The 424,651-nt window shown below is 35.5% G+C and overlaps 2 protein-coding genes across 4 annotated transcripts; one reads left to right on the top strand and one right to left on the bottom strand.

Moving 5' to 3' along the window:
- Positions 1 to 27,119: 27,119 nt before the first annotated feature.
- Positions 27,120 to 352,585, bottom strand: LOC150110505 (Ig-like and fibronectin type-III domain-containing protein 1). Of its 3 annotated transcripts, none has more exons than XM_090394271.1 (27): positions 352,161 to 352,584; positions 327,357 to 327,547; positions 299,499 to 299,599; positions 276,083 to 276,212; positions 263,052 to 263,162; positions 259,156 to 259,209; positions 253,121 to 253,252; positions 236,959 to 237,114; positions 215,835 to 216,001; positions 195,821 to 195,898; positions 171,110 to 171,381; positions 161,076 to 161,369; positions 132,097 to 132,228; positions 125,436 to 125,628; positions 120,152 to 120,364; positions 115,339 to 115,524; positions 112,994 to 113,156; positions 108,502 to 109,068; positions 97,092 to 97,273; positions 95,366 to 95,516; positions 91,932 to 92,060; positions 82,554 to 82,700; positions 66,440 to 66,591; positions 58,153 to 58,285; positions 42,907 to 42,936; positions 31,489 to 31,667; positions 27,120 to 27,863 (listed from the first exon to the last, which is right to left on the bottom strand). In XM_090394271.1, exons 2-27 carry the CDS (start codon positions 327,451 to 327,453, stop codon positions 27,726 to 27,728), a joined length of 4,287 nt encoding a protein of 1,428 aa, XP_090250397.1. In that variant the 5' UTR covers positions 327,454 to 327,547; positions 352,161 to 352,584; the 3' UTR covers positions 27,120 to 27,725. The 3 variants fall into 3 exon arrangements, with proteins under 3 accessions (XP_090250397.1, XP_090250406.1, XP_090250415.1); XM_090394280.1 differs by having other exon boundaries at positions 276,107 to 276,212; XM_090394289.1 differs by lacking the exon at positions 42,907 to 42,936 and having other exon boundaries at positions 352,161 to 352,585.
- Positions 339,572 to 340,601, top strand: LOC150110506 (E3 SUMO-protein ligase KIAA1586-like). The gene is made up of 2 exons (XM_090400098.1): positions 339,572 to 340,079; positions 340,222 to 340,601. Exons 1-2 carry the CDS (start codon positions 339,572 to 339,574, stop codon positions 340,599 to 340,601), a joined length of 888 nt encoding a protein of 295 aa, XP_090256224.1.
- Positions 352,586 to 424,651: the final 72,066 nt, after the last annotated feature.

Genomic DNA, 424,651 nt, shown 5'->3' with positions numbered 1-424,651 from the left:
AGCTGTCAAGACAATGGTCACTGTTTTTTCCGATGCTGCTGGAATTAATTATCCACCGCGAATTAGTTTCTGAGGACACCACAGTGAATAGTATTATTTAGGAGTAATGCAACGTCTGTACGCCCGCATGATACGTGTCGGGAAAGAACTGTTGCAACAACAATTGGTTGTTGTGCAACAGTTCTTTTCCTAACATCCAACGCGGTGTGACTCAGACACTGAGGGAGGTTCCCGTTCAAGACTTCCACCGAGCCTTCGAACGCCCGTACGAATTAAATGCTGTGACAAGTTGGATGGAGATTATTTGGAATCTGTGTAACTGACAATTCCAAATGTAGATCTTTACACACACACACACACACACACACACACACACACACACACACACACACACACACACACACACACACACACACACACACACACACACACACACACACACACACACATATGTTCAAGATACCAAGCTATTTAGCTTGGTATCTTGAACATTTATTATACCCAAGGTAAAATACTTTACCTTGGGTATAATAATTGATAGTCCAAAGGAAAAGAAGCACACACACACACACACACACACACACACACACACACACACACACACACACACACACACACACACACACACACACACACACACACACACACACACACACATTCAAAGTTCAATTTTTCGAAAGACGAAGAAATTGTTCCAAGAAATATTTCTTCTTTTTTTCATCATGTCCTTAATATAAACATTGTATTGATAGTTAGAAATAAAAGGCAAGAAAAAAAATAAAATATTGACCATCATGTTTTCAGCCAAATTTCATAGAAATTCGTTGGATGAAATTTGGCTCCATAAATAACTGATTTTCCTGAAGAAAAGGCAAAACGAAAGGGGAAAACGTATTTATCATGCACACTTAATAAATATGCATGATATTCAAAATATGCAAAAATCAGCTGTCAAGACAATGGTCACTGTTTTTTCCGATGCTGCTGGAATTAATTATCCACCGCGAATTAGTTTCTGAGGACACCACAGTGAATAGTATTATTTAGGAGTAATGCAACGTCTGTACGCCCGCATGATACGTGTCGGGAAAGAACTGTTGCAACAACAATTGGTTGTTGTGCAACAGTTCTTTTCCTAACATCCAACGCGGTGTGACTCAGACACTGAGGGAGGTTCCCGTTCAAGACTTCCACCGAGCCTTCGAACGCCCGTACGAATTAAATGCTGTGACAAGTTGGATGGAGATTATTTGGAATCTGTGTAACTGACAATTCCAAATGTAGATCTTTACACACACACACACACACACACACACACACACACACACACACACACACACACACACACACACACACACACACACACACACACACACACACATGTTCAAGATACCAAGCTATTTAGCTTGGTATCTTGAACATTTATTATACCCAAGGTAAAATACTTTACCTTGGGTATAATAATTGATAGTCCAAAGGAAAAGAAGCACACACACACACACACACACACACACACACACACACACACACACACACACACACACACACACACACACACACACACACACACACACACACACACACACACACACACACACATTCAAAGTTCAATTTTTCGAAAGACGAAGAAATTGTTCCAAGAAATATTTCTTCTTTTTTTCATCATGTCCTTAATATAAACATTGTATTGATAGTTAGAAATAAAAGGCAAGAAAAAAAATAAAATATTGACCATCATGTTTTCAGCCAAATTTCATAGAAATTCGTTGGATGAAATTTGGCTCCATAAATAACTGATTTTCCTGAAGAAAAGGCAAAACGAAAGGGGAAAACGTATTTATCATGCACACTTAATAAATATGCATGATATTTTATTTTAGTTTCGGGTTTATTTGTATATTCATTTTTCTTACCTTTTATTCAATTTTCTTTTTTTTTCTTTATTTCTTTTTTTAAAATCCTACTTTGAATCATCATCGACTTGTAACCCTGGTATTGTCAATGATTCAACCATTCCCAAATTATAGTGTACGATCGCTGATAATTGTTAATTCTAGGCAATCGAACTTTCAAAACATATCTGCTACAATAACTCTGCTTCGACTATAGTACAGATAATAATGGAGCCATAAAATTCACATTGCTTTATCCTTTATTCAACCCTTTTCAGCTACTTCCCTTTTGAATCACTTGAATTAAAAGCGCCTGCTATTCTGGTAACATAGGTGTTACTACCCAGTGTATTCTTCTAGGAGAGTACTTCCCAAACTTCTGGATGTCAAGGTCCCCTTTGGAAAAATTAAAATATTTCGCTTTCCTTCTCGAAAAAAAATCGTGATATAGACATATATTATTATAATAGTTATTGTATTTATATTCAATACAAAACATACGCAACGAATATTGCAAAAATCAAATGCAAATATTACATTTTTAGCATCTTACATACACATTTGACATGGCACATTATCTCAGATTTTTATATAGATAGATATATTGTTATTGTACATTTGCAGTGCAAGCACGTGAAAAAAATGAAACGTAAAACGATTAGTAATAAAGAAAGAATTAAAAACATAAAAGAAGTTTAACAACAATTTAATGTGACGGATGTGTTTCAGTACTGCTACACCAATATCAGGTGAAATATTTGAATCTGCAATTCTTAGATTTCTGCTTTGAAATGAAACTTATATGAATAAGCATACATTTACTAACATTCAGTAAGCCCGAAATACGCAGGAAGCAAAATTTTGAGCCAACACCAAATTGTGTTTTTTTTTCCCATTAAAATATAAAAAATAACAAAAAAAAAAGAAATAATAAATAATAAAAATTAAATACGTTTCTTTTAAGATAAAAAAAACTCTACTTAGTCTTAAAATATTTTAAATTTGTTTTCATTATTTCACGGCCCCCAAGGGGGCCGCGACCCACAGTTTGGGAAGCGCTATTCTAGGATATGCTTAGAAATATGTATTTATCACCCTAACCATTAGAAAGGTACAAAGAAGTTCGTTTTGATTCCTCTCAGGAGTAATCAAAATGTAATTAGTAAGAACTTGTAAAGGAATGCATACACTTTTCTAACTGATATTGTCATAAGCTAAGTAAACATATCGGTCTATCTTTCTTTCCTTTTTTGTTTTACTTTTTTGAAAAGAAATACGAACTTCAATTAATAGGATTTGTAAACATATATGTTGTATAAATACCAGTCACTATAAATCAATATAATATTCTTGATTCAAGCTGGTTGATTTATTATGAAAACAAAAGCGTATCTAAACGTTCAGCAATAATAGATTCGACACGTAAGCTGTATTCGTCTGTCGAGAATTTAGAATACTTGAGTTGGAATTATTAATTAATACGATTACTTTGGATAATGCTAAAAAGATACACAATATGGCCCTTTAAAAAAAATTGAGGATAACCATTGATACGCTCAGATAAGATGTAGCATTTTCTCTAAGACAGTGGAACAGATCAACCAGATGGATAAAAGAAAATGAGACTAGCACTTCAGTAATATTGCATTATTCTTGGAAGAGATGAATACCACTGTTGGCATTTCTTATTATACATAAAACTGAACTTATTATTCTTTTTTTCCCTCATTTTTGTAAAGCAATTAAAAATAAGCCAATTATTATGTGGCCTTAAATCGAAAGTTGAATTCATTCATCCTGTAGTTAAGGAGAGTGAATTTTTTTCCTACCTAGCCAGGAACATGGTCTTTGGAATTCTTAAAAAAGAGTAATAAAATAAAATAAAATAAGACGTTCATGATGAATTGCATTAAATAAAAGTTGTGGTGTTGTCTGCCAAATAAGCAAGTTTCTTCGTCAGACTGTTTTTTAGTTCGTTGCAAACTGGCTCAAGATAGTAACTGTCTTCAATTATTGTCTTCTTATTCAATTATTGTTTAAATATTTATTTTCTTCAATTTAATCTCCATTAAGGTAAAAATAACTCGTAATTGATTTGATAATTAATAAAATGAGTTGATTTGAAAGTAATTAGGTATAGTTCATTAGACTGTGTGTGCGTGCATGAAGAACTGTGAAGTAAATACTTCCCAGTTCTCCAATTAGACACAAAAGATATTTTACTTATTTGAAATAAAATAAGTAAATTTTGGACATGATCTAGCAGAATTTTAAATTAAGAATTAAGACATATAAAAATCAAATTTCAGACTAACAATGATCGTGAACTTTATATACAATGTATATAAATAAATTCCAGCATTTGGTTTAAAGAATGATTATTCACGATCCTCATTAGAAATTCGTCGAAACAATATGAACATTAAAAAAAATTACAATGCGTATTTGTTAACAAGATAACACAAAAAATTCTCAAGAATTTGAATCGATTTTTCAGGACAGCAGTTAGCACTGTTCATTCTTACTGAGAGCTTCTAAGCTCCTCTAAGATTCTTCCGAAGATCTGAAGAGCTGCATCCCCATCTCCCTAGAGAATTCTTCTTGGGTAATCACAAACGGTTTGCATTCAAGCCTCATTGGGAAATTATAAACGATTATAGGACCTCATCCGCATGTGTTTCCTTAAAACTGTAAAGAATACATGTTCCTAAAAAGATGTCATAATTTTTAATGAAACTTAAGGAAATGATGCGTATTTTAAATGAATAATTAATGAACATAACCATAACTGAAACACGAGGTTTATGCTTACTGTAGAATTGAAAATAATAACTGAGTTCTGAGGATATTGATTTGTTCTGTAATCTTCGATTTTTTTGGCTTGATTTTTATCTCTTGGGGGGAGGGAGGGATTGAAAATAAGCGTTGACATCATGTCGAATCGAAAGAGGATAATGAATTCGCACTTAGACTTTTAGTGATAAAGGAGAAAGATTTTCAGAGAGTGGGTTTGTATCTTCTCTGTAACCTGAAATTTTTTCTAGCAGGCTCTAACGAATGAAAAGTTTTTCGGTACGTTTAATGTGATTTGGCTTCTTTTTCCAATGCCAATGAAAATTAATGTGGGTGCATGCACCTGTGAATTGTTGGCAAATCTAAAAAGTTTAGTATATTATAATGCAATTTCTCGATTTGCGGATTCGAGCATTCTAAACATGAATTAACTATAAAGCACCAACACTTTTGTCACGTGATTAAAAAAAGCTAATGTATAATCTCAACAAAGCAATTATTACATCAACTGTGAATGCATTTATTTTCTTTTGACAATGTATCTTCTGATATTTCTTTTTTAAATTCACAACTACCAAGTAAAGCTTTGGTTTAAATTATTTTAAATTGTCAGATTGCAATCCTAGAAGTAAAGAAGTCAACAGAAAAGACAAAAAGTAGAAGTAAGAAGAGATTACTCAATGTTGACTATTTAGATTTAAAAAATAAACAAACAAAAGAAACGAAGAGCCTGTGTAGCTCAGTGGATGTGGCGTTTGCATACCACGGCACTTGGCCGCACGAAGGAAGACTTGGTTTCGAGCGTAGTCGGCGACTAGAGGAAATTTTGCTAAGCCCTTTTTCGATCGGTTCCCGAGTTAGTCGATCACGGGTAAGCGGGTTTTTCGTCCTGTAAACTCAAGAAAATCGACCGTAGAACCCACATTATTTCAGACATTAAATATATTGTGTTAGGGTTAGGGACCACGAGATGGAGACCGAGTAGGCAGTTCAATCTCCACTGGTACCCAATCAGAGATAGATGGCCCAAGGCTATCACTAATTAAGCGGTACGCAGTGAAGAGAGAACTGCCTACTCGGTCTCCAAAAGTTAGATAGGGCTAAATGGCCTCGCCTACTCCCGTATACGGGAATAAAAAGGCGTTAAAAAAAAAGAAAAGAAAAAGAAACAAAAGAACTAGAAAAAATTTCCTCCATATAGATGAACAGAATCTATTTCGAAATTCTTTCTTGGGAATTTTATATTAGGAATATGTACAAACGTTTTTAACCTATCACAATTTTTGTTTCACTCGGACTATCTGCACAGGGACCAAGGGGAAAATCAATTCAAAATTATATATTCCAGTGCTCTTACTCCATGGAATTTAATATAATCTGGGACATAGGATTTACACAATAAGTTGTTTATGTAGTTTAATACTGGTTTCAAGACCATTTGTAGTAGCAAAATATCCACAAAATAAAATTATATCTGGGGTTCATGAAACAAAAACCGGTATGACGTGTCATAAATGTGCTTTAAGTTCATGAGAGACTGCTCGGAATTTTGCAAAAGTGCCATCATGCGTTAGAGCTCTTTGAATAATGCAAATGTGTTACAGAATTCATGATGATTCTCGCAAAAACAATGGAAATATCGATAATGCAATATTCAACTCAGAACACTTATTTGTATTGTATATAAAAGAGAATGCTACTGAGATGTGTATTTAGCCATATCGGTACTCCTTACTGTAGTGAAGTTACTTTGAATCAAGCTATTTTTTCCCACTATGATTGTTTCACAAAACGAATAGACAATAAATATTTATGGTAACGAACGATGCCATTGCACAAGAATCGTATTACGAAACATAATTTTTTTCCTTATAATTGTCTGCGATCATTTTCTTACTTGTCTAATTATGGTGACCAGTAAAAGGAAGGACATATATGCCGAATTACCCAGAATGCTTGAGATGATGCTAGAATGACAGAGGCAGAAACTGTTCAAGTAATACTTTGTCAGTGTATTTCATGTTTGGGGGAGAGTTTGTAAACAGTTCTTCCTATAAGGAATGTTAAGAACAATGATCACAAGCGTGTACGAAGGTCTTTAAATTGAATTGGCCAGTCCTAATCTTTAAACAACAACTATTTTTGTGTACTTTTTTTTGAGAAAGAGAGCACGCGAAGTTCGCTCTCGCCTGGAACTACGTAGAAGCTTTCCGTTTTTGAGCTGTCCGAAATGGTATATTCGTGGATAATCGCTTTCACTGTTTCAGTATGAGAATTTTATTAGACAAAATAAAAATATCATCTGCTTGATTCTTAATATTACAGTGTATTTTGCATATGTAGAAAAGAATCTGATTTACACAAAAATTCAATAATAGTCTGCGTACATTTTTGAACTTCCGGTTTATAAGCATGAATAATGAATAAACGCAGTTTATTACCCATAAAATCAATCATATCAGGTTTAGATGTTATTTATTTTTATCAATTGCCAGTTTAGTAGAAAGTTCAAACGGCAAATTGGCTGTTTATAAATATTAGGTTCATATGTAGGTCAAATTGAATATAATATTGAATAACCACTAAAGAAAAATTCTCTTTTTACACCAACAAAAACATCACTGAACATGGCTTTTGGATCAATTAGCAGTTGATGAACCTGGGACTTAAAAAAGATGAGAGAGAGAACGGGAGACCAAGCCATTTTTTATAAGATATATATTTGTCGAATAATTACTGAATGCCAGTCACAGGATGAGCTTCCTGTCCCCACTATATTTTTCTAAAGATCTTTATAATTTCGTTATCAATGTTAATAAGCCTTATAAATAATTCTCGATAAATAGCAAATCTGTTGAACCTTTATCAGCATCGGCTACCATAAATCTTCTTGAGAGAAGATTTACAGTAGCCAGATTTCTGTAACCACGTCGTAAATAACTATATTTATGAACTCAGGCAATCATTTAATAAAAAGTAGCAGGTTAAATTTTTTTCTTATGTTAAATTTATACATTTTATTAAATGTTTTAATCCGTTTAAATTCGGAAAGTGGAGAGTTTACACGATTGAAAATATTTCAAACCAATAAAAAAAAAGGATGAATAATTGTTCCACAAAAAGACAAGAACACCCTCGAAAAGATACTGAAAACACAACGTTCTTCTTGCCATGGAGATATAAATCACAGCAGGATTTCACATACAACAGTGCAGATAGATACATATGGAAAAATAGATATACTGACACCACAATCTAGATAGCCTTTCTGCCTTCAGCTACTATCTATTTTATTAAGATTGATGAGACGAACTATTCTGTCCCATGTGATAGCACGTCTCTTATTGTTTTGTATTCAGTGATTTATTGTCAAACCAAGACAGTTAAGAATACGTTTTTCATATGGAAATCTTTTTGTATTTCTCAATATGTGCGATCGATTTTTTCAAGATTCCTCAATTGTTGCGGTAATATGAAACTCTGGAAATTGGCGCAAATCAGTTTTAAAATGCACAAAATTTGTAATGAAATGAGACGCTTATATTTACAAAGCAGAGTCAATGCTCCAGGATTCCCTGAACAGCATGTTTTTAAAATTTAAAAACACTTTAAACAAATCTACTAATTTTGATTGAAAATTACACACACTATTCTTAATAGTAAAAGGCTTCAGGATTTCTTCATAGACAGCTTGATTGGATGACCCCTACTAAGGGTGACATCTGGAATTTCAAAATAATAAATGTACTAACATCTCTTAAGACAATACCCAGAGATTTTAGCATTTAAAGTCTTTTGAAGAATGGCGAACAGCTAATCTCCACCGTTAGCATCTCAATTAGCTGGTCCAAGATTATCAGCTATTTTTATATGCATCTGGGGAGAAGAGTAACAGCAGACAACTGTCCATGTCATTGTTCCTAACCCAATGCTAATATTGTTATTCTTATTCTTATTATTCTTATTATTATTACGGGCAACTCCAAGGAGTCAACAGACTCATCGAGGGAGGCCCTAACATCATGCCAAAAACAACTATTTGACATTCACACAGTATCTATCATACCTCGCCTTGAACTCATTCACAGTCATGGCACCTACAACAGAATCTGTCAGCATATTCCACTCATTCACCAGGTAAACTCTTCAAGTAAAAAAACTAGCTCTAACACCCTTGCTAACCACACTCTTGCCCAGCTTCCATGTATGGGCCCTAGTCCTTCCACCACCAGTCCTATTCTCAAAAATATCTTCTAAATTAATCTTATAGAAACCCTTCAGTAATTTGAATGTCTCAATCATATCACCCCCTCTTCCGCTATCAACCAATTTCTGCAACCCACAAATCTTCAACCTGTTCTCATAAGGTTCATTCCATAGAGCTGCTATCATCTTAGTCACTCGTCTCTGGATCCTCTCCACCTCCCCATCAAGAAGAAACCCTGGCGCTCATATCTGGGCGCAGTAGTCTAGATGGGGTCTTATCCAGGCTCGATACAGAGGAACAATAACCTGTTTGTCTCTGCTTATCTGAAATATTGCCAATTCTATGGTCGATTTTCTTGATTTGCAGGATTCAAAATTTAAGTTTCGGGGGGGGGGGGAGTGAGGAGGGGGGTAATCATACTTGCCTATCACAGAGATAGACTAACTCCGGAACTGGCCGAAAAAAGCCTAGAATAAAGCTTTGTTTTTCTAAGCTTTTTTTCTAAGCTATATAACTTTTGAAGGCTTAGTGGGCAGTTCATTCTCCATCAGTAGCCAATATCTCATCCTACCTAACCCTAACAGGATATGTTATCATCTGAAATAATACAGGTTCTACGATCCATTTTCTTGAGTTTACAGGACGAAAAACCTAAGATATCTGGAGAGAAAAAAACCGCTTGTCCCTGCCAGAGATCGACAAACTCAGGAACCAGTCGAAGAAAGGCTGAGAAAAAGTTCCTATAGTCATCGACTAAACTTGAACTTAAGTCTATCTTCGAGCGGTCTAGTGCAGAACATGCAAACGTCACTTCCGCTGAGTTACACAAACACATACACACATACACACTAAGGCATTTCCACAAAAACACGATTCTATTCTAGTAACTGACTAGATGCAACTGGAATAGAATTGAGAATGTACACTTTACCTAAGCCTTATTTCATTGCATGATTACTGAGTTATTCGATCTCTGATAATTAAGTACAGAGCCGCATTTATACTTTTTGGGACCCTAGGCGCAACATCATAATGAGTCCTCAAAAGAGCAAGTCTATTTCAGTTAATCAAATTCATACGCTTTTTTTTTTTTTAGTTTATTGAAAATAAAAGTCGACATTTCCATAATAACTCATTTTAATAAACTAAAAATAACACAACATTGGTATACATACATTTACATTAAAAAAAAAAAAAAAATATATATATATATAAATCAGTTCAAATTTAAATTAAAATAATAATAATAATAATAACTAAAAGTTTAGACTTATTCCTTTCTGCTCGAGTAACAGTCTGTAAGATAACGAAAATTATTGAGAAAGTGAGAAACGAACACGTCCAGTAGACGCACTAAAATGTCCCTAACAACAGCCAAATACACACAGAAATTTATTTTATTTTATTATTATATTTTCACCTTTCTGATTGCATTACAGATGTTCAAAACATTTTATTCTGATATTGCTTGTGGGATGAAACTATTTTTTAAACATTAATTTCCCCAATATTACACAATTTAATGATTTATACTTATCAGGAAATAATATAAATGGAAAAATATACAAAATTTGCTAATTTATAATAATTACAATTTAATTTCGGTATCGGAATATTAAAAGTTCTCTGGTACAATTACTTTGGAAAAATAACGAATTTAAACCAAAAGAGAGTGCAGATACGTTATCTTGTATTTTTTTTTTGTGTGTGTGTGTGTGTGTTTGTGTGTGTGTGTGTGTGTGTGTGTGTGTGGTGATAATGTGGTGGTGGTGGGGGGGGGGCCATTAAAAGCAAATTCTGTTATGAAAATTTTGGAAAATAAAGTTTCATTTTGACGCATGCACCTACACATTTTTTCGAAAGATGAACTGTAGGGAAAATATCGCTACTTCAAAACTGCTGCATAATATCGAAATTAGCCGAAAATATGTACATAACAGTTGACTTCATAACTGCCGTGTATTTCGATTTGTAGTGAGTGATTAGGGGGAAACCAAGAAAGTTGAAATGCAAAAACCTACAGATTACGTCAGGGATTCCCAACCCTATGCCCGCGGGCACCGTGGCGCCCGTCGACCAATTTGTGTGTGTCTGCCGCTGTTCAACCGTGTGTCGTATAGTTTGAAATAATCACGCAACAATTCATGGCATGCTATATGACGCATGACGAGTATTAAACGCATACAATGTAAAGTAGACGCGCATTCGAAGTTGTTCATTCCAGTTTAAGAACTGGAATATCATCATATTCTCCTAATTATGAAGCACTGGCCAATGAAATGGAATGTCAAAGATCACACTAACTTACATATATATATTTAAATTTTTATACAATGTAAACTTTTAAGTAATAAAACATTTGATTATAATGTAAACTTTGTATGTATTCATTTAACAAACGAATTCAAAAAATTTGCTTGAAAAAATAAATGGTGCCCGTCACCCTATCGGTATTTTAGAATGTGCTCTAGGAAACAAAAATGTTGGGAACCCCTGGATTACGTTATAAAAATTATGCATTACGATATGATTCAAGATTTACGTATGATTCTCTATAAAGCAAAATTTAAAGTGCGAACCTTCATGCAATCTGTGAATAACCTTCGAACTAAGATTATGAATAAAAAAGAAAAACTTAATTTGGAACAGATGGAGGCTGTATTCATTTTTAGATTCAGATTTTCATGAATTTATAAAATAATTGTTCGGGCTTAAAAACGGCCACGCCTACTAGGGATATGGGAACTAAAAGGCGTCAGCTGATTTTTTTTTTTTTTTTTGACAAAATTAATTATCTTCAATCAAGTTCTGGGAGAATTTTAAAATGTATTGGCGAATAAAATAATATTAGCAAAAAAAATTGATAGTGACATTGATTTTCCAAAGTGATACAGATGTGATACAAAGTGATGAAGAGAAGAAAGTATGAAAGGATTTCTTATTTTGCGCTGGCATTAAAAACCATAATTATATGATAAAAACAAGCAGCAAAATGAATATAACTCATAGGTATTTAGTCTGATATCACTTAGATTCCGCTTACCGAGCAAACGGCAAGCAACTGCGTTTCTTGCTGTAGGCAACTGAACGTAGATACTGCATACGCCAGGTAATCTAGTTATGTGTTCTTTTCAGCGTGAAGGATTATTTCCCCTTCTAATGGACATGACGGTCAAACTGCACTTCTTACCCATGTTTTTTCAACAGGTGGACAGAATCTTATTTCTGTCCACCTGAATGGTGGACAGGTTTGCTGGACGTGTATATACGTCCAGCAAAGAAATGGTACGCTTACATACATGAATTTCATGGAATACAGAAGTTCCTGTTAGTTTTATATTCGAAGGAAAGAACAATGTATTTCAAATGAAAGCGGGAGGCCTCACAAATTTTTCAGCGGCCTCTAGTTTTTATATTATGAATTTAATATTTAAAAATAAGTATTTTATTTTGCAACTATAAATACACTGTTTTTTCATTGTTCTTTGTGAGGAGTAAGATTTTAAAATGAAGCCCTCATGGAGAGTGAGGCCCCAGCTTACGTCTCATGCGCCTAATGGTAAATGCGGCCCTGGTTAAGTTTTTTCTCAGAAAAGCGGGTTTGTAACTTTACATCTCGAAAATCGACCGTACAACTCACATTATCACAGAGAATAAGAGTTGTGATTTAGGACCACAAAGCAGCAGAAGATGAAATAATTGTTACTGAGTAAACGCTCAGATATAGAAAGATAAGAAACCAAAGTATTTTATTCTCTGTGTATTACACAATTGCGAGATTGGTGATGCGATTTCCTTAGCTGTCATGGTGTGGTATAGTGAAAGACTCCACGATGAAGTGCAAACTTCCACTATATGAAGACCAACATCTTCAGTGTAGATAATATCCTACATTCATACCGAGTTTGAATAATCTGTTTCATATGCATAAAATAGGAGCGAATAGCAGTCCGATGCGTGCTCTTATGCTTGATGGTTAGCAAAGATTTTATTTTAGGGCATAGCTAAAGGACAACTGATCCCATCCAAGCGACAGAGCACGTTCATTTGCTCCGACGAAAAGCTTTCCCAGACTGTGTGTGATTTTTCAGCAACTATTAGTTATGATCCGGGATGGATTAATGGTGAGTTCTATATCTACCCTTCATTTTAAGAATTTCATCACATAACTCTTTCGCACTGGTTGTATGATTGATAAAATGCATGACTGATAGATGATGTAAATTGGATCCAAGATTGTTTTTGTTTGATGTCTGTTGTAACATGTTTTGACCCGAACATATTTAAAGCTGGAAGAAGTATCTCCGAATATGCCAATGCTCTGTCTTTATTTTTATTTATTTATTTAATTATTTTTTTTTGGTTGTTTGGCACTCAGGATTCACATCATGACTCTAGACATGATTTTCGGAATGGCAATTCCAAAAACTTGGAATGATTGGACAATACAATCTATTTCTATTGCATTCATCATTGCTTCGTTCATAGGTGTCTGGTTAACTATGTCAAGATTAAATTGTACAAGTTGTGAAAAGGTATTTCACTCAGATTAGGTGTCCATAAGAAGAATATAGTTCCTTTGAGGATATAATGGAAAACTCATGAAAAGTATCTCTTCTGCATTCGGGAAGCAGAATGTAGAATGTAAGGTCTGAACACATACCTTACAGCGGATAGGTATCGACAAAAAGTGAATTTGGGAAGTATGTAAGGCCAGTGTCCATTTCTTCCTCGAGAAAAATACATCATCAGATATGTCTTACTCGTTTGTTGCATTTACTTTAAACTCAGTAGATAAAGAAGCATTCCTTTTTTATGGAGGCATCTTGAAGTTTTTCTTTATGTGTTGCTTTTTTGACATGGGTTCTCATTTATCGGGTCATTCTAAGAATTGCTTTAAGAGTGAGATATTAAAATCTCGTGCGATTAACAAGCTTCAAAGAGAAGCAATCATAATTAAGTATGATGAAAGGAAGTTTATTTTTCACTTGGTTAGACTATAATAAATTTAGTTTAATCCTTAATCCAAGTGTAAGCAAACAAAGTTTGCACCTGAAAATATCTTCAGGACTGAGGTAAGGTGGTACAACACCAGGCAACTCGGAGCAAAGGTGGACCAAGATCTCATCACTCCTTGTCTCAGTATCTCCCATAATGCAAAGCACATCTCCTTGCGGACATGTATACTGCTACGCATTACCTCAGTCCTGAAGATACTTTCAGGTGCAAACTTTGTTTGCTTACACTTGGATAAAGGATTAAACTAAATTTATTAAGTATGATGAAATTATTGGTGGGTGGGATCATGTGATAAACATAAGGATTTGCTCATCATTAATTTAACATCATCCTGATATGTATCCCCAAGGAGTGTTCAGGTTACTATGACAGCACTATATGAATAAGTTGACATCACTATTAATCTCCTATCAACAATTTTCCTCCAAATCAATCTATCACTTGTGAGCACTCCAATATTGTCATATCTAACATTTCGTGCTTCTAAGTCACTTCTGACCGAATCAATCCACCTAGACTTTGGTCTAGAACAAGGTCATTAATTTGAATACTTTCGTAATCACCTTCTCATCAAGAGGATTTAATGACCAGGTATTGTGGTGGCAAGCTTTCTCTTTGCATTCTGATACGAGATATTCCTCGGTCTTCATTTATTGTAGATAAATCATCCACTCTACTCCCGACCATATCCTTCCACTTTTGGTATGGTCGGGAGTAGAGTGGATGATCACCCTCAAAGTTGACGCGTTTAGATTTTGTTTTATTTATTTATTTATTTTTTACTTTATTTTATTTTTAGAGCACGATTTATTATCTGCACTTAACTAAGAATATAATCGAGCATAGATCGCGGAACTGTGACAGACAGTTTGGACATGCATACATTTTTTGACATTTAAAGCATTTTATTGGATTTAGGTAAGTCTAAGAAACATTGTGAAAGGAAAACTTGGAGAGTAAATTAGGTTCGGATTAAATTGGGATCGTCATGGTCAGATTTTCACTTTAGGAAAAATATCTGAGAAATCATAGAAATATAATAGTTAAGGGTATTTAAATTTTAAAGATCTGGAAGAGGCATGACAAGGTGCCAAGAGAAAAATTATTCCAAATGCTACAGTTATAAGCATAAATGCAACATTATACCGAGCAATTGTTGACATTATACAACTTACTACTTAAATATAAAGTTCTAAGTCAGCATATAGAATCGATGAAGAGAAGTGGAATTAGGCATGATATGAAAACTAGAGATGTTAATATCATTATGTATTTATTTCATGCAGATGATTTTATACGCTTAAATAAAACCAGTACAAGTCTGTAGGATTCTTTACACTAAATTGAATGACTGCCGTTATAAATGTAGTATGAAAATCAGCAATCATACGACAATCACTATGAAAATAGATAATAACACTGCTAAGATTTGCTGAATTCTAAATGGGAAACCTGTAGAACAAGTAAAACATTTCAGCACTTTAATGAAAATGCAAATTAAATATGGAAACAAACAACAGAATAAGCCAAGATGGTATAGTGGTGAGTCAACAGATTAATTTATATGGAATAAGAGAGAAATTAGTAATAGCACTAATCCAGCGTTATACAAGAATATTTAAACAATATTTAACTTATGGATGTGAGAACTAGATCAGAGACTACAGATATGACTTCTGAACAAAACAAACAAAAAAAAAATTAGGGGAGGAAATAGGTATCATCCATACCAGACATATTAAAAGTGAAACATTATTCAAATTAAGGGGACATTAAATCCCACATTGTTTTAAAACCGAATAAGAAACTCAAAGATTGGAATCAGAGAGTTTCATGCCGAATATAGTAAACTATAAAAGTATCGGCGGTTACTAGCTTGAGCTAATGCAAGTAGTCCTAGTACGTAGTACAATCTCAGGCAACTCGTCGCAAAGGTGGGGAAAGTTCTGATCGCTAATCTTGGTATTTTCCATAATGTAAAAACACATTTCCTAGGAAATGTATGCTGTTATTACATTATGGTGGGAGGTCACTACCCAGACCAGTTTCAGCCTTTTTTTGAGGCTTCATCAGTGAGTAGCTAGACCAAATAGATACCAAAGGGTATAGCGAAAAGAACTTATATACTCTGCTATACAAGTTGTCAAACAGGTGCAACCATTAAGTTACTTAAATATAAAGAGCCAATAGGCTTCATTTCGGCGATATTAAAAGTGAAGATACTAGGAATGAACTTGACATTGTTAGTATTCAGGAATGTGTGAGCAAAGCTAATCTCAGGTGGATCGCTTAAAAAGAAGAAGAAAGGAAAGGTTACCAGGCTAGGTTTTGGTAACCTTCGTAAAAATTATAAGACCAGGACCCAAAGGAAGACCAAAATCCAGGTGGATTGATATATTTGGCGGTGCATAGAAGACTGAAATAAAAGAACTGACAATATTGGAATCCTTACAGAAAATAGATTAATTTGGAAGAAAATTGTTTCAGGAATAATATAAACTTTTCTTGTGGTACTATTGGTATCCTACACATCCCATAAGCGTAATCAGTCATTTAAATATGATGGCAAAGTAGCACCTAATGAGACAGACGAGATATCCTACTTTTATATATGTTGGAAGATTCAGCGTATCAAAAAAATAAGAATGATATACCTGATAGAAATCAGACCATCCTCCTTTCCTGTTTGTCACGATGTGCTTCATATATGTTGTTCTTGATCTTTAAGCTCTGAGCATATCTCCTCATCTGTAACGTGAAATTAGTTCTATTCTGATGTTACTTCTTTAGAATACTTGGGCCTTTTATGGAGTGTGATCCAAAATTGGTATTCCCTTTATGTACGTTGATGACGGTAGATTTTCTGAGTGTTGCTGACATAATGTTTCCTCAAGAGCATGATCCGAATGTATTTTTAAGCATTTTTGGAGATCCTTGTTAATCCTTCGAAACCTTTTCGAATAGAGAATGCCGAGAGTCGCTCACCTGTTGCAGGATGAGAAACAACACTATATTCACATGTGTGCCAGATGTTATCAATTTCTTATTGCTGTCATCAGATGTATCTGTTATATATATACTTGGAACTTAGTGAGGGGCCCAAGAAATCCGAGAATGAAGTATTCAGGCTCAAAGGCGTTATATGAATACCCACTATTCTGTAAGCAATAAATGTGCTCAAATACCAGTTGAAAACGCTATGGTTAGTTTCAATGTTACCAGAAATGTAACAAGCCCACTACACGATTGATTCTGCCTAGCCATCCAGGATTGCCTGGATGCAGGAGAGGACAAAGCCGATCGAGACAGTCAGGATCCTCATTTTCTGGATGTCCATGGTCATACCATATGCCAAACACGGGGATAGGGCATTGAATCCGGGTAATGGTGGTCTGCACGATAGGAGAGTAAAGAAGACTCAGGAGAAATAGAGCAAATAATATAATATAATATTATAATAAAAGTATAGGAGAAGAACGATAAGGAACAAAACTTGATTGAGAGATTCCTTTCATATAGGCAGGGGCGCGCCGGCCATATGTGCAATGTGTGCGATGGGACAGTAAAGGCGCCAAAGAGGAGGAAATGCTTAAAAAAAAAAGTTTTTTTAAAGTGATTTTTTTATTGGAGGGGGGGGGATAGGGGCGCCAACTAAAGTTTTGCACACAGGCGCCGGACACTACTGGCGTGCCCCTGCATATAGGGAGAGGTTTGGGAATAGATGAATGGGAATGGGCTATTCTGAGGGTAGTAGCACAATTTTATTAAGGGAAGGTAGTAATTATTACTTTCATGTTCCCGCAAACCAGTGGCATAGTTGGGGGGGGGGAGAGAAGGTCCGCCCCGGGAGGCACTTTGAACCTTTTTGAACTTTCGCAATTAATTCTAAAATACAGTCTCGAGAACTCAATTCCAAATATTGTAATACTACTGCGAATTTTCCCCACAACTGCTGTAAGTGTTGCTAGTTGTGAGAGAAATTTTTCTAAATAAAATTGATTAAGAATTACCTACATTACTATGAAATAGACTTCGCCAATGTCATCGACGATTTTACTAACAGAAAGGCATGAAAAATAACATTTTAGAATGTTGAAATTAAAGTTTTATTTCAAAAATAAATATAGTGTTTAATTTATTTCCCTATACGTTGTTTTGACTTTTTGTAGTATTTTTGGTGTGTATTGAGAGGGGCGGCAAAAGCTCTAGCTACGCCACTGCCACAATCTGATTATCATATTTTGATTGGGTTTTACATATACGTTAAAATAAACACAACTGTAATGACACTGTTTTTTTTTAAACTAATAAGCTTTAAATTCTGATATGCAACTCGCATCGTCTTCTTTCAGATCAGAAAAACATGGTCTGTGCATTTTCACATTTTCATCTATATTTTAGGTTCAATTCTAGTCACAGAACAGAGGAACTTTTTAATCTTTTATTTGAACATTCCTGAGTTAATCGATCTCCAGCATAGGAACTTGGAAACTTCGATTTTTAACTCCGCATCTCGAGAAAAATCAGACAATGTGACAGCAGTACTCCCTCTCTCTCACCTGCAAAGTTTTGATTTATTGATACCTTGGGATCGCTATCATTAAATATATGAAGGATGGACCTTGGCTGCACAAAGTTATTTAGGACTAAAGGAGTTCTGCCTATTTCCTAGAGAGAAATCAAAGGCATTCAACAGTCAAAGATCTGATCACATAATAAGAGGATGTGATTGTGAATGGAGTGTCACGTCTTCCTACAACTAGATGGAGTTGTCAAAACCTGTGGTGTCTTCCCAACTATGATGTGTGTTCTCCCAACTACGATGTGATCACCTGGGTGTTGACCAGTTATATGAGAACTTCTGCAAGGACAGGATATATATGTTTAGCTACATGGCTGGTGATTATGAAAAGTTTAGGAGACAGCCGTAGCGATATAGCATGGAATGAGGAGCAAGTGATAAAGATATAAATTCTGCTTGAGCACCGATTAAGAACTATTTAAGAGCGACAATGTGCATTTTAAAAATTAAAAAGGCTGTAGAGCATGTGTGCAAAATTCTTGAAGCGATTATGTATGCAGTCTACGTAGAAGAAAGGTCTGTGAAGACTGTAGCCAATAATCATTTGCATGAAGAATAGAAAGAGGGGCTCAGAAAGGTATTTGGATGGCAAGGATAGCAAACTGCAGCATGACCAGAAATTTGCCGGTCAGGCCATGTAAAATCTTGGGAGTTCTTTCACCATGTGGCTAGTTGAAGAAAGAATTCTTATGATAAGATAATGTTAATGGATGTAAATGGTAGACTGGTAACTGCTGCCTAGGATATATATAGTCAAGGTATTCAATGAGCAGTTCGTCATGGTATTTCTTCATCATAATTGTGATATCATGAGAAGTTTGAGTTTAGAATGAATGGAAGAGGATGAACAGATTCTGAACAGGCAGGATATATATGAGAAATTAAACTTCATGTCAGTAAGTCAATGGGATTTGATAATTATTATTATTATTATTATATCACATCCTTAAGGGATTGTTACAGTCAGTTAGCAGCAGTCTGAGAGTAGCCACATATCAACAGTCTTGCAACAGAGCATCTCAAGCATACAGAAAGAGGGTAAAAATAATCCATTTCACAAAAGTGGTAATAAGACTAAAGCTACTTGTCTTCTTATTTTTGACAGATTGGTGAGAACTAAGATACAGAATTGGGATCATAATGTCAGTACTCTCTATAATAGTCATCATAAGTATGATAAATGGAGGTCATGTTTAACCAGTTTACTTATGTACTATAGCATTGAAAAAGAGATGCATTATTATTTTTAATATCAGATCTCAATGGGAAAAAAAGACTCATTGTGGGAGGACTACCCTTTCTAATACAGAAAATCATTCAACCATGATTTAAACCCTTGCACAGTCTCTGCACTCACCACACTTTCAAACAATGCATTCTACTCCCCAACCACTCTCCATGGAAAGAAACTGTTCCTCACTCTCTTCCTTGCACACTTCTTATACAGCTTCTTGGGATGGCTTGTTGTCACACCCTTGTCTCTCAACTTTCTGAAAAATCTCCTCCACATTAATTTTGTAACAACACATCACCAACTTAAATGTTTCAATCATATACTCTTCTGTATCTGTCTTTATATCCACATTCCATAGATCTGAAACTGACTTAGTGAAACTTTTCCAGTCCCTTCTAATATATCCTCTTTACTTTGAAAACTAGGTGATTAAATCTATGCACAGTAGTCCATATTAAACCCAGTGAAGGCCTTATACATGGGAGCTATAACCTCTTTGCTTCTACATGTCAAGGTTCTCCTGATCATTGCCATAATCTGTTGTAAGGTTCTTACAATATTTAGCAAAAGTAACACCTAAACTTCAAGTGTCTGTCTGCCATCACACCATGATCTCTCACTGCTTCTACCTCCTTCAAAATTTCTCAATTTATTGTACACTCTGCACCTGAAACTTGCCTATTACATTTCAAGACTTTGCACTTTGCAATATTAAACTGATAGATCCACTAACTTGCCCACTCACAGTCTATTGGGATCTCCTGTAAAGTCACATCTGCTCAGCTCCTCACAGTTCTCGTCCAAATTTTGCATCATTGGCAAATAACTACATATCTCAGTTAAGCCTAACCCAATAAAGTTAGCATATAAGTTAAACAATACTGGTCCCCAGACATGCCCTGCAGTACTCCACTAGTGATCTTCCACTTTTTAGATACTTCTCTCTCTCTCTCACCCACCCACACACACACACACACACACAAAAAGACAAACCACCAATACTTATCTGACAGCTAATTATCTGTCCAACTCACTAGTTGCTTATTCAATCTCATCTGTTTCAATTTACTTACCAGTTTATCATGGACAATCAATCAAATCCAGTCTGCCAATCTCTACCTGCTATTTCTGACAGAAACCAAAATTTCAGCCTCTCCAAGCATTACTCATTTCAAATTTTCCAAGTACACACATTCTTTGCTCCTTTTAGCCCAAGGATGGCACCTATGCAAATGTTCATTCTGACCACACCGGAGAGCATTTAATTTAGAATCTCCTGACTAAGATCTTCTTTGGCTGAAACCTTTCTGCCTCACTCTGTCAAATTTATATTGCTACCACAATACAACCAACCACTCTGATCTCTCTGACTTCCTCTTCTTCAACATCAGTGGCCTTCATTCCAACTTTCCCAATGACAATGTTATTTTCCTTGGAGATTTTAACATTCACAATAGCAACTGGCTTTCCTTCTTAAAAAACAGAGACTAAACAGGTAGAGACACCAAATCATGTACTATCACAAATGACCCAACACAAATTGTTCACATGCACACCAGAATACCAGATAATCCAAGCCATTCTCCAAACACTCCGGACGTCTTCCTCAATAATGATCCCTCCAAATATATATAGTGGGGTTTGAATCCCTTTTACTTAATTCAGACCATAACCTTGTGCTTATCTCTTCTCCTACTGAGCAACATCAATATAGCAATTCCCAATCAAGAGTTGTCTAGCATTACAAAAATACAAAATGAGATGACCTCCTTGACTTCCTTGTTCCCTTGGATGGATTATTGTCCTTAGCCTTTCAATCTAAGCATGTGCACCAAGTGTATCACTGAAGCAATCATCACTAGTATTGAAGCATATATTCTCAATTATATGCTAAATTCCCATCTATAATTAAGCATTGGCTCTCCAAAAGATGTGCCAAGGCTGTACATATGAAGAACTGAGTATGCTGCTACTAGCTATCATCAAGAACTTGAAATCCCCTCACTGCATACACCAAAATCCAAAACAGCTGCAAGAAAATCAACATATTGAAAATTGATTTACAAAGAGCCAAAAGCAAGAAACTTGTATTGTGCCCAAATGGCAGTCATTTGGTCTCTTTCCAAAGCAATTGGTCACAATGTTTGACCAACACTGCTCCCACCATTACAGCACTGAGATGGTTTTATTGCACTGTTACCCACAGAAATCTTCTAGCATCATACTTCTCCTCAAATGCATGCATAGATGATTTTGGTAAATATCCCCCCAACCATTCTAAATACCGAACACTCAATGACCTCTGTGACATTTCATCAGAAAGTGATAAGAAAAATCCTGTCCAAATTAGATACTAAAAAGTCCCTTGATCCTGAGCATTGCTCCAATTGTCCTGAAGAATTGTTCTCCAGAGTTGACTCTAGTTCTGTGTTGTCTTTTTATGCTTATTCCACTGGTATCTACCCTATGCTCTGGAAACTAACTCATGTACAATCCATTCCTAAGAATGCTGATAAATCCTTACCATCAAACTACTACCCAATCTCTCTCTCTCTCTCTCTCTCTCTCTCTCTCACACCTCTCCAAAGTAATGGAAAAGACCATCAACACCCATCTCCTACATTAACTTGAAGATATTGAACTAATAAACGACTGCCAGTATTAATTCCACCAGTTCCAATCAACAGATCTGCTCACCTTGAGAGAAGTACCACAGAGTACTTATTGAGTGCAGTCACATCCCAAGTGACTGCACTCAATATTTTGACTGGGTCTGGCACAAACTTCCACAACTGACTTGTGAGTTGTCAGTTTTCTCACTGCATGCACTCCGCACATGATAGTGGATAGTTTCCTGTCTTCTAACTATACAACTAATAGTTACTAGGCCAACAATGTTCTGTCCTCTCACTTGCCCTCTTTCTTCTATGCATCAGTGACTTACTCCAGTTCACACCAATCCAATATGATAGCAAATTACATCCTCCTTCTGACTTGAGAAACCTTGCACCACAAAAACCACCACAAGCCACAGCACAAGAACTTGTGCAACCCTAAATTCTGATCTCTAAACCATTCTTCAGTAGGGCTTGGATAACCATGTCAATTTCAATGACTGCAAAACACAGTACTGCCTCATTTCCCACAGAAAGAAAAAAAAAAGAACCACATTCTCCTGGTCTTACAAACACATTATAGCCATTGGCTCCCCAGCATCTATACAAATTAGGATTCCTCTTTTGATCAAGGCATAACTTTATCTCTGAACAGCTGTTAATCCTGTAAAAATCACAAATCCACCCATCCATCATGTAGTACTCCCACATTTAGGGTTGTGCCCCCAAGATTTCCAGAAAAAGTGTGCGATGCAATACAGAAGAGAGCAATCAGGACTGATTAATGATCCATCTCTGAGCAACTCACTCTAACTGCTTTTCCATAGCAGTTTAGTATCTACTGCATGCATTTCTATAAATATTTTCATGGCAAATGTTCATTAGAACTAGCATCAATAATTCTCCCTAACAAATTCATATAAACATGTGCAGCTGCCACCCAAACATCTCTTCATAGTTCAACTCCTAACCCACAAAACAAATTTTTCCTCCTATTTCATTCCTACTGCTGCACTCTGGAACAGCTCCTCTCCTGTGTGTTTCCCAAGAAATACCATAACCAGGCCTTTAAATCTAATGTGAACATGTTCCTCCTTAATCAAATCTCTTCCTATACATGGAAGAGATTTGATTAATTACTAATGTGTTATGGTTAACCAACTAACCTCTAATATATGGGTTTAATATTAAAAAATAAATAAATCTTGATTATTCAATGAAATTTGTCACCTTGTTGTGTACATAAACAAACTGCTAAAACATGATACCCCAACAACCCAGTGCTGACCATCTTAGAGAATACAGCTATTATCAATCTAATTCTGAATTCCTCAACAACTTCTTTAACACACATTGACAACACTACATGCACATAGACTGGCCTATAATTTGTAGCCTCAGTTTTATCCTCTTCCTTTGTGAAGTTGAACAATTTCCCCTACTTTCCACTAAATTGGCACTTTCTCTGTTTCAAGATTCATGTTAAACAGGAATGCACTAGACTAGAGCATTCCTTCCAAAGCTTATATCATCACTTACCCCATATATTTCTTCAGATTCAACTAGTCCCTTTACATCCCAGGCCATTCCATTCCATTCCCATGCTCTTCCAAAACACTCTTTTCATGTTGTGTCTCCCTGTCCTCCTGTTTCTAATTTGTTCATCTGTTCCACTCTCTCAAACTTTGCATTACTTCCTCTAATCTTTTGTTTGCATCACTAATTACACTCACTTCTAGTAATGCAAAACAATGACTGCAAACAATGATGTACGCTTTCTTCCATTAGTAACAGTCCTTCAGCTAACTCACATCAGATCCATTTAAATGCAATACATCACTTTTATATCATTCAATCCATCCCTCAAATGCATCATAAACATTAAAAAAAACTGTACTTCTTTCACCTTGTGAAGTACGGCTAACATACCATCTCTTATTCACCATCTCAATTCATTATTTTCATACCTGAGCAACAATGACAACCTTTTCCAGCAAGCTATTGTTTTTTACTCTCCTCACTAACCTCTTCATATCCATTCTGACATTCTCCTTCGGTTCAACAAAATCATCTGTCTAAATCACAGTTGTTCCCATACACCACACCATTAATAATGGAATCACCATACTTTACCACTCCTAAGCATTCACCTCTTTCTTTCATTCTATGATTTGGCACTTTTTATTAATATTCACTAAATATCTAATATCGCCATGTATATACCTCATCTCTTTTTTTATTCTGCAAAACTTACTCTTCAAAGCTTGCATTCCTTTCACTCCACACTTATTCTATTGCATTTTGGAAGGTAAGCTTTCTTTCATTACCATAATCATGCTCCACTTTTATTCTGTAATTTGTATTCTCTTTTGCTCCTTTGATCTTGTTCACAATTATATTCTCAGCACTCATATTTTGTTGCTGACCTTTCTGTTTAGTACTACTGACAACCTTAGACCACTCCCTACCTTCTATCCTTTATCAAATATTCACTTCTCATTCCCTACTCATATTTACTGACAGCTTACAGTCCATCAATATATTGTTCTAACAATCCAATCTTCTCATTTCACTGGTTCAGTCTCCCCGCAAACACATCCATACCCCTTACCTCATGACAATAAACTGTTCTCCTCAAGAAATTTGTGGTGCTTATCATGTTTGTTTTGTGACACGACAAAGATTGTTCATATTGTCATTTTGTTTTTGTTCAATGTAAGCTACAAATACATGAAAAACCTAACAAACAATCCACGGACACTATGCAATTAGGCTAAAGTATTTAAAATAAATGAAATTTTACAGAAATACAAAAAAAGTATTGCCAATTATTATAAAGCCAAAATAACACTAATCTTTCCTTGAGCTGCTTCCTTTAGATGCCCTGTATGGATGTATTTTATTTTTTGTATTATCACTATAAGTATAAATAATGTAGTATTTAGCAATAAAAGGATGACATTCAGTAAAAAATTAAAATAATTTTAAGTAACTATCAAGCATTTATCTGACCTTCAAAACTGATTATTCAATTAACCAACCTTTGCATGTTGTTGATAGCATATGAAGGACACTATATATAGTATCCTCCATATGATATCAAGGAGGATAGGATACTAGTATTGGCATGCAAGAAGAGATATTGGTCAGAATGTACTATTTTCTAGGTGGAGGGGGGGCAGCACAGACCACCATCATTCCTCAAAGCATTCTATATGTGTAGTCATGGGCCAGTTTGCCTTTTTGGAGGGATAAAAAACCTGAGTTTCCAGAAGAAGAAAAAAAACCCACCTCTGTATGAGACTGGTCATCTTTAGTTGAAAAAAAATCATAAAGGTTCCACATATCATAAATAATCAAAACCAAGTCTCTTTCCAACCAAAGGGCTTTGTTTATACCAACTGAGCTATGGAACTCCTACCTTTGTATGCCACGTGACTTCTGGTATAATACCATGTAACTGTACTTCGGTTATCTGACTACAAGTATTAGGATGGGAAATTGCTCTCCCACTGTGGTTAGATAAATGGTACATTACTCCTGTAGAGTTTTCACAGTAATTCACAATGACCAGATACAGAGCACCATACATTCAGAAAAATATGAATTGAAATAGAAATATGAAAATATGTTACAAATCATATTACTGACTGTATTAGGAGACATATATTTAAACTATTTAGTAATTCAAAAACCTCATATATCAGAATAAAAGCTTCCAGATTTGTAATTGAAGTTTTTGACTCTCAAAAATAAAAATTTCCTGAGGCTAGTTTTTTTTTTTTTTATGTGGCTCCCACCCATGAAAGGTTTATTTATAAACCTCTAGTACATTCGTACCATTGTAGGTTAATGATATATATATATATATATATATATATATATATATATTTGTATTTTTCATTTATTTTTTTTACCTAGTCTGGAAACCCTGCTCTAGAGACCAAACATGGAACTTTTTCAAGCCACTTCAGGCATTCAATATGTGAGGTGGTGGTCTCACACTGGGCAATGAAATTCATCTCCACCTAAAGATGATCACGAATATCCATGTCCATGGCAGGATTCGAACCTGCAGTCTATTAGCTATAGGGTATATACGTTAACTACTCAATCAACCAGGCCAGCAAGTGAAAACTGATATTATACTTTAGGTTTCTGCATTATAAATAGTTCAGAAATGCTATTCTTAAAACAGAGAAATCTTAATGGCTGATTTAATTAGAAATACTTCTGATGGAAGCAGCTGTTCTCCTTTAGAGACCAACAGTCCAATTTGGGAGTAAATAGTTGTTTACAAAATTAAGATTTTAAATAAAATTAAATAATTTTATTTAAAATAAATAATATTTTAAATAAACACATAAAGTGCAGTGAAATTATACTCAGCAATATTCATTTCGAATATAAACCATTCCTGATTTTTAGGCATCTAGACTACAAGATTAAAGTATGACTTCATCTTGTATTCCAGAGAAAAGTTATTACGGTACAAAAGGAAGTAGACTGAATCATAACTGCATCTCTTCGAAAGTTATTTGTCTTGTTTGATTCTATTAAGGTGAACTACAAAGCTATATACTTTTGTTCTATGCTTTAAAATATGGAATGATTTAAATGCAAAATTACATGCCAGTATTTAAAATAAAAGTGAGTCAAATCTGATTTAAAATGAGTTGACTAAAAATTTTCATGATTATGATAATTCATCATGGTCATAAATAAATGAGAACACTATTTTGTTACGGTCCATAACTTATTTTAATTATACAAACCATTCTTGAAAAAATGTGCAGCTTTCTTTTTTTTTTTCTGTTCTTATAACTGCTTTTTTTTTCTAATTCTTGTATTTTTAAAAAAAATTCTACTATATGAGTGAAAACATTCATTTAGTCTAATTTTCTTTTTCACTATTTAATCTTTTATGTCCATTGATATATCTGTAATACTGTCTCTATGTATAATGAGATATGAACATTAGCCATATCACTGGTGTCTTTCTGTTCTAAACAGCACTAAGGGAATGTTCGAACAATAGTCCTTACACAGAGGCTCTGCTGTCCTCTTCCTTTGCCATCCTTCATATCTGAAGATAGTTAAATACAATCGAAATATTTTACCTGAAGATGTGATCAAGGCACATACACATACACTGACATCTTTGAAATAGCAAAGGTCATGTTTGGCTTCAAAGAGAAATATTTTAGCAGTATGAGTGTTACATCATTTACATATGCAATTTAAACCACCATATTGTTTTTATCACACCTATCAGATCACATGTGATATAGTACATCTGTTATGGTACAATTTGTGAGATAATGTAGCATGCACTGAATTCACAAGCACTGAACATCATATTTCAAACTATCCTCAACAGAGGTTATGCTTGACCATTCGGGAGTCGCAGATCTTGATGAAGAATGCCATAATTGTTCTGCTGATTCACTGACTTATGATCAAGTTCTTGATGTCCAGTTCCCCCACTAGTATTACTTTTCTCCAATGCCAATGAAGAATTCTGAAAGGAACCAAAAAATAAAGAGTAAAATATACAGAATGAAAGGATAAAAGTCTGAGAGCTTATGTGCATGCACACACAATATATAATAGCATCAAATATTTTTTTTTTATATAATAAGTAGTGAATTGTTCAATACAGTAAAATTATAACACACAGGCAAAAGGTTAAGAATAAATGAAAAGTAAATCCAAAAACATACTACATCGCTATATCCAGATGCTAGAAAACTTGGAAACTGCACAGAGATTATCTTTCTCACTAGAAATTTGTGTGAAGAGAAAAGAGTGCAATTTGTGAATGTGGATGAGAAGACAAACAAATGGAACTGTGAACTTAATGGTTTTGAATGCACTTGAATGGTTTTGAAGTGAGTCTTCTATAAGACTCACTCCACTTTTCACTCAACATGGTGAAAAATGGGAAAAATTGTTACACTTCACAAAGGTGTAAATAAGAATGAGGCTACAAATTATAGGCCGATCTGCATGTCCTGAGTTGTTGTTAAAATATTTGAGCAGTTGGTGAGGACTAGGATTCAGGGTTGATGATAGCTGCATTTTCTATGATGGTCAACATGGATTTGTTAGGGGGAATGTGATGCTTTAGCAATCTGCTCAGATATTACAACAAAGTGATAAATTTTCTGAATAAGAGAGATGCATATATATAGTGATGTACTTGGATTTTTCAAAGGCCTTTGATAGACTACCACATGACAAGCTAGTAGATAAACTGAAATAGATGGGACTGGATAATAGATCAGTGAGTAAGATAGGTAACTGGCTGTCAGATAGATATCAGCAGGTTGTATATGGAGGAGTGGTATCACCCAAAAGATGAAAGTCAGTATTGGAGGGCCATAGGGATCTGTTGTTTCACTAGTATGTTAATGATATTGGAACAGCTTAATTGGAGATAACAGCTGTTTGCAGATGACAAAGTTGGAAAGAACCATGAGAAGCAGAACAAATACTGTTGTCTTACAGTCAGTTCCAATAGACTGTGTGAATGGAGTGTGAGTGGAGCCATCAGTTTAATGCAATAAAGTGCAAGGTGTTGAAATTTGGTAGGCAAGCTTAGAATGCAGAGTATCCAATTAATGGAGAAATTTTGAAGTAGGTGGAAGAGATGAGAGAGAGATATCTGGGAGTGATGGTGGACAGAGATGATGTGTACAGGTAACACTGCTAAAATTGTAAAAACATTACAATGGATTATGACAATGAGAAGGACAGTCATATGCTGGAGCAAAGAGATGGTTTCCTTGTATATGCCACCTTTCCAGGTGGCAGAAATTTCAATGTTATGAAGTAACCATGGAGAAGGTACCATCTCTGATATTTTAAGACTGATGGCATGCAAATTGCTGAGCTTGATGGATAGAAGATAAAGGGATAATATGAGTGAGACATTTAAACTGATGAAAGGTGTTTATTGGATTGACACTGGGAAGATATGGTAGAACAAGGGGAAGGAAAAAGGACAAGGGGGCCCATCTCTGGCTTTTTCCATAGAGAGCTAGACAATAATGTCTGAGAAGTGCTATGAGAGATATGTTGTTTAAGATAGAGCCCTGAATAATAATAATAATGTATGGTGAGCCATACAGTGTACATAATTTACGGTCTATATATACTGGAAAAAAGATATTCAACAGAAAATATTTATACAAGAGTATAATGCTGCCAAAGATTCTTATAGGTGAGTGTATATATATATATATATATATATTAAAAAAAAGAGATGAAACCCCAATGAGTATTATTTTTTTATGTTAAACATTAGAGTTTTAAGAAAGTCTAATGCTAAAGTGAGTATTTAGGTGTGAGATGAATTTGTGGACAGTAAGTGGACAGTGTGAGACTACTGTCCACTTATTGAAGGCCTGAAGTGGCTTGAAAAAATTCTTATATAACATTAGTCAAAATAGAAAAAAAAAATCCTTGGTATACATATGGTATGAATGTACTAAAAGTTTACAAAAACTTTTGTGGGCAGGAGCCACATAAAAAAAAAAAAACATAATGGATAATGAAAACTTTTTGACTAAAAGGTTTGTATGTATACTTATTTATGCAGAAATATCAGCGTTGATGCATTAAGTAAATAGAGTGCATAGATAAGAAGTTCGGTTTAGTATATTTATATATTTTCATATTCTAAGTACAATATGATGAGAAGCAGTGCCTGTACAATAAGGCAAGGAATTTGAAGAGATTGGTAGTTGCACACAGACTATGCTTATTACAACAAACTTGATCCTATTGTAAATGGAACTGATTCTAGCAAACTTTCCAATATAAAAAAAAATATTCCTTTCATCCTTCTGAGTTCAGATAACCATAGAGCCTTTAAACTCGTTGGAGGTGTCACATAATAATAATAATTATTACTATTATTATCAAGGAAGATAAGGAAGCTGATTTCAAATGTGATGTGCGGTCAGCAAACTTTTATACGCTATGATACAGCACATAATAGAGTGTCTATTCTTTAAAGAGAGAAGTGGATGAGATAGGGTAACACACCTGCTCTTTTTGAAAGCAAGAAGTCAAGTATTAGCTGTAGTGTAGTAAATAGTGAGTTTACTGATAAGAAGCTAAGTAATAACTAGGCAATTACCAGAGATCTACCCATCCCATCAGAGAAGTCGGTAGCATTATAAGGAGGACCAATAATGTGCAACTATATCTAACAGGAGCACGAGTAAAAAATGGAACAGATAGGTACATGTTTTTGAGAAGTAACTATATACCATGGTTAACTATATAAACATGGTATATAGTTAACCATGTTTGCATAAATAATACTGTCAACAGAAAAATAGTATCAAGTAGATAGCTATGATTAACTTGTTAGCAAAATTAGAGAGAGAGAGAGAGAGAGAGAGAACTTGGTGTAATGGTTGAATTATGCAGAATTTTGCCCAGGTGTGACAACTATGGAAAAATGTGTTAAGATACAATGTCACATAGCGCCTTCTTCACCACTTGCTCCATTAATTGTATTTAAATTTATATATAAAGAAAGAATCCTTTCTTTTAGTGAATGAATAAAGTGAATAAAGTGAAAAACGAAAAAATATTTTTATTTATCATATATTTATTGCATATTAGTGTAAAATTAATAAAAGAAGAAAAAAAACGAAGTAATTTTGAAGATTGGAAGGAAAAAAAAGCCTTGAAAACCTTTGGCCTAAAATCCAGACAAGCAGACTTTCCAAAAAAAGGTTTCTAGATTATCAGAGAATAATGGAAAAATAATAATTTTTTGGAAATAGAAAGAATTCATAATCATTTATATATAGTCAAATTGGTGGGTTGGTGGCTTTCACGGTTACAAAGTGAGTGTGCATTATTTCTGAAAATTGCATATGTTTACAGACTGGTTTATTTGTTTTGCATGAGAAAATATACACACATTTGTGGAAAACCCCTTATAAAAGTTCTTCATGTTCTAAATGAGATTCATTCTTCCCAACAAAGAATATCACAGTCAGAGGTGATAGTATACATATTGGTATTTATATGTTTGCATTACCATATTATATATGAAAATAATTTCTTGAAAATACAATTTAAAGGTGTTCATTCATTAAAAATAGTAGCCAAAAGCTATATACCTGCAAAGATAAACTATCTCTCATGTAAGTGGGATTTTCAAAAGATACACTTGTTCCTGGTGCTGCTTTTCCATGGAATTTCAAATACACATAAATGGCTATTGCTCCAGCTAAAACAAGTAGTAAAGAGCCAACAACTACACCTGCAGCAATCTTTCCACCACTACTAACACCGCTACCTAAAATAGGAGGAAACATATTATTATTTATATGCAAAATAAACAACTTTATTTCAGATTTTTACAGTTGACTCTCATTATAACAAACTTATGGAGACCACAAATTTGTATTATAGTATGTATTTAGTATGATTATAAGTTTGCATTTAGTATTGTGAATTTTCTTTAGAATAGTACTAAGGATATGTGAATTTGGGCAGGATTTTTCAGTAGTGTGAGAGTTGAATGAAACTAGGAAGGAAATTATTAATTCATAATGATGCACAGAATAAATTTAATAGCACTAATACTTTTCCCCTTGTATCATGAGAGAAAAGGCTTGCAGATGACTGAGTTCATGTTTTGTCCTTATATGTATATCCTTCTCTGTCAGCTATGTCTCATTAATACAAATATCAAACAAAATAAATAAACAAATACACCTATCTCTCATCATTACACAAAAACATCTCATCTTGCTCTTACCATGTCAGACCGGATGGTCTCGAGACCAAGCAACTGGGGGGAGGGGTTCATATGCTAATCCTATTCTAGTTCTAGGGGGATTAACTCAAACATGGTCTAGTATGTCTGTCTCTGAATGTATCTATAATATATCCAGATTTGCCTGTTCGAGACAAAAAAAAATGAAATCTCTGGTAGTACAAATTTTGATGTGTGTGACATTAAATTAACGGGTCTCTATATGTGACCTGTTAATTTAATGGATCACATATATCATCTTTAGTTGAAAAGCCCTTATAAATGTTTTACTGAAATAAAGAGCCAAAAGACTTCAGTTCAACGATGCAAAATTATAAAAGTAAGTAAATAAAAGTATTTGTAAAATGTAAAACCTTATTTGCTAGAAAACTGAAAAAACATTGCATTGATACTGCTATATATGAAAAGTAAATGCAGTGCAAGATAAATTTCACAAAATATAGATTTTTTTCTGTATTTATGTTTAAATTTTAATTAGATTTTCACAATATTTTTATTCTTATACAGTGAAGGTAATATTTTATTGATCAGCGAGTTTCTTAATGTCGCTAGTGAATGAACTGTGTGAACACAGTGTCACTGTGTTGCTAGTGAACGTGGCAGTCGTGCTGAGCTATGCTAGAAAAAGCGTTTTTAAATTTTAAAGTACAGTGTCGCTTTTTGTCTCAAATTGTGCTGCAGTTGTGTTTCAGTTGGATACAAGTGTCCTTCAGTGGTGTTATTTTTGGAATTTTGTTGTATACGAGGTGGTATCAAAAGGTTTCGAGACTAGGTTTGTAACATGCCAACATATGGCAGCACGCACAGTCACAGGGAGCACCTACCTTCATAAGTCAGTGTCCCAAAGAACATCATCCTGTGTACATTGCGAGCTGTGCAACTGATGCTATTCTGACCACCTGCGTTACCACATCTGCAATTTCATCATGGACAGCAAGTTAGAACGAAGAGCAAAAACGTGAAATTCACGTTTGAAAAAACGTGAAATTCGAGGATCATTACCAGTGACGAAACTTGAGTGTATGGGTACGACCCTGAGACGAAGCAACAGTCTTCACAGTGGAAGAGGCCATCATCTCCACGACCGAAAAAGGTGAGGCAGGTCCGCAGCTCGACCAAGTGCATGCTCATCGTCTTTTTTGACATTCGCGGCATTGTGCATCAAGAATTTGTCCTCAGGGGCCAGACCATCAATAGCGAGTTCTACTACCAGGTTTTAAAGCATCTGAGGGAGGACATTCGGCAAAAGCAACCAGATCTGTGGTGTGAAAAAAAAACTGGATGCTCCACGATGACAATGCACCCTGTCACCGAGCTCTCCTCACATGTGAGTTTCTTGCCAGAAACAACATGATCTCACTTCTGCACCCACCCTACTTGCCAGATTTGGCTCCTTCAGACTTCGCCCTCTTCCCAAAGATGAAGATCCAGCTCAAAAGTCACCATTTTGACACCATTGCAGAGATCCAGCACGAATCGCAGAAGGTGCTTGACATGCTTTGAAAAGAAGACTTCCAGGACACATTCCAGAAGTGGCAAGAATGCAGGGAGCGCTGTATTGATATGCAAGGGGACTATTTTGAAAGTGATAGTGTGTAAACGTAGATAAATAAAGTAATTTCTCATAAACAGAGCTAGTCTCAAAACTTTTTGATTACCACCTCGTATATTGTGTTTTCCAGTGGCAGCTGGTGACAATAGAAACAGGTGGGACCAGGGGCCAAAAGCAACTTATTTTTATATTTATATAGTGGGTTCTATTATTGATTTATAGTTATAATTTCTATTGCAATAATGTTTAGTCAGAATCCACTGATGCATTGAGCTATTAATTTTTTAAAAGTGTTAGAATGTAACGTACATGGGCTCAACGTATTAATAACATGAAAACTCGAAAGATTTGCAGTTGCGGGCATGTGGCCCGGAAATCCAAAGATGCTGGTTCGACTCTGGCTGGCAGCACTGCAAAATATCTTCACTTTTCAAGTGTTAAAAAAAAGTTATTATTTACTTTACAAATCAATGTCATAACTTTTGAGAAAATAAGTTTTTAAAAAGATGAAATTGTTTAATTAAGATTGACTAATAGAAGCCATAAATATAAACACATAAAAGTCAAAGAAAAATCATAAGTTTTATTTTTTACAAAGTAAACATAATACGAACTATCGATTTTGTTCATAGTTAAAATGTATTGTTTATGGACGTAATAAAAATTTAAACTTTAAAATAAATTATAACAAAAAACTATAAAACAGATCAACAATGAGAATAAATAATAAGACAATGAAAAAATTGCATGCTATTTACATACAAACACAGTGACTGGGCCAGACTAAACTGGCCCCAAGATAAGCGTTGCACCCGTTCATAATCAAAGAATCACGCACTATGTACAGTCTCTGGGGACTAAATATAAAATTTTAAATTTCTTAGAGTCATAAAAATACTAGTATTGGAGGAAAAGGTAAAGACTAGTATTGTACCTGCAGATGGCAATTTATCTTATGTGCTTTACATAACGATGACAGGATTTATGTAATTTTATTATCATTTTCTTTAATATAATTACTCAAAAGTGAACATATGAACTAGCTCTGTAAACGATAGCAGCGTACAACATGTCTTTTGTATGCAGGAAAAGTGGAGTACTTTTCAAAATACACATGTATTCAATAACTAAAATGTCACTTTCTGAATTAGTTCAGATAAAAATATACAACATGTCTTTTGTATGCAGGAAAAGTGGAGTACTTTTCAAAATACACATGTATTCAATAACTAAAATGTCACTTTCTAAATTAGTTCAGATAAAAATATTATTATTATTATTATTATTATTATTATTCAGGCCTCCAAGGAGTCAAAAGACTCATCGAGGGAGGTCCTTTCTAAGACATAAAGTCTGTCAAGACTCATCGAGGGTGACCATATGGTTTTGACTTGGAAAATGAATAGACATGCAGGAGTATCAAAGAGACGGGAACTTATGTGGAATTATAAGGAAGGTGATTATAATAGTCTTAGACGTCAACTTCAGGAAGTTTCATGGAGGGAGGAATTGGAAGGCAGGGATATCACCAGCGCGTGGGAAATTGTGAAAGAATATTTGTTATCAGCAATGGTAAGTTGTATACCACGAGTGAAGAAGAGGGCGCAATTTGGAGTAAAGTGGATGACAAACAATATTAAACAGGAATTGCATGCGAAAAAGAGGCTATGGAAGAGATATAAGGAGACAGGTGAAGAGATGCATGAGGAATATAAGACACAGGCCAGAAGAGTGACTCGTGTGGTAAGGAAAGCGAAACTGGAATATGAGAGGAGATTGGCCCTAAGATCCAAAGAAAATCCTAGGGAATTTTTTAGCTATGTGGCCAGTAGGAGGAGAAATGACTGTGGAAGAATGATATTGTGGGATAAAAATGGGAATAGAGTGACTGATGCAGAGGACATAGTGGAATTGTTCAATGAACACTTTATTGGAGTATTTCATCCTAGAGGAGTCAGTTTTAATGCTAGAGGGATAGGACTGGTACGAGGTCTGGAGGTACAGGAGGAGAGTGTGTTTCAGATACTGAGTACTCTGGATGTCAGTAAAGCTGTGGGACTGGATGGTATTTCGCCACGAGTTTTGAGAGAATGTGCTAGGGAATTGACAGTACCTTTAACGTGGCTTTTCAATGAAAGTCTGGCTTTGGCAAAGGTGCCCAGGGAATGGAAGGAAGGTAAGATAGTGCCATTGCATAAGGGTGGTAACAGACTGGAAGTGTCTAATTATAGGCCAGTCTGTGTGTCATCAGTAGTTGTTAAGATCTTGGAGAAAGTAGTGAGGGACCGTGTACAGCATTGGGCAGATGAGGGTAATGTTATCTGTGAGAATCAACATGGATTTGTGAAAGGACGCTCTTGTTTTAGCAATATGCTAGCCTTTTATAATAAAGTTACAAGAGCATTAGATGAGGGAAAGGCATATACTGCAATTTTCTTAGACTTGGCGAAGGCATTTGACAGGGTGCCACATGATAAGCTGATATTTAAGTTGCAGCACATGGGTCTGGATGTCAGATTAGTCAACTGGATTCAGGATTGGCTGTCTGATAGGTATCAGAGAGTTGTGTATGGTGGAGCAGTTTCCAGGAGGCAGAGGGTTACAAGTGGGGTCCCACAGGGCTCAGTACTAGGACCTATATTGTTTAACCTTTATATCAATGACATAGCCAGTGGATTGCAGGGGGATATTCAGTTGTTTGCAGATGATGCGAAGCTTGGAAGGATTATTAGTAATAGTGCAGATGTGGTAGCCCTGCAAGAGGATTTAAATAAGCTAGATAGATGGGCAAATGAATGGGGGTGTCAGTTTAATGCAGCAAAATGTAAGGTCTTGAGGTTTGGGAAACATCGATGGGATGCTGCATACTCTATGGGAGGAGTTATACTGGAGGAAGTAGGGGAGACAAGAGATCTGGGGTTGATGATTGATAGAAACCTGAAGTTTAGGGGACATATTGCAAAGGTGGTGAAGGTAACACAGAGGATTGCTGCTATTATGAGAAGGACACTGACCTGCAGAGATAAGAGGGTTATCATTCCGTTGTATAAGTCTCTGATCAGACCACACTTGGACTATTGTTCTCAGATAAAAATATATATCACACCTGGATGGATGTCTAAATACACAGAACAGAAAAATAGTGAATAGTTAGAAGAATAAATATTCTTAAATATTATACCCTTTCTCCTTAACTGTTCTTAAATATTTTACTCTCCCTAATAACTATTCTAACTATTAATAGAATAGTTAACCCTCAACTCCTATCGCAGGTCAGTTTTGACCTCAGAGAACTTATTTCTTATGCTAGCTGCCAGAGTTTGCATTTCTTGCGGCGCTGCTTTCACGTAATCATCTCAGTTCATGTCTGTCGCTTGTAGTAAATGCACATTTTGTCCACTGAATCCGAATCTGTTTATAGTAATAAGAGGTTTGGGTCAAATTTAAACTCAGTATAGAAGTTAAGTAACTCTTTAAAGTTCGGTTTGCCTTGAATAATTAGTTTTATTTTTGAAAATTATAAGCAGTCATGAATAAAGGATTGAGTATAGAAAAATGCTTAGCTTACTTGAATGAATTGGATAATAGAAGTGATGGTAAATCCAATATTTTTTCTAATGATGAAGATAGTGATATAAGCGATGCTTCTAGTGAATGCAGTGATCATGATACTGACAGTGAAACAGATGCTAATGAAGGCTCAGATAAAGAAGCAGAAAACACAGACACACAAGGGAATCACAATTATTTGTATGGACGTAACTGCTACAAATGGTGCACACAGCCTCCAGCAACATCTAGGACTCACAGACACAAAATTATCACTCATCTGCCAGGATTGAAGGAACCTGCACTAAATAATAAACTGATGTGTCCTGTAGAAGCATGGAATCTATTGTTTACAGAAGGTATGTTGCAAAACATTGTTGACTCCACTAATGAAAAAATCCCTGAACTAAGTGCTAATTATGGCCCTACATGTACTTATGCCAATCATTTATCACATACAGAATTTAGAGCTTTTCTTGGGCTTCTGTTACTATCAGGAATTATGAAATAAAACCACAAAGATGTTAGCTCATTATTTGCTACTGATGGTACAGGAAGAGAAATATTCAAAACAACAATGAGCAAGGAACGTTTCCTCTTACTAGCAATACGATTTGTTGATTTAGCTACAAGGAAACACAAATTAGGGGACAGGCTGGCTGCAATATCTGAAATTTTCAATGAATTCATCAACAACAGTATATCAAACTATACATGTTCCGAATTTACAACAACAGATGAAATGTTGGTTGGTTTTCGAGGACGTTGTTTATTCCGAGTGTATCTACACAGCAAGCCTAAAAAATATGGCATCAAAATAATGTGCTTGTGTGATGCAAAAATTCGTTATTTGATAAATGTATTTGTGTACACTGGTAAAGATAATTCACCCGATACAAACAAATTCTCTATGCCAACTAGATCAGTGATAGACTCCATTGCTGGTGCCAACTCAATGTGACTGGTGACAACTGATTTACATTGACAGAACTTGTTGATGAACTCAAGTCTATGGGTCTTATGTATGTTGGCACCATGAGAAGAAACAAAAGAGTAATAACACCAAGCTGCCTGCTTTCCAAGAAGAAACAAGTAGGAGAAACACACTTTGACTTTACAAGAGACAAGACGATCATGTCCTATGTGCCAAAAAAGGAACAAGTCTGTTGTGCTAATTTCGTCAATGCATCATGATAAGAGTGTAAATGGCATGAATGGGAAGCCAGAAATGATTGATGTTTACATTTCTTCTAAAAGGAGGAGTTTATGCATTAGACCAAAAATGTACATTATATGATGTTGGAAGACAGTGTCGCAGATGGCCTCTTGTAATATTTTATTCATTGTTTAATATATCTTGTGTTAACAGTCATGTAATATTTTAAACTGCCAATAATGATGCAAAAATGAGGCACAGAGACTTCATCAAGAACATTGGCATGACTCTGATACTAGACCACATGAAAATTCGAGCACAAATTGAAACGCTGCCGAAGGAACTGAGATTGGCCATTATCAGGTTGACATATCAGGCATTATTTGGCTGACAGGGACACCACTTCAAATCAAGCCTACTTTTGAAAGACCCTTCAAAATGAATATGTTGCTATATCTGCCGATGATCAGATGACAAGAGACATGCAGGTGTTTGCTCTCAATGCCTTAGAAATGTGTGTAAAAGTCTTTAAACAGTGAAAGTATTTTGCAATGAATGTCAGTAATCGAACACTGTATTCAATAAAACATGCCTGACAGTTCTGAAATAGTTCTGAAAATGTTCAAGACAAATATGAATAATTACATAACAATAATCCAAATAATAAAATAGAAGTATTACTTTTGTATATCCCCATGTTGAAGGGACAGATATATTTGAAGTTAGCCATGTTTTTCCATGTTATTTTTTTCTGTGCTGTTGGACTTTGATGTCCTGTTTCTGTATTAAGCTAGAAATTGTGTTCTCATATGGTTATTCTTTTAATAAAAATCTTACATTATAATAAAATTCCGTTAAAAGGGTGTTCCATATATTATTCTTGTGTCTTTTTCTAAATTTAATTCTTGGGGTCAGATTTGACCCCACAATAGTACTTACGTATAACTAATTTAAGGATAGTAGTTGAAGGTTAGTAGGAATGATAGGAATATGTAAATAGTTAACTATAAATATTTGTTGGATATAACTATTATCCCTAACTATTCTTAAATATGGTGCTCTTTCTCCCTAACCATCCTATCCCAGTTCTGTAACAATTAATATTCCATCTACAGAAAGCTAAATATAATTATTTAGCTTTCGAAATATTTAAAAATATTTCTTTAATTTTTTTTAAAATATTTTTTTGTGCGATTAATTTTCCCACGATAGTCTCCATGATGAATTTTCCTCGTGATGAATTTTCCCACAATGATTTGTCCAGACAATTTCTGTAAGTTCTGTAACAATTAATATTCCATCTACAGAGCCTGTAGCAGGAAAGAATATTAATAACTTTATATGGAATAAAAATTTTCAGAAAGCTAAATATAATTGTTTAGCTTTCGAAATATAATTAAAAATATTTCTTTAAATTTTTAAAATTTTTTTTTGTGCGATTAATATTCCCGCGATAAATAGTCTCAATAATGAATTTTCCCATGATGAATTGTCCAGACATAATCCAATTCCCATGCAGTTACAGGCTGAAATTTTGTGGCAAAGTAATTTTCGATAAAATTACATTTACACAAAAGTAATCACGTTTGAACAAAAAAAGTCAACAACCCAAACTTTTTGAGTTTTAATTATTCCCAAAAACTTTTGATAATTTAGATTGAATAGTTGTTAAACACATTTCAGTGATAGATAAATACTATTTTTATTTTTTAATATCTGATCCACACACGAAAGGCCAGATGACCTATAGCACATTAGTGCTATGCGTAGTCAAGAGGAATAAAAGAAAGGAGGAATCTGTTCATATTCTGCTTGAACAGCTGAGGGTTGTAATCTTTGGGGAAGGCAGAATGGGGGAGAATGTTCCAAAGGACAGAAATAGATGAAACATGAGACAGTGAAGTTGGTTTGGTGAGTTTCAAAATGTACTGTAAAAGGGTGTTGGTTAGCAGTGGCTCTTGTTTTAATGATTTTAGAGAAGGGGGGGGGGTAATATTAGTGGCCAATTCAGCCGAGCACAGTCTATGAAAGTATCTGTACAAGAGGCACAAAGCAGAAACTGAATCTCTCTCTCTCTCTCTCTCTCTCTCTCTCTCTCTCTCTCTCTCAAAGAGAGAGAGAGAGAGACTGAAGTGGGCATTTAGCCATCACAGAACAACACAAGCTGTGTAAAGTGAATAACTGCTGAATATTCATGAAAGGTATTAAGGCTAATACCTTTGTAGGATTAATGAACAGTAGAAGGGGGAGGGGGGAAGAGCAATATATTGAAAAATTTTGATTTTTTAAATTATATGGCATGGTATATTCACAACAGCCTCTGCAGCTCAATCAGTGTCAACAATGCTCTTTGAAGACCTGGGGTCAATATCTAAGATATATAAGAACCTTTATTAGGGCTTTTCAACAAAAGTAAGTCAGCCAGTTGCAAGGATCTGGCAGAGTATTTCCTTCCAGAAATTTGGACTTTTGCCTTGCACAACAGGCAAAATTGGCCATATGTAATTGATTGCCATAATATACTATGTAGGATTAACCACCTATCAAAGCATTAATTAGCTTTCAAGTTACTTGGCTGTACAAGCCGTTAATGCTAACACAAGGGAAAATGGAAACAGGAGCATTTTCATAAAGGAACTATTAAATATACATAATACTTTAAGTCTTTAGTAATGAACCTAATCAGTGCATAATAGAAGATAGCTCATTGAAGTCAAACTTTACAAGTGACTACTATTCATATTATAATTTACTGAATACATTGATACTGCAATAAAAGTTCTTCATATTAACAAATGTTTCACTAGAAACATAGAGGATAACCATTCACATGCAAACTTTGTTTGCTCGTGCTTGGATAAAGGATTAAAATGCATATAATTTCTTATCTAGACTGGCCTATAATTTGCATCTGTCTTATCCCTCCCCTTTGTGAACTGGAACAATTTTTTCTACCTTCTATTCCTTTGGGACCCGCCTGTTGCAAGATTCATATTAAACAGGTTTGACATAGGTACTTAATTCCCTTCAAGTCACACAACACACTGTCAAGTCTTACTGCTTTATTAACATCAAGTTAACTTAATTCCTCATACTTCCTGCTCATTCACTATCAGTCCCTCCTCCACTCTACACTCCACTTCACATAATGTTACCTTCATGAGGATGAACTATACTGATAAACTGAACCTTTTATGGATAATGTTATGAAGCAAAGTAGCAGATATTATATGCCTAAATAAATCCATTTAAGTCTTCAGGATTCTTTGATTAGAATGAATAACTAGTATAACAAATTTGGTATGAAAATCAACAATAAAAAGACAGACTATAAAAATAAACAGAAACACTAAAAACCAACTCATCCTGAATGGGAAACCTAAAGAACAAGCAAAACAAATCCAGTTCGGGATTGACTACAATGAACTCCTCTAACAAATTTGGCATGCTGAACAACATTTTTGGGATTAGAACAACAGAATATGCAAAGCTGGTATTGTGGAGCATCAAATGAATAAATTATGACAAAAAATCAGCCAAAACAAAAAAACTAGCTCTATATACAAGCCACTGTTCAAACCAATTTTAGCTTATGAATCCAAGAGCTGAGAGGAAGACAAAAACTTGATCAAAAACTGGAGACTGCAGATATGAGAGTTATTTGAAAAATTAAGGGCAGAAACAGATGGCATCAATGACAGAATAATATTAAAAATTAGGATATTTGGAAAGAACTTGACATTTTTAGTATTCAAGAACATGTGGGCAGAGATAATGTCAGGAAGTAGTATAGTTGCTTAAGCAGAATGAGAGAGGAAAGGTTAACAAATGAATAATGAATAAAAGAAAAATATTAACTATTGGTAACCTAGTAGGAATCAGTTAAGTGAATACTGCAAGCAAAGGAAAAGGCAACTAAACAACATCAATTAATTGTGGCAACCTTTAAGATGAAAATATATCCATAGTAAAAATAAATAAAAAAATAATGAAGAACTGAGAAGAATTCTACTATGAATTGAAAGTTATTGTATGGTAGACTATTTTTATTTTTATTGATTTATGACAATCACATCCATAAAAGGTTGGAAACCTAAGCACATTTGATATTGTGAATGAATGAATGGCTATAGATAATCAAGGAACCTAGTTTAGAAAACAAACATGGTACTTTTGTCAAACTCAGTCAAGTCTCCTATAGGCAGAGGGGCAGTTTCACAGTTGAATGAATTTTATCACCAGGTGTGAAGCTGCTAGGGATGAAAATCATCTGGCCATTCATTATGATAGTAGATCAGAACCAATAGTTTTTGGTTTGCAAAGCAAAGATACCATTCATTTAACACCCAGATTGACAAAATTGCCGCAATCTCATAATAGGCACTTCTAAGTTGTTGTTTATCTATACAATGAAAAAATATATAAAATAATCATACACAATCTATATAAGTAAAATAACCATATAAATGATAAAATATTAAAGATATTTTTTTACTTACTGTCCGCTACTATTTTTACTGATTCAGTACCTACAAAGAGCAACAGTGAAATTAATCAAGTTTCTAATCAAAGTTCAAATAAAGCATAATAAATATAATCAACAAACTTTAATGCTGTAAAATGTTTAATCTTCACCATGGCAATAAATGAATATTATGAAAGAAGTCTTGGAAGTAATTAAGTATTGTCAAAGATGTACAATAAATAGATTATAGGTTTTGCAAGTTTAATTAGAAAATTATCAGAAAATGTTCATATTATTAAGATAATAGTAGCTGTAGCTCTTACTTTATTATTATTATTATTATTATTATGAAGTCAAAAACTCATCATGGTAGGATCCTCTGTCATACACACAGCTCTCTCTTTGTATACACCATACTCTCAGGAAATGCATTTCAATCACTTGCCACTCTTTATGCAAAAAACCTGCATCTTATTCCTTTGCTCACATCCTACTTATACAGCTTCCAAGAATGACCTCTAGTTGTTCTCCCTCCCACTATTCTATTAAAACCTCATCAACATTAATCTGATAAGAACTGCTTACCAACTTATACATCTCTATCATATCACTCCTGCTCCTCTTATCCACTAGATCCTATAAATTGCATCTTCTCAACATTTCTTCATATTCAACATTTCAGAGACAGGAAACCACCTAATTAGTCAATCACCTCTGGACCACTTCCAATATCTCTTCACCATTTTTAAAATCAGGTGACCTAAGCAAAGCCTTATACAAGTCAGTGTCCTCTGCATCATTTCCAGGAGTCACTGTACTGACCTCACAATTTTAGCAATGTGTCTTCTAAATTTTAGATCTGTATTTACCATCACTTCCACATCTCTTAATTCCAATATCTCCACTAAGTGTATACACTATATCCATCTTTGTTTTCTGAATTTTAAAAACTTACACTTTTCAGCATTCAACTGGCATTCCCGCCCCTGTGCCATTCACTCAGTCTATTCGAGTCCTCTTGTAAAGCCAGTACTTCTGCTCTACTCCTCATAGGTTCTTCCCAACTTTGCATCATCTGCAAAGAACTGAATATTCCCATCAAACCTTTCCTAAAATCATTAACATACAGATTAAACAGCAATAGTCCTAAAGCATATCCTTGAGGCACACCACCCACTAGTGACTTACTAGTTCTGAGGGAGTGGAAAGAGGGTAAGTACCACCGCATAAAGGTGGCTCCTAGACAGAAATAGAAAACAACAGACCAATTAACATATCAGGAGCCATTGTTAAAGTATTGGAAAAGTTGGCAAAAGGTAAAATACAACAGTGGATGGATAGGGATAGTATTGCATCCCTATCGTGGGTAGCATGGCTTTATAAAGGGTAGGTTCTGTCTTAATAAGTTATTCACATTTTATAATAAAGTGACAGAAGAATTGGATAAAGGTAATGGCTACAATATGATACTGATCAACTTTGCTGAGGAAGACATTTGACAGAATACCACATGGAAACCTATTACAAAAGCTGGAGGAAATGGGAATGGATATGAGGCTAGTGGCATGGATGTGGGAGGGGGGGGAAGGCTGATGGACAGACACCAGAGAGTACTATATGGTAGAGTAGAATCTAGGAGAACAATGGTGACTAGTGGAGTAACTCAGGGTTCATACTAGGGCCACTACTTTTTAATTTGTATATCAATGACATAGGGAGAGATTTAAAAGGGGATATTCAGTTTTTTGCTGATGATGTAAAACTGGGGAGAGCAATAGTTGATAAAGGTGATGTAGATATCCTGCAGGATGATTTCAAAAAATTGGCATTGTGGGCAAAGGATAATGATTATGAATTTAATGTTGCAAAATATAAGGTTATGCACTTTAGGTTGAAAAGGTTGCATATGTTGTATCATATTGATAGTATTGGATTGCAGGAAATTGATGAGGCTAGGGACTTTCTGATAATGGTGGACAAAGCGATAAAGTTCAGAGAGCATATTGCAAAAGTTTTAAAATAGTTCAAAGGATTACTTGGATGTTGAAAAACATGCTAACAAATAAAAATAAGTTAGTTGTAATCCATCTTTATGAGGCTATGATTAAGGCCATATCTTGACTACTGCACACAGATTTGGTCATCTGGGTTTCTTGGGGAGCAGGAGATGGTAGAGAGGATGCAGAGACAAGTGAACAGGATGGTGACAAGTTTGTGGAAAAACTTTCAACCTATACTTACAAGGATAGGTTGAAGGTTTGTGAGTTACAAAGTTTAGTCGATAGGTGGAAAAGAGGGGACATGATAGAAACTTTTAAGATATTAAAGGGATTTTATAAAATTTATGCAAATGAAAATTTTCAATATATGACAAATAATCAGAAAACTAGAGACCATCCATGGAAGTTGTGTGAGAGTGTAGTTAGTAGGGCGTGTGTGGACTAGTTTTTGTGTGGAGAGTGGTGAGTGGAATGGATTGCCAGAATGGCTTGTGAGTTCCCTGAATATGAATGCATTCAAGGATTGATAGGATTTGGGTCTCCCATGATGAGTCTTCGGACTCCATCGAGATGCTATAAAATAATAATAATAATAATAACAACAATGTTCCCCCATGCACAACTTGTGATACCTATCAGACAGCTAATCTCCACTTCAATGCACTAATATAATATCTAACCCTATCTGTTATCTATTTATCTATCAGCTTATCATGTGGCAATCTATCAAAAGCCTTTGTAAAATAATTATACTACTGTGATTCCATCTCCTTTGTCCAATGCACCGGCCACCATATTGTAATAAGCAAACTGATTAATAAAACATGATCTTCCTTTAGAAAATCATTGCTGTCCATCAAAGAGAATCACTATTGTCAACCTGATCTGGATTTTGGTTCTCACTTACTTCTCCAGCACTTTAACCACAACACCTGACACACACAGGTGTTTAAATTATAGACTAGCCTATAATTTAAAGCTTGAGTTCAATCACCTCCCTTGTGAAGTGGTACAATCTTGCTTCCCTTCTACTCCTTTGGAACTTGGCCTAATGTAAGAATCATATTAAACAAGTATGTCAAGGCAAATTTCCTCAAAACATATGCTGATATATCAAGTCCCACACTTTCATTACATTAGATTTATTCAATTTCCCCACATACCGCTTGTTTACTCACAATCAGTCTCTTCCCTCCCATTCTGCTGCTCTCAAACTCCACATTATGTCACATCCACAATGAAATATCTTCATGAACTGGTCATTTAATATTCCAACTATACCCTTTGTGGGGGTTATTCTTTTACCATTTTTGGTGAAGAAGGCAAAACTGGAATATGAGAATAGATTGGCACTAAGATTCAAAGAAAATCCTAGGGAATTTTTTAGCTATGTGGCCAGTAGGAGGAGAAATGATTGTTCAAGAATGACATTGTGGGATAAAAATGGGAATAGGATTAATGCAGCAAAATGTAAAAGTCTTGAAGTTTGGGATACATCGATAGGAGGCTGCACTCAATTGGAAGAGCTGTACTGGAGGAAGCAGGGAAGATAAGAGATCTGGGGGGGGGTGATGATCGATAGAAAACTGAAGACCTCACTTGAACTATTGTGCGTAGCTCTGATCTGGTTTTCTCCATTGTGATTCTGATACAGTGGAGAGAGTGCAAAGGAGAGTTAAAATGATGTCAGGAGTGTAAGGTGGTGAAAGTAACACAGAGGATTGCTGCAATACTGAGAAGGATGCTGACCTGCAGAGACAGAAGAATTATCATTCCATTGTATAAGACTCTGATCAAACCACACTTAGACTATTGTTCTCAAATTTGGTCCCCAGAATTAACTGTGGAGAGGGTGCAGAGGCAGATAACAAAGATGTTTTCAGGACTGTACAATGTTAATTATGAGGATCAGCTGAGGGAATGTGGACTGCAGAGTTTGATGAATAGAAGAAGGAGAGGTGATATGATCGAGACTTTTAAACTGTTGAGAGGCAGTTACAGGGTAGACACTGGGAAGTTCTTTCACTTGGTGGAGAGCAGTGGGAAGGAGCGAGGACAAGGGACCATCCCTGGAAAATACAAAAGGAAGCTGTGAGCAAAAAGGTGAAGGAGTGGTTTCTTTGTGTGGAGGGTGGTGAACCGTAGAATGCATTGCCTGATAATAGTGGTGAGAGCAAGAACAGTCAATGAGTTCAAGGAGCGTATGATAGACTTTGTGTTTCCTAGGAAGGACCTCCTGAGATGAGTTTCTTGACTCCATGGAGGCTTGAATAATAATAATAATAATTTTTACCAACCAATATCAACCTTCCATAGCCATTCTTTTTTTCTGCTGACTACATATTGAAATAATCCATTAGGCTTTTATTTATTTATTTATTTTGGCATCTTTAGCAAACTGCTGCTTATACTGCACATTTGCTACACTTACCAACTGAGCCACCCTACTTTACCTGTTCTTTCTACTGCACATTGAACGAACTGATTATCACAATCTTATGTTGCTTCCATAATACCTTCTTTCTCTGCACTGCATGCTTAATTTATTCATCCATCCATTTCACACATACCTTATTTAACCTTCTGACCATTGGAATACATTCAGACATTGCATCTACTAGACAGCTTACGAATAGCAACCAAGCAGCATTGATCTCCTTTCCATCCCGGTCCTCGCTTTTCACCCTGCTCAGAATGTCTCCTGAGCTTTCATAATCACTGGCTTCTAGTTTCCTTTCCTCACAGAAGTCCTCACATGGCTTGCAGCCACCCAGGTAATCACTTCATGGTCATTCTCATGAACCAGAGGTAGATTTGACACTTCATCTATAATGACATCCTCTGATGAGATGATCGAATTCAAGACCTTCAATCCTCACATATCCTCCGTTACATACTGCCTAAGGCAGTTGCCCTGAAAAAGTCGAGAAATTCTTTAATTCCAGATACCATCTTTTTATTCCATTCTACATTATCTTAATTAAAATCGTCCATAATAATAATAATCACTCATTTGCTATTTCCTTGGCTAATTTGCTTATACATTTCACTACCTCTACATATTACCAAATAAGTATTTCTATTAACTTCTATCTCACACCATGCTGCCTCAAAACACTACTATTCCTACCCCCTTGCATGGGGATAACTCCTTTATTAATATTAACAACACGCCATCTCTCTTTTTATCTTTTCTATCTTCATAAAAAAAATTGTATCCTTCCAGCTCCTGTCAGGATGTCATCCTCATCCAACCATATCTCATGTCTCACTTATTCCAACAATTTTTGAGTGAACAAAAACTCAATCAATGTAAAAATTTCATTCTCCTTGTTTTTAATACTTCTAATATTCATATACAAACATATCAGCTCATTTCTGGATCTATAAGAATTTTCATGGATACCACTTTTAAATGAGACTTCTCCATGTCTTCCTTGAGTCATTCCTTATTTTCATTAAAAAAATTTCATGAAAATATTTGGAATAAAAACTATGTGGAACGTGAATGAAAATAAATAATGTATGAACAAAATTAATTAATTACATGCTAATATTTCACCATCTCAATCTACCAATATCAAAGGCACTTTACAGACATGCACTCAGTGAAGAGTGGGCATGAAATGACCACGAGAAAAAGCACAGTCACATGTACAGAGGGCAACAGTAGGTGTTCATGATAATCCACTGTGATTACTATTAACAGGAGAATAAGGAAGTATTCTAAAATTTGCATAGCATTATACCTTCAGTTTTATTGCAGTTCACTAATTTCTGTAGAACATGAGTCATATCCAGAAACAGTCTCTGTAGTTTGGACCAGGATTTGTGTAGTAGCCTGGCTTTCTTCTGCCTGATGAAATGATCTTCATCCAAGACATTGTGCTGGTCCACTTTTAGGTTGCTCATACCAAATATACTTCTTATGTTCTTTTCTTCTTCTTACCAGGATGGTCTGTTCTGTCAGTCTAAACTACTGGCTCCCACATTCACAGAGGATATTATAGATATCTAGAAGGAGAAGCTTCTGGATGCCTTTAATTTGTCTCAGGAAGAGACTCTGTCCAGAGGTTCACACACTATTCTAATTTTGAGTTAAAGAGTGAGACAATATTCCTTAAACAACACAAAATAGAAGAGTCTGTAAACATATGTACAAAGTCTAAAGTCTCCTCCTCCCAGAGACAAATCAAAGACTGCCAGACTCCTCTCCCCTTCCAATGTGTCTAATCTAGTATCCCTTGTCAATGTGATCCACTATCATGCACAGACAGGATGGACTGCCTTAAGTAAGAGACAGAAAGCTCAGAAAACAATTTGTTTAATAAAAATATTACTTTAATTAGTAAAAAAAAAAGTAATCAGAAAAGGATTCCATGTGTGATATTTCTGAGAAACCCTGCCTATTTGTGGTAAGAATGTTTACAACTATTAAGTATCAGTATAAAACTTACAGTAAGGAGTAATGTATGTTGGCTTTATTTTACAAAATAACACTAACAGCATAAAATGTCTTAGAAGAAACAATTTTATCAGATAAAAGGAACCTAGGCTATTACACAAATCTTATTTCAAATCACAAAGATCATTTCTAGAAGTGGCTCATGTTCTACAGAACCCAGTGAACTTCAATATAACTGATGGTGTAATTCTACACAATTTTTTCTGCATTGCCCTATCCTTCCGTCAGCTGTAATTGCAGAAGTTGCTGAGGAGAGTGCCACTGTCATCTTTGCTGAGTGTATGTACTTATTTACAAATGTCATCACATAATTACGTATTTACAGTACTTACATATTTACTTATTCAGAGTACAGAATAAGTAAATATGTAAATAACTACAGCTCAAAAAAAGGCTGCTCATTCATAAAAAGCAACCTAAACTCCTTTTGCACACAGGAATAAAATTACACCACTGTCTAACTCCCATATAAGGAAAGTTTGTTTTCTTAAAAACTTTGCAAGCATTATCATCTTAAGTTCGTAGGGAAATTGTGAAGTGAGTCATGACTGTCAAACCTAATTCCATAATAAAAGATTTTAAGTCATAGTGATATCAATTTTAAGAGAAAAATCTGCTTTTCAAGAATTTGGAATCCTTGGTGCACATTTTTAGGTGATTTTTAATCTTTCACATCAACCCACTACATGCTAGCTAAATATACTATTTGAAGGAATTTAAGACTAATTTTCTTCATGACAAAAATGTTGAGACATTCTGAAGACTTCTTAGATTTGCCAATCTGTGAGAGTCATGAAACAGAAGACAGAAATCTCAGAAAACAATTTGTGTAATAAAAATATTATTTTAATAAGTAAAAAAGTAATCAGAAAAGGATTCCATGTTTAATATTTCTGAGAAACCCTGCCAATTTGTGGTAAGAATGTTTACAACTATTAAGTATCAGTATAAAACTTATAGTAAGGAGTAATTATGTTGGCTTTATTTTATAAAATAATACTAGCATTATTAACTCTATTCTAAAAATATTTATTTTTCTATCCTTCTGAAAAGTAGAGCTCAAAGGACATGACGAATTTTTCAAATAATCAGTTCACTTATGGGCAGAGATATCAATATAATTATTATTACTATTATTATGTGACACCTCTAGGGAGTCCAAAGACTCATCGAGGGAGAGTGTGCCAACAGCATCAAATGATTGATCCTCTTCCAACTACTAACCACGCTCAAACTTGCTTATGAATTCAAATGAAAGCAATATCATGCATTTTTTCATGAACATTCATTAGCTTTTTTAGAATTAGAAGAAATGAATAAGAGGACTATAAAGCAATAAGGGAAATCATCTATTATGCTGAATAATAATAATAATAATAATAATCTATAGATTCTTCTTCTTCTTCTCCCTTCTACATGTTAGGCCTACTGGCCTGTTACAGAGCTATCTTAAGCGCTTCTAAGACGTTCCCGTCCCGAGGATAAGGTTACTAGCCTTATGCCTCCCAGTATATTCTATGACTCTAGCTGTGTGTGTGTTCACAGGGCCAGTTTGCCTGCTTGTGGAAGGAAAAACCCCAGATAAACTGGGGAGAAAAACCCTGCTGTCCATGCCCAAGACCGGCTAACTTGGCTATGTCTGAGAAAGATCCTTAAACTCCTTACGTCAGTCATGGGAATCAAACCCAGGACACTCCTTTCCCAGGCATATGGTTGCAAAGTGCATAGTGCCAGTAAGCTTACTGGCAGATAAACATCAAAGGATTTGTATCCCCTTCATTATTATTAAGGTTGCCAGAAAAATAGCCTTTTGGTTTTCATTCTAAGTTATAATATACAGGCACACCTTTATGGCATTCGTATAGTGAAGGTATGTAAGTTCTTTTCACTTAAACCTTGTTATCTTCCAGGTCTACTTACTCACTGATGAGACCTCAAAAAAGGTTGAAACCAGTCTGGGTAGTGACTTCTACTCATAATGTAATTACAGTATTACATTCTCTAGGGGCTGTGTTTTTACATTGTGAGAAAATATCAAGGATAGTGAGGGAGCTTGCTCCACCTTTGATACAAGTGGCCTTGGTGTTGTACTACAAAGTGGTTACTTACACTTGGATTTGCCAACAGTTTTTCGGTATGAAACTCATAGATCTTAGTCCTAGTTCTTAGAGTTTCACTTACTGGCAGATAAACATCAAAGGATTTGTATCCCCTTCATTATTATTAAGGTTGCCAGAAAAATAGCCTTTTGGCTTTCATTCTCAGCTGAACTGTGTTAGGTCAACCTGGCTAAAAGTTACAGGCATTAGTGACACTTGGTTGATGGAGGACAACATAGTTGTAGTGAGAAAATGTAAAGGATGAAGTATTTTCAGAGAGTACAGAGGAAACAGGATAAGGAGGAGGTTTCAATAATGACAGCAGAACTGAAGCCAAAAAGGATAAAAGTTCAGAAGGAGAAAGGGATGTGGTAGACAAAATATCTAAGGCTATTTGGTATGAGACAGAGCCAACAGGACAAAATATATAGGGGTTGCTGCTAGAATCTAGGGGGAGTACAAGAGAGAATGTGGAAAGCAAATATTAGCACGAGTGCATTACAAATAATTATTATCGGTAGATTTCAACTATGGGAACAGAGATTGGAAGGAGGAATTGTCACAGAAGGGAAGAAAATGGGATTTATACAGCTGCTAAAAGATAATTACCTGACACAAAATGTATGGAGGGGACTTGGGATTTGAGAGTATTAGACAATTTGTCAATAACCCAGATAGCCACATTGCCTGACAAGGGATAGTAATCATACTGTCTTGATCTAGTGGATTGCTAAATATGAAATTTTCAGTTAGCTTAAAGCAGTGCCATGGGATAAAAATGATCAAGAGATATTTTGAAGGAAGCAGTATGAGCAGTGTCTACCCAGAGCCAGGGAGGATTAATTAGGTGGGAGTTAAATGGATGAGTAACATTAGCATCTTTAAGCAGCAGCTATAAAAGTCAGGCAGGATATAAAGGAGAAAGATAATCAAAATGAAAGATAATCAGAAAGATAATTTTGGCTTCCTGACCAACATTATCTTTCTTATTTCTCTTAATTATGAGAGGAAACTAGCTGAACAGATCAAAAAAATTGTACAGTTCTTTTGCTATGTGGTGAGAAAAAGGAAGAATGGTCACATAATAATTTAAATGAGTGCTGTTTGGAAGGCAACACAAGCAGATGAATAATTGAGTTAGTAAGTGATCATTTCACAAGGATGTGCCATTTAGTTCGAGATACTGCAGTGTCAGAAGTGAGGGAGTGATGATGATGTTAGAATAAAGTTAGATGAATTGGAGGGGTCTTAAGTTACTGCAGAATCTTAATGCAATTTGGGTATGGGATTAGATGGAATATTAGCTCATGTATTATGAGTGTGCAAGAAAACTGACAATTTATCTGAATAGCTGATTATTTGAAGTTTCATCTCTGGTAAGATGCCAAGCAAGTGGAAAGAGGGCAAAATAGTTCAGTTCTATAAAAGGGATCCAAGACAGAGGTAGCAAATTACAGGCTGATCAGTACCATAAGAATATGATACTTTATGTGTCATATTCTTATGATATGTGTCACACTTATTTATGTGTCTTTATGTGTGTGTGTGGGGGGGGGGGTAGATAGATTTGTGAGTGGTAGATCATGCTATAGTAATTTACTCTTTTTTTTTTATAATAAATTCACAGTTATGTTGGGAAAAAATGGATAAATTGGATTCCATGTGGTATCCTGTTGAATTACAACATGGAATACCATATTATTTATTTGAATTTAACAAATATATTAATTTTTGAGGAAATTTATAGATATTAAAAGTGTGGACAGACTTATATGTTCATCGTACATGTTGTTTATTTTTTAACGGTATATATTAGAACACAGAAAAATAAGTAAATAATTAATTTATTAACTTATTGCTCATATTTTGCTGGTGCTATAACCAGCATCTTCAGAGCACAAAAACACAGTTTGTCACAATACGCGCGACTATAACAATATGGTGTAATCAACGGACTAGTTAAACAAAATTGTAGCAGCAACACAAAGACTAGAGTCCTGATTTTGGCACCCTCTAGCTGAAAAAAAAAAAAATTGCAGCTATCACATAAGACTAGAATCCTAAACAGAGAAAAAAACTGGTACTAGTTTTTTCTTAAGATGACTGTCTCCCAGATTTTAGGCAAATTTATACAGCCATATTTGTTGAGATTTGGAGTGTGTTTCAGGGCTTCTGTTGCCTCTAAGAACAATCTCTCCAACTTGTAAGAGCTTATGTGCAGTGCTTTTGTGTTCTTCCAGTTGATCCTGTGTGCAGGGGTATCCAGAGTATGGTCTGCTAGGCCCGACTTGCCATAGTGATAATGCCGGATGTATCTTTTGTGTTCGTTGATGTGGATGTTCACAGTTCTTCTTGTTTGACCGTAGTAGGCTTGATTACATGAGCAGGGTACTTCGTAGACTCCTGGATGTGATAAAGGGGGAATGCTCTCCTTGGGTGAGCAGATAAGGGTTGCTAATTTGCTCCATGGTCTGAATGTTGTGCATAGTTCATGTTTATTAAGAATTCTTGAAATCTTTTCGGATGTGCCTTTAATGTATGGGATGGTGACTGTTTTGCTGTAGTTCTCTGTGGTGGATAGTGGGAGGGGTTTCTTAGGAGCGTTTAGTATTTTGTTTATCTTATGGGGATTATAGCCATTAGCCAAGAAAGTGTGGGGTAAGTGAGCTAGTTCAGCAGCAAAAGTATTGTCATTAGAACAGATTGCTCTCGTACTGTGGGTTAGCGTTTTTAAAATGCCATATTGTTGAAAAGGGTGATGGTGTGATTGTTTGTGTAAATATCTCCCTGTATGTGTGGGTTTTCTAAAAACTGAAAATGATAAGGAACCATCTGGAAGACGTGTGATAAGTGTATCCAGGAAGGGCAGACAGTTATTAGCTTCCAGTTCCGCTGTAAAGTGGATTTTTGAATGTTGGCTATTTAAATGCGCTAAGAATGTTCTCAATGTCTCTGGGCCATGTGGCCGAATAGCAAGCGCATCGTCAACATAGCATAGCCAATGTATTGGTTTGAGAGAGGCTGTATTGATTGCTAGTTTTTCCAGGTGTTCTATGTAAAAGTTGGCTGGGGGGGGGGAGCCCATGGCTGTCCCATCTATTTGTTTGTATATTTTCCCTTTCCATGTGAAAGATCCTGCATGTTGTATTGTGAATTTGAATAGTTCAAATATATCAGGGGGGAAGTGTGACTTCAGTAGATTGAGGGTTTCGATTAGTGGTACATTTGTGAATAGTGAGGTGATATCAAAACTTACCATTAAGTCTGAGCTTTTTAGGGTATGGTGTTGTAAGATGCTTTTTAGGTGGGCTGAATTTTTGACAAAGGAGGGAGAATTGTTTGCGAGAGTGGCTAGTAGTTTAGCTAAATGTCTAGCCAGTTTGTATGTGGGACTATTTATACTGTCCACAATTGGGCGTAAGGGTGTACCTTGTTTGTGAATTTTTGGTGCTCCATAAATCCTAGGTGTTTTAACATGGAAGGACTTGAGTTTGTTAACTGTGTCTTTTGGCCAGGAAGTGACTTTTTTCAATAATTTATGTGCCTTATTCTTTTGTGTGTTAGTGGGATTGCGATCTATAATTTTGTATGTTGACTGATCTTGTAACAGTGTGTGCATTTTGTTTTCATATTCTGTTGTGTCCATTACCACAGTTGCATTCCCTTTGTCTGCTTTTGTTATGATAATCTGGCTATTATTCTGAATCTCTTTTACAGCAATGATTTCCTCATGCGGGATATTATTTTTGGGAGGCTTAGACTTGATTATGACTTGAAGATACATCTGGCATTATCGCTATGGCAAGTTGGGCCTAGCAGACCATACTCTGGATACCCCTGCACACAGGATCAACTGGAAGAACACAAAAGTACTGCACATAAGCTCTTACAAGTTAGAGAGATTGTTCTTAGATGCAACAGAAGCCCTGAAACACACTCCAAATCTCAACAAATATGGCTGTATAAATTTGCCTAAAATCTGGGAGACAGTCATCTTAAGAAAAAACTAGTACCAGTTTTTTCCTGATGACTGAAAATCTAATCATTAGATAATTACATCCTCATGTAATTATCTAATGATAATTACATGGAGATGTAATTATCATTAGAATTTCTAGAATACATACAAAAGGTTTTGTAATCCATTGAACTGTGCGTTTATTTTTAATTTATTTTAAAATGCCGTAGAGACACCAGCATATAATTACATTATTCAGAAAACTCGAAACACAGCCACCACTAGAACTCTACTCTAAGAATTCCCCCTTTAACAGGAAAGAAATACCCCAAAATATATTGGAAAATTAGTACAGCCATCTATAGAAGAAAAAAGTGTGTGTTTGAGGGACACCAGTATATAATTAATATAATTAAATTATTTAGAAAAGCTCAAAACACAGCCGCCATCACGACTTACTCTAAGCATTCCCACACTTTAACAGGAAAGAAATCACCCAAAATGGATTGGAAAATTAGTACAGCCATCTATAGAAGAAAAAAAAATGTATGTTTGAGTGACATTAGCATATAATTAAATTATTCAGAAAAGCTCGAAACAGTGCCACAATCACGACTTTCTCTAAGAATTCCCACCCTTTAACAGGAAAGAAATACCCCAAAATATATTGGAAAATTAGTACAGCCATCTATAGAAGAAAAAAAATGTATGTTTGAGTGACATTAGCATATAATTATATTATTCAGAAAACCCTAAAGACGGCCGCCATCATGACTCTATTCTACTCTAAGAATTCCCACCCATTAACAGGAAAGAAATACCCCAAAATGTATGTGGAAAATTAGTACACCCATCTATAGACAACCAAACACAAAACATCACAACAATGACGGATGTGTGTCACTCTGGGAAAATTCCAAGATATCTTATCTCAATAACATCGCCCACAATTCCATAGCCAAACCAAAACACCATGTGATATCACAGAGACATATGTTCCCCAGAAATTTCCAAACACATAACGTCACGATTCTTATCTCAAAATATCACCCACAATACCATACGCGAACCCAACACACCACGTGATGTCCCTGACAGATGAGATCCCCAGCGAAATTCCAAACTCTATAATAACAAACATTCACATCACGATTCCTTATCTTATCTTGATCTTGTCAGTAGTGTCCCACCAATCACGAAACGATTCCTTATCCACTAATATATCTTCCTTTCCATTCAAAACAATAACGTAACTTATTTACAACTAACAAATGATGTCACTTTTCTTCATCTGATAACAACAAACATTCACGTCATGATTCCTTATCTTATCTTGATCTTGATCTTGTTACTAGTGCATCCCGAGGGAATGTAGACTGCAGAGTTTGGTGGATAGAAGAAGGAGAGGTGATATGATTGAGACTTTTAAACTGTTGAGAGGTGGTTACAGGGTTGACACGGGGAGTTCTTTCGTTTGGTTGAACAGCGGGAAGGAGTGATGACAAGAGGCCATCCCTGGAAGTTACGAAAGGAAACTGTGAGCAAGAGGGTGAAGAGTGGTTTCTTTGCATGGAGGGTGGTTGAACCGTGGAATGCATTGCCTGATGGAGTGGTGAGAGCGAGAACGGTCAATGAGTTTAAGGAGTGGTATGATAGGCTTTGTGTTTCTTAGGGGAGGGGACCTCCCCTCGATGAGTCTTGACAGACTTTATGTTCTTAGGAAGGACCTCCCACGGTGAGTCTTTTGATTCCATGGAGGCGTGACTAATAATAATAATAATAAGAAGAAGAAGAAGAAATCCCTAAATGATGCATTTTTTAAAAGTTGACTATAAAATGAGGTCTGCACGGGTTGCTAGAACTATCACTAGAAATTAACAAAGAAAAGTAATTATTTATGCATTTTGGATTGAGGACATTGCAGGGAGAGCATTTTATCATTCATATGTAACAAGTGGTCATTGAAGCTAGAAACCTGAAATGATAACAGACAGAGAGTTAAAGTTTAATAATTACATTACCAAGGTGGTTAAATACTGATCAGAGAGAGAGAGAAAAAAAAAAAATTATCTGTATTTAAGCATTATGCGATCTAATAAAGACCCTCTCTCAATTACTCTAACTTCCTGGAGAAGTTTGTTTCATAATAATATCCAAAGAATGACTGATCTTTAAACTCATAATACAGTTACATACATGCATATCAGCACACATGTGAAGAGTTTTATGCATTTTATTAATCGCATATGGAATAATAACCAAATAAAAATTTTGGTCCAATTGCATGGTATGGCTTTCAAGATATTCATAAATTTAAATGTTAACTTTTGGTTACAAAAAAGCAGCAATGAACTATTTTCCAAAATCTCAGAAAAAAATTTTGTTTTTTTATGAACTGAAACAGAAGTACACATATAAATAAAGATTAATACAATGAAAGACTTGCATTCGAATTTTAATTGTAGAAATTTTCACAAAACAGTATCAAGGGAATCTTGATACTTTGGCAAAAATTAAGTTATTTGGTTTAATTTTCAATTGTATGATTTCAAAATTAAACAAGGCACAAGTAACATAACAAATATTCAACAATGAGAATGTGTGGCTGACATGTTCTCACTATTGAATCCTTATTATGTGCCTTGCTTAATTCTGAAGATGCCAATTTTATGCGATTAAAATTCTAATATAACCATAATAGTTTTATGTAAATTATATTCAATTTTTTAACACATTACATTAAACTGAAGTAAAATACCTTTATGTTGTAGAGTGGCTATGAGTGGTTCTGAATGCAAACTAACCCCATAGTGATTTCCTGCTTTCACTACTATTTCATAAGTTGCATCAGGATCAAGTTTTAACCTCATAGGTGCTCGACGAGTTTGATTCTGAAATCAAAGTAGCAAAATACTCTTTAATCATTATTTTAATAATGTATAAAAGAACACTAAAGATATTATTTGACTGGCTCTATGGATAACTGTACATTCACCTCACACTACAAAGGATTGATATGTGAGGAGTTTGTCATATAAAAAAAAAAGTCATAGTCTGCTAGAGCAAACATCTTCTTTAGACAAACATCATGGCTATTAGAAGTTTCACATTATTATTATTATTATTATTAACACTGGACCTCCATGGAGCCAAAGGCTCACTGCAGGATGTATACACTATTACGCAAAAAGCCCATTAAACCATGTTTTAAATATTCAATGTATCGGCATTCACAACAATGTCAGGCAATGCTTTTTACTACCAACCAATCTCCATGCAAGAATCTTATCCCTCTATTGCCTGAATATTAATTATTGTGATTAAAAAATTCCATATGCTTACAGATAGTTTAATAATGAACAAAATACTGAACAAATATCTTGGGAAATTTTACATTTCTAAATTTCAATTTTTTTCAAAATAGGTCTGTGACTTGGAAGTCACACTAGGCAGTTCTGACCCGAATCAGAACTGTATATCAGACAAATATGTATATGTCAGTTTTGGAATTCCAACATTCTGGATGTTGGAATTCCATAAACTGACATGTACGAACAAAAAATTGTTTGATTTCATTCTTATCAGTGTTGATTGGTTTTGATACATCGCTTTGTATCAAAACCAATAATGTAAAATAACTAACAGGTTCACGGGGAGCTCCTCCCAGTCCAGGAGAAAGACTTCCTTTCTATTGTTGAATGGGCTGGGCCAAGTAAAGCGGTAAGTAACTTTCTTCCAGTCAGAACTGTCATCATTCATACTGTCCACGGAGTCATCTTCATTTTCACTGAGTTGTCTATCAACACCATCATCATCACTCTCAGGGATAATAATAGGCATAACATTGTTATCCATATTAATACTTACTTCATCATTCTCACTATCTGAAGCCAATACAGAATCTTCAGATTCATAACCAGAAATTGGTCTTATTTGAACATGCTCCTGATCATTTTTCTTTCTTCCATAAAATGTTTTTACATCCATGACTGTAACATAAAGTATGGTTATGGTTCTGTTAGTGCCCAGTGATACTTGAAAGTCATAAACCTAATTTCATTCATAAAAACAGTAATATTCATGAATGAAAGTTACATGAATATTGTCATATTCTTCAATATAACAATATTCATATCACACTGAAGAATTATACTTACATTTGAGTTTATATATTTTTGTTTGTTACAACCATGAAGAACAAAGCTTTAAAATGGCATTCAAACAAGGACTAAACAATTGAAAAAGCATGTGAAGCAACCTGTACATACAGACCTCTAATGGTATAAATATGTACTTTCTAGTATTACCAACACATGCAACCAAGCAGCCATAGTGTAACTTACAAGTCACGTTGGTCACAGGGGATTAACATTTATAATAGCAATAAAATAATTGTATTATAAGATATTATAGCTATAATAAAATAATTGCTATTATATGTCAGCCAGATCACCCAACAATGGGCGACCTGAGTGATCATTAACTCAGCATTGGCTCCCCCCAGCACCAAGCAGAGCCATAATCTCAGCGGTGGCCCAACTCAGAGACAGGCAAAATCCTATCCCCAAGCAGAGTCGCTCATATCTCAAGGAACGGACCACCCCTTCTGAGCAAAGCGCATCCGTGAGAGCCAGACCCAGAAACAGCAATAGCCAAGCCTCAGTTAAAACTTCATTGGCTACAGCCTTGCCACAACCACTTCGGCACAATAGCACTTCAGTGGGAGCCAGATCCAGATATACCAAGGTTGAAGCAATGCAGAAGTCATATTTCCCTATATGAGTTGTCAAAAGGTGTCACACCTTATTATTAAATTACTCTGAATTAGAGAAAGATGTTGGAAGTTTTTTTTCTCTTGGTTATACTAAAATTATATATTTGGTTTAATCCTTTATCCAAGTGTAAGCAAACAAAGTTTGCACCTGAAGTATCTTCAGGACTAGGGCAAATCAATGCAAAAGTGGACTGACTTCACATCACTTGCCTTAGTATCCCATAATGCAAATCACATCTCCTTACAGACATGAAATGCTATGTATTATGGAAGAGACCTCGATAAAGGTTAAAGAATGTTTGGAGAGGTTAATAAGGATCAAGATTCAGAATTAGGTTAGCACAAATTTTGATGGACAACATGGATTTACTGAAGGAAGATTATGTTTTAGCAATCTACTTCCTGATTACAAGGTGACAAATGCATTCAACAAGGTAGATGCATACACAGTGGTATATTCAGCTTGTGCAAAGGCCTTTGATAGGTTACCACATGATCAGTGTTGGTAATTAAACTGAAATGGGTGGAGTTAGATGGACTTGCATACACAGTGGTATATTCAGATTTTGCAAAAGGTCTTTAATTGGTTGCCACATGCCTTAAGAGACATGTTAGTAATTAAACTGGAATGGATGGGGTTGAATAATATTGATTAGTACAATGGATTGGAGATTGGCTGTATAATAGATTATCAGCAAGATATGTATGGGAAAGCAATATCCTGGAAAGTTATTAGTGGCGTGACCCAAAGATCTGCTATAAAAACCATCGCTGTTTAACTTCTTTGTTAATTATATTGTGAAAGGTAGAAAGGATTGAATGGGAACATGCAGTTATTTGCAGATGACGCAAAGTTGGGAAGAACTGCTAGAGGTAGAGCAGATGTAGCTCTATATAGCAGGACTTACAAAGCCACTTGGGGGTTCCTGGTTCAGTGTTGCAAAGAGCATGGTTTTAAAATTTGAGAAGCAAAGATGGGATGTGCAGTATACAACTGGAGATGATATCTTATAGATGGAGGAGATAAGGGATCTGAGGGTGATATGAATAAGTGCCTGAAATTTACAGGAAATTGAAAAATTTGGTGAAAACTGGATTGTTGAATGTGATGTCAATAAAAAGTTAATTTAATTCTGGAAAAAAGATAACTTTCATGTGGGTAAAAAGTGCTATCAATTAACTGCAACCAAATATCAGACTAGAAAAAAAAGAAAAGAGAACTGAGAAGATGCCATTCAAAGTGCTTTGTAAAATATCTAACTAATATTAGTAAATTGAGGGTGCAATCCATAGCCATACTATATTCTTAAATAGCATATAGTTATATATAGTATATTATTATTATTATTATTATTATTGTTCCGGGAAACTCCAAGGAGTCGACAGACTCATCGAGGGAGGCCCTAACATCATGTCAAGAACAACTATTCAACATTCACACAGTATCTATCATACCTTGCCTTGAACTCATTCACGGTCGTAGCACTCACAACAGACTCTGGAAGCTTATTCCACTCATTTACCACTCTCCAAGTAAAGAACCTAGCTCTAACACCCTTGTCAACCACGCTCTTGCCCAGCTTCCATGCATGGCCCCTAGTCCTCCCACCACCAGTCATATTTTCAAAAATATCTTCTGGATCAATCTTATAAAAACCCTTCAGTAATTTGAATGTCTCAATCATATCACCCCTCCTTCGCCTATCGTCCAATTTCTGCAACCCACAAATCTTCAACCTATTCTCATAAGGTTCATTCCACAGACCTGCTATCATCTTGGTCACTCGTCTCTGGACCCTCTCCACTTCCTCCCCATCACGAAGAAACCCTGGTGCCCATAACTGGGCACAGAAGTCCAGATGGGGTCTTATCAAGGCTCGATACAGAGGAACAACAACTTGTTCGTCTCTGCATGTTAAAGTATTTTTCAGAAGCCAAGTGATTTGGTGAGCTGTTTTAGTTACTTTTGCAATGTGCCCCCTAAACTTCAACTCCCTATCCACCAACACTCCCAAATCCCTGGCCTCATCAATCTCCTGGAGTATGGTTCCACCAATGCGATATACTGCTGCTATTCTTTTCACCCCAAAGTGCATAACCTTACACTTTGCCACATTAAATTGACATCCATTTTTCCTAGCCCAGTCCTCCAAACTGTCCAAATCATCCTGTAAAATTTTGACATCCTGTGCACTCACAATTGCTCTACCCAACTTTGCATCATCAGCAAACAAGTGAACACTTCCTCTCAGATCGTTTCCAATATCATTGATGAACAAATTGAAAAGCAGTGGTCCAAGAACAGAGCCCTGTGGCACTCCACTAGTCACAAGGCGTCTTTTAGACTCCACTCCTGAATAAATCACTCTTTGATATCTCTCCTTCAACCACCCTCCTATCCATCTCACCAACCCTATATCTATACCCATCTGCTCCAGTTTACTGATTAGGGTTCCATGTGGTATCCTATCAAAGGCCTTGGCAAGGTCCAGTAGTATCACTGTAAACCCATTACCCCTATCCAGTTCAGCCGTCACTGTGTTATAAAACATGAGCAAGTTACTGAGGCATGATCTACCCTTCACAAAACCATGTTGTCCCCCATACAATATCCCATTTTCATCTATCCAATCCTGTATTCTTTTCTTGACTAATTTCTCTAAGACCTTGACAATGATTCCTGATATGCTAATCAGTCGGTAATTTACAACAGCAGTCTTGGAACCACCTTTATGCAGTGGAACTATTTTCCCCTCTTTCCACCCACTCGGGACTAACCCAGACCCGAGACTCAAATTAAACAAAATGGTCAAGGGTACTGACAATTCTTTAGCTGCTTCTCGTACAACACGAGCTGGTATACCATCCAATCCCACAGATGTATTGACATTGAGGTTATGCAATAGACTACTCACCTCCACCTCATTCACCACAATTCCCATATAATCTACTGGTTTATTCGTTTCTGCAACGTCACCACCTGGATGATATACCCTTGCAAAGTGCTCACTCAGTAACTCAACTATCTCAACTGATTCAGTTACCTCCCTACCATCGGCATTCTTTAAAATCAATCTGCCATGTACATTTTTCCTTTTACTTGCTACATATCTAAAAAACTGTTTAGGATTCTCTTTAGCCTGCATGGCCAATGTTCTTTCGTAATCCTTTTTTGCTTTTCTTACCACACTCGTCACCCTTCTGGCTTGCGCTTTATACCATTCATGTGCCTGCCGGTCGCCCTTCTCCTTAAATTCCCTCCATAGTTGTTTCTTTTTTTGCAGCTCAAGCTTAATGGTGTTATTCATCCATTTAACCCCTACTTGATTTATTATTCGGACTCTAGGTATACAGTCAGCCATTGCTTCATGCAAGCACTTCTTAACTACCTCCCATGCACTATCAACTTCTAGTCCTTGCAGTTGTACATGCCATGGCACTGAACCAATCAAACTCCTAAGCTTGTCATACTTTCCAGCCCGATAATTCCACATGTACCCTGTCTTAATTGAAAATTCTACACCTTTAGCCACCTCCCAAGTTAAGACCCTATGATCACTCTCACCGATTGGTGGCAATGTGGTCATATTTGTTACAGCCAAATCCTCAGATGTAATTACTAGGTCAAGCACTCTCTGACCCCTAGTATTTTCCATTACTGCTGTCGCAGATAGTTATCCCTTAATAACCGCATAAAATCCAGTTCCTTCCTTCCGTGTGTCCTCTCCTCACTCCAATCAATGCGACCATAGTTGAAATCTCCCATAATAATCACCCTCCTTCCACCCATTTCTTCTATTTGCTTGTGCATACTGTCATCACCATCTTTTCCATCACCTGGTCTATAGCAGCACCCAATTGTATATTTAGTTCTGCTAGCCACAATCTCACACCAAATGGCCTCAAATGTGCTCTTTTCTCTATCCTGCAATTCAACTTCTATTCTCCTTGGCTGGAGCTCATCAGCTATCATCAACAATACTCCTCCCCCCATTTTATTCTCTCTGTTAATTCCTGAACACACTATACCCATCACATTCAATCCCACTAGTTATATCATCTACAGTCAGCCATGTTTCACTAATACCTATAACCTGTGGTCTGGAAGTGCCAACCATGGCCCAAAACTCTTCCGTCTTGTTCCTAATACTCCTAGTATTAGTGTACATGAATTTAATACCCCCATTAGCCCCAACCCTACCTTGATGCCTTATATTAACTATCCCACTCAGATTTGTTGTCCTTATTTGCTCTGGCATATTATATTCATTCTTACATTCAACTGCCTCCATAAGGACTGTATATCTACTCCCCCACCCCCCCTAACAAATCTAGTTTCCCTGAATTTGCACATCCACTACATTCAGCAACACTTTCTCAAGTCTTCTTACACCGTAACCATTCAAATGCAAGCCATCCATCTTATATAGATCCTTTCGCTCATCAAACTCACTCCACACATCCACAAATTCCACACCACTTGTCATACATAACCCACGCATAAAGTCATTCGCAATTATGGCCCTCCTTTTAAACATTTCACTGTCATACCGTGGCAAAAGACTAATCATTCTAACTCTCTCACTCTTTTCTTTTGCTACCTCAAACAATTCATTCAGGTCTTCTATCATTTCCATTTTATCTCCTTTCAAATCATTCGTACCTGCCACAACAATCATTTCTTTCACCCTTTCCTTTTGCTCTCTAATAGACTCAGTTACGTCCTTTATGGTCGCACCAGGTTGGTACGATTTTGTGAAATCCTCTACTAACACACCTTGTACTAACGAGTCTCCATACAGCACTCTATCCTTCATTTTGTTCTTCATGTTCATCTCTTCATGTTCACATTCATACGTCTATTTTTCCTGTCATACCTTTTATTATTGGTTGGTTCATTCAGTCTACTTTTGTTCATGCACTCTAGCTGCTGTTTTGCTCTTTCTATCGCACTATTCAACAACGCGATCTCACTCAATGCATCTATCTCATCTTTTTTATTCTCTGAGAAACCATTTATACTATCATTCACACTTTCTACATTCACACTCTCACAATTTTCATGTACAACCTTGCCGTTTCTTGTCATATCCCTATTTCCTTCATTCTGAAGGTTGACAAAAATATCACACTCGAATATACATAAGTTATTTGGAGATCTCTGTTCTGCAATCTCTTCAGGAGTTGAGTAGGCTGGTATATGAAGAAAAGGATAACTGTCACTTCAGAAAGTACAAAATATTGTCATTTGGACTGAATAGATTTCTATATGTGCATAATATTCATGTGAATGCAATGAAAAAAGAAAGAAAGGATGCGTGAAATTTAATTATGACAGCATTCAGGTATTTGAAGTCCAAGAAAAACCTGCAACAAAAGATAATCATAGATAAATCAAAAGATAACCTGCAACAACACAAAAAAATACTAAGAAGTAGATAAGGAAGTAGGTCCTCATTATAAAAACTATACAGTGTTTGACTGCATCTGGTTAGTTATATTTCTAAGTGATATGAAAATGTCAAAGAAGGTGCAGAAGTGAATAACTTATATGATATCAGAAATACAGAATATTAACCATGATGGCAGATTGAGGAAATACTTGTTAAAGAATTTGGAAATTAAGAGGTATATGAGCAAGACATAAAAAACTTCCAACATAAAAAATGTGTTGGGGGAGGAGCAACAGACAATATATTGAGCATGAGCATGCTCAATATATTGTCTGCTTGTACTTGCTAGTCAGACTGAATTTTGTTGGGGGGGGGGGGGTAATTCCAGAAGGGAAAACCACAACTCCTCCACAGAAAAATGGATAACTCAGTAAACAATTACAGGCAGGATTTGAACTCAGATCTTTCCATATGAATATATAATGTCAATATGGTATGCCTCTGAATGCACTATAAAAATAAAAGGGTAGGATATATGTGAGAGACATTCCCAAATGGATCGTTTGAAAGCAAGTGAGTGAGAGAGAGAGAGAGAGAGATTTTTCATTGCACATCAGAGGAAGGCCTAGCACAGAGATGAGATTTAGCAGGAGTGAGAATGAGCAATGAGAGCACTAACCATTAATAAATTTAATGAGTTTATAAGAGGCTTTCTAGAGTGTGGATCCTGCAATAAGATATCAGAAAATCATAATCATGTATTCATATTTAAACAATATGATTATTGAAAATAAAACTATTAAAATTAACCCCCCCTCCTCTAAATTCTTATACCAGATATCAATTAAGCATATAATTTTTATAACTGTTAAACATACTCTAAACATGGTACGTGAGCCTACAAGTCTCCAGAAAACTCTATACCACTGTACTGCTTCAGGATTCTTCTGAGGGATATCCCACTTGATTTCTATAGTGTCTGCTGACAACTGTTCTGACCTAATATTCATTGGAGGCCCTGGTAACACATCTGCAATAAATAAATTTAAAAAAGTTGAAGTTTGCAAGTAATGAGGTTTGAAATATTTGCATTTTTAAAATTTTCATTTTAAAACAATTACTAATGAATTTTTCTTGTATGAATGATTCTCTCACATTTTTTAAGATAAAAATATATAGTATTGTTTAAAATAATAAAGTAATTCTGAAGAAAAAACTAGAGTAGAATATAAATTATGACTATTATTTTATGTGCAGGGTATTTCTATGGATTTTGAAGACTCAATGTGGGATGCCTACATGAACCATTATTCATACAATACCTATCATAATTCTCCTTAAACGTCTTCACTGACAATGCACTCACAAGTGGCACCTGTGGCAACCATTCCAATCATTTACCACTCTCTAAGGGAAAAAAAAAAACAATAGTCCTTATACATTTGCTAACTGTACCCTTACACACAACTATGAAGGGTGATCCTTATAGTCTCCAGTCATGCAGTGGTATATTTCTTTAGCATCTACTCTATAAAACCCCTTTACTAAATTATGTTTCTATCATATCATCATCCCTTTTCCATATATCAGCTAAACACAACCCACAGACATTCTTTGTGGGGAGAACCTGGAGAGCACCCATACCATAGGGAGCACTATAAAAACCAGTCACCATTTTGGTCACTCACCCCTGAATCTACATCCACATCCCCAGAAAAGAAAACTCAGGCAATGATATCTGTTTGCAACAGTATAGATGAAGTCATAACTAAGTCTTATAAAGAGGAATAATAGTTTCATTATACATGAATGTCTGTGTTTCTTAACAGTGTGAAGCTATTTTGACCACTTTTGAGATATGTCCTATGAATTTAAATTCCCTCTATCCACCATTATCCTTAAATCTCTAGTCTCAACAATTCTTGCAGTGCAGTTCAGTGTATAAAATGCACTGATTGGAAAGAAAGAAGTAAACTGACACCCCCCCATGGGCAAGGTGCATCATGACATGTAACAAATCACATGTTTGTAGCAGGTATAAATTGGAGGAATATGATGCTCCCAAGTCAGTGCAGCTGTGTCCAGGTGAAATGGAGTCAAATGCAAGTGTTACCTGCAGCGGACAACCCAGCACACTTACCAAACATGACCATAGGTGCTATGAAGGATGATATGTAAAAGTGACATTTGTGGCCAACACATGCTAATGTAGAAAGCTGTGTTATGGAGCAAAGGAATCATGCTACACTCTCTACCAAGCAGATGGATTGGTGTAGCATATGCCCAGTGAACGTCTCTTGCCAGAGTGCATAACCTTAATTATGAAATTCAGAGAGGTGGTCCTACATCTTATTAAGGTGGGTGCCATGGCTGTTTGTTTCTCACATTATGGTGTCCACTGACTTCTTTCCAAGCAGTGTACACACCCTGTGATTTATTCATTCCCAATTGCATAACTTTTTTTTTCTTGGTTCGGCCTTGGATCTCTGTTTTTGGCACCAGAAAGGTATCTGAACATTCTGGACAATGCCATGCTTTCTACTTTGCAGTGTTTCTACAGAAATGACCATTGTCTCTTTCAGCAAGACAATGTACCATGTCATGAGGCTGCTGTAACTGTGTGTGCTTGTGGACATGAATGTCACCACACTTGACTGGTCTCCACAGAGCCCTGATCTCAACCCTACTGAACATCTGTGGGATGAACTGGAGTGTCAGGTGAAATCAAGGGATGTCCATCCCACAGCAGTGTAGCAATCTCATTAGATGCCTATGGGAAGAATGGTCCAAAATTTCCATGGATTGCTATTGTACACTTGTGGAGAGCATCCCCGTAGGATTGCTGCAATCACTGTAGTGAAAGGAGGTCCTACATCTTATTAAGGTGGGTGCCATGGCTGTTTGTTTCTCACATTATGGTGTCCATTGACTTCTTTCCAAGCAGTGTACACACCCTGTGATTTATTCATCTCCAGTTGCATAACTTTATGTGAGGGACTATTATTCGTCCTTTGCCAAAACAACCACTCTATTTAGATCATTTTACAGGAGTTCTACATCACTCTTACTCACTATTGCTCTCTCCATGTTAGGCATCTTGGCAAATAACTGGATACCCCCCCCCCACCAAAAAAAAATCATCCCCAATAATATTAATATAAAAATTGAACAGAAGAAGTTACTCAGTTTTTATTTAATGATACTGGGATTTTTTTTCCAGTAAAACTGGGGGAGAAAAAAACTTGACCATTTTTTCCAATATCTTAACCGCTATTCCTGAAATACTAACTGATCTTTGATTTGCTAATTATGTCTTGGCTTTCCATAATAGGCTATCTTGCACACTTTCCATTCCTCTGGGACTCTGCATATACTTAGACTTAAACACACATCAGTGGGTTTTCAATGCCACAGCTGTATTCTCATTGAGCTCTCTTAATATCTTAAATACCTTCATAGTTCATCAACCTCTGTTCTCATATCAGTCGGTTACAGACTCAGTCAAAACACCACATTACCCCCACCTAGACGATACATACTCCCAAAGTGATCATTCAATAATTCCACTATTTCTTTTTGTCCTGCCACCTCCATCCATAAGCATTCATTAAAGTTATTCTTCCATATTATTCTTCCTATTCTACAAAAGAAAACAACTATTTCCTTTGGCCTAATTTCTACTCATATCATTTTGCCTTCCTCACCATGGTTTGTATCTTTGCTCATTGCTTTTCCTTTTAAACACGTTACACAACATTTTGCTTTTTACAAATTCAATTTAATGATTTTATCCAATAGTGCTTTCTTAAATACCTCTTGACTATTGCCCAAGTGTTACCAAGTGAAACTTCATTCCCTAGAAGTTTCTTGTTCCATAATTGGCAGTGTGGAAAAAGGACAATGGTTATCAATTTAATGTTACAAAATGTAAGGTAATGCACTTCAGGATGGGAAGATTACATACTTTGGTACTGGAAGGCAGGAAACTGACAAGGCTACAGATTTAAGGGCAATCCATAGCCTTGGATCACTCCTAAATTATCTACCATCATCATCATCTCCTTAAATCACGTTTGATGGGTTTGCAGGACTATAAAAGGAAGTCGGATAGCTGCTGCAAACCCATCAAAAGTGATCCAAGGCTATGGATTTTCCTTAAATCTATAGCCTTATCAGTTTCATGTTACAAGGCTTTGTGAACTGCTCTCTCTCAATCAGTCCTCATATCCCACATCAAAAAGACCATTTATGACCTTAGTAAGTCTTCTCTGAACCCCTTTTCAACATATCCTTATCACCATGTAAACCAGAGGACCAAATCTGTGCACAATAATCCATACAATGCCCGATCAAAGTCTTACACAAAGGAAACAGATCCTCATTATTTCTACAAGTTAAGGTCCTCTGCATTATTGCCATAATCTGATGTGATGTCTTCACAAATTGTGCAATGTGATCTATGAATTTCAGATTCTTGTCCAGCTTCAAGATCTTCACTTCTAACAAAATTTCCCCACCAAGTGTATTCTTTGCATCTCATTCTTGCCTACCAAATTTCAGAACCTTACACTTTGCAACATTAAAATGACAGTTCCATACTGTTACCCACTCATACAATCTATTCAAGTTCTCCTGTAAAGCCACAACGCCAACAGATTGTATGAGTTCAGTAAATTGTAACTGAAGCAGATAGGATTGGATGATAGACTAGTGAGTTGGATAGGTGAGTGACTATTGGATAGGTATTAGCGTGTTATGCATGTGGGGGTCACTATCTCGAAAGAGGAAAGTCATTAATGGTGTACAGCAAGGGTTAGTGTTGGGACCATTGTTATATAATCTGTATATTAATGATACTGGGATAGGTTAAACTAGTGATATACAACTGTGTGCAGATGATGCAAACTGGGCTTGATTTCCTTATCACTCTGCCCAGTTCGCATCATTCATATGCAAACGGTTGTATATCACCAGTTTAACCTATCCCAGTATCATTAATATACAGATTAAATAACAATGGTTCCAACACTAACCCTTGCAGCACACCATTAGTGACTTTCCTCTTTCGAGATAGTGACCCCCACATACATAACTTGCTAATGCCTATCCAACAGTCATTCACCTATCCAACTCACTAATCTTTCATCCAATCCCATCTGCTTCAGTTTAGTGACCTACTTGTGATGCAGCAATCTATCAGAAGGCTTTGAAAAATCTACATATACCATTGCATATTCCCTTTCTCAATACATTTCTCATCTTGTTTATAACACACAAACAATTTTGTAAAACACCACTTCACTTTAACAAACCCATGGTGACAAGCACAAAGAATAGCTTTGTTATCAACCCACTTTTGTATCCTATATCTCACTAACCTCTCCAATACCTTAACTACAACTTGAGATATACAAATCAGCCTATAATTTGTTCCCTTATCTCCACTTCTGTGAATTGCAACAATTTTGCCTTACTTCTACTACTTTGGGACATGTGCTGTTGCAAGACTCTTGTTAAATAGGTAGGCCAAGACTGATGGTAATTTACTGGAACATTCCCTCAAGGAATGTGGTGATATGTCATCAAGTCCCATTGCCTTATTGATATCTAGCTTACTTAACTCTTTATATACCTATTGGTTGCTCACCATTAAGTCCTCTCTCATTACATTCCCTACACTTCAGCTTTTGATTTCACACTGAGGATGAAATCCCCTGAATTGATCACTGAATAACTCGATTATGTACTCTGCAGCAGTTACCAATCTCCCACTTTTATCCATTAACATCATCTTATCATAATCGTTCTTCCTTTTACTTGTCACATATCAAAAAAGTCACAAGAGCTTTCTTAGCCTGATTTGCTAACTTCTGCTCATAGTGCATTTCTATTCTCCTTACCAACTGAGTCACTCTCCTGGTCTGTTCTTTATACTCTTCATGCAACTGATTATTATCATTATTCATATTGTGCTATCTCCAAAGTGCCGCCTTCTTCAAAATTATTATTACTTTATTATTATTACTACTTAACACCTCCAGAGAGTCCAAAGACTCATCGAGGGAGACACCTTCTCCAGAACTCTCCGTCTCCTCCAATCCACCAACCTTCATCACCTACACCAGCACCATCTACCGTCGACCACCACCACCACTAGTATTTTAACAGACAATCACAAACATCCATGCCCACAGTGGGATTCGAATCCGCAGCCTTTTGGCTGGAGAGCGGATATGCTAACCACTCAGCCAACCAGGCTGGCAAATATAATGCTTAATTCTCTCATTCATTCATTTCACGCCTGCTTCATTCAACATTCTGACCTTTGGAATACATTCACATATTGATGCTGTTATGTATTTTTTTGTCAGTTCCCAAGCAGCATTTATTTCCTTACTGCTCAACTCCTTATTCCATGCTATAGCTATAAATAAACTGTCTCCTAAGCTTGTCATAATCACCATCTTTGCACTTCCACATATATCCTTTCCTCAAAAGTCTTTGTATCTAGCCATAACCCATGCAATCACTTCATGATCATTCTTGCCAAATGGAGGGAAGTGTGAAATCCCATTCACAATTACATTCTCTGATGAAATGATTAGATCCAAAACTCTTAATCCTTGCATGCCCTCCTTTACATACTGCCTGAAATAATCGTCTCTCAAGCAATTCATTTTCCTTATTACCCAATGCAATGCTACCTTTTGATTCCAATCTATACCACCATAATTTAAATCACTCATAATAATTACCCTTTCCTTGTTCACTAACTGAAGTTGCTCATACATTTGTTCATTACCACCCTCCACATTCTCTGGCCTATAGCAGCATCCAACTAAATATCTCTTCCTGTCAACCTCCTCCTCACACTACACTGCCTTAAAACCATTGCTACTATTTTCCTCTTTCATGTCTACCCTATGTGAATATAATTCTTACATCATCAGCAGCACCCCTTCCCCTGCTTTCTTGTCCTTTCTGTCCTTGCAAAAAATGCTGTATCCTTCCAGCATTTCGAGGGAGACATCCTAATCTAAGATGCAATGGATGCTAATCACATTACTACTGTTTCCATTGCCAAGTACTTCAGTCTCTTCAATACCATTCTCCTGATCCTTCATTTTACCTGTTACTTCAGATCTCTTGCTTTTATCACACACACACACACACTGCACTTCCATCTAGCAACAGTTTCTCCAGTTCACTCAAAAAATAACTCATAATCTAACATTCCAAAGCCATTAAAATGCAATCTGTCATGTCTGTATAATTCCATTCTTGCCTCAAGCACATGCCATTCATCAACAAAATGCATTCCCTTCTCTTTACACAGCTCTGCCAGCATACCATTAATGATTCTAGCTCTCTGTCTCAACTCATCATTTAGATATCTCAGCAACACACTGACAACCTTTTCAACTATACTGTTATTTTTCACTTTATTAAATATCCTCCTGCTATCTACTCCTATATTCTCCTTATGCCCAACTAAATCATTTGTTCCCACAACTACCACTAACTCTTTTGCTCATTTCTGCCTCATATCCAAGGCATGAATTATCTTGCTCATCCTCCCTCTTGGATAGCAGATCTTATGGACACTCTCATTAACCAATCCTCTAACAATGGAATCTCCATGCACTGCTATTCTTGTGACACCTCCTTTTTCTTTCATTCTATTATTTTGCACACTTTCATTTGTTTTCAATAAACATCTAATATCACTCTGCATATTCTTCATTTCATTTTTCATTTGGAATAACTCTTGCTTCAAATCATGCATTCTGACAATTTCATTCCCTGTAGCTTCTGTTGCCTTGCTAATTCTTGTTCTGAGGCACCTTACTTTCGCTTCCTCATCAATACTTCCTTTTGCTCCCTTATCACTTACTTTCATTTCTTCATTCTTGTGTTCTCACTACTTCAGTCTCACTAGCTTTCGTTCTATTTCTGTTTCTTTCATTTTCGCTAACTTTCATTCCTTCAGTCTGTTTTGCATTCATTAACTCATGATGGCGTTACATAATAATATATAACAAAATATCACACTTTCTAAAAACTCATACTTACTCTCATCTCCTGTTCAATCTCTCCACAAACACATTGAAAGATATGTTTGTGGAGAGATACTGCCACACACACACACACATATATGTTGCACACACAACAATGAACCATTTGTTGAAAAATCTATGTTGTTAATGGAATTTGATTTTTATGCCATTCTCTAGCTGCACCACTTGTAGCTCACCCCGTTGACCACGTGAGTACCACCAATGTGTTCCATTCAAGGCAAAATCCAGAAATTCAGCCACATCTTTACTGTACACAGATCTGATCACTGGGTTTCTTGGAGATCAGAAGGTAGTGGAGAGAATTCATAAATGAGTGATCAAGCTTGTGACAGGTCTGTGAAATGCTCATTAAAGAGAAATTGAAGGTGTATGAATTGCTGATTTTAGTTAACAGGCAGAGGTGAGAGGACATGACAGAAACTTATAAGTTACTAAAAGAATTCCATAAGACTGAACACAAAAGAAATTTTTCAACACATAATGAGTATGGAAAGAACAAGCCACATGTAAGTTGTGTAAAAGTATGGTTAGTAAAGATATGCAGACCAGATTTTTTGCTTCGAGAATGGTGAATGAGGGGAATGGATTACTAGAGGTGATTGTGGGTGCCCTGATGGTGAATGAGTTTAAGGACAGGTATGATAGGTATTGTGTGAATAATGGGTAGCATGGGTGTCCTGTGATGAGCCCTCTGACTCATGGAGGATACTCATATAATAATAATAATATTATTATTATTATTATCCAGGCCTCCATGGAGTCAAAAGACTCATCGTAGGAGGTCATTTTTAGGAAACACAAAGTTTATCATACAACTCCATAAACCCATTGACCATTCCTGCTCCAACCACTCTCTCAGGCAATGCATTCTAAGGTTCAACCACCCTCCACGTAAAGAAACCACTCCTCACCCTCTTGCACACAGCCTCCTTTCATAACTTCCAGGGATGGCCCATTGTCATCGCTCCTTCCCGCCATTCCACCAAGTGAAAGAACTCTCCAATGTCTACCCTGTAACTGCCTCTCAACAGTTTAAAAGTCTCGATTATATCATCTCTCCTTCTTCTATCCACCAAACTCTGCAGTCCACATTCCCTCAGTCTATCCTCATAACTCATTGTACAGTCCTGAAAACATCTCTGTATCCTTTCCACAGTCAATTTATATCCTTCAAATCCTGGGGACCAAATCTAAGAACAATAGTCTAAGTGTGGTCTGATCAGGGTCTTATACAACGGAATGATAACTCTTTTATCTCTGCATTTATTTGTCCTTCTCAGTACTGCAGCAATCCACTGAGTTACCCTCACCACCTTTGTAACATGCTCCATGAATTTCAGATTTCTATCAATCATCATCCCCAGATCTCTTGTCTCCCCTACCTCCTCCAATACAGCTCCTCCAATCGAATATGCATCCTCCCATTGATGGATCCCAAACCTCAAGACTTTACATTTTGTTGCATTGAACCGAAACCCCCATTCATTTGCCCATCTGTCTAGTTTATTCAAATCCTCTTGCAGAGCTGCCACATCTGCACTATTACTGATAACCCTTCCCAGCTTCGCATCATCCGCAAACAATTGAATGTCCTCTGGCAATCCATTGAGAATATCATTGATATAAAGGTTGAACAATACAGGTCCCAGTACTGAGCCCTGTGGAAACTCCACTTGTAACCTTCTACTACCTTGATATTGCCCCACCATACACAACTCTTGCATGTAGAGGCTTAAGTGCTGTGAGGACATCATGTTGGAGGCTTAATGGAATGTATACAGCACTCAGAAAGGATTAACATAGGTTTAATACCTCCTATATTTCGTCCTAGTCATTAAGACATCCCCAAAGATGTCCTAGTGACTAGGACGAAATATAGGAAGTATTAAACCTATGTTAATCCTTTCTGAGTGCTGTATACATTCCATTAAGCCTCCAACATGACATATACAACTTTCTGATACCTATCAGTCAGCTAATCCTGAATCCATTTGACTAACCCGACATTTAAACCCATGTGCTGCAACTTAAATATCAGCTTATCATTGGCACCCTGTCAAACGCCTTTGCAAAATCCAAAAAAATGGCAGTATATGCCTTTCCCTCATCAACTGCTCTTGTCACTTTATTATAAAAGGCAATCATATTACTAAAGTAAGAGTGCCCCTTAACAAATCCATGTTGATTCTCATAGATAACATTACCCCCATCTGCCCAATGCTGTATATAGTCCCGCACTAATTTCTCCAAGACCTTAACAACTACTGATGACACACAAACAGGCCTATAATTAGACACTTCCAGTCTGCTACTGCCCTTATGCAGCAGCTATCTTACCTATAATATTTTTCTTCACATTGTTTCTTTTTTCTAGAAAGGTCGTTTATATATAGGAAGAAAAGAGGAAGTGTAAGTACAGAGCAGTGGGTTATGTCTACATTGGTGGACAAATCTGAATATGCTTCCTCTCTCACCATTGAATGCGTGTCATCTACCATTACATACATTCTATGGCCAGAGAGGAAGCTGATGAATCAATTATAAAGGAACAGCAGGCTACAGAATGGTAGTTTGCTGAGCAGGCTCTGGGTGAAACCCCACTCAAATGCCATAGAAATGTTGATTGATCTTATGAGTTTCTCCAAACCTTTCCTTAGTTTTTGGCTGCCAAAGGTGGATGGTGAAAACTAGAAGATTAGCATTATAGATCAAGAGTGGCAGAATCCAAATTGCTGGTAACTTTTTCCAGCTTTGAGAGAAGTGAAGTAAGAGAATTGGACTACAGTTTGTTGGCTGACTTTTATCACCTATTTTTGCAAATGGGTTTATTGTATGTTTATTTCCATGCTGTAATATAGATGCCAATTGGGTAGTAAAGATTGAAGAGACAATATGGGATGACTTACCGGTCTGGTTGGCCGAGTGGTTAGTGTATCTGCTCTCCAGCCAAAAGGCTGCGGGTTCGAATCCTGCTGTGGGCATGGATGTTTGTGATTGTCTGTGAAAATACTAGTGATGGTGGTAGTCAGCAGTAGATGGTGTTGGTGTAGATGATGAAGGTAGTTGCAGTTGGTGGAGATGGAGAGTTGTAGAGCAGGTGCCCCTCCCTCGATGAGTCTTTGGGCTCCCCGGAGGTGTTACATAATAATCTTTATCAAGTGCTAATTCTGGAGCACAGTAGGAAAGGGTGCTGTCAGAAGCAGATGACTCACTGGTCCAAGTTATTCAGGATTCTTCCTATTTCATTCTGAGTAGAGATGGCATGGAATGAGCCATTAGAAACTGTAAATTAGTAATGGTAATTAGTAACGGTATTACTATTGCTTTGCCTTAATCATCAATGCAAGAGCTGGAAGAAAATGTGATGGCAATAAGCCAGCTTTATCTCTGAATGATGTTGTAATAGTACCATATCTGGATATGATGGCAGGAAACACGAATATGTAAAAGATGTGCCCAATGGTTTTGGCAAAGGACTAAGAAAACTCAACTGCCATTTGAAAATGCAAGTTTGCAACATTTGACCTTTCACAATTGGATTCCCCCCCCACCAGTTAGGAAGAGCTGCAGTATAGAATGAATGCTGGAGTTTTGATGTTAAGCCACTTGTGATATGCTGAAATTTTTTCTTGAACTGCTTTGGCTCACTTGTTGGACAATAATGATTTGAACAGTAGTCTGGAATTGGGCACAATGAAGGCTAAAGGCTTTTAATGCCAGAGGTTCACAAAACTAAGAATGCTTGGGTGAAGAATTGTTGTTCCACGGGTAAGGAAATTTGTACAAGGTTCTCATCCCTAGAGTTATCTAGAGAAGAACTTAGTGAATTTAGAAGGAGAGCTTCTTAAACAGTCAAGGGTTTTAGTAGAACAATAAGGATTAGCTGGTATTCTGAGGAGTAGATGAACTATCTCTGTCAGGTGTGTGCTAATGGCAAATACCTCAGCATCCATGCCTGCTTGATCAGTGGAATTGGAGAAGCCAATATGAGTTCATCAAGCTTCAATGATATTATGCAACATCAAAACAATAAATAATACATATTCATACATATTCAACATATTCATTATTCTAATATTTTAATGGTTTTTGAACCAGTATCTTGAGAGCACAACTACTTGTATTATTATTGCATTGATGCATTAGTAATAATGAGCACAGCAAACAAATCAAGCTATAATGGATGAAGGACCTAAATTCCTAACCCGGAACTCTCTACAACAAATGAACAAATCTCAAATCTGCTCAACTTTGCAATACTGTTCTCGTTTTTAGGATGGTGCACCAAAAGAGCTCCCTGAAAATTTTGGATGCTGTTTAGAGAAGAGTTGTTTAGGTGATCAATGATCCTCTGTGACTGAGACTCCCTTTCAATTCACTGTCTCACAGACAATCTGTTTCAGTTTATGTCTTTTCTGCTCCACTCAGCTGGAATCTATCATACTTCTGCATTCTAGCAGCTACCCAACTTCCTAAAGTCTTTTACAGTTCTCCCAAAACCCATCAATCCTTTTTCTCCTCTTCATTCTACTCCTGTTACTGGATTAAAAACCTAAATGTTAAAATATGATTAATCTTCTGTCTGATGCTTGTCATAAATTTCATATTTGCATTTGCCTGAATGTAGATGTTTTACTTTTTTTATTTATATTATCATATATGTGTATCTTATCTATATTCATGTGTATTTTATCTTATTGTCTTTTAACCATGTATACAAGCCATATGATAAATAAATAAATAAATCTACCTCTTTTCTCTAAAACAATCTTCCTCATGAACTGTTCTCCAGCAATTAAAAAAAAAACTGGTTGTTATAATTGCTGGAGAACAGTTCATGAGGAAGATTGTTTTAGAGAAAACAATATGATATGATAAATAAATAAATAAATCTACCTCTTTTCTCTAAAACAATCTTCCTCATGAACTGTTCTCCAGCAATTAAAAAAAAACTGGTTGTTATAATTGCTGGAGAACAGTTCATGAGGAAGATTGTTTTAGAGAACAGAGGTAGATTTATTTATATCAAAAATATCAATAGGTTCCTTCTCTCATAACTCATTCCCTATATATCGCACCAGTGTGCTATATGTTTTGCAATCTCTCATGTGTTGGACCAATATAAAAAAAAAAATATATATAATTAATTAATAATAATATATTAAACTTGACAAAACTATTTTCTTGTTTGATTCTTCACTCAAGTGATCATGTGTGAAGTATTTTCTTGAATAGTTTACACGTAGATTATTATTATTGCATGGGCGCCTCCATGGAGTCCTAACACTCATCATGGGGGGGATCCAAACTATAAACACAATACCTATCATATCGCTCCTTGAAACCATTAATAGACAAATCACTCACAACCGACTCACGCAACCCATTCTATTCATTCATCTCTCCAAATGAAAAATCTAGTCCTCATACCCAGGGATGACCTCTTGTTCAGCTTCCTCTAGCCAAGTGCTGATATAAAGGATATAGAGGTGTTGTCTTTATGTCAATTGCCTTGGTATCCAGTATTGCAAAGCACGCTTCCTTTTGGACAAATATATTGTTATCCATTATGGAAAAGGTCACTATCCAGACTGGTTTAAATCTGTATTGAGATCTTATCGCTGAGAGGTAGACCCAGGAAGCTATTGATGTTAAATCAATACATAAGTTGTATATTTTCCATATATAATTAGAAAAATTATGTATCACCATATTATTAAAATTCTCCAGATCAGAGATAGTTGTAGATAGTTTAGATTTTGACCTCAATAAAGGTCAAAATAAAACAGGCTTGGGTGATGACGTTTACCATAATGCAGAGCAGTGTACATATCCAAAAGTCAGTGCAATTTGCATTACGGGATAAGGCAATTGATGCGAAGTATATGGTCTCTATATTTGAGTAAACCAGTAGTGAAGATACTTCATGCATTTAACTTTGCTTGGCTAAAGGATTAAAACAAGAACATAATTTCTTTTCAAGTATAACATATTTTGTAACCAAGCAAAAAAAAAAAAAAAATCTACAATAATAATAATAACAAAGAGAGATTAAAAGGTTTAATAATATGTTTTTTGTTTAATTTCTATATAACTAGTGTAAACTGGTCTCCAGAAATACTGAGAGTTTCCAGCAAACCTAAAATGATATTAAATATTATCTTAATAGACTACATATTTTAATATTTCAAAAAATGGTAAAAATTTTCTTTTATGAAAAGATATGGTTTCAATCAAAAAGATATTGTAGCCTGGCAATAATTCCTTAGTCCACAACAGAAAGGCATGTTTATTTTAGATATTTTTAAGCATAAAGGTGGTTGCAAATCATGAAAATGATGCCTACTTATTCTACTATTGTTTATCTTTCTGACTTACAGAAAGATAAACAATATTTCATATTTCATATATGAAATATGAAATATGATTCACTGATTTCATACACTCACTTTAAGCTGTCTTCCTGACCATATATATATATATATATATATATATATATATATATATATATATATATATATATATGGTTAGGAATATATATGGTTTAATAATATGTTTTTTGGAATATATATGGTTTAATATATATTCAGGAATATTATGTCAGGAATATATATGGTTTAATTATATATATATTATATATATATATATAATAAATGAAAAATTAACTTAATTTAAAATAAAAAAAAGCCTTTTAACTGAGACTATATCAGGCTCAGATATTTACTATTTATAATTATGATTTATTGATATATTTATATTTATTAAAAATATTTATTTAAAAAAATGTGCATTTATGATGTAACTCCTAAATGCACGTTTTTGACATAACTCCTAAATGCACATTTTTGACATATGGAACGTTAGAGCTGTGACTAGGCTAAGGGTTTCTTTTAAATTTTTATTTATTTGTTTGTTGGAAATACTATTCTAGAGACCAAACACAGAACTTTTTTAAAATCCCCTTCAATTCTCAAATAAGTGTGTAACAGTGATCTCCAACCTAAAGACAATGACATGTAAAATCTCTCATGATAAGTGACTTTGTAACTTATCATGTTTGGTTTTATGCTTTTTTATTTAGGAGAATGTACTCAGAAAATTGTTAAATTTTGATTGAAATAATCTTTTTTGTAATATTATTGTGTATTGAGCCTTTGTTAAAATAATGTGGTGCATGACGTCATTGAGTAAGGCAATTAAGTAATGTTAAATCAGTAAGTCTAATGCTAAAGTTAGTGAAGATTTCTGAGAACTGCCATAAATGGAAAATTCCAAAGACCCATGAAGAATGATGTCATCATATCCAGAAGTCAATACATGACCATAGTTGCCACAGATAAAGAATTCCAAAGACAAGGGAAGAATGACAGCATGTCCAGAGGTAAATATGTGACCAGTTTCAAGAGATGCACGCATGTGCACAACAGAGAGCTGGGCCTATATACAGCAGCTCGCCGGAAGGGAAATTTGTCTTAGGATTTAATAGGCCTTCTCTTGCTTGAGATCACCATCACACAAGATTTTGTTGTCAGGAATTGAAAGAGAAGTAAAGGAAAGAGCTGCACATGGCCGCAATGGTAAGGATCCAATAAGGAAAGGCACAGTTGACTACTTGAACAAGGAAGAAATTTAGTGGGAAAACAGAAACAAGTAGTCAGTAAGCAGAAAGAAAGATAAGAAGAAGACTTAAGTATGAACAAAAGGGTAATGTGAAGGACTGTATGCTGAAAAGGAATTGTAAGTAGTTGTAATGCATGTAAAGTGCATTCTTGTTCAGTATTACAACTAAACAAGAATGCATGTAAAGTGCCTATGTTTGTGAGATATTGTATATTAACCCTTACCGGCCATTATGGATCAAATATGCATCCTCATACACTTCGTATCCATCATATATTTCAATATGCACTTTGCATCCATGATAACCTTGATGTTTATAGACGTCTTGGCCAGTAGCGTGGTTAATGGTGAATTAGGCTTAACCAAGGTATGTCTTATATTCAAGTAATGTTTTTGCAAGAGTGTGGTTAACAGGGGTGTTAGAGCTGGGTTCTTTACTTTTAGAGTGGTAAATGAGTGGAATAAGCTGCCAGAGTCTGTTGTGGGTGCTATGATGGTGAACGAGTTCAAGACAAGGTATGATAGATACTGTGAGAACGTAATCGCATAGTTGTGTGGACATGATGTTTAGGGCCTCCCTCGATGAGTCTAAGGACTCCTGGAGTCGCCCGAAATAATAATAATAATAATAATAATAATAATAATAATAATAATAATGTTAAGCTAAGCTGTGAATTAGCTTAGAACTAAACTTTAGAGTAGAATGAATTGAGAGTAGCAAGAAAACTGTACTGACTTAGTGTATATACTGTATCATTCTGTAAATATTCCTTTAGACTTAATTAAATGGTTTGCAAACAACACACATTGGACTGAATCTGTCGATGCACTATCCCCCCAAAAAATTCAAACCTGCATGAGATAGAAGTTATATGATTTATATTTATGCCATGACTAGTTTAAAGTAAGAATAATATAAGCGGGGAATATGAAAATATCTGCTTTGTCTTTGGTTTAATCTCTTATTATATCACACTCAATATATAGTTTAACTGGAGTAGTTGTTAAACAAATAAATTTGTTAGACTATAGAGCGTGAGAAATAAGATATAGTAGAAACAACTAGATGGCAGCAGTCAAGAGTTAAGGCAGCTGACCATTCATGATAATTAAGTAAAGAGAAAACAAAGACAAAGCAGGGTAGTGGAAGTACGTAGTGTAACAAAATGGTGCAGTCAAGCCACACAAACATCCATTCTTGCATCAAGACAAAGTGGCAGAAATATTCACTATGATGTAAAACTAAAGGCTTATTCTCCATATACTTGCAATAAATAACATGTAATTTAATTACTTTTTCCTTCTTCAAAACAGCTTACAATTTCTTTCACAGAATGGAGGATGCACAGATGTGTATTGACAATAGGACGACCTTGACACCACCTCAAACAACTACGAGAAACACCCCGATCACGACAGCACTTTCGATGATCACTTCCATCTATAAAAAAAAAAAAAAAAAAAAAAGGAAAGAAAATTTTCTGTGATTCACTGTGATAATTTAATGGGAACTGAATTTGGAGGACATAACACATTCAAGGAAGAGAAAACATTGTTAATTGTAGTACAAAAAGTATTCCTATTTAAAATGAAGAACAACCAAAAAAAAAAAAAAAAAAGGTGTTAATAGTAGCAAATGGTTGGAAATGAAATGGACAGCAGAATAATACACATAAAGGAAAAATATTGGGAACATTATTCCAAACAAGTGAAATGAAACTTTTACAGAGCACAGAAACAAATATAGAAAATAATCTGAACCAAAGAAAAGAAAGATATTAATATATAACTAAACCAGCAAGAGGAAGAGTATAACAAGGATAAAATTTTACCAAATTATATGAAGGCAAAGGAGGAATAAAAGTGTCAGAAATTTAAAGACAACAGAAAACATGTAAGCAACCAAAATAAACAGCAAATGAACAGAAGTAATAATCTCAAAACTGAAGAACAGGAAATTAGCTGGAATAATGTAATTTATAATGAATGCTAAAATATGGATGTAAAGAAAGAAACAAACATGTGAGAAGCTTATCTTCAACTCCCCAAAATTCAGTCAGCATTACAGTACCAATATTTATAAAACTGAAGATAAAGCTTATCTTCAACTCCCCAAAATTGCAGTCAGCATTACAGTACCAATATTTATAAAACGGGGAATAAACTTCATAGTAAAAATTGAGGAATATTATTGTGTACTATCCTTAAAAATGCAGACAAAAATTATAAAAGAAGAATTAGAATAACAAGTAAATTATAATGAACAACACATATTCCATAAGGAGAAAGAATGTCTCTTCTTCTTCTTCCTATTATGAATATAGGTCAACTAGTCTGTTTTAGTCTAATGGCATGGCTTCTTGGTCTTCCAGTTCTTTTTCAATTTTCCTGTTTATGTTATTATTATTATTCCAAGAATTCCATGGAGTAAAACAACTAATCATGGGAGGGCAACTATGACACATACAGTTTATTGTTTATTGTATGTGTCATCACTTAAATACATCCACTGTCTCCACACCACCACCACTCTCTGAGCCAATGCATTCCAATTACCTACCACTCGTCAAGCAAAAAACCAACTACTCACTCCCCTTCTCTCCCCCTCCCTGTTCATTCCCCTTATAAAGCTTCCAGGGATTGTCTCTTGTTATCCCCTCTGTCTCCACTCATTCTATAAAATATCTGATCTACATTAATCCAGTAATAATCCCTTATCCTACTTATATGTCTTGATCATGTCCCCACTCATTCTTCTATCTACTACACTACAATTTGAATATCCTCAATCTGTCTGCACACTCAGCATTTCAAAGGGGCTAGAAACCATCTTAGTCAAACCATCTCTGAAACCTTTCCATCATATAACAGTAATCCATATGCAGTCTGATCAAAGCCTTATACAATGGAATCATAAGATCTTTACTCCTATGTGTAAGTGCCTTCTGCATCATTGCCATAATGTGCTGTGCTCTCCTTGAAATTTCAGGTCCCTGTCTGCCAACACCACCTGATCCCTAATCTCATCTGCTTCCTCTGAGATATCTGCACCAATCTACTCTTCTGTGCTTACTGAATATTACAACATTACACTTTGCTATATTGAACTGGTAGCCCCCACTTATGTGCCTATGCATCCAGTCTATTCTAGTCAATTGTATGTAGGTATGTATGTGTACAATAATTCTGGGAATTTGTTATTGTCCATTTGATTTAGATGTTCTACCACTTTTATTTATATTTAATTATGTAGTCAGTTATAGGTTTTATATTCACAGATTTTAAAATTTCTTCATTAGTTTGTGATCCCACATAATATGCCAAGTTGTTTGCATCTCTGCACCTTGACTTGAATTCATTTTTCATTTTTGTATGGTCAGTGTTTCACTTCCATATAAGAAAGATGGTTTAGAATAGACATTATACAGTCTGAATCAAATATGTTTTTGTAATAGGATGGCTAAATACGTTATGTATTATGCCAGTTATAATAGCTAAATTTGATAGATTAATGTCTATCTATTTTGAATCCTCATATGGTAGTACATTCACGTATCTGAAATATTTTATTATTCAACCATTCTTTGATTTACTTTCTTTTTCTCTCCTGAATGCCATTATTTTCTGAGAATTTCTTTATTATCATCATCAATAAATTATTTATTTATTAGAATTAATAATGATTAACAATTCATTTATTATTATTATTATTATTATTCCAGACCTCCATGGAGTCATAAGACTCGTTGCAGAAGACCCATCTTACACAACACAAAGTCTATCATACTACTCCTTAAATCCAATTACCATCTGTAGATCCACCACTCTATCAGATAATGAATCACTTGGTCCAATCAACCCTCTATGCAAAAAAAGTTACTTTTCACTCTACTTCTGACCACCATCTTTTTCAACTTCCAGGAATGAACTCTTTTCCATGTCAATTCTCTTTGTTCTACTATATGAAAAAGCTCTCATCTCAATCTTATAAATATCTCTCAAAAGTTTAAATGTCTCAATCATATAATCTCCTCATCTTCTATCCACCAAACTATGTAATTTGCATGCACTCAGGTTCTCATAACTACTATTGTAGAGACATGATATCACTTTTGTCTGTTTATCCTCTCCAAGGTTAACTTATCCTCTTCAAATGGACTATTGTGCCCAGATTTGGTCACCTGGTTTTCAGAAGGATGAAGAGATGTTGGAGAGGGTCCAAAATCGACTGACTAAGGTAGTTTCTGACCTCTGGAATGTCGAGTACGAGGAAAGATTGAGAAGATGTAATTTGCAGAGCCTGGTGGACAGGAGGAAGAGGGGAAGATATGATAGAGACCAACAAGTTGATAAGGGGTTGTTATAGGATCAATGCTGGAGAGGTTCTGCAGAAAATAGTGGGAGATCAGGGGAGAACCAGAAGTCATCCCTGGAAACTGAATAAAGAGGGTGTGAGTAGGGGAGTGAGAGGCAGGTTTTTTTCATCTAGAGTTGTAAATTATTGGAATGCCTTGCCTGAGAGTGTGCCTGCAAGGAGTTTGAGTGTGTTTAAAACACGGTATGATGAGCTGTGTGTGTGTGTGTGATAAAAGGGCCTCCCAGATGAGTCTTTGACTCCATGAGGTCTTGGGGTAGTAGTAATAATAAATCCTGGTGACCAAATCTGGGCATAATAATCCAGATGTGGCTCGACCAAAGCATTATACAATGGAATCACCATTCTTATCTCAAACTGTCTAAAACACTGCAGGAATTCTCTGTTCCCTTCATCACCAGTGCAATATTTTCCATAAACTTCAAATTTTTACCTACTATCATCCCAAGATCCCTTCCTTTTCCATTTTCTCTATTATAGATCCATCAATAGAGTTTGCATTCTCCACTGGTGGATCTCAAATTTCAAAACTTCACATTTATTTCATTGAACTGAAATCCCCATTCATTTCCTCACCCATCAAGCTTATAGATTTAAATCCACCTGAAGGGCCACCATCAGTACTATTACTAGTAAACCTTTGAAGCTTCACATCATCTGCAAACAGTGATGTCATTCCTGAAAAACAGTTACATCAATATAGTACACAGCCTTAATCTCTTGACTCCAAAATACAACACCTTGCACTTATTAATATTGAAATTGTAGCCACTCATTTGTCCAAACTAAAAGTCTATTTAAATCTTTCTGAACAAAAATAGCAGCGCAGCTATAACCTTCCTCTTCCTTGATACTGCTCCCTCATACACAATTGTCTGATATCTACAAGATGTTCAATTTCCGATCCATTTCACTAATCTGATATCTAATACCACCAATTCACTTTCTGTATTCTTGATACACCTGTCATTTGTATAAAGGAACATCAATGAACTGTCACCATTTCCAATCCAGTTCACTAACCCTGATATCTAATTCCATGTGTTGCAATTTAAATCAACTTATCGTGTGGCACTCTATTAAATGCCTTTGCAAAATCCAAAAAAAAAAAAAAAAAAAATGGCAATATATGCATTTCCCTTGTCATATACTCTTGTCAGTTTATTATAAAAGGGAAGCAAATTAGTGAAATAAGAGCTCCCTTTAACAAACTCATGCTGATCTTTCACAGATAATAATACCCTCATCTGTCAATTTTGTATATGATCGCTCACTACTTTCTCCAAAAGCTTACTGACCACAGAAGAAATACAAACTAATCTATATAGTTTGATGCCTGCATTCTATCACCACTCTTGTGCAATAGCACTATCTTATCCTCCTTTCACCTACTGGGTACTTGACCAGTAGCTAGACTTTCACTGAACAACTAGGTCAATGGAACTATCCATTCCTTAGAATAATCTCTTAAAACACATGGTGAAATCACAACCAGCCCCACTGCCTTAACTTCCAGAGTACTTAATATACGAAATACATTCTCCTCATGCACTTCTAAGCTTCAACCCTTCCCATCCCTCCAGGAATAAAACTTGATCATATAACCTGAATAATGCCTGATTACCCTACCTATCTTTGCATCATCAGCAAACAGGTGTATAAACCTGTGAAATCCTTCCTAATGTAGTGTATGTATAGAATGAATAACCATGTAAGAAGGACTGTTCCATGTGATACACAACTGGTTGCCTTAAATCTTGCCAACTCACATCTCTCATATAAAACTTTTTGATATCTGTCATTCAGTCATCCTCTTATCCACACTAATATTTTATAATCCAATCCCATATCCTTGAATTTATGCGATAGTATTCCATCGTATTCTGTCAAAAGCCTTAGAAAAATCTAAAAGGATTTAACTCAATAATAACATTATTATAAAATGTGAGCAAGTTGCTTAAATATGACCTTCCTTTAATAAACCCATGCTGTTTATTGCAAAGATTCTCTATCAACTTTTCAAGGAGCATGGAACTTTATCAAGTGAGTTCAGATCCCCATCAAGTAGGATGATGGTCTCACACCACCAAAAAAATAAAAAAATAATCTTTCATCAACACCACCTCGGTTACTAGTACTTCAGAATTCCTTGAATATTAGTAATACCACATTCAGTTCTACTGTTTTGTTTTAATTTATGGGCTCACTATTGATGCTACCTAGCTGTTAAGTTTTATAATTGCTTCTACAATTCTTATATCAGCATTTTCAATTTTTGATTATCTGCTTTACTTTCAACCTAGCTCTCAGATCCATACATATTCACAATGGTTCAGTGAAAACTGGGCAACAGGACAAGTAGGTGATAGGTTTACTGGGAGACAACCTAATTAGGTCAAAGTTTAAAAAATATTTTTCTCATGTGTAAAATATGCTAAAAAAAATGAAAATAGCTAAAAACTGTCCATGTAAGGTCCAAGTTTCAAAAGACATTATTACACATAAAATAGAATTCTTCTAATGAAAAAAGATAGAATAATTAAAAAATGGTGGAGCAAGCTCCAATGATATTTACCCATAATGTGAACTTAGCTCCTAGGAGCTGTATTACTGTTCCAAATTATGAGAAAAGGTCACTACCCAAACCGGTTTCAACATTTATTGAGGTCTCATCAGTGAGTAGGTAGACCAAGTTAATATCAAGTTTGTAGTGAACAGAATTTACAACCCCTCTATGAGTATTGCCGAGAGGTGTCCTAATAAATTATTAGATATATGAAGAGCCAAAGGCTTCAATTCGGTGACATATGACTTGTTTAAGTTAAGGGATATTGCATCCCATATCATTTCTCAGCCGAATACGAAACTCAAAGAGTTTCATGCCGAATATAGTAAAAATTATATTATATTATATCACTATATCACTTACTATAGTTTTCATTATATTCGGCATGAAATGCCGAATATAGTAAAAACTATAGTAAGTGAGAAACGATATGGGATGTAATATCCCTTTTATAGTTTCTGTATTTGGCTTTGAAATAATGCTGGATTTAATATCCACTTGATTTTTATAAATATTTATAAATATATTACATCCCATATCGTTTCTCAGCCGAATAAGAAACTCAAAGAGTTTTAAAACTGGCCTTCTCTCATAATGTTGAACAATAATACAGCTCCTAGGAGCTAAGTTCACATTATGGGTAAATATCAAGAATAGTGATCAGAGCTTGCTCTGCCTTTGACATGAGTTGCCTCACTTGCACTACCTTAAGGGTCAGTTGCTGCAGTATCCAGGTATTTGCTTACGCTTGGAATCGCCGAACTTTATATAGTTTTTACTATATTCGGCATGAAACTCTTTGAGTTTCATATTTGGCTGAGAAATGATATGGGATGTAATATCCCTTAACTTAAACAAGTCATATGTCGCCAAATTGAAGCCTTTGGCTCTTCATATATCTAGTAATTAAAAAATGTTCCATTTAGGTCCAAGTTTAAGAAGACTTTCTTTTAAAACAAAATAAAATATTACATGATAAAAAGAAGTAAATTAAGTAATTATAGAATGCCCAGGTTAGGTCCAAGTTTAAAAAGTATTAATAACACATAAAACGAAATAAACCTTGTTATGCAGATGGAACAAAATTGTATCCTAACCTCTAAGCAGAATAAAATCTGACTATTATCTTTGAATTCTTGATGCCATGCAACTAAACTCTTCATCTGTTCATTTCTTGCTAAAGTATTATTGCACAGGTTCTGTCTCATGTTTCTTTGGCCAGTTTTAAACTGAAGTATAGCAGCCTCAGTAACATATTGCTCCTTCTGTAGTTTGTCTAGCATTGAAAATATCAACACATTGGAAAGGATACTTTTAGCTGGTCCATCTGTCCAGTTGTCTGTGAACCATTCACAACATATTCTGGCAATTTATTCCATTCACCCACAATCCATGTAAAAAATCCACTCCCCACATCCTTTTTTCACTCCTATACAACTCCAGTGATGTCATCTGATTCTTTTCCTGTCACCTTCTACTCTTTTTTATAATCCTATTTATTAATCTGATAAAATTCCCTCACTAACTTAAATGTCTCTATCATATCATATGGAGGTGTCACAAAATAATAATAATAATAATAATAATAATATCATCTCTTTTCTGCCTATCCCCAAACTCTGTAATTTACATTCCTTTAACCTATTACCATATCCAACATTCCAAAGTATTGATATTTCTTTAGTCATTCATCACTAGACCTCCAATGTTTCCACAATGAAAACTAGGTGACTAAATTTGAGTACACTATATAAAGGACTGGTCAGACCACACTTGGACTACTGTACTCAAATTTAGTCACCTAGTTTTCATTGTGGAAACATTGGAGGTCCAGTGAGATGAAATATCAATACTTTGGAATGTTGGATATCGTAATAGGTTAAAGGAATGTAAATTACAGAGTTTGGGGATAGGCAGAAAAGAGATGATATTATTATTATTATTATTATTAATTATTATTATTATTAGCCCTACTCCATATTATAGTGGCAATGCAATATGCAGTATTTGCAACACTTGCAATGTGCCCTCTAAACTTCAGCCTATCATCAACCAGATCTTGAATTTCATCCACTTCCTGAAACACAGTTCCATCAATATAGTACACAGCCTTATATGACTCCAAAATACAACACCTTGCACTTATTAATATTAAAATTGTACCCACACTCATTTGTCCAAACTAAAAGTCTATTTAAAAAAAAGTCTATTTTTCTTTCTGAAAAAAATTAACATCAACAGTGCAGCTATAATTCTTCCCAACTTGACATCATCAGCAGACAGAAGATCCCAGACAATCCATATGAAATATCATTAAAAATAACTTAAACAGAAGAGCTCAAGAACAGACACCTGGAGCACACCACTAGTTGCCTTCCTCTTTTTTTTTTTTTTTTTTTTTTTTTTGAGATACTGTACCATCATACACAACTTGCTGGTATCATTCAGAGAGCCAATCTTTAATCTATGTAACCAATTTATTATCTGTTCCCATCCTCTACAGCTTGTACACTAACCTGTATACAAATCAAGTAGATTTGCTAAAACAAGATATATCATACAAACCAATGCTGACATCATCAAGAATCCTATATCCATCAACCTAATTTTGCATTTGATTCCCAACTTAATAAAAAAAAAATTAAATAAAAATAAACAAAAAAAACTTCTTTAATACCTTGGCTGCAACTGCAAATATACAGAGTAGTCTAAATTGGAAACTTTGGTTTCCAATTTAGAAGACTAATTTGCCTTCTTTCCACTCCTTAGGAATCTTTCCCACTGACAGACTTTCATTAAATGACTAGGTCAAAGGTATAACTAACTGTTTTGAATATTTCTTAAAATTACACAGTGATGTCATTCATTCCCACAGCTTTATTAACATCTAACCCAATCAACACCTGATCACATCTGATTCTTTCACCTCCAATTCTCCTAATACTTCCTTCCCTTCTACATGTTGCACAGCATCATTTACACCAATTATGATATACATCAGTGAAGTGTTCATTAAATAATTCCACTATATGCTTTGCAATGGTTACCTTATTACAATAACAACCCATCAGTGTCAATCTGCCATAATTATTCTTCCTATCACTTGCACATAGCAGATGAATATTGAGTTATTCTTGGCCTGACTAGCCAATCTTCTTTCATACATTTTTTTTCTTTACCATGCATGTCAACTTTATTAGTCTGCACTTTATACTCTTCATTCATTTGATTTTCTGTTTTGTACCTTCTCCACAACATCTTCTTTTCTAACCCTGTTTGTTTGATTTCATGGTTCATCCATTTTACTCCTACTCTATTTATTTGTTTAACTCTTGATATGCAATTATACATTGCTTGTGTCAGATACTACCTTATCAATTCCAATGCTCTGTCAACATGTTTTCTCCACAGCTCATTAATCCAATGTATTGACACTAACTGACTATGGAGCTTCCCACAATCATCCCCCTTATAATTTCACATATATCTTTTCTTTTTTCTTTTTTTTTTGTCAGAAACCTTTTCTTCTTTCACCGCTCCCAATAAGTGCTTAACAAAAATTAGGTTTGTGTGGTTAAAGTTTGGTTCATTATGTGGCTGTTGATTTGATACTCATGTCAAGCTCTATCATTTGTACTAAGAAAGGGGAATGGGGAGGAAAAGAGAAAATGAGAAAATAAATTCCATATTCTGGAACATTATCTTATTAAGTAAGACATAGGAATACTTACCTGCTGCACAAAACATCAGCTTATCAAGCTCTCTGAAGCATCTGGGTTTGTTGAGAGCAATACTGATATCAACATCAAATGAACAGGCATCACTACACTCTGGAGACACTCCTTTTTCTTCACAGCAAGCTAAAAATAACATTTTATAAAAAATGGTAAGACTGTGCTATATACAGTTAATTCTCACTGTAGCAAACACTGCTATAAAAAAAAAGGCTACCAAAAAGTCCCAAATTAAATCTTAATGGTAGAATGCTAAAAGAAATCCACTTTAGTAAACACTATAAAAACCATTCTTCTGGTCCTGAATTTGAAATATTGAGAATCAACTGTATTTATCCATATATTGTATAGATATATGCATTTGGAAGATATATGTTTTGTGTATGTCATATCAAGTTTAAAATTAATTTTAAAATATTTATCAATAACAATGATAAATTACATTTCTAAATGTGAAAAAATAACATGATTGAATTCAATAAGGTGGATGACCAATGAAACGAAACAGGAACGGTAGGTGAAAAAATTAAAAAAGTATAGATAGAGAGAGAGAGAGAGAGAGGTGAAGAACAATTGCATGAAAATATAACGGTGAAGGCAGGAAAGTGACCAACACAGTAAGAAAGACAAAAATGGAATATGCAAAGAAACTAGCACTTCAGTTCAGGTAAAATTCTGAGGAATTATTTTGTTATGTAGCCAGCAGAAGGAAAAATGACTGTGGAAGAATAACATTACATGAAAATGGAAGTCAAGAGATCAATGCAGAAGACACAGTAAAGTTGTTTAATAATCACTTCACTCAGGTATTTCATCTTGGTTGTTCAATGAATGCTTAACTACTGGGAAAGTGCATGAGAAGTGGAAGGAGGGCAAGAGTGCCATTGCATAAGGATGATGACAGAATAAAAGTGTAAAACTACAGACTGGTTTGTATTTCTTCTGTAGTTGTTAACATTTTAAAGAAATTAGTGAGAAATTGTATTCAAAATTGGACAGATGGGGTAATATGATCGGTGCATGACTATAGAATAACATATATGCCACTGTAAAATAAATTTTATTATGTAAATATTCTTATGTATCATAAGACATCATCAGTACAATTATCGAACAACAATAGGAATTAAATTAAAAAACAATAGCATGCATGCGTAAATTAGAATCCTTCCATGTGTACAGTCGCATGTTCATGTAAACCTAATGGGCTGAAAGTTTGAGAAATTGTTATCCTCAATTGTATGAAATAAATTTCTCTCTTATATATTTTAATTTAATTAGTTTTAATTTTGACCAATTAGTTTTAATCCATAAACATGCGGCTATATACATAGAGGGATTCCAATTTAAGCATGCGCACTACTCTTTCTTAATTCAATTCCTATTGTTGTTTGATAATTGTACTGATGAATACATAAGACAAAATAAAATTTATTTTACTGTGGCATACATATTGTTCTATAGTCATGGATACTCCACAGGTTTCACTATACAAGAAATTATCTGTGTAAGTCAGCATGGATTTGTTAAGCAGTGGTCTTTTTCAGCAATTTGCTTGCATTTTATAATAAAGTAACGAGGATTCATGGTTTAGAAGAGTGAAGAAAATGTGTTTCAAATACAAAGCACTCTAGAAGTCAATAAGGCAGTGAAAGTGGAGGGAATTTTAACATGCATTTTAAGAGAATATACTAAAGGACTGAGAGTTTCATTGAACTGGCTGTTCACCAAAAGTTTAGCTATTGGCAAAGTGCATGAAGAGTGGAAGGAAGACAAGATAGTGCCACTGTATAATGGTGATCACAGAATGGAAGTGTCAAGTTAGATCAGTTTGTATTTCTTCTGAAGTTGTTCATATTTTGGAGAGATTTTGAAGAAATTAGTGAGAAGTCATATTCAAAATTAGACAGAGTAATATTATCTGTACAAGTTAACATGGATTCATTAATGTGTTTTGTTTCAGTAATTTGCTTGCCTTTTGTAACAAAATAATGATGAGAGCAACTGATGATGGGAATTCTCTTATTCATGATACTTCTCTTATTCTCCCATTCTCTTATTCCTGATACTTTATGGCCAGTCTGGTTGCTGAGTGGTCAGTGTATTCACTCTCCAGCCAAAAGGCTGTGCATTCGAATCCCGCCATGGGCATGGATGTTTGTGATTATCTGTGAAAATACTAATGATGATAGATGACATTGGTGCAGATAATGATGGTAGTTGCATTTCATCGCAGTTGGTGGATTGAGTGGTGGAGACAGAGAGTTGTAGATTAGGTGCCCTCCCTCGATGAGTCTTTGGACTCCCTGGAGGTGTTATGTAATAATAATAATAATACTTCTAGCATCAATAAACAGACATGACTGTCATGTCTGTTTATACACACTGTCATAAGAAATACGATAGTCATTCTGCATAACCATCTCATTCCAATCAATTACAGCAGTCTACAAGCCATCATACCCCCCCCCCTCTTTCTAGGTGTTATATCCAGTAAACATAAAACTTCCATAGATGGGCTAACCTTTCTATCAAATTAATTTTCTGATCATGCTCACTTTTCTTTGTAAAGAACTGAAAATTTATGGTTCTCTGTAAATAAGGGAAATAACTCATTTATGTGAAGCGAGATAAAAGCTTAACTTGATAAAAGGAGTTAATTTAGAAATGTTCTGATTTAACATAATACAAAAATATCACAGAATGCAACTTCATCATTTCAAGAACCAGAAATCAGCATAAACTTAAACTAAATTACAGAATCAAGATTCCTAGATCCTCCCAGAAATGTAAGTGGATCTTATCTGCTGATTTTGCAAAAATGAATAAGCAGATTTTAAAATAATGATTTTTTTTTTGTAGGTAGTAATAAAAATATTTAGATTTATAGCAAGCAGCAATAAAAATTTAGGCAGTTGCTGCTTGCTACATCAAAAAAAAAAAAAAAAAAAAAGTTTGGCTTATTGAGACTAATGCTCTGTGGTTGCATAGTCTGAGAAACACAGCAGAAACACTGAAAATAAATAAAATTGTTATTCAGGCCTCCATGGAGTCAAGAGACTCATCGTGGGAGGTCCTTCCTAGGAAACACAAAGTCTATCATACCACTCCTTGAACTCATTGACCGTTCTTGCTCTCATGAAAACACTGTGTAAAGGGAGAAATTCAGATATTTATCAGTCTATGGAATTAACATTGTAGAAAGAAATCATGCATCAAAATCATTGTGTTTCTAGTGATATGAATTACTGAAACAGAAATTTCACAGCATAATAAGGTGAAGCATGGTATCAGTTTGAATATAAGACGTTTGTTAATTTTACTTTCAGCAATTATCTAATTATGAAAGATGGATCATTACTTAATGTGAATATCTAAAATAAATAACAAACAACTAAGTTTAATTCGCTGTACAATGAGATGTTTTTTACCTGATGTGTTGGCATACAATTTGTGAACAAGTTTAAGTGTGATATTTAAGGCTGCTTTTCCATATTGATTTTCTGCATGGCAAAAATATTGTCCTTCATCAATTTTACTCACATTAGGAATCACAAGGCTTGCAATATATGTATATTTTTCCTAAAATATTAAATTCATTAAAACATATATAACAATGAATTTACATTAATTTATTATTTTTATTAATAAAATGTTATTAATAAAATAAAAATTCATAATTTTTTATATAAATTTTGATATAAATGCTCTTTACAAAAAAAATTATAAAACACCCTTGCACAAAGCCATGCCCAAATTTTAGACTAAAAGGCATTATTATCTATCAATAAATAATCCTAATCTGTTTTTATTTTTACACTGTATAAAGTAATAACATAATATGTATATATATTAAGTCAGTCCCATACATGCACACACGTATGTGCATGTCTATAGATATATATATAATATGCAATACACACACACACACACACGTACACATAATAGGAGAATTATGTCAACATAAGGTAGACATGAAAGAAGGAAATAGTGGCAATAGTTTTGAGGCGGTGTGGTGAGAGATGGAGGTTGACAGGAAGAGATATTTAGTGGGATGTTGCTATACAGGGAATGTGGAGGGTGGTAATGAGGAAATGTATAAGTAACTTGGATTAATGAACAAAGAAAGGGTGATTTTAATTATGGCAGTATAGACTGGAATGAAGAGACAACACTTGTAAATGAGGAAAATGAATGAAAATGAAAGAAGTTGTCGAGAGACATGTCTCATGCAGTACATAAATGAGGGCACGTGAGAACAAAGAGTTTTAATCTGATTGTTTCATCAGAGGATATAATTATAAATGGGACTTTGCAATTCTCACCATTTGGTGAGAGTGATCATGAAGTGATCACCTGAGTTGTGAGAAGTCATACGAAGATTTTTGTGAGGAAAGGATACATGTGAAATTACAAGGCTGGTGATTATGACAAGCTTAGAAACAGATTGAAGCTACAGCATGGAATGAGGAATTGAACGGTAAGGAAAAAAATGCTGCTTGGGAAACTGTCAATAAAATACATAATAGCATCAATAAGTGAATGTATTCCAAAGGCTGAATAAGGCAGGTGTAAAATGTCTAATCTTTATTGTGGTTATCATGTAATTTTTATTGTCTTTACTATGGTTATCTATACTATATGGATATCTTTACTGGAGTTATTGTTAATTTGTTGTTTATAGATGTAAAATGGATGAATGAGAGAATAAAACAAGAAATCTAGAAGAAGAAGAAGGTACTTTGGAGGCATAACAAGAATAATGATAATCATCAGTTGCATGAAGTGTATAAAGAGCAAGTCATGAAAAACCCTCATGAGTTTTTTTTCAACATGTGGCAAGTAGAAAGAAGAATAATTATGGTAAAATGATACCATAATCATTACCATATATATATAAACTAGCAGTAGGTTGATTCAATTCATATATTAATATTTTTGGTAACAGTGAAAACAAGACTGAACACACAATGTTTCTGCATGTATCGCACAAGTTAAAACATCATGTTCATTATTTTATAGCCACTTTGTATATTTTTACATTTCTTCACCAAAAATTAGGGATTTGGCTATATGTATAATTACTTCAGAAATCCATCTGAAGCATTCATTCTAGAAAGTATTATTGTACTATATTCATAAAAAATGTCTGATTACTTCTTCATGTGGCATCATTAGCATATCCATATTTGGTCCCCTTTTGACAGGTTTTCTCATTTCTTCATCTTGGTACCAAAGAACTCTAGGCTCAGGATGGCCAGAAACTATACAAAGCAGTTGTGTAGCACTTCCTTCTTCAGCTCTTATTACTGTGGTCTCACTCTGAACTGATGGATGAACTGAAAAAAATAAAAGTTCTTGTTAGTATATCAAGAACAAAATTATTTCTACATTTTATTAATTTTAATATATATATGAAAGGCATATATTATTATTATTATTATTACTATCTAGGAACTCCATGAAGTCACAAAACTCATCTTGCAAGGCCCTACCTTGACAATACACAATCTGTCATGCCCCTCCTTAAACCCATTCAGTCTGTATGTTTGCCACCCTATCAGGCAATGTATTCCATGGACCAACCACTCTCTATACAATAAAATCAAGTCTTGCCTTCTTATTCTCCACCTTCTTCCACAACTACCAGAGATGGTTCTTGTTCTTCACTTTCCTTGCTCTACTAAATGAAAAATATCCCCAATGCCAATCCTGTAATTACCTCACATCAGCATAAATATCTCAATCAACTCAGTTCTTCATTTTCTATTCAGCAAGCTCTGTAGGATTGGTATGCAGTCAAGTCTATCTACGTAATGAGCACCAAAACAGTTTTGATATCATTTTTTTTCCCCAAGATACATGTTGAAAGTTTTTTCACTTAGTTTAACTATAAACTAAAGATGCCAAGAAAATTATATTTTTTATATTTTTGGTTTAAGCCTTTATCCAAGTATAAGCAACAAAGTTTTCACAAAGTTAACCAAGTGAAAAACTTTCAACATCTATCTCTGATCCAAAGTAATTTAATAATAGTGTGAAACATCTTTTCACTACTTGTATATGGGAAATATATGATTTTGGCATTACTTCAACCTTCATATCCCTTCTGGGTCTACCTCCCACTGATGAGACCTCAATAGGTTGACACTGGTCTGGGTAGTGGCTCTTCCCATAATGAATAGCATTATACACACCCTAAAGAATGTGAGTTTTGCATTATGGGATACTAAGGCAACTGATGTGAGGTCATTAGCTTGTATATACAAGTAGCATCATTGTGAAGATACTTCATGCATGGACTTTATTTGCTTATGCTTGGATAAAGGATTAAACCAAGAATAAAACTGATTTGGAGAAATCAGTTTTACTCTTCTACAAAGGAGTGTAGTTGTAGTTTTAATATTAACAAGTGCAAGGTATTGCATTTTGGAGTGCAGAAATATAAGGTTATGTACTATATCAATGCTGCCATACAGCAGGAAGTGGAGGAGATTTGAGATTTGGGAGTGATGATTGACAGCAGACTGTCAACCACCACTCCAAGTTTAGAGGGCATATTGCTAGTGTTGCAAAGGCTGCACATTGTAGTGCTGCTATGATAAGAAGTACTCTAACATGTAGGGATAAAGAAGTGGTTGCACCACTGTAGAGAGCACTGGTCAGATCACACTTGGACTATTCTGCTGAAATTTGATCACCTGGTTTTCAGTGTGATGTGGAAACATTGGAGAGTTTCCAGAGACGAGTGACTAAGACAATATCAGGACTTTGGAATGCTAACTATGGAGAGAGGTTGAAAAAATGTGGATTGCAGAGTTTGGTGGATAGGAGGAAAAGAGATGATATGATAGATTTAAGTTAGTGAGGATTTTATTGGATTAATCCAGTATAAAAAAGAGTAGAAGGTAAGAAGAGGCCATCTGTGGAAGTTATATAAAAGTGTGGTGAAGAGGGGTATGAGGAGTAGATTTTTCAGATGGAGAATTGTCAGTGAATGGAACACATTATTGGAATGTGTGGTTAATGCAAGGAACATTAAAGATTTTAAGATTCAGTATGGTAAATATGTTATCAGTTGAATGAACCTCCCATGATGAGTCTACCAACTTCATGGAGGATCCAATAATAATAATAATTTCTTGGCATCTTTAATTTACTGTTTACAAGGTTACATCATTCCTTGAAATCCTAGTAACCAGATTAGAGCACAGTAATCTAGATGTGGTCTTATCAGGCTTAATGCAATGAAATCACCACTCTTTTATCTGCTGGTCAAAATCATTCTTAGTATTGCAGCAATCCCCTGGGTTATGCACATCATCTTCACAATATGTTCCTTAAACTTCAAATTTTTTTTGAATATCACCCAAAGATCCTTACCTCCTCCACTTCCTCTAGTGGAGTTCTACCAATAGAGTATGCAACCTCTAATTGGTGAATACCAGATTTCTAGACCTTACATTTAACATTAAACTGATATTTCTATTCATTTGTCCATCTGTCCAACTTATTCAAATCTTCCTGGGCCACCATATCAGCAAAATTACCAATAATATTCCAAAGGTTCTGATCATCTACAAGCAAAAAAATATTTTCCTGCAGTTCAATGACAATAGCATGGACATAAAGGTTAGAGAATAAAGACCATAGTACTGAACCCTGTGGAACCTCACTTGTGATCTTCCTTTTCCTTGATACTGCTACCCTCATACACAACATCTCACAGACAACCAATTTACAATTCAATTTACTAGTCCGATATCTAATCCCATGAACTGCAACTTGAATATCAAAAAAGTTGCAGTCTAATATTGTCAAATGTCTTTACAAAACTGGAAAAAAAAATGTCAGAATATGCCATTTCCTCCTCAACTGTTCTCATTATTTTATTATAAAAGGCAAGCAAATTACTGAAACAAAAGCATTCCCTTAACAAAACCATGCTAATTCACAAATAACATAACCCTCACTGCCAAATGCTGCATATGAGCTCTCATTAATTTTGCCAAAATCTTCAACTGCAGAAGTAATACAAACTGTGTATAGTTATATACTGTACCTTCATTCTATCACCACTGTTATGCAATGGCACTATCTTACCTTCCGTCCATTCCTTGGGCATCTTTCCCACAGCCAGAATTTCAATGAAAAGCTACGTCAATTGAAGTTGTCAGTTCCTATCACATTCTCTTAAAAAAAGATTTCATACACTTTTAAACCTTGAACCCTCCCCATCCCTCTAGTAATAAAATGTGCTTTTCCAGGATAAACTACCCTAAAAAATGATTATTAAGCAACTTGTCTATGTCACCTTCATCAATCTCTCAGCCTCCATTTTAACAATGTCATTCTTTCAAAGTCACTTTTCCTCCTACTGGCTGCATAACAGGAGATGAATTTCATAGCCTGGTGTGAGACCACTGTCCCACACATTGGAGGCCTGAAGTGGCTTGAAAAAGTTCAATGCTTGGTCTTTAGAGCATGGTTTCTGAACTATATAAAAAAACAAATTAAAAATACAAAAAATGCATCTAAAATTGATAAAAATAGAAAAAAAATCCTTAGCCCATCCACAGTACAAAATGTACTATAAGGTTACAAACCTTTTTTATGTTACAAATAATATAAAAAAAAAATTAATTTCTTTCCAAGAAATTATATTCTGGAAAGCTGCTTTAATCCTTGATACAAGTGTAAGTAAACAAAGTTTGAAAGTGAAGTATCTTCATAACTAGATGACCTGTATATAGGGTAATGACTCTGCATCGATTGCCTTAGGATCCCATATATGCATTATGCAATGCATTATGGGAAAAATCACTACCCAAATCTATTCCACCATGTATTGAGGTTTCATCAGTGGGAGCCAGACCCAGAAGAGATACCAAGGTTGAATTAATATATATATATATATATATATATATATATATATATATATATATACAAGTTTGAACAAATGTATTCTTTGAATTATGGGATACTAAAGCAATTGATGTGAAGTCATTAGCCTCTACATCAAAGATGTTCAACAGAAGTCTAGCAACAGGAACAGTCTCAGAAGAATGGAAAGAAAGAAAAATATTGCCCCTGCATAAGGAAGAATCCAAGTCAGTAGTGTTGAACTATTGGCCAGATTGTATACAAAGCATAGTGGTGAAGGTGTTAGAGAGGCTGGTTAGAGACAGAATACAAATCTGGATTGATGAGAATGGGCAGCTTTCAAGAGAGAGCAGCATGGGTTTTTTAAAGGGGGAGGTCATGCTTTAGAAACTTGGTTACATTTTGTAATAGGTAGACTAACATATTGGATGGGGGAGATGCTTATATAGGGACTAATTTGGATTTTGCGAAAGCATCTGATTAAGAACCACATGATAAACTATTTTTGAAACTGGGCAGGATACAGAGTCCAGGAAAAAAAAAAAAAGGAAGGTAATATTTAACTTATATATCAGTGATATAGTTCACAGTGGTGAAAAGAGTTATTCAGTTGTTTGCTGCATGATGCTAAATTAGGAAGAGTGATGTCAAGAAGTTTTGATATGTTGTTGTTGTCGCAAGAGGATTTGAATAGATTGGTGCTTTCAGCTGAAGAATGAGGATATCATTTTAATGTTGCTAAGTGTAAAGTTATGCATTTTGGCAAGAGAAGATGATATGAGGTTTACCACACTGGAGGAACTTCACTTCAGGAAGTGGATGAAGCAAGGATCTGGATATATTGATGGCTAGGGAGCTGAAGTTCAGAGGACACATCAGGAAAATTGTAAGGGTTACCCAAAAAATTGCTGCTATAATGCAAAGAACACTGTATAGCTAAGGAAGTGATAGTTCCACTCCATAAAGTGCTAATTAGGTTTCATTTGGATTTCTGTATACAGATATGGTCACCTGACCATACTGGTAATAGGGAAACATTGGAGGGAGAGAGACAGAGTGCAGAGGCAAATAGCAAACTATGTCTCAGTACTCTGGAATATTGAGTAAGAGGACAGGAGGGAGTGTGGTCTTCAGAGCTTGGTGAATAGGAGTAATATGATTAAGACATTTAACTTGATGAGAGGAGTCCACCAAATATAACCTTAGTAATTTATTCACATTCTATAATAAAGTAGCAGCAGAATCAGATAAAAGAAATGTCTATACCGTGATACTACTGAACTTTGCAAAGGCATTGACAGAATTCCAGACGAAAAATTTTTACATATGCTGGAGCAAATGGGAATGGATACGAAGCTAGTGGCAGGGAGAGGGGTGGTTAGGTGACAGACAGATATCAGAGAATAGTATATAGTGGAGTGAATCAGGACAAATGTGAGTGATCAATGGAGTGCTTCAGGGCTTGATACTAGGACCGTAACTCTTAAATTTGCATATTAGTGATATAGTGAATGATTTAAGGGGTGGGGGAAGAAAGGTATCCAATTTTGTTGATGATATAAAACTGGAGAGGGCAATAGTTGACAAATCTGATGTAGATGTCTACATCATGTTTATCAACTACTGCCTAGATGCAAGGAAAACAGTTGGATTTGAAGAAAGTTCTGGGATGAGTAAGGAGAAGTCACATCTAATAAGTGGTATCACTTATTAGGGAAACTTGTTATAGATCCAGGAATGAGCTCTGTTATGTGTACATGTGCATGATAGAAGTATAAGAAACAAAGGAAATGGTTGCAGTAATTCAGTTTGTTCACCCAAAAATTGTTGGAATAAATAAGACATGGTAGGATGAGGATGACATCCTGACAGGAATAGAGATGGAAGGTTATGATGTATTTCGTGAAGATAGAAAGGGTAAAAAAGGAGTGACTGATGATAAAAAAAGAGTTATATCCATACTAGGTAGACATGCAAAGCATAATATTTAGTGAAGACGACAATTTAAATATGGAAACAGACAAGACAGTTAGCAACGCTGGATGGCAGGTGGTCAACTGAATAAATTTACATGGAATAAGAGAGAAATTAGTCAAAACACCCAAGCTACATACAAGAGACAGTGTTTAAACTGATTTTAACTTATGTATATGAGAACTGGGTTAGAATTAAAACACTTGATCAAAGACTGGGGATCACAGATATAAGAATTATGAGAAAAATTAAGCGAGTGAACAGATAGCATCAATGGCAGTATCATATTAAAAATGAGGATATTAGAAAGGAATATGATATTCTTAATATTCAGGAATGAGTAGAGCTAATTTAAGGTGGTGCATTCAGTTAAACAGAATGGAAGACGTAAGGTTAGCAAAAACAGGTGTTTGATGCCAAGACAGTAGGAAAAATCTAAGTGAAAGACCATGATCTATGTGGAGCTATGTAAGAAGTGTTTTAGAAGACTGAAATATAAGTCTGACAGTACTGGAGTCCTGACAGATAACTGATTAATTTTGAGGAAAATTGTTGATTTAAGTTAATAAATTTAGTTAGTAATAATGTAAATTTTTTAGTTCACCCCTTGAGGATACATATCAGGAATTTCATTATGATGATTCTCTTGGAACAAAGTGCTGCAAGCAATATAACTGAATTATAAAAATTCAGCAGCAATACCTAGGAAAGTGATATATATATATATATATATATATATATATATATATATAAAACTTAATATGCATGTACACAATATTTTATACTGTAGTGGATTATGGAACTTCTAGCAAGGGCCAGATGAAAACAAAATAATATAAATACAACTTGCACATAAATGGAACTACTTTAATGTCAATAAGCTAAAACTTACTTTCCTATAGTTCTATTCTTAGCTGGTTTCCAAATTCAATACCATGTTAATTTCTACTTAGCTTTTGGGAACTGTCGGATTTCTACAGTCCTGTTCTTTTATTATCCTTGGTGCCAGATGTAATATGGGTTGCATGTGGGATATAGACATCTCAGGACATTTAAGCTTTTCATTCTTGTTGATAATGGGCTAAGGATTGGCATTTTATAGGTTTCATTTTTGAATTTTTGTATCAGGTTTTGCTATGTTGTAAGGAATTGGTGCCTTTCTGAAGAATGTAGTATGTTGCAAGTGCATGATCATAAATAGCCTGATGTTTAATAATTAAGTTACTGTGTAACAGTGAAAGAAAGGATTCTCATAATACATGGAGATTTGATGCATGGCAGAGCAATCACTGTGGTAAGCTAACGATATAGGTTTCTGTTTATATCAACCGTCTAGCCTTTTTAAAATTAAGCAGAGATAGTAATCTAATTCCTAATTGCATTAAGCTTAAAGATAATTGAATTTAGTCAAAAAGCTCTGAATTTATATTCGTATAGAGAAAGCCTTTGTGAGAGATCCAAATCAGGAGACTTGTAAAAATCTAGCACTTACCCAAAATCATATTTTAAAGTTAAAATCAGATGTGTCAGGCTACTTAAATCCAGATATTTGGGGGTCCTCATGAGGATTACTGACAACTCTGCAAAACATATCTTCGATAAAAAAAAAAAATCTTACAGCCAAATTTCAAAGATTAAAATCATAGGAAACTAACAGCTAGCCTTCAAGGAATGACATTAGGAGCAACCAACCACAAACATGCTTGGTGAGGAGTAGACAACCACCAGCGAAGTCACCTACCTCACTAGCAAAACTCTCGCTTCTTCAAAATGCCTGAACTACACAAACTGCAAGGTTAAACAACAAACTTGATTTTATCTACTATACTCAAAGAATTCTAAACATCTAACAGAATCTAAGTAGCAATCTCATTAAAATGGAAACAACAGCCAATAAATTTTGAAAAACAAAAAAATATATAGTACCAAAGCCAACAGTGATAATTCTACTACATTCTAAACAAAAGTTTACCTGAAAAAAAATGAATGCATTAGTATCTGGCAACAGCACATTCAAATTCATTATTATTATTATTACACCCTCCATGGAGTCGACAGACTCATTGTGGGAGTTCATTCAACTGACAACATATTTAGAATCTTAAAATCCTTAACACTCCTTGCATTAACAACACATTCTGATAATGTATTCCATTCGCTGACAATTCTCCATGTAAGAAATCTACTCCTCACACTTTTACATAACTTCCTGGAATGACCTCTGGTTCTTCCCCTCTCACCTTCTACTCTTTTTATAATCTCTTCTGGATTAATCTGATAAAATCCTCTCACTAACTTAAACATCTCTGTCATATCACCTCTCTTTCTCCTATCCACCAAACTCTGCAATCCACATCTCTTCAACCTCTCTCCATAGCCAGCATTCCAAACTCTTGATATTGTCTTAGTCATTGGAGAGGGTCCAGGGATGATTCCACATCACATTAAAACCAGGTGACCAGATCATTAAATTCATTAACTATAACCCTACAGAACTGCATTAAAAAAATTACTGAAGTCAGACACTGTGTGGCTGAGCGACATGGATAACATGTTACTGCATTATGCCCACATCCCTAGAATTTACAGTCTTCCAAAAATACATAAAAATAATGTGCCACTATGGCTATTAAGTGAAGGTGTTAGCTGAGAATGACACACTCAACAATGAAGATCAGTCAGAACAAAATTCTTAATTTTGCTTATGAAGTGTTCTGCCCTTTTTTTTTTTTTTTAAAGGAGAAAAAACAACCCACCAAATCCTTGAGTGTAGATGCTCATTTCTTGGCTAAGTGATTATTAGAGCTGTTGGCACGTCCACTAACAGCCATAGTGGCATATTATTTTTATGTATTTTGGGAAGACTGTAAATTCTAGGGACATAGATGCAATACACAAATATCTTATCCATACCTCTCAGCCACATGGTGACTGACCTAATTTTTCTTTCTTGTTTTGCATGAATGTCCCAATCACTGATAGTTTTCCTGTAGGACAAATTTCTATCTGATATTTAATATAAGATGCAATTTTAATTTTGTAATTTTTCTTGTTAACCCTACTCTGTGCTGTGCAATTTTACATCTTATAATGAACTTTGACTCCTTGCCTTTAGACTATGTTTGTTTATAATTATGTCGATGACTCTGTGCTCAATACATTAAAGTTGACAAGAAATTATATCATCATCATCATCATCAAATTCCTGCCATGTACCCTCAAGGGGTGTACAGGATATGACAGTACTACATAATTTCTTGGCAACTGTTATTTATAGTCTAAAGAAGTGAAAAAACTTCCAACAACTGTGTCCTCAGTTCACATAAGCACTATGTACATAGTACTCGTGTGTACTATGTTCCTCATAGTACACGAGTGACCAGAGAGTTGCAGAACAGAAGCACTTTGTAACCTTTGTTCATTTCTTTCTTGCTTCCCATAGCTTCAGTTCTCATTGTGTGTGTGTGTTTTCACATTTTCACCTCTGCTGATATGATAAGATACTCATTGTGAAATATTAGTGGCTTACATTAAATTTTTTTTTTTTCACTTTTGTAATTTATGTGTATACTGTACTCATTTTTTAATCATGTCTAATAATTATGTTAGAATTAACAATCAAACTTATCAATAGTAGCCAGCACTTTAGCATTAATATACTTAGTAATAACTATTCAGTGGTTCAATTATCACTTTTTTCTCTGAGCGGTTACACAGCAGTAATGTGAATGATCACTTTTCAAAAGTCTATCACCCAAGTGAGGATATCTCTATACCTGTAGCAATACCTAATGTGAGAATTGAAGCTAAAGAATCAGAGGTATTAAATATATTGCAAAACTTAAATGCAAACACTGCGGTAGGCTTAGATGGAATATCAGCTCGGGTGTTGCGTGAATGTGCAAATGAATTGTCAACCCCTCTTACTTGGATATTTAATTCAAGTTTGAACTCTGGTATGGTCCCTAGGGAGTGGAAGTTAGGCAAAGTGGTTCCTTTGCATAAGGGTGGCTCTAAAACTGCGGTATTAAATTACAGACCAATCACCATCTCAGGAGTAGTGGTAAAAGTATTGGAAAAGTTGGTTAAAGACAAAATTCAAGAATGGGTGGATCAGGATATGATACTCTATAGAGGCCAACATGGTTTTGTTAAAGGTAGATCCTGCCTTAGCAATCTATTAACTATTCATAATAGAATAACATCTGAGTTGGACAAAGGAACTGGCTACACAGTGGTACTTCTGGATTTTGCTAAGGCTTTTGACAGGATACCCCATAGAACACTGTTACGCAAATTGGAGCAGATGGGAATGGATATTAAATTGGTGATATGGATAGGAGAATGGCTCAGGGAGAGATACCATAAGGTGGTGTATGGAGGAGCCGAGTCCAGAATGAGGCAGGTGACCAGTGGTGTGCCTCAGGGCTCTGTGCTTGGGCCAATGTTGTTTAATTTGTATATAAATGATATAGGAAACGGCTTAAAGGGAGATATTCAGTTGTTTGCTGATGATGCAAAGTTGTGTAGTGCAATAAAAAATCAAGCTGATGTTGAAAGTTTGCAGGAGGATTTAAATAAGCTGGTAAAATGGGCAAAAGAAAATGGATGTCAGTTCAATGTGGAAAAGTGTAAAGTCATGCATTTTGGGATTAAAAGATTACCAGCTGTGTACTACATCGATGGAAAGGTACTCCAAGAGATTGATGAGGCTAGGGACTTAGGGGTATTGGTAGATAGGGAGATGAAGTTCAGAGGACACATTGCTAAGGTGTCCAAGATTGCACATAGGATTACTTGGTTGTTGAGGAACACACTGACATCCAGAGATAAAGAGGTTATTATTCCCCTTTATAAAGCATTGATACTTCCACATTTGGATTACTGTGCTCAGGTCTGGTCACCTGGATTCCTTGGAGATGAGGAGGCTGTGGAGAGGGTTCAGAGAAGTGACCAAGTTGGTGAGTGATATAAAAAATGATGCTCCCTACGTTGATAGATTGAGAGCTTGTGGATTGCAGAGATTGGTTGATAGGCGAAGAAGAGGGGATATGATAGAAACATTCAAATTACTAAAAGGTTTTTATAGGATTGATGCAGGAGAAATGTTTCAGCTGTGTGATAGTGATGGAAGAACAAGAGGTCATCTCTGGAAATTAAAGAAGAGTGTGGTTAACAAAGGTGTCAGAACAAGGTTTTTTGTCTGGAGGGTGGTGAATGAGTGGAATTCATTGCCTGACTTAGTTGTGAGCTCTTCATCTGTAAATGAATTCAAGAAGAGATATGACAGATATTGTTTTGCTAGTTTGGGTCTCCCGCGATGAGTCTACTGACTCCATGGAGATACCCGTAATAATAATAATAATAATTTATATGTTCTCCATGGATACGATAAAATTCAACATAGTAACTGATGCGTAAACCTCACCAAAACAATAATCAATGAACCATTGAATAATTAAATAATTACAAATAAAGTCATGAATGACTTTCACTAAACAAAATTATTAAATGAATCAATGATGTCCTCAGTTTCATTCTTTTATAATGAAATTCATTATAAAAGAATGAAACATTATAAAAGAAAAAATATTATTACTAAGTATAAATTCCATTTACATATGGAATTTGAAATTAAAATTATGAAACAAAGCTTTATTAAGTGATATATTTTTAAAAAAATAAGAAAATAGCATTTTATCAGACTTACAGTTCACCTGAATGGTCAAAGAGCTTTGAGCTCCTTGCCCATAACCATTATCTGCAAAGCAATCCACATTTGTTATGTTTCTTTGAATATAAGAAAGGACTAAAGCTACATGGTTCTGTTGCTGTTCTACCATCAACTGTCCATTGACATAAAGTGAAACATTTGGCACAGGCATGCCAGTTGCAACACAGAGTAAAGTAACATTACTACCCTCTATAACAGGTTCTGGTGGAATAATAACAGGAGGATTTAAGAAAGCAGGAATAGCAGGATCAGTCCATGCCAATACGACCTCAGACAACTCACTTTCTTCATTTCCACCTCTGGCTTTCACAGCAACAGCATATTGTGTGTTAATAGTGAGATTGCTAAGCATCATGGTATTGTAAGTCGTTGCAGCAGTAGTTAATGACATCTCCAAGTCTGTGCTACTATTAGCTGGTTGATAATATACCATATAATTTAATGAAGCTTCAACTGGCAAATGAAGGGGTGATCTCCAAGTAATAGTGACAGAATCCATAGTTTGATGAATAACTTCCAGTGAATGAGGAGGACTCAAAGAGCCTGCAAAATACAAATATGAAATTTATATTGATAAAATATTACTTTTCATAAGAAAATCTCAACAAATATAAATATTACACTATTAAAATGTTTGACTTATTTGGAACCCCTAACCAAAGCAACTCAAGCTATGAGGACAGTGTATTATGTCTGTTAATTGCATGTGTCCTAATGGTTGGTTCTTGCTTTGTGAGTTGAAAAACCGGAGTTTCCAAGAGGGAAAACTCTATTAAAACATATAAATTTACACATTTGAGTTTTACAATGATCATAACTTGCAATCTAATTTCTGCTGTATTGATATTCATAATACCATTCTTGATTAACTTTTTGTGTTAATAATACAACATTCAAATACATCATGCAACTTGATATTATCAGATGACCATAAAAGTTTGTGCAATTTATGCAAAGTTAATATTTTGACAAAAATTATGTGGAAAGCATTGTACATACTATAAAAGAACTGAAACATAAGATAAAAAATCAGAGATAACATGAATATATAATAATATTATTATTATTATTATTATCATCTGAGACCTCCAGGGAGTCAAAGAGTCATCGAGGGAGGCTATAAATCACCCAAACCAGCTGTCATACCTTCCCTTAAATTCATTCATACTAGATACACTCACTACCCCTAAAAACAAACTGTTCCACTCACTCAATGCTCTGTGAGAGAAAAACTTAGCTCTTACCCCTTTCTTGATCATGAACAATCATGGATGACCCCCATGTCCGGTTCCCACCTTCCATGTAACGAAAAATTTCATCAAACGATATAACACCCATTCAGAAGTTTATAGACCTCTATCATATCACCCTCTCTTTCTCCTGTTAACCAGGGTCTGTAATCCATATAGTTGCAATCTGTCCTCATAATCTAAATCCCATAATCCGGATATAATCTTTGTAACTCCACAGCTTCTTTATCCTTTGGAATTCGGGAGACCAAATCTGCACACAGTAATCCAAGTGTGGAGTTACAAAGATTATATCCAGATTATGGGATTTAGATTATGATTAGATTAGATTAGATTAGATTAGATTAGATTAGATTAGATTAGATTAGATTAGATTATAAAGATCGTTTTATTATAACTATTTTAGTTGTCTTGTTTGCACTAAGAATGATAAAGATGTTTGTTCAAATTTTCTTCCTTTAATGATAATAAAAAAAACTGTTATTGTTTGATTTATGTTATTATTTGATATAGAAATAATTACTTAAAAGTAATTATTTCTAAGGCCAATACAGCGATATTTATCCATCAATATACTGTAAAAATACAAATGATAGAAGGAGTAGATACCGAGCAGGTGCAAATTGTGCTTCAGCAAGATAGAGAAAAAAAGTGATAAAAAAATGGCTATTTCAATAGACAGGTTGGCCAAGTGATTAATGTATCCATTCTTCAATTAACAGACTGTGGATCTGAATCCCACCATGGGCATGGATGTTTGCAATTATTTTTAGGAGGACGATGAATGTCATCATCTAGTACATGACCACCACACTTACTGGAGGCTTGAAGTGGCTTATGAAAGTTTCATGTTTGGTCTCTAAAGCAGAGCTTCTAGACTATGTAAGAAATAAATTTTAAAAAATAGAAAAAATGTATAAAGATAGAAAAAAATCCTTAGCCTATCCACAATACTAATGATTTATAGATATACAACCTTTAATGGATGAGAGTTACATTTAAAAGAGAAAAAAAAACACTTTAAATACAGTTATTTCAGCATGTTTACTTTGTGGGTATAAACTGAAACACAAATGCTACAAAATTAAAACCATCAAAATATGGTTTTATATATATGGTTAAATATGGTTGACTGGCTGTCAGATAGGTATCAGAAAGTTGTATATGGGAGTGCAGTATCCCAAAAAAGAAAGATCACTAGTGATGTGCTACAGGAGTCAATTTTGGGACTATTGTTGTTCAATTTGTATGTTAATGATATTGGGATGGGTTTAACTAGTGATATGCAGCTGTTTTCAGATGATGCAAAACTGAGGAGAGCAATGCAGAGTCAAGCAGATGTTATGGCCTTACAAGAGGACTTGAATAGATTGCATGAATGGGCAGGTAAGTGGAACTGTCAGTTCAATCTGGAATTTGTAAGGTTTTGAGATCTGGTAAGCAATAATGTGATGCAAAGTATACACTTGGTGGGGAAACTTTAAAGGAGGTAGAGGAGATGAGAGATTTAGGAGTGATGGTCGACAAGGACCTGAAATTCAGAGGCCAAATTGCACAAGTTGCAAAGACATCACATCAGATAATGGCAATGATGTAGAGGACCCTGACATGCAGAAATAGAGAGGTTATGATGACATTGTATAAGGCCTTGATTCTTATTATTATTACTACTCTTCTTAACTCTACATTATCATATCTGAGTAATACACTCACCATCTTCCCTCTCATACTCTTCTGCTGCATAGCCTCTAACATTAACCTCAGATCTCTCACTACTTGATTTACACTACTTCTCAAGTTATTCACCCATAATTATTACTATCATTTCATCTACATGTACGCCTTGCTTATCTGTCACACTCACTATTGTTCCTCCAGGCAAGCACTCCTCTAGCATTCTATGATGCACACCACAGATCATCAAATTTCCATCCATCATGCCTCTAAATGATCCATCATTCATTCTCTGCATCCTTTCTCCCCTCTACCAACTCTTTCTTTCTTTCCTTGTTCTCTCACTTAACTGCCTTCCTCTCATCTCCTAAGTCCTTACTCCAACACTATCACAACTTCTTCTCATTATCTCTCTTTCATAGTTCCATTCTCTCTCCTTTTATCATTCCTGTAACTCTCCTGCTCTGGTTTGCTTCACAGCAATTTCCTTCTTTCTTCTAATCTCTGAACTCAATTTTCATATTTTCCTTTCTCAGTACTTCTCTCTCTCTCTCTCTCTCTCTCTCTCTCTCTAAGCATAATATTCTTGCTCAACATTCATCAACACCATCCTCTAAGTCTGTTGCATTTCTTATTGTTATATTAATTATATCTCCATGTCATGCTTCCTTTTCTCACCCTCAATCATGTTACTCATATCTTTCTCCCAGCACTTACTCATTTTTAACACACCACTAAATCTTAAATAGTGAAACAATACTTCATGTTTTAAATATTTAAAAAGTGTGATAACAGAGGATGATAGAATTGAAAGAGAGATGAAGTGTAGAATTGTAATGGCAAAGGAAACCATTCTCTTCTAACATGAATTTGGAACTACAAAAGAGATTCATACAAGCATATGTTTGGAGTATTGTTCTTTATCCAAGTGAAATGTGGAGTTTGTCAAAACAAGACATCAAAAGAATGGCAACATTCAAGTTATGGTATTGGTGAAGAGTATGCAAAATTAAATAAACAGTAAAAGTGACCAAGGAGGAAGAAGTACTTGAGTACTTGATGAATAAGAGTGGACAGAAATATCATTAAGGCAGTAGAAAACAGAAGAGAAAAATGGATGTGACATCTTCTGATGCACAGCAATTTTTTGAAAATGATTTTAGAAGGAAAAGTGATGGGTAAGGGACAATGTAGAAGGCCAAGGCAGAAATTTCTGGAATAAGTGGTTAGAAAATCAGAATGCCACAGCTACACCTAAATGAAAAATGGCAATGGACAGGTATGAATGGTGACAGAAGCATTCTTTCCTATGACTTTGGAGATGAAGAAAGTCCTTCAATTACAGAGATGTAAAATATCAGCTGTATGGAAGAAAGATCTAAGCTTAATATCCCCTATTTGAATATCAAGTTTCCTATTACTTTCCTTAATATAGTTTATTATTAATTAACTGACCACATTATATATACCTTAATAAAATTAAGATATATAATTTTTATCATCTTCACATTTCTAAAACAGCAGCAATAAAATATTATACTAACCAAATATCTTTGTCATATTTGCACCAGACTCTACTGTGTGAGCTATTATTACTAAAGATGGTAGTGACTGTCCATGATCATTCATTGCCACTACATAGATACTATAATAGTTTCCAGGAGAGAGATCATTTAAGACAGCTTCATTTTGGGTGACATTGATACTCTAAGAAGAAAAAGAACAAACATTAACCAAAAATTACTTAAAATTGAAATACCTAAAAAAAAAAATAATAATAATAATAACAACAAATAATTATATTTATATCACATGAAACAACAGTGTAATACTAATTTTGTGAACAGTTTGTTCAGACAAGAAAGAAAGAATTCTATATTCTGCACATAATAAATATAAATAAAACAGTGCATTATTTCCATGTATATCATATTTACATGTATGTAGATAAGTTAAAGTACTGAACTGTTTTATTTATTTATCTTCTTTTTTTTTTATTGATTATATTTATATCACATGAAACAACAGCATAATACTAAATTTGTGAACAGTTTGTTCAGACAAGAAAGAAAGAATTCTATATTCTGCACATAATAAATATAAATAAAACAGTGCATTATTTCCATGTATATCATATTTACATGTATGTAGATAAGTTAAAGTACTGAACTGTTTTATTTATTTATCTTCTTTTTTTTTATTGATCCTAATTCTGAATGTGCACATTATAAACATGAAATTGTGTGGTTATTTAAATGAGATATTTAAACTGGAACAACCACTGTCTTACTGAATTTTCATAAACATTATATGGCAATATCATAAGTTTGCTAGAATAAAGCATATATAAGAAAATTTACATGTCCACACATGGCCAAACAAGTGTTTCTGATGAAAAATGAGAAACCAATCAGTTCTGTTGTTTTCAAAATATTGGCTCCAGCCAGATGGGCACCCACAATAAGCTTTTATTGAACTACAAAAATATCTTTTATTTTTCACATTGTGATTTACATTATTGACAATTACTGACCAGCAATAGTTGCCTAGAACATGTGGTGATGCATGTGACTAAGTATTTTGCATATACACTGCATGACATTTGCATACATCTGCATAAAGATTTCTAATTCAGTGGCTGGTATGTGTAAAATAGATGAAAGAATTATCTGGTTACTGAAAAGCACACTAACAAGTAGAGATAAAGAAGTTATTTTACCTCTTCACAAGGCCCTGACAAGCCATGACCAGATTACCGTATGCAGATATCTGGGTTATCTGGGTTGTTTAAGTTAAGGGATATATATCCCATATCGTTTCTTTCTTAGCCGAATAAGAAACTCAAAGAGTTTCATGCCGAATATAGTAGAAACTATATAAAGTTCGGTGATTCCAAATGAAACTCTTTGAGTTTCTTATTCGGCTAAGAAACGATATGGGATATATATCCCTTAACTTAAACAAGTTATATATGTCGCCGAATTGAAGCCTTTGGCTCTTCATATGTCTAATGGTTATCTGGGTTTCTTGAGCTTGATGAGATGGAGAGGATCTAGCAGAAGGTGACCAAAATGGGATGGCAGGTCTATTGAATTCTCCTGGTGACAATAGATCAAGGATATTTTTGGATACATGTATAAAATGGATTAAAAAATATATACAATAGATTTTGTTTATGACTCAAACCTATAAAAGGTTGTAAGCAGAGTAGTTAGCATATCCGCTCTCCAGCAGAAAGGCTGCAGGTTCGAATCCCACCATGGGCTTGGTAGGCAATAGATGGCGTTGGTGTGGTTGCAGTTCGTTGTAGTTGATGGATTGAGTGGTGGAGACAGAGTTGTAGAGTAGGTGTCCTCCCTGAATGAGTCCTTGGACTCCCTGGAGGTGTCACATTTCAGGATTCCAGTAAGCAGTTGATCTTGCACTACTAATATTCACTTACTACCTAAAAACATTAACACACATGCATGTCCCCACCATAGGATAACCAACAACTGTTAAATGAGAAGCAGATATGTTATCCACTCAGCTAACCAGGATGAACAAGTGTATTTTTGGTTAACCGATCAAATATTGAATTACTTGTCAAACTCAGAATAATTTAATATATTTCATCTATGAGTTTACTGATCAAACAAAATACAATTCAACATCCCTAAAAATTAATAAATATAAATTATTTGTTATTTTATCCAAAAGTATTCTTTATTAGAAGTCAAGAGAAATAAGTTGCTGTGGCCTATATTCTATATAATGATCATATTAGATATGAAACTGAGTACCTAATTTTCACAGCAAAACAATGTGAAGGGTAAGCTGTATCTAAAACCATAAGGATCTTTCTTGATACATATACACAATATGTAATGCATATTAATCTAATGCTCACCTGTGCATAATCAAGAGGATGAGGAGGTACTTTGGAAACTGTTATATGATATCTGACCTCATATCCAGTTACTGTACTGTTATCTTTTGGAGAACTCCATTTTAAGTGAATGCTCGTGGCTGTTGTCATTGTAGCATGGAAATCCTCAGGAATTCCTGGAAGTGTATCTGCTCCATCTGCCATACACTAAAAACAAAAACAAATTGTATTATTCACTGATATTTCTGTAATTTTCATTATAATAATATGCAGTTTGTTTAAAATGCACTAGAATGAACTCATGAGAGAGAGTACACTAAGAATAAGAAATTTGCATGATTCAGATCTAGTAATGTTCAAGCTTAGCTTTTTTCAACAGTGACACATCACTTCCCACTATTGAAAACATTTATCAAAATTCATTTTTGTGATGTCCAAAAGTGTCATCAAATTTCATTTCATGTCTCAATGCCATTACATCTGGTTAAAACTGCTTTGAGCTTTTGGAACAAAAAAAAAAAAAGTCACATGGAGCAATATTAGGTGAATATAGTCTGTTGTACTTGTGGTATTATGTTTGTACTGCAAAAAAAAAAAAAATTATAGAGTTTAAATGCATAAGCATTATGGCAGATGAAGAAAACATTTTCCTGATTCCTCTTTCCTCCAAACTTTTCTGAAACTGTCTAAAAATCTCCATGTGAAATTCCTTGCTGCTAGTTGTCTTGCATTAGCATATTTATAATGCACAATAATTTAATAACCAGGAATAATCAATAACACAATATGCCTTCTTTTGCCATGCTCTTTTTTTTCTCCTTTTTGTTTCAACATGGAAACAATGGATTCTTCTACTGTGATGACTATTACTTGGTTTCAGGATCACACCCATAAGTCCATATCTTATCACCTATTATACTTTTTAAATGTTGTCCAATGGATATTCAAACAAATCAGAAGTTCTGAATGCTCTATTTTCAAAAAAACAGGGGGGGGTACAAATTTGTAGAAATGATTGCAGTAAAAATAAGAAATATTTTAAAGATAAAGATTTTATTGATTTCATTATCAGTGAAATCTTTTATACACATGGAATACATCTGATGCTTTTCTTCATCCTGACCAAAAGGTTAAGATGAAGGAAAGTGGAGAAAAAGAAGTGACAAATGACTCATGAATAGCCAGATATGGTGATTCCATTATTCGAGGTGTAGTAAATGAGAGATTCCATAAGGTGTGTTTTCCAGGAGGGAGAATAAGCAGGATAAATGATGCATTAGATATAAGAATGTACTGAACCAGATTCTTTTCTTCCTCCTCTTTTGTTCCATCTACTTCTAGAACAGTCTTTCTTATGAAGCGTTCCTCAGCACAACCTCCAACTCTTCCAGAAATATGTCAATAAGTCTCTTCTTTCTCAACCATTACTGTATTATGGCAATGATATGCTATAGGTTCTTGCACCTCTCATTTACCTCTCAATTAAAAAAAAAAGCTACCCTCCCTCAATTCACTGGATATGTTCAATCCATTCCATCCACCATTAAATAATAATAATTATTATAATCAAATGGTTTAAGTTATTGCAGTAAGCACAGACATATTTTTAATTCACTATTATGCTATCTTCTCCACTGACCCAAACAGTCACCAAAGGCTACTTCATAACTTACTTACTAAATGGTTTTCCATAACATTGTATTTTTCCTTGGGATACTTCACCCAGAATTGGTCACTTTGTTTTTTATAAAGATCATGTATTATTATTATTATATTCAGGGGAATTAAGGGGTATTATTATTCAGGGGAATTAAGTCCACATAAGGTAGACATGAAAGGGGGAAATAGTAGCAATGGTTATGAGGCAGTGTGGTGTAACACAGAGGTTGAGAGGAAGACATATTTAGTTGGATGTTGCTATAGGCTTGGGAACATGGAGGGTGGTGATGAAGAAATGTATAAACAACTTGGATTAGTGAACAAAGGCAGAGTAATTATTATGGGTGATTTTAATTATGGGGGTATAGATTGGAATGAAGAGATAGCATTTAGGAATAAGGAAAATGAATTTCTCAAGTTCTCAAGAGATAACTATCTCAGGCAGCAAGTAAAGGAGTGCAAGGGGCATACAAGGATTGAGAGTTCTAGATCTGATCATTTCATCAAAGGATGTAATTGTGAAAGGGGTTTCACACTTTCCTCCAGTTTGTGAAAGTGATCATGAAGTAGTCATATGTGTTGTGGGAGGTCATCTGCACACTTTTGTGAGGAAAGGATATATATGTGGAATCATAAGGCTGGTGATTATGACAAGCTTAGGAGATAGCTTGGAGCTATAACATGGAACAAGGAGTTGAGCAGTAAGGAACTAAATGCTGCATGAACAAAGAAATACACAACAGCATCAATGTGTGAATGTATTCAGAAGGCAAAAAGGCTGAATAAGGTAAGTATAAAATGGGTGAATGTGGAGCTTAAGCATAAAATCTGGTAAAAGAAAGTATTTTGGAGGAAGTACAAAATGAATAATGGCAACATTCAGTCACATAAGGAATATAAAGAACAAGCCAGGAGAGTGACTCAGTTAGTAAGGAAAACAAAATTAGAGTATGAGCAGAAATTGGCACAAATCAGGCAAAGAAAAACCCTAGAGAGTTTTTTGGCATGTGGCAAGTAGAAGGAAGAATGATCATGGTAAGATAAAGCTAATGAATGAAAGTGGTACAATGGTAACTGCTGTAGAAGACATTGTTGAGGTATTCGGTGATCAGTTATAAGGATGTTTCATCCTGATCAGGATGGAATCATGAGGAAATTAAGCTAAGTAATTGTGAGTGAGCAGGAGGTATATGAGGAAATAAATAAACTTGATGTCAATAAGGCAATAGGATTTGATGACATATCAAATCCTATTGATATCTTAAGAGACATCTTAAGATATCAATAGGATTTGATATCTTAAGATGTCAAATCCACACATCTTAAGAGAATGTTCCAGGGAATTGGCAGTAGCATTAGCTTGCTTGTTTAAAAAGTCTTGCAATAGCACAGGTTCCAAGGGAGCGGAAAGAGGGTAAACTGTTCCACTGTATAAAGGTGGTGATAAGACTGTAGCTTCAAATTATAGGCCGGTCTCTATATCTGGAGTTGTGGTGAAGGCACTGGCGAGATTAGTGAGAAGTAGGATACAGAAATGGGTTGATAACAGCAGTCAGTATTCTCTGTGGTTATCAGAATAGGCTTGTTAAAGAGAGATCATGTTTCACTAACTTACTGGAGTTGTGGTGAAGGCACTGGAGAGATTAGTGAGAAGTAGGATACAGAAATGGGTTGATAACAGCAGTATTCTCTGTGGTTATCAGAATAGGCTTGTTAAGGAGAGATCATGTTTCACTAACTTACTTATGTACTATAACAAGGTGACAAATACCTTGGACAAGGCAAATGCATATACAGTGGTGCACTTAGATTTTGCAAAGGCTTTTGATTGACTGCCACATGACAAGCTCTTAAATAAAGTGAAACAGATGGGAATGGATAACAGACTTCTGAGTTGGATCAGTGACTGGCTGTTGGATAGGTATCAGAAAGTTGTATATGGGGGGGGGGGGGGGTACAATATCCATATCCAAAAGAGAAAGGTCACTAGTGGTGTGCCTCAGGGGTCAGTTTTGGGGTCATTGTTGTTCAATTTGTATGTTAATGATATTGGGATGGGTGTAACTAGTGATATACAGCAGCTTACAGATGATGCAAAACTGGGAAGAGCAATGCAGAGTCAAGTGGATGTTATGGCCTGACAAGAGGGCTTGAATAGATTGCATGAATAGATTGCAGATAAGTGGAACTGTCAGTTCAATGTTGCCAAGTGTAAGGTTTTGAGATTTGGTAAGCAACGATGGGATGCAAAGTATACACTTAGTGGGGACACTTTAAAGGAAGTAGAGGAGATGAGAGATCTAGGAGTGGACAAGGACCTGAAAATCAGGGACTACATTGTACAAGTTGTGAAGACATCACATTAGATAATGCCAATGATCTGGAGGACCTGACCTGCAGAAATAGAGAAGTTATGATGCCATTGTATAAGGCCTTGATCAGGCCTCATATGGATTACTGTGCACAGATTTGGTTGCCAGGTTTTCATGGTGACGAGAATATATTGGAAAGGGTCCAAAGAAGATTCACAAAGGTGGTGAGTGGTCTTTGGAATGTAAGTTGCAGAGCCTTGTGAATAGGAGGAAGGGGAGGGGGGGGTATGAAGCTAGTCAGAGTTGTTATCAGGTCGACATGGAAGAGATTTTTCATAGAATGGGAGGGGGTAGAACAAGAGATCATCGCTGGAAACTGTATAAGGAGGGGTGTGAGCAGAGGAGTGAGGGAATAGGTTCTTTGCATGGAGAGTGATTGATGAGTGGAATGCATTGCCTGAGTGTGTTGTGGGTATAGACACATTGAATCAGTTTAAAGCAGGGTTGGATGAGTATTGTATGGAATTGTGTGTACCTCTCACGATGAGTGTCTGACACCATGGAGGTCAGATGTTAATAATAATAATAATAATAAAATAAGATAATATCATGCATGAAGAATACTCATTATTAGAGTAATGAAATGTCATCTATGTGACTTAGAAAAAAAGAGAAAAAATAAGAAGCAATTACACTTCTTGATTTCTTAAAAAGTAATTATGGCAAAGAAATTTTATGACAAAGATACAAATCCATATTTTTAAGTATAATGTGAGGTTGTAAATATGCATAAGTCATGCTTTTTTAAATTAGCACTTTAAAAAGCAAAAATTGTTGGAAGCTAAGATGTAGTAGTAACTAACTTGAACAATTTTTCCAACATCTCCAATGCAAGAATTCACTACAGCCTGAGGAATCATTTCAAGAACTCCAGAGCATAGTGGAAGACAATTCCATCGTACCCCACGCCTCTGACAACATGGACCATGATCTCTGCCACCTGCTCCACATCTCACAAGTACCTCTAACTGATCTGCACATGGTGCACCCAGCAGCTGCAAGTCTGCCATTTTCATCTGTATAAAATTTAAAGAGTTAAAATTTCATAATTAAGTTATACTAAACACAAGTAATTCTTAGGATATATGCATTATTAAAGAATGAAAGTATGGGAGAGTATTCAGTGTCATTGACAGATATGTTTTTGTAAGATGGTACAGCTGCTACCAAAAAAAAGTAGTGTTCTAACAAATGGAAAGATGTGTTCTGAGTACATTTAATACATTGAAGTTAGTTCTGGTTCACTTTGAATGTATGCATATAAACCAGAAGATTTGTAAATTGAGAAGTTTTTTTATGGTAACTCCAACCCCCCACTCCCAACACAAGAGGTTCTTTAAATGAAGAGTAATACCATAATGAATGTGAAGAAAGTTGAAGAGAAATTCTTAATACTGAATTTGAAGACTACAGCACTTGCTTCTTAGCAAAGCCAAGAGGAACAAGTGGAACTGTTATTCTAAAGGGCAAATAAAATAGAAGGAATTGGCAATAAGGAGGAAACTTTAGTTCAATGAGTTTGAAATGAGCTGTGAAGAGGTGCTGAGTAGCTGATGCTACTCACCACAGAAATATTTACAGAAAATATTTATAAAAATGTTTATATAATAGAGTCTGGATTTGCTTCTGGTTATCTCCAGAAGCAAAGGTATTGCTAGTCAAAGAAGACAAAAAAAAAAAAAAAAAAAGGAGATTATAATTTTGACACTCTTTCATGGATTATTAGAGCATACATATGCTCAAATGCCATTTGAGATTAAAAGAATCATCAACATCAACTGATAATATGTGTCCTCAAGAGGTGTACACGAAGCTATGATAGTCCTCTATAATTAAGTTTACATAAGTACTAGCTTCCTATCAACAATTTTATTCAAATTAATTGTTGGATTTGTCTTCTTCTTCTTCTTCTCTTCCGTCTAAGACGGGTTAAGTCTTCTCTTGAGCAGGATCTTCCAAAAAGTTCCTTATATGTTCTGCATCCCAAGATGTTCTTTATTAATTTCAGCCAGGTAATTCTTGGTCTTCTTTTTTCTGTTGGAAAAGTATTGATCAGGATGTTAGAAAGTATGTCTGCATCCATGCGTACAGTGTGTCCAAACCATCTCAATTGTTGTTTACTAATTTTTTTTCTATTATTGTCTTTTTATACAATAGTTCTTGTCTGACTGTGATGTTTGTTTTCTTTTCTATCCAACTTGTTCTATTTATTTTTCTTAAGCATTTCATTTCAAATGCCAGCAGTTTTTTCTTCTCTCTTTTTTTAACTGTCCACGCTTCTGCTCCATAGATGATTGTTGGTATAATTATTTATTCATATAATTTGATTTTGGCTTGCTTATATATCTTCTTTGTTTTCCAGATTTTCTGTAATTTTCCCATGGTGGTCCATCCTATCACTATTCTGTGTTTGATTGTTTTGTGTTCATCTATTGTTTCTGTTAGTTTTGATCCAAAGTATATGAAGTTGTCTACTTGTTCTATTTGTTCTCCGTTTAGGGTGGCTGAGATGGTAGTTCTGTTCCTCCCTATTTTCATCACTTTTGTCTTTTGTATATTTATTGTCATGTCATATGTTTTACAGGTTTCGTTTAGCTTGTTGATCAACTTTTGTAGTTCATTTGGGGTTCTTGCAAGAAGGATGAGATCATCTGCATAGTTGATATTATTTATGTTCAAACCATTGACATTGATTCCAGGCTCATTGTCTAAGATAGCTTTACAACTTATTCTAGATATATGTTGAATAGGCATGGGGATAATGGGCATCCTTGCATGACTCCTTTTTTGGATCTCTATGGGTTCTGTTGTGAGTGTGTCCTTTTTAATTATTGAATTTGTCTTAAAGTAATATTTTATCAGAAACTGTATTATATGTTTGTCTATTGCTTTTTCTAGTAGAATTTTAAGAGCAGGATTTCTCTCTTGATGTTATCGAAAGCTTGTTTTAAGTCCACAAAACAACAATATAGTTCTTTATGGTCTTCCCAGCTGAGCTCTGCTAGTTGGTGCAATGTGAAAATTTGGTCTATTGTTGAATAGTTTCCTTGGAAACCAGCTTGTTCTATGCCTATCATTTCTTCATAGGTGATTTTTAATCTATTTTGTATAATTCTTATGAATATTTTATAGGTGTGAGGGAGTAAATTGATTGGTCAGTAATTTCTGCAGTCTCTTTTGTCTCCTTTCTTGTATATTGGGATGATCTTTCCAGTTCTCCAGTCGTCTGGGATCTCTCCTGTTTGTAGTATTTTATTGAATAGGGTTTAAATATTCTATTGATATGCTGCCTCCATATCAATAGAATATTGATACTATCCCTACTGCCACAGTTCAGTAGGGATAGTATCAATGCCTGGTGCTTTATTGTTTTTCATCTGTTTTATTGCATATATAACTTCTTCTTGTAAACTTTTTGGGTGATCATTATTTTCTTCTATTGTTGGCATTGTAGTTTTGTTTCCTTGGTGGAAGATAGTCTTAAAACGGTTTGACCAAATTTTTCTTATATCTTCAATATTCCCGGTTTCAGTCATCTTGTTGTTTATTATTGTTACTGCTTTTGTTGAGAATTCCCTTGAAATTTCTCTTATAGTGACTTTTAGGTTGTTTTGTTGGTATGCTTCTTGGCATTTCTTAGCTTTTTCTTCTAACCGTTTTTCTTTGGCTTTTTTGCACAGGATATCAACTTTATTTTTAGTGCTTGTATTCTCTTCATTGTTTTGTTGGTTTACAAGCATCTTGGCCTCTCTTTTCTCTTCTATGGTAGCTATGATTTCTTGGGTTATCCACTGTTTGTTTATTTTGTGTTTGGAACCTAGAGTGTCTTTTGCAATTGATAACACTGTTTCTTTTCCTTCTTCCCAGTATTTTCCGCTGTTCTGGAAGATGGAGGGTTTTAATTTCAAGCACATCTGTTCTAAAAATTGACTTCTGCTTGAGCTATCTTTTAGTTTTGATAGGTTGATGTTTTCTTCTTTTCTGATATTGTTTTTCCTGTTGAATTTTATCTTCACTTTGGCAGTTAATATTTCGTGGTCAGTGTCAAAATCAAAACTTCTTAATGTTTGTACATTATTTACTGATCTTTTCCATTGTTTGTTTATGATGATATAGTCTATGCAGTTCTTTATATTACCATCTGGGGATGTCCATGTATATTTATTATTAGGGCGTTGATAGAACAATGTGTTTGTAATCATTAGATCATTTGCTTTACAGAAGTGGAGTAATTGTTCTCCTTTGTCGTTAAGCTCTCCGTATCCAAATTTCCCCATCACATCTTTTTTGTCTGTTGTGAACTGCCCTATTTTAGCATTAAAATCTCCCATCACTATCATGAGTTCTCTATTTTTGGGATTATCTATTTCCTGTTGTAGTTCTTCATAGAAATTTTCTATTTCTTCCTCTGAATGGTTACTGTCTGGTGCATATATTTGGATTATTTTAATTGTTTGACCTTTTTCTTTTGCTTGAAGTTTGGCTGTGATTATTCTAGGAGACACTGGGTTTATTTCAATTACCGAGTGTGTAAGTTTCTTTTCAATTAATAATGCAACTCTTTCTCTGTGTAAGTTATCTTTTCTTCCTGAGAAGTTCAGTCTTCCTTCTGGTAAATCCATGAATCCATCTCCACATCAATGTGTCTCTGATAAACCTAAAATACTCCATTTCAGTCTTTTTAAATTTTCCTGGACTAATTGCAATTTTCCACGCCGGTATAGTGATCTTATGTTGAGGGTGGCTACATGTTTCACATACTTGGCTGACCAGAATGCTGATTTCTCACCTACTCTATGTGGTCTTCGAGTAGGTGCGTCAGTTGTTCCATATGCAGTAGCACTATTTCAGTTTGTAGACTTTCTCCTGCTCATGAAAGTTACTGGCATAATAATGTAGCCAGCTTGCCATGCCTCTGCTACATCCTTTGGACCACAGCTCTTTATTCTTTATTCAGAGCAACCCATTTGGGTTTCCCCCATCCGCTACCCGGGGGACACGCCTGGTAGGAGTGTGGTCTCCCCCCAAGTTGGATTTGTCAGACAGAAATAATTAGAATGTTCAACACAGGGAGACTACAACATATCTTTGAAGAGAATTTCAAAGTTTTGGAAGAAAAACCTTTTCCTACATGAATCTATATATCTTTGATTAACTTTTCATGGCTTCTGTTTTAGGTAAGATAAAAGTGGGAGAGATATGGAACATACACAGTAATAGATTATTTGCTAAGCCATACACATGAAAAAATTTAATTCCTCTGCAGATTGTGGCTCAGTAAATGATGCCCACATACTATGCACACATCTTCCCAGCACATTTAACAGAATAGTGATAGCAAGATTATTTAAATAGATGATCTGGAAGATTCCTAAAGTATCTGGTTCAGCATACTATCTAGTAGCTCTCTGTGGAAGGGCACAACATTAATTAACATTAATTATGCAAAAACAATAAAAATTATCCTATATTATAATGAATAAATCAGATGTTGTTCGTATGAATTATGGCTGAAGCAACTAAAGCTATAGGCCAATGTATTATGACTAATTAAAAATGCCCTTATGAAGGTTACTTGCATCCTAGATGAAATTCGAATCCTGATCTTTCCAGCCAAAGGACACCATTAGTATTGACTGAGCTACAGAGACTTACTGAAAAACAGAAGGAAAATTTCAATTTTGAACTAGATACATCTTACTTCTTCCATTTAATTGGGCATGTTTCAAAATAAATGTCTCCTATTTGTATATTGCAAAAAATGGAAAATTATAAAAAGAAATTCATTTTTAATAGAAGGATTTTCAGTCCTTCATCTTGAATAATAAGAATGACAGTTTAAATATATATAAAGAAATATAACTTCAAAATAAGAGTTTAAGATATATTTAAAACATTATTTATGTTATATTAGGTTAACTAGTGGCCTACTCATGGAACACAAGGTTACTTGGCACACTATTCTACTGTGGAAGCAGGACCAAATTACTCTAACAAATCCAATTATGAGTTCATTGGACTTATTCAATGCAAATGATTTTTCTGTACTGATTGATAGTTATCATAATAATAGTTATCCTTCGTTACCTGATAAGAGCAGAGAGAAATACAACTCTCTCTTAAACCAGCTGTAACACAACATGCACTCTCATTGTATCCTGAATGATGTTCTATTACTTCAATATCATCATAAGCAGGTCTTGGTGTTGTAGTAAATACTGCATGCACAGATTCTCTACTGGTTCCATGCTCACTTCTTGCTACCACAAGAACCTCATACCTGATTTTAAAAGAATATTACTGGATTTATGAATATATATATATATACACAAATAAAATATGTAATGCATAACAAGTTATTATTTTTGATGTGATACAAAATCACCTCGCTAAGATTTGTATAAAATACACTGTTTCTTTAAATATAATAAATTTAGTTTAATCCTTTATCCAAGTGTGAGCAAATAAAGTTTGTGCCTGAAAGTATCTTCAGGACTGAGGTAAGGTGGTACAACACCAGGCCAACGCCTTGCAAAGGTGGAGCAAGCTAACATCACTCCTATCTCAGTATCTCCCATAATGCAAAACACATCTCCTTGTGGATATATCTAATGTTATGCATTAAGGGAAGGGCCACTAGCCAGATTAGTTTTGACCTTTATTGAGGTCTCTTCAGTGGGAGCCAGGCCCAAGTGGAGATACCAGCCAGAAGCATTAGCAAAGTCATCTCTACCTATAGGAGTTGCCAAATGGTGTGCCACCTTTTTAATAAATTACTCTGGAATTAGAGAAAGATGTTGAAAAGCTTATTTTTCACTTGGTTAGAATATAATAAATTTAGTTTAATCCTTTATTCAAGTGTGAGCAAACAAAGTTTACACCTGAAAGTATCTTCAGGACTGAGGTAAGGTGGTACAACACCAGGGCAGAGATGACCTTGCTAATGCTTCTGGCTGGTATCTCCACTTGGGCCTGACTCCCACTGAAGAGACCTCAATAAAGGTCGAAACTAGTCTGGCTAGTGGCCCTTCCTTTAATGCATAACATGCATTAAAGGAAGGGCCACTTATAACATGCATTAGACATATCAGCAAGGAGATGTGTTTTGCATTATGGGAGATACTGAGATAGGAGTGACGTTAGCTTGCTTCACCTTTGCAAGGAGTTGTCCTGGTGTTGTACCACCTTACCTCAGTCCTAAAGATACTTTCAGGTGCAAACTTTGTTTACTCACACTTGGATAAAGGATTAAACTAAATTTATTATATTCTAACCAAGTGAAAAATAAACTTTCCAACATTCAGTTTCTTTAAATGTGTGCTTTCTAAAATATTCTTCTTATTATTATTAACGTATAATCTCCATGAAGTCAAAGAAGCTGGCTTATACTCTCTCTGCTACAAAACAATCAAAAATGCCTTAAAGCCATTCACAGTTTCAGCACTCACCATGGCCACAGGCAATGCATTCCACTCACCAATCACTCTCTATGCAAAGAACCTGCTTCCCACTCCCTTACTAACAGCTTCCAGGGATGGTGTCTTGTTCTATCCTTATCTCCCTCTATTATATGAAAAATCTCCTTCACATTAATATGGCAACAACCCCTCACCAATTTATATGTCTCAATCACATCCCCTCTTCATCTTTCATTCACAAGGGTCTCTAACTTGAATTCCCTCCATCTCTCCTCATATCACGCATTTCATAGATCTGTCACTGACTTAGTAAACCTTCTTTGGACCCATTCAATCCTCATCTCCTTAAAAAACAGGTTACCAAATCTGCACACGGTAGTCTATATATGGTCAGTAGTCTATATATGGTCAGTAGTCTATATATGGTCAGTAGTCTATATATGGTCAGTAGTCTATATGTGATCAAAGCCTTATACAGGAGAACAATAACCTCTTTGCTTCTGAATGTCAATGTCTTTTTAATAATTGGCATAATCTGTTGTGATATTCTTACAATTTTAGCAATGTGACTCCTAAACTTTGGGTCTCTGCTCATCAATCATCATCATCACTCCTAGATCACTCATCTCTTCCATATTTCTTACATAAAATTCATCAGAATAGTGTATATGCACACACACACACACCACACACACACACACACACACACACACACACACACACACACACACACACACACCTACTTTATATAAAGCATAATGCATTGAAAATTATTTTTGATGTGATACAAGATCAATTTGTTCAAATGTGTATATAAACACTGTCTCATTACATGTGCACTATCTAATATTGTGTGTACACACTCATTCACATGAGTGCATACACATAATATCAACCACTCCTCACATAAAAGAGGCTGTGATGGGCAATGTACTTTAAAATTCAATTTTTACTGTTTGATGTCCTCCATAAAGAAATAGCATTTTACACTTTTTTTTTTCTTTTTACACTTTTTCTGTGCACACTGAAGGGTGACACAGATAACCTGAGTCACTCTTCAAAGTGTACACAACAGCATTTCATCATAATTGTCACCACTACCACCCAGATACAATGCTCCTATCAAGATTCACCACTCTGGGTATAATTAAAAGAACAAGAATGTTCTCTAGGTTAAAAGACCAAATTTTGAATCCCATCTGGTGTGTAGAATATTTATAAGGGCTTTTCAACTAAAGATAACCTAAAAGCCTTGAAACTTGGACTTTCAACTCCATAGAACACACCAACAAACTGCAGAACACATACACATAATTAATAGCATTACACAATCACTTCATAACCTTAGATATATTGGTATAACAATGAATTTAAGGTTGTATGAATCATACTTTTAGCTTCTCTTCATCTCTGCAAAATCGAGTTGCCTAAATGCTCAAAGAATAATCTACATACACTCTTATTTATGCCTAACATTAGGTCAAAACTATTTACAAATGGAAGAAAAACAAAAACAAAATAATGAAACTGAAGGCTCTAAGAAGAAGATGAAAACTGAATAACATACAGACAGAAAAAAATTTGGGAGAAAAGCATACAAAGTGTTCTGTTGTATTACTGAGCAAAGATAGCACTAAATGAACTTTCAATATGTTCCAAATATGATCCTGGAAAGAGAAAAGACCACCAATAACATATGTGGATGCTGCTTATCTTCAGCATATCACCACACTAAAGAAAACAGTAATGGTGGCAATGCTCTCTCTCTCAATCTCCACATATGGTATTTCTTAAAAATTCCCAATCCTGCTGGCCAATAAAGCGCAGTGCACAGTGAGTAGGAGAAAAAATGCAAAGAAAAAACAATCATGAAATATTAAGGAGTAGATTTTACCAGAATCTGGTAAATAACTAGAAAGTATAGAATTTAGTCAACTTTCACCACAAAATACACCTGGGTTTGAATCCTATCTAAGACAAGAACCTTTATCAAGGCTTTTCAAGTGAAGATAAGCTAGCAGGTCACATACAATAGTGAAAAAGGTTTTCCTCTAAAAACTTGAATCTTTCATCCCTATCTACCTACACTATGTAGATAGGATTAACTACTTTATCAGATAATTGATGAGGTTTCAAGAAGCAAGTCACTTAACTATGACAGGACATTGAGTCTAACATGCAAACAAAGATGGAATGGAATTAATTTCATTATTGAATTACAAAGCAAGTGATCAACAAATGGAGTCAGCTTTCAGCAGTGCAATAGCATAAGAATTTGGAGGAGGAGAGAGATGTTCGGGTGCATCAGAGGCGGTCAATGGGTGTTTGAAAAAAGCAGTATCAGAATGTATACTTAGAGTTAGATGGATGAATAGCTTCATTAAGCAGGAGTTGCAGATTAAAAAAAAAGTTGCAGAGGTATTATAAATAAAAAAGGTGATCAGTATGCACATGAGCAGTACAAGGCACAGGAAAGAAGGGTGGCATGTATGGTAAGGAAGGCAAAAGCTAATTATGAGAGAAAGCTAACTGATGAGGTCAAAAGAAATCTTAAAGAGGTCTTTTGCTATGTGGTAAGTAAAAGGAGGAATGACTATGGAAGGATGACTTTAAAAGGTGCTGATGGTGGGGAGATAACAGTAGCAAACCAAATAGTTGAATTACTGACTGAGCATTTTGCAGGGGTGTACCATATCTACGTGGTGATGCTGCAAAACTTGATGGGATGAAAATAGAGGTGTTGAAGAGGTGGAGGTGCTTAAAACATTGCAAAGCCTCAATGTGAAAACAAGCCATGGAATTAGATCCCACATTGATCCTTGTATTATAAGAATGTATAAGGGAATTATCATCCCCCCCCCCCCCAACCAAGCTGTTTAATTTAAGTCTCAGTACCAGGAAGGTGACAGTGGAGTAGCATGGAAAGAGGGCAAAATAATCTCACTGCATAAAGGAGGTCCCATATCAGAAGTAGCAAATTATACATCAATCAGAATCTCAGGAGTGGTGGTTAAGGTACTGGAGGAATTCAAGACTGGGTTGATAGGAATATGATACTCTATAAGGGACAGCATGGTTTTGTGGAAGATAGGTCTTACCTTAGTAATTTCTTACTTTTTGTAATAAATTGAAAGTGGAGTTGGATAAGGGAAATGGCTACTCAGTAATATTGCCAAACCTTTACAAAGGCATTTGACAGGATTCCAAATAGAACTACTTGTATACATTGGAGCAATTGGAGATGGATATGAATCTGGTGATTTGGATTAAAGGGAAGCTGATGGACAGATATCAAAGGATGATTTATGGGGGAGTGAGTCCAGGAAAAGGCAGGTGACCAGTGGTGTATCACAGAGCTCAGTACTTTGTCCTCTGTTGTTTAACTGTACATGAATGACATAGAAAAGTGATTTGCATGAAATATTCAGCTCTTTATTAATAATGCTAAACTGGGAAGAGCAATGATAAATGAAGGAATGCAGGATCCTGCACAAAGACTTAAATTGACTAGTGGTAGGGACAAAGGTGAATGGCTGCCAGTTTAATATGGTCAAGTGTAAGATAATACATTTTGGCAAGAAAAGATCACAAGCTGTGTACTATATTGATGGAAATGAAGTGCAGGAAACTGATGAGGTCAGGGACTTGGGAGTGATTGTGGACAGCCAGTTGAAGTTTCGAGGGCATACTGTATAGGTAACCAAAGCAGCACATCAGATCATGTAGTTGTTGAAGAGTATACTAACAAACAGGGATAAAGAAGTTATTGTTCCTATATATAAGGCTCAAATAAGGCCACTTCTGGACTACTGTGCACAGATCTGGACACCTGGACTTCATGATGATCAAGAAGTGGTGGAGAGGATCCAGAGCTGAGTGACAAAGATTGTGGCAAGTCTATGCAATCCCTATGAGAATAGATTGAAGGTCTGTAGGCTTTAATAACCAACTGATAGGCAAAAATGAGAGTAGAAGCATATAAGTTGTTAAAGGAGATTTATAGGATTGTGGTTGTGAATGTTTTGTCAGTGAATGAATTTAAGGAAGGAGAGGTATGATAGGAATTGTGTGAATAATGGTTTACCCACAATGAGTATTCTGACTTTGTGGAGACCTGTATAATAATAATAATAAAATTAACACAGAATCTGATAATTTTGACCACTCTACATGTTCTGCTGCTATTCATCACAAAACCTAAAAAATTACATCAAGTACCATGAACCTGAGCAATGTGGCCTTGCAGACCCTGCTGTCTACTCTAAACAGAATTCTTTGTAAGAAAACTTAAATCTGCAGAGTAGATTCCTTATGGCAAGATTATACAAAAAGAGTTGTGAGGCATTATTATATTACTCCAATCTTAAGAGGTATAATGGACTATGTCTGCTTTATAAGAAGGAGTGCTCCTTGATTCTGCTCTTTATAATTAATTTTTTTCAGACATTTTACTTGATTATATAGAAAAATATAAAATATAAAAAAATAAATAAAATAAAAAGCTCACACTATTAATGAACTATAGGTTTGCAACCTTTTGTGTGTGGGAGAAATAAAAAAAAATGGACTTTAGTATTAATATTAACTGACCATTGTCATACTGAATCATTTACATCACACTAGTAAATTTGCGTTCAATCATTTCATCTGTGTTCCAATCATTTCATATACAAGATGCTTGCAAAACATAGCAGAATATTTTGTGTATTAAATATTTTCTGATGCAAGTTATCTTTAAACTCTTAACCCCAATATTTGGAAAAGACATTATGGAGTAACTGCTGAAAAATAACAACCAACAGAGTCAATATCCAATTAACTGTATATTCAAGTTATACATCTGACTGGACCAGTATAGTAAGCACTTCCCATTAATCTTCATAAAATCTGCCTTTTTGATAGCAACATCATCACATGTCCATATAAATCAGCAGGAATACACCAAGAAATCTGTGTATATGATGCACATATGCATTAAATGCAATAATGGGCAAACAAGAATGTTTTTTGTTCAAATTTTTGTGACTAACTATAGTCTTTTAAGTCTCAGAAATAGCACAGTGTAAAAAAACTTATTAAATAGTCATCTGGATAATGGGCACTTGCAATAATTCATCCCAACTTTCTTTTTTATTATTTCAAATATTATTATTATTTTTAGTTTATCTATTTTGAATGATAATGTTAACTTAAGTATTTTTTAATTTGTCACTGCATTTTTGTGATCAAAACTTTGTACTGAATTTTGTGCTCAGTTATACACTACCTTCTTCTTTCAAAGTAGCTTAATTAAAATAGGTTAACAAGCAATATAAAGAAATGATTTGTACCTTGTTCCCTGATGAAGGTTATCAAGAAGAAATGGTGATTTGGCATTTGGTGCGATCTGATACTCTGTTACTTCATCAACCATAACTTCTCGCCAGAAGAGAACATATCCTTTTACAGTTTGAGGCAATATGCTGAAAATGTTTAACCAAAATGAATACAAAAGAAGTAATGCAAAAATCAGAATAAGAAAGAATGCCACAAAAAAAATAATAAATATAAATATATATATATATATATATATATATATATTATTTTTAATCAACTGTGAAAAAAAATTTTAGTTTCTGTAAAATATTTCAAATCTTAATCAGATCTCAACAAACTGTGTGATCAAAACAATGTGTCAGAATTATGAAAGATTATAAATAAAAATTTATAATTTCATAAAATTTAGTTCAATGCATAAATGTGTGTATGTCACAAGGAAATTAGAAGTGGGATTAAGAGGATGTGAATATTATCAAAATCTGCAGAAAAATATAATATCCGACAGCCAATCCTCTACTAAGTCCACTAACCAATTATCAAACTCTATTTATTGCTATTTCAGTCTAATTTTCCAACTAGATCTTTTTCTAATGTCTTTGCAAATCTAGAAATATCACTGAATATGCATTCCACATATCTACTTTCACTACATAATTATATTATTTTAAAACTAAAAGCATAATTAGAAACTTCTAAGTATAAGATGTGTTAAAATGAGGGATACTGACAGGATCCATATTAGTTAGATTTAATATGTATCTAATATTACATCATAGTAGAAATCATCAGGGATCAGTGTGATGGCTACTGTAATGCAAATCATTACATAAGATATGGTAGCAGATTACAGTAGTAAGAGAGTAATATTCAGTAAGACTTCAGGACATTCTAATTTGATGAGTTTGTTTGTTGGACTGTGAATAGAATGCAGCAAGAATATCTTCCACCTTTAGATAACTTCTGGTAACTATACTTGTTAAGCATGGGCAAATTTTGATTTGTAGCAGCAAACTTTTTTAAAACAAATTATGCCTGATCCAGGATAATGGATAACATGGTTATTGTTGCATTTAACCTTACAGAATGTCTTTTAGATGTGTATGATTAACCTGACTGGCCACAGTATGAAAGTTTGCAATGCATACAATATCACATAAACTTGGATAAAGTATGCACATTTTCTGATGGATCTAAAGTATGGAATATATTAATGGGTGTTGTGAATTGCAGCTTTGACATATTTCTTTCTGGAAAGGTCCATACCCCCTCTCCTAAATAACTACATCAGGCTTTTATGTGGAAGTCTATTATCATCATCTGTGTGTGTGTGTGTGTGTGGCATCAACTTCATGATGATAGAAAAGTAGCCCTTTTTGGACATCCTCCTTTCCCTTCTTATCCATTCTGGAGTATTTACAACATCTATTCTTTGGAAACCCTCCTTCACAGGACAGTACATACAACAAGATTCAGAATTATCATTCATCATAAATATATATGTATATATATTTATATTTATTTTTTATATAGTCCACAGAAAGTTTGCTCTAGAGACCAAACATGAAATTTGAAGCCATTTCAGGCCTCTAATAAATATGTTGATAATATGCAGGATGATTTGAAGGGAAATATCCTAAGCTGCAAATGTAGTAAATGAAGATGGAGGATGATATGCATAGACTGGCACTAAGGGCAGGATAAAGGTCTCTGCTACAAAGTGGTAGGTTACAGGAGTTCACTTCAGACATAGTCTAACTGTCTGACTTTGTTATGCACTCAGGCTACTTCATTTGCAGAAACCAACTCAAATAGATTGAAGGAACTGCAATCTCCTGCATTAGCCAATTTCCACATGGAACACCTTGAAGACGCCTTATTCTCCTTAATACAACCTACAACCTCAACCTTCCTTTTGGATATGCTATGTGGATTATGTTTTTGTCATCTGGCCTGAATATGAAGCATTCTAAATTCTTAACCATGATTAGCAACTTTCCATTGACTTCACAATGGAAAAAGAAAAGAATGGAAAATTAGCCTTCCTGAACATCTTCCTTTCCCTTATCCCATCCAGAGTACTTACAACATCTGTTTTGGAAACGCTCCTTCGCAGGATGGTACATACGACAAGATTCAGCCCATCATCCATCCCCAAAAATAGGCATAATCAAATCCCTACTTAAAGAGCATATGTCGTCTGTTCCAATCTTGAGGATTGAGGATCTCTGATTAGAACTTAATACCATCTAAATCATGATGCTATAGAATGCTTCACCTCAAGGAAGATTAAATGCATTTGTGACACCTACAAGTCTGTCCCTAGGAACCCTGAAGATATTTCTGAAGCAATTGCAAAGATCCTTAAAAGATACAATTTAGTCCCACATTCTTCCCTGTAAACAAAATCTCATCCTAGTTACCTACCACAAAAGATAAACAGCCCCCTGACTCTATGAAGATCTCTCTTAATAATAATAATAACAATTCTTGTGAATAATCATTAGTAATAAGGAAATTACTGTCACTCTTTTTACAAGGCTTCAATATGACTACATTTAAACTACTGTACTCAGATTTGGTCAGGTAACACAGGTTTCATAAGTGTGTGAAAGTAGTGGATTCAGAGACAGATAAGCAAGATGGTGAAAGGCCTATGGAACGATTTCGATGACAATAAATTGAAGATTTGCACTTGTAAAATTTGCATGCCACACAAGAAAGAGGGGATAAGATAGAAACATACAAGTTTCTATCTTGGGATAAATATAAAAGAAATTTTCAATGGATGACAGGATGGAAAGAACTAAGAAGAGTGAGAACAATGAAAGCATTTCTAACTATAGTGAAATCTAACTACACCCTTACTCAAGGTAAGAGTGTGGTTAGAATGTGAAAAGAAATTTTTTGTTTGGAGAGAAGCAAATATGTGATTAATGGTCAGCATGTGCCATCTGCACTAAAAATTAGAACTTCAAAGCTATCCAAATAATACAATGTCAATGAAGCCAGCTGTCTGTCATAAAGAGGAAAGGGTGTGCCAAAAAAGACACTTTTCATGGATATAATATTCAAGAAGACTGTGTCTTTATTTTTTATATAGAACCTGCCACAGCATTTGCAAATGCTCCAAAAAAATGCTCCAAATTTGCAAATGCAAACAAAAACAGAGGAACAAAATAAATAAACAATTCATTGAGTTACTAATATTTCAGTGGATTTCAAACTAGCATTTTCAGAACACAAATTATAACTGTGGTAAAACACACATTACTCAATTAGATTGCTATAGAAAGAATTCAAACTGTAACTGAAAAGGAACTAATGTTCTATCAAGGCATGTCGGGGGGGAAGCAGATAAAAACAAAGATAATTTAAAGTCAGGTTAAGTGTGATCATAGAATGATTATCTCTTAGATCTTTGGCAATTAATGCAGCCCTATTTATCAAGGTTAGGGGAGTGTTTCATAGCTGATGCCAATTCGAAAAACAACATATAACAAATTATATGCAGCAAAGTTGTCTATGTCCATTTAATCCTATGTGAAGGAGAATCAAAAGTATGGGCTACCAGTCCTGACTTGCAATACAAATGATTGCAAATGTAATTTTTATGTTCTTCAAAGCAGATATTAACAGATCTACTATATTCAAAACAGGCTAAGTATCAGGCACAAGGAATCTAATATGCTCCAGAATGAGCAAGAATGAAGCTGATCCTTCAGAGAATGAAGGATGCCAACTGGATATGTAGTTTGAAAGTGTCATGGAGATTATGAAGAACTTTAGTTATCTTTTCATATGTTTTCCCTGATGTAGAGGTGGGAATGTTCTTGTTGTTATTGTATCAGGTGTGGGAACAGAAAGAAGTGTATGTAGTATATTGTTTTATAGGGATTGTGGTCAATGACCAAAAAAAAAATGAGCCACCAAAATAACTCTATGACAAGGGCTGTGTCATTTGAAACAACCTAGTGCTCTCTCTCTGTGTGTGTGTGTGTGTGTGTGACAGGTGATCACTTCATGGTCACTCATAACCAACCAGAGGAAGATCAGACACTTCATTCACCAGTCCTCTGATGATATAACAGATCTAAGACACTTAACCCTCGCATGCCCTCCATTACAAATTGCCTAAGGTTGTCCCTTAAGAACTCAAGACATTAATTCTCCTTATTCCCTGATGCTATCTCTTCATTCCAATCAATACTACCATAACTGACATCACCCTTTGCTTGCTCACTAAGTCGAGTAACTAGACATTTCTTTGTCTTTATCTTCCATATTCCCTGGCCTGTAGCAACACCCCCCAAATATGTCATTCTATCGACCTCTCTCACACCATACATATCGCTTCAAAACTACTGCCACTTTTTCCCCTTGTATCTCAACTTTATGCAATATAATTTCCCTACTATCATCATCAGTTCACTTCCCTTCTTGCCTTTCCTATCTTCACAAAAACATCATATCTCTCCATTTCTATTCCCATGAAGATATTATTTTCATCCCACCATATTTCACTTATTCCATCTATTTTAGGACATATAAACTCAATCAATGCAACAATTTCATCTCCCTTATTTCAGATACTCCTCACATTTGTAAATAAACATCATTTCTTTGTCTATAACCAGTCTTACTCATGCTATCTCCCCATTTGTGACTTCTTTTCCATATATCTCACCCCCCTCCCCCAGACTCAACCTCATGTATGCCAGGCCATTTCATTCCTATGCTGACCATCCGCACAACATGCATTCATTTCAGAATCCACTCTCTGTAAACTGTGTCTCCCTGGTCCACCCCCCCCCCATTTCCCTATACAACTTGCACTTCTGCTCTCACATTCTCTTCTCCATTCACAACTGCATTAATTCTGACTAGTCCACTCTCTTGATCATTTGTTCTTTGACTTCCACCAATATTCTATTTACATCACTCATTATACTTTCTTCCAGCAGCAACCTTTTCAAATGACTCCTTCCAAAACCACTCAAATGTAGTGCTTTTATACAGTTCCATTCATCCCACACATTCATAAACTGCACTTCTTTCTCTTTACATATGTCTGCTGGCATTTCATTCAAGATCTTTACTCTCCACCACAATTCATCATTGTCATACCTGGGAATACACAAATTACTTTTCCTACCACACTTGTCAATGCATTGTCAATGCTTAGTACTATCAAAGTAATATACAACATGTAACCTTTTCATTCCAAAGTGCATGACCTTACACTTTGTCACCTGAAACTGACAACCATTATTCTTTGATTGCACTGTCAATCTATTTAAATCAACTGGCAAGATTTTTATGCTAGCATTCCCAGTTGCATCATCAGCCAAACAACTGGATGTTTCCTCCTGAAATCATTCCAATATCATCTAATATACAAATTAAACAGTTGTGGCCCTAATACAGAGTCTAATGGGCATTCCGCTACTCACCTTCTTTCTTTAGATCCCACTTCGTAAACTACTCACTATTTTTTGTTCCTGCCAGCCAACTTACTACCCATGCCAACAGCTTCGCATCCACTCCCATTTACTCCAAATTATGTAACAGACTACCATGTGGTATTCGGTCAAAATGGCTTTGCAAAATACAACAGCATCATGGTATAGTCATTTCCTTTCAACTTCAATTGTTGTCATTATAAGAAGTAAGTAACTTCCTAAGGCAGAACCTACCTTCACAAAGCCATGCCGCTCTCCAGAGAACAACATATTATTATTATTACTCAAAATCCCATGGAGTCAAAGACTCAACTAAGAAGTCCTTTTATCAAACACACAGCTCAACAAGGCATTCCAATCATTCACAACTCTGCATGAAAAAAACCTGCTTCTCACTCCCCTAGTCACACCTTCTTTATACAGTTTCCAGGGATGACTTCTGGTTCTTCCCCTGATCTCTCACTATTTTCTGTAGAACCTCTCCAGCATTGCTCCTATAACAACCCCTTAATACCTTGTAGTCTCTATCATATCTCCCCTCTTCCTCCTGTCCACCAGACTCTGCAAGTTGCATCTTCTCAATCTTTCCTCATACTCGACATTCCAGAGGTAAGAAACTACCTTAGTCAGTCGCCTCTGGACCCTTTCCAACATTGGGAGAACAGACTCAATTAGTGTAACCATTTCATCTGCCTTGTTTCTTACACTCCTAGCATTTGTATATAAACACAACAGCTCATTCCTGGATCGACAGCTAGTTCCACTGATAACATTCATTCGATGTGATCTCTCCATGCTCGACTGGGGCCATTTCCCTTTCTGCTTATTCATTTTAGAACCCTCTTCAATTCCAACTATTTCCTCTTGATCCCAGGTCATCCCATTCCTTTCCTGCCTACATATACTCTCACATCCTCTTGGAGCATCCACCTTTCTCACGCCATGTATCCCTTGTCCACCATGAGCCTCTCTGTTTCTCTGTTCATCTTGAACACTCATTCTCTCATTTTCCATACTCATGCCACTTACTTCTCATTCATAACCACCTCTTCAATCTCTCCTATCGTACTCTCCTGCTCTTCCACATCACTTCCCACTTGATCTGATTCATTCTCTATACTCACTTCTCTACCTTCCAGCAACAGTCTCTCCAAGTGATTCACACCATAACCACTCAAATCCAGTCCATGGCTCCCATACAGTTCACTTCGTCCTTCGAAGTCATTCCACACATTAACAAATTGTACTCCTCTCTCCTCACACATTTCAGCCAACATACCATTCATAATCCTTGCTCTCTTACTACGCTTACTACCCTTCCTGTCACACTATTCTCTTTTATCCCTATTCACACATTCCTGAATTCTGCCTTTAACCAATTTTCCTAATATTATTATTATTGGTATCTCCATGGAGTCAATAGACTCATCACAGGAGATCCAAACTATCAAAACAACAGCTATCATATCTCTTCTTGAATTCATTTACAGACGAAGAACTCATGACTGAGTCAGGCAATGCATTCCATTCATCCACCACCCCCGAGGTGAAACACCTCGTTCTCACACCCTTTTTAGCCACACTTCTCCTTAATTTCCAGGGATGACCTCTTGTTCTTCCATCACTATCATACAGCTGAAATATTTCCCTTGCATCAATTTTATAAAAACCTTTTAGTAATTTAAATGTTTCTATCATATCCCCTCTTCTTTGCCTATCAACCAACCTCTGCAATCTACAAGCTCTCTCAATCTATCAATGTAGGGAGCATTTTTTACATCACTCACCAACTTAGTCACTCTCCTCTGAACCCTCTCCACAACCTCCTCATCTCCAAGGAATCCAGATGACCAGACTTGAGCACAGTAATCCACATGTGGAAGTATCAATGCCTTATAAAGGGGAATAATAACCTCTTTATCTCTGGATGTTAGTGTGTTCCTCAATAACCAAGTAATCCTATGTGCAATCTTGGACACCTTGGTAATATGCCCTATGAACTTCATCTCCCTATCCACCAACATCCCCAAGTCCCTAGCCTCATCAATCTCTTGGAGTACCATTCCATCAATGTGGTACACAGCTGGTAATGTTTTAATCCCAAAATGCATAACTTTACACTTTTCCACATTGAACTGACATCCATTACCTTTTGCCCATTTTGCCAGCTTATTTAAATCATCCTGCAAACTGTCAACATCAGCTTGATTTTTTATTGTGCTACCCAACTTTGCATCATCAGCAAACAATTGAATATCTCCCTTCAAGCCATTTCCTATATCATTTATGTACAAATCAAATAATAATGGCCCAAGCACAGAGCCCTGAGGCACACCACTGGTCACCTGCCTCATCCTGGATTCTGCTCCTCCATACACCACTTTCTGGTATCTCTCCCTGCGCCATTCTCTTATCCATATCACCAGTTTAGTATCATTCCCCATCTGCTCTAATATGCACACAGTATTCCATGGGATATCCTGTCAAAAGCCTTAGCAAAATCCAGAAGTACCACTGTGTAGCCATTTCCTTTTCAACTCAGATGTCATTCTATTATAAAAAGTTAATAAATTGCCAAGGCAGGATCGACCTTTAACAAAACCAGGTTGGTGCTTATAGAGTATCATAATCTGATCCACCTATTCTTGAATTCTGTCTTTAACCAATCTTTCCAATACTTTTACCACTACTCCTGAGATGGTGATTGATCTGTAATTAACTACCGCAGTTTTAGAACCACCTTTATGCAAAGGAACCACTTTGCCTTCCTTCCACTCCCTAGGGACCACACCAGAGTTCAAACTTAAGTTAAATAACCAAGTAAGAGGCATCAACAATTCCTTTTCACATTCACACAACACCCGAGCTGATATTCCATCTAAACCTAAAGCAGTGTTTGCATTTAAATTCTACAATATACTAAGTACCTCTGATTTATTAACTTCAATTCTCACATTAATTATTGCTACAGGTCAGAGATATCCTCACTTAGGTCAGTAACTCTACTATTACATCCGAATTGGTCACCTCAATACCATCAGAACCCACTAAACTACCACTACACAGATACTAATGAGTCTTAATTTGCTACATCTGTCCTGGAGTATCCTAATGTAATGAAACTATCTTGTCATCTTCCTGCTCTCTCAGGATGTTGTCAGAGCTGCATCTTAAATTAAATAGCTTGGAAACAGCTTGACTAATTTGCTTCTTTTGCACATTGTCATAAAACATGGGCTGATAATCCATCATAATACATAGGGTAATATCCCACAATAGTAGTCATTGATATTTCATAATACGCTGAGCATTTGTAATTCATCAATCTCTGTTCTCACATCTGTCACATCAGCAACTGTGATATCTTGACCTGAATGAAATGCAAATGCAAAGTAATCACTTTATAAGTGAACTGTATCTTCTGCTTCCATCACCTTCTTACCATCAGCATTCATTGAAGTTATCCTTCCACAATCGTTTTTTCTCTTACTTGCTACAGCTAAAGAATTCTTCAGGATTTCCTTTGGCCTACTCAGCCAATTTATCCTGATAATTGGATTTGGCCTTCTTAGCATGCTAGTCACCCTTCTTAACTGTGCACTTAATTGCTCATGACCAATGCTGATCACTGTTATTTTCTTTATATTCCTTTCCAAATTTTTTTAATGCTTAATGATGCTACTTATCCATTTAATTTCCACATGGTTTATCCTTCGACCATGAACATGCAGTCTAATGTCACTTCTCTCAAATATCTCCTCTGACTATTTCCCATGCACTATGATATCCTTCCTGTAGTTTCTTATGCCATCACACAGCCCCAAGCTGCCTTCTAAGTCTGTCATAATCATTTGCACTGTAGTTCTACATTACCCCTTCTTAACTGAAAATTTCCACATGTTTAGCTACCTCCCAGGCCAAGACCACATGATCACTCTCCCTGACTGGAGAAAAAGTGGCTATCTTGGTTATGGATACATCTACATAGCTTGTTAACATATTCAGACTCTATAACCTTAGTCTTTTCACATACTTTTCAGGCAATTATCACTTATAAATCATCATCATCGTCGTCATCAAATTCCTGCCATGTAACCTCAAGGAGTGTACAGGATATGATAGTACTACATGAAAATTTACATCATTACTAACTTCCTATCTACAATTTTCCTCCAAATCGGTATGTTAACTTGTCAAGACTCCAACATTATCAGATCTTATATTTCTATCATCTAAAGCACTTTGTTCAGTATCAATACACCTATATCTTGGTCTTCCTCTGGGTCGTTTTCCTGCCAACCTGGCAGAGAACACTTGTTTTGCTAAATATATAATGATGGTACAACATGACAGAATCACTTATAAATTGTGTTACTATTTCCATTCTGCCATGCACCCTTCCTCTGTCCAGCCTATCTTCCCATACTTGAAGTCTCATATAATAATTACTCAGCCTGCACTCATTGTGCTAATCTACTAATGCATGGTATCTGTAGATTAGAGCGAGTATATATTGGCCTTTATCTCACATGAAATAGCCTCAAATGGACTTTCTCCCTCTGCCCTGAATTCCTCCTAATCAATTTTTATAATTCTTCTGTTATCATTAGTAATATCCATCCTTCAATCCTGTTCCCTTTGCTTTCTCTGAAAACACAATACCTTTTGAATTCTATCCTTATATGATCTTCTATCAACCAAGTCTCACTAAAGCTGATAATCTTTGATCAAGTCAAACTGAATAATGCCAAAAATTTCACACCTTTATTCCTGATGCTTCTGGCATTTTGTACAAGAATTTCAATATCCCCTTGGGCCCAACTTGCCTTCATCCTTTCCCCACCCACCCACCCACACACAATGTCACAACACTATTGGATTGCCAGGAAAGGCTAGGAATTAAGTGTTCAATCTGAGAAGCAAGATCTGGTCTTGAATGTTAAGCTGAGCATCATCAAAAGTAAGAGAAAAGAATTAGTCTTTTTTTTTTTTTTTGCAAGAAAAAAAGACAAAATTATGTTTTGGAAGCACCTCACTGAAGGATGGTATGGAGACAGTGTTTAAGATGCTAATAGTAGATCATCTTTAAGCTAATATGTTTGAACCCTGCACCTGTAAGGTTTGTTGTATGAGTAGAAAGAACAGCAAGTACTAACATCATTAAAACTGTGAATAAGGTTTGAGATCAGTAAGAAAAGATAATTTATATGAGTAAGAGGACAAGTGACGTAACACCTGCATTAATAAGCAAATCTGAAAAGAGAACACCTTCCACCATAAAGTGCAGGGAATGATCCAAGTAATCAATTATTACTTATTGGTATTAGCAATCCAATTACAAGAGTGGAAGGTAAACTATAATATGGTGATTTGATGAGAAGTCCCCAATGCCAAACTCTATCAAAGTCTTTGGAAATATCAAACACAGTAGTATAAGTTTCTCCAAACCTTTCCACAGCATGTGTCGAGAGATTGGTGATGTCTTTATCTTGACTGGCAGAATCCATGTTAGTGGTGACTGATTTGTCACCACAACACTAGTTTTTCAGATGTTGAATATGGGCTTACTTCCATGCTATAGGGGGGGGGTGCCAGCTGAGTATAATAGATTGTACAGATGATAAACGGCAAGCTGTGAACACATCTCTTTAGCACAAATGATGGAATATCATCTGGACCAGAAGCCTTTTTGGTATCCAGTCTGTTTAAGAATCTTCTGATGACTTTCGGGAAACAGAAGGCATGTGATGCAATGTTCCAGGTAAAGTTAGAGATGATTTCTCATGGTCATCTAAGCAGGAGTTGATCAAGATGAATTACGTTAGAGAGTTAGCTTTATCTTTAGGTGATGTTGCAATATTGCCATCTAGATAAGAGAGAGAGAGAGAGAGAGAGAGAGAGAGAGAGAGGGATGAGAGCACTGATGGCAAAAATTTCACTCAACAGCTTTTTCCAGAGCCCAAATAGCAAGGCTACTATTGGCACAGGTGGCAAATTTTCAAAATTTACCCCTTACATAGTTAGATATCACTATTGATAATTGTTTTGCAAGTCTTGTAGGCTCCAGTTTCATACACAGTGTAGGCTGTGTATGAAACTGGAGATTCTATCTCAAACCACTTTACGATATGTTTTTTTTCTTTCCTTCTTGGACCGCCCAAGCACAATCCTTGGAAAAGCATGGCATGGATACTTGCAAGAATTTTGAAGTGGGGAATAAAGATCCTCATTCCAATGTTCTGCGTTTCTGTCAAGCAGTCACAACAATCATCAAGATCTGGTGTATAGGAGTCTGACCATGAAAAGAGGAGTAATACAGAGATCTTCCCACTTGGCATTGTGGTAGTTCCAGAGAACATGAGGTTGCAAAGGATACCAGTTGATTATAAGAATGTTTAAACTTAAAATTTGAGAAATAAGTGAAAATAAAAATTTATATTTCAAAAGGCATAAGAGATTTGGAAACTGTTCATTAAAATAACAATAAAAAATAGTTAAGAACCTAAGCAATATCATATGAGTTTGCTAGTATATTATATATACATGCATGCTGCTGAGTGAGCAACTAAGTGACAAATAAAAATGTTAACTTTCAGTGTGGAGCTGACATGAAATATCCAAATATATTAAAATTAAAAGTATTCTGAAAACTTTTCAGTTTTCAAAAGTACACTTCCTTTAACTTAAAAATATACTAAGATATCAGGATAGGACTTGAGTAGGAAGAAGAAGAATGAATATTTAACTTAAGTTTATTAATTAACGGAAACTGCAGAGCTGAAACCATAAATAGCTAGCTGTTAACCATTTTACTTTCACCGTGTTATTATTTGCAGTCTTCTAAGAATAATTTATGTCGAGTGTTGTGATAAAAAATCCCAAAGTTGCAAGGTTCGTAGTGTGATACGATTTTTGTTGACAGAAAACAACAGTGCTGCAGAAATTCACCAATAACTGTATAAGGATTATGGGCCTAACATAATGAGTGACAGTAAGGTTAGGCAATGGTATTCTTTGTTTATAGAAGGGAAATGTTCACAATGTTCATGATGAAGAGTGCAGTGGCTAAGTGTGGAGTGAGGCGATTTGGTGGAAAGAGTGAACATGAAAATTTGTGAGAATCATTGTTTCATAATTATGGAACTTTCTTTTCAATTCCTGGAAATTCCACACTCAAATTCCTGGAAGTTCCGCACTTTCTTTCACAGTTTCACATAAAACTGTGAAAGAAAAGCAGGGACATAAGAAATTTTGTGCCAAATGGGAAGTCCAAAAAATGCTGACCAATGTGTATAAACAGCAACAAGTGGAATCATCTCAAACATTTTGGTGCATTATGAAAATGAAGGAGATGAACTTTTTTCTCATACTGTGACTGATGACAAAACATGGATTTCATATACAAATGTCAAGTCAAAACAACAATGCAGTGGTGCTATTCATCATCTCCGAAAGCAAAAAAATTCAAACACATACTGTTGGTCAAAAAAAAAATAATAAGTAGGTCACTGTCTTCTGGGATCGAAAAGGGATCTTGCTCATCAATTATCTTCAGCAAGGAACAGCAATTAATGTTAATGCATTGTGAAACACTGAAGAAACTCAGACAAGCAATTCAGCAAATTCAGAAGTTTGGGTGGTAACTTTTCAACTGCTCACCCTACAGCTCCGACCTCATGCCCAGTGACTACATCTTGTTCTTACATATGAAGTAGTGGCTCTTATCTCAGCGCTTTGAAGCAGATGAGGAAATGAAGTACAGCATGACTCAGCAGTTAAACTCACTGGTTGCAGCAGACTTTTTTGACATGGAATGAAGAAGCTGGTACCATGATACCAAAACTGCCTGGAAGTCAATGGCGGATATGTAGAAAAATAAAGTATATATGTAGGTATTTTAGAATATAATAAAACTTTTTTCTTCTCTACCAGTTGTTTATAAATTCTTGACCAGATCTTACTTTCTCACTCACCTCACTTTCTGTGCCTTGTACATATTTTAATTTCTGATTCATTCAGAATTTGACAGATAATGCAGTTAATGTTAGTCTAGTGATCTCATGAATCTTATCTTTGTTGCATATTTGAATCACTATTTTTCGGTATTAAACCATGCAAAGATGTCAAAAAGAAACTATGTTTTAATTTGGCTAGTTTTGTGAAAAAACTTTGTTTCATCAGGAAATAGCATGAATAAATTAAAAAAACTACATGCAAAGTAATAACAGTTAACATTTCTAATGAGGAATATTTGAAAATGTTTAAACACTGGAAAGCTTGGATTCACTGTTACACTAGCTGTTGGTTCATGGGTTGCTGTACACTACTAGATACAAGTGTGTCATAATGGATTAAGGAAGACCAAATTTGATGTAAAATCATTTTTTATTACACTGTAGAGGATACTTTATCATTTCAGCTGATTCTTTGAATGCTCTTGAGTAAAAGTGGTAATCAATGTGGAGCATTTCAGTTGTTACTAGATGTTTTGCATCCATTGTATGTGCTGCCAGCCCTGATTTGTGCTTTCTTTCATTCTCAACATCCTTGAAGTGTTCCAATTGGCATATCTCCCCAGATCTGCCAGTTTGTCCTATGAGGTGTAGTCCACAGTGGCAACTGATCTTGTAGACACCTGTTTTTTTTTGTTTTTTTTTTAAGTGTTGGGTGCAGAGGCTGAGGTTTCAGATGATTGCAGATTTTGCTGATTGAGCAGAAAGTTTTTTTTTTTTTTGTTTTTTTTGGTGAAGCAATTTTGCTATTTTATCTGTGATTGATTGTATATATGGAAGAATCACTGCATTTTATCTAACCGTTATATTCTTGGTTTATTTGTTCTTCTGTTGGTTTTTGGAGGGTTCAGATAGAATTTTTTTTGACTAATATTCTATTGTTGTTATCTCTGTTGCATTAACAAATACTGATTCTTCCATTAAAGGAGTAAAAGCTCAGAGTTACTTAAACCGGGCCAAGACAGGAATCGCTCATATATGTATTTCATTGTTGGTAGAAAAAAGGTGATACATTTGATCCATTACAAGCCAAGTGAGTGGTTATAAAAAAAAAAAAATCCTGAACAGCAACAATACTATATTAATAATAAAACATTTAACAACATTTTAAGGAAAGTGGAAGAAAAATAACACACAAGGTAGTAAAAAAGAACAACCCCATACAGAGAAAGAGAAAAAAAGCAAAAAAGTAAGCATGCAAACAGTAAAGTTACCAAATCCACCAGAAGAGTTCGGATAAGAAGACATCACAGGAGATAACTAGGTGAGCTCCATATGAAGAAGATTGAAACTGGTGTTAGCACCTTTAACCTGCATTATGGGAGGGGGTAAAAGCAGTTGTATAATCACAATTTTCAAACAAACATTAAATAACAATATAATGGTCTTTATAAAGGCGTTATGATGCATTTGTCTTAATTTAAATATCAGGACACTGTAAAATGCTATATTAATGTGATTTCAACATAACTATATAGCTGAATTGAAAGGCATCTCATAAAAAAAAAATTTCATTCCATCCAGTGGGAGACTGTATTGGTTGCCCTACTTACAGCTCTTAACACAGTTAATGGAATAGACCTTATATGGCGCCTAATGGGAGACTGTATTGATTGACCTACTAAGCTTTCAAAATTTTATCTAATCTTCTGAGTAATTTTATGGGAAAATTACCAATATTCATAAAGAACACTTCAGATTTCATTTCTACACTGAAAGAGATTCACTGCTACAGTTATGACATCATAGTGAGCTTTGATGTTTCACTAACATATCTTTAGATTTAACATTTAAGTTACTTTCTAAAATCATTACAGTTGACATCCTTAACTTATTTGCCTTTTCATTTCACTCTAGTTACTTTTCAGCCATTCCTTGTTTCTTCATTTGGTTTCATTATGTTGAGTGATGTATTTTCTATTCAGCCATACTTGACTGAGCAATTATATATATATATTTTAGTCAAAATCAGTATTATTAAAGATCACAATGATTTTCAATGATCATTTTCCTAAAACAAAGAGATATGAACAATCACTCATCCAAATCAAGAGAATATCAATTTCTTAGATCAAAAGCATCTAAGACTGCGTGCATAATAAATTTAGTTTAATCCTTTATCCAAGTGTGAGCAAACAAAGTTTGCGCCTGAAAGTATCTTCAGGACTGGGATAAGGTGGTACAACACCAGGGCACTCCTTGCAAAGGATTAAACTAAATTTATTATACTCTAACCAAGTGAAAAATAAACTTTCAACATCTTTCTCTAATTCCAGAGTAATTTATTAAAAAAGGGTGGCACACCATTTGGCAACTCCTATAGGTAGAGATGACCTGCTAATGCTTCTGGCTGGTATCTCCACTTGGGCCTGGCTCCCACTGAAGAGACCTCAATAAAGGTCGAAACTACTCTGGGTTGTGGCCCTTCCCTTAACACATAACATTAGACATATCCGCAAGGAGATGTGTTTTGCATCACGGGAGATACTGAGTAAGGAGTGTTGGTATCTTGCTCCACCTTTGCAAGGAGTGCCCTGGTGTTGTACCACCTTACTCCAGTCCTGAAGATACTTTCAGGGGCAAACTTTGTTTGCTCACACTTGGATAAAGGATTAAACTCAATTTATTATACTCTAACCAAGTGAAAAATAAACTTTCAACATAAGACTGCGTGCATCTCTAAGTTATAAAAAACCTGAATTCTAGACAACCTACAAGAGAGAGAGAAAGATCTCTTTTATCCTTCCTTCCTATTCAAGATAAAACTTGTCTCTTACAACACTCTAGAATTTATCAGATTTCTTGTTCCTACAATCTTTCCTTTTTTCAGTCAGATTAATTACAATGCAGATATCTGATATTCTGAACATGTGAATTGCATCCATTTTCATTATCCTGAGAAGCCTGGAACTTGCATAACATAATGTTTCTACTAGCCACAAGATCCTTTGGAACAAAACAATTTCATCTGATCTTATTTGGGTGGAGCTAGGGTCGCTGAAGCATGTGGCAGTGGATTTGAGCTGTGATAACAAAAAAGTGTTTTTTAAACAGTGTATAGTGCAAATTCTTTTGTGAATTGTGCTACATTTTTTTCTCAGTAACACAAGTGTTCTTTAATGGTTCTGCTTTTGGAGTTTCATTGTTATATATTTTGTTATTTTTGGGTTACTGAGAAGGCGAGGTCATAGCCACAGCATTTGCGGTGGAAGAGAAGATAAGTTTTTGCTATTTAGTATAGTTGAATATAGTGTTTATATATATATATATATATATATATATATATATATATATATATATATATATATATATATATATATATATATATATATATATATATATATATATATAAAATACAGTGTTTATATAGCTTTATATACATTTAGCATTTAGTTTAGTAGTTCCTCGGCAGTAAGGAATAATGGCACCACAGCTGCAATCACAAATAAAGTGTCACCAAGTACTCCACCATTTAAGAACTCTATTATAAATAACATAATAAAGAACCTTGTGGCATGCAGTGTTTATGGCATGTATGCGTCCTGGGAGTTGGATATGTGGCGAGTGAGAGAAGGGGGAGTGCGTATATGCACAAAATGTAGGCAATGGGAGGAATTCAATGAATTAGATATTTCGATGCTGCGTCAGGGATGGGAAATGAATGTCGGGAGATGGGTAGTGTGATAGGAGAGAATGACAAGCACAATATGAATGAGAAAATAAGATTCGGGAGTGTGGAAGGCTTGAATGATTGGGAAGTTTTCGGAGATGGTCTTGATTGGGAGAATGAATGGCAAGTAAGAGTGAAACTTGCAGAGAGGGATAGATGAGCTGAAAGAGGAGGCGGAATGTTTTGTGAATGAGATGAGAAGTATGAAAGATGAGATTAGGAGACTGGAAGAGATGAATGTGAGGCAAATCAGAGTAGGAGTGAGAGAGAGTTTTGGGAATTATAGAAGAGAAGAGAATAGAAACAGCAGGAGAGAGAGAATGAGAAAGAGGTTTGGGAATGATAGAAGAGGAGAGAATAGGAGCAGTAGAAGAGAGGGAATGAGAGAGAGATATGGGAATGAGAGAAGAGGAGAGAATAGAAACAGTAGAAGAAAGTTATGAGAATGATAGAGGAGGGGAGAATGGAAACAGTCAGAGAGAGGAAATGAGAAGAATGCAAGGGAGTGCTGGAACGAGGAATAGAGTGATGCCAGGACAGCAGGTAGATAGGGAAACACAGAGAGAAGGGATTAGTGGGGGGAGGGAGAGAGAGAGAGAGAGGGATGCAGGTGAGCAATCAAGGAACAGAGTGGTAAGAGGTGTGATGTATGGAGACTCAATGATCTGTGGTGTGCAAGATAGGATGCTAGAGGTGTGTTTGCCTGGAAGGACGATAGATAAGTGGCTATGGTAATTAAGAGGGGTGAAAGGATGGATAAAATGATTGTGATGGTGGGCACGAATGACTTGAGAGGCAATGTAAATGGGGTGGCGAGAGATCTGAGATTCTTGCTTGAAGCTGTACAAAAGAAAACGCAGAGAGGAAAGATTATGTGTGTTGCCCAGGTATGATAGCGACGAGTTGAGAAGAAAACTCGATTGGAGGAGCTATACTAAAGGAAGTAGGGGAGACAAGAGATCTGGGGGATGATTGATAGAAAACTGACATTCAGGGAGCATATTTCAAAGGTGGTGAAGATAACCCAGATGATTACTGCAATACTGAGAAGGACGCTGACCTGCAGAGATAGAAGAGTTATCACTACATTGTATAAGACCTTGATCAGACCACACTTAAACTACTGTTCTCAAATTTGATCCCCAGGATTTGAAGGGGATAAATTAACTGTGGAAAGGGTACAGAGGTGGATAACAAAGATGGTTTCAGGACTGTAAAATGTTAGTTATGAGGATCGACTGAAAGAATGTGGACTGCAGAGTTTGGTACATAGAAGAAGGAGAGGTGATATGATCGAGACTTTTAAACTGTTGAGAGACAGTTATACAGGGTACACATTAGAGAATTCTTTCACTTTTTGGAATGGCAGGAAGGAGTGATGACAATTGGCCATCCCTGGAAGTTACAAAAGGAATAATCTGTGAACAAGAGGGTGAGAAGTGGTTTCTTTGTATGGAGGATGGTTGAACTGTGGAATGTATTGCCTGAGAGAGAGAGAGTGGTTAGAGCAAGAATTGTCAATGAGTTCAAGGAGTGGTATGATAAACTTTGTGTTTCCTAAGAACGACCTCTCACGATGAGTCTTTTGACTTCATGGAGGCCTGGATGATAGTCATCATCATCATCATGATCATCATGCATATCAAGGATTTAGGTCTAGTGTGGCCTTTCTGGCCTTAGAAATCATTGTTGAATCATTTAAGAGATGTCCTGGTTTTTTTTTTCCTAATGGCTTGTACTTTAAGGCTCATTTGGGCAATCTTTCTATTTTCTTTCTTTGAACGTGTTCCATCCATTTATGTTTATATTTTTTAATTTTTTCTATTACTGATTCTTGGTTTAATTCTTTCATAATTTCTTCGTTTCTTTTGTGATCAAATAGAGTATACTTTGCAGTTTTTCTCATAAACTTCATTTCTGCTGTTATTAATCTTTGTCTTTTTTTTATTGTCCAGATTTCACTTCCATACAATAAGACTGGTAGGGATAATGTATTGTATACTTTTAGTCTGGTTTGTTTTTGAACTAGGTTTGGTTTATATATAGAGTTAATTACACCTGTTATTTTTAAATATTTTGCCATTTTTATGTAATAATAATAATAATAATAATAATAATAATTTCTCCTTATATGTTGGGCTTAATAGTCTGTCATAGCCAAATAACTGTTTCACAGAAAATTAATTAATACTAAAGGGCGATTAATCTTATATGCATAGTCTGCTATGTCTGAAAATTGAGTCTAATCTTTGCCTAATTTGTCTGTCTTGTAGGATGAAAAACTGAAGTTTCTGTGAAGGAAAACCTCCGAGCACCTCCGTAGTGCAATTGGAAAAATGACAGTGCATTGTGCCTTTCTATTGGAAAAGGCCTAAGTTCGATTCTCTTCATAACAAAAGAAATCTTTATATGTTTTTTTTTTTTTCAAGTGAAGGTGAGTTAGTTGATCTCATACAGAGGTAGCAGGGTTTTTGTTCCTGTAAACTCAGGTTTTTCATCCCACATCCTACAGGCAAATCGACCTTGAGAACACGTAATTTACAGACAAAAAATACTAGTGGTGGTGGTGGGCAGTAGATGGCATTGGTGTAGGTGATGATGGTAGTAGCAGTTCACTATAGTTGATGGATGTAGAGGCGGTGGAGACGAAGAGCTGTACAGTAGGCGTCCTCCCTCGATGAGTCTTAGGACTCCTTGGAGGTGTCACATAATAATAACAATAATAATAAAACCTGCTGCTTCCATATGAAACCAGTTAACTCACCTTTAGCTGGACAACCCACATAAAGCTTCTTCACACTCTAAACAGGATTTGAACTTTGGTTTTTCCAATCAAAGGGTATTCCAGTTACTGACTCATATATAAAGGCTCTGCATAACAAACCAGAAGTTCATCATATCATCAGAACAAAGGTTCTTTTATGAATCTGAGAGACTTTTCAAGGAATGCTGTAAAATCCATCATAATTAACTTAACCTGAACCACAATAATTATGTTTAAATATTTTAAAATTTTGGGAATTGATGACTTTGCTCCAAGTAAAAAATCTAGTTTCCACATCTTTGCACTACTGACACACTTATGCACAGTGGTGTAACTAGGGGCACTTTGAACCTTACCCTATACATCGTTTTGATTTTTTATAGTATTTTTGGTGTGTATTGAGCGGGGAAGCAAACCCACGGTCTGCCCCGGGCAGCAAAAGCTCTAGCAATGCCACTGCTTATGCAACCTCCAGAGTTGACCATTGTTCTCTACCTCTGTCATCAATAGAAAAAATTTCTTCTGCTCCATCTGATAAAGCTCATTTAGTAATATATAACTTTATTCTGCCTATCAATTAAGCTTTGCAATCAACAGATCTTCAATTTATTCTCATAGGTAGAACATTTAACAAATCTATCACCAAGTTGGTCACTCACCTCTGGATCTTCTCTATTAACTTCATCTCCAAGAAACCTACATTACCAACCCTGTACAAACTAGGTTACCAGGTCTGGTAACCTAAGTTTCTTGACAAGGTATAGTCATATCAAAACTTTATAAACAAGGATAATTACTTGCCTATCTCTATTGTTCAATGTGCTCTTCAAAATTCAAGTAATCCTTTAATCTATTTGCTAACTTTTACAATATGCTTTCTGAATGTCACATTCAACTAGTAACCATTTTCTTTTGCCCATACTGCCAGTCTATTTGAATCATTCTTCAGGATCTCTGGTTCACTTTTATTAACTGAAATGTAGAAAGGCTTATGTATTGGCAATTCATCTTAGATATTTCACAGTTTGCTATAGTTTTGTGTATTAGGAAAGGGAGCGATTTAGGTGGGATATTTGGTATTTTTATCTATTTTTTGAGGATTATAGTCACTGAATTCATAACTTTCATCACAATTTTTAGCCAATGGCTATAATCATAGGGAAAAAAAAAGGCAGTTATGGGGACAAGTGTGATATTGAAATTCATGTACAGGAATGTAAAAAGCATCAGAAATAAGAATATGTTTTTGGTATTGATAAGTTTGATTTGACCAAAAATGATTGGCATCTTTACTGTGATTACATGTTTCTATTATTTAAGCAGAATTAGACAGAAAAGCAAATGCAACAGCAGGGTAATGAAAGGCAGTGCATTTGAAGCTATCCAGTGTGAGATAGAGACAGGTATTAACCACCTTACCGGCCATTATGAATCAAATACACATCCTTATACGCTTCGTATCCATCATATATTTCAATGTAATATCAATGATATTACAATTTTAATATGCACTTTGCATCCATGATAACCTTGACGTCTATAGACGTCTTGGCCAGTAGCGTGGTTAAAGCTATTACAAGAGCTTAATTTTAATACAGAAATCAGATGGTATATTGGCATGGATGCTGAAGAAATATGCAAGAGATTTAAAAATGTCCCTGACCTGGGTGTTTGAATCTCAACATGTGTGATTCCTAATGAGTGGAAGAAGAGCAAGCAAATGTCAACACACAAGGATGGAGCCAGGACTGGTGCAGAAAATTTACAGAACAATCAGTATCCTTGAGATGTGTTCATCATTTGTGAGCACTTCAACTAAGAGGAAGGCATACATGGAATTATAAGGTTGGTGGTTATTATTATTATTAAACAAAACCCCATGGAGTCAAAGACTCATCTAGGAGGTCCATTTATCTCACACACATCTCATCATACCGTGTCTTAAACACATTCAAACTCTTTGCAGACACCACACTTTCAGGCAAGGCATTCCAATCACTCACAACTCTGCACGAAAAAAACCTGCCTCTCACTCCCCTACTCACACCCTCCTTATACAGTTTCCAGTGATGACCTCTGGTTCTCCCCTGATCTCCTACTATTCTCTGTAGAACTTCTCCACCATTGATCCTATAACAACCCCTTACCAACTTGTAGGTCTCTATCATATCTCCCCTCTTCCTTCTCTCCACTAGATTCTGCAAATTACATCTTTTCAATCTTTCCTCATACTCGACATTCCAGAGGCCAGAAACTACCTTAGTCAGTCGCCTTTGGACCCTTTCCAACATCTCTTCATCCTTCTGAAAACCAGGTGACCAAATCTGGGCACAATAGTCCATGTGTGGCCTAATCAAAGCCTTATACAATGGAACAAGAATCTCCCTACTTCTACATGTCAGTGTCCTCTGCATCATTCCCAGAAGTCTTTGCGTTGTCTTCACAATTTTGGCGATGTGTCCCCTAAATTTTTGATCCTTATCCACTATCACCCCCAGATCTCTTATTTCCTCTACTTCCAACAATACATTCTCACCAAGCATAAATTCTGCATCCCATCTTTGTTTTCCAAATTTTAAAACCTTAGATTTTGCAACATTGAACTCACATCCCCATTTGCTTGCCCAATCACTCAATTTATTCAAGTCTTCTTGCAAGGCCACAACATCTTCACTACCCTTTACGGTTCGTCCCAACTTTACATCATCTGCAAACAACTGAATATCTCCATCCAAATCTTCGCCAATATCATTAATATACAAGTTAAATAGTAATGGCCCTAAAAGAGACCCCTGAGGCACTCCACTAGTGACGTTCCTTTTCCTGGATATTGCACCCCCATACACAACTTGTTGATACCTATCAGATAGCCAGTCTCCAATCCAATGCACTAATCTAATATCCAACCCCATCTGCTCTAGTTTGACTGTCAACTTATCATGAGGTACTCTATCAAAAGCTTTTGCGAAATCCAAGTATATTACTGTGTATCCTTCTCCTCTGTCCAAGGAAGCAGTCACTTTATTGTAATAAGTAAGTAGATTACTAAAACATGACCTCCCTTTAGCAAATCCATGCTGTCCATCAAAGATTATACCATTGTTGTCAACCTAACTCTGGATCCTAGTTCTCACAAGCTTCTCCAACAACTTAACCACAACAACTGACACACAGATAGGCCTATAGTTTGATGCTTGAGTTCGATCACCTCTTTTATGAAGTGGCACAATCTTGCCCTCCTTCCACTCCTTAGGAACTTGACCAAGTGCAAGACTCGTATTAAAAAAATATGTCAAGGCAGGTGTCAACTCTCTGGCACATTCCTTCAGAATACGCGGCGATATATTATCAAGTCCCACAGCCTTATTTACATCTAGTTTACTCAACTCCCCAAACACCTCTTGCTCACTTACAGTCAGTCTCTCCTCCCCATCATCAACTGCTCTTAATCTCTCCATGAAGTCATATTCATAAGATTGAAAGATCTTTATGAACTGCTCATTAAGTATCTCCACCACACATTCTGCAACAGCTGTCTTTATACCATTTCCTCCAATCAATGTCATCCTTCCATAATCATTCTTTCTTTTGCTGGCTACATATTGAAAGTACTCCCTAGGATTCTTTTTGGCCTCATTAGCTAACTGCTGTTCATACCTCTCTTTAGCTACTCTCACCAACCAAGTCACCCTCCTTGCCTGGTCTTTGTAGACCTCATGAAATTGGTTACTTCCACTTCTCTTATGTTGCCTCCACAATGCCCTTTTTCTCTGTATTGCATGCTTAATCTCTTTATTCATCCATCTCACACCTACCTTATTTAACCTTCTCACCCATGGTATACATTTAGACATTGCATCTACTAAATAGTTTTTGAAAATCCCCCAAGCTGCATTGATCTCTTTTCCAGCTAACTCCTCATTCTGTGCTACACCTGCAAGCTGTCTCCTGAGCTCTTCATAATCACCCCCCTTGTAATTCCACATATACCCTTTTTTCACAGGGGTCCTTGCACTGCTGGCAACCACCTCATGGTCACTTTCACCAATTGGTGGATGATTTGACACCTCATTGATGATTACATCCTCCGATGAGATGACCAAATCCAAGACCCTTAATCCTCGTGTGCCCTCTGTTACATACTGTCTGAGGTAGTTATCCCTCAAAAACTCAAGAAACTCATTTTCTTTACTTCCAGTTGCTATTTCTTCATTCCGGTCTATATTGCCATAATTAAAATCACCCATAACGATCACCTTTTTCTTATTTGCTTGGCTTATTTGACTATACATTTCACTATCACCACCATCCACATTACCAGGTCTATAACAACATCCCACCGAGTATTTGATTCTATTCACCTCTATCTCACACCATACTGCCTCAAAACCACTGGCCCTATTTCCCTCTTGCATCTCTACCTTGTATGGACATAACTCTTTCTCTATAATCAATAGCACTCCCCCTCCCTTTTTACCCCTTCTATCCTCACGAAACACATCATACCTTTCCATCTCTATTCCTGTCAGGATGTCGTCCTCATCTAACCATGTCTCACTTATTCCGACAATCTCTGGGTGCAGAGACGCAATTAGTGCAACCATTTCATCTGCCTTGTTTCTTATACTTCTAACATTGGTATACAAACACAACAACTCATTTCTTGATCTACAGCTAGTTCCACTGATACCACTCACTCGATGTGATATCTCCATGCTGGACTGGGGCCATTTCCCTTTCTGCTTCTTCATTTTAGAACCCTTTGCGATTCCATCTGTTTCCTCTTGATCCCTGGCCATCCCATTACTTTCCTGCCTACACATGCTCTCACCTCCTCTTGGAGCATCCACCTTTCTCATGCTGTGTACCCCTGTCCACCCTGAGCCTCCCCGTTTCCCTGCTCCTCTTGCACACCCATTCTCTCATTTCTATACTCATACCTCTCACTTCCCCATTCATTTCCACTTTTTCAATCTCTCCTGTCTTACTCTCCTGCTCTTCCACATCACTCCCCTCTCGATCTGATTCATTCTCTCTATTCACTTCTCTACTTTCCGGCAGCAGTCTCTCCAAGCAACTCACACCATAACCACTCAAATGCAGTCCATCGCTCCCATACAGCTCACTTCGTCCCTCAAACTCATTATTAACAAACTGTACTCCCATCTCCTCACACATTTCAGCCAGAATATCATTCATAATCCTTGCTCTCCACCTCATTTCACCACAATCATACCTAGGCAACACACTGACTACCCTTCCTGTCACACTATTCTCTTTTATCTTTCCAAGCAGTCTCCTGACATTCATTTTGACATGCTCTTTGTTCTCTCTCAAATCATTTGTACCAATTAATACAATTAACTCTTTTGCTTGCTCCCGCCTCATATTCAATGCCTCAATCACTCTACTCATTTTACCGCCTGGAAAACATACCTTGTGTATTTTATCCTCTAGCACACCTTTAATAATGGAGTCACAATACAACGCCACTCGCTCATCTTTCGTTAAATCTTTCATGCCATCATGATTTATTTTAATAGCTTTGACCTGAATCCTCTTAATTTCATTCTGCATCCATTTCATTTCTTGCTTCATCCAATCCAATTCTGAACCTCGCGAGACATTCTCTCTATCATTAAATCTTTCTAACTTTCTAACTCTCGACCCCCCTTCTCACTTTTCCTCTCATTCATCCTTCTTTGTTTCCGTACTTTCGGTCCAACATACGTCCAACTTTCACTATCATTCTTCTCACTTTCACTCTCATTTATTTTTCTTTGTTTCCGTACTTTCGGATTAACATGCGTCCAACTTTCGCTATTATTCTTCTCACTTTTACTGTAATTCATCTTTCTTTGGTTCAGTACTTACGTTCCAACATGCGTCCAACTTTCGCCAGCATTCATTCTTTTTTCGCTATCATTTATTCTTTTGATTTTTTTTACTTGTGATTTCTGCATCACGCCATTTCTACTTTCATTCGTTCTCTCAATTTCATTTCTTTCCGCCTCACTTTCGTCCCTTTTAACATCCGTTACGGTTGTCAAATCGCTCTTTTTCTTTTTTCCTGATTTTTTAACATTTTTTCGCCTCTCTTTCTCACCATCCTTCTCTTGCAAACGTGCACTTGCGACACAATCAGTACTAGCACTTTCTGTCATCAATTTCATATTCGCATTCATCAGTTCCTCGTTCAGATCACACTTCGCACACACCCTTCTTCCATCCACTCTAAACATCCACAAATCATTTATGTAATCGAAGGAATACATATAACAGACCTCACACTTAACGAAACGACTGAAATCTAAATTAAAATCATGGAATGACAATGCCGCTGCCATTTTTTTTTTTTTTTAATAATAAACTGAATCTCATGCGAGTTAAGCAAATGAATACTTGAAAGCAAGAGCTGCATAAAAAAGGTTGGGGATCATATCTAGAAGAAATTAAGCAACACTGGGATTCTCTACAGAGGACAACAAGGATTCATTAAAGGTAAGTCCTGGTTTAGCAATCTGCTCATATTCTATAATAGAATGACAGCAGACCTAAATAAGGGAAATTAACATATTATAATTTGAATATACAATGAACATAGTATGAATTATAATGAATAAAATACAATGAATATAGTGTGTGAACATATAATGAATATATAAAATGCAATGAATATAGTGTGTGAACATATAATGAATATATAAAATGCAATGAATATAGTGTATGAATATATAATAAAATATACTTCTCAATCTTAGTAAGATTTGACAAGATTCCACATATGAGTTCATTATATTAAATCAAAGGAACAAGTAGCCAAGTAAACTTGTGACAAAAATAAGTGGCTAATGGAAAGGTATCAGAAAGTATGGAACCACATGGTTCTGCACTGTTATTTAACTTATATATAAAAAATGGATTAGGGGGTGAAATCCAGTTGTCTGCTAATGATGCATAGTTAGGGTTAGTGATAAGGATCATATCTGATACAGAATTCCTGAAAGTCAATTTGAACAGACTAAGGTGGAAAAATATTAATGAATGTCAATTTTATGTTTCTAAACATATGGTTATACATCATGGACAAAGGACATTACATACAGTGTGTTTAATGAGAGTTTGCTACAAGTAGTCACTCAATGAAAATCAAAACTTGGGATTATAGTAGACAGTGAGGGACCACACTGTTAAGGTAGTTAATTCATTACACCAGATAATTGCACTGCTGAAGACAACAACAACACTAATTTGTAAGAAAAATGAAATTATTCTCCCATTTTACAAGGCTTTGATAACTTTGGGACTATAGTGTGCAAATATGGTCAGCTAGATTCCAAGTAGAAAAGGGAGACAGCTGAAAAGATCCAGAGGCAGATGACCAAGAAGCTAATTGGCCTATTGAAATGTGCATATATGAAGAAATATGGTCTTCAAAGTTTCAAGTTAGTAAGGTGTAATTCAGAATATAGATATAAGTGAGAATATGGCTGGTGCAGATAGGCAGAACTCAAGATCACCCCCTGGAAAGTGGCTAAGGATGAGGATGATTCCAGATTCTTTTCATGGTAGGAAGTGAGTGTGTTGAATAGGTTATCATTAGACACTGTGAGTGCATCTTTGGTAAATGTGTTCAAAGAAAGGTATGATAGGTATCTAAGTATAAATGATTAAAATGGACTTCCCATGTTAAGTCCTTGGACTCCCCGCAGGGGCATACACAATAATAATAATAACTCTTACTTCAAAAAGGAATTCACTCTCTCTTACTTATCATCATTCTTTAAGAGTGTAGATGGCCAAACTCATTCAGATATAAATTTATTTTTCAGCATACAGATTATATATCATACTTTTCCTTCATGCCATAAGAATATAGCAATTGTCATATGTTGTCAACATGCACATAATTCTACCCCTCACGGTTTCTTTGTCTCTCCATCTCTAATAATGCTCTCAAATGCTGCACTTTTTATAACTCTTCTCCAGGTACTTGATTATCTCAACACATTTCTTCGGTTGTCATCATGCTTCCATATCATGCTTCAGTGACTCTCCATTTTTTTTGTTTCAGAGAGTATGCTTTCGATTCAGTTCCTATCTCTGAATGGACTCTTATCCTCCTCTCATACACAGTTTTTTTTACTACTAACTCTCTCTCTCTCTCTCTCAAGTGAAATCTGCAATTTTATATCTGAAATTGGCTAAAGCAGCTTTGGGGGAAGGGATTGTATCAATACATATAAGAAATGCATTTAGTATGAGCTTACCTAGTCTAGTATTAATATTCAGTGTGGTTTGTAGATTTTTCTAATAGGCACAGGAAAAGACATATGGGAGGGGGGGGGGGATTAATACAAGCAAAAATGTGCTTAGTGCTGATACTGTTTTTGCAGTAGCTCATGATAAATTTTCCACACAACTTTTTTGGCCAATCTTTCCCATGAAGTAACTTTTTTTTTTGTCACCATCTGTTTATATTCTTGTGGGGAGTACTACATAAAATTTTATTATATTTTTAATATCTGCAATATTCCTATTTATTATTAGGCAGTAATATTTAAAAAAAAAACTCATCATCATCATCATCATCAAATTCCTGCCATGTACCCTCAAGGGGTGTACAGGATATGACAGTACTACATGAAAAAAAAAAAAAAAAAAAAAAATTACATCATTACTAACTTCCTATCTACAATTTTCCTCCAAATCAGTCTGTTACCTGTCAAGACTCCAACATTGTTGGAGGTGTCTTAAATATAATAACTGCAACTTATAAATACTACATAACATGACTAATATGAAAGGATTAACTATGCTTGATCTCAAAAATTAAAGATAAAAACAACTCCCCTTCTTTATTTTACTTTTATGATAAAAATATGTCAAATGGACCACCATTCCCAAAATACAACCAACTCTTATTATACTAAACAGCCAGCTCACTGTGATAAACTATTGAAAAGTCTAGACCAAAGTCCTATAGGCACAATATTATTTGTAAGGAAATTAATTACAGCAAACTATCCACTATAACAAAGTATTCATAATGTCCCTATAGGTTTGTCAAATAATCAATTATTACCTTGGTTCTTTCCATTGGAGAACTGCCCAATTTGGATGGATTATGGTAACCATTAGATCCTGTGGAGGTCCAGGTAATACACCATAATGTTCAAGCAAACAATTTCCATAAACACTCATGTGTTCTAGGCAAACAAAATGCCTGAAATCTAATTGAGTTACATTTCCCCGACAAAAGTCCATACAGATATCTGGAAGTCCTCTATGATGACAACATTGGGAATGGTCGACTCCTCCAGCCATGCATTCAAAAGTAATATTGGCCCATGGAGCACAAACCATGATATCAGAAAGTCTAAAAATTGAACACATAACATATTACTATGTATTATTTGAATTAGGATTAAACATAAGAAAATAAAAATAATAAAGAAATATATGAATTTATCCAACCATAAAACTTAATTTTCTTAATGATAAAGCACTCTTATGTTTGTCTGTTTTTGTAAGTGTAAAAATAGTTGAGTTTAGAGAGGCAAAAAACCCTTAACTTCATTTGAAAAGTTCTTATAAATATTCTTTCATTCCAGATACTAAGTGAACCCAGATCTTTTCAAATAAAGAATGATCATTCTTCCAACTAGGTTGTGTTGCTTTTATCAGTTTTTTTTTTTAATAATTTAATTTTACTGCCATATCTATGAATGTTAATTTGATAAAATTATATTAACTAAAATCATATATTATTGCATTATCCTTTATCCTTCCACTCACTTTCAACTTTCAGTGAATGGTAAGCATTGGTTTAGGAGCAATCTTAGTGAAGTGATAATTTTTAGATGCTGATTTGGTTAAAGCTATAACTGGTATATTTTCCACACTGTATCTAAAACCCAAGTTCTTGGGGGGGGGGGGGGGGGTTCCATTTCTGCCCAGACTGCACCCATAGTATAAGAACAATGCAACATTGACTTGTCAGCAGCAAAAACAAAAACCTAAGTTCAAATGCCATTTGAGAGCATTATTATCATTATTATTATCAACGATGAGTCTTTTGACTCCAGGCCTCCATGGAGTCAAAAGACTCGTTGTTGGAGGTCCTTCCTAAGAAACACAAAGTCTATCAAGACTCATCGAGGGAAGGTCCCCCTAAGAAACACAAAGTCTATCATACCACTCTTTAAACTCACTGACCATTCTCGCTCTCACCACTCCATCAGTCAATGCATTCCATGGTTCAACCACCCTCCATGCAAAGAAACTACTCCTCACCCTCTTGTTCATGGTTTCCTTTCATAACTTCCAGGGATCGCCTCTTGTCATCACTCTTTCCCGCTGTTCAACCAAGCAAAAGAACTCCCCAGTGTCAACCGTGTAACCACCTTTCAACAGTTTAAAAGTTTCAATCATATCACCTCTCCTTCTTCTATCCACCAAACTCTGCAGTCCACATTCCCTCAGTCGATCCTCATAACTAACATTGTACAGTCCTGAAACCATCTTTGTTATCTGCCTTTGTACCCTTTCCACAGTTAATTTATCCCCTTCAAATCCTGGGGACCAAATCTGAGAACAAAAGTCTAAGTGTGGTCTGATCAGAGTCTTATACAATGGAATGATAACCCTTTTATCTCTGCAGGTCAGTGTCCTTCTCATTATTGCAGTAATCCTCTGTGTTACCTTCACCACCTTTGCAATATGTCTCCTAAATTTCAGGTTTCCATCAATCATCAATCCCAGATCTCTTGTCTCCCCTACTTCCAGCAGTATAACTCCTCCCATAGAGTATGTAGCATCCCATCGATGTTTCCCAAACCTCAAGACCTTAGATTTTGCTGCATTAAACCGACATCCTCATTCATCTGCCCATCTATCTAGCTTATTCAAATCCTCTTGCAGGGCTACCACATCTGCACTATTACTAATAATCCTTCCCAGCTTCACATCATCCACAAACAACTGAATATCCCCTTGCAATCCACTAACAATGTCACTGATATAAAGGTTAAACAATATATCCCAGTATTGAGCCCTGTGGGACCCCACTTGTAACCCTCTGACTCCTTGAAACTGCTCCACCATACACAACTCTCTGATACCTATCGGACAGCCAATCCTGAATCCAGTTGACCAATCTGACATCCAGACCTGTGTTCTGCAACTTAAATATCAGCTTATCATGTGGCACCCTGTAAAATGCCTTTGCTAAGTCTAAGAAAATGGCAGTATATGCCTTTCCCTGATCTAATGCTCTCGTAACTTTATTATAAAAGGCTAGCATATTGCTAAAACAAGAACGTCCCTTCACAAATTCATGTTGACTCTCACAGATAACATTATCCTCATCTGCCCAATGTTGTATACGGTCCCTCACTACTTTCTCCAAGATCTTAACAACTACTGATGACACACAAACTGGCCTATAATTAGAGACACTTCCAGTCTGCTACTGCCCTTATGCAATGGCACTATCTTACCTTCCTTTCTATGGACACCTTTCATGCAGCCAAACTTTCACTGAACAGCCAGGTCAAAGGCACTATCAGTTCCCTAGCACATTCTCTCAAAACTCATGGTGAAATACCATTCAGTCCGACAGCTTTACTGACATCCAGAGTACTCAGTATTTGAAACACACTCTCCTACTGTACCTCTAAACCTGCCATATCCCTCTAGTATTAAAACTGACTCTTCCAGGATGAAATACTCTAATAAAGTGTTCATTGAACAATTCCACTATGTCCTCTGCATCAGTCACTCTATTCCCATTTTTATCCCACAATATAATTCTTCCACAGTCATTTCTCCTCTTACTGGCCACATAGCTAAAAAATTCCCTAGAATTTTCTTTGGATCTTAGGGCCAATCTCCTCTCATATTCCAGTTTTGCCTTCCTTACTATACTAGTCACTCTTCTGACCTGTGTCTTATATTCTTCATGCATCTTCTCTTCACGTGTCTCCTTATATCTCTTCCATAGCCTCTTTTTCGCATGCAATTCCTGTGTAAACCTTTATAAGGACTTTTCAACTGAAGGTGAGTTAGCCTGGGTTCATTACTCTCATAAAGCTGTTAGACAACACATAAAATAACAGACAATATGTTAGCCTCACTAGACCAATATATGATATCTGTGCTTAAAATCAGTTGTGTATAAAATGAACAAACAGATCTATAGTTAATCTCATCTATCTCCAAGCTGTACCTATATATGCATGCACTGAGACTTCGGATGAAAATTCCATGAATGTTTTCAAAATTAACTCTTAGACTATCTCTGCATTGTCTCAATACACAATCTCGACATCATAGATGGAGATTTTAATGCACAAATAGGATTAGCTATTTCAGGAAATACAAAAAATACAGGACCTTTCACGTACCATGATACAACAAATGAAAATGAACATCTTCTAGCTGAACCATTCAATACTCTTAACTTTGTCAATTAATAGAGCAAATTTCCACACAAAAAACTGGAAGAAAATGGACCTGGGAACATCTAAATGGATCACACATAGATCATATTTTTATCAACATAAAATAAGTAAATCAGAATTGCAGAGCTTAAAATAGATTGGTGATTGGCTCTCTGTGAGATATCAGAGAATTCTATATGGGAGGAGCAATATCAGGGAGTAGGAAGGTTACAAGTAGAGTTCCACAGGGTTCAGCACTGGGACTACTGCTGTTCAATCTTTATGTCCATGATATCGTCATAGGACTACAGGGAGTTGTCACGGTTTACCATGACATGGCAAAGCTGAAGCTTTTGCCAATAGGCTAGAGAAGAAGTGTAGTCCAAACTATACCCATGCAAATCTAGACTTCATCAGTAAAGTATATACCTTGGTATGTTGTATGCTAAAATGCACAGCATATATAAACCCCATTGAACCGACATCGTCTGCTGAGGTACATGAATTCATTACCAAACTTAAGAGCACCATACCCAGATGGGATTTATAGCAAAGTTATCAAATACCTTTCACATAAAGAACATTGTTGATATTATTAATGCAATATTAAGATATCGCTACTTCCCTGCATGATGGAAAGCAGCAGATGTCATCTTACTTAGTCCCAAAACCATAAAAAGCAACACACCTTCCCCAAAACTATTGCCCAATCAGCCTGCTTTTCTGTCTAGGAAAGATAACTGAGAGGACAATAATAATAAAACTACAGAAAGCCACTACAGAATTAGATTTCATCCCTGTTAAGCAATTTGAATTCTAGGAGAACAACTCCACAGAACAACAAGAAAACATCAACGTAGGATCAAATGGAAGCAACACAAAAGGGGTGATCTTCCTGGATATTGCCAAAGCATTCAACAAAATATGGCACAATGGCTTCTTTTCAAACTCTTGCAGGACAAATTAGTCCTAGAACTGGTCAAAGTTATCAAATTGTACCTCAGTGATCACAAACTCCAAGTGAAGCTACAGGAAATTAGATCGTCTGAATGCAAAATAACAGCAGGTGTCCCCAGAGCTACCTGCAATCACCTCTGCTCTTTGCTATCTATTCTACCTATTGTCTGAATGCAAAATAATAGCAGGTATCCCCAGGGCTACCTGCTAATACCTCTGCTCTTTGCTATCTATGTGGCTAACATCTGACACACAGTTGCCACCACAATGGCCATATATGCAGAATATGATCATATGCAGAATATATGTGCATATAGATATATAGGCTCTATTCAGCATATATCCTAGAACCTAGATTAGCAACTGCAAAACTGCAAAATGCAGTCTCAGAACTAGAACAATGGTTCAAAAAACAGCTAATTGATGTTAATGCACCAAGGGCACTGCAGTGCTATACACAAGAAGGTGAGGGTCTCCAGAGGGTGAAACTGTCATGTTTGGTACCCCATTCCATGGCAACCAGTAACCAAATATTTAGAGTATAACTAGACAAAGGGCTTCATTTCACATCTCATATCGATCATGTCTGCTAAAGCAAATAGGACAATGAGGCAGCTATTTTGTTACTTAACTGTCATAGCCAGCTAAGCATGGAACTGAAACTTCTACTATACAAGATGCTAATCAGGCTAGTCCTGATATATATGCTCACCCACTGGAGTAATGCAGCAGATTCAGACATTGGCAAACTCAAATAATCCAAAGCAAATGCTTATGAATAGCATTCAATGCACCATAGGTCATAAGACACATATAGCTTCACCAAGAAGCTGATATCCCTGAGATCGAAACTTTCCTATGCAAAAAAGGCTGCAAAATATTTTGCAAATGCTGTCATCCACTCTAACCCATTAATCCTTCAAGCAGTAGGCTGCACTGAGCATGACCCTGCAAAACACAAATGTCCAAAAACCATACTAAACAGGTAAATTTTTTAAACCAACTACTAGGAGCCCAAAATGGATGAGCCAAAGGCTCAATAATATCCATAGTTTGTTATGGTCTACCACCTAGCAATAGATTAAAACAAATATCTCAAAAAAACAATATGAACAAGTAGAATTTAAAAAACTCACTAATAGTCAATAGCCCACAATGAGTGAGTCAAGCGTCAATAATATTCCTCAATTCAGCAATTTTGTTCCAAATTCGACAAAGGAATCAAGGACCACAGGTCCAATCAATCTATCTTACCAGAACAGTTAACAGTTATCCTAGGTTTCTGGGTCTGGTTCCCACCAATGACATTTAATAACGGTCATCAAGTGGGGGGCTGCTGCTTCCTGGGGAGTAAAACGGTTCTAATCAGTTGGTTTTCACCTGTCACTGAGTAGAACCACTTCTGAGTTTCCTATCCTGGATTGATTCATGTCAGAAGGGGGAGTTTATAGTAGTGATCCTTTAGGATCACTTGGTGAGATTAGATCACGTCAGTTTTCTGGAGAGGTCCCCTTCACTTTAACAGTACCTCAATAAAGGTCAAAACTGTTCTTGGTTTGTGGCTCTTCCCATAACATAATACATAGTATTATATACACACCAGAAAGGATGTATGTTTTGCATTATGGGATAGTGCATTAGATCTGCACTATCCCATAATGCAAATATTATGGGATGGTGCAAACATAATGCAATCATATTAGATCTGCCTGTCCAGAGGCGTTAGGTAGCAGCCCTACCACTGGACTTACCCAGCGACAGGTTAGTAACCTGCCCTGGGGAAATTCAAAATACTTTCAAGTTTCATGCAAAGAAAAGCCGGACGGACTGTCAGGGAAAAGACCACAACCCAGGAAAAGGTAAACGAAATTGGAAAAAGGAACACATAATGAAGATTGCAACATGGAATGTGAGAAGCATTGCACACAAAGACGAAGAACTTGATAAACAACTAAACCAAGCTAACATAAAGATATGTATAGTAACAGAAACAAAGAAAAAACAAAAAGGTACAAAAGAAACAAACAACTATATACAAATCTACAGTGGGGTAAAAAAAGAAGAAAGAGCAAAAGTAGGTATAATGATTATGGTACATAAATCCCTAAAGAACAATATTGTATATTACAACTATTTGAATGAAAGACTAATAGAAATTAGACTCAAGACATGACCCCGCAAATGAAGATAGATACACTACTATTTGCAGATGATCAAACAGTATTAGCTACATCAGAAGATGACTTACAAAGATCATTAAAATCATTAAATGATATCTCAAAGCAATATAATATGACAATATCCAAAGAAAAAACAAAAATAATGGCATTCAAAGGAGAAAACCCAATAAGAAGTAAAATAGTGATAGATAATAAAATACTAGAACAAGTAAACACTTTCAGATACTTGGAATGTGATCTATCATACGAAGAAGAAAAAGACATAGAGACTAAAATATCAAACTTTGTCAAAGTAAATGGCATAATAAATAATATATTTAAGCCATCCCTGGTACAAAAACACACTAGAATCAGACTATATAATGTCTTGTCAAAACCAACTCTACTATCCGGAAGCGAAACATGGACCATGAAAAGGAAAGATGAAAAACGAATTCAAACAGCAGAAATGAAGTTCCTCAGAAAAAGAGCTGGATATACCAAGTGGGACCACAAAACAAATGAAGAAATCTTACAATCCCTAAAAATAAAACCAATTAATTACTACATAAGACAGTATAAACAAAAATGGCTAGAACATTTAAATCGAATGGACAACAGCAGACTACCAAAAATATTATACAGATACAAAATAAGTGGAAAAAGAAGAATCGGAAGACCAAGAAAGAGATGGCATGAGACCATGAAAAGGAAAGATGAAAAACGAATTCGAACAGCAGAAATGAAGTTCCTCAGAAAAAGAGCTGGATATACCAAGTGGGACCACAAAACAAATGAAGAAATCTTACAATCCCTAAAAATAAAACTAATTAATTACTACATAAGACAGTATAAACAAAAATGGCTAGAACATTTAAATCGAATGGACAACAGCAGACCCAAAAATATTATACAGATACAAAATAAGTGGAAAAAGAAGAATCGGAAGACCAAGAAAGAGATGGCATGAGACTGGAACAGGCCACATGGCCTATATTCCATGTTAGGAAGAAGAAGATAGTAATGCAATGAATATGAAGTCATTAGCCTCTATATACAAGTGGCCTGTTCATGAAAAAATTTCCAATGCAAACTTGTTTGCTCACTTGGATAAAGAATTAAACAAGAATATAATTTTTTGACTTTTTGAATTTAATTTATAACTAAGTGAAAAGTCTTTCTAGACCCCCCTAAAATAAATAGACCATATAAATTAAGAATTATACAAGTTTATGAACCAAGATGGGAAATTAAAAGTAAAATACTTATCGAATTACCAAATCTGGAAAAAAAAAAAAAAAAAACGGTTCTTCCAGAAAGAGACAGAAGAAAAGTTTTATAATATTGATATGAATGAAGACTTGGATAAAAACTATATAGTAACCGAGACCATACTAAATAACACCAGAGAGATCAGTGTAAGGATGACCAATAGAAGGATGAAAGAATATTCTCTGAAGAAATCCAAAACCTTCTCAGAAAGAGAAGAGAAATGAAAAGAGATTTAGACAAGAAAAGCAGAATAGGAAAAAGAATACTATACAAAAAAAGATGACATAAGGAATTAGAAACTTCTGAACAAGGAAAATCAGAATTACAATCAAAAACAATGAGTCTAAAAGGAGTGAGAAGAGAGTTGTCCATAAGACAAAATAAATTAATACCTCTTCAAAATGAAAAAGCAGCACTAATTAAAGACAAAGAACAGAATCCTTCTATGCCAAGTTATATGATGATTCCCAAGACTTAATGAAAACTCCAAAGAAGAGGAAGAAATATGCACTGATGTTTTAAAAGAAGTTCAATACACAATGAGTAGCATGAGTAGCAGAAAGACACCAGGTGAAGATAAGTTGCCAATAGACATTCTGAAAGTGGGTGGTGAACTACTCATGACTATTTAAGTAAAATTTATACATACATCCTACCCAAGACAGAAGAGAATACTAAAGAGTTGGAATAATGCTATCCTCATTATAGTTTTTAAAAAAGGGAGTCAGAGAGATATTAAAAATTGCTGCCCTATCAGTAACTCCTTTTAACATTACACAAAATTTTTACAAAAATCATTAGCAACAGAATACAAAACAGTCAAGATTTATGCAAACCTCCAGAACAAGTAGGATTCAGAAAAAATTACAGCAGTATTGATCATACGTAATAAGATATGTAAAAAAGGTTATATTGTAACTTAGTAACATATATAAAGATTCAACTGCATCTAGAAAATTAGAAAGAAATATGAAATTTCTTATAAAAAAAAAGAGAATTAGACAGAGATGACATTTTACCTAAATTAATGACAGGAGCCCTAGAAAAAAATTCTTAAAAACCTGGATTGGAAAAATAGAGGAATTATAGTAAATGGGAAAGAACTAAATCCCCTATGATTTGCTGATGACATTGTTCTTTTAGAAAACTCTACAGAAGAACTTCAAGAAATGATCAATGAATTGAATATAGAAGTAAAAAGAAAGAAAAGGATCGAATATAAACAAAGACAAAACAAAAATAATGTATAATAAATACATCATCAAATAGCCAATACAAATGAAACACCAGGAAATAGATATAGTAACCTCCTATGTTTACCTAGGACAAAAGATCACAATAGAAAGAGGCTGTGAAGAAGAAGAAATTATATATAGAAGAATTCAACTTGGTTGGATAACCTTTGGAAAACACTATGAAATACTTAAAAGAAACATTTCAATCAGCCTTAAAAGAAAAATATTCGATAATTGTATACTTCTGGTCATGATATATGGAAGAGAAACATTAACTATGACTAAAAAATTGACAGACAAGTTAAGGATTGTCCAGAGGAAAATGGAAAGATTATTACTAGGTATTACCATTAGACAGAAAGTGCAATACTTGGATCAGAGCTCAGATTAGGGTGAGAGATTTTATATCATCAAAAGATCCAAATGGCAATGAGCAGATCACACTGCAAGAAGGAACACTCAAAAATGGACAAAATTTATCTCTGAATGGTATTCTAGAGGTGGAAAGAGAGCTACAGGAAGATCAGAGAAATGGCAGGAGGATGAGATTAAGGAACTCAGTAGCATAGAAAAGTGCAAGATAGGACTTTTGGGGGAGGCCTCCATCCAGCAGTGGATGGAAAATGACTGATGAAGAAGAAGAGAGAATATACAGATAAAAATGCCAAGGATGCAATAACTTTATTATTATACCTTGTTGATTTAAAGAATTCGATCCAGCATAGCCATCTTCAGGAAACACGGTAAAATCACCTTAAATGTGAATATAACCATGTTACTAGTATGAATCACTGGATAAAATATTTAACTGAGCATTAATCGATATTTACTGAAAATAAATAAAATCATACCAGTGATGTCTTCTATGAAATCAACATAATGTCAAATAACTAATATCCAAATATGTAGTTATGCTTATTTAACGTTCCTCATAAAGAGAAGAGTAATATTCATTCGGGTCAATTTTGGTATGAATGTTAAAAAAAGGTAAATGATCTGGAATCTCCAAGAATTATATTAGAATTGTTAAAAAAAAAAAAAAAAAAATCTTACCGAGTCTCTTCAGCTCTAGAAGGATCACAAAGACTGCGTAGACAACGGCCAACTGGCACCCCACGACTTTCACAACAACTTGTTATGTTAGGTAATATAGTCATAGGTTGTTCATTAGAATACTTTGTGATATTCTGAGCATCCAAAGTTAACACCCTAATTGCATAAGTAGGTAAACTGCTACCATGATCATTCAAGGAAGACATCTGAATTTCATATATGGTAGTTGGCTGCAAATCACTAATGATGTATGATGTTTTATTACCTTCAACCTAAAAAGAGATTTTTGCTTTGATTTTTAAAAATAATATCATTTTTAAATATGTTTTTCATTTTACTTTGAAAGTCTTTTCAATATTCTGTTTTGAAACAATAAATATAGAATATGGAAAGATTATTATTATTATCATTGTATGACACTACCATAAAAATATACAATTTGGTAACCTCCATGGCATCGAAAGACTCATCTGGAAGGTCCACTCAAACTAGCAACATGTCTATCATAATGAGCTTTGAAGTTATTTACACTACCTGTATTCCCAATGCATTCTGGCAATATATTCTACTCACTAACAAGTCTCCAAGTAAAAAAACTACTCCTCACATCCTTTTTCACCACATCTTTATACAACATCCAGAGATATTGGAAGTTTATTTTTCACTTGGTTAGACTATAATAAATTTAGTTTAATCCTTTATCCAAGTGTAAGCAAACAAAGTTTGCGCCTGAAAATATCTTCAGGACTGGGGTAAGGTAGTGCAACACCAGGCAACTCTGAGCAAAGGTGGACCAAGCTCTCATTACTCCTTGTCTCAGTATCTTCCATAATGCAAAGCACATCTCCTTGTGGACATGTATACTGCTATGCATTAAGGGAAAGGCCACTACCCAGACCGGTTTCAACCTTTATTGAGGTCTCGTCGGTGGGAGGCAGACCAAAACGTGGAGATACTAAGGCAGAAGCAATAGGAGAGGTCATATTTACCTATAGAAGTTGCCAACAGGTGTACCACCTTTTTATTGAATTACTCTGGATTTAGAGAATTTAGAGTGGACCAAGCTCTCATTACTCCTTGTCTCAGTATCTTCCATAATGCAAAGCACATCTCCTTGTGGACATGTATACTGCTATGCATTAAGGGAAAGGCCACTACCCAGACCGGTTTCAACCTTTATTGAGGTCTCGTCGGTGGGAGGCAGACCAAAACGTGGAGATACTAAGGCAGAAGCAATAGGAGAGGTCATATTTACCTATAGGAGTTGCCAACAGGTGTACCACCTTTTTATTGAATTACTCTGGATTTAGAGAAAGATGTTAGAAGTTTATTTTTCACTTGGTTAGACTCTAATAAATTTAGTTAATCCTTTATCCAAGTGTAAGCAAACAAAGTTTGCGCCTGAAAATATCTTCAGGACTGGGGTAAGGTAAACACTAGGCAACACTAGGCAACTCCGAACAAAGGTGGACCAAGCTCTACCTATAGGTAAATATGACCTCTCCTATTGCTTCTGCCTTAGTATCTCCACGTTTGGATCTGCCTCCCACCGATGAGACCTCAATAAAGGTTGAAACTGGTCTGGGTAGTGGCCCTTCCCTTAATGCATAGCAGTATACATGTCGGCAAGGAGCTTTGCATTATGGGAGATACTGAGACAAGGAGTAATGAAAGCTTGGTCCACCTTTGCTCGGAGTTGCCTGGTGTTGCACTACCTTACCCGAGTCCTGAAGATATTTTCAGGCGCAAACTTTGTTTGCTTACACTTGGATAAAGGATTAAACTAAATTTATTAACATCCAGAGATAGCTTCTTGTTCTTCCCATCTTAACATCTACTCTTTATATAAATCCGTCTGTATTAATCTGATAGAATCCCTTAACACTTGAAGGTCTATATATCATATCTCCTCTTTTCTCCTATCCACTAACTGCTGTAATCCATATTCCCTCAAATAACCAACACTCCAGAGTCCTGATATCACTAATTTTTTTCCATTTTCTATATTTTATGCAAGCATGCATTCCCCTACATTTTATCTAGGTGGACTCTTACCTGCCACATTTTTAATTGCAGGGACATAAACAAGTGACGAGCACATGATTTATCTTTAATGAAATAAAATGCAGAAAATTAAAAGCCAAATTAAATATTAGAAATTTAGTTATATGCAACAATTCAATTTTGTGTATGGATGCTATTCTTCTCCAATTATCTTCTTCTAGAAATCATAATATATACCAAATTTCTACAGATGACTTCTACCAAAATCATAATTAAACAGCCTACTATTGCAATCATAGGACTTGGTGGTGGGGAGTAATGTCCTTACCATTAATGTTACACAGTGAAAACAGAAATCTCATTATTATTATATTATTATTATTATGTGACACATCCAGGGAGTACAAGGACTCACTGCAAGAGGGTACGCTACTTCGCTCTGCAAGAGGGTACTCTACTTCGCTAAATACAGCTCTCATCCTCTCCACTACTACTTAATTCTCCTACTATGACACTACTACTACTATCAATGCCATCAACCATCAATTACTACCAAGAACAATATTTTTTATCTGTAAATTGCATGAGTTCTGAAGGCCGATTTGTCTGTGCATGAGATGAAAAACCTGAGTTTCAAGAGGGGAAACCCTGCTACCTCCATATGAGATCGGTTAACTCACCTTCAATTAAAAAAACTCATAAGAGGATTCCCCCTTGTCATGATGAGAATCGAATCCAGATCTTTTCCAATCAAAGGGTGCAATTTTCTGCTGTTCTTCCAATTGCACTACAGAGGCACCAAATTCCTGGATACTCTCAAGGATTGTACAGAATACTATGATGCTCCCACATGATTACATCACATTATTATTAGCTTTCTATCAAACTGTTCTGAAAAATTAATCTGCTAATTGTCAGGATTATAACAATATTGTCAGATCTTATACTTCAGTTTTCTAAAGTACTACTGACTGCATCAATCAAGCTAGATCTTTCTCCCCCCCACACACACTTCCTCCTCTTGCCATAATGTATCTGTTTTGCTAACATTTCCTACTCCATTCTGTTTAAGTTAGAGTGACCAGACATCCTTTTTTTAATGGGATTGTCCCCTTTTTTAGACTCTGGTCCCGCTGTCCTAACAAAATCTTAACAGGACGCTAATTGTCCCTTTTTATTAACTTTAGTCCAGTTTTATCCCTTTTTTTGAATTCATGGCATGACTTCATTCTTGTATGTTCAAATATAGAAAGGATAATGTCTCTGTTGGTGACACATGATAGCTTGAGTACAAAAACATGCATACTATGACAATTATCAACCATTATGAATGTACTCTCTATGATAAAATGAAAATGCTGCAACCAGTGGCAGCATCTAGGCAGTAACAAAGTTACTTTGTCTACCATACCACTGTTTTGTGCTTCTTTAACTTTCACAATTTAAGTAAAAGCGAGTATATATTGTTGGTAGTGATATTTTATCCAGATTTTATCATGCCGAAAAGAAGTGTAGTTTCACTCAGGAATTAAAAGAAGAATATCCCTTCTTGAAAGATGACAAAACAACAAGCAAGCTGCAATGTACTGTGTGTGTGTGTGTGTGTGTGTGTGTGTGTGTGTGTGTGTGTGTGTGTGTGTGTGTGTGTGTGTGTGTGTGTGTGTGTGTGTGTGTGTGTCATTCGGTTCTTTTCAATTGAACATAGAGGTTGTTCTGATATAAAACAACATTTGACGAAGCAAAAACATAAACTGGCAGCTGCTGCATGCAGTTCAAGTCAAGATGTTACATCATTTGTGTTAAAAAAACGTTTAATTTTCTTGACCAAAAAGCTCTGGAAAGACTTTTATTGGGATTATATTGATCAAGTGCATATAATAAACAACTAAGTCTGTTGGCATCTTCAGGGTACATAACTGATGTAAGGCACTAAAAAATAAAAAACTGTTACAAACTATAATCAACCGATTCCAATTATATTAAACAAAGAACAGAACGCGTACAATACATTCATAGAGCATGGATGATATCACTTGTTGTTATTTAGGAACGTTTTATAGTTGGCACTATAATCCCCTTCTTGGAGATGTGTTTTGGCATTAAGGGTAAATATTAAGATTAGTGATCGGAGCTTGTTCCACCTCTACCACGAGTTGCCTTGGTCTTGCACTACCTGTAGGATCAGCTAGTCTTGCATCACTTGCAGGCGCAAACTTGACATTTTTGTCTGTTTGCTTACTTGGGAAAAATGGAGTAAAACCAGGTTTAAAATTACTTGGTATCTTTAACATAATTATACCCAAGGTAAAAATACTTTCTACATCTATATCTCCTCCTGAGATTTTTATTTAATAAGGTTAAAACACCTTATGGCAACTTGTTTTGGTAAAATACTTACAAGCTCTGTATTACTAAATCTTGGTATTTCTAGCCTAGCTCCCACTGATGGGGCCACTACCCAGACCGGTCTCGACCTCAAAAAAGGTCGAAACCGGTCTGGGTAGTGGCCCCTTGCCTTTAATACAAAACATCATACATCCCCTTCTTGGAGATGTGTTTTGGCATTAAGGGTAAATATTAAGATTAGTGATCGGAGCTTGTTCCACCTCTACCACGAGTTGCCTTAGTCTTGCACTACCTGTAGGATCAGCTAGTCTTGCATCACTTGCAGGCGCAAACTTGACATTTTTGTCTGTTTGCTTACTTGGGAAAAATGGAGTAAAACCAGGTTTAAAATTACTTGGTATCTTTAATATAATTCACTTAGTTGTTTATTATATGCACTTGATCAATATAATCCCAATAAAAGTCTTTCCTGTTACATCATTTTTCAAGAAAAATTCAAAAGGGAAATTAACTGATGAAAGTAAATGTCTTGGAGCTCAAGAAGGTTTGTTTGTGTTTCATGCAGCGAAACATAACCTTTCTTTGAGGTCAATGGACTGCACCTCTGCAATAGTGAGAAATTTATTTCAAAAGTAATTTACATGTGGGCAAACAAAGTGCCAATCAATTTTAGTGAATGTCCTGGCACCTTACGCAATGCAAGAAATAGCAACTGAATTGAAAGAAGCCAAATATGTGTCAGTTATGGTAGGCACATCAAACCACAGAGATTTGAAGTTGGTGCCTGTTCTTGTTAGGTACTTCATCCCAAATAAAGTTATTCAGGTCTTTAACCTGAATAAAGGTATTCAGGTTAAAGACCTTAATACTTTTATTCGGGATGAAGTACCTAACAAGGACATCATATATATTCATATAAATCATATATTGGATATTTTGCAGAAACAGCAGCTAACTGAGAAAATTATTGCATTTTCTGCAGATAACTGCAACACCAACTTCGGTGGATACGAACGAGGTGGTTCCAACAATGTATTTTCAAGACTCAACAAAGAGTTAAAAATGAAATTCATGCTATTAGCTGTGCTGCTCATGTTGTTCATAATGGTGTACAGACAAGTGCTGATATTTTGCCTGTTGATATTGAAACAATTGTAAATAAAATATTTCAGTATTTACACATTTACACCGTGAGAGTAGAGGAAGAATTTCTGCACACTTACAAAAATTGAATACAAGCGTGTTCTAGGTAGTGTACAAACAAGATGGTTATCATTACTACCAGCTGTGAATAGGATTATTTACATGTATGATGAACTCAGATCTTACTTCACAAGATAAATGCCCTACATTGTTGAAATCATTTTTCAGTAACCAACAATCAATACTTTGGCTCCATTTCATGCAAAGCCAGCTGAAAATATTCTCAGCAACAATAACGAAAATAGAAAGGGAAAATATTTCGTCAACTGAAGTGGTAGAAGAACTGGAATTGCTCAGACAGAAAATTACAAATAGGAAAGCTGAGAACTCTTGAATATTTAAAATGTCATCAATTATTTCAGAGTTCAAAGATGATGGCATCATTAATGAAAAACAACTTTTAGACACTACAAATTTATTTTATGATACTTTCCTTGAATATTTAAGCAAATGTATATTTAAGCAAATGGACTTATCATTTCACTGGATTATGTTGCAAACTCCACTAACTTGGCTGAAGTTGCAAGCAGCCTAAAAGCAATCAGTGATGTTGACAGCAAAATATTCAATATTGTTGATGAAGATGAATTATTTCATGAAGTCAACCATATAAATAATGTTGTGAATTCCACGATGGAAGAATAGAAGAATACAAATGCTGAAGTGGACAAAGAGTGGTGTGACATGTTTAGGGTGCTCCAAGAAAAAAACATCCACTACAAAAACATACTGCCAGTTGTGTTTGTTATAACAATCTCAGATACAAATGCAGCTGCAGAGAGAATTTTTTCTCTCATGAGTTCTTTGTGGTCTGTGAAAAGAACCGCTTCAACACCAAGACTGTGAGAGCAATAATTGTGATGAAGACACACTTTAACATTTCGCGTATCGACTTTTATGAGTGCATCTTGAAAGAATCAACACTTTTGGAAGAAATAATGTCTTCATATAAATATAATAATAATAATGATAATGCTGATATGCCATAATTATAATGCACACTTCAGTCCCATGTACTGTAATTATAATTACATGTTATTCCATTTGTATGTAGAGTGTACCAAAAGTGTCCTGTTTTTGTCCCCTTTTTTAATTGTTGAAACATTATTGTTTTAAAATTATTGTGTATTCAAAATGCCCTTTTTTTTTGTTTTGAAAATATGGTCACCCTAGTTTAAGTGATCATACCACCATAGGTTCACACATTCTTAAATATTAACAATGCTCAGTTCCTTTCTAATATCTTCATTTCCAATAGGAATCTACTATTGATGTCATATGTTACTGCAGTTATTCAATATGGTTAAAGAGTCCTGAAACTTGTACTGACTAAATTGGATATCATGTACTCTGCTATCAGGTTTCCTACTGCTTTCCTTCATAATATGATTCATATATTGTAGATGAGATGACAGTGGTAATAGTAAGCATAATTGTCTTATATTTAATTTTATACTATACAATATTCTTGTATCTCCCCTTCAGTTCTAACTGCTGAATTACAACTTAAATTGAGACTATACAATCATCATCAGCCATTATCAATCCACTGCTGGATGAAGGTCTTTCCAAGTGCCTCCTCTACTTTAAACCATATAATTCTAGCATTTTGAACAGCTTTTCTCTGAAAAATCTCTCTCTGAAGTATTTTCCTGGAATTTTGATAGACAGGAAACTGAAGTGCAATGATCATATAGCAAAGACTGCAAATATAATCCATGGGGATAATAGTAATGCTGAAATGAATACAGACTTGTGAGGGTGAGGAAGCATTTTGCCTCTTTATAAAGCCTTACTATGACCTCACTAGACTATTATCACTAGACCAGATTTTCTAGATGATGTAAAAACAGTACTGAGGATGTTAAAGATATCTGATTGTGAAAGTAGATTATGAGGATAGTCTGAGAATATGTAGACTGAGAAAGAGGGTAATGTGACAGACCTCCAAACCTCTGAAAGGGTCAAATAGCATACTAATATATGAAATTTCCATTTTACAAAATGTTGGGATAGAACAAAAGGCATCCTTGAAAGTCGAGAATAAATATCATCAGGAAAGGGATGAGAGCATAAAGTGATACATAACTGGAATAGCTTATCTTTGGAGGTGGTGAATGCAAGTAGTGGGAATGAATTCAAGAAAAGATATGATAGTTGGTGTGGATGATGTGTAGTCTTCCTCAATTACTCTCTGACTCCCTGGAAGTCTCTAATAATAATAATAATAATACCCTTATCCTCTTCGTGTTGTTTATATTCAAACTTTCAAATTCATTATATAATGTCTACCAGAAGACAAAGTTCAAGGTAGCATCAATGAAAAGGTGGAAAGGAAAAAAAGATATGTTTTGATATAAATGTTAGGATGTTTATTAAAACTTATAAGCCTTGCCTAGATTAATCCTTAATTCATGTGGAAAGTTTATATTCTGAGGTTTTAAAGTTTGATATATTTCGATATGTCTTTCAATAATGGAAGCTGCTGTAAGTCATTTAGCTAATGTATCATTGCTCAACCCACATCCATTTATGGACTACATTCTTCACAGTATTCTACAAGGTTTTCTAGCATGCAGTGCTTATGTAATGTTTGCATCCCTGCAATTAAAAATATGGCAAGTAAGAGTACATGTCTGGATAAGATGCAGGGAGAGCGCATGCTTGCATACAATATAGAAAATGGAAAAAGATTGGTGATATTGATACAAGTAAAGTTCAATACTAGTGGTAATGGTGCATCAGAAACAAGTGACTGGTGGAAGAAATAGATACGAGTAGCATGATCAAGGGTAAGGAAGGTGAGCATAACATTGAAAAGGCTATACCATTAGGAAGTGTAGCAGATTTGGCACTGACTAGCTAGGTGAATGTGTAGTGAGAAAATGCCTGAGGAAAGAGTAAGGTACTGAGAGAGGAAATGGACAGCATGAACAATAAGTTGAGAAGCATGAAGGAAGACATAAAAAGACATAAGAAGACATAAAAGGCTAACTGGTAAGAGGCAAACAAGAGTAAAAGAGATTGAGTGAGAGAATTATGGGAATAACAGAAGAAGAGAGAATCAGGTAAAGAGAGGAAGGCAAGAGGAGGAGAGATGCGTACAAAAGCAAGTAAGTGAGAAAGCAAGGAAGGAGAGTGTCAGAGAGAGAGATACAGGTGAAAAAGGAATGAATGATCAGAAAGAGGTGTAATAGATGAAGATACAATGATTTATGGAGTGCAAAACAGATTATTAAAGGAGTGCTTGCCTGTAGGAACAAAAGAGAGTGTCACTATGATCTGAGAAGTAATGTGAATCAGATAGTGAGAGATCTGAGGTCAATGTTTGAAGTTGCAGCAGAAGAGTGTGACAGGAAAGATAGTGAGCATATTACCAAGAAATGATAATGCAAAGTTGAGAAGAAGAGAAGCAATACTGACTGACATGACAGCAAGAATGTATCAAAAGAGGCTTGGATTATGTGGAGTGCATTTGAGGACTGAAGAAAGCATGTGGATTGAATAAAGATGGCTACATATGAATATGGAAAAACATAGGTATCTAGTTAGACTATGAACAAGATGAGAATGCTAGGGAAGGTAAACAAACTAGAGTTGCTACGGTAGATAGCAGCGCGAAGGGGGAAAATCTCTTGTGGGAAGACTTGGATGATGGGTATAGTTTATTGCAGAGGAATAAGGTCAAGGACTCTGGTTCAAGGTTATTTTGTTGTGGTTGTGTTTTTAGGTAGCTCCTGTTAAATTGATTTTTTTTTCTGATTTATTGAGTTTTCATAAATTATTATTTTTTTGAATATTTATCTCACACACACACACACACACACACACACACACACACACACACACACACACACACACACACACACACACACACGAGGTCAAAGAACCTATAGCACATCAGTGCTGTGTATGTATGCATACAGATAAGGACTGAGAAAAAAGAAACCTGTTGATGTTTTTCTTATAGAGATGGAGGCTGAAGTTGTTTGGAAACACATTATGAGGAAGGTTGTTTCAGAGGGCAGACATAGATGGAATAAATGAGGAAGGGGAGAAGCAGGTTCAATGCATTAAGTACTGAAATGTGAGCTGTACTGAAATGGGATGTTCAGTAGGCGCTACTCTGAATTTACCATGCCCAACAGTAAGTGGAGGAATGATGTTTGTCAATTCACTGGAGCAGCAACCATGGAAGCACCTGTAGAAGAGACACAAAGCTAAAACATTGCATCTGTGAGATAGAGGTTGAAGTTAGCCTGTGAGAGAAGGGACATCTATGAGCCAAACTGCTCTGGTTAGTAGCTGGGTAAGTGTAAAACAGCTTCTTGAGCAGAAAAGAATGCCTAGATTTTTTAGAGGTGGAGGAAACTAACGATGTGTTTGTGCCAGGAGAAGCTGGAGGTAAATGTAAGTCCGAAGAGAGAGAAAGAGATCTGATCCTGTCTGATGTATATTGAGGACAATGGAAAGTGAACTGAGATCCCTTTTGTGAGAGAAGAGAGAGGATGGGGTTTAGGTGGCACTGAATGTGACGAGGTTATTCTTGTCCCATTGAAGGATGGTATAGTGATCAGTGTTTAAGGCGCTTGTTGCAGATAATCTTATGCTTGGGATATCTGAGAATTATTTGGTTTGTTGAAGGAGTAGGACACTACAAAGTCTTTTGGTCCCAATGGCATCTCTCCTATTGTACTCAAACATTGTGCTCCAGAGCTAATCCCTGTCCTCTGTCTCTTCAATCTTCTATACTCAGCTGGCACCTTCACATTCCAGGGCTTTTAATTGGGTTTAGCATCAAGGCTTGCTTTGCAAACTGCCTTCTTGGGATCTACCTGCCATCCTCTGTAACTGGATAGCCAGGTTTCTCTCTGGTCATTCACTGTGTGTCATGGTGGATGGCATTCTGTCTTGGAGCTTTGCCATCAATGCAGGAGTGCCTCAGTGTTCTATTCTATCACCTGCCCTCTTTCTCTTATACATAAATGTCCCATTCTCAATCACCACCAATCCTATCCACAGCTCTGCTGACAGTAGCATACAGGTTGTCTAACATTTTTCTTTGTCTTATTTGCCAAAATACTACAGGAAGTATATGGTGCTTGGTTGCTGGTATGGAAGGAGGTGATTTGTCTTCATCATCCATGCAGGAGTTACTGGAAAAGAACGACACCAGGAAGTCAGCTTTATCTTTGGGTACTATAACAGCAGTGCCATCTGGATGAGAGAGACAGAGGTGGAAGAGCAGGTGAGTAGAAGTTGCACTGGATAGCTTTTGCAAGGGACCAGAAGGCATGGCTTCCATTTGGACGAGAGGCAAGTTTTCTGCTGTTGTCTTTTATGAAGTTGGATTTGGATTTGCAGATATTTGCTTTACATTTATTGCATGCTTCTGCATAGGCTTATTATGAAGTTGGGGGTTCTTCATCCAAGCCACCTGCAGTAAGCTGAATTTTTTTTTTTTTTCAACTGCTTTCATACATATTCTGTTGAACCAGAGCTTGGAAAGTGGATTTTGGGTGAAATGAGAAATGAAGGCCTTCATACCAGTGTGGATGATTTCTGGGACCTGCTCAGTACAGGCATCTGAGCGAGAACAGCAAAAGCAATATTCATGCTATGGAAGGGAAAAGTAGTAGAAGTTCCAGAAGTCATCTTACTTGGTACCTTCAGAGTGTTGAAGTTGAGTGTAATCAAAGGAGAGGTGTTCTGAGAGATTGGAAACACACAAGAATGTGGTCTGAGTTGCCAAAAAGGAGAGCTGACCTCCACAGTGTGCCTGGAAGGAGAACTGGAAGGAGTATGGTATAAAAAGATACTGAAAAACTGGAGGGGATTATTGGGAATTTAGATAGGTAAGTGTATGATTTGCATTAGATCATTGCTTATAGAAAAACCTTCTGCAATCATATCCAGCAGGAGCAGTAGTGTTTCACAAGGGAAGCCAGTTGGGACTGTGGACATTCAGGTCACCTAGGAAAATAACTTCACTTTGGAGAATGGAATGAAGATGGTCAAGCTTCATGGAGAGGAAGGTCAAGAGGTCTGAGTGGTTTGTTAGAGTTTGGAGATCATAAATGCAGCAGATGAATGTTACTATGTGGGGAAAAGAAACCTTGAAACAGAGGAGGTCAAATGCAGGAGATTCTAATTTTGGCATTCTTTGGCAGGTAGTGTCAGAACACACAAGGACAGTGTTACCCTGGTGAATAAAGAGTATAATTTGGGAATTGAAGCTGAACTGTGGCTGATGTAACTACAATTTGGGTTTCTGCTAAGAAGAGGAGGAGGTCTTGTTTGGAATGTCTGCAAGTGGCGATGAACATCATTTATGCTGGAGTTTATGCCACAGATGTTTGTAAAGAGGATGTGAAAATGAATTCTGGTATGTTTAGAATAGGGATTCTAAACATACCAGAATCCCTACCAAAAATGATTTTTTTATAGTTGGGATTCTGGTATGTTTAGAATATTTTGTTTGCTTTGAATTGTTTGGAAGAATTGGCTGTAAAGGGAGATTTATTTTGATCACAGTGTTGCTGTCATTGGTCTGCTTTGTTTTAAGTTTATTGTTAGATCAAAAGAAAGGGTGAGGACATGCAGTGAGAGGAGATAGACTCATGAACATGATACCCATACAGAAAGTAACCGGTTTCCCTAAAAAACAGAGTGCATTTAATGGTAAAGTGGTGAGCGGGGTTGACAGTGAACAAATGTGTGTGTGTGACTGATAAAACAGCAAAAGTGAAAAAAAAGATGCAAGATTTGAAAGCTGAGGTGGTGAAAATGAGGCAAGAGATGAGGCAAACGTAGAGTGAAATGAAGAGAATTGGAGATATGTATAGAAGAGTGAAGAAGATGAAAATTATGTGGATATGAAAAAGGTAACAAATGACCCACAAGTGGTATTGTATGGCGATTCAATTATTAAAAATGTGGTAAACGAGAAAATGCACAAGGTCTGTTTTCCAGGAGATAAAATGAACAGAGTGATTGAAGCATGGGATATAAAGAATACATGAGCAAAGGAGTTGGTTGTGGTAGTAAAGACAAATGACTTGACTGGTGGGAACAAGGAGAATGTAGGATTGGATATCAGGAGATTGTCAAGAAGGATAAAAGATAATAGTATGATAGGAAAGGTAGTCACAGCATGTTGCCCAGGTATGACAGTGATGATATGAGGTGGAGGGCAAGAATTATGAATGATATGTTAGCAGAAATGTGTGAAAACAAAGGAGTGCACTTTGTTAATGTGTGGAATGAGTTTGAGGGAATAACTGAAAACTGTATAAGCATGATGGACTGCATTTAAATGGTTTTGGTTTGAGTCATTTGGAGAGGTTGCTGCTGGAAGGGCAAGTAACGAGTGCAGAGAATGAATCTGAGCAAATAAGAAGTGATGTGAATAAGTGAGAGAGTAAGGAAGGACAGACTGAAGTGGTGCTTATGAATGAAGAAGGGGGTAGCATGAGTGTAAAGAATAAGAGAACAAGTGTGCAAGAGAAACAGGGAAATAGAGACACTTATGGTGAACAGCAAAACACAGTATGAGAAAGGTTGCTGCTCCAAGAGGATATGAGTGCTTCTGTAGGCAAAAAGAGAAGCAGGATGACCTGTGATTTTGGGAAAACAGTCAGATTTGAATCTGGAATGAGTAAGAAGAAAAAGAAATGGCTCAAGAAAAGTATGGAGAAGTCATATCTAATAAGTGGTATCAGTGAAACTTGTTATAGATCCAGGAATGAGCTGTTATGTTTGTATACCAATGATAGAAATATCAGAAAACAAGGGAAATGACATGGCTGCATTCATTGTGTTCATTCACCCAAAAATTGTTGGAATAAGTGAGACATGGTTGGATGAGGATTAGAGATTCCATCTCTATTCCTATCAGGAATAGAGACGATAGCGTTTGATGTATTTTGTGAAGATAGAAAGGGGGAAAAGTGAGATGGAGTGCTATTGATAGTAGAAAAAGAGTTATGTCCATATAAAGTAGAGATGCAAGGGGCAAATAGTGGTAGTAGTTTTGAGGCAGTGTAGTGTGAGATAGAGGTAAATAGAATGAAATATTCTGTTAGATGTTTCTACAGACCTGACAATATGGAGGGTAGTGACCAGAAAATGTATAATAAAATTAGCCAAACAAATGGGAAAAGCATGATCATTATGGGTAATTTTAATTATGGCAACATAGACTGAGATGATGAGATAACAAGCGGAAGTAAAGAAAATGAGTTTCTTGAGTTTTTGAGGTACAACTACCTTAGGTAGTATGTAACAGATGTCATACGAGGATTCATATTCTTGGATTTAATCATCTCAGGTGATGATGTTATAAATGAAATGTCAAATCTTTCTCCAGTTGATGAGAGTGACCATGAAGTGATTACCTGCATGGTCCTCGACCATGTGAAGACTTCCATAAGAAAATGTTATATGTGAAATGACAAGGCTGGTGATAATCAGAAGCTCAGGTGACAGACTATAGTTGAAGCATAGAGTCAGGAGTTGGGTAGAAAGAAGATCAATGCTACTTGGGTGATATTCAAGAACTATCTAGTAGAAGCAATGTCTAAATATATTTCAAAGGTCAGAAGGTTACATAAGGTTCCAAGGATGTGAAATGGATGAATGAGATTCAGCATGCAATACAAAGAAAAAAGGCATTATGGAAACAACATAAGAAAAATGGTAATAATCCATGCAAAGTATAGGCAAGGATACTGACTATGTTGGTAATGATAGCAAAAGTGCAGCATGAGCAGCAATTAGCTAATAAAGTAAAAAATAAAATCCTCGGTAGTTCTTTTGACATGTAGCCAACAAAAAAAAGTATGATTATAGTAGGATAACATTGATTGGAGAAAATGGTATAAGGATATCTGCTGTAGAGGATATGGTTGAGATATTTAATGAGCAGTTCATAAATGTCTTTCATTCTTGTGTATGTGACATCATGGAAAGTTTGTGAGCAGTGGATGAGGAGGAAGAGGGGTAGATGAGAGTGACTGTGTGTGTGAGTAAGATGTATATGGGGAAATTGAGAAAACATGATCTTAATAAGACTGTGGCACTATAATATATATCACCACATGACATTTATTTGTCATCTGCCTTGGCATATTTGCTCAATGCGAGTCATACATTAGGTCAAGTTCTAAAGGAGTGAAAGGAAGGCAAGATTGTGCCAATTCATAAGGGAGGTGACAGAACTCAAGCATCAAATTATAGGTCAATCTGTGTGTGTCGGGTGTTGTAGTTAAGTGTTGGAAAGTCCATTGAGAATCAGGATCCAGAATTGGGTTCACAATAATGGTATAATCTTGGATTGTCAGCATGGATTTGCTAAAGGGAGGTCATGTTTTAGTAATCTACTTACTTATTACAATAAGGTGACAGCCGCACATTTGACATGGGATGGTTACACAGTAGTATACTCAGATTTTGCAAAGGCTTTTGATAAATTACCACATGAAAAATTGATAGTCAAACTAGAGTCGATGTAGTTGGATCTTAGACTAGTGCATTGAATTAGAGATTGCTGTCTGATAGGTACCAACAAGTTGTGAAGGTAGGAGCAATATTCCAGAAGAGGAAAATCACTAGTGGTGAGCTTTGGAGATCTGTTCAGGGCCATTACTTTTGTACCTGTATGTTAACGATATTGGGGAATATTTGAATGGGGATATACAGTTGTTTGTAGATGATGAAAAGTTTGGATGAACTATGAAGTGTACAAGAAGACTTCAATAGACTGAGTGAATGGTCATGGGAGTGGGGATGCCAGTTTTATGAAATGTAAGGTTTTAAAATTTGGAAAACAAAGATGGGATGTAGAATTTAATCTTGATGTGGATATATTGTTGGAAGTGGAGAAAATAAGAGATGTTGGGATGATAGTGAATAAGGATCTAAAATTGAGAGGACATATTACCAAACTGTGCGAACAACACCACAAATTATGGCAATGGCACAGAGGACACTGACCTGTAGAAGAAAGGAGATTCTAGTTCCACTGTATAATGCTCTGATTAGGCCAATATATGTACTATAGTGCACAAATTTGGTCACCTGGCTTTCAAAAGGATGAAGAGATGCTGGAGAAGTTCCAGAGGTGATTGAACCAAAATAGTTTCTGATCTCTGGAATTTTGAATATGAAGAAATGTTAATACGATGCAATTTGCAGAGTCTGGTGGAGAGAAGGACGAGCGGTGATATGATAGAGATGTACATGTTGGGAAAGCGTTGTCATAGAATTAACGTTGAAGAGGTTTTTCATAAAATGGTGGGAGATCAGTTGAGAACAATGAATCAGGAACCAGAATTGGGTTGACAACAATGATATTATCTGGAATGGTATTATCATCTCTGGAAGCTATATGTTCATGATTGGAATGCATTATGCATTGCCTGAGAGCATGGTGTCTGCAGAGAACTTGAATGCATTTAAGGCAAAGTATGATGAGATATGACAAAAGGGACCTCCTAGATGAGTCTGTAACTCTATGGAGTCTTAAGATAATTATTATAATTATTATTATTATTACCTGACCTCCATGGATTAAGAGACTCATTGTGGGAGGTACACACTATTGCACACATTGCTCACCCAACCATGCCTTGAACTGATTCAAAGTGTCTACATTCATAACACACACTCAAGCAATGCATTCCACTCCAAATACACTCCATGCAAAGAACCTTCTCTTCACTCCTCTGCTCACACCCTCCTTATAAGTTTCCAGTGATGGCCTCTTGTTCTACTTCTCCCCCACTTTCCCATTCTATGAAAAATCTCTTCCATGTCAACCTGATAATCCCTAATTATCTTATATTTCTCAATTATATCCCAATCTTCCTCCTATTAATGAGGCTTTGCAATTTACATTCTCTCAATCTGTCCTTGTACTCCACATTCCGAAGCTGGCCACCTTTGTGAATCTTCTTTGGACCCTTTCTAATTATCCTCATTACTATGAAAACCCAGCAATCACATCTGTGCACAATAATCCATATGAGGCCTGATCAAGGCCTTATGAAATGGTATCATAATCTCTTTATTTCTGCATATCAGAGAGCTCCACATCATTGACATTATCCAATGTGACACATTCACAACTTGTGCAATATGGCCCCTGAATTTCAAGTACTTGTCCATCACCACTCCTCGATCTCTCATCTCCTCTACCTGCTTTAAAGTTTCCCCATCAAGTGTATACTTTGCATTCCATCATTGCTTACCAAATTCCAAAACCTTACACTTTGTAACATTCAACTGACACTTTGATACTGTTGCCCACTCATACAATCTACTGAAGTCCTCCTGTAAGGCCATAACATCTCTTGACTCTGCATTGCTTCCCCAATTTTGCATCATCTACAAACAGCAGCATATCACTAGTTAAACCCATCCCAATATCATTAATATGCAAATTGAACAACAATGGTCACAAAACTGACCCCTGCAGTACACCACTAGTGACTTTCCTCCTTCGGGATACTACTCTCCCACATACAACTTTCTGATACCTATCTGACAGTCAGTCACTGATCTGACTCAGAAGTCTGTTATTCAATCCCATCTGTTTCAATTTATTTAACAGCTTGTCATGTGGCAGTCTATCAAAAGCTTTTGCAAAATCCAAGTATCCACTGTATACGCATCTCCCTGTTCAAAGTATTTTGTCTCCTTGTTATATCACATAAGTAAGTTAGTAAAACACAATCTCCTTTTAATAAATCCATGCTGATAACCACAGAGAATACTCATGTTATCAACTCATATCTATATTCTACTTCTCACCAATCTCGCTAGTACCTATAATTTGAAGCCACAGTCTTATCACAACCTTTATGCAGTGGAACCATTTTACCTTCTTTCCACTCCCTTGGAACCTGTGCTGTTGTAAGACTCTTATTAAACAGGCATGTCAGTGCTACTGCCAATTTCCTGAAATATTTCCTTAAGATGTGGTGGTGATATGTGATCAAATACTATCACCTTAATGACATCAAGGTTATTTATGTTCTCTTAAAATTAAGCCATCCTCTTCCATGTCCTCTATAATTAAGTTCTTTATGATTCCACCTTGCTCAGTATGAAACACTCTTATAAATTGATCACTGATCACTGAATAAATTGATCACTGAGTAGGTGTCCTCACGCGATGAGTCTTTGGACTCCTTGGAGGTGTCACGAATAATAATAATAATAATACTTCAACAATGTCTTCTGCAGCCATTCTACCATTTTCTTCCATTAACTTCATCTTACCATAATCATTCTTCCTTCTACTTGCCACATATACTAAGAAATACTAAAGTGTTTTACACAATGAGGTTTTAACTGTCAAAGATCAATAATAATAATACTAAGAGAACTGGAAGAAAAATACTAAAATGTATTTCTTAACTACATTATTATAAAGTGTGTAAAAAGAAACTGAGAATGAATTTGAAAATATAATTTTGCTCTCACCCTAATATGAAATTTTAAAGACATCTACTTTAACTAATTTACAATTAGTTAAAGATAACAGAAATATTACAGTTACAATTTATGAAACAGAACATGCTTTTGATATATTTGTAGCATATAATAAGATAAAAACTATTTGCTAGGAGGTTAATAATGATAATATAAGCCCCTAACAGTTGCTTATCTAAGTACACTGAAATTATATTAATGCGAGTTTGAAACTTTACTTTTAAGAATAAAGCCCCAATTGTTGATGTGGCTGTTATACCTGAAGTAATAAAGCCACATTGGTTGGTGTACTTTATTCCTTTAATATTTCTTGAAATTTTGAAAAAAGTCAATAAATATTAATGCATTTTACACAATAAGGTTTTAACTCTCAAAGATCAAGTGTGATAATAATAATTTTTTTTTTTAAATAAATAATATTTTTATTCATTGCTAAAATATTTACACATATATATACAATAGTTATCTTGAGTATAATTTTACAAAATTTTTCTATATTGGATTTCAGTTAATAATTTTAATAACACTCTTTGCCTCTGTATTATGCATTTACAACATATGTTCTAATATTAACAGATGATTATACAGAATTTTTTTTTTGTGGATAACTAATATAATAATAATAATTTGGGAGGCATTTCTGATTTCTTCCTTGAAGCTTTGCATAGCTTATCTGAGGAAGATAATAGATGGCAGTGGTTTTGTGGTTATGTTTCTGTACTGGTTGCAAACCAGATGTTGATTTTACTGTTTGTTGGTACAGCATGTACCAACAAACTTGGAAGGCTTCAACTGCTATTATACAGTTTAACTTTTTTTTTTTTTTTTTGCAAGTAGGGTTGGATTCGGACATGGTGTGTTTGTTTGTGTCTTTGTAGTGGGGTTTGCCATAGGTTTGTGTGTGAGGGAGAGAGAGAGAGAAATAGGAAAAATAGGAATTTCTCTCATTTTCATTCTCACTATAATATTTATATAGTGCCTGTTTCAGTTCTCTGTATTTCCCAAGGTTTCTGTCGTTGAACGGCAGTATGTTTATCATGTCAGGTATGTAGAGGTTTCGGGTGGCTTTGCCGTAGTGATTGTTATGTAGTTTGTTGACTGTGGTCTTGTTATCTGATATGTTGTTCTGGTTACTCTATAGGTTGGCTGTAGTAATGTTTTAACATGACTGTATAGTGACGTAAGTGTTTCACCTTAAATATTTTGTGTTCTGTCCGTGCTGCCTGCATAAGTGCAGGTTGTTCCCAGAATATCAGTTTTACTATTTTATCTTGCAACCAATGTAACATGTTAAGTCTGTAGTCTGTGCAGAATGCATATGAATGCATAGGTTGGTTGTTGCATATCTTAAAATGTTTACACATAATGCTTTTTAGATTAGTATTTTTATGCATGTCAGGGCTATGTCTTTTAATCTGTATAGTTTGCTTGCTATACTCCTAAGCTTGGTGTGTAGGTAGTTTATATGGCTATTCTAACTTTGATCAGCATCAAAGTGAAGTCTGAGATAGCGTGTTGTTTTCACCTGTGTGATGGTTGTGGTTTTAGGTTCAGCGCTTTGTGTATAGGAGGGTGAATGTCGGATAGTGAGATATTTAGTTTCTATGGGCAGGGTTTGGGGGTTTTTGAATATCATTAGCTTTGTTTTCCCAGGGTTTACATATATGCCGTTTTCAGTTAACCAGTTAGTGATTTGATTGATGTCGTGTTGCATATTTTTATAAGCGATATTTGCATTGTTGTGAATGGATACTATGGCTGTGTCGATCTGCGTACTGGAAGATTTTACTATTTAAGGGAAGATGGCTTATGTCGTGTGTGTATACATATGTTAAATAGAATGAGAGATAGGACAGTTCCTTACAGTACTCCACAGGTTACCGGTACCTCTTTGCTGTACGCTGATCCTATACGTGTGATGTGCTTCTTGTTTTTCATGTATGCTTTAAACCACTGGAATAGACGACCTCCGATTCCGATATGCATTAGTTTCATTAATAAGGTTTTGTATTAGTGTGTTAGGTCAACGAATACGACAAATATTATTCCATTTTTATCCAATGCAGCATTTATTAGGTCTGTGAAATCTTCCATGAGTGTTCCTGTTCCTTTATTTTTTTTAAAAGCCATATTGTGTTTTGGGTATGATTTGAAATTTTTCAATGTATGTGGAGAGTTTGCAATGCATGATGTGCTCCATGATTTGGTTGATTACAGACAACGTGACGATGGGTCTGTAATTACTTATAATGTTTCTTTTTCCATGTTTGTGTATGGATGTGATTAATGTTGTCTTTAGTGTTTCAGGTATATGTCCCTTTTCGAAGATTTTATTTAACAACATCTCAGAACGACATAAAGAAAACCTGGCACCTGATTAATGAAATGCTGGACAATATACACAAAACCACTGCCTCAGAAACAATAAAACACAGCTTTGCTTGTGACCCCAAATCCCTCAAACAGTTGGCAAACAACTTTAATCAGCAATTCATGAACTCTGTCCAAAAAATAAAGAAACAACCTTTCCTCACAAATGAACATGCTTCACTAGGTCCACGGGGGTGCAGACCGAAACGGTCTGCACCCCGTTAATGCTCTCCCCTGCCCCAGTTTCCACATAAGTAAACCCTTCCCCTTCTCTCTTACCCCCCCCCCACAAAATGCGTCCCTAAACAATAATATATATCTATATTTATATATATTATTAATACATTATTATTATTATTATTAATATTCGGGTTTCCAAATTTATTTTTCCCGCGTCAAAACACAACACACATCCCACGCTCCCTTCCTCCTTTCCCCCCCCCCCCCCCCATTATAAACAACCTTCAGCAGGATCATGAAATTGGAAGACATCCTAGAATCAAAACAAGGTATATACAAAATTTTTCCACCTGTTTTATTCTGCTATAATTACCTTCTATACTTACCCATAATGCCCTAAAATATATATACCCCTTTTTTGAGTAATAATAGCCAATGTATTTAAAATAAGGGACACTCCTAAACAAAAACAGGCTATAATAGCCGTAATTATAATAATAGTGTTTAAGAGGAGTAGCATGGAAATTTTCCCAGAAACTATACCTAATTTTATTTAACAGTTTTTGTATAACTGGACATAGGTTGGTTGAGTGTTTCTTGATGTCTTTTGGTCTGATTCCATCTATCCCCGGTCCTTTGTTAGGGTTAATTTGTTGAATTGCCAGTGATAGTTCTTCTTTTGTTACTGTGGGGAACCAGATTGACACTATTACTTGTGGACCTAGATGTTCGTTTGTGAGGAAAGGTTGTTTCTTGTAGTTTTTGGACAGAGTTCACGAATTGCTGATTAAAGTTGTTTGTCAACTGTTTGAGGGATTTGGGGTCGCAAGCAAAGCTGTGTTTTATTGTTTCTGAGGGAGTGGTTCTGTGTATATTGTCCAGCATTTCATTAATCAGGTGCCAGGTTTTGTTTATGTCGTTCTGAGATGTTGTTAATTTGTTGCTGTACTAGTTTCTTTTTGACGTTCTAATCTGTGTTGGTAGGAGATTCCATTTTCTTTTGTATTCAGCTTGTAAAGCGATATTGTTTGGCGACTTCTTAAGTTGTTTCCATAGGGCATCTTTTCTTTGTGTGTCTGTTAATATGTTGTCTGTTAACCATGGATTCTGTTTTGTTTGGGAGCATATTTTTATTTTTGTTAATGCTTTGTTATATATTTTATTAAATGGAAGTTTAAAATTATTATATACAGCTTCAGCAGAGTCTAAAGATGCTATCTGCATCCAGTCTGTTTTCCCGATTTCGTCGGTTACTATAGTTTCGTTTAGAATGCTATAGTATTGTTTTGTAGTCTCAGTGAGTTTTATGGGTACTGGTTCAGTGTGTACCTGTAATGCATGTTATGACGGCTGCTGTGTGACTGTTTGGAGGGGGCCCGTATATTTATATGGTCAATACAGGATAAGATTGTTGTATTTCCGACTATCTCTTCTCGTGTATACGACTGTATGGATGGGGTTATGTTATATGCTGATAAGAGGTCCAGGTATTGTTCTGTGTTATTATTTATGTTCCTAATATTTATATTCATGTCTCCTATTATTATCAAGTATTCTGAGGCGCCTTCTTAAGTGGCTGAAAGCCATCTGTTTAGTTCATCTAGAAAATTTGTGGTGCTTAAGTTGGGTGGTCTGCAGTAGCAGTCCATGAAATTTTAAGTGGGGGTGCTGCCTATACAAAATTAAAAAAAATCATTTTTTTTCCTTATTAGTAACCAATTTATTAATAAATAAATCTGTAGATTTATTTATTAATAAATTGGTTACCGATTAGGAAAAAAAGAATTTTTTTGAAATTATTTTTTATAGGCAGCACCCTCCCACTTAAAACTTCATGGGCTGCCACTGGTGGTCTGTATATTGCATTTAATATCAAGGAGTTTTCTTGTTTGATGTTTTTAATTTCAATGCATATGTTTTCTGCATATTCTAGTTTACAGTTTATTTCTGTTACTTCTAGTTTATGTTTGGTAAATATTATTATACCACCTCCTCGTTTAGTTTGTCTGCAGTGTTTGTGTTGTTGGAAGTGTGGCATTTGGTAGATGGTTGCCTCTTCGTTTGTCATATATACTTCAGTCAGTATTAGAATGTCTATGTTGTCTATATCTTCCTTCAGATAAGCTTGCAGGGTCAGCCAGTATTTTTGAATGCTTCTGATGTTGACCAATTTATTAATAAATAAATCTGTAGATTTATTTATTAATAAATTGGTTACCGATTAGGAAAAAAAGAATTTTTTTGAAATTATTTTTTATAGGCAGCACCCTCCCACTTAAAACTTCATGGGCTGCCACTGGTGGTCTGTATATTGCATTTAATATCAAGGAGTTTTCTTGTTTGATGTTTTTAATTTCAATGCATATGTTTTCTGCATATTCTAGTTTACAGTTTATTTCTGTTACTTCTAGTTTATGTTTGGTAAATATTATTATACCACCTCCTCGTTTAGTTTGTCTGCAGTGTTTGTGTTGTTGGAAGTGTGGCATTTGGTAGATGGTTGCCTCTTCGTTTGTCATATATACTTCAGTCAGTATTAGAATGTCTATGTTGTCTATATCTTCCTTCAGATAAGCTTGCAGGGTCAGCCAGTATTTTTGAACGCTTCTGATGTTGACATGAAGAATAGATAGTCCTTTCTTGGGGATAGTCACTTGTTTCCATTCTGTTATTGATTTCAGAAAATGGCAATTATCATGTTCCCAGGTGATTACATCTGCTTGATGGTCTTCATTCATGTAGGTTGGTGTGTTGTTCCCTTCTTTACGAGTCGTCAATATTCCTTTTAATGTGGCAGCCTGTTGAGGTCTTCTACGGATTTTATTTGGATTGGTTTTGCATCTCATGTCTTTTTAAGGAATATTTTGCTGTCTCTTATCCATATAAACTGGTAATTTTTTTCTGTTTTTACTTTCCTTGTTTGGTAGAATAGTTTCTGATAGGTGTTAAGTATTTGGACAAGTATATTGGGGCATTGTCGTGGTCTCCTTTCAGATCCTTGACTACTGGTTTTTTAATCCTGCTAGCTTTTATAAGTGTAATTTTTGTTGGGCTGTTGGTGAGTCGCATCACAACAGGAGGAGGATGGGAATTATTTTCTCTTTTCCTTTTTTGTGGTAACTGATGTACTGACTGGATATCTTTTCATTCAATGGGAGTGCCAATTTTTTGGCTTAGTTGTATTACGGTATCTTTTAGATGTTCCGTAGCAATTTCTGGGAGACCATCTATCAGGAGATCATTTTTATACTGCTGTTGTTTAAGAGTTTGTACTGTTGCTTTAGAGAGTTTAGTTCTTGTTATAGTTCCGTTGTCTCTTTAATTAGATTATGCTGTCTTTCTGTTAGCTCTTTAACGCAGTTTTTAATTTCTCCGACGGTCTGTAATACATCTTCTATCGAGTTGTTATTAAATTTAATAAATTCCTCGTATTGGTTGAATTTTTCAGTAATCTGTATGGTGTGTTTTTCAAATAGTTCTCCAATAAAATCGATTAAACAGTCTTTTAGGTTTTTTAATCTATTTTCAAGTAATGCATTCAAAGTTGGCTCACCTGGGTTTCTGTTGTTGTTTTCTTTGTTTTTCATTCCCTCTGCTGTTGATTGCTACGTTATCTGTTTACCACCTGCGGTTGTTTTCAGCGTTGTCTGTTTCCAGCCTGCAGTTGAAGGCGACACTCCTTTGTTTTCTCTACACTGCTGATATTTCCACTCATCACGTTTGATTTTCTCTGCCAAGTGGTCTTGGACAATCCCGAACACAGAAAAATGCATGTTTCTCTGGTAGTTCCTGCATGTTATGTGGTTTTCTTCCCCTATTAGGTCTTCATGGCATTTGTAGCACTTCATATTTCTTGTTTGATGATCTTGCTGTAATTTCTAATATGGCGACTTCCTTTGTTCTCTTCTCGCATAGTTGACCAACTATACTTCGAACACTTATAATATATTTATTACTTAACTGATACTTACAGTTTTTATGTCAATATGTTCAGCTTGAAGAATGAAATTCACTGATACACTTTAAAGTTTAATTCGCCAGAAAAAATCTACTTTGCAACTTAAAATAATAATAATAATAATTATAATGTTTATTAATTTGTGATATACATACCAAAAACGACTGAGACGACTGCATAGTTGCTGTAAGATTTCCATGGAGTGTACTTGAAAGTGTCATTTTCTCACCATACTGAAATGATTAAACCATTGTGATGATTATTTATTAAAATAATAATACAGCTATCTCTACCACCAGATTATAGAGCCTGAAATGCTTTAATTTGAAATAATTAAGTAGTGAATAGTAAGAATATTATAAATTCATCACTTCTTTATAGCTAGCAATCTCACTGAAAAATGAAATGGTTAGCAGTTTGGTTTCTTCCATCTACCAATATATAAAAAAGGAATCAAAAATGAATGTGAAAATTACAAGGATATTGTTCTTGTCTACAATCAGGACCGGTGAATAGTATTTTTCTTGTGTGTGTGATTAATGTTCACGCTGTTGTGTCGGAAATAACCGGCCCACTATCAGTCAGCCATTTATTTCGGACCCAACATGAGAAGAAATTGACTTACGATAAAAACATGCTTATACTCTCAAGAGCAGGGGTAAAGAAATAATAAATGAATTGTAATCAAAGAGGGTATATCAATTTAATTAGTAAGATTGTTATAAAATAGTCCAAATTGTATTCTAAAATCATGCCCAGTACGGGAAAATTATGTTAAAGAAATAAGAATCATATGTCAACCAATCAACAGAAGGTCAAATCACTATGTAAGAGTCCACAGTGACACAGCAGAAAAACTGTATAGGTATCCGGTAACCTCAACCGTAACAGTTTCGTCAAGAGAGGCGTGGAGAAAAGAATGTGACATCATCAATACCTGACGAATCAGGGATAGTTAAGTAGGTGACGGAAGTAATGAGAGAGGGCACTCCCAGATGAAATATAAGGAGCTGTGTGCACTTTAAACTCTCTCTCGTGTTCCTGTTTTTTCCTGTGTTCTTATTCGAAGGCTGTGAAGGCTGAGGAAGCTTGTCTCCGGTATCCAGCAACATTCCACGTTGCTGTGGGATCCGATAATGCACAAGATATCCGACAGAACATTGGCAGACCAGCAGACAGAGCCATTGGTAAATCTGCTACCAATGTGAAGACAGCGAAGGAGATCCTTCAAGGAGAAAAGAAAGCAACAGACAGCAGAGCGACAAGAGACTCTTGCCACGTCCGAAGAAAACCCAGGACTAAAGTTAAGGAACCAACTTCACTAAGGAAATAGCTGGTAAGGTGCAGAACTTTTATTTTTTATATAACAAGTCATATAGAAAGAGAGGAAACCGAAGGAGAGAGAACTTTGAGCATAGCCCTGCTTGAGTCATCTAAGTGATCCGTATGGACTAATCGTCTGTGATAAAACCTTCCTATGTTAGTTCAATCACTTGTGTAAGAAAGACATTATAGCAGAACAGTTATTAAATGATTTAGTATATGTGATAGTGTGTGAAGGTCTTGTCGCTTATATTGAGCCTATAACTTATATAAGTTTTACAGGGAAGAGTTTAGTCCTCTGACTAAAACAGTGACTGTTATTTGAGTGAATATATCATGTACATTTTGCTGAGGTGATAATATTTAAGAATTGCATAACCACTTAATCCTAATGCGAGATATAAGAATAAGGATGATTAACTAATGCTCCTGACATAAAATTAAATGAGCCTGTGTGATAAGAGATATATAAGAGAGATTTTAACATTTAGGATATTTGAGTGATTTATTACAGTAGTATGAAAATCTATGCATGAGTTTATCCTTATTATTGAGATATGATTTTCGTGATCCGTGTAAATACCTTTTTTTCAAATAAATAAATGTATTCTTTTAAACTAAAGCTTGTGAGTTCTTGTGTCTGAGACTGAACTACCGCTTAGAAAAGTTCGGACCTGTATAAGTAGGAGATACTGTATAAAGAGCGGGAAAAAGGGAGCCACAACTGCATACCATGTGATCTCTAACCTCAATTAAATTGTTGATATAATTAATAGCTTAAGTCTTAGTATCAGAAACTGGTTTCTGGCTGGCGCGGTCGATCCTAAAATAATTTGTCAGGAACTAATTTCAGGTACGCGTAACTTCTTAAGATAAGAAACTAAATTAGGGTATTATAAGAAAACAAAAATAACCAAAAGCCAAAAGAAAAACCAGAGAGAAGAACATAGGGATGTAACAGCGGCTTTCCAAAAATTTTTTTTGGAATAAAGTGTGAATAAAACGAACAGGAAATGAAAAACAAATGAAAACCACTTTACAGTATAATGTTACCTATGGCTTAGTCCTGCTTATACAAATTTTTTCAAGTTATATAAATTTTCAAAATAATATAAAATAGTAATATAAAGTTAAGAGATTTATTCAAATATTCTTTACATTAATTTTGCTAAAAGGGACTCGTCTGGCTTTTATTTTAGCGAAATCCTAATTAAAATAAAATAAATTTAAAAATAAAGATAAAATTACTGTCTTTTAAAAATTTAAGAACAAAAAGTATTGATTGGTATTAGATGTCATGTTGGTGTTTTATTAAAATCTTTATTGTTTATTAAATATTAAACAATGTGAAAACCTCCCAGAGCTTTACCCAAGCACTAATTTTGAGATTCTATAAGGAAGATAAGTCCCTTGAAATGTTGCTTTGGCAAAGTTTTGGGAGGTTCTCACAAATATTTCTCCTATATTTTCATTAATTCATGATTTTTTAAATTTTTAAATTCTTCTAATGAAAACATCAACCCTAAGGATTGGACCTTTTAACTCATATTTGAAAATTGCAAAAAACCCAGGAATTCCACTTCACCCTATATTTCTACAAATCTTTTTTAACCTAGTTACATAGGTACATTTCTTCTAAAGCAAGTGAAATATCCTACCTTTATGTCTTTTATACAAAACAATATTTCTTTTATACCAACAATTGTTCAATATAACTTGTTGAAAATGTTACAGAATACTAGCCTACTTAGTTCTCTCAGGAAGATTCAACGAAAATAGATAAGAGAATTTTACAAGAATGTTTTGCATTGGACTCGAGAGTTCGCCGATTATTTTGTGTCGCTGATGCCGCCCTAACAGTCTGCTAATATAACAGGCTCGAATGTCAAGAAGAATGAGTATCAGTAGTAAGCCAACTTTTAGGGCTGGACCACATGCATCTGATCCAATTAAAATTAGGATACGGCCCTTACATGGAACTCAACAATTAATCATAAGTTGATTTATGATACATCAAAAAATAAATAACTATTTCAGGTATATTTTCATAAATTTTAATCAAAAATTACAGTGATATAATCGGGTTCAGGATAAAATTTCAGAATTTATTTGTTCGTTTCTGGGAAGATCTGAAGGAGCCTGAATGGAAGACGACGTACATTCAGAATTATATGTACCATTCTGTACCGTCATTTAAACTCTTATCTCATATTTTTTACTTCTTTTAGGTGCCTTTTCTTCTGCGGCACCTGTGTATACTGCCCACTTCACACACGCCACCAGGTCCTGTCTACAATCTACAAAATTTTATCAACTTATCAACATTATACAACACAGAATCCTGCCATATGCTGAAGAAAATTTAGATGAATATCAAGCTGAATTCTGAAGAAATAGGTCCATAGTTAACCAGATTTTTACACTAAGACATAATGTGTATATATATATATATATATATATATATGTAGAAAGTTTTTCAACTTGGGTATATTATGTATTCAAGATACCAAGTAATTTTATATAAACTTAGTTTTTAATCCTATTTCCCAAGTGAGCAAACAGACAAGTAAGTCAAGTTTGCGCCTGCACGTAGTACAAGTCTGAGGCAACTCATGGTAGTGCCACTCTGGGTAACTCATGGTAAAGGTGGATTAAGCTCTGATCACTTTCCTTGGTATTTTTCCCTTAATGTAAAGCACATCCTCTTGTAGAGATGTATGATGCTATGCATTAAAGGCAATAGTCACTACCCATACCAGTTTCAACCTTTATAAAGCACATCCCTGCTTTATATTAAGGGAAAAATACTAAGGAAAGTGATCAGAGCATGTTCCAACTTTACAATGGTTGCCCATAGTGGCACTACCATGAGTTGCCTCAGACTTGCACTACGTGCAGGCGTAAACTTGACTCACTTGTCTGTTTGCTCACTTGGGAAATATATATATATATATATATATATATATATATATATAAATAAATTTAACTGACTAGAACCCGAGAAAGTATAACAAAAACCTTTAATACATCACAACTAGTTTCATCGGTGATCCGACTTCTTCAGGTGAGAAATAAAAACATAAGACATAAAATAACACGGTAAAAAATGAACTTTACAGCTTAATAAAAAGCAGAATAATAACAGTCATATTTGAATAGGTGACCGCGTGCTACCGTTGGCATGAGTAGAATGTGTGCGACAGCTAATTTTTGAGCGCCAGTACTGGATTACTGCGCTATGGGAATCGGGTAAATTGTAGCTAAGATTATTATTTAAATGTGAAGGGTCCAGAACTATTTCTTTTGATTCGATGATTCTTCTTTCGAATTCATCCTTGCAAATATATAAATTAGTAGTGCGTTCCCACTCAACTTGATGTGGCTGTTCTTCAAGGTTAGAGTTTGCCGAGAAAAGGACATGACTGGAAAGGGCGCTCGCACGTGCTCTACTGTAGGAGATGTCACGTCTATGTTCCTCAAGACGAAGTGAAACAGATTTGTCTGTCTGGCCAAAATAAGGTCGACCACAGTTGCACAAAACTTTATAAACACCAGGAAAATGCAGATGGTTGTGTTTTGGTTTTGGTCGACTCAGAAAAGAACGAAGTTTTGGCAGCGTAGTATAGTCGGTCTTTATGTTGAATTTTTTCAGAATCTTAGCTAGTTTTGGGGTAAGAGTGCTGATAAAAGGCAACTGTATATGAGTGATAGGGTTGGAGTCATCTTCTTGTCGAGGATGTTGGCGTGGTCTCAAGCGTTTAGTGATGTTACGAGACGAATATCCATTATTTAAGAAGGTGTTTTTCAGGAAGTTAAGCTCTGTTTGAAGGTCTTCTTCTGTGGAAATGAGACATCTTGCTCGATGGGCGAGGGTGGAGATGATGCCCAGTTTCTGAGGTGGGAAGTGATGAGAAGAACCATGTAAATATCTATCAGTGTGGGTGGTTTTTCACATCTCCTACAGTAGAGCACGTGCGAGCGCCCTTTCCAGTCATGTCCTTTTCTCGGCAAACTCTAACCTTGAAGAACAGCCACATCAAGTTGAGTGGGAACGCACTACTAATTTATATATTTGCAAGGATGAATTCGAAAGAAGAATCATCGAATCAAAAGAAATAGTTCTGGACCCTTCACATTTAAATAATAATCTTAGCTACAATTTACCCGATTCCCATAGCGCAGTAATCCAGTACTGGCGCTCAAAAATTAGCTGTCGCACACATTCTACTCATGCCAACGGTAGCACGCGGTCACCTATTCAAATATGACTGTTATTATTCTGCTTTTTATTAAGCTGTAAAGTTCATTTTTTACCGTGTTATTTTATGTCTTATGTTTTTATTTCTCACCTGAAGAAGTCGGATCACCGATGAAACTAGTTGTGATGTATTAAAGGTTTTTGTTATACTTTCTCGGGTTCTAGTCAGTTAAATTTATTTTTATAAATGTATACATCCCGAGTAAATCCTAATTTCAACAATATATATATATATATATATTAGCAAAAAGATGGGAACATAATCTGAATATCCAAATTCTATTTATAGATTTTAGAAAAGCATATGATAGAATTACCTCATAAGATAACAAATTCAATCAAAATTTGCATCTGACAGCCAATACAAAGTACTGACAAAAAGAATTAGAATGGAACATTTTGCGATTGTGACATAATTCAGGCAAGGAGATACTGTTTCCTATATATATAGTAAGCCAGCACCAGTCATGTTTTTTGCTGACTTACTATGTACATAACAGAATTTTTTTATTCTTATTCTCAGTTCTTTCAAAATCCAAAAGTTATGTAATTCATCTTTTCACAGTCAACTTTTCATAATTTATTCTTGTCTTGTTTATCTGAATGTATTTTCTACACTCAGTTATTATTTTTCTTATTATATTCCTGACCACTATGGAGTCACAAAACTCACTGTGGGAAGTCAACCCAAAATCTACAATACTCATTCACTGTCTGCACATTCACCACCCTCTCAGGTAATGCATTTCATACTCCTACCACTCTCCATGTAAAAAACTTACTTCTTACCCTGTTACTCACCACTCCCTTTTGCAACTTCCAGGGATGGCTATTTTACTAGTTCCTTCTCCCTTGTTCTACCATGATATGAAAAATCGCCTCAGTGTTAATATAATAACTACCCTTCAATAGCTTAAATGTCTTGATCATATCTCCCATTTCTCTTCTATCCACCAAACTCTGAAGTTTGCATGCTTTCAGTCTGTCCTCATAATCAACATTGTACAGTCCTGATATCATTTTTGTTATTTTTCTCTGCATCCTCTCCAATGTTACTTCATCTCCTTCAAATCCCAGTGACCAGATCTGAGCACAGAAATCCAGATGTGGTCTTTTACGATAAGTCTCTGGAACTTCAAATTTCTATCCACAATCACCATGATATTCCCTGCTTCCTCCACTGCTTCCAGTATAACCCCACCAAGTGAGTATGATCCCATCTGTGGATCCCAAATTTTGAAACCTTACATTTGCATTAAACAAACATCCCCATTTGTTTGTCCACATGTCCAGCCTATTCAAGTCCTCTTGAAGAGCCAAAACATCAGCACTATTACTAATAATCATCCCAAGCATCACATCATCTGAAAACAACTGAATATCTTCCTGTAGTCCTGTGACAATATCATTGACATAAAGATTCAACAGCAATGGCCCTGGAACTGAACCCTGTGGAACTCCACTTGTAACCTTCCTACTTCCTGATACTGTTCCCCCATATACAACTGTCTGAAAAATAAATTTGTTATGTGGCACCCTGTCAAATGTATTTGAAAAAAAAAATGTATGCCTTACCCTCATTCATTGCTCTTGTTACTTTATTGTAAAAGGTTACCAGATAACAATATTGTCCTCATCCATCCATTATTTCTTCACCACAGAAGAAATACCAGCAGGTCTCTAGTTTAATACCTCCATTCTACTGTCACCATTTTGCAATGGTACTATCTCACCCTCCTTTCACTCTCCAGGAACCTGCTCCATTGCAAGACTTTCATTAAAGAGGCAAGCTAATGGTACAGTCAGTTCCATGGCACATTCCTGTAAAATATATGGTGAAATTCCATCTAGGCCCCTGCCTTATTAGCATTTAGGGTACTCGGTATTTGGATTCATTCAAATTTGTATTCTTATTTGTATTTGTATTTGTATTCTTATTTAGATTTGTACTATTCATTCAGATTTGTATTCAGTATTTGGAGTACTCAGTATTAATTATTGCTGTCTCACCACTTTTAATTGCATCACCATCTTCACCTTCAAGACTTTTACTCAGGTATGTTGATTATTATTATTATTATTGCACCCTCCATGGAGTCAGAAGATTCATCATGGGAGGTTCATTTAACTGACAACATATTTATCATACCAAATCTTAAAATCATTAACACTCCTTGAATTAACAACACATTCTGATAATGTATTCCATTCCCTGACAAATCTCCATGTAAAAAATGTACTCCTCACACCTTTCTTCACCACACTCTTACACAGCTTCCAGGGATGGCTTCTGGTTTTCCCCTCTCACCTTCTACTCTTTTTATAATCCCATCTGGATTAATTCAATAAAATCTTCTCACTAACTTAAACGTCTCTATCATACCACCTCTTTTCCTGCTATCCACCAAACTCTGCAATCTACATTCATGGATTGTCATGATATTATCTTAGTCACTCTTCTTTGGACTATCTCCAATGCTTCCACATCACACTGAAAATCAGGTGACCAAATTCAAGCACAATAGTCCAAGTGTGATCTGACCAGTGCTTAATACAGTGGCACAAATATGTCCTTATTCCTACATGTTAGAGTACTTCTTATCATAGTAGCACTATGATGTGCAGTCTTTGCAACGCTTGCAATATGTCCTATAAACTTCAGTCTGCTGTCAACTATCACTACAAAATAACAAGTCTCATCCACTTCCTGCAGTATGGCACCGTCAATATAGTACATAGCTGTATATTTCTGCACTCCAACCTTGCACTTATTAATATTAAAATTACAATATCACTCCTTTTGTCTAAGTCAAAAGTCTATTCAAATCTTCCTGAAGAGAATTAAAATTGGCAGTGCTACTTATAATTTTCCCTAACTTTGCATCATCAGCAAACAACTGAAAATCTCCAGTCAGTCCACATGATATATCATTTGCAAACAAGATAACCAGCAGAAACCTAAGAACAGAACCCTGAGGCAAGCCATTGGTTACCCTCCTTTTTTGAGACACTGCTCCAACATAATAAATATCCTTCTATTAACATCCTATGAAATGTAACTTTTTAGTTTAGTCATTACAAAGAATCTGCTATGCCAGCAAAAATAGCTAAGATTTTTCTTCCCTGCTAATAAAATGTTAACATTCCATGGTCAGTGGAATGTTAACATTTTATGAGCATCATGATTTTCTCAGAAAATTTAAAGTATTAAAACTGAATATTTAAAAGTATGTAAAAACAAAAACCCAGGGGAAAATATCCTGTTTTGACAAACTCAAATTTAAAAATGTCACTTCTGTGAAATAACTTGGAACACTGATTACTTGAGATAATAAAATTAGTACAGAAATATAAACTAGAATACATGCCTCCAATAGATCTTATCATTCATTTGCTATCTTCTATCAAGCCAAGTTAAAACAGAAATATACAAGACAAGCATATACCTATTGTTTTATATAGAGCAGTCCTTGGAGCATAACAGACCAAGATGCAAAAGTTTTGAAGATCTTTGAAAATAAATTTCTCAGAAAAGTCTATGGACCTGCAACAGAAAATACAACAGGTAAATGGAAAAGGCATAATCAAGAATTATATGAACTCTAAAGATCCCCATTTCTAGGTGATGAAATCAGAGCTTGCAGATTAAGAAGGCATGGGCAGTGGAAATGAGTGATGAGAGAATGGTTGAACTAGCATTCAAGATGAGGCCTGATGGAAAGCAACCTAAAGGAAGACTACAGCAATATTATGAGAATAACATCCAAAAAGACTTTATGGATGTTATTTTGGACTTTTCTCTTCCAATTCCTGGATTAATTACCAGGGCAAAGTTTCCACCAACAACTGCTCTCTCTCTCTCTCTTCATGTCACCCATAGTCTTCTGCAAGAAAGAAATATGAAGAATCCTCAACAGCCTGCTGAACACAAACAAGGCATCTGGTCCTGATAACACCCCAAGTTTTGTGTTAAAAACTTGTATCCCATAATGAACACATATCCTATCACCTCTTCAATCTATCCTATTGACTAGGTGGTGAGTGTCAAACATCCATCATTGTGTAGACTGCAACAAGATAAGTTAATGTTATATTTATTGTATGATGAATTGCTGAATTTTTAGATTGAGTGCCACCGAGTGATATTATTTCAGTGTGGAATGAGATGTTTGGTTAAATTTCTTAGGTCATATTACTTTAAATTAATTGTTTCTTGTTAGTGCTCTGGTGCAAAATGGTGGTGAAAGGTGGATTGTTGTGTAGGTTGGCACGAAAGAGAAATAAAGTGAATGGCATAGATTTTTCAAGAATGGTGTAGTGCAATGAATGTATGTATGTATGTATGTATGTGTGGGGAGATGCCATGGATATTTGTGGAAAGGCTGAACAAGAGAAAGGAGCGAGTGCAGGTATGTAAAAAGTGTGATATTCTGATGGACTACAAGATGTGTTTAAGTATGAGTATGGAACATGGAGTCATAACTGAAATGACTGTTGAGGAAGAGATTGTGATAATGTCAAGAAATTGCGTGAAACTGATACCAAAGAAAAGAGCATAAGTGACAGCAATGTGTACAATAATGAGCTTGCAAAACAGAGTGAAATTCACAGCAATATGATGAGCGGGATTGATGCTCACACAAGTGTGTGTATGTGTGGCTGCTGATAAGATAGCAAGAGTCGATGATAGCAAAAAAATCATGCATGATTTGAAAGCTGAGTAGGTGAAGATGAATCAAGAGATGAAGTGGATTAGAAGTGAAATGAAGAAAACTGTTAATATGTATGAATGAGTAATGATTTGTGAATGGCATTGTATGTGGATGCAATTATTAGGAGTGTGGTGAATGAGAAGACACAGAAAGACTATTTTCTGGGAAGTAAAATTAATAGAGTGATTAACTAGTTGGATAGGAGGAGTAAACGAGCAAAAGAGTTGATGGTAGTAGTAGGAACAAATGACTTGACCATGAATAAGAGAATGTAAGACTGGATATCAGGAGAGTGTTGAGAAGGATAAAAGATAATAGTATGATAGGAGTTAATCGATATTGTCCAGGTATGCCATAATGAAGGATATGTTAGCAGAAATGATACTTTAGCAAAAATCTGTGAAGAGAAAACAGCACAGTTTGTTAATGTGTGGAATGAGTTTGAAGAATGTATTGAACTGCATTTGAATAGTTTTCAATGTGAGTCATTTGAAAAGATTGCTGCTGAATAAGAGAATAATCAATGCAGAGAACAAATCTGAGCAAGTAACAAGCAATGTAAAAGAGCAGGAGTAAGGAAGGAAGGATTAAAGTGGTGCTTATGAATGGAGAAGTGGGTAGTATGCATCCAGAAGATGAGAGAACAAGTTGCAAGACAGGAAAACAGGAAGAATGGGGATGGGAGGACAGCATAATAAAGGCCAATGCTCAAAGAGGAGGTGAATGTGTGCGTACACAAGAAAAGAATGCGATGGCATGGGATGTAGGTGGATTAGTTGGATTTGAAAAAAAGCTTGTCGGTGGGTGAGGAGAAAAAGAAATGGCTCAAAGAAAGCATAGAGATGTCACATCCAATAAGCAGCATTAGTGAAACTTGTTCTAGAACAAGTTTCAGAATATAATAGATCTAGAAATGAGCTGTTATATTTGTATACAAATGCTAGAAGCATCAGAAACAAGGGAAATTGTTGCATTGATTGAGTTCATTCACCAAAAATTGATAGAATAAGTGAAACATGGTTGGATGAGGATGACAATCCGATAGGAATAGAGATAGAAGGATACGATGTGTTTCATGAAGATAGAAAGAGTAAAAAGGGAGGGAGTGCAATTAATGATAAAAAAAGAGTTATGTCCATACAAGGCAGAAATGCAAGGGGGAAATAGTGGCAGTGATTTTTAGGCAGTATTGTGTGAGATAGATGTGAATAGAATGAAATATTTAGTCTAATGTACCTATTATTATTACGTGACTCCCAAGGAGTCCAGTTACTCATCATGGGAGGGCACTCTAGTCCACTCTGCTACACACATCTCACTGTCTTACCTAATACATATTTCTCCCACTATACACAACTATAGTCAATGCCATCTACTGCCTATCACCACCAACAATAATATTTTTTGTCTGTAAATGTTCTGATGGCCAATTTGCTGCTATAGACATGGTAATGTGGAATGTAGTAACCATGAAATCTATAAGCAAATTAGACAAGAAATTAGGAAAAGGTGATCATTATGTGTCATTTTAATTATGGAAATGACTGGGATGATGAAATAGAAACTGGAAGTAAAGAAAATGAATTTCTGAACTTCTTAAGGAACAACTACCTAAGCCAGTATGTAACAGAGGGCATGCGAGGACTGAGAGTCTTGGATTTGATCATCTCATCAGTGGATATCAGTTAGTGAGAATGACCAAGCAGTGATTACATGGGTGGCTGCCAGCCATGTGACAACTTCTGTGGTGATTATGAGAAGCACAGGAGACAGCCTGTAGCAGTAATATGGAATGATTAGTTAGGTATAAAGGAGATCAGTATTTCTTGGGTGATATTTAAGAACTATCTAGCAGAAGCAATGTTTAAATGTGTTCCAAGGATCATAAGGTTAAATAAGGTAAGTGTGGAATGGGTGAATGAAATGAAGAGATTAAGCATGCAATACAATGAAAAAAGATATTATGAAGACAACATAAGAAGAGTGGTAATAATCAATTCCATGAGGAATGCAAAGAACATGCAAGGATAGTGACTAAGTTGGTACTGGTAGCAAAAGTGCAGCATGAGCAGCAGTTAGCTAATAAAGTCAAAATAAAATCCTAGATAGTTCTTTCGACATGTAGCCAGCAAAAAAAAGAATGACTATAGTAGGATAACGTTGATTAGAGAAAATGGTATAAGGATACCTGCTGTAGAGGATATGGTTGAGATATTTAATGAGCAGTTCATAAATGTCTTTCATTCTTGCATATGTGACATCATGGAAAGTTTGTAAGCAGTGGATGAGGAGGAGTAGATGAGAGTGACTGTGTGCGAGTAAGATGTACATGGGGAAATTGAGCAAACTTGATCTTAATAAAACTGTGGCACTTGAACATATATTGTGAAGGAATATGACAATTATTTGTCATCTGCCTTGGCATATTTGCTCAATGTGAGTCTTACATTAGGTCAAGTTCTAAAGGAGCAGAAGGAAGGCAAGATTGTGCTGATTCAAAAGGGAGGTGATAGAACTCAAGCATCAAATTATAGGTCAATATGTGTCACATATTGTGGTTAAAGTGTTGGAGAGGCTAGTGAGACAAAGATTCAGAATTGGGTTGAACAGTGGTAATATCTTTGATGGAAAGCACAGATTTATTAAACAGAGCTTATGTTTTAGTAATCCATTTACTTATTTACCACAATAGGGTCATTGCTGCATTGGACATGGGATATGGATACACAGTAGTATATTTAGATTTTGAAAAGGCTTTTGATAATTACCACATGATAAGTTGATAGTCAAACTATAGCAGACAAGTTTTGGGAATTAGATTAGTACATTGGATTGGAGATTCGCTATCTGACAGGTATATCTGACTCCTATATACACATCTTGTGTATATAGGAGTCAGATATACCTGTCAAGATGTGTATATAGGAGCAATATCCCAGAAAAGGCCTGTTTTAGGCCATTCCTCTTTAACCTATATGTTAATGATATTGGAAGAAATTTGAATGAGGATATTCAGTATTATAAACAAAATATCAGGATATTTTGTTTTCCCAAATTTGCATCACTTGCACGTGATGCAAATTTGGGAAAACAAAGATGTGATGTAGAATTTACTCTCGGCGGTGATATATTGTTGGAGGTAAAGGAAATATGAGATCTTGGGGTGATTGTGGATAAGTGTCTCAAATTTAGAGGAAACATTCCCTAATTGTGAGGACAACAACAAATTCTGGCAATAATGTGGAAGACAATGACCTATAGAAGTAAGGAGATTCTAGTTCCTTATATCTGGATTCTAGATTTTATTATTATTATTATTCCTTATATCTGGATTCTAGATATAAGGCATTGATTAGGCCACATATGGACTACTCTGCACAGATTTGGTCACCTAGTTTTGAACAGGATGAAGAGATATTAGAATGGATCCTGAGGTGATTGACTAAATGAAGGTAGTTTCTGATTTCTTGAATGTTGAGTATGAAGAAAGGTTGAGAAGATGCCATTTACAGAGAGTCTAGTGGATAGGAGGAAGAGGGGAATATGATAGAGATGTACAAGTTGGTAAAGAGTTGTTATAGAATCAATGTTGAAGAGGTTTTTCATAAAATGGTGGGAGATCAGGGGGAAAACAAGGGGTCATCCCTGGAGGCTGTATAAGGAGGGTGTGAACAAGGGAGTGAGAAACAGATTTTTTTGTATGCAGAGTTATGTATGATTGGAATGCCTTGCCTGAGAGTGTGGTGTCTGCAGAGAATTTGAATGTGTTTAAGGCAAGGTATGATGAGCTGTGCACGTGTGTGTGTGTGTGTGACAAAATGATCTCCTAAACGAATCTTTGACTCCATGCCATCTTAGGATACTATTACCACCACTACTAATAATAATAATAATAGAAGTTAGCTGGGGAGAGGACCACTGCATTCTCATCCAACTGTTTGTATATATAAGAAATAACCTGAATACATGGTGAATCTGAATAATTCAATTATGAAGGAGGGGGTATGGGAAAATTAATGAAGTCTTGGTCTCTATCAAAGGCACATTCATGAATAGTGAGGTAATGTCAAAAATGACAATGTTATAATCCAGTGGTTCTCAACCTTTTATGCTTCATGTACCCCCCCCCCCCCAGAAATGTGTACGTAACTGGCATACCCCTTGTATAGATAGATAAAACTATAGTTATAGTATAACAATGGGAATAAAATAAAACATACACAAACACACACACACATACACACATATATAGATTAAATTTTGTATTCATAAATTACATATATTTATGCCAGCCTGGTTGGCCGAATGGTTAACATATCCGCTCTCCAGCCAAACATTTGTGGGTTCGAATCCTGACGTGGGCATGGATGTTTGCAATTGTCTGTGAAAATACTAGTGGGTGGTCAGCGGTAGATGGCGTTAGTGTAGATGATGAAGGTAGTTGCAGGTGGTGGATTGGTGGAGATGGAGAGTTGTAGAGTAGGTGCCCTCCCTTGATGAGTCTTTGGGCTCCCTGGAGATGTTATGTAATAAAAAAAAATAAAAATAAAATAATAATAATATTGATAAACACAAAAGTGACAATTTAACAAATCATAAAATTATAAACATTCTACTGGATAATCAGTGAAATGGTTGCACAGTATCAGTGTCCAACTTAGCGACTATGTTACTAGATCTAGTGACTTTTGAGCTCTTACGGCATATCCCCAAAAATTTTACCACATACCACCAAGGGGTATGCGTACCACAGGTTGAGAACCCCCTATTATAATCTATCAAGATTAGATTATTTTCATTTATGTTTTAAAGTGTAGAGAATTTTTATTATATGAGGGAGAGCTACACTAGTTTGGCCAATTTGTAGGTGGAACTGTCTACTATTGGATGAAGGGATGTAAAGCTTGTGAATTTTGGGGATCCCATATATCCAGAATAGTTTAACATGAGGTTCAAGCTATTTTGGTATTCTCTTTGGACCAAGATGTAACTGTTTTAATAATTTATACAGATTTTTCTTTTGAGATTTTGTAGGATCCCAATCTACAATCTGATAAGTAGAGGAGTCCTTAAGGAGATGATGCTTTTCATATTGTAATCCACTTGGTCCATAATAACAGTTACTCTTTCTTTATTTGCTTTTTTAAAATAATTTGTTTGTTCATACATAACTTTTTAAGTGCTGTTATTTCCTTAGGTGGAGTGTTATTCTTGAGAGATGTAGATTTCGTAATTAGAATAAAAAGCCAAAAGGCTAGTTTTCTGGCAATTGAATAGATATTAAATGGATAAGAATCCTATATTTTTATATAGCCAGTAAGTGAAACTCAAGATCGATAACTATGATCTATGAGTTTCAATGCCGAAAAACTATCGGCGAAGGCAATTCGAAGCAAAGGTGGAGCAAGCTCCCTCACTATTCTTGATATTCTCTCATAATGTAAGACACAGCTCCTAGGAGATGTAATACTGTCATTACATTATGAGGGGAGGTCACTACCCAGACCGGTTTCAACCTTTTTTGAGGTCTCTGATTTTCTACCTACTCACTGATGAGACCTCAAAAAAGGTTGAAACCGGTCTGGGTAGTGACCTCCCCTCATAATGTAATGACAGTATTACATCTCCTAGGAGCTGTGTCTTACATTATGAGAGAATATCAAGAATAGTGAGGGAGCTTGCTCCACCTTTGCTTCGAATTGCCTTTGCCGATAGTTTTTCGGCATTGAAACTCATAGATCGTAGTTATCGATCTTGAATTTCACTTACTGGCTATATAAAAATATAGGATTCTTATCCATTTAAGATTTAGATTTCATCAGAACACTAGTCGCATGCAAATGAATGTTATTAACCACTGCAGAATGAATGTTATTAAGCAGATGCAGAATTGTGGATTCCACATTCCATGCTAGTCATTATTTCCAAAACTGGTACCTTTTTTGGAAGCAATGACAAAATTCAGATGGCAGTCCTTATCTTTTTCAAATTCTTTAGTAGCAGCATTTTTGGAGATAGTATACAGAATAGATCACAGTTCTGGATTAAGGATATCTGAAAGTTCTTCGGAAAATTCTTCATGTAACATGGTGATGGAGGAAGTGAACTTAGCTAACTCAATGTCAGCATTGCAGATCTGTTCTTGAATTAGTTCTAAGCTTGCCCCGATGTAAACACACTTAGCTTTTGCTGAACTGAACTTCAGCCTGAATCTTAGACACTTTGGAATGGTATTTATGTACTGGCATCTTTTTTAGGAAAGCCAGTCAACTGAGTTGGCTTGGCAATTTTAGTTTCCATTTACTTAGTTGACATGCTTTATGTGCAGTTTCTTCTCCATGCAGAATTTGAATATGTAAGGAAAGGCTTAGATGTCATTGATTATTCATAATAGTTCTTTACAGGATAAACACTACTGAGAGAGGAAAAAATACATTTATTGAACTTACTTAATATTTCGTTGGCTATATCCAGCCCACAGAGAGCACCATGTAAGGACATTAGTTCTGTTTTAGTTACAATTTGAATTATTTTCCACAATTATTTAGTTTAGTGCTGTATGCTTGTCACAGTTAAAATTTGTGCTCTGAAGATGCTGGGTAAAAAAAAAAAACAGTGAAATATTAGCAAATTTAATAAATGTATTTTTTCCTCTTTGTGTTGTTTATACTGTGAAGTGCTATAATGAGCAATTAGACTATGTGGCAAGCTTTTCATGCTCCAGATGAGTTTGATGGAAATTCACCTCTATTTTCATGCACACTGCTATCTTGAGTTCTGTGGATGAAATATGGCTAGGTGATTTATAAAACTCGATATAGCTTGGAAGTACCAAAGCACTTTACATCGATTTTTACAGAGGTCGTCCCATGAGGATGTTACAAAAAATAACCTTATTTGTCTCTATGTGTTTTATGTTAAATATTATTGTAACTAACCCTATAGGAAATAACTGTACTTACTGTTTTAAAAAAAATTTTAGAGTGTCAAAAACAAAGGCAATGCTTTGCCACCAGAACTTTGTATAATAGCTCTATGAGGGCATAAGAAAGTTTTTTACGATTTTAGTGTATGAGAAAGTTGCTTTTGAGATCTGTGCATAAACACCTTCAAAGTCAGTGCCTGAGAGATCTGAAAGGTTCAGACAAGTTTCCGCTGCCTGACAAGATACGATCAAAGGAATGCATGGAGGAGAAGGAAGAATGGGTTGGTCTTAAAAGAAATTCAAGGAGTCGTGCTGAATTCTTCGGTGGTTACAACCTTTCGTGCAAGGTCTCGCAGAAGGTGTAATAAAAAGGGACTGAGCCGAACATCAGGAGGAAGCCAGTTGGTGGCAGTTACAGTCATCGAAGGTGGCAGCTAGAGCTATCAGAATCAGCAGTCAAGGAGCCAGTCATTGGCAGTTAGAGGCAGAAACATAGGGAGTAGGATCCAGAGGAGAAAATCTGGGAATGACGAGAGAACAGCCAATGTAAATACCCAAAGCAGTTTTGCTTGGAAGTCCTTTTGCCGCGGGAGATCAACCTCTTGACGGAGCTGTTCGAGTACCGCAAGTTGCAGTCCACAGCCCACCAATTCTTGATGAAATACTGCTGATGCAAGACACTCCTGAAGGAAGCCTATGACCTGAGATGAAAGAAAAGCCATAGAGACTTTAGTGCAAGACTCTTGATTGAATGTGCGATACAGAGCCTCTGTAAGTTTGTTCTATATTTTTTTTGTACATTTCCTGTTATAATCTAGGAGATATGTTATAGATGGACTGATAAGAATTAGTTTAATAGTAATAAGAAGTGTCCATAAAAGAGTCATTTGGAATGGTAATGATTGGCAAGATTTGTGAAATAACTTGGTATGGTTAGCTAACCTCTTAATGAGTAAATCAGAGTTTTCAATAATTTGATTTAATAAGCAGAGAAGTAATTGAGCAGTTGTATTGTATAGTTAATTAGAATTGAAAAGGGAAAGTTTGTTTCTTTATGCTGAAAGTCTAATGGATAGGTAGAGAGAGAGTAACCTCCCTATCGTTTAATTAATGTACTTTGATATTAATGTAAATAAATGTGTTTTATTTATATGTCAATAGAGTGCTGCCTGATTATTTAAATTACAATGCACTGTTCCTAAATAAATTCTACTTGTGAGTGGGAAATAACTAAGGCATATCAAGCATAGATTAAGTACTTGAGAAACTAAGACTGTTTGCGTGAACTTTATTGAAGGAATTTATGCTAGTGAGAGAGAAATCTATCGGATGCATTACTGAGTATTATGCCAATATAGAAATACTGGTGGTGCAGTCTCAACAAATAAATTTTCCAGTGTTCAAAGGGCATACAACTAGTAAATGCAAAAGGTGGATAAATATAGTATACAAATAGAATAGGTAAGAGAGGTTATGAAAGCAAAAGCGCATTGCTAATTAGAATAAAGATATTAATATAATGCATTAGACATTATTCGTTACAAAGGCACAGTAACCAAGCAAGCTTATAAATAGCAATAAATAGCCATAGTTTACAGATTATCTGGACTAATTTTGGACTATTATAGATGATTATTTGTACAGATGATTAATTGAATATAAAAAATTACACATGATTTCTTATGTGCAGTTCCATTATTCTACAAGTGTTTATCAGGTTTATAACTAGAACCATATGATGGCTAGTCCATTAGAAGAATGATGTTATCCTCAAGTCCAACTTAAGTGTGTGAAATGCGAGCAATTTGTGGGAAGTTTATTTTCCACTTGGTTAGACTATAATAAATTTAGTTTAATCCTTTATCCAAGTGTAAGCAAATTCGTTTGGGATGGTATTGCAATAAACTAGTCAATGAATTTCAATTCCATACCATGAATAACATCCCACATTACAATATTATGGTGGTTTTTCCACCACCATACCTATTATCTGGTATCTGCTCAAAGTGTTTACTGGGCTGCTGCTAGATCAAGGCCAGTGAATATGGACTACATCATGAATCAAGTATCCATTTCCAATCTTCCAGCTTCTGCAGTTTAAACATCATTGAAACTATCACTGAGTATGAATTCTTGTTGTCATGCCCAAAGGCATTCAAGTTCTGCTGCATGTGATTTTAGTGCAAACCAAATGTGGTGCTCATAGATATCTCCCTTATATATATATATATATATATATATATATATATATTCCTAGAATGCCATTATATAATTGATACAGCTTCTACTTTCATGCTTGTAGCATCACATCATGCCAGGTTGTTCTTTCAATATTTTTGACAACATCATACTATCCAACTCCTGCAGAAAAACCTGCTAGAATGATTAAATTGACTGTTAATAATAATTGCGTTTTCCAAGTTAAGTTCATTAAAAATACATCCATGCCTTATGCAGGATTTGAACTCATAGCCTTTGTAGTAAACTAGCAGTGGCTTTCAGTAGCTGAGGTAACATCAGGCAGCTGTATAAAGACATGCAAATACAACTCACTTATGTCGTAAAACTGTATTCATTAGCTTTATGCCTAATTAATACAGTTATCTAATGTTATCTAAGATCAAGATAACATCATATCAAAAGAGGTTAGTGAAACTGTTATTAATAATTACTGAATGAGATGATAATAAAAAATTAAAAATTAGAAAACTAATTAATGATAATTTACTATTTTGATATCATCTTTTTTTGAAGGATATAAGTACTGCCTCTATGATAACTATATGGTATTTTTACATAATGTTGTTAAAATTAATAAAATCATTTTAAAATGATTTGGCTGATTAGTAAGAATACATAAGAACTTATTCATAAATCTTATGAATAAATTACTTGTCAGGCTAAAAAACACTTAACTATATACAACTTAAAGAAAAAAAAAATGTTCTTACCATAATACCATCCCAAGGATCAAGACTACTGAGTTCTTGCAATTGTGTCACATTAATCTGATAGTGTGTCACAGAAACTGACTGATGAGGTGACTGCCACATTATTTTTATCTCAGTAGAAGAAACAAGGTCTACAGTTACTTTGGTTGGAGGTCCAGGAAGCAGTTCTAAATAAAAAGGAAAAAAGGGGAAATTATAAAATTGGTATTCACAAGCAAATTTAAGTATGACCATTCGGAATTTAAGAAAACACAAAATGACTATTATAAAGTTAAAATATAATATGTAAAAATCATTAGACAGAAAGCCTAAATGAATACAGTTTTAAGACAAGTGGATTGTGTTTGTATGTCTTTATACAGCTGCCTTATATTACCACAGCTACTGAAAGCCATTGCTAATTCACTACAAAGGCTATAGGTTCAAATCCTGCATAAAGCATGGATGGATGCAAAAGTTTGCTTTGGATGAGTTTGTATAGATAGTTTCTTGAGTTTTATAAAGCTTATTTTTTAAACAAAATTTCTTTTTAAAATCTGGTTCAATAATTGCTACTTTCTTTGTCTCAATGCATGTTCATTCTTTTTAACTGGAACCAATAATCTACATGAAGTGAAATTTGAAGGACTATGTGCTTTATCTTATAGAGCATAACTGCAATAGCTAATGCGAAAATGCATACCAAAAGAATGTTGTAAAATTATGTAAAAGAATACATGGCAATGTCAATCACTTAAACAACTGTGCTCAAGTAGCAATGAAGGCATAAGATGAGAAATTAGTTCACACTCGCTGATGACAGAACTTGGATAAAGCACCCATGAACTGTCAATCACTGTTGAAATTTTATTCAATGGTCATATAGTTTCATATTTAACAGTAAATTTCCAAATCATGCTCGTTAATAATTTAGGTATGGAGTCACAAGACTCACTGAAGGAGATCTATGTTAGACATATGAAGTCTATTACATAACTCCTTAAGCACATTTACCATCAGCAGATTCACCACCTTTCGGTGAATGAATTCTGATCTAATCCCCACTCCATGCAAAAAAGCCATTTCTCACTCTTCCCCTCACCACCTCCTTTTGTAACCACCAGGGATGGCCTCTTGTTCATTCCCCTTATTCTACTACATGAAAAATCTCCCCTAGTGTCAATCCTGTAAATGCCTTTAACGGTCTTAATTATGTCACCCCAATGTATTCTATCTGTCATGCTCTGTAGTTGCATGTCCTCAATCTATTATCAAAACGAACATTGTAAAGTTTTGATATCATTCTCATTTTTGTTTTCTGCCTTTGTATCTTCTCCAAGGTTAATTTATCCACTTCAAATCCCAGTGACCAGATCTGAGCACAATAATCCAGATGTTCAGAGAATTATGCAATGGAATCACTACTCTTATCTATAATGGTCAAAGTCATTCTTAGTATTGCAGTAATCCTCTTACCTTCACCACTTTAAATACTATGCATCCCCTAAACTTCACATTTTTATTGATTGTCAACTAAAAACTCCTTGCCTCTTCCAATATAGATTCACCAATAGAGTATGCAGATTCTCATCAGTGGATCCCAATTTTCAAGACTTGCATTTGGTTGCATGAAATTGACATCCCAATTCATTTGTATATCTGACTGGTTTATTTAAATCTTCTTGAAGTGCTAACATATTGACACTACTACTAATAATAATAATCCCCTCCAAGCTTCACATCATCTACAAATAACTGAACATCTCCCTGCAACCAAAAAATAAAACAAATATCTGTTTGTAGGCTCACATTTTTCTCATCATCATCATCATCATCATCAAATTCCTGCCATGTACCCTCAAGGGGTGTACAGGATATGATAGTACTACATGAAAAAAATTACATCATTATTAATTTCCTATCTACAATTTTCCTCCAAATCAGTCTGTTACTTGTCAAGACTCCAACATTATCAGATCTAATATTTCTATCGTCTAAAGCACTTTGTACTGTATCAATCCAACTATATCTTGGTCTTCCTCTGGGTCGTTTTGCTGCCAACCTTGCAGAGAACACTTGTTTTGCTAATCTTTCCTCGCCCATTCTGTTTAAGTGACCATACCACCTGAGATTAGCTCTGCTAACGCATTCCTGGATGCTGACAATGTCAAGTTCTTTCCTAATATCCTCGTTTTTAATATGATATTGCCATTGATGCCATCTGTTCATGACTATAATCTTTCTCAGGACTCTCAAATCTGTGGTCTCTAGTCTTTGGTAAAGTGTTTTACTTCTGGCCCAGCTCTCAGATCCATAAGTTAAAACTGGTTTGAACACTGTCTTGTATACAGCTAATTTAGTGTTCCGACTAATTTCTCTCTTATTCCATATGAATTTATTCAATTGACTTCCCACCATACCAGCTTTACTGATTCTGTTGTCTATTTCTATATTTAATTTACCATCTTCAGTAAAAATCGTGCCTAAATAGCTGAAATGTCTTACTTGTTCCACAGGTTCTCCATTCACAACACAGTTGACATTTTCAATCATTCTGCCTATTTTCATTGTCTTTGTCTTTTTATTGCTGACCTTCATACCATATCTATTACAACAGCTATTCAATTTAGTCAGAGAATCTTGCAGACTTGTAGCAGATTTATTTAGAAGTATAACATCATCCGCATAAAGCAAAGAGCTGACATTAACATCTCCAATTTTGATATCATGTTTAATACCACTTTCCGTCATAATGTGATCCATATAGATAATGAATAACAGAGGGGATAATGTACATCCTTGTCTCACACCAGATTTAACATTAAACCATCTTCCTGTACTTCCTTCAATTCTAACTGCTGACTTACAACTCAAATAAAGACTAAGTATTGCTTGATATAATGCCCCATTGACACCATATAACTGCAGCGTATTGAATAGCTTCTCTCTTGGCACCTTGTCATATGCCTTTTCTAGATCGACAAAACTTAAATACAGATCTTTGTTATATTCTCATGCTTTCTCGACTATTTGTCATAAAGTGAAGATCTGATCCTGACAGCCTCTATTTGGCCTGAATCCAGCTTGTTCTACACCAAGCTTTTCTTCCACAATTCTTCTCAACCGTTTCTCAAGTATACTTGCATAGATCTTGCCAGGAACACTCAGTAGGGAAATACCTCTGTAATTCTCACATGCAGTTTTATTTCCCTTTTTATATATGGGTACTATGAGAGCTCTACTCCAATCATCGGGAATTCGTCCCTCTGTCCAGGCTTTCTGAACTATGCAGTGCAGCCACTGTAAGACTCTTATACCACCATACTTCAGCATTTCTGGTCGAATATCATCTACTCCTGCTGCCTTTCCACATTTCAAGCCTTTGATGGCTTTTTCTACTTCTAGTATGGATATGTATTAATGACTGCATGCCTGGTCAGTGTTTTTTACCACTGTGCTGTCATCACTGCTTGTTTTATTTAGCAGTTTTTCAAAGTAATTACTCCATACTTCAAGGATATCTTTTTCTCCCATTTTCATGTCACTTTTATCATCTCTAATTCCTTTTACAGCACTCTTTCCTCCATTCTTAAGCTTCTTCAACAACCTCCAGAATATTTTACCACCTTCTTGATATTTATTTTCTATATTCTTGCCAAAGTCCTCCCATGACTTTTGTTTAGCTAGTTTTACACAGTGTTCAGCATTCTTGCATTTGTCTCTATATTCTCTAAGAGCAAAAGCTGACTTATTTGACAGGAACTTTTGGAATGCTTTCTTCTTTTCCTTCACTGCCTCTTTAACTTCCTGTGTCCACCAGGGAGTTCTGATTTTTTTATACTTACAGATAACCTCACCACATGCCTCTCTATCAGAATCAATTAATGTTTTCTTCAGAGTTTGCCACTGAATCTCCAAGGTTTGATTCCTGTTCTCAAACTCTTCCATTTTTTCTTCAATAATCTTTGTGTATTTTAGCCTACAGTTCACATCTGAGAGCTGCTCAACTTTTATTCGCTTTAAAACTTTCTTACATGTTATTCTTTTCAATATGAAATTCAATTTTATCCTGCTCAAGACTAAATAGTGATCACTTCCAATTTCAAATCCTCTCTACACTCTGGTGTCCTGCACCAGGGAGAAAACATCACTATCAACAATAACATAGTCAGACTTTTCTTATTCCTAGCCTCTTCTCTCCACGTGAATTTGTGCACATTTTTATGTTGGAACATGGTGTCAGTAATAACCAGTCCGTGTCCTGAGCAGAAATCCAACAGATATTTGCCATTATTATTAGCTTTGCTCTTTTCTCCAAATTTTCCCAAAATATTTTTGTATGTCTCACAATCATTTCCTACTCTGCTATTTAGATCCCCAACAAGGACCAACTTTTCATTTTTCATTGTGTCAGTTGCTTTTTCTAAAGCCTCAAAAAATTCCTCCACTTCTATCTTAGTAGAACCTTCTGTGGGACCATAGACACAAATAAGTCTCATTGTCCAGTTCCCCATTCTCATATTTGTCCACATTACTCTACTTGAGACTGACTGCCATTCAAGAAGATTAGCCTCATATTTTGTGTTGAATACTATGGCTACTCCTTCTTTTCCTTGATTATCATTGCCTGAATATAACATTTTGTATTTATTGCTCAGAAAGATCTCACCAGTTTTGGTCTTTTTTGTTTCAGTCACCCCTATTATGTCGATCTGGTACTTATCTAATTCCTCAGCTAGCTCCATTTCTTTGCCATTCAGGCTTCTTACGTTGATAGTACTGATCTTTAACTCTGGTGATGTTGAGTTGGGGTTTATTTTCAGATTTGTTCCAGTAGCTGACTTTTCGCTGTTCGCCTTGGTGCCCTGGCAAAAACAACGGGGGCCTTGTTTAACCGGGCGACGCCCCAGCCGGCATGAAATTTTGTCATGTTGTACCATCATTCTATATTTTGGTTTAACCAATAAGAATACAATTTGGTTGGCTAAATCCCAAATTGCCAGCCCATCCTCGTCCGTTCAGTATCCAAGTAGATACCCAATAGGGTGCACCACGAGAAGGTGAGGATTGGACATTAGGTCAGAAGCCCTGGTCAGTTCTCTGCATTCCTTTAAAGGCTATGTGGAGGTCTGCTCTCAGTTATACAGCTTTGACAAAAATATTTGATGGACAGGTAATATTTTATGACTTAAAAGACACATTCCAAAGACCAGTTGCTAGCTTAGTCAGTCTTCTCTAGACCCTTTCCAATATACCATGACAATGAGGACCAAATCTGTGTACAATAATCCATATGAGACCTGATCAAAGTCTTATACAATGGGACCAGAGACTCTTTATTTCTGCATGTTAAGGTCCTATGCCTTGTTGCAATTATCTGATGCAAGGACTTCACAACTTGTGCAATGTGACCTCTGAACTTCAGATCCTTGTCTACCACACTACAACATCTCTTGTCTCATCAACTTCATCCAAAATTTCCTCACCAAGTATATTATTTGCATCTTATTCTTGCCTACCAAATTTCAGAAACTTACACTTTGCAACATTAAACTGACAGTTGCATACTGTTACCTACTCGTACAATCTATTCAAGTTGTCCTCTAAGGCCACAACATCTGCTAGATTCCTCATTGTCATCCCCAGTTATGCATCAACTGCAAACAGTTTGATGTCACCAGTTAAAAATATCGTTAATATACAAATTAAATAACAAAGGTCCTAAAACAGATCTCTATGGCATACTACTAGTGACTTTCCTCTTTCAAGATAGTGCTTCCTCCCCATACACAACTTGCTGATACCTATTCATAGCCAATTACCTATTCAACTCACTAATCTGTTATCTATTCCCATCTGCTTCAGATGGGAATGGATAACACAGTTTAGTTTAATGGATAACACAGTAAATTAAACACAGTTTAATTACCAACTTGTGGTGTAGCAATCCATCAAAAGCTTTCGCAAAATCTAAGTATACCACTGTATATGTGGTATACTTAGATTTTGCCTCGTGCAATACATTTGTAACCTTGTGATAGTGCATGAGCAGGTTAGTAAAACACAACCTCTCTTTAACAAACCAATGCTAACAAGCACAAAGAATATCACTATTGTTAACCCACTTTTGTATCCTATCTCTCACCAATCTCTCCAATACCTTAACTAGAACTCCAAATATATGGATCACCCTATAATTTGATGCCTTAGCCCTATCCCCACCTTCATAAAGGGGTTCAATTCTGCCTTCCTTCCACTCCTTTGGAACTTGTGCTGTTGCAAGACTCTTGTGAAACAGGTAGGACGAATCTGATGCTAACCACTTAGAAGACATTTCCTATTGACATCTAGCTTACTTAACTCCTTATATACCTCTTTCTTGCTCACCATTAAGTCTTCTTTCATTTCATTCTCTACACTTGAGATTCTGATTTCATATTGAGGCTGGAACATCCTGATAAACTGCTAACTGAAAACCACAACAATGTTCTCTACATCAGTTAACAATCTCCCACTTTCATCCATCAACATCATCTTACAATAACCAGTCTTTCTACTTGCCACATATCGAAAAACTCATGAGGGTTTTTCTTGTCCTGATTTGCTAAATTCTGCTCATACTGCACTTTCGTTATCTTTACCAACTGAGTCACTCTCCTAGCCTGCTTGTTATACTCTTCATGCAACTGATTATTACAATTGTTCATCTTCTGCCGCCTTCAAAGTGCTTTCTTCTTCTTCTAGATATCAAGCTTAATCCCCTTATTCATTAATTTTACATCTACCTTATTCAGCCTGCTGACCTTTGGAATACATTCATACTTTAATGCTGTTATGTATTTCTTTGTCAGTTCCCAAGGAGCATTTATTTCCTTACCACTCAATTCCTCATTCCATGCTATTACTTCAAGTTGTCTTCTAAGCTTATCATAATCACCAGCCTTTACTTCCACATACAAGGGTTGTTCGATAAGTCCGTGCAAAAATGAAGAAAACATAATTTTTTGGGAACAAACATTTTTTATTTTTCAACATAGTCTCTGTTGAGGTCTATACACTTAGTCCAATGATGCTTGAGTTTTTTGATCCCGTCCATATAGTATGATTTGTCCAACTTTTCAAAATAGGCAGTTGTTTCGGCAATCACCTCATCGTTTGATGAAAATCTCTTTCCTGCCAGCCATTTTTCCATTCATCACTACCAGCCTAAGAACAAGGAACAGTCAAAACAATGGGTTGCAAGCAGGGAATCTGCACCAAAGAAAGCGAAAACCATTCCTTCAGCAGGAAAGGTTATGGCCACCGTCTTCTGGGATGCTCATGGCATAATCTTCATAGACTTCTTGGAAAAAGGCAAAACAATTACCGGAGTGTATTATGCATCTTTTCTGGATCATTTAAATAATGAAATAAAGGAAAAATGACCACACTTGGTGAAAAAGAAGATTCTTTTTCACCAAAAGAAGATTCCTTTTCACCATGACAACACACCCACTCACTTTTCTGCAATTGCGACTGCAAAATTGTTCGATTTATGCTATGAAGTCCTTTCGCATCTCTCCTAAATCGAACAATTTTGCAGTCGCAATTGCAGAAAAGTGAGTGGGTGTGTTGTCATGGTGAAAAGGAATCTTCTTTTGGTGAAAAAGAATCTTCTTTTTCACCAAGTGTGGTCATTTTTCCTTTATTTCATTATTTAAATGATCCAGAAAAGATGCATAATACACTCCGGTAATTGTTTTGCCTTTTTCCAAGAAGTCTATGAAGATTATGCCATGAGCATCCCAGAAGACGGTGGCCATAACCTTTCCTGCTGAAGGAATGGTTTTCGCTTTCTTTGGTGCAGATTCCCTGCTTGCAACCCATTGTTTTGACTGTTCCTTGTTCTTAGGCTGGTAGTGATGAATCCATGTTTCATCCACTGTCACGAAATAATGCAAAAATTCCTCTGGATTCCGTTGAAACAGCTTCAAGCTGTCCTTGCAACAGTTCACACGTTGACACTTTTGAGCAAGTGTGAGCAAATGTGGCACCCATCTTGCGGATAGTTTTCTCACATGTAGATGTTCATGTGAAATATTATGTACACGGTCATTTGAGATGCCCACAGCCTTAGCAATTTCACGCACCTTCACTCTTCTATCATCCATCACCATATCATGGATTTTTTCAATAATATCTGCAGTAGTGACCTCAACAATGCGTTCAGAACGTTCAGCATCATTTGTGCTCATATGCAGTGCCGTGCCGTGGGTAGGAGGCTTCCTTGTGCAAAACGTTTTTCAGCGCCTCCATAAAATAAGTTTCCGTGAAAACTTTTTGCGAAAAATTTTACTTTTTTAAAAGTACAAAACAGTTTATATGCATACATAAAAATAAATTTTATTTAACAGTAGTAGAACATTGCAACTGAAATTCGTTAATAAGGAATTTTTAATAATAAAAATTTTCAACAATGTTTATTCCTTGATATATAAATGCAACAGAATATATATATAAATAAACAAAAATTACTTTTATTTTAATATAAAAAGAAATATTACATAACAAAGATAATTTGGAGATATGCTTTTATCTATATAACAATTAGGATAAATGTAGATTTATTTTACATATTTATCCATCTTACTTTAACCGCCACAAAATATTTAATAATATCTTTAATGCCTAACGAATCCATAATATTATTTTCAATTGATAAATCTGTTAGATGCTCTCCAGACACTGTTGACTGCAAATAATTTTTTATTAGTTTCAGTTTTGAAAAACTTCTTTCCCCTGATGCTACGGATCAGTGGCGCACCCAGGGAAAGGGCCTAGGGCCCCCCCCCAAAAAAAAAAGAAAAAGGAAAGAAAACACTAGAAAATTTTTTTAAAATCTTTTCCTAACTAAAATTCATTTTTTTATTTATGTTGTGTCTTGGCATATCTTCTATTTCTACTCATGAATTAGCAGTCACATAAGGTGGGTTACCCTATAGCTCTTGGGAATCTCTGCCGCTGTGAAAGCAAGGCAAATGAAGCAGTGCTCTGGTGGACACCGAGCACTACTTCGTTTGTCTGAGCCTGGTCAGAGAACTTCACTGGTATCATTTATTGGTAACCACTGCAGATGCTCATTCATAGGTTGTATGCAATGCGTAGTGTGTATTCTCAAATCATCTACTCGACTCGCCCCTCCCCCAAAGATTAATCATGAATGCTCGGCCCCCTCCAAGATTAAATCCTGAGTGTGCCACTGCTATGGATATTGGTAATGGTAAATAAATAAACATCACAATCGCAGTATTCGGAAACGTGTCGGTTAATTTATTTTCCTATATATAATTTAAAACATCCTGAGGAGCCGACTCATTTTTAATAAAACATTGTAAAGTTTTAATTTCCTCAAATAAAGTTATACCATCAATATCGCGATTGTCGGAATCTTGATTGGCGCTGTTTTAAGTGCAAATCTTTACAATGTTTCACTAAATCTTCATCGCTCTAATCTTTTAATTTGCTAATGTCTCTTATAACTTTAAAGTCCTTGCTGTGTTGTTTTAAGAGTATGAATCTTTCTGTGACTGACGTTATTGTTATGTCTAAAATTGCAAAGAAAAAATATATTTTAAAATTTTGTTTAGGATCATGTGTTGTCTCATCTGATGCTTCGTAACTAAACATTTTTGTTTTTGTTCTTTTGCAAATGTCTGGGAAAATAGGATCAATATTAAGATCGTTTGCTACTTCTTTTGCAAACGATCAATAATATTTTCAAAATATTGATCTGTTCGGTGAGTATTTTATTCTTGTATAACATAATCAAGATTTTCTGTAATTTTTCCTATATCAAATGTCGGATTCTGCATTATTTTGCTTGCAACATTTTCAAGACTTAAGATTTCGTACCAAACATGAACAGAGGAAATAAATTTAAACGAATAAATTTTTGAAATTAAGTTGTCTGCCTGAACTCTAGAATCAATATCTTTAGTTTCATCTTCTGTAATATCAAAAAGAGCCTGGTAAATTTCCTTGATATTATTTTTAAGTGGCTTTATTGCTTCTACTCTACTTTCTCACCCAGTAGCAGAAAGTGGTTTCAAATTTAAAACACGAATGTTTTTTAATATAGCCCAAGGCTAATATTGAAAAATAATTATATAATTCCTGTATTACTCCCAAAAAATTTAGTTTCACAGGATATCTTAGCTGCATCATTAACTACCAAATTTAATGAATGAGCAGCACACCGAATAAGAAAAGCCCTTGAATTTATTTCAAGGATTTTTTTCTGCAGTCCATTATGTTTGCCTCTCATATTTGAACCGTTATCATAAGCTTAGCCGCATAAATCCAAAATGTTAATATTCAATAATTTTAAATAATTTTTTATAAATCGAAATAATCCTTGAAATTAAAAACCCAAAAAATGTTCATGAATTTCTGCTATATTTGTATATTTATTTTAACTAACAAAACTAATAACAATAGATAATTATTCTGTGTGGCTTATATCCGGAGTAGTGTCAAGAATTAATGAATAATATTTCGCCTCTTTAACCATTTCTACATTTTTTTTGTTTTATAGCTTCAGAAATTATACAGATGATTTCATTTTGTATTTTATCACCTAAATAATGAGCAATGCTCTTTTTTTTTGTGATGTTTGGATATGATGCAAGTGTTCTACCATTATCGAATGAAATTTAGCGACAGTTTCTACTAAAAGTTGTCCACCAAAATAAATAATAATTTCTGAAATTCTCCCTTAAACTTATCTTTTAACCCCTTAACTGACTATTATGTTTAAGGTGAATGGCCCAAGACTGCACTCTCATGCCGTGGCAGAAAGCGGCTTGGCATGGCATTATAGATCGGTTAAACGAGGTGATGAGACAATTGTGAACGTTATCTGTAAAGATCCCAGAGCCTGATTACAGCAGAGCTGAGGAAACCACTAAGTTAATTAAAGAAGAAGTTGAGCATCTGCAAAGACCTCTTCTTGATCGAATGGATTCTGTAATGCAGAGGCTGTCAGAAATCACCCCACAACAAACAACAGCTAATCCTCAAAATCAAGGGAGAGTTAGTGACCAAAGCAGCGGTAGAGAGCCCCAAGATGTTTCAGTTGTAACAAACTGGGACATTTTGCTCGAAACTGTTACATCAACAAAAAGCGCTTTAGTAGAGGTTATGATGGAGATTTGGATTCACATACTTATACAAACAGAGTATGGAAAAGGGTTTTCTGTAAACTGAGAAAACCAAGGATCCATTAGGCTGGCGGGTGACTAGTGTGTCTAGGAAAGGGAGGCTGTTGTTTTCCTCTTTTTTCAGAGTGAATTTGATTCTGGGTGTTAAGTGTGTTAAGAAGGAGAGAAGTGTTTCAGAGCCATGTGGCCAAATAGCGAACACATCATCAACGTAGCGAAGCCATATGGTTGGTTTTTGTGGGGCAGAGGCTAAGGCTTTTTCTTCAAAGGTCTCCATAAAGAAATTGGCCAAGGGTGGGGAGAGTGGTGAACCCATGGCTGTCCCCTCTATTTGTTTGTAGAATTTTCCCTGCCAAACGAAATAGCCTGGGTTCATTGTGAACTGAAATAAGGCTGAGATATCGTTTTGTTCATTTTGTTCATTTTGTTCACAAACTTTTGTTCATTGAAAATACAGTTGTCTGAGATTGCAGCTCAATGCACCACTTGTAAAAATGTACGAACCTAATCACACGGGGGGGGGGGGGTTGTTAAGTTACGAGATAAAGGTCACGACTGCATATTAGTTTCACACTCAGACATATTTTGGTAATTGCTCCTTGTTTTTGAATTTAAATCTTGAAGTAAATGTCCTGAAAGGCGCAGTATAAAATAAATATTTAGGGACACTAAGGGGAGAAGAAACTTGAATATTTGTATTTGGGTGATATCTCATATATAGATAAGATTTGGATAAAGACAAGTAGTTTCACATGTAAGGATAGTTGAAAGCCTAATAATAGTAAATTGGGACACAACAATTCACTACTACTTCCAATATCCACTTTCTCTCTCTTTTTATGATGTTTCTCCCTGTCTACCCCCCCCCCCGTTTCTCCTGTTCCTCTTGCATTCCCTTTACCTCTCACACTACTGTTTCCATTGCCAGACACTTCAATCCCTTTGGTAATACTCTCCTGATCTTTCATTCATCTCTTACTTCTGATCTCTTGTTTGCATCACAACACTGCACTTCTGCGTAGCAACAGTTTCTCTAGTTCACTCACTCGAAAGCCATTAAAACACAATCCATCACATCTGTATAATTCCATTCTTTTTATTATTACTCTTGACACCTCCAAGGAGTCCGAAGACTCATCGCTGGAGGACACTTATTGTACAACTGTCCGTTTCCACTGAACCTCTACTACCAATCATCAACATCAGTGCCATCTATTGCCCACCACTGCTAATATTTTTTGTTCTGTAAATTGCATGTTCCTGAAGGGCTGATTTGTCTGTATAAAGGATGAAAAACCCTAGTTTCCGGGAGAAAAAACCCTGCTACCTCTGTATGAGATTGGCTAACTCACCTTCGATTGAAAAAAGTCTACATAAAGATCCCTCCCGTCATGACAAGAATTGAACTTAGGTCTTTTTTTCCTCAAATGCATGACATACATCCACAAACTGCACTTCTTTCTGCTCACACAGCTCTGCAATCATACCATTCATAATTTCTGGCCTTCATGTTTTCAACTCATCCTGATCTTCCTGTTTATCCATCATAAGTCAATTCACAGGTGCAAAGGACTTCATAAACTCCTGGATGTGTGTGTGTGTGTGTGAGAGAGAGAGAGAGAGAGAGAGAGAGAGAGAGAGAGAGAAAAAATGGGGTTTGTCCCTTGAGTGAATAGATGAGAGTTGCTAATTGGATGAGTAGTTGCAAAGATGTAGATGTAGTGTAAAGATAATGTATACTGAGCATTCTGGCTATTTTTTTCTGAAGTGCCTTGATATATATGAAAGTGATAGCAATCTTATTGCAACTCAGGAAGATGATAAGATTGCAAGTGCATTTAGCACTTTCATCTGTTTTATAGGAGTTATAATCATTTTCTTAAAATGTAGAGAAAAGGTGAGTTCAGTGGCAAGGGCTGCATCATTGGAACAAATAGCTATGGCTCTGTGTATTAGTGCTTTTAGGATACAGTATTGTTGAACTGGATGATGATGTGATGCATATATATCTTCTGTTTTTTGTTGGCTTTCTATAAAACAAACAAAAAAAAAAATGATGGACCATTTGAAAGGTGTATGACATAGGTTTATTAAATAACTTAAGGAATTCGCAACGTACAAGGGATATAAATTAAATTAAACTTTAATCTATATTTCCATATTTCAGCAACGTCACGTTGCCATCTTCAAAGGAACTTAAAATAAAGACACGTGCATGCAGGCACTACACAACAGTAAATGAGGACGAAGCAGGAAGCTATTGTTTCACCTAAAAGTCCTGATGGTGCCCCCTAGTGGGCTATGTAGGTATTCTTGACCGTTGGACTGAAGGTCTTCTGATGTAAGTCTCCCAAATTTGGGGCAGTCTCATGCAACCAAATTTGTTGAGGTTTGGCATGTTTCTTAGGGCTGAGGCTGATTCCATGAATAGCCTTTCGAATTTCAATTTACTATGGTGTATTAACGTGGCTTTCCCCCAGCGTATTCTGTGGCATCTATCCAGAGCATGGTCTGCAAGACCAGAGTGGCTGTACTAGTGAAACTGGATGTTGTCCTTGTGTTCTGAAATTCTGATATTTGCTGTCCTGCCTGTTTGGCCAAAGTAGGACAGCTTACAGCTGCAAGGGACCTGGTATACACCAGATAGGTCTAGGGGAAGTGGTTGGTCTTTAGTGGAGTGGATAAGGGACGCCAATTTTCTATATGTCTGTAATATGAGGTCAAGTCATGTTTTTTTAAGATTTTGATAATTTTTTCTGAGGTGCCTCGGATGGTGATGGATTTAGAGTAATCCTTGTTGTGAAGGGGGGTTGTGGTTTACTGGTTTCAATATTTTTTGGATTTTTTGGGGGGGTAGCCATTGGCTTAAAAAGTGTTGAGGATGTGGTTCAGTTCTGTGGTTAGGGCATTGTCATTTGAACAGATAAGTCTAAGCCTTAACCTTGGTTAAGGCTTAGAGCCTTGGTTAACCCTAAGCCTTGGTTAAGTCTTAACCAACGTCTAAGCCTTTCTATGAGAATTACTATCATCCATGGAGATGCCATCGCACACAGCAGGGCTAAACTTATCTGTTCAAATGACAATGCCCTAACCACACCTGTGATATAAATTAAATTAAACTTTAATCTATATTTCCAATATTTCGGAAATATAGATTAAAGTGAATCTACCTGTGAAATGGACACCTAAGCATGAGTTACAGAAAAAAGGGCATTATGGAGGCAGCATAAGAAAAGTGGAAATAACCAATTCCATGAGGACTACAAAGATCAGGCAAGGCACGTGACTTGGTTGGTGAGGGTAGCTGAAGAAAGGTATGAACAGCAGTTAGCTAATGAAGCCAAAAGGAATCCTAAGAAGTTCTTTCGATATGCAACCAGCAAAAGAAAGAATGATTATGGAAGAATGACACTGATTGGAGAAAATGTTATAAAGACAGCTGTTGCAGAAGGTGTGGTGGAGATACTTCATGAGCAGTTCATAAAGGTCTTTCAATCTTGTGAATGTAACTTCATGGAGAAATTAAGAGCAATTGATGATGGGGAAGAGAGAGACTAACTGTAAGTGAGCAAGAGGTGTATGGAGAGTTGAGCAAACTAGATGTAAATAAGGCTGTGGGACTTGCTAATATATCACCAAGTATTCTAAAGGAATGTGCCAGAGAGTTGATGCTGGCCTTGACATAAAAATTTTTTTAATATGAGTCTTGCACTGGGTCAAGTTCCTAAGGAGTTGAAGGATGACAAGATTGTGCCACTTCATAAAAGAGGTGATAGGACTCAAACGATAGGCCTACCTGTGTGTCAGGCATTGTAGTTAAGTTGTTGGAGAAGCTTGTGAGAACTAGGATTCAGAATTGGGTTGACAACAATGGTATTATCTTTCATGGATAGCATGGATTTACTAAAGGGAGGTCATGTTTTAGTTCTACTTACTTATTACAATAAGGTGACTGCTTCCATGGACAGAGGAGAAGGATACACAATAATATACTTAGATTTTGCAAAGACTTTTGATAGATTACTGTATGATAAGTTGATAGCCAAACTGGAGTGGATGGGGTTGGATATTAGATTAGTGCATTGAATTGGAGACTGGCTATCTGATAGGTATCAACAAGTTGTGTATGGGGGAGCAATATCCAGGAAAAGGAAGGTTACTAGTGGTGTGCCTCAGGGGTCTATGGCCACTGCTGTTTAACTTGTATATTAATGATATTGGTGAAGATTTGGATTGAGATATTCAGTTGTTTGCAGATGATGCAAAGTTGAAACAAACCATGAAGATTAGAGAAGATGTTGTAGTCTTACATCCTTCCATAAGACTTGAATAAATTGAGTGATTGGGCATGGAATGTGAGTTCAATGTAAGGTTTTAAAATTTGGAAAACAAAAATGGGATGCAGAATTTATGCTTGATGAGGATATTATTGTCGGAGGTGGAGGAAATAAGAGATCTGGGAGTGATAGTGGATAAGGATCTGAAATTTAGGGGACACATAGCCAAAATTGTGAAGACAACACAAAGGCTTCTGGGAATGATGCTAAGACACTGACTTGTAGAAGTAGGGAGATTCTTGTTCCATTGTATAAGGCTTTGATTAGGCCACATATGGACTATTGTGCCCAGATTTGGTCACCTGGTTTTCAGAAGGATATAGAGATGTTGGAAAGGGTCCAGAGGTGACTGATTAAGGTAGTTTCTGACCTCTGGAATGTCGAGTATGAGGAAAGATTGAGAAGATGCAACTTGCAGTCTGGTGGACAGGAGGAAGAGGGGAGATATGATAGAGACCTACAAGTTAGTAAGGGGATTGTTATAGGATTAATGCTGGAGAGGTTCTACAGAAAATAGTGGGAGATCATGGGGAGAACCAGAGGTCATCCCTGGAAACTGTATAAAGAGGGTGTGAGTGGGGGAGTGAGAAGCAGGTTTTTTTCATGCAGAGTTGTGAATGATTGGAATGCCTTGCCAGAGAGTGTGCTGTCTACAGAGAATTTGAGTGTATTTAACGCACAGTATGGTGAGCTGTGTGTTTGATAAAAGGGCCTCCTAGATGAGTCTTTGACTCCATGGGATCTTGGTTAATAATAATAATTATCAGCTTTGCTCTTTTCTCTAAATTTTCCCAAAGCATTTCCATTTGTCTGGTAATCGTTTCCTACTCTTCTATTTCTATCTCCAACAAAGACAACTATTTCTTTTTCTTTGTGTTGGCTGTCTTCTTTAATTCCTCAAAAAATTCCTCCCATTCTTCCTTAGTAGAACCTTCTGTGCCAGCATAGGCATGAATTAGTCTCACTGTGCAGATTTCCATTTTAATAATTGCTCACATCACTCTTCTCGATACTGTCTGCCATTCAAGAAGATTACCCCCATTTCAGTGTTGCATATTATAGCTAGTCTTTCTTTTCCCTAATTGTTACAGCCTGAATATAATATCTTATATTTGTTACTTAGAAAAATCTCACCTGTTTTGTCTTCTTTGTTTCATAACATTTATTATGATGATCTGGTACTTATCCAATTCTCCTGCTAGATCAATTTCTATTTTCTGTTGATGCTTCTTATGTTGATGGTGCCAATCTTGAACTTTGAATTTGTTGCAGTAGCCCACTTTTTGCTGTTTTCTAGTTCCCTGATAAAAACAGCAGGATGATGCCCCAGCCAGCATGAAATTCTGTCATGTATCACCATGTGATATTGGTTTAAGCAAACAAATCAGCTATATCCCAAATTGCCAGAATTGTTTGTTTAGTATCCAGATAGATACCTATTAATGGAGTACACTATGAGTAGGTGAGGATTGAAGATTAGGTCAGATTATTAGTTAGTTATATTATTACTTTTTTACTATTACCATCAACAGACCTCTATAGAATCAAGAAATTCAACATTGAAGCTCTCACATGCACACAGCTCATCATATCTTGACTTAAATGCATTCACTGTCCCTGCACTCACCACACTCTCAGGTAATGCATTCCAATCACCTACCACTCTCCATACAAAAAATCTATTCCTAACCCCTTGCTCACACCCACTTTATACAGCTTCCAGGGATGGCCTCTGATTCTCACTCTGTCTCCAGACATTCTATGAAAAATCTCATTCATGCTAATCTGGAAATAAAGAAAAAAAAAACATATTCCACATTCCAGAGGCAGAAAAACCAACTTAGTTCATTGTCTCTGGACCCTCTCCAGCATCATCCTTTTGAGAACCTGACAATCAAAATTGTGCACAGTAATCCATATGCAGCCTGATCAAAGTCTTGTACAATAGAATCAAAACATCCTTACCTCTAAATGTCAATGTTCTCCACATCATTCCCATAATCTGCTGTGTCAGCCTCACAATTTTAGAAAAATGACCACAAAATTTTAAGTCTCTATCCACCACAACCCCCAAATCATTCATCTCCTACACCTCCTCCAAAATTCTCTACTCTGCATCCCATCTTTGCATCCCAAATTTTAAAACCTTACACTTTGTAACATTAAACTGATATCCACACACACACTCGCCCATTCAGAGACAGTCTATAAAGGTCCTCTTGCAAAGCTACATCTGTTCTTTATTGTACAATGAAACCTGTGGAAAATTCATGACTAAACAAACACACATAATAACTACAGTAATAAGTTTTAATAAGTAAATATTTCATCCTAAGTATCTTAGGACATCGTCAGTACAGTTAATTCAAACAATACTAGGAATAACATACAGTTAGGGTGCATGATTACAATGGAATCCCAATATGCGTGCAGTAGCATGTTCTAGAATTAAATTAAAATATATCTGGAGGGAAAAAAAAAAGATTACATTAAAATAAGATAACATATATAAAAATTATTTTACACAATTTTGTATGACAATTTTCCATACTTTAGGAATAGCAAGAATATCATTACAGTTTAGATTTGGTCTGTGAAGTAGGGATTCAGATATTTCTTCATATAAACGTTCATGTTTATATGAAGATCTATGTAGAAGTTTGGTCTTTTCCCAATCCATCCTATGGTTTGGGTTTTCAACTCCGTGTTGTGCAAGGCCAGATTTCTGTGGTTTGATAAGACGGATATGGTCTTGATGTTACGAAATGCGTTTATGAACAGATCTACCTGTCTGTCCACAGTGTGTTTAAAGTTTAAGATGATTTACAGGAGCATGGAACCTCGTACATGCCAGGTAGCATTAGAGGTGAGAGTTTGTCTTTAGGAGAAGGTAACAAGTTATAGCTCTGGTTGATTGGTTTGTAGGTAGTAGGGATTTGTATTTCTTCATAATTTTTGAAAGATGTTCAGAGATGCTTTTGACATAAGGTATGGGAATCCTATGGGCTTCTTCTTGTCCAGGTTGATGTGTGGGGAAGTGACTGAAGTTCTTTTAAGATTGTGTCCATTTAGTATGGCTGTATTTTTGATTATTTCCAATTCTTGGTTTAGAGATTCTTCAGAGGAGCAGAATCTGTGTGCTCTGGTTACTGATGATTTAATGATGCCAAATTTTTGACGTTCTTGATATTCCTAAAGTATGGGAAATTGTCATACAAAATTGTGTAAAATAATTTTTATATATGTTATCTTATTTTAATCTAATCTTTTTTTTTTTCCTCCAGATATATTTTAATTTAATTCTATAACATGCTACTGCATGCATATTGGGATTTCATTGTAATCATGCACCCTAACTGTATGTTATCCCTAGTATTGTTTGAATTAACTGTACTGACAATGTCCTAAGATACTTAGGACGAAATATCTACTTATTAAAACTTGTTACTGTGGTTATTGTGGATGCTATGATTGTGAATGAGTTCAAAACAAAGTATGATAGCTACTGTGCAAATGTTGGATAGTACTTGACATGATGTTTAGTGCCTCCCTTGATGAGTCTAAGGACTTCGTGTGTTTGTTTAGACATCTGCTCTTCTTCTCATAACTCTACCCAACTTTGCATTATCTGCAAACAACTGTATATCACTCACTAAGCCCTTTTCAATGTCATTTACATTGAAAAGGGCTTAAATAAAAAAAAATTAAACAACAACAGCACCAAACCCCTGGGGCAAGCCACTAGTGACTTTCCTCTTCTGGGATATCACTCCCCCATACACAACCTGCTGATATCTATCAGACAGCCAATCTCTAATCTAATGCACTAATCTACTATCCAATCTCATAACATTATTACTGTTATCAGGCTACTCCATGAAGTCCTTAGACTCATCAAGGAAGGCACTAAACATCATGTCAAGTACTATCCAACATTTGCACAGTAGCTATCATACTTTGTTTTGAACTCATTCACAATCATAGCATCCACAACAGACTCTGACAACCGATACCACTCACTCACCACTCTCCAAGCAAAAAAAACCTAGTTCTAACACCCTTGCTAACTACACTTTTACTCAATTTCCAAGGATGGTATCCTATTTCTCCCACTACCAGACCTGTTCTGAAAAATTTCCTCTGAATTAATCTTGTAAAAACTCTTTGGTAATTTGATGTCTCAACCATGTCACCCCTTTTCCACCTGTCAACCAGTTTCTGTACCCCACAAATCTTCAACTTGTTCTGGTAAGGTTCATTCCATAGACCTGCTACCATCTTAGTCACTCGTCTCTGGATCCTCTCCACCTCTTCCTCATCACAAAGAAACCCTGGTGCCCAGACCTGCATGCAGTAGTCAAAATGGGATCTTATCAAGGCTCAATAAAGAAGAATAATAACCAATTTGTCTCTGCTCATCAAAGTTTCTTCAGTAATACATATATTTCAGCAACCAAGTAATCTGATGAGCTGCTTTAGCCACTTTTGCTATGTGTCCTCTAAACTTTAACTTCCTATCCACCAACACTCAAATCTCTGGCTTCGTTAATTTCTTGGATTACAGTCCCATCAATGTGGTATACAGCTGGTAATCTTTTCACCCCAAAATGCATCACCTTACACTTTGCCACATTAAACTGATATCCATTCTCCTTTGCCTAAACTGCCTGTCTATCCAAATCATTCTAAGAAATTTTAATATCATCTGTATTAACTATTACTCTACTCAACTTTGCATCATTTTCAAACAACTAAACAGTTCCTTTCAGATCCCTTCCTATATCTTCCTCATCGATCTCCTCATGCCTGAGGACTCGTAACTTATCATTAACGTACAAATTAAACATTAGCAGCCCAAGAACAGAGCCCTGTGGCATGCCACTAAACAGGCCTTCTTCTGCAATCTACTACTGAATAAACTACTCTCTGATATCTCTCCATCAACCACACTTTTATTCACCTCACTAATCCTATATCCATCCCCATATGCTGCAGTTTACTGATTAGAATTCCATGTATCCTATCAAAAGCTTTTGCAAAGTCCAGCAGTATCACTATAAATCCATTACCTGTATCCAACTCAGCTGTCACTGTATTATAAAAATTAGCAAGTTACTGAGACATGCCCTATCCTTCTTGTATTTTGCTCTTGACCAACCTCTCCCGTATCTTAACAACAACTCCTGATCAACTCAATTGAAGGTGACTTAACCAGTCTCATACAGAGGAGGGTTTACTCACCAAGAAACTAAGTTTTTTTTATCTGCAAGACAGATAAATCAGCCAGAAAACAGATACAAATGATAGATGCACTATGCAGATAAGATTAGCTGTCTTTTGATATTATGAATAGCCTATTCTTGGTCAGAATAGGATATTCTTGGTTACTGAGCTTAACATGTTAAGGACACAGAGGAGATGAAAAAAGTTTTAATTTGTCAACCAGCATAATAAGAAGATAAAAAACATACACATATTGCCTCTTACCTTAGTAGTAGAAATTTTATTCAAGTACTTATCAGAAATAACCACTTAAGAGGTATTAGTTTTAAAATATACAATATTTCATTGAAAGTTTAACATTTAATATACATTAGATAGTCAACTTACCAATCCCTTCAGATATGCAAGCAAGAGTTGGAGTGGTATATTCCATGCATGAATAATGCTGTAGAACTGTTGATAAACCATAATCACCAACACAAACAGAACGGCAAACTTTTGGGATGTTCTGCTTTATGCAACAAGGTAAGTGATTCCTTTCATCTAGTTAAAAGCAAAAATAAATGAATTACAAGGGCAACTTATAGAAGAATTTAGTGAAATTATTTAATAACTGAATAATAGCACACTGTATATATATTTACATATAATAGTTCATCCACAATAAATGTGCATCTTCAGGGATTAAAACAACACTATTATAACAACAAAACAATCAATACATTGTGGTATTATTTATAGTCATAGTTGGCCTTGGGCACTGGGTGGTCTGATGTTAATAATTAATGGGTAATGATATATTACAATATCCTATGCATATTATAGCATATAATTATATGCCATGCATATTATAGTTATGAAGATACTTTGGATGCAAACTTTGTTTGCTTACACTTGAGTAAGGATTAAGAGAAGAACATAATTTCTTGTCAAGCATAAAATATAATATGCTATACATTTCTTAAGGAATCATTCAATCTCTTTCTTAGAAGAAATTATATAGAAAAAAAAACTCATAAAAACTTTATGTGCATATTAATGATACTGTACTTGAAGCACTTTGAGCAGTAAAAAGAATGATATTTTGAGCTACAGTAAGCAGATGGTGACAAAAAGAGTACAAGTACTAGTCAGTAAGAGAGTTTGACTACCATTAAGTAGAAGAACACAAGTGCAACTAAACAAAATCATACATGCAAATGTAAACAGGTGAATACAATTTACACAAAAAACAGAGAGGTAAGACTTGAAAGTAGAACTGGTAAAGATTTGAAATGGGCATAGTGCAAATGAATGACTGATGATATAAATGAAAGGGAAGTAAAGAATCAAATAAAAGATAGGAGAAAGAGAAAATGAATAAATCAAGAAAATTATACTTGACAATAAATTATATTCTTGTTTAATTCTTTATCTGAGTGTAAGGAAATAAATTTGTGCATAAAGTATCTTCACAATTATACTACATGGTATACAGAGGCTGTTAACTTTGCATAAAATACCTTCTGATCTGATTTTCCGTTTCAGTCATTTCTGACCATAGGTGACTTTGAAGGTATTGCCCACAAAGTATTCCTGGTGAGATTTTTACATGGTAGTTCACCATTGCTTTCTCCAACCTCCCAATTTTATCCAGGCTCGGGGACTGGCATATTGCTGGGACGTATTCATGGCTTTAATCCATGTGTGTTCACAGGGCCAGTTTGCCTGTTCTGGGGGACAAAAAAACCTGAGTTTCCAGGTGAAAAAACCCCCTACCTCCATATGAGACTGGCTAACTCACTTTAGTCGAAAGAGACCAGATAAAGGTTTCTCAGATCACTAACAGGAATTGAACCCAAGTCTTTCCGACCAAAGGGCTTCATCTATACTGACTGAGCTAAAATGCCTTAGCATCCCATAATGCAAAGCACACTTCCTTTTGGACATGTATATTCCTATGCATTATGGTAAGGTTCACTACCCAGACTGGTTTCGACCTTTACTGAGGTGAAAAAGTAAAGGGATGTTCACCATAGGCCGAGAACAGTATGAAGTGAAGGACAGCCTAATAGCATTAAGAGAAACAAAAGACATGCATAAAATACCTTCTGATTTGATTCTGAACAAGGAAAAATAGAAAAACAGCCTTAGCACCTTTATATCATCATGTAGCATAAGGCTATCCTTTATAAACCCTAATTCTGTCATTTATAAAATTAAAAATAAATAAAAATAAAAAAAAGAGTGTTTATGGAGAGACTGAACAAGAGCATTGAGAAGGAGTGGATCAATAGAATGGGCAATATTTTAATGGACTGCAACATATCAGTGAATGATACCTGTAGTGTATCAGAATGAAGAAGAGTGCATGTTAGACATAGGCCAGACAGCATTGAGGAGCATACGGTTGTGTAGTATTAACTAGAAGAGTGAGCAAGAAAATAAGAGTATTGAGAATGTGAGCAACTGCAAAAGAAAATGGAACAAAAGCAAGCATGATTATGGGAATGAAAGAGAGTGAGCATAGAGTGAAAGGAATGCACAAGAATTAAAGAACAAGTGGATCATGATGAGAAATGAAAGGAGGTATATGCCCAGTGGGGTTAGATATTTGGTGGATGTGACAGATAACAGATCACATTTCAATATCCAAAGACCATAGATATTCCAATGTGTGGTCTCTGGCTTTTTTTCTCTCTTTCTTCTTACATGCAGTATGGGTAGTGGCCTTGCTCAGTATGCTCTCCACACCACAATTACTGAGTCTCCCAAACTTTTAAATATGAATGCCTTTTTAAAGAAAGTTGTGAAGTCCATTTATACTGGCCGAACCTGAATCAGAACAATTGCCTCTCTCTTTCTCTCTCTCTCTCTCCCCCCCCCCCTCCCAAAAAAGTTTGGAGATTCTCATTTTGTGTAAACATCAAAAATAGTTTTAATATTTTTTTTATTAATATCAATTTCCAGCTCATGGCAACCATTTTTAATTCACAGACTGATTGTTGTATGTACCTTGTATTCCTGTTCATTGATTTGGTTTTGTTTCTACACACTGATGATGTACTGTTATTTTCAGTATGAAATATCTGTACTTGCATTAAAGTTTATTACTGCAGTTATTGTGTAATGTTGTTTATAGTTATTCCATAGGTACCTTTAAAGATTAGGGGAACCAGTACTTCCTGGATGGTACCAGTACATTTGATGGTATAGCAGTAAAGCAGTTTCCACACTGCCAAGGCCCACCTCAACTAGGGTCTGAGCACTCCCTGTGTGGGAGTCATATCCACAAATCCTTCATCCCTACTGCATGCCCCTACTCTATAAATTTTCTGAACATTCTAAAAAGAAAGACAGCATAAAAATTATAGGTATTATTTTTAATAAAAATATACTCCAAAAAAATCCAACAACAAAATACCTGTGAAAACGCTTCTATATAAAGACTGCCAACATCCAGGGACTATTAACCAACATCTGCAATGTACATTGCCACTGTTATTCATTAATGAACCTTAACTGGCATCTTCTATGCCTACAGCCCACCTAATTTTTCTACAGTACATCATGCACAAGGACTTTCATAAGAAGGATGAAACAAGTACTTTTGTCAGGTCTGAAAACCCATGTCAAAGGTTAGCAAATCTGGAATCCCTTTAATATGATCTGCTTCGGCTTAAAATTTCCTTACTTCATTTTGCTGCTTTCATGTATTTCCTTTACATTTTTCTGTTATTTACTGATTATCTATTTCTGAAAGTTGAGATAATCTTCCTTAGAGATTTTAATGTCTGCAATTCTGACAAGGTCCTCTACCCTAACTTTACAGACCAAACTGGAAGAGAAGCTATGTTTGCTGTCAGTGATGATCTAATGCAAACTATTAACTTACAAAAAATAATTCCAGATATCCTCATCATCCTCCCAGTATCCTGAATTTTTTTCTTAATTAGCTCTCCAGATATACCACTGACATTAGCTCTTCTCTTGGCAACTCTAACCATAATTTTGTCCATGTTTCTTTTTCTACAAATCATACTTCTTCCAACCAATCTCAGCCTTGTACCCAATAGCACTACATTAGTGATGGTACCAACTGGGATCACCTTCAGGATTTCTATGCCTCTTCTTCATAGTCTGATTATTACCTCTGCTTTCCTGATTCAATTACTTGCTGTGCTCATGAAGTATTCTTGCTGGGATGAATGCTTTTATTCCTGATATCACTCAAAATCCAAATCTTGGTTTTCTAATAAATATGCCAAAGCAATTCAAGCTATAAATGCAACACATACCTCAATAGCTCGAGATAAAAACTTGAACCTTTCAATCAGCTTACACTGCTACTCACAACAACACCAACTTCAAAAATAATCAACAAATCTAAAGCAGACTTTGTAAGGGTCAAAAAGAACTGCACTAAGCTAGCTTCCTGTTTGAAATGACAATCGAATCTTCTGGTCTCTTGTCCTCTTATCCAGGTGCATAACTTCTGCCCTATTATGTTTCCATCTCTCTCTCTCTCTTATCCATGAAGCCTAAACATATGGCTGTTTATCATCAGTCTACCTTCAACTCTTGTTTACTCAACCAATGTAAATCTCCTACTATTCTGCAAATCATACTCAGTAAACCTCCTCTGATCTTTTGACAAATGACATGCAAAATACTCAACAGTCCTCATAATACATCCTCTGGCCCAAAAGATATCCCTCTAGTTACACTAAGATCTTAGTGCAACTGGAGGGATAACTATCATGTTCCATCTTTTCAAACTACTCTTCTCAGCTGACATCTATCCAACAGCATGAAAATAAGCCTTTATCTAGCTTGTTCTTAAAATGAAAGATAAAAGCCATCAAACTATGATTACTCTCAAAACTGATGGAGAAGATCATCAACCACCAGATTCTTAACAAACTAGAGACCATCAGTTAATTGATGGTCACCAATATAGATTATGTCATTCTCATTCTAGCAAAAATATTCACTATTAAGATCTCACTAACTGTACCCACAGGTGAGTAAGGTTAGTGAGGATGTCTACTGTACAAAAATTTGGAGATTCTCATGCAGTTGCTGTTGATATTTCAAAGTATTTTGTAATAATAATAAAAATAAAAATAATAATAATTATTATTATTATTAGGATTATCCCAAGACCCCAAAGAGTCACAGCTTATCATACCATGCCTTAAACACATTCAAATTCACTGCAGACATCATGCTCTCAGGGAACGCATTCCAATCATTCACAATTCTCCAAGCAAAAAACCTACTTCTCACTCTCCCCTGCTCACACCCTCCTTATAAAGCTTCCAGGGATGATCTCTTGTTCTCCCCTGATCTCCCACTATTTTATGAAAAAGCTCTTCAACATTAATCTGAAAACAACCCTTTACTAACTTTTACATCTCTATCATATTGCCCCTCTTCCTCCTATCCACTAGACTCTGCAAACTGCATCGTCTCAACCTTTCTTCATATTCAGCATTCCAGAGATCAGAAACTATTTTGGTCAATTGCTGCTAGATCCTCTCCAACATCTCTTCAGCCTTTTGGAAACCAGGTGACTAAATCTGTGCATAGCAGTCCATATGCCTAATCAGAGCCTTATACAATGGAAGCAGAATCCCCTAACTTCTACAAGTCAGTGTCCTGGACAACATAACGTGAGGACACATTACAATGGTGGTCTGAAAAGTTCTCGGCCTAGACCATAGATGGTAACGGTATTGGCAAGATTTTTTTCTAAGTTGGTATATAGGTCATAAGCATCCATGTGAAATTGCAAGTCATTCTATCAAGTAGTTTGTTTTATACAGCTGTCTGAAGCAAAAGTGTTGTCTATATCCCTTGAAATGGATAAAATTTAATATCGTGTGGTTTTAAAATTCTTTATAAAAGAAGGTTTAATGCCAAAAGAAATTCATTCGAAGTTCATAAAAGTTTATGGGCACTCTTCTCCTTCGTTTTCGACAATTAAGATTTGGACTGCTGCCAAGTTTAAACGTGGCCGTATCAGCCTTGAAGATGATCCACGTGAAGGATGTCCGAAAAGAACAATGTGTAAAAACACCTGGAATCATTGATCAAGTGCACGATATGGTATTGGATGACTGGCAAGTCAAAGTGCATGAAATTGCTGAGACTATAGGCATTTCAAAAGAACGTGTAGGATATATTTTGCATGAAGAATTCATATGAAAAAGCTTTGTGCACAAAGCAGATCAAAAATGCACTCGCATGAAAATCTCTGAACAGTGCTTGGAGCATTTTTAACAAGAATAAAACTGATTTTGTGCATCGATTTATTACTATGAATAAGACTTGGATTCACCGTTACACCCCAGAATCCAAACAGCTGTCAAAACAGTGGACAGAACCTAGTTGTTCAGCGTCAAAGAAGACAAAGTCGGTTCCATCAGCAGGAAAGGTCATGGCATCGATGTTTCAGGATGCTAAAGGCATTTTGTTTATTAATTATCTTGAAAAGCAATAACCGGGGAATATTATTCCAATCTTTTAACCAGACCAGATGAAAAAATTCGTGAGAAAAAACCCAGTTTGCAGAAGGAAAAAATGATCTTTCATCAAGACAATGCACCTGCCCATAGAGGTGTTTTGGCAATGGGAAAATTAAGGGACTGCATTATGAATTGTTGGAACATCCACCCTATTCCCTAGATTTGGCTACCTTGGACTTCTATCTCTTCCCAAAACTAAAACTCAGTCAGTGTTTTTCTTTGAATCAAGAGGTGATTGCAGCTGTAGAGGAGTATTTTGCAGTCTTACTGAGAACCACTACAGGGACCAGATAATGATGCCGGAGCATTACTGGAATAAATGTTTTATTCTTAAGGGAGATTATGTTGAAAAATAAAAATAATTTTGAAATTATAAATCCGTTTTTTCATTGCTAGGCCGAAAACCTTTCAGACTACTGTCACATGTTGTCCTCACAATTTTGGAAATATGTCCTCTAAATTTCAGATCCTTATCCACCATCACCCAAAGAGCTCTTATTTCCTGCCTTTCCAACAATATATGTCATCTTTGCTTTCCAAATTTTAAAACCTTACATTTCACAACATTGAACTGGCATCCCTACTCCTGTGCCTATTCACTCAGTCTATTCAAGTCTTCTTGTGAGGCCCCAATATCTGCTCTACTCCTCATAGTTCATCTGAACTTTGCATCATCTGCAAACAACTGTATATCCCTATTCAAATATTGTCACTGTGTTGTAATAAGTAAGTAGATTACTAAAACATGACCTTCGTTTAGCAAATCCATGCTGTCCATCAAAGATAATAGCACTGTTGTCAACCCAATTCTGAATCCTAATTCTTACCAGCCTTTCCAGCACTTTACTCACAACACCTGACACACAGATTGTTCTAAAATTTAATGCTTGACTTCTGTTATCACCTCCTTTATGAAGTAGTACAATCTTGCCTTCCTTCCACTCCAATGGAACTTGACCCAATGTACGACTCATATCAAAACAAATATGTCAAGGCAGATGTCAAATCCTTGGCACATTCCTTCAAAATACACAGTGATATATCATCAAGTTCCATGCCTTATTAATAACAAGTTTGCTTAATTCCCCATATACTTCTTCCTCACTTAGTCAGTCTCTTCTCCTCATCGTCCACTGCTCTCAAACTCTCCATGCTGTCACATTCACAATGATGAAAGACCTTAGTGAAATGCTTATTAAATATCGCAACTATATCATACACAGCAATTGTCACCAGACCATTTTCTCCAATCAATGCATACCCAAAATTGTTCTTATTTTTGCTGGGAACATATCAAAAGAACTGAATATCATTTGATCAAATCTTGCATCACAGCCTTCTTTCCAAGCTACCTTTTTTTTATGGTTTACTTCCTACCCTTTGTGTGCATGGATTGCCACCTTCTTCTCTAGTCATTCATTGCATACCACAGTTCTTATCTGATTTTCGATCAATGTGAAAGCACCCCAAAGCACTATGTTTTCACCTTCTTTCACTAACATCCAATCCTACTCATAGCTTTAATGATGACAGTACACTCTACTCTTCCTCTTTCACAAAACCTTGTAGTACTTGGCTGACGCAAGCTTCAAAATCTTCTATGGCCATTGCCTTAAACACCAATCTTAATTTTATCATTGTAATGTAAATTTTAATACTACCGCAGTTAACTCTCCCTCACATTTGCTAACACTCCAGTGATCAATCAAGATCATTTTTCTCTTCTTGAGTTAATTTTACATCAAGCCTATACTGGCATAAAAACATCACTTCAACAGCATCCTCATCCTCTAAAAAACTTAGTATTCTTTTTTTATTCTCAACATTAATTTTCTCTGCTCAACTAAAACTTTATAAATCCAAAAACTACCCAACCTCAGAATATTGCTCTTATTCCTCCTTATTGTTCTCCATCATCAGATATGTTATAGTTCCAAAAATAACAAATCTAAACAATGTACACTCTACCTATAATCAATATTCAAATAATACTATAAGATGGCATTTAGATCTTGAAAAAAAATCAAACTGACACCCAAATAAATTATTAGGTACACTTCACTTAGTGCAGGTATAGCTCAGTAGTAGAGCATTCAACTGCAGATCGAGAGACCTTGATTCAATTACTGGCAACTCCTTGCTGACCGTCTATAGCACAGCTGGAAGAATGACAAAGCATGTGTCCTTCAGTTGGAAAAGACCTGGGATCAATTCTCATTGTGAAGCGAGAAATCTTTGTGTGAGCTTTTTCAATGACAATGACTAGCCAGAAAACAATTAACAGACAAAAATACTATGTGGTAAAATGTATGCAATGGATAGTGCAGTGTAGCATGGCTTCTATGAAACTATGGATGTGCTTTGTAGTAATAGTAGTAGTAATAACAAATATTAGCATTAATAAAACATCCTTGTTGATAAAAGTGTTTGTGGTGTTGTTAATACCGTGAAAAAATAAGTAATGAGTAGTGGTAATAATAATAATAATAAACTGATCACTTTCATGTTAAAAACTCTAGTTCAATGTAGCAACAGAATTATTTAAAGACCCAAATGTTTCAGAAAGTTAACATAGTTGGATCTAACTGTACACTATGTACAAATAATGTACATGGTGTAGAGTTGTACAACTATGTAAAGCTCATTAGAAATAAAATAAATATATATATATATATATATATATAAATTGGCTGCAATAAAAATCTCTCATGCAGAAGTGGCCCATTATAATAACTGAAGTCAGAGACGTTTTCTTTTAAAATTTATCACATGGAACTTTATGCAAGACATCACAACACATTTTTAAACTGTGAACATAAAAAAGCTAATATAAAATAACAGGTGCCTTAAATGACAACAGGAATAAAATGAACAACTTCTGACCAAAGAACTAACAGACCTATGATTACTTCATATCGATTCTGTTCAGTAACCTATTATGACAATAAACCAATGAATAAAATTCAAAAAGTTAACAATGTTCAATTCAATACCAGAGGGCTATCTCTTTCCACTCAGCATGAAGAGAGCTCTAAGTTAAAAGAGCACCATAGAAATATTAATTTTTTTATTGTATTTTTCTCTAATTTCTCAGATAAGCAATTATTGTTATTATTATTACAGGAGAATCTCTGTGGAGTCAGAGGACTCATCATAGGATGCCTAAACTAACAGTTATTTTCATACACTACCTATCATACCTCTCCTTAAATTGATTCACTCTCAGAGCACTCACCAGCCAGCTTTTGCAATCCATTCTAGTCATTTAATGATCTCCAAGCAAAAAGATCTAGTCCTCACACTCTTTACTATCCACACTTCCATTCCTACTTGTTATTTATTGCAAAATCTTCTGTATCAATCTTATAGAATCTGTTTAGTGACCTATATATTTCTATCATGTATCTATTTTTCCACCTGTCAAAATTTTCTAACCTACTTTCATTCTATCCTTGTGGGGAACACTTCAACAGACCTGTTGCCATCTTGGTAACTATTCTCTGGATCCTCTCCACCTCCTCATCCCCTCCAGGAGAGGTACCTGTTCATGGGTGAGGGGACCACCCAGTGATGGTATGGGCCTTTTTCATTCTTCCTCTTTTTCTTTGCTTTACTTCTGAGTTTTTTTTACTATCCTATCTTCCAAACTATCATTGCTGGATTTTAATGCCTTGATGCAGTGAAGCCACAGACACCCAGAAAGTATATTAATGATATATTGTTCCTTATATCATTTATATACAAATTAAACAGCAGTGGTCCTAGTACAGGGTCCTAAAGCACTCCACCAGTCACTCTCATTGTCCTGGATTTGGATTCTACTGCTTGTTAGCTATCATCCCATTCAAGCTGCCAGTTTCACATCCATTCTCATTTTCCCCAATTTTCCTAGCCACATCAATGTAATCTTCTTCTTCTTCTTCTTCTGCAGCTTCTCCCACTTAAGTGGGGTCACTGTTTGTTATGAGTCTCCTCCACACCTTCCTGTCTTGGGCTGTCACCACATCCAAGTTCTTCATCTTCAAGTCCTCTTCTACCAGCTCCCTCCATCTCTTCTTTGGCCGCCCACGCTTCCGCCTTCCTTGCACATCCATCTGCATGACCCTTCTTCCCACATTTCGTCCTCCCTCCTCATCACATGACCAAACCATCTCAACCTTGCCTCCTGTATTTTCGCTCCTAAGTTCGTAACTTTCACTGTTCCCCTGACATAGTCATTTCTCAGATGATCCTTTCTGGTCACACCGCACATCCACCTAAGCATTCTCATCTCTGCTACTTCCATCCTGCTGATGTTATTTTTCCTCAGGGCCACAGTTTCTATAGCATATGTCATAGCTGGCCTCACTACTGTCCTATAAATTTTGCCTTTCAGATTGATCGGCACCCTCTTATCACATAACACTCCAGCCATCTCCCTCCAGTTCCTCCAACCTGCTTGTATCCTGCATCCCACTTCCTTCTCACCTCCTCCATCTTCTTCCACTGTCGAACCTAAGTATCTAAAGTCTCTCACCTTCCTGATGACATTTCCTTCCAGCTCCAGGTCTGTCTCCTGGCCACCGCCCACTGCGCATCACATATACTCTGTCTTACTTCTGCTCAGTCTCATACCTCTCTCTTCCAGTACTTTTCTCCATCTTTCCAGTTTAGTTTCCACTTCTTCTCTTGTATCTACACACAGCAAGATATCATCTGCATACAACATTGTCCAAGGTGCATCTCCTCTCACCTCCTCTGTTACCACCTCCATCACAATATTAAACAGAAACGGACTTAATGCAAGCCAACTGTTACTTGAAAACTTTCTGTCTGTCCCAAACAGGTCCGAACACTTGTCTTCACATTTCTGTACATTTCCTGCACCAACCTGACATATTTCTCCGGCACCTTCTTCTCCCTCAGACACCTCCAGACTTCTTGCCTTGGCACTCTATCGTATGCTTTCTCCAGATGTAATATAATTTCTCCAGATGCCACATCAATGTAATACATAGTATATAATATTTCCATCCAAAAGTGCCTAAGCTTAGATTTTGCCATGTTAAACTGATAGTCATATTATCCTTTGTCCACACTACCAGTTTACTGCAATCATCCTGCAGGATCTTTACACCATCTTTACTAACTATTGTCCTCTCCAATTTTGCATCATAAAAAAAACAACCAAATATGCCCCTAAAACCATTCCTTATCATTGATATACAAATTAAACAGTAGTGATCCTAGTTCAGGGTCTTAAAGCACTCCCCAGTCACCCCATTCAAGCTACCAGTTTCACATCCATTCTCATTTTCCCCAACTTATATAGCAGTTCTCCATAGGGCATTCTGTCAAATGCTTTTATTAAGTCCAGCAGTACGATGGAGTAGCCACATAATATCATATTTCTATTCATCCATTCCTGAATTCTATCTTTAACCAACTTTTCCAATCCCTTAACAACCACTCTGAGATACTAATTGCCCTAAAGTATGCAATTTGCTACTTCTCTTTTGTGTGATGGGACTATCTTGTCCTCTTTCAGAGTGGAGATTTAAATTAAACAACTTGAAAGGCACTACTAGTTTCAAATTCTTGTAATGTATGGGCTGACATGCCATGCAATCCCACTGCTTTATTCACAATAATATTTCTGAATACATTGCACCTCATTTGATTTAACTCAATTGTAAACCTGGACAGTATGTCAGCTCATGTGCTATGAGAATGTGCAAGTGAACTGGCAATGCCTCTGACAAAGTTGTTTAATCCAAGTCTCAGCTCTGGCAAGGTTGTTAAGATATTTCCATCACACAAAAGTGGCTCCAAGACAGAAATAGCAAATTACTGATCAATTAATATCTCTGGAGTGGTGGTTAAAGTATTGGAAAAGTTGGTTAAAACTAAAATTCAGGAATGAGTGGATAGAAATATGATACTCTATAGGGGGAAGCATGGCTTTGTAAAAGGTAGGTCCTGCCTCAGTAATTTATTTGCAGTTTATAATAAAGTAAAAGCAGAATTGGATAAAAGAAATGGCTTCACCATGATACTGCTGGATTTTGCAAAGGAATTCGACAAAGAACACCACATGTAAAACTATTACATAAGTTGGAGCAAATGGGAATGGATATGAGGTTGGTGACAAGGGATGGGGAGTGGCTGATAGACAGACAGACAGAAGAATCAAGATGAATGAGGGTGACTAGTGGAGTGCCTCAGGGCTCTGTACTGGAACTACTTCTCTTTAATTTGTATACATTAATGATATAGCGGTATACATTAATGATATAGCAGAAGATCTGAAGGGGGATACAGCTGGCCTGGTTGGTCGAGTGGTTAGCATATCTGCTCTCCAGCCAAAAGGCTGTGGGCTCGAATCCCGACGTGGGCATGGATGTTTGTGATTTTCTGTGAAAATACTAGTGGTGGTGGTGGTGGTCAGCGGTAGATGGTGTGATGTAGATGATGAAAGTAGTTGCAGTTCGTTGTAGTTGGTGGATTGAGTGGTGGAGACGTAGAGTTGTGGAGTAGGTGCCCTCTCTCGATGAGTCTTCGGACTCCCTGGAGGTGTCATGTAATAATAATAATAATAATAATAATAATAATAATAATATTCAGTTGTTTGCTGATGTTTTCCCTCCCAAAACTAGGGAGGGCAATAGTTGATAAAAGTGATGTAGATATCTTAAAGGATGATTTAAATAAATTAGTAGTGTGGGAAAAGTATAATGTTATCAATTCAATGTTGTAAAATGTAAGGTAATGCACTTCGGGATGAAAAGATTACACACACTTCATATCATATTGATAGTACTAGTTTACAAGAAACTGATGTGGCCAGGGGTCTGGGAGTGATGGTAGATAGAGATTTGAAGTTCAGAGGACATATTGCAAGAGTTAGCAAAATAGCTCAGAGGATTACTTGGATGCTGAAGAACATAGTGACATGTAAAGATAGGGGAGTTATTATTCCTCTTTATAAGACTATGATGCAGCTACATGTTGACTATTGTTTATTTGGTCATCTGTGTTTCTTGGGGATCAGGAAGCGGATGCAGAGATGAGTGACCAAGCTGGTGGCAGGTCTGAGGAATGTTCTTTATGAAGATAGATTGAGGGGTGTGTGGGTTGTAGAGCTTAGCTGACAGGTGGAGGAGAGGGGATATCACAGAAACTTACAAAATTTTTCAATACATGAGCAGGAGGGAAAAAAAGGGGGTCACACTTGGAAGTTGTCTAATAGTGTGGTCAGTAAGGGTGTGTGGATTAGGTTCTTTACTTGGAGAGTGGTGAATGAGCGGAATGGATTACCAGATGTGGTTGTGAGCATCCCAACAGTGATTTAAGATGTATGATAGGTATTGGGTTAATGGATAGAGTGGATCTCCCACAATGAGTCTTTTGACTCCATGCAGTGCCCATATAAATAATAATAATAATTATCACATCAGTCTCTGTGACATAGGCAAGTGCAATATCTTCACATAGATGATACACCCTTGCAAAGTAATATCTCTTAGTAACCAAACTACGACTCATTTTCACTGTCTTTCACTTTTCTACATTGGTATCCATTAGATCTATCCCTCCATAATCGTTCTTAATCATTACATAGTGAAAAAACTCATTCAGATTTCTTTTTACCTGCTTAACTAATTTCTTTTCATAATTTGATTTAGCCCTCCTTACCATGTTTGTTGCTCTTCTTGCCTGAGTTCTGTATTGCTCATGAGCATGCTGACTGCTTTTTCTTTATATTCCCTCTACAATGGTATCCTTCTTTTTACAGCTCTTGATTTATGCTACTTATCCATTTAACTCCCATTTGGTTTATCCTCCTTACCTTTGACATACAATCAGATATTGCTTTCCTGAAACAATCCTGACATTTTCTATGCACTACTGATATTCCTCCCTTGTATCTTCTTATGCTATGACTGTGCTCAAAGCTGCCACCTAAGTTTGTCATAATAACTGGCTCTACAGTTCCACAAAATATGAGGGCTGTTAGATAAGTCCATGAAAAGTCTAAGAGATGGTGCTACCAGTATTTATCAAGGTTATTTTTAGTTGCTGGCAACTGCTGGAGGATCACACACTAAGTTTCAGTCAGATAGACTGAAACTTAGTGTGTGATCTATTATTGAATCTATTACTCTGTGTTTGGCATTCATTTGAATCAATCAAGTACCATGATTTGTGAAAAATGGATGAGAAACAATTTAGTGTAGTGATTAAACATTACTTTTTGAAAGGCAAAATGGCTCAGGAAACCAAAGTGTGATAAACGTTACGGTGAGTCTGCACCTTCGATTAGAATGGTTTATGAGTGGTTTAGTAACTTTCGAAGTGGCCATATGAGCACAAGTGACGCTGAACGTTCTGGACACCTGTTGAGGTCACTACTGCAGAAATTATTGAACAAATCTATGATATGGTGATGGATGATAGAAGAGTGAAGGTGTGTGAAGTTGCTAAGGCTGTGGGCACCTGAAATGACCATATACACAATATTTTACATGAACATTTACATGTGAGAAAACTATCCGCAAGATGGGTGCCATGTTTGCTCACACTGGATCAAAAGCATCAACGTGTGCGCTGTTGCAAAGACAGCAATCCAGAGGAATTTTTGTGTCGTTTCATAACAGTGAACAAAACATGGATTCATCACTACCAGTCTGAGACCAGGGAACAGTCAAAACAATGGGTTGCAAGAGGGGAATCTGCACCAAAGAAAGCGAAAACCATTCTTTCAGCAGGAAAGGTTATGGCCACCGTCTTCTGGGATGCTCGTGGCATAATCTTCATAGACTTCTTGGAAAAGGGAAAAACAATTACCGGAGTATATTATGCATCTTTGCTGGATAGTTTAAATAATGAAATAAAGGAAAAACAATCACACTTGGCAAAAAAGAAGATTCTTTTTCACCATGAAAATGCACCCGCTCACTCTTCTGCAATTGTGACCGCAAAATTGTTTGATTTACGCTACAAAGTCCTTTTCTTTTGCATCCCCCCTATTCTCCAGATTTGGCTCCCTCAGGCTACTATCTGTTTCCAAACATGAAAAAATGGCTGTCAGGAAAGAGATTTTCATCAAATGATGAGGTGATTGTCGAAACAACTGCCTGTTTTGAAGAGTTGGACAAATCATACTATATGGACGAGATCAAAAAACTCGAGCATCGTTGGACTAAGTGTATAGACCTCAAAAGAGACTATGTTGAAAAATAAGAAATTTTCATCCCAAAAAAAATTATGGTTTCTTCATTTTTGCATAGACTTATCGAACAACCCTCATATATCCCTTTTTAAGTGAGAATTCCACATTGTTAGCAACCCCAATCCCAGGACAAAGACTCCATTGTCACTAATGCATTAATGCAGCTCTGATTACAAAAATGTAGGCAGTAATGGATAAGCCAAAAAAGACAAAAGAGTACAAAATTCAAAATGTATAAAAACTGAAATTTTTTATCATGCAACATATTTTAAATGTTTCCAGATATTACTTTATATAAATAAAGACAGCTATTTTACTTACAGATATAATACTAATTTAATAAAACTTTATATATCTGATAGAATAAATTAAATGAAACAGTAATTTTCAAACATTTCCATTTGCTCCATTTATGAATGTATAAAATTAAAAATAGGTATACTCTGGAAGTGTTTCGTATGGGTAAGAAACAGAGTTTTTGTATGGCATAAGTTACAGTAGAATACTGTCTGAGAAATGAACTAGCAACAGCAGTTCTTGTCAGGAAACAATTATTACTAACTTGCCTAATATTGATTGAAACTTCCTCTCTCTAGTGTGAATGCATACTAGTATCCACACTACAGAGAGAGGAAGTTTTAATCTATTATCCTTTCTATTTTTAATCAATGGATTAAATAATAGAAAGAAAATTTTGAAAGAAACAAAGAAAGAGCCAAAACATTTGTTTTCAAAACAACAGACAAAAATATGCATCATTAAGATATCTGAAACACATCATCATTACTGATTTCTTATGATATTGTAAAATGTGAATGGTTAAACTTGCCAGTTAAACATCGTGTTATTGCAGGAAGATAGTCCATGCACTGCCATGGATTTGGATGACCACCCATAACAACAGAACGAAGACTGCAGAAATCCCGGCATGTAGATGGAACACCAAAACGAGAGCAGCAACCTTCAAATGAAAAAATTAGTTAGAAATAGAAAAAATTACATGTATTACATACTTCAAATTAGCATTATTCATTGAATTTCTGATATAGATGGCCAAAGTGGAGAGTGAGAGTCTCCAATCTGCAAACAGACTGTGGGTTCAAATACACAATGTTGCAGGATGTTGTGAATATCTTTAGATCGCAGACAATTTTTGTTGTTCACTATGACACCACAACCTCCTTACTAGAGGTCAGTAACAGCTTGAAAAAAAGAACCACATTTGGTCTTCTGATTATCTGAACAACTGAATATACCCTCTCCCTTTAAATCTTTCTCTATATCATTAATGTACAAATTAAAAAAGTGGCCATAATACAGGACCACTTTTTTAATTACCCTCATTCTCATAGATTCTACTCCAAGTATATTACTCTCTGGTGTCTGCCTGTCAGTAACCTTCCCTATTCATGCTACCAACTTCATATCCATTCCCATTGGCTCCAATTTTTGCAATAGTCTTCCCTGCAGTATTCTGTCAAATACCTTTGCAAAGTCTCCTATTCATCTACCTCAGTTGTGACATTAGTTTCTGTCACATCAGCAACTCAACTATTTCTTTTTACTTCCTATCATCAGCATTAATTAAAGTAATCTTTCCATACTCATTCTTCCTCTTACTTGTTGCATAATGAAAAAAAAATTCTTGGATTTACTTTGACTTGCTTACCTAATTTTCTCTCATAATCTGATTTTGCCTTTCTTACCATACTAGTCATCTTCTTGCTTACACTATATGCTGCTCATGAGTATGCTGACCAATGCCAAAAACTCATCTCTTATTTTTGATAATTTTTGCAATTGAATACATGCATTTCACATCTCTTAGATCTTGCAGTTACCCTTGTGTGATGTTATTATTAACCCATTGTGATTTGAAACTGTTGTATATCTGAATGTTTCAGTCAGATACGTGACAGTTTGATTTCTTTTTTTTTATTGGGTGACTTATGTATTCAATAATCTAAATAAAAAGAATTGGAAAGAAATAGGATTAATAAAGTTTTCATTTCTCCCCTCCTCTCAATTTACCATAATGTAATACTGTTGTGAGATTTAATCTAGTGTTGTAATTAAATTTACTTATTTTTCTCTCATTAAGAGAATTAAAGTTGTAATTCGTTTTATAAAAAGGTGTTACTAGAATGATTTGTAACTTAATGTTATAATGTTCTGCTAACTTCAGCAACATTACATAATGGCAGTGGAAATGGCATGTGGACTTGAAAATATACTTAGTTCAAGTGCTGCATTACTTTAAGTCAATACCAGCAAGTATGAAGCTGATGCATGCGAGCGGAGAAAAAAGAAAAGAAGGAGTAGGAAGAGGAAGAAACTCATGGCTTGGTAACATATGGTTAGAGGGAGACATAGTTGAAGGGAGAAATAATTTTAAGAATATAATTGGAGAACTATAGATTTATCTGAAAGTAGTTCCCAGATCTCTTGTCTCTCCTACTTCTTCCAGTTTAACTCCTCCCATAGAGTATAAAGCGTCCCATTGATATGTCCCAAGCCTCAAGACCTTACATTTTGCTGCATTAAACTGAGACCCCCATTCATTTGCCCATCTATCTAGCTTATTCAAATCCTCTTGCTGGGCTACCACACTTGCACTATTACTAATAACCCTTCCCAGCTTCGCATCATCCGCAAACAACCGAATATCCCCTTGCAAAGGTAGCCATTTTGATAGAAGAATAAGTTACAGGAATGCATTTAGAGACCAACGGATTTATCTGAAAGTATTAATTTCTTTCAACTGGTGTACAGTTGAAAGAAATTTCAACTGGTAAGGAATAACAGTAGCTCAAATGTGGCAAGTTCCAGCACAATGTCTACTGTTTTCTTTATATAACCTGCATTTGTTTCCTGTCAAGGGACAAAATGAAGATGGAACATTTTATCTCAAGTAGAAAGTTGTGTTTCTTCTAAACAGTATTATTTATGATAGTGTGTGTATTATAGAAAACTGAAGACAAGAAGAAAACTAAACACACCAGGCAAAAAATTATGAAATTCAAACTTTATTCCATAATATGAAGTTATATCATCACCTGATTTAATTACAGCTTGGATTTTTTTTTTGGCATGCTATCAATACGACTCATTATCACATGTGTATCAAGTTTATTCTGCTCTATGCTTAAAAGATCCCTTAATTCTATCAAATTTGTGGGGTGTTGATGTTTCTTCTTTACAGCCCTTTCCAACATGTCCCAGATTCTATTCACAACATACAGATCAGGTGAATTGGCTGGCCAGTTGTGATATGGAACATCTTTCTCATGTTCTGTCTCCAATCCAGCACAATTCTAGCTCGATGGACAGAGGTGTTATCATCTTGAAACTCAGGATTCACCATGTGTCCTTGTTCTAAAAATCTGACAAATGGCAATACATCATTATTTAAAAGTGGCAGATAATTCATGGATTTTTACATTACAGCTCCAAAACACGACACTGCTACCTCCTTTTTGCAGCTCTTTGGACATAATCTGGGTTAAATGCTTTTCCAGATTTCAGCATGACCTGAAGCGGCTATCATTGGAATACAAGCAGAATGTGGATTCACCAGGCCACTGGTCAATAGTCCAGTGATGATGCTGTTTTGTCCAAGCAAGGCGATTTGTCTTCTGGATAGTTGTTAACTTAGAACATATCCGGACAACTTGACTGAAAATGCCTAACCCATACAGTTCTATTCATATGTTCATTCTGAAACTGGTTTACTGGGTCCAACATTGTACTGTTGAAGCAGTTCTTGACAAGTCTGGAAATGTTCAGCTATTACTAGTTGTCCCAAACATCTGAAATCCTGATTTGTCATCATAGAGCTTCTACCACAGTTTCTCCACCTACAGTGATAGCATCGATACCACTTCTGCTGTAAATGAACACTACTGACTGTGGATTCAGGCACTCCAACAAACTTTGCCACCTCTTGCAAGGAATGCCCATGCTCTCAGCCGAAAACAATGGCACCCTTTTGCCACTCTGTAATGTCACCTTTACAACCCATGGTTGTACCTGTAAAACAGTTACTATTAAATGGCATGCATTAAACACGCCTCAGACATCCATAATCATAGTTCAGCAGTTTTACTCTACACATATGTATGACTCTTTACATTAACATTAAGTACATGTTTCAATCAGCATTCCATAAATTTTTGTCTGGTGTGTTTATAATTCATTTAAGGAAAGGAACTGAATGCGCCAACTGAGGAGAAAGAAGAAGATAGATCTCATGAGCAACTTGATGAAGTTTGCTGTAAGACACAAAGGTATGATATTCTATTAGTCATGGGAGACTTTAACACTAAGATTGGGAAAGATGAAAATTAAAAGCAAGTGGCAGAAATATTGATAAAACCAATGAAAATGGTGATTTACTGATGCAATTTGCAATCACAAATAAATTGCTCATAAAAAGCACATCATTCGCACATAAAGCAATCCACTTGGGAACTTGGAGGGGTTCTCAGGAACAAATGATGTAAACCAGATCGATCATGTTTTAGTCTCGAGACATCATTTCTCCTCTGTCATTGATATCAGAACTGTAGAGGCTCTAATTGTGAAGTGATCATTATTTAGCGAAAATGATTATAAGAGAAAGATTATCAAAAGACAGTTACCCGATACGGCCAATACAGCCATTATCAAAATTCATAGTCAAACTACTCAAACCTCTACTTACAATTCAAACTCCATGATACGGACGACCTTTTGCAAAAAATAAATAACATAACTCTCTCCCAGGAAGACATCCTCACCTCATTGGATGCAACTTCATTATACACTAACGTGGAGGTTCCCAGAACATTAGACATCGCACACACACACATTACTCACAGAAGACCACACCCTGCACTCTCATACAAAATTAACACCTAGTGATATCATAAACTTAATCAAACTAATAATCTCAGCTAACTTCTTTAAGTTCAACAACAACATATATATTCAAATTTTCGGACTCCCTGTGGGCCAAAACACCAGCAGACAACTAGCAGAATTGTTCCTAGCACACAAAGAATCACTTCTACTCCACCCTCCCCTGCAGCATCACCTTCTATGGCAGATATGCAGACAATATTCTATGCATTGGAGAACCAACACACATATCACCACCTTACAAGCGTCCCTTAGCAATTACAGCAACAGACTAAAATTCACCATAGAAACTGAACAGAACAAATCCATCAATTTCTTGAACCTGACATTAATCAGAACAAACAACAAAACAGCCACGAAAATATACCACAAACCTACACATATTGGAAACTACCTCCATTTCAACTCATACCATCCATATTCAGTTAAAAAATCGGTCATACTATCACAATTTATAAATGCTTACAAGTTTTCAACTAACCGTAATTATCTCAACACAAAAATAAAAAAATTAACACAGATTTTTAAAAATCGCAACTATCCTACACAACTAATAAATTACAAATAAGAGGGCAAAAACCCGTTAAAACAACCCAACAACCAAAACAAACTTTCCAACACAAAAAGTTATCAAACTGCCATACATCCAGAACACATACAAAGCCTACAAATACATTTTCAAACATACTAACTATAAGTTGGTATTCACCACAAATCAAAAATTGGCAACACTTCTAAGACCCACTAAATCTCACACACACAAAGAAATATTAGAACACCACAATGTAGTCTACAAATTTCCATGCCAAAAAGACTGTGATATCACCCACACAGGCTCCACTATCATGTCTTTATGAGCAAGACTACAAGAACACTTCCATGACTGTAACATCCCTATTCCAGAACATTTAAACACTAAAAAGCGCAAATGTATTTTCTTTTTTTTTCAAAAAGAAAAACAGAATACAAAGTACAGGGAAAACAGAAATAGCAGTTCATGGCCTTGAACAGAAACATACCTCACAAATTGACAAGGCCATAATAATAGACCCTACATAATCTCTGAGTGTTAGAAGCTCCATAACATAAAAATTAGGTCACAACTCCAACCAATAGGGATAACACAAGCCCTTCAAAGGCAGAAACACCAAGCTGACATGACATAGCCTACACTTCTCCCATGAGTTCACGGTCACGTGAACATATGGGAGAAGTGTAGGTCGAAACCGGGGAGAGGGTTAATGCCACCCCGTTAACCCTCTCCCCGGCCCTTATCCCATAAACCCTTCCCCACCCCAAAATAACAATTTCTATTTTCAGCCCCTTCTTTCATATCTTCCCCCCCTTTTTTTTAAGCAATTTAGCAATTGTCTCTTTTTAGCAATTTCCTTACATTATATAATCATTTTATAATAGAGTGATGTCAAGTTAGATAAGTAAATGGATATACTACAATACTTTTGGATTTTGCAAGGCATTTGACAGGACTCCACAGTGAAGGCTGTTATGCAAACTTGGAGGAAAAGAGTAAGCTACAGAGGCTTGTAACATGGATAGGTGAATAGTTGACTTGAGGTATCAAAGGGTAATATTATTGTTATTATTATTACATGACACCTCCAGGGAGTCCAAAGACCAGTGGCGGCTCGTGGCTTGAAATCATGAAGGTGCCGCAACTTTTGAAATATTATAGATGGCGTTGGTGTAGTTGGTAGAGACAGAGTTGTAGAGTATGTGTCCTCCCTCAATGAGTCTTTAGACTCCCTGGAGGTGTCACATAATAATAATAATAATAAAAACTTGCTTAATCTGAATAAGAACTAAATTTATCAAATGCTAATAGATGAAGCTGTTAAAGGAGTTTCTGCCATTAAAGCCATCTCAAACAAAACACACACATACATACATATATATATATAAAACAAAATAACAATTGGAATTTGCTAGTGATGCATGAAAACTTACTTGTATAATTATGATCTAGAGAAAAAGGTGCTTCATTGACTGTAGCCTCAACAACTATAAAAGAAAAATATATTCATATTTAAAAATTAAATACAAAACCTGCATAGAAAGTTCATAAGACTGCAATACTATAAATCTGTTTCATTATATTCAATCCAAGTATTTAAAATAATTAAGCTTTTTAAGAGTATTTTGCAAAATGTATAAATATATATTCATTAAGTATATAGCAATATATATTCACTATCTACAAACTGATAACCATATCATCCTTAAACTCTGGATGAATGGATTTTACTAAAATTCTGTAAATAGGATGATTATGAAAATCTGTCAGCAATCGTTTTTACTCTATTGCAGTCTTACAAACCTTCCAAGGTTTATAAGACTATACTTTTGAAGCAGATTTCCTTAATACTGTTTGAGCATTACTGACAAGATTCCATCCTATATTTAAAAAAACTTGCATTTTTTTAAGATCAAATTTCCACATGTCTGATTTGGACACCCTGTTCAACCTAAACATATTATTCTTGTTTGCTAAAATACTATTATTACACTTCAAAATTATTAAGAAGGCCTTCCGACTAATATAATTAAGAAACACCATTCCTGTAGATATCTTACACTGAGTTTATAATTCACAAGTCATTTCTTTCATGACTAAATAAATTACATAAACAAGTCAAAGAAACCATAATAGGTTCTTTCATCTCCCCTATTCTAAATAATTATTACAATTTGAGTAATACCCATTTGCAAAATCAAATCCTCATTCTTCTGTATGGTACAGGTTAATGGATGACAAATCTGTGATCAGACCAAGTTCCTCGATTTTTTCTCAATTTTCACCCTGGGAAAATTAATCTAATCATTATCTCCCATTCTGAGATCTCTCAGTCCTTCAAAAACATGATATCAGCTTAGATTCTTCAATGCATAGAAAAAAAATATCTCATACAAATAAACATATCTAGTCTTCATTTAAGTCCTCTTGTAAAGTCACATCTGCTCTACTCCTCATGGTTCTTCCCAAATTTGCATCATCTGTAAATAACTCAAATCCAAACCTTTTCCAATGTCATTAACATACAAGTTCAACAGCAACAGCCCCAAAACAGACTCCTGGAGCACATCACTAGTGCCTTTCCTCTTATATGACTCCTCCATACACAACTTGTTGATACTTGTCAGATAGCTGATCTCCAATTCAATGCACTAATCTATTATCCAAACCAGTCCAATTTAATTAACAACTTGTCATGTGCAATTTATCAAAGGCCTTTGCAATATTTAAGTATACTATACTACAATGTATGCATCTCTCTTCTCCAATGCACTTGTCACCTCCTTATTGTAATAAGTACATACTTAACTAAAACATGATTCTCCTTCAACAAACCTATGTTGTCAATCTAACAGATTGTTACTGATATCAACTGAATTCTGTATCTTCATCCTCATTTGCCTCTCCAACATTTTAACCATAACAACACATACATTGGTCTATAATTCGAGACTGTCTTGTCACCTTTCTTATGAAACAGAACACTCTTGCCATCTTTCCACTCTTTGTAAGACTCAAATTAAATGTAATTGATTCTTACATTGTAAGACTAATATTAAAGAGATATATCAAGGCAGATATCAACTGCCAGCCTGGTTGGCTGAGTGGTTAGCATATCCACTCTCCAGCCAAAAGGCTGCAGGTTCGAATCCCGCCGTGGGCATGGATGTTTGTGATTGTCTGTGAAAATACTAGTGGTGGAGGTGATGGTAGTGGGCGGTAGATGGCATTAGTGTAGATGATGGTAGTTGCAGTTCATTGTAGTTGGTGAATTGAGTAGTAGAGACAAAGTTGTAGAGTAGGTGCCCTCCCTCGATGAGTCACTGGACTCCCTGGAGGTCTCATGTAATAATAATAATAATAAACTCCTTTTTATTATTATTAACTTTTTATAATAATAAACTCAAACTGCATAGTGATATATCATCAAGCCTTATTAACATCGAGTTTACTTAAAGGGTCCTGGATGATTAAGGGGCTTGGATTTTTATGCGATGTGGCATGCAAGGATCAAAGGTCTTGAATTTGATCATTTTATCATAGGATATTATTATAAAGGAGGTGTCTAATCTCCATCTGGTTGGTAAAAGCAACCTTGAAGTGATTTTCTGGGTGGTAGCCAGCTACATGAGGGATTTTGTGAGGAAAGAATATACGAGGGTAGTCTGAAAAGTTCTCAGCCTTGACCATAGATGTCAACCCTATCGGCAAGATTTTTTTTATCTAAGTTGGAATTGAAATTGCAAGTTATTCTAAGATTCAAAGAACTTTCATTCAAAGTTCATAAAAGTTTATGGGCATTCTTCTCCTTCATTTAAGACAATTAAGAAATGGGCTAGCGAGTTTAAATATGGCTGTACCAGCCCATGAAGATGATCCACGTGAAGGACATCCAAAAAGTGTAACACGCTTGTTAGTATATTGTCTGTTGGGTTTCATGAACAGTGTTTCATTTCATGCACTTTGACTTGCCGGTGATCAAGTGCATGATATGGTATTGGATGACCGGCAAGTCAAAGTGCATGAAATGAAACACTGTTCATGAAACCCAACAGACAATATACAACTTGGGCTTTCAATGTTTGCCTCACCCACCCTATTTGCCAAACCTGGCTCCATCTATTTCCTATTCCCAAATTTCAAGAAACACTTGAAAGGAACAAAATTTACCACAGACGATGAAGTCACATCTGCAGCTGAGAACTGGTTTGTGCAGCAAAGGAAAGACTTTTTTTTTTCTCAGAGAATTGCAAATGATGCAGCATTGTGACAAGTGTATAATACTTCATGGGGGGGGGGGGAATATGTAGAATAATGTATAAGTTGCATGATTCCTTCATGGTGATTATCACAACTTTACAGTATATCCTCGTACATTAAAGATTTAATAATTGGGAAACCTTACTCCAGAGACCAAGCATGGTCTTTTTTTTTAAGACACTTATAAAATGAAAGATGATTTTTCATTTTCCACTGTAAGCTCCACTGTTAAGGCCTAAATTGGCATGAAAAAATTACACTGTTGATGCCCAGAGCAAGGTTGCACATTATCTAGCCTCCAGTCCAATCCACAGTATTAATATGTCACAGGTCACCAAACATGTGTAGTTGGAATTATCATTAAAAAAAAATAATAATAATAAAATTCAGGCCTCCTCAAATACATAAAAACTTTGATAAACATTTTTGTCACAGCGATACCTGAATCGGCTGACTAATTAGAATACATATACTAATTAAAGAATCATAATCAGATTCTTTTGTTGCCTTATTCTAAATAAAAAAATCACTTCAGCATTAAACATAAATGACTTGCATATCATTTGCTATCAAACTCTTTAATTCAATATACTGAACGGGAATAATAATTTATCATGCCATGGAATAAAAAAAAAATAATAATAATAATAATAATAATATGATACAACTTCAGTAAACTTATGGATCACCCTTTATAAAATAAAAATCCAGATATCATTGCCCCCTACACTCTTACAATTACTAGAATTGTAATTGTAAGAGTATAGGGGGCAATGATATCTGGATTTTCAAATTTTACAAAAGAATTTAATTACACAGTAAGATCCACCTAAAAGTGTATTAAAATCAAATGGATGGTGCAGCAGTAACAGATTAGAATATTATATCTAAAAAATGTTCAAGTGTTTTAATTGGATATTAGTGCAATAAAACTTTTGATAGTTTCCTGAACAGAATTTTTAAATAATATATATATCAATTTAAAGGAATGCACCAATTCAGCAGTAACGTTTCAAATCAATTTAGACAACAATTTAAGCTTGACAATAATTATGGCCAGATCAGTCACCTGTTAATAGACGATATATTTGCAACCTTGGATTTGTGTTGACCTCACAAATATAACGTCCCGAGTCTGTAACACGGGATGGATTAATACTAAGCACCCAAGTTTCGTGTTCTGAAAGAAACAAAATATTTTAACTATAATACACAATAAAATAAATTTCTAAAGCATTCAGTAAAATCAGAAGTCTAATTGTGAATAAATTCATAAATTCACTGATAATTAATGGAAAGTACACTAAACAAGGTCATACTGTATTGCAAGGACTAGAAGAACAGTGAGCAGCATTTATAAAAACTGGTTATGGGTATGGCCCTAAGAAAATTAGCGAATAAGGATAATGAAAGCAAACCATGTAGCTAGAAAAATTCCATGAATTTTAATTATGAAGGAAATGTGTTGTTTGACATTTTGGTTTGGTTAGAAATTATAGACAAAGAGCAACAATACGATGCTGTATATTTATGTTTGTCAACTGTGTTCAGAGTCAGGATCAGAGAAATGGAGAGATCAGACCAAAGAGAGGGGTATAGCAGTTAGAAAAGATAATGTTGTTGGTAGAATGGCCTCAAAGACACAAAGACTTATTTTTTAATACAAATGTAAGGAGTATTAGAAAATTTGAAATAAGAGAGCTGAGTTTATCATAGTCATTGGGTCAGTATGCCCAAAGATAAATGTTAGTGAAACTTGATGAATGATGATGATGATGATGATGATGTGATGTCAGGAATAGAAATGGAAGGATATACAATTTTCCAAAAGAAAAGTGGAGGAGGAGGGCTGCTAATAATTGCAGAGGAATTGTGTCCACAAAGGAAATTGATTTTGAACATGTGTTGTGTGAAGTTGAAATTAACAGGCTAGTATATCTGACAAGATGTTGTTATAGATCAGGGAATGTAGAGAATACTGATTGTGAAATGTTTAGGCAAATTGTTGGACATGTAAAAAAAAGGTGATCCTGATTGGAGACTTTGATTAAGGGAATATAGAATGGAAGAAGGAGATTGTATATAGCAACAAGGAGAGTGAGTTTGTTAACTTTCTGAGGGATGTGTGACCTGAACGAGGAATTGATGAAAATGCAAATATGAAATTGATGACAGAAAGTGTTAGTAGCGAGAATATTGTGGGGGAAATGAGTGCATGTTTGAAAGAGAAGGATGGTGTGAAAGAGAGGCGAAAGAATGTCAAAAAAATCAGTAAAAAAGAAAACGAGTGATTTAAAAACCGTAATGGATGTTAAAAAGGATGAAAGTGAGGCGAGAGTGGCAGAAGGAAACAAAATTGAGAGAACGAATGAAACTGGAAATGGCATGATGCAGGAATCGAAAGTGGAAAAATTCGAAAGAATGAATGATAGCAAAAGTTGGGTGCATGTTGGACTGAAAGTACAGAAGCACAGAAAGATGAATGAGAGTGAAAGTGAGAAGAGGGTGTCGAGAGTTAGAAAATTAGAAAGAATGAATGATACAGAGAATGCGATGTGAGATTTGGAAGTTCAAATGGATTGGATGAGGAAAGAGATGAAATGGATGCAGAATGAAATTAAGAAAATTCAGGTAAAAACTATTAAAACTAATCATGATGGCACGAAAGAGTTAACAAAAGATGAGCAAGTGACATTATATGGCGACTCCATTATTAAAGGTGTGCTGGATGATAGGATGCACAAGGTATGTTTTCCAGGCAGTAAAATGAGTAGAGTGATTGAGGCATTGGATATGAGGAGGGAGGGTTCAAAGGAGTTGATGGTTTTAATTGGCACGATTTGACAGAGGACAAAGAGCAAGTCAGAATGGATATCAGGAGGCTGCTTAGAAGGATAAAAGAGAACAGTGTGACAGGAAGGGTAGTTAGCGTGTTGCCTAGGTATGACTGTGGTGAGATGAGGCGGAGAGCAAGGATTATGAATGATATGCTGGCTGAAATGTGTGAGGAGATGGGAGTACAGTTTGTTAATGTGTGGAATGAGATTGAGGGAAGAAGTGAACTGTATGGGAGCGATGGACTGTATTTGAGTGGTTATGGTGTGAGTAGCTTGGAGAGACTGCTGCTGGAAGGTAGAGAAGTGAGTAGAGTGAGAGAGAATGAATCAGATCAAGCAGGAAGTGATGTGGAAGAGCAGAAGAGTAAGACAGGAGAGATTGAAGAAGTGGTTATGAATGAGGAAGTCAGTGGTATGAGTATAGAAAATGAGAGAATGGGTATGCAAGAGGAGAAGGGAAATGGGGAGGCTCAGGGTGGACAGGGGTACACAACGTGAGAAAGGTGGATACTCCGAGAGGAGATGAGAGCACGTGTAGACAGGAAAGAAATGGGATGACCTGGGATCAAGAGGAAACAGTTGGAATTGAAAAGTTTTAAAATGAATAAGCGGAAAGGGAAATGGCCCCAGTCGAGCATGGAGAGATCACATTGAGTGAGTGGTATCAGTGGAACTAGCTGTAGATCCAGAAATGAGCTGTTGTGTTTGTATACAAGTGCTAGAAGTATAAGAAACAAGGCAGATGAAATGGTTGCATTAATTGCATCTGTTCACCCAAAGATTGTCAAAATGTGAGACATGGTTGGAAGAGGGCGACATCCTGACAGGAATAGATATGGAAGGGTATGATGTGTTTTGTGAGGATAGAAGGGGTAAAAAGGGAGGGGGAGTGCTATTGATGATACAGAAAGAGTTATATCCATACAAAGTAGAGATGCAAGAGGGAAATAGTGCCAGTGGTTTTGAGGCAGTATGGTGTGAGATAGAGGTGAATGGAATCAAATACTTGGTTGAATGTTGTTATAGACCAGGTAATGTGGATGGTGGTGATAATGAAATGTATAATCAAATTAGTCAAGCAAATAAGAAAAGGGTGATCATTATTGGCGATTTTAATTATGCAATATAGACTGGAATGATGAGATAGCAACTGGAAGTAAAGAAAATGAGTTTCTTGAGTTTTTGAGGGATAACTACCTCAGACAGTATGTAACAGAGGGCACGCGAGGATTGAGGGTCTTGGATTTAGTCATCTCATCAGAGAATGTAATTATAAATGAGGTGTCAAATCATCCACCAATTGGTGAGAGTGACCATGAGATGATTACCTCATGGTCACTCACAGTGTGAGGACCTCTGTGAGAAAAGGCTATATGTGGAACTATAAGGGGGGTGATTATGAAGATCTCAGGAGACAGCTTGCAGGTGTAGCATGGAATGAGGAGTTAGCTGGAAAAGAGATCAATGCAGATTGGGGGATTTTCAAAAACTATCTAGTAGATGCAATGTCTAAGTGTATTCCAAGGGTGAGAAGGAAAGAGGGCATTGTAGAGGCAGCATAAGAAAAGTGGAAATAACCAATTCCATGAGGTCTACAAAGATCAAGCAAGGCAGGTGACTTGGTTGGTGAGGGTAGCTAAAGAGAGGTATGAACAGCAGTTAGCTAATGAAGCCAAAAAGAATCCTAAGGAGTTCTTTTGATATGCAGCCAGCAAAAGAAAGAACGATTATGGAAGGATGACATTGATAGGAGAAAATGGTATAAAGACAGGTGTTGTAGAATGTGTGGTGGAGATACTTAATGAGCAATTCATAAAGGTCTTCCAATCTTGTGAATGTGACTTCATGGAGAGATTAAGAGCAGTAGATGATGGGGAGGAGAGACTAACTGTAAGTGACCAAGAGGTGTATGGGGAGTTGAGTAAACTAGATGTTAATAAGGCTGTGGGACTTGATAATATATCGCCATGTATTCTGAAGGAATGTGCCAGGGAGTTGACACCTGTCTTGACATATTTTTTAATACGAGTCTTGCACTTGGTCAAGTCCCTAAGGAGTGGAAGGAGGGAAAGATTGTGCCACTTCATAAAGGAGGTGATCAAACTTAAGCATCAAACTATAGGCCTATCTGTGTGTCAGGTGTTGTGGTTAAGTTGTTGGAGAAGCATGTGAGAACTAGGATCCAGAGTTGGGTTGACAACAATGGTATTATCTTTGATGGACAGCATGGATTTGCTAAAGGGAAGTCATGTTTTAGTAATCTACTTACTTATTAGGATAGGATGCGTGAGGAGTGTTTGCCAGGAGGAACAATAGAAAGGGTGGCTATGGCAATTAAGAGAGGTGAAAGGGTGGATGAGATGATTGTGATGGTAGGAACGAATGACTTGAGTGGTAATGTAAGTCGGGCAGCAAGAGATATGAGATTTTTGCTTGAGACTGTACGGAAGAAGACAGAGAGAGGAAAAATAGTGTGCATGTTGCCTAGGTATGATAATGATGAGCTGAGCAGAAGAGCGGTGATATTGAATGGCATAATAGCGAGAATGTGTGACAAGAGAGGACTGGTATATGTGGATGCTTGGAGTGCGTTTGAGGAAAGAGAGGAGTTGTATGCGAGAGACCGTTTACATTTGAATGAGGAAGGACGTAGGCATCTGGAGAGATTGCTGTTCTGAACGAGTCAGTGTGTCCCAGGGAGGATGATAGCAGGGGTGGCCTCTTGTGGGAATGGATACTTGGGAGAAGGGAGACAATGTCAGGTAACACTGAGCCCAGTGGAGTCTAGAAGGGATAAGGCTGGGTATAGAAACAATGGCATTTATATGCTGTATACTAATGCCAGGAGTATCCGGAATAAGGGAGAGGAATTGGTGGCGCAGATAGCATCAGCCTGGCCAAAAATTATTGCGATCACTGAGACGTGGTTGACAGAAGGGGATATAATAACAGGAATAGAAGTCGCTGGGTATAGCATTTTTCGTCAGGATAGGAGGGGAAAGCATGGTGGTGGGGTGCTGCTTATGATAAGTGATGACCTATGTCCTCTAAGAGTGGAGAATTTGGAAGGAAGTGAGACAAATGATTTTGAGAGCGTATGGTGTGAGGTAGAGGTAGGCAAGACAGGATATTTAGTGGGGTGTTGCTACAGACCCAGGAGCACAGAGGATGGTTACCAGGAGATGTTTAGACAGCTAAGTTTGGCAAGTGCAAGAAGAATGATTGTTATGGGAGATTTTAACTTCAGTAGTATAAATTGGAGAGAGGAAGATGCATGTAACAATAGGGGAATGGAATTTCTAGAATTCTTGAGGGACAAATGTCTTAGGCAACATGTAACAGAGGGAACAAGAGGTTCAAAAATTTTGGATTTGGTTATAGCATCAGAAGAGTTGATAATAACTGAGTTGACGTCTCTCCCACCAGTTGGAGAGAGTGACGATATGGTGTTGACATGGAAAATGAATAGACATGCAGGAGTATCAAAGAGACGGGAACTTATGTGGAATTATAAGGCAGGTGATTATAATAGTCTTAGACATCAACTTCGGGAAGTTTCATGGAGGGAGGAATTGGACGGCCGGGATATCACCAGTGCATGGGAAATTGTGAAAGAATATTTGTCATCAGCAATGGTAAGTTGTATACCACGAGTGAAGAAGAGGGCGCAATTTGGAGTAAAGTGGATGACAAACAACATTAAACAGGAACTGCATGCGAAAAAGAGGCTATGGAAGAGATATAAGGAGACGAGGTGAAGAGAGGATGGGTGAAGAATATAAGACACAGGCCAGAAGAGTGACTCGTGTGGTAAGGAAAGCAAAACTGGAATATGAGAGGAGATTGGCCCTAAGATCCAAAGAAAATCCTAGGGAATTTTTTAGCTATGTGGCCAGTAGGAGGAGAAATGACTGTGGAAGAATGATATTGTGGGATAAAAATGGGAATAGAGTGACTGATGCAGAGGACATAGTGGAATTGTTCAATGAACACTTTATTGGAGTATTTCATCCTAGAGGAGTCAGTTTTAATGCTAGAGGGATAGGACTGGTACGAGGTCTGGAGGTACAGGAGGAGAGTGTGTTTCAGATACTGAGTACTCTGGATGTCAGTAAAGCTGTGGGACTGGATGGTATTTCGCCACGAGTTTTGAGAGAATGTGCTAGCGAATTGACAATACCTTTAACGTGGCTTTACAATGAAAGTCTGGCTTTGGCAAAGGTGCCCAGGGAATGGAAGGAAGGTAAGATAGTGCCATTGCATAAGGGTGGTAACAGACTGGAAGTGTCTAATTATAGGCCAGTCTGTGTGTCATCAGTAGTTGTTAAGATCTTGGAGAAAGTAGTGAGGGACCGTGTACAGCATTGGGCAGATGAGGGTAATGTTATCTGTGAGAATCAACATGGATTTGTGAAAGGACGCTCTTGTTTTAGCAATATGCTAGCCTTTTATAATAAAGTTACAAGAGCATTAGATGAGGGAAAGGCATATACTGCAATTTTCTTAGACTTGGCGAAGGCATTTGACAGGGTGCCACATGATAAGCCGATATTTAAGTTGCAGCACATGGGTCTGGATGTCAGATTGGTCAACTGGATTCAGGATTGGCTGTCTGATAGGTATCAGAGAGTTGTGTATGGTGGAGCAGTTTCCAGGAGGCAGAGGGTTACAAGTGGGGTCCCACAGGGCTCAGTACTAGGACCTATATTGTTTAACCTTTATATCAATGACATAGCCAGTGGATTGCAGGGGGATATTCAGTTGTTTGCGGATGATGCGAAGCTGGGAAGGATTATTAGTAATAGCGCAGATGTGGTAGCCCTGCAAGAGGATTTAAATAAGCTAGATAGATGGGCAAATGAATGGGGGTGTCAGTTTAATGCAGCAAAATGTAAGGTCTTGAGGTTTGGGAAACATCGATGGGATGCTGCATACTCTATGGGAGGAGTTATACTGGAGGAAGTAGGGGAGACAAGAGATCTGGGGTTGATGATTGATAGAAACCTGAAGTTTAGGGGACATATTGCAAAGGTGGTGAAGGTAACACAGAGGATTGCTGCTATTATGAGAAGGACACTGACCTGCAGAGATAAGAGGGTTATCATTCCGTTGTATAAGTCTCTGATCAGACCACACTTGGACTATTGTTCTCAGATTTGGTCCCCGGGATTTGAAGGGGATAAATTAACTGTGGAAAGGATACAAAGACGGATGACAAAGATGGTTTCAGGACTGTACAAGGATAGTTATGAGGATCGGCTGAGGGAATGTGGACTGCAGAGTTTGGCGGATAGAAGAAGGAGAGGTGATATGATTGAGACTTTTGAACTTTTGGGAGGTGGTTGCGGGGTTGACACTGGGGAGTTCTTTCGCTTGGTTGATCAGCGGGAAGGAGTGATGACAAGAGGCCATCCCTGGAAGTTATGAAGGGAAACTGTGAGCAAGAGGGTAGGGAGTGGTTTCTTTGTGTGGAGGGTGGTTGAGCCGTGGAGTGCATTGCCTGATGGAGTGGTGGGAGCGAGAACGGTCAGTGACTTTAAGGAGTGGTATGATAAACTTTGTGTTTCTCAGGGGGGGACCTCCCCTCGATGAGTCTTGACAGACTTTATGTCTTAGGAAGGACCTCCCTCGATGAGTCTTTTGACTCCTTGGAGGCCTGAATAATAATAATAATAATTACAATAAAGGGACTGCTTCCTTGGACAGAGAAGGATACACAGTAATATACTTAGATTTCGCAAAGGCTTTTGATAGAGTACCTCATGATAAATTGATAGTCAAACTAGAGCAGATGGGATTGGATATTAGATTAGTGCATTGGATTGGAGACTGGCTCTCTGATAGGTATCAACAAGTTGTGTATGGGGGAGCAATATCCAGGAAAAGGAAAGTCACTAGTGGAGTGCCTCAGGGATCTGTTTGGGGACCATTACTGTTTAACTTGTATATTAACGATATAGGTGAAGATTTGGATGGAGATATTCAGTTGTTTGCAGATGATGCAAAGTTGGGACGAACCATGAAGAGTAGTGAAGATATTGTGGCCTTACAAGACTTGAATAAATTGTATTATTGGGCACGAAAATGGGGATGCAAGTTCAATGTTGCAAAATGTAAGGTTTTAAAATTTGGAAAACAAAGATGGGATGCAGAATTTATGCTTGGTGAGGATATATTGTTGGAGGTGGAAGAAATAAGAGATCTGGGGGTGATAGTGGGTAAGGATCTGAAATTTAGGGGACACATAGCCAAAAATGTGAAGACAACACAAAGGCTTCTGGGAATGATGCGGAGGACATTGACATGTAGAAGTAGGGAGATTCTTGTTCCATTGTATAAGGCTTTAATTAGGCCACACATGGACTATTGTGCCCAGATTTGTTCACCTGGTTTTCAGAAGGATGAAGAGATGCTGGAAATGGTCCAAAATCGACTGACTAAGGTAGTTTCTGACCTCTGGAATGTCGAGTATGAGAAAAGATTGAGAAGATGTAATTTGCAGAGTCTGGTGGACAGGAGGACGAGGGGATATATGATAGAGACCTACAAGTTGGCAAGGGGTTATTATAGGATCAATGCTGGAGAAGTTTTACAGAAAATAGTGGGAGATCGGGGTAGAACCAGAGGTCATCCCTGGAAACTGTATAAAGAGGGTGTGAGTAGGGGAGTGAGAGGCAGGTTTTTTCGTGCAGAGTTGTAAATGATTGGAATGCTTTGCCTGAGAGTGTGATGTCTGCAAGGAGTTTGAATGTGTTCAAGGCACAATATGATGAGCTGTATGTGTGATAAAAGGACCTCCCAGATGAGTGACTCCATGAGGTCTTGGGTTAATAATAATAATAATAATAATAATAAATATCTAAAGCAGCATGTGACTGAAGCAACTAGAGGCTTCAGTGTTTTTGATTTGGTGATAACTTCACAAGATGTAGTTGTTAATGAGCTATTGACACTGCTGCCAGTTGGTGAGAGTGATCATGAGGTGCTTGTGTAGGAAGTGGTGAAACAAGAAAAGGTTACTATCAAAAATGGATATATGTGGATGTATAAGGTGGGTGATTATGGGAAACTCCATAGTCAATTAGCATTGGGTAGATGAGTTGTGTAAAAAAAAATGTTGACAGTGCATGGAATTCATAAGGCAGTATCTGACACAAGCAATGCATAACTGCATACCAAGGGTTAAGCAAGTAAATAGAGTAGGAGTGAAATGGATGAACCATTTGATGCAAAATCAAGCAAGGTTGGAAAAGAAAATGCTATGGTAGAGGTGTAAGACAGTTGGTGGCCATCAGATCCATTAAGAGTATAAAGTGCAGTCTAGAAAGGTGACATGCATGGTAATGAAAGAAAGGGTGCAGTACGAGAGACAATTGGCTGGTTAGGCCAAGGTTAATTCCAAGGAATTCCTCTGCTATATGGTAAGCAAGAGAAAGAATAATTATGGAAGGTTGACACTAGTAGATAGTCGGGGCAGCAGAGTGACCATTGCAAAAGATATAGTGCAATTATGAGCAATTTATCAGTATATATCACACTGCTGTAAATGATGCTGTGCAATATAGAAGGGAGAGAAGTATTAGGAGAATTGGAAGTGAAAGAGCAGAGGTGTATTAGGTGTTAGCTGGGAGATTTTTTTTTTAATGCGGTAACCACCCACAGATGGTTATTACTAAACCTATCTATACTATTTGTGTTACAAAACCATTTATACTGTGGGTGGGCTAAGGATTTTTTCCTCCATTTTTTGTCAATTTTATATATTTTATATATATATTTATTTATTTATTTTTACATGGTCTGGAAACCCTGCTCTAGAGACCAGACATGGAATTTTTTCAGCCACTTCAGGTCTCCAATAAGCAAGGCAGTGGACGCACATTGGGCAATGAAATTCATCCTCCACCTAAAGACAATCACAAACATCCATGCCAGGATCTGAACCTGTGAATCCTGCCGTCGATTCACGGTTGGTTAGAGAGTGGGTACGCTAAGCACTCGGCCAACCAGGCCGGCTGTCTTTGCAACACTTACAAAATTCCTTCTAAAGTTCAGTCTACTGTCAACCATCACTCCCAAATCTCTAATCTCATCCACTTCCTACAGTAGTACAGCACTGTTAATATAGTATACAGTCTTATATTTCTGTACTCCACAAATGCAACACTCTGCACTTATTAATATTAAAAATACAACCCCACTCCTTTCACCAAGTCAAAAGTCTCTTCAAATCTTCCCGAAGGGAATTAATATCAGTAATACTACTTATAATTCTCCCCAACTTTGCATGATCATCAGCAAACAATTGAAGGCTCCAGTTCTAGATGTTAATAAGGCTAGAGGAATGACTGACATATTGCCTAGTATTAAGAAATGTGCACAACAGTTAGCTATGCCCTTGATCTGGTTATTTTAATGAAAGTCTTGCAGTGAGTAAGGTTCCTAAGGAGTGGAAAGAAGTTAAATAGTACCACTTCACAAGCATGGTTCTGGACAGAAGTTTCCAATTATAGACCAGATTGTAGAATTGCAGTTGTAGTCAAGGTGTTGGAGAGATTGGTTAGGAATAGAATACAAGATCGGCTTGATGGACATAGTATTCTTATGATAGTCATCATCGATTTGTAAAGGAGAGCTGTTGTTTTAGCAATTTACTTGTATTTTATGACAAGGTGACAAGTGTGTTAGATAAGGGAGAATCATATACAGTGATATTCTTGGACTTTGCAAAAGTGTTTGATAGATTGCCACACAATAAGTTGATGCACAAACTCAGACAGTGAGAATAGATAGTATGTTGGTTGGATGGATTGAAGATTGGCCCAGAAAGCTGTGTGTAAGGGCACAGTCTCTCAAAAAAGGAGAGTAACCAGTGACATGCCCCAGGATTCTGATCTTGGGCCCCTGCTGTTAACTTGTTTGCAAATGATATATCATGTGGACTGATTGGGGATCAGTCCACATGATATATCATTTCAGTTGTGGAAGGTCTCCAACTACAATCTCACTTTAATGGAGTGGGGGTTGTAGTTTTAATATTAATAAGTGCAAAGTGTTGCATTTTTAGAGCACAGAAATATAAGGCTGTGTACTATATTAATGGTGATGTGCTGCAGGAAGTGGATGAGATTCGAGATTTGGGAATTATGGTTGACAGTAGACTGAAGTTAAGAAGGAATATTGCAAGTGTTGCAAAGACTGCACATCATGGTGCCGCTAAGATATGAAGTGCTTCCTTATCTCAACACATTAGAGATAAGGAAGTGATTGTGCCACTGTAATAAAGCACTGGTAATATCACAAATAGTCCAATTGTGGCAAGACAGTCATTTAAATTAGTGAGGAGATTTTATTGATTTAATCTAGTGGGGATTATACAAAGAATAGAAGGTGAGAAAGGAAGAACCAGAGGACTTCCTTGGATGGCCTCTGTGTAAGAGTGTGGTGAAGAGGAGTTGAGGAGGAGTAGACTTTTTTGCAATGAGAATTGTAAGTGAATGGAATGCATTACTGGAATATGTTGATAATGCAGGTAGTGTTAAGGATTTTAAGATTCAATATGATAGATTTTTTGTCAATTGAATAAAACTCCCATGATGAGTTTGCCAACTCCATCAGAAAAAGAGGTTAATGAAAAAGTATAAAGAGAGGTAGAGAGCAGTTGTAAGAGGAATATAACCAGGAAAGTGACTAGCATAATAAGCAAGATAAACATGGAATATGAGAAGACAATGGGACAGCAATCCAGGAAAATCTTAAGGAATTCCTTCATTTATGTGGCCAGTAGGAGGAGAAATGATTGTGCGTATGTCTTAATGACCTTGTTGAATGGAAATGGACCGCCCAGGGCAGCAAAAGCTCTAGCTACACCAATGTATAGAAGAGTGCTGTATGGTGGAGCACATGTCAATTTAATTCAACTAAATGTAACATCTTGAAATTCGGGATCATTGATTGGAACTACATTAGAAGATAAAAAAGGCATGCAATCTTGGGGGGAGGAGATTATAAGGGCAGATTAAGGGAATGCAGAGCTTGGTGAATAGGAGAGGTAATATTACTGATATTACTGAAATGTATAATTTTGTGTGAGAAGCCTATCAGATGGATATGGGGAGTTATTGCACAGTGTAATGGATGATGGGAGAATGAGAGGTCGTCTCTCAAAATGGTACAAAGGTCATATGAATAAGGAAGTCAGAAGGAGATATTCTGCACAGTGGGGTGCAGGTGGCAAATGAATAGAATGCATTGCTGGAGTGGGTGGGTGCTCTAAAGCTGAATGTCTTCAAATCAAGGTATAATAGTTACCGTGATCTGTGGGTGTTCATCCTGCAATGAGTCCGGACTTCACAAAGGCTTAGAAGTACTACTAATATTCTTCTGACAGAAGGACTCATTGGAGGATGGTGAGGTGAGTGGTACTAATAGTTGATGTGAATAGTAGTTGTTGAGGCTGCCAGTTGAGGTTCTATGAGAAATAAGAGGCCTGGTTAAGATGCACATTAATTATGATGTGCATGATACATATGTGAAGTGATTTTCTGTTTGGATTTAGGTGTTTTATTGTGTGTGGTTGTATTTTTTTATGTTTTTTGTATTTTATGAGAAATTATTTTTCTGATCCACAGTCATGGTATTTTTTTAATGATGTCTTTCTTGGTTGTTGATGTCAAAAAATTAATTACAGAGTAGAGCTTGCAGTGTATGTGTTTGGAGGTGGGGGAGGGGACTCGCAAATGTATGACCCACACAAAGAATACCCAGTCTTCTGTCCATGTATGCCTTAACAGTACTCTCTAGATAACAGTGCTCTCTACCTACTTACTATCAGAATCCTAGCAAGCATGGTCCGTCAAGTAAGTGGTAGCAGAATTATTTCCTATCTGGCAGTCAGCCTGTAGGACCACCCACCTGCTGTACAACTGTGTGAGGTAATAGATCCCTAGTTAAATACAGTGTTAGGCTTGCCATAAAGGATGTTTCACCTGAATTTCATAAGAGGGAGGAAGCAGAAAGTGTTAATTCTCTCTATATACAAAACATGGTAATAGCCAATGGGAAATGGAAGGGTTGGCTTGGCTGAGAGAGGCCATATGTTGATCATCACAGCCATTAGTGATTGCATTTATTGCCTGCCTACACTCCGACATATGCTTTGAAATTGTGGTCCTATTCACAATAATTGTCACAAGCAATGACTTGATAATGGAAAGACTATTTTTATATCAAAACAAAAGAAAAAAAAACTACAAAATCCAACCTATTTTTTTATGAAGATTCCAACCTGACTGATGAAGCACAGTCATACGAGCATCTTGAGTGACTTTAACTTCACCAGCAGTTAACACTTCAGTCCGATTTTCTCCAGGAATGACTCGCCTCCATAAAATCTAAAGCAAAAAATAGACAAAGAGAGAGATGTAAATAAGTTAAAAAATTGAACAATTCCACATTTTCTGTATTTTCACACTTCATAGAAAATTGTAGGATCAGAAAAAAAGAATAGATAAAATTATACGAAGTTATTATTATTAACACCAGACCTTCACGGAGACAAAAGACTCATTGCAGGAGGCAAATACTATTACACACAATGCCCATTAAACTTTGCTCCAAACTCATTCAATGCATCTACATTCGCCACAATGTCAGATAACACATTATTATTTTTATTATTATTATTATTGTTCCGGGAAACTTCAAGGAGTCGACAGACTCATCGAGGGAGGCCCTAACATCATGTCTGGAACAACTATTCAACATTCACACAGTATCTATCATATCTTGCCTTGAACTCATTCACGGTCGTAGCACCCACAACAGACTCTGGAAGCTTATTCCACTCATTCACCACTCTCCAAGTAAAAAACCTAGCTCTAACACCCTTGTCAACCACGCTCTTGCCCAGCTTCCATGCATGGCTCCTAGTCCTCCCACCACCAGTCATATTTTCAAAAATATCTTCTGGATCAATCTTATAAAAATCCTTTAGTAATTTGAATGTCTCAATCATATCACTCCTCCTTCGCCTATTGTCCAATTTCTGCAACCCACAGATCTTCAACCTATTCTCATAAGGTTCATTCCACAGACCTGCTATCATCTTGGTCACTCGTCTCTGGACCCTCTCCACTTCCTCCCCATCACGAAGAAACCCTGGTGCCCATAACTGGGCACAGAAGTCCAGATGGGGTCTTATCAAGGCTCGATACAGAGGAACATTCCACCCACAACCACTCTCCATGCAAAGAACCTGTTCCTTATGCCCCTGTATGCATCCTCCTTATACAGTTTCCAGGTACATACCCTTGTTCTACCCCTTCTCCCATGCTATGAAAAATTTCTTCCACATTAACCTAGTAACAACCCTTTACCAACTTAAATGCAAACCAGCCCATGAATACACATGGATCTACAGTTATAGGATACATACTTAATCCCTCATTAGGAGGACTCAACCAGTCCTATGGGACAGTTGAAGAAAGGGGGGAACTCCGTGCAAATAAATAAATAAATAAATAAACAAAAACTTAAATGTCTTGATCATATTCCATCTCTTCCTTCTATTCACAAGGCTTTGCAAACTGCATTCCCTCAATTTGTTCTCATATATATCCTGCATTCCAGTTACTACCTTAGTCAGTCCTCTCTAGATCCTTTCCAATATATCCTCACCACCATGAAAACCAAATCTGTGCACAATAATCCATACAAAGCCTGATGAGGCCTTATACAATGGAATCAGAATCACTTTATTTTGGCATGCTAACATCCTCTGAATCATTGCCATTATCCGATGTGACGACTTCATGGTGTAGTGTGACCTCCTAAACTTCAGATCTTTGTCTACCCCACTCCAAGGTCTCTTGTCTCCTCAATTTCCTCCAAAATTTCTCCACAAAGTGTAATCTTTGCATCCCATTCTTACCTACCAAATTTCAAAACCTTACACATGGCAACATTATATCACCAGTTAAGCCTATCCCAATATCATTAATATACAAATTAAATAACAATGGTCCCAAAACAGATCCCTGTGGCACACCACTATTGACTTTCCTCTTTTGAGATAGTTACCCCCCCCTCCCTCTATACTCCACTTGTTGATATTAGGGGAGATCAAAGGAGAACCAGAGGTCATCCCTGGAAGCTGTATAAGGAGGATGTGAGAAGCAGTTTTTTTTTCAATCAGAGTAGTAAATGATTGGAATGCCTTGCTTGAAAGTGTGGTATCTGCAGAAAATTTAAGCGTGTTTAAGGCGTGCTATGATGAGCTGTGTGTATGACAAAAGGACCTCCTAGATGAGTCTTTGACTGTTGATGTCTTGAGATGATAATAATAAAAATAATTAATAATAATATCTATCTGATAGCTAGTCACCTATCTAACTCACAAATCTCTTACCAATCCCATTTGCTTCAGTTTTGTTTTGACCAAGTGAAAAAAACTTTTAACATCCATTTCTAATCCAGAGTATTTTAGTAATAAGGTGTGACACCAGTTTACTATTTGTATATGGAAATATGATTTCTTCGTTACTTCAACCTTGGTACATGTCTATAAGGATATGTGTGTTGCATTATGGGATACAAAAACAATTAATACGATGTCATTAGCCTCTATATACAAGTAGTCCTGTCATGAAATTACTTCACACACAAACTTCATTTGCTTACACTTGGATAAAGGATGAAACCAAGAACATAATTTCTCATCATCATCAAATTCCTGACATTTACCCTTAAAGGGTGCAGGATATGATAGTACTACATGAAAAATTTACATCATTACTAACTTCCTATCTACAATTTTCCTCCAAATCAATCTGTGACCTGTCAAGGCTCCAACATTGTCAGATCTCATATATAATTTCTTGGCATCTTCAATTTATAGTATAACCAAAGTACCCGAGGTATGATAGATTCACAGCATTTCATGGGTGAGATTCAGATAAAAATGAATAAATAATACTTGTCTTTATTATTATTATCCTAAGACCAAATGGAAACATACTCATCTAACCAGTCCCTTTTGTCATACACTCAGCTCATCATAATATGCCATAAACACATTCAAATTCTTGGCAGACACCATACTCTCAGGGAATGCATTCCAATCATTCACAACTCTCCATGCAAAAAAACTGCTTCTCACTCACCTGCTCACATGCTCCTTTATATAGCTTCCAGAGATGAGTCTTGTTCTCCTCCAGTCTCACAAGATTTTATGAAAAACCTCTTCAGAGTTAATCCCATAACAACCCCTTACCTACTTGTACATCTCTATCATATCACTCCTCTTCCTCCTATCCACAAGATTCTGCAAATTGCATCATCTCAACCTTTCTTCAGATTCAACATTCCAGAGAAAAGAAATTACTTTGGTCAATTGCCTCTGGATCCTCTCCAACATCTATTCATCCTTTTGAAAACTAGGTGACCAAATCTGTACACAGTAGTCCATAGATGGCCTAATCAGAGCCTTATACAAGCCTAATCAGAGCCTTCTCAGAATTGTGGCAATACGTCCTCTAAATTTTATATCCTTATCCACCATTACCCCAAGATCTCTTATTTTCTTCACCTCCAACAATATATCCCCACCAAGAGTCAATTCTACATCCCATCTTTGTTTTCCAAATTTTAAAACTTACATTTTGCAACACTAAACTATAATCTCCACTCCTGTGCCCATTTATCCAGTCTATTCAAGTCGTCTTGTAATGCCACAACATCTGCTCAATTCCTCACATTTTATCCCAACTTTGCGTCATCTACAAACAATTGTACAAGGAGGGTCTGAAAAGTTCTTGGCCTAACAATGAAAAAACAAATTTATAATTGCAAAATTATTTTTATTTTTCAACATAATCTCCCTTAAGACTAATACGTTTACTCCAACAATGCTCCAGCACCATTATCCCACTACAGGGATGGGAGATTTGCAAAATACCCCTCTATAGCTGCAATCACCTCTTGATTCGAAGAAACGCTCTGACCAGCGAGGAAGAGCTTTAATTTTGGGGAAGAGATAGAAGTCAGAGGGAGCCAAATCTGGGTAATAGGGTGGATGTTCCAACAATTCATAGTACAGATCCCTTAATTTTTCAATTGCCAAAACACCTCTGTGGGCAGGTGCATTGTCCTGATGAAAGATGATTTTTTTTTCTTCTGCAAACCGGGTCTTTTCTCACGAATTTTTTCATCTAGTCTGGTTAAAAGATCAGAATAATATTCCCCGGTTACTGTTTTACCCTTTTTGAGATAATTAATAAACAAAATGCCTTTATCATCCTAAAACACCAATGCCATTTACCATTCCTGCTGATGGAACCAACTTTGGCACTGAACAACCGGCTTCTGTCCACTGTTTGGATTCTGGTGTGTAATGGTTACTCGAAGTCTCATCCATAGTAAAAAATCGATGCACAAAATCAGTTTTATTCTTGTTAAAATGCTCCAAGCACTGTTCAGAGATTTTCATGCAAGTGCATTTTTAATCTGCTGAGAGCAACCACCTTGCACATCGGAACCCATCTTGCACAAAGCTTTTCCATTTGCAATTCTTCATGCAAAATATATCCTGCACTTTCTTTTGAAATGCCTATAGTCACAGCAATTTCATGCACTTTGACTCACCAGTCATCCAATACCATATCGTGCACTTGATCAATGATTTCTGGTGTTTCTACACTTTTTATACATCCTTCACTTGGATCATCTTCAATGCTGGTACGGCCACGTTTAAACTCGGCAGCCCATTTCTTAATTCTCAAAAACGAAGGAGAAGAGCGCCCATAAACTTTTATGAACTTCGAATGAATTTCTTTTGCCGTTAACCCTTCTTTTACAAAGAATATTATAACTGCATGATATTCAATTTTATCCATTTCAAGGGATACAAACAACACTTTTGCTTCAGACAGCTGTATAAAACAAACTAACTTGATAGAATGACTTGGAATTTCACACGGGTGCTAATGACAGATGTACCAACTTAGAGAAAAAAAAATCTTGCCAATAGTGTTGCCATCTATGGTCGAGGCCAAGAACTTTTCAGACCACCCTCATATATCCCCATTCAAATCTTCCCCAATATCATTAACATACAACTTAAACACAATGGTGGTAAAATAAACCCCTGAGGCACATGACTTTCCTCTTCTGGGATATTGCTCCTCCCATACATAACCTGCTGATCCCTATCATTCAGCCAATCTGCAATTCAATGCACTAGTCTTATATCCAACCACATCCACTCTAGTTTGACTATTAACTTTTCATCTGGTAATCTATCAAAAGACTTTGCAAAGTCTAAGTATACTACTGTATCCATCTCCCACATCCAATGTTGCTGTCACCTTATTGTAACAAGTAAGTAGATTAATAAAACATTACCTCCATTTAGCAAATCTGGGCTGTCTATCAAGGACAATAAAATTTTTGTCAACCCAATTCTGGATCCTGATTATCACCAGCCTTTTGAATAACCACAACACACACACACACACACACACACACACACACACACACACACACACACACACACACACACACACACACACACACACACAGAGAGAGAGAGAGAGACTGGCCTATAATTTGATGCTTGAATTCTATCACCTCCTTATGAAGTGATCTTACCTTTCTTCAACTCCTTTAGAACTTGACCCAATGTAAGACACATATTAAACAAATATTGACAAGGCAGTCAACTCCCTGGCACATTCCTTCAAAATATAATATGAGTGCTATATCATCAAGTCCAACAGCCTTATTAATATCAAGTTAGCTTAATTCTCCATATAACTTTTCCTCATCATGGTCAGTCTCTCCTCATCACCCACTACTCCCAAACTCTCTCTATGATGTCACATTCAGAAGGATGAAAGACCTTTATGAACTAGTCTTTAATATCTCAACTATATCCCCTGCAGAATATTTTTACCCCATTTTCACCAATCAATGCAACCCTACCATAATCATTCTTTTTTTGCTGGCTACATATTGAAAGAACTCCATAGCATTTTTTTTTTGGCTTCATTAGCTAACTGCTGCTCATGCTGAACTTTTGCTATGCTTACCAACCGAGTCACCCTCCTTGCCTGTTCTTTGTATTCCTCATGGAATGGATTATCACTACTCCTCTTATGCTGCCTCCATAATCCATTTTTTCTCTGTATTGCATGCTTAATCTCTGGACTCATCCATTTTCCATCCTAGGAACCTTATTAAACCTTCTGACCTTTGGAATACATTTAGACATTGCTTCTACTATTTAGTTTTGAATACGACCCAAGTGGCATTGATCTCCTTTCCACCCAACTCCTTATTCCATGCTTCAGCTCATTGCCATTCTAATAGGGGAGGTAACAATGTTTTTCCTCTCAGAAACTTTTTTTTCCCTAACTTCCAAATGAACATTGGACAGAAGAACACATGCAATTAACAGACATAATATATTGGTTTTGTAGCCTCAGCTGCTTCAGCCAGAATTCCAAACAAACAGACCTCACCTTATAGGAGATCCGTATTTAAAGCGATCCGTGTTTAAAGAATTGGTTATGAAAGATCTTGAAGTGGAAATGTATGAGCATTACAAGGTTTGAATATGAAGAGAATATACTGTCATCAGCAAAACTATGGACTTGCATTTGAAGTTAGAGAAAAGTCATTTATGTAAGAAAGAACATGGGCAAATGTAGAGTCCTCGGTGCACTCTGAAATTCATTTGAAAATCTGAATGACCTAGAAGTAAACTATGATTAGTTTGCTAATCACACCTCCATGAAAGACCTGATCAAAAGTCCTAAAAATACAGTCAGCAAGAGGAAGAAACATTGAAGAAGTGTGATGGCCTTGCAGAAGCTAAGAGACCACTGCAGCATATGTAACAAAACTAATCTTGTCCAGTGAAGAGCTGGTGACATATAATAAACATGAGCCTACATAAGCCAGCCTGCCATCTCAATGTTTTTTTTTCTTCACAAATGGGACTCTAGCCAAACAAGTACTGCTGCTGCTGCACAAGCACAAGTTGAATACATGGAGTAAATGCCAACTAGATCTGTAGGTGATAGAAGACAATGCAACCAATTCACTTCTTTAAAGCTTCAAGTGGATACTGCTATGTCCACTCCAGAACAAGGTCTCTGGTTTCTTTTCAACCATCTCCTTTCTTGCATGCAGTGTGCAAGACAACACATTTCAATGGCATGCTAAATGAGAGACCTAAAACTCCTCTCTCAGTTTGAAGGTACAGAAGTGAAGCAGTGCTGTAGGCTGGGCAATAAACAGCACATGGGACCAAATCTGATAGTAACAAACTGGGAGGCTTCGTGACCAGCTAGCAAATAATTCTGACAAATAATTTTGAGTATAGTGGGGTATGCCATAAGTGAAGTGACATGTTCTTAAGTTTCTCACTTCTCACCCTTACTCTTTATTTAATTCTTCTTCCCCATTAATCATAAAATATAATGTATAGAAAAAGAGTATTCTGCAAATCTGAAAAAAAATTTCCGCAAAAAATAATACAAAAAGAAACATTAAAATAGTAAAAATTCCAACACAGAAATGAAAAAGCACTAAAAACTCTACAGAGAAAACATTAATAATACATGTAAAAAAAAAAGTTTCTATAACGTCCAATGCCACATACAGAAACCCAACTACTTGATGGAGAAAACTTTGCCTGCTCAATTCCACTGCTGTTCTCTACCTTGACTATAAAGCCTTTACCCATTTCCTTCAGTTACAAGGTAGAAGATCAGTGTGAATGATACCCCATGCTAGAATCTTTTAGTATTTTTTTTTTCCGTTCTGATTAAAACTTTGCTTGCAGCATTCTGTAGCATTCATTTGCTGTCTTTATCACCCTCCAAATTCAGATAACCACTCTGCCCTCTGATTATTTATCTCTGAAACTCAATTATTTGTAGCCCAAGTAGTGAAGGTCATTCTTGGCAACATTTATGTCCACAGCTCAAACTAATTCATTTCTCCAGCTCTTCTAATCAAATTGCGGTAGAGCCTCTGTAGCTCAGTTGGTATAGACGAAGCCCTTTGGTCGGAAAGACCTGAGTTCGATTCCCATCCATGACGTGAGGAACCTTTATATGGTCTCTTTCGATTAAAGGTGAGTTAGCTGGTCTCATACGGAGGTTTTTTTTCCTGGAAACTCGGGTATTTCGTCCCTCAGAACAGGCAAACCGGTTCCCGTGAACATGCGCTGCTACAGTCAAAAATACATACCTAATCTCTCATCAGGAGGGCTCAACCAGTCCTAACAGGCAGTCGAGGAATGAGGGGGGGGCACACAAATACAATAAAAAAATCAAATTGCAATCAGAAAGACAAAGACAGATTGTGAAAGGAAGTTAGCAATGCAGGCTAAAGAGAATCTCAAACAGTTCTTTGAATATGCTACAAGTAAAAGAAAGAATGTATATGGCAGAATGATTTTAAGGAATGAAAATGGTAGGGTGGTAACTGAATCAGTCGAAATAGTAGAATTACTAAGTGAACACTTTGTAAGAGTATATCATCCAAGTAGTAATATTGCAGGAATGAGAGAGCCAAAAGCTTGTATGAGAACCGAGATAAATGAAATGGAGGTGCATAGCATATTCATCATCATTAGTGTTCTGTCTCTTGACAGGTCTCCAATCAATGGTATAACTCAGCAGATTCTCTTCCCACAATTTCCTTTGTCTCTTGCTTCCTCCTTCATTTCCTGATATCTTCTTGTTCCCATTATATCATCAAGCATCGTTAGTCGTCTTCTTCCTCTTGGTTGCTTTCCTTCAATTTTCCCTTCTATCATTCTTTTCAGTAGGCTGTCTCCTTTTAATACATGTCCTATCCAGTTATGCTTTCTTCTTCTTATGGTCTTTAGTAAATTCCTTTCTTTCTTCTTCAACTCTTTGTAATACTTCTTCATTGGTGATTTTTTCAGTCCACTTTATTTTTTCCATTCTTCTCCATAACCACATTTCAAATGCTTCCAACATTTTAGCTTCTTTCTTCCTAATTGTCCATGTTTCTGACCCATATAAGGTCATACTCCAAATATAGCACTTAATAAGCCTTTTCTTTAGATTTTTATTTATTTTATTAATAAACAAATTTTTCTTGCTATAAAAGGCATATTTTCCTTTGTTAATTCTTTCTTTTCTTTCCATGTCACATTTTCCATTTTCTTGTATTATACTACCAAGGTATTTGTATTGTCTCACTTGCTCTACACTTTCTCCATTCATCATCACCTTCATACTTCCTGGTTTCCTGGAGACTCTCATAGCATATTACAGAACCTTAATGTGAATACAGCTATGGGATTGAATGTATATCAGGTTGAGTTTTGTGTGAAGCAGCAAGGAAATTGTCAGTGCCCTTGACTATATTGTTGAATCTAAGTCTCAGTTCTGGGTTAGTGCCAAGGGGGAAAATAGTTCCATTGCATAAAGGCGGCTCCGAGATTGATGTAGTAAATTACCGACCAATCAGCATATCAGTAGTTGTTGTCAAAGCATTGGGGAAGTTGGTCAAGAGCAAAATACAGGAATGGATAGATAGAAATAGGATAATGCGTGGGTGGCAGCATGGTTTGTGAAGGGTAGTTCATACCTCAGTAACTTGCTCATGCTTATAATACAGTGATAGCTGAGTTGGATAAAGGTAATGAGTTTACAGTGATAATAATAAATTTAGTTTAATCCTTTATCCGAATGTAAGCAAACAAAGTTTGCGCCTGAAGTATTTCAGGACTGAGGCAACTCGTGGTAAAGGTGGACCAAGCTCTCATCACTCCTTGTCTCAGTATCTCCCATAATGCAAAGCACATTTCCTTGCGGACATGTATAATGCTATGCATTAAGGGAAGGGTCACTACCCAGATTGGTTTCGCCCTTTATTGAGGTCTTGTCAGTGGGAGCCAGACCCAAAGTGGTAATACTAAGGCAGAAACAATGGAGAGGTCATATTTACCCATATGGCGTGCTGTAGGGTTCTGTTCTTGGAGCACTACTGTTTAATTTGTTCATTAACAATATAGGAAAGGATCTGAGAGGAACTGTTCAGTTGTTTGAAAATGATGCAAAGTTGGGGTAAATATCTCCTCTCCATTGCTTCTGCCTTAGTATCACCACTTTGGGTCTGGCTCCCACTGATGAGATTTCAATAAAGGTCAAAACTGGTCTGGGTAGTGGCCCTCCCTTAATGCATAGCATTATATATGTCTGCAAGGAAATGTGCTTTGCATTATGGTCAATACTGAGACAAGGAGTGATGAGAGCTTGGTCCACCTTTACCACGAGTTGCCTCAGTCTTGAAGATACTTCAGGCACAAACTTTGTTTGCGTACACTTGGATAAAGGATTAAACTAAATTTATTATAGTCTAACCAAGTGGAAAATAAACTTCCAACAGGTTTACAGTGATATTGCTGGACTTTGCAAAAGCCTCTGACATAATACCACATGGAATTCTAATCAGTAAACTGCAGCACATGGGGATGGATATAGAGTTGATGAGATGGATAGGAGGGTTGTTGATGGAGAGATATCAGAGAGTAGTTTATTCAGGAGTAGAGTTCAAAAGAAGGCCTGTGACTAGTGGTGTGCTGCAGGGTTCTGTTCTTGGAGTGCTATTGTTTAATTTGTTCATTAATAATATAGGAAAGGATCTGAGAGAAACTGTTCAGTTGTTTGAAAATGATGCAAAGTTGGGGTAGAGCAATAGTTAATACAGATGATTCCAAATTTTGCAGGATGATTTGGACAGATTAGTAGACTGAGCAAAGAGAAACGGATGTCAGTTTAATGTGGCAAAGTGTAAGCTTATGTATTCTGGAGTGAAAAGATTACCAGCTATATACCACATTAGTGGAACTGCACTCCAGGAATTGACGTAACCAGAGACTTGGGAGTGTTAGTGGATAGGGAGTTGAAAGTTTAGGGGGGCACATAGCAAAAGTGGCTAAAGCAGCTCATCAGATCATTTGCTTACTGAAGAATAAGAAGAAGATATCAAACAGAGACAAGCAAGTAATTGTTCCTCTTTATCGAGCCTTGATAAGACCCCATCTTGACTGCTCACCCAGATCTGGGCACCAAGGTTTCTTGGTGATAAGGAGGATGTGGAGAGGATCCAGACAGAGGCAAGTGACCAAGATGGTAGCAGGTCTATGGAATGAACCTTACCGGAACAGGTTGAAGATTTGTGGGTTACAGAAACTGGTTGATATGCTGAAAAGGTGTGATATGATTGAGACTTACAAATTACTGGGGGGTTTGTACAAGATGAATTCAGAGGAAATTTTTCAGAACAGGTGTGGTGGTGGTGGCGGGAGAACTAGGGGCCATCCATGAAACTGAATAAGAATGTAGTTAGCAAGGGTGTTAGAACCAGTTTTTTTTGCTTGGAGAGCAGTGAATGAGTGGAATAGGTTGCCAGAGTCTGCTGTGGGTTACATGACTGAACAAGTTCAAAGCAAAGTATGACAGATACTGTGCAAGTGGTGTATAGCTCTTGACATGATGTTTAGGGCTTCCCTCGATGAGTTTAAGGACTCCTTGGAGTTGTCCATAATAATAATAATAATAAATTGGAAAGGTGCCAAGGCATTTTCTAATAACAATGACTGTATTTAGGCTTGGGTGCTGATTAAAGCTCATGTTAAGGTTTAACTGAATGAATAAAGACATCAAAATACGAAAATTATAATAATGAACTCACCTATGAAAACAGTTCATAGGTGAATGATATGGACTAAGAGATCTGCTCTGAATCGAGGTATAGAAACTCTATTGTGATCAGTATTTAATTAGTTCATAGACTAATTAAATTTAAAAAAATCAGCTAATGCCTTTCTGTTCCCATATAGGGAGTAGGCGAGGCTGTTTTAGCTCTATAACTTTTGGAGACTGAGTGGGCAATTCAATCTTCACTGGTAGCCAATCAGAGATAGCTGGCCGAAGGCTATCACTAATTAATCAGTATGCAGTAAAGAACACAGCTAACAAGTGTTGCCATCCCATGGTCGCAAATCCTTGCACAATATTTTTAATGTCTGAAAATAGTGTGGGTTCGACGACCGATTTTCTTGAGTTTACAGGACGAAAAACCTGCTTGCCCATACCAGAGATCGACTAACTCGGCCTCTGGATGTCAATTTAATGTGGCAAAATGTAAAGTTATGCATTTTGGGGTGAAAAGATTAGCAGCAGCATATCACATTGGTGGAACTGTACTCCAGGAGATTGATGAGGCCAGGGACTTGGGAGTGTTGGTGGATAGGGAGTTGAAGTTTAGGGGGCACATCATAAAAGTGCTTGTCAATCAGCTCATCAAATCACTTGGATGCTGAAGAATACTTTGACGAGCAGAGATAAGCAAGTTATTGTTCCTCTGTATCGAGCCTTGATAAGACCCCATCTTGATTACTGTGCCCAGATCTGGTCACCTAGGTTTCTTCTTGATGGGGAGGAGGTTGAGAGGATCTAGAGGCGAGTGACCAAGATGATAGCAGGTCTATGGAATAAACCCTATGACCAAGATGATAGCAGGTCTATGGAATAAACCTTATGAAAACAGGTTGAAGATTTGTGGGTTGCAGAAATTGGTTGATAGGTGGAAAAGGGGAGATATGATTGAGACATTCAAATTACTGAAAGGTTTCTATAAGATTAATTCAGAGAATATTTTTGAGAACAGGACTGGTGGTGGGAGGACTAGGGGCCATCCATGAAAATTGGGCAAGAATGTGGTTAGCAAGGGTGTTAGAGCTAGGTTTTTTACTTGGAGAGTGGTGAATGAGTGGAATAAGCTTCCAGAGTCTGTTGTGGGTGCTATGACAGTGAATGAGTTCAAGACAAAATATGATAGATACTGTGTGAATGTCGAATAGTTGTGATGGACATGATGTTTAGGGCCTCTCTCGATGAGTCTAAGGACTCCTTGGAGTCGCCCGTAATAATGATAATAAAATGTTCCTCTGGTTGGCGACTAGATTTGACCCCGAGTCTTTCTTCATGCAGTCAAGTGCCGTAGAGTGCAAATGCCACTTCTACTGAGCTACACAGGCTCCTAATTAAATATTTAAATAAAACTAATTAAAAATTAAAAACTCATTATAAAGACTAAATATTTAAAAAAAATGTACTTGAATATTTTATAATTAAATTAAATATTTAATTTAATTAAATATTTAATTAGTTCAATGACTTTTTTATAAGGTTGAATGTAGACAATTGCCAGTCCGATAAGCAGAAAATACTGTAAAATACTCCTCCTGTCCTGTCAGGTGTCTTCTCCCTCCAGGAGATTGACTACCATGTGTCTCCACCATATCTTATTCTGTGCCTCTCTGCTGCATTCCTCATATGAGAGAAAGGTCCAGTCTTCTATATTTTTCATCCACTCCAGTCTTTGTCTTCCTCTCTTTCCCTTTCCCTCAACAGTTCCTTCGAGAAGTGTCCTTTGTAGCCAGTTATGTCTCAGAATATGTCCAAAATATCTGACTTTTCTCTTTTTAATTTCTTTCATCAGGCTCCTGTTTATACCTGCCATCTCTAGTACCTCTTCATTTGTCTTTTTTCTCTTTCCATGATATTCTCATAATTCTTTGCAGCATCCACATTTCAAAGGCCTTCAGTTTTTCCACACTCAGATTGGAGAGTGTCCATGTCTCTACTCCATATAATAATGTAGACCATATGTAGCATTTGGAGATTCTTAGTCTTGTTTTCAGATTTAATTCTCTAGATTTAGTAGATTTTTCATACTATTGAAAGTTGACCTTGCAATTTCAATCCTTTTTCTAATTTCATCTTCTGTCCTGCCATTCTCTGTGATCAAGTGTCCAAGGTATATGTATTTTTGCACCTGTTCTAATTTATTTCCTTTTATATTGATGCATATTTTTGGTATTTTATTTTCTCTTGAAATTATCATGATTTTTGTCTTTTTAAAGTTGAAACTGAGGCCATACTATTTGCTATACTTGAGGGTTTCATCTATAAGAGTTTTGAGGTCATATTTGTTTTCAGCTAGAAGAACCGTGTCATCTGCATATCTTAGGTTATTAATATTTCTGCCCCCCACGGTGTTTCCTTTGTAGTTACTAATTTTATTAAATATTTCTTCTATGTACAGGTTAAAGAGAATCGGAGAAAAGACACAGCCTTGTCCCACACCTTTCTGAACTGGGAATTCTTCTGAGGTCTCTCTAATTATTCTCAGAGATGCAATCTGTTCCCAGTAAAGATTAGTTAATAGCCTAATATCTTTTCCATCCATGCCTATTTTTGAAAGGATTTCAATTAACTGTTCATTTTGGACATTGTCGAATGCCTTTTTGTAATCTATGAAGCAGAGATACACATCTTTTTGTTTTTCTAGATATCTTTCTATGATGGTTCTGCCGTTGAAAATACCTTCTCTTGTACCTACATTTTCCTTGAAGCCACTTTGTGTATCATTTATTTCTATGTTTATTTTTTCTTTTATTTCTTTCAAGAATAACGTATAGGAGGACTTTTGATACTTGACTGATGAGGCTGATTGTCCTGAACTCTTCACATCTTGTGGCTTTTGTATTTTTGGGGGGGAATTGGAACGAAAATTGAGTGATTAATATCTTTGGATAGAAATCCAGTCTTGTATATTTTATTGCATAATTTTGTTAGAAATTTCAGTCCTCCACCATTGAGAGCCCTCAACCATTCTGCCAAGATGTTATCTATTCCTGCAGCTTTATGTGGTTTTAGTTTTCTGGCAGCATTTTCAACTTCACAGAGTAAAATGGATGTTCAGGAATATCATATAATTTCCTTGTGTACTCAATCCATCTTTCCATGATTTCTTTTTTATCCATTAGAATATGGTCTCTTGAGCTCTAATGACACTTGCATGGTTTGCTGTATTTGTCCTGCTTATCATTTCTCTGATCTTTTCATGATTTCTCTGCTTCTGTATTTTCTATCAAGGTTTTCTATATTTATACATTTATATTTAATCCATTCCTCTTTGGCTTTCCTGCATTCTTTTTTTATTTCTTTATTCATGCTTTTATATTCAGGTTTGTTCTTTAACTTTTTTCTTTGTTCCATCAATGTCAGTATTTTTTCATTCATCCAAGGTTTATTCCTTTTCCTTTTTAATTGTGGGAGTGTATTTTTGGCTGCTTCATTGATGCTATTCTTGAATGTTTGCCAGTTCATGCTAATTTCATCAACTGGTGTTCTATTTTCTGTGTGAGTTGTGTGGTGTCAGCCTTGTTAAGGGATTTTGTGAATTCTTTTATAAAGCAGTCTTTAACTTCTTGGTTGTTAAGTGAGTCTGAATTATAAGTTTCTCTTATGAATGGTTGGCTTGGTATCTTAAGTTTTATTTTGATTTTTGCAATCACTGGGTTGTGGTCCGATCCTATGTCTGCTCCAGGATATGTTTTTGTTTGTGTTATTGCATTTTGGAATCTTTTGCTTATTATTATATAGTCAATTTGGTTTCTATAGATGTTCCCAGGACTTTTCCAGGTATATAGTCTTCTGGGAGGATGTTTAAACAGTGTGTTGGCAATTATTAAGTCATTGGTTTCACAGAATTGAATTAATCTTTCACCTCTTTCATTTCTGATTCCAAGCCCTTGGTTTCCCATCCAAAATGAGATTTTTTCTGAGCCCACTTTTGCATTTAGGTCGCCCATCATTATAATAACATCATCTGACTTAGCACTGGAGATTGCAGTTTGGGTGTCTTCATAAAATTGTTCCAACTCTTCATCTGCGTGATCTTGGGTTGGCGCATACGCTTGGATAATATACAGGTTGAATGGTTGTGCAGTAATTTTGGCTGTTATGATTCTGTTATTTATGGGCCAATATCCCTTTAGAGATTTTGCAATTCTATTACTTAGGACAAGCGCTAGTCCATTAAGGTGTACGTCACTGCCAGAGTAGATTATTGTGTGATTTTTTCTTCTTCTTATGCCTGTATCTGTCCACCTCACTTCACTGATACCTGCAATATCGGCCTTCATCACTTCTAATCCTGGAGTAGGTTATCTAATTTGCTGCCTCGTAGAGTGTTCTGATGTTCCATGTTACTATTTTCAAGAGACTGCTCCTGGTTTTCAGACAAGGGACATCTGAGAATATCCTCCCTGGAGGGTTTGGGATATTACCTTCATACACTACCTTAGTAGTTCTTGTCTTACAATTCCCAGTTTCAAGCTGTTCTTTCCTGTAGCTATAAGAGCTGATGGTTGCAGGGGTCTCAACCACATCTCGTATTGTGACATGGTGTGTTTCATGGTTGACAATGGATAAATACGTGGTGAGGCTCCGATCTCTTCCATGACGGCTGGCCACAAGTCCCTTAGATGTTAGGAGTGTGCCCTCGATGTGCCACACATCTTGCCGTCATGCCCTTGATCAGTCAGTGTTGATTCTTCTGCCATCTTGGCCATTCCAGACTTCATGCACATAAAGGATGACATTCCCTATTTACAGCATTCTATATTGCTGATACCCTCACTTAGTTTAGTCCGCCAGCCAAGGCGGTTTACCAGGGTGTGGCTGCTGGTGTGAACTACCAACTTCTTGGAGCCATAAGTGAGAGTTGAGTGTATGTGAGGCCCAGAGCCCAACATCCTTAACCTGAGATCAGCCACTGACATCGATAAAATACTACATAGGATTATATCCCAAACTTCCAAGAAGATATATTCGTTTTTCGACTCTTCTTCCAAGTTTTCATTTTAAAACGTTTTGAATATATTAACAAAATCTAAATTACTCTCTAGTTGTTACTATGTCATCAAATATTTGGAATGAATTCCTAGAATTCAAACGTGTATACTTTTTTTTTTTCCTGGTATTTAGTAGAGCAACTGCAAACTTACTGTATCCCTACAGATGCGAGACACTTCGGCGCATGTCAGAAGGAGAATCCATTCCGATAATAGGGTAATCGATCCATATTGGGATGAGTTGTTTATTATTACAAGTCGGAAAATTAACTTCTCTTTTATGAAAATTGAAGTTTTTAAAGTGGTAACTATTTTGCTTATATAACAGTTGGAAAATTTTACGATTATGTAAGTGATTTCGCGCATTAATAACGAATTCGTACATCACCTTATTGCTTTGACTTTGAATTGACTCTTCTTGGCAATCTGCCAGCTGAGGGCCTCGGATCTGTGGTCGGACAGTAAGCAGAACAGAAACAAGTGCATACAAATAAATGGCTAGTTATGATTAGAATATGTAACTTTTTATTCTTACAGTGTTCTTCGCGTACGTAAGGCTGCACTTTCCCCTATCGATGATGAAAGGAGAAGACGGGCTTACACTTGATTTCCAAAGACTGTCGCTGTCGCCCATACTCTTTGGGCGACGACAGCGACAAAAAGCACTACAAAATTTACTGTTCGTTGTTATTTATTAAATACAAGTAGAAAATGTTTTAGTTAATTGTTGATATGAACGAGCTCTAACATTAGTGATTCAGAACATCGGTATTCCAAGGTGAAATAATTTCTACCTGGAAAGAATTAAAAATAAAAATTCTATGCTCAACATGATGCTGTATCTCCGTCCCCCCTCCCCCCCGACGATTTTACTTTCTCTAAAACCTCAACAGGATTCCACATGCGGAGTATCATCTTAAATATTTCGATGAAAGGAAGCAATTCAGCTACGAAGTACTGGCATTATCTTAGTCTGCATCGCACCTTTTCTACACGAAGTTTGGCTAATCTTCTGAACAGCAACAATAAAACTTCACGCATGACAAAAGCCAGATAATCTGGTCGAGGCACGTGCAAGGATTGGGGGGTGGGGGAGAGAACTGCTTAACTTCATTCTCCTTCAGTATTTGCAAGTCGCGCTTCATACAAGAACTAAGAATGTTGCTTTGTACTGAGCCAGCTGTCAGATAACCTTTTAAGGTACGTCATTTGAAAGGGCGTTATCAAATCAGATCTTCAGAATGAAAAAAAAGTCTGCAGTTCGTGTAACACACAGCTAGTCTCGCCCAAGATGCATCTCTATACTTTCCACCTACAAGCCAGTGAGATTGGATAGATAAGCTCCGCCCTTTTGAGTAAAGCTGAAAACTCCACTTAACGACAGTAAGTTCTTGGAAAAAATTGACCATAACATTAGACACGTGACTTAGCGGAGCAATCAATTTCGAGTACTTCAGTGTTCAGTGTAGTTCCTTGACTCCAGTCCTGAAAGCGAAAAGATATGTGAGCTTTCTATCTGTCTTCTTTGTAAACGAGTATTACGCACGTGCCATAACATTCCATGATGATTCCAAATAACACATTTTCGGTTACTAGAATGCTACTTGTAATATACAGTATAATACAACTCCTAGAGTGTATCGATGAACTCTAGACAATGTTATTTTTATCTAAAAAAAAAAAAAAAGTTTGTGCTTTTAACTACATGAATTTTTTTTTTCGATTTCAAAACTTGTATTAATTCCACTATTTTTATTCTGCCACTAACACAAACAACATCAACCGTATGTTTTTTGTTGTTGTTGTTTTCACTTGTGAGAATCAAAGAGATTATTTTGAACCATGACAAAACTGATGAAGAGAATATCATTTAGTAGTATAATAAAATTAAAGGGAATGGGGGAAGTAGCTTTTTTACAGTAGGAATCACAGACAATGGTTAGGGACCACTGCTTGTTTAGTATTATTATTTCTACATGACACCGCCAGGAGTCCAAGTACTCCTGAAGGTGTACTCTGTCTACTCCGCTAAACACATATCGAACTGTTCTCCCGAACGAATAACATTTCTGGCTAGATGGGTGAAGCAAAATTGCTTTTCATATTCCCCTTTGTCTGTAATGAAGGAACTTTGATTACAGACGTGGAGTGTTTATTGAGCTATATGCTCGCCCATTGAGGGCAGTGAAATTAACTAAACAAGTTTAAGATAGACTTAGGCCTTTTATATTTGTAGCTTTCCGCTTCATTATATTCCGAAGCTTTCTTGATCAACGAATTTGGGTGGTTGCTGTCTTGGTAAAGAACTTCCCAGCTAGATCTAGGAAAAGGAAAGAGATATAAGGGATGTTGACTTCTCTAAGAATCTGGGAGTTTCTAATAAACCAAGGGGCATCTAGAATCATCCTCAGGCACTTATTCTGTAATCTTTGAAGTTTTTAAATATTTGTATTCGCGGTGTCGCTCCATGCGGGGGATGCGTAAGTGATGACCGCTCGTATTACCATCTTGTAAATTGTTAATTTTGTTTGTGTATCCAGTTTACTTTGTTGATCATAGGGTAGAGCTGTGCTAAGACTTTGGATGTCTTCGAGGTAATGTGTCTTATATGTCTTATTTGAATAGGAGTTTCTATTAAGAATCACTCCGAGATATTTGACTTCAGTCTACCATGGAATCTTCACTCCCAATAGATAAATGTCTCCATGCTATGGATTTTCTTTCTTGTAAACAGTATGGCTGAGCTCTTCTGTGGGTTAACTTGAACTGTTCTCCCCTGCTATTTAATTCTCCTTAATACTACTTGTAATAAACTAAACACAACTACCATCAACACCATCTACCGTCCATCACCACCACCATTAGCAGTGTTTTTTGTCTGTAAATTTTATTGATGACTAAAAGTTATAAAGTAGGAAGAACCTCATAATATCGGATGTAAATTCCGAACATTGTAAATTTTTAGAAAATATTTATGAAATATCTATCAAAGAAACAGATTAAGTGAATGAAGCGAAAAAAAATAGTTCGCGTTTGTAGTTAAACATCGAAAAGATGGCGATTTTATATTATACTAGATTTAGAAGAAGTTGTATACGGTAAATTATAACAACTGTACGAGAGCTAAACTAATGATTTCAGCAAAAAACTGAACGTTGTGGAAAGCTAAGTGAATGCAGTCATTGAGCAAAGATCGTTGACAAAAAATTTATTAGCTTTAAAAAAGCAAGAAATAACCGTGATGTAAAATACGTTGGATTAGTAGCAGGCTCGCGCGCGCGCGCGCGTGCGTGCGTGCGTGTGTGTGTGTGTGTGTGTGTGTGTGTGTGTGTGTGTGTGTGTGTGTGTGTGTGTGTGTGTGTGTGTGTGTGTGTGTGTGTGTGTGTGCGTGTGTGTGTGTGCATTTTCCCCTCCCAATAGCAACCCTACCAGGAGGTAATTTATTCCTACATGCTCCATTGCATACAATGCATATATTACATGTAGCTTTCAAGTACTGATTAACATTTACATTTCCAATTTTGTATTAATATTCATATTTACTTTGTGTGTGCGTGTACATACACTCAAGAAGACTAAATTATTTTAAAACGATGGGGATAAGCCCTTCCTTTTTTTACTACCGCACACAAACTCCGTGTGTGTGTGTGTGTGTGTGTGTGTGTGTGTGTGTGTGTGTGTGTGTGTGTGTGTGTGTGTGTGTGTGTGTGTGTGTGTGTGTGTGTGTGTGTGTGTGTGCGTGCGTGCGTGCGTGCGTGCGGAGGAGGGATTGGCGCTTGATTACACGTTGTCTTGCTCCACGTCTGCTCAGAGTCATCTACGTCACCACTTGTACATCGTACCTTAATTTTCTATTTTTTTCTATGATATAGATAGAAACGATATCTTCAGAAGAAAGAATAACACACAGAAGGATAAAATCACTCCCAGTAAGGAAATCCGATTTCGTACTGATTATGATTAGAGAAGTGCAGTTTGGGTTAAATTCTAGGAAAGCATTACTTGTGTTTCAATTCCACTGAAAATCAGTTGGCAATAATCGAAATAGTTTTATAGCTTATGTAGAAAAGAAAAAAAACACTTAATGGATGTACAAAAAATTAGGATCTGCAACAACAGCAAAAAACCGAATTACACGTTGTAATCCGCCCATTTCATTTGACATCAAGAGATGCCGTATGGTCACTCAGATGCTCGGTGATGTGCCACACCAATCCTCGCCACGTCGTCCTATTATATGCTTTTCTGAAGGCTTCAACTCTCTGAAGATCAGTCACTTCAGATACACCATCCATCCATCTCATTGACAGTCTGCCCCTTCCTCTTTCTTCTATTACTGTTTTAAGAAGTCCTCCTTCCATCCTTTCAACGTGTCCAAAGTATCTTAACTATCTTCTGTCAATATCCTTAGGGAGCCTTAAAGTTCTACTGACCCTTTCTAGCACCCATCCATTTGTCCGTTTTTCAGTATATGATATCCTTAACAGCTTTCTGTAAACACCTATCTCAAAAGCAGCTATCCTTTTTATTATCTGACTTCTTTAGGTTCCGAGTCTCCCACCCATAAGTCCCTGTTTGAAAAACAGCTGCATCCAAAATCCTCAGCTTTGTTCTCGTGGAGATAGATCCATCCTTCCGGATTTTAGGAAGGATGGATCTATCTCTGACTGGTCTATAGCTAGTCTCTGACTGGCCTCATCTCTAATCTTCTTCTGACGTCTTCTGAACAGCAATTCTTCATATTGCTAATGGATCCCAGGTACTCGAACTTGCCTCAATTCTTTTTCCATTAAAGTATACTTGTTTCTCAGGAGCTTCCCTGTCTGTATTTCCTTTGAGAACCATAATCTTTGTCTTTCTAGTATTGAGCTGAAGTACTCTGTTAACTTTGTCAAGAATATGTCCTAGTTCTTCCTTGTCATTACGAGGAGTATTGTATCATCAGCATACCTCAGATTACTGATCAATCTACCTCCTATCCTAATTCCTGTCTTGACTCATCCAATGCTACCCGCACAATGTCCTCAGTATAGATACTAAACAAGTAAGGAGAAAGTAGACGTCGTTTCCTAGCTCTAACATGGAGCCAATCAGGTTCTTATTATTTTATTTTATTAAAAATCACACTTCGATTGTGTTTGTTGTTATTGTTATTCTTCTATTTCTAATGGAAAATGGAAAACAATGCATTTCGCTGCAATCATATCATCATAAAGGTCTAATATTGAAGAGTTTAAAGGCATTCTAGATGAAAAGACAGCAGATACTGTTCAGATATGTGGAATCGGGATGGATTTCCATTTTAAAGCATTTTAAAGTGGACATGTCACAAGTATTGCTAGTTCGAACTAGCGCATATAATTCTGTCATCCCCCCACTCTAAAATTTAGAACAGTGTGGAAACTGGAAGACGACCTACTGAAGCTTAATTCCAAACTAATCTATATTCTATTTATTCATTCTGCAATGCTCATTCTTTACTTCAAGTAGAGAATTCATTTCTTCTTCTGTTCTTCGAAAGTCTCACAAAAAGAACCAAATCATTCGACACATAACTTATTTCATTTTAAGGAAGAACGGTGTCTTTCTCCTAATTATAGTTAATTTACGCTTATAAGATAAAAAATATAATAATAAACATTCAAAGACAAGATTATTCTAATCACTGACTAGTTTACTTCGCTAAATGTATACTTCATGAGCAATTCGTGAACGCCTGATGTTACTATCAGTAAATATTGGTCAGAATTCCATTAAGCATGCAAAATGTTCAATGCATGCAAGCCAACACTTCCCTGCAAGTCATCAATATCCCTCACTGTGTGAAGTACAAGAATGGGTTTAACAGCAACAAATCAAAATCCACAAAATTTAAAGTCAGGTGAACAAGGAGCCATGTAACTGTTTCAGGAACCCATCTGGATTTCCTGATCCACCTTTCAGGAAGTCTTTCATCAAGATACCCTCAGGCTCCAGTTGTGAAGCCTGAGTGTATGTTGATGGAGCTCTGTTCGTGCATGAACCATGTTTCTCCCTCGCGCAACCATCCAGGACATCGTTGAAGATGTATTCTACCAAATTTTCCCAAGAAGTCACGGTACAAAGATCTCGTAAGCTTATTTGATAAAAAATGACACTATTAGTCTCAAGTTGGTGGAAAATTTGGCTTATACGTAATTATTGTGATAATTGAACATATCATTTCAAATGAACAAGGCATCAACTGTGAAAAGCACACAGTAGAGAAATTGTTGGCCTCGCGTAGATTGTTGTAGAATTCAAAGGCCATGAAAAGCTTCTTGATGAAGCTAATATGCTTCCTGTGCATTTCCGTCGGCAAATCTCTATTACAAAACGGCCATATTGCAACTTCGGCCACCATCATAAGGGTATAAGGAAGAAACAGAATGGCTACGATAAAGCGATAAGACTGAGTTAGTAAGGAACAAAAGATCATTTCTTAACCAGTTTCTAAAGAAGGATTTAGATGCACATCCAAATATGAAAATAATCTTTAACTTGGGTGGATTTAGGATTTATATAGTAGCAACAATTATAGGGATGATAAATAGTATCTTGAGCGGAAAAAGACGTCAAGTTTCATGAAAGAAGCTACAGTATAACTGTGATGTAGCCGATTTTGCCAGCCAGAGATATGAATGTTATGAAATGCAAGAAAAAGTGAAGTGGGATCTAAGTTTTTTTATTTCTAAGTAAGAAAATTTTTTTATTTCTAAGTAAGAAATAAAACAAGGCTGTTTTCGAGATGCATTGAAATTCACAAGTTCTCTCGCCAAAGAATGCCAAGGAGATCGGATTATTTATTTATTTTTTAATTAAATAAATTATTCTGTTTGCACAAGTATAATTACTCATATGGAACTATTTGAATAATTGTTTGGATAAACTGCGGAGATTATCTTACCGTATAGTTATCCATATGTCGGACTACGCACTCTATAAATACTTCTTCTCCTTCCATGCTAAGTACTGGATCTAACGGCGTATCTTCCAGAGAAGGAACACCTGCAATTGGAGATTTAATTAATTTCTTTCTTCGGAAGCTAATTTTAAAAGTGGTAGTTTACAAGTATGAAAATTCGAGGGGAAAAAAACGAGAGAAAGTTTATTCTCTTTGTCTTGTTGGAAGTATCTTAATTTTTAATACAAATTTAACCAAATTAAATATAGGATTCGTATTTTTAAAACTAAACCAAAATAAACACTTGTTTGTGCCAATAAACCACAGTTTCCTATAGCACATTTCGAAATGCAGCATTTTTAGTGCATTTCGAAATACGTAAATACTGTAAAAATTATGTATTCGGCGGCATTGATTTGGTTAATAAAAATGTGATAAAGGTGATGTCAACCAATCACGACAATCCTTTTGAGCTCTACTGATTTCAAAGGTTTTCATTAGGAAAATATATCTTATATTCCCTCATAACTTATATATATATATACATACAATGCAACAAACGAAAGAACAGCTCTAAATACAACTATAACGTTTTCATCCTAATTATGTATAGAGACTCTCTATGTTGTTCATCCTCAAGGGCTCACTTTAGTGAGTACGGGCATAGCAAACCCCAGGTACCAGATGCTGGACCATGCCTTACTTCATGTAATATACAGTATATCTTTTATATTATTCTGTAGACTGGTCCCTCCTCTTCTTCCTTTGCTTCTTTCTCCTCTCCTTGCTCCTTCCCCCTGATGCCATTAGAGTATTCGAGGGCTAGGGGTGAGTCTTTCTTATCTTGCTAAGTCATTTCGTCTTATGCAGCCACCGAAGGAGGCAAGCTAGCCTCAATAGCTGCCGGTCCCAAGCCCGGATAAATGCGAGGGTTGATGTCAGGAAGGGCATCCGGTCGGAAAACTTCAATGCCAGCTCAAACTATGATATGAGTCAAAGAGAAAATGATATAAGGGCTAGGGCGTACCCCTTAAGCGACGCGCAGCCACATCGCCCTACAGCTGCGAGAAGTGGACGAGGGCTACCGCATCAAGGGCGGGTGCGGTTAAAGAAGCGAGCCTAGCAGGTGGAGAGGATGTTGCGAGTGGGAACACTGAATGTTGGAAGCATGACTGGAAGGGGAAGAGAGGTGGAAGACATGATGAGGAAGAGGAAGTTGGACATTTTATGTGTGCAGGAGACAAGGTGGAAGGGGGGAAAGGCAAAGGAACTGGGAGATGGATATAAATTGTTCTACTCTGGAGCGAATAACGAGGGAAGAAATGGTGTAGGAATTGTGGTGTGTGGCAGAATGAAGGGTGAAGTACTGGAAGTGGGTAGAAGGAACGACAAGATCATGCGAATGAAATTGGGTCTTGGAGAAGAGCGGGTGGTTGTATTATGTGTATATGCCCCGCAAGTTGGTTGTACAGCAGAGGAGAAAGATGAGTTCTGGAACGTGTTAGATGAAGAAATGAGGGAATTGGAAGAAAATGAGATGGTAATTGTCGGAGGAGACTTGAACGGACACATAGGAAGACAGAATAGAGATTGTCTGTGAAAGGATGCATGGTGGCCACGGAGTGGGAATGATGAACCAAGAAGGAGAGAGGGTTGTGGACTTTGCAGTAGCGTTTGATCTGGCAATTGTGAACTCGTTTTTCTACAAGAGGGAAGAACATTTGATGACATATAGGAGTGGTAACAACAGTTCACAAATTGACTACATTTTGACTAGAAGAAAACATCTTAAGGTTGTGACAAATTGTAAAGTAATTCCAACAGATCAAGTAGCACAGCAACACCGACTGCTGTGCGCAGACTTTAAAATAAGATCGAAGATAAGAACCTCTGGATGCCATGGGATGAAGACAATTAAGTGGTTTTGCTTAAAAGAGGAGAGTGTAAAGAATCGTTTTAGGGAGAGGATGTTAGAGAGGATTTCGGATAGACTGGAAAGTGTACAAAATTGGTGGAAACATAATTCAAAAGTAATCCTGAGCTGTGCAATCGAGGTGCTTGGTGAGACATCTGGAAAGATTAGAGAGCAGAAGGAGGGTTGGTGGTGGAATAATAATGTACAAGTGGCAGTGACAGCTAAGAGGAAGACAAAGCAGAAGTGGGATGAATCATGAGTGGAAGAGGACAGAGAGGTGTACAGAGAGAGAAAGCAAGAAGCCAAGAGAGTTGTGGCACAGTCGAAGGCCATGGCATATCAAGATCTGTATGATCAATTAGAAGCAAAGGAAGGACAGAGAAAAATTTACCAACTAGCGAAATGTAGAAATAAAGCAGCAAAGGACATCTTACATGTGAGGCAGATCAAAGACGCTGAAGGAAGAGTATTATTGAGGGATGTGGGCATAAGAAACAGATGGGAAATATACTTTAAGTGAGTTTTGAATGAGGAAAATGCAAGGACTCACAGAGGAGATGGGCAGCCTTCTGAGGGGATGGTGCAGAACATCAGTAGAGTGGAAGTGACAGAGGCCATGAAGAGGAATGAGGAATGGAAAATCGGTGCCCCGACAGAATTCCAGTGGAGGCATGGAATGCACTGGGGGAATAGGGAATTGATCTGCTGATCTGCTGTGGGACCTGTTCATGAAAGTTTGCTAACAGGAAAATATACCTGAGGAATGGAGGGAGAGTACTCTTGTCCCCATCTACAAAGGTAAAGGGGATGCACAAGACTGTAAAAATTACAGAGGATTAAAGTTGATGTCCCACACAACGAAAATCCTAGAAAGGATTTTTGATGGTAGATTGTGGAAGGAGGTGGAGATTGCAAAGGAACAATTTGGCTTCATGCCTGGTAGATCAACAGCAGATGCTATCTTTGGGTTACGGCAGATGATGGAAAAGTATCGAGAGAAACAAAGGGAACTACATCTGGCATTTATTGATCTGGAGAAAGCATACGATAGAGTGCCAAAGCAAGAAGTCTGGAGGTGTCTGAGGGAGAAGAAGGTTCCAGACAGACAGAAAGTTTTCAAGTAACAGTTGGCTTGCATCAAGGGTCATTAAGTCCGTTTCTGTTTAATAAAGTGATGGAGGTGGTAACAGAGGAGGTGAGAGAAGATGCGCCTTGGACAATGTTGTATGCAGATGACGTCTTGCTGTGTGCAGATTCAAGAGAAGAAGCAGGAACTAAACTGGAAAGATGGAGAAAAGTACTAGAAGAGAGAGGTATGAGACTGAGCAGAAGTAAGACAGAGTATATGTGTTGCACAGTGGGCGGCGGACAGGAGACAGATCTGGAGCTGGAAGGAAATGTCATCAGGAAGGTGAGAGACTTTAGATACTTAGGTTCAACAGTGGAAGAAGATGGAGGAGCTGAGAAGGAAGTGGGATGCAGGATACAAGCGGGTTGGAGGAACTGGAGGGAGATGGCTGGAGTGTTATGTGATAAGAGGGTGCCGATCAATCTGAAAGGCAAAATCTATAGGACAGTAGTGAGGCCAGCTATGACATATGCTATAGAAACTGTGGCCCTGAGGAAAAATGACATCAGCAGGATGGAAGTAGCAGAGATGAGAATGCTTAGGTGGATGTGCGGTGTGACCAGAAAGGATCGCCTGAGAAATGACTATGTCAGGGGAACAGTGAAAGTTACGAACTTAGGAGCGAAAATACAGGAGGCAAGGTTGAAATGGTTTGGTCATGTGATGAGGAGGGAGGACGAATATGTGGGAAGAAGGGTCATGCAGATGGATGTGCAAGGAAGGCGGAAGCGTGGGCAGCCAAAGAAGAGATGGAGGGAGCTGGTAGAAGAGGACTTGAGGATGAAGAACTTGGATGTGGTGACAGTCCAAGACAGGAAGGTGTGGAGGAGACTCATTATCAACAGTGACCCCACTTAAGTGGGAGAAGCTGCAGAAGAAGAAGAAGAAGAGAAGACCCTCTATGTTGCTTATAGTTTCTTTAAGCTTCAGTGTTTAGTGTTTTTTTCTTTTGTTCTATAATGTCATCTGATGAAGGCTGTTATAAGCCGAAACCAGTCGTGTTTTAGTATTAAACCTTTTTTACTTAACTCTCGGTTTAAGTCATTCAACTCTTTTTTTTTATAATAAGATTTTTATAAGATATATATATATATATATATATATATATATATATATATATATATATATATATATATATATATATATATATATATATATATATTAGGGTTACCAAGTAATTTTATAAGCTTGGTTATTTAACTCCTAATCCCAAGTATGCAAACAATTAAGTTTGCGCCTGAAACATAGTTCAAGTCTAAAGATGGTACAACACTAGGGCAACTCATTGTAAAAGTAAGTAAAGCTCTGATCACTATTGTTAGTATTTTCCCATAATGTAAAGCACATCTCATTAAAAGATATATACTGCAATACATTATAGATGGGGTCACTACCCAGATCGGTTTCAACCTTTTTTTGAGGTCTCCTCAGTGAGTAGCTAGACCCTAAATACCAATACCAAGGGTTTTAGTAATACAGAGCCTTATCAGCTTTACCTATAGAAGTTGCTGCAAGGTGTTTTTATTTTTAATAAGAATCTCTGGAGGAGATATAGATGTAATAAATTTTTTAACTTGGGGATATTGTATATTAGGGTTACCAAGTAATTTTATAATGTACTTGGTAATTACAGTATTTTATACTGCAATACATTACAATAATGTATTGCAATATACATCTTTTAGTGAGATGTGCTTTACATTATGGGAAAATACTAAGAATAGTGATCAGAGCTTTACCCATCTTTACAATGAGTTGCCCTGGTGTTATACCATCTTTAGATTTGAACTATGTTTCAGGCGCAAACTTAATTGTTTGCATACTTGGGATTAGGAGTTAAATAACCAAGCTTATAAAATTACTTGGTAACCCTAATATACAATATCCCCAAGTTAAAAAATTTATTACATATATATATATTCTCATTTGTATTTATTTTCTCCGTCAGTATGTGAAAGGTTTCTGCAGGCATTTGAAATAAACCCGGTCTACATAAAATTTCTTAAGGTTGAATGCACATTATTTCATCATTCGGAACGACGTGAGTAGGCAGAACAGAAAACGCAACTGATAGCGATTATATGACAAATCTACATAAGGCGAAATCATCATGCTCATCCAAGAATGAATATAACTTTCGATAAAGAAAGTGACAGAGATCTAGAAACACACCAGAAGCAGGAAGAGAGATTCAACAACGAGATACTGACTATCTATAAATGCAAACGAAGACCATCCATAACACTAAGGAAATGAAAAGGTGCACACATTTGAACTACGTATTATACTCAAATAATTTCGTGTGGCCTATTTTTGCCATTAAAATTGTCCAAATGAAACGACTCGACAAATTATAATTGCGATACTAAATTTCATTAAATCCTATCTGCTTAGTGTGGAATTATTGCTATCAGTTAGAATCGTTTTAATTTTGCTAATAAAATCGAACTAAAACTGTACGTATATTCATAAATACATTCCAAATACCCAAGTTTATTAACTTATCCATCCATCCACAGTGGAGTTATTTGTATATATAATTACGAAATGTTTTACTCATTTTGACCCTGTAAGTGATCTTGAAAAGAAAATGAAATGATGTGAAATTTTCCAAATAATTTCAAACACCGAATGCCAATAAAATTCTCCAACCAGAATTCAGGAATAACTTGTACACAAATGGGACGAAACGACTCTAATAGGTGGTGATGCCTTTTGTGACAAACTGCATATGCATGTTAGATTCACCTAAAAAAATAAATATCATTATGCCCTTGTTACTGTCATCATTATTAAATATCAGCAATTTTTAATATTATAATTTTATATTAAATTTTTCCTCAAAACATACAATATGTTGCCTGATGCTATCACGTAAGCTTAAGAAATATATTATTTCTCTGGCCGGTTTTACTGGATGAAAATCCTGAGTTTCATCCCGTAAAAAACCATACCGCCGCCACATGATACTTGCTAACTCACCTTCATTTGAAAAGCCCTTATAAAGGTTCTTCGCGTCCTAGACTAGACTGGATAAATCTTTCCAACAAAAGAGCATCGTCATCTGACTGACTGAGCTACAGAAGTTCTTTTGCAAGACAACAGGATCATTTTTAAAGGATTTTTTAAATGAAAGTGGGATTAACTGGTCTCATACAGAAAAGAGAAACAGAAATAGATACGAGAAAACAGAGAAGAGAAAACTGTTACAGAGAGATAGTTTTTCTCTTCTCGTAAATTCATATTTCATTGTTTTCTGCTGTAAAGCAGAAAAAAAAACACTTTTATCATAATATTCACATAACATTGACAGATATGCAGTAGCATTGACATGCTTGCCTTTTATATAACAAGCGAGTGGGGGCTTATTGGAGGCCTAAATGGTTTGGAAAAGAGTTCCATGTTGGTCTTTGGAGCAGGATTTTCGGTATACCTAACTCTTTCACCCATGTTGCGAATGTGCAACAGGCAAACAACCTTTCATCAATGGGATTTGCATTAAAGAAATAATTAAAAAAAATAGAAATTGTGTAGTCTATAGCATATCAGTACTGCTGTGAAGCAACTCACATAGCAGACTAATGTGATATGATTAATAGTATTATCACGACCTAAATTAGATTAATAGAAAATAACTCAGTTTATTAGTCGCAAAAAAGTTTTATAAGCAGTTTATATGCAAAACATCCTTCACTTTCGATTTGCGTTGTCTTTCTTATGAACCACAGTTACTACTCAATTCAGGGATAAATGACTTTATTATAAATAGATTTTCAGTAGTGTTAAAAAAAAAAAAAACATGGAAAAATGTATAAATTTGAATTTCAATATATGTATATATTTAAAAAACCAAACACATAAATAACGCTGCACAACAATCACCATGATTGTAATTTACAATAGCTTATTGTCAAAAACATCCGATATCGCAGCATGGACATGTTAAGTTGCATCATTTTAAGAATATTACGAATCTGGATGTCAACATTGACACTGCTTAAAGAGGTTCATGTGTTTGCTCTTCGCGAGGAGTGATATTCTCTATGAAATATTGCCAAAAAAAAATAAAAAAATCTGGATTGCCATCCTTTAACGGTCTCACATCTCTTCAAGTTTAAAAAAAAAAAAAAAACCGTGCAACAGGTGATGGTGATATGTGGAGGAAACCTAAAAATGGAAGGGAAATGCTATCTATAGCAGCAGGGTGAGCTACTTGGCGTGATTATCACTATAAAATCGTTACGCTGTCATGAAATAAACTGAAACATCAGAGGAAGGCTGTAGCAGGAGTCATAGCAAGTGACACTGCTGTTAGACGTTGGTTAGTGAATAGAAAAAAAAATTTGAAAGCCTTTCATCCCAGAATAAACTTATTTCGACTAAAAATATGCTTGCTGCGTGTTTAAAATGGGCAAATGAACATGCTAAGGTGAAATTCCGATCAAAGGAACACTTCAATAATTCGGATACGTCATAGTTTAACTTACACGACTGAGACAGAATTCAGTACTTGGGCCTGGGAAGGCTTATCGTCAAAACTCTTTGAAGGATACAATCAAATGTCCTGCAGACAATCAATTGTCTGGTATCATATCGAGTAAACAGATTGTCTACTGCATTTCCTGCAAAGAACATACAAAGCTGGTGGCAACATTTATATTCTGAAAATATCAATGTTGTGCACACATGAACAGTTTACAGATGAGCGTGGGGATAATGAAAACTGTGCATTTTATGACGATTCTGCAACAAGCCATTGAACTAAAACGTACTAGCATTTCAAGTTAAAATACTAGAGGAAATTCGCATTATCACTAACGCCTTATCTTTTCCTTTTTTTATTAGGTAAATAATAACACATACACACACAAAACATCAGAACCATGAACGTTTTGTTAACGACCTGGATCCGAATCCCACTGAACAGGGCTGACATTAGGTAAGCAGAACAAATCGGTTTGGTTCGAATTATAGCCGAAGCAGCTAAGGTTATGAGACCAATTGTCTGTTAGCTGTGTGTATTCTTCTGGTCGGGTTGCCTGTTTTGCAGGATGAGAAACCGTAGTATAAAAAATATGGAATAAGCATTAAGGGCTAAAAGGAATAAGAGGGGGTGTGGTGTCAACAACTCAGTACGGACGAACATCGTACAAAATCTGATTTTCTACATAACAGAGATGTATTGCAGCAATAAAGACAAAATGTAATGCAACGAAATACTGAGAAAACAAGGAACAAACTTTGTTTATATATAATTTTTCATTCTTATACCCGCATGTTACTGTATGTTTATTGTTCAGCACTCCCTATGTAATACAGAAAGAGGGAGCTGTTTGAGTGCAAGTCGTATTGATCTGATTTTCGTACTTTAGTGAAAAAATTATATATACGAGTAGATATATTATTTTTTATTTATTTATTGTGAACAAGTTGTACTAACAACACAAAAACGTTAATTATTCAGATTCTGGCACGTTGCATATACCTTAACCCAAGAGCAGAACTACTGCTATAAGTCTACCTCGACTTATCAAAAGTCACAGAGTCGTAAAAATTGAAAAACCGATACATCAGCTATAAACTACACATGCAGCAAATGTACTGTCTATATAGTTATTATCTGTAAGATGTACTTTACATTACCTCTGCGTCATAGGTGGAGAACTGCAAATACTTGTATCATTACATCACTTCTTTTTTTTTCCCTTTTTTTTCAATGCCTTATGTGATATGTTCACAGTGGAAGAAGCAGGATAATATGCAAATACCTCGCGCAGTACCAGTGACCATGACCTACTTCATGTGTTTGTGTTGTTATGTCCTTGCTAGTAGTGCTAATATCTAATTTTAGATAATAATTCCATTGAATACTTCTAGTCAGGATGAGATAATTATGAACTATTTCTTTCTTTTAAAGATAATGTTAGTAAAAGATGACTGTGAAGTGTTACTAATACTGATACTAATACTCAAAAAATCGCTTTTGTGGAATGGTGGCTAGATAAAATTTCTGCAATTAATATGAAATGGTAAGCCAGATTAATAGTCTTAATTGTGAGTATGAAAGGGGACCAAAGTCTTTAATATATTATTACTGCATTTTATTATTTATTTTTTGCCACAGTGGAAAACACGTGCATTTTATTAAAATGCGACATTATTAAAATTTTTAAATGAAATAAATAAATCTAACGCCTATCTTTTCCTGAAATGTGTAGGCTAGCCTGGTTGGCAAATGGTTAACCTGTTTAAAAAGTTCTATGTTTGGTTCTAGAGCAGTATTTTCGGATAATATAAAAATACGAAAAATATATATAAAATTAATGAAAAAATAGAAAAAAAAATCCTCAGAACGGTACTAATAAAAAAAACTCTCCAATATCGTTCCTAGTATAACAGCAAGGAAAAATGACAAAGGCTTTGTCTGTAACTTTAAGATTACAAAAAAAAGTATGTTTAAAACGTGGCATAAAATAGCAACAAATATGAAATTTGTTTTATTTTAGAGGAAACTATTCAGTAACGATAGGCTGCATTTAAATAAGCGTCGATAGCTTTCACAAGTATGACAGAAGCTTTTATTACAAGAACGGAAAAGTAAGCAAACAAGTGGAAGGTGAAGCGAAATGGCAATGTAAAAGATGAAACTCAGTTGAAAATGAAAAGACAGAAATGTGTTATTTTCAAAAAGAAATCATTGTAAATCCACTGCAAACGAATATTTAAGTACTAGAAAAACAACGAACTTTGCAATGGATACCAGATAATTCGGTTATAATTGAAAATCGAGTATCAGCTTTTCTGCTGGTCTAGTTAATTATGGAACAGAAAAAGTTCAGTTTTAAAACAATAGATACCTATTTGGATGCTTACAGTAATTGTGTAAGACTACAAACAGTTTTACATTTGCCTGTATACGAATGTTCAAAGTGTAATCGATAAATATAATCTGAGCTAATGATCAAGAATCCAGATATAATTCTAAAAGAAACAGAACGTTATCTTTAAAACACCAGGATTCTGAATTTGTATATAGATCCTGACTGCAGGAACATGTGTAACCTGTAGAGAGGATGGAGAGTAAGAATGAGGTGTGGCATTTATGTCACTTATTAGTAAAAAGTTAGATTCAATTGGGAAATTTCCAATTAATAATATTCACTTTCTCATTATTGAATCAGTTAATATTAAAATTAACAATTCCACTTTAAGGATGGTGGTATTTTTCATACAACTGGAGGCCTTTCTGATTACGGTGACGAACATTTAAAACATATCTCAAATGGGCCGTAAAAATAAATATCTGATAACGAAAATAATATTGAATAGGGGTTGTGAAATGGACCATTTGATTTTCGTAATACGCTTTTTCTGCACATCTAAGAAGAGGGTTTTTTTTTGCATTAACATGTAAACCATGCCATAAGTGGAGGATAAGATATAACTTAAATCAAAAATAGTTTTATGAAAGTATATAGTCTCTAGATCAAGATATATATACTACTTGGAAAGAAGTCAACCGACATCCCCTGGTAAGGTGTAACAATGGGCTGCATTTAAATAAGCGGTAATAGCTTTCGTGCTTTGTAAAGTCACGTGTTTATAGCCGGTATAAATTGGAGAAATGTGATGCTCCCTAGTCAGTGCAATTGTGTCTGGGTGAAATGGTTGCGAGAAGGGAACTGATGAAGTTTAAACGTTGTGATAAGATGGCATGTTACTGGCTCATCTGTTCGGAAAATTGTTGACAAATTGTGCCAGTCCAGGTCAACAATCAGTGATGGCATAGTGAGACGGAAGCGCAGGGGAGTTAACTGTTAAGTGCTAACCGCAGTGGACGACCCACTATACTCGCTGAACGTGATCCCAGGGTGCTACAAAGGATAATATGCAAAAACCACCCCATTCGTCGGCCAATACGTTGAATGTGGAATACTGGGCATCTACTTGCCCAGAATTTGTACAAAACACGAATGTGTACAAAAACATTCAAAACCGAGGCTCACAACATAGGTTTCCATGGTAGGTCGACAATACGCAAGCCCCACATTACCCAAACCAACATGTAGCGTCGTCTTCAGTGGTGCCACGAGTGTGTACAGTGGAACACGGAAGCTTGGATAGCTGTGTTATGGAGCGACGAATCACACTACACCCTCTACTGAACTAATGGACAGGTGTGTGGGTTTGGCAGATGCCCGGTGAACGTCTCTTACTAGAGTGAGTAACTCCAACTATGAAATTCGGAGATGGCAGTGTGATGGTATGGCTTAGTGTTTCCTTGTGCTACGAATATTGAACTCCGAGATATTGAACTGAAGGATATTGAACTGAACATTCTGGACAATGCTTCCTACTTTGTGGTGTTTCTATGGAACTGACTATTGTCTCTTTCAGCAAGACAATACACTGTCATAAGGCTACTGCTGTAACTGCGTGGTATATGGACATGAACGGCACCACACTCTACTGGCCTTCGCAGAGTGCTCATCTCAACTATTGGGCATCTGTGGTATGAACTGGAGCGTTGGGTAAGGTGAAGTCCGCCTCACAATAGTCTAGGACCTCATTACATACAGGAAGAATGGTCCAAAATTCCCATTGATCTCTACTGTATGCCTTGTGGAAAATATGCCCGTAAGATTGCTGCAGTCGTCGTAGCGAAAGGAGGTCCTACATCTTACTAAGGTGAGCGCCATGGCTGTTTGTTTCTCACACTATGGTGTCCATTGACTTCTTTCCAAGCAGTGTATATGCCTATATTTCAAGAGAAACCTTTGAAAGGATAACAGTACTTAAAGAGCACATCCAAAAATGAAATCTCAACTATACAAAAAAAAAAAATTTAAAAAATTGAGAATACGAGTTGCACTGTGTTGCTTTACGAACCCAAAATTCCAGTATGAAATTAATTACAGTGATATTAAGCAAACGAACTCTAACTGATCATATTCCTCTCTTAAGAATAATTTAGTTACAATTAATACTACACTCTATGAAACTGGCTAATTCATCTTCGGCTGAAAAGCTCCGTATAAAGGTTCCTCACGTCCTACTACACCGTATGCAGGTCTTCACAACCGACAACAAATATTGCATTTTCTTCTTGACCGCACACAATCATAAACACCATGCTTATAACTGAAGTTCGAAATGAGTACAAAGAATAAAAAGAGGAGGCATCTCGTCGAAGATACTTATCTATAAAAAAAATCATGAATTTTATGGGACACACTTTGTGAGCGTTATGTGAGTGCGCTTAAATGAATGAATCCTCTGTTGTTAATGGTATGGTTGATTCCTTGTGCTGACCTGAGCTTAGTTAAGTTCGACCTATGAACTGTTTCATGCGGAACTAATTCATATAATTCAGAGAGAAGAATCAGTCTTTTGATTATTCGGTCATGAACTATCCTTTCTCTAAAGAAATCTTTAGCATAACTTTCGGCCAAGATGTTGTGCAGATTATAAATGATATTTTCAGTTTACTGAAATAAATGTGTCTTAAGATGAGCTGCAGGTTTTTTTTTTTTTTTTTTTTTTTTTTTTCATATTTGTCTGCTGTATACAAATTTGCATTAACGAAACCTACACCACTACACGATCTTTCCATTTGGCTATGTTTGGCCCAAACATCTATCCTATTAGATAATTTACCTTCCACGTTTTGGTTTATATAAAGAGGGCAATTTTTAATCTACCATCAAAATTTTATGTAAGCGTGTAGTATTCTCAATTGTACAATGTAAATATTTTTTTTTGCACACAAAAATTTTAATCCCCTAAAATAGTTTACCTAACAAAAGTTTTTCCCGTTTATGTATTTTGATATATCAATCCTAATAAGAGATGTTATAAAATAACCTCTCAACTCAAGGAGTTGAGAGGTTAAAATTCCTGTATTACACCACTTCTTCCAACAGGCAGAAACCCGTTCATGTTTTTACAGTTTAAAGGGAGTGGAAGAAAGATGAAAACCAATTCAGCTTTACAGCATCAAGAATTTTTAGAAAATTTTTCATGCACCAACCATAATGTGAAAACAATGTTCTGAGTATTACTCTAAGGAAGGGCAGAATTGAACACCAGGGTCAAAATTGAACACTGGAGCAAAATTGAACACTAGGTTTTTCGGAAGAGGTTATGAAGGTAATGCATGTGCGTCAGGAAAGGCTAGAGTAAAAAGAAGAAGAAACATGATTTTGTCTAGATATTTAGCTATTATCAAAAACAAGGGGGGGGGGGAGAGAAGTGAGATATTTCTTGAGAGAAATAAAGCTGGACTGTTTTGATGACATTGAGGTTGACGAATGTTTCTACACAATGGAGAATGGCAAAATTTAGCATTTAAGACATTGATATGGTAGGTTTTGAAGCTTGCAATGTTTGAGCACAACAAGGCCAAATAAAGGATAGAATGGAGTTTACCATCATCAGTAAATCTGTAGATTGGGCATGAAGTCAGTAAAAGGAGGTTATTTATACATAGGAGGAAGAGCGTGGACGAAAGCACGGAGCTATGAGAATAATATGGAACTAGAGAATTCAAAAAAAAAAATAATAATAATAATAAATAAATGATGAACAACTGAAAAAAAACTGACTATCAGCTTTTTTTCTAAAAACTTATACCACGAAATCTGTGACCATAACTATAAACAGCTTTCATGTTTTGCTTCTTTCCTTTCTTTCTTCTTTCTATTTTGTAATTAGCTGAATTTTGCAGTCGACGAAGGGGAGTAAGCTGGACAAATAAAAAGTCTCTTGTTGTACTACGCTAGGAAAAAAAATTACATTTTTGAAATTCTTCAAGTTTGCAAGATTTGAAAACTGTATCTGTTAAAAATAATTAAAAAGCTTGCTCTTTTTCGGCAGCTTGCCTGTTTTCCTCCGATGTTAGGTGATTAATTTTAAAATAACTCTTGTTACTCTCGAATTAATATTTATTAAAACATTATCATTGCAATTTATTTCAAGAAATATGCTTCTTTTGATTCTGAACTTCGGAAAGAATTTTCAAATCACCAAGATTATAATTCACACTGCATTTCAAGCATCACTTATTTATGTTTAACCATATTGCACATCGAATCCATTGGGAATTGGGAGTACAAGGTGGTTAATCATAGTCCATCACAAATTTCACTCGCAGTATCAGCGCAGAGAAGTTCTGTTCAGAAAAAAAAAATCTAAAATTCTAAATTACATTACAGTTAATCTTATAACAAATGATCACTGTTACTGATGATACTCAAATCTTGAAACTACTCTTTCCCATTCACTAGAGGGCTGCGAATGACCACCTTTCACACTTACACTTGGGGTCAAACTGACTTATCTAACCAGTGATAATGGCATAGTACGATGTGCTCTATAATCAGCAGCAGCTTCGCTCTGATTCCTAGCACTTCCGGAGTGCCTTTGAAATTACCTTTAGTTGCACATAACACTGCAAACGTGAGTAGGAAGGAAGAAGATACAATCAACAGTTTCAGGTGCTGTGATCCATGAAAAAGCTGATAACAACAGACCCTAGCGAACGAAAGGATAATCTGTGGTGTTACATTAAAACACTAAAGTATATAGATAAAGAAATAGTATTATTTCCAACAAAGAACAATCTACATAGAATATTTAACATGCCCACACACACATATGCAAAAAAAGGCGATGATATCAGTAATAATTCAACCCAGTTTATTTTAGCTTATTGTTAATTTATCTGCTTATTTATTTTATCAAAATAAAATAATTTCTAAAATAATAATTTTATACTAAAATAACTCATAAGAAATAATGATTTCTATAATACAATTATTCCTAGACACAATTGTGAATGACTAATACAGTTTCACTGGAATTAATGACATTTTTTTTTTTTTTTTGCTCTGCTTGGAAATAAATCAAACCAAAGCACATTGTTTATTACACTGATTAGTTTACTTATTTCTTTTTATTTTATGAAACCAGAAATCATTAAAATCTACTTGATGGCGGGAAGTGCATACAAGAACGTAAATAGAGCGAAGGATCTGTTCACCGATGTCCTACTGGTGAAACAATTATGTGACTAAATCATCAAATGCTTAAAGACAAGAAAAAAAAATCGTTAATTTAATAGGTTTAGAATAAAATAACTTGGGCATCTATCAGTTGTTCCGACATAGTCAGAAGCTTTAGAAATGAGAATACAAAAGGGTTCTTAACAGGAACTGTTATAAAAACGGTTTATTCTGTGAGTAGATTTGCCGCAATGATATGTATATTTTTTCAAAGAAAATATTCATAACAAGAAAGAACAATACACCACGAAAATAGGCATAAAAGTAATAAATGAATAAATTAAAAAAAAGTGCTACATAATAGAAATTAAGTCTACATTCATTTTTGTAATAAAACTTTAAAAAAATCCTTTATAGAAACGTGGGCATTCCAACAGCTCTATATAAATAATGGGGCACAAAAAGGAGAAATTAAATTGAGAATCTACTCAATTTAATTTTGTTAGCTACTTAGAAGTAACTAACAAAGCAGGATTGTAAATTGAGGCGAGATTTTAACACTAGGAAATGAGAACAAAATCCAATAGTTATTCTATTCATATTTCTGTTTATTTTTAAAACTAAAATTCACTGAACATTTCAGACTATAGAAATTAAAATATACTTCTAAAATACAGAATACACATACAAAGGCAAACAGAGAACGGTAGTACATCGTTTATTTTTTTGCAAAGAAACCTTTCAGTATAATTCGCAATTCAAGGCTAGGACGCCTTCAACTCAGACTGTAATACGTCGTCTACTATAGCAATTCAGGTAAAAATCTTTTAGCACCTTTACAGCTGAAAATTTTGAAGAATGATAATTATGAAATAACCAGAAAGGTTAATTCAGTAATAAAATTATAATGCTGCGAAATGTGAGAAAATTAAAGGCTACCATTGAAACACAATTTACAGGAGGGGAAAGCCTCTGACATTCAAGAATGTGAAAATTGCTACTGCTGTTGTAAACAACCAGGCAAAAAAATATGAAGATGGAAACATGTTTTGTCAGGATGTAACGAAGCCTCTGCTCTTGAAGTTAAATTCCAAACAAAAAAAAGGACAAGAAAATGTTTTGTTTCTCCTATAGACAACTCGCTACTCGTCCCACAACCTGTCATTAAGGTAGAGATTTCAGGATCTCTACCAGAGATCCATAATGTGCAGTAGAAAGTAAAATGGTAAGGCTCTAATCTCTTCCATCTCGCAGTTAGTATCCTATGCCTGTACATATGTGTGTACAGGACCGGTTTGCATGTTTTTGAGGGACGAAAAACCTTAGTTCAGTGGGAAAACCCTTCCCCATCCGCATGACACCCGCTAACTCACCTTTGAGTGAAAATCCCTGATAACGGTTCCACGCGTTATAGACTGGATTCGAACCCAGGTCTTCGTCGAAGCCAACTGAACTACGAAAGATCTGTTATACGGTCAAACGATCAGGATGTGGTTAAATCACTGAAATATTTTTTTTTAATTCTTTCAGAGAATATATTAAATTTATAAATTTACAGAGAATTTATAAAATGAAGCTAAAAGAAGTCTCTAGGTTCTCAGATCGCAATTTAGAAGTTGTTGAGAGAAAATGAACCTAGTGTCACCAAAGCTGACCGCCTTCCCCTCAATATATATATATATATATATATATATATATATATATATATATATATATATATATATATATATATATATATATATATATATATATATATATATATATATATATATATATTACAGAGACTTTGAAGGTCATTCTGTAGTTCACGATATTAAATAAACTTCAAATGTTTGAATGTCCTGATCTTCAGTTATGCTGGACAGTTCACGGATTGAAAAAAATATTTTTCGTGTTGCAATTCTCGCTGACCTCCATTATCACGTGTAGTATCATCTAAGCGTATGTTCGTGAGGTTACTTATTCTGACAGTCAGTTCATCCATCACGAATGATGGATGAACTTGCATTATATTTGAGCCTAATATTGTTACCAGGAACTCGGTTGCATTTCTTGCAACAGTTTTAAAGGAAATAGTCAGGGCATTGCGGCTGATTCAAGGTTCAACATTTCATTTCTCACTGGAATGCATGTTCGTTGAAGTAAAAAATAATATAAGCTTGACACACACACACACACACACACACACACACACACACACACACACACACACACACACACACACACACACACACACACACACACAAATTGTTTATTTGTCTTCTCTCAGTCTTTTATAAAGTATTGTGATTTGTATTTTTATTTTGTTAAGAAATATTTATAAGCACTAGTTGTTTTTAAAAATGAATCTACATGTATAAAAAAAACGTAAGGCTTTAAGTAAACCTACGTAAGAATGTGGGTTTACTTAAAGCCTTAAGTAAACCCACATTCTTACGTATAACTTACGTATTATTACCAAATAATACGTAAGTTATAAGGGAAGACAACTAAGAACAAATTAATTTTTCTTTTTCATTCACAGGAAGTCTCTCTGCCACAGCCAGTTTTTAATTCTATGTATAAATTAGATGCTCTATAAAATAACCAGTTGAGGCATAACCAGTTTGGCTCTTTAAAAGTTATATACGTCTTCCAAGACCAGACTTATAATTGGCATAAGGGATAATCTCAATAACAACTCAGCCGTTAGCGTTCGTAGAAATAAGTTCACAAGAAGGAAGGAAGAGGAGGATGAGGTTGTAAAATAATTGAAGAGAAAGTTATAAAAGAACTAAATAAGTTGAATTTAAAGGATTTCTGCCCCTATTTTTAAGAAATACAAACTCCAGATAAAAAAAAAATAAATAAATAAAGATCGTTGTAGATTGCATTTAAAAATATTCTTTAAACAAAGAACAGTTATTCATTGCAACTAATTTTCATCTGGTATTTTAGACGTGGATAATTTACAAAAATCCCAAATCAATTTCAGAAAAAATTAAGGAGAATAATTCGATATAAAGGTTGCTGTTCATGGGATTATTACACTGGAACGACCGGAATATATACATATGACTGGAACACGAATCTGCACAAAATCATATATATAATTCAAAACATATCATTTTGAGGAACACTTTTGTACACTGCGTGGAAAGAAGTCAACTGAAACCCCAATGGGCAACATGCATCGTAACGAGCCATGTGTTTGTAGCCAGTATAAATTGGAGGAAAATTATGCTCCCGAGTCAGTGCAACTGTGTTCGGGTGAAATGGCTGCAAAAAAGGGAACTGACAGTTTGAAAGAGGCATTGCGATAGGATGCCATGTTACAGGCCTATCTGTTCGACAAATTGTTGACAAATTGGGCCATCTCAGATCAACAATTAGTGATGCCATACTGAGATGGAAGCGCAGGGAGTCAACTGCAAGTGCTACCCGCAGTGGACGACCTACCACATTCACCAAACGTCACCGTAGGGTTTTACGAAAGATACTATGTAAAAACCGCGATTCGTCTACCAACACGTTAAATGCAGAGTTTCAGGCATCGACTGGAACACGAATCTGCACAAAATCATTAAGAACCGAGGTTCACAACATGGATTTCCATGGCAGGACTGCAATGTGCAAGTCCCACATTACCCGAACCAACATGCAGCATCGTATTCAGTGGTGCAAAGAGCGTGTACACTGGGACGTAGAAGTTTGGAAAGCTGTGTTATGGAGCAACGAATCACGCTACACCTTCTACCGAGCAGATGGACTGTGTGAATGTGGCTGATATCCAGTGTATGTCTCCTACCAGAGTGCGTAACCGCAACTATGAAATTCAGAGGTGGCGGTATGGTCATGTTTTCTGGTTTTTGGCCTCTGACCTATGTATGTGGGGCCACGAACATTGAACTCCGAGAGGTATCTGAACATTCTGGACAACATAATGCTTCCTACTTTGTGGTTCCTACAGAAATGACCACTATCTCTTTCAGCAAGACAATGCACCATGTCATGAGGCTGCTTCTGTAACTGCGTGGTTTGTGTACATGAACGTCACCACAATTTTCTAGCCTCCACAGAGCCCTGATCTCAACCCTATTGAACATCTGTGGCATGAACTGAAGCGCTGGGTGAGGTCAATGGACGTCTGATCCACAACAGTGTAGGATTTCACTACATGCCTACAGGAAGAATGGCCCAAAATTCCAATTGATACCTATGATTGTTGCAGTCATTGCAGAGAAAGGTGGTCCTACATCGTATTAATGTGTTTGTGCCTCACATTATAGTGTCCGTCGACTTATTTCCATGCGGTGTATTTGATATATAAGAATATTTTCTAAAACGGATTCAATCCAGATCAACTCCGGAATTCTGTTTTTCTTCAGGAAAACATTTTTTTCCAGAAATTCAGCTTATTCTCTTGCCACAACCTTTTTTAGCAACCCTTTTTTTTTATGTAACGTATTTCTCACCTTACTCACGAAATGTTGTAAACTTACAGCACATCAGCACCATTTAAGCTAAGGAAACCTTGCTTTAGAAATTAACCATGATACTTTTCAAACCACTTCAAGTCTCCAACACTGAAGTATGAATGGTGTCATGAAAGAAAATCTTAATTACTCCATTTCCTGCATGATCCTTAGTAAATTGTGGCCTTTCCATTGCTTAGTCTGTTACAACAAACATTTTTAATAACAATCGTTTGTTATAACGAGTTAATGAGCGAGAAATACTATTTCATCAATTCTTCTCAATATTTGTTTTGTCTGATACAAACAGTTCAAGAAGGTTGAACTGTAAAAGCAAAAAATAAATAATAAAAATGCTTATTTTTATTTATTTATAGAAATTGCAGCACGTGAAATAAATCCTATTGTTCCGTGCGTGTTAGGCTTCAATGGCTTGTCACTGCCAAGAAACTTGACTTATCAGAAATCTATTAATGCTTGGATAGAAGAACACATGCCTATTTTGTTGGATACAAATCCCGAGTTTCTTCGGGAGAAAACAAAACCTTCTACCATTGTATGAGGCTAACTGACTCACTTTCAACTGAAAAGATCTGTATAAAGGTTCTTTGCAATCCTACACGGGATTGCAAAGTTTGGGCAGTTTATTGTTTTTGATCACAAAATAACCTGAAGTTGTAACACTTTAATTGTATTAGTAAGTAACGCATTGTCTATTTTCCTTCGCACAAGTCTATATTGGAAATGAGGGGGTGATCAAGTTACTTGATTTCGTAAAGATGGCAGGATGTTGATCAGCTAGAATCTTGAATTCCTATATATGCTCTCTCTCTCTCTCTCTCTCTCTCTCGATAAATCACTTGATTAACAAGGCGTTAACTTTTAATTAGAAAAGAAAAAATACTAATGACGTTATTAGAATAATTTAAGTAATATTTTGTAACTCAGAATGGAACACAGATCAAAGCCTGCAAGATTACCTTTAAGCTGATTAAGAAGAAATATGATTCTAATCTTTGCAATAATGAGTTCGACGCTTCATAATATTAGTAATAACAATCACAATATCTATTTGACATTATAAAGTGTAAGATCACCAGAATTCTATGACGAACAGATTTGTATGCATAGTGTCGAATCATAGTGCAGAAAATCAATATCGGAAACTTAACGGTTAAAAGTTGACATCCTTCCTTATGTTCCTGTTGTTTCATATAATTCCAGAGATAACAGCTCGCTGACGAAATAGTCGATCTGCTTGTTCCATCAAGCGGAAAAAAATATTCCTTTCTCTCTTGGTGCTAGCGTGAAGATTTTAAAAGAAACTGTGTCATCGTTCTGAACAGTTCTCTTGATGCAAAACAATGCAGCACGTGAAGGGCTGTATCGTTGAAATTTTCTAAAATGTTTTCACGATAATGTAAATAGTAACTTTTCCTATATGTTTTTCAGCTGAATTTCTCTAAAACAGCTTCGGACTTTTTGTTTGTTAGTTTGAACTGAGATTTTTTTTTTCTACGTAAAAAAATCGTGTCTTTTCAATTGTTTGAAGAAGCATTTCTAACTTATCATTCAAAATGGAAAGAAAAATACATGTTGTGCAATATACATAACTTTATACATAACTTTATACAATAACTTTATACATGTTGTATAAACAGTATATGGACAGGCACATGTTGCACAACTTTATACATGCTCTGCCTGTCCTGGAGTTTATTTATTACAGGATTTTCAAATTAGTATCTCTTTCTTACGGAAATAGCAGTGTTTCCGTTTGGAGATTTTACCCTTCACAACAGATAAAGCGCTCTAAATAAACACTCACAGTTAGTTATTTATATGTGACGTCACTGAACGCCATATGGCCACTCCCGTATCTCATAAGGTTTTGAGGGTGAAGCCTATTGCTAGAAGTAGTAGTAAGGTCGCAGATGTAGATATATTCTGCGAATTTCTAAAAGTAGCATTGTAATAATAATAATAATAACATTAAATTTATCTCTATATATTTATTTATCTATAACTTTTTTTGGAGTGTGCCGACTCCATAGAGGTTTGGAATAATAATAATAATAATAATAATAATAATAATAATAATAATAATAATATGTATGGAATAATTTATGAAAGGTACCATTATTATAATCACAATTTTAATAATAATAATTTCAAAATACTTCAATATGGTGTATAAAAATTCACATTTTTCAGCCTGAAATTTTAGAATATGTAAAAACGATACACTTACTTTATTTCATATTCATATCTCCTTTCTATACTTATTCACTTATTTCATATATCATTTCTACATTTAGTCTTAGCCCTACATTTTCCTAAGATCATATTTAAAGAATTGTACTTTATATTTTCTCAGCAAATGGATTAAATTTAAATACCACTATTATTGTCGACACTTACTTCTTAGTTGCTAATATCAAAAAAGCGTATATGTGTAAAATACAGATCACAGTTTGTATATAACTAATAACTGATAGATAACAAGTGATACGAAATATGTTTTACTTATTTGGGGAATTCTTCATTTAAATACAGTTATATACTCGTATAAAATTAGTTCTTCTACGATGAATTGATGCATTTTAAGTTTATTCATAGATGTCAATACCAAAAATAAATATTCCATAACAAAACGTGTGAAAAAAAAAAAAAACGAAAAATTTAACAGTAATCCCGGATTCCAAGCTTTAAGTCCAAAAGCTGGAACATCCGGGCCAAATCTGAAAAGGTGGGAACCTCGAACATTAATCAGGGTTGTGGTGGTCTGACACCGGGCAATAAAATTCATCTGTCATCTAAAAATATTCCTAAACATTCATACTGCTCGAACCCATGGCTAATTGGTTGCAGGCCGGAAGCACTATCTACTTGGCTAATCAGACCGATCATGTATGTGCCATTTACAATAAAAGTACACCGTGAGTTCACAAAAACTACTGTACTATTCATATTAGAATTCATTTTTCCCCTAATTTCTGGTTTTCTTAATTCCCTATCACGTCTCTAAAATGCTAATGTTGTACAAACAAAATCATCAAGACACGTAGTTATACAAAGGTCAGAGACCTTGATAATAATTTTAGAGAAATGGGTGCGTGACATTAAAATGCATTGAACTGACTTCTGCTGTACTTGAATTTCGTGTCTAGACATTACAACGCCACGTTTTTCCTACTGGTAAAGATATACTCTGATTATGGAATTTGTATAAGTGATTATTACAACACATCCATTACAGCGTACTCATAAACTTCACTCCCCCACACGCCGCTATAATAATAAAAATAAAAAATAATAATGATGAAGTATTTCCATAATATTGAAACATTTCTATCATTTTTATTTGTAAATAAACCACACAGTTGAAAGATAACCTTCATTGAGACAGCATCAAAAATACTGATAGATTGGTGAATTTACATAGACGCAAAGTGAGTAATTAAAGAAGTTTTGTGGAGTAGATTAAATTTTTGCAGGTCAAACAAAGCGAAACTGATCTTATTGGATAAATTTTATACTTCACGAGAATTCGTGTTCAATATTAGTCCTATTAGGACTAATTGCCCATATCGCTTAATATTCAGGTAGTGTTAACTCCTCGCCTCGCTTCTCTAATCCTCTAAAATGGTTTATTTATGGCGCACACCTTATTAGAACATAAAAGGTTTATTCAATAAATAGGCTACATTCAAGAATCAAAGCCTGCCTCAATCATAAAAGGGGATTTTTATCCCTACTTTTAACTTATGAAAAATTAATGGAATTTTAATCCTTCTGTATTCTTTAATGTTATTTGCATCCTTAACAGCTATTATTATTATTATTATTATTATTATTATTATTACGTGACACCTCAAAGGAATCCAAGGACTCATCGGAGGGGGAGAACGCTGCACACCACAGAACCTACCGTCCACACTACTTAATCCTTCATCCACACACGACGCCATCTAGTATCCACTAAGAGTTTTTTTTCTGTTAACCTGTGTGTTCTTGGCCGATTTTTCTGTATGCAGGATGAAAATCTGAGTTTCCGGAAGAGAAAACCCTGATACCCTTCGTACACCTTTCATTGAAAGAGCCCATATAAAAATTCTTTTCATCATGATGAAAATCGAACTTAAGTCTTTTCCAATCGAAGGGTGTAATATCCCGTCTTTCAAGTGAGCTATGGAGTCTCTTCTGTGCTGTTATTTGATTGATTGATGTTCAAAGTATCGTCCAGGAAACTAAGAACATATCGTCTGTGTATTAGATTTCAATGATCGCAAAATCGGTTTGTGGATTTTTGCAAGAAGGAACCTTCACGTCCCTATAAAACCAGCTAATTTCTGATCCGGAAAAAAAAAAAAAAAGCCTTAAAATTCCTATACCTGTGGGATTTGAATCCAGTGCTATTTCACAGGTAATGACGTGTAGCTAAACTACTAATTCAGGGAGAGTCATATTTCTAAGTGATCCAGTTAAAAAAGAATGCTTCATGGATCTTTGGAATGATTCTCGTGGTTCAATTCACCTAATGATAGCCAATGTTAGTTCAAATGTTACACTTTTTGCACCGTTTATTTTATTATTTATTTTCTTCAATCTAATAGACATTAATCATTGAGACATTTTCCTCTTATGGTTGAATAGATTATTAGGAATAATTATCAGAGCACAAAATGTCTTTGAGGAAACAGAATACTGCAGTAAACACACTGACGTCAACTTGTTGAATATTGATGCCGCATATTGTCCCTCTGAGTGCTGCAATACATCATTATTAATATTGCAAGTAACTGAGTATTACGTTAAAATATTACAACCAATGTTAAAATAATGCAAAATCGAAAACAAAGCGAAATACATTAAACTGATTTAATTTACTATAAGATATACAGTAACGTCAATAGGAAATATTCCAAGAAATACGCTGAAAATATCACACATCCTCAGACAAATGAGGGGAGGAGGGTAAAATAGCAAAAATAGTAACATATCAAGAAAAATCATTCAAGAAAAGAAAATGCTTTAAGTGGTTTTTATTCAGACAAGTTTGTATACATCATCTATTTTGGAATTACTGACAAGAACAGGCTAAAACCAGTATACAATGTGCTAAGGGAAATGGAATCACACATCGGTTACAGCGGTTTAGCTTCATCTGATAAGACCTCATAAAGGCTCCAAGATAGAATTCGGTCCAGGTGTCGGTCCCAAAACAGATAAGAAAGAGAGCAACCTATAAGAGTAGGTTCATCACCTCGAGAAACCATATCATCCCATCAGGAAATGGGTTTATTAATAAATAAATACACATGGAATAAATAAATTAGTAATTTCTTAGTCTTTGCACTAAATTTTTGCACTAAAGCCAAATAAACAAATATCGGTTCTGCTGACGAAATCATGAATGAAAAACATGTATGGTTCCCAACAGAGAATATGAAAACACTTCACTCACATTATTATTTGCTTTAGCCGTCTAGTTCCAAACTAACTCTTGCAAAATAAATATAATAATAATCCACAAGCGCCTTTTATTTCCCAAAGGAAGTAAGAGAGGCCGTGTTAGCCTCATCTAACGTTTGAAGGCAGGGGCAGTAAATTCCCCTCCCCCTCATCCAATCACAAATAGCTGTCCAGATCTTTCCCCTCAATTCTTCTGTTGCTTTAGCTTAAGTTATGGAACCAGAACACGAAGGACAAGTGCTGCCCAGCAGGTTAAATCAACATCCAGTAAGAAGTTCCGTAAGAAGAGGTTCTCGACCTTAGGATTTCATAAATCTCTGGTCTACACTTTCAGTTTATCAGTATATCATAAAAGTGATTAAGATATTCTAGTTTCCAAAACGACCATCATGATAGCATCTGAAGAAGAGCAACCGGTCGGTGCCTACTAGTTGCTCTACTTCAGATACTATCAGGATGATGCAAACTTCCAGTTGATCATCGACTAGTTGCTCTTTTCCTTCTTCTTCAGTTGAGAAATCCGAATCTTCATGGCCCATATAACACCATAATACCACAAGATCACAACTGGTTATCACATAAGTACAACCAACCTTTCAAATCCCTCTATAACTTTTACGATAAATACTAAAGCGAATAAAATGTTTACTCGGACTCTTCTTCAAATAGTTTAGCTTCCGATTCTGTTACAGGGAACCTGTAATGATTCTCCAAACCCAATTCAAGTACAGTTGATACAGGTGTCTATTAAGGAAAAACAAACGGTTGTCTTCCCACTAAGAACAATGAATAAATCAAGTATCGAATACATGTTCTTCCTAGCCGACCTCTTGATCTGCGAATGACCCATGAATATGTATATTTAAAAACAATAGAACCGACAATAATAAATATTAAGATAATGAATATTAGAATAATGATAAGAGGGTCTGGTCTGATTTGCTTTATCCGGTTCATGGAGCACGTATATAAAAGAAGAATGTCGAATTAATTGTATATTAAATCACCGGGTAGGAATTCAACTATAAATGAATTGTAGAAGCAAATATATAATGACAATAATTATGAACGACTATGCAGGTCTGAATACAATAGGGTGTGTAATGCGTGGTGTATCTTACTGACCCATTGTTAGTTCTGTTTAAAAAAATGCAGCTAGTCATACTATACTTGGCTTCGTGTGAAAATTTTGCAAAGACCTAAATGGTAATTACGCTTTGCTCTATAACCTCGTGAACATATGCTTCAATGCACAACTAAAACAAAAAAGTACACCGCTCAATTTAGAAAAAAAAAAATACTAGGATAATTAGTAAATTACGATTTTAAATGTGAACTAATTCAATGTTTTACTTCATTGGTGCAAAATGAGTTTTAAAAATTTATTGCATGTAAAATATTAAATTTATAGAGAAGAATGTCCCTGTCTTTCGTGAAATTTGTGAAACATTCAGGTAATCGGTGCAAAATAGGTTTTAAAAAGCTATGGTATGTAAAATATTAATTTTTAGAGCAGTTCCTGACCTTCGTGAAATTTGTAAAATAGATGTGTTTCATATAATTGGAAATTTCGAAATCTATCTTAGAAATATATTTCCAATTAAAAACATTCCCATTCAAATATTTTCAATGGGGATGTCGATATTTTGTACTCACAGTTGTTCATAGTTTTTATTTTGTTATTCTGAGAAACGTTGACGATATGTTATATGCATATTTAGCATTAATACAAAGGCAGATACTTAGATCACGAAGAGAGTGTTATGTCTGTTGAATATTTTCATCAGCTGTGTGAAGGAGAACTTATTTTCCCACTCTCTGGTATTAATTAATTTAATTTCAGTTGAAAAAAAAGTACAGAATTCCTCCTATATTTTACAAATTGGAATCCAGATTTTCTTTCGAATTCAAGCGAATTCCAAGCTGTTGTAATTTTTCGATTAGGTCACAAAATATATATCCTTTTCAAAATATTTTAAATATAAAATATTTAAAAGTGGTCCTTTTAAATCTCAACCTCACTAAATCTTCACATTCTCCAGATTAGTGAATGCATGCCGTATGACATCATCAATTAGAAACAAGAAATAGGAATAACTGCTTCTCCACACAAATTCACATCTAGAGAGAGAGAGAAAGGGGGGGGGGGGAAGATTCACAATTTAAATGAAAATTTAAATTGACTGATAAAAGTTAATAATAATCTCAGTTACCAATTTTCACCAGAATCAGACTATTCTGTTATACGCATACTAGCAAATGAAATACTTGACAGGTATCCGAAAACTTTAAATTGTCCAATAGAATTAAAACTGAAATGCGTCAACAATTTTATAAAATATTCTACATACCAAATACTATCACAGTCAGGGTCAATAAGAGCGATTTTTACTGTTGACAAAGACGATATATTTTTTGTACAATAGATCGAAAATAATCCATTCGATTAAAAGTTTTAATCTTCAAAAATGATAATTTTAATCAATATGATTACAAAATATGTTGATGCGTTTAACCAAGTTACTGGAGGACTATGACCAGTAGTTCTTATTGGTTTGAATTCATTATTTTCCAACTATACCAAAACCAAACATAAAAACTATTTCAATGTTCACAGCATAGCATATTATAATTGCGTGTGTGTGTGTGTGTGTGTGTGTGTGTGTGTGTGTGTGTGTGTGTGTGTGTGTGTAAATTAAATATCCAAGGAGATTTTTTTATTTACATATTTCTGCTACTGAAATATGTGCATCTAAACCGTTTATAAAGTTTTTAAGGGAACATAAGTTCACAAAGAATATTCGAATATTCATTTTTGGTATTTCTTAGCTTTTTTTTCATACTTTTATTCAAAAATCTATAAGGTACAGCAAAGAAGGTTCTTACCCCATGTGACTTGTGACGCCACTAGTATCACAGTTACTAAAGTGGTTACTGCAACTGAAGCAACTCGGACCATAAGGAAAGTGTTCTCCATGACCATTCCGCCACGGTCGACGACCTCAGGTTGTCTAGCAGTATACCTTTTCCTGGCTGCAAGATGAAGGCGAGGACAGAGACTCCACAAGACACGTGAGCTGTTAAGATTTTTGTGATGTCATTAGACCACTACCTGTACAATCAATTTACACTTTTTTTTATTTATATAAATTAATCTAAATGAAAAATAAACTCGTAAAAATCAAGTTTTTAAATAAATCACATTTCTAAAAGAAATAGTTATGTAAAGCATGGAATTAAAATATTTGTATTTTTATATATTAAATGTAAAAAACAGAAAAAAAGTAATAACAGAAGGGCAATTCCCGTTTTAGCACTTTTTTGTAATTTCCAATTCAATTTAATCAGGTAAACAAATTTTGAATTCACATAAGAGATATTTTGTCAAATTATATTCCAAGATGAGAACATTATCTTTATAAAGATAGGACTCGAACTCATTCCTGAAGATACTCTTGACAGTGAACATGAACAGTGCCATCCATAAAAAAATAATGACCCCAGCTGCCATTGTTTCTTACACAAAATATTTCTAGACATAGTATCGAAATGGTATTTGTAGAATAACAGCCCTTTATACACATCATTAGATCTTTTGAATGAGAATATTTCAATAAACAGAATTGTAATCTCATTCAGTAGGTTTCACATATGAGAGAAATGTGTTTTTACGATGATATGCTTAAAGTAAATAAACTAAATGTGAAAAACTCAGAAGTAAACTAAATATCTGAACGTTATACAGGCTTTTAATTTCATGTACTCCTGAAATAAAGTTAAATTATAAATTTTGAATAATTTGAAGCCTAGACTCAATAAAGAGATTTAAAGATCTATATATTGCACGCTATGCAATATACTTGTATGGCTCTTTTCACCAATGATCTTAGCGGCGGCGTCTACCTCAGGACATATGTCTGGGAAGATTAAGAGGAGCTTATGCTGTCGCGCTTAACATTTTCGAGGCATTCAATCGGGTCTGACGTATAGACCTGTTCACCAAACTACTGTCTCATAGGCTTTCTTCCATCCTTACTTATAACTAGGTGGTCAATTTGCTCTATAGCCACTTTATATCAATTACCTTCTCACAGTGAAGGCAACTGATTTCAAATCTAATCGTATCATCTTTCCATGATGATGTTGACAACAGATATCCCCCATTCCTCCTCCTCATTCACAAACACCGTTCTCGATAGTATTCCTGAATGTAATGAGAAAAATTTAGTCAACTTTATAAATAAAACGCAGCTTTATCTTCATTCTGGCAAAAAAAAAAAAAAAATCCATTTCACTTCACCTTTGTAACTTCAGTTGGATTGTGGGTTGTGATGAAGTGGAATCATGGCCTAAATAAGGCTATGAGGATAGAGTAGCATGCATGTTAAGTGCTTATATTCTCCGGCTGATTTGCCTATTGTGAGGAATGCAAAACCAGTTTATGGCAGCAGAGGAAAAAAAAAGTGTTTCCAGGAAAAAAAAACCTTGCCATCTGTGTATGAGACCACCAAACTCGCCTTCTGGTGAACAGTTCTTCTAATTGTTGCTAGCGTCTCCTAGACTGGAATTCAACCTATGAATGCCTACAATCGATAGATAAATTTCACGACGTTCTTGGGAATCGGGATGTACTCACAACCACGGTTGTAAATACAGTAGAAATTATACATGGAGTAAGAGTTAGATAAATCAAAAATCCTGCTTTCGAGATGAAAAAAAAATTTTTTTTTCATCCGACTTCAAGCCTTCAATAAACAGAATTGTAATCTCATTCAGGCGGTGAAAATCTTCAACCGCTAATTTCTTTCACAAATCTATGACTAAAACCTCCAAATATTCAAGAAACAACATTAACAGGTTCCTTCTTTCTCACGTGAGATTGATATAAAAACTACAAACAAAACTAACTATTCCTCTTAAGAATATCCATCATAGGTATTCTACATTTTTTGACATCAAAACTAATTTTCGTATTTCAAATCAAATTTACCGCCGAGAAAGAATGTGTCCTATTTACCAGCCAAGAGATGTCGGTCAGCCTTAATAACGAAAGGAATGTCAATGTAATTTGTAAATAACAAATACAGTAACCAGTTTGAGAAGCTGCTCTAATGGGAAAATAAGGTTATTACCATATGTTAACAATACAGGCCAAAACATAGGGCTACGGACATAATGACTCATTTAATCATTAGAATTATTTAAAGTCCTTGATTTGAATCCATAGAAAATATTTTCTTAGCATTCATTATTTGTAAATTGTCATATTATAATGTCCTCATTTCATGCTTAAGTATACATGAGAGAAATACTTAAGTTATTACAATCTTCGTGATAATTCCAAACACGAAAAGGTGTAAAGCAGATAGAGTCCTACTTATCAAAGTACTGAGTGAGAGCAGATACCTGGAAAGTCTGAATACACACACACACACAATATATATATAAGATATGAAGAACAAAATTCGCATTAGTGAACTGAATTAAAGAAAAATCAAAACTTGTTTGGATAAAACTATTATTGAACTTGAAGATTATGCTTAAAAAGGAAACGCTGGTCTCTGGACGAAAGGTATAATCATAATAATTATGCAACTTGCATCTAAAGGAAAATTATTTTGTGCCTTTTAAAAGCAGCGAAATTATACAGACATCACATCATTTTATCATGTTATTAAACGTTTTGAAAGAATATTACACGCAAAAATTATTATTGTTATTATTATTATTATTATTATTATTATTGTTATTATAAAATGAGACCTTCAGGAAGTCAGGGACTCATCGACGGAGGCCATATACTACCCTCAATAGCTGTCATACCCGCTGTTGTTGAATTCATTCATACTACATGCGCACATAGTATCCAATGGCAGTCCATTCCAATCAAGCACCACTCTAGGAGAAAAATTCTAGCTCTTCTCCCCCCCCCTCCCCGCGCCCACTTCTTGACGGCATTCATTCTCAACTTCCAAGCATGCCTCTCGTGCTTTCTACACCCTCCAGTCCCATATTCTCCAATTTATGCAACAGTCTTCCATGCTATATTCTGTCAAAAACCTTAGCAAAATCCAAAAGTATCATGGTGTATCCATTCTCCTTGTCTAGTTCAATGGTAACATTATTATAGAATGTAAGCGAGTTAATCAAACATGACCTTCCCTTAGTAAACCCATGTTGTTCATTGCAAAGTAGAGATTCTCTATCAACTCCTTTCTGAATGCGAGTTCTGAACCTTTCCAAAATCTTCACTACTACTCCAGAGATAATGAGGGGTCGATAGTTCTATACATAAGTCTTTGCGCCACCCTTGTGCAATGGGACTTCCATACATTCTTTCGACACATTTGGAATCTTCCCTGTTCTAAGACTCAAGTTATATAGCATGGTCAAAAGAACAGCCAGTTCAGCTGACCACTATTTTAGCGTCTGTACAATCACCTCATCAGTCCTCGTTGCCGAATTCATATTCAGCAACAAGATTTGTGCAACAACTCTAGTACCTCCTCCTCATACATTTGAGTTTCTTCAACCAATGAATAAGTACACACACACACACACTAGCCACCGAATTAGAAACTTTTATTTAATAAGGTGGTTTCCTATAGCTATCCAACTGCCAATACCGATCCTCTTCAATTCTCTCCGCATAATTAGGTGAGATATGGTTCAGAAACAGCCTTCATTAAATGCTTCGGTCAATTGCTGCATACAGGAAGTTTTTATTTCTATTTGTTCCACAGATTAAGCACAAGGTGTATCTCACTTTTTGAGAAACCAGTGAGCTCTGCTGTTTTCAAAACCGTGGATCCAGTAAGACAGTTTATCGAACTCTTTGTTTTTCCACTGTGATCAACACCGTTGACGATTACCGACCAGCAGCATTCTTGAATAGTTGCCTGGAATACGTGGTGACATATCGGACCAAATATTTTGTATATACGCTACTTGAGTGACGTTTGCATTCATCTGAATCAAAGTTTCTATTTCAGTAGTCGGTATGTGCAGTAGTGAGTGCAATGTTGCATACATCAGGTTGACAGCTTTTAGCAAAATGGGTCGTTAGTTAAACAATTTCTTTCTTCTGCATCTGTCACCAGCAAATCGCCCGCATTCAGTATAGTTATTAAGATAACTAATAATCAAGATAACAATAAGAGATATGTTCACGCATGTGTGACATGCGTGAACATATCTCTTATTCTCTGGACAAATACCATGGAAAGATTTGCCGAATCTCAAGTGTTGCAGTCGATGTCTCCAAAGCTTTTGACATGGTCTGGCACCAAGGCCTATTAAGCAAACTCCCAATATTTGGTCTGCCCATGACTTCTGCAATTAGGTCGCCAACTACTAAATGCACACTACGTGAAATGGTGGATGTTTCTCTATCCTCTTGCTATGCCACTCAGAATATTACAGGGTTCTGTTCTGTTCTCTTATCCTTCGTTTTGTATACAACGACTTACTCCAGTTGACTGCCAACCCAATACACAGTTTTGCTGACTACAGCATATTGCACTCCTCTCTTTCATTTGAAAATCTTTGAACTACACAGATCACCACAGCTAACATGGCATCAACCTCCGCGCTTCGATTCAGATCTTCAAGCCATCTTTCAATGAGATTTAAATAATCTCGTCAATTTTAATGTCAGTAAAATACAGTTCTCGTTTATTTCCAAAAAAAAGGACCATTTTCTTCGAGTATTAACTTTGATAACACTCAAATCTTTAAACAAAATGAGATTTCTCTCCTTGGAATCGTCCTGACATCAAGCCTTTCTTTCCATAAACACATCACAATCATTGTCTCCTCTCAGAAGCTCCCAAACAAAACTGGAATTTCTCTGTCGCTGAAGGCGTTACGTCATCACTGAACAACTGTTAACCTTATACAAATCATAAATCATCCCAACTATCGAATACTGCTCTGACATTTGGGATGATGCTCCTAAGAGCTCCCTTAAAATACTTGACTCAATACGAAATAAGGCAATCAGATTAATTAATTACCCATCTTTTACCAACTCACTCCATTCACTTTCACACAGATGTCTGGTTTCTGCAATATGTATGTTTTCTATAAATATTTTCATGATAAATGTTCAAATGAACTAACATCAGTAATTTTTCCACTCGCTACTAAATCTGTTGAAAAGCGTGTGGCTGCCAACCAAAGTCCCTTTACACTCCAGCTCCAAACTCACAGAACATTTCTCTCCTCCCTCATCCCTGCAACTGTTATATTGTGAAACAGTCTTTCCTCATTCATGTGTTTCCCAAGGAATACAACACACAGGCCTTCAGATCAAGTGTAAAGAAGTTTCTTATTTCCCAATCCACTATCCATACACGGTACTAACGTATTATAGGTTGATCAACCAACCTTTCGTGTATGGGCTAAAAATAAATAAAAATAAATAAATACAGAAAGACTGAAAGAAGTCGCAGGAAGAGTAGATTAGAGTTAAAATACGTACAAAGATGGGCCAAAATCGGAAGGAAATAGAGTTTAGGAAGATAAGGAAGAAATGCAGTTGACTAGTGATTGCATGTTGTTAGAACATCGGATGAACAACGATGAAAGAACTTTAACTACACATCCCTGCAGGGATATTTTAATTTTATGGAAGCAACTATGGTATTTATTTTTGTAATGAAGAACTATACGAAATTATTGTTCAATATCTAAAGCTTCAAAGTGATTAAAGAAACGCCGAAGTCATTCTAAAGGAAAATAATATCGTATAAAGATACCCTCATTAATTGTAAATTACATGTACAGTATAATGTACAGTTAGATGGAAGGTGTGTGTGTGCGTATGAGGGGATACTGAGTAACACTATACTTACATGATGTTTTTTATGAAGTGAATAACGATTAACGGATAAAAAATAATTTATTGCATCTAGTATTTCATCCTTGTCACCTTAAAAGGTTTAATCACTTATATGATGTATCTTAGGGTGTGGAGAGGAAAGAGAGAGAGAGAAAAAAAAACTAGAAGTGTTGTTCGTCAATGTATTTGATGCCACGCAGTCTCTTTTTTTTTGTCGATTAAATGACTAATAATGTAATATTTACATTATTAGTCATTTTGATCTTTGTCAAGGGTATTATATCTGTGAACTGTGTCACGATTTTTCCTTAAACTGCGAATTTGTCTAATAATAATAATAATAATAATAATAATAATAATAATAATAAAATGCCGGCCTGGTTGAAGACGATAATAAGAATACTGCTTTTTTCTTTCCAGTAACTACAACTGTTTAGAAAAATCTAAATGGTTGAGTTAAACATCATTTTATCTTTTCTTTATCGAGAGACGGAAGAGGTATTTTTCCACATCATTTCCCTAGATAGTGCGATATCTTAGGATCAGCAGAAGAAAACGAAAAGGCTTTACGCAACACATGCATACATATACATCTGCATTCCTAGACAGCTAGGAGACATATTTAAAAATCCGTTCAGCTAGAAGGATGTATAACATGTAAGAAACGACGCGTGTCATTTATCCGTTTCGGTAATCTCCATGGGTTTAAATAAGAATGAACGTGCATTTTTTTATAGTTATTAAACGGGGTATGATACCCACTTTAACATTAAACTATTGAGTGAGCTAATGACCATGGCTTCGTTTTTTAGAGAACTACAAGAGAGGTTGAAGAATGCTGAAATAATATTATTAATTTAAAAAGAAACCTATATTAAATTATTTTAGATTATAAAACCGAAAGAATAATACTTCATTATTAAGTTTATACATCTGCATTAAAAAAAAGAACAAAGCATGATGCTCACAACAGGAAAAAATATATAGATAATATTTCAATATAGATTGATAGTATGATACATTTACATAGGCTACTACCAAATAATTATAAGCATGTAAGAAAATCAGAAAACCTAAGGTTTTTTTTTTTTTTTTTTACTTTTCTGTTTCTTTTCTTTCTTTCTTTTTCTTTTTTTTTTTTTAAATAATTCAAAAGTCTGCGTACTCTTGGACAGCAGATATTGAATTCAAGAGACTCTTTCAAATGCCTAAAACATATTTCAAGTCTTGTTGCAGTGACTAAATCGCGTCTTTTTCAACAGACGTGTCATGGATTGTGGTATAGTCTTTTTCTTGTCATTTAATAGTAAGCGAAAAGTGTACGAGTATATGTAAAGTTTTCCTTTATGAGATTACTTTAAAGTGCACGTTAGGTTGTGCTATCTCATCTGATGACACAGACACAGAAAGAACAAAAGTGATAAAATTTGATATTTGTGTGGATTTGGATGGCCATCCATGGAGCCTAAAAAAAAGTGGAGATCTAGAGAATGTCGGCAAACGCAATAATAATAATCGTATGATGATACACGGCCGTGCGTCCCCTTTACGGGGAGGTACGGCACCATCCCAGTCCCCCCAAATTTTATCCGGGCTCCGGAATCGGCATAGCTGACGAATCAGACCTATGGTTGGGTCAGTATTCCTGACTGTAATCCGTGTGTGTTCACTGGACCGGTTTGACTGCTCGCGGGATGAAAAACCCCAGATAAACTGGTGGAAAAAAATCTGCTGTCCACGTCTAAGACCGGATAACTTGGCTATGGCTGAGGAAGATCCTTAAGCTCCTCGCGTTGTCGATGGGAATCGAACCTAGGACACTCCTTCCCCAGGCATATGATTGCGAAGCGCATCGCCACTAAACTAAACGCGCGGACAACGCAATAATATACCTCGGTAATAGAACCCATATAATTCTGTATAACATCAAGACAAAATATTAAAGTGCTTTAATTATATACATGTCTAAGAATATCTGTCAAATTAAGCAACTGTTCAATTTCAATTTCTACACTTTAAAATCTGCTTTGGCATGATTGGTTATTTGGAGAATAATCTATATTTTAATCTGATTTTGAATTACGAATATTGATATTAGGAATAATCAGTTATAAGTTCCTAAGTTTTAGAAGTTACAAGTTTATAAATTTTTTCCTCACTCTCGAAGTGTAAAAATTAATTCCTGCGTCCACATTTTGTATTAAAATGACGGAAGATCCCGAATGTTAAACAAGAAGAACAATTCCAAATCATTCACCAATCGGCATTGACAATACTTACTTGTTTTCTATGATATTGTCGAAGTTGCGATATATGAAAAGAAGTTCACCAAAGCAATGATTTAGTCTACAGGAAAGGAAAAAGATCGCTAAACTTCGTGACACAATTTAACACAAACACTATTTAGTGCGTATGGCTGCGTGTACGAACTTCGTGTTTTAAGAGGTTCGTAAATCTTTCCTCAAAAGAGGAAGCATTTATTACTGCAGATACGATGGTATTATTATAACACAGATAAGAAGATTACGTTCGCGTGTGAGGTCCCTCCTTTCTTACTATAGAAAGAAAGGATTTCACACTTGTGCAGTGTTGACCTTTTTCGGTGATCTCCAAACGTGGGTATAATAATAAATAAATGATTAAGAAAGAGCATGGAGGAACAAATCTTTTATCCAGTGACGTAAAAATATTTTGCGTTTCATTAACTGTGCTTTTACACAATGATTACGAATTGAGTAAGAGTAGCAGTTATCATGGGTTACCTAATTACACATTTCTGCGTTTTAATTAATGGACTTATTTAACTATAAGCTGAACGACTTCACCGTAGAAGTATCTCCACGATGAACTACATTCTTAAAGAACTATTTTTGGTGAAATAACTTTAACTTCATAAGCTAGACATTTTAAAGTAAGTGTTTTATTTTTATTACTACTTTTTTATCATTATTACCTTATTTTAATTAATTAATTATCTTCATTTCAAACATGAAAGGTAAGGTGTGGGAAACTAGTATACAGTGACTGAAGGAAAAGAAAGAAAGAATAAACTTTCATTAATATCGAAATCAAATAACTGCGGTTAAACTGCTGCAAAATAATAATGATTAAAGATGGCTTTTCCCAGGAAGAAAGAGAGAAAAAGGGAGTATGGATTTTAGCACCCTTAATTTAACTTTGAGCTCAAATTCTAGTGAACATTAATTATTTTCTCTGTCTATGAATTAAACTTCTTTTGAATAAATAATCTCTTCCTCATCTAAAGAGCCTCCAAACTTGACTGAAATTCACAAAGGCTTAATAATTGAGAAAAAATGAATAGCCATAATCTGTGCTTTTTTTCTTACCAAATATCGACTGACTAGATACCATTGATTGGAAAGAGGAGCACGCAGTCTTCATTCTTGTTGTCTTAAAACTTTGGAATACATTATAAAAAATTATGGAGACAACTACCGTGTTAGAGCAAAACTTTAGTTTAACATAAACCAAAATGGACACTCGACGTTTCGACCTTCATATCAAGGTCATCATCTGGAACATACACATATATACATACAAAGAAACAAGCTGCACTACAATCTACATGGTTTGCTAAAGTTATTGACAAACCGTTACAACAATTATTGGCCTGACCTCTGGTGAGGAAAAAAAACTTTTACTACATCAAAGCTAGAGTCCTTATTATGAAAGATTTTTTTCGTCACCAGAGGCCAGGCCAATAATTGTTGTAACGGTTGGTCAGTAACTTTAGCAAACCATGTAGATTGTAGTGCAGCTTGTTTCTTTGTATATATGTGTATGTTCCAGATTTTGACCTGATATGAAGGTCGAAACGTAGAGTGTTCATTTTGGTTTATATTAAACTAAAGTTTTGCTCTAACACGGTAGTTGTCTCCATAATTTTTTACAATGTATTCTGATCACCGTATAAGCATGAAAGAAAGGATAAAACTTTGGAATGTTCTCCTAGTAATTCAACAGAGGGATTAACTGAGACATTTTTATTGATTTGAAAACTAATTTACCTGTCATACTTTATTAATTATAAAAAATGGTTATAATTTACCGAGAAGTTCTTCAGTGTATGAAAATTATTAGTTATATCTATTTATCGTGCTTTTTATGGAATGGAAAAATGATATAGTTTGAAATTTACTAATTTAAAGGAACGCTGAATTCATATTAACTTATTAAACTCAATATGTAATGAGTAATCAAGATCTTCCACAGAAATATACAGAAATCACTTTGTAAGTGATTAGGTCTCGTATTTCTATGGAGGATGTTACTTCAGTGAAAATACCATATCTATTATAGTAGTCATCGTTTTCATGAAGTTGATGGACAGGATAAGGATATTTCTCTTTGAAAAATCTGCTGTCATCAGAACTTACGATTTTACAATGATGACGAAACTCTCAACAACTCACTAAGATGATTGGGAAATCGAAGCTATATCCTATAAAACACGATTTTCAGGTAATATATTACCAACATAGTTGACTGATACGAATAAATAGCTTGAGTTTTTACACTATGAATAAAACATATCAAAAAATATTATCAGACAATTAAAATTAATTGGCTGTACTTATTATAATAAAATAATTAGAAATTCCAGCAAATGAAATCAGTATATTATAAGAGACAAGAAATTACATTATTGCTTTAATCCTATATTCAAGGGTATGCAAACAAATGCGCGTGAAGTATCTTCATGACTGGGCTACTTGTATATAGCGGTGTTCACTTGACTTCACTTCATTTGCATTAGCATCCCATAATGCAAAAACACACTTCCTTTCGGACGTGTATATTGCTAAACCCAGGGAGATTGCTGAGGTTAAATCAATGCAGAAGTCATGAAGATACTTACGTGCAAACTTTGTTTATGCTTGGGTATTGGATTAAAATACGAATATAATTTCTTGTCGGTTAACTTATTGATTATCGTGGAGGGAAAAAATTTAGTCTGGAATCACTATAATAAGTAATATAGTCTTTTTTTTTTCAGCCGGAACGGTCCGAAACGCGTTCGGGTAAACATTAAGACTTTAATGGTCCCTAACATATTTTATAAGTATTTCAAAACTAGGACTGTCTCCATTTTGAATTCTTAGTTATGGTCGTTGACAACATAAATCAAGGGTCATCTTTAGTTCATCCAATCTAGTGCTGCCATCTTGTGTTGTTGACACTGAACCTCGAAGATCGAAGTTTTCGATTAGAATCGAGTCGGCCGGAAGTTAAGGTAGTTACCGGAAGAGGAACTTCTATGTGAACAAGCATACAAGTAGACTCGCACTTTTACAGCGTGGGTGAGTGAGATTAACGTGTTTCATGGAAGTTTCACCAGCTTTACGCGATGAATAGTAAAAGAACACAATTTTTCTCTTCCGCTCCGTAACTAAAAAGTTAAAGCTCGAGAACAGTACGTGTAGTGATGGTGATGTGGCAAAAACAGACCCGATGGACAGTGATACAAAAACTGAAGGGATAAAACACGTGGCTGCTACAAAGACGAGTAAAGACGCACAACAAGATCTACCCGATTGTTGGACTCTAGACCAAAAAGCTGACTTTTGCAACAAAAATGAATGGCTGTTGGTGGAGAATAAAAACATTGGCTGTAAAATATGTACGGAACTTGCAAGTGTTTGGGAGTAGAAAAGAATAAGCAAGGTATGAATATTTCAAAGCCATGGGCAAATATTCAAATTTCTCATTATGGTAGGAATTAAAAAGAACAAATGAATTCACTACGTAAAAAAATTCACGATCATAAGAACATTTCAGCTCACATTGCTGCCGCTAAAATTATAGAATCTGTAAAAGAACGAAAACTGGAGGTAGCTTATTCAAAAGCGTTTGAACATGAGAAAGAAGTTACTTGTAGAATCTTCAGAACAGCATATAAAGTTGCAAAGAAAACCCAGGCTTTCAATGACTTTGAATCAGGTCAATTTCTGATTGAATTCCAAGAATTGAATGGCAGTGACATAGGTCGAATTCTACATTCTATAAATGCTTGTATCAATATAACAAATCATTTTGGAACTGAAATTAAAAAAATCCTTAAAAAAATAATAGAGTCAAACTGTGAGATTTTCCTTTTGATTGACGAAAGCACCACTATTAGCCAGTTGTCATCATTAATATGTACGCACAATGTTACCTGATATTGAGCAATACCCAAATATTTTTATTGATATCACAGTTAGAAAATGTATCCGCACAAGGTATTTTCCATAGCTTGATGAATACCCTTAACGAATTGGGGTTTTATGATGATTATCTGAAGAAAAATCTTGTTGCCATTGCCTGTGATGGAGCAGCTGTGATGTTGGGTATGAAAAAAGGAGTAGCGGCTTTGATTAAGGAACGTTATCCTCACATTTTGGTTTGGCATTGTGCCAACCATATACTCCAGCTCCCCGTTGGTGATATTGTAGAAAAAGACTTCCCAGAACAAATCAACCACTTCAAGTCATTTCTTGACAAACTTTACTGTCTCTATCACCAGTCACCCAAAAATGCCAGAGAACTAGGAAAAGTAGCTGAAGATCTTGACAAGGAAACCTTAAAAATTGGAAGAGTTTTAAGTACACGTTGGGTGGCTTCTAGTTTTAGAAGTGTTTCAGCGGTGTGGAAAGATTATGAAGCACTGGCTCATTTTACAGCAGCAAAACAAGATGAAAACAGAGACAAGTCTGAAAGAGTAATGTATGAAGGCCTTTTGAAGAAAATAACAAGTGTTAATGTTTGTTTGGTTTTTTTTTTGGATCTTGGATTGATGTGTGATGCTCTCCAAGAATTGTCAGAGCTTAGTGTTGAACTGCAAGCAAGGGATACTACACTCTACAAAGTTCATAGCAGTATATCAAGGCAGATTCGGCTGTTTTCAAGACAGGAAAGTCAATGGCGGGCATTTTTATCGTGAAGCTGTACAAGCAGTTGAAAATCTGAACTTTAAAGGAGTGACTTTGGAGAAGAGGGTAACCAGTCGATCAACAAATGTGAATCGTTCTCTTGATCCTACAAAATTTTATGACTGCTTGAAACAACGAATGGAAAATCACCTTCTATCTGCAGAAGGGATGCAAATTCCAGAATGGACAAAAGTGTTGTATCCAGAATGTTGGCCAGACGATGCTGAAAGGAATGTTAATTTCGGTGAAACTGAAGTGGAGAGTTTGTGTAAGAAGCTAAGAATTCCAGAACGACAGGTTGTTAGAGGTTTTCGTGAATTCCTGACAGAGAAGAAAATGCTTGCTGCACTATTGTAGTTAATAAACTATCAACAGCATCCACATTTCTACTGCTGAATGTGAGCATGGCTTTTCCCATATGAACCTGTTTTTCAACCCTTACCATGTCAATTCCTGGTTGCTGAAAGGCATCTAGCAACAGACACGAAGAGTAAGAACGAACTCGTGAAAATGGCAATCCCAATGTGACGAGCCCAGTTTGGAAGCTATTGTGAAAATTAAGGTAATTTTTAAACTTTTTTTCACCTTTGCTTTAATGTTTAATGTTTTATTTCCATTTGATATATATAATATCCATTTGTCAAAACTAAAAGAACGAGAGCTTCAAAGGTCTGGTATATATATATATATATATATATACAGGGTGTTCGGGATAAATTTGACAGTTTCGTAAGGAAAAAGAAAATCTTCTTTGTATCTATTAAATTTAATGAATTGACAAAAAAAACATTACAGGCAGAGTTAATTACAATACCATCAACAAGATTTACTCAAAATAACCACCATTAGCATCGATCACAGCTTCAATTCTGCTTCGGAACCTCGAACAAGCTGATGCTACAGTCTCCCTGGGAAGGGCCGCAAAAACTGTTTTAATTTTATCCATTAACTGGGCTTTTGTATTACTGGAAGTGCGATTGGTGTCTTTTTCAACTGCGCCCTATACAAAATAATCCATGGGGTTAAGGTCTGGGGAGTTTGCAGGCCAAACATTTGGACTGGTGAAGTCGTAGAAATTTTCAGACAACCATTTTTGACTTTTCCCAGAGGTGTGGCAAGGGGCCGAATCCTGCTGCCATACATACGGCCTACCATTGGCTACCCTTGTTATCCAGGCTTGACTACAGTTAGCAACTCCACGAACAAAGCCCGAATTCCAATGCCAGGGTTCTTCAACACCTGTTCCTGCAGATTTGCGAGGAATTCTGCTGTACGAACGCAATCAGATCGTCTGCTAGGGATCTTTCTTCTTGCTACATCCTCATAGTCACCATTGCAAGTCTCTAGTTCATGCCTGATTGTTTTTACTGTATTCAGGGAGCATTGGGCAGCAGTCGTAATATCCTTATTTTGATGGCGGGCACGAATCATCATGATACAAGTTATTCTCTTCCATGATTCAGGTGGGTTCCAGCTATCCATCCTTTCTGACATCTTGTATATGAATGAAGAATGGTCCAAACTTTTAAATGAAGAGAAGTGTGTGTAAATACATGTAACTTACGGAAAAATATAATTAATTATAAATATGTCAAATTTATCCCGAACACCCTGTATATATATATATATAAAATATATATATTTTTTTTTTTCCCATTTTAACAAGAATAAAAATGGATGCTTAATTTAGTTTTCCTGCACTTTTATTTCTCTTTTACTTATACTTGGGATTTATTCTTCAAATAAATAAATGCTTTACTATTAATTTTGGATTTAACAAAAAAAAATTGTTATCAAGCCTAATTCATAAGAAAGTGGCAAGAACACTTTTTGTTCTCTATTAGAGGTTCATTTGAAACATTCTTCTGAACCAGAACGTAAACTTCACCTAGTAGGCTAATTCTTTCGAACATATTGACTATCCTTACACTAACATTGTTCATGTAATGAGACGTATTTTAGTGATTACGATTGATAACATATTTGTGTTCTGGTTCAGAAGAATTGTTCAAATGAACCTCTAATAGAGAACAAAAAGTGTTCTTGCCAATTTCCTATGAAATTAGGCTTGATAACATTTTGTTTTTCTTAAGTCGAAACTTAATAGTAAAGTATTTATTTATTTGAAGAATAAATTTCCAAGGATGAGGGAAACAGAAATAAAAGTGCAGGGGACCTTTTATTCTAAACTGGAACATAACCATAACATGCAAATTTCCAACTATTTTTATTTTAAACTGGTATTTCACTTAAACTTTAATAACTGGTACATTGCCTATAACTACAACTAGAGACAAAGAACTGTTAGTTATTTCTTTCAAATATATTAATATGCAAATGGTAGAAGCCAGTCAACACTAGTAGTAGGGTAGGCACTAATAACCAGAAAAAGATCAAGATAAGATAAGGAATAGTGACGTGATTGGTTCTTCATCTGATGATGTCATGGGTTTGGAATGTTTGGAATTTCCCTGGGGGTATTCACAAGAACTGAAGCCATTTGTCAATGGCTTCAGTTCTTGTGTTTTGGTTCACGTATGGAATTATGGGTGATGATAGAGATAAGGAATCATGTCGTGATTGCTGGGACACTTTTAACCAGATCAAGATCAAGATAAAGATAAGATAAGGAATGGTGACATGAATGTTTGTTGTTATCAGATGAAGATAAGTGACGTCATTTGTTAGTTGTAAATAAGTGACGTCATTTGTTAGTTGTAAATAAGTGACGTCATTTGTTAGTTGTAAATAAGTGACGTTATTGTTTTGAATGGAAAGGAAGATATATTAGTGGATAAGGATTGGTGGGACACTTTTAACCAGATCAAGATAAGATAAGGAATCATGACATGGATGTGTTATTATAGAGTTTGGAATGTTTGGAATTTCGCTGGGGCCCCCCTTCTGTCAGGGACATCACGTGGTGTGTTGAGTTTGCATATAGTATTGTGGGTGAATATATATATTTTGAGATAAGAATCATGACGTTATGTGTTTGGAAATTTCTGGGGACATATGTCTCTCTGTGATATCACATGGTGTTTTGGTTTGCCTATGGAATTGTGGGTGATGTTTTTAAGATAAGATATCTTGGAATTTTCCCAGGGTGACACACACATCAGTCATTGTCATCATGTTTTGTCTTTGGTTGTCTATAGATGGCTGTACTAATTTTCCAATACAGTTGGGGGTATTTCTTTCCTGTTAAAGGGTGGGAATTCTTAGAGTAGAGTCATGATGGTGGCAGTGATTAGGCTTTTCTGAATAATTTAATTATATGGTGGTGTTCCTAAAACACACATTTTTTTAGAAAAAAAAACGCGTTTTTTTTTCTTCCTCCAAAGTTATCAGTATCAGTTGGAAGTGACATCACTAAAACATATTTGCAAATGAGGAGCTCACTCATCTCCATTAGTCTGAGCAGACATTTTCTGGAGGAGAGAGGGATGAGGGGTTAGAGTATGGGATGGGGAGTATTGCAGGGAAGCGTTTCTTTCTTCTTTTTTCCCCTCTGCATTTATCAGTATCAGTTGGAGGTTTTTTTCCCTCCAAAGTTATCAGTATAAGTTGGAGGTGACATCACTAAAAGATATCTGCAAATGATGAGAAAACATCTTCTGGAGGAGAGGGGGAGAATAGGGTAATGATGGGGGTTAGGGGGTGGGGTGGGGGGCATTGCAGGGAAGACCTCTGTCACCCTCTTGACTACCTTTTCACTTCCACCACCTAATGCTATTTTTTCCCATCCCAACAATTTCGGGCATATGAGTGAGAGAGCTAGTCACATGGTCTAACATCAAAAACACTTTTTGAGGATAAAATACTTAACATAATAAGAACAAATAATACAGAATACCCTTTGAGCCACAGAGATAAGATTTGCCCTATGATGTCTCAAAGTAAGATAATCTCACATCAACACCCTATCCAACAGCACGTAGAATCCTGTCCATGAATCATCTGTGTGAAAGTTTCATTTTGGAAGGAACGGTCAGGGTTAAGCATCAGGTAAACAGTACTATAAAGAAAAACAAATGAGTCAAGTGTCTTTGCAGTTATGGCAATTCGTTCATCCAGTGCAGCTATCATATTGTGTTGTGGTGTTTTTTGATCAGAAATGTAAAGAAAAATAATGGGTGAGCCACAAAAGTCATTGAAATTTTCTTTCTTCGGGAAAATAGCACGAGACAAAACTCTTCACATAGCTCTAAAAGGATGGAAACTGATTATTATTTTAGAAGATATACATTGTGATGTATTTATCCAGGACCACTGGGGAAAAGTTATGCAGGAAGTGGTCTGATATCCTCGGCTACTTGCAAAGAAGAGTTGACTACGAAATAGACCTTGGTGAGTGTTATATTCTGAAATGCCAAGATGGGGAACTAATACTTGATGATACAGGAGCTGATGGAAGTAAAGTTTTTTCTATTAGTTTTGAAGAAACTGAGATTTTTTCACCAAAAATGTACGACACTGATAATCATTTACTATTTTTGGAAACTGAATTACCAGCTATTTGTATCATTGGGAAAATTATCGCTAATCATTTAAATTCATCAATGGTAAAATTAGACTTTCAAGATTTTATCCAATTCGATAAAGATTCTTTATTTTGGGACATTTACGAACATTTTATGAAAACTGTTTGTGTATATTTGGTGACAAAAGAATACACAGAATGTTTAGGGAGGCATGGTGTCATTTCTAGACTGACACAATTTTTAAATCAGATACCATGGTATCTGATTTAAAAACTCTTTTGCATGACCAGCTATTTTGATGTAATGTAACCAAGAAACAGTGAGTAACAAAAATTTTATTCATTGAACTCTTTGGAAAAATTTAAGAGTGTAAACTAAATATTGTGAAATATTTTTAGGTAATTAGATGTTTCGAATTTTTCTCTGTGAATATACTTGTAAATAGTATTTCAGCAAAATAAAATATGCATTTGTAAACTGTGTGCTTTTGTTGTTGTGTTTTTCCACAGTGAATTTTTTATTCAGTTATTCTGATTAGAAATTGCTATTTAAATCTACAACTTCCTACCTTAATGCAATTCAATTGAAAACATAATGTTTTCATTATGTTTTCATTGTGGGTTTCGCCTTTAAACCCACATAATGTAATGTGGGTTTAAAGGTCACTCTTATTTTATGTGGTCTAAGGAGTCTAGCAATCTTATTGGAAACTGTCCCAAAGTATGGAATGACGATGGTAGAAATATAACGTACATCATCTTGTTGTCTTTGTCGGGGTTCAGAGAAAAGTATCTTGTGGACGAGTCTTCGAGGAAATCCATTCATGGTAAGGTTGGTGGATATCAGGGATAGTTCTTCCTGGAGGTCTGCTAGACTCCTTAGACCACATAAAATAAGACTGGCCTTTAAACCCACAGAAACGATTAGACAATTCTTAAGATCTCCAAAAGATAGCCATCCTTTCTCCAAATATGCTGGAGTTTATAACATACCATGCTCGTGCGGCTTGAATTACATCGGCCAAACTTCAAGGAGCCTTGAAATTAGGCAAAAAGAACATATAGGTGACGTCAATAATAACAGAGAAGAAAAATCGGGGTTAGCTTTTCATTTCTCAAGAACGAACCATACCATAGAGTGGGATAGAAGCACAATTCCTTACATGGAGGAGGACTTCCGCTCCCGAATTTTTAAGGAGGCCACAACAGTTGCCCGCTGTATACAAAACCTTAACAGGAACCAAGGACTAATCTTGCCCGTGATCTGGAAGACCCTTATCAGATCCTTCAACTCGCCAGAACTGAATTATAGTGCCAACTATAGAACGTTCCTAAATAACAAGTGATATTATCCACGCTCTATGAATGTATTGTACGCGCTCTGTTCTTTGTTTAATATAATTGGAATCGGTTGATTATAGTTTGTAACAGTTTTTTACTTTTTAGTGCCGTAGATCAGTTATGTACCCTCAAGATGCCAACAGACTTAGTTGGTGAAACTAGTTGGTATAACTTAGTTGTTTATTATATGCACTTGATCAATATAATCCCAATAAAAGTCTTTCCAAACACAGTATCATTGAGATATAGATTCTAGCATCCTTCGAAAGTATGTATAGTATATATATATAAAAAAAAAAAATAATAATAAAATTAAATTTACCTGAATAATGACATTAAACAACAATATAATAATTATAGGACGCATGATTTATATAATCAGCCGGACGAACTATATTATCAAGTTTCTATAGCATCCAAATGATAGGGGAAAATATTTTTGATATCCAGTCAGAAATCAAAACAATGCCAGTACATAAAATTAGGGAAATTCTTATTGTTGTTGTTGTTGTTCCTATTACATGATACCACCTACGTGAAGTCTTAAGAATCATTGCGAAAGCATCTTCATGATGCTTCCGCAATGATTCTTAAGGTGGATCGTGGAGACATTACTACTATTTCCACAAAATAAAAGTGTAGTTTATCTATACCGCTTGTGTGTTTATTATATTCATGATAAGTTTTCTGATTGTATTTTATCTGAAAACCAATGACACAAACGTTATAAGAAGCTACGCTGTCTCAGCATATAGAAACATGCCTGTTCTTGTTTCAGCAGATACGAGTACTTAAAGATACAGGAACCGATTTTTATAATTCTTATCAGATAATCTGACGAGTAACGGATTCTTACCAAAACTATGTATTTAAATTTTATTTATTAATTGAATTTAAGCTATTTGCGATCTTCGTCAATGTCCATGGTGTAGGAATAGCTAATTTCTTATGTACCACAAAAAAAAAAAAAAAAGCCAGAAGCTAAACAATCAAAGATAAAAAGAGCAAGATACACGAAGATATTAAGGTATGGAGGAATTATTAGAAAAACTGTTGAATATTTCATTGGTGGGCTCCAATTCCAATAATAATAATAATAATAATAATAAAGAACTTCCTATTAAATGTAGCAATTTCACAATCCAAAAATTTGTACTAAAAACTTAAAAGAATAAGTAAGAACTTGGATCAGATAATATGAAGCTACTTAATATGATTTAGACATAAAGGAAAGGCTCTTTGGAAACAGTTACTAAATATTTGTGGTACATAATCAAACCTGTAAAGTATTCAGGACTAAACATACGCACGTAGCCACAGTAAGAAGATTTTTTTAATAAGTAAATATTTCGTCCTAAGTATCATAGGACATCTTCAGTACAGTTAATTCAAACAATACTGGGAATCACATATTGGGGCGCATGCTTACAATGGGATCCCTCTATGCGTGCAGTAGCGTGTTATAGAATTAAATTAAAATTTATCTGAAAAAAAAAACATTAAAATGAGATAACATATATAAAAATTATTTTACACAATTTAGGATGACAATTTCCAGACTTTAGGGATAGTAAGAACGTCATGACGGTTCAAATTGGGTCTGTGACCTAGAGCTTCAGCAATTTCTTTATATATTTATCGTTCATATTTATATAAAAATCTATGTAGTAGTTTGGTCTTCTTACAATGGATCCCATGATTTGGGTTTTCAATTCCGTGTTGTGTAAAGCCGGATTTCTGCGGTTTGGTAAGACGGATATGGTCTTGATGTTCCGAAATGCGTTTGTTAATAGATCTACCTGTCTGTCCATAGTAGGACAATTTACAGGTATAAAAAGAATCTCTGCAGGGTATCTCTTTCCCGGATGTACCCATCCAAAGAAAAGAAGATGGTTCCATCTCCACTTCGGTCTAACGTAAGCCGACAGTTTCAGGTCGCTACATTCACTATTCTTCGGCTCATCACCATCTCAGAAATTTGGCATCATTAAATCATTAGTAACCAAAGCACACAGATTCTGCTTCTCCGAAGAATCTTTAAACCAAGGATTGGAAATAATCAAAAATACAACCATACAAAATGGATACAATCCAAAAACAACTCAAAAAATCATCAGTCACTTTCTCACATATCAACCTAGACAAGAACAAGCCTGTAGGATTCCCATACCTTATATCAAAGGCATTTCCGAACGTCTTTCAAAACTTAAGAAATATAAACTGGCTGTTACCTACAAACCAATCAACTAGATCTACAATTGGTTATTACCTTCTCCTAAAGACAAACTCTCACCTCCCTCTGATGCCACCTGGCGTGTACGACGTCCCATATTCCTGTAAATTGTCCTACTATGGACAGACAGGTAGATCCATTAACAAACACATTTCGGAACATCGAGACCATATCCGTCTTATCAAACGGCAGAAATCTGGCCTCGCACAACACGAAATTGAAAGCCTAAATCATACGATCCATTGGAAAAAGACCAAACTAATACATAGATTTCTATATAAACATGAACGTTTACATAAAGAAAGTGCTGAAGCCCTACGTCATAGACCCAATTTGAACCGTAATGATGTTTTTACTATCCCTAAAGTCTGGGAAATTGTCATCCTAAATTGAGTAAAATAATTTTTATATATGTTATCTCATTTTAATGTAATCTTTTTTTTTTTCAGATATATTTTAATTTAATTCTAGAACACGCTACTGCACGCATAGAGGGATCCCATTGTAAGCATGCACCCTAACCGTATGTGATTCCTAGTATTGTTTGAATTAACTGTACTGACGATGTCCTATGATACTTAGGACGAAATATTTACTTATTAAAAAAAGCTTATTGCTGTGGTTACGTGTGTACGTTTAATCAGTTACTAAATATGTGTAATACAGCGTTAACTAAGAATAACAAAATGGCATTCTACATAATCTAGAAAATCACAGAGGAAAAATCAAGCAGATTTAAAACAGGTATTATCGACTGCTACTTTACAAAGCTGTTTAAAGGAGTGATACATAAAATTCTTTCTTTAAACTCATACATTTCTCCAAAGCCATCAATTCAATGAAAACAAAGAATATCAAAATTCTCAACTATTAATAAGTGCCTTGCAAATAATTAAAGTAATAGTAAAACCATATCAGAACGAGAATGCAAGAAAAATATTAATATAGAGATGGCTGAGAGCGTTATCATTCAAATGAAGTTCTTCGGGGGAAAAGCTTTGATGCTACCTCTTCATTATTACTCTGACTATATTTTCGGATTCACAGAAAATGAATAACTCTGGAAGATTCGACAGGACAAACACATAAGCAGTCTCTGCTTTGTCATTCAGACTGCCCAAAACCTGCGTTGATTGCGTAAGTTAATGATGAATAGCAATAAAACTAAAATCATAAAAAATAAAACAGAAGGATAATATGATAATGTTAATTTAAATGACTGCATTCTGGAAGTCATAGAAGATTTTCAATAACCTTGGTTCCTTTATCGTACTCTAACTAATGAACGAAACGAACCACAAAGTGCTTCAGTTTCATAAAAGCCTAATATTTGTAACCAGAACTCATCACTACAAATTCAAAATTCATCTCCACAAAACTACCCGTAACACTTTATTTACATATAGTTCCTAGGTATGGGACATTACTACTGAATACTCAATTAACATTATTAATAACTTTGAAACAGTATGCCCTTAATCATTATTAGAATATACAAGACTACATCCTAAACACTGTCATTCTTGAAGAAAGCCAGCTAAAGAAAAACTCAACTGAGATGATTGGGATACTCAATTGGACATGCACTACCTACGTTTAGTTTTCTTTTTCTCTGCAGAAAATGGAAACAGATGGAAGACATAACAGAAGACAGCTTTGACATAACATAAGTAAAGTTTTTTTTTTTTCTGAAGATGTAAATGCGTATTGTCATATGATAATACCCATTTACCACTTAGCCCCAAACAGAGCATTAGGCTCGCTTTCATTAAGACTATAATATCTCCAACAGTTGGTCCAATTATATCCATATTTCTGTATATATTTCTCTATTCATACCATTAAGCTATGAATAAACTTTGATGCTGACCTGAGATAAAGAGAATTAAACTCATTTTGATAATTTTTCCTTGCAAAGCTGAAAGGCGAATCATGATAGAAAAAAATCAGATAGTAGTAGTATTTCCACAACTGAAAATGGTGACAATGAAAGTAAATTTTTTTAATATTCTCAGGAAGTTGGCTCCTCTTTCCGACATGGCTATAAAGCAATGCCACACTAAATAATACATTGAAAATACAGCAGTGATGTTTGAAATACAAAAGTGACCTGCGTATACAAAACTATCAATGAGAATTGTTCCGGGAAGGGATTAATTTCATGCAGAGTTCGACGGAGCTGAATCCGGATTCAGTGTTTCTACCCATTGTATAAGAGTTATTAGCAAGTTTAAAAAAAAAAAAAAAAATTTAATTCCGATTTCTGACATTTAAAATACCAGTTAGAATACCATCACAGATAGTTCTGAATTTTGTTGTTAAATCAGTTCTCTTCCTCTGAAGAAAAGTATTTGGAGAAAAAAATAAAAGTTTCTAAATGTGAAATGATGAGGGGAAACCAACCTTGAATCATCAATACAAAATACTTTCACAGGTCGCCATGACGCAACGTTGTTCATTGTTCACCTTTGACTTTTCGGCATGATTTATCTCGAAGATTCGTGTTCCACATTCTCGGCTTTTGAAACATGTTTATCTGCCTCTGCCCGTCCGAATTCTTTGCGTTTAACTGGGATAAAAGAACTTAATTGAAATTTCTTGCTACTTCCTCACACCATACCTTAAGGCTATATTATCCTGTCCCTGTCTTAACAAGTCGCCCCAGACCTTCCGTATCAGTCTGTATACTTTCTCTTCGCAAACAATTAGACAGAATTTGTGTGTGTGTGTGTGTGTGTGTGTGTGTGTGTGTGTGTGTGTGTGTGTGTGTGTGTGTGTGTGTCATAAAGTTTCCTCAGAAACTGTAAATGTAAATGAACGCTGTCAACCCAGTTCGTCTGTTTTGAAGTTGAAATAAAGAAACTAATGTATTCTGTATATTGGATTCCAGTGCATTGCCGCTCTTTGTGAACAATAAATTCCGTATTAGTTAAAAAATAATGAGAAGTTTAGAATACTAGAAAAAGTATACGCAAGATAAAATCTTTCTGCTTGTTTAATGGCCGCAGATTCCTTCATGTTTTCCGCATTTGGATTGTTTGCGCAGCGAAGTTGCACGAATTGCATTTCCCTCATTTCAAGCAGTCAAGTTGTCAGAGATTTTCCTTAAATATATATTACAGATAAATGAACAAGTAAACAAAATAGAAAATCAGTTACTTGCTGAATCTAACAAAAGCATTTTACAATAATATCTTTTGTGAGTGGTTGTGATTTAAAATAGCACACTGAACTTGCCATTATGAATATAAATCCTTATATTAATATATAATTAAGGCTAATTAAATAAATTAACTTTATTTGTTGGCAGTTATATATTTTGAACATCCTTTCTCTTTATGCCTAACCGTACATGCACTTGTTTTCAAAATAAGAAAATATAGACTATACATCTGTTGATTTCCGAGAATATCAAAACGAAAGCAGAATTTTATTACACTAAAATATTCCTAATACGAAAATCTATGGAATAAAGGTTAGTAATTTCTTTTAAAAAATAATAATATTTTGCTCTGTTGCCTTGCTTCGAGATGAAACGAAACATGGAAAAAGAAACAGTTATTACAAAGCACATATCATCAGTCACTTTTTATTCTCCACTTGCGGTATTTTTAAGTATAAAACTTGGTTAAATTTTTAATTCCATTATCACCTTTATTAAAAGCATATTCACTTATTGAGTAAATGACAACTGGAAGGTTCTATTAGCCAAAAAGAGATGAAAGAAAATCTATTTTCGTAATATTATTCTCCACCCTTTACGTCGTTAGCAATTTTAATAAATTTCGATAGACATGATCTTTACATTTATTCCGAAAATGAGAGAAATAAAATGGGTCATGAATGAAAATCCTCATACCTTCATTACCGTCCTATAGATCCCTTCTTCAGGTAGAATGTTCCCCGGGTATTTGAGGTTGGAGTTTACCAAACACGCGCTACTGACCAAGTGCACCATAAACCGCTTTTGTTGCCAAGTTACCAGCTTTGCTCCTTTCGTCACTGATCTCCATCCAACCTACGCGAAAGTAAAGGGAATGCGGTTACTTGGCGCAACCTACTTCTCAGTCAGGTGGCAGGCAACGAATAATGCCATCACACCTAAATAACTGCCCGAGTGTCATACGCATCTAGTTTCCTAGAGTGTTCCTTTACAACAAAGTGTAGTCCTAATAGCTGTAAATTCATACACGACACCTGTCGTAATATTGTGACTGTCACTGAACTCGCCGTGCGAATCGCAGACTGCTGTTCTTGGAAAACAATAGCACCTGTGCTTGAAATGTGTTCATTTGTACAAAGTATAATTTGTCGCTCAGTGGGACACAAACGAGGAGTAAACGGTGATACAGCACAGCGCTATTTGAAAAAGGCCTAACGGGAACGAGTTTCCATAGAGACTAGAGTTCCCACTTTTGCTAAATTACGTTTCCACCAATCGCCATCGTTGTAATTTGTTAGAGAGCGCCCTCACTGGTGTATTCATGCGTTAAAATTATTATGCAAAAATAAAATACCTGCTAAGCCTAAACTCGGTTGTTTGTGCTACTTTTTCGTATATAGCCTAGTAACTAAGGGAAGGCTTGCAAATAACTCAAGTTAGTGGAAGTGAAGGCAGAAACGACAGCTGATAATTATTAGCTATTATCAAATACGTTAACATTATCCTAGCTTCATTATACAGTGATCCATTATTAGCCGGAAATAGAAAGATCCCCTTTTATAATGGATTTTTTTCCCCTCACTAATATCTGATCTTTCGAATTATTAAATTGCAATGTTCAGAATTCAGGTCGAGGTCAAGTCACCACCATGCGACGTCCTTTTTTTTTTCGCTAATTGGTCGTATTGTTTTGATAGAGATACTCATCGCACGAGACAAAAATACTACTTACTATTGAGACCAGTGGAAACATTCTATGGACTAAGTAGGCAGTATTCATTAGAATAAAATATCTAACTCATGCGCGACAGATTGAAATATGAAAAACGCCATTCCTGTGTTAGCTATTAGACTGGTCTCACATACCACATCCTAATTTTAGCGGATGAAAATTAACTCTTAACTCATGTGAAAAGTATGACTGGAATGTCTAACCTGTTCATATCTTCGACAAGAAAATATCCAATAATAGTAATATAGATTCATTGCTATAAAAAAAAAATTTTTTAAAAATTATATATATACACACACATTGAATATGCATTTTTTTTTTCGGATCAAAAGTATAATGATAATAGCATGAAGGAAAAGATTTTTTAACGTTCTGTTGTCGTTTGAGAAAGAGATTTTTTTAGTCGAATATGCAATAATCGTGACCTTCATATAACCTAAAAATATAATTTTTCCTTCTCTTTGCTTTCATTTTTCTTCACATTCTAAAAGTGATCTATAGTTAGAGGCATTCTGTCCATATTATTTGTACATGTTGCAAAATTATTTTGGCAAATTGGAACATGAAATGCAAGTACATTTGAAATTATAAAAAAAAAAAAAAATAGTGGGAACATGAAGAACCAACTGGACTAAAGAACAAACTTATTAATAGATTTATGAAGAAAAGTGTTCCGAACGGTTTAATTTATAAAACAGAAATTGCAAAAGAGTCTGCATGATATTCTTCATTAATTCCCTCAATATTTTATTACAAATTAGGAAAACTATATGGAGTAATGGAGCTATTCCACTTTTTCACTCAGGTCTGTCTTTTTAATTTTACTCTCGTAATATAAATGAAAACTTTATATTAGTAATTTAACTTAGTCTCTAGTTCGACAAGCGCGGTAACTACTTTACCTAATAAGCTTTAGGTATGTTTGTAGTTGTTTTGAAATCAGGAGCGTGAATCTAGTTTCGGGGGGGGGGGGGAATGCAATGTCTAGGCTTTCTTCGAAAGAAAATACTATTTTTCTTTTGAAGTTATTTATAATGGCATGTTGTATAATGGTTGCAGTTCATGAAGCGTAAATAATACTATCTCTCTCTCCCTCTTGGTAGTTTTCCAGTTTATCCGTAAGAGGCGCTAGCTTATGGGATTGACTAATATTCTTTCATACAGTAGGTAAATATGAAAGGATGAAACTAGGCTCCCTATTTTTTTAAAACAGAAGTAAATGGGCTGGTTGGCCAAGTGGATAGCGTTGTCATCTTTTCATCCTACAGGCTAGGAATTTGAAGAATTCTACTGTGACATTAATATTTGTAATGCTTTAGAAGGCAAATGATTGTGAAGTGGCTTGGGAAAAAAAAAAAAAAAACACGTTTAGTATATGGGTTCTTCGAATATCTAATTATAATCCTTAGTCCGCCATGCTTAAGTGCAATAATTTTAGTCTTCGAGGGAGGGATGGAAACGTCATGAAATAATTGTTAGCAATCTGCCTATCACAGAAATTGGAAGAGGGGAAACAATAATGACGACAAGACTAGATATGGATGTCTTAACAAGGTTACTAAATACTTCAGTTTGCTACATCAGTTTTTGAAAATTTCACAAAATAACCGAAATAATTAAATAGGAATTTTGCTGTAATTGTATAGTTTCATGTTTCGACTCTAGGAAATCTAGCAACTTCTTCAAAACTTCCACGGTATTATTTGCATATTTCATTTTATTGATATCTAGCTTAAAAAGCTTTACGTTACCTTATACACAGCAATATTTGCTAGTGTTTAAACGATGTCGAATAGTCTGTTACAAATTGTTGTGAAACCAGCTTGACTTTCTCTGAAGCGTATACTTATTGTACGAGTATCTCTCTCTCTCTCTCTCTCTCTCTCTCTCACACACACACACATAGTGACTCTCTATTTGTAATGGACACTTTTTGTTTTTGGACTCTAATAGTTATATCTTACTAGGTACAAGGTACACAGCAATTAAGTAAATCTTTTTGGTTGCAGTGTTACCCTTAACAACTGAAGAAACCATTCACTGAAGTGGAGATGTCAAGTAATGTAAATAAAACAAACATTCCCAGTGATATCGTACAAGGTTTAATCATGTAATGATGAATAACAGAAATTACTGTTCTCCATCTGTTCCAAATGTTGATTTTTCCGTAACAGTGATCAAACAGTAGAACGGTCTTTCGGTTGTAAGATTACAAGTGGAGAATTAATGACCTAAAAACGTGTCACGTATATACGAGAGGCATTGTACTCGATCCGGAGAGATTAATAACTGTGCACGAAATGTAGCTATAATGTCCCAGCAGGGGGGGGAGTGAATTTTTTATCTCTTTTTTCCTAACGTCCAATGGTCAATGGAATGTTATGTTTTGTTTCGAATCAGATCTACTAAATACTTTTATCTGTAGAGTCTCTGTAAAGATTTCTTGTATCTTAAATGGGAGAAAAACTGCCTGGAGGACACAAAATGCATTCGTTGTAGATAGCGTCATTGCGGATCTTTTATTATTATTATTTTTGTCCTTTTAGTTAGTTTTTATTATTTATTTGCTATTCCTGTAAAAACAGATGTCTGTAGGAGCTATATAATTATTAAACTTCGATAATAAAAAAAATTAGAATTATGTTTAAAATCCTTTTTTTTTTTTTTTTTTTTTTAATGAAGTAGGTTCCTTCAAGTTAGCCTACATATTTTTAAAAATGTGTTTTTTTAGCTTCATTTGCGGCTTCGGAAAGAATATAAAGATTTCACAAGCTAGATTGAAGAATTAAAATATGAGTATACGGGTGTGCAATTTACTCAGTCCTGTCATGAAACACTACAGACACGCGTATCTAATTTCAGTGGAAATTGTCAGAATTGTGACCAAAATTTTCTGTATGATCCATTTTCTCGTATATGGATGGCCATGTCGTTACCGGATTAGCCCACCGGTTTTCAAGGGTTATGATGTAAGTATATTGCACATTATCACCATCGTGGATTTGTAATACCGTTGACCAAAAATTAAAGAAAATGTTGCATTTATCATAAGATTCCCATATTATTATAATAATTAAACAAGGTCATTATAAGAAAAGAAAATAACATCAGAGCAAACTTTGGAAAATTTAATAATAACAAAACATAGTTGAATTGTAGTTTAATTAAAAGTTTACTTTATTAGTAGAGGCGATGTCCTCTTTATTTTCCTTTTAATTAGTAATTAAAACGGATTTTCAATGTTTTGTTTATTTATTTAGCTTTTTTATGTATGCTTTTATTGGTCCTACTGCTGAACTTGGGTGCAACTAAACACGTGTAACTTCATGGTTGTTTAAGTGAAGTATTTCACTCTGAAGAATCAGTTATCTTACTTATTTAATTGGTTTGGCCACTTTACTGATTTTATATACCAAAGAATAATGTGCAGCTATCTTATTTCTGTGTTGAAGGTATAGCAGGTGCAGAAATTTATTCATTGGCCTATTAATCGGCAGAACGGAAAACAGATCCTCTCTAACAAGAGGATTTGTGTCCGATTCCCATCGTACCCAAACTCTGAAAAATAAAAGTCAGCATATTTCTCGATAACAGTTAGACAACGATAGACAAAGTGATAAACCTGCTGCAGATTAATCAGAGTCCATTTTATGTAGGCGTCTACAACAATAATTTACAAGCCTTTCACGCCGCTTTTTGTATTTTCATAGGAATGCCAGTTTTAGAAAGCGAATATTATTCACATTAAATTGTTGATAGTTACTTTCATAACATAAACTCATTCTACTCAGAGGAGTGTGTTCACCTACACTCCCATTCCATTCCAACTAGCAGGCATCAAAATGGAGACAATTTAGCAAAAAGTTTAGTTTGTTCTACGGTACGCAAAATTTGAGTCGGTGATTCATATCCAACAACTTTTCGCAATGTTAAAAAAAATGTGCCTACAGAATCACTGAAAACTCCTCCCGGAATAGTCATAGTCCTACCCTTACGTTCCTTAAATAAACTAAAGAAATATTCGAACTTTTGGAAATGATGAGCAGCCGGTCTCCACCCTTAGCCAATAACTGAACCCAGAGTTATTAGGTGATTTTCAAGACATCAGGGAGGAGAGACCGCGGCAAACAATGACTACCCATCAAATCTACCATCTCGTGAGGTCTGAAATAGTATGAATTCGGCTGTCAATTTTCCGATGTGAGTTAAAAATCCGAGTTTCTGGGGTAAAAATCCATTTCGCATGTACAGCAAGTCGACTAACTTGGTCACCGGCTGAAAATTACAAGGAGAAAAAAATTCCCTCTAGTCGGCAACTACAATCGAACCTGTAACGGTATCTTTCTTCTGAGTCTAGCATTATAGTACCAGCAACGTCGTTGCAGGTCTACAATCTTAAACGTTTACAGTTTTAGGAGAGCGATAGGGGATGAAGTAAACAATAAAGTATAACCAGCAACAGTAACTTTCACTAGTATTTTTTTTTATTATAAAAAAAAATTAAAGACTTCTGGCATCAGAAATTGTGGAAAGCATATGACAAAGACTAACTTTTTTATTTTATTTTTTTTATAAGGTTCTAAATTCTAAATACGTCTTGACGTGTACCCGCGAAGAATGTACAGGATATTATGATAGAACTACCTGAAAAGTTCATCGTTACTAATTTCAGATCGACAATTTCCCTCCAAATTAATCTGTTATCTGTCAAGACTTCAACGTTACCAGATCTTATATTTCTGTCTTCTAAGGCACTTTCAATTGTATCGATCTACCTATATCTCCGTCTTCCTCTGGGTCTTTTTCCTGCCAGCCTGGCCAAAAACAATTCTTTTGCTAATCTTTCCTCTCCCATTCTGTTTAAGGTTATAAATTTATTGCAGCGGGTAGATTAAGAGAGTTAAATAATTGATTCTGGAACTATGTTCTAAAGATCAAACATGAAACTTTTTTCAAGCCACTTCAAGTTTTCCTCAAGCTGATAGTGGTTTCATACCGGACTGAAAATTATCTGCCACCTAAAGAGTTACACATAGTATCAATGCTGTAGCTACACATGAATCTGTATTGAATTTGTTCATTCCAAATAAATAAATACAATAAACTACAAGTTGCCATTCTCAATATTTGTTACAGATGTCGCTTATTCGCCTCTCCCCAATAAACATTTAAAATACATTTTAACATATATGTTTAACACTTTTTGAGTGAGTGTATTCGATATAAATCAGTATAAAGAGAGGGGAAAAGAAATGAATCTCCATAAATTAACGTCAAATAGTATACATATTAGAATAGCTATATAGTATTAGCTTGTCGAATGGAGTGGATCACATCTTTAGTACGAGCATACACTTAGTTACATGAAATACAGGTAAATGGATAAAACTTTTAGCCAATAGTTCAGCAGCTGGTAGACAGCAATATTATAAAAACACAACAGTTTGCTGTTTGGCTAGCGTATACCATTATGTGGCTGATTAGTAAATACTTCGAAACTAAACTATAAAACCAATATTAACTTGTTTATTTTTATTAAAAATCCACTAATCATTGATATATATACTCGAAATAGGGAAAGAAACAGTCCTCAATCTTCAGATGGTATTCTATAGATGTCTGTGTTGTTATGATAATTTCTGTGGTTTTACTAGCATAGGAAAGTGAAAACGAAAGAAAATCATTATACCCAGCTAAAGTAAGAATTAAAAAGATTTCCTTTCACCATTTTATTATTGGAATAAGATATGTTTAAAAATCCCAGTTTCTGTTAAAATCAAATTTTAGAGTATATGGTATGGTATGGTATCCATGACTATCATCTCCTGTCATTGCTAAAAAAACGTAGCGGGACTGATATTTACTTTCTTGCGTTGATTGTTATTAGCCTTTCGTGACAGGGGTCGTGGAATTTACTTCGCTGCCAGCATTCGATGATGTTTCCGTCACTGGGTTTAAAGAGTGTTCGTGACTGGCACATAGATGGACCGGGCGAAGTGTCAATAACCTTGCTGTGACAGCTTCGGGCAGAAGGCACAAGGTGGTGGGGGGGGGGGAGGTGGATTGGAGCTACCCACTAGTGAAAATGGCCTTCAAGTTCCGATGTCACTAGGCTTTGGGTTTAATAGTTTTGGAGGATGGTGTAAAAGGAAGGAAGGACTAGAGAAAACGAATGATTCAAGCTACCTACCTTTAGAAGTATTAAAACTACAACTATTACGCAGAGTCATTATCGATCATTCACCTTTTTAACTGCTTCTATTATAATTTCTAGTATGCAACAACACTTCCTAGTTTGAGGATGTTGAATGCCTGCAAGATGATGAAGGTTTTGTGGGGGTCATTTATTGTCTCATAAATTTTTACACACTCTCACAAATCTTAGGCGATGTCAAGTTTGCAATGATGGAGAAAGGAATAGATATTAAAGAATGTTTATATAACACTTGCCCTCTTGTAATTTAAGAAAAAGAAATATTTTGTGAAAAAAAAATCCTTTTGCAGTTTTGCAAAGGTATAGTTTTAGGTATAGTATAGGCAAAGGTGAATTATACAACGATAGTTTCTAGATACACTTTTCTCACTCTCTAACAAAAGACAGTTAACGAAACAAATCCACAAATGAGTCGAAGTTTGCTTTATGGGATATTTTCTTTTACTTTTGATCATTGCACTCAGTGATTGGATAAAAAGCGAAATACGATATCAAAAAAAAAAAATTAAGCTTACGCAAAACATAACAGGAAAACATTTAATATTTTTATTTGTTTATAGTTATCTTTTGTGATTTATTTTTCTGCACAACTAACACGATAAATGCAGCTAAATATCGTAAACAGCTCAATTGACCAGCACATGCAACGATTGTAGAAGACGTGAGACCTTAAGGCTGGAATGGTTTTAGACTTGTTTTACGCAAACAATGTTTTAAAAAGTAAAATAGTGTCCACTCGAACCATAAAAAAAGTGTATTAAAATTGCTACTCAGCCATTACGTTACTACAGAATTACAAAATATTTATTCAGTTATAAAATAACTGAATAAATTGAATAATAATTTTTCGACAGATTCGCAATTTAAGTTTTATGTAGTTGAATCCTAGAATACAAGAATGGGCTCATCCTTTTGAATAGTTTAATTCTATGTCCTGGATTAACACTAAAAAAACAAAAAAAAACATCATCACTAGCTTGATAACTAAAAATTCAGTGTATAAATACTGAATGTATACTCGTCACACTTCTGTTCAGGGTTGCCCCGTGCGGGTGTGCAGGTTGTGCCCCGCACAACGACGCCTGATCAGGAGGGGCGCCATTTCATTTAAATTTCGTTTTAATTTGTAAATTCTGTTTTATGGGAGCGCTGGAATATGACTTTGAACAAAGGCACGTCTCTTACCCACGGGGTGGCGCTGCTGCTGTTAGTGTTAGACGGAAAAAAATTTTCGATTTCCATAATGAAAACATTTTGCATATTGACGCAGTAACTTTAATGATAAATATAAAATCTATGTCAAAGTAATAAAATGTAGTGATTTTCAGGAGTTTGTCAATAAAGAAAAAACAAACAATATTAAAAAGATAGATACATTCTTTTGACAATAAGAGAGAGAGAGAGACAAGAACACGCTATTTGCATCAGCTATTGTTGAAAATTCCGAGAAATAGGAACTCCCAGGACATCAGGTAAGACAAATAATAAATTTTGTAGTGTAATAATTCTTATGTATTTTTACTTTTATAAATTTAATAAAGTGAAATTTATTAATAATAATAATAAATTTCACTTTATTATTATTAAAAATACAGTATATCTATATATTTTTTTATTTTATTTATTATTTACCAATTTAACTCAATTATTTATTACTCTTTAATTAGCTGTTATGTCCGCGCGGTTAGCCGAGTGGCTAACCGCGGAAAGTCGCTAACCTGGGAAAAGAGTGTCCTGGGTTCGATTCCCGTCGCCGACGTGAGGAGCTTAACGATCTTTCTCAGGCATAGTCAAGTTAGCCGGTCTTGGGCGTGGACTGCAGGGTTTTTCTCCCCAGTTTATCTGGGGTTTTTCCTCCCGCAAGGCAAATCGGCCTAGTGAACACACGCATCTACAGACATAGGGCACACCGGGAGGCATAGGGCTAGCCACCTTATCCTTCGAACGGGTACGGTTTAGAAGGGCTAACTCAGTAACAGGCCACTAGGACTATTATGTGAACGGAAAAAGAAGAAGAAGAAGAATTAGCTGTTATAAACAAGCTGTTATAAATGCTTAATTTTGTTGAAATGTGTAATTTGAATTAATTATTTTTATAGTCAAAATCGTGAGTTAAGGATTAAATTTAGTCCTTAAATTTTTTAAAGGAAATCTTGACCCCTTCCCTCGACAGATGACATCTCGGTTATTGTTGTTTTTTTTTGTTGTTGTTATTATTTTAAAATTATGGACATTCTATGCTAACGACATAGGATAGTCGGTGTAGTTATAGAAGGTGCAGTTGTTGCAGCTGCTTCTAGACTTCCGTTATAAGATCTTTGCAGGAATGGCAAAGCTATTATAAAACATCTGCCTCCTCAAAAATAAAAGGACGACAGAACACACTAAATTAAATAACTGGAGAAGAGTCTAAAATGTAATGCAATCATAGCCAGCTAAAAAAACATTGAGTGAGAGTTTTGTTAAGGAATACTACACCTCATCAGTATCGATACCATACAAATAGTTGTGCAAATGATAAACTACAACAGAATTGAAGAACGTTAAGAAAATTCACAGTTTTTTCAGATGCTAACCAGAAAAGAAGGCTACAATAGCATCAAGAGTGGAACTGGGTATCCTAATGAAGATTTGAGAAAGGTTATATGGTCTGATTCTTTCCTGCACAGGAAAGAATGTGTGTGTGTGTGTGTGTGTGTGTGTGTGTGTGTGTGTGTGTGTGTGTGTGTGTGTGTGTGTGTGTGTGTGTGTGTGTGTGTGTGTGTGTGTGTGTGTGTGTGTGTGTGTGTGTGTGTGTGTGTGTGTGCACGCGCGCTCTGAATTGGAAATAACAACCATTTCAATATTGAGAATACTGTCATTTCCAAATGCGAAATTCATAAGAATATTTCTATTTCTATTAAATAACTTCATTCTTTTAGTGGCAGCATATTAAAAACGCCTTTATATTAAACTATGGAACAAAAAAGTTCAACAAGACACAGGGTACTCTGATATTCAGTAAACAGATTTTTTCTTTCTCTTTTTAGCTTTTGCCTACACAAAAAGACTAAGTGGACTTTCGAAATCTTTCGTATTTGGGGTTGAATTAAAGGGAAAAAAAAACACTGTGGCAATTGCATTTAAAGAATAAAATCATCACTGAAAATATGAAATCTGCGGCCTGTTTCGAGAGCTGGTACGTTAATCACTCGGCCAACCAGACAAGCAATAATGAATAATATATGAATAATCAATTAGTTGGTTATTAACCTGTCAGTTGTTGCATTTCGAAACGAATGAGCACAGTTTCGAAATGCAACAACTGACATTGTAACTCTATGAATTACGAACCAACCGATTATTCGTTTTGAAAGTCTTCACAGGCGTAATTTTTTTTTCTTTAAGGAATACATTCAACCTAAATGGAACAAAGCAGAAGAGGATTTTATAATCCAGCTAGTTACTCTCATTGAGGTCATGCATGCGAATACACATTTTCAAACTATAATGAGTCTTTCAAACTTTGATTGAGTTTTACATTTCTTGTTAAACCCAAGGCTTCTCTTTTAACTCCTGACGATTTCACTTATGTAACATCTGCAAAAAAGTCATTTTCAAAGTCGTAATCAATCGAAACTATGTCAAGTTTTACGTCATACGTGCCATTCTCTAAGCTCGTTCTTCGATTGAACCAAAAACGAACAAAGAACTAGACATATTCTTAATTATAGCTAACTTTAGAAGAAATAAAATGCAAACCAAGGAGTTGTCAATAATAAATACTCTCAATGGGTTTTTTAATATTGCTGTTTTTAATGTTTTAAAAACGGCATCAATGTACTAGTTTACCAATAAATGATTCTTTTATGACATAGAAAAATATTTTCCATTCCGTATCATCTTGAACTAATAAGAGAGAGGTATATGTGAATGAGGAAGTATAATTTTAACTTCTCTGAATTTTCATTGTAGCAATTCAGAAAGGCATACTATAATATTCTGGTAGATGATCAGTAGCGCAACAAAATAAATCTAAAAGATTATTTGGGAATTCTTTGATATTGACGCCACATTATGATGTAATAAAGAGAGTTTCAATTTAAAAAAAAAAAGAAGCAATTTTACACCAAGTGTAGTCTGCTTTCATCAAAAATTTAACTACCACTGACGATATGTAGGATATAACACGAGTGCCCCAGAACGTGATAGCAACAATTAGCGATATTCCAACACGTATACAGTAAAGAATTTGCTATTTGTATTCTGGTTTATCAATTATATGTTGTGAAGTTATCAAAAACACCTAATATGTGTAATTAATTGTTAATAAGCTATTGTTGTGTAAAACTTTTATGTACCGCTAATTCTGATTATGTAAGTTTTATGACTTACGAAACTTGTCGGGTTTATCTAAACGATTGTCATTGAAATTTGAGACAAGTTTATGTTTATTTTATTTTGTTCTGAAGCAATTCAATTTTCCCACTAATTTCTCTTATGAAATCCAAGACCTTTGGAATAAGCCCCCACCACACGCTAATGAAGTCATTTAAATATTAGTGAAATAGGCTTTATAACGATAGAGGATTGATATAAACATTTTTTGTAAAAAATATTCATTGTTCATTATAATGAGATATTATAAAATTTTTATATTAAAGAAGTAAAAAACTATTATGCTAAACTGGTGAAAAAAAAGGTGAAAAGAATTAAAATATTGTATATGGCGATCGACATGAATACTCTTGGTTTTTGTGAATTGTGTTTACAGTACAAATCAAAGTAAGTTCAAAGACAGCTAAAATGTACAACAACGTACTTTCCTATATGATAAATTTTGCCGTCGTTTCCAAAGAACTCAAAAAAATCCAGGCATATTTTTATTTATCCAGTGTTCCTGCCTACATATTCAATGAGGAACCAGCGGAATCTTTAAAGAAGGTTATTTGCTTCCACTTGAAATAATTCCAGAAGATGGAATTATTTCAACTTGTAGAAGATGCGATTTTATGGCTTAATTAACTCAAGGCGAGCTTCTAAAATAGGAAGATGTATTTGCATGTGATTTTGATCTCATTCTTCTTGTCTTTACTTCTTCTAGAACTAGAAGAACTAATTCTTCTAGTTCTACTAGTCATTACCAGATAAAACCGTTTGATTTTTGGATAATTATCTGTTTCTCTCCAAATGAGGACATCTGATTTCATACGTATTGATAAACACCTAGAACATGGTTCTACCTCAGTTCCTTCACGGTGATTATCACAACTTTTCAGCACACCCTCGTATATGGATCCCTGTTTGTTTAAGTAATGATTTGTGTTTCCCGAGTGGAAGTGCCACGAGTCATTTTGAGTATCCGGAGAGTTCATCGAAAGACAATTCATCGAAAAGGCAATTTATCGAAAGAACAATTCATCGAACGACAATTTGTCGAAAATGCAATTCTTCGAAAAAACGAAAATTTTGAAAATTTTATGAGAAAAATGATCCATTTAGAACAAAAACTAAACCGTGCATAGCAATGTGAGATAGCAATGCTAATTTAAAAGGGAATAATTATAGAACAATATGGTTTCTTATAGTCTTTCTTGTCTGATAACTGTTTCATGTATGTTCATGGTTTGCCTGTTTCCTGGAGGAAAAGCCCAGCCATATCCGTATTATGCCTTCTAACTTACCTTTAGCTGAACAGGACACATAAAAATTATGCGCGTCGTACATGGGATTCCAACTACCCAGGTCGTCCTAACTAAACGGCTGCGTTTATACCGACTAACTACGCAGGCTCCATTATTATTATTATTGTTAATAGTAATATGCGACTTCAATACAGTCATTATTATGGGATGAATTTTACTCGTATTCGCTATTTGAAACTTTTACAAGAAAATGTCGAACCGTTCCAATTTTTGGTTCAGGTATTTTCGGAGAAACAAAGAAACAACGTGTCGAAATTATGCATTACAAAAGCTCTCTGACTTAGCGGAATTAGTAGAAGTTGTCGGTACAAGAAGCTGTCTCTGCACGGTTCAGTTTTTGTTCTAAATGGATCACTTTTATCATAACATTTTCGAAAAAAGTTTCGAAATGATATTAGCAATTCCGCTTTGGCTGGATCGATTTAATGAAATTTTAGTTAAATTTTCGGCGAATTGTTTTTTCGATGAATTGCATTTTCGACGAATTGTCGTTCGATGAATTGTTCATTCGATGAAATGCCTTTTCAATGAATTGTCTTTCGATCAACTGTTTTTCCGATGAATTTTCATGGAACCATTAAGAAAAATACAAATATTAAATAAACATGGATAAATCAGAGTTTAGGAAGAAAATAATGTACGAATATGTAAGCAGTGGCTAGCATTGGACCAATCAAATAAACTCCGTATACCTTTCGACTACCAAACACTGCAAACAACTTCAAGTGACAATAGGGACGAGAGAGAGATTATTATTTTATCTTCTTCAATAAACGTAACATATTCGCGATTGCGCAAGACATGGACCATTCAGCCAAGCGGAACATATCTAAAATGCTCCATTAAAATACTTGTTTTGACCGGAAGGATTGGCTGGTCTCTTTCTTGCTCCCCCATTTCACACGAATTTTAAATCCCAAAGAAGTCCATTATAGTAACTTCCGCTGAAAATATGACACAGTTCCGCAATATATTGTCCTGCAATGAGATAACGAAAACAGATATTTAGTATATTCAAGCGCAAAAGGAACAACGCCTATCAAGACACGCCTCTTCATTACTTCCTTGCATGTATCAAACATAATATTGAATCACACCGAAGAAACGCAAGTGTGATCAAAAGCACGAATATTTTCATTTTTAACATGCATTATCCAGTGGTTATATTCAATATGCACTGGAAATGACACAGAGAACATTTTTAAAAAATGAGAACTTACTGCCCTATTTAAAATAAAGAAAATAAGGTTAATTTCACTGGGGACACACGATCACTATTTTGTTCCAAGCCGAATCATAAATATGACGTGCTGCTTAACAGTAAATACTAATGGGGTCATTGGTGATCTTAGTTACTCGGTCATCAGGGATTCCGTGACGCTGTTCGGCACCATCCGTGATTGCCGTTAGAAGCCAAATTAGTTAGATACAATGGAACAGTAGGCAGGAAATGATAGGAAGGTGGTACGAACTCCGAAACTTTAATGGCATGAGGGCGTGGGATGGTCGTGTCCATCTCACACCCTCCATAAAGTGTATTATATTCTTTACATTTTTTCTAGCAATGGAGCAACAGATGTTATATGTTTAGACTAGATGAATTAGTGGATGTTGCTAAGTGTGCTACAATATTGTACTTATTGTTACAATAATTAGGTCAGGAGACAAAATGTCTAACAACGGAAGCTCGATATCAAATACTCTCAAAATAACTACAGAATGCTTTTCTAGAAATGGTTCGTTAGAAAGACTTTCCATTTCATTTCATTCATTGATCATTACTTTCCACCATCATTTACTATGTGGGAGTGGGAAATATGGTCATCGGGAGTGGTGGACAAATTCTACAGGACTTATTTTCGTGACTATAAAGGCAGAAAGATATCTGCTCTCACAATGAAAATGTAGTATTTCAATGCAGATCGATCATATTTGAATATATGCCAAATCTGAGAGCCGGTTCAAATTCCTACAAACTTTGAAATTCTAGACCGCCAGATGCTTTAATAGCTGAAGTATCTCAATAATGCTCTGAATTCAACAGTACTGAAGTCGTGGCCAAAGTTATTTATGTAGCAAAACAGCACACGAAGAACCTCACAGAGTATGTTCATATACTGAACCCACACTCTTCATAAATTACAAATAGGCTTTGCTCTTGTGGGCAGATATCCTATCAGCAAATATATATTATAGCCAAACCTAATGTATTGCATATCTGCTTCGGGTGAGCGATTCAGAGGAGAATTTCTTTTCTCGGTGAATTTTCAATCTTAGGGGTGAACAACAAAATCTTTTTATTTATTTATTTTTATTTGAATCTCATACACGAAAGCTCGTAAACCTATCGTACATTTTAGTACTACTATGAGTGGGCATAAGGTTAGATATTTCGATTATACTTCTCTAGAGATAAGCATTACTTTCTCCAGTGAGAAAGGGGTGGATTCCAAAGAATTCCTGATTAAACTGTGTGTTTAATCCTGATTTAATCAGGATTAAACACAAAAACTCGGTCTACTTCGAATATTAAAACATCACCTTGTCTAGCTTTCATTTGTTATTTTCCTAATCTGTTAGCTTTTGTCTTGCTGGTCTGTATCCATCCTTTCACAGAATATAAACGGGGAAAGCATAAATAGATTTTGGCGAAACTTTATATTTAAGGCTTCAGGGAAGAATTGTCGCATAGTTTAATTTTTGTTAAAATCGCACAGTAACAACTACTACTTTACATGAAAAGTAAAATACACTTTTCATTTCGCAGCGATGCATGCAGTAAAGTTACCCTTGGTGCCAGTGATTTTAATCTCTTCCTCAAGATATGAATTGCGCTTGTCATGGCGCTCTTATTATCAAAATATCATAAAAAAAATCAGCTAACGCCTTTTTATTCCCGTATAAAGGGAATAGGCCAGGCCGTTTTTAGCCCTATCTAACTTTTGGAGACTGAGTGGGCAGTTCAAGATGGAACATCAAAATATCATAATAGCTAAATATATAAATATATTTAGATAATAAATAAATACATTTTTAATATATTTGTATTTGACGTGTGCATTATTACATTCCTAAAAATTTTAAAGGATAATAAATACAAAAAAAAATTCAATTACCAGTTCAAATCCAATTAAAATTTTGACAAAATGTATTAGCACATATTACGCTTGATTAACTTATTAGTCTATTATGTCTTATCTCTTCTACCTGAAGATTATTTAAAGTGTCAAAGAGGTCCTTTTCAGAAAAAAATCAGTGATACGAGCAGTGATCATCTGTGTCATCAAGTAATCAAAAAAGCTTGCATTTTGTCATACCCGAAGTCAGAAAGTACGAAACTGAATAAAAGCTAAAAACTTATCCCATTTAACTATTTTAGCTGCATTTAAATTAGATGAGTGTTTTTTAAAAAAGTCAAAGTGAAAAAAAACTTTGATTCCAACTTTCGCAACTGAAGTGCATGAGTCTGAAATACCTAAACTAGTATTCGCTTTTTATAAGAGGCCATTCGAGGCGATTTTCAAACGCGGTCATGGTGACCAAATGAGGTCACTAGAGGTTTATGGCGTGACCGCATATTACTGTAAAAGGTTTTTTTTTTTTTTTTTTTTTTAATTTTAAATATGGCTATTTTAATTTTCTCTCCAAACTAGTAGACCCAATATTTTAATGTACTGAAACGACGCAACTTTTTCGAGTAGCATTTGGCCATTAAACACTTATCCGTAACACTTATATAACAAACTGTTCCAAATGATACGACTGTTTAGCACTTCCAAATCTCACATATAAGAATCGCTATAGGCTGATGTGTTTCTCCGATAGTCAAAAGTTATGTTTCATCAAATTGATAAAGGTTTCAAAGCACTGGAGAATAGAACCATTCTATGAACATGGAATTTTCATTATTTCCTCCCAGAGTATGGCTTGATTACTTGAAATATAATTTATCTATGCGCTTGTTTCTCATTTCAAAATTCTAGTAACTATTTCATTCTTTTTTGCAAATCGTATGTATTATTCTTCTCATTTGTCAGATTGATTTTATTGAATTCTTTTATGCTACTCCCCTGTATTCAAATTCGCGCCGCCTCGGCTGTGGGTTTAACAAGACCATATTTAGTGTCAGGACGATAGTAATATCTCTGCTCTGAGTGAATGAAAATTAAATCTTATGCCTTTATTGTACAGGTACCTCACTCTTGTTTATTCCAATAGGGTTATCTGTAGTGCCAAAATTAACAGAACGTAAAATTATATTTTACAAAAGACAATAAATCAATTGCCTACAGAACATCAGCCAACAGCTGCTTCAAGTTCAAGTGTTGCTACATTTAGCTTCACTATACAAAAATAATGAAGGATCTAATATTAATATCTTCACTTCAGAGATAAGTTGTGTAATGCCGTGTCTCTTTTGTAAACATGTTTATTGTTATAGGTTCTAAAATATAGAACTATATTTTAATGGAAGGTAATTATATTTTAATCAGTTATAATTAACGTTTCTGCAATTTTTCCCAGCGAACTTCTCTCACTTCTGTCCTTTATACAAACGGTGCGAATTACTTTGCCGAGAATGCTTTCCTTCTGTACTTGCGTATATATTCTTGAGAAGCTATTTATCTCTGTTTACAGTTTGTCTCTTGACTATTATGTATTTCATTCTTCTTCACGGAATGATCCCAGCACTGACTTACACCGTAATGAAAGATTCAATTATTTGCTTAATAGCACCTAGCAACGGGACTTTGCTATTATTCGCACCATAATAATAATAATAATAATAATAATATAATAAAAGCTTCACTGACGGCTAACTGACGATCTCTCTCTCTCTCTCTCTCTCTCTCTCTCTCTCTCTCTCTCTCTCTCTCTCTCTCTCTCTCCCCCCAGCTACTATTTCACAAACGGTCAGTTTTCTCATTGTGTCTTTTCTACAAATATTCCCATGTTACCGATTTCTTCTAAGCCTATAATAATATTACGAGCAAGAGCTGGTTTTATATTTATAGCTAAATTACTGACTCATTGTACCTACTACTCTCATGTTTCATTCCAACTACCGCTGTTCTGTGGAACAGCTTCGTCATGAGGCATTTCCCCGAAGATGCAACCTCTGTCTCTTTCAAGAAAAAAATAAAAAATTAAGGGAAACTGCTACATTAAATAAATAAAATAAGTTTAAGTGTCTAAACAGTCACCCTCATATGCATTTTTGCTTTAATTCGTGTATAAGTGTTGAATACTTGATAACTGAAAATTCCTGCGTTTACTGGTAAGTATGGAATTGAACGATTTACTGTGAAACTGTAGATTTACAATAAAATCTTGGTAAGAGAGAAACTCATCGATCTTATTTAATTTTTCTGAAGGGATGATGTGTTTCTTCCAAGAAAAAAAAAAACAGATGAGGGAGGTCAGAGTAATATTTAAATAGGCAAATCTATCGACTCTTCAGCATCGCCTATCGCTTTCAACGAGACAAATCCGGCAGGGAGTAATAATTTGCATAAATTAAATTTAATACTGATTATTTAGCACTTTGTGCAGCTCAAGTTATTTGTGGGTGGAACTATAACAGAAACAGCAAATAAACGCATGCTATTTAGACGTGGTTATATTTCATTTTTAAAAAAAACGAAGAAATCTCTTAAAATTAAATTTTATTGTTTATGAAATTAAAAAAATATATTCCTTATTTGTTTATAAAATTTTATTGTTTATTCTTTATAAAAATTAAAGTATCTGTCGTTTTCTCAAATAAGAAAGATTTTTTAGTTAACTATTTAAATAATATAACTGTATAAAATATATTATTGTAAACAATTATTTTGACGCTTTCACTTATGAATATACTGCAATATAACTTAGGTGATTGCTAGATTATCTTTTCACTTTTCTCTTAAATCCAAGAAGATGTTTACCAAACGTGTTTAAAATTTTTTTCCTCTGATGTGATGGGCATCTTCAAGGTTGACTACCATGTATTGCTTCTATGATGAGATTCATTAAATTCCTCCTGTCTTCTAAGTCTGACAAGCAAATACGAAGCTAAAAACATCACGTCACGGAGTACTTGCGAGTTCGTCAACTATATTACCTGTTACTAGAGGTGTTGCCGAAAGCACATTCCTAACTACATTACCTGTATTTAACCGCGCACCTCTCTTCCTCCTGCGAATCCTGCCTCCCTCACATTTCCTCCCTCAGCTTCGTGTCTGATTTAGTAGTCTTCTGATTCAATTCTTATCGTTTAGAAAGAAGATTTATGAGCTGACACAGTGACATAGCATTTTACGAGACAGATATTTATGGAATTGTCGTGATTCGCGAGACTGGCACACACACACACACACACACACACACGAAGAAGAAGAAGAAGAAAGTACTCTAAATGGCCACTATCCACCCACTCGATGGATGAATGTAAACATAGCTTGTTTACTGTAGAGGTTGTTGTTTCAAAGTTCATAATGTTTATGATAGAAATGGAGTTCCCGCTTTTTGCTTCCTTTTATTTACTTTCATTTAAGTTTTCCTTTCATCTAGTTTTTTACCATATCATTCGAGATATATTTTTTTTGTAGTAGCATGTTGAAGAATGAAATTACACGATGATAAGAATAAGAGAGAGCATCTAAGCAGATGAAATACAAAGCAAAGGGCATTTATTAATCTAATTAATCATCGATTTTCATTTTCGTATTCTATTTTCATATATCCCACCTTCCTCAATGCCTTCTCTCAAATAAAAATTGAATAAAATTATGAAAAGAGGTTTAAAAAAAAGGAAGACAAGATTAAGTTATGGGAGGAGAGATTATTATTATATTTTTCAGAACGTTTTATAAATATAAATTATATGAAATTCATAATAAACTATATAATAAAATCATATATTAATATATTCTCTCTCTCTCTCTCTCTCTCTCTCTCTCTCTCTCTCTCTCTCTCTCTCTCTCTCTCTCTCCCTCCCTCTCTCTCTCAGGAAGAATTATAAAAGAACTACTAGTCTAACTGTGTGTGTGTGTGTGTGTGTGTGTGTGTGTGTGTGTGTGTGTGTGTGTGTGTGTGTGTGTGTGTGTGTGTGTGTGTGTGTGTGTGTGTGTGTGTGTGTGTGTGTGAATTTATTCACGCACAGTTTTATTAAACAAATCTTCAAGGATATGTTGATTTGTTGGAGGAAAAACTAGATATAATTATCTACTTAATCGAACTTTCTTTGGTGACATTCAGCTGTTGTACAAAATATTCATTTAAAATAAGCATCTCTTAAATGAATCTAAAATTCCTTTATCATCAGGATAAAGGAATGGTAGATTTATAATTCTTACTGCATTAATTTTATTTTAATGGAAGTTAAGCTGAGAAATTTATAACATCAGCTAGAGAAAAGATACGCATCGTTTATTCAACAGATATTCAAGGATATGTCGATTTGTTGGAGGAAAAACTATTGACAAAGGACTTGATTTTCGATCTTAACATTTCGGAATGAGGAAGGATGAAATTGGCTCTAAAATTGTTATAAATCAGTTTTATTGAACATAATTTTCTCATTTTTATCTTTTCCTGAATTGTTCAAAACAAGTTGACAAAACATAAGCAGAAGTTAAATTTCATAGAAAGAAAAACTCAAGTTCACTGTATCCATGCCACAACGTTTTTTGCAATATAGAATTGTGTGTAGGTAAAATACTACGCACGGTATAAATCAAATATTAGTGTGCCAGTAATATCCTCATTGAGTTCCAAGGTTGCTCGAAGCGTTATCGCTTCTCTTGGATACATGAATTACTCATAGGTGTTTACTGTGGCCTAGATGAGAATCGCAGTTATCAAATTCATATAATGTTTTTTTTCTTTTTTTAACTTCTACATCCAAATTTAGAGGAAAAACACTCACGATTGTCTCCAGACGTTTATTATTTCATGTCTATTCGTCACGCCGAGTGATAAAAATGTACGTAGAGACTTCGGATATCTGTAAACAGTGCATTAAATCGGTCACGATATACTTTGTTTATGGAAATTTGTTGATATATCTGGTTGAATGAGAAAGAAAATTGGATGGTTCTGTGAAATAAGGCCGAAATATATTGCTAAATTATCGCAAAACGATCTTGCTCTAAGTTGAAGAAGTGTAATAACAGATACAGGAAGTCACCGGAATATAAATATGAAATACAAATTATTTGCATGCGTTTTGCATTGAATTAATATACATATAAAAAAAAACTATTGTTTCATCAACAAAAATATGCAATGTGAGATTAGAAGGCGTGGAAAGATATTTCATATGCTTTGATTACTAGAAATTAATCAGTAACACTAGGTCCATGTCTAGATGTACGATGGCTGCTGAATAAATAGATGAACAAACATCTCAACAAAAAGTGTATTTTGTTAATAAATCATTTAATTGTAAATTAATTGTATGGACTTTGTTTTTGATCGATCTACATAATCTGCATTGTTTCAATTCATATAATAGCCAAGTTATTTAATCTATTTTGTGCCACGACCAACAACTGATGGAGTAATGCAATCAGTTATTCAATTATATACTCCCAGTGGATTTGTGTATGCCGGTTGATCGCACAGTTGTCGTGAGCCTGCTGGAATAACAGAACGCGTTATAGCTAGTTTGTTTTCAGATTTTTATCGAGCACAAAATATGTTCCTTTCTTACTTAAACCTTACCAAATAATGCATTTTGATATAGGAAATCCTTATAAAAATATAAATCGACGATTTCAAGTTGAATTTTAGACAGTCTACTATTTTACATATACAGTTCACAATACGCATTCTACGGGTATATTGAATTTTACAATATGTTTATATAAGTACCGGGACAACCCATGTTTCAGAAAGAAAGATACTGTTATGTATATTCTTATTGTCATACGTGACCTACAAAGGATTCAAAAAGAATAGGAGACAGGCTGGAGGGTGGCTGCTCATTTGAAGCAGTCTGGTGTGAGATTAAGACCAGTAAGACAAAATATACAGTTAGTTGTGGCTATAGACTAGGGAGTTCTACAGATGATCTGGAAGACATGCATCGCCAAATTAGTACAATGAATACAGGTCGAGTGATTATTATGGGGGACTTAAACTATGGAGATATAAGTTGGAAGGAAAAAAGATCGCATGGCAGGAAGGAAATAGAATTTATTCACCTACTAAGAGATACTTATTAAGGTAGTATGTGGTGGAGAGGGACTAAGGGGTGAGTATGTACTGGACCTGGTCATAGGATCAGAAGAGCTATCCATAACCAAGGTGACAACATTGCCTCCAATTGGTGAAAGTGACCGTGCGGTCCTGACTTGAGAGATTGTAAAACATGAGGAACATTCTGATTATCAAGAAGGCGTATTTGTGGAACTACAAGGCAAGTGATTATGATATGCTTAGAAAGAAGCTTAAATCTGTACCATGGCATAAAACACTGCAGGGTAAGGATGTTAGTAGTGCATGGGATAAGGTTAAGGGTCATATAGAGGAAGCAGTATTAATTATATACCTAAATTAAGAAGGTTAATCGGGTAGGAGTTAGATGGATTTCTTCTTCTACAGCTTCTTCTCGTGCTTAATATCATTAAGCACGAGCTGTAGAAGAAGAAAATGCTGTGGAGGGTATATAAAGAGAAAGGTGACTAGAAAACTCATGAACAGTACAGAGCTCAGGCAAGAAAGGTGACCAGCATGGCAAGAAAGGCAAAATCAGATTATGAGAAGAATCTAGCGGAGCAGGCCAAAGTAAATTCCAAAGAGTTATTTCGTTATGTGGCAAGTAAGAGAAAGAATGATTATGTAAGATTAACCTTAATGAGTGATGATGGTCACGAAGAGACAGAAGAGGATAAAATAGTTGAGTTACTGGGTGACCACTTTGCAAGCATATATCTTCCTATAGGTTACTGCTTTAATCTATGTGACAAACACTAATTCGGAAAGAAAAGTGGATGAATTGGAGGTTCTTAGGATATTGCAGAATCTCAATGTAAATACATCAGTGGGATTAGATGGAATATGCTAGGGTTCTGCGAGAATGTGCAAGGGAACTGGCAATGCCTTTGACTAGGGTATTTAATTTAAGTCTTAGCTCTAGTAGAGTTCCAAGGGCGTGTAAAGAGGGCAAAATAATATCTTTGCATAAGGAAGGTTCAAAGACTACAGTTGCAAATTATAGACCAATCAGTATCTCAGGCTCGGTAGTAAAAGTACTAGAAAAATTGATAAAAAAAAAAGATAATTCAAGAATGGATAGATAAAAATATGATACTATATGAGGGTCGACATGGCTTTGTGAAGGGTCGGTCATGCCTTAGTAATTTACTTTTTACGTGAGTAGTCTGAAAAGTTCTCTGCCTCAACCATAAATGGAAACACTATCGGCTAGATTTTTTTTCTAAGTTGGTACATCTGTCATAAGCATCCATGTGAAATTGCAAGTCATTCTATGAAGTAGTTTTTTTATATATATATACAGCTGTCGGAAGCCAAACTGTTGTCTATATCCCTTGAAATTGATAAAACTGAGTATCGTGCGGTTATAAAATTCTTTGTATAAAAAGGTTTAACGCCAAAAGAAACTTTTCTGAGATTCATTCGAAGTTCAGAAAAGTTTATGGGCACTCTTCTCCTTCGTTTTTGAGAATTAAGAAATGGACTGCCGAGTTTAAACGTGGCCGTACCAGCATTGAAGATGATCCACGTGAAGGACGTCCAAAAATTGTAAGAATGCCAGAAATCACTGATCAAGTGCATGATATGGTATTGGATGACCGGCGATCAAAGTGCGTGAAATTGCTGAGACTATAGGCATTTCAAAAGAACGTGTAGGATATATTTTGCATGAAGAATTGCAAATGAAAAAGCTTCACGCAAGATAGATGCCGCGCAGATCAAAAACGCACTCTCATGAAAATCTCTGAACAGTGCTTGGGGCATTTTAACAGGAATAAAACTGATTTTGTGCGTCGATTTATTACTTTGGATGAGACTAGGATTCACCAGCATACACCAGAAACCAAACAGCAGCCAAAACAATGGACAGAAGCCGGTTGTTCAGCACCAAAGAAGACAAAGTCATGGTATCGGTGTTTTGGGATGCTAAAGGCATTTTGTTTATTAATGATCTTGAAAAGGGTAAGACAATAACCGGGGAATATTATTCCGATCTTTTTTCAAAATTATTTCAAAAAGTGGTATATGAAGGGACAGAATCAAGGCGAAAACAGGTGACTAGTGGTGTGCCACAAGGTTCAGTGCTGAGACCATTGCTTTTATTTATACATAAATGATATAGGAAATAACCTTAAAGAGAATATTCAGTTGTTTGCTGATGATGCAAAATTAGGTAGAGTAATAGTTAATCAAGGCGATGTGGAGAGGTTGTAGGACGATTTAAATAGGCTGTCAGAATGGACAAAAATTTATGTCGAGAAATGTAAAGTTATGCATTTTGGGATAAACAGATTACAAGCCTTGCATTACATTGATGGCACTGTACTCCATGAAATAGATGAAGGTAGAGAGGTAGAGATGAAGGTTTAGGGGTGATGGCAGACAGAGAGTTAAAGTTTAGAGGATATATTGCTAAGGTTTCCCATATGATTTTTTGGCTATTGAAAAACACATTAACAAGTATAGATAAGGAAGTTGTCATTCCTCTTTATAAGGCTTTGATACGCCACATGGATTACTGTTCTCAAGTCTGCTCCCTTGGGTTTCTTGAGGATAAGGAAGCGGTGGAGAGGATTCAGAGGCAAGTGACCAAGATGGTGAGTGGCCTGTGGAATGTTCCCTATGAGGATAGATTGAAGGTGTGTAGATTGCAGAAGTTGGTTGATAGGAGAATAAGATATGAGAGAAACATTTAAGTTGCTTAAAGGGTTTTATAGGATAGATGCAGGGGAAATGTTTCAGCACTTGGCTAGAGGGACCAGAACAAGGGTCATTCCTGGAAGTCGAAAATAAAGGTGTGGTCAGTAGGGTGTGAGGACTATATTTTTTGATTGGAGAGTGATGAATGAGTGGAATGGATTGCCAGAGTCAGTTGTGAGTGCTTTGTCTGTTACTGGGTTCAAGGAGAGGTATGATAGATTGTGTGGATGGATTGGATCTCCCGCGATGAGTCTTCGTATTCCATGGAGATGCTCGTATAATAATAATAATAATAATGTAAACAGGTACACTTCCCCCCCCCCCCAAAAAAAAAAAGTTGAACTGTATACATCTGTACACGCGTGTTAGTCAATCTCAGTGGGGACCTTACGGTGTTTTTATAGGTGCCAAATCCCCTATCCGTGACACTGGTAAAAGACTGTTACTCACGACCATCTATAAGCAACATTATGAGCCTATGGAAATATGAGGATGCCACCTTAACCAAATGAAGACTGACAAAGCTAACACCAAGACGCTCGGATAAACTCTGTGGCCAGATGGAAACTATCAAGTAAATGTTCAGAGTATGCAAGAATTCTGGTGGGTAGTAGAATAATGCATAAGATCTCGGTTTCTAACACATAAATCAAAAATCAAGTTTAGTGATTAACAGTATAGACCACACTGGTGTAAAAAAAGAACATCGTAACTGGTCATGTGACTCTGTGATATAGAGAATAAAATCACACTCCATCATCCCTTTATTGATGATCGCCAAACAAGAATAAAATGAAAGAAGATAAGATGCGTTCATAAAAATACAAAAGAGAGAGAAATAAAGGTTTTAAATAATTTTGGTGTAACTTTAGTGTAAATTTTTGGTAGACGACATGAAAAATTATTAGTCGATAAAAACTAATAATAATCTCGTTTCCCGTTTACAGTTATTTTAATTCTCTATTGACTCAGTCCAACCAAGGAATAATGGCTGAAGTGATTATTAAGTCTACGATGAATAATAATTTTTTGAGTTACTAACGGGCCCGTAGAGCCAATTGGTAACCCTGGAAACATTCCCCAGTCATCAGGCATTGAACCATAGAAGGAAGAAAAATAACTATGTAGGCAGGAGTCGAGGTTTGCGTACAATTTCACGTTAGTGAGGGTATTGGTAACTCTGGATATATTTCCCAACCACCAGGCATTAAACCATTAGACTAAAGACTAAATCATTTTACTTACGGCTGGAATCAGCCAAAAAAATAAAAGCATGTTATGATTCCTCAGAAAACAGGAATCTGTTTTTTCCATTTCTTCTAGCATGAAATATGAATGATTATATCAGGATTTTATTATATTATATTATTATATCAAGATTATATCAGATATCAAGATAGAAAAATATTTGTTCTTTTCAAGGGGTACAGCTTTAAAAATTTGGCACGTCAGTGCTGAACCTAATGGCAATTCTAAAGTCAGCATTAGTTCGGTCCTTTAGTGAAACAACCGGTTTGCTAGTAAAGCTGAGTGGTTTTCTAACCACTAGGATGCGGGTTCGAATCTCATCTTGGGCATAGTTGTCAGTGACTGTGTTTATATTATTATTATTATTAAGAGAGACCTCCAGGGAGTCAGGGACTCATTGAGGGAGGCCACATACTACACGCACCAGTTAGCATACTTTTATTTGAATTCATTCACACTGCATGCACTCACAACATCCAATGGCAATCCATTCCATTCACGCACCACCGTATGAGAGAAAAATCTAGTCCTCATCCCCTTCTTAGCGGCATTCATTCTCATTTTATATATATATATAAATATATGACCAATCCGTCAAACTATTAATCATATTTCAGGTGCTGATCCTAAGCTCTCGCTGAAAATATTGATTCAAAAATAGAATAAAGCAATTAAGTTAATTAATAATCTATCTTTCGTCAATTCACCCAGTTGCATAGATGTTAATTCTCGCTGGTTGTATTTTCTACAATTCTGCTAAAACAGGTGCACCAGGTAAGGAACGCTCCTTGATAGTTCAACTCCAAACTCGCAGGACAAACACTTTCTTCCTATTCATTCCATCTTACTGCTGTCTTTTTGAACACTCTTTCTCCCGTTTTGCAATTCCTAAAGGGTGCAGTCTATAGGTTTTTCATGTCTCATATTAACGTCTTTCTGCTTTCTCGCAACTTTCTTCCTATTTACAGCACTAATGCGCTATGGATTGAACCATCTCTCGTATATGGGATTTCCAAGAAAAAGAAGAAAAAAATTTCTTTACTCTGTTTCCCCAAATGCCTACAATATACAACTGTTTAAGTAACAAGCCAACAGATTCTTTCTATCTCCTTAATATGTTATCCACTGGTGTGTTTGTGCTAAACGTTTTGCAACATGTGGGTTTGATGTAAGAACAAAAAAGTTCACAAATAGAATGCATCTCATTAAAAATTATGGTATAAATTTTCCTGTTGGGACTAAAATGTAGCATATTTGATATGCTAACCTTAAAATGTCCTGTTGAAACTCGCGCATTACATATCATTGCTATGCGTCCTATCAAAGTAGTCTCCTATTTATGAGTAAAAATCGAGATAGTTAGACAACGAGGATAATAATAAGTGCTTATGCATTGGTCGAAACAGACGAAGAATTATATCATACAATTTTAACACTATCGTATCTAAGAACATGTAATTATTCTGATTACTGATCAAAAATAATTCTAATCAGTAATCAGAATTATTTCTGTTGACCTTTGAGAATAACATCACATTGAGAAGCATTGGTGCAAAACGAAATACACACTTGGAAGTTAGGTACGTTGTACACTCATATACAAGCGGCTATTATGCCAAAGGATAACTAGTCTTTCCAAAATGTCTTTTATTGCTGGTGGTTAAATCCCATGTATTACTGTCCCCTGTTGTTATCCGCAACAGTTTATTCGTAAAATATCAGTGATTGTCAGCAACTGACCTATACGTTGAACAACTAATTAAGAAGTCCTAACCTGATTCCAGTTGTGTCGTTCTTTGTCAACGCCCCATAATCAGATCTCATTTCCCGGTGTACGCACAATGGACCCATAATAGCAAACAATGAGATCTAGCAACTGAGAGGTACGTATTTGCTCTCCAGCAACGCCTTCTATTGTGATTTCGTGATCACTTCTGTTTTTTTTTTTTTTTTTTTTTCCTTTTTAAGGGAGAACTCTGATTCCAAACAGCTTTGGTAAAGAATAGTATTTGCTCTATAGGACGTTTCCCTTTGTAGGGAAACAATATTGGGTCTTGGCACATTATACTCCTAGATCAGAGGTCATTTCCACTCTACTCGAAAGGAATACGAAGTCTCTTAGAAGTATTACAGTCATGAATGAATAATGTACGATTATAGAATTCCAAACATTATCCACCCAACGACAGTGTTTCACTGTCGTATAGAATAATAGGATCTCTCTTTCTCTCTAAGACTTTAAATACTTCTCAGCCTTCATAAGTCTTTTTTAGAGAGAGAGAGAGAGAGAGAGAGAGACTCTTAGTTTCAGTTTTAATACCTGACATTTTCCTATTACACAAATTGCCATCTACCTTATGCATGGTGCATTTCAGTCTTCAGAAATAATTCTTCTGATCAGAAACTATTTCATTTCTCTTCAGTTATTCTTGTATTTCAATTTTACATATAATGTGTTTCATATATTAGTAATTCATGAGTCAATGTAATCAATGATAAATTATTTTACAGTCTGTTTCTTTTTAAAAGATCAGAGAACGTAAATGGTTTAGCCATCCGGAATGACAAAATACGAGAATTAAGTCACTGTATGAAAAACTGTATTAAAATTTCTTCGATGAAACAATTATATTTTAGTACTAGTAATTGCCTTGTATGCGATCACTATCTGGCTGGTCCGAAATGACTTGGAATGGATTTTTTACGATTATTTCCATCCATAGAGCACTGGTAGTAGCTATTAGAGACGGTGCTGTTCTAGGGCTAAAAATTAAATTGGGGAACCTCTCAGTAGAAACGAAATGTAATACTTTTTTTATTATTTTGAAGATTTCATGCCTCCTACAAGCAAGATATTGGTACGCGGTGAAAATCACCTGTCACTTAAAGACGTTACAAATATTCATGGGATAGTGACATTCAAACGAAAAGTCTGTTTAATTGTAAAACATAAAGGCTATTCTCTCTCTCTCTCTCTCTCTCTCTCTCTCCCCTCATGTAATTAAAAGGAATTTTTTGTGATTTAATGCTCTTTGACATATTAAATAGTTTTCATTATTATATTATTAAACATATTATTCATTATTAATCAGAATAAGAAGTTTTTTAGTGGTTTTGTTTTCGAATGGGAAAAAATTACCATTTGTCTCTGAAAACCAACGAAGAATTATTATTATTATTATTACTGTTATTCGTGATACCTCCAAGGAGTCCGAGGACTCATCGCGGGAGGACAACTATTATACAACTCTCAACTTAGTACTACACCGAACCTCTACTACCAATCATCTCCATCAACACCATCTACCGACCATCTCCCCCACCACCACAACTAGTATTAACGAAAACTATGTTAACTAATAACCCACAGTTTATTGTTATGATGAGACTTCTTTGTTAGGTATTCGGTGGCACAAAATGATTAAAGACAGAGCTATAAATTAAGTTTAATCTAAAATGTACTGACCATTTTTTGACGAAAGAATATTAACTGAAGTTTAAAATGTTGACTTAGAAATGCACAATATTTTCCCCATGTTTTGACTGCGATAGGATCATTAGTTAATAATCCCCTCCCCTTCTTCTAGGATGTCAAGTTTTTCATTTTCCTTTTTTTTTTTCGCGCTAATACCGGAAATCGTGAGACTACGTCAAAGGTGGAGAGTCCATCCCATGCAGCTGTAGTAGGCCAAGGTGAACTAGGCTACAAATCCTACACACGTGAAGACGCTACTTTCACCTGCCTGTAATTCCACAGGCAAACTGTTCAGATCATTATATTAAACTTTACGGAGTAAGAAAATCACTTAAGGAAGGTGATAATCAATAGCTGGGCATTTTAACAGGCGTCAATTCAAACAATTAACTTAAGTATCTCTTTGTCATGCAACAGAAAAATTTTTCCCACTAAAGATAGTATTAGACAAAATTATTCCATGAAATTTCTTCGAATGTGTATTATCTGGTATGTGACCCATCTGCTCATGGTTTAAACCAGGAAGTAGAGGCCCTAATTCGATTTTTAGGCCACATGATGCTGATCTAAATAATACTCTCTGAAGCAAAATTTCCAGCTGCACGCAGAGAATACGTTCTAGCCTTCTCTTTTGACGCTCACTCATGAATATCCGAAACATAAACAAAGAAATTACTCACAGGGTTATGAAAATTCTTTCGATTAGTTTAGGTGCGTAATGATTTTTAGCTAAGACTGATTCTAAATATGTTTTTAAATAATTTCACGAAATTGAGAAATAGAAACGTGTTTCCTTTATTTACAATAAGATTTTTATAATTCTTTTCTAATAATCATAGTTTCTTATTTTAATTTCCCACTCGTCATCGTGTCCTGTTATGTACCCTAAAGAGTATACTCGAATAAGTTATTACAAGCTTCCTGTCAATAATTTTCTTCCTAATTAATCTGGTATTTATTCAGGCCAAAACTGTCATTTCTTATATTTTGGGTTTTAAGGTTCACACTACTTGTTATTTGGCAGGGACCCAAAACTAAATGACCCCACCCCCCTAAAAAAAGAACTTCAACCTCCCGTTTAGGAAAGAATGAAGAAAAGATTTTGTAGCACAAGCGAAGTAATTTTTAAAAAAATTCTAACAAGGTTTTCATCTGGTATAAGATTAAACATTTACTACTGATCGGGGAATATTCTTATTAAATATTAACTCGTTAAATGAATAGTTCAAATGAAAAAAGTTCGGCCTGGTTAGCCGAGTGGTTACCATACTTCCAGCCAGTGGCGCACCCAGAGGGGGAAGCCAAGGGTCCGGACACCCCCCAAAGAAAAGGAAAAAATACTAGAGAAATTTCTAAAAATCTTTTCCTAATTAAAATTTATTATTTTTTTATTTATGTTGTGTGCTACTTATGAATTAGCGATCACTGCAGATGCTCAGTTATAGGTCGTATGCGATGTGTAGTGTGTATTCGCAAAACGTCTACTCAACTCGGCCCCCCCCCAAAGGTTAAATCCTGAGCGCTTGGCCCCCTCCAAGATTAAATCCTGAGTGCGCCACTGCTTCCAGCCAAGAAACTGAAGGTTCGAATACACCCAGGAGCATGAATGTTTGGGGTTGTTCAACTAACTTACTTTGTGGAAAGGACATCTGAAGTCCTACCACTTCTTGCGGAAGGCTTCAGTCCCAAAACCCAACGAGCTACATGAATGGCTACACGGCGTCAAAATGACGTCATATCTGAATAACTAACTAACGAGAAATAAGAATGCACGCTCATTTAGAAACAGTGGGAAATTACATCACTGGAAGGTAAATGAAATACAGAAAGAGTGAACAGAGTTTTTCAAGTATCTCAATAATGAGCGATTATATTAATCCTCGCCCATTACATAAAGTGACAAATGAGAAAATTATGACAAAATCTCATGGGATAACTTTTGATCTGTCAGAGTTTTTTTTTTTTTTTTCCTTCGCCAACAACTGGAGATGAAAAATAACGCAGAAAGTTTCTAGCTTTTGGTTTTCCTAGAAAATGGCAGGCTCGACATACCGTGGAGACAGCAACTCTGATCCAAAGTGTTTCACATTCTAGCTGATAAACAGTGCGCATGATTTCACCACATACACTACTTATACGATAATCTTATCACATAATAATTGCCTTCTTTTAGGTGGAAGATGATTTCATCCTCCGGTGTGAGACCTCCATCCTGTTTATAGGAAGTCTGACATGGCTTGATGAACTTTCGTGTTGTTTACTTTCTAAAGTAAACAACACGAAATCTACCTATGGAATTAATGTACGATAGGCTTACAATAATTTTTGAAATACTACCATGACTAGACATTTTCTGAATGTGCAGGACACTTGAGTATATACCTCAAATACACACAGTTCTCTGAAACTCCTCACTCTAACAGTATGAAAAACACCAAAAGCGACAGATTCTAGTGGGACCTCATAGCAGCAACCATGCTGGTTGCCATTCATCTCAACTATTAGAATTATCCTCTGTATGATACTTTTAGTCCGAAAGGTGATGCTGATTCATGGCGTCAGATATTTGTGTGTCAAACATCAACATGTGTCAAATCTCAATTAGAGCTAATTTTTTTGTCTCTCCTTTATGCTTAAAATTTGTTCGGACCATCTTTCAAATTCATTTGCTATCTCTGCGCTCTCTCCAACTTTTAATCATTCCTAATTTTTAACTTGATTTCTTGCATAATTTTTCAGTCAAACTATCCAAACAGTGAGCACTCAAGCTATCCAAACTTGATTATAATATTCATAGGTATTCTTCTTCTTTTTCAACTCTACAGACCCGGACTTAAGAGATGCAAAGGAAGAAATTTCAAAATATAATGTATACTTTTGGTTTACCAACCAGAATACCTAACAACTCTTTCCAATGTCTTAACATAATCGATCCTTTCCTTGCTAATAGCTATCCAATTATTGTATATTGTAAATATTAACTTTCTACAATGTTACTGAGAGGATTGTTGCAGATTTTCTTTCCTAATTAAGGCGTTTGCCATTTGACATCATCATCACAATGACAAATTGGATGATTTCCTAATTTCTATTCATCCTTTCATCTTAATGAGCTCTTGCATTTATTCTTCTGATCTAAACAAAGACTCAGCAAATGGAAAGATAAAGAGAAATTATGATCAGCTCCGATCAAAAACGTTTTTTTTTAACAGAGACAAGAAGTGTTCATGGCAGCTCTATCTAAAAATGCAACAAACAACAACTTCCTCAAAACTGATTAGTAGATGCTTTTTATTGTTCGTCATGATTCAGTCTTCCTTACAGTGGATTGAAACGAAATAAAACTGGTTTGTCTTAATTGGAGGATTACTGAATTATTTAATCCTTGCCCTTATACTCAGTTTTTCGTTTTTTTTTGCAGGAAACTCGAAATAATTAAAAATTACTCAGAAATTATTCACTATATATATATATATATATATATATAATCACCAGAAAATTATAAATCTGACCTTAAAATGATCACCAGAAGAAAATATATCTCATTCCTAAATGGTAGCCATGCCTTCTGTCTCATGCTAGTCCATTGCTTACTGACATCTGTTAATTATATTTCCATTTTTTCAATCGAAACAATACACTATAACATCAAAATCTAACTTCCTGACATCGTTCTTCTCTGATTCCTGTGCTGATAACCCAGGCCAGCGATACCCCGACATGCTGCCTATCACCCATCAGTTATGCTTCGTTTGGTTCCGTTGCTAATGGTGCATAATTTGTACTTAGAGTGTTTTTATTTCAGTCGAATGCTATAAATTCAATAGTATAATCCTACATAATTTGATAGTCCTGAATAGTTCAACCTAATTTTATATTCCTGTCATTAAATGATATGATTCAAAATTACTTTACAATATTTAGGGCTTGAAAAAGCAATCAAATCAATAAAAAAATTCTATAAACATAACATGGGTGTAAAAATCCTTGCGTACCGATATATTATTATACATTTCTGTGTCGAACTTGTTGTGTGATTGTGATGTAGATCTAAGGAGTCGTTTAAAAAGATAATTATCCAACTCAGCATGTATCCATCGTTATAGCAGCTACTTTGTCATGTGTGACGTGAGAATTCGTGCTCATCGCTCAGGAGCTATAAAGGAACTCCATTCCCGTGAGTTATGGGTATGAAATTTATTTGCAGCTCTAAATAACATCTGCCTAGTACATTTGCATTGAAATATCATATGGTGCAATACCTGCACTTCGTCGATAGACATAAAACTTTTTTCAACAGATGTTTGCCAACTGTTCTTGTATTCATTGGGTCAACTCATTCTTTTCAAATAAACAGGGTCCATCATATTTCAAGTCGACCGAAGTTGGTAGATGTGTAGAGTGAGTAAGAGAGAAAGAGATGTTCTCTAAGAAGAAAAGAAATTCACGATCATGCAGTCGGCAGATAGATGATAGATTTTTCTTCTTGTTTACTTTCTTTTTTCATTCTTCCTGTAAAAAATTTCTCTTGCCTGTACAGAGACTAATTCTGAAATCGGCTGAAAACAGTTAACTTGGAAGAGCTTTCTCTCGATTAAAGATCAGCACTAATGGATATTACCATGAGTTATGCAGGGATGTTAATTATATATGACATTATTATCATTGAGAATTATCATTTGAGAATATAAACTATCGACCAATAATTGTCCGGACACACCTATTATTTGAAGTTATTCCAGGTTTGTTAATAACATAAAAACATAGTAGGAAGCGGTATTTCATCGTAGCAGTTGAATACAGATGGTATGGCAATACGATGTGAACACTCAGTGACTTTGAGAGAGAGGTGTCATCGTGGGCTGTCACATTGGTGGTATGTTTATACATTGCCGCTCAACTGGAGCAATTGTCGCTCAACTGGTCGTTGTCCGTGGTTCCATGAAAGCAGCTTAGTAGTACTTTGATATTCTGATAAAAAAACAAGTCTCCATTTGGTGATGTGATCAACAAATGGAGACGTTCTGACATCACCAGTGCAGAAAAATACCCAGGACTGCTGCCGAAAATGACTAACAGTGTTAAAACGGGTGACACGCAAAAACCGACTACAATCGGCACAGACCATCCATGATGAGTTTCAGAGCGCCAGTAACATCATGGGCGAGCACCAATACTATACGAAAAGAATCCCATTTACTGAGTTTATACGGAAGAGCGGCGGCACACAAGCCGAATATTACAAGGCGGCTCGTCTGGCTTGGTGCAAAGAGCGTGTGAACTGAACAAGTGTCCAGTACACGTACTCTGGATCGAAAAAGCAAGGTTCACCTATTTCCAATCTGATAGAAGGGTGTCGGTGTGGAGGCAACCTGGTGTGTTGTACCCACAGTAAATTTTGGTGATGGGGGAGTAATGGTGTGAGGTGCATTCAGCTGGTTTTGAGTGAGACTACTGGTCGTTGCCCTTGGTCCCATGAAAGCAGCTTAGTACCTTGATATTCTGGATAATCAGATGCTGCCTACACAGAAGTTTTACGGACTCGTATTACTATCAAGACGACAATAGCCCATGCTATAAAGCTGCAAATGTTATGGAATGATATGAAGAGATGGGTGTTAACATGTTCATTGCCAATCAAGCGATATCGCGTGGACGTCGCTAACTAAATAAAAAAATATAAAAAATTTGCCCACCACACGAAATTCCAATTTTCAGCTTGGCAATGAAAGTGTTAAACGACTGCCCTGGCATGGTCAGCGTCCTGACTTCAACATGTGTCAACCTGACGTCCCGCAGGTGTCCCATCGAACACCTGTGGGACGAATTGGAGCAGTGATTGAGGTCCACGGTAGCACGTTCTCGATCTGTCGCTGAACTCAGCGCTGCTTTGATGGAGGAATGGAGACAAATTCCACCTGATGCCTGCCGCACATTGGTGGAAAGCCTCCCTCAAAGATGCAGGAGGTAATCAAAGCCAAAAGTGGACATATCCAATGTTAGGATTCGCCTGCTAATATCACTTGTAAATTGTTCAAGTGTCCGGACAATTATTACTGGATAGTGTAGTTATGTCTGTTTTTTAACAGGAGAAAAGTATGAAGAAGATTCAGTTAGTATTTGGAGGGAAAAAAAAACACTGATTGCAATTAGTAACTGGAATTACAAACTGTTAAATCAGTAATTAACAGTTCAAAACTCTAATGAAACTTTGAACTTTACTGAAAATACATTAAATGTTGTACGTTTTATGTTATACATTTTTTGCTACAGAGCTTTGAACAGTTCTTTTAATTATGGCCACCCTGTATAAACACAGAATGTAAAACTGCGTTAAATGTTCAAAGAATGTTGAACATTTAACGCAGTTTTATTAAACCGAAATATGCTGTTGGCCGAAATGATCAAGTAAGTAAGTAAATTGGAAAATAAGCCATGATGATTTGCCGTTCAGCTTTATTTAACTATCCATATGCAAAAAAGCTTTCATTTTATTTTATTTATTTATTTATTTATATTTATTTATTTTGATAAATTACACACATATTATTACCAACCTGAATCGAGTAAGTCTATCGAAGTTTTAAACACATGAATTATTTGTGCAATTTTTTTCCTCTTCTACTTGATAATCTCCAAAATTCCAAGCGAAACAGCTAGAAAACAAAACGCATTTTATTTGGTTAAAAATCAATTGAATTTTTGGAGGAGGAAGTTAACAAAATAAACTAAATATTCAATAACATAAACAAAAAAAATGCATGAGTTTTCGAACTTTAAAGTAATAAACATTTTACATTCTTTGCAAGTTGAAAAATTAGTAAACAATTTATAAATCTCATTTGAAACTGGTTTATATGAATGTGAAGTAAACATATTATTAAGTAAAGATAGGAACTTCCGTAGCTCAGTCAATATAGCCGAAGCTCTTTGGGCAGAAAGACCTAAGTTAAATTCCCGTCGATGACGAGAGGAACCTTTATCAGGTCTTTTCGACTAAAGGGTTTTTTTCCCGGAATTAGGGATTAGGGTTTTTCTCCCGGAAGTCGGGTTTTTGACAGGGCAGCTCAAAACATAGGCCATAGAATATATACTGTTAGGCTGTAAGGCTATGAAATTGTGGCAACTTGTGTATACCATCTCTCATCTGAATATTTTGATTCATTTTAAATTCGAGCTCACTGTTAGTGATGGTGAGGGGCGAGACCAGACGCCAAATGAGCTTTGCCTACTCCCTTTGGGAATAAAAGGCGTTAGAGGGTTGATTTATTTATAGTTCTTCAGAGAATGAGTTGTGCTGGATTTGAACGTCACATCCTGTATAAGACAAATATATTAAACTAGGAAACACTTTCAGAAAACAAATTTTATAAGAAAAAAAAATCCGATATATGATTATCACTGTTTTCATGATGATTCAATGGTGGTCAACTAATAACTGATGGTGGATGAAAATAGTGAAAAAAAATTTTTTTTAATTATCACCAAATAGATGATTAATTTTAATACTGCCCACTCTGCATAAACAGAATTTTCTTTTAAACGAAAAATAATTTACATTAATATGTAGCCAATACTTGTTATGACCGAAGCATTTGTGGCATCATAATAATAATTAGCTGATATCAGTGGAGTAAAATTCTAGGTCTTATCCTTCCTGAGCCAATCAAATAACTCGGTTAAACTGCAAAACATGTTTCAAAAAATGTGACCAAATAGGTGATAATCTGTTAGGAACAAATCAGAGTTGTAGGAAAATATTCATAATGCTTCAATCCAAAAATTACCAACAAGTCTTGTAGTTGTCGAGTCGAGTGTGATGTAAGATAGTCATGTAGAATTCCTTATAACTTGTTTTTTTCCTATAACCTTTCCTAAAAGCATTGCAGAGTACAAAATAGCACTAACTATTTAACTTTAGATATATGAATTTTAGAGACAATACTTTTATTTATTTATTTTTTTTTTTTGGTTATTCAAAAATATAGTAACGTTTCTACAGAGATGGCCACTTTAAACTTCCTTGGATTTTGGAAACCAGAATGTTGATTCCATCAACGTGATCTCTGTTTGGAGAGTAAAGTCACGAATCAATATTTGAATTCCTATAAAGATGTAATCAAAGAAATCACAGAAGATTTTTCCATAGAAGACTTTCCATAGAAGAGCGTTAAAGGTTTTTATCGTTTAAAAGTTAGTTATGAGTTTTGCTTGCTAATCTTCCATCATCTTTCTCCGTACACAACGTGAGCAAGCGTTACGATCCTTTAAGGACAATATCGTACCCTATGTCATAGCCGGTGTACATCTCAATGAACATGTAAAATAGTCTTCTGTTCTTCGGATGATTTCATCATCTCGTTCTGAGATGCATTTTGTGTTGGACATGTTCACCCACTCACTCAGAAGGTTGGAATCGTCCAGTCCACCCATTCTACAGGTAATCGAGAACATAGACTTTTCTACCACTAAACTATCTACGCCACCATTTTGAAAATGGCCTATAAGTTCGTTAGTCTTTCTTCATCTACTTTTACAAGATGAACATGATTTTTTTCTGCAGACGTGTTTTGCTCACAAAAAAAAGTCAAATAATGTTTCGAACTAACTAGCCACACTGCACCCGAGAGGCCTTGGAGTTTGGAGAACACCATCAGTTGATGCGATAATGAGCACGGAACCCCCCCCCCCCTTTTGAAGGACAGGAGTGACAAGATCGGGTTCGCTTTCGCTTAAGGTCGATCTTTAACTCATATATCCAAACAATTTGCCATTTTTAATGCACATTTGCTGTGTATCATACAGCTTGAAAGACTTAGCTGGATATTTCACTGTTTTTATGATAAAAAATCTAAATATATTTGAAAAATATCGAAATTATAAAATTTATTGACCTCTATTGTTTCTTTTCGATTACTCCACATACCGTGACATACTACGTGGTAAATGGCAAAAGTGAATTCTTTGTTCAGTGTGTGTGTGTGTGTGTTACTGTTGAGGATTTGGCCATTAGTCGAACAATTCTATAAACCTTTACGAATATTTACACATTGAATTACAACCGAAAAAAAAAAAATCACGGAAAATAAATTTTAATCGCATTTTCAAATAAATAAGCATTAAAGCTATCAGAATATATGGCGAATATTTATAAAGACCATTTATAATTTTTACGAAACGCACCCCAAAATAGCATTTTATTTCGTATTCAGGCAGCAAAATGAGTAGAAAAACAGTCCATACCATTTTCTGATATCCTCAGTTTTTGTTCTCGATAATAATTGCATTCTGAGATACCACATAATTATAATTTTTTGGGTAACTGACACTTCACTGTAACAGTAAAACGTAGCACAAAATGATGGATGTTGCATAGAAAATAATGTTATATAAAATATAAATAGAATATAAATGAAGAGAATAAGGAACACGGTACTCACGAAAATTATCAGAAAGAAACAAAAGGGGTTAAGACTGTTTCACAAAAGAAAAAGCAACGAGGATGAGAAAGATTTTTCACATCTCATTTAGTTAGATAAGAATAACTGAATAAATTAGAGAAAAGTATGTCAAATAAACTCACATAAGAATTCTTTTGTTGATGGAGAATATTTATGAACCAGGATTATTATTAAAAAGAAATTGCATTGTTCTTTTTACAAAGGAAATTGCTCTAGGATTATGATGTTTTTATGATATGATGAGAGAATCAAAAGACACAGAATTATATCCTCTTATCATCCTCTTTTCCAGCATTAGTTCTAGTCGCCTGTTATTGACAATGATTTCGAAGCCTAATTTTCATAACCTCTTCGCAATCAGGTTGACTTAGCCATATATTCATGACTTGTCGATAGCGTGTGTTCTGATTTGCAAACTATAAGAAATCTGTGAACTAATCAGTGACACTCTTGACAATGTATCTCTTGCGTGTAAAATCAAGGGAATCCAGAATATCCCAAGTGGGCAGCGTATTAGACACTCCATTAAAACATGATCACAATGCCCGTTTGCACAAAATGCACTGCAGTTGAGTTTGGAAATACGCAATTTATTTGTTGAGATTTGAGTTCCTTAAAGTTCTTTATTTTCTTTGATCAAACTCCAAAACCTGTGCATTTCGATTTTTCTAAACCAGAAGTGTGTATAATTATTGGATCAACACCACTTATTTCTAATCTATTGCGTTTATCAGTCCTCTGGACTCCAAAAAACTTCTCTCACAACCCACGTTGTGACCCGGATTTACAACACTTTGGAACATAACCAATTTCTTATTGAGTATTCAATTCACTGTAGCTTTTTAGTTTTCTTTAACACAGTATAGGTAATATAATAAATATTCATTGATGTGTATCTGTTCAAATAATAAGCAAGGGTTGGTAATATGATCATCTCTAACCATACTTATAACCATCTCTAACTCTAACGAAAAATGAACAACCAGTTCATTTTTTTCGTTCCATGTGTATATTCTTTCTTTCTTGATTTTAAAAGTAAACACACAACTACATCGAATCAAGTTTTGATCAGGTATATATTTTTCTTCTTTCTTAATGACCTTCTTCGCTTTCCAATACGCTTTCGATTCTGTTATAAAATTTTCCTTTATCGTGGAAGCGAAACATGCAGACAGACAACTTTACCTGGTAACTTTATTATTATTATTATGATTGGTCCTTTTTGTGATTTGAAAAATTGATATTGTTGAAAAGTATTCGATCAATTGTATTAAGTAATCTATAATTATTCAGCCGAATTCTGTTATTATTTTCGTTATGAAAGTTAATATAATTCAAAGAACCAAATATTATCACCATTAAAGCTCACTAAGTTAATTTTAAGTGATTATAAACATCACACGTTATTGGAGATTTGTGTGTGTGTGTGTGTGTGTGTGTGTGTGTGTGTGTGTGTGTGTGTGTGTGTGTGTGTGTGTGTGAGTGTGAAATTGCCGTTTTGTAACATAGTCTTACAAAACATTAGGTAAGCAATCTCGAAGTTTTGAGTTTAATATCACTGATACAACTAACTTGAACAACAAAACATTCATTGTTCTGCAAATAACACAGTTCTAGGGATATTCAGAATTCCTTAATTAAAAATACAAATTTAATATAAAAAAATTAACAGGAAACTTTTGATCTTATTATATTCATTGGAATTGTTCAATGACATAGTTACAAAATGCGCAAATTAAACCGAATTTAACATATGAACTTATCTAATAAATATCAAAAAAAAAAAATATATATATATATATATATATATATTTTTTTTTATATTTATTAGATAAGTTCATATGCATTAAAAATTGCACTTTGTAGATTTGAAACCGCTCGGTTTTAAATTGATAATTATTAATTCGCAGACAATTCTCTAATTTCCCTTTTATATAACAATATTATTCAAAAACTCATTACATTGAATTATTATAATATGGCGGTTTTGATTAAAAATATATACTATTACGATTGGGACTGCCATAAGGAGAATTTAAGCTCCTTGTTTTCATCGGCAGGGTTTGTCTGTTTGGGGTAGAAAAAAAAAACGTTTCTGCTAAGAAAAAAAAGATCTGTCTATCGCCTTGTCTGAGACAAGTTAAACCAGCATCAGTTGAAAGACCTAGAAAATTTTCACAGTCGTGACGAAATCTAATATAAGTTCCACGTGTTGTTCCATAAATTGCTACGATGTATTTACAATAAATAATAATAGGAAAAAACAATAACAGCGCGCGCGTGTGCATCCACACACTTCGGAACCTTTAGTAAACTAGCCCGATCTTAAATATAAATGTTTCGTTTATTATATTCGGTTGAAATCTTATGTCTAAATCTTATGTTTCGTTGAAACACTTACAGCATTTTCAGAGATAACGTTTTTGTTGAACTCACAAGGTGCTAATAGTTTGGCTAATGCCAGTTTACTCTCATTTGCTTTCGTTGAAACTCCTTAAGAAGAACAGTCTCAAGGATAGAGAGAGAGAGAGAGAGAGAGAGAGAGAGAGAGAGAGAGAGAGAGAGAGAGAGAGAGATGCATTTATTTATGATTGAAGGGTAATAATTTTTACTTCAGTTGCTTTTTAGAAGCCTTTTCTTCATATATACATGTATGTAGTATTTTTTTTTTACTTTGTGTACTGTATATGAACTGTTAAAATGGCTTGCTTCATAAGACCTCGATTTGCTGTCAGATTGAGGCGATGCAATCCTAATATTCTTTTTTTCTGATTACAGCAATATTCTTGTTTGTCCAATGTATAAAAGGTTCAGCAATAATGAATAGGAAACACTCTTCGAATAGAAAATGGATGAAATCTGTTTTATGTTGGTTCTACACTTAATTACAAGTTAGGAACGACTTTATGTATTGTAAATATTTCATTTCTTATTTCTATAGAATTTTTCCCCTTTTTTATTGATGTTCCATGGTAATCATATCTCAAAAAAAAATAATAATAATAAATAAAAAGTGGCTAAATTTAGGGACTATTGGTCTGATGGCTGAAAACTGTTAACACACAGGTGTTCATTAAACTCTTTTTGTCGCAAGACATTAGAATCCTTATATTGCCTGAGATTTCGATACGATAAATGGTCGGTAGAGCACGTCTCTGTAGAAGAACATGACGCTAAATCAACGTATGCTTGGAAAAGAAGGGAATGAATCTATTTTTCAACGATTTAAACAGTAAACAGAATTGTGGATTCATTGAGATTGTAAGGCTTAATGATTACCTTTTTCAGGAAATAAATAAAAGCTTTTTTTTTTTTCAGATTAGAACATCTGAAGGAAATTTACCAGTCTATTACACTGATCGTAGATAACAAAAACGAGTGTTATTTCACCTAAATACGAAATACTGTCCAGGAATCTCATCAATAAAATTCATATTTTATTCATAAATAAAATTTAAGAAGTCCTTGACCAAGTTACACACTTCTGTTGAGCGAGCTTAGCGAGATAAAATTAAAGCCACATCATATTCATTTTCGACGCATGTGTGGATTTCCAAAAGAAAACTGTCCAAGCAGTTAGTTTCTAGCCGTCTTCAGTAAGCGTTAAAATTTTGTATTTGATAAAACTTAACTAGTTACAAGTCGTTCACCACATTTCTTCAAGCTCTCTGGCAGCAAAGATTAAAGGATGTAACTTATGCAACCAAGAAAGAGAAAAAAAAAGGTAAACGAGATGGTAATACTCCTAGAAACGAATAATTTAAGTGACGAATACAATATGAGGAAGATATGCAAAGATTGAAAGAAGCGCGAAAGAAAAGTATGAGAATGCAAGTTGGTCTCTTATTGAGATATGATATTGAGTTAAAAAGGAGGATATGATAACAAAAGATTCGAAGAGCAGGATTCATAGAAGAAATCGATGGGTTTGTGGATGTGTGGAGTGCTTTTGATGGCAGAAAATAGTTGTATAAGACGATAGCCTGCACTTAAATGAATTTTATATCTGGAACTTGAAGAAATTATTTATTGAGGTGAGACTGAATGTATGGAGTCATGGAAACTAGATTATAATCATGGGAGGAACGCTGAGAATGTGTATGCGTGCGTGTGCAAGTTCAGCTAAGATATACAAACATAATAATAATACGAATGTCAGTGAGAATAGTTATGAATCTGGTGAAAAGATGAACCTATAGGTTTCAAGTTCGGACTTTTTGATTGTATTTGGGGATGGAAAAGAGAAACTTGTCCAACCTGGTCATGCACAGTACAGATGTAATTATATAAAAATGCCTGGAGTTAATTTGTTACATATATACACAAATACCAGGAGCAAAGTTGAGTTCATTGCCTTAATGAATACGTTGTGGCTTAAGATTGCTGGCATTAGTGAAATCGCACTCTTAGAGTCGGATATCGTAACTTCATTCGAGTGTAAAGTGTAATATGAACGTGTAAATCGTTTAGGAAGAGAGTACGACTAGTGATATCAGACAATTTGAGTCTAGTTAAGGTAAAAACTCATGAAATCAATAATAATAGTAATAATGTTCCATTCACAATGGTGAGCTTGAGGCTATCTGGTGCGAAATTGAGTCAAGCAGGGTGAAATATATGGTGAGGTGTTGTTACTACAGACCTGGCTGTTCAGTTTAAGATGATAATTTGTATTACCAAAATATCGTGATTGGAACTAAACGACTAATCTTTATGAGTGACTTAAATTATCCAAACATTGATTGGATAAAGCGTCAAGTCATGTGGACGTGATGAGATTTCTAGCTTCATATTATATTGGTGGGATTATGCTTGGGAAAATTGATGAGGCTAAGGATCTCGGAGTTATGGTGGATATAAAGATGAAATTCAAAGACACAGCAAAAATTCCAAATAGAACTTAGAGGATAATTGCGTGCTGAAATGAAATTGACAAGAATAAGGGAGTCATTTAGCTTCTTTAAAAGGCCTTGATACGTTCACATTAATGTGCACAGATTTGGTCGTGCTTGAATGAATAAATACCCTGTGAAGAAGATGATATCGGGATTATGAAATGCACATTATGAGGACAGAATGAGAGTATGCGGACTGGACCGCAGACACTAATAGACAGGAGAAGTAATATGATGGATTGTTTGCTATTAATAAAGGGATGAAACTAGATTTTTCTCTTACAAAGCAGTTAGTCAATGGAATAGTTTAAAAAACGGTATGACAACTTGTGTAGGAAGATGTGTGACCTCTCTCGATAAATTCTCGGTTCCCTGGAGGTCTCTATTAATAACAGTATGAATACTATCATTTGATATTTCTGTTTCTGCATCACACACATGGTTCACAAATGCTGCATGAAACTAATGCAACTGAAAGACATACAGAAAACAACAAACTTCGAAAGAAAAAAAAAAGCATGCAATGCATGATAAACTATTAAAAATATCGAGGTGGTGGACTTTAAGCGAGTTACTGTATAGTATTACTCACTCCTTTACCAAAATTCGACCTACCATAACTACTATTCTAATTTAAACATTATCGATCTGTAAAGTACATCATATATCGATCCGTATACCATATATTTATATGCATTAGTATTGTGCATGATATTATTATTCATGCACAATATATTTTTTATGAAATGCATTGAAAAGATAATATTTTCAGTCCTTTTCATGTTTCCACTAAGCTAGCTGGTAGTCTCACACCTTGTTGGGAAAATCATTTCTAACCTAAATACATTCATGAAGATTCATGCTAACTACCGAAAGAGTTTATCTGAATATGAATGAATTAAATCCATGCTCTCCATATACACTCTACTCTAGAAATTCATATGAATATATGAACATGTGTACATATGCGGTAAATGAATGTTAAAGTATTCAATAAGTTACTAGTTTTTAGACAAAAAAAATGTTATAACGTAAAAACAACTAAATATACCACACCGCATAAGTATACGGTAGATTTTAATATGGACGTTGCCACAGCATTGCACAAACCATCCTAATTCCTTTTAACAGAATATACTGTATCATATTACCTATTATGATGGTGTTGTGAAACACGTCGTCATAATAAAAAAGCTGAATGCAATTTTGACTTTTTAGGCATAGTTTGGATATAACCTCATATTTTCGAAGCACATCGATGTCCTAGATATGGCATAGGTTACGTTTCATCCGTAGATCCCAAATATGCAATAATACAACTTAGGTAGTTATGCATGAAATACATCGCTGGCTTACTACCACTGCTTGAACGACCTCATAATCACTACATGCTGAGTGGAAACATTTCATGCCATCCACAGTGTGCCTGATACTGTAGCGTGACCTGTTTTCACTTAGATCGGCAACAAACGTCACCTCTAACCTCCGACTGTTCCACTACAGCAATCTCTTATTGGGACATATGACGTAAGTGAATACCTGAAAAACGAGGAATAAAGATGGAGAAATAAAGGAAGTTCAATAGGTGAATTTTACTGCTTTATAACGGCTCATCTACAACGTCCCAGCAGAATCAGATATGAACAATCTATCCGCATTCCATAGTTGGGAACAACTTGAACGGATTTCATCAAGAAGTAATGGAAAAATTGTGTTATAATTTCTACTGAAAAATAAATGCACATACATGAAAATGTCTGTTTATTTATCAGTATTTATTTATTTTTTTTAGAAGCAACAACTGTTTATTTAAATATTTCTTTTCTTGTGTTGTCTTTTTTTTTTTTTTGGTATTGCAGCAAAGAGGAGGAGACAAGAATTTCTTTCTTTGTGTGAGGATTACTCAACAGTGAACATGTGTCAAGGGCTCCAAGCTTTTAGATCTCTACCTCGTAGATTAAATGATATAATAAAGAGCAACAATGCGTCGAGATTAATATGCATTGAGTATAATATGCAAAGGCATGATAAACAAGTTTTTTTAGAAACTTCTTTTCACTGATAACAGAGAATTATTTAGTTAAAAAAATAAATGAAACATTATTTTCTGAGAAAAAAAAAAACGTTTCTAAGTATACCATAGCCATCTGTATGCCATTGTTATGAAAAAGGTTCCCGAAGTGGTTGGGTGTAAAAGCCGGAGGACTTTTATGGGTCACTACCTTTGGAGACAAAATTTGTTTATTCAAGAGGGTTTTATTTACATCTCTAACTAGTAGACGAAACGGTTATAAATCAGTTGGGATAAACAGCTTCTCTCTCTCTCACATACACACACATTTTCGTAAATTTGCATTATCAGCATTAGAAAAAATCTTGTTTTATCCTGCGCTTCATCAGTATCTGTTGTTTGCATGTCATGAAATATTTATGCTTCAGCGCGCAAACAATGAATGAATTATGGAAAATAACGCAAGGTATGATGTCATCTATTGTAATGTGACGTTATTTTCAATCAAAGGCGGTTCATAAAGTATATAGTGGCAATAACTGTGGATACAAAACGAGCTGTAAGACTGAAATACTAAACCCAGTATATTGCAACAAGAAATATTTTAAGAAATGAAGGGTCATTTGTTGTTGTTCATGAAAAACAACGACTTTTGGCTGTCCAAAGAGTACTTACCATTTAAAGAAACAAACAAAATTGTAGTTTCCAAAGCAGTCAAGCAGAATGATTATTTTCATTAACAGATACTGCGACAGTAACATGAAACGCAAATATTTACACTTCTAGACTACCCTCCCCCCCCCCCGCCAGAAAATCATTTCAGATACTGCTTTAAATTGCATAGTCTGAGGAGCAGTCCAACAGACACACAAAAAATACTCCAACAATCCCCCCCCCCCAAAAAAAAAGTAAAGAAAGAAGTATAATAAGCGATCGGCTTCAGACAATAAATTAAGCATAAGTCTGAAATATCTCCACGAATTAACTTCTGGGTTGCTCTTATAAGGTGTTTCCCTCCAAAATCATTTTCGTATGTAGTACTCCCTAAATCATGGATATAACAGACACCTACCTTATCGTTCAAGCTAACTTAAATAGTGAAATAAACTTCTCTGATTTTCAACGAAGCACACGCCACTAGATCATCCTTATCACTCAGACGCCGATTCTAAAAGAGCACCAGCACATCGCTGTCATGATCAGGTAAATCCACACGTGCACTGCCTCGGTACGTCGTCGCCGACACTGCTCTAAGATCAGACGTGGTCACCCAAGGTACCAATCAAGAAGACTTTTGATCAAAAAACCTTTAGCCATTCATGCACGAGCTCAAAGAAAAACCAGTTCTACTACAGGCGTGCCGTCTTTATGCCGTGACAAAAGGGCGGCTGTATAGCCCTGATGAACGTGAAAGTTAGAGAGAGCAAGACGCATGAGTTAATAATGTTCCGTGATCCCTTTGCTGCCAGGTGATTATAAACATAGACCGGAACCGGAAATAATAATTCTTGTTCTCCTGTATAAGTAAAAGACGAAAAGAATTTTTGTTGCTGAAAGGACTGGAAGGGGGAACTATACGGAGCGAAAAGTTATCTTCACAAAGAAATTAAAAATAAATAGAAACAGAAACCTTGCATTAGTTAATTCTTGAAATTTAAGAAAAGAAATGTAAGCCACCTAGTGAGAAACGAGCAATTGTTGTTTCGTTTATAGTCGTACAGAAGCACTTGTGCAATGCACAAGTTTATATATATGATGAATTTTAGTTCTGCTAAAATTTGTTACTTAAAAATTGCAATGCTACACTTAACGAAAAACAAGTTAGCAAAATAAACGTATCTATGCCTACACTTATCCAAGTGCATATCATGATTATATGTGGGAAAGCAATATAAGTTTAAACACTACTTTAGAAGGTCCGTCCCATAATATCTAGGCTTAAAGTGGTAACTACTTTCAAGATTTGTTTTTATGTATCTAACAAGATCCTTTCCAGTAATTTAGAGAATATATAAGCGAAAGCAAAATCACTTCTTTGCTGACAAACCCATTCTTCATCTTCACCTACAACTCTATATAATATTTGAAATTATTATTTATTATTATTATTATTATTACATTTATTACACCATACATGTCATCAATAAAGGAAGCAGACACAATTGTTGTTATACGCATATCGGCTATTGAGTTGGAAACTTTTATTCACTTCGCAGAAAGCAGTGGTTTCCGTATAGGCATGTGACTGCGAATACCGATCCTCTTCAATTCCCTACCCATAGTTATGGGTCGGGAACAGCCTTCATTTAAATGCTTTGATCAACTGCTGCACAGTGTGGCAATCTCGTTTCTGAATAGATTATCTTAGGATCCACTGTCACGCTTATTACACAAGCGATGTAGGTTATTTTTCCACTGATTAAACAATCGGGATATATCACCTTTTGAGAAACCAGTCAGCTTTGCTGTTTTAAAAATCGTGGCTTCAGCCAGACGAGCGTCCACAGTAAGCCCTTTATCGAACTCCGAAAGATCCTTTTTTTCCCATTGTGATCAACGATTACTGACCAGCACCATTCTTGAATAGTTGCTAAGAGCAGATGGTGACGGATGTGACTAAGTATTTTGCATATACGCTGCGTAAGTGACGTTTACGTATATATCTGCATAAAGGTTACTAATTCAGTGGCCGCTATGTGTAAATACAATTTCGAATTATGCGAGATAACTTGCGGAAATGGGATAATCGATAGTGAAGCCCCTTTAGTTGGCAGAATATCAGGATTTAGATTAATAGTTTAATAAGAGACCAAGTCATTTGGTCATAACAAATTGTCTGGCCTAGTACACAATAAAGATGGGATGAGATCTTTCAGAAATTAATCGATCTCACAACATTATAGGGCGTCGTTAGAGCGGTCTTAAATCATATAGACGTAGTGTGTCATTTTCTTACAGGTGGCGTAGAAGGGCGCGTACCGGGGAGGGGTAAAAGTAGAGAAGATATTCTGCAGAAGTGTGCAGAGGAGATAGAAAACCTACAAGAACTGAAGTACTTCTGATATATCGAAATTATGTTAGTAATCCATGTGCGATGTCTAAAGCGAATAGCATTGGGAGAACAGCAGGTGTTCAAAACGTCAACTCTCTCTCTCTCTCTCTCTCTCTCTCTCTCTCTTGTACGCGTGTGTAGACGTTCCATTTGGGTGAGTCGAAGTGATTATAAAAGAAGGAGCAGTTCTTGTGCTTGGTACCCCCATGACCTGGTACTGGTAACACAACCTTCGATTTTTTCTTGACTATTCAGTGAATATTTCGGATTAAATTAGCTGTGTTTCCGGAGCAAGAACTTTGAACAACTCTACACTTGCCATTAAATACGAAAAGTATACCACTAATTCTCCACGCTGAGCTCTGAATAATACAAAAGCTGCGCAGTACATTAAGTCATATAATATACATAAGACTATGAAAAATCCACCTTTAATGAAAATTTGCAGCACAAATTCGTAGACTCTGATAAGAACGTCCAGTGCTTCAAATATCATTTACTATTCCCAACTTCTCTCTTATTCCTCACAATTTCTTAACCTTCCGGACACTGCTATCAAATGACAGATATTTTATCAGCCAGCGGTCAAAGGACTTTTGTGGCAAGCGATCATTCGACTAGTTAGGAGTTGAATAGCCGCAGAGACACGCCAACTTGTCAGCTTGCATGACGCCTGAACTGTGAGTTACGACATTCGAGTAGCATCGCCCCTTCATTTATCTAAAACGTGCCTCTTTCGAAGCTAATATTTGAAATTATAGAAAAATCAGAAGAATGGCTTCGGAATTATATATATAAAAATAAAACTTAAAAATGAAATTATTCGATGCTCATTATAAATATGTGCACGGGAGTTTACATGCTTCTTTGGTAAACAAAGAAGAATGAAAATCCAGTGAAATATCTGTGACGTTCACCCAATCACACGTCCTTATCACTCAGACGCCGATTCCAAAAGAGCAGCAGCACATCGCTGTCATGATCAGTTAAAAATTCACACAATATTGGATTCCTAGCATTTAACTCGAGTTTCATATTAACTTAGTTCGGTTTGTCTCATTTTTCGTTTTGCATACTTTTGTCACAATTTATAGATTTCATAACAATTATTCAGTTTTCACGATGTGAATCCTACGTGTCATACTTTGCACCAGTTTTTGTCATGTTTCATTGGAAATACTTTGCTGTTCCTAAATCTCTCAGAGATATTTCATCCAAAGTCGCTTTAACACATTTTCCAAATGTTCAATTACATTAAGGTTGCCCTCTTAGCCAGTATGATATTGTCTTCGGAGGACCTTGTCACATGTGGACGTATTTAAGTTTGGAAAGAGCCCGAAATCATTCAGACCGAAATACAAAGCATAACGTTGGCGATCAATTTGAATAACATTTTTGTGATCCAACCTCGATTAGCAACGTACTGCTAAGTTAGGTCATTGTTCTCTCATATATAAAGTTTTTATCAAAATACGCGTTATTGTTTCATTACCAATATTCAACTCCTCAAATATTATTTGTATACTTAAATAACCATGAGAATAAACCAAATTTACTTTCCTACTCTTTCTACAGTTTCCTCAATTAATTGTAAAACGATTGCAACATGCATCATTAATATCTTAGAGAACTTCCTTTTTTTAAGTACATCAAAACTTATGCTCTTGACTTTAATTCATCCTCACAGGCAAGTTTCACATAACTGTAAAAATATTCTTGGGAAGGTCCGGAGGTAGCCTCTAGGTGAGCACATTTTATTTGTAAAATGATAGGATTTATGGTCATTTCCCTGCAGGCAAAGCCGAATTTTCCTGTAAGAAATCTCCTACCACCTCACCCAGTGAACGTACCTTTCTTATAAAAGTAATTTCTGTATAAAAGTCCTTGAGTCTTGCAAGTGCTTCGAAATCAGTTCAGTGTCCTAAATAGCAATCGCTAACCATTACGAAAATTCCATAGAACAGGGACTAACAACAGATTGATACAACTGATAAGCTTTGGGATCGTTTAAGAGTCAAAGCAACCTAACTGGGAATAGACATCCACATAGCCTTTAAGGAATGCATAGAATTGACCGAGCCCCTGACCTAATGTCCAATCTTCGCCTTCTCGTAATGCTCCCTGTTAGTAATTATCATCTGAATACTGAACGAACGAGGATGGGCAATTCGCGACTTAAACCAAAAGAAAATGATAGTACAGTATGGTGAAATTTCGTGCTTGCTGGGCATATTCCGGTTAAACAAGGTCTTTTCGCTGTTTTTGTCAGTTAACTAGGGCAAACAGTAAAAGTCAGGTACTGGAATAAACTCAACGTTATCAGAACTGAAGATGGGCACCATCAACATAAGAATATTGAAATCTTTTCCATCTAAGTCTTTGACTTCTTAGTCGCACTGGCAGAAGAACTATAAAAGTATCATGAAGATATAATTGCTGTTATTGAGAAAGAAGACTTAAACATGACAACCTTTGCTAAACAATAAATATAGGATGTTGTATTCGGGCAATAGAGACCAGTGAAAGGAAGGAGAAGCGAACATTCGACACTAAATGTTTAAAATGGACAATGAAACTTATACGTGCCTATGGAAAGTTCCCACAGAAGGTTCTATTAAGGAAGACGTGTAGGAAATTTTCGGAGCATTAAAGAAGGCAGCTGGTACAAAGAAAACAAAAAAGTTGGCAGTTGTCCCTTGTTCGGTATCTAATAGCAGAGTAACAAATGATTACCAGACATATAAAATATTTTCGGAAAATTTGGAGAAAACAGCAAAGTTAATAATAATGGTAAGTACTTGCTGAATTTCTGTTCATGATCGACTTAGTTATGAAGAGAAAAGAAAACTCTTAAGACTATTTTATCGTCGATAGTATCTTGACGTTAATACAAAAGTATACAGGAGATTTGAAATAGGAAGTAATCATCATCATAAAGTCATTCAGCTTTTCAAGTAAAGCATAAACTTCACTGTACTATATATAAGGAAAAAAATAAAGAGTTTAAAACAAGAACTCATTGACAAACTCTGAAAAAAAAAATAATCGAGTTGGCTAGAGTCATGCTGCTGCAAGGATTTTAAAAAATGCTAACTCCATAATGTCTTGCAAGAAATAAAAGTGGCAGTCTTTGAAAAGAAGAAGAATATTGCAAGTTGCAAGTTACTAAAAAAAGAAGTAAATCAGCAGTTTCCCTAATAAAAATGTAGGATTCTAAGCTATGCCTAAAGAAGTAGCTAAATAAAATTCATGGGAAGTATTTGATAAGAATATAGAAGATAAATATCAGGAAATTGACAAAATGCTCTGCGACTAGACGATTGAGAATCCTAGAGATGGAGATAAAAAGTATTGTTAAAAGAATCAAGTTGACATGAAAACCTAAGCTAAAGATATTCTGGATGTCTGTGGAAATTACTTTGAAAGAGTATTAAATGAAACAATCAAGAGTACATATCAATACTTGAGGTAGAAAAAGTTATCAAAAGTTTGAAATATGGACAGGCAGCAGGAGTAGATGAAAGTTTTATAGTGGCTCCACTACCTAATTCAGAAAGGCTGGTCTGAATATCAAATACCACATGATTAGAGTAGAGCTTTCATATACTCGTATCTATCCATAAAAAAAGAGAAAAAAATCTGAATGTGAGAATTATAGAGAAATTTTCCCCTAGTATTCAATGTAAGATTTAGGCATGCATACTTGAGGATGTACTAAGCAAAATTGTGGAAGAACGAGCTGGATTCAGACCAGAAGAGTTTATCAGGTCAGATTTTCACTTGACGACAAATATTGAAATCGTGGGAATATAACAATGAGCTATGATTAAGTTTTGGAGCTCTGGTAAAGCATTCGACAAAAGTGCCAAGAGAAAAATTACAATTATACGGCATGAACGGGTTTAATCTTTGTTAAATTGTATGGCAGCAGTTAAACATGAAAGCTGACGCAAAACCTTAATGCCATAATGACAGGATAAAGACCAAGAAGAAGAAGAAGAAGATCCAGATCCAGATGGAGCGATGCAGGAATAAGTATCATAAAAGAGAGAAATGTAAGCTCTTTCTGGAGGAAAATTCTTTATGGGAGATGAGCAGTAATGTAAACTTACTCGTGTAGTGCTCTCATTAAATTCTATACTCCCTCCACATCATTACCCTGATGTGTATATATCAAAAATTTGATATGTACACATCAGGGTAATGATGGTGATTATAATAACGTGCTTTGATAGCATACAGTTAATACAAAAAGTATTTCCGATCTCCCTGATTGCAACACTCCAGCTTCTTGCATATAAGATAAAATCAGTCGCATTACTTTATACCTGTATTATATCGATAATGTTCGCATTATCCTTTATATATTAGACTTAATATTCTGTAAACACTAACGCTGGTGTCCAAAACCTAAGGACAAACACTATTGTTGAAGATTACAACCGAAAATTCAGACGATTCAGCTGGCAATTTGTATAACTGACGAGTAGAGAGCGGGTAAACATTCAAATTTTTGAATTGCACGTAAAGGGGTCACGCGGTAACACTCAACAGGATAAAAGGCAAAAGGCTGCGCCAAGCGAATTGTGTTTGAAGGAAGCTCTTTTCGTGAAGGAATAAAGTTGCAAACTTAAATATCTTGTAATGTCTCAAAGGCATCATGTAGATGATTTCACGCAGGGAAGAATTATTGGAAAGTTGAAGAAGGACGCAGAATTACTAATATTGCCAGAGAGTTTGTAATATCTCATAGCGTGAAACTATAGCTCGTACTACTACAACTGTCCACTCAATGACGTGTAAAATTTTCTTCCGCACTCGAATAAAATAAATAAGCAAACAAACAACTGCCATTTTAATTTATATTAGGCTAATGTAAGAGTTCTTCACAAGTCTCCTTAAAAAGACATCCATATTCCAAAAAATAATTATGCAGTAATACTAGTTCTAGTTTATTCGGTGATCTGTGGTCTGCTATATATCATGTTCATTATTCTAGTCTTTTAATGAAAGGCAGAAATGCTAGAAATGAAATAACGATAGCAGAGTGAACGGTAGAAATATTGTACTTTTACGGTCTCTTTTATGTATGGTTTATCCTCCGATTCAAGCGATTATTGTCCCATAATAAACCTCGTTGGCTGTCGCTTGAATAGGTCTCGTATTTACTCATTTTAGCATTATTTACTGATGTAACTAATTATTTACTTCAAGCTGTGCGAATGCCATATTTATTCTATAACGATAAGTAAGCTATCAAAAAGTAAACCATCTCTATCCCATTATCGGATGACTTCATAACTAACAAGTTGAACGAGCTCAAAGCGCTTCATATATTGTACAGAATACACAATACACTAACTTTACACCAGTTTGAGTATATCTTCTTTCCCAATTCAAATGATCATAGCATTCAGTGTCCTTATCAGCACTAAGATGCAACATGTTTAAACCTATGTCTTTCGCATAACAAGTCTTAAAAGCTGCCTTCATTTGATATCAAAAACATTAGGTGCAGTAGAAATAAAGGAAGAAGAGGAACAAGCTTGTCTGAGATATTTCTACTAATGTGTTGTTAAATAAGAAACTACTAGGTTTATATTATCTTCCGTCTCACTACTAACAATCACCATCTAACAAACGATAGTTGGATGCAGGTCATAACATGCCATAAATTTAATTCTGGAAAAAAAAATCATTAAATATAGAAAGAGATTTAGACATTATTTAAGAACTTGAAGTATTGTAGTGGTTTAAACTGTTTTCTGTACAATATAACAAATAAACACCGACATAAAAACCACATTCAAAATTCAATTGTAGGGTTTAGCTTTTAATACTAATATATCATTCAAAGAAGTTCGTTTAATATTTACTTGGCAGCATTCATAAAAACTCAAATAAATAATTCATATTCAAATTAAGTGGATATTGAATCCAATATTATTTAAAAGCCGAATAGAGAAACTATATGAGTAGTTTTGTGCCGAAAATAGAAACTATAAAAGTTTCGGCGGATTCAAACGTAAGCAAAGACAGGGGCAACTCGTAGTAAAGGTGGAATAAGCTCCGATCACCATCCTTAGTATTTCCCATAATGTAAAATACATCTCCAAGGGGACATATATGATGTTATACATTATGGGGGGGATCACTACCCAGACCGGTTTCGACCTTTGTTGAATGTAAAGGTGAAGTGGACTCTAAAAATAAGACGATCCCGAAAGATCGCCCAACTCAGCGTTGTTCCACTCAGTGACGGGCTCACCTCGTCACCGAGAAGAACTTCTCAGCATTGACTCTACTTAGTGGCAGGCTCACGCCACCACCAAGCAGAGCCATAATATCAGCAGTGACCTTACTCAGAGACAGGCAAAAACCTACTCCTAAGCAGAGCCTCTCAGAGCCAGACCCAAACCGGTTTCGACCTTTGTTGAGGTCTCATCAGTGAGTAGGCAGACCCAAATTGTAAATACCCAGGTTGTGGTGATGCAGAGGTTATACTTTACCATACGAATTGCCAAGAGGTGTCACATCACAAAAGGCACCAAGATTTACTGAAATAGAGAGCCAAAAGGCTTATCCAAATTAAGTGGCATGGCTGTTGCTGCTACCCCTCGGATGAGAGATGGGATATGAGCAAATGAGCAGCTCTGCTTGGTGGTGGGGTGAGCCTGCCACGGTGTGGAGCCAACCTGTTCTGAGAGTTCTTTTCACTGGCAGGGTGAACCTGTTACTGAGGGGAACAACTCAGTTTTTGGAGTTTCACCTGTACTTGAACATTCAACAAAGGTCGAAACCGGTCTGGGTACTGATCCCCCCTCCCCCATAATGTATAACATCATACGTGTCCGCTTGGAGATGTGTTTTACATTATGGGAAATACTAAGGATAGTGAATAGAGCTTACTCCACCTTTACTACGAGTTGCCCCATAATCTTGGATCTGCAGAAACTTTTATCGTTTTTATACTCGGCAAGAAACTCTTGTAGTTTCTCTATTCGGCTTTGAAATAATGTTGGATTCAATATCCACTTAATTTGAATAATTTTGCATCTCCGAAGTGAAGCCTTTTGGCTCTCTATTTCAGGAAAAAATTACCATTTTGGAAACTGTAGCAGCAATAGGAGAAAGGTATCTAAATGTAGTTTTCGTAAGATTTTTTTTTTATATTTTTAAACTGTAATTTGTGGCAATGTGCAATAATAGAAGTCAAAAAGTAATAGTAGAAAAGGGGCGTATGTTATGTAATAGAAATATTTTTCGTTTTTTAAAAAAAAAACTAATTTTTTTCACGATGTGAAACTGTAATGTTTCAATAGGAGAAAGGTGTCTAAAAGAACGTTACGTAAAAAAAATTATAGTCTTTTTTATTCAAAAATAATTTATCAGATTTGATTTATTTTTTTAAACAATCAACAATAGTTGACGTTGCAGAAAATCAATGATATTTTGCTGCATCAGTTATTTTTTTTTATTAAATTTATTATTTGAAATTATAATAAATAAAAAAAAACGAAATAAATGTTAGTGAAATTTTGAAGTAGTTTAACTGGAAAAACTAAAAGAAATGCTAGTATTACAATGAATACTAAAATTCAATAAACATGCTTCTGTATACTGCTTTTAAAAACACACGTAAAGGAACTACTATACATAATTAACTATACTTGAACGACTCTTTACTATGAAATACTGTATTATGAACTAAAAATATCAAGTACTGTAATTATTTTCATCGTTTAGAATTCTTTAATTCTTCTTAATACTACGCTTAATGACGTATGCAATTAAATCGCATTCTGCATATGTACTAATGTATGGTGAATCATAAACATCGTAGTTTCCGTGTTCTTTGGGTTTTGTCTCGTTTGTTTGTTTCTGAGAGCCGCCTTATTTTAAGGTCATTGACCGCCATTGTCCTTGGTAGGCCTCTCGAGCAGGTTTTTATTGTAATCTGAAAGGACTTTATTTTTAATAAGTTTATGGAAGTGATAACGAGAATATTTATTCAGAGTATGATGCTAATCGAAGCATTCTATAAATAGCAGCAATATTAATAATATTAACATTGAAAAGGATGAAATAATTAAATATTTTTATATCACTTTTCAGAGGAGAAGCTACTCAGAATACAATACATTCTGAGAAGGGATGTCATGGTCTGTATGGCAGAGGAAAGAATGTCAATCCAATGCCAGCTATGAAGATGTTAGTAAATCTTCAATGTCTTCAAATCTTTAATATATCCAGGTGTGCTGAAGCTGACTGAATGCTTCAGGTTAATATTAATTAATGTTATACGAGTTAACAATTAATGTTTTCTGAGAGAAAAATATATTAATGTAGCTATGAGGAGAGAAATCAATCCGAGATTCATTGTACTTGTAAAAATCCGATTCTTTTTTCCTATTGTCGACTTCATGCGGAGGACATTTTAATTTGAGACTGCTCTAAGGAATTTTGAGTATCTTCATGGACTGGCAAGTGAATTATTTATCATATCAATCACAATTTGATATGGTCCTTCGTAAGGAAGAAGCAATGTTGCTGATGAATGGAAGCCAGTAGACTGGAGGAGATCTAATTGTGCCAAAAGTTATTCTCATTAATTTATAAGTTGGGTGTCTATTTTTGATTAGAGTAGGACATCAAAGCAACAGTTTATTTCGAAGCGTATTTTGCATTCACCATATGAACGCTGCCAATTTCTGTGAGTTTTTCATTCACTTTTTCAGATAGTCTTTGTATGCAAAAGATTTATGACGTGTGACATGCATATATTTCTGTGAGTTATGTGGCGTATTTGTTAAGATAAAAGTTAGCTTGGATGATGTAATCAAAGTAAATGTTCACTTTAATTAAATTAGACATCTGTTTTGATAGGTTTTCTAATAAGCTTCATTCGGCTGCAGAAAAAAATTAGTGTACAGCCTAAGCAAATCAGCTGAAAGTCAACATGCTGAATCTTTTAGAAGGTCAGAGATACACGAATGAAAGAAGAAAGGAGGAGGAGAGAGAGATCCTTGTGGAAGCCCACTACTAGCAAATACAGCTTCTATAATTTCGACTAAAAATGCTCTATCTATACTGAGTGTGTTGCATAGAATGTTCCCAAAGCTAATGTACAATTTTCAGGATGAGTCCAAATCTCCATAATGTATTCTGCTAGATCTTGTAGATCCGGTTTTGATGTGTAACCAGAGCTACTTCCTTGATAGGAATCCAAGTTGTTCAGATGGATCACAACATCAACAACTGGAGAAATTCTGTTGAGATGAAAGCTCCATAACTATGTATCACAATCAGAAGAGCAGTAGGTGGGTAGCGTAGTGCAATGGCATAGAACTACAGTTTTGTTTTGTTTTAATCAATTTAAGATAAATATCATCCAAGCTTGCAGAATAACCATTTTGAATGAGTCAATTTCATGTTGAAGTTCCTGAACTATAAATCTTGAATCAAAATTTTGAATTGAGGAATTTTTAAGTTTTGTTTATTATCATTTATCTCTCTTGTACATTACTTTAGTGCATCAGAGTTTAGGTTTTAATGTTATTATTTTACCAGGATCATGATAATACCGAATAACTCTAATGCTGTCCATGCATTGAAATTGAATGATATTTGCAAAATCGGGTACCTATAATGGTTGGTATTTATTGGTTGATTGCAGTTGCGATTTCTGAATAAAATGAAAAATTTAGAAACATTCTTCAACAGGAGGCGGCATTACTTAGCATTTTCTCCTATGCAAAAATTTTAAGGGCGTTAATAGTATTTTTAGTTACAAAAATATCTAGCTGGATTACTGTTCGTGTCAGATGAAAGCCCTAAAATTTTCCTATGAGTTGGAAAGACATGTATACTTAAAATTGTACTAGGTTACATTACATTAATAAATCAAGGAATTTAGAAATAAATTTAGAACACTAGAAATAAATAATAACGAGGAAATCAGAAAAAATGACGTTGTAACAAACACTATTATGAAATCTAAAATATTCATGGCTCAAAAAAAAAAAAAAAACTTCACAAAAAATAACCTATTGAAAATAAAATTAAATAAATAAATAGATGTTATAATGCCTTTTCATTTCCTAAAGGCTGATTTTTTAGCTATAACTTTTCAAAATTGGAAAATAATCGGTTTATATCCTTAGTTGGCACTTATTCATGTTGAGCTCATTTCTACCCACAATGTAAACTCATGGTTTTAAAAAAAGTATGATAGATGTTTGCTGCCATCTTGCCATCCTAACCATAAATGATATTACTGTCCAAAATAATATGCCTCTTGAGTTAATTTTTCCAAGTCTCAGGTTATAAACCAGAGTTTTAGGAGAGAAAAAAAATCTTTCTTCCTTTATTCGAATATCCGATACTATCTCAAGAACCAGATAAAAAAAAAAAAAAAGTTCAGTTATCTAAAGATTACTGCTGCCAGGTGGTGTAATTCAAAATCTTGAACATACATTAGTAATTTTTAGATGTTTTTGAGTTTCATTAGCGCGACGTGTTTCAATGGGACTTTATCGGCCGCATTCCCGTCTTATTCCCAAAAAAATTCTCGAATACGTTTAGCTGAATGTTTTAAAACGTTTCATATTTAAGTATTTAGTTAGTTAGTTTGTTTTTTGTAATGGTGCCATTTTTATTTTATTTTATTTTATTTAAATCGATGTGTTTTTAATTTCCTGCTGGTACGAATGATTTGATGTCATTTCCTGTCTCTGTTCCACTAAGATTCATATCGATTTGGTGTTGGATCCCTGAATTGATAGTTGCCTTAACCACATTATCTTCTGTAAGTGAGACCTATTTGTTTAACCTACCATTCATAGCATATGCTTCTTTTTTTTTTTTTTTTTTTTTTTATTCTAGAATAGTTGGCCAGCGCTACGTGTGTTCAGATTCTTTAACTTATCTGGTCTATATGGCTACCTTCCTTAGATTTTCAGCAATGTCCTTTTCTTACAAAGTAGAAATGATTAAGGAAACTGTGAAATATGCAACTAATAAACAAGCAAAATAATCTGAAAGCATCTTCATCTTCGTTGGGAAAAATTAGAAACTTATTTTTCCCATCAAACCTAAATTTTAAAGTAAACATATAAAAGCTCTTAGTTCATTTTTTATGTCAGTTCAGTTTAGTCGAAGACAAGTTGGCACTTATTTTCAACTGAAAAAAATAAATAAGTAACAGTGGCTAATCGTCGTACCACGTGGTTAGGGACAGCGGTAGAACCACAGAAAGAGAAATTTTTCCCCAAGAAGGAAAAACAACAACAAAAATCGTCTAACACATTTTCATTCTTCCAATGGAGTAAGCGGCACTTTTTTTTTTTTTTTTTTTTTGTCCTAAATGTTTGGAAAACGATAAGCAGCCAGTCATTATCGGCGAGGTTGAGTGATATCCCATGATTAGGATTAGGAAACTGAAATAACAGGTTTCATAATTCAAATTACAGTTGATCGTTGAACAATGCGGGTTTGAACTTCGCTGATCCACTTATACGCGGATTTTTTTTCAATAAATATATTGTGAATTTTTTTTTTTAGATTTGCGATCATTTGAAAAACTCGCAGACGAAACGCGTATTCTAGAAATGTCGAAAAATTTAGAAAGAGTTAAATATGTCATGAATTCATAAAATATATGTAGATATTAGTCTATTTTATCATTCACTAGCATAAAATATACACAAATCTATTTTAAAAAAGGTAAAAATTATCACAATTTACGCACACAAACACTTACGGACCTTACATGGCCATTCGCAGTCGAGAGAAATGTAAACAAACATAGATGCAGTATTAAATCATCACTGCATAAAATTAAACTGTTATTAAAAATTTTAATAAATATTTTATAACGATTCATTCATTAGTGTATAAGCTAGGCTACCGTGAAGCAATCGTATCGATTGTACTAGGATATCATAAAGCAATCATATTGCTGCTTCTTAGAGTATAGAATAGAGTATATAATACATATAACATGCAAAATATGTGATTATATTAATATTAATGGACTGTTTATGTTATTGGTAACATTGGCTTCTGGTCAACAGTAGGCTATTAGCAGTTAAGTTTTTGGGGAGTCAAAAGTTATACTCAAAGTTTCGATCAACGAGGGGAGGAGGTCGGTGCCCCTAATCCCCGCATTGTTCAAGGGTCAACTGTAGTATTTATTTCTATACACATTACCTGTGTTCTACAGTCCATTTTACTGGGTTGTGCGATTCAATTTCGACTTTCGTCCTGAAAAAATAAATAAATAAAAATAAAATAATAAAATAAAATAAAATAAATAAAGTCCATTAAAAGTTCCTCTATTCAGCGACTAAAATCTAACCTGCAACGATCTTTCTCCAGTAGACCTAGCATCATCATCATCATCATGAAAGTTAATAGGACGCTACATAGGCCTTACACATAGAACAGAGAAACTGGTTAAGAACTATAAGTTTAATACCTGAGGAATGATACAACGAAAGGTATTCAACTATAAAGGCGGAAACCACTTTCTCTTTGTTCCTGAAGGGAAAAAATATCAGAATATAAAATGATTTTCAAAACTGTATGTTATACTTAGCTTGTTAACTTGAGAAATTTTCATTGCATCATTTTTTGTCAATGAGGCATAAACAAGGAGACCTCGGTTTGCAGGCAGTGGAGCATGATACCGCTATGCTATCAGGCTGCATTATTTCTGTACTACTCGGTATCACTTTTATACTGAGTGGTGTTCCTTGATATATTAGTAACTGGTTGAAACGTACATATTAAATTTAAAAAAAAAAAAAAGCGACTTAAAACGAATTGCCCTCGTGTCGAAAATATAATTACTGAAATTTTTCGAGACAACTTTTTTTTCTCTAGTTAGTCAACTATCTTTTCAAAGTAGAAAGATATTACACTAAACAGTAATCGCCGAAGAGCCAATAAATAAAGTACATGTGACAGTACAGTGTAGTGTATGCAGCTAAAAGAGACTAGGAAAGCGAATCTTTCCTAGTCTCTTGCTCGCTCACACCAGCATTTTTTTAAATTTATTTGCGTTTTATTTATTTATTTATTATTTTTTTTTTTGAGGAGCACTTTCTACAAATCCTGACGAGATGAGTGAGAACTTTGAAACCCTAAATGTTCCTCATACTAATTAATGTTGTTTATGAGACTCAGTTTATGTTATAGCTTCTGTATTGTGTTTCTGCGTCGCCATAGGTAGCTGGTCGGATGTCAAATTATTTATAACTGACATTCAAAAAACTACATAACAGTCAACATTTAATTTCAGTTGAAACCTCGGAATTAAGAAACGAATTACACATAAATAAAAAAAAAGAAAGAAAAAGAAATATTTATTAAGCTGGATAGTTAATTGAATTAAAGAAAAAGAAGTAAGCCGTTTTAAGAGCAAGCATTAAAAAAAAAAACTTCAGCTTGGAAAGAATAAATGCAGTACGCAATAAAGAAGGATAAACTATTTATAATTCTTAATCAAGAAAAGAAATGAATGCCAGAGAGCTAAAAAAAAGTTCATTAACTTATAGAACTGGGGCTAATTTTTTTCACTAATTATCTCAAACTAAATAAAATTACAGGATTCGTATTTTCAGCTTTTATTATTATGTTATAAGAATCATTATATAAGTAAATAGTAAATAAAGTTCAGCAAAACATACTAGAAAATTGGTCTCTAAATAAAAATATTCTCTGCTTCCAATCTCCTGCATATGAATTGCCATCGTGGCCTGCATATGCATTGCCGGCCACGATGTTGACAGAGACACTATCAACATCGTGATAGTGTCTCTGCTCTCCAACAACCAATTATGAGTTCGAATCCCACTTCAATCATGTACATTTATGAATGTCTTTAGGTGAAAGATGATTGTCACTGACAAAAGAAATATCATAAGCAACAAAAGAAATTCCATAGGTAAATGTCTCTCAGTGGGGATATTTGCTTATGAAAAAAAATACTGAACTATAAATGTACTGATGAGGCTTACTGTGATGATAAGTACGTCTATAGTACTTGGTCTGCTATAGCGTATCCGCTCTGCGACCAGCAAGCAGTGGATTCGAATTGCACTGTAGTAAGAATGTTTGTGAACATGGCGATAAATGATTTTCATATCCGGTATAAGATCGCTATCATCCCTCTTGACGACTAGAGTGTCTTAAAAATGTATCATCAAGGATTTCCGGACAGTAACTTCATCTACCCAAGATAGGAAATGTGCTGTAGGTTAACAACCTTATGTAGGTGAACTTGGCACAATAAACATTATTCATATGCGTGGATTACATCATATTTTTCTTCAGTTGAAAATATATCCACCACTATGAAGAATCGTTTTCGAACTAATAGGTCATGAATCACCTCTTTGATAAACAATTTCAGATACAAGGAAAAAAAATATTAAAAATTATTAAAATATTATAATAAAAAAAAACAAATCATTCTGTCAACATCATAAGGAAAGAAATAAGAGAATTGTGCTAAATAACAGAAAGTGATCAAATCAAAAATAGATTTATCAGAGAAAATTTAGAACTCTTGACATTGTTAGGATTAACCAAATCCAATAATGCTGTTACTTTTACTGATATTTACGATGTACTCGTAAAAATCGGATTTTCGTATATCATTCGAGGTAATGAGCGGAAGTAACTCCAAAAATTACGATTCATCTAATGTTGGAGCCTTCCGTGAATCTATTTTTATTTCCCATTATTGCTCAGATCGGTGTGTTCGAAATATAATCGACTTCGTGATGATAGGTCTTGGAATAACTGGTTTCCTAGTTAAAAATGAGATGATGAGAATTGTTGAGTTCATGCATTTGAAGTAAAGGAATAATGATTTCACGGTGGAAGTCGCAATAATAGGTTTTATCCGAATGTAATCATGACTTGGTGTTATGGCAGAACAGAAAAGAACAAAAATCTAATGTTATATATCGAGATGTACCTAAGGATACGTTTTATCTTCGTGGCTAAAAATAAGTTCGTTTAATATTACGGAAAAGTAGCCATCTATTTTCAAGACTATGGAAATTATATTTGTACATAGCAAGATCTGCATTGTTGTGAGTTGGTTCCATGCACTTTTAAGTGATTTTGCTCTCTGGTATCAATGGGTCTGATATAACATGAGATCGTTCCTAACTATAGCTTATCATTTTCCAGTTTTTGAATGTTGTAACTATGGTTTTTTTGATTCATGCATTCTTTTGTCTGAGTATTGTATCAGGTCATGCTACACTTCGAAGCATACACCGTCATTTACCATCCGGTATAATATCCTGTAGCGTCCCCACAGACGGAGTTATGTTGCCTTTGATATAACCTGTGACCTTCTCTCTTTGTTTTATTTTAGCAGCTCGACTTTGCTCACGTCGAATGTAGTCGGTAAGACATTCCATAAGTTACGCCATCTTACTTTAGAGGCACTTTTTATATATCAAACCGAAACTGAATCTATTCAAAAGTGCTTTTCACATTCCTGCGCTGCCTTCTGATGTGTTTAGTGGTGTTAATTTTTTTTTCTTCTTTTTTTTTTCTATGCACTGTTACAATGACATGGAATTTTACATTGAGATTTGCGAGCGTAGAGAGCAAGGACAGAAATGTGTCCTTCACATGCTAAAATGCGGTCAGTTATATGTCTATTGTCAGTCCATTCATGAATATATTTGTCATAAAACATTGAAATAAATATGGATTAAAAATAAAATCTAGATAAGAAATAAAATTTGATTTTCTATGTGCACACATTAATAAACTTGAATTAAACGATAGCTACATGTCATTCAATTTTATTTTTTAATCTTATATAGTCTGATTTTCTTTGTCGACTGATCACATGCTATATTTGAATTTTTTTTATATTTTCTGAGGACCCGTATTTTTTTTTTTTTTTAACCAAGGACCAGTACCGGGCTGTGGACCATAGGTTGGGAAATGTTGGTGTACTGTTAGGTAGGATCAATAATTTTTCATTTATAAAAGGATACTTTATTAATCACAATGTAGAGGCTCTCTCTAGATATCGGTTAGTTTGGACTGGACTAGACTTGTTTGCTGTTTAGTTGCTTATTTTCACGTTGGTTATTGATTTAATATACGCATAAGCATAGAAACATAAGCTATCGTATCAAGGATTCTTTCTCTGTGGGAGGGAGCAATGCTGAAATCAGCAAGCGAGGAATTTTTTAGGAGACGCTGAACGAATATTTTGGCATATTATGGCTTGACTTGTCTGATAGCAGAGTCTAATCATTTAAATTAAAGTTATTAAATAGAAATTTAAGAGGACATTTATAACCCTCTAATCCTTTCTGACAATAAGAGCGATAAATTCAACGCATTTTATCGACCAAATCAAGATTCCAGTGGAATATGAGCAATATTTATCAGGATATTCTCATTTCTGTTATATAAACAAGCGATGCGCTAGTGACTCACCATTTTCCACACTTCCTGACATCGCTTAAAGTTACGCAGTCATGAATAATTCTCAGTCAAGATCTAATTATACTTCATTTTTCTCAGTAATTCAGGTTCTTGATGTCGTGACTGGAATTGACCTGCAACATGTAAATTACCGTGGGATCTTTCGATGGTTGTCGAAGTTTCCTCTTTAAGTTTATGTATTTGTCAGCGTACCTTTCTACACTATCTGTAAGTTCTGTTAGCCTTTAAGCCTGAAGGCAAGATGTCTTCTAGTGGGCAAACGAGTTTGGATGTTATAGCCTGCATCTTTACGAGTAAAATTTCCATATCATTTTTATCAGCCATTCAAAACCAACAATTTTCATAGATGAGATTACTCACAAATAATCACCTACCAAAAATAGAACTCCTGTGTCATATTTTCCTTAAAGGTACTAGTAAAGGTAAGCAACCACTAAAATATGTGTTCGTTTTATCGGAAGCAAGTAATCGTACTGTACATTAGTGAATAAATTTTAGGTCAACAATGCCATACCAGTGCAAAGATAAAACAGAATTACATTGATGATTTTATTAATTTTAAAATGATTTATCATTTTAATTACTTTTTAATGAACAGCTTTGCTCACTTGCAGGGCCGGTGCGAGAGTATCTGACGCCCCTAGGCAAAGAAAATTTAGGCGCCCCTATACATTGTCTCTATGCAGTAATTAGTGCGTCATTTTTTTCGATACCCAAATTCGATTAGTGCGCCTCTAAAATTCGATTAGTGCGTCTATATACATCTTAAAAATAAATGTTACAGATTTTAAAAAATTTCTGCCTATACATTTTTATGGCTAACTATTTTAAAAAAATTAGTTACCGATTTAAAACATTTTACGAAGTTATTTTTAATGGCATACTACTCTACTTCCATGTTCACTATGTATACCAGGGTTTCCCAAACTGTGTTCCGAGAGAAGTTCCTGGGATATTTGTTATTTTAGTTTTCTAAGCATTTTTTATGAATAAATATTTTATAGTGGAAATATTCTGAGGAGAATAATATTCGAGAATATGTAGAAAAGCTCAGACCCAGAACGCTTAATAACATTTGTGTATCATTAATTTTCACACATCGAAACCTTTCAACATTTGGGAAAGAGAATACCGCTGTTTATGATCGGTCTCAAAAATTGCCTGCAAGCGGATTACAAAAATGACGGCGTATAATATTTTTCGTACAAGCGAAGTTTTTAAGCAGAAATGCAGAGGCTGACCCTGATGAAGAGAGAGAGAGAGAGAGGCATTAAAATTTGCAGAAGAGTAGAAGAGGCAATAGGGCCATACCGTCGGTTGTATGAAAAAAAGAAACAAAATGCCCACCAAACTACGTTAGCTCAATTCTTTGTTAAGAAGTACAATAATAAAATTTATATTCTGAATAGGTTTTATTGTCTTTCAGCTTCTTGATTTTACTTTAACTACGCCCTGAGACATACCTTAATTCTTTTATGAAAAAATTAAGGTTCAAAAAAGAAATTTGATGAACGAATTATACTTTTTCCCATAGATATATTCGATTAGTGCGTTTTCGATTAATGCGCCTGTTTTAAAGAACGCATTAGGCGCACTAATCGAGGGATTGCTGTATATATATTTTGTCATACTCACACAAGCACACGTCACCTACATATGTGGATATTTATAAAAATAATATCATTATGAACATTTATATATAAAATTTATATATAAATGTTTATATATAAAATTTATTACTCAAAATACGTGTATACATATATGATTACTCCTAATATCTTTGTATAGCAAGAAAATTATTACATCTGAAATACAAAAATTATGAAAAATTAATCTTTCGGGCTTTTGCTTTGACAAAGTATTAAATTAATTAATCTAATTGATTGTAGATTCAATTTCATGCTCTATAGATATTATTGCTAGACCAGTGAGTCGTTCCTGAGCCATCGTAGAGCGAGTGTAAGTTTTAATTTCGAGAACCTCCTTTCTGAACTTGCTACCGATACTGGCAATGTCGAAAAACTTCTCAGAGCAATAAACACATTTGGAACATTATTTTCTAAATTATTTTTACATATGTATGACAGGACATCTAATGAGGAAGTATTTTCTGGAATTCGCCTTGCTATTATTTGTAATTCACTACATAAATCTGTTCCATCAATATCTCTAGAATTATCACGTGTTAAATAATTTTCCAATATCAAACATTTTTTAAGCAGCTCTGCTGAAGTAATTTTTTGAAATTCATATATATTTAAAAGAAAACCAAACTTTTCGTTAATTGTAGACATGTGCTTGAATTTTTCATCAAAAGATGTAATTGCGGTATCAATACTTGAAAAATAAAAATCTACCTTAAATTTTTGTTTAAAATCTATTATGAATTCATCCTCTGCTTCATACACAAATTGTTTCTTTTTTTTTTTTTCTAAGTCTAACTCTTTCTTGTTCAAAATTAGGCGTTACACCTAAGACCTCAGTGATTTTTTCCGCATCTGTTAACATCTTTTTAAATTCATCCTCATTTCGGATTTTCATTAAGAAATTCTTTGTATCATTAATACAATTTATGGCACCATTTATATCAAGGCTCGTATTCTGAAATTGTTTACTTGTAAAGTTTATTTCAAAAAGTATATTATACTACATTACTAAGGATACGATAAATTTGAACTTCCTTAAAGTTTTGAGAAGACTACTTGTTTCTAATTTTCCACTTAATCCACATAACCTATCATCTTGAGATATTTCTTGCAGTGCTTCGCAAACATCGGACAATTTATATCTTAGGGGCTTTAATGAGTCTATTCGACTTTCCCATCATGTATCACAAACTGGTTTGAGTGTAAAATTACTTATGTGTCTTTTGATGTATTCCCATCGACGAGTCGAACCAGAAAAAAATACATATTGACGATGTACCGCGTCAAAAAATGCTGTGGCATCTAAAGTATTAGCAGTGCAATTCACTACTAAATTTAATGAATGTGAACCACAAGGTACATACATTGCTCTCGGGTTAATATTTGAAATTCGTCGCTGCACACCTTTTACATCACCTTTCATATTACTGGCGTTATCGTATCCTTGACCTCGTAAATCTTGTATTGGTAATGAAAATTTGTCTAGAGCTCCTAGTGTTTCATTTGATAAAAATTCTCCAGTGGTATTTTTTATTTCTATAAATGCCAAAAAGTGTTCTTTTATAGAAACCGTGCTATTACTAGTGTCTACGAATCGAAGTACTATGCTCATTTGTTCCGTGTGACCAATGTCGGACGTACAGTCAATAATTCTGGAAAAATATTTTGCGGCAACAGCAGATTCTAAAATTTTCTTTTTTATCGCATTGGTGAAGATGTTTATTATTTCATTTTGAATATCTTTTCCAAGATAATGCATATGTATCTTTATCTTTTATTCTTCGAAGATGTTCATTCATTATTGGATTAAACTTGGTAGAAATTCGACAAATTTCAAAAAATTTCCATTTCCATGTGAATACCGTGTCTCATTTGTTCCTCGAAATGATAAATTTTGAATAGCTAACGTCTGAACTAAAGCAAAGAGTCGTTCTAATACTTGCACCCAAAGTTTCTCCTCTTTTCTAATAACTAGCAAGTTCTCTTCATCGATGGTTTTCTTTTCTTTTATTCGAATTTCTAATTCTTTCCACTTATGGTAACTTTCAACGTGTCTTTGACTTTTTTCATGCGCAGCTAAAATAAAAGAATTTTTCTAGTCCCTCAATCCAGAATCAGCAAGGCTAATCCGCCATTGATCAAATAATAAACAGCAGAAGTAAAATACAGAATCCGTGGATTTTGAATACAATAACCACAAACGCTGCATTGACTCGCCGTTAAATAGACTTCGAGTATAATGAGTCATTGAAAATGTTCTATTATTTGAAACTGGTCTGGGTAGTGACCTCCCACCATAATGCAATAACAGCATACATTCCCTAGGAAATGTGTTTTTACATTATGAAAAATACCAAGAATAGCGATCAGAACTTTACCACCTTTGCTGCGAGTTGCCCGAGTTTGTACTAGGACTACTTGCATTAGCTCACGCTAGTAATCGCCGATACTTTTATAGTTTACTATATTCGGCATGAAACTCTCTGATTCCAATCTTTGAGTTTCTTATTCGGTTTTAAAACAATGTGGGATTTAATATCCCCTTAATTTAAATAATGTTCTATTATTGTTATCTTTCCGAAAATCAAAATTATGAACTGTTCAGGTCCATGTTCAACTAATAGTTGACGTAATTGATTGATGTTGGAAATTTTTACAGGACACCAAGTTGCTGGATCATTATAATTTAAATTGGTAAAATCAAATCCTTTTATGATTGGATATGTAGAACAACCAGCTTCAGAATCAACAATACTCACATGATCTGTAGATTTTCCCTTCGATGTTTTAATCCTCTTTTTGGTATCTGTAGAGTTCTCCTCCAATTCATTAATCGAAACTACGGACGAATTATCCAACGAATAATCTTGAAGATTTTCTTCTTGTATGCGATTACAATCTTCTCGGCAAAGATATTTTAAAAATGCACCTTCTTGTTTTTTCAAAATTTCTTCCTTTTCCGCTTTACGTTTGCGATATTGAAAACCCGATTTCTTTTTATCCATTTTCAAAATCCAGTAACTGAAATATTTATAAATAAAAATGAACTTAATTATAAAAAATATGGAATTTAAACTATTCAGTAATTCACAAATAAATTTTTATACATTTACTTAATGAAGTATTTATCAATTATATATACCTTATAAGTTATAACTGTATAACTTATCTATCATACATTTATAATCTAATAATTCAACAATATCGTTTTCTATGAACATAATTGACAAATTTCTCAAATACATCTGTCTTAACAAATTCTGTAAATATTTTTAACGCGTTTAAGTACAGAAAATGAGCGTTCACCGCTAGCATTACAAACAGGCAGTGTCTAGGGCCGCATTTATGCTTTTGGAGACTCGAGGTGCAACATCATTATGAGTTGTAATAAGCAATTTTTTTTAAGTTTATTGAAAATAAAAGTCAACATTTATATAATAACTAATTTTAATAACATAATACAACATTGGTATACATATATTTGAATTTTAAAAAAAAAGAAAAATAAATCAGTTCAAATTTAAATAAAAAAAATCAATAACTAAAAATTTTTTTTCTGGCTTTGATTTCAGCAAATATATCTATAATGTCATCATAATTAATTGAGTCCATTAGATCTGATTCAATGCATAATAACGACAGGTCACTTGTTTTATTTTGGTGCAAGTTGCTTCTTAAATAATTTTTTATTCGTTCAACACTGAAAATGATCATAGTTGCTACAAAAATTCTGAATACCGAAAAAATATTAAAAGATATGGTATTAATTTAGTATAAGGATAAAAGTTATTTAAAAAAAAAATTAAGCTTGCTAATCAAGGTAAAAATAGGAACTTCGTCAACTGTAAAGTTCAGATATTCTCACTAAATATAAAAATTTTTAATTTACGGTAATAAAAATTGTAGCAAAAATCATTATATTTATGGAATTACAACATGGACCTAAATATAAATATAAAACGTTTCAGCTTGCAGTAACATGCACAGTATGCCTCCCTAGTTGACAGAATGGTTAATGTATCTGCTTTCCAACCACCCAACTTTAGGTGAAAGGTAAATTTTGTAGCCTAGTGAGAGACCACCTTACTTACTGGAGGCCTGGGATTTACATAAAAAGCATATAATATATATATATATATATATAGGATTAATTCAGTTCCAACTTTATCGAACAATTATTAAGATTTATTCAACTCCAGATTTGATTTTTTTAAGTTGCAGTAATAAGCATAATAATTCCAGCTGTAGTTAAAACGTAGAGGCAATCAATAGTAACGATAACTTGCTATGCTCGCTACCATCCACTTATTTACTCGACATTTTACCCTAAAATAATCAGAATTTTGATGCACAAAAAAATGAACTGAAAAATCAATTTAATTTATAAATAATAATAAAATTTGAAAATCAAATGCTCTGTTTATGTGATATAGAAACTGCTCTTACCCACTAATTAATACAAATAGCAGCAGCACACAAAATAATCTCTGTTGTCTCAGAAACGTGTTTCAAAATGATCGAAAATTCAATACTCAGCGATCTGTTCTTTCCTAACAGGATTCTGGGAAATCACAGGGTGAAATATTCTTAAGAACGTTATGGATTAAACTGACCATATATTTAATCTCTGGATAAAACTGCTAAGTCAGTGATTGGTCAACACAAGTCAAACATTTATTAAGAAAAAATTTCCAGAGAAGGAGATTGGAATTTAGTAATATTGATAAGAACAATAGACCAGGTAGTTCCGAAGCGAAAACCATCTGTGACAAAATGAAACGAGTTTATTTAATTAAAAACACAAAAATACAACCAATTTATTAAATATATATTTATCGAGTTCATAATTAAAAGGACTCTAATAATAATAATAACAACAATAATAATAATAATAATAGATTTCTACAAATGTGTCTCATCTTGTTTTAGTATTATCAAAATTATCAAATTATTCTGAAGCATTATGAATTTTGCTATTTTATTATTATGCCGCTAATATTTCTGCAAATGCAGCACTTTTTACAACAAAACTGGCTAAGTTATGTTGAATATATCTGTTGGCAAATATACTCAAAAACCCTTTGACCTAATAAAAATGTAGAATGCTGTTGAAACTTCATCAACATTCTATCTGTTAAAATTCAATTACTCCCCCACTCCCCCGCCGTTAACGGATTATTGTCTTTATGTGCACTGCATTACTTGGAATTTCTTTACTGTCCTATGATATTTGATCCTTTTTTTGCTGCACAATTTATTTATTGCGTCTCTTCCCAAATAAAAACGAATTTCACAAAATTCCAAATTAAATGTTATTTAAAAAATTCATGTGCGAAAATAAATAATCAAAATGTTTGTTTACATTGGAAATATGTCA

The sequence above is a fragment of the Typopeltis vanoorti genome, chromosome 1, assembly GCF_054136105.1.
Source record: "Typopeltis vanoorti isolate ZY-2024b chromosome 1, IOZ_Tvanoo_1.0, whole genome shotgun sequence".
Taxonomy (NCBI): Eukaryota; Metazoa; Arthropoda; class Arachnida; order Uropygi; family Thelyphonidae; genus Typopeltis; species Typopeltis vanoorti.
This window is presented reverse-complemented; position numbering and strand designations above follow the sequence as displayed.

Excerpts from the sequence above, each read along its gene's own strand:
- LOC150110505 (XM_090394271.1), bottom strand. The coding sequence starts at position 327,453 with ATGGTCATGGAGAACACTTTCCTTATGGTCCGAGTTGCTTCAGTTGCA. Across the intron at positions 299,600-327,356 it reads GGCGTCACAAGTCACATGGG|GTGTTCCTTCTCTGGAAGAT; the intron begins GTAAGAACCTTC and ends CTCCAATTGCAG. Across the intron at positions 253,253-259,155 it reads TCTAGATCATAATTATACAA|GTTGCTGCTCTCGTTTTGGT; the intron begins GTAAGTTTTCAT and ends TTTCATTTGAAG.
- LOC150110506 (XM_090400098.1), top strand. The coding sequence starts at position 339,572 with ATGAATACCCTTAACGAATTGGGGTTTTATGATGATTATCTGAAGAAA. Across the intron at positions 340,080-340,221 it reads AATAACAAGTGTTAATGTTT|ACAGGAAAGTCAATGGCGGG; the intron begins GTTTGGTTTTTT and ends GCTGTTTTCAAG.